This window comes from Drosophila takahashii, chromosome 3L, assembly GCF_030179915.1.
Source record: "Drosophila takahashii strain IR98-3 E-12201 chromosome 3L, DtakHiC1v2, whole genome shotgun sequence".
NCBI classification, from domain to species: Eukaryota; Metazoa; Arthropoda; class Insecta; order Diptera; family Drosophilidae; genus Drosophila; species Drosophila takahashii.
The window spans coordinates 10,395,057-10,882,643 of NC_091680.1; the positions used below are offsets into that span (position 1 = coordinate 10,395,057).

A 487,587-nucleotide genomic window follows, 5' to 3' on the forward strand; every position below is an offset into this window, starting at 1 on the left:
TCGGCACTGAAGCACGCCGATGTGCTCATCATGACGGGATTGACGCAGGCGCCGACTGTGAATCCGGACACCAAGCTGGGCGAGCTGTGCATGAATGTGGCTCTGACCATCCGGAACAATGGCTCCGCCTTGATACCCTGCTATCCCTCTGGCGTGGTCTACGATCTCTTCGAGTGTCTCACGCAGAATCTGGAGAATGCCGGGCTGAATAATGTGCCCATGTTCTTCATTTCCCCCGTGGCCGACAGCTCGCTGGCCTACTCGAACATCCTGGCCGAATGGCTCAGCTCGGCCAAGCAGAATAAAGTTTATCTGCCGGATGATCCGTTCCCTCATGCCTTCTATCTGCGGAATAACAAGTTGAAGCACTATAACCATGTGTTTTCCGAGGGCTTCAGCAAGGATTTTCGACAGGTATTACTTCGGTTTTATAGTAGTTAGAGCCCTGCATGAGTGGATTCAATGAATTATCTAGAATTTTTTGTTTTATATGAATGAGTTAATAAGAATTTTGAGTTTTATAGAATTGCATGAATTTGAATTTTGAGTTTAATAGAATTGAATGAATGAATAGCATGAATTCCGAAATAATTCAAACGACAATTTCTTTTAAAGAAGAAAGGGCCATAAGTTTGTGATTAAATATGCCTGAATTTTATTTACTAAGCAGTTAACATTGATTTGTTAAAAATTGTCCACTTTTTGTTCTCAAAAGAAAGCACAAAAAAAATCTGACAAATTAAAAAAATTCATAAAAATTATTCTTTCATTCATTCAATTCAAAATGAATTAGATAAACATTCAATTTATTTCACATAGAACTGAATTAAACAAATCCGAAATTTCAGGACTCTATTAGTAGTAACCATTTTGTAATTCCCTTTCCTCTTTTTTAGCCCTGCGTGGTTTTCTGTGGGCATCCCAGCCTGCGTTTCGGCGACGCGGTGCACTTCATCGAAATGTGGGGCAACAATCCCAATAACTCTATAATCTTCACGGAGCCGGACTTCCCCTATTTGCAAGTACTGGCGCCTTTCCAACCGCTTGCCATGAAGGCCTTCTACTGCCCCATCGACACCTCTTTAAATTATCAGCAGGCCAATAAGCTGATCAAGGAGCTGAAGCCAAATGTGCTGGTCATCCCGGAAGCCTATACAAAACCGCATCCCTCGGCGCCGAATCTGTTCATAGAACAGCCGGACAAGAAGATAATCACCTTCAAGTGCGGCGAGATCATCCGGTTGCCTTTAAAACGCAAGCTGGATCGAATTTACATCACCTCGGAGATGGCCCAAAAGATATCGCCCAGGGAAGTGGCCGCCGGAGTGACTTTCTCAACGCTGACTGGCGTGCTGCAGGTAAAGGACAAGGTCCATTGCATCCAGCCATGTGCGGATAGCATTAAAGAAGAGACCTCCAGCTCAAGTGCCAGCGCTCCCACTAAGGAAGATGTGCTAAAGAACGTAAAATACGAGTACGGTAGCATCGATGTGGAGGCGGTGATGAAGCGGTTGACGCAGGACGGCTTCTCCAACATCAAGTTGGACCGCACTGGTGGCGCTCTGACCCTAAACCTGGTCAACGAGGATACGGTCATCAAGTTCGAGGACAACGAGACGCACATCATTTGCGGCGGCAAGCCAACCACTCGTCTCAAGCTTCGGGATACCTTAATGAAGTGCTTGCAGAGTTTTTGAAAAACATAAATGTATTCCTTAAACCTAAAAAACAACGCTTTGATCTTAGATCTTTACATTCAATACCGCAGAGCAACGTTGACAGGTCTCCTGCTCTGCATTCTCCTCTAGACTGTAACGACGACAACGTGGACACAGCGATGTCGGGAGAGTAGTTAGGCTTAACTCCAAGTCGTGATTATCGGAGGGTAGCAGAGTAACAGAACCCACTTGCAGAATCTCACATAGTTCAGAATTTCTTACAGTTTCTCCCGAAGTGCTGTGAATTTTCTGCAGCAGATCCAGCTTACTTCCCTTGATAATCACATCCAAATGCCAGGTGTTTACCTCGCCAGCCTGCTGGTTAATGAGTCGCTTTACATCGAGCGCTGCATTTACCACCGCAGTGGCTTTTGCGTCACTCCATTCAGCTTTACTTTGAACACTCTGCTCATGGAATGCTCTGCCGTTGGCATCGTAGTAGCTCCAGCTTTCCTCCACCAGAAAGGGAACAATGGGCCATAGGCTTTTGCAGAGCTGCCGGTAGCAATGAGTGAGAGTCTGGCGAATGGCGAGCAGCTCCTGATCGTCGCCGCAATAGAGGCGATCCTTGATGAGATGCACGTAGATGGCGGACACTTGATTGGCGAGGAAGTTTTGCACGCAGGCCACCACGCGATTGTACTCATAAGCTTTGTAAAGCTTCTCTACCTGAAAAGGAGTGGAAATGTTGTTTAAAAATTAAGTTAAACAAATGTATTTAACAAGTTTCCTACCTCGGCTTCAAACTCCACCAACTGGCTCCGCAAATAGCGATTAAGGTAGCTCTTTTCCGGAGTTGTTAGGAGCTCTTTGTTCGCTTGCCTCTCGCCAATCACTCCCTTTAGATACCTTAAAGTACCACGAACCTTGCTCAGATTCTCAGCCGCCTGCTGCAGCAATTTGTCGCTGACCGTGATGGACATGTGTTGGGTTCCATGGGAGGCCACCCACCAACGCAGGGTATCTGTGCCATACTTTTTGGTAATCTCCTTTGGGGAAATTACATTTCCCAGCGACTTGGACATCTTGTAGCCCTTCTCGTCCACCGTAAATCCGTGTACAAAGAGCGATCTAAAAGAGGTTTAGAAGCTTTCTTGTATATTATATGATTCCTACTCACTTATAAGGAGCCACTCCTCGTGCAGCGATGCTCATCAGCAGGGAAGATTGAAACCAGCCGGTGAACTGGTCATATCCCTCCAGATAAAGATCGGCTATCTTATCCCCTTTCAGCACTGCGGACCATGTGCTGCCAGAATCGAACCAGATGTCCAATATATCGCTTCCCTTGACGAGATCTTTGGCTGCGTAACCAAGTTCACTGAGTATAGAGGCGGGCACAAGCTCCTCCAACGACTTGGCCCACCAGAAGTCGATGGAGCCCTCTTGGCGTAATAGTTGGCAGAGGTGTTCGATGAGGGCGGTTGAGAGTACCACCTTTCCAGTCTCCCGAGAATAAAGCACAGGAATGGGAACTCCCCATGCCCGCTGACGGGAGATGCACCAATACGGTCTCTTTTGGAGCTGCGTAAGCAGAGCTTTCTTGCTGGCCTCCGCATTGGTTCGCGGGTAGATTTCCACCTGCTCCAAGGCCTCGGCAGCCGTCGACTTCAGCTTCTCCGTGTTGATGAACCACTGCTCGCTGGCGCGAATTATCACAGGCTGCTTGGTGCGCCAGTCAATGGGATAGGAATGTTCCATTGTGGTCGAGCTCACTACATCGTTTGTTATATGCTCAAGAACTAGAGGATTGCCTTGTTCCAGCACGGATTTTCCGCGTAAAAAAGGAGGAGCTTCCCTTGTGTAAATGCCCTCTTCATTCACCAAACATTTCACGGGTATTTTTCTGGACAGGCTGACCAGGAAATCCTCTGGTCCATGGGCAGGAGCTGTGTGCACCAATCCCGTGCCCTTGCTATCCTGCACGTGGCTGGCGTCGAAGAAGGGCAGCTGCGACTGCTCCTGGTCGATGGGATGTTTGTAGCTAAGCCTGCTTAATGAGTCGCTATCCACATCCTGCACTACTTCACATTTCAGCTGGGTCTTTGCCTCAAAGTCGGCCAAAAGAGCAGAGGCCATGAGATACAGCTCATCCGCGGGATGATCGGATAGCCTGACTAGAACATACTTCAAGGAGGCGTTGTAGCAGATGGCCTGATTACTAGGCAATGTCCAGGGAGTCGTAGTCCAAACGAGGGCATATATTCGCTTATCCTGCGCATCAAAGAGCTCATCTCCATTGAGGGCAAATCTCACATAAACCGAGGGACTTGTGTGATTGGGATCATATTCCAGTTCCGCTTCGGCCAAAGCTGTCCTAATCGAATATTTTTGAATTAGAATTAACTATTTTAAGGTCTCTCCCACTCACCTGGATGAAGGTGACCAGTAAACTGGCTTCAAGTCACGATAGACCAGTCCTTTCTCATATAGATTGTGGAACATTTGCAGCTGATTGGCGATGAACTCTGGCTGGAAAGTCATGTAGATGTTATCCTTCTGCCAGTTGGCCAAGATGCCCCAGTTGCTGAACTCCTCCTTCTGCGATTTAATGGCCTCCAAGGCGAACGAGCGAGCTGTTGATTATCATTATATATTATTAAGTAGCTGGAATCAAGGGGAAAACCCTCACATTTCTGCCGAATTTCCAGGGCATTTTGATTAGGAGCGCTGCTAGTGGCCTTCAGTTCGATGGGCAGGCCATGACAATCCCAGCCGGGAATGTAGTTGACCTGCTGGCCATGAGCCACCCGTTGGCGCAGGGTGATATCCTTCAGGATCTTGTTGACGGCATGGCCCATGTGGAGTTGTCCATTTGCATAAGGCGGTCCGTCGTGGAGGACAAAGGTGGGTTGACCCTTCCCCGCCAGCTGCTGTTCCTGGTACTCATAGGAAGGGGCAATCTTCTTCTGAAAGACGATATGCAGATATATAATGGGTAATTTGGTTACTTCACATATCCCAAAACTTGCCTCCAAAATCAGTCGTTCCTGTTCCTCACGTTTCGCTGAAGTCAGACGGTTGGGAAACTTGGTCTTCGGCAGGTTGATGGTGTCTGTATATTTTTTTGCATCTTTTTTAGCCGCTTTCACTGAATATAAGCGAGTTCCAAGGCGAAAATTTAAAAACCTTAGCATTTTGAAGAAGAATAAGGTAAAACGTAACACCAGCCGGCAAAGTGAAAAACATATGTTTATGTGGAACGTAAGCACTGTTCACATGTGTTTATAGGGAACGTAAGCACCGTTCACACTGCTCTCGGCGTGGATCGTAAGTTCAAAAAGGTTCGTTACATTTGACGGATTCCATAGTCACACTTTTTATCATAACTCATTTTTTACAAATGTATTAATTTAAAATTAATATTTAAAATAAATGTGAATAATATCCTTTCCTCTTCGCACATTTTGCCAAATGGAAATGGTGTTTCAAAGTGATATTCATCATTCTAAATTCTTAATTAACCCCTAAGATAATTTTTTTTTAAAAATTCGGCTGGCCAAACTCCCAATATCGAACGCAATTCTTAAAAATGTTCTTACTTTGGGTTCAATTTTTAAAATTTACCATATAAAAACTAATATTCCGATTACCGAAAAGAGGTTAATAAATTTTATTTTATATAGGGTTTATAAAGTTATTTTTGCGATTATACAATTACAAAAGTAACATTTTTTTAAAGTTATTAACAAATAACTAAATTCGTATTAAGGTTTCTTAGGAAGAATCACCATTCGAATTTATTTGTCCTTCTTTTCCTCATCCTTCGACTTGTCATCCTTTGACTTATCATCCTTTGACCCTTCCCCCTTGGGCGGTTCCTCCTTCTTGGCCTCCTCCGGCTTGGCCTCCTTTTTCTCCTTTTCATCCTTCTTGGACTCACCCTCCTTTTCCTTTTCCTTCTCCTTGCCGCCCTCGGCCTTCGGTGGAGGAGGAGCATCGCCCGACATGGTGGCGGCCAGCTGGGTGGCCTTGGCCAGCACCTCCTCCGCATCGCCGACCATGTAGAAGGCGATCTCGGGAATATCATCGTACTCCCCATTTAGCAGCCTCTTAAAGCCCTCCACACACTTCTCCACCGGCACCAACTTGCCCGGATGACCGGTGAAGATCTCGGCCACTTGGAACGGCTGCGACAGGAAGCGCTGCATCTTGCGGGCCCGGGCCACCGTTAGCTTATCATCTTCGGACAGTTCATCCATGCCCAGAATGGCGATGATGTCCTGCAGCGACTTGTAGGCCTGCAAGGTCTTCTGAACCGCTCGCGCCACATTGTAGTGCTCCTCGCCCACCACATCCGGATCGAGGATGCGCGAGGAGGAGTCCAAGGGATCCACGGCCGGATAAATACCCAACTCGGCGATGGGACGTGAAAGTACAGTGGTCGCATCCAAGTGGGAAAAGGTGGCCGCCGGAGCCGGGTCACTGAGATCATCGGCGGGCACATAGACCGCCTGAACGGAGGTGATGGAACCATTGCGAGTGCTGGTGATCCGCTCCTGCATGGTGCCCATATCGGTGCCCAGAGTGGGCTGATAACCCACCGCCGAGGGAATGCGTCCCAGCAGGGCAGACACCTCCGATCCCGCCTGGGTGAAACGGAAGATGTTATCGATGAAGAGCAGCACATCCTGGCCATCCACATCGCGGAAATACTCGGCGATGGTCAGTCCGGTGAGGACCACGCGGGATCGAGCGCCCGGTGGCTCGTTCATCTGGCCAAAGACCAGCACCACCTTCGAGGAATCATCCTCCGTGGAAATCACCTTCGACTCGATCATTTCGTGGTACAAGTCATTCCCCTCGCGTGTCCGCTCTCCTGCGCCCACGAACACCGAGTAGCCGCCATGGGACTTGGCTATGTTGTTGATCAGCTCCATGATCAGCACCGTCTTGCCCACGCCGGCGCCTCCGAACAAACCAATCTTGCCGCCCTTCACGTAGGGAGCTAGAAGATCGATCACCTTGATCCCAGTCACGAGGATCTCGGGCTTCACGCTCAGATCGGTGAGCTCGGGTGCCTCGTTGTGGATAAAGGAGTAGTAATCGGACTTAATCTCCCCGCGATCGTCGATGGGATCGCCCACCACGTTGAGGATGCGCCCCAGGACCGACTTGCCCACCGCCACACGGATGGGATAGCCGGTGTCGATGACCGGTTGACCACGTCGGAGGCCTTCGGTGGAGTCCATGGCCACGCAGCGGACGATATTGTTGCCCAGGTGGTGGAAGACCTATGATAGTTGTATTTAAAGAATTTAAAATCTTAAAAGTTAGTTATAAAATTACATAAATAGTATAATTAACACATAAATTATGTAAATAAAAATTTTTTTTTCAATTTTCTGTTTAATTTTTAAAGAAGTCTTATTTAGGAAAAGATATTTCTTATAAAAAAAAACGATTAAAATTGTGACTTACCTCCAGCACCAGGTTGTCAATGGGAGCATCCTGAACCTTGAGGGCATTGAGCACCTCAGGGACCTCCTCCTCGAAGTACACATCGATGACGGGTCCGATGACAGCATGGATGACTCCCTTGCGACCCTTGCTCTCCAGAACTTTGCCTCCGCCGCCCGGCTTCTCATCCTCACATTCATCCTTCGCCTTAACCTCACACTCGTCCTTCTCCTTAACCTCACATTCGTCCTTCTTCGGCTCGCACTCATCGCTCGACTTGTCCTTATCATCCCAAAGCGACGAGGATGCGTGCAAGGAGCGGGCATGGATGGGAAGCTGGGCGAAATTACCCAGGTAGCTTCCGCCATGAACCCCGTTTGCCTGGCCAATCCTTAGACCAATCCTTGCACATGCTACTATGTTTTTTTTTTTTCAGATAAAGCTGAGCTGATATAATCGTCATATTCTTACCCGTGGCCACCTTAGTCAATGTTCCCAACATTTCTTATAAGTTCAGTTTTTCTTTTTGCTCCTTCGACGTCTTTGCTGCAAATAAATTTTGCTTATAATGACAACTTCCTTTGACAGATGCCAAGAAAGCCTACTAAAACCTATATTTCTTAAAATTTACCGTAGAGATTTTTATGGGTTTTGGGTTGTCACCTATTTTGGTGCAAGGTTATTAGTTTTCTAACACTTATAGTAGAGTTGCAATCTATTAAATAAAAAAAAAATAATTTGTTTAAGTGTTTTAACCAGATTTATATTACAATTCAGAATTTTCTTTCAAATTTCTATAATTTATGATCGAATGATAAAATATGATAAAAAAGAGTTTAATAAATTAATAAATATACATAAAAAGAACACTTTTTGTAAGGTTTCAATCTACTAAATTAAACAAATTAAATTTGTTTAAGTTTTTTATATTAAAATTCAGAATTTTCTTTCAAATGAATACCTAATTTTCATAATTTTTTTCTTATAATAAAAAAAGGGATAATGAATTAATAAATATACATAAAAACAACATAAGTAGTTTAAATGAATAACCGATCTCCTGAAAGTTTCAGTATTCCTAAGGGTTGAATCAGGTGTTACCTAGGTTACCGATAGCCAAGCGCTGGAACCAAAACAGTAATGCTCATTAGTTTATAGAAAATGGACGTACTATCGCATTACAGTTCCCCCGTAGTTGAATTTCCAGCCACTCAGCCCCTGGAAAAGCAATATGCCCTGGTGGATAACTGCACGGGCACGGATCCACCGCCGCCCAGCAAAGATGCCACCACGGGAACGCAGGAGCAGATGCATGTGGCCACCCAAACGGAGCAACGATTGGCTAGCAGCAAGGATGTGGAATACGACGAAAGGGCTTTGGCCAAGTTCCTGCGACAAGTTTGTCCAGTGATGGAGCGGGAGCTATTGAATCCCACTCCCCTGATGGAAGATCCAACAACGATGCAGTGCCGCTTGGAGGAGGAGCTGCAGGTGTACACCTACCAGAAGTTGTCGATGGGAGGTGTGGAAAACTCCCAGGGACTGGCCATCTGGCTGTGTGTGCACACGAATAATGCTCCTGTTTTGGTGGCCACCACGGTGGCTCCCCATGATGACTGGTGCGAGCATGTGGATCAGCAGCTTAAGCTGTTCGTTCCCCAGCGGATGTCCAATGGCAACCTGGTAATCTACGCCGAAGCCAAAGTTCTGCCCTTGAAATCATGCCTGCGAAGTCTGAGCACTAATCCATTCAACAAGACAATGTTTGCGGGTTCCACGATGGATGGAGAGCTCTTCATCTGGTTATATGAGCAGGCCAGAGGTGCCGCCGATTCCAGCGTGGATATCAAACAGCTCTATGGGGTATCTTCCACCCAGGGAGCAGCAGTTGCTCTCGACTGGCCGAGGGAACACCTCCTGCTAGCTTGCTATGCCAATGGCAGTGTAAGACAATGGGATCTGAGCAGGCAGATGACTCTGGATTGGGAGTGAGTACTACTGAACAGGGAAATAACGGAAAATAACACACACTGTAAAAAACTTGTGTTATTAACAAGTTAAATGTCAAAGTGTTAAGTTCAAAAGAAGTTATTGACTTGTGTGTAAAAAATTGTATCTTACATTTGTTAGAAACATGCTTTGAAATGGTTCAAACTAACATATAAGACTCGTTAATGTCAGTAATATGTAATTTTCATTTATGTAAAAAACATGTCGTGTTAGTAACACATTGTGTAAATAACACAAGTGAGCTGTGTGTGTTAACAATTATTTTTCACATTGTTAAAATATCTTAAAAATAATAATTACTTAAAAATATCAACTCAATGTGACTAGTGCGATAATTATAAGTGTGCACTTGTAGCGCTGGGATATTAAATAAATAAATTAAAATTAAATTTTAATCCTTTTATTTGACAAACATGTCAACAATTTTGCTCTCACTGTAAAATAGAATTTTTCATGTTTTTAGCACGTGTGTCAATTTCCGTACCCTGCTACTATAGTTATAATTCTGTTTTAAAAGTGCTAAAAAATCGTATAACATTTAATGAACTCCCTTAGATACTCCCTGCCCGCCTCGGTTACCTCAGAGCCCACAGCTATGGTGGCCCTAGGACTAGATGATTTCGTGCTGGGCACTAACGATGGTGGCGTCTACCGCTGCTGGAGCACTGGACGTCATGCTGCAGCCACCAAGCAGATCCAATTGCTGGCCCTACGGCGACATCGTTTCATGGTCTCCACGCTGCTCCGAACAGAGATGGGAGGCAACCAGTTCGTCCTCAGCTGCGATCTCAGTGGACAGGCTTTCTATCACGATATGCGACTTGTGGATGAGGTCAGCACATGATCAACATAATTGATTGACTTTTAAACATTTTGTTTCAAATACTAAACAGGATATGGCTCAGTTGATAGTCCAGATCCCATTGCCTTTTAAGAACGTCGTCGCTTGCAGTCGGGATGGTAATGTGATCTACTGCCCAGCCAATGATGGAGCACTTGAATACTACCGGGTGAGCGATGGAGCCCATGGCCATGTCAATGGAGGACTTCGAGGCAAAGGTAGCCTTATCCGAAGCAGCGACAATGGGTAAGCTAAATATAAATTACATATAAATCAAAATGATATCAGTAAATCGTACAAAAATTGCCTTACAGTCGCTGGTTAATTTCCGGCCTCTACGGTGATGAGTTTCAGATTTTCTACGTGGAGTATTAAGAGTCACATTCGATTTTGTTCTCAAATAATCGCTTGTATTTGCATGACTGCTTATATGAAAGGATTCATCATCTCTTAGAGTTGCTATTTACACGAGTTTATTTTAAAATTTCTCAGATCTCTAACAAATACCACATGTAAATATAGACTATATATTTTGTATAAACAATAGTTTCTCTGTGTATAATTTCGAACAAAATGCACAAAAAATGAAAGCCATTTCGAAAATATTGCGTAAAATAAGACTGTTTCTTCTCGAGGATCTCGTTAAAACGGCGCTGTCTTCAAACGATTCACAAAATAAAATTGTATCTATATTAACTACCGATCATTCCATAGTGTACACTCTTTATCAGGCTCGAGGGCTAGCGAAAAAACATATAAAAAATAATATGTGGTGTGTAGAAAAAGTGTGTTACAATGACATAATTACAGAATGGCAATAAATGTATATGCTTTATAACCATTTGCCTAGAGTAAAATAAATTATACAACTAACATTAACGAGATATATAAATATATAATAGAACTGCACACAATTTTGCTAAATCTCTCTTCCACGTTCGAACGTCCGATCCTAACTGTCCTAATCACGCGATTCCACTCTAATCCACTTCAGTCCAATTCGCATACACACGTTCAACTTTTCACTTAAGCTTAGATTGCAATCTGCTCCTTGCACATATCAAATATTGTTGTTTTCGCGATAGTTCACATAATAATAACTAGAAGCAGCGCTCGCCCAGCTTCTTCTGATTTGCCGATAAATTCAGTTGAAGAGCACCGTATTGGGGTCTTCATTATCCATCTGCTTAACGTGGCGCAGCACATCTTTCTTGGTTATGACTCCGAGTAGGCGACTGCAATTAATTTAGGATTATATCACTTGTTACTCATCATTACTGTCTCAAAAACCTACCCATTGTGTGTTACTAATGTCTGGCGAAGTCCCAGCTTGCGGAACATGTCCACCACCGTTTCCATGGGCGTTTGATCGGTCACCGTGATCGGCGCCATATCCAAAATCTTTTTCAGTTTAAGCGGCTGCGGGCCCAGATTCTGAATCGGCTGGGTCGAGGTAAATAATACTATGGAGCTGCTGCTGATTCCCTCAATCAGACGCTTGGCATTACCTTTAAAAATAGATGGTATTAGTGAAAAATGAGTGGAAAAATCAGAAATAACTCACCTATGGCCAAGTTAAGATCCCTGCGCAGCACAAAGCCCACCAAATATTGATTCTCCCGGGACACCACCACTGGATATCCATTGTGTTCAGTTTCTTTTAGCAGGTTCTCCACATCGTCCACCGTCATGGAGTCTTGGGTAATGACATTCAGAGTTTCATTGCGCCTGAAAAGGGGAGTTTTGATTAGCAAAAATCGGAAATATAAACATATTTTAGCACTCACTTTGGCTGCATTACATCCGCCGCCAGTGTTGTGTGCGCAAACTCCTCCTTGCTGTCTAGGAACGGATAACCATTCAGCGCTATGTGCGCATCGTAGATACCTTGCCGGCCAAGGGCATCGCCCACCCACTTGGAGGCCATGGCAGCTGCCATCAGCGGCACGATATACCTCACACCGCCGGTCAGCTCAAACATGATCACCACCAGAGAGACGGTCATGCGGGTGACGCCTCCCAGCACGGCTGCTGCTCCCACAACAGCATACAATCCAGGAGTAATAAGATTGCTATCCGCACATTCGCCGGTGAAGAACCAAATGTTGGGGTAGCTATAGGCAAACTGTTCTACGCCAATTCCAACAATTCGACCCATGATGGCGCCCAGCAGCAGGGACGGAATAAACAGACCAGCCGGCACTTTCATGCCAAACGTAAAGATGGTTAGGGCCAGTTTGAGTATAAAGGTGAGCATCAGCAGCCAAATGGAGCTGTAGACACCGGAACCTGGCTCCGTGACCTCAATGATGGTGTTGCCCGTCGTGATGTTCATGCGTTTGTAGTCGCTATAAAAATTATCCAAATTAGTAAAGATTTTTTCACATTAAAAATGTTATTTTAGATACAAACCACAAGGGATTGGTAACATCGCCGGGTGAGCACTTGCTGACCAACAGGAATATCAACTCGTTCATGTTCATGCGGGTAAAGGGGTTGGGGTAGCAAATGATGCCAGTGACCAGGGTGACAAAGAGCACTTCCATGACGGGATACTGGCCCAGCTTGCTGAACTTCCTGTAGCGGCACCACCACAAATTGGCCTTGATGAAGAAGGTTCCAATTACACCCTATAAATTAAATTATATTAATTAATTATATTAACAGTATTTTAAAATCTTATACAACTTACTCCCATAATTCCCAGGAATACGAAAGGAATGAGTTCAAAGAAGATCCAGGGCTTATTGTACTCCACGAAAAAGAGCACGGAATGCTCGTTGCCAAAGGGAGTCAGTGATCTCAGGACGAAAGCAGCGATCAACGCACAAAAGAAGGAGCGCCACAAAGTCTTCAAGGGGAAGTAGTAGGAGACTTCCTCCAGCGAGAACAGAACGCCACCGATCGGTGCACCGAAGGCCACGGAGACACCTGCTGCTGCCGCCGCCGAAAGTATCTCACGCTTCTTGGCCTCATTTCGACCGTATTTGGGGAATACGTGCGAGAATATGTTGCCGATACAGCTGGCAATGTGGACCATGGGTCCCTCCTTGCCCAAAGTGAGGCCAGCGGACACGGACAGCATCAAGCCCACCGATTTAATCAGCAGCGTCCATTTACCAAGATATCCGCGAATAATGAAGCCCGACAAGATGGTCTTTATCTCCGGAATACCCGATCCGCAGGCATATGGCGCAAACATGCGCACCAGCGAGGCGCTGAGCGAGGCAAATAGCAAAGCCCACAGCACATACCAGATGTAGGCGACGATATATGGTCCGGTGCCATTGCGATCCAGGCCAAAAATCTCAGGCCAGGTTTTCCACTGCAATAGAAAGCTGTTTTAGTGGCTTGTTTTGTAAGACTTATGTGTAGTACAAACTCACAGTTGAACAGTTGCCTTCCTCAAACACCGACTGCTTGGCCGGATAGCAGCATTGCTCCCGGTTAAACCAAAAGGCGGGCGGACAAATGCCATGCTTGAGATCCGACATCCAACTGGCTCCAATGTCCACCATGCCAGCCACACAGCCCGCGGCAATGCCGACGAGCAAAACGCATAGCCAGCCAGATCCGGCATCAATCGAGCCCTTAAAAAAATATATATATTTTATCAAGTAAGGTTTTCCATTTTAAGATAAATATATTTTACCTTTATTAAATCCCACAGCGAGTCCTGCCGCTTCTTGACTATGTAGCGATGTCGCATCCGATCGCGGGCAATGTCCCGCTGCCAATCGATGGTGTGGAAATCCTCGTACTGTCCAATGCCAGGAATATCATCTTGTACGTCCGAGGAACCATAGAAGGACAGTGCTCCTACAGCAATGAAAAAGAAAATCAGAATCATTTTTGTTGTCTAGATTGAGTGGCATTAAATGTTTTTAAATGACTAGTTTAATTTGAATGGTCTGAAGTCATAGTTCACAGAAAAAATTACAGTATAATTCTAAATATTTTACTTGTACTTCATTTTATATTTTAAAAAGAATTGATTTTTGGTACCTACTAATATGTTTTTTATATGATTGCGACATTGTAAACACAATCCCTTTTTTCGCTTCAATAAAGTTTGATATTTTATAGCGCTAACATCATAATTACCCAGCAGCGATTGCAATTATCATCACATATGTGAATTGGTATTTACCCAGCAAATAAAATGCATTCATTTGAATTCGAATGAATAATTCTCAATAGAAATGCCAGCTGGTTGTTTGGACAACCCAGTGATTATTTCGTTAAACTAGCATCACGTGTACACAACCATTGCGCTGTGTTGGTGTTTATTTATCATATATATATAGAAGAATTTAACTTGTATCCGAATTATGCCTGTATGCTAATGATCGTTGGAATTAATTGAATTGCCCAGAGAGCGAGTACAGCTGTGTGCCACGCCACCGAAAACTGGGAACCGGCGACGTCGCCTTGCTCATATGATCATGATCTTGATTAACACCACAGACAGTGGACGACGCTTTACGCAATGGATCTCTCTTTCTCTCTTTCGGAACTCACCGTCCATGGGATCGCCGAAGGCACTGTGAGTTGGCACATGCTGGTGGTGAAGCTGGTGCATTGTCCGCTGACTGTGATGATTGCCACCGCCGCCGAGGCCGCCACCGAAATCCCGTTCGGTGTCCGATTCGGTGGCCGTTTCCCGGTGATAGCCACTGCTGCTTCCTGCTCCTCCTCCGCCACCGATGCCGCCGCCCATGACGTCGCCCGGACTGGAGCGCGGTGTGATGTCGATCATGTCCTCGTCGTCGGTGCCCGGCGCCGTCAGGGAGGTGGTCAATTTGGAGTGCTGGGCCAGCGGGTGGTCGCGGAACGATCCGTCTAGGTCAGCGTCGCCGCCGGCTCCGTTTGTGTGGCCGTTCGACTGAAATAAAACAGCGAAAATAACGAAAAGCTATGAGGAATGGTTCGTGGATTTGGAGAGGTGGCCAAGCGCTTTGTTTACGCAGTGACTCTGATAAGATTAAGATCTCGGACAAAGTGAGATAGTTAAAATAATACAACCATCTGTACTTTGAGTTACATTTGGCAGCATTTCCGCCCCCTTTTGCCAGATGTTACTCGTAATCAGGGGTGTCGCACAAAACCCTTATCCGGGGTGCTTCAAAAATCCATTCCAAAATTATAAATTATTGTCTTTAAAGACTAAAACGGAAATACACTTAAATATTAAAAAAAAAAACAGCAGTTCCGGTGAAAAAAGAGATAAATAGCAAAAAATTATAGAAATGGGATTATAAAGAAACTGACTTCAAGCTTTATAGATATCTATTAAATTTACATAGAATTTCTTTAAAAAAAAAACATATTAAAACTTGAAATGATAATTTTGAAACAGATATTTTAAAAATCTCTAGAAAAGTTCATATGTGAAAAATATATATACAAATAAGGACTTTTATTTCTGCACCATTCTTATCCAATAATTAACCCGAATTTTATGTTTCTAACGGTTCATTTTGTGCTGCGTAGGTGATATGGGGGGAAATCCCCAATGGATTACAATATCAGGTACGGTGCGTACCTTTTTCATGACCGTTTGGTAGGCGGTTATGTAGCTGTTGCCCTCCGCGGCAGCCTCCCTGCTGCCCTTCAGCGGAAACTTTTCCATCGCTCAATCCTGCTCGATCCTATGTTTATTTTTCTCTAACTATCCAAAATTCTTGGGGTTCCTTTTTTGCGTTGCAGCGGAGTCAAGCGAAGCAGAGCAGCGGCAGCGCAGTTGCAGCGCAGCGAGCGCACGTCACTAAGTACAAACACACAAACAATTGTTCGTTGGGCGAATCACCAATCACTTTCTTTCCATTTCACTCGGCCCGCGGACGTAAACTCGATTTGATTGGCATCAATATGGCTTAAACAGGTGTTAAATCGATGATAGTGCACATTATATTGGTAAAGTGCTTAATTTTGTATGCTATGCGAATATTTTACTTTATTTGCAAAAATTCAGTATGACCATAGCGAGTCAGGTAGGAAAATACTGATTTAATAGCCGGATTCCGTTGCCACATTTTGCTGAATGAATATTAAGGGTATTCCCCAAACTGTTGATTTGATAAATCGTTGAGTTTCAGTCAGCTGTGTATCTATTGTTTCTTCCAAATGTATTTTTAGTTTTTTATTGAGTTAGTCATTTACACAATTATTTCGAAAAAGCAATTTTGGGATGTATACTGGGTGAAACAGTTCCGATCTGATATATCGAGAATGTCATATCAAATATATATCGTTAAGTTTGAAATATCGAAAAATTACGAATTTTACGTTATAATATTGACCAAAAAATATTCAAAAATGTTTTTATTATGTTTTTTAAATATAACATCGCAACTTTCAATTATCGATACAGTATCGATATATAAATGTTTTCGGCAATCGTAGAGGACGTCCGTTTGTTGTCCGTTATTTTTTGCTGACAATTTCGCAATAATATTATTATTCAACGAGTTGCGTTTGGATTCGGTAGAGAATTAGTCAAGAACGAATGTAATCTGTGGGAAAAGATTAAAATGTCAGAGATACAGTGGTTTGTGTCATGGCTGGCCCTGTGGTTCTAGTACTGGAGTTTATCCCTTTAAATTTTACCCACTGCATTATGTGCAAAGAGTCAGTTATTCAGACAAGAACTCTGGTTTCAAAATGCCGATTTTGAATGTTGTATTTATATATTTATATAGGTACTATTAAGTCAATAGTGTCATTTTGGTTTTTGTTGTTTTTTGAATTTTACCATTGACCTTTAATTCTTTTTTTATACCTTTGCTTCGGTGAAAATACAAATTTTGTGAATAAACAAATTAAACCGTTTCTAAAATTATCTCATTCGGCATGATGCAAGATAATAACTAGCAGATAAATAAATATTTATCGAATATTTAAGAAACTCTTAAGCACATTTTTTTCTTCCAGCTCAGTTGTTTTATATTCCAGTAACATAGTTCAATGATGATTGCATTTATTCAAGCCTGGTTTTGTTGGTGTTTGTTAAGGTGATAAGAATATTTTTGGCTTCTCTGTACAATGAGTTATTCATTCGAGCGTTTGCCTCAGGTACGATGAGGTCCATGGTTTTGATAGCTCTCGTGGCGTTGGTCCTTTGCGACGAAGGACTGGCCAGACTCTTGGATGAAAAATGTGAGAGTCAGGAGGAGTTTGGAGGCACCTCTGAACGACCACTCGGCACTTCTTGGATGGCAAGCGTGTACAACGAAACGGGACATCACTGCGGAGGATCATTAATAACCAAACGTGAGTTCTTGAACTTTTTACCTATAGGTAATTTATAAATTATATTTTTTAACATTAAATTTTCAACAGGTTTCGTTCTAACAGCTGCTCATTGTATAGAGGGACAGGATTTACTGTAAATATCACTGGGAGTTTGCTTTTATATCATTGTTATTTTGATATCTTGTCTTAGGTATGTGCACTTGGGAGAATACGACCGATCCTGCCCTCCATGGAAATGCATGGGGGAAGTGGACCCCTTTAATGTAAGCGTGGCCATAGTTCATGGTCATTTTTCTTTTGATCACGGGCAGTATGATATAGGACTGCTAAGACTGGAGAGAGAAGTTCAGTTCAATGGTAAGCTATTCTATTTGTTTCAATTTTTATGTAACAATTTCTCTTTTCCAGTGTTCATTCGACCAATTTGCATTATTTTAGATGACCCGGTAAATTCAGCGGCAGTCAACGAATACTGGGTCTACGGTTGGGGAATGCTTCGTGCTTTTGGGAAAAAAAGCAACATTCTGCAGGCCATAAAACTGTACCAGCGGGAATTGAAAGATTGCAGATATACCATAATGCCTTTAACTGATAGGCAGATCTGTGCCGGGGCTACCATAGGCGACACTTGTGGAGGTGACTCCGGTGGTCCTTTGGCAGCCTATTTTACCTACCAGGGAATAAAAAGATTCGTACAATTTGGGATAGTCAGTTACGGCAGAAATTTTTGCAATTCCAATGGTGTCTACACAAATGTGATGAGCTATCAAAAATGGATAGCTGATACTATAAGCCGTTATGAAGACAAAAACACATTGTTAAATATCAGATTTAACTAGAAATGATAAAGAATAACTAGATGTTCAAAGTCAATGCGTTTAAAATAAATGTAAAATGGTCAACAAAGTGTTTAAATTATAACATTTTTGAAAAATTTTAATGTAAAAGGGTGGTGAGGTAGATTTTCGCATGGTTTCTTAAAATTCACTAATTTACTTACAGCATTTTTGGGTCCAAAATTAAAAATTAATAAATAAAAAAAGTTTTGAATTTGAACATTAAATATTGTATATTAATGGTTACCAATTTAATTGTAATTAAAGTTTTGTCCCCTCCAAACATACAGAAATAAAACACTGGCTCGTTCGTTTTTTTAAACCACATTCAATGTAAATATGTATTTGCTGTTTATGGTAAAGACTTGACGTCTGCTTGAATATTACGCTGTTTAGTAGCTAGTTTTCATCCATTCCCGTGATATATGCATGCGTCGGATTCTTTTCCCTTTTCTTTTGCTGTAGTAGCTCAGTATAGTATTACATAGGTTCAACTGCCTTTAATTATCCGTAAACTTTTTGCCTTGGCGCGCTTTTCAAAATAGTTTCGAATGGGTTTTGGGTATGGGACTTACAATAGATAAGACGACATATGTCGTAGTAATTAACTTAGTTGCGTAGGGTATTCATTAGTGGGGTGTGTGTAAATAATTTCCAGGGGCCTCGAGACTCGAGTGGGTCTAAAACTTAACGATAGGCCATATAACACTTAACAATTAGGAGTAAAACAATAAAATTATTAGTAGGTAAATTGAGTGATTGTTTCTCATTAATTGGGCTTGGTACTCCTCGGGATTTCCTCTTGGTTTTTCATAGGTAGGTATATATAGACGATCCTCAGCGAAGTCCAACGGCGTGCTGGATAAATCTCAATGTCGCATGATTTTGCTGCGGTTCCTCTTCTCTCTCTCTCTCGTTAAAGTAATTTATGCAGTTGTTGTATATGGATATTTGTATATATATATATATTGTTCAATATTTATGCATTGGTTTTGGCCTACTTTGGCCTGCCCTAAAAAAATTATGCGCATCGCGTCCCGTTCCGCCCCGAAATTCCCATTTACATACAAAACATACCGAGTACTCTACCTCTACCTCCGCTCTAGGTTCTTACAAAATTGGTGCCATCTTGTCGAGTGTCTTTGTGTGATTTTTTCTTCAATAATAAATGCAGAAGTTCGACTCTGCCTTATCCGTATCCTTCAGAGTTTCCACTTCCCCTTAGTCTGACTGCCGGTTTATTGTTGTCTTTGTTCGCGGAATCGGAATCGGGATCGGGATCGGGAGAATATGGCTTTTGTTAGTCGCGACCAGGCCAATTACACGATAACGTATTACATATTTCTGCACTGGGCACAAACGGAGCGCGCCTTTGTATTGTCACGCACAAAATCATGCACATTGAACTTTCCATCATCGCCGTGTTCGTAGCCGCGACTCTTCAGCTGCCTGAAAATATAAAAGATTGTAAGGAAAAGTCAAAGAAGGAGCTGGACATTTTCCAAGAAGTCAACAGTGATGGGAAATACCTAATATCCAGCTGATTCGGTAAAAACTACCAATTACTTTTACACAGAAACAAATTTAACAAAAGATCATGCCGATATGATCAGGACAATTTAAAATTTTTAAAGATACATTTATTCATATCATTTTGATACGATGATGTAATATATAAACAAATATATAATTGATATGTTTGAATCATAAATTTGACATAATTTAAATTGATATTACATAATGTAAAATCGATCTACGTTTCATATCGATTCTGTTTTGGGTGTAGAATTTAAGATAATGTAAAGATAAAGATCGTTTTGGTTACAACTGCAAACTTTTAAAATAAAATGTTATCAATCGACACGCTTCCTGCTTATAGTCCAGTGTCACAGTTCATTTATGGGGCTATCATGTTTAGCAATTAAAAGATAAGACGATTCGCTGGCTTCTCTGGAAGGTTTAAATTGAATAAACTTGATGCTGCACAGTCAGTCAGTAATTCATAACATTTGCCATTGGTACGATGAAGTCGGTGCTTTTCTTTGCTCTCATAGCGTTAATACTCCGACATGAAGGTACTCTTGGCCAACTCTTGGATGAGCAGTGTGAGAGTCAGGAGGAATTTGGAATAACTTTCAGCAGACCAGCCGGCATTTCTTGGATGGCAAGCATATACGATAAAACTGAGTTTGTCTGCGGAGGATCATTGATTACCAAACGTGAGTTTATACAGTTTTCAGCTAACTTATATTTAACATGAATTTTTTGTTAAAAGGCTTCGTTCTAACAGCAGCTCACTGCATAAAAAATCACACGTTAGAGTAAGTACCACTGTTATTTTTGGCCTATAACTTTGTGATTGTGATGTATTTTCTTAGGTATGTGAATTTGGGGGAATACGACAGATCCTGCCCTCCATGGAAATGCAGGGAAGTGGAACGATATAATGTCAGCTTGGCTATAATGAATAGACGTTATTCTTCTGATCGTGGGCAGTATGATATAGGACTGATTAAACTGGAAAGAGAAGTGCTGTTCAATGGTAAGCTATTCACTTTGCTTTAATTTGTATGTAATAATTTTCTGTATTAATTTTTTGTAGCGCACGTTCGACCGATTTGCATCATCATGGATGACACAATTAACTCAGGGGCAGTCCACGAATACTCAGTCTATGGTTGGGGACAGCTCTCCGCCGACGGACCAAAAAGCAATGTTTTGCAGTTTATACAGTTGACCCACCGGAACTCGGGAGATTGCAAATCTATAGTGCCTTCACCCGATACGCAGATCTGCGCCGGAACCGCAGGGGGCGACACCTGTCCAGGTGACTCCGGCAGTCCTTTGGCATCCTACATCTATTACCAGGGAATAAAGAGATTCGTACAGTTTGGGCTAGTCAGTTACGGTAGCCGTTTTTGCAATACCGATGGTATCTACACAAATGTGATGAGCTATAAGAACTGGATAGCTGCTACCCTACGCCATTTCGCATAGTTAAATATCAAATATGTATACATATATTAACAAACATGCGTTCAAAATAAATGGAAAATAAGGAACTAAAATAAGAAAAAAATGTCATAATTAAATGTTATGTTATGTTTTATGTTTTCTCATTTAATCAGGGTCAATTTTATAATTTAGAGCATTATTTTCTATAGCTTCACCAATAAACAAAAATATTGCAGACTTTTTTAAAACTAAAGTAAATTTAATTCAAAAACAAGAAAGGAAGCTAGCTTCGGCCAGCCGAAGCTTATATACCCTTGCAGATCATTCCTATTAATTAACAAATCGCAAAAATGTTCAATTTTCTAATATTTCTCATTAATTTTCCGATCGTTCCTATGGCAGCTATATGATATAGTCGTCCGATTTTGATCCAATTAAAATTGAAGTTCGGAAATATTTAAAAAGAGTCATATCCTAGAGTAGAAGATAATACAATAAAATCCAAAGAAGCTAGAATTTATTTCCTATTACTTTTCCATTAATTTTCCGATCGTTCCTATGGCAGCTATATGATATAGTAGTCCGATATTTTAAATAATTAATTCGAAATTCAGATATATTTAAAAAATAACATCCCCAAAAGTAGAAGGTAATATTTCAAAAAACACCGAAGCTAGAATTTTTTAAAGTTTTTTTTTTCCGATTGTTCCTATGGGAGCTATAAGATATAGTTGTCCGATCCGGTCGGCTCCGACATATATACTACCTGCAATAGAAAGAAGACTTTTGCGAAAGTTTTGTCCCGATAGCTCAAAAACTGAGAGACTAGTTTGCGTAGAAACAGACAGACGGACAGACGGACAGACGGACAGACGGACGGACAGACGGACAGACGGACAGACGGACAGACGGACATGGCTAGATCGACTCGTCTTGTGATGCTGATCAAGAATATATATACTTTATGGGGTCGGAAACGTCTCCTTCACTGCGTTGCAAACTTCTGACTGAAATCATAATACCCTCTGCAAGGGTATAACAAGAAAGGAAGCTAGCTTCGGCCAGCCGAAGCTTATATACCCTTGCAGATCATTCCTATTAATTAACAAATCGCAAAAATGTTCAATTTTCTAATATTTCTCATTAATTTTCCGATCGTTCCTATGGCAGCTATATGATATAGTCGTCCGATTTTGATCCAATTAAAATTGAAATTCGGAAATATTTAAAAAGAGTCATATCCTAGAGTAGAAGATAATACAATAAAATCCAAAGAAGCTAGAATTTATTTCCTATTACTTTTCCATTAATTTTCCGATCGTTCCTATGGCAGCTATATGATATAGTAGTCCGATATTTTAAATAATTAATTCGAAATTCAGATATATTTAAAAAATAACATCCCCAAAAGTAGAAGGTAATATTTCAAAAAACACCGAAGCTAGAATTTTTTAAAGTTTTTTTTTTCCGATTGTTCCTATGGGAGCTATAAGATATAGTTGTCCGATCCGGTCGGCTCCGACATATATACTACCTGCAATAGAAAGAAGACTTTTGCGAAAGTTTTGTCCCGATAGCTCAAAAACTGAGAGACTAGTTTGCGTAGAAACAGACAGACGGATGGACAGACGGACGGACAGACGGACAGACGGACATGGCTAGATCGACTCGTCTTGTGATGCTGATCAAGAATATATATACTTTATGGGGTCGGAAATGTCTCCTTCACTGCGTTGCAAACTTCTGACTGAAATCATAATACCCTCTGCAAGGGTATAACAAAAGCTAGAAAACTGACCAAATTTTAAAGAACGTTTTAAATTAATAAAAATATTAATTTTTAAACTGTTACAGAAGTTCAATATTATTTTCCTCTCTATTTACCCATCACTGAAGGTCGTAGTTCTGACCAATTTAGGATGCACTTCAATGGGAAGACCTACCTGGCCACCGCTGTGAAGGACAGCTCCACATTGAGTCCCGTCTTGGCCGAGGTCTCCATGAAGGGCACGTTGTGCTCCCTGCCCAAACGCTCGCCATCCTCCCGCTTCACCTGCCGCTCGCTGCCGCTGCAGTCGGCCTTGTTTCCTGCGAAACGGGGGCAAAAGTGGATTCGATTGCATCCGGAGTTCGTAAGTTGATTAAGCGTAATCAAAGCCTTTTAGCTGGATCTCTCACCTATTAAAACGATGACCACGTCCTCCTGCGCGTACTCCCGGATTTCGCCCAGCCAGGCGCGTATGTTGTCGTAGGTGGTCTTGTTGGTCACGTCGTACAGCAGCAGCAGAGCTTTGGTTCAAAAATTAAATTAGAATCAAAGGACGCGCAGTCGAAGGGGCAGGGGGGAAATGCACGGGAAAAAATTAGTCAAATTAGTAAATTAAAATTGATTATTGTTAAAACTAAAACTAAAGGTAGATTTTATCAACTAGTATTTATTGCAATCAGTAATTTCTGTTCAGTAAATTCCCTGAATACGAAATGCACCTTTCAATGGGATTTTTTTTATTCCGAGTAATAAACAATGGTTGTCTTTCTTCAGCAGAAAAGCTCTTTAGATTATTATGTACATGTCTGGAAATGAACATTTCGCTTTATTTCCTAGAAGTAGCAAAGATCTCTTCTTTCATTTGCCATTCACATAGATTAGACCTTAGCAAATTTCATTGAAAGGCAAAACTTTAAGGTCTTTGGAAAACAACACTGCCTTTAGGGAGGTTTTTGTAGAATTCTAGGAAGTGAAAAAATATTCTATAAAAGAGTGATAATGACTCTAAAGTCATTTAGTTTTTTCTACACAATAAAATGCTGACAATCAGAAGTTTCTTGGAAACTATAAAAGAGTGATGATGACACTAAACTCATTTGGTTTTTTCTACACAAAAAATTGCTGACAATCACAAAGTTCTTTGAAAATAAATTGTTATATTTGAAAAAAAATGAGATAGGAATAATATTTTTAGTTTTCAAGTAATAAAGTTTTTTAAAAATATTAAATAGATAACTTATACGTAAACGATAGGATAAATAAAAAAAAAGAATATTTATCTTTACAATTTCTAATATCTAAATATTTTTCCATCACTCTCGTAAAATAAAAAGGATGTTCAAAATATATTTTTTTCTATTTTAAAGGATTTTTTGTAAATGTGTAGGGCTAGCTCACCATGGGCGTCGCGGTAGTAGGCGTGGGTAACGCTACGGAATCGCTCCTGACCGGCTGTGTCCCAGATTTGCAGCTTGACGCGCGTCCCATCGACGACCACCACTTTGTTCTGTTGATATTTTTGTAATTGAACGAAATGTAATTTATTATTTTATAAATGCCGTACGCACAAAACTGGTCTGTTGGAAATGCAATTGTTATGTAAAATGCAATTAATTCACGAAACGCTCATGCACAAAAGCCGTGCCACCGAATTACACACAGAGAGAGAGAAAGAGAGAGGGGAATAAGGAGATAACGTGGCGTATACTTAATGCATATATCACTTATACGCAGCGTGGGTTGCTTGACCGTATAACACATGCACAAGACTTCCAAAAAGCAAAAGAGTACGGGGTCGGGGGAATATTCATAAGCACGGGAAGAGCAGGCAGAAATTTCCATGATGAAAGCCTTGGGTCGAAGGATCTGGCATAATGATGATCCACCTCCTTTTCCGCTTCTTCATTTTCCTTTTTCTTTTTTTTTGCCCGGATAATGAGCAGCAGACGTTGCAAGTTCGTTCGGCCATTGGCATTGCGATGGCCCCATGTCGTGCCCCACCAACTACTCAGACAGTCAGTCAATACCATAAAAGTGTACGACTCGAGCAGGGGAAATAAATACAGAAAGACACAGAAAATACAGAACAAACAGCAAAAGGTACAAGTACGGTTATATGGTTTTAATGTGTTTGTGCGGCATATTGCCTTGATTTGATTTCAATTTCGGGGAAAGTAACATGACTAAAAAGATAAGCCAGCAATTTCTGGCTCAGCACGCTCACACTGCCACAAAAATTTTAGGGATAGAATGTTAAATATCTTAAATTTACCAATTTTTAGTTATATTAAGGAAAATAAAATTAACTTCTTATGAAAAAAGGTGTCGAAAGTAAATAAGTGGTTACATCTTACAATACTCAAATGGAAAATGGAAAACTTTTCCTACATCTAGGGAGTTCAAACATTTAATTATCCATAAATTGGCAGGCACTCATATACAATATTCGTTTACTTTATACTTTGGCCAAGAATCAGCCAAGTTGAAAAATCAACATGAACAACTCCCCAGCGAATTAAATTTCAGGTCATTCCCCAGGGGATATGAATGATGTGGATGTGGATGTGGATGGGGGATGTGGATGACTCGGGGGTTGGTGCATCCCCGAGGCCAAAGTTAGACAATGCCAGAGTCGACATATTTAATATGGGAAACATGGCAACAATTTAAAGTCAAGGAAACGCCAAACGAATAGGGGCACTTGTAAAATTTCCCGGGACAGAGACGGATAGTAATAGAGAGAAAGAGAGGGAGAGACAGATAGGCAACACGGGTAGTTTAATAAATTTATGAGCCATGAACCACAGAGGAAAAGAGGATATATGGAAGGCCCCCGGCCAGGACAACTAAGCCCCTAAATGTTGAACCGCACAATAATAAGCATGGTAAAAGCAATTACAACAACACGTTAAATACGCCAACAACAACAACGATGGAGAGTAAACAGCACTCACACACACACAAAGAACATCAACAAGTCCTTTTCAAGTTCACATGCTTTTTAATAAATAGTCCCCCAAGGATCTTTATCTCTATCAACAAAGTGGGGAGTTGGGTGGTTTTCGTTGGGTTTGAACAAGAACTAAACGTAAAGAGGACAACCGCAGGCAACTACGAAATCATGAAAACCGCAACCCATAGACGGGTCAGAGGGGGAGAGAGACAGAAACAGACGGGCAGAAAGAGAAAGAGACAGAGACAGAAAGGAGGAAAGAGACAGACAGTGAACAGTGGAGTTGAGAGGGCAGTAGGTGAAAATCGCATTCAGAACCTTGACAACTGTTGACAGGACACACAGATTGGCGCTAAGAAGAAGACAACAGGAGTGGTGGCGGTACACAGAGAGAAATATGTATGAAATAGAAATTGAAAATTATAAATATAAATAAAAATAAACTGTTATTAATTTGAAATCAATTAAAAAGCTTTAATAAGAATGCTTTGAAAATGTTTATTTAAATTAATCATTACATTTTAATTTTTTCGGTTGAAAGTTTAGTTCTTATAAATTTAAATTGTGATTAGGATGCACAACTTTTTAGTTTTTTTTAATTTAAGGATTTTTTAAATATTGTTATTTATTATTCAGAGACTTAAAAAATGAAAGAAAAAACATTTTGTATTAACTTTGAAAGAAAAAACATTTTGTATTAACTTTGCCATTGCTCTGTAAGCCAATGCTAGTTCTTTAAACATTAATATCGTACACCAATACTTATATTTATATTTAGTTTTCTCCCTGTGTACCCACTGACGGACAGTTCAAATAGACAGATAAATGATGTAGATTTAGTAGACAGGAAGAGTCAGAGATGTGAGAAAAAAACACTTATGCGGAAAGAACAACAATGATAGGAACAATATCCACAACGACAACAACAATAACAAAGACAACAACAATACGGATAAGGATAATGACAATGACAACAATATATAGAAAGAGGCAACAGAACACACACACTTACACACAGAATTAGAATTGAATTCAACAGTACAGAACAGAACAAACTTGGCGGGAATAAAGCGCTTACCCTAAAATCAATGCCGACCGTGCTGAGGAAATAGCTCGGCACATAGCGACCATCGCGGAAGCGGATCAAAAGTGAGGTCTTGCCCACTCCCGAATCGCCCAGCATTATGACCTATTTCAGTGGGTGGTAGGAGACGGCGAGAAAAGCCAAAGAAAACCATGTGAGACGTAAATTATTATGTACATTCGATTTTCGGGGCGGTGGTTTGATTTTTCTGCATAATAATTTATGCCCTTCCCTAATGTTTCCAGTTAAATATTTAATGAGCTGCTTATGAATTTTACATCGGGAGTGCTGAAAGCTCTCGTTTTCAACCTCCGGCAATTGCAGGATTTTCCCCCTTTATACCCTTTATATGTGAAATCCTTTCAAAAGGGTCCTGCTGCCAGCTGCTATTGACTCTTTTGGGATACGTAAAGTTACATAGCTCGGTTATGCAAACACTGCAATTGCTGATTTCCCAGGGAATACACCTTGTTGTTTGCCAGCTGCTAACTAGCCGTAAATGTTACATGTAAAAGCAGTGCGTAAAACCTTTTTGGACACAGAAAATAAATACTCACACTACATGGCATTCAAATAATGAATTGTATATTCTTTAATATTTTAATATTAATGTTTAAAAGTTTGTTTTACTTAAAACAATTAAGTATCTGTTAATTTTTGTTTAATATTTAATTTTTTAGTATTAATATTTTTTAAGTTTTATCCTGAGAAATTTTAAATGATTTTTTATTAATTTAATTAAAATTATTTCTGACATATCAAAGTTTAGCCGTAAAGAATTAAAGAAACTAAGGAAATTAAGCTTATTTGTTGAATTTGTAATTTTAATAAATTTTTTAGTAACCCAAAATATTTAAAATATTTATAAAAGAAACATTAGGACCTACTATAAGCCTATCTTTTTTTAGGACATTTTTCTCTGTGCACTTATATTTGTATACCTTCTTATGCATGGCCGAAATTAAAATGGAGATTGCTTAAATAATTGCTTTCATTGGAGCCAACTAATTTGCTCACTTTAAATGGCTTTAAGCTGCCTCGAGGGATTTATGCAAATGCCTTGCTCAACATTTAACGAGCGCGACAAATAAATGAAATTTTTATGCAGCTCCTGTTTTATATATTTTTCATTTCCACAACTTGGCTTGGCAGCTGGCTGACAGGAAGTCGCCGCCAGGAGTCCTGTCATAATTCACCAGAATTATTCTAATCAACAGCAGCTGCAGCAGCAGCCAGCGAATATCGCAAAAACTTTGCTCTCCAACTTTCTCTTTCTGTGTCTGCCCATTTAATTTCCTTTGTCACTCTGCACTTTATTGAATTTTATGACTTTATTTTCGGCTGCTTATGTAAATCACATTGTAAATCAGGCCAAAAGCCGATCAGGGACGCAGCGAATAAAAGCCGGCTCGTAAAAGTCGCAGGCAGTCAAACAAAAAGGTATAATACATAAATCAAATTGCGGCTGGGTGAAGTGAAGCACTCGTCTCCCAGACTCTTCTTCAAGTTGCAAATAAAAATATACCCATAAGAGTGTATATATTTATACATTTTTTTTTCTTTTCGGTACGCCTTTATTGTCGCCTTTTTGAAAATGTAAATTGGCAGTTGACAAGTTGAATCGAAAAGGGGATTTTTCTTTGCTTTTTTTCTGGGAGTGAATGCAGTGATGGAGGGGAATTCTTTATAACTGGTTGGAGCTCAAGGTCGATGTCAATAAGTGTAAAGTATTTGAGCTGGCAAACTAGTGATGCTAAAAACTTTTCTTGAATATTACAGAAATAATTCAATTATTGGCTTATTAATTATTTAAAGCAAAACTAACTTTTAGAGTTCAAATTGTAGCCCATTAAAAGTATTGAAATAATAATATTTATTAAAAACTTTTTTTTGGAAATATTTCCTATAAAATCTCAATATATTTTAATTATTTTTCATAGTAATAAGATTACAAATAAATTTATTTAAGCTTTTGTTTTCATAATATTTAATGAAAATTTTTTTTTAAATATTTCCTAAAAGCATTAAAAATGTCTTAGATACTTCCGACTACTGACTTTATTTTTTAAGCTATCTAACTAAAAAAAATTAATCTAAACTTATTTCATTATATTATTTTATGTAAACTTTTTTTTTTTAATATTTCCTAAAAACTTTAAAAATTTCTCAGATACTTCCCATTACTGCCCATCACTTTCTGCGCTATCTAACTAGTTTTCAAATACTTTCCCAATCCCCCAGTTGTATTCACCTTGCCCATGATATCGAAATCGTCCTCCTCCTCCGGCGGATTGTTGGAGGAAATCATGCGGATGAGTGCTCGTCCGGCGTTCTTGCAGAGCGTGGCGCCGGCTCCCTCGTTTCCAGGTCCCGGAGCAGGTGCAATAGATGGCCTGGCCACAGCAGTTCCTCCTCCTCCTCCGCCCCCTGCTCCTCCCCCTGCTCCTCCGGAATCCAATAGGGGCTGCTGTTCTGCTCCAGCTGCCAATCTCACGCTATTCAAACGGGCCATAAAACCATTGCCAGATGGCAGATGGTGTGATTGCGATTGCGATTGGGATTGGGATTGCACTGATGTCTGTGGAGTTTGATCCCGGAAAATGGAGGCCGAGGTCATGTATTCGGGCAGCAGGGGCTGCTGGGAGATGGACTGCTGTCGCTGGTGGACAATCACACTGGGCCGCCTCTTCGGATAGCCATCATCGTCGGAATCATCGGAGGCAATGCCATTGATCTTGTCCAGCGTTTTGGGTGGCAGCTGGCCCGGGGTGATGTGCTGCCAGGTGGGCTTCACCAGGGACTCCCGACGAGCCGGTGGCGATCCACTACTGACCACCAATGGCGATGGATTGGCCACCGAAATGGAGGGCTTTCGTGTGCCCGATGGACTGGCGATGGAATCGCTGCGATATCTTGTCTGCTGACGACGCATCTTTGAAACCTCTTCACTTTACTTCCTGTTTCTGTTCCTGCTGATTGGCCTGATTCTATATTTAACACACATAGCACATAAATCAATAATCTCGGTTCTGTCTTCATTATTGATGGGCGAAAAACCAACCCCCGGGAGGAAAGTAAGTAAAGTACCCCGAAATAAAGTTTGTTTAGGTCGCAGATACACACAAACACACACTCACAGTTCCGACCAAGTCATTAAAACTCATTAAAAAGCATAAACAAGATGGCAACTTTCATCTTAGCCTGTTTTCATGATTTTTTAAATATGACCGTACTGTGTGTAGAGCAAAAATAATAAATTAAAATACTGGAATGGAATGGAATTTTCGTCATAAAACAAAGAACGACCAGGTGCAAATTGAATGTAATTTCGACGCTTTCTCTTTTTGGCGAAATGAAATGAAAACCGAAACCCACAAATGCCCCAGGGCCACAAAACAACAACTGTCGTTGACAACAGGGTAGTGAAAAGGGGGTGGTGAGAAGAGGGGGTGGTGAAAAGGGGGTGATATTGTGGGCGGTTGCGGTCGCTGTCGCTAAATCAACAGTTGGCAAGCAAACCGCAAGGCCACCGAAAGGCGAAAGCGAAAGCAAAATCAGCGGACCGAAGCTGTGGCTAACTAAATTTTTGGCTAATTATGCATTGGCTCGTCCTGAAGGAGAAAGTTGGCCAATACCGCCAAGGGGTAGGTGGAGGTATTCGTACAACCCTGTGATTAACTAGCGCTCATTAGCAACCACGAAATGCCCTAACGGCTGTTTGACTAAGTGATTACAAATCGCCTGTACCTACGCATCATTGCCAATTTTCTTGGCATACTTTTTGGGGCCGAAAAGAGTGAAAGTGAAAACGAGGCGTTCCCAGTTTCAGATCCTCAATTTACTTCTTATTTCGTAATTTAATCTATAATCAGTAGACCTTTCAAATATTGGTAAATACTTTTTTTGTGTATTTACAATTTAACCGAATTAATGACAATTTATTTTAATATTAGAGTAATACAATAATTTGATGTTAAAAACCATTCATAAAATAAAAACCTTTTAATGATTACCATTAAATATAAATAAATAAATATTTTAAATAATTAATCAATTGCCATTTATGGCACAGTAAATATTTAATTAAAATACGTACATAAAAAAATGGTGAAAATTAAAATGGTAAATATTGAAGCTCACATAAATTTAAATTTTCACGTTTTAGCGAAAACAAAAATAATAAACAGCCAGCAGAGAGTCCACAGCTAATAAAAGAAAAAAATAATGGAATATCAAGTCATCCAAATAAATTCACATAAATCGATAAGATAAAAAGCAGTGAATACAATTTGCATACCACCAAAATCTATAAACTAGAAATCACTTTTTATGTACGAAAAGTTGGTGAACTCTTATTTACTTTGACGTTTTTGGGGTTGCCTGCCGGCGAGGCGAAATTCACCCGAACTTTAATTTAATTTGCAGCTCAACAAATTGCCAAATGCCAATATATACATATATCAATATGGTTGTTCGGCTTTCAATTTTGCAGACAAAAACCCGTTTTGACGTGGGTGGATTTTGGGGTTGGTGATTAAAGGGGTCGGGGAAGGACTATTGAAGTTGTGGGCCCGCAGATCCGTGCGAATTCAGCCATCCATCCAACACGGCTGTCTGCAGCCTGTCGTTTCACCTTTATACCTTTTTCTTCTCCTTTTCAAAGGATACCGTCTTAAAGCGCTCTTTTTATGGCGGCTTTTTGGCGTGGGTCCTTAAATGCAGGTCAACGGCAGCGGACACGTGCGAATTGTTAACTACTTTCTCCAAGTGTTTGAAATGGAAAGGCAATGAAAACGGATAACCCTTGAGCCTAGGACAAATTGTTTGGGCGGAGAAATATATAAAGGTATATAAATATTTACTTGGAAATTTATTTTGAAACTTTAATCGAAGAAAAGCATTTACAAATTCAGCAAAGTTAGATTCTCAATTTAAGATCAGCAACAAATCTATCAAAAAAGTTGAAAAATATTCCAGGAAATCTTTTAAAATTAATAATGAATGGATGTTTTATATTTCGTACAAAACAAAAAGGACATTGAAATCGGATATCCTTTGTGCCAAGGACAATTTGTTAAAGCCGACAAAACGAATAATTTTACCAATTACGAAATCATTCCTAGCAACCCACTCAAAGGCAGAACCAACCTTTAATTATGCCCGAATTCAACGTAACCCTAAACAAAAAATGTGTATGGCCTGTGGACAATTCTTTTTCCTTTATGCAAATATGGCAAATGATATTCGAAAAGTTTACCCTTTTTTTCCTTGGGCTTGGGGGTCAATGAGGTGTCAATCCATGAAGGAACCTTTCGAGCACAACCATCGAGCAATTTACTTTAATCAACTTAAAACGCAATGCCTGATAACAAAAGTTTTTAATTGGGTTGTCGCTGTTTTCTGCCCAGCTGATGCTTTTGCTTTCCATCTTTTATCCCACACAGAGAATATTCGGTAGTCAAAGTTCTCAACGTTAAAAATAAAAAGTATTTATCAAAGTGACAATTTAATAGATTTTATATTTTCTGTCCTAATATTTAAAAAAAAAACATTTTTTTAATCATACAAAAAACTTAAAAAAATGTATAATAATAAAAATTCATTTTAATTAGTCATTGAACTTTTAAAAAAATTGTATTTTTATCTGGAAATAATTTCTATAAATTTTATGAATGAAAGACATTTTCCCCAGTGTATCCCCCGTCCGCTGTTGGTGACAACAACCAAAAAGCGAAGAGACAAAAAAGGAAAAGAGAAATTTCCTTTCTCCGAGTATACGAAATTTGTTCAAAGTTAAAAGTTAAGCAGGATTTTTCAGTTCCTTTCATAAATTGGGCCAGCAGGAAGGAGAAGCTGTTTAAAATGCGGAGCGGGGGGAATCACCGTTTGCAGCACTCCCCGTGTAATTATACAAAGCGAAGGGAGAAAGCGGGTTGTGCGGGGAGAGGGGAAGGGAGAAAGTGGAGAAAGGGCCAGCCAGCGTGGCTGGTTCATTGCACAGCCACTGGGACGCCCACGCAGGACACAATGCTCATGTAAGCGCACAAGTATGTAGGTCCTGCCCACGCAAACATTCACACACACAACCACCGAGTCAACGAAGTCAGCCAGAAGACACCGCACACAGATGCTAAGGACACACTGACTTACATTCAATTTAGCGTTCAATCACGCCGCTTAAACGGCAGCAACGAGGAGCAGACAGAAGCGCCAGACAATAGTTTCCTGATTGCATGGACACGGACAGCTTTAAGGAAATGCCGAGCCAGATGGATGGACTGCCTCCCACGCAGAAGGCTACACAGCAGGGCTCAGATTAATAGTAGCTTTTCTCAGAATTTTGAATTTGCTACAAACAATAGAGGAAATGCGTGGGAGATAAAGAAATTCATGCAGAAAAGCAACTGGCTGCACTGCTTAAATTCCATTATTTGCTCATAACTTTTCAATAAAAGTAAGGGGTATCTGATAGTCGAGGTTATTGAATATAGCGTTCTCTCTTGTTTTATACTTAAAATGTTATATATAACAATATTTAAAAAAGTTTATTTTGCGTTTTTTACAGTTGAGCATTTTTTAACAAAAATTGTACATTTTCAGTTGCTTTTAAAATTAAAAAAAGTTAATCTTTTGGAATTTTAACGTTTTGATTTAAAATAAGCCATTTAAAAAAAACAGTTTTTTATTTCCAAATTTATTTTAAAATTTATCCTGGTGGCACTATTAATATTCCGATCACAGTTTGCGAAAACGCTTACTGAAAATGGCATGTGGGCTTTGTAGATTTTGAAGGGAAACTTCAAATTGACGAGAGAGCCAATTGACAGGACAAAAGGCGAGATGCTTTCGCGCCAAGCGATTTGATAAAACTTTCAAGGCAGCCACACAACAATTTAGTGCCAGTGCATCTTGGGGGTTTTTCAGAATGGGGGGTTCTGTTGGAGGGGAGGAAAAGCCCCAGCCCCCAAGAGATTTAAGCTAGTAATCGGCTTAAATGACGATTCAAGTGACTTCCACCCCACGGGGATGCCCCTGGAAATTTCGAAACGACCAGAAACAGGACACCTGTGGCAGTGAAAGAAAAGTTTTGTGGGTTTCGTAGACCTCTATTCTCTTTTTCAATTTCCAAGCCAGCTTTGAAGTTTTTGGAAAATCGCAGGGGGTGAGGAAAAACCAATTTTAATTGCGAAAATCGATGGCTCGTTTATCTCCTCGAAAAAACCTTGAAAACCACAAGCGGCTTACAAAAAATTTACTCGAATTCCAGCTTAAAGGAAAATAATATAAGAGGTGAAAATAGGAAGATGGGAAAATCGGGAGGGGATACTAAATACTAACCGTGACCTTCGTCAGTTTGCATTCATGCGCAATTATTGGGTCTCGCATAATTAATGCGCATTTGAAAGTTACCCGAGAGTCCAAGTAAACAACAATAGAATCTGGCAAGACATGACAGATATCAGGTTCAAGGATAAATTGGCTTAAATTCAACTGCATTGAGTTCCAATTAGAAGCAGACAATGAACACGTAGCAATTCATTTTTCACTTAATCAGATTATCAGAAATTAAGTAAAGTGCCGACATTGATATGTATTTAATGCAAAGCTTTCCAGGGAATTTTGATTTCGTATTATGTATATGCTGCGTTCAAAATAATTGCATTTAATTCAACAGAATATTTTAAAATAATATGGTTTATACTTTAAAATTTAAATTAATATTTTAAATTTTCGTTATAAATACGTAAATTTTACAATCAGCTAAAATATTTAAACACAAATTAGTCATTTTAAAAAAGGTGCAAAGGCAAGGTAATAAAAATCAAATCTTAAAAAAATCAAAGTTGGTACCTAAACAGATCTTAATAGTTTTTGTATTTAATATTTATTTAATTAACTATTTTTAGCTGGTAAAATTCAACACACTTCTTAATTAACTTATGTATCAAATATTTATTTATTTGTAGCGGATAAAAGTCAACACACTTTCCACAAAACTCTTCATTTGTTTGAATTCCCACGACATTTCCTATGCCGTTTCAAGGAATGTTTCAAACAGATTATCCAATTAGAAGGCAACCGAAATTCCCAAAATCCTCTCGACGCCACAAAAACCAACAAAATGTTTGGCCCACAACATTTTCCGCTGCACTTGAATTATTAAATGGCAAGGCGAAAGCCAGTCAGTCTGCCGTAATTGTTTTTATTTATTTTTAAACTCGCGCAGGACCTTGTCAAATTACCCAAACACCACCAAACAGCAGCACACACACACACAGGGAAGCGCAGGATGCGTAAAGGATATTAAAGCGCCAAAAATAGCAAATGAAAGGGCTGCATTTTGAATGCAAGTGCTTACAAAAATGTTCTCACATATGTTTACAAAATGTACCAAATGTTTAATGAGCGCGCCACAAAAAGTCACACACAAATTCAGAACTTCACTTTTACTTGGCTCGGAGTTTCGCGACGAATTTGGTATTTGTTTGGCTGAAGCAGCTGGCGCAGCTTTCCACCTGGCTGGGAAAATCGGAAAAGCGTCCGTTGCTTATCGAGGCGTCAGTGTTCAGACCCACAGCTAGACTGACTGGCGGACCCAGGAGAATCCCTCGCATCACTCCCATATCACTCGCAGCAGCCGAGTCCTTCGGCTCCGCTTCGATTTGAGTTCGAGTTGCAGCTCGGGCGGCTTCGGTTATTTCGGCTTTGGCTTTGGCTTTGAATCGCCAACAGCAGCAGCCCTGGCCTAGAAACGTGGAAGGTGGCGTCAGGGAGGAGGGGGGAGGGGATTTGGGGTCTCAGGACTCAGGACTCAGGTGTCCGTCCGATAGGGTGCACCGATTTATTGACAGAATATGCACTTAGCTCCAACCAAACTTCATATCTATATCAAGATTGCTTTCAAAGATACTAATTGTTGATAGATTTTACGAATAGTATTTTTGAACTCGTATTATAATTTTTCATTCTTAATTTTGAGAATTAAAAAAATATTATTAGATATATTTATTTTAAATTAATAATATTTAAATCAAGGGTGATGTTATTAGTTATAATACTATTTATATTTCCTCTAACTATTTTCAATATGGAAAATAGAAATGAAAGATTACATTTTAAAAACACAATTAGTTTAAATAAATTCAATTTAAATTAAATTGCAAAATATAAATAAATATTTTCTACCTTTATTTAAATATGTAAAACGAAACTTTAACTTCAATATGCAGTTTTTCGGTGAAAAACAAATTCCCTTTTGGAATTTTAAAGACTTGTTTGGTTCGGTTAAATATTTCCGTAGTTTCCTTAACCCTTGAGCCACCCTATCGTTGTGCCACGGAGTTGAGCACGCGCCAAGTTTTGCAATGTGGAAAGTGGGGAAAGGCGAGGGAAAGCAGGGGAAAACAAGCAGCATCCAAGGCAACTGAAAACCGTTGCACTTGAACTTCACTGGCGGCCATTGCGGTGGCTGTCTGTCTGTGTGTGTTTTTGGATTTGCCACAGTGTGCGTGTGGTGAGTGAAAGTGAAAGGCAACAGCAACAGGTCGCGTGTGAGTGTGAGTGGGTGGGTGCTGCACACACTGGCATTTCCCTTCCCCTTTCTCTGGCCATTTCCATTTCCAGCCAGCCATCAATGTCAACAGCGACAACGTGTAAAAGGTCGAACGCAGCGATTTATATTTATCCTGCGGGAAAAAAATCAATTTGGGGGATTTCAGCAGGCCCGCCAAAAATAGAAAATCTACGGCGATTACCCCAACAATATGTTGCCTATTTAGCGGGGCAAAATGCTGCACAGCAAGAAATATTTTGGATTTGTTGACTCATGTTACTTAATTTAAAATAATTGCTATTTAGAAACCTTTTTTTGCCAATTTAAAAGAAAATAAACTAAAGCCTAAGTGATGTTTTATATGTTTAAAATATTTTAAAATTAATGTTGGCTTTGTTTTAATAATTTAATAAAATATATAAGCTCTATTAAACACGTTTTCCTTCTTTTACAAAAAACCACTTATAAATATTGCTTTAAAAAAATTTGAATAAAATTGATAAATTTGCCTCGACTTTTTCTCTCAGTGTCAAGGCGAAGACTTGTATTACCAAAAGGCACTGGGCAGCTGTTCCCCAATTACACACACAGCAAGCTAATGCACACAGACATACTCGTACTACATAAGCGAACCCATTCGAATGTGCGTCAATACATGGGCGGGGGTCACAGGAGGTCTGCTAAGGCGGCTAGGGGGCGGGGTCAGACTACTGTGCGGGTTTCATGCAGCAGGCAGCGCTACGGATTCGCCCACAATCGCAAGACACACGCCTATGCGAGTTCCGGAATTTGGGCAAGGTTTTAAGCTCGAACTTCTGCAACTCGAACCACCATCTGTCGGCATATGAAAATTTATTATATTCTATATTTAAAACACCTTGTATTGTATTTATCAATGTAATAAGAAAATAAGTTAGAGAAATATCTTTGCGGTGAAAAGAAAAGTTTATTAAACTTACAACTTGGAATTATGAGATGAAATACAAATTAAGTAAGTTAAAAAAACTACTTAAAATATTGGCTTATTTAAAAAAAAGTTTTTAATCATTATTAAAAATTGCAAAATATATTTTTGTGTTATTCAACATTTTTTTTTTGCTAAAGTACACATAGAAAATTATCAAAAGTGTTAGGTGCAAAATCAGGGGTGAAATTTGATTTTACTTTGGATTTTTAAAACGTTTTAATTTTTATTTTTAAAACGTTTTTACAAGAAAACGGCACCTACAACGTCGTATAATTTTCTCTGTGTAGACTTAGGCCCCTTTTCTCATCGGACGGTTAAATTTAATGTATGGTTAAAGCCTAGAAAATGTATGTGAATTTAGAGATTAAAACATTCTTTAAGTTTAAATTATTTGTTATATGCATAAATAGGTTAGAAAATCATAATAAAGCGCTTTTATATTTTGGCTATTTTTTTCATGGCCTGGTTCGAGTTACAGAAGACAGCACGAGGGTTTTATTCGACTTATTACCGTTTTAATATTTTTTAAAATCACTCACCGTTAGCGCGATGCCCACGGTGGCTGAGAAGGAGCCCAGCCGGAACTCGCCCGTGTTGTATTTGACCAGGAAGGATGTCTTGCCCACGCCCGAGTCGCCCAGCAGGATCGTCTTGTGGTTGACCGTATCGTCGAAGGGTGGCTGATGGGGGACGGTGTGCTGAGCGGGATGCATGTCCACCTCGTCGTAGCGATACGATCGCCACCCGTCGTTGTAGTCATCCTCGTAGTCCTCGGCGCCGTATGCATACATCTGCATGGCCTCGCGCGAGGGTCGATAGCCCGGATATCCGGTGGCTGAGCGCTGAACGGGCGCCATGATGGCATCGTCGTGGTAGTGATGGCTTCCGCTTCCGGTCAAACTCAGCTGGCTGTGATGATGGTGGTGGTGGTGGTGCGGGTTGGGATTATGATTATGCTGCGTCGTTGTTGTCGTGTTTATCGAGGCGGAAACAGAGGCGGGGGCCGCGGGGGGATTGTAGCAGCCATCGCCGAAGGGCCGGCGACGCAGCTCCTCGATCCTGGCCTGGGTGGTCTCCGCATCCTCGAAGACGTCGTCGCTCATGCTGCTCGCGTCGTCGGGATGCGCCGATCCAGCTGGCGCTCCTTGTCCTCCTCCTCCTCCTGCTCCTCCTCCTCCTATTCCCACCGCCGTGGTGGCCATTGGTCTCGATTTATTGGCTTGTGTCCTGGCTTTGAGCTTTTATCCTGAGCTTTCACTTAAGGCTTTCTCATTGGTCTAGTTTTAAGGAAATTCGCTAGGCTTTCAATTTTCGATTTCCTTCCTTGGCCTTTCTCTTCAGATTGAAACTATGTCAAGTTTTTAGGCGCTTCTCTTCTTTAAAAGCTGTTCTAAGGATTTTACGTGACCTGGTTTTTTCTCTTCCCTTTTAACGGTTGTGAATTTTAGAGTTTATCCAAGGATAAGCATTTAACCGGCTTAAATTTGTTTCTTTTTAAATATTTTAACTGCAAGCGCTCATTTAACTAAAAGCTCTGGTTAGTTGTTTAACCGCAGGTTATCCTTTTTACTTTCTCTTTATGTTTTTGACACTTAACGTTCTCTCAAAAGCTCGCTATAGCTTTTATCCCTCCCTATAATTTTGACATTTCCTTTGAGCTTTCTCTCATCGGCATTTCTCCGCTTTCTCTTTATGACTTTGACATTTACCGTTGTCCGTCGCTGCCGCAGTCGACGTCGCTGCCGTCCGGTTGTGTGGCACGTTTTCTGAATGAATTCGCTTTTCGGGGGCTTTCGGCGCGGTTGGGGGGAAGTTGAGTTGCTATTATTATTTCCTATTCGCTATAAGCTTAATATTTTCGCCAGCCTTATCAGTTGGCCAGTTTTCCTAATCGCTATTCGTTAGTTTTGCGTTCCGTACAATTGAACTAGGTATTGGTTTTTCCCCTTTTGTTGGTTGTTGGTTTTCTTGTCGTTTGGTGTTTTGTTTGAAGCCACTAATTAAATGTTATCTATGTAAATTGTAACTAGCTAAACATATTGACTAATATTTTATAGGTTATGCGCTAATTGGTGCTGTTTTTTCACTATCCATTAAATATTTATTTATTTATACGGTTTGCAACGATTTGCTTGGTGTTTTTTTTTTATTTACTGTTAAAGCTTTTGGTTAATTTCTTCTTTTTTATCGTTAAATATAATGACTTTCCATTGGTTTTGCGTCTCTCGTCGAAAATATTGCGATTGATTTGAGAGGGCTGGGTGTTGTTGTTCTTGGTGTTTTTGTTGTTGTTGTTGTTATTTCACTATCACAGCATAAATAAAATAATGTCATCGTCGTTGCCGCCCCCGCCACGCGAACCCTCGGCCAACATACAACTGGTAAAAAATATCTGCAGTCGCCACTTCCTTTCGACATCCTTTTCGAGCTTTTTTCAAGAGCGCCCTTGTGCTTTTACTCTCTCGCTTTTTCTCTTCATAGATTTGACATTTTGGAAAGAGTTTGAAAATGGGGAACTAGTTTGGGATTTAATTGAATTAATTATAAACAAAAGTTATTAAATAAATGTATTAATATGTATTAATTATAAATGTATTATTTAGTTAATTATAAATAAACTGATTCCCATGTCGGTAAATATATTATTTTTCGGGTCCCAATCATGTTCACGCTCCTCAGTTTTACCTTTCCATTGGTGAATAGCAACAGTATTTGGTGGCCGGTGTTTTTGGCTAATTCATACATCCAAGTCGGGTTTGGAATTGTTCTCTTTATGCTGCTGATCGTAAGGCGCAGAACCCTAACTCTTCTAAATAATAGGTAAGCTCTATGTAATCATGACAGAACTTCTAGTAACCAGTTCCCTGTTCCTGCAGAATTCGGGGAAGACGATCCAAACAAACTATTTAAGGACAAAATTGAAAGTATACTTCTCCTAAAATTCAAATTAAAGCAATTAATTGGGACAATCAATTTATATAATAAATATAAATATATGTAAGACTGCGCGCTACCCATGGGAAAGCAAGCAAAATAATTCCGATTATAATGCTAACTTCTTTATGAAATAAAGTACTAACATTTGTTGACTTTATTTAGTTTACTGTAAACAATTAAATAAATGCATAAAGTTTAATTGTTGTTGTTTTTAAACCTCCTAACTATGCCAATGGACGAGATTAATCTTAAAATTTCTTACTAAATAAGTGGATTTGAAAACATTTTAATTGTATTTAAATTCAAATTAAGGATATTAAGAAGGACCAGGACTCGCAAGGTTCGTGTCTGTACTAACCGGAACTGCATACGGTTTGTGTCATAGCTGAATGTCAAGATATAAACACCGTGAAATCAAAATATTGATGTGAAAAGGTAAAATCGGACGTCTATTAACCTTTCCCAAAGGATATCAACACAATCAGAAAACACTTAATTTTAAGTTTAATTTATTTATTTTTATAATTAAATTTCAAGAACATTCAACTATCGATATTTACAGTGTGACCAGCAGTGCCGGCACCGATAGGCGATAGGCGCCTTTCGATATCAGGTGGTGTCCAGTATGACCGTGTTAACTAAGCAGAGCAGCAGAACAGAATTGTAAACCAAACGCGAAGTTAAATTGCAAATAACGCGAATTATCAAACGATCCGCAAAGATAATTAATTAAAAATGACTGGTCGCGGCAAGGGGGGCAAGGGGAAGGTGGTGCGCGAGAATGCGACGGACGATAGGGACGATTTTCTGGTTTACGCGGCCGAGAAAATAATCCAAAAGCGCGTTAGAAAGGTAAGGCGAGCGTAAACAAATGCGAAAAGGGCGATGAAAACGAGGCGAAAAGCGAGAAATGCAGAACGCAAAATGCGCAGCAGACACAGGATATAGATATATGTATAGTCCGCAAGGTCACATGTCCTTCGACATTTTTTGGCCAGAGGACATCTGCTGCAGCAACCACCATTTGCACGCTGCATGTGTGCGCGTGTGTGTGTGTGTGTGTGTGCGTAGTACGTGCGTGTCTGTATGTGTGGCGTGTGTTTTTGTTGTTATTGCGCTCGATGGGAAAATCAATTAGTTGTCTAAGATATTTCCCGATTTTTCCAGGGCACCGTGGAGTACCGTGTGAAATGGAAGGGCTGGAACCAGCGCTACAACACCTGGGAACCGGAGGTCAACATCCTCGATCGCCGCCTCATCGACATCTACGAGCAGAGCAACAAATCCTCGGGCACTCCCTCCAAGCGGGGCCTCAAAAAGAAGGAGAAGGAGCCCGATCCGGAGCCGGAATCCGAGGAGGATGAGTACACCTTCACCGGCGACGATGTGGACTCCAATCAGGCCACCACCTCGGCGGCAGGATCCGGGCAGGATCAGCAGGAGCCGAAGAAGGAGAAGAAGCACCATCAGCATCATCACCACCATCATCATCATCACCACATCAAGTCGGAGCGGAGCAGCAGTGGCAGGCGCTCCGAATCCCCGCTGACCCATCATCATCCGCACCAGCACCACCACCACGAGTCCAAGCGGCAGCGCATGGATCACAGCTCCTCCTCGAACAGCAGCTCCACGCACAACTCCTTTGTCCCCGAGGCGGACACCAACTCGTCCAGCTCCGAGGATCAGCCGCTGATCGGCACCAAGCGCAAGGCCGAGGTGCTCAAGGAGTCGGGCAAGATTGGAGTGACGATCAAGACCTCGCCCGATGGGCCCACACTGAAGCCTCAGCCGGCGCAGCCCATACAGCAGCAGCAACCGCCCTCCCAGGATCAGCAGCAGCAGGCGGAGAAGGTTTCCAACGAGGCAGCTGCCACGCCGCTGAAGTCCGAGCTGCAGTCGGTCACCAACCCACTGGCCATTGAAGCCACCACAACCGTCACACCTGCTGAATCTGGAGCCGAGGAAGAGGAGGAGCCTCCACAGGTTCCTGCCGAGAACAACAACATACCAAAATCGTGCAACAACCTGGCCATCAACCAGAAACAGCCGCTTACCCCCCTCTCGCCACGCGCCCTGCCGCCGCGCTTCTGGCTGCCGGCCAAGTGCAACATATCCAACAGCGTCGTGATCACCGATGTCACCGTCAACCTGGAGACCGTCACCATACGCGAGTGCAAAACGGAGCGGGGGTTTTTTCGCGAGCGCGACATGAAGGGCGACTCGTCGCCAGTAGCTTGAGTAGCTGCGGCCCAAACAAGTGCCGGCAAAACGACGAAACGGAAACCTGAAACAATTGTAAATAGACAAACCAAAATGGGGGAGGAGCACTAACAAATCCGCACTAGATGTTGCTAAGCATTTTCTCTTTAGAACGTAACTTATTTATTGTATTTATTTATAGTGTAGTTATTAGTTTGTTGTTTTATTACAATGTTTGATGTGCAAGAGTAACCGGAGCAATCGCAAGTCGCTCATTTACTAAAATTCTGATTATTTTATCTAATTATTTTTGCTTAATATTTTATACAAATTATTGTGTTAACTTTTTAACCATCTCTGCAATAGGTGAATATTTTCCCATGTAAATTTAGTCTTTTATTCTTTACCGTCGTTTTTGCAATACCGCTTTTTTGAGCCCCGTCGATCTTTTAGTGAATGAACGAAATGCTGCGACTGCTTAACTTGCCACTGCAATAGATTGTAAAACCTGCAGCATAGATACAACATATGTATGTCGTACATATATTTATTTACCACATATTGTATATTTTTCTACAACACTTTGAATCTGATTGAGAACAACACAGGACACTCATATGCTACAAAACTCCATGCGAAACCGAAGCAATTGTTGATTACGCTTGATATACAATTATATACAACTGAAGAAGAAGCATATATATTCGAGTATGTCACCATGTTTGCCAAGTTGGCCATCCCAATGTTGTAATTGTTTAATATTATATTTCCTCGCGCCGACTGATTTTACAAAAGAGAACCCCAAAAAGATATATATGTAGTTCGATAAATATTTTTAGACTTTAGCTAACCACAATCTCTCCACTTAATATTTATTTTAAAATGTTCTACCATTAGCAGTCATATGCAAGGCTCAAGTGCTGACTTTATGGGTTCGTAGCGGTGCAGTGCACAGATAATTCCAAATCGATCCCATAGACTCGATACTTAACTCCTATGATTATTACACTATTTTTTACCGCTTTGCAAAAGGAAACTTCGTAGGGGCTGTGGGAAATGTACAAATATTTTGCATATTTCACATGGTTCCTGTGAGTTGAACTCCATTTGTGTTAGCTATTTATTGGCTAGTTTTAGTTACGGCGCTAATTCCACACAAAAAAAAAGAACTCAAAATGAATATTTTGAAGTCTGTAATGTAGTGTTTAACTTTAATGTTATTGCCGGTATCGATTGTACATAATAAATTAAATAGAAGCAACCAAAAGTGCCATGTTTGGGTATTTTCTACTACTGAGATTGATTTTCATCTAATATCCAGTCAATATCATCAATCTGCGTCGGGGGGAAATTAAGTCTATCAATTAACTAGCGATCTCATAAGGGTCGGTACTTGTTGATAAAGTTATTTATGATGGGCGCCACCTTCTCCGGTTCATTAAGGTGCACATGGTGGGTTCCTTCAACCTCGTGGAATTCGAACAGGGGATTCTTCTGTAGTTCGGCCAATACTTCATCAAAGTACTCCTTGCGTTCGTAGTAGGGAGCCTGCAGTGCCTTGATGAACAGATGCGGGCACTTGATCCTGCGCGCCATCTCCATCGGCACCTCCTGGTGCAGAGTGTAGAACAGCGATGACTTCAGTCGGTTGTCGCGGGAGAAGTAATACTTGTGCGGCTCGTGCGTCGATGGGCGGCAATTCCGCTGCAGCAGATACTTGCAGGCATCCAGAGACACAGATTTATTCGAGCCCTCGTGCAGCCGCGTCACCAATTGATCCCAGTCGTAGGCTGGTGGCTCGGAGCCACTCCTCAAGCGGCGTTCCAGCTTCAAGGTGGACTCGATACGTTCGCCCAGAGCATCCACAATACTGCGAGAGCTTCGAACGGGCGGTTTGAGCACATCCAGGCCCACAAACAGATCCACTTTGTCGGGGAACAAAGCACTGAACACAAAGCCATTGATGGAGCTCATCGAGTGGGCCAGTATGGAGATCTTGTCCCAGTTGTACTCGTCCATCAGCCGGCGGGTGATGAGCACCAGGTCGATGGAGTGGTAGGAAGTGCCGGCTGGCAGCCAGGAGGAGAGTCCATGCCCGGGGGCATCGATGGAAAGGAAGGAGAGATGCGAGGGCAGGAGCGGGGCCAAGGTGTCGAAGGTACCGGCATTATCCTGCCAGCCGTGCATGCCCACAATGGGTCTCACGTGCTTGGGTCCATACCATTTGCCCGCAATGTGTCCCCATGGAACGGGTATGCTGATTTCCTCAAACTGCCGAGAGAAAAAATCAAGGTCATTATTTGGTAATAATTAGGGAGAATGTGAGACCTACATGCTTGGAGTTAATGATCTTCAGGGGTTTGGTGGGTCCACTGCTGGAGTTCCGGACATTCGGGAGCAGTTTTAGCAGGCGAACACCTCTAGACACCTTCATTTCAACGTAAGATGTGCTATTTCCCTCGACTACTGTCACGTTCTTCTACCGCGATTAATGCGCCACTAATGTTCTGGCCGTGATTTCACCACCACACATGGACGGCGATGAGGCAGCGCTCTGCCAGATGAACTTTGATCTTGGTACGTAATATCTCAGAGAAACTATGTTTTTAGCAAGGTTTTTAATCTTGTCATTCGCTGGCGGCAGCTGGCCACTTGCAACACTGGTCATAAACTTGTTGCGCGGGTTTTGCAACACTAAGTCTTCGGTTATGCGTGGAAAGTTCCCGAACTTATCTGACATTAATAAAACGGCTAAATAATTTAGTTATCTTGAATCTAAAATCTAGTATTCTGATTTTGTTACTATCTAGGTAATAAGCTTTAAGTATGAATTATCTAAAATTCTATGATTAAATTTAGTCATCGCAACATTCACGCCGCATAAACGTTGCCGCCCATTCTCAAGTTTAACGAACAGCTGTAGATAAGTGTTTATGTTTTTCGTTTGCTCGTTGTTTTCACCTGTTTGCGGTGCGAATAATTAATTAAAACTATTAAAGGGAAAGCAAAATAAACAAATCCGGCAGTTCAGGAATATAAATAAGTGTATCATACCCCACAAAGCAGAGACAATAAGGAAACGTGAGTTTTGATTCGCCAAGGAGATCACCTTGACCTTTGACACCTTCAATGAGTCGCCGGCATCGATTCGGATATTAAACGCATTTAAATATATTTTTTACGATTTCTCTTCAATGTTTACTTTCGGATTTTCTATGTTTCTCCGCCTGTTTTCGTTAACTAATCGCCCTGCTAATCTCCACAGGTCGTTACTGATAAGCACCGAAATTGGCTAAACTTTGGAATTGGAGCTCATTCGGTTTTCAAGCAGAAATGGACTCGGACGACAACTCAAGTGGCACCGCCGGCAGTGATCTCGGCCAGCGTTATCGACATGCAGGGGACTTAACTGGCGAAGCCCCAACCAGAACGGTAAGTGTACTTTGAACTACTCCACTGCAATTTCCCTGGCACGCGGGTTAAATACTAGTTTTCCAGGAAATTTGCCAAGTAATGTAACAGATGCTGTTCTAAAAATAATTACCTGTTCTTTATCAACGTCGATAAAGTTCCATATGTATCTGAGTGACAAAATTGCATATACCTTTCACTGCAAAAAGCTTATATGCAGGTGCTCCCAGAATCTCTAAAGATAATTAAAAACAGTGAAACCGATTGTATTATTGTATTGTTTTTAATGATAAATAATACAAAATTTATATACAGTAATCGATATTATGTTTTTAGTAAAGATCACTCAAGATCTACGTAGATTCTACATTGTAGAGTACTCGACCCATAAAAAATATTGTAATAAAAAAAATAAAAAAGAAACTTAAAGTTTTGATGATATTTCATCTGTGTTTTTAGTAAAGATCACTCAAGATCTACGTAGATTCTACATTGTAGAGTACTCGACCCATAAAAAATATTGTAATAAAAAAAATAATAAAGAAACTTAAAGTTTTAATGATATTTCATCTGTGTTTTTAGTAAAGATCACACAAGATCTATGTATATGTTACATTGTAGAACAATTGACCCTTCAAAAGAATTGAAACAAAAAAAAAATAAAAAAGAAACTTAAAGTTTTGATGATATTTCATCTGTGTTTTTAGTAAAGATCACTCAAGATCTACGTAGATTCTACATTGTAAAACACTCGACCCAATAAAAATATTGGGAATGGAAAAAATAATAAATAAAACTTATAGTTTGATGATAAGATATAATATGATATTTCATCTCTCACTTGATTTTTCCACCTTTTCAGTTCGCAGAGATCAGCATTACGGTTCCGTGGGGACACATATCTGGCAAATGGTACGGCCCGCAGAATGTCCAACCGATTCTGGGTCTCCACGGGTGGCAGGATAACGCGGGCACCTTCGATCGACTGATGCCGCTGCTCTCGCCGGACGTGGCCTTCCTCTCGATCGATCTTCCGGGCCACGGACTATCATCCCGACTGCCCGATGGCTGCTACTACAACTCAGTGGATAATCTGTATGTGATTCGGCTGATCATGAAGCAGTACAAGTGGGAGAAGGTGTCCCTGGTTGGGCATTCCATGTCGTCCATTATTTGCTTTGTGTTCGCCGCTGTCTTTCCCGATAAAGTGGACATGATTATTGGCATTGATGCCCTGAAACCCCATCAGCGTCCATATCCCTCGGTTATCAGGACCATGGAGACCCGCCTGGATGAGTTCCTGCGCGAGGACGAGCGGAATCGCAGCAAAAACGAGCCGCCGAGCTACACCTACGATGAACTAATCGAAAGGGTGTATATCGGCACCTTCCATTCGGTGAACAAGGAGCACTGCAAGCATCTGATGGCCCGCAACATTTGCAAGTCGGAGAAGTACCCGGACAAGTACTACTTCTGCCGCGACCGGCGCTTAAAGTTCTACAACTATGCCATTGGCTCCCAGGAGCTGTGCGTGGAGATGGCCAATCGGATCACATGCCCTTACCTGTTCATCAAGGCCGCCCAGTCGTCGTATTTCGAGGACAAGAAGTACTACGACGAGGTGCTGGATGTGCTGGTGAAGAAGAACAACTTCGAGTACCTGGAGGTTAATGGCTCGCACCATGTGCACATGAACGATCCGGAGGCCATTATCGCACCGGTCAACAACTTTATCCAGCGCTTCGGACCGGCGGCCGCGGCTGCAGCCCGCAAGAAGGCCAAGGAGGCGAAGGAGAGCAAGCTCTAAAAAAGGAATTCACAATGGTAAATGGAGCTTATTTATTGTTGCACGTATTGCACAGGTTTTTATACTTAATTGTTGATTATGTGATCGCGACAGAGGACTCGTCCACTCTGCTATAAATACACAATGTACATATGCCGAGAGGTTTTTCGACTCCGATTAATGGGGAAGTCGTGAAGGATACTGGGAAACTGGTTATGCGTACAGCTTAACCCTTTCGGTAGCTCGTTTAGTTAAAATTTAAAACTTTATATTTTTCTTAAACTGGCAAAAAAAATACAGTTAAATTGTTATTGTAATGAAGAAGATTACCAAACTAAATCCAAACTTTATAATTAATCTAGGAAAGGTGTTTAATTGCCAGATTTATAATCTTTTTGAACAATATTTTATATATGTTCTTTTAAATATTTCAGAGATTAAAAATTCTTAAGTGCATTCACTAGAAAGTATAACTGTTTAAGACTTTACAACCAATAAAAATACATTTTCAAATAAACTAACTATATGAATAGTTTGTTATTTTTTTTTGTCATTTGTACCATAAATATTATTTCTTTTTTTCACTGTACTTAGGCTGAGATTTTTCAGTTCCCATGAAAAGAAGTAACTTGTCTTCCGATCGCCAGCAGTTGACCTACATCCCCTCCAAGTAGAATCCAAGCAGCGAAAGTGTTAATAACCCGCAGCAAACCAGTTTCCCAAATCCCAGCCGGCTGTTGCATCATTTTCTAGACTCTTTCTTGGCAACATCATCATCGTTTGCTGTTGTCGGTCCGCTCTGGAGGTCAGCCTCTGTCGGATTTACATGGAAATGATTTTTTAAGAGATATATATTTTTAAAAATAACTGAACTGAGGCAACTGGGAAAAAGAAGCCAAGTAAGTTGATGGCCCTGCGGCTTCCACATTTGTCTGCTCTGCACTCGTGTTGCTCTTCTGCTGAATTTTTTCTTTTGCCTTGGTCAGTTCCTGGGTCTGGTTCGCCGGGTGATAAATGATCTTGGACAGCCGCTTAATTTGTCTAAAAATGGTAACACATTTAGTATGCAAGAAGTATTGATTAAATTTAGAAAAACACCTCAAAACAAGCTTGGTTTATGTTCCTGAATTAGATATTAGTTTGATGAATGAACCGATCATAGCAACATAGTTTATAAGGCTATGAAAAATGGCTTTGAAAAACAAGATATTCTGACATAATCTGACAGTGATTTTAAATTTCTTCATTAGCGTCATTGAATAAGAGCCCTACTCTAAAAATAATTATGGCTGGAATGTGTGACACCCCAAAAACATATAATATAATATAATTTGTATGCAACTTGAGGGTAAAAATTATGAATTCAGACAAGACGGAGCGCGGGACTTTCAAGTTTGCAATCTAGTACAGCGCATTTTTTGCCGATTTCCATAATTAAAACAAACTTAGCCTCTGTTCAAATGATCAGCATGGCTGGTGGATATATTTGATGGAATTTTTCAACATATTTTTTTCTTTTCTTTTTTTTTGTTGTGGGTTTATGTACAGACTTTTTAGAACTAGATATAACTCATTTTCAGCAAAAGCACTGACTAGGCTTTAAATGGGGTATCCAAAATCTGGATCTAGTTTTGTGGGGGGTGGGCGGCAATGTATTCCAGGGCTCGAAGGATGGCCTCTGGAATTGGGGGAGGGGTGGGAAGGTGAGCACCTTGCGGCTGGAAGCCGTTCTCGTCGGCGACGTAGCTCAGCGAAATGGGGATGCCTTCGGGAGAGACGTAACGGCTTTCTCCCTGGACTCCGTTGGCGTTACCGGCCTCCTGGGTCTGGATGCCATTGCTGGTCTCAAAGGCGTAGTTGAAGTTGCCCTCGGGATCGGCAGGATCGGATTTCTCGCTGATGGTCAAGGCATCCCTGTTAATGTTATCCGCATAGGCATTGGCCAGCATCAAGGCGGCGAGCAGGCAGAGCGACTGAAATGGTGAAATACTCGGTCACGATCTGGGATCCTTCCGGTGGCGCCAATATCATCTTCTACTCACTAGCTTGAACATCTTGCTGGTTTCTGGTTTCTGGGCTGGTATAATCCACACTGGTTGGGTGATCTTCGCAGGCGGTGGCTTTTATAGCCAGCCAAACGCTGCGCCGACTTTGGCGTTGGCGTCTGTTTCCACAGCCACTGCTGACGTCTCTAATCTGGCTCTGAACTCCGAGCAGCCGCTCCAAACTAAATATCAAACTTAATACGTTTGTGTGTTTTTTTTCGGCAAAGAGCAGCATACCGATCGAATTTAATAAAATTCAGCGCAGCCGCCGAAAAAAAAAAATAGAAAGGAGGTTTGGCTTTGGTCACCGGAACGCGGAATACCCTTCAATATAGAAGGATTTTCCAAGAAGCGTATTCTAGATTAATTTAATTGTCTTTTTAGGCAACCACATTTTATTCACCACAATCGGTACTTCCCGCGGCATATGAATAACACCGGAAATTATTTTCTTAATGATTGATCGGTTTTATGATACGATTTGGGTCAAGTCTCACATGATATTTCGGTGTCGGTTTGTATTTAACAAAGGATATATTCTTAGTCTGATTGCTTTTGTATGAATTCTATTTTTCATTTTATATAAAAATATATTTAAAAATAAAAAAATGTATTTTTTAATTACAATAACAAAGGAGAAAAGTATTTCATAATTTGAGTTGGCTTTAATTTGATTTTAAGAACTAAGAACATTTGTTTGATTACTTTTACTGTGATTGTTTTATTTGGAACAATTTTTGATCTACTTTTAAGAACCAATAACAAGAACAAGTCCCTAAAATATAGATTTCATGTATTATTTAAAAAACACTAACAATAAAATAAGATCTTTACATTTACCGACTACCGATGATCAAACCCGTGATCGAAATGATAAAAACCTTAGCAAGGGTATGATGAAGCACCTGAACCCATTCCGAGTGGCTGCTGCTGATGGATCCACATCTGCGCCTTGGTAGCGGTAATCACCGATCTGACTTTGCACTTAATGGCTAATAGTCTCGGTTGGCTTTTGGGGGCTTGGGGTTTGGTTTTCGCGATGGTAATGGCAGTGTGACTGTGACATTCGCCCACCGAGGGTTACTTCAGAGACGGACCTGGACTTGGACTTGGTGGGGGCAGCCACTCGTGCCCGAGTTAATTTAATTCAATCCCATTTATCATTCGCTTCAATTTCGATTTCATTGGCCATTTGGCTGGGGCTTGGGATGAGAGCGCGCAGGCGGAGAACCTGTTTGCCCATCAAGGAATTCTTAAATTCCCCAAAAATCTCAGCAAGTTCAGCGCATTAGCATACAAATTTGCTGTCCAGTAATAAATTGCCTAGGCCTAAACGCACTTAGCACTCGGACTAATAAAATGCCCATCAATCGCCGCTCCACCTGATCTGGAAAACTTGTTCGGATTCGGCCTATCCGTATCCAAGCCCTAAAACCATGTTCTATGACGTATCCGACAGATGGCAGGGGCAACATTCACTAAAATTTGAATTGTTAAATGGCCAAAATTTAAATGTGCCAATTCACAGATAATTTGGCCGTCTGATTACCTTTATAAGAAATCTATATTATAGATGCATTCGCAAAATCACGGGACGTTATACAGCAGTTTTTTCTAACGGTTTACCAACAACTTTTTAATCGCTATTTGCATATCGATCCATTTATTTTTAAAACCTAAAATACAAATTGGACTCGTTGAAATATGAGACAACTTGTTTCCATTTATAGATGCAGTTCGCACTGCATAGACAGTAGGCTCTCAATAAAACAATCTTTTTCCCATCTCAAGGCAGGGTTTCCGTATAGAATCCGTACTCATCCACATGATATATAACCCGTAAGTGTCCTCCATCGGGCAGTTTGAATACAAAGTATCCAGGTATCGTTTCCTTGGTCACAAATTGATCTTCCGGTATGATAACATTCCTGATATTGCTCTCACTTTGGGAGTAGTTTTTGGCAATGGGCCGGGGTTCAACGTCCAGACAAATCACAACAAGCAGGAAAATCCACGGTAAAGACCTACGGATTATCCCATTAGATTAATTTGGATCTATAGCTATGGTTTCAATCTACCTGAGTTGGGAAAAATATAACATTTTATGACGTGTATTTCCTGGAGTCATTTGTGTGTGGCAAGAGTGTCTTGAAGAAAGGCCTACGGATAGGTGTGAACTATATTTAATTAGCAGTTTTTGCACACTTCCTCATTGACGGAAATCATTCTCAACAATTAACACCGATTTCCTGTGATGTTTGCGACGCTAATTTCGCAACAAAAAAAGAGCTTTGGTATAAATAAATTTTGTTAAACTTATCGCTTGGTTCGCTGGCAATTAATCAATTCGCCGAACATCAAAGTGAACTATTAATTAAAGTCATAAATGTAGGGTATCAGAAGATCACACATAGCATTGCTCTTGGCTGGACGATCTTCGGCGGCGGCGCTCCGGGTGACATGCTGCCAGGTGACCTTGTCTCCGAACCGATTTCAACACCTGCTGCCACTCCATTTGGAAGCTTCGATCGAGCCCACAGGGCGCATCTCCAATTGAAAGTTGTAACAAGAAATCATCTTCAACTCGCGGGGGGAATTTCCAGTGGTTTGTGAATGAGCCGCATTAAACAGCAATTTTTATTTGTTTGTAATTTAACATTTAGTGGAATCTCGTGCGAAACCGAAACCGAAACTGAAACCGAATTAAAGCATACAATATAAATTGTTGGCAAATGACTCATGTATTTTAACTATAGTTCAGCTGAGCATTGTTGTTATTGTTCCCCATTATTGGCGGTATGATAAGACAAGTTTTTGGCAATTATAGCCAAGCCATCTCTCGGGTCCTCGGGTTCGGAATAAAAAAACCCGTTTAGGTTGCCTGCAACTAAAGACAAGGGTCTCATCCATATAAAAGACGCACTTGAGCTGATCGAATTAAACAGTTGCACTGCAAGCAGCATCATCACAGCATCAGCTTTCAGCTAAAGAAACAATCTACCCAAATCAAGATGTACAAATATGTAAGTGGAAGGACCTACCTCCAAATAATTACCCTCGATTTAATTTAATATTTTCCCTATAGCTGTTCTGCCTGGCTCTCATCGGCTGCGCCTGCGCCGACAATATCAACAAGGATGCCCAGATCCGTAGCTTCCAGAACGACGCCACCGATGCCGAGGGCAACTATCAGTTCGCCTACGAGACCAGCAATGGCATCCAGGTCCAGGAGGCGGGCAATCCCAGCGGAGCTCGCGGCGCCGTGGCCTATGTGTCGCCCGAGGGAGAGCACATCTCGCTGACCTACACCGCCGACGAGGAGGGCTACCATCCGGTGGGCGACCATCTGCCCACCCCGCCCCCTGTTCCGGCCTACATCCTGCGCGCCCTGGAATACATCCGCACCCATCCCCCGGCGCCCGCCCAGAAGGATCAGCAGTAATCCGGAGTAGCCAGCCAATCAGATCGAAAACTGCGGCCAGTCATTGTTATTTAGGGGCGTTATTCTAATAGTTATCGTTAATAAAGAACGTCGAAACAGATAAAGATTTTTGTTAAATCTATTAATTTGGAAATGGAATAAGGTTAAATATTATAGGATTTTTGTACAATTTTAGACCAGATAGCAACACCTTAATTTAATTATTTAAAAAATGTCATCGATTGGTATTTTGGATATTGAAATTCTTTTTTATTTGGCTGAGAATGTGGTTGGGTTAACATTTATAAATCATAGCAAACGTACTTTAATACGTTTGAATATTTTCGCTTTTCGAGAGCACACAATGTTCTAATAACAAAATATTTAAATGATTAATTGTTTTTACTTAAGTTGTTATAACGATAATATGTGAATTGAATTGAATTGAATTGAATGAATTAATTCTTTTTACTTAAGTTGTTATAACGATAATATGTGAATATTCAGATTAAGTACTAGTTAAAGTTTTTTATCCAGATTGATTTTTAAACACGTCTGGAAAAAGTTTCATATTCTTTCTGGAAATCCATTGAAATTATTTTTGGAGCCCAAAAAGACGCAACAACTTCGGCAGTTTAACAGAGTCCGATTCTTTGAACTGCAATAACTTTCCGAAGACACATATCAAGGATCCGGGAGTTTCGGTCATCAGTATTAGGGCGTCTATTGCCTGATAATTAAACAGAAATTTAGATACTATTTATGTTATTCAAAGCTTTATAAACTTACCGAAAGCAAAGAATCTCCAGTATTGGACATTTTACGCAGATCAACACAAGAATCCATTACAAGGTTTATAGCTTCGAGAATCAGTGATTTATCTGCAACTTGCAATTGCAGCAGCAATTTTTGTGCATTTGTCTGCAATTTAATCATTTTTCGATCTTTGGTTTCGATTTTGGATTTTTTAGCTTGGAGAAAGAAATTATTCAAGTATGTATACAGGACAGAATCGTTGGAGAAGTTAAACATCAAATGAAACTTAAAAAGTAATAAGGGATTTTCCTCCAATCCATTCGCGACATATTCCTTCACAACAATATTATAAAACATGTTGGGTGAGTTTATAGGGGAAGTAGATATATTATACTTCTTTCCGCTTTTACAACTTGATATGCGCATTCTATCAATAGCTCTGTTCAAATCAAAATAGAACAGGCTGATCAGCTTTTCTCCGCTAACATATCCATTATGAACGGCTGGATGATTAACAACCGTCTTGAGATTAAACAATTTGCATCCAGGGTTAAAGAGAAGAAACACTTGCTGAGGCTCTATGGGAAATGGAATATCAACCCACAACATCGGGACCCGTGTTTTAGGATACGGTTTATTGCAGAACATAACTATATTAAAAAAAATTTATATTATAAATTGCCATATACCTTAAATATCTAGTTAATACATATACTAGTAGAAAATACATTATATTCTGTAATAGCATTCAAGACTATGGTCTCATATATTTACTAGATCATTTGGTTTCCCTTTTTTGTATACACATATTTTTGTTTGTGAGGGGATCGAATGGATCAAAGCCCATTGGTCGAGTATAAAGGGTAAACAAAATGAGAAAAATGCTGACAAACGGAACTTAAACGAAACTTGTCCAAATATTTAATCTTCTTTGAAGAAAAAATTTTGTTGCATTTCCATGAATTCTGACTTACATGTTTGGTCCCACTTTGTGACTGCACCTTTGAAAATAGAATTTATATTGATAAGCTCCTGATCTATTTTCTTCGATATTTCGTCTACATCCTGCATGTATATCTCCTGTTCAGGTTTTATGGTTGTTGATAGATTTTCTACCAAAATTTCAACCGCCTCGTTGAATTTTAGAGACATTCTTAGCTTTTTATTCGCTTTCGTCTTGATTCGGGGAACTACAAAATTAAATTGGAGTACTCTCTCAAATTAGGGATGGACTTTCCATGTTTCTTGAATGATAATCGCTATCGAAATCACTGCATTATTCGAGCTAATTTTGGTATATTGAAAAAAATGGAAAAATTAGCCTGGAAATTCCCTAAGCTGTTGAATTGCTAAATTGTTGAATTTTGGCCAGCTGTCAATCAGGTGTTCTCTACAAAGTCAACTTTCTGTTGTATTTTCAACAATTCAACAGTTCAGGGAATACCCTCAGCATTTTTATTTTTAACTAGGTAATAATTCAATTCTAATGATAAATTAAGATTTTTACAAATACGTTTGAAGATACAAAAAAGTAATGCGGCCCGTCACAAATTGTAATTATGTTAAACATTATTTTATTTAACGCGATTTACATTATTTAATTCAAATTTTACAAAACAATAGAACATTTTTCCATTCGACTATAGTTTTTATGTTTCGGTCATCATACAATAATAAAAAAAACTATAAATTGGAATGTTTTCTTTGTCATCTTGTCTCGTGTTAATGTAAGTGGAAAAGAGCTTTTAGCTCTGCCATTTCCACAGAGTCCGATTTTTTAAGCATCAATAGTTTTTCATAAATGCGTTTCAAGGGACCGGGATTGGTTGATTTCGGAATGATAAACTTTATAACCTGAAAATGTTTATAAATGTTATATACGAACTTGTCTTTAATGCTTGCCGCATAATGACTCACCTCAAGCAAAGTATCACCGGCACTGGTAGCTGAAGTCCAGTCAATCGAATAAAATATGTTCGAGCCAGGATGGATCGGCGAAGTGTGAATTACTTTTAATTGTGTCAATAAAGTATGCACTACCATATGTATGGTTCGCATATCGTTTGGATTTCTACCATACTTTTCATGGAAGAACTTATTTTCCTTGATGAAATAATAGTCGGAGTCATTAGAGAAACTGAACAGTAGACCGAAAATAAAATAAATCATTTCTTTGCCATGCCCAGACTCAACAGTTTTAATTGTAAAGGTATGCCAATTATCCGTATCAAGGCTTAGGCTAAAGGATTTTTCGCTTTTACAAACGACCTGAGAAATCCGGTCGATAACTCTGCTCAGATCTATATGAAACAGGTTAATTAGTTTATCGGCGATCACGTATCCATTCCTAACTGCTGGATGATTTACAGAAGTTTTCAGGTAAACAGCTTCGCAGTTGTCATAAGGATGAGCTCGCTGAGGCTCTGTTTTGAAGGGCATCTTAATCTTAAGAAACCCATTCACTATTTTAGGAATAGGATTGCAAAAAAAGGCATCTGTGGGAACAATTTAAATACATTATAAATACATTGTAATTGGAAAATAGATATTTTACAGTATTTTGTTTGTGTGTACGAGTACGTGTGTTTCAATTCACTTAACCTAAAAACCTAACCAACCCGGAGAGTGGTGTTTCCTCAAACGACTGAGTCTATGGACCTTAGATTACTGTTTTAATATAACTTACATGTCTTGTCCAAGTTCTGCATTGTACCCTTGAAAATGGAATTGATGTTGGTGAATTCCTGATTTATCTTCTCGGCTATTTCGATTGCAGCGTGGTCATAAAGTTGCTGCCCAGGAGTCGGGTTTTTTGCCATATTTTCTATAAGCAATTCAAGTGCCTCGTCCAATTTAAGCGACATTGCGAAAGTTGTGATTTTTCTTCGACTTAATTAGGGGAAAACCAAAATTGGATTGAAATCGAAAGTTCAATTTGCTGCGTCACTTCAGAAATTGGGGATGAGACATCTTTGTAAAAGGACTTATCGAAATATCACATTCCTGTGGTCACCGTGATTTATGGTTGCATGTGAGATCCATCGGATTTTTTTAAATCGAAGGAAATCCCATCTCTAGTTTGAGAACACAAAGTTGCGAAGTTTTTTTAAAAATTGCGAAATTCTGAATAATGTCGCTTAAATTAAACGAGGCTCTCGGATTTTTGATAGAACAATTATCCAAAGACGACATGCCTGATCAGCAATTGCAGCAGGACGCCGCCGAAATATCCACGAAACTAAATGAGGAACTAAGTAATATTAACTCGATCTTCAAAGGCACAGTGGGTGACTGGAACCAGTCGTGTAAGTTACTATTTAATTATACCCTTTACCCGTAGAGGGTTAAAGGGTATATTGTATTCGTGCAAATGTATGTAACAGGTAGAAAGATGCGTTTCCGACTCTATACAGTATATATATTTTGATCAAGATCACTAGCCGAGTCGATCTAGCCATGTCCGTCTGTCTGCAAGCGTTCTCCCTTGTTTTGTTTTTAATTTGTTGTAATGTGATTTGTTATCTTTTTATATTTGTGTTATTATTATTTATGTCAACTTCACAGAGCATGCAAGTGATGGTTTACCGTTTCTTGTTCATCAAAAAGAAGATGAAGAAAGAGTGTAAGATTATCATCTCTTTAGTCAATACTCTTCTAAAGTAGTATGGTTTAGTTCGAGTTTTGTCATACCCTATAAACAGTTAGCATGTATTTTATGCATATATAAAATCCTTTTGGTCAAAAAAGAGATTTTTGTGTCGTTGACTGATTCTATCTGTTTCTACTCTACTTAGCTTTATACTATATATCTGAAGAACACTAAGGTAATAAATTGGAATCAATAGGGTTCTGGATGAAAGGGTAAACAAACTTCGTCTTTCAGAGCTAACTGTACTCTTCTTTTGTTCTTTCTGCTTGAGTTACATATGATTGGAAAAGTTTGTAGTTTGTGGACGGTCACAACAAAACGTAAGAGTTTATTTTGTTTCTCCAATTCCGTTTCTTTAAGGTTTTTTCTTACCCTACACCACGGGGGTGCCCGTTCTGTATATTAAAATGCCATTTGATATTGAAGCTCAGCTCGTTTCCTCTGAGGATCGTTGGTGCACTTTTAAACTAAAGACAACTGTACATCATCCATCTGTTCAAAATGGTTATTTAAACGGTGTAAGGCTGAACCAACTTTTTTTCATAGACTTGATGAAAGCTACCGATAGAATTTCTCAAGAAAAGTTGAAAAGTGGCAAAACCTATAAACTTCGCGTTGACTTCGAAAAGATTGAAGGCGTAACAATTTTTAACATCAAAGTCTTCGAATATAAACATGAAAGGGTGGAGAGAAGACCCGCTTACCTTTATAAGTTTTCGCTTTTCATTAATTTTGGAAAAAGTTCTGACGGTTATACAAGCAAAAGCAATTTCTTTGCCCGAGCAGATTCGAATGTTCTCAAAACACAAGGATTTGTGAAATCAAACATGTTGGGCAATGTAGAAAAATTGACGATCATCTTGAATGGATATTTACCGCCCCAAATTACAAAAATAATATATGGTCCCGTCGACTGGAGGCCAGTTAACAATTTAGATGATGCTCTGCTCTTGGTGAGTTTATTATTGACACTTTCCCACTTAAACTTACTAAAACTAATCTCAGGTCATAAAAAGAACTATTCCGTTCATGGAAAACCCCGAGCAACTGTCGAGTGCTTACGAAAAACTAATGCAATTTAAGCAATCGGACACCGTTTCAATGAAAGAGATAAGAGCTCTTTTTGGTTTGCATTAAATGTATCTCAAGAAAGAATATGGATACATATAAAAAAATACTTATTCGTAAGATATTCTTACTTTCATAATTAATTTTATAATTAATCTATTACTTCTACTTTTTTGAAGTTCCAATTTGGGTTTGAATACATGTATTTTTAAGTCAACTTAAAAGGGAAATATGTAGCATTTATCATTTTAAGTTTCCTACATTAAAAGAACGAAGAGAAGAGAAACGTATATTGTCATTTTAAAACAGAATGTAGTTTGAATAAAGTAATCATTTAAGGTTATATAAAAAATTTAAAATTAAGCAATTTTTAATTGAAAAATGGCTAGATACAGAAATGTTATGACTAAAAATTATAAACTATAATATCTATCACCTTTTAGTTGGGAATGTTCATATTACATACCTACTAATTGATTTAATTCCGTCAAAAGAAAATAAATTATTTTTTGAAAACCTATAGAGAGGGTCAAAACTTTTTGCACAAAGGTTAATTAATCTTCAAAGTAACTAAAAAAACACATGTTTAACAAACTATACTTTTAGGCTACCGGCTGAAAATGAAACACATGGATTTAACAAATGTTTTTGAAATTCGCATTGTTTAATTCGCTTAAAAAATATGTTAGCTTGTATTTAAATTCGAGCGAGCCGAACTTGTTTCGAAACTTGGCAAATGCTCCCCTGCGTTCATTTGGAGATTGGTGATGGGTTTACCCGGAAAGAAAATTTCCGTTAATTATTAAGTCATCGAAAGGTCGCCAAACAGAACCGCGACTCATTTCCATCCAGTTTTCAAATTTCCATATCTGAGAATAGACGTAAATTAATTAATCAGACACGCAGACAAATAAAGCTGTTCGCAGTTAATGGGATAACAAGCTAGAATTCGTTGGGGTCACCCGAGATTTCGATTTTTGGGCGTGCCTTTGTTTGCTCTTTATGGGCGCAAAGACCATAAATTAACGCCGTGAAAGAATCGATGGATGGATTGATTTATAACCCAAGCAGAACGGCCCCAAGGTTTTGTAGAAGTGGTCAGAAAACATTTGCGCGTTTCGGCAGAGCTTAGAACATCTAGCAACAACTTAGTCTAGGTCTTGAGTCTTAAGATATGAAAGTTAGTTGGGGATTAGTACATGCTATATGGTATGTTCAGCCTTCTTCTTGGACACTTGCATCCAAATCGATGTGGATGGTGGACAATGGACGATGGATAGGATCCTTTCGGGCGCCTCAGAAGAATTCGCGCTTCTTCAGCTTTCCGTCCTCGGTGTGTGTGCGAATGTATTCCAGGGATCGTAGGATGTAGTCGGGTGTGGGCGGCGGCTGCGGCAGATGACGGCCCACCACATGGAAGCCCAGTTCATCGGCTATGTAGCGCGTCTCGATGGGAACACCCTCGGGCGAGATGTAGCTGTATATTCCAATGGTTTCCAGCGGAGATCCCGCCGCCTGGACATCGATGCCATTGCTGGTCTTGAAGGCGTACTTGAAGACACCCTCGTCGTCGGAGGGCGAAACCCGAAAGTCGGTTATCTGGGCATCCTGCTCACCAGTCGCACCCACCAATCTCCGGATCCGGCGCACCCTCACCAGACGCCCATCCACTTGGGCCATCCAAGCGAGGGCCAGGAAAACCAGGCCAATTAGCTGAAACCAAAAGAGGTCGTCTTATCAGCCATTATCAAGATCACACAGAGCAGGTAAGAAACACAAATAAAGCTTGGAAAAATATCGAAATTTCGATATTTCATATTTTTGCCCTTGAAAACATCGATATAATAAAAACAATATTGTGAAAATATCGCAAATATTGATTTTTTTCAAGATCTAATCACAAATCAGGGCAAAATGCTTACAAAATATCGCATATTTCTCGGTCTTATCTCCGTTTATCTTATTTCGCACAGGCACTGAAACACAACAGGCAATCTTTGATTGATTTTGTAATATTTCCCGATCCGATGTAATCCGCTGCGGAATTTCGACGTCTGCGAGGTTCAAAGTTAGCCACCGTACTGCCAATCCGGGCAGCTGGTCTTTTCCGTTTTTATATGTGGTAAACAACGGGCCAAAACGTAAGCCACGAAAATCTAATAAGCATAACCAAATGCCAATAATCGTTGGCTCCGTCGTCTTCTGTAGCGCCTCTCCTCTGAGATAAATGCTGCTACCCTGCCCACCAATTCTAGCTCTCGATAGCAGGTCATATCGAATCGTCTTGACTATATAATTCATTTCCGTTTATCATGCTTGCTTATTCATATTTTATGATTTCATACATCAGAAGCTAATAAGAGATGCTACTAAAAAGTGCTAAGTAGCGCGAGTTCTTGAAGATGATCCGCTGCCAATTTTATTACGAAATTTATGATGGCAGAGTTTCCGAATTTGGTTTTACCATTGTTATTCGGTCGCATTCGACTCAGTTGAATTAATAATATACTAGTTTCGATTTGGGTTTATTGCATCTCTCTAATATCTAACTGTTTGGCCATAGTAAGATGTCTTGTTTTGCCTAAAATTTGTTTTATTTATACAAATGATTTCACATAGAGTAAACCGTTTGCTAAAAGTATATATTTTACACTTATCCATCGATGATAGAACGCGTACCACATGTGGTTCCAAACACGGAAGCATTTTGGCGCCCAGCATGATCACATAAAAAAATATTAATATAATTTTTAGAGCCTTTTCTTGTTTGGATGCAAATTATGATCGTAAAAATCACGGAAAATAGGCCATTAAAATTATAAGAAGTCAGTGGCGTGGAATTTGGATTAACAGAAGGCTTTTTAACGATTTTTGATTTGTTAATCTGGCTGAAGAAACTTAATTAACGGACAGTAACAGTTCCGTGTGGAGAATAATGGCGAATGTGTATAGGCTTACAGGTTCAAAAGCAGACTGATTCTTGTTTTCAATTGAGTCGTAGCAGCAAGTTCGTTGCCTGAGTCTTTTGTTTCTTGCTCCATTTGCAGGAGCGCAGCATAAATTATGATAATTTTGGAAGAACATTCAGCATAAACAGCCGTTGTTTATGCTGCCATTTACATATTGCCTGAATTAATGTTCTCAAATCTGTCAGATGCCCGAGGGGGTCACCCGCAGAGTCATCGTAGCAGCAACTATCTAATAGTTCACACACGACGAGAAGATGATTTCTTCTGCCAGTAGAAGGAGGAGAACTGGAAAAGGCAGTTCATTTGTAGTTTTCGATTTTTGGTTTTCGGTTTTCTAGTTTTTCGTGTTTGCGTTTCGCAACCGATTCTAAGGCTAAACTATTTGGCGTCGATTTGTGTTACTTAATTAATGTTGTTCGCGGAAAAAAAAAGATTTCAACTCGTTTGACTTGAAGATTTATGTCTGAAAATTAGCCGAAGATTATTTTCGCTTCATGCTTTCATCTGCGTCGAGTGCCCCTCTTTTGCTATGTAAATCCTCGAAGACACAGGCGTTGTTTCTTAATTAGCAAACACAGTGTTAAAGGCAAACAAACATAATGCACATATCATTAGGCAAACACACATGGATTCTGATTGATGGGCTGATTGATTCTCCGGACCGACACCTTGACGAGCGGCGACTTGTAAAGTTGGGGCTATGCAAATCAACGGGGTGCGGGGCTAAATCAGACAAGTCGTGCAAGGTCTAGGTCTGCATAGCTCCATATTCCACACAGTGGGTAGAAACAATAGGAAAAAGTAAATAAATTACTTATTTATTTATTTCTAAAAATAAAATACAAATTATTAAACAAAAATAAATTAAAAAATAAATGGCATACTGATTTAAATTTTTAATTTCAGCATTCTCTCATAAAGGATCTTTACTTTGAGGCATCTAAACAACCCGTTTCGAGCACTCGCCAAACAGAAGTTATTTGCTTGGCTAAATAACTCATTCAAACCGAAAAAAAAACCCCGAATCAACCATGATCAATGGCTGTGCAGTAGAAACCTTTAGCATTTCCAGTTTCGCCTTTAATCGCAAAACAGTTAATCGAATAATCAAAGTTGACGTATTGTATGCATATTTAGCACGCCTCATTAAATCAAATTAATATATTTGGTATTGGCTTTTTAGTTGCGAATCAATTTCAACCATGACCTTTTACAACCAAAAATAGAATCTAATTATAATAAATTAATAACTAAATGGCACAATTTGTCAGAGGCGGGATGTCCGCAAGTTGGACGATGTGAATCATCATATCATCTTAGTTGAACCAATGTGCATAACTTTCGATTTCTGATCGGTTTGCTATGCAGGCACACCTACAAATGGACCCCGAAAAATCCAAAACAACTTCATTGTCAGGCGATAATGGCCGGGCATTAGCACAAAATCAGTATAAATCAATTCCCGGTCTTCGAACTTGTATTTTTTTTTTTGGTGATAATGCGTCTGCTTTTTGGTTGCACCGATTCCCAGCTTATGATTTTTAGCTTCCTCGTTTGATGTATTTCGAGAACCGTTTCCAAAGAGAGCTCAAAGATTAGGCGGAGCTCGAAAGCTTCCTTTTCGGCCTCGTCAAATCTTTTTTGGCCAGTTTCAATTTAACTTTCGAGCGCAGCAGATCGCGTCGCATTAACTCTGCTGCCTTTATAACGGTTAAAACTCGGTTCGGTATCAGAATATCAGTAGTATATCAGGTTCAGAATCCACAACGTAAAAGCAAACATTTGAAACCAAATTTAATTAGGCGATGATGTCGTTTGGCAAGGTTTGTGCAATGTCTGTGTCTGTGTATTTGCTGCTCCATTAAACCTCCCCCTAAAATCCGATTCGATCAGCTTGCGGGGCTCCTGATCCTGGTCCACCTAAACCATTGTATCGGAAATACGGACAGGACCATCTACTACCGGAATACCCCGCCCGATCCCTTTGGTCACTACAACTTCGAGTTCCAGACCACCAATGGCATCACCACCAAGGGAGCCGGGAATGAAAATGGAGCCGTCGGCGTGGTTCAGTTCGTGTCCCTCGAGGGAATTCCCGTGACCTTCTCCTACGTGGCCGATGCGAATGGCTACCAGCCCACCGGAGATCTCATTCCGGCCATTCCGCTGCACGTCATCCGCCAATTGGAGTACATCCGCTCACATCCGCCGGTGGACGAGCGTCGGTCGAGGCGTTGGTAAAACTCTCGGGTATCCGAAAACAATTATATATCGTCGCTTTACAGTTGGGGAATATTTTTATTTCGTATTTATGTTTATTGTTTTTCCATGCAAATGGGACATACGAAAGAACAACAGCGCGCCAGCAGCAAAATCATGCCAAAATATATAGCAAGCCAATAAATATTGTAGAAATATAAATAAAGTACTAGACTTAATTGATCTGATCGTTCTGGAATTCCGGAAAGTTTACCTCTAGGAAAGAAGTTTATCCAATAAATAGCAAGTATAATTCGTTAAACATTTTGCAATTGCGAAACTGGAAAAAACGGTATCTTTCTGTATGGTAATATTTTATTAAGTTATGTAAATGGTTATTGTTCATTGTATCAATTGTAAACCCAATTTTCCACAGTGTAGAAACCGGCAACTATTACCAATGAAATATGCTAAGAATGTTTTTTAAAAACTAAAAGATTTATGGACTGCATAACTAATCGGAATCATGTTTTCTATGCTAATGACGAAAAAATCGACCCCACCAAAATGTCAGCTTTCATCAATTCACATTTGCTGTGGCTTCTTTGTTCTGATTTTATACAGATTTAATTTATAATTCTATTACCATTTTTTCGCAGTGTAGAAACCGGCAACTATTCTTATAACATACCTAAGAATGCTCTTTAAAAATAATGCTAGGATTTATGAACTGCATAAGTAGCCGAAATCATGTTTACCATGCTAATGACTCGGGAATTTAGCGCTCTAAAATGTCAGCTTTCATCAGTTCACTTCTGCTCTGGCTTTTTCGTTATAAAAATGTCATACCATTCCGATCCGATCCGATCCGATCTCCGACCTTGTCTTTAAGAACGACTTTCGCTTTTGCGGCAATCAACGAGAAGATTGCGCCTGTCGCCGCTCATTTGCATGTGGGCGCCTAATTAAGGCCGTTGCATAATATTGACCGACTCTTCAAGACCGACTTAATGTAACCAGACTAATAAACCAAATTGAGTTGACACCGTTTAATGTCACCGAAACAAGTTGCTGATTGATGCGAGCCTAGCTTCAAATTAATCCCCCATTTGGTTCCGGCCTTGGGATACACAAATATCTTAAAGCGATTACCGCAGGCATCTCCAAAAAATCATCATCTTGTAAATGAATGAATGCTACCACCGCTGCATCCCAGCCACCAGTTAGTTCGTAGAATATCCCATTGAAAACATATTAAAATATGAATTATTCATGGCGGGTTCGTTTATCTGATCTTCCTCTCAACAGATCCATTAAGCTGCTCAATATGCATTAGATAAATGACAAACAACCCGCAGGCGAAACCAGGCAATTTGTACACGTCCTATTTTTGGATCCGAAACTATCAAATAAGCATTAGTTGTTCGATCTATCTGATCATGTTCGTCGTCCGAATTTATCTAGAAACTTTATCCACGTGCCAATCCGGTTGCAGTATTTTCGGTTGTTGCTTTCAGATTCTCAGCATTCGCTGATTTATGAATCGGAACGGGGCATAAGGCTTTAATGACTGTCTAAATTGCTTTTATGCCACCGCTGGGAGTTTAGCATCCAACTTAGTATTAAATCTTATTAATCAACTACCTGAACATTTAAATATCATACTAAACATCAATAGCCAAAAGGTGTTGGGCAATTAAGAACGAGTCGAAAGTTTAGCTATTAAATATGAATGTTTCGAAATTTTATCATTCATAACTGATTAGTCTACTTTTAAAGGTCAACGCCCCTATAGACCACAGACTTGAGAAATGAATGTTTGAATCGCTGCTGACAATGTGTAAACGTTGGGGTTACTGCCTGACTTATGAGCCATCTGTATTCATTGGAACAAAGTTGTTTAATTATCTTATCTGAATTGATTTACATGCATACCAAATTCCAGCGATCGCACACAAAGCTAAAAAAGAAACATGGAATCGATGTTCGTTTCTTTACAATAATATATTTCAAGTTGCTTGACATATATATACGTGTGTATTTCTGGGTGTGTTTGTGGGTTATTCAAAGTGGGTTACGGCTAACACACACCTAACGTTACAATTATACGGGGATCACGAGTTTTTAGGAAGCCGCATTAATTCTGAATTTAGTTGGACCGATCTTAATTTCCATCCCATTTTGTGTTTAAATCGATTTTATTTAGTGTAATTTTTGTGTTGGCGTGTAAATACATATTTTAAACATATTCCAAGTATCGCACATAAACTCTATGCTTACAGAATTTTTGTTGTCGCATTCATTTTGCTGTTTTGTCTATACTATAACTAAACCTAGACACGATTTTTTAGTTTTTTGAGGCGGCCAGAGCGATCCGGGTTGAGATCTCTGGCAGCCGAGTGCGAAACGGACCGAATGAACAATTTGATTGATTGAATTACGTTTATCTTCTGGCTCGTGAATAAGAAATCGTTAGTTTAGTTTACTGGAGTGTTTAATACATATACTAGATGTAAATATATATTGAACAGTTCATGTGTTCAGTGTTGTCTGTAATCTGTAAGGTTTGTTTTCGGTTTTGGGTGTGTGTCCGGTTGGTGTGTTGGTTGCAAAAGTCCTCCAGAGATCTTGAGCGCGCCCACAGCTAAAACCTGCAGGAGATTATAAAACTTTTAGTTTCGCTTATAAAGTTGGTGTTTCCTTTAACTCACCAGTCCTCTTCGCATGCCAGTATGGTGTAGTGGTCACGGCCCCGCCCCTAGGGCCAATCCTAGTCGGCCTTCGTCTCCGTGAACTCTTCGAGGGCAAAGAAGCTGCCGCCCGAGGCGCCGCCACTGCTGCTGGCCGTGCTGGTGGCCACGACGTTGGTGGTGGATGCCGTGGCGCTGGATGCCTCCGAAACTTGCACCCCCTCGCCTGCGGAGGCGGCAGCGGCCTCCTTGTCATCGGTACTGCCGGAGGCGTTGGCCGCCGCCGCCGCCTGCTGAGCGGCCTCCAAGACCTGCTGCTGCACCTGGACGATGGGCTGGCCATCTTCCGTGTACGAAACGGACACAGGGATGCGTGTGCCATCCTCGCTGATGACATGGGCGCCCTCCTCACCATCCTGGCCCTGCTGGATAATCAACTGACCCTCGGAGTTGAGGAGCGAGGCATCGATTAGCTGCTGCTCATTGTTGTCGCCATGGACGAGCACCATTTGGCCACTGCCGTCGGTCATCATCTGCAGGGTTTCGCCCTCGAGCCCATCGCCCGACTGCAGGACGCCCACGCTCTGCAGCAGCTGCTGGATCTGCTCGGGATCCTGAACAATTATCTGGTTGCCCTCGGCGTCGGTGAGGATGTGGTTGTCCAGCTGCAGGAGATGGCCGTTCTCGTTGACAATGAACTTTATCTGGCCGCCATCGACCTGCGCCTGCATGGCTTCGTCCAGCTCCATGGCCACGTGCTCGCCACCGGCAGCCTCGCCAGCTTCACCCTCGGCTCCTGTGCCGGCGGTGACCTCGCCTTCGCCAGATTCAGCGCCTTCTGCGCTAGCGGCAGCAGCCTCCGACTCGGTTGTGGGCGTATCGGTGGCCTCGCGCTTCGCCACGGCTTCTCCTTCGTCCGAGGGCTTCGGCTCCTCTGGCTCCTCCTTCGCCTTGCCGCTTTCCCCGGCCTTTGCCTTGGTTTTCTCTTGAGCTGCCTTACCAGTCGCCTTGGTTTCCTCTGCAGCCTCAGCTGCCTCGGCAGCGGCAGCTTCATTGTCATCATCCAAACTGGGCATGGAAACGGGAGCGGCATTGGACTTGCTGTCTGCGGAGGCCTCGCCGCTTTCTCCTTTGACTTCAACGCTGCCCTGCGACTGGGACTCGTCCTCGGCCTGATCGAGGTTAGGCATATCGATGCTAACGGAGACGGGAGCTGTGGCATTGGGCGAATCCTTTTGCGACTGATCGCCGTCCGGTTGCGGGATGGTTATGTTGAAGGTGATGCCTCCGCTGCCCTCCTGCGAGGTGATCACCATCTCGCCGCCTTTGCTGCCCGGCTTGCTAGCCTCGCCGCTCTCGTTCTTGTCGGAGTGCAGCTTCTCGAAGAGGCTCTCGATGTCGGCCTCGGCATTCTGCTCGCCGCCCTCGTCGCCAGTTTTTCCAGAGGCCTCTCCCGGCTCATCGCTCAGCAGCGCGGTGGCCGCCGAATTGAGGGCCGTGGCCCCGGCGGAGGCTCCCTTCTTGTCGCGCCTGTGGGTCTCCATGTGGTGGTTGTAGTACGTCTCCTGGATGAACGTAAGCGAGCAAATGCTGCACGAGAAGAAGCGTATGTTGTTCTCCGCCTCGGTGGTGGCGGCCACCACAGCAGCATTGGCCGAAGCAGGCACACTATCGCTCAGTGCCTCGTCGATGGTCTCCTGGAGCAGCTTCTGGGTGTTTAGATTCTGGCTAACCGGCTGCTTGGGCGAGACGGCCGCTGCGCTGGGATTCTGGTGCACTTCAAAGTGCTTGACGAGCAGCTCCCGCTTGGGGAAGGTCATCGAGCAAGTGCCGCACTTGAAGAAATTGGTCTGATGCTGCTTGGCGTGCACAGTGGCCGCTTCGCGCGTCTCGAAGCGCTGCGAGCACAGGCGGCACTTGAAGGGCTTGGGTTTACCGGCCGAATGCTTGCGCATATGCTCATCAAAGACGCCCTTGTCGGTGGACTTGAACTGGCAATGGTTGCATGTGTACAGCGAGGCACCCACCACATTCAGATTCTCGGTGGCGGCGGCAGCAGCGGCGGCCGCAGCGGCAGCCACCGGAGCAGCGGCTGCCGGTATGGTTGTGGTGCTGGTAACCAGCACATTGGTCGCATGATTCGTCTCCATGTGCTTGCGCAGACTCGTCTCGTTCACGAAATTAATGTGGCACATGGCACAGGTGTTGTCCATGGCGGTGTTGTGGTCGCGCACCATGTGCTGCTTCATGGCCCCGAAGTGCGGGAAGATCTTGCGGCAGGTCTTGCACTGGAAGGTCTGCTGCTTGCAGGTCTCGTAGTGCGTGTTGAACAGACGCATGTCGGAGGTCTTGTAGTCGCACGACGTGCACTTGTAGATCTTGGTGGCCTTGCGCTGGACCGTCTGGGTGCCCGGGACGCTGCTCTGTGCGGCTCCAGCGGCGATCTTGGTCTGGCCTACTATTTAAAAGGAGAAATAGCTATATTGAAGGCTTTGGAATGGCTTAAACTGAGAGCTAACCTGGTGTGCCCTGCAGGACCTTGCGCGGACGCAGCTCCCCACTGGGACTCTCCTCCAGCGAGCGATTGGCCGCTCCGGCGGCCATCTTCTGCATCTTGAGCGGCGGACTGCCGCCCTCCAGGCCCGCATCCTCGTTAATGGCATACTTCTTGTTCAGCAGACTGATCAGGTTCGTCTTCACCCGCTCCACATCGTTCTCCAGGCGGTCGTAGTAGTTCACGAGGTTGGTGCAGCGCGAGCACACGTAATCCTCGCCGCAGACGATTACGAGGAATCCCTCGCCCACCAGCTGGGCCAGCTTGTTGGGAAACTTGGTGGCCGTGTGGGTGGTGCACATCTCGGTTAGCGAAGTTTGCGGCTCGCAGCGATCGTCGCAGATGTAGCAACGCGTGGCCAGGCCGCCGATTCCCACGCTCCCAGCCTCCGCATCTCCTCCGCTGACCGCCTGCTGCTGCTGTTGGGCGGCGGATGAGACTCCGCCGGCGGAGGAGGCACCTCCTCCTCCGCCGCCGCCACCGGGAACCACTAGACGCGTCGTCTTGAGGATTCGCGGCTGACTGGGACCGGTCACAGTGACCGCTCCGCTACTCAGGAGATTGTTGAACTTGCGGTAGGTGGCCGGGTTCAGTTGGTTGTTCATCTCGTGGCCTTTCGCTGGCGGTTGAGGCTGAGCACGCCGTGGTTATCGTTTCCTTTTTAGCGGGCGCAACACGCGCAACTGCAAGCCGCTTGCTTTTAATTTCAATCGGCGATTACAAAACTGCAGTCTTTTGCACTGCGGCTGCTCGCGGGGGGCTCACTTTATTTCTATTCCGGATCTAGAGCTACAGCTTGGCCACACGCACACGAATCGCTCTTTTGGTCACCAGGGCACAACAATCGTCCTCCGCTTTTAATATTTTTTTGATTCTATTTGTCGCGGCGGCGTCACTTTGACTGTACTAAACACTCGGTGCTGTATTTTTTAGGGTTAAAAATGCAGCGGTTCTTCTCTAGCGCATATGGTCGTCTCGCTCTTTAGCACGCTCGTGGCCCTGGCACGGCGGCAGAGCATGGGCTAGTCGTCTCGCTCGCACGCCACGGAAATGGCGGCTGCTGGGGGGACTAGGCACGGTCAGACTGCGAAAAAATATGACAGCGTTGCCGTTTTGCATGATGGCAGAACAATTAACAGAAGTAATAACATAATTAAATAGTGTGCTGGGTTAAAAGAGTGCTTTATAAATCAGGAATATTTTTTGGCTTGCATTTATGTACAAGAAACTTTGTTTTGGTTGATAAAGAGTGACGTGTCTTGTGTGTCATGCAACGTCATACAGTTTGAAGTTTCCTTGACCACCAACAGAGGGCGCCGTTGCCCGCGCATTTTGAATGTTTGAAAATGCAAACCAAAAAATAACTCAAATACTTTAACCATGAGGTAAGCAGTAAATACTAGCATTTACGCCATGATAAAGGCCGACATCACTAATGTGTTAATACAGAAGGCCGATAAGATTTCAGCGCTCCAATTTTAGGCATTCGATTGGGTTCTCTCACACAAAGGCAGCCCAGTAAATACTTTCTTATCAGCAGCAGAGATAATATAATATTTATCATCACTAAAGCAGAACATAACTTACGGCCGATAAATGTTTCGGCCAAAACACAGTATTCAGTTAACGAACGAAACGAAAAGCGAGCGGATTTCCCCTCAGAATCGAGTGAAATTAAAATAAAAAATAAAAATAAAAGCCCCAGGGCAATTGGCTTTTTTTAAAAGACCCATTATCGCTGGGCTATCGGGAAATAAACGAGTTGCAAACCCGTCGCGAAATTCTATTGTCCGGCCCAATCGTTCAGTTGGCCAACGGACGTCGCGTACTGCAAAAGGCACTCAACCCGAAAGTTAGATCGATTTAAATCCCGCATCCGGGGCGTGAGAATATAGTGATATAAGCGAACTGCAACATGTATCCACCACCGCCTGCGACGAGAATCAAGCACTTTGGCTCCCTCAGAACGGCTGCAGTTTGGGCCGGAATTCTCGGAGTGGTAAGTCAACAGTTGGGAGTCACTGTCACAGTCACTGCCAATCGACCGCGACCCCATTCCATGCCCAATGATAAGAGATACGGACAGATATCGGGGGAGCTGACATTGGAAGCACTCACTCAAATTGGATGCCCTCTCTCCATCGGAAAGTCCACTACTCCACATGATCGCTTGATAATCGTAATATAATCATCATTGACTCATTTTCGGGACGTTTCCCAGACTGAAGAGGAATTGATAACCACAGTGCGATTGACGTGTGTAAACAACTGAAGGAACAAAAGATCTAGATAGGGGATTTTTTAGAAAAAAGGGAGTGATAAAAAGAAATGCATTTTGAAATCATTTCGATATGAGTCATTCTAGGCCTTTAGAAGGGATCTTCCAATTTAATAATTACATTAAAGAAAATATTACAATGTTCATAATTAACTAAAAACAATTTAACAACGAAAATCCTTCAAATACAAATTCAGAAAAATGTTCTATAATAATAATAAAATATATACAATCTTCTCCTAATTTTTTTTAATAATATCTGATATTAATACACATTTTCCTCTCCGCAGGCTCAGTCTATCATCTGGATGGGTCTGACCATTACAGCGATATGTGCCTTCAATTGTGTGCTTTACATTACGAATGACCTTAGTTATGGGACCATGGTCAAGACGGTCTTCTTCGATCTGTACTTCAAGGGCGGCTGCAAAATGAACCCCGCCGATTACCAGAACTACGACCAAACTATCCTGAATTCAGTGACGACCGTCTTCGATCCTACTCAAATTTTGATCTGGGATTCCGTATACCTCGGCGTTTCTGTCTGCTGGCTCATCGTCTCCATTGTGCTGCTACTGTGTGAGTAACTTAAGAACCGGAAATTAACTGCATACAATAGTTAAGATATCGCCAAGTTTTATGATTCACTCGGAGAAATCTAGGAATTTCTTTTATCGGGCAGCCAAAACTGGTGATAAAATCAAAAGTCCCTCGACTGCCACAAAGCCATAAAAGCCAAATAAACAAAATAAAATGATAAGTTTGCTTAAAACTTATATGATGGGTTGTATAATGAATTCATTGATGGTTATTCCCCACAATATTACTTTCTTTACATTTGCAGTAGGGTTAGCGTGGAGTTACTTGGTATTATTGGAGCCAAAAGACAATGGGATTATGAAGAAGAATTCCAAAGTAATTTAACTAACAGGTTTATTTACGATTTTTAAGATTTTTTTGTTTTAACGGATGGGTACTTTTCTCAATTGGAACTGCAAACTTTATCTTATCTTATATTTGACCATTTAAAATACATATTTTTAAAACATATTTTCACAATTTACAACTGATATTTACATATTTTTTATGTATTTGATATTTTCTGAAAAAAATAAAAACCTTATTATACTTGGTAAAATTTTTTAAAAATATATTTATTTTAGTAATTAGGTACCTAGTGCTTTTTAAATAATATTATTTAATGACTTAATTATAAGATTGATTGATGTATCGCCAATAAGTAAACCCATTTAAGTATCACATGTTTAGGGCGATATTATTTTCGTGACAGTCACTTAAACCGCCTGTGATGGATTATGCTGTTATTAATGAAATATTTTATACTCTACTATTTATTTTAGGGGTGCGCAAGGACAACGTGAAGCAGACCCTGACTGCCATATACACTTGGGCCTTTTTCGTGGCCGCCATCTGCTGCATGGACATTGCCTCCGGAGTGATCTTTGGCGTCGACTACGGACGCTTCCATGAGGCGGCTCTGAAGTATAATGCCAATAGTATTAATGCCGGTACCATCGATCCCATGGCTGCCACCTTGATGGCCGGCGGAGTGGCCGCCATTTCCATGATGATCATCTCCTTCAAGGGATTCGTTCTGTGGTTCATCAACTTCGGGCTGCTCGTGTATCTGCTCATGAGAGCCACTCGCATTGCCACCGATAAGGATGGTGTGGTAAGTGCTGGTCGGTAGTCGGCGGTGGGGGTCAGTGGGTGAGCTCATCGCCCACTTATGCTGGCTGGCGTTGTCTTCTTCGATTCCATAAATTTCCGCCACTGTCTGTGAAAATATTCGAGCAACGCAGAAAGTAAAATTCGACTACGACATGGCTAAACTTAGCATTTTGTCGCAATTAACTCAATGTGGTGGTGGTAACTGATAAGCTGCCTCGCAAAGGCGTTCGGTAATTGGCCTCAGGTTGCCCTGATAGCGGTTCTCTCGGATTTTTAGGCTCTTTCAATAAAAACCATAAAAATTATTATTAACTGGGCTCTAAGTGCGAGGGTTCTCTCTCAGGACAGTTCGCTTGAACTTAAATCTCAATCCTAAATCAAACTTAAACTTTTTTGAATTTCAAATAGTTAAATCAATAGTTAAAAATAATTAAATTTTTTCATGTAACAAATAAGAAATAATTTAAAATCAACAAATTTCTTATTAATTTTAATGTTTTGAATTTCATTAAACCCAAATGATTTATGCTATCTTGGGCATTCAAAATTTGGGTTTAATTATTAAATATAAGTAGTTATTGAAAATATTTATAATTAATGATTTTAAATAATATAGATATGCATTATACCCAAATTTTCAGGCTATCTTGGGCATACTTATAATTAATATTATAATTAATACCCTTTCTTTCACAGGATACTTTGTTCAATCCTCGCAAGGATTCCAATGATATTCTGACCACCCGGGCGCCGATTCGCGCCTACGAGGAAGAGAAGTAAGTATTAAAATATTTATGTTATATTACCAATCTAATTCCCAATCTTTATCGATAGGGTGGAGGTCCAGGCGTATAACAATGCCGCCTACGTTCCGGATAACCGCTCCATTGCGGAGACCATCGAGGTGAACGAAGGCGCCATTGTGCGGGCGGCGCACATGTCGATGGACTCGAATCTGATGGACCGCCGATTCCGGGACATCAACGCCTTCCAGCAATATCCGGCCCCCAATCCGCAGGCGAGTCGTCCGTTGCGCCAACAGTCGCAGGTTCCGGTGCAGGAGACCATTGTGGTGGCCACCTCGGGATTCCCCATGCCCGACTACTCGCCACAGCCCAGTCCGAATGGAATTCTGCGCCCCCACCAGTACTGAGTACTGAGTACTAAGCCCATTGGCGCCCCTCCGAAAAGCCCTCTTCCATATTATAATTCTCAAATAATCCCCCAAGTGACAGCTAAAGTTTAGTTCAAATTTTATCAGCGTGGACAATTGTTCTGCTTGGTTATTCTTATTTATTTGCATGTTTATAACAAAATAAGTGTACAGTTGTAAATAAATGAAACCGTTATAGTTATTTGCACCACCACTGGGATGGTATTTGTTTATATGGTAATTTTGATTATTTCATGGAGGTGATAAGGAGAGCGGGTCGCCGATTAAGACGGAAAACGGCCCCCAGCAACGATTTTATTGGGAAGAGATAACGAATACGGGATGAGAGTATCGGAAGGTAGCTTAAAAATGAGATGGTTACTCTATACTTTCGGGGGAATAAAGATCTGATTTTATTTTTAATTTTCCCAACATTCATTTTTATATAAAAAAAAATTATTTAAGGTATTTATTGCAGTGCTAGCTTTTTTTTATTTTAGTTTTGTTTAATTTTTAATAAAATGTGTTCTATTTGTTTTAAGAGAAGATAAATCATTTTAACTAGGACAGTTTAATTTCCATTTTTCAAATGACCCGCTCGATTGCAGGGTAGTGCGATAACGATTGTTATCGATAGGCAGGCGTTTTGGCGTTTTAAAGTGCCTTCTACGCCGTTTCCTTGGGTCAACAAAAGTTCACAAAATATTCTGATTTCTGATAAGCCGCCAATATTCGACTTTCATCTCGGGTGCCGGGCACTAAACGTAGCGTGTGTGTTTTGAATCCGATCATTTGTCACCGAATCACCCCCGGGAACGGTTGGAAAACTCACTTCGCCGGCAGTTGCCTTTTATTTGGACTGGGAAAATATGGTTTTCATCGCGAAATTCGCAAGGATTGGCCTGCTGGCCGCCCGCCAGCTGAGCGCCACGCCCCTAGCCGCCGTCCAGGGGCGCGCCTTCCACCTGACCAGCCTCCTCGACGCAGGTAATACCCAGTAATCCGCGCTGTTTATGCAATACCCACTGAATGTCAAACTGTAATCCCCGCCAGAACGTCGCTACACAAACAAACACGAGTGGGTGGAGCTGGTTTCCGGCAACAGCGCCATCGTGGGCATCTCCAGTTACGCCCAGGAGGCTCTCGGGGATGTGGTCTTTGCCCAGTTGCCGGAACCTGGCACGGAACTCAAGCAGGATGACGAATGTGGGGCTCTGGAGAGCGTGAAGGCGGCCAGCGAGGTGTATTCCCCCGTAACTGGCAAGGTGACGGAGAAGAACGCCCAGGTGGAGGACACACCGGCCCTGGTCAACAGTAGCTGCTATGAGAAGGGTAAGATCTTGGTTAAAACCCCCTATTCTTATCAGTATAATGACATATTTCCCCCTTTTACAGGCTGGCTCTTCAAGGTGGACCTCAAGAACCCCCAGGAACTCGATGCCCTCATGTCCGAGGAGCAGTACAAAACCTTCGTCAGCAGCAGCGGCGATCACTAGAGCGGCTAGCCTTTAAAACCAAACGATCTAGCATTTGTTATCAGCTTAAAACACTCATACCCGAAAATCACCAACCATACACACACGTTGTTGTAGCTCTGAACATTGTTACGAATAAGAATCAACAGTAAAGCCAAATATTATATATTTAAATTGGGCATCTTGACCTGCGGGTGGCAGACGCCGTCTGCTCCCCCATGGAAACCTTCTAGGCGATAAGAAATGAAGAGAAACGGGCAGAGAACGTTGCTACAAGATAACAACTCACTCAACGAAATATTAAGAGAGTCGTCAAACCTAAAAAACACTCAATTTCATAATACTACGGATCGGATCGGATCAGCTTGGAGCGGCGTGCTTGGTTGGTTTTTGGAAAACAACTGTTGCCGGGACAGACGATGGCGCACGCCACGGCATCCAGCCATCACCTGATTGACGATGGACCGATGACACACCTACCAGCTCTCTGGAAAGTTACGCCGTGCTTGGGCGATAAGGATGTGCCAAGTCGCGCCTTGGAATAACATAATGCCCGATCTAGACGATAAGCCCTCCGGAAAGCGCCGCCCATGTCCCATTGAACTTGAAGAGCGTGTTCAGGGAAGCTTTGCCAACCGAAAGCTATACCCACAGAGGCGAAAAGCTTGGCTATAGCTCACTCGAATGGTCAGTGCTCAAAAAGAACTCATTCCGTGCGGTGCGAGAAGCGCGTGCTGCTCGAAAACCAACCCCAAAAATAATAAAAACAATCTAAGCTAAGGATAACTGCAAAACAGGATAATTACAGACCTCGAAAAAAAGAAAATAATTCAAGGAAATATACATACAAATCAAAAACAAAATGCCAGCGGAAAAATCAATATACGATCCGAATCCGGCCATCAGTCAAAATGCCTACATATCCAGCTTCGAGGAGTACCAGAAGTTCTACCAGGAGTCGCTGGACAATCCGGCCGAGTTCTGGTCCCGTGTGGCCAAGCAGTTCCACTGGGAGACGCCCGCCGATCCGGAGAAGTTCCTCAAGTACAACTTCAACATCTCCAAGGGACCCATTTCGATCAAGTGGATGGAGGGCGCGTCCACCAATCTGTGCTACAATCTCCTGGATCGCAACGTTAGGAACGGACTGGGCGACCAAATCGCCTATTACTGGTGAGTCTGGCCTTGGTAATCCTCGCCCACTTTCCCGCTGGGTGGCGTAGGTCGCATGAAAACAAAAGTGCAGGATTATTGATTTTTCGTGTGGTTACGAAACTCTCGCCTTGTGACGTCGGAAGGTGGGTTCCTCGCAGGAGAGGATTTACTGCGCAGGCACCGCATTCGAAACAGATGATAGCACTCCTTTTATATATAATATATCTAAAAGGATGCCACTCAAGGGCAGGCATCCTACCTTTTGACATCGATTTTGGGCAGGAGCTTTTCCCTTGTTTTTTTGCCTAGCTAATTGAAGCTATTATTTTTGTTTTGATTGCAAACAATTGGGTTTAATCGTCTGCATGGCAAATGTGACAGTGAGTCTAACGACCCACGATTAATTCAATTTTGGGTGCTTTTTTTTTGGATTACTAACTACGGATTTGCTAAACACTCTGGGTCAATGTCAGGGTCACTCTTCGTTCCTCGAGACGACCCTCATAAGAGGGTGACCCGGCCAAGTTTACGCTTGGTATTTCTTTGTTTATTTATTCAGTTAAAATCGATTAACAATTAAACCGGTTAGGGGAAAATTGTGCTTAAAGGCAAAGGTATTTTTGTTATTACTTGGCATTTGAGATATATTTTATTTAAACTGTAGCCGTTAGTGTTATTAAGAATGTTATTTCTTTTTATCAAAAATTCGAAAAAAAATGTTTTTTACATTTAAATTTAATTTAATTTGGAAAGATTCTTCATAAGTATTAAATTAAACTGTTTTTTGTCAAGATTTCTTTATATCCTTTTTGTATTATATTGCCTTTGTTCTTAAATATAAAATCTTAAATATATAACTCCTGTAAAGTTCAATATCCCTTACTCTATCTGCCTTATCTAAAGTCCGTTCCTAACTTATTTCCATCGCATTTGTTTGTTCCTCCACACGAGACACTCGTTCGTAACGAAAAGTTAACAATGAAAGTAAATATTAAATAGTGGCTTCACCTACTATATAATATGTAAGTTCTGCCCACTATAAAACTACATACTTCGTTGATTACGATTAAACAACAGACACTCCTTTGAGCTGATTAGCTACCGAGGAACCCAGTACTATATATTATCATATGAGGTTCTCAAGTGCCCACTCAGAACGCAATTAAATTGAATAGCCTGGATGAAATAAGTATTTTGTTTTGGTTGCGCGAGAAGATTCGCTTTATTTTGAGACCCAAAGTTCACCGAGCAATGCGTCAGGGCGAAAAAAAAGGAAAAAAGGCACAATGTTAAACAAATGTTAATGCTAATGAGCTTATCTCGGGGTTATCACTTAGAGGGCGGGTTAGGGGGCGGGGCGCGTGCGCCGGAGGAAATGCAAATGAAAGTCAGGTAATTGAAAGGCAATTACAAGGTCATTCCCACTCAGCCTCAAAGTTACGAGGGCCCATCACTGCTATTCTGGGCTATTTCCCACTTTTGTGGGAATTATTTAATCCCAGCCCACAATCTGTCTGTCCTCACTTTCCTCAGATAAGATAAAGAGTGGGACACGAACCGAAAAAGACAGAAAAAACCGTGCACGTAATGAGTAATAATTAACGCTTTTCGAACGGCCGTTTCAGATAATTTTATTGCAAACCAAAGCAAAACAAAATCTTAGAATTTATATGCCCAATTTTTACGGCATAGATAGGGGTTGCGAAACGGAAAAGTTGTTGAAAAGATCATTAATTTGTTTTTAGATTGTACAACATCTGGAAATCTTGTTCTTTAAGACCTTAAAATATACTTGTTTTATTTTTATTTCACGTAATACCAATTGAATCCTTTAAAAAAAAATTTTGAACAAGATTTTATAATTTTTTTTTAAGTTTTTATTTTAAACCGTTTCAAACCGATACCGAAATAACCGTTTCGAACTCAACCGATTTACGCAAACTGTTTTCAATTTCCAGACTCGTTAGCAACTAAATTAAGTCGAATTAAACACACGAAAGCCCGAGCGAAAGCCCAGCAATATTATGTAAGCGATTTGACAATGCGCGCAAATTGTTTATTCAAATTTGATGGAAGCGCGTCTTTGCGTTAAACGATTTGCTATTTTTTCGAACGTTTCTTTTCTTTCGGTTTGGGTTTCTGTGTCAGCGTGGCGGCGTCTGGGCAAAAGGTGGAGGAAAAAGTAGAATAAACAAAATGTAAGGAAATCGAGTAAAAGTCCCCAAAAACATAATATTGCAAAATTTCCAGTAACAGTTAACAGTTTTAGCTGCACTGGGCGTCTAGAAAATCACGCGATCACATCGTCTGATTCACTCACAACCAATTAGAGAGCCACTCCGCTCCACTCACGCACCCGCAGACAGACAAGGACAGAGATAATAGAGAGAAAATAAATATATATAAAAAAAAGAATGGTCTTACCTGCGAAAGAAAGAGCGACAAAAAACCAACATACAAATAATGCTGCTTAGGCATTTCTTGACTTTTTCGCCCTTCTTATCAGTTTTTCCACACAAACAGGTTGCCAAGCCCTTCTCTATAAATTATGTAAACTTTGCTGCCTTCTTTCAAATTGAAGATCCACAGAACCGTTAAAAACCAATGAACGATCATTAGATAAATATTGGGGATCAGCATCGTACGATAATGTCTCTCAAACTGTAGGGCCCAGCCAGACACAGAGACGCGAAAGAAAGAGACGGAAGAAAGGCACTGTAAAAAATTTAGATTTAGAAGAAGTATTCCTTTTTTTTATATTCAACGTACTTTTATTTATTGCTCATTATTTTTTCATACAACAAATTTTCATTTAAAGTGTATGGAATGTTTTATTTAAACTTTAAAACTTTTTTGAAACAATTTTCAAAAATTGTAATTGGAAAATACTGTATAGATTCTTTTATCTATTAACTACCCTGCAGGAAAAATGCGAACTAGTCTGAAAAACAACTAGTAATACAACTAAAATAAAGCAACCGGAATTTGTCTGAATGCATTTGGACTACACAGGGTCTAGAAAATTTGTGCTAGTCGAAAAAATGATTAATACAAAACTAGTAAAAAATAAACTAATAAAATAGACTAGTACCTTTCTGACAAAAAAAACCTTAAAAATATTTAACTGGTAGAACAAATACATGTTAGGGTCTAGTTAAAAGGCAACTGGAATTTAACTAGTTGCAAATGAAACACATATGATCCAAAAATATAGCCTAGAGTGTAAATGTCTTGGGAAATTTAACACTAAACAAATCAAACACTCGAGGTCCTCGGTTCAATCCCCAGTCTCTGTACATTTTTTTTTGTTTTTTGTTTGCTAGGTGATGCTTTAGTTTGTAAAAAATGTAAAAATGTGTAAAAAATCGCTGTTTTTGAATTATGTCACACTAAAATTCATAAACCTTGTTAGGGCAATACAAAATGTGATGCGTGTATGGCTCAATCAGTTAGTGTGTCTACAAATCCAAAGGTCCCGGGTTCAAGTCCTCGAGAGGGCGACTTGCCTCAAAAAAAGTAAGTTTGTTTTAATTCCATTTAATTATCATTTACTGTATTTGATTACATAATAATTATTAGAAATTCTCTAAGGACCGCGACTATTGATTGGATACTAAATTAGGAGAGCATCAAGTTTGGCATCGTCAAGTACTAGTGAAATTCAATCACTTGTTGGTTTCGAGATTAATTTTTATTTTTTTCGTGAAAATATTTTTTTCAGTGTAGTTTAACAGCTGTAACCGTAAATTGGTTAACAGTAACTATTGCAAAACTAGTAGCAAATGGACTAGTTGTTTCCGACGACAAGCATATGAAAAATGGACCACTTCGTTACAATGAAATGGACATAACTTGAACTAGTTAACCTTCTTGACCCAACTAGTATTTTAATAGTCCAAAACTGATTCCGTTTCCTGCAGGGTATTTTGGAATTATTTGGAAGTAATAACCCAACGATATATGGTGTAAAAATAAACATTATGGAGATTTTGGTATTATAAAATCTCAAAATGATTTTCGGAAGGCTAAAGATTTTATTGAAAAACAGAAAGCTAAAAATATTTTTGTTCAGTGCTGGGAGGAAACCAAAAACATTCGATGCGATTTATACGACACGCGAATCAACAGCTGATGTTATTGTTATTAAGATAAGTTAGCGGTGCGGATTGTTTTTGCCTTAGTTTTTATACCATCCCTCATAATTTTTTTTCGGCACACTCGTGCGGAGAGAGTGGCTGTTTTTAGCATATTTTTTTGATTTCTGATTTCTGATAAGCCGGAGACGGCCACGCGTCTTCTCGTGGTCAAGAGGTGAATGTGGAGGTGAATGCGGATGGCAGGACGGTGTATGAGGTGTTTCCAAGGCGGCGTGGAAAATTTCTTGTCTGGCGATCCGGCGACAAGATTAGGCGGCCCGACGATTACCTCTATAAATTGGAAATTAATACACTCGACGGGACGCGTCGCGCCACATTTTTCCCACCAATTCCGATTAGTCATGCGGAGGCGGAGGAACCATCGAATCAAGTGCTCGAAACTTTGATAAGTGGAGAGGACGTCCGCAACCACTAATACTTGGCCTTGACTGTGAGCTGTCGCCGGCTGATTAAGATTTCGGCACAGTTTGGCATTCTCAAATCGTTTTGGAAAGTTTTATGGGTAATCTCATCCCCTAAATCAAATTGCCTTATTTTAATATCACTATGGACGGCAGTCCATGTAGTGACGAAGCGCACCAGGAGAGTGTGCGAAGGCGACTACTATATATACACGAAGAAATGAAAATCTACTGTGATGGTCCGATCATAATGAATGATACACCTATCGAAAGGTATTGCAAAAACTAACAGGATTGCATACCAAGACTCTAAGAAAATCAATTGGCTTGGGAGAGAGAGCGGTGAAAGTGAAAAAGTGAAAATTTCGAAATTTGGAGCTGTTGGGGCCGGTGGGGATAATTGCCCCCTCGCAATATTTTACTTGTATTCCTTTTGAAAATACCCGTCGAATGAGGGGTCGTTTGTCAAAATCCGACGCTCCGTTCAAAAGTTATAGCCAAAATAAGATTTTCTTCGTCTTCCCAAAATGAAAATTTAATTCTGTTTGTCAGTTTGTCAGTTTGTCAGTTTGTCAGTTTGTCCAAAACATGTTTTTTAAGTTTTGAAAATTTTATATGACGTTCATCACATCGATATAAAAAACTTTTGTTCTACCACTTTTGAAAAACTCGCTAGTTTAGCGGGAAAACAGCTATAAATAGCTAAAAATCGGAAAGCCGTAACTTCTATACTACTAAAGCTACAGACTTGTGCTGCATCTCGTTTGAAAGGTATTTTTAAATGCTATAAACGCCTTCTATATGCAATTTGTGTAAATGTAATAATTAAAAAAATATGAACAAAAGACAATTTTTTAAAACTTTTTTTTTAGCTTTTTTTAATTTTTCTCAAAAACGGCTCTAACGATTTTCTTTAAAACCTTAAACTGTATAGCCCTTGAGATTCCTTAAATTTTGGTATATAACACATTACTGTAAAAAGTCACGTTTAAAAGTTATTTTTATACGAAAATAGCCACTTTTGCCAGCTCGAACAATTAACGCTCCCTGAGTATTGAATTTTGTGGGAGGGTATCCGAACTGTATTTTAGGGTCATGGAATCAGTAAATTTGCACTTAAGAGTTCCATATAGGAATCTTTTGTTCTACGACTTTTGGAAAAAGCCGCTACTTTAGCGGGAAAAAGCTAAAAATAGCTAAATTTCGTTAGTTTGTAAGTTCTACACTACTAAAGGTACAGACATGTGCTATACCTCGTTTAAAAGGTATTTTGAAATACTTCAACGCCTTTTTAACTTAATTTGTTAAAATACAATAGTTTAAAAATTATGATTGACCAATTTAAATTTAAATGTATATATTAGCTCCTATGAGAGCAAATGTAAACAAACAAAAACTTCTGATATCAAATAAAAACACCTCTTAACGAGGTAAAAAACTAGTGACGACCGCACCTTCAACATACAAAAGTTCTGATATCAACATTTGTGACGAAAAATTATTACACTCGTCATTAAATAGACTTTCTAATATTTTCTCATTCGGCACGCTGCAATAGAAAATGCCTGTGAAGGGAAAAATGCTGGAATAGTTTGCTAGGGCGGGCCGAATGAGAAAATATTAGAAAGTCTATTTAATGACGAGTGTAATAATTTTTCGTCACAAATGTTGATATCAGAACTTTTGTATGTTGAAGGTGCGGTCGTCACTAGTTTTTTACCTCGTTAAGAGGTGTTTTTATTTGATATGGTTTCTCTCGTATTATTGCAATCATAACTACTATAGTAATCTACTAACCTTTTAGAAGGCTATGATGATATGATATGATTTTGAAATTATTGTCAATTACATAAACACATAATTATCAAAACTATTTTATTAAATATAAATTTCGCATTCTACAAAGTAAAGTACATTGCCTACATGTTTATTAAAAAGAAGGTTTAAGCTATTGTAAATTTTTTTTAAGGTATTCAAATGTAGTTATTAAATTTGAAATATTCTATTTTAACATCCAGTTTGTATTCAGATTAAAAAAACGGAAATTTAAATTTAAATTAAAAATTATAATCTCCAATTTTGATCACAAGTTTGAGTATAAGTTCGAAGACTTAAAGATGAATAAGCCCAGTAGTTTGAGTGTTACAAAAAAAGAGTTCGAGTCACAGTTGAACGGTTTGTTTTCAATGCGTATTTTATTTATTTTTACCATCTTACTAATTGACAAGTACAAGTACAAACAGGTATTTCGTTCAAGTGGAATAACATTTCACGGCTGTTATTGGCCCAGTCGAATCACCCGAAACAGGCCAAAACAACCCCACTCGTCACCCCTTTTTTTCAGGGCGAACTTTGAACATTGTGGACTAGTCAGCGGTACCAAAATAACCCCCAAAAACGTCACGATGAGAGCTTTGTTCCGTCTGCTTCCTGTATTTCTTTTTGCCAATATTTTTTGGTCGGGACCGAAATAAAAGCCGCTTTATTGCCGGCTAATTCTAATTCTTATCGCTGGGTGACGGACAAACGGGCGATGATTTACACACCCCATTGTGCTCTACTGATTGCCATTGTCTATCTGCCCAGCCCACCTGTTGCTTTTTTTTTCCGTTTTGTAGTCCAGTTAGTTTATTATTAATTTTTTGCGTTGCCAATCTGCCTTGACCTCCAAAAGTGCCATGGAAAATGGCTTTCCCCATTACTTTTCCAAGTTTCGTGTCTGTCCATCGACGATCGCGAATGTTTATATCCGTTTTGGGTGCTGAAATCATTCACGATTTAGCTCAGTCACGATTTTTGTTTACCCATTCAAAGCTTCGAAAGCTCTGACAAGTTTTACATACCGTTTCGTGTTAAATTCTCAATTCATTCACTTAATAGCAACCATTAGGGAAACGCCAACAGGGCCTAATGTTTGTACTCAAATTAAAGATCATTTTAAATTTTGATATAATTTTCGAATATACTGGAACTATGGGATTTATTTATAAACGTTTCAGTTTAGTTTTAGCCTATTTACCTTTGGATTTTATAGTTATAGTTCTAGGTCCACATATTATTAATGCCCAGTGTAGTTAGTCAAAGACTTTTTGCAGCTGTTGTATATAAAATTATGTCGGCTATTGGCATTGGCTTCTGTTGCCAAGTTCAGAACAAAAAGGGAAAGGCATGTAAAGTACATACAAACATTTAATTGTACAATGTTAAAATATAGTATTAAGTAAGAACAACTGCGGTTAAATCAATAGCACTCCTATACTTTGTATAGTAAATGAATTTAAATCTTTCAATACAAAAATAATATTTTACGATCTTAATTGCGATATGCGTAAGAATTCGCCATGTAGTTCCCTTAAAAATTGTTGTGCTATTAAATTACCATATTTAAAATAAAGCCCATTTTACAATTACGAAATACCCATTATTTTTACCGCAACTATAGGAGATAACTTTGAAATTAGGTGACTATTTGAGTGCAAAGAATCGAATTAAGTCTCCTCGGGCAATTAGGAAGCCTCGCATTACAGTAAGTGATCCAATTGTGGTCGGGGTAATTAGCCCAATTGTGGGACGCCCGGTACGTGGCCACCCATTTAAGAACGCCACCGCCGCGTGCTCGATGTAAATGCTACAGAAATAAATAATACCAAGTATATAATGCAATGTGTTTCCTCATGGTCGTTTCCCCTCTTTTTTTTGTCATTGTTTCAGGGAGGGCAACCACCCCGACGATTATTCCCGGGGCCTCACCTATCGCAAGTTGCTGGAGGAGGTCTGTCGCTTTGCCAATGTGCTGAAGGATCATGGGATCCGCAAGGGCGACCGTGTGTCCATCTACATGCCGATGATCCTGGAGCTGCCCATCGCTATGTTGGCCTGTGCCCGCATTGGAGCCGTGCACTCGATCGTCTTCGCCGGTTTCTCGCCGGATTCCCTCGCCGAGCGGATGTTCGACTGCAAGGCCAAGCTGCTGATTACGGCCGATGGAGCCTGGCGCGGCGAGAAGCCCCTGTATTTGAAGGCCCTGTGCGATACGGCGCTGGAGAAGGTCGAAGAGCTGGGCCACTCGGTGGAGAAGTGCATCGTGGTGTCGCATCTGAAGCGGGTCACGCCCTGCCAGCCGGATCATGTCGAGGAGGAGATCCCGTGGACCGATGACCGCGACTACTGGTGGCACGAGGAGATGGAGGACAAGGAGCCGGCCTGCTATCCCGAATGGATGGACGCCGAGGATCCGCTGTTCATGCTCTACACCAGTGGCTCCACCGGCAAGCCCAAGGGAGTGCTCCACACCACCGCCGGCTATCTGCTGTACGCGGCCACCACCTTCAAGATCGTCTTCGACTACAAGCCGGGTGACATCTACTGGTGCACCGCCGATGTGGGCTGGATCACGGGACACACGTACGTGGTGTACGGACCACTGGCCAATGGAGCCACTTCAGTGATTGTGAGTGTCTGGTTAGATCTAAGTAACCATTAGTGGGATTTCTGACTAACAACTGGATTTATTACCTGTCTTTTTGCAGTTCGAGGGCACCCCATTCTTTCCTGGAAACGATCGGTACTGGAGTGTCATTGACAAATATAAGGTCACCCAGTTCTATACAGCTCCCACGGCCATCCGTGCCCTCATGAAGTACGGCGAGGCACCCGTGCTAAAGCACAACCTCAGCGGACTCAAGTAGGTTGCTTGGGATTTCGTAAAACTAATTCTTCAGTTCTAGTGATGAGTAATAGTTACTGTAGATGTCATAAATACATCGTATTCAAATTAAGATTAAGAGAAATTGAGGAAATTAGTCTAATCAAAACGTTACTTTGTGATTCGAAATGTGTTAATCACATAAATGATTTTAGATTTTGATTATAAATGCATTTGTCTAAGCTAAATTTATACACCTTTTAATATAATTAACAAACCAAAAATTTAAATTTGATTATAATTGTCAATTTAATCAATTCAAAGGTTATGAGCCGTTTTCTTGTCCGTTTGTTAAATTTAAAGTTGGGTTAAAACCTTGAAATCGTATGGAAAATCAGAGTTTTAACCCTACTTTCAATTTAACAGGCAGACGAGAAAACGGCTCTTAGTCTAGATCGTTTAATATAAATCCTAATTTATTTAATATTTGTAATATTTTACTTACAATATTATCTACATTGTCTTGCAGAGTTTTGGGCAGCGTGGGTGAGCCCATCAATCCGGAGGCCTGGCTGTGGTACTACCGCGTCGTTGGAAAGGAGCAGTGCTCCATTGTGGACACCTTTTGGCAGACGGAAACCGGCGGTCATGTCATCACACCCCTGCCCGGAGCCACTCCCATGAAGCCTGGATCTGCTGTAAGAAAAATTAGCCTACCTAAAAACTAAAACCAAAATTAATATTTATGATACTTTACAGTCATTCCCCTTCTTCGGCGTCAAGCCCACTTTGCTGGATGAGTGCGGTATCGAGATTAAGGGAGAGGGCGAGGGCTACTTGGTCTTCTCGCAACCTTGGCCTGGAATGATGCGCACCTTGTATAACAACCATGAACGCTTTGAGGACACGTACTTCTCCAAGTTCCCGGGCTTCTACTGCACTGGCGATGGTGAGTCACTATTAAACTCTAAATTTTAAATACCTATTCCTAATCCTCTATTTTCCTATTTATCTAACAGGAGCCCGTCGCGATGCTGATGGCTATCTGTGGATCACTGGCCGCGTGGACGACATGTTGAACGTGTCCGGACATCTGATGTCCACCGCCGAGGTGGAGTCAGTCCTAACGGAGCATCCTCGTGTGGCCGAGTCCGCCGTTGTCTCCCGTCCGCATCCCGTCAAGGGCGAGTGCCTCTACTGCTTCATCACGCCCAATGAGAACGAGGTGTTTGACCAGAAGCTCATTTCGGACCTGAAGAAGATGGTGCGCGAGCGTATCGGACCCTTTGCCATGCCGGATGTCATCCAGAATGCCCCTGGATTGCCAAAAACTCGCTCTGGAAAAATCATGCGCCGCGTGCTGCGCAAGATTGCGGTTAACGATCACAACGTGGGCGACACCTCCACCCTAGCCGATGAGCAAATTGTGGAGCAACTCTTCGCCAACCGGCCAGTGGAGGCCAAGTAAATGATGGTCAAACTGGATAACTAGGATCCCCTATCCAAGGCTTTCTCCGGCTTGCACTGACCACTCCACTCTGCCAGCGCATTTGTACCACTTGCGTAACCCGATTACGTATCCTGTAAATCTCCCCCTACATATATAAAATACCTATTGCTTAATGTTGGTCCCGTTCCGGGCTGCGGCGTGGTTAGCACCTTCTAAATTCTACCTAGTTCGTAAGCCTAAGCGTGTGCGTAAGTAAGTCGGCACTATCTATCGTCTTTATATCCTTGTGTATTTGCCTGTTCACCGTAGTCAACATGCTCAGCACGCACACATTTTCCAGTTCTTTTCGTTTCTTCGTTGTAGTCGTAGCTTAAGTTCTCGCTAATTCGTTGTGATACAAATTTAATTATATCTTACTTATGTATGTATTTTTAGTAGAATTGATATGAGACAAAATATATACACGATTCCAGTTGTAGCCACAAATTACACAGCTCACACTTTTCAGTTGTATCCTTAAATGTATTATTTTGTAGTCTCTCTGATTTCACCTTTTCAGATCTGAGGGGACACGCACGTAAGTCCGGAACCGATCGGGGAAATCGGTTTCTTTCCCCCCCTCCCATTAGAACGTAAGTTTCGAAAACGATACATATCAGTGTGGCATAATGCTCGACACATTCCTACATACGATCTACATGTTAAAGATAACTATATACACCATATATATATATGTTATACGGTCAGAAGACTTACTGCAACGAAACATATCATTGAAGTTACTGCTGCAAGCCTATGAATATTATAGAGGATTTTATTGTTAGAGCTCGTTATTTGGGATATTAGGGAGATTGGCTGATGAGGGGCAACGATCCCCAGTCTGATTGTAAAAAGATTGTTAGCTTTACAGCGATGGCGATGAGGGGAAGAATGCAATTTACATATCTATATATATATTTCTGTATATGAACGTATGTGTATAATAAAGTTTATTGTTTTAATGTGTTTAAACCTGCAAATCCAAAGGAAATCGTTTTAGTTTTCAGGGTTAGAGAAATTCTTTTTAAATATTAAAGTGTATTATTTATCACACTGGCCTTGCTGGAAACTTCCGTGTGAAGCAGTCGATTCCCAACCTTTGACAAGCACGCACTCATTAGATTTTCGGCTCGGCCTTTTAACACCTTGGTGGCAGTGGAGGAACTTGGACTTGGTCTCGATCTCGATCAGAATGGCCGACGACCAGCATCCGCCTGCCAAGGAGCCGACCCAAAGTCCCTCACAGGAGACGACCAGGGAGCGGAATGCGGCCACGAGATTTGGTTTGGAGGACCACGAGGCCACGCAGCAGGATGCCCGGGTGAACACACTGCGGCACGCGGAGGAGCGACGTGGCTCCATGGCGCCTGCGCGCGCAAATGAACCGCATCGAGCACCAGGAGCACCGGGAGCTCCGGCATCACCGAGTCCCAAGCCCGCTCCCACGCCAGCCAAGCCGTTGGAGGACATTTCGTCCCGCAACTCCATGATACCAGGTGCCGCTGTGGCGCCAGATCTTCCGCCAAAGCCACAGCGCTCCTCCGATGCCGACGCCGATGGGGAATCCTCCGAGGTGGACAAGAAACCGGCTGGGAACCAGAAGAGGAAATCGGAGAAGGTCGTAACGGATTCATCATCATCCTCGGACGATGAGATGTCGAAAAAGAAAACCGCGAGAACCGCTCCTGAACAAGCCGATGAATCACCTCCACCGCCAGAGCAACCTCAGCCGCAGCCGCAGCGGAAATCCATAGATTTCGCGGAGGCAGAAGCCACGCCCATCCCTGCGCCGCCGCCGCAGAGGCAGGAGGATGTGCCAATGCCGCCGCCCATGATGGCCTCCCTGCCCAACGAAGACAGCAAGGACGATGTGCAGAGCCTGAACAGCAAGCTGACCAACACGGACATCACCTTTCATCCCTCGAAAGTGTTCGCCTCCAAGGGAACCAATACCTCCGGCATGATCTATTCGGACGAGGAGGAGGAGCAGCCGGCGGAGGAGGAATTTCCCCCGCTGCCGGCTCAGTTCTCCGCCAGCGATCTGGACACATTGTTCCTGCTGGCCTGTCGCGAGGTGAGGAAGGCCGGCGCCATCGCCCTGGCGGAGAACGAGAAGCAGCAGGAGTACACCACCAAGAAGCACACCAATGACCTCGTCACTCCCGCCGACAATATTGTCGAGGAGAGCTTCATCAAGGCCATCAGTGCGAGGTTTCCCGATCACAAGTAAGTTGGGGTTACTTTTAGGAAATAATCCTGAAGTCTTGGAGAAATACCTCTTTTTTAAAGTCGGTTAGGTAAAAGTAAACTTTATCAACAATGAATAGGAACAATAATTAAAAGAAAATTTCTGATAGAACCTCCAATATTTATTGAAATTTTTATTTGCAAATTTAAAATAGCATGACATAATTTAAAAATATTTAATCAAGGGTGAAAATAATAGATTAGATTTTATTATATTTTATGGGGTTGAGAAATCAATTTTCATTTAAAAATCGAAGTTTAAAATATAAAAGTAAACTAGGATTGTTAAATTTAATATTTCCATATAAGAAATGATTACAAACCGCAATGGATAAAAACAAACAGGAAAATATTTATTATTAGTATAAAATCTGTGGATTTACTTCGTTATTTTTATCGCTGTAGGATGTAATAAATTTACTTCGGTTGTTCTAAATAGTATTTTTTCATTTCGCCTGCAGTTTCATTGCCGAGGAGCGCACTTCCAAGTCGGAGACCGGAATGGTGACCCTGACGGATGAGCCAACCTGGATAATCGATCCCATCGATGGCACCATGAACTATGTCCACCACTTTCCGTACTACTGCATCTCGGTGGCCTACATGGTGAATCGGGAGACCCAGTTCGGTATTATCTATAATCCTCCGATGAAGAACATGTACACGGCGCAGCGGGGAAAAGGGGCTCAGCTGAATGGCGAGATAATAAGGACGACTGGCCAGGTCAACTTATCCTCGGCGATGGTCCTGCAGGAATACAGCTCGGGCGGCAATGAGACGCGCAACCTGATAGCCCAAGAAAATGCCCAGCGGCTGCTGAAGAAGACCCATGCGTGAGTAAATGAATCGTATCCTTATATTTAATATACTAACCTAATAAACAGGATGCGTTCCATTGGATCTTCTGCCATGGGTTTGGCCATGGTGGCCTCCGGAGTGGCGGATGCCTACTACAACTTTGGATTGCACGTTTGGGATATGGCGGCGGGAACTTTTATAGTCATCGAGGCGGGCGGAGTGGCAATAGATCCGGCTGGCGAGGAACTGGACATAATGTCCCGCAGATGCCTGGCTGCCTCCACCGAGCATTTGGCTTTGGAGCTGGGCAGCCACCTGGAGCAGAACTATCCATCGCCACGCGACGACGAACCGCGATCCGTGAATCCCAATGAATATGGACCAGCTGCGGAGACCAGGGACTTTACCGGACAGACGGATTTCCCCGATACGGACACGCCGGAGACCACGGACACCGAAGTAGCCAACGAGAAGCCAGCGGCGACTGCCAACTGACCACCAGGAAGGCCGGCCTGAATTTCCGTGTTTTTAGTTATTTAATAAATTGACGAAAATAACATGGCCTTAAAATTCAAAAGAATATCTGTTTACCTATTCATTTCTTGTCTGGTATTTGAATACTTAACCCCTAAACATGATTTCGAATTTTTATTTGCTTTTTTCAAAAATTGTTTCTTGTAAGTCTTCAATATATGGAAGTGATTTAGTGAATGTTTTACAGCAGTAAGTTATGGGAATATCCCGATTTCCTTATACTTAAATTGCAATTTGAATTTTCCGGAAATATTTCATGGTTTGAGACTTCGCTAAATTAGCAGTAAAGTTCTCAACCATTTACATGGGAATGTACAAAATTATTTTTGAGATATTTTAATAAATATCAGTTAAAAAACTGTAAAAATTAGCCACACAATTTTTTAGACATTTTTCTAATTAATATTTTAATAGTATATGAAAAAACCTGTTGCTTCTGGTCATTTCCAATCAGAGAATTTTTCTGGTATTTTATTTGTGCTTTCTTATTGGAAAGCCTCGGTCACTTTGTTGATAATAGTATAATTAAATTAAAACTAGCTTCTTTTGGATTTGATTTGTTAGCGGCTCATTGCAAAGCCAGAAATCGCAGAGACAGCACCACTGCAAAATGGGCGACAATGTGGACCTGGAGAAGTGCTTTGAGGTGGTCAGCAACCTGGTCTCCGAAGCTGGCAGGGTAATTAATACACAAGTGGAAGAAAAACACTCGAGAGGCTAATGGAATTTTCCTTTTCCCTGGTAATTTCCCCAGCTAATCGCTCGCAACAATGAGACGCGACAGGAGTTTGTGACCAAGAGCAACGACATCGATCTGGTGACCCAGACGGACAAGGATGTGGAGCAGCTGCTGATGGACGGCATTCGCCGGCACTTTCCGGATCACAAGTAGGATTTATCTAGATTTTACCGGCAATTTTCTGAACCCTTTAGATTGCAGGTTCATTGGAGAGGAGGAGAGCAGCGGCGAGGAGGGCGTCAAGAAGCTGACCAATGATCCCACCTGGATCATCGATCCCGTGGACGGAACCATGAACTTTGTGCACGCCTTTCCCCACTCCTGCATTTCGGTGGGCCTGAAGGTGAACAAGGTCACGGAACTGGGACTGGTCTACAATCCCATCTTGGAGCAGCGCTTCACCGCGAGACGAGGACATGGAGCCTTCTACAACGGACGCAGGATCCATGTGAGTGGCCAGCAGGAACTGGCGAAGGCGTTGATCACCAGTGAATTCGGAACCACTCGGGACGAAGCCAAGATGAAGGTCGTCAACGAGAACTTCGAGAAGATGGCCAAGAAAGCGCATGGGTAAGTCATCCAATTTTTCCGGAGGAATGTAGAAAAAGTTATTTAAGAGTTTTATTGGTAAAATCCCTGAAGATCTTGATTCAAATTGAAATCCTAATCCTCATCCCTATCTCTATTTATTATAATAATAATATTAAATATTGTATTGCAGTTTACGCGTCCTGGGTTCGGCAGCCCTCAATATGTCGATGGTTGCTCTGGGAGCCGCCGATGCCAACTATGAGTTTGGAATCCATGCCTGGGATGTTTGTGCCGGGGACTTGATTGTCCGTGAGGCCGGGGGAGTGGTCATCGATCCCGCTGGCGGGGAATTCGACATTATGTCGCGAAGGGTCCTGGCAGCGGCCACTCCCCAGTTGGCGCAGGAAATCACCAAGGTGCTAACCCAGTTCCATCCGTTACCTCGCGATGATTAAGTAATGGCATTTGATGTAACCATAACGACTTAACCAATGGATCTGTCTCCATTCCGAGCTAACCAAATAAAAGCATTTTAAATAACCGACCATGTACCTAACAAACAAAAAGAATACGCCTAGTCATGGATATTCCAAATAAATCGTTTTATGTCAACAAATATATCTATTTCATTAAAAGTTGTTTTTAAAGTTGCTTATCTCTTTCCTCTCGAAATAGTTTCTTACCCCCTGATAAACCTTCACAATTTTCCAGCTCTTTATCAAATCATTCAAAGACGTTTGTTTGTTTTTCTGTAATTTTATTACAATCTGCGTATGTATTTCGCTTTCTAATTAGTTTTCGCAGTGTTCTTATCGTCTTTTGTTTATTTTTTATATTTTTTGTTTTCCGGCTTAGTGTTATGTATGCGGTTTTTGTCTATTTCTTAGTAAGTTAGTAAAGCGAGCTGGCCGCATATCTCTGATAATTGTGAATGCCCTGCACTGTGGAGCGGAGTGAATGGGTTGGATTCACCACAGACCAGAGGTCATGTATGATCTATCTGGGGATCTACGGAAAATAGACCTTTTGATATAGTACAGGGCATTGCAAGGTCGAAACTACCGACTCATCTGCGGGTTGTTGTTCGGGTATAAGCACTGTCTTGCATATTGATGGATGATTATTCTATATATCTGGTTGGATCTTTGCACTGTTTTCGAGTGGAGCGATATTAGTGGACATGTAACAAGCCATGATCGTAGGAAGTCGGCCTCCTTAATGCACTGTAACTTTTCTTTCTGTTCTTCTGTAGTTGTTGAGTATTTTGGACTATCGGTAATACCATTTAAAATTTGACACATCATTGAAAAATGTAATCAAAGCTACAGTAGGTAAAAAATTGTATCTATATATTTATTATATATCTGTATATCATAGTTAGGTATAAGTTAATAATGTAATTAAAAATCTGTTGATCTTTTCGTCGTCGTTTTTAATGCTACATTCACAAGGTTCCATTATGCGCACTGGTTTACAAAATTAACACAGAGATTTGTTGGGTTTGTGCTTGGATCGAAAGTATATAGTGTGGTGGAGGAAGGATCAGGGGAGAGAATTGCTAGCATTGTAAGATGCGTGACGTCTAAGATATTGCGAATTAGTCAATAGTCTATAAATTTATTTCGATATTCGATATTCTAGTTCAATAAGCGAAAGGTACACATGGAGCATAAAATCTACATTTAATATTTTCCTTTGTCACACTAATAAAATTTACAAAATTTTCTATATAAATTCAACAATCAATGAAGAGCTTTAGAGAAGAATCCTTTTGATTTTTACGTGCACGTATTTGATATATATAGATAGGTTTAAATATATATATGTATATTTGTTCGACTGTCTGTTGGTTTTCCTCGCTTGTTTCCATGTAAACTTAACACACAAATTTAGCACCAATCTATTCAAAAATTGATCAAACAATTTGATTGTTCCGAGTTATACAAATGAAGCCTTAAAGCACTTAACTTAGATGGTCTCTAACCGAGGGATCTTAATCGTAAGATGTTTAAATGTGTGATCCTTAGTGAGAAACTGAACACTTTTTAAATGGAGGTGGTGGTCGCCAAAGATCGTGAGGGGGTTTTTAAAATAATCAAGTCAGCGAGTTAATGGTAGGAATTAATTTAAATTTATTTACACGCAGATACAATAAACGCATCGATCTTCAATTCGAAATGATTTAAACTAGGCATAGATTTATCATTTATCATTCTGAATATTTGTATATTTTATATCGTATGGGATATCCAACTTTTGCAAGCAAACGATGTGGGTCTTTTTGCTTTTCGCCTACGCTAGGTCCGTATCTCTAGGTGTAACGTACACATATATCCGATATCGTTTAAAGTAGTTAATATTATTTAAAAAAACCAGTATTTATCGAACTTTAACGCTCGCCCTTCAGTCGAGTTCTAAATAGATGCCTTGGATAGCTGAATTTTCCCCTTCCTTTCGTTTCCTTTCATAATTTTGGTTGGGAGTGCTTGTTGGGATGAAGTGATGTGATGTGGCTGTGAAGTGATGTTCGGAGTGGAGCTTGATGAGTCAACAATGAAATAAATAATTTATGTTCGCGCATGGATATGTTCAGCGGGGAGTCCTGGTCGCTCTAACACTGCTAGTAATATGCATATAGGCTTAGTGAACTATCTCCAGTAATGCTGAGTAGACGTGTAACTGATCTCCGGCCCTCCCATTTCTCTCTATCGCTACTTCTCTATATAGCTACTTTTTCTTAAGCCTACAAGTGGTAGAATAATTCTTGTTGCGGTTGTTGCTTTGCACGGCCCTGGAATCGCGGGGATCCCCCATCCCAATTTATCCCATCCTACAGCTCGTCGTCGGCCTTCGGGATGTCGAAGATCTCGGCGAAAAGGGGCGGCAGGCGCAGCTTGGTCCAGTTCATCCGCAGCCAGTCTAGGTGTGAGAAGTGCTTGGCCCCCAGGGACCGCAGCTCGGGTATCTTGGCCTCCAGCGCCGGCATCAGTTGCAGTGCCTGCGGCGATCCGGCCCGCGATCGGAGGATCTGGACGCGCAGCGCCTCGGCCACCAGTTCCCTGGCCCTGCCGATCACCTTGGGCTCGCTGAGCCCGTTTCGATCGGAGGCCAGCAGGACCATGGCCGAGAAGAGCCCGATCTCGGTGTCACTCAGCCCATAGGCGTTCAGTGTGTTGGCAAAGTTCAGCAAGGCGTTCACGAAGTCAGACTGCAAAAAAAGCCAAACAAATTACTTATTGAAATGTGTAAAATATAAGAGGATAATTACGATACACTGATAGATAAATGAAGTATATCTTAAGATTTTTAATTAAAATTAATGGTGGTTTTTTATTATTTTTTTTATAAGAAACAATCATAAATAATTTAGGTATTTTAAATTGTGATTTAAATATAATTTGCTCTTTTTTTAATGACATAAAATATTTAAAGTAAATATGACTAACTCATATCAAATATTTTCAAATGAAATCTTGCAATTTTTACGTTTTTATTTCTATAAAGTTTTTTGCATTTAATTCAAGTATTTGCTAAAAATGTATGCGTTAAATAAAAAGATATTTATTTTTTCTATTTTATTATTTTGCTATTATTATATCTTAAATTCAATCCACCCGCTAGAAACTCAAGTTCACTTCCATGCTCTGAAAATTCCCTCCATCATGGCGTATACGTAATTTCCTGATAAACCCCTCCGAGTACTCACATCGTAGAGAATCTCCAGTTGCTGGCGCGTCAGATAGGCTCCGTCGTCCAGTGTCAGCGTCGCCTCGTTGATCAGGCGGGCCACATGCGTCAGCCAGACCTCGAAGAAGCCCAGCTTGATGAGTATCAGCTGGTCGTCTTGGGTGAAATCACAGAAGCCAGGTACGCGTTTCGCAAACTCCACAATCCGCTGCACGCCGGGCGTCACCCTGGCGGAGAACTGTTGCCATAGCCAGATCTTCTGGAACTCCAGGCTCTCCGCCACTGTGCTGGCAATCTGTGTGAGAGTGAGAATTGTTATAATAATATTTTCTGATTTATGCTGGGGAGAAACCCTAATCTTCCTTATAAGGAATCAATTTCAGTACATAGAAATAGTTTTCTTAATCTATTATATTTTATAACCATTATATTGATATAAACGATAATAGATTAAAAAATAAGTTATGAACGGAAATGTATTTTTTGAGACTTTTCAGAGCTTTTGTTTTTTTTTTTAAGATCTTATGGTGTTCATTATTTTATGTTCATGACAGGCATACATTTAAAATCAATGAAATTCAAATATTAATTTAATTTACTTCTATATTTTGAACATTTTATAACTTAAACTTTTTTAATGAATTTTTAACTTAAAATAAAATGATTAAATGAATTAATTGTGAATTTGTTCTTTATTTTGGGCATGATAGATTGGAGTTTTATTTACTGTCTGAAAGATTTGATGTTAAATCTTGAGATACCTACCCCATTTTGTGGCACCGTCACGGGGCGGCGCATGAGCTCCCTGGTCAGTTCCTCCGTGTAGGAGCAGTTTAGGCGGTGCGCCTGCGACACGCACATGATGACATCGTAGACGGTCAGCTCGTTGGCCGTTCCGGCCAGTCCGTCGTGGCACATTCCCACCTGGTGATGGGCCGATCCGCCCAGATCCGTGCCCATGCCCACGCCCACCAGCTGCTGGTGACCGCCCACAACAACGACGCCGACGCTTACGCCGCTGCCGCCGCTGGCATTGCCGCTGCTGCTGTTGTTATTGTTATTATTATTGTTATTGGCACTATTGCAACCGCCCAGCTCCGATGGCGAGGAGGCGATCGAACACATTTGTGGCGTTTGTGGAGTACTCGGGGTCTTCACTCGGACGCCGCTGACATGCGGTTGCTGTTGGAGTTGCTGGTGTTGCTGCTGCTGTTGGTGTTGCTGTTGCTGCTGTTGCAGGAGATGTTGCTGCTGTAGTTGATTTGGGTGTTGCAGAGTGCTGCTGGTTGACTCATCCACATTGAGGGAGGAGGAAGCGCCTGCGGCGGCTGCTCCGTTCAGCTCACGGGAACGCTTGGGAACGCGACCATAACGTACAGCTGAAGGGGTGAAAAGAGGGGTAGAAATGGGGTTATTAGTTACTTAGTTAATTGCACTGTAACAAGGTAAATAACCGGCAGTAAGTTGCATATTTAAATAGACCAGCTGCAGTATTTAATTCTAACTACTTTCCTATCCTATTGGTATTGATATACTCTAAGTGCTTAGAAATACAGAGAGAATTCCTCATTTTAAATGCATCGTTAAATGGTAGAAATAACCATAAATTGGCAGATATTTCCCATTAATTTAAATCGAATGAGTAAATTTTCAGTTGCAGAATAAGTAAATCAGTTGAATCAGTAATATTTATTTATTCAGCATTTTATCCTGTGCGGTTTCTGCATTTTCAATTTCCTTTAATTAATTATGCATTTTTAAGTAATTCAAAATAAATTAAGAGGAAAAACTGAAGGGGAAATTTGTTCAGTTTTTCTCTGCACCTCCCCAAAAGTATGCAACTGAAAAGCTCATTTAAATTTTACATTACATTATTTCGTTTTCCCACAGAAAATAAATAGTGCGTATTTTCTTGATAGTTTGTTTATCTTATTAGTCACCTGACTATTTAAATTCGCATATTTGCTCCCTACAAAAACACACAATTAACATATTATAGCCACCACCAAGTGATGATATATACTTTGTATTTAGTTGAAGGAAAATGGAAAAACTGGCACACGCATAAATCTTATAAATGCGTCACACACTTGTGGCCACACACAAAAAAAAGCACGTCGCCGTAAAATCGATAAGTCCAGGTAATTTTCTGGTTATTCCTACTCATATCGTTTTTACCTGAAATATTCATAAAATTTACATTAAATAATATCATTTTGCCGAATTCTCTCTCTCGGAGATTCTCTAACTTCGAAAAAGAGCGCAAGAATCAATATGGCGAGCAAAATGACATGAGTGGAAGCGAGAAAGACGTATTCGAAATTCGAACTGACGTACTTCGAAAGCATGTTTTCTCGCTCGCACTAGTATAAGTTTTGGTCGACCATATCACATTTACCTGGCCCCATATCAAGTTAAAAATGATCTTAAAAAAGGTCAAATTGACCTACGATTCATATCGAGTTTTTTTTGGGTGCACTTTCGAGTATCTGCGTATCTCTCGAGCAAATTGCCAGCATTTCTGTGCTATCAACTAGAAAATTTGCGTGTCCTACAAGTTGTTTCGTCTGTCGAAATGCGATACATTCTGTCGGGGCGAAAATAATTAATTTCAATTTTCGTTCGCCGTTTGAAGTGTTCATTAGCCGGCGGAGGTTTTTCGGCATTTCTCGGTTTGTCTGTGTAAAATTGCACAATGTGAAATTTTGGTTTGCTTTGTGCAACCGAAGACAACACATATTTTATTAATTAAAATCGCATTTGGCTGCCCAAAAACCAAGCAGACAGGCAGACAGAAGAAACAGACGCAGCTGCTCCAGTTGCCGGCTTTCAGTTTTCAGTTGCTCACTTTATCAGTGGGACATTGACCCACTGCGCTCAATATGAAAACGGAGGCAAGTGATTTCGTTGCCGCTGTTTTTGTTTTTCCTCTTGCCTTATATGCGTTTATGTGCGGCTATTTCTTTGGCTTGTCTTCTGTTGTTAATGTGTTGTTATTGTGGTTGTGATTGTGGTCTGGCGGTAGCCGCCGCCGGCGGTTTCCAAACAAACGGTCACAATAACAACACTAATGACGCTTTGCTCTTACTATGCGTCAGCAATTCGGCCTGACAACATCGTAAAATCCCATCAAATAAAACAACATAAAGTATGGCAAAGGCACAGGCAAAAGTGAAAGAAACTTCGCATGCATTGCGCATACGCAGCGTGGACAGGCAGAATCCGGAAAACTCTTCTGCACGCAAGGCAAAGCACCGCCAGCAGATGTGTAAAAGCAATTTGGCCATGTGAAAGATGGCCAACACACTGACCCATTTATGGCACACCAAAACATCGGCATCTGTACTTTTGTCGAGGGCCAAAAAGTCGTTTGCACTACACGAAAAGAACTAATAAGCATAAACAAAAATCAGCACTTGAAATTATTTATTATTTTAAGAAATTAAGAAAAACCAGTAAATATTCTAAAAAACTCATCCGAATTGGAATATCCTTTTCCTCATAATTTATTTCTTAAATAGATAATGAAATACCTATTAAAATAAAATATAATAAATATTATCATATATCGGCGTATCATTACTATCATCAGAATTATTATCAGTAAATATTATAAATTATTATTCCAGCATTTTCAAAAGTCATGCTGATTTGCCAGCAAAATGATCTAATTAGATAAGGTAAGCCCCGAATAGTTGACCTATTTCAGTGACGGATTTAGCAGCTTTGGAAGACCCTGAGCCGGAGCTTCCCTGACCTTAGTTAGGCGACAATATGATCCCATTACGACCGCAGCCAGACGAGGTTTCAGCTCGGTTCCAGCCTTGTCACGCTCTTAACTCTAGGTTTTCTAGGTTTACTGCGTTCTCATTGTGCTCGAGTCACGCTTTTCACCGCCCACCGAAGAGCGTCGATCGTAAATCGTCTCGTTGGCGTTAATTGTCACAGCTCGTAAATTAATTATGGCATAATTCGCCACAGCAGCACCCCCACATGCATAATACACTTGGACATTGGCTGGGTTTTTGTGCCACCTCCGATATGCCGCTAATTGCTCATGGCGGGCACTTGACGTTCGCGTTCTTGCTCTGTTTGTTCTAAGGTGTTTTCAATTAGCGATGGCCGAGGGCCTTTGGTTTATTGGTTTTGCAGATTTCACCCAGAAGTGGGCCAGATCGATGGCTGCTTCAGCTTCGGGAGAGTGTCCGTAATGGAATTGGAGTATCTATCATTGCGGAATCGGGAGCACAGCCCCTCCATAATCCCCGTCATTACTTATTCAATCGACCTGGCACCGGACCCTCTCGCCGCTCGCCTGTCACCTGTCACCACCCATTCAGACCAGGTCAACACCATCCATTACACATGCTCCGAGTGAGCCGAGGGAGCCTGAGCCCCGAGCCCACATAAATAAGCGGAGCGTTGCTGGCCTAAGCTCAAACTTTTTTCCCAGCTAAAAGCATCTTAAGTGATTTAGTGCAGCCAAATGACGAGCAGTTGGGAAGCAGGGAAAAGGGGAACAGAGGAGGGAGGAGGAAGAAGGGGCGGAAAAACTCGTTTAGGCCAGATTCACAGGGAGAAACACACACGGAAAAATATTTAATATCAATGAAAAATTCGAAGAAAGGTGGAACATATTTTTTATGGATATTGATAAGAATTAACTTTTTATTTTCCAATATTTTTTTGACCTTAACAAAGAGTTTAAAATACAGCTTCTTTTGAAAATCTAGTTTTAAAGATTTTAAAAGGAACTTAAAAAAACAAATTTTTATAATTTTGTAATTTTTACGAATTGGTTTTGGAAGTAGGAAACTAATCCCATATATACTTATAATTAATGTATTTTAGAAGTTACCATAATTTTAACAAAAGCTCTTAAGAATATGAATAACATATTTTTACCTAAATTCCCTTTTTTAAATTGTTCAATAGATTACATTTTTTTACCAGCTACTTCCAATTTCTGATTTTTTTTCTAGTGCACAGTTTGGGGGTGGGGCTGCTGCTCGGTAAGCTGAGCTCCCACTTCTGGCCGGGGCAAAAAAGGATTTAGGTCACCGAAATCTGAAATCTGAGGCAGCAGAAATGCGAGCGAGCGGCGGCAGCATCGCCCCGTAAAGTGGCCAAATGTTGCCCACATTTAGCTGGAGTTTTTTTTTCAGCCCCAACTTTTGGTCGTAGTCTTTCGTCGCTTTTCGGACCGAACCGGGCCATTAGCATGCGAAGAGGGCCAAAATGCCAACTGCCAGCAGGCAACATCAACATGTACATCCAAACATCCAACTGCCAAACTGTAGTAAAAGTAACACAGGCACAGACACGGATGTATGCATTATATATGGTTGATATTTTTTCGGCTTTATCGTGCGCATGAATGGCCTCCTCTAACCCCTGCTCTCCACCCAACTACCCAACTGGTGACCTCGTTTGAGGTCGTTCGTTCACCTGTCGCTGCTGGCTGCACTTTATGCACTCTACATTTGCATGACTGCCCGGGTGTGCCGGTGTGTAAGTGCAAGGTATGTGTGTGTGTGTGTTTACCCAGTTACGAAATTGTCCAAAATGCTGCGGCTTACTGCCGGGTGAAAGTTTGTTGTTTGTTTGCAGACCCACAGAGCAAAGTGGTTTAGAATAACTGACGAAATACCCTAACTGATTTTTTATTAATAAAAAAAAATTACTAGATGTTTTGCAATTGAAATTGTTAATGTAAATGCATTAAATATTACAAAAAGTTTAAATAAATCCTTGGTAAGCACAAAAGTAAATTCCCAAAAACTTAATAAAATTGTGTTAAATTTTATTTAGATTTTTTTTTAAGTTTGTTTCCAACTTAAAATAAAATAACGTATTGGTAAGTCCATCAATAAATTCTATAAATTTAATAATATGGTATTACATTTTTATTAATTTTTTTTAAAATAGTTTTTTTTGAATTTCTGCATCCCTTACCCAAACCAATAGACCCCTTTTAAAGCTAACCAAATGTAGCTCCAATTTTCCCGGAATTACTAGGGGAAAAGTGTGTGCACTTTTCGTGGCGTGTAGAAAACTAAACATTACTTTTGAAGCTTCTTTTGTTTGTTTTCATATGCACCTGGGTGTGCCAGTCAGCGAGTGTCGCTCTATCTGGAACAGCTAAAATTGTTAGTTGCGTGCTAAATTTGTTGCTTTTTTTTTGCTTTTTGCTAGCGGTAGCAGCACCAACAACAATTTACACGCAGCAACCGCCCACACGCCCCAGGCAACAACAACAACAACAACAGTAACAAAAGCAACAACTTAAGCGGCAACAGCGACAACAACAACAACAACGAACTGCAAAATTGTGTCAAGCAATTTGCGTAAATTATCGCCATGTTGTTGGGTGCTGCTTGGTTGGATTTTTGCCTATTCGGATTCGGATTCGGATTCGCTGCCTATTCATGAGGACAATTGCAGTTTAATGACCGTTCAAATTAACTTTGCCTCACTTCGATTTGCCATGACACATATTTATTTGATTTGATTTTGCCCCGATTGCAGTTGGTCTTCGAGTGAATTTACTTTTCTTTAACCAACACATCTGAGAAAAGCATCGAAAGTTGTAATGCGTATGAAATAAATTGATGGAAGTGCTGTTGCACTCAAAACTGATTTAAAATTGATTGCTCTTCATAAGCTTCTTAAAGTGTAAGGCCAACAAAAATAAATTCATCGTCCAGAAATTATATCAGATCAGAATATATTGTGCATCTTATTTTTATTGATTATATTTTGTAAATTATATACATCCAAAAAGCGATGGAATATAATGAAAAACTTTATATAAATGACAATAAAATCAGTTTTATGATTCACACCTCTTGGATTTTTTTGGTTTTTATACCTACATTTGTTTTTAAGTTTTACAAAATTTGTAATCTTTTAAGTTTGTTCAGTTGTAAAATTGTATTTTACTTTGTTTAATGCAATAAGTTTTTAGGAAACGAATTTAGTTTTAAAATTTGTTAAACTAGTAAAGAGTAAATAAAGGGAATACTCAGATTGAATAGAAGAAAATAGATTATTTTGTTAGAAATAAAGAGTCCAAATCTTAGTCCTTGTTAGAGGGACAATTTTTGACATTTTGCGGATAGTCACACACATATTTCTCCCGATCAAACCATTTGCCCAGCTCACAGAATCCCAAGGCAGGACACTTCTCCACGCAGGTGTAAAATAATCGACAGTGCTGGGGATGGGCGATAATCTGACCGTGGAAGCTGCATCTCACATCCTGGGCACAATGTCCTGGAATTTCCGGAGTTGAATGCGTCGTGATTGGAGTCACTGTGGTGTTGGTGTTACTCACACAAGTGCCATCCGATCTGGGACACTGACCCTTCACACAGGCCTTTAACTTGATGTCATAGATCAGACCAGGATTGCACTTCACTTTTTCGTAGGAACCAACGCCACAAACGATGTAACCGGAACAATCATCACAGTCAGGGACCAATTCATTCGGCTGGTGACCCGAACAAACGCAAATCTCATCCGCAGGACTACAGGGAAAATACTGTCCACAAGTAGGATGATTGTCAAGGATGAGGATGAGTCCTCGCAAGATTATTAGTGCTGCAAGGTAAGTCCTTAGGTACCGGTTATATGGGTACTGGTTAAAGTGCTTACCCAACTTCATGCTTTCAGCAATATGTTAGAATCTCAACTAATTCTTTGTGGGTGAAATGCAAGCCATTTTATAGGCCTTTATTAGCTGCACACTTGATAGCTAGATAAACTGTTGCATTGTTGCAATCTATTGACTTTGCAATTGACCCAACTCCCAGGGGAACACCCCATATCCTACCCCCCAACCATTACAATCCATTTCCACTTCAGATATGTGCACTATCTATGTTTATTTTATAACCAATAAGATCGCTAATGATATTAGGCTGAATAGAACTCACCCAATCATCATATGTACAGCACGTGTTCGCACATTTACGTTTTTGGGGCAGGGCAAACAGTCAGAATATGAATAAAAAATCAAATCGAGCGAGAAATCAAAGGCAGCCAGCAGAGCGGCCATATATGCAAATTTTGAACTGACCTACTCCCATAAGAAAATCAAATAAAGCCAAGCCAAGCCAAACCAAACGAAACGAACAGAACAGAAACAAAACGAAACTAAACCAGATAGAGAACGGCAATAATATCAAAATTCCAAAGTGCTGGCAAATATTTATGCAAATCCCCAGAGGAGGGCGTCGATCTCGAGTCAATCAATCAGATTTCCAGAATTTCTTTGTATTTTTTTTCGAACAGCGGGTGGGTGACAGATTCCAATGGCAAATTGCGGGCAATTAGCGGGGAACTGGTGAAAGGCTTTCCAAGGTGTGTAAATGGAACCCCTTTCGTGCTCTTTTGATTTCTTAATGGGCAGGGGGAAAAGCGACAAAAGGTACACAGAAATAAAAAATTATCATAGAAACTTAACTATTCGTTCATTAATTAAAAAGTACATAATATTTCCTTAAAGAAGAATATTTAGTATGAAATTAATTAAACAAAGTCGAGACTTTATTTAAATTTGTGTTATATGTATACCCCCACTATTAAAATACATCTAGTATATTAGTATGGTTTTTTTTTTGGTGTATATATATTTCATTTCTCCATTCACATGCTCATCTAAGTTGCTGACCCGCCTTCAAATACTCCAGACCCCCGATTCCCTATCCCCGACTTCCCCCACAGCGACCACTCACATATATCTCTACGTATACATAATTCACTTAAGCGCGCTCAACGAAGCGAGATGAATGACCTCAATTTGAATAGTTGTCCATATAGCCAAAGTTCCCCCCGTTCTTTCTTTGCCCCTCTTGGACTTTCGGGTGCCATTTAAATCAACAAAAGCCGCCGCCTACTTTTTTGACAATCTCTCGCTCTTACTTATTTTTTAGGTTCTGTTTTCATGTTGATTGCATTCTTGTAAAATTATTCAAATGCTCCACAATTTTCGGGGCCAGTTCTCTCCCATAAAGCTTGGAATCGGGGTTATAATTATGGTGCTCAAAAAGGAGTGGCTGCTTCCATCTCTGCAGCCATCGTTATAACGATATAACCATCATCACCATCACCACCATCATCATCAACATCATCGCTGTCGCATTCGTTGCCGCTGGCATCGTTTTTCTTTTTTATCTATTTGACACAATTCTCTGGGCAAAGTTGAGTTCTCTTGGCCCCTTCGTACCCCGGATTTTTGTTTAGTGACACACTTTATATGGCGTTCTCTTTTTCCCACTTTTATACATTTTTTATTTTGTTTAGACTACCTAATTAGATAAAAGCGGAGAGTCTTGGGTGGTTGTACTCTCGCTGATAGAGTGGCTAGATCGAAGCCAGAAAATAACCGACTAATGGGTAGAAATTTAGATAAATTGCCAGCGACAAGAAGGCTTCATCAGAAATCTGTAATAACTGGCGCGCTTCACGTCCGGCCATAAACATTTCAATTAGCCAGCAGCTTAGCGCAGATTATCGTCAGCCGACTGCCAACCGCCAAAAATAAATCGAGGCACTGAGCAAAAATTCAGCTAGAATTTATAAAATATTTTTAAATAATAAAAGATTTATGATAAATTTAAATTATAATTATGTTTGTTTTAAATGGAATTACCACATTAACAATAATAAAATAACTAAAAAATAATTTTCAGCGTAAATTCTGTGCATTTATATATCATTAGGAGTATTTTGAACCTGCTCTTTAAAAAAAGAATGTATTAAAGAATTGAGAATCGAAAAATCGTAAAAGTGCAGTAATGCTATACTTATTTTTTGCTGTGCAGATTCAGTGGAATTACCACATCATTAAACGTATTTTGAACCTGCTCGAAAGAGCATTTTCTTAAACCGCATTTATGGGCTGTTGCTGCTGCGTCAGAATCGAAAATTAATTCCAGACTCGAATTAGGCATGCAAAATTAAAAATTAAAGCGGCCAGAATAAAAAGCGTTTAACTGCCGGAAGCAATTCTAACTGTAAACCGCAAGCGGGACAAACAGGGCGAGGGCAACGCGGCGTATGAGTAATGCCGCCGAAATTATCGCCGCGAGACGTGCGACTTCGAGTGGTCTTATCAAATATTTGTACTAAAATGTGCGGCTAAATTAAAACAAAGCAGCAAAACAACAAACAAAAGGCAGACGGCCAAAAAACAAAATAAACGAGAGAAGTACGAAATGAAATAGAAGAGGAAAAATAGGTTTCGATGCTCCAATTTGATAAGCGGCGGGCGCATTAGCAATTAGCGAATTAAATGCCAGCCCAGCGAACGCGCGTTTGTGCTATAAATGTTTCAATGAACTAAAAAAGCCTTCGGATCCCATCTATCTCGATGGTCGAGGGAGCCTTAATGAAAAAAACAAACAATTAAATTAGCCAAGAGGCAAAACGTCAGGCCGAAGACAAGAAAGACAAAAATGCGAATCGACAGGGCAAAACTAGAACGCCGCCACATTTGTGAAATGCCAAAGACACACGCATCCACATCTACAGATACCTTATAATACAGACGAGCCACGGATACAGCCAGTAGATGAGATCAACGCTCCCAACAGATTCGTCGATCGACCGACGATCGCCGGGTGATCGATCGTTAGGGCAGCTGCCAGCCAATCCGATCCCATCCGATCCAATCCAATCCAACCCGTGATTGATTGAATTAATAATACGAATTAACAGCGCCAAGTAGGTAAGATCAATGATCGCGAGCCAAGTGGAACGGCATTCGATTCGTGGGCGCTTTCATCGGCAGAAGCTGCCCGAGTGTCTGAAGCTATCAAAACAGGAAAGATACGGATCACAATAGTGGATCATAACAATCTATGTGTGTTCAGTAGCTGCGATCGCTAAGCGAGTGAAAAGCCCTCTCGCTCACTGGAAATATTTATGACAATTTCTCTTTAAAAGCTAATATTTTGGAAAAAAATAATAAACACAAATTAAAGAAGCTTAAAACCATTTCTAAGAACTATGATCTTCCTAGAAATTAAGCATGATTAATGACTTCTAAATAACTTATAAGAAAGTTTTCAGAGAAATTCTACATTTTAATTTACATTTTGGTCAAGTATTTCCGAAAAGATTTTTAAAACCCAATTCGTTAAAATTTACTGCGATTAATCAGTAAAACTATTTTATTATTTCTGTAGAAAAAAAAATATTTTTAAAGAACAAATAATTAAATAAGCATTAATTTCTTATTTTTTGCAAGTGCAATATATGGAGTTCAATTATCGATGGCTAATTAAATGAAATATATTATCAATTAATCGTTGTAAAATATTATTATTTCAAGTAGCCGGAAATCAATTAAGACAACTTCAGTGATCGATAATAATCAAATAATTATTCAGACTACAATTTTTTATTTATGCTAATTGAAAAGTGAGCAATCGATACGCCTTAACATTTCCTATCATATCCTTCAAAGACTTAATTTTAAGACTGGGTTTTGATTTGATATATAATCTCATTAAGTTTGCCCCTCAATTTGCTGATCCCATGTAAGACCCATTGCATTCCCTTCAAGTCGAATCGAATCGAATCTCGGCATAATCAGATCCCGCCAAATGGCATCGATATCAGCAGCGGTATCAGCAGAGCAGCTTCCTGTCCGACGGCCCCTACTGTCTCAGCATAATAAGATCAACATCAGATCCGTCACCATATTGTCAATGAAAGTCAACAAGAGTCGTTGTCTTCATTATGAGGAGCACTCTCCTCGCACACAGACAGACGATCATTGACCGGGACGGAGAGTTGCAAGCGCGTGAGTGATTTCCCCGGTTGGATCCCTCGGTTCCCTGGGTTCCCTTGATCACCAGATCCCCAGATCCCCCGATCCTTTCAGGGCACTGGCCAGTGGCTACCGATCGGTGGGGGAAAAGGGGAATTGGTAACCAGTGCGTTGAACTATAAACGTCGTTCTTCGGTCTTCTTGCTGGGGCATTTCATTCTTGACTTTTTGCTGTGCGTCGTTTGGCAACGTCATCGTCATCAGCAGGCGATTACGATCGTCATCATTATGAGAACGAGAGTCTGGCCTGGAGTTTGCCTGCTTGTTTTGCAATATCATAATCAGTAGCCCTCCCCTGTAGCTCCGCTGTTCTCCCTTTTTTTCGCTGCTCATTTAGCAATTCGGATTCGGTGCAACGAACGCGAGTTTCAGTTTCTTTTTTGGATTTTGGGTATATTTCGGTGAGTTGTTCTGACTCCGTATCTGTATCTTCCCCTTGAGTTGCTCACTTCTGCACAGTTAACAAATTGTAATGCACAATGTTATAATAAGTTGAAATATATAACTTTTTTTGTTTTAAAATATAAATGATTGAATAATTGTGTACGTGATATAAGATCATTTTAGGAACTTCAAGTTATCTTTTAATTTTTATATTTCATATTCAAAATGTTGTATTTGAAGTATTTTTTAGGAATATGTTTGTTTTGGAACCCCTTATATCTTTTGATATGAATGAAGAAAGATGTGTTTTTTTTTCTGAGTGTCGATCGATCAGCTGTGGTTGGTTGGTGTTGCTGTTGTGCTGGTGATGTTGCTGCTGTTGCTGCTGCCTTGAGGTCGATCCCTTTGTGGGCTTTGCTCTGCTTGCGGATTGCTATCAAAATGCAGCGCTGTCGGTGCTTCACCCTTTGCAGTCGCCTTGCCGCCGTCTGTCCGCTCCCCCTTTCCCCTTCCCCCCTGCCGACGCCCCTGTCCGTCCGTCCGTAAAGTGTCAATGCACTTGTTCTTGTTTCAACCAGCAGCGCATTTGTGTGTGCGCGTGTGTGCCTTTGTGTTTCTCTGTTTGTGCGACTGTGAGATTGTGTGATTGTGTTTGCCGGCGTAGTGCGTGTGTGCTTGACTGCGTCGTCTTCACGTGCGTCGCCTTCGCCTCCTGCTGTTTGGGCTGAACCCCCCTCCGACTCTCCCCTCAGCATAAGCCCCTGGCCAAGCCCCCCTCTCTCTCCTAGCCTTGGGGCACCCAGGTTGCTCAATCCTTTTTGCTTTCCGTTTTTCAAGCACTGTTTCTCCAGCAACCTCTGCACTTAGAAAAAGTTTAAGAACATCTGTTTATAAAATTATTATACTTTAAGTTTTGATAAAACAGGAATTATTTTAAAGTACTTTTATTATATTTTTATTTATACCCTAAGGTAACTTATTACAAAATAAGTAGAATTATTATAAGCACAAAAATAAACTTCAACAACATAAAAAATCAGTTTTTTTCCCCAAGAAATCAGGAAATTACGTTTTCATGATCAGAATATGGAAATCTTTTTCAAAAAAATAAGAAAAAATAATTTAAAAAAATTTTGGTAAATTAATCTTCAAATTTAAAACAAAAATTTAACGATATACAACGTATCACTGCTAGCAGTATGAGCAAAGTAGAGAATATATAAAAACTTAATTTATAAGAAGCTAATAAAGGAATCAATTTATTAAAGAAAACTTTTTTGTATAAAAGCCTTACAGAATGAACTAAACTTCTTTCAGTGTGCTCTATCCCTTTCCTTGCGACGTCGCCTGGTAGTCGTCTGTTTCGAGTGCCTGCCCAGCCTGTCGGCCCCCTGCTCCGCCCCTGTTCCCTGGCTTGGCCCCCCTCTGAACCCCCCCTGATCCGCCCCTGCAGCTGGGTCGTTGCTTCGTTTGTTCGCTGGCTGCCTTTGCACTTTGGTGCATCCTTGTCTGGCGTTTGAACTTTTTGTGCTGCGTTGTTTGGCGTGCAATCTTTGTTCGGCAGACGTCTGGCTTTCATTGGTATTAGTGAGTGGGTATCGCTGTGAGTGCGTGAGTGTGTGTGTATTGGCATTTGACTCCATTTAAAGTTTGTTTCGCTTTATTTTGCAAATAAAATTAACTCCAGCGATTGCCACAGCATGGAAGTGCAAGTGAAAATTGCTGAAGATGGAGTTGCCAAGTGCTATAGCTCTGTCTCTCTTTCTCTCGGTTTGTGTGTGTCTGCTGATTGCTTTTTGTGGCACCTACTATGAGGAGGTGCCCCCATCCCTCCTCATGCAGCCATAACATAACCCATCCAACGTCTGGCGTTTGCTAATGAGCTGAGCTGGCTACGCATAAATATGAAATGGGCACACATTAGCTCAAGGGTTAGGAGTTTTCAAGGGGGGAGTTACAGAGGAGGAGGTACTAAGGAGGATCTGAGAGTGCAGTGGATTGCAGACTCTAGTGCTAAGTGCCTTAAATGGACCTCAGCAGAGAGATTTACTATGCAAAGTGCGACTGGAACTTAAGATCTTACATACATAAATTATAGGTATTCTTTAAGAAGGTGTAAAAGCAAATCCTAAGTTAGGAGTAGCACCTCTTTAAAACTAGAATCTATTGTAAATTAACTACTCATAGAATACATATGTTCAGCAAAGGTAAATAAATAAAATGATATATTAATATTATTATTTATTAAATCAGAGAAAACATATATGTTCAGTTTAGGTAAATAAATATCTTAGTTAATTAATATTCCGATAAAACAATTTATTTTTTTACTTCATCATTTTATTTTCACTTGATATTTAACCTTTTTCACCACAAAAACAAACTCAATTCAATAGCGCTTAATTAAGACAATTTGCCAAGTTAATAGCAGCGCCTACTTTAACCCAAATCCCCCTCCAAAATCATGTTAGGCGTGTTAGACATTTCCCAGCGACCCCGATCCACGCGTTTAACCCACTTTAAACTTGTCTGTTTTCGGGGCACACAGTCACAGTCATTAGCCAGCCGACAAAACCTCCATCTTTATCTGCAGATCCATCGCATGTCTCATCGTTTGGAGAGACGGAGGCTTTGGAAACAGCCTCTGTTTTTGTGTTTTATTTTTATTTTTTAGCTCCGCTGAGAGCCATCAACAGCATTTAATAGGCTCATCAACACACGGAGTCGTCGCTGCAGCTCCACCCAAGCAAAACCCCCTTCGGAAACCCCTTTTTCTTCTTCACCTAGGCAACCGACAAAAACCACCTGTACAACATTTTAATACATTTTGTAATAAAAACAGACGTCATTAAATGGCGGCTCGCAAGTAACTGGCGAGATACGCTTCTCCGACTCCAGCACCTCCTAGCCTTCCAACCTCCCATCCTCCCCCACTCGGCCCCACAAAACAGTTACTGCCGACGCCCCTGCTCAGTTCAGTTCAGTTCACTTCGGTTTGGTTTGGCTTAGTTCTCTGGGGTTTGATTCGACTCGGTTCTCCGTTCTCCGTTCTCGGTTCTGTTCTGTTTAGCGCTCTGAATGGAGCAGCCGACCCGTCTCCATTTGTGGCAGGCAGCAGTCATAGCTATAAGGCTATAGTATAGCCTCCGTCTGTCAATCACATGTTGTAAGTGCACCGGGGAAAATAACTACAACTTCTGGATATTACAACTCAGCAAGAAGAAACATTGGTAGCAATAACAGCATAAGAATAAGTGGTATTATTAATATTCAAGACATTTTAATTCCAGCCAATAATATCTATATTTTGTCTTCTGTACTTCTCTTTCTAATATTAAATATATTATAAAAGAAAATATGTATTCCTAAATTCCTAAAAAGTTGTCTCTAATGTGACAAAATATTATAATATACATTTAAATTTATTTTATTATTATTTATGATTATATCATTTGTTTGAATTTTATTTTTCAGTGCTTAGCTCACACAGCATTAAATGCACTTATTAAACGGATATTTAGCGTGCTTCTGTTTCTTCATCAACATCATTATGCTCGTTTGTGGTTATGCTAGCCACCTTGCCACATTTGTGGTTGGATCTAGGGTTTTTGAGTATGGTGTCCATAGAGATACTGAGTACCAGAGATACGAGAGCTACGAGTGGGGGCGCTTGGGTTCTTAGAATTTAAAGGTCACTTCTTCTTGTTCTGCCAGCCGAACTGGGTATCAGTTTGTGTATCTCTGTTGTTTTTTTTTTTTACTGTTTCTCGACCTGCCAATGCAGCCAAGCGAATCATTCTGCGGCGGCTGCCAGTCCAAATCAAAACTAAAACAGTTTGCGGTATATTCTTGGCACAAAACTGTCAATTATGACGAGGGCTAACTAAAAAGCCACTGGCCCACAAAATGGTTTTGAAAGTTCTCCATTCGAATCGGAACTCGGCTCTCTCTCCTACGGACAGAATGGGTTATTTGGCTATTTGGCCATACGACCAATCCATACAAGTTCATTAATGTCAACGGACAATGCGAACCCACCCATTCGTTTGCTAATGACACACAAAGCAGACGAAATGAAATTATAATGAATAAATAACAAGAAGCAGAGAATGCCGAGAGATACAAATGTATCTGGGCAGAGGAAATATGTAGGTCAATTTTGTAATAAACTAGACGGCAGAAGAGGTTCCCAGTTTCCCAGATTCCCAGCCAGAATCCGTAGGAATTAGAGCTGCAAATGATTCCAGCACCCAGAGTTTCCCCCTCTTTCTTTTTGTATATTTTTTATTTTTTGCTCTTTTGGCCAAGTCAATTACCCTGAGTTGGGTAATTGGCCCCAGCGCCGTTCGCAGCTTAACTGTTAATGGGCGCTTGACTTGGTTTTGGCTTAACGGTATCAGCAGAAGCCGCCGCTCGGCGACTTTTTGGTCAATGAGCTTCAGCCTCAGATTCAGATAGTGACTATAAGATACTCGGCAATCCCGTGGATACATATTTTAGTGGCTGTGCTAGTTTAGCCCCGCTCGGCAGATGATTTCATGCTTTTTCAGATTTAATTGTTATTCATTCGCTCTGTCGTCTGTGTGTTCGTGATTTTTTTTGTTTTTTTGTTTCTCCGCCTTACGTTTTAGTTTCATTTTTGGCTTTGGCCAAACCTTGAACCGCACGCGTTCAGTTTATTGGCCGCTTTTTTACTACAAATACCGTTCGTTCGCTTCGCTTGGCTTCGACTGACTTTTCGATGATGACGCCGGCGAATGTTGATTATGACGATAAAGATCATCATCGTCAGGGTTCTGTTGGTTATTCGATGGGTAGGTTGGTATGTATATATTTGCTCAGGTCTATATATCTATATCTATTTCTATATCCTCCTGTTACTACTTCGATTCCTTCTTCCTAAAGGTGAAACCTGGCCAAAAAATGCCTACTTAACCCAGTTGTTGTAGCAAATTATTTATTTACTAGTGCTTTTGCTTACCCTTTTCGAATTTCCCACCTAAGCTCAAGGGATATACCTACTTTAGGGTAAATTCGGCGAAGGTATTAAAATTCCATTTAAATTTTAGAGAAATAAATATGTCTTACTAAGAAATACCCCTGATTTATTATTATTTATTTTCTAATAATTACGGTATTACTCTTACTATCATTTTCCTATTCCAGGGTAATCCTTTGTCGTTTCTCCCAAGCCTAGGCATTTGATTCGCTTAGCAAAAAGCTGAAAACGCACAAGGACAACACTTAATGTTAATGAACTCGGCAAACAAGTGCCTGGGTATGAGTTCGAGTATCTCCATCTGTATCTGTGTGGCCACGTATCTATGTATCTTTGTATCTCGGGGCATTGTTTGTATAGTTTGCGAATTTGTCAACTATTTTATGCGAGGCCCCGGCCATATGTATGTAGATAGATAGCCCCATAGCCCCAGTATTGCAAACATAATGTATACATACATTCGTATGCACATGCCGAGATTCGACGATTCGAGATCCAACGAAACCCGAGCTCAAGTCGCAAAAGCAGAAGCACAAGCAGCTGCCATTAGCCCTAATAGGAATCGCTGCTCTATGCACCTGTTCGCTGCTCTGTTGGCCTGGCTCTTTATGTTTCCGGTTCTGATTAGAAGCGAGTCTCGAGATCCCGAGGAATGCAAATCAATTGCCCCACGGGCCAAAGGAGTCAAATCAAAACACAGAGAGAGGCACACACTAAAAAAACGTCCAACCAGTTTCGCAATTGCAAACCAGTTTGTTTTTTTTTGGGCCCCTAGTTGCAAAGTAGAGTTAAATACGAAGGAAAATGGCTATAGCAATTGGCAATTGGCGATTGGCAAGCAAATAGGAAGTAAAATTGGCCCACCACAAAGACAGGAAGTGCGCTGACCCCGCGATGCGGATGATTAGTCAGCGATTGTCGAGTGATAACTCGATATTGCGTATACGCCGTGTATGCTAAATACACACACACAGCTTTTCAGCCTCTCATCCTCTCAGCCCCTGTAACCCCGGATTTTCCCCCCGGAAATGAACCGAAATAAAATCAAGCATTTACCATTCAGCTCCTGCCGCGGAGGTTATCCAAAAATAGGCTCTCCTTCTGCTTTTTAATTTCGGAAACTTCACTTAAGCTGGTTTTCTTTCTTATTCCTTTTTTGTTGCTTTAATTTCACTGCTCTGCTTTTGGTTAAATTTTATTTTATTTTTTTTTTTGGGGCTAAGGAAGAGGAGTTCTTCTGCTCTCGGGATTTTGAAATTCAAATCACACAATGCCCCGAAATCAATTTATGCAACCGCAGGCGGGTGCGATTGCTTCGGTTTCTATAGATATATATTTGTATTTTTCGTATTGAACGCACTTTTGTGTGAAGTTTTAGGCCGGGAATTGATACACAAAACGATGTTTGTTTGTTTGTTTGTTTGCCAGCCAGCGTTGTTGCTGCTGGGTGGGGTGTTGCTGCTGCTGCTGCTGTTGCTGCTGCTGCTTGGTGTTGCTGCTGTAACTTGCGATTTGTTCGGAGCGTTCGCGTGCCGCGCGCTTTGAGCAACGAGAGACAACTGAAAACGACAGCGAAACGAAGGCACCGAAAAGTGGCCAACGTCTCTGCCGCTGCCGCAGCCTCTGCCGGCGTCGCTGCCTCAGTCGACGGCAAAGCTTTTACAGCAGCAACAGCAACAACAAGACGACAGCAACACCAGCTGAAGAATACACCAAGCAAAACAAAGAAGCGAAAAGAGCAGGCGGCACTCCAAGCAAAAAGAGAGGGCTATAAAAAATCAGAAAGAGAGGGCTATAGCAGTCAGAAAGGGACGGGTAGAAAGAGTGCATAAAGAGAGAGCTTTTTCGCAGAGCGGCAGAACTTTCGAGTGCAGCAGGAAGCATTGCAGTTGCAGCGAAGCCGGCAGAGCACCAATTGAAATTGAGTATACTTAGAAAAAAAATCGCCCTGAATTTTAGAAAATCGCCATACTTTGAAAATCGCCTTAAAATTCAGAAAAAATTTCGATTTTTCAGAAATATTTTTCTAAAAAATAAGAAAAATTTACACTGAAACAATCAGCTCCTCTCGTTATCCACTTAACAAAAATTTTCTGTTTTTCAGAAATTTTGCCTTGAAACTCAGAAACAATCGCCTTACATCTTAGAAAATCGCCCCAATCGGTAGCCTAGGGGTCTAAAGCGAGCGGATTATTAGTTTTGTGCGCTTACATTCGGAAGTATATATATTGTACTTCTTCTTATTCAACTTTGGAATTTAAGAAATTTTTTTTTCTGTTTTTTAGAAAATGATTTTCTAAAAGTCAAGGCTAGCTGTCTTTGGCTTAAAAAGTAAGATTTTCTAAAATTCAGGGCGATTTTTTTTTCTGAGTGTAACAAGATTTGTTGATATTGCTGCTGCTTTAGCTGCTGCTGTGTATGTTGCATGCAACTGCTGCTGCTGCGGCTGCAAAAAAGCTGCCTAACCGGTGTTAGATGCATTTGCATCTTTTTTTTCACGTTTTTTTCTCCTGAGCAGTTTGGTAACACAGCCGCTGGCACAAAAAATCAAAATGAAAAACGAGCCAAGGAAAAGGCAGTCTCAGTCTCGGCTTTGGCCAAAGTTACATAAGCCTTGATTTAGATGATGGCTTAAATGTGCATGTATGCGTGAGCTTTGCAATAAGGAAGTGACTTTTCATGTCGTTACAGCCAGCAATTGCTTGGCTTTTCTTGGATCTGATTGCCCGGGGACAACACAGGACGCTTCGCTTGACAATTTCCTGCTCTTCAGACATTTTTCGATAGTTTTCCCACACAAAAAGCGAATGACATCCGCTGGATATTTGAAAATAGAGTCGATTTGCAATGAAAGTTTCGCCTTTCGAGGCTGGGAAAGTGGCACTTGAATACTTATGAGAAAATAAAATGATACAAATGGATAAAAGACTTTAAAAAATTAACATGATAAAATTAAATAATTTAAATAATATTTTATACAATTTTTATTTGGAAAAAAAAATGCTAAAAATGAATTAAAGGCAACTTGACAAATTGAAATGATTAAATTGAACAGATTAATTTAAATAACATTTTTAAAAGTATTTATAGGAAAATAAAGTGTTGAAAAAGGGTTGAAATACTTTTTCAAAAATGTAAATTAAAAAAATGTAGTAAAAGTTATGTTTTTACCACTATTTTTACCTGACTTACCTGACTAATTAAGGGTTTTAGCCAATGCTAAACATGGGCGCGAATGCACTCCCTTAATTAGGGTGAACCTCATTCTAGTTGGAGAGCCGTTATAGGAGTTCTGGCTAATTTACAGCACGCAACACGCAGCGGCTAAGTGTGTTTTAAAAATCGCATTATGACCTCCCCAACCATCGGATCGCCCTGCAATCCGTACTCCCCTTAGTTCCCCCCTGGAAATTACACGCGTCTCAAGTGCCGACTTCCTTCGCAGAGCAGAGCAACTGCAACTGCCCCTTTTGTGTGCCCTTTTTGGCATGTCAGGCACGTCTTAACACGCTGCCAGTTTTGATTTAATTTAGTAGCAACTCAAAGATGAGGCGGAGAGTACTCGGAACAGGGAGCCACCATCGATCACGCTTCTCCGGCATCATCATCATCTTTATCTTTATCGTTTTCATAAGTCTGAGGCACTGAGATCAGCCGCAGATCAGCAGCAGCAGCTCGAGCAATTTACCATGCAACCTCAACCGCCAGTCTTCGGCTTGATTAAGCAGTTAAGTCTGAATCTGAAATACTGAGGAGCACGGAGGTGGAAGGTGTTCCCAACAAGCCGTCAAAGTGGCCGCCACCATGATGATCATCATCGTCATCTGTGGCCACACTCGAGAGCACACATCACATCAGTCCACTCCACTCCGCCTTTTTCCTTGGCCCCTTTTTCCCCGGCAAAAAGGTCAACGCATTCTGCAAAATCGTAAAGGGAAATGCCACACAACAACAACAGCAGCATGGAAGCGGCGTGTTAATTGAAGACAGGCACCCCGCACAAAAACGGGGGCTCAAGTGAAGTGAAGAAGTGAAGGGGGTCTATATGGCTATGGCCATATAGCAGTGGCCAGCCTGTTCGAAATCCAAAACGCTTCACTGATTTCTGCGTTGGCAGCGGCAACTCGATGTAATGCAATGGTTTGGTTGCTGCTGCTGCTGCCACCGCAGCGCATTTGAAGTTGCTTCCTCATTTCTGTGGCATGCACAAACTCATAACAATGCACAGGGCGAAAATTTTGCCGATTAAATGGTATGGCCATTAACAATTTGTTTACTAACTAATTAATTTTGATTAATTTTGTAAAATAGCAAATATAAACATTTTTTACAAGATGTTTTCTACTCATTTTAAAAGGCGTAGTTGAAAGTCTTACTGTTTTGGGCATATCCCATCAATTTTTGCAAAACTTATTTTTCTTAAAGGTTTACATCATGTTTTTTTTTGACAAAAATTCAAAAGTTAAGTTTGAATGCCAATAGATTGTTTAACGAGGTATTATATTCTTTATTCTAACCATATTTGACACCATGCCGCCCAATTTTAATTTTTGAGAACTATAAATGGAGATTAGGACCTCGAACGAAAATGTCTTAATTTTTTAACTTTATTACTATTTTATAAGTACTATTTTTTCTATTTATTATTTGTATGAAAATAATACAACAAACAGTCACAAGAAAAGTAAAATATATACATATATACGTAAGACATAAAAATCAGTTAAAATCGAAGTTAAAGGTCCATATTATTATTACAAATTAGTACCGAAAGTAAGAAAAGATGAAACATTTAAAATTCATATAAAAAATGGTGAAGTAGCTGATTTCATGACAGGAAGCTAAATTAATTATCAACAATTTTTTAAGCTTTTTCTTATAACAAACAAATGACAAGAATTTTCCGGTGTGTAAGCTTTGATCTCAGCCTGATTTCCCGCGAATATAATTAAAGTAAAAAAAAGGTTTTTCTTGGCTTTGCATAGAAGCAGCAGCAGCTGCAATCCACCCATTAAGCCGATCCAAATTGGTCAAGTTTTGGCGTCTTCCGGGTGGCAGTTAGCCATTAACGACGCGTAAAGTTGCAGATGCAGCAGCAGCATCATCGTCTAAAGTAGCAGCAACCCAAACAGCTGCTCATGTTATTGGCAGCTTAATCAAGGCACTTGGACCCACCGAATCCACTCCCCACTTGGCTGATAATGCCCTCGTATTCGCATTGTTAAAGTCGATGGCCAGAATCGCGGAAGCGCCAAGAAAAATGCGTGTTGCTGCTGCTGATGCGATGATGTTGCTGCTGTTGTTGCTGCAGTTGCTGCTGGGCGTTGAACCCAAAGGCGGGTGCAATTGCCGCCGCCTCGGGCGATGCGTTGTCAACTATTTGTGGGGATTGTGGGGGTATTCTGGGGGAATTCTGGGGAATGGCGGCGCATCATAATCATTTATTTTCGCACTAGACAACAACACAAAGTGCGCTGGCTAATTTTATAAACTTCTTTTCTTCTGCATCGCAAGTGATTTGTTTTTTTTCTGCTCACTCTGCATATATATACGTTTTTTTATGATATTTACTAAGACATTCTTATGCCGGGCACGTTGGTAAATGGTTGGGGGGGGGAAAACACACAGAGGGGAGTCCGCAGTGATTGACATTTAGAAGTCAACGTTCGGGTGGCTTTGTTGCTGCTGCTGCGGTGGCTTTGCTGTCATTGTCTTTGTCAACCGCCCACCCAAAGTCCCCTTTGAATCACCCCCATATCACCCATCACCACCACCCTATAAGTGTGCGACATTTCTTGGCAATTTGTCGATGGTTTATGGCATTAATTGTGTGCATAGGGCGGGGGTTCCATAATTGCATTACTATATAAATCAGGGAGGAGTTGCATTGGCATTCACAATAATTGGTTCTGAGTTCTATTACCTACTTATTCATTTAAACCACAAAAAGTATTTTGTGTCAGGGCGCCTTATTTGCCAATTTGTTCACCTCACCTGTGATCTTGTCACTTCGGGTAAATAGCACCAAATTACGCATAAACTCTCTGGAAAGTTACTGAGTCACAAAAAAATGTAAATTTCCTAAGTTGCAAGTGATGCAGAAATGTGCAAATTGTACGGCAAGCTGTGAATAAGCATTTCTTGTTAAGTTTGACCCTTGATAATGGTTCAATAAACTCGGGGTAATAATGAGCATTAATTCATGTTTTTTGGAATTTTTTAATAAATATCAGCTAAGAAGTAAATTTTATTTGTATCGAATAAAACAGTCTACAAAAATGTCTAATATTTTAACTTAAAAAAAATCTTTATTTTTATAGCATATCTGTGATTTAAAAATACTGAATGAATTTTGTTATTGTATCACTCTTATTTGGAGTTCACTTCACATATTTTAATTATACGTTTAGGTTTGTCTTTAATTTGGCTTTTTTCGCTAGCTTAGCAAGGCGACAAGGTGTTAATTGAACTATAAATAGAGGGACAACTGCAGCAACAATCGGCGGCAAACATCTACCGGGCGGATACAAACGAGTTTCGTTGTAATTGGCGGACAGATTGCTCGCGTCGCCAGCGATGTTGCTGCGGGGCACGCATGCGTAACACGGCGGCAACATGCGACACACACAGCTCACTGAGAAGAACAATGAGCCGCACAAAGGCGATTGCATAAATTAACATTAGCAATTAGTCAAAGAGAACAAGTTGCAACACCAACACCCGAGGGCAACGACAGCAGCAACAAATCGCCGGACAACAGCAACACCGCGAGATTGACTCATTCGGCTGCAACAGGTGCGAGTGCAATCCGCTTTCGTTATTATATTAAATTGTTTAACGATCGATTTTTCATTTCTGGCCGAATTGTTTACCCAACTTTTTAGCTCATGCAGCCAGCCAGCCTGGCGAATTGTTTACAAACGAGTCGCGCGGCAATAACAACACTTTAAATACGTAATTAAAAAATTAAATGATGTTTCAGCGGCTACAAATTTTTTCGGCAATATTTTATTTACTTTTCGCCCGTTGTTGTTTGTGTTCTTGCTTTTATTGCATTTTGTGTTTGCTGTTGTGGCTGATTTGTTTCGCGAAAAGTCATAAACATTGCGAGCGTTGGACTTTGGTTTTTGTGGAAAAGGCGGGGAATTTCGCAGGGGAAGTTGGGCAATGGCAATGGCAGCGGAAGCAGCACGGCAGCAACATCAAGCACAACAACAACGACAACAACAACCAACAACGACAACTGAAAGTGAAAGGCGCTGGGGGAATTTCAAAGGAAGCGGAAGGCTGGCGCTCGGGGAGTTCAATTCGAAATCCGGAGGTTTGGTGAACTCCATGAGGCAATCGATAAAAAGTTGAATGAAATCCAGAGAGATAATCGTGAACTGTAAGCCCTAAGGTGACGATTCCAGACAAATAAAAAATATTTACAATTCATTTACGCCTTTGTATTCCGGGTGCTCCCGGAAAATGTTAAAAAATGATTTAAACAAGATATTAATATGGTTTTATATAGCAAAATAAAAAAGTTCTGTGATTATAACTATTATACACACAAAAAAAAGCACGTCGCCGTAAAATCGATAAGTCCAGGTAATTTTCTGGTTATTCCTACTCATATCGTTTTTACCTGAAATATTCATAAAATTTACATTAAATAATATCATTTTGCCGAATTCTCTCTCTCGGAGATTCTCTAACTTCGAAAAAGAGCGCAAGAATCAATATGGCGAGCAAAATGACATGAGTGGAAGCGAGAAAGACTGATTCGAAATTCGAACTGACGTACTTCAAGCATGTTTTCTCGCTCGCACTAGTGTACGTTTTGGTCAGAAATAAGATTTTTTACATTTCGAACATATCACATTTACCTGGCCCCATATCAAGTTAAAAATGATCTTAAAAAAGGTCAAATTGACCTACGATTCATATCGAGTTTTTTTTGGGTGTAGCTAAAAGCTCATTTTGTAGTGGTAAATCACGGAAAATATAAAAGTTTTGGGTTAAATTTTCGTTTGTTTTATATTCATTAATTTTTATTTAAATTTTTAATTTAGGCTTTTCTGACTTCAATCGCCATATAGTTGTTTAACTATAGTACTATCCATTTAATTCAATAAATTAATGTAAAAATTTGCAGCGCTGATGGACTTTTGACAGGCGGCCATCAAAGACCGTGCAATGTTCCAGAATATTTTCTTTGCATTCTCGGCCGCTTTGCCTATTGCCAAATAATAATAATAAAATTTCGCGAGCGAGACAATGGCAAAATAAAGCTGTGGCTGTGGCTAAACTTTAATGTAACCGACGGCCAAACAAAAGACAATTGTCAGAAGCGCAGAAACAGAGCGAGCAGCCACAATGGGCCGCCAGTCAAAGAACCAACAACCAACAACCATCCACAAACTACAATGAACATTCGCACTCCGGTACAACTGGCAACGGGGTCTGGCTTTTGGCTCTTGGACTCGGATTGGCCTGGCCAACTGAGTTGGCAACTGACCCAGTTTACGCCACAATTATAAGCCTGTCTTGCTCTCTGGCTTTTGTTGTTGCCGTTGTTGCTGTTGTCACTGCGCAGGCGCAGCGGCAACATGAAGTTTTTGGCAGCAACAGTTTCGTTTTGCACTCGATTTTGGGCGTCTAGAAGAATCGTGGCAACGATTCTCGGATCTTTCTGGCTGACATTTGATAGTTGGCTTTCAAATTGACTACAATTGAGTCGAGAGCAGTTTGATTCTGATTCTGTGTTACTGTGTCGCCTTGGCGGTTGATGTTGTTTCTGCCGCTGATGTTGCCGCTGGCAGTGACAGCAAACAGCAATGTGCCCATTCCCAAGCAGACAGCAAAGCAGCAAAAGAGCCAACAGCAGACAACCAGAACTTTGTCCAAAAAGTTCTGCAGCTTGGCGCTTTAATTGCATTTTGATTTGCGGCCAATTTGATTGACGGAGGCCCAAGAAATAAGAAACACACATAGAATAGAAAAGCGGAGAAAAAGAGCAAGCAGGAAACTTTTCAATTAGCCAACTCAGACAAATCTTCTCACATAAATTTGATTACTGCTGGCAACTTTGGATCAGAGTTCAGTGTATTTCTAGAGCACAAAAAGAAAAGAATGCCCTTAGAAGCCCGAGATAATTAAATAGGATTAATTTGTGCTTTCGAAACAAAAATTTAATAAATAATATAAATTTTACAATTTAATGGAGATCATATTGTAATATTTAGTCGGATAGATAAGATTAGATTGTATCCAAAAACGTATTCCAAACAGTTGGTTCCTAGCGATATTTAATTACAAAATAATTGTTCCACAAAATTTTAAATTAGATTAAAGCTTATACAAGTTTGGATTAAATAATAATACATTTATTTAACTAAGTTCGTTTTAATTCGAAATTTAAGAATATTGTTTTTGTAAACCGAAGTCCAATGATAAATAAATAAATATTTTCCATCACATTTAAATTCATCTTAAATTTCTAAGCTTCATTAAAAAAAAGAAGAAAAAATACAAATTTTAGTCTTTTTCCCTATAACTTGTGAATTTTAAAAGTGAACTCTAAATTTAGCTTTTATGGACCAACTTAAGAGGTCAAGAATGCCAGACAGTAATTATGGAAAAGTTATTCGCGTTAAACTTTTATGCATTTTTGTTTCATGTTCTCCATTGCTCCTCTTCATTTTACCCTAAATGTGAATAAATACAACTAAAAGTTTATCAAATTGTTGGGGAAATAATTGGCTTAGGCAAAGGAAGGCAGATGTTGCTGCCGGCGTGGCACAGTTGTTGCTGCTGCTGTGTTGCTGCTGCTGGCAGTGATGTTGATATTGCCACAAAATGCCGCATGCCGGCATGAAAACTTTTGGGCGGTTGTGTGTGAGTGTTATGTGCTTTATGTTTGACCCAAATTCCTGTAGAGCCATGCAAAGTGTTGCTGTTGACGTCGTCGACGGTGTTGCTGCTGCTGCTGCAACATCCGAAATGCAATTTCAGCTTGGCAAGCATCGCGCTATTTTCCCTTTTTTCATTGTACTTTGTGCCACTGCCAACAAAAGCTTTGCAAATTAAATAAAAGTCATGCCACGCCCACTCATATACACACAGCCAGCACAACACATAATCCTAAAACTCCAACATTTGCACAGGGAAACGCTAGAATTAAAGTTCATTTTAGGCTTTCGACCAGGTTAGCAGCTCTCTGAGCCAACTTAATTGGAAAATCTCTCACGGCAACTGCAACAGCAATCGGCAATCAGCAATTGCCAGCTGCAGCATTGCCACAAACCATAAGCCGTAATAACCCCATCCCGAATCGACAAAGTCTGTGGCAAAGTCTAATTAAGGCGAGCAACCAAAAATCAAAAGGCGCCTCGAAAGTTGCAACCGCCCACCGACAGCAGCAACAGCAATATCGCACAGGCTCAGCAGCAACATCCCATTCATGCCCGAACCAAACTTGGCTCAAAAGCAATTTAAGTAAATTATTGAACTTTCCATATGCATTGGGGCAGAGGAAAAGTCGCAAAGTAAAAGCCAACAGGGACGGGGTGAAAAATATGGGAAATGGAAAAGTTTTTAGCCCTCAAAACGAGACTGCGATGCTCTGCGAGAAAACATCATTAATCTAGGCAAATAAAATATGGCAGTTACGATGGGTTATAAATGGTGATGCAACTTTAAGGACCTCTTAGCCATAAAAGTGTTTTATTACTTCTTAAATCGCTTTGGCGTTGAAAAGCTCGAGACGATTTTAAATCTGGGAAAATCTAGGGGACTTTGATGGGCCATAAATAGTGGAAATGACTTGGGAACCTTTTTATAAGTAAGTAGATTTAATTAAAATAAATAAATAAATTTCCCATTTTAGAATAATATAATATTATTCTTTAACATGAATGTAGATTTGTTATCTTTATTTTATATATTTAATGATTTTATATATTTAAAATCAGAAAACCCCCCTTTATTTTATGGCATTCCTTGTCCAACCTATAAAAAAGTTTTATTACTTCTTAAATCGCTTTCGTGATGAAATGCTTAAGGTGATTTTAAATCTGGGAAAATCCTATAGACTTTGATGGGTAATAAATAGTGCAAATGACTTGGGAACCTTTTTATAAGTAAGTGAATAAAAAAAATAAATCAATAAATACTTTACATAATGAGAATAATAGAGAAGTTTTTAGCTAACTTTTTAAAATAAATAATATTATAGAGTGGTTATTTTTCTAATTTATAAAAAATATATTTCAGATCAGAAAACCCCTTCATTTCAAGGCATTCCCAGTCGGTCTTAGGCAAATCGGTGAAGTGCAAACCTCTTAAATGCGGTTAAAGCCAGCCTCACGATTCGCTCGTGTGGGATTTCGAGGGGATTTCCTCGTCGTGGCTCACTTTGCGTGGGCGTCGAGGAAAATTAAGGAAATGTTTGCTCAACACAGTTGAGCCCCGACTCTTTGCGAGACAAATGCCATAAAAAATTGCAACAAATGTTGCAGCCAATGGACTTGGCTAATAAATGTTGCTCGCGTGCAGCGACAGCAACAGTGACAGCAGCAACAACAGCAACAGCAACACACTCGTTGCCTGATTTTATGTGCCGCTCTCTGTTGTTTCCGATCTTTTTGGGCAATTAATTGCGCAACATCGAATAAATTGCATTTGAAAGCCAAGGGATCCCTGAAGCTGATGTTGCTCGTGTTGCTGCCGCTGACAACAGTCATAAAAACTAATTTCGCTGTCGGTTTGGTCCGTGGGTGGATTTCGGATTTGCAGGAAGCATTTCCCAAGCCGGCAAGGGGGAAAATTTGTGGCTAACCCAACTTCAACTGCATTTAAGCCGTGGTTTCCGCCCGCTTCACATTTCTGCGGCGAGTCTGGAGTTGTTTATGGGTGCTTAGCTAAAAGGTTGGGCGGATTGTAAACCCGTTTTAAGGCTGGATGAACGGCCTCCGACCGCGAATTGAGTTTTTAAATGGGTGAATTATCTTAAGTAAAGGCTTTACAACGTTTTAGGGGGCATTAGCTAACTAGTTAACCGATGCTCGCTGATTCAATTATTGGGAGTAGTAATAAAGCCTACACACAGCGGTCGATTAGGCTAAACTAGTGTTACGGAATCAAAAATTTTAACGTTATAAATTACGCATATTTTCCGACGAAAGGTAATATCTCAAAACATGTATTAATGATACTTATTTAAGTTTTATAAGTTTTCTTAAATTAATGAAGAAAACAGGATTTTTTATTTTTTTTCGTTGTAATTCTTGTAAAAAAAGCTATGTAACCTAAGCTAACGAGCCACATCACTTTGGAATAGATTTATATTACGATTTTTTTTCATCGCGGTATAACATTCTACATTTTGAAATGTTCGTCCATTGTTCTGACTAAATTCTAATTAAATTAATTCAGTTATTAAGAGCACGCCAACCAATTAACCATAAAGTCTGCATAGAAAATGTATTAAATGCCTCTACAATAATTTCATTTATTTATTGGTATTAAATATAACTTCATTTTTTTTTCTTTTGAGGAAATCAATTTTAGAATTACAAAAATAAAAAAGTTTGAATATTCTCTATAAAAAATTTATATTAAATCTTTATTAGATGAAATTTTTGGTAAATTTGTTATATTCTTTAGACTAGTATACTTTTTGAATTTTTTCAACACTGACTTGTTTGAGTGTAGTATAAATTGCTCTTCTAAAACTTTATCTTGGAGTTGCCAATTTCCACTGACAGCCAACTGACACAATCTGCGATCTTTTGGCAGAAATCTGCCAGTGGATTCGCAGCTAATAAAGTTATCAAGGGGTAAAACAAAAACTAAAACCGAAAAGGTGCAGCCTCCCCTTCACTTTGGCCCCAAAAAGGTTGGCATTTGGCTGGTAACTGGTAGCCCAATCATATTTTTTCGCTACCGAAGGTATAGTTTAGCTTAGGTTTTAGTACTTACAATCGCGGCTCATGCCAGCGGAGAGGCATTTCTTGAAGCGGCAGTACTGGCAGCGATTTCGGTTCAGCCGGATGACCAGACACTTGCCGTCCCTTAGACAGCGGTATTCGATTTGCTTCTGGATGCTGCGACGAAAGAAACCCTGTAGAAGGAAAGCAATAAATTATAAAATACTTATAACCTTCTTCAATAATATAATTAACCCTTGATAACCCACCTTGCAACCCTCGCAGGAGGTTACACCATAATGGTAGCCCGATGCCTTGTCGCCGCAGACTTTGCAGGGCACAAATGACTTCGAGGAGACTCCCCCGTTGTTGTTGCTGCTGCCGTTACTGTTGCTGTTGCTACTGCTGCCGTTGTTGTTGTTGCTGCTGTCCGCTAGGCCAAAAGATTGCTGCTGCGGGTGTTGCAACTGCGGTTGGTGTTGCTGCTGCAGCTGTGACTGCTGCTGTTGCTGCTGCTGCTGCTGTTGCTCTGCAAGAGAAAAATGCATTGGTTAAACACATTTCCTCCGCTGGAAAGTTGTCCAGCTGGTCGCTTATGCAATGGCACATTGCTCATACGCCGTGTGTGCAATTTGGCAAATGAGTTGGCCATATCTCCCACTCGCCATCTCCACAAATGTCACACTTGCAACACGGGGGCAGCCACAATCCATCGACAACTGTCACCAGTGCTGCCATTTTGTCCTTTTTCCTTTCTTTATCCGGAAAAAATTTCAAATATCCCCTCTCCGGAAATCTGTCCGTTTTTCAATAATAAGGTTTTGAGTGTTATTTTTGCTAGTCGAAAGGGTATAAACCTGTTTTTATATGCTAAAACGCCTTTTTAACCATCATTCTTACAGTTCGGCACTTTAATAATTAAACTTTGTTTAAATCATCAAAGAGACGTAAAGCAGTCGATGATTTTCTGTATTTTTTCTGTAGCAAAAAGAAGCATTTTTTTGTATTACCAATGTTGTTAGTTAAAATGATTTTATTATTTTAATAATTTTAGATTATTACGTATACCCACAAAAATGTACCATGGCAAATGATCAAACGAAGAAGGTTGTTTACATAATTGAATTTAATATAAAATATATTTAAATTGGTCCTTTTTTAAAATTTTTTGTCCTTTTTTTCCCTGTTTCTTTTTGGATGATGGCAGCACTGACTGTCACATTTACCCACCTAATGGCTAAATTCAATTTTTCCGGCAGCCTTTAGTCTCCTAATCTTAATCATCCTTAAGCCGGCTGGCAATCAAAGTCAAATGCAATGCATTGCCCACTGAGGAGTGCATTCAACTCACCGCAGGCGATGTGCGATAAGGAGAAATGCCAAAAAATCACGTATACGCCACCGCCTACAATAAATTGCCTGTAAAAACGGCAGTCACGAGGAAAAACTGCAGCCGCACAATTTTCACTGTGCGAAAGCCGAAAAAAATTTGCATTGCAAATTACAAATAAAAGAAAAGAAAAAACAGAAAAGCAGGCAAAGAAAAACTGGAGCCAGACAGCTAGCAATGTTTGCTTCTTGGCATTTCATTTCGAATTCAATTTGACTGCATTTCATGCTTTTATTTTTCGCTTTTCTAATGCAAGAGGAAGAGGCAAATGAACTAAGCGCGGAGTTTGAACTGCCGTTGTTGTTGTTGGTTGCTAGTTGTTGGTGTTGCTAGTTGCTGCTGTGCCAATTGGCGTTGCCACACCTAAAAAATGCGAAACAAAATGAAATTAATGTGCAACTTGCACGCGCCGACAAACAGGCGAAAGAAAAGAAAAAAAGATTGGGACACACGAAAAGAAGTTTTTAAATATTTAAAAGTATTTGAAGTATTAGACATTATTTAATTGGATACTCCAGTCTTTTAAATATATTAAAATTTTTTTATTTTTATTTTATTTTGCTTTGTTTTTTTTTTTTGTTGGTAGATAGGGACCTTACTATTTATTATCTAGTTGAAAAATATTTTATAATATGGTTTTCTTTTAAATATTAAATTTTTATAATTTGAGCCGTTTTGTAATTTGTATTGCAATTTTATTCATTACTAAGGAAAAATACAAACATTTGACAATATTTGTCTAAGCTATTATTATATTAAACATGTATTTCTTTTTAACTAAGCAAGGTTTTCAGACAATTTATTCACTTTATCAGCGATTAATTCATATTAAAAATATTAAATGGTCTAAAAAATTCCAAATAAAATATGTATTTATTCCACACCCCTCCTAAATGATCCACACTTTTTTCAGTGCCTGGCGCGTTACGCGCTTGTGCAATTGCAAATTAAATTTTCACCGGCAACAGCAACAACGCCGTCTGGAAAATGTCGTCGGCCCGGGCAGGAATGGAAAGGAAAAGAAAAGAAAAACCCAAAGGAAACTCAAGTGCCTGCTTTTCATTTTCGCGCCGCGTTCAAATGCAAATCATTTGGTGGCTTTTGTAAGTTGACAATTTGAAACGCCATTGTTTACCCAGCCGAAGAAAAAGGGGTGCGGGCCGAGTGGAAAACTGCTTGGCATTTCCGCGTTGTCAGACAAGTCAGAGGCATGGACGATAGACGACAAAGACTTCATATTTTCCTCGATTTTTTCCATTTCCATTTTTCCATTTCTTGCATTTATCTGGGCGAAGACAACTGATTGAAGGCAACGAGCGAACGAGCAGACATTACTGGCCGCAGAAAAAATATCAATTGAAGTGCTGAAGAAAAGCAGTCGAGTTTTGGACTTCTCCTTGACGAATTCCTATTTGATTTTCCCCTTCATTCTTCGTTTCCCTGATTTAATTTGCCTACAGTTTGCATTCGCCTGCAACTGCCCGCTCTAATTGCCGCAATTAAATGTTGCCGTTACGGGCCGCAAAATGAAATCCTTGCCAGCAAATCCAGGCAATTAGTAAGTCCGGCCAAGACAAATTTGCCCAAGTGCTTATGGTTTTTACGGTCGAAGAAGTGAGCACAGAAAATGTAGGATTTATACACGGAAAAAATGTTTTACAGTTTTATTCTTATTAAAGTAAAGTAAAAGTAAAACGACAAGAACTTGATATTAAATTGAATTAGGAATAGTAGGTATGTGAAATTTTAATATAAACGAGTAAGGGGTATAAATATAGATAACTTTAAGAATTTTATACCCATTTTTTCGTTTAATTACATATTTTTGTGGTCCCTTTTATATAACATTATTTTACAAATTATGTCAAAATTTAAAAAACAACCTTATTTTCAATTCCTTCAAATAATAAATGTATTTGCTAATTTAAAAACAAATAGCTTAATATTTGTAAAAGCAAGATTTACTCTTTAATCATTCAATTGACATTTTTAATATTTGTTTATTAAAAAAGAAATATATAAATATTTGTAAAATCGACATATATTTTTAATCCCTTTAAATAACAAAAATGTTAGTTTCTGTGTAGAAAGCAGCTGCTGACCGTAATAGTTATTAAACTCAATTTTTGTTGCATTTTCCGGCTCAGTTCTTAGTGGCTACTCCGTTGAAGCCACCACCAAGAACTCCCCACTTAGCCCATTCAAATGCCATAACCAAGGAAATCCAAGAGCCGAGACCAATTCAAGGCGATTTATGAAAATGAAAACATTTTTTCCATGGCTTTCAATTGCACCCAATGCAATAGTAATAGCGAACCACATTGACAGACCTGCACTCCACTGGTAACATGAAAAGCAATTTCCTCGAAGAGGCAGAGAAACAGCGCAACAGCCAATGCACTATGGGTAAAAAGTCAGTTTTTTTGGCATAAACGTAAAAAATAAAAGTTACTAATTTAAAAAACAAATTTTTTTTTCAATACTAAAATAATTAAACTTATTTTTTAAAAATTTTACGCGTCGTACCGATAATTTGTTGTAGCCGATCAAAGTCTATCGATTAACGTGCTCATATCAATGGAAAAACGCGCTAATTTTACTCCAAAGTTTCCCAAAGACGTGCAATGTGTTTAGAGGACTAAAAAATACACAAAAATATGGAAAATTTACCTGAAGGTATGCTTAAATACTTCTCAAAACAAATTGTGTTGTAACTGTTTGCATTGCCCAGTTATTTAATGTCTTGTGTATGTCTATTTTAGCCGAAAACTAACAAAAGTGTTTGTGTTCTGTTAAGGTTTTGTTAAAAATCTACGCAGATCGAAGCAAGGTTGTTATAGAAATGTATTAACAAAATGATAAAGAAACAAGTGTTATTATTGCCTTTTGGATGTTTTTGCCCCTTAAAAAAAAACACCACGAATTTTTTTACTTTTTGGCTTTTTCTTCAGAGGGATAAGGTGGAGGATAATCCTTATCCTATCTTATATTTGTTTTCTTAATTAATAATTTTTCTATTAATAAAAAAAATTTTGGACGTTTTCAGGGGGTTGACCATATAATTTTCATAATTTATAATTATAATTTTCAAGGCCCTATTTTAAAAACTAGAGTTTATGGCAAAAAACGGATTTTTTCCCCATAGTGCATTGGCCAATAACAGGGACTTATATTCATTTTCACATTTTTCATGCTGCGCTTCAATAGTTTCCTCAAAAGGAGAAGAAACCGAAGCCCCCACGACTTTCAATTGCTGCTGCTGCCGCTGTTGCTGTTATGCAATGAATGCAAATTTATTGAACATAATTTCCAACAGCGACAACAATGCTTCGCAGAAGAGACGACGACAACGCGGAAGAGTCGCTGTGTCAGTTGCAAGTTGCACGTACCACGTACCTTTGTTTAGATGCGCAGCAGATGAAGATGTTGCTGCTGGGTTGTTGTGGTTGTTGTTGCTGCTGCTGCTGTTGACCGCTGCTGACGAGGATGTATGATGTATGTGCTCCGAGCAGCTGGACGACGACGAGGAGGAGACCGCGTGGGAGGAGGAACCCGAACCCGAGCCACAGGATCCGGAGGAGCAGCCGCTGTCCGGTGATGCGTGGGCGCCGCTGGAGGAGGGGCTGCTGCTGCTGTTGTTGTTGTGGTTGCTGTTGTTGCTGGCCGGACCAAACTGATGCACACTGCTGATGGTGTACAGAGCACCTCCACCATTGCTCAGCGTGCAGTTGAGCTGGTGTTGCTGCTGTCCAGGATGTTGCTGCTGCTGGTGGCCGAGTTGCTGCTGGGGGGCAAGGTTGCTGGTTGCAACACTCTCGACTGGCGCTGCTGCTGCTCTGTAGAAATCGTCGCACTGCAGCAACTGCAAGGGATCGGCCTCGATGGCACTTAGGCAATCCTGCAATTCCCGGTGATGTAGCTGCTGCTGCTGCTGCGGAGGCTCCTCCTCTTCCTGCTCCGAGTCCAAGCTATTGGCCTCACTGTAGGCCCCTTGGGTGGACGAGTCCTCCGGTGTGTCAAAGAAATGCAAATTAAAGTCTGAATTTGCATTAAAATTGACTGCCGGCAGCAGGGCTTCCTCGTCCTCTTCTTCGTCTTCGTCTTCTTCCTCGTCTTCTTCCTCGCCTTCCTCCTCGTCCTCCTCCTCTTCCTCCTCCTCTTCCTCGCTTAGCTTCTCCCCGTCCCCAGCAAAATCCTTGATTAGAAGATCCTCCTGCTTCACCTGGAGCTGCTGCTGCTGCTCCGCCGAGTGCTTCACACAGGTTTCGACCAGAAGATTGGAGCGGATTTGTGCCTGTGCCTCCAGCTCTATTTGGTATACATCCATGTTGCTCGGATCGGATCGGTTAGATGGCCATCCATCATCCTCATCATCGTCCTGCTGGCGGAAATCGATATCGATGTTGGCAACCCGCGATGGCGCCCGCTCAGCATTTTTGAGGGAAATCCTTGCGATTCAATACCGTTTGGCACTTTATAGGGGAATTCGGAGAGGGGTTTTTTGAATAGGTTTCAAAGTCTTTGGGATATTTGTATACTCAACTTTTTATTAGCTGCGGTTTAATGAAAAAGAGAACTTAGGCTTCAGCTTTTAGGCTCATATTCATGATATTTGGTTTACTATATTTCTATCCAAAATGTTCTCGATGAAAAATTCTATTAAAACTTTAAATGTACAAAAAAAATTGCAAAAGTTTTATTAAAAGAAAAATTTTAAAAGTTTTATTAACTTTAAAGATAGTCTCAAAAGAAATTAATTATTTTAAACTTATGCTTAAAAAATTAAAAAAAAAACTCGCTAAGTAAAAATCTTAAAAAGCTACACTCAAAAAAAAATTTTAGAAAATCGCCTATGGATTTGCTTTACTGGCGATTTTTTTCTATATTTCTGGAATATTTCTTGAATTTAATGAATTTTGATTAATTGGAAGAAAATTTTCTTTACCAATAGAAAATTTTTTTATTTTAAAGAAAAAAATCGCCAGTGAAGCAAATCCATAGGCGATTTTCTAAAATTCAGGGCGATTCATTTTCTGAGTGTACCCCATTTATAACTTCATATCTTTATAATGCATGACCACATAATTATATATTGACAAATTGCCCTCCCTAATTTGTGTGCACCATTTCTCATAAATGGCTCAATTAAATTATCACTATCATCGTGCTTTTCTCTTCTCTAATCCCCCCCCGCATTTTTATTTGTCACTTGCACTTAGCATTCATAATAGCTTATATTGCATAAATTTTCAATTCACTTCCGTGTTGTTTTCGCAGTCCTTCGTTTCCAAGTTCAAGCGTATTCCAAATATGATATGATATTAGTTCGTTCGTTTTGGGGCGGCACTCGCGACTCGATATTTTTTCGGGAGAAATGGTGATCGCGCGTACGAAACTCTCGCCTCGTCGAGATCCAAGCGCCAACTTCGCAGCGCTCCAAATGCGCCAGGGAAAATCCAAGCCAAACTGCAGAACTGCAGAACCGCAGAACCTACGACAACACACAAAAGTCCAAGACGACGACGGCAGCGACGCAGAAGAACAAGAACGTGTCCCTGTGAGCGAGTGTGCGAGTGTGTGAGTGTGGAAAGAGCAGGAAAATAGAATGCAATGCGGCTGTGTGGCCCAATGGAGTGGGAAAACTGCGAAGCGCCGCCGCCGCAGCACGAGGCGGAATTGGAATGGGAATGGGAGTCTCTGGAGGAGAGGAGATCGTGGCGGGAAAAGCGGGAAAGCGGAGAGAGAGAGTCAATGTGCTGCGAGCACTGGAGCTCCTATCTTTCTAATCTCCACCAGCAACACGAGCTGCAACAGCAACAATCGGGAAAATAACAGCAGCAACACACTCGGCAACAGCAAGAACCACAAGAACAACAGTCACATCGATAGCAGCAGCAACATCAGCAGCGACAACAGCAACAACCAGGGAAGTAACAGCAGCAACAACTACACTGAGAAAACTTGAGAACGAATCTTCTTGATTTCAGTATCTTGCATTCAAGCATTCTTGAAATCGTTCTCAACTTCTCTCAGAGATGAAAAAAATGATATATCTTTAAAAATAAATAAAAAATTAATAAAATATAAAAAAAAGTAAATATAAAAATTTTTAATTTTTCTGAAATCAAGCACACTTAATAATGAAATCAAGAAGAATCGTTCTTGAAATCGAGGAAAGTTTCGTCTCGGTAGAGGATATATTACTAAAGTCAAGAGTGTCTAATCTTGAAAACGGGAACGCCTATTGTTGAAATCAAGAAGCTTATGCTTAAATCTAAGAATTTTTCTTCTTGAAATCAATCAATCTTCTTGGTTAGAGAGACATTATTAAAACCGAGAACTACACTTGGAACCATGAACGGCTATTCTTGGAACCGAGAACGCCCATGCTTTAATCCAAGAATTTTTCTTCTTGAAACCAAGATGACTTTACTGAAATCGAGAATACTTATTTTCAAAAAAGTAGTCTCAAATCTTAGTAAAACCGTTCTTGGCTCACTTTTGAGCACGGAAATACTGCAATCAAGAACGTTGAGACCGTTTTTTTTTCTTGGTGTAGGGAAACAACAGCAACAACATTAGAAACTGCTCCCGCAGCAACACTAGCTGCAACAGCAACAGCAGCAGCTGGAACAACAGCATTAGAAGCAACAACAGCAACATGCATTTCCACTCTCGCTGCGTTCGTGTTGTTGCTGCACTTTTCCATTTGCAAACTCTTTTCCTGGTTTCTATTTTCAATTTCTATTGGCGCTGCTGCTGCCTCTGCCGACGTCGCTGCCGGCGTCGACTTCGAACAATTCCAAGTGCAACAACACTCCACTCAAGATCAATTTCACACACACTTGTGAAGCGAGCGAGAGAGAAAGATGGGGAGAGGAGCGAACCGTTATTTAGTTTGTACTATCCTCGAGGGAGAAGGCAATAGAATATAGGAGGTTTATTGTGTGTATGTGTGAGTGGGAGCGAGAGAGAGAGAGCAGAAGTGGGGGCGCCTTAAAGGGGGGTCAAAGAACCCTCAGCTGAGCGGGCGAGAAAGAGAAAGGGATAGCGGCCGTTGGCTCTCCGAGTGGGACAGAAAATTCTGCAATGCGGAAGTTTAAATGTTGCATGTTGCTGCTGCGCTTTTCGCGTCTTTTTTGGCCCAAAAGAAAGTGGTAAACTTTAGTATTTGGCACAAGTATACTTTCCAAAAACTATTTTTGAAGATCAATAGAAATATGTATATTGTAAGTCAGAAATTTGTCATGTTGCTGCTGTAATTTTTATGGTCTTTCAGCTAAAAACAATGTTATATTAAAACTACGTCAAAAAATAATTAAAATTACGTAAGCGTTTAGGAAAATCTGTGATGTAAACTTTTTTGTTAATTAGTTTCATGTTTTTATTATCGAAAGTACTTTAGATTTAAAAATATAATTTTTAAGGAAAAGCGAACTACAAAAATCTTTAGGTAAGGTATTTTTAAAACTAGTCAAATTAACATGTCTTAAACCCTTTTAGAAGTAAGCTATAAATATATAGATCTTATATTTCCGAAATCACCCAAAATCCCTATTTTTGGTTATACCTATATGGTAATTTTCCGCATTTTCCCCAACGCATTGCACAATTTCCCTGACGAATGCCTGGCCCAAAAGGGAACCAACGAAAGTCAATGATCAGCGGCAGCGGCGACGTCAACTGCATGCTAGTTTGCTATTTTTCCAACGGGCAGCGAAAGCAACCAGAAACTGTAAATAACAAGAAAACGGCAACTGGGCGATCGGCGGAGCTATATATCCACGATCCTCCACGAAAGCGAAAAGCCGAAGTACGACGACCAATCGAAGCGATAACTCCGCCGCCCCCACCGATCCACCGATCCACCCAGGCTATACCATACTATACCCATACTATATGTCCGATTGCGTCGGGCGATAAAACCTGATCTCCACTGGCACACAGATACGAGGCGCACACTCCTTCAGAGACGCTCACCCATACAGAGACACGCGATGACGACGAACCAGGAAGAGAAAAATGAAAATGCCGCCTCGCGAAGATTGTGTAATCGAATTGAGTGAGTGTGTGTGTGTGTGAGTGAGAGTTGTTTAAAGATGGGCGGGCGAAAAAGGGGGGGCACTATTCTTATTATTACTGCATTTCACTTATCATCCAAAAGGGGGCGGTCGAAGGGGGAGGACGGGCGGTTGCCTTGGCTTCTTCGCGTTTTCGCGTTTTATTTATTTTGCTATTGTTGGCTCTACGTTGCCGCTATAAGTTCAATGACTTGTGGGCAACGTCATGGGCAACATCTGAGGCAACAACAACAAATACAACAGTGCCAACAACTAGGCGCGGGCAGCAACAAAGTGGCGCAAAATGCGTTTAGTTTTATTTATTTGCTTATTATTATGCCACTGCCGTCAGTTTCTAGATTCTACACAGAACAAAAATGATCAAAAAAAAATCAGGAATACAAGATCAAACATCCTACTAAATTCGAACTTTTATTTAGATAATAAATAAAATACATATTATTATTTTTTTTTACATTCAACCCTTTTCTAAGAACCTCAATTAAAGATATAGTAAATTAAATTAGATATTTCGGTTTTAAATTTATTAGAAATCATATCAATAGAACTATTATACATTTTCTGAAATTTTAATAAAGAGAACACTTTTTGATTTAATTTTTAAAAATTAATGCAAATAAAGTGGCTCAGTGCAGGTTCTAGATTTTAGCCGCTTGAGTGCTGAATCTTGTTTACTTTGCGCATTTTTCTTTCGCCACCATTTGTTGCTATTGTTGTTGAGGCCTGACTGATTTTGATAGCACTCGACTGGTAAACAAACTTTGCCTCAGTGAGCGTTAGAAATTATCACCCGATGGGCAGGCGAATGGAAGGAAAAGTTGCGCAGAGCCGAAGATCAAACAATGGCCGAATTTAAGCGGAACAGCAAACAACTGAAATTCGCAACTCAGGCTCACAACTATTATATTTCCATTCCCCAGAACGCCGTGCCAGTGTCAGAATGCCAGAAAATACAGACTGTAAAATGCAGAGAAGCGATGCCCATGCAAACGTTAAGGCAGGAAAAATAACCTATACACTGAGGAAAAAATCGGTAAACAATATCGGGTGAGCTTTCAATTTTCAGGACATTTTAAATTAATCTTAACTCCCACCCTAAGATAAAAAGCCGATTAAATAAATTTTAAATTTTGTTTGAATTTATTTTAGTTAAAGTTTAATGATTGTCTTTTGACATAAAACACCAGAATAAAAATATTGAAAAAAAACTTCAGAATTTAGAGGCCTTTAAATTCATTTGTTGATTTTAAAAAGAAAACATTTTTTTAATCGAAGGAACTATTGATACAAAAACAAATAGTTTTCCCCAGTGAAGGGCAGCAATGTGGCACAGATTGTGGCAGGACGGGCTGGTAAATTTGGCCAACACTTTTCACTGGGTGCCGATGGCATGTAGAGTAAACTAAGCCAAAAGTGGCGCAGAGTGGGAGGAGCAGCAGGGAAGTATCGTATCGATAGGGAGAACTAGAGACGACGCATGTCAGCAACCTCAATAAAATGTTGCCATTCGCCGGCGTTTCTTTTTCACTCCCTAGGTCATGATCCGTTTCGTGGGCAGCTATAAATAACGATTCGGACTTATATTCACTCACCCAACAGGATGTCACTGCATCCCGATCCTGAGTGCGAGCTCAGCGAGGAGGCGTGACCGTCCGACGGACTTTGGGGCGCTTCCCTCAGCGGACTGCTGGGCGTGGTCGGGGGCGTACTGAGGCAACGCTGGCTGCCCAAAGCTATCGGCTGCGATCCGGTCGGCGATTCAATCTTGACGTAGCAGTTCCCAATCACAGACAGTCTGCAAATAATAAAATAATAAAAATATTGGTATAAATCATATAGTCGACTATCAGATACACATTACTGTGTTAACTAATTTTTAAAAAATATGCCTAAATATAAATACAATAATGAAAGTCACTAACTGACTGTTTTAATCACCTAACAACATTAACTAATTATTTTCCCAAAATTTTATTTTTTTTACAAATTATTGTATATTTTTTTAGGGGTTACATCAGTTTATTTTTTGCAAAAACACGAAAAATATCAAGTTTCAGGCTTGAACCTAAAAGAAAGAGCAAAACAATGAAGAATTCAGAAAATTTAAAATTGACAATGCAATCGAACTAATTTCTCCGCAGAAAAGTTTTTCCAATTACCCAGGGGGTGGTGAAATATTTTCCCGCTTAAGTTTCCACAATGTCAATGCCAACGGTAATTGCGGCGAAAGAAAGGCCGCAATGTTGCTTAAAAATTCAAATAATTATCGTTAGCTCGAGTCGTTGGTCCGCACTTGAATCCCATCCCTTGTTTATTTGCCTTGCACGTTTTCAACTCTTTTCTATATTTTCCGGTGCCATTCGACCCCCTTCGACCAACACTTTAGCACCACCCCCTATCTATTGTACGTAATTGATTGGAAAAATGGCCATTCATGTTAAGTGCAGGCGGCTATGGCCATTTATTCCAAGAGATGTATATAAAGGAAGGAGGGGGAACTTCTGTATCGGCCATCTCTCTCTCCTGACACAATTCTTAACTCGTTTTGCCTCGTAATTGGCCATTTTCCCTAGTTCCAGGCCCGGCACACAGAATTTATTGAACATCAGCGTTGTTTTGTGGGTGGGTGGACTTGAGAACTAGCGTCCACTTTTCCTCCACATTGATCGATTGTTGGGTTTGTTTTGTGTTTTTGACAGGGAACGTAACGGTTATAAGTTTTATTTTAAAAATCACACTTTAACAGTTATTTTCTGATTTGTAAAGTAAAACTCAAAGAATAACTGTTATTTTTTGAGTTTTATAATAAAAGTTGACAAATAACAGTTATTCGTCGTGATCAAAATAAAACTCAAACTTGATTTATGGCGATTTTGTGGGAAAACAAAATTTAAAAAAAATATAGGTATAAAATATGCGCGGTTGCCTTTTTTAACAAATTTTTAGTAAGTTATAAAAAGCACGGGTATCATGTTTTTTTTAATTATTTCATTTTTTCAAAAATGTCAAGGGAATAACTGTTATTCATAAAAATCAAAAAATAACAGTTATTTTTTGAGTTTTATTATAAAAATCAAAAAATAAAAATCATTACGGATTTGTAAACTACAATGGCTAATAAAAATTGTGGTGAATTTAAAAAATTTTTAGGACCATTCTAAGTGCGTGATTTTTTTGTATGAAAAATTTACAATAACAGTTATTTTCGTTCCCTGGTTTTTGAAATTTAAGAGGACTTTGTTTGCCTTAGTGCTTCTTAAAGTTGCTGCGCTCCTCGAGATTTATTGCACTTGCAGCTGAATGTGATGGCAACAACTCAAGCTGGCCGCATAAATCAAGTATACGCAATCTGCATTACTCATACGCCCTGTGGCTTAAGCCCAAGCCGAAGGGGGATAAAAATCAATAGATGCTTTGCATGTGCCCTGTCGTCCTGCCGTCTTTCTCACATCCTGCGGTTGCTTTTCGCATTTCCACATGTCCTTTTAGGATTTTTTTCCTGCCTCTTCCACTTTGTGGCTGCTGATGCTGTTGCCTGTCATTGCATTTAGTTGCCATTTCCCTCTAGTCTGTGTGTGTAGTTTGCCTTTACAATATTTCCACGTTGTTATGCTCTTCACACAAGTGCAAGACACTTGGGTCTGATGCTCCTGCTGCTTACTTATATTGTCACAATATTTTCGCTTTTCAATGCGCCGCTCGAAAGCACAAGTGAAATATTTGACCATGTGGCATTTTAGTTTGGCAAGCAGCCTACATATATTCTATATTTTTCTATAGCTCTATGTGCTAAAATACGAAATCTGCAGAATGGAACTTTTGATTTATTCAGCCGCTGAATCGATCGCTTTAAAGGACAAAGGCGGCCGCCTGCTGCGGAGTAAATCTCATCATTTGCTATGCACTGTCGCCGTTTATTTCCATCTGCCTGCCATGTAATTTTCACATTTTTACTCATCAACGCCAACGTCATCTCCATGAGATCCCTGGCTTGCCCCGCGGCCTCCCACCGCCCATTCCCATTGTGTGGGCGTGGCATGCCGGCAGCAGCAGCAACAATAACCATCGCTGCAGCACAGCAGATGCTGCTTTTGTGTGTGAAGGAAGTAGGTTAGTGGCTCACTCGTCAGCCAAATGAATGATGGAGTAACTGCGGCAAACTGTGGCTGAAAAGTTCCCATTCTCCTCCTCTGTACATATAGTTTTTTCCCTTTTTTTTTTGCATCCCGGGCAATTGTATGGTTAATTGAAATAAGAGATGGGAACAAAAAAAGCCCATAAGCTCAGGTGTGGTCATTAAATGGGGCATGTGTGCGCACTATTTACAAAAAGCCAGTACCAACCTGGTTTTGGTTCTCTGCTCTGGATGCTCCTGCTCCTCCTCCTCCTCGGCGATGTGATTCAAACCCGTGGTGTTTGAATACTCCATGGATTGCCGGCCCTCCAAGGGGCTGGCTGTTTTTCCGAGCTGTCACTAAAATACATTTAAGCAGCTGCAAGTGATTCAATGTGAAAGTATTGAGAGTTTTTCGCCTTTATGCGCTGCGCCTAAAAGATGCCACTAAATTTTTCACTTTCACTGCATAACGTTTGCGTGTGTGTGTGTGTGCGTTTTAAATTTAAAGCTTCGAGTTTTCCTTTAATTTGAATTTATTCCGCGTTGCACTGCACTCTACCGAATTTATTGGGTTTTTTTTAGTTTTTGTAGAAGGGAATCCCTTGCGGAAATGCTCTTGCCGTTTGGCTGGCTGCCGTCATAACTGGCGTGGAATACTGTAAATCGGCTTTTGGCCACTGCAGTTTTCCGTTTTTCGTTTTAGCCCGTGCGGAGACCGAGCGACCAGCCTCTGGGCCCGAAAAGCGCCGACGACTACGACAGCGACAGGACGACGGCGACAACAAAATGCAGCAAAAAAGTTCTTAAAGCTGCAGCAGCAACAGCAACAGCAGCAAAAAAAATAAAACGACCTGCCACAGGATGTGAGGCAAGAGCGAGCCAGCAAACAATCACATGGCCCGTTGCAAGCTTGCCGCAGCAACAACATTCTGGCCCGAATAAAGCGTTGCCGCAAAAACATAAACAGAGAGCCGCCAGCCGGTGAGAGCCGGGCCAAAAGAGAGAAAGCCGAGAAAGTCAGAGATACCTCCTTTGAATCCTTAAATCAATTTTATAAAATATATCCTAATCTAAATACCTTAAGCATTTTTTAAAAATTCTGTTTTCTTTTCTTGCTAACAATTACTCGCAAACAAATAGAAAAGACAAGAAAAGACAGATAAAACTACTACAACAAAATACAAATATATAAACAAATGTTTAAAAAACAAAATTTTAAATTAAAATGATTTCAAATTTATATAATCCAATTGTTATTTAAGTTATTTAAGTTTGCAATGAAAAAAGTTGATTTTTTAAAAAAATTAATAAAAAAAAACTAAAATAAATAACAGCAATTACAACTTGTAAAAGTGTAAAAATAAATACAAAATCTATAAAAATTAATGTTCTTTAGAATCTATAAAAGTAAACATTCAGTATGATAAATAAAACTTATCTTTAAACAAATGCAATAACTTTTTTCTGCTCTCGCTGCGAATTTCTCACGCCGGCGCGCTCTCTTCCTCAACCGCCGAGTTTGCTCTGCCCACGCGGGCTGCACAAAATCGCGTGCATGAAATGGAAACCAGGTCAGGGCCGCCTTGCTCACATTTCCCAACCCGCTGCGCTCCTGCATCGCCACCCACTTCGGCGGAAAGCTCTCCTCTTGTTCTGCTGCTCGGATAAAGCTCTCATTTGCGGCCCCATAAGTTGTACCGCCTCCACTCAGGTACGCAATCCATTTAATTAATTAGTAACAAATATATTTCTGTATAAATACGATTCTAAGGGTTATCGAACTTAAAATGTACGACAAAATCGAGCACCCGCACTAAACATAGACGGAAAATCATAAGTAGGGGAGACAGTGAGACACAGAAACATAAATTCTAGACAGAGCAGTTGCACTTGCTTCGCCGTTTTTTCGGTTAGGCTCAGTTAGACAAAGATAACACAAAGGGGTAATTACAATTAGTTGGCAAAACGAAGGTTTCTCAAGGCACATTTTGGCTTGGCATCTGATGACTTTGCTCCTTCCTTTCGTTCAGCGCCGCATCTTCTCCAGAATGGGCACCACCATATCGAACTTGGGCCGCTTGCCGGGATCCTCGTTCATACAGATTCCGATTAGCTTCGCCATGTGCGACGAGGTGCCCGGCGGAATCTTGACCCGCAATCCCTCCAGCGCAATCTTCATGCCGCACTCCATGGGCGACCACTCGGCGAAGGGCACCTCGCGCGTCGTCAGCTCCCAAATGAGTACGGCAAAGCTCCACATGTCGCAGGCCTCCCAGTTCCGATCCGCCTGCTTGCGCTGCAGTGCCTCCGGCGACATCCAAGCCGGCTGGTAGATGCGTCCCTTCTCCTGGAACGAGAACTTGGCGTCGCCCATGTTGATCCTGGCCGTCAGGTCCTCGTCGATCATCACATGATGGCTGTTCAGGTGATAGGTGGGAATGATGCGCTCCAGCGAGTGCAGGAAGGCCATTCCGCGAGCCACATCCAAGGCAAAGCTGACCGCCTGGCTGGTGTCCACCACCACACCGGCGGCTCCGTGCAGCAAGTTGAACAGAGATGAACGTGGCATGAACTGTAAAGTAAGGATTAGTAATAAATCACAGGTGGTATTTAATCCAACTCACCTGACTAATGGTCACCAGGTTAGGCGGCGAATTGCAAGCCCCTATGATGGGCAAAATGTTGGGATGCGAGAAGATGCGCAGCTTGGGAAATTCCTCGTTAAAGTCCCGCGATATGCGAGGCGTGCACTGGCGCACGGCCAGGATCTTGGCCACCACATCGTTCTTCTGCCAGCGACCTCGCCATGTCTCCCCCGACGACGTCACCGAGAGCTTGGTGTGCAGGTCCAAATCGCCCATACTGATGCCCTTGAACCGGGACAAAGTAGCGTCCCTGGACCTCGTCTTCATGCCCTGCCAGCTCTGCTCCTTGAAGCTGATCACCTTCACCTCCCGGCCGCTCTTCTCCACCAGATCCTGCAGCCTCTTGGCCAGACTGGGCTTGGCCTTTTCGATCGGCGTGTGCCCGTCCTTGTTGGCTATGCCCACCTGGGCCCCGGCATTCAGCAGATCCTCGCAGATCATGTCGTAGCCCCAGAAGCAGGCGTAGTGCAGCGGTGTGTTTCCATGCTCGTTCACCGCATTCACATCGCTGCGCTCTTTTATTAACTGTAAAATGGGAGATATGAGTTATAAGATAGCTGGTTGCTTTGCGGGTTATCTCACCATCTGGACCACATCGCGATGGCCATGGGCTGCCGCCAAATGGAGTGGGATGTCGTCGCCCATATTGGTGGCATTTACACGCGCTCCACGCTGCAGCAAAGTCTCCACCAGCTTGGCATGGCCCTCCTTGGCGACCCAGTGCAACGGACTAAAGCCATGGTCGTCTCTGAAAAAGAGGGAAATGTTTTATTAGATATCGAAATATTAAGTTCTTTAAATTGCTTATCTATTCTCATCAATATTTGATAATAAACTTTAATCTAACATTAAATATATCAGTTTTAATATTAATTTCTTGTCCCAATAGATCATATAGACCTCATCTATTATTTCTATGATTTATTTCGAAAAATTCAAGTTCTTATCTATTTTCAAGTATACTTGACAAGTATATTAAATATATCAGTTTTTTTTATTATCACTTTTCCTAATAGATCTTATGATCTATCTTTATTTATGATTGAATAGCACAATACTATTTCCAGAAAATAGAAATGGAAGATAGAATACACAAATGTACCTAATAGATCTTAAATCGATATTATATCTAAAATTTAATTAACATTTTGTAAATGCTAAACAAAGAATGTTCCTTATCGAGATTGCATATACTTCCTAAAAAACGACAACGATTCCTTCTGATACAAGATTATATAGGGGAGAAAAACATCTGACGAACTATATAGAAATTCATTGTGTGGGAAGCGGGTTTTATGCTTGCGATATGCACACATGCACATATATATTTTTGATTCGTCTGTTTACACAACACAAGAATAAATCATGACGTCACTGAGACTTCAAAAGACCCTCGAAATCTTGGGCGTATTTGGGCGATGACTAAATGGTGATTCCTGGGAAGGGAGCTTACTGCTCAAGGGCATTACTTTCTTAGTAGCACTCCCTGAGTAACTAGCAAGATCCCGATTAGCTAGTTAGTTACTTGTTTTAGTTTTACCCCAAATTGTTGTCGTGCTCCGTTTCGTCCAACCAGAGGCGCACTTGAATCGAGTTGCCCTCGCGGCACCAGTGGAATATGTCCTCCATTTTCACTCCTCACGCCTTTATTCCGCACTCAGTCGCTGTTTTTATGGGTTTTCCAACCCAAATTACATCTATAAACGGCTAAAAACTGTTAAAAAGCGACAGTTGTGAGAATTTCTAATCAAAAAGTGTTAGCGATGTGAGATATTAAACCATCGGCTCGCGTTGCCAACTACCTGAGCACATCGATAGGTGCCTATGGACCTATCGATAGTTGCGGTACTGGTGAATGTCAAAATTAGAAAGAAGAAGAAGGAATACAACGTGCACCGCATATAATTTTAAAAACATTCTAATTTACTCGAATTTGTGGTATAAATACAGTATTTAAAAGCCATAAAATGAAGCTCAGCACCTACAATTTCCTCACCTCCATGGCGATTAAAGGTGTAAAGGTGGGATTCCCCCTAAAACTAACGGTAAGTTCTGGAGTCTGGAATTTTAGCTATTGATTGTTTCATGGAAAATAATTTTTTCAATACAGATAGTCAAAAAGGAAGTGGTGGAGAGCGAGTTCAATCCCACCTTTGTGGAGAGAATTCTTCCCAAATTGGACTGGTCAGCGGTCTACGGAGCTGCACAGGTGGTGAGTGTTGAAGGTTCTATGTATTCAAGGTTACTATAGGTAGTGAATACTGTAATATTTTTTAAAAAGCTGTCAATATTTTCTAAAAACAAGGAGACCTTGAAAGACACATTTTAATACAATTAATAATTTTCAAGAAATCTAGGAATTATTGGTACGAGATTTTAAAATAAATTTTTAAAAATGTATTAAAAACGTGTATTTTTTGTTTCCTATCAACCTTATTAAATTGGAAAATATGTAATTTTAAGGAACTAAACCTTATTATTAAATAGTTTTAAAGTTCTCAGTACTCTCAAAAAATATACAATATTTCGCAATTGTTCTAAAATAACATCTTTCAAAAAACACCTTATAATTACTTCCCAAAATCCTACCTTTCAGGCGGAACTCACAGAGGACATTCCCGCCGTGCAGCCGGAGAATATTGGGGAGAATGAGCTGCTCCTGCAGAAGCTCCACCACCTGCTCTTCGAGATCGATGTCCTCGAGGGTCAGCTGGAGTGCCCGGAAACAGGACGGGTGTTCCCCATCACCGACGGCATACCCAACATGCTCCTCAACGAGGACGAGGTCTAGATCCGCCCACTCATGCTGTTTTGTACCATAGTCCCCTCTCTCCAGACACGCATTATAATTAAGTACATTTGTTAGTTTTAAAGTCTGTTTATTTACGAGTTACTAAAAATAATTGGAGCTTGGATGGAATGTGAGTTCTTTCTGGGGTGTTGAGATCTACGTACTCGTGGAGTGTTTGGGAGGGATTTGGGGGAAGAGCAAAAAACACTTTTTACGACACATATAAATGGCATGTAAGTCTGAACTTTTGGAGGGTGGTGCTTGGCTAGTTACTAAGATTCATCTCCCTTTCTTTGGCACTCTGGGGGAGATTCGATTACCGCCTAGTTGCATTTGATGTTGGCGCTCTTGTTGCTGCCTTGAGCGTAAATGCTGCCCTTGGCCAATCCAGATTGGGCACCTTTGCAGAGTTCAGAATTCCCGCCCCTCGGTTTGTAGCCACGTTCTGCCAAGAGATTTGTATCGGGTCCTTGAGTGGGTTGCTTTTGGAGCAGCTTGGTATTGGGTCCATTCCAGGTGACGTAGTCAGCTCTAAAATATGATAATAATATATGATAATAAGATCTGCATAGTTAGTCTTTTATATCCCAATTAAGTATGTACTCACAGTAGAAGATTTTCATCTGCGCCCTTGTTTAGCTGGGAATTGGGTCCCATAATGGCCATTCGTTCGATGATAGATTGGAATTCAGCCGATTCCGAATTGTTGGAGTTACCAAAGCCCGAGGAATGTTGACGATGCCTGTTAGGGAACATAAATCTTTACTTAAATATAAGATTTAATAAAAGTAAAAGATTATATTTGCTTTAGGCATGCCAAAAAAATAGAAAGATTAGCTCAAAACTGGATTCCCTGCTATAATCCATGCGAAATCCTTGAAAAACGCATGCGCAAACGACTGATTCTGATTCTGGTTCAGATTCTACTTAGCGAAACGGTAATAAAACGGAAACGGTAACGGTATCGGGTTTAGCGGGCATACTTCAGTGAATCGGTTTTGGTGCGAGCGCGACTTTCGAATGCTGGCCTCCTCGCGATGGATGAGGAGTTGGACTGGGCCGACGACGAGGCCAGCGATGAGGACGTCATTGATGCGGAGTAGGAGGAGTAGGAGCTAGCATTCGAGGAGCCATGCACGAGGTAGCCGCTGATGCTGTAGTTATTGGTATTGCTATCGCCGTGGCCATAATAGCCGCTCTTGGCCAGGATGCCCTTGGTGGTAAGGCGTTCGTAGCTCTTGCGTTCGATGCGAGGTGATTGGGCGGGTGAGGCATATGAATGCGATGAGGAGGCACTCGATATGGATGACAGATGCGACTCCAGCTTCTCCGGTGTGGGCGTGGCCTGGGCCAAAATGATCTGGGTGGTGAACGTCGATGGTGTGGTGACATTGATCGATGGCAGAATGTGGCGCTTGTGCGGTGGCTTCGGTTTGGATGAGGTGCTGGGCTCCACCACGGTGGGCAGGCTGGATGATGATCGATAGAGTGGCGCAAAGCAAGCGGATAGTGTTTGATTTTTTGGTTTTTTTTTTTTTGGTTCGGGGATTTAGTCAGAGGCGGAGGCAGCAACAAAAGTTCACATAGAAAATAGGCAGTCGATTAACAAACGGATAAAGCAGCGGGCCAAAGAGAGAGTGGGTTTAAGCAGGTGGCTTTCCTCCTTCTTCGAGGAGTTAAAAGTAAGGGGTAAAGTCAAGGTTTACCTGTCTCCGGTGGCACCGTCCACCTGTTCGCTTCCCGTGGTCTTGGTCAGCTCGAGATGCTTGGGATTCGAGGGCGCCTGCTTCTGGGCCCTCTGCTCATCCTCGTCCTGGACAATCAGCAGGATCTGGGTGGCCCGATCCTCGGCATAGTTAACCGACTCCAGAGCCATCAGTATAATGCGCTCGGCAATCTGCGGGTACTTCTCCTTGAGCAAAGCTTGCACTGCAAATAAAAGTTTATAGTTTAAATAGATGGTACTTTTTTAACCTCCACTCACTTTTGGTCTTCTCCTCCTCGGTATATTCCTTGGGTCTCAGGGGAATGTGCACAGTGCCCTGATCCCCGCCAGACTGCTGATCCTGGTTCAATTCCGGTGGACGATTGTTGGGCCTGTGGGGCTGCTGCATTTCGCGTTTTGTGTAGCCCAATGAAATCAACTTTTCCGAGGCAAACTGCACATTATTATCCGCATTGGCAAGGACATCCAGGAGCAACTCTTCATCGGCCTTGGGAAATATATTCTTCATGTATCTATGCGGGGAAAGTTAAATGTTAATTGTGCTACTCTTTTTTTAGAATTTGTCCAGGAAAAAATAAAAAATAAATATAATATTTAGCTTACAACATTTAGAGACTGAATGAATTGTGATTTCCATGAGTGTAAAGAAAGATATGTTGATAATGCGAAATAAATCCTAGTCATCCCTTTAAAAATTCCCTTCAAAATACAAAAATGAAACAAATGGATGGCTTCTCTGTTCAGCGGACAACTCGCGGACAAAAGAAGAAAGACGAAAATAAATTATACACCTTGAAGGAATTTTAAGTAACATAAAATCAAGGGGGATTCTACTCTTTTTGCTATTCCCCCAAAAAACAAATGGAACAAATAGATGGCTTTTCTATTGAGCGGACAACTCGCGGACAAACGAATAAAGCCGAAAATAAATTATACACCTTGACGGAATTTAAATAACAAAAATCAAAGGAGATTCTACTGATTTTGTTCCCCTAAAGGGCAACCCCAGCGAACCTCAGTTTCATCTTGGGCGAGGAATGCGGCCTGGGCGAGCTGCGCCACATGGGCGATCCGTGCAGAGCCGGCGGAACAGCCGAGCCCGAGGGCAAGACCACCTGGTGGCCTCCGGGACCACCAGGACCGCTCTGCACGCTCGCGAGACTACCGAAGCGTCCGCCGGGCAAGGGACTGGCCGTGCGCGAGGTGCGCCGACTAGCCACCGCGTCCGGACGACGTGCCGGTGGCGTCATGTAGAAGGCGGAGCTGCTGTGGAAGAGGTGCCTCTGCGAGGGCGGCGTCACGAAGGGACCGGGCATGGTCACCGGGTGCTTCTCCACCTGCAGGGCACTGACGACGACCGCCTCGCTGTTATAGTAGCTGTGGGTTTTTGTTTTTTTAGTTTTCGTGGGTTAGTAAGCGTGGGATTAGTGTTTAGTCGTGGGTTTTAGTCGTTAGACGGGTGCAGTAAGCGGCATTAGGCGGCGTGTGAGAAGACAGAGATTAGTGGGGATTAGCTGAGTTGGCACACGAAAGCTGGGCTTGGCTGGGGAATCTACCACCGATCTCTTACCGCTTCAGCAGCAGGCGTATGTGATTCTCGCCCGCGGTGGGGAACATGTTCTGGATCTTGGTGACCACCGCATCCGTTTCCGCTTGGGTGGTGAACGAGGTCTCCTGGATGGTGGAGCGACGGGAGAGATTCGGTCCCAAGCGAGCTCGTTGAAAGGGTAAAGGTGAAGACATTTCCTGACGGTTAAAGGGAAACATAATATAATAATTAGCTGATTTTTCCTAAAATAATAATGGAATAATAATGATTTGAGAATAAAACCGAAACCGGAACCGATAACCGAAATAAACTGATTCCTAATAAAGAACCGGAACCGGTACCGAAATAAGAATTCGGTTTGATTCCCTGGTTAGTTATTATAGGGTATTATATCTGAAGGACCATTATATTATTTTGTATAAAATCTGGTACCTTGCTTAAGTAAAAACCGAAATCCAATTGAAAATTATGGAACTAAATAATCTGTAATAATCTGTAATGAACTTTTTCGATTGTTTTGATGATTGATTGATGTTCTTTAAAAATCTATTCGTTTTGAGGGCACTCCCACGTATGATTACAAACTTTTTGTCACTTGATTGACACTTATGGCTGTAGTTTCTTTTCTTCTTAAATCTTTAGCCAACTTACCAATTGTCCCCTGGAGGAGGCCGATAACAGTGGACTGGTCGAGACGTTGTGTAGCGTGGGATGCTGGCGCTCTTGGAAGGCCCGAATCGCGGTCAAGTTGTTGGAGGGATGGACGTGGTACGGTGAGCTGTTGTGCGACGTCTGCGGCTGACTGGACAACTGCTGCAAAGTTGAATATAGAAATCAATAATATGCAAAATGCCCAAGGGAATCGGGGAGTTCCTAAGCTCACCTGCAGGGCTATCGACTCCGTGGAGCAGCGCTCGTTCTGCAACTGCTTGTAACTGCGTCCGCGCGGATCCTCCAGCTGCATGGCCTTGGTCAGATAGTTTATGTAATAGCTGGAAGGGTAACCAAATGGAAGATGAGCTTGCGAGCAATCAAAGGCCGTCGAATGACCTCCCACCCAGGGCCAATCGAAAGCTCCCCGGGATTCAGGCCAAGGGTGGACTTATTCAAGCCGGTTGCCGGCTTGGTGGTGGTTTAGATTGGATTGAAACTCTGACCACATGTTGATGGTCCTCTGGGGAAGAAAGTTAAGGTAACAGGTAAAGGGTGAAGAAACCTAAAGCGAGACACGTGCCAAGTAGCTGCCAAAAGGCGGATGCACAGTCGTCATTTTCATCTCCGTTTGGCAGGCCATCGTGACTGTGATTTTGGGAATGGGAGTGGGTGAATTCAGGGATGTGGATGGGAAAACTCGTCTCCGGCTGAGTGGCCTCTTGAATTAACGTATGACAGTCGCTGTTGGGCTTGTTGCTTAATTGCACAAGCCCTCTAAAAACAATGGGGGTTGGGTTCCTTATACATTTTCTACATTTTATAGGCTAACGAGAAGTTAAAGACCCCGCTGGCATCCGACGACGCGGAAGTGACACAATTTATGCCGCTGAAACGAGGCCAATTGGAGTGGTTAAGGAGCCCTAAGTAGTCCATGGAGAAATGGTTCTGTCACATGAGAACTTTGGAGTTTTAAATGCTGCTTTATAAATGACCATCTATATAATGGCGCTTACATTGCATTTAATTTAATCAGTTTATCTAGTAGAAGGCAGAAAAGCTGTTTACTTTGCTAATAGATTTAAATATTAAACTAGCATTATTTAAATAAATTAATAAAGTGTAAGAGCTTTGAAAATGTATCCAACATACTGAACAAGAACTTGTTTGATAAAGTCAGACGAAAAATATTTCATACTTATCTTCTATTTCATAGAACTGATAAGCCCAAAAGATTTTTATGTCGAAACTTAAGTTTCGAGAGAGTAAAGTTCACTTCCGGACTTCCAAATTATTAAGGAACTATTTAAAATATTAAATTTTTTATCCGTCTAACCGAAAGTCTATTCACGGTATCCCCCATCACACCCAGAGAAATGTGGGACTATTTTTTAGGTAACGTATGACCTAAAAAATTTAAATAGACTAAAATTTCAGATTTAGGTAATGGGTTACCTAAAAATATTAGCATGTGGACTATGTTCCTACTTTTTAGGTAAAGCTAAAGAGATTTTTATAGGCCATCGTAACCTTCAAATTGGTCCATAAGACCTAAAATTTAGGAATAATTTAAAGTCGATTATCACTCACAACTTAATACAAATATTGGTCCCTAATATTAATAAACAAATTATTCGGTTATTTAAGTTTAATGTTAAAAAATTTATTAGACTTTTCTTAAAGCTAGTGATGGAAAAGTTTCAATATTTAAAATCAATACCTACGTGGACTATTTTCCTACTTTTAAGGTAATAGTGCCCTATTCTAAAAATAGAATTCGCCTGAGCCCCTTGAAGCAGGCTTTGGTTTTGCCGCAGGGCCTTTAAGTAGTTCCGTAGACCAGAGGCTAGCCTATTGGACTCTCGCGCAGAAGACCCGGGATCGATTCCCACCGAGGACAAAATAAAGTGATTGTTTTTTCAGAAAGATAAAATATTTGCTTTTCCGAATAATACAATATAAGCAATTAAAATAATCAAATATGTTACTATCAATAGTAAAAATCCTAGCTTTTTTTTAAATACCTAATATTTAGGTAATTCTGACCTAAAAATCTAGTCCACTAGCCATTTTTTTAGGTAACCATTACCAGAAATAAATTCAAGACTGCGTACAAAATATAGTCCACATGGACAACATTTTAGGTAATGCATGGCCTTGGCGCGTTTTTCTGGCCATATTTCCTAAAATTTTAGGTAATTAGGCCCCTTTTTAGTCCATTTTGTTTTCTGGGTGCATAGACCCTTCTCTTCCTAGAAACGGGAAGTACGTATACAATTACCTTCAGTAAACCTTCGGACAATTTCCCCACCATAAAAGCAGCCATCATGAACCTTTGCTTTACTTCCACTGGACACCCACCACCCACTTGGCATTTTAAAGTCGCCGTGCCACCCACCACCCACTATCCTTTGCCCATTCAACGAGGGAGCCTCCCAAGGCAACGTTGGCACGCAAATTAATCAGTTGCCTCCCAGGGCAACCAATGAAATTCTACTTCTATACTGTCTTTCAGTACAGTCCGCTTCTCACGGCATTGTGGTTAATGCATGCACAAATATTTATGACTTGGGGGCTATTTTATATATATAAAATAGCTGCAGCTCGCCACTCACCAATTTCCAGTTGTCTGATCGTATTTGCAGTCCCAGCCGGGCGGCATTTTCTGATATCCACCGGATTCGCTCATTTTCACCGTCGCTACAGTTGCACTGGCCGATGCGAGATACGAAATACGAGATACTCGATTCACCGAACGACTGTTGGTTTATTGCTATTATTTCTTTTTATTTTGCCCGATTGTTTATGGACATTTAAAGTCGCATTCGCAGCTTGTTTGCCGACTGTCTGCAACCCCGAAAAAGTTGGCAGCCAGGAGTGCCCTTGCCACTTATCCTGCGGAGCTTTGTAGTTGCCTTTTCCGATTTGGGGGTTGTAACCACCCTTCGCCAGGCCAAGCAGCAGAGTTATTTTTGTTTACAAGGCACTGACTGCCGGGAAAAAGGACCACACGATGTGGCGTGCCTTCAGTGGGTGGCTTGACTACCCGGAACGGAATGAAATGGAACAGAATTTTCGAGGGGATTTCCCGGAGACTCAGGAGCTATAAACAACCTCGCGAGCCAAGCTTTGAGCGTCAACTGAGGAAATCAGTGCCGAGTTTTGAAGCTTCAGATGCTGCGCCGAAACCCAAAAAGAGAGTCGTTGGGAAAAGCTAAAAGCCAGTGTTGGAATTTACCCATCGAAAGCTCTGAGCAACACTTTGATTCAGCTTTCAAACGAAGTCACACAATTTAAATTCAACTTGCTAACCGATTACCCAAAAATTATACTCCATATTTTTGCGCTTTTGAATTAATATTTTTAATAATAGACACTAGCGATATGGCTGACGTTTTGGCGCGCATAACGCGCATATCGGATAACTATCTGCAGGAAATGGAGGAGGCGCAGGAGCCACAAGGACCTCCCAAACTGACCAAAGCCCAGAAGAAGGCCATGAAGAAGGAGGCCAAGCGACAGGCGATGATCGAGGAGAAGCGCCTCATCATGCGGGTGGGTTTATAAGAGGCTAAATTTAAAAAAATAATAAATACAATGTTAGTATTTAATAATTTCATAATTAGACATCGGATTTTAGGTGAAATCGTTTTTTTTAAATACGATTTAAAGCCACATTTGCTTAGTTAGATATTTTATTTATTAGGTTATAATTAAATTATAATTAAAAAAATTTTAACCAATCAAATCTGGCTTTAAATCATATTTAAAATAAAACGATTTCACATAAAATTTGAATAATAATTACAAAGTTTAAATTTCAAAATTTACCATAAGTTAATGTTTATATATTTTAAATTAATAAAATCCCTCATGGATGAATAAACCGACAAATATTTAAATTAAATTAATTTATTTATTTATTTAAGTTAAAAAAATAATTATAAGATGGTGATTATAAGATCATAAAGACTATGTTTTTGATTATTAATATTTTGTTAAGATAGTTTTAATATCCTTGAAAATAAAAATAATATGCAAGACTTCTATAGAGCAGTTTAGGAACTATAAGTATTTTATCACTTTTAAAAACCAATATTTACATTAAAACTTTTTATAATCTAAGCAAGAATTTCATATATTAAAAGGCCAATAACTTTACCTCTATTTCAATGATCCTTGCAGGATGCCCTGATGCGGGAACTGGAGATGGGCAGGCGCATGGAGGACAAGGGCAACGAGGAGTGGCACGAGATGTGCCGGGAGATCAAGATCAAGGAGCTGAACGAGGAGATGAAGGCGTGGGGCGAGCGCACGGAGCGGAATATCCAGGCGAAGAACGACCACATCCGGATGCTGCTGGAGGACATGACGCAGACGCAGGATCAGCACGTGCGTTGCTACAGCAAGACGGTGGAGCTGATCGACCACATCCGCGACTGCTTCCACGTGATGCTGGGCGGAGCGAGGAGCATGTACGACCAGCAGGCGGACGAGATGCTGAGGGACTACTACGAGGAGGTGCGCCGCCGCACCGAGGAACTGGAGGCCATGAAGACGAACTCCGAGAACATCATCCATGCCACGAACATCACCACCCGGGATCAGATCAAGGAGGACTACACCATCTATCTGGAGCAGCGAGACGATCGGGTGAACACCGAGATTGAGAATAGGTTCAAGATCCGGGATCAGATCGTTCGACGGATGACGCACATGCAGCAGCAGCTGAACGACTTTGTGGAGTCGCTGCGGAGCACCGAACTGGATGCCCACAAGTACGAGAAGATCCACTGGCTGACGGAGCGCCAGGCGGCCTTTATGGAGGAGTCACGTAAGCTGAATGCCGAGGAGTCCAAGTACATCAATATGCAGGCCGAGCTGCAGCGCGAAATGGTTCGGATGGACGCGGAAAATAACTCCACGTTGAATGATCTCCGCCTGGAATTCCAGTACTTCACCAACGTCCGCAAGAAGATCGAGCTCAACCAGGAAATGGACCGCGACATCACCCACGAAAAGCTGCGCATCCTCACTGGGGAGTGCTACGAACTAACCAAGGTGGGTTTATATCACTAAACTACAAATAGAGAACTCAGAATGTTCCTTCTTGAAATAGAGAACATTCGTATTTGAAATAGAGAACATTTCTTCTTGAAATAGAAAAAATTACTTCCTTAAATAGAGCACATTTGTTCTTGAAATTGAAATATTCCTCCTTGAAAAAGAGAACATTTATTCTTGATATTGACTACATTTCTTCTTGAAATAGAGAACATACGTCCTTGAAATTGAGAATATTCGTTCTCTCTGTTTATTTATCTGAAATTTTTTTCATTTATTAATCCGAAAAATATATTTTAATTACAATTACCTTACCGAATTCCCAGCAAATGGAGAAGCATGTGAAAAGCGGGGAATTACTTTTGGCCCTGTCGATTACCTGCAGGAAACTTCAGACCGAAGCGGAGAAAGTGATCCTGGGCGGCGAGGTGTTCGACGACACCGAGTTGGAAGTGGATGAGAACTTCAAGCTGCAGACCCTCAACCTCAAGGATCACGTGGACATGACCGAGGAGGAGCTGGTGGAGCTGAACAAGAGTCTGAGGAACTTCTGGCGTCGCCAGGCGATGGCCGAGGCCCAAAACCTGTTGATGCTGGAGGAGAAGCGACGCCTCACCGAGGACAATCAGCGGCTGATCGATTTCATCAAGTCGATGAGCGTTACCGAGGATCCAGAGGAGCTGCGTACTGCCATGCATGTGTCCTCGCCGAAACAACCAATGCCACCCAAACTGTTCGACACCAAGTGCCAGGAATTTAAGTCCAGGAAGGTCATAAGGTCGCCGACAGCTCACAAAGATGCCAAATTTGAAGCCGAAGCCGTTTTAAGCGAGGTCATCTTGGATTATTAAATGTTTTAGATTGTCAGTGCTACAAATATTATTTTGAGATGAAAATAAAATTTTAAAATTACAATTAATTGACCTACAAATTTTATTACTCCAGAAACTAATCAAAAACACAAGTATAGATCAAAATTTGTCATAAGGTTTTTGTTTTATTTTAATAATTACGTATTTGCTGAACACAACTTGGATATATTTTAGTGCCGTAAGCAATATATTGTATAACAAATGGTAGTTTTTCTAAAACGATATTTAGACGTCCCTTTACTTATAATAAAAGTGCAAGCTGCAAGTCTTTACTCTACTATTTATGGCTAATTTACCAAAAGAATGTCGGAAACTCGTAATAAATAATTACACTTTTAAATGTACGAAAACGAATTAAAACGACAGACTTCTGGGAAACTAGAAATAAGTTCTAAGTGCACGAGGATATGTAACAAACTATAAATCAGCACCAGCGCAAATCAAACTGTTGCGAATATCAATATTTCTTGCAGTGTAAAGTAACGTAGTGCTTTGGTCCGTCGAAATGCAGAAGCGTCTCCAGCATATGGCAATCGGTGAGCTTGGCTCCCATATTTAAATCCTCCAATCTTTCTTTCGAGTTCCCGTTTAGACAAAGCTCAGCGGCTTGATTTTGAGTTTTTCGGCCAGGTTGGCACAGGTCTTCAGCTGATTCTCCAGATACTGGATACCGCCGGCAGCATCGACTTCAGCCATTCCATTTCGCTCCTTGTCTCCGGCCAACAAAACGGGCTTGCCGGGATCGGTCTGTGAAATAAAATGGATAATTAAAACAATATTAATTAATTACAAGAACTTTAAATAATCCTAACTCTACAGAACACAAAAACAATATACATTTAAATAAATTTTATGAAAATATTGAACTTATAAATAACTATGGCCTGCTGATTGTCTTAGTTTGTCCCTCAACCGAAAATAAACCATGAAACCAAGTACTTTAATTGGGCTAGAAAAAAGAAAGACAAAAAACAAGGGGACACCCGGGTTTGAACCGGGGACCTCTCGATCTGCAGTCGAATGCTCTACCACTGAGCTATATCCCCACTTATATAAGTACTGATAATTTACTCTAGAAGTCGAAAAGTCTGCTCTGAGGAGCATATTGAGATATTTATGTGTAGGCGGTTATCTCGTCTCGACTCGTATGACTATTTTTGTACCCGTTATCCGTAGACTAAAAGAGTATATTGAATTTATTGGGAAGTATGCAACAGGCAGAAGAAAAAGATAAATAATATTGAAGATTTTTGTAAGGCTTAATTTACTTAATTGGATTTTTAAATTTATTTATTTTATTTGTGTCAAAATAGTTTCAAAATAGTAAATATATTTTTAAATTAGTCAATAGAGTAACGGGTATTTAAGTCACTCAACTATAGTGCTTTTTCGGTGTTTTAAAATAAATTTAATATTGTTAAAAATTTTAAAGTGCCTCTAAATTTCTGTAAAGGATAAATTATTCTTTAAAAATAGATTTGTATCCTTACCGGCGTGGTGTTCCTCAGGCGGGAGTTGAAGTCACTCATGCGCTCCTCGAAGTTGGGAGCAAAGCAGTTGGGATCCACGGCGATGAAGACCTGGCCGAGATCGGCGGCGGAATCGGCGCCGGCGTGCGTCCACTTCCTCACCTGGGTGGAGTAGTTGGCGCCGGACATGACGCCCGACAGGATGTCCACCATGGCACCCAGTCCGTAGCCCTTGTAGCCGGAGGTGAGCTCGGAACCACCCAGGGGCATCAGGCAGCCGGTGCTGAAGCCCAGCTCCGCATCGTTGGTCACCGCTCCCTCGGGATCCTGAGCCCAGCCGTCGGGCAGGGGAGCTCCCTTCCTCCGCTGGATTTCGATCTTTCCCACGGCCACCGCAGTGGTGGCCATGTCCAGCAGGAACTTATCGCCATTGGTGGCAGGGGCTCCCAGCGACAAGGGGTTGGTGCCCAGAGCAGCCTCCTTGGCCCGAGTGGGAGCCATCAACGGGGAGGTATTCGTCATGGACATGCCCACCAGACCCTGATCCATGGCCCTGATGGCATACCACCCGGCCATGCCGTAATGATTCGATCCCTTGGCACAAACCCAGCCAACGCCCACAGTCTTGGCCTTCTTGATGGCCAAATCCATGCAGTAGTTGCCCACCACGGCGCCCAATCCATTGAGTCCATCGACCCAGGCGGTGGCCGGGGTTTCCTTCAGGATCTTCGGCACAGCTCCTCCGTCGGTCGAGTTAATGGCCAGATCGTTGATGTACATTTCGAGGCGATTCATGCCGTGACTGAAGTGTCCCCGGTGATCGGCGGCCACCAGGAGATCCGCCTGGGCCTCGGCATGAGCCTGGGGCACCTTCACGGCCTTGAAGCAGTCGATCATGAAGCGACGCGACTCGGCAACGGCCACCAGTTTCGGAGCAGCAGAGGACATGGTGCGAAAGTCTAAAAAGGGTTGGGTTGGTTTCACTTTAGAATTTATTATCAAAGAGCGGAACGTGTGCTTTCGGATACGCGGCGTATGAGCGACTGGAGGCGAAATTCTCTGGGGCCACCGAAGCGGACTTCTAATTGTTCTGGCAATCTCTCACCCATACCAAAAAAAAACACTAGAAAAACGCTTGGAAACAACAGCCCAAAGGGGGACTCTATATGCTCATGCTCTATCTGCTATTGTTTATTTATTCTTTTTGGCAAACCCGAAATTCTCGAGGCGAATATGCTTATCAGCTTTATGTTTGGTCAGGTTTCTACTGGGTTTTATAAAGAGGCTCTCTACCTGATATGGTATATGGTATATAAAGAAATCGCAATCTCTCAAAATTTCGTAGCGCGTGTAACGTGTTTATATTTTTCTGTGTTTTTTTTTTTGGTTCTGCCTCTCTATAGGTTTTCTATTATAGGGGGCTCGCAAGTCTATATACACACATTATTTATTCATTCGCTGGCTATTTATTATTTGTGCGCGAGTATTTCAAGTTATTTGTGCTGAGTGTGTGTGGGTAGAGCAGTATCTGTGTGTACGCCTGGTAATGACCTTGAACTTGTGGAAATTATTTCTGTACTTTTAAATTAAAGCGCTGGAATGAATGGCAAGTGATCGAGCTCAAAGAAAACTGACGACGGTCTAGGGCATTTCAATTTGAGTTCATTTACTTGGTGTGTGTTTTGGGGGAAAGTGGGAGGGACTAATGGGCGTAGACCATATCATTTTGTTGACCTTACACAACGAAAGTGAGTGGGACGGATGGGCACATGGCAAACACATAAATCCACTGCTAACGCTCAATTAAGTTGATGGGTTTACAACGGGCTTATCTTATCGGAACGCAGACACACCACTCAAAGAAATGAAAATATGAAAAAAATTAAGTTTAATAATGAAGTGAAATGTTAAATTAGGCAAGAAAATATTATTTGGCACTTAATAACCCAAGAAAATATATTCAAGGAGGGAAAAATACCGGGTTGATTTACCTATCAGACCAATCGAAAAAATAATGAAGTTAGAGCACCGAAAAAATTCTCTGTTAGTTGTAGTAACTGTAAAGTAACATTTTAAAAAAAATTGATTATGCGAAGAAAAACAGCAAATTTGTGCTTAAGACAAGTAATCGAAAATAAAATATTTAATTTATATTTAAAATATATGTTGGTCATCATACTATTGGATAAAAATTACCCACCTCATACTTATAAAGTTAATAGTATTAACCGAATTCTAGAATATTTCAAAGTTAATTTCTCCACAAAGCCTGACTCAGTTTCTTTTCAAATGGATCGAACACGACTTGGTTTACTTAGATGATGAAATAAAAATAGCCAACGCTCCATCTGCTAATTATTAAATATTTTTCGAGCTCTTAGAGGAGAATTCTACCCTGTCTGCCCACTTATCTTATCAGGTTTAGCCCGTAGCCCAAAATATATTTGAAGAGCTTCGGGGGTCTGGCCCCTAATCAATCTGGAGTAGACGAGTACATTAAGTAATAACAACGAACAACAACTGTTGGGCTTAGGTAAACAAGTTTTATGACCGATTCGCTGCGCTTATTAACACCTTTTTTGAGTAATGGCAGAAAAATGATCGATCCGCGCCTTTGCAGCGGGTGTTAAGTTGATAAAATGGCAATTGAAATGAAACCAGTTCCAGGATGAGCAAGTGCTTAATGAGCTTTCAATGAGGCAATCAAAATGTGATTAGTAAGAAATGCAAGGCAGACCGTGGGACGCCCCCATTCCCATTCCCCTTTAATGTTTTTATCGTTAATTAAGAGCCAGTCCCCCTTTTCATATAAAATCGCCACTTGTTCGCCAGACCTAAATTTTTGTTGGTTGTCAAAAGAGAAACATTTGTTTTAATTATAAACGTCTATAGAAATTCGTTAGCACGGCGTGTGGGAGTCATTATGAGAAAATTTTGCAAAAACCGGTTGAGTTATGGAAAAAGAGAGGGAACCAAAGTGAGATAGATACAAAAAGTAACAAACAAACAGAAATATTAAAACGATAGGGTTGTCTCGTATATTTCGATATTTAAAACAGATGTTGGAACTAAATAAAACAGGTTTTAATGAAGAAATAAAAACTATCAGCTGTAAAAAGAAATCTTAAGTAGTTGATTTTTGATTCGAATTTTAATTTCTTACTTTTGTATAATGTTTCTTTGAGGTATTATAGGATTTTCTAATATTATATCATTTGAATTTCCATTACGATAGTATTTTTTGTTTACTTTCCGCTAAAACGTTTAAGATACAATCATTTTTAACCCATTTATGTATCCATCAATCTTAATATATTAATTCAAATTTAATTTTTCTGTAAAACTTAAGTTCCCCCAAAGACCAAATGTTTTTGATTTCAATTTCGATTGCGAATTGTAGATACATTTAAATACTCCGTTGAAAGCTTATTTACAGAATCTGCTGCCGCATCATAAATCAGCAACTGCACGCGCAATTTGCATAAATCGCTTTTTAGTTTTGAACTTACCGCTGGCATTATTAGCATGCGCGTTTGGCGCCTGCGCAGCTGCTGCTGCTGCTGCTGGTGTTGCTGTTGTTTTGCTGGCCAAAAGAGCAGCATGCCGCCCACAAGTGAGCCAATGCAATTGGCGCCTTTGAAGCTGGGGCAAAAACCGCCAATTGGCCGGTCGAGCGGGGGCGTAAGCAGCGCAGCTGACCGCCGCAACCGATCGACGGAGCAATGTCAGCGCAGTCATGTCGGCAAATAAGGTAAGGTAACACACAAAAAGCGGTAACCAAAACAGAATAGAAGAGAGCGCGAGAACACTAGTCTGCTACGTAATATATTACGTATACGTAAGTGGGACCGCGCGCGAGAGAGAGAGAGAGGGGTTGAATCCCAATAAGATTCCCAATCAGCTGACGTGACGGCTGTGAGCTTTGCTTTTTCGCCTGCACTTTTTAGTTATTCTCTAATTCTCAAGTGACTCACAACGTTTCTCTTATTTTTTGTCTCGGGGAGATTTACTCGCGCGCGGGATTAATTGCCCAGATAAAAAAAAGGATTAAAACAAAAACACTGGCGGGCCGTCAACTAACCAAATCACTACTACGTAAAGTATTTAAATCAACTAACAAACAAAACACGCAATTTACGTAATTAGCACAACAAACAAAACAGCAGCAACAACAACAACAGCAACTAGCGCCAATTGGCACGCCAAATTCCAATCAGAGCGATGTTACTACGCTATATTATAGCTCTCCGGATCGGGCGTCTTTATCGTTCGAGGCGACAATCTGAACTGCCGTGAACTGGCATCGTTCGCAGCTATCGCTTTTCCACACAAGGTGCCCGCCCCTTTGGGAGGAAAAGCGAAATCGGAATTTAAATATAACAAATTCGATTCAAAGCTGCCGCGTGACATGCGTATTAAAAACGGTCATAAAACGGGGAAAGATGTGTCTCTTACAACCAAAAAGATTCCAAAATCTAATAATATTAAATCAGTGTTTTCTTTAAAAATTTATGAATTAAAAAAGCATCAACAATTGGTTGCTTTGTCGCTGATTTCCTTTTTTTCTTGTTGCGAAAAGCTGCAAAAACGTGGGTGGCAGTCTTGGATGACGTAGTGACCCTTAGCCGAGACCACCACCCACGCAATTTGAGTGCGTTGTAATTCAAAAAGGATATAAAGAAAATTACCATTGTTCTTAAGTAAATATAATTATATTGGTATTCGAATTAATAATTTTATTAAAGAATTTATTTATTTAAAATACTTGTTTTTATAATAACAATAATTGTAAGCTTTTTTTGCAGATTAGAAGTCAGATCCAATCTCCATAAAACTGTTGCCATTTGTTTTTATTAAATTAAATTAAAAATAGGTATAAATTGATGTACAAATTGCTCATTCAATATATGAATATAATTTATAAAATGATCTGTCCTGTCTGTGCTTTGAATAGTAAACACAATGGCATTTTGTTTAAGTCAGGCATAAAATTCGATGACCACATATTATTGAAATTTAAATGCAAATATTTTTTATGGACGAATTTAGAATACATCAAATAAAAACAGCTTAGTGGCTTCTTTTGGTCACCTTTCTATTTGTCAGCAAGGCCTTTTCTTAATAACTAGAAAGGTAAATATTTACTTTTGATGTCAGTAAACAATCGGCCAAAATGTAAAGTTAGTTCGTTATCTCATATTGAATCGAAGCTGTTGTTGTTCTGCTGCCTGTTTTGTTTGACTTAGAATACAACTTGTCACTTAATATGGTTATTTGTGTGTGTGTTTATATTTTCATATTTCACCTGCCTTTCAATTAACGAATAATTTAAGTCATATTTATATTTATACATGCAAACGAATAATGTCGCTAGTCGGTTGACTGCCCCTATTTAGCACATGGGCGCCGATTACCTTTGACAGCGGCCCACGCACAGGTACAAATTCACAATAATAGTCACATACAGGTGCTCCGATCAATAACGATCCGTCGTCATTAATCTATAGAGTGCTATCAAAAGCCTGCACAAGTTCTTAATTGGCTGTTACAGCGGCTTCGACGATTTTGGGCGATGCCAAGTCAACTTGTCGCCTGAAAACAAACAAACAAAGCGATATCAGCTAACACTTACTAGCACACGTATTTCATCATCACCGCCATCATCATCGTCATTATGAGTCAGTGGATCGTCATGCTTGGTGGTGGATATTACACCCGAAAAAATTCAATAGTTCTTGAAAATATACCCAATAATTCTGAATTGTTTGAATTTGAAGTATTATTTAATTGCCTATTTTTCTAATACCTACTTGTTAAAATTTATTACAAATAAAAACTATTTTAAAAAGCAGGGTATCAACCGATAGCTTGTAATTTTATAGTTTTCACATATTATTCAGTTTTATTTTGTCTGTGGTCTATAATTTTAATAAAATAAATAATCTAAAAAAGACAAATTAATTTGATTAATCTAAAAAAACTTTATATAAATACCCCTCAAGCGAATATTTTAAAATAATATGATCTTATAACCTTCACAAATTAAACACAGATTATTTGAAGCTGAAGAGAATTGACAAGATATTGTAAATTTCCGCGTCTGCAATATAATTCCGAACCGTCTAGAGTTGGCCAATTTGGCAATTAAGACCACAAAAGCAAGATAAGATAATTTTTCTAATATCACAACAGAGGCAATTGTTTAATATTCATATTAGAATTATATGTAAATTGGCTTCAATTCGAGTCATTTAATATTAAGTGGAAAATTATGGGTTTTTTCGCTGTGCAGCTATTAATTTTAGAAGCCCCCTGTGGCGGCGCCTCTGGGCGAAATGTTGTCACTGGGGCTCGAAGATTCTCACTGGGCTTTCGCCCGGCACGTCGCTTCGCCCAATGCGCATTCCGCTGCAGACCGCCGGCCGAGGCAGTCGTCGATTCATTAATAATCTCCAACGGAATCGGGAGAATTGGGAGTGGGAAATCGGCGAATCGCCAAAATAAACAAGCTACCAACTAGCCGCTAACTGTTCAGAATCCCCATCCCCAACCGAATCGCGTCCGCTAATTGCTTTGTTTTCATTCTGGTTTTTCTGTGCAGTCCAAAACCAAAACTAAACTCTAAACCATTCCGAAGCCGAAAAAGTTTTTAACGCGAGTTTCGACCTCGACGAGAAAGTTTCCATCGCCACCACTGCGTGCACGTAAGTACGAAAATCATTTTTGGCATTGAGACTCGGTTTCGGTTGGCAATCAGAATAATTTCCGCTTAATTGCAGTTGATATACAGAGTGTGCTGCTGCCATGGCGAATGTGAAGATTGTGGAGTCCAAACTGGACATATTCCAGGCCCCGCAGACCCATGCTTTGGCCCATGCCGTAGAGTCATCCTTCGTGGCGGAACGAGGATCCCTGGCCTGGCAATTTAACCTCATCTACGGCGATGTGGATGAACTCCGGCAGAGGCGGGTGGCCAGGGGAAACTGTGCTGTGCTGGAGCATAATGCCCGATTTATATACTATCTGGTGACCAAGTCGAATCTCTACGAGGCCAGCACCTACGACGACGTCCAGGCGGCTTTGATCTGTATGCGGGAACATATGGTGAGTTTTTAAAAGAGGTCTACCCCAAAATAAATACAAGTGACATTTCCCCCAAAGAGTAAGCGCACTTCGAAGCTCGGGAAACTGGTTTCTTTGGCACTGCCCTCGTCAATTTACAGTTAATTTATTTGTACATTGAGATACAGTAAATATCTCACAACAGTTTCCCCCTTTTTGTCAACCAAATGTTTAAGATTTTACTTGTTTAGTCATAAAACGATTCAAAGAAATTTGCATACAGTTAATTTATTTGAACTCTGGGCTACAGTAGCTATCGGTTAACCGGCGATCCCATGTAAATTGCAATTTTCTTTTACAAAAATATTTCTTTTGATCAATCTTAATTGCCAGAAGAGAAAGTAAAGTCAGTTTCTAAGTTTATTAAAGTTGTTGTAGCAGTTTATGTGGGATTAAGTTTTAAATTTAAAAACTTTGTCTTGGTTCTTAAGAGGAAAACAAGAATTGGCACAAACAAGTCTAAAGATCTGTAGCTTTTTTTAAAATTTAATGGTTTTATTTTTTCAATGGTTTTCATTAAATATTGATCTTTTTTAAATATTTGTATGCTTATTCAAATCCTTCTGACGAGGTATACACTATTTTTAAATTTTACATTATATTTGAAAGTTAAATTATTTATATTAATTATTATTTGAAGACGACAATTTATCTTACACATTTTTATATATTTTAGATCCCTTTTTTCTTAAATTTGTGTTAGTCAATACTCACTGTACCGTCTTTCCAGCGCAACCACGAGATCACCAAAGTGGCCATGCCCCGAATCTGCTGCGGCAAAGACGGCCTCGAGTGGAGGCAAGTGAAGCGTCTGCTGCAGCAGACCTTCTCCCAGAGCGAGTATCCCATCGAGGTGCTCATCTGCGAGCACGAAGACCTTTCCAAGGAGGTGAGTACTTTGGGATTCTTACAAAAGAACAATTAAAATCTATCTATTTAATCCACAGCTGGCTGCTCCCAAGTGTCAGATTACGGAGGCCAGGGGCAATCTATTCAGCGCCCCGGAGAATTACGCTTTGGTGCACTCGGTGAGTGCGGATTTCGCCATGTGTGCGGGCCTCAATCTGCAGTTCCGCTGCAAATTCGGTCATGTGGATGAGCTGAAGCGTCAGAATAGGCACACCGGAAATGTGGCAGTTCTGGAGCAGGACGGTCGTTATATCTACAATCTGATCACCAAGGAGCGGAGCCATGAGAAGTGCACCTATACGGCACTTTACTACGCCCTGCTGGCCATGCGGGAACATATGGTGAGAAAATTATCTGCAAGGATACTCTATTTTAAATCCCATTAAAATTACCTTTTGCAGAGGGAGCATGGCGTGTCGAAGCTGGCCATTCCCCGCCTTGGCTGCGGCATCGATCGCTTGGATTGGTCGCGCGTGCGCAGTCTTCTCGATCTGGTTTTCGCCGAGGACAACGTGGACATAATAGCCTTCTTCTACACTCCGCCACAAATGGTCAAGGACACGCTGAACGTCGTTTGTCCCACCTGCAGGCACATGAAGACCATCCATTTGCCTTCAAGATCCGTCAGCGGATCAAGGCAATCCCTTCATCGCGAAAAGACCCCTTTTTAAATCTTTGCATGGGAAAACTGTATATATGACACTCGAACTGGTTTTGCTTGGGACTTGTGGCACCGAATGCACCAAATACTTATATAGCTGTTAAGACAATACACCTAAGAGCTTTCAAGGCACGTACAATTTATATTTTTCGGGGTATTTATACTGAATGTACTGTATTAATAAACAAAACACACCCTTGAAGGGGTATTAACCAAAGATGGGAGTTTTAAATGATATGGGGAGATTTTTTTTAAAAGGTTTTAGAGTTTGAATTTCTTATCTAGTAGCTTTGCCATAAACACAATAACCTCAATCAAAATGTATTCTCCCAAACTTCTAGAACTACGCGGAGCATTTCGACGGGCTTTTGTGGTCGGAATGTCGTCAAAACCTCAGTACAATCTTAGCGAGGTGGACGGGGATCTCTTCTCCGCCCCCAAAACGTATTCCCTGGCCCATTGTGTGGGCGCCGATCTTGCAATGGGAGCTGGAATCGCCGTGCAGTTCAAGAAGGTCTACGGCAAGGTGGACGAGCTGCGGGCCCAAAATGCGAGCAGTGGAGAGGTGGCGGTGCTGAAGGATGACCAGCGGTACATTTACTATCTGGTGACCAAGCCCCAAAGCTGGGGAAAGCCCACCTACGAATCTCTGCAGGCATCTCTGGAGCAGATGCGCGAACATATGGTAAATATTGGATACTTTTTTTTATTTTTATAAATCTTTAACATTCTTAAAGTATGATATTTTCAACATATATTCCATTAAGTTCAAAAGATTATGACACAGCCAGATATATATCATTGAAAAGCTCAAAAATTCTTATACTATTCGATCCTTAAATCAATTCTATTCTAATGATTATCTTATTCTCTTATATTAGCGCAAAAACAACGTGGATAAGCTGGCAATTCCGAAGATTGGCTGCGGCATTGATGGTTTGGAATGGGAAAAAGTCAGCGGAGTCCTTGAGTACGTTTTTGGCCAGGAACCGCTGGAGATTGTGGTCTACAACTTTGTGCCGCCGCAGAGCAAATAATGGAGTTTCTTAGTTTAATTTGTGCCATTTACTTCTGAGCTACATAATTATAAACGACCAGTTCCACAGCATCCGACTGGAAAACCTGGCATATTATTTCCTTAACTTTGGGCCACTTGAGGCCATCCAAACCGCATCCTATGCGGGGCAGGGCCAACTTGGGGACTTGGTGGGATATCTTGGAATATATATTTATATGGTATTATAAACAGGGATAGAGAGGGATTAGATCCACTTACCATATGCTGTCGCATGGCAATCAGGGAACTCTGGAGCAGTTCATATGTGGGCTTTCCCCAGCTGGATTTTTTGGTAATCAGATAGTAAACATAACGCTGCTGGTCCTGAAGGATTGCCACGCCCCCGGGCTGAACATTCTGCTTCTGCAGGCTCAGCAATTGTCCAAATTTGTTGCTGAAAAATAGGGAAATATATAATTAAAATAAAAGAAAATAGTACCCTGTAAATCGAACCCACCGAAATTTTACCGCTATTCCCTTGCCCATCCGTAAATCGGCAGCCACACAGTGACACATTGAGTAGTCGCTGTTGCAGCCGAATAAGTCGCCGTTGACTTCTCTGTAGGTAAAACCAGACATATCCGATTTCTATATCTTTATAATTTTTTCGTAAACAACTTTTTTTTCAATTGTGCGCCATTCTCGTGTCCGCGTTTCCCCGCGAATGGCAGCCAGCAGGTGTTTGGCAGCGCGTAAGTAAAAACGGTCACACTGAAAGGGGGGCCATCGATCAGCCGAATAAGTCGCCGTTGACTTCTCTGTAGGTAAAACCAGACATATCCGATTTCTATATCTTTATAATTTTTTCGTAAACAACTTTTTTTTCAATTGTGCGCCATTCTCGTGTCCGCGTTTCCCCGCGAATGGCAGCCAGCAGGTGTTTGGCAGCGCGTAAGTAAAAACGGTCACACTGAAAGGGGGGCCATCGATCAGCCGAATAAGTCGCCGTTGACTTCTCTGTAGGTAAAACCAGACATATCCGATTTCTATATCTTTATAATTTTTTCGTAAACAACTTTTTTTTCAATTGTGCGCCATTCTCGTGTCCGCGTTTCCCCGCGAATGGCAGCCAGCAGGTGTTTGGCAGCGCGTAAGTAAAAACGGTCACACTGAAAGGGGGGCCATCGATCAGCCGAATAAGTCGCCGTTGACTTCTCTGTAGGTAAAACCAGACATATCCGATTTCTATATCTTTATAATTTTTTCGTAAACAACTTTTTTTTCAATTGTGCGCCATTCTCGTGTCCGCGTTTCCCCGCGAATGGCAGCCAGCTGGTGTTTGGCAGCGCGTAAGTAAAAACGGTCACACTGAAAGGGGGGCCATCGATCAGCCGAATAAGTCGCCGTTGACTTCTCTGTAGGTAAAACCAGACATATCCGATTTCTATATCTTTATAATTTTTTCGTAAACAACTTTTTTTTCAATTGTGCGCCATTCTCGTGTCCGCGTTTCCCCGCGAATGGCAGCCAGCAGGTGTTTGGCAGCGCGTAAGTAAAAACGGTCACACTGAAAGGGGGGCCATCGATCAGCCGAATAAGTCGCCGTTGACTTCTCTGTAGGTAAAACCAGACATATCCGATTTCTATATCTTTATAATTTTTTCGTAAACAACTTTTTTTTCAATTGTGCGCCATTCTCGTGTCCGCGTTTCCCCGCGAATGGCAGCCAGCTGGTGTTTGGCAGCGCGTAAGTAAAAACGGTCACACTGAAAGGGGGGCCATCGATCAGCCGAATAAGTCGCCGTTGACTTCTCTGTAGGTAAAACCAGACATATCCGATTTCTATATCTTTATAATTTTTTCGTAAACAACTTTTTTTTCAATTGTGCGCCATTCTCGTGTCCGCGTTTCCCCGCGAATGGCAGCCAGCAGGTGTTTGGCAGCGCGTAAGTAAAAACGGTCACACTGAAAGGGGGGCCATCGATCAGCCGAATAAGTCGCCGTTGACTTCTCTGTAGGTAAAACCAGACATATCCGATTTCTATATCTTTATAATTTTTTCGTAAACAACTTTTTTTTCAATTGTGCGCCATTCTCGTGTCCGCGTTTCCCCGCGAATGGCAGCCAGCTGGTGTTTGGCAGCGCGTAAGTAAAAACGGTCACACTGAAAGGGGGGCCATCGATCAGCCGAATAAGTCGCCGTTGACTTCTCTGTAGGTAAAACCAGACATATCCGATTTCTATATCTTTATAATTTTTTCGTAAACAACTTTTTTTTCAATTGTGCGCCATTCTCGTGTCCGCGTTTCCCCGCGAATGGCAGCCAGCTGGTGTTTGGCAGCGCGTAAGTAAAAACGGTCACACTGAAAGGGGGGCCATCGATCAGCCGAATAAGTCGCCGTTGACTTCTCTGTAGGTAAAACCAGACATATCCGATTTCTATATCTTTATAATTTTTTCGTAAACAACTTTTTTTTCAATTGTGCGCCATTCTCGTGTCCGCGTTTCCCCGCGAATGGCAGCCAGCAGGTGTTTGGCAGCGCGTAAGTAAAAACGGTCACACTGAAAGGGGGGCCATCGATCAGCCGAATAAGTCGCCGTTGACTTCTCTGTAGGTAAAACCAGACATATCCGATTTCTATATCTTTATAATTTTTTCGTAAACAACTTTTTTTTCAATTGTGCGCCATTCTCGTGTCCGCGTTTCCCCGCGAATGGCAGCCAGCAGGTGTTTGGCAGCGCGTAAGTAAAAACGGTCACACTGAAAGGGGGGCCATCGATCAGCCGAATAAGTCGCCGTTGACTTCTCTGTAGGTAAAACCAGACATATCCGATTTCTATATCTTTATAATTTTTTCGTAAACAACTTTTTTTTCAATTGTGCGCCATTCTCGTGTCCGCGTTTCCCCGCGAATGGCAGCCAGCAGGTGTTTGGCAGCGCGTAAGTAAAAACGGTCACACTGAAAGGGGGGCCATCGATCAGCCGAATAAGTCGCCGTTGACTTCTCTGTAGGTAAAACCAGACATATCCGATTTCTATATCTTTATAATTTTTTCGTAAACAACTTTTTTTTCAATTGTGCGCCATTCTCGTGTCCGCGTTTCCCCGCGAATGGCAGCCAGCTGGTGTTTGGCAGCGCGTAAGTAAAAACGGTCACACTGAAAGGGGGGCCATCGATCAGCCGAATAAGTCGCCGTTGACTTCTCTGTAGGTAAAACCAGACATATCCGATTTCTATATCTTTATAATTTTTTCGTAAACAACTTTTTTTTCAATTGTGCGCCATTCTCGTGTCCGCGTTTCCCCGCGAATGGCAGCCAGCAGGTGTTTGGCAGCGCGTAAGTAAAAACGGTCACACTGAAAGGGGGGCCATCGATCAGCCGAATAAGTCGCCGTTGACTTCTCTGTAGGTAAAACCAGACATATCCGATTTCTATATCTTTATAATTTTTTCGTAAACAACTTTTTTTTCAATTGTGCGCCATTCTCGTGTCCGCGTTTCCCCGCGAATGGCAGCCAGCAGGTGTTTGGCAGCGCGTAAGTAAAAACGGTCACACTGAAAGGGGGGCCATCGATCAGCCGAATAAGTCGCCGTTGACTTCTCTGTAGGTAAAACCAGACATATCCGATTTCTATATCTTTATAATTTTTTCGTAAACAACTTTTTTTTCAATTGTGCGCCATTCTCGTGTCCGCGTTTCCCCGCGAATGGCAGCCAGCTGGTGTTTGGCAGCGCGTAAGTAAAAACGGTCACACTGAAAGGGGGGCCATCGATCAGCCGAATAAGTCGCCGTTGACTTCTCTGTAGGTAAAACCAGACATATCCGATTTCTATATCTTTATAATTTTTTCGTAAACAACTTTTTTTCAATTGTGCGCCATTCTCGTGTCCGCGTTTCCCCGCGAATGGCAGCCAGCAGGTGTTTGGCAGCGCGTAAGTAAAAACGGTCACACTGAAAGGGGGGCCATCGATCAGCCGAATAAGTCGCCGTTGACTTCTCTGTAGGTAAAACCAGACATATCCGATTTCTATATCTTTATAATTTTTTCGTAAACAACTTTTTTTTCAATTGTGCGCCATTCTCGTGTCCGCGTTTCCCCGCGAATGGCAGCCAGCAGGTGTTTGGCAGCGCGTAAGTAAAAACGGTCACACTGAAAGGGGGGCCATCGATCAGCCGAATAAGTCGCCGTTGACTTCTCTGTAGGTAAAACCAGACATATCCGATTTCTATATCTTTATAATTTTTTCGTAAACAACTTTTTTTTCAATTGTGCGCCATTCTCGTGTCCGCGTTTCCCCGCGAATGGCAGCCAGCTGGTGTTTGGCAGCGCGTAAGTAAAAACGGTCACACTGAAAGGGGGGCCATCGATCAGCCGAATAAGTCGCCGTTGACTTCTCTGTAGGTAAAACCAGACATATCCGATTTCTATATCTTTATAATTTTTTCGTAAACAACTTTTTTTTCAATTGTGCGCCATTCTCGTGTCCGCGTTTCCCCGCGAATGGCAGCCAGCAGGTGTTTGGCAGCGCGTAAGTAAAAACGGTCACACTGAAAGGGGGGCCATCGATCAGCCGAATAAGTCGCCGTTGACTTCTCTGTAGGTAAAACCAGACATATCCGATTTCTATATCTTTATAATTTTTTCGTAAACAACTTTTTTTTCAATTGTGCGCCATTCTCGTGTCCGCGTTTCCCCGCGAATGGCAGCCAGCTAGGTGTTTGGCAGCGCGTAAGTAAAAACGGTCACACTGAAAGGGGGGCCATCGATCAGCCGAATAAGTCGCCGTTGACTTCTCTGTAGGTAAAACCAGACATATCCGATTTCTATATCTTTATAATTTTTTCGTAAACAACTTTTTTTTCAATTGTGCGCCATTCTCGTGTCCGCGTTTCCCCGCGAATGGCAGCCAGCAGGTGTTTGGCAGCGCGTAAGTAAAAACGGTCACACTGAAAGGGGGGCCATCGATCAGCCGAATAAGTCGCCGTTGACTTCTCTGTAGGTAAAACCAGACATATCCGATTTCTATATCTTTATAATTTTTTCGTAAACAACTTTTTTTTCAATTGTGCGCCATTCTCGTGTCCGCGTTTCCCCGCGAATGGCAGCCAGCTGGTGTTTGGCAGCGCGTAAGTAAAAACGGTCACACTGAAAGGGGGGCCATCGATCAGCCGAATAAGTCGCCGTTGACTTCTCTGTAGGTAAAACCAGACATATCCGATTTCTATATCTTTATAATTTTTTCGTAAACAACTTTTTTTTCAATTGTGCGCCATTCTCGTGTCCGCGTTTCCCCGCGAATGGCAGCCAGCAGGTGTTTGGCAGCGCGTAAGTAAAAACGGTCACACTGAAAGGGGGGCCATCGATCAGCCGAATAAGTCGCCGTTGACTTCTCTGTAGGTAAAACCAGACATATCCGATTTCTATATCTTTATAATTTTTTCGTAAACAACTTTTTTTTCAATTGTGCGCCATTCTCGTGTCCGCGTTTCCCCGCGAATGGCAGCCAGCTGGTGTTTGGCAGCGCGTAAGTAAAAACGGTCACACTGAAAGGGGGGCCATCGATCAGCCGAATAAGTCGCCGTTGACTTCTCTGTAGGTAAAACCAGACATATCCGATTTCTATATCTTTATAATTTTTTCGTAAACAACTTTTTTTTCAATTGTGCGCCATTCTCGTGTCCGCGTTTCCCCGCGAATGGCAGCCAGCAGGTGTTTGGCAGCGCGTAAGTAAAAACGGTCACACTGAAAGGGGGGCCATCGATCAGCCGAATAAGTCGCCGTTGACTTCTCTGTAGGTAAAACCAGACATATCCGATTTCTATATCTTTATAATTTTTTCGTAAACAACTTTTTTTTCAATTGTGCGCCATTCTCGTGTCCGCGTTTCCCCGCGAATGGCAGCCAGCTGGTGTTTGGCAGCGCGTAAGTAAAAACGGTCACACTGAAAGGGGGGCCATCGATCAGCCGAATAAGTCGCCGTTGACTTCTCTGTAGGTAAAACCAGACATATCCGATTTCTATATCTTTCTAATTTTTTCGTAAACAACTTTTTTTTCAATTGTGCGCCATTCTCGTGTCCGCGTTTCCCCGCGAATGGCAGCCAGCTGGTGTTTGGCAGCGCGTAAGTAATCCACGACGTGCACATACGGTCACACTAAAAGGGGGGCCATCGATCAGCTGATAACAAATGAGTTTTATTTTTAAATTTATTGCCACTTTTGTACGCAAAATGCTGGAGCTGTTGCAATTCGGAGGCAAGACCCTCACCCACACACTGAGTATTTATGTGAAAACGAACACGGGCAAAACGCTGACGGTGAACCTGGAGCCCCAGTGGGACATAAAGAACGTAAAGGAACTGGTAGCTCCGCAATTGGGACTGCAGCCGGATGATCTCAAGATTATATTCGCCGGCAAGGAACTCAGCGATGCCACCACTATAGAGGTATGGGATTTGCTATGATATATCCCCTAAATAGAGCTAACATTGGTTATTTTCCAGTAGCAATGTGACCTGGGTCAGCAGAGCATTTTGCATGCCATCCGCCTGAGACCGCCTGTGCAGCGCCAGAAAATCCAGTCGGCCACTTTGGAGGAGGAGGAACCTTCTTCGCTGGCTGAGGAGCCCTCCAAGCCGCTGAATGAAACTCTGCTGGATTTGCAGCTGGAGAGTGAGGAGAGGCTAAACATCACCGATGAGGGTAGGCAACAGGTTGTTTTTTTGGGTAGTAAATCCTCGTAATCCTCCCCAATCCTCTGCAGAAAGAGTCCGCGCCAAGGCCCACTTCTTCGTCCACTGTGGCCAGTGCGATAAGCTCTGCAATGGCAAACTCCGGGTGCGCTGCTCCCTGTGCAAAGGCGGCGCCTTCACTGTCCATCGAGATCCCGAGTGCTGGGATGATGTTTTAAAATCGCGTAGAATTCCTGGGCATTGTGAGAGCCTGGAGGTGGCCTGCGTGGACAACGAGGCTGGGGATCCGCCCTTCGCCGAGTTCTACTTCAAGTGTGCGGAGCATGTTTCCGGCGGGGAGAAGGACTTTGCCGCTCCCCTAAACCTTATCAAAAACAACATCAAAGATGTGCCTTGCCTGGCTTGCACAGATGTCAGGTGATTATGCAATGAAAATCGTTTGTAAAATGCAAAAAATATTTAAATATGTCTCTTATTTTCATTATCTACCTAATTAATCTATTTTAAAATTTTTGATTTTATTTTTTACTATACTATAATATTGTAAAACCAAGATTTGATGTCTTATAAATTCTAATTTAGTATATTTGATATATTAGTTATACCTTTAAAAACATAAATTATTACCTTATTAATTAGAATTTGTGTTGTAATTTTTTACTATACTACAATATTATAAAACCAAAAAATATTGTTTTATAAGTTCTAATTTAGTATATATTTAAAAAAATAAGTAAAACTCAAATTAATTATAGCTTTAAAAACATAAATTAGTGTGTTATATAGCTTTCTATTCTATTTTATTTATAGAAATAGCTTAGAAATTACCTTTAAAATGGTGTAATTGATTGAATATTTTTAGAACCCTCCTAGTCGAATGATAAATTTATATATCCTCTTCCCTCTCCTGCAGTGAAACCGTTTTGGTCTTCCCCTGCGCCTCGCAGCACGTCACCTGCATCGACTGCTTTCGCCACTATTGCCGCTCCCGCTTGGGCGAGCGCCAGTTCATGCCGCATCCGGACTACGGCTACACCCTGCCCTGCCCCGCCGGCTGCGAGCACTCGTTCATCGAGGAGATCCACCACTTCAAGCTGCTGACGCGCGAGGAGTACGATCGCTACCAGAGGTTCGCCACCGAGGAGTATGTCCTGCAGGCGGGCGGCGTCCTATGTCCGCAGCCCGGTTGCGGCATGGGCCTGCTGGTGGAGCCCGACTGCCGCAAGGTGACCTGCCAGAGCGGCTGCGGCTATGTGTTCTGCCGCAACTGCCTGCAGGGCTACCACATCGGGGAGTGTTTGCCCGAGGGGACGGGAGCCGTGGGCCAAAACTCGTGCGAATACACCGTGGATCCCAATGTGAGTTGGTCCTAATCTTTCCCGCTTGTGTAATCTAATATATGTGCTATTCCTAGCGAGCTGCCGAGGCGCGTTGGGAGGAGGCCAGCAATGTCACCATCAAAGTCAGCACCAAGCCCTGTCCAAAGTGTCGAACGCCCACGGAGCGAGATGGTGAGTGTAAAAGACGCAGTTCGTAACACATCCTAACCGAATCCCACTCTCCTCATTCCAGGCGGCTGCATGCACATGGTCTGCACACGCGCTGGCTGCGGATTCGAGTGGTGCTGGGTCTGCCAGACGGAGTGGACACGCGACTGCATGGGTGCCCACTGGTTCGGCTAGTCGTTCGTCGTCGTTTTGTTTTGTTGACTATTTCTAAATTGTATACCATAGTAAAGACTGCTCGAGCAACACCCTGTTTGTCGTCTACGCAATCAATAGCAGAAACACCCCCGACAAGGACTGCGAATGGGGAGCTCATCCTAGCCCATCCTACCCCACTCTGTTCCTTCGTTGCGTGCGCACAGAACTTTGTTTACGTTTTTCCCAGGCTCGCCCACAAATATTTTGAGGGCTTTCCTCATTCTGCTGGCATGTGAAAACCGCAACAAACACGTGCACTTGTGAAAATAGTCGGAGAGGAAAAAGAGAGAGAGTGCGGCGGATGCGCAGTGGGTGGCCAGTAAACCAGGCGCGTAGCCGCAAGGGGAATCCCAATAATTGATTAGGGGACGGCTATGGTATTTCAAATATTTTGTACGAAAATTTTTCGGATTCTTAAGTGTAGAGATAGTTTTTTTTTGGGAAGTTAAACCCTTTGTTCTAAGTATGCTACTTTGAAGTTAAGGATAGCTTTCTTGGATAAACTAAACCTTTTTTTTATTTTTTCAAGTGTTTGCTTAGATATTATTGATTCAAAAGTAACAATAATAGGATACAAATCGTGGGTAATTGTAACTAAAAAAGGATAGATAATGAAATATGAATGAAAATTAGTTTTATTATTTGTTTTAAGCTAAACTGAGTTTAGATATCGTAATTTCAGTATATTCTTTAATTTTTTCAAGGAAAATCCTGGATATTCTTAACTGAGCTTAATTGATAAACCAGAACTGTAGAATTCCGAGCTCTCCAAATGCGCCTGTGCTTCTAAAAAGTTCACCTGCCTGGTTATCAGTCTGCCCTGCGGCTTATCGGTCATCTGAAGTTGGGCTGGTCAAATGCCACAGGTTCACGGGAGAACTTTCCGCTAATAGGCGGAAACATCCCTTGGCGGTGGGAACTACGGATATGCCAGAAAGCGTGCTATGGTTCTTTCGCTTGATGGTGAAAATTCGTGGCCCGGACATCGATAAATCGAGCCTATACATATCCCATTCGCACACACCGAACGTGGGAAACCCCCAAGCGGGACTCTGGCGGAAAATTCGCTCTCTCTCTCTCTCTCCCTCTCTCTTTCTCTCGGGGAATTTCCCATCTCTCTCGTCCATTTAGAAGTAACGCCACGTTCTAGATTCCTTTCGGCTTTTCCGCTCTGTTTTGGTTGGCTTTCTGTTTTGTGCTCTAATTCGTAAGCAAAGCGAATAGTTTCCACTGCCATTTCCCAGAGAGCAAGAAAACCCAGAGAGAGAGAGCAAAATGCAGCGCATTTTCCGCCCTCGAAAAAGGAAAGCTCGCTCGCGCATGTGGGCAGGTTGCCCATCGAATCGGGTCACAAAGTTCCCAGTGCAGCAGCTTCAGTGTTCTATGTTCCTCGTTTTTTTCTATTTATTTTTTTTTTGCTCCTTGCTTGTGCCTGTGTCTTTTGCCAGCTTTTCTTCTTCTGCCTTCGGGGGCCTTCGGTGTATAAATGGCAGCGCGCCCGCGTATCGCATTTCAGTCTATGTTGGACTTTAGCGCGCGCCGCACACGCTGCGTATACGTAACGCATCCCCAGATACGGCGGACGAATCCGCACCGAACTGAGGCCTCCGTCCGAGTGACGCCGCCGATCACTTGGCCGCTCTTCGATTTTTCCGCTCGAGCCTCGAAGAGAAAATCGGTGAAAAGTCGTCGGTGGAAAGTGGAAAAGTGCCTCTCACACTCGCGAACCATTGTGAACTGTCTTGCGTGGGCACTAGAATTTCAACTTTAACGGCTTTTCGTGGTGGCGAGAGTTTTTGAAATCAGAGGCGAGGTTTTTAATTGAATCAAATTAGTGAAATTTTAATAATCGACGGGAAAAATCTAAAGGAAATTAAAACAGAAACATTTTAATCAGTGAAAATATACGATAAAGGAAAATAGCAACTTAAAACGAAGAAAAATATTAAAGTGAAAATAAATTTTATTAAAACACAACCTTTGGAAATTAGGTAATTAATGGTACTTTATAACAAGCTTAACTTTAATTTTAAATTCCCAAAAAATGTTTGAGCTTACTAAAAAATCTTAAACAAATGAAGACTTTATTTTTACCATAGCTATGTCCTTACAATTTGATATTTTTAACCCTCAAATGTTTGCAAATTTTAAGGCATGAACAACTAACATTAAAAGGTTTATTTTAAGTTACTTCTTATAAATTATTTTATTATTGAAAATTGGTTTTTATTTATTTATTTTATTTTATTTATTATTATTTATTTATTTATTTTATTTTTTAACATTATTACAATTTATTTTAAGAATTTAAGTAATCAATAAAACTGTTTAAATTTTTGTATTTATTATTTAGAAAGATGCTTTAGAATATTTTCTTAATTCATAAACACCATCATGGACTTCTGCATTAGAATCGTTTGTTACATCTTTCAAGTACGCCCACGCACTTGAGGAACTGTCCCATTTATTCATTGGAAATATTCCTTCGAGCAGAGACTCAATTAAAATCGCAATATTCCGCTGCATACATTCGGGCGCTTCGCTCGGGCCACATTGCACATACGCAGCGTGTGACGCGCGCGGGTCCGTGTAATGATTGTGTACACCAGCAGCTCCTCGTCCTGCTCCTTCTTTGGTTACTTCTGCTGCTGCTGGACGCAGAAGAGGAAAACAAAAAAGGAAAAAATGGGGAAAAAAGTACAGAAACAGTGCAGAAACTGAGGCGAAAACCCGTCTCGGGCTGCTGTTTTTATTGATTTATATATACACGGTGGCGGCGAGTGGGAGGCTGTTCTGTTGCTGCTGCTGCTGCTGCTGTTGTGTCGCACTGTCCCAAAAAGAGGCACCACCAACACACACACACACATACGCAGCATCCATCCATCCATTTACACGGCTGCCGTCGTGCTCAACTTCCGTTTCCTGTCGCAGGATCCAAAAAGAGCGAACTCGAGAGAGAGAGAGGCCAGACTTGCCTCCTTTTCGGGACTCCAACGGCTGCAGTTGCTTAACTTGACTTATTTCGAGGCTCATTTCATTTACGGCTGACTGTTTTTGTTGTTTCACCTAACATAACCCTTTGGGCCAGCCTCGAAAGCTCTCTCTTCCTCTCTCTCGAAACCCTCGCGAACTCTCTTCGCCGGCTAATGGCTCGCTTTCTCCCGCTCTCTTGGCCAACTTGTGTTTACATTGATTATGTTATCCACTCCGCCCCCGTGTTTGACTTTGCTAATAGAGTTGTCCTGCCCCTCCCCCTCCTGACTTGCTAATTTGCTGCCAGGACATCATCATCATCGTCATCAAGCTCATCTGGAACGCCAGTCGCTGGGGCTCTCCAATCAATAAAGGTCTCCCCTTATTCCCCGCGCGCTTTCCACCCACTAGCGATTGCCTTCAATTATTATTTTTCGCCTTTTTCTGGTGTTTTTGCACAAAAAAAGTTTATTAATCAATAAACGCACACGTCAAGCTCAAGCTTACAGACGCACACAAGTAACGGCGGTACACAGGCATAGTAATTACTATATGGATTTAACACAATAGGGTAAAAAAATAAATTACCGCAGCTTTTAAAAAATAAAAACTATATTTAAAAGTATAAGAGGTAATTATATAAAAATTATTTGAGTACTTATAATTAAAATTGTTTCCAAAGAGAAATAGATTTTTTCGCAAGTTAAAAAACATTCTGAAATAAGACGATATGATAAAAATAATAAACGAATTTAAAACTAAAAGAATTTTTTATAATTTTTGTGTTACTATTAGGTATATTATTCTAAAAATTCTATAAAGTATTTCCCTGTAAAGTTTTTACAATTATAAATCAAATTAAAAAAATATTTTCATTGACAAATTTTTTTTAAATTTTCATTCAAGTAATTTGTGTGAATGATACATATTTGTTTTCCTCGGTGTAAAGTATTTGCGTGTGCTGATATGTAATGTCCTGTGCGGCTGATGGGTGGTTGTGTGGTTGCGAGAAGCTGCTGGAAGACGTTCGGGGTTGCCTGGTGACGACTTGGAACCACCCGCTGGTCCTTATCAATCCCACTCCAGATGTGTGCACTTTTGTGGCTCATTAACGGTTTGCATGCGACCAAAATGCAAGCGGTTATTCATTGAATGTGAGTGGCGAGGGGGTGTGAGTGTGAGTATGGGGGTGAGTGCAAGAATGTGTGAGTGAAGGATGTGTGTGTTGTGTGTGTGGGAGATGCGCTCGATAAGTCGAGTGGCTGTTTGTTGTCGTTGTTGTGGTGCCTCAGCTGCCTGTGCGTGAGTGCAAAACAAACGGAATTTTGCGCATGGCCCATCAAGAGATGCACCCACCCGTCACCGCTTTTCCACCCCCCTCATCACCACCAATTACCAGACCCAGCCATCCATTTCCCATTTCCCAGGCATCTTCAGTCGGCAACCGCATTTCGTGCATCATAACATGGGATATGGAATGCAGGGATATTCGGCGAGTTTCAGGCTCTCATTAGCATGTGTGGAATGCCGGGATTGCACTCAGTTAAACTGAAGGATCCACAATTGAGGCACTTGCGGATTCGGCATTCTCATGCAGAAAGGGGGATTTAAAGGGGAAGGAAAATTTAAAAATGATTTTCCAATATTACAATTTAATATGTAGTTATTGTTTTATGATTATGATTAATATTTAGTTATTTTTAAAGATCATATAAATTGACAGATACCTTTTTAATAATTATTTAATACATTTCTATATAAATTTATTCATATTTTACACTTAAGATATTTGGTTTATTAAGTTTTATATCGTTAAAATACCAAACCATCTTAATAAGGTTATCATAACATTTTAGACCTTTAAAGACACTAAACTTTTAATTAAGTTATTTTGTTACAAGACAAGTAATACCATAAAAAAAGATCTTAGGAAGACCATAAGAAATTCAATAATGTTCCTACTTATCTGTTAGTCGCGGTCAGATAAGCACCGTTGAAACCACATAATTTCGCATAGTAACAAGAGCATGTAGCTCGCATAAAATGTTATTGGCCCGATGTTAATTGAATTGTCTGCGGCCCTCCGAACGCAATTGTCTCGTTATTTGCAAGCATGGGCAACTGTTTAACGATCTCGCCATTGGCATTCCCATTTCTGTCGAGCCATCAAATGTCCTGGCCAACACTCACACAGGACACTATTGCCGTGCGATAATAAACCCACCCACTTTGCTCTCTCTTTTTTTTATTCAGCGCTCCATTCACCGGAGGACAATAAGAAAACTGCAAGTGTGGCGAAAATTGATTCGAACATATAAATAAAGGGCAGCCAAGCGTGGCCAGACAAGGAAAGCAAAGGAAGCCGAAGGATTTGCGATTGGCCGAAAAGGCAAAAATCAATAAGAGCGGACAACGGGGCGTATGAGCGATATCGATATGCTGGCCACTCGGAAGGGCAAGGGGCAGACGTCGCCCAGTCTCCTTCTCCTGTGGAATAAGTAACGAACTCGAGGCCCTAATATGTCGGACCGATATCCAGCCAGCTTCTACGATCATCATCATCAGCATCTTCATCATCAGCAAATGCAGCAGCATCACCACACGATGTCCCACTATCCGCCGCAGCCCTACAGATCGGGCTACACCGGCTACCATCCCTTCGGAAGCTATGGGAGCTATGGTGGCTCCTCCGGTGCGGCTCCCTACTCCCCGATGCCCAACTACTATCGCTATGCCCCGTATGCCTCGCCGCACTATAGCAGCCAGCAGCATCACCAGCACCACCAGGGGATGTTCACGCCGGCTGGCCAGCAGCTAATCCCCTCCAGCGTGCTCCACTACCCGCCCCGATCGCATAGCTATCCCCAATCTCAGCCTGGCTACGAGCAGCCTGCTCCCTTGCCCTACAGCTCTGCTGCTTCCTATCAAACGCGCGGTGGTTTTGGTGGCTTTGCGGGTCCAACGCCTCACTATGCGCCACCTGGTCGCTCCACCACGCCGGCTCCCAATCGCACTGTGCTGCCACCCAGCTATCTGGAGCAGCAGCAGCAACATCTGGGACAACAGCAACATCTGGGACAACAGCAACATCTCGGTCAACATCTGCCGCTGGCTGGAACACCAAAGCTCGAGGATCCCGATGTCGAGGTGGAGGTGGCGGTGGCCGAGTCACCAGCCCCCCAGCGGTTGACCACATCGCCGCCCATGATCAGTGCCACCGGAACAGACAGCGGCATCAGCAATTGCAGCACGCGGGCGAGGAGCGACAGCAGTCAGAGTACGCCCGTCTACAGTGGCGAGTATCCTGTGAATATGTCCGTGGAGTCCGCCTCCTGTGTGCCCTACCACTGTCCCGGGGATGGCAGGGACTACGAGGAGGAGGAGGTGCCAGTGCAGCCAGCGGTCAGTCAATCGGCGGAGACCAGAAGGACGGACACTCCGCCGCCACCGCTCGATATTCCCGGTAAGTTGTCAGTTTGTCAGCCTTTTTTTATCGCTGTCACTCCTTCATTACACTCTATTTAATTCGCAATTATGCACGGCCGCGGGGGAGAATTCCTAAATTTATGCAAACATATGTCGGGGAAGATTATGTAACAAGTACTGAAGTCGGCAAGGGGCGAGGGGCGAAAGACGGCGCGACGGGCAGTTACTTCAGTTACTGAAATCAACGATTGAGAGCACAGTGGGGGGATTTAGAAAATATCGATTAGTGTAAAGCAGTTTGTGTAAATATTAAATATTAGTGTTAAATATTGAAGAACTAATCGAGAGTTTAAATAAAATTAAAAAATAAAAATAATCGATATTATCGATAGGAAATTGATAAAAATATCGGAAATATCGATACTGTTTTTCGAACTCGATAGAAAAGCTTCGGATGCAGAACATTAATATTTTCAAACTGCTTAAATAAATTCTGTACTAGCATTTTATATTGTTCTTAATATTATAAAAAACCCTTTTGAAATATTTGAAACTATCTTTAAAAATTCTCCTTTAATGGTTAATCCGTTTCATAATATAGCACTAATTTTAATCAGACCCACTGTTTCCTCATAGCCTTATGCTTGATTCCGCATGCAAATTAATGCAAGAACTGTCCGTTCGTGTTGCCGTCATCGTTGTCAGCGTGTCCGGAGTGTCGTCCGTAAAGCTCCTCACCGGCAGCGCTGTCCGTCAGGTTTTTCCGCCAGCTCCTCCGATTCCGATTCCGAATCCCCTGCCAGCCCATCCACCCACATATTTCACAGGCCTGACAAGCCGACGTTTTGCAAACACTCAACCAATCAGCGTTGGTTAACTGCTGAAATACTTCCGTTTCCTAACAGAAGGGGGGTTCGGTTTAATAGGGGGCGTGGGTTGCTTTATGGCTGGGTGGTTGGGGCGTTGGGGCACCTACGTCATGGCGCTTCGGAGGACTTCAAAATTAGCTGTCTATTTAGGCACGCGAATACGAGCACCCGAGACCGAGACTCCCCGACTTTGCACCGTGATGTGTGGCTTTTTAATTTTTTTGTCGTGTGTGCAAATCAATAAGTCAACTGTGTATGTGGATGACCCACCAGGTGCGAAGTGAACCCACAGCTATTTTTTCTAAATATTTTGCAGTGCAAACGAACTTCCAGCACTGGAAAAAATTGGAGAGCCCATTTATAAGGAATTAAAAAATCAAAATTAGTTCTTATTTAAAACTATGTATTATAGGAAATATAGAATTGAAGAAATAAATTAGGTAAAAAAAATATATTTCGTATTTTTTCCGGAAAATTTAACTTACCCTTAGTATTTTTTTTTTTTGAAAAGTGTTACCTAGGAAAACTTTAGTCTAAATTTTATTTTTGATTTATTTTCTCCCAGTGTGGTGGAGTGTTTGCCTGTGTTTGTGGGTGTTTTTGTGTAGAGCTACGTCGTTATCAATGGGCGTTTGACTTTCACACACAAACCCACCCACACACAGCCCTATCTAAGGGTGTCTTTCTGGCCATCGGTGTGTGCGTGAAATGTCATCACAGCCAGCATGTAAATGAACTTTTCAGCGTAATGCGGTGGTTGCCGCTGCTTTTGCCGCTTTACTACCGTTAGTCAAACCGCCCACACAGACAGCAAACACGCCCGAACACCCGCAAACACGTGCACAGAAGAAAAAGTTTAGATCATTTTGGGATTTCTAACACTAAAGGGCAACGAAGAATAACTAACTGATAAAATGATTTAATTAAGTTTTTAAAGTTTTTATATTAGTCTTAATATTTGGTTTATTTTGATATTTAAATGGTTTATCCAAATTTTTTTTGTGTACTAATCAAGGGAGGAACCAACGACACCCTGAAACAAGAAGAGGAACAGGAATAGGAACAGCTCCCTGGTGCAATAGCCAGGGCTCAAATTCAACTTCAACCTCAATCTCCGTTTTTAGCCACCATATGGAGGCGAAAATCAATGTCCGTTATGTGAAATGAAGTGCAGCTTAAAACGGAATGCAATTAGGGGATATTCCGTTAAAGGAAAGTGGAAAATATAATAGAAAAGAGCTAGAAAAACCTTAAAAAGAATTCCTTATTAAGGGATCTCGAAGAATTCATTTCTTAAAATTTCCAAATATTTATAAAAAGCAATTTAAGCTTTGAAAAACACCATATACATATATTCATGATTATATATTAATATATTCATGATTTAAAAAACACGGTTATGAAAAAATCGTTTAAATTAAAAATAATACCATTCTGACTTCTAAGTAAAGAATTAATGGTAAAGGATAGTTGGTATTGTGATTATATCCATGGTATTTAAGATTATTACTACAAATTTATTGAGGTAAAATCAATCAATCGCTTTTGTGAATGGTTTACCTATATTCAGAGCTCTTTGCAACAATAATTGATTTATCGACGCAACTGATTATAGCTTTAAATGCATTGCAGTAACTGAACTGCCATAATGGCAACAACAAGTCCGAAAATATAGCCAAGCTTGATGGCAAATACGTAAACATTGCAGGCCGAGTCGCATGCGCCGAAAAGTGCGCTACGTTTTTTGTTGACTTCTCTCTGGGATTTCGTGCGTATGGGTGAGAAAGAGGGGGAGGGCGTGTGTGTGTGTGCTGGCCACGTTCAACAAGTGCATGTGGCTCTCCCGCTCTCTCCCTCTCTTCTCTTATTGCCTCCGGAAAAATGATTTGATAAGCGCGTGCGAAAAAAGCCCTTCCTTCGAATGGTCAACGTTCCGGGCCTGGTTTTTAACCCTTGGTTGCCGTCCGCACGCATGACAAAATAATTAGAGTCCCAGAAATCCGCAAAGGGAGTCCAATCATTTTCAGACTTATACCGTATTGATTTTCTTATTTCCCAACTTGTTTTCCAGATGACATAAGCGTCGCCACCTCGCCAATGGCCAGTGATAAGCTTCCCGCTCCGCCGGAAGTTGCCAAGCGTGCGGAAATCAATTTGCAGCCGGAGACAGGAGCATCCTCGGAAGCGCCGACGACGCCGCAGGATACTACTCCTTGTGGTGATCCAATAATCGAGGCGGCCGACGAGCAGCCAGGACATGCGGTAAGTGAATAAAAGTGGCTGAAATCGAATTAGCGACGGGCGGGAAAAATTGCAAATTAAAGCTGCAGGTGTGCAGCGTGAAGTTCGGAGATGAACGAGGGTGGGTTTATAATTAAGAGGCAGTCCGGGGTTAAATTAGGCCAACAATCCGAGCCTGATAATGACAGCCGCCCACCAGAGGAGCAGTCATCACCCATCACAACCCGTCCTGGCCAAAAAAAAAGAGAGAAGGCCAAAAGCGAAATGCGTTTAGCTCCATCGACCGGCTTCACAGAGAGATTCGATTCGGGAAAACTGAGAGAAAGCACGGGAAAAGCTCTCCCAGAGAGAGAAGCCTTCTTACAGGGTGTCCCGGCCGCACATAAAAAGGGGCGCCTATTGATTTTTGGGGCGCTACGTTGAACTTCACCCGGCTGGCTGGCTGACTGGCTGGCAAGATTGGAGAAGCAGCTCCAGGAGAGGAGGAGGTGGCTCTTTTGGGGGTTGCCTGGTAACACGAGCTGCCAGCAGCGAGCACGCGCCGGCCAGCTGGCGGGGAATGGAAATGGAACTGGGATTGGGATTGGGATTGGGGTATAGAAAATCCAAGGGGAAGTTGTTCAAGGGCCCGCCACTTGAGCGTAACAACTTTGCCGCTGCAGAAACAGCTTGGAAAAAAACTAATTCGATTTTTATTTCGCTTACTTGCAACAGCAACCACAACAACAACAACAGCAGCCACATCCTGCGACGGACAACTGGAGTCCAACGCCGCAACGATGCCCCCGCACTCCGCCGGCGCCACAGAACTCGCCAATTGGCTTTGGCCAGAATGCGAGTGTGCCACCTGCTTTGGCTCCCCTCCTGCAACAGCAACAACAGCAGCAATTGCACTTGCAGCAGCAACAGCAGGCGAGCAACATGAAGCGGAGCAATGCAACGACGGGCAGAAATCGCAGCAGCAACAACAACCGCATCATCGAGTGCGATCTCATTCCGAGCAAGAAATCAAAACGGAAGGCGGCCAAAAAGGAAGCCGGCGGCAGTGAGAACGTGGAGGCTGTGGAGCCCATTGTAAGGGAACAAATTAGGGTGAGTTCCAAAGTTATACAGATATAATTATATTCTATTTTAAGTTAGAATCGGAATAGAAGCATTTTTGAAAATAATTCCCTATTCTTCTTATGAGATCAAAATGAGGTTACAGCATTACAAACAAATAAAGTTTAAATAAAGATATATATTTTGGTTTACCCAATTTAAATTTGCATTTTGAAAGGTTTTCAGATATTAAATAAATTTTAATTCCTAAAATATTTCATTAGTTTTAATTTCGAATAATCAAATTCTTAATTCTTCAAAACGAGTTTTTTCTACTTTATGTACATGCAAAATAAAGAATAATACCTATAAAATAAAATACTAAGAATAAAGGTTATATAAAGTTATATATTTTAAATAGATATTTAAGTAAATTTCAACGATTATTTTGCATTAATTAAATACTGAGAAAAAATAACAAATAATAAATATCACTAATAGCACCCTTTAAATCCCCACAGGACATCAAGCCCCTGCCGGGTTTCCTGCAGGCCTTCGGCTCCACCGAAATCGGTCGCTTTTCCGAGCGATTCCTGCAGACGCCCGAATCGCTGGTGGAACGTTTGGCCGAGGAATATGCAGCCAGTGCGCCCAGCAATTTCCCAGCTCATCTCTCAGCCGGCGGCTACATCGATCCCCCGGCCACGCCCACTCACAACTACAACTACGCCTACGAGGAGCAGAACCAAGGCGGCTATGGCAATCCAAGGAATCGAATGCGGGGCTACGGCTACGAGATGGCGGACTACATGGCGTATGAGCGATATGCGGCCTACGGGGCTGGCAGACCAAGAGGTCGCTACGGGGAAATCCGCTGCAACGGCTACTAGAGGCGGTCCACCGATGTCGAGCGGATCATATATAGCTTAGGGTTAGTGTTGTTGTAGTCGTGCATAGTCGTTGTCATTCGATATTCTCTGTGTGTGCCTTTTTCGGTCAAAATTGGACAATGGACTCCCCCCGAAAGAGTTGTTGTTGTCGGGGGGCATTGTTGGCAATGAGTGCGTTCAAAATTTACCACAAGAAAAAAAAAAAGAAATCCAAGAAAAACAAAAGAAACAAGAAGCCAAAATATTGTTAGCAAACCATCTACATGTAAATGAGTAATAATCAATTAAGTAGTTCAATGTATTTTAAATCGAAGGCGTTTTAAATCGATTCAGAGTGTAAGTTGAAATCTTGTCCCACTGTACATAAATATGCATTTCGTATATGTAACACTAGATGATAGTCAAACTACTTGGGCAGTTGGTAATGGGATCTAAAAGTTTTCGAGGCCTCCAGGTGTTAGGAGACATTTTTTCTCAACTTCTACTTGAAAGTAAGAAACACACTCAAAATTGTTTACAGCACCGTTTCCGATTGGAAACCAATTTTTTTGGGGCACCAAAATTCCGAAGTGCGCCCGTAAAAATCAAATAAAACAGAGCGAAAATCTTACATTTAGCAAAAAGATGTGCCATTGAAAAATATATATTTAATTGAAAACACCATAATTTAGGAATTACGTTTATGTACAATACAAATACAAATTAAAGATTAGCTACGGTAATCTAAAGCCAGATAGTTAATGTTAAAGCAATGCAGTACATTTTAGGCTAGGACACCGACACACACATATACACTCTCACAGATACAGATACACCCATACAGAGACACACTCGAACCACCGCACTAATTTGTACTTGGCTAAATTGATTTAGTTTCTATCGATTTACTAACAACTTATTCATTTTCGAGTCGATTTCTTTGTTGTATTGAGTGCCTTAATTTACTTGAATTTATTTCCAATATCTGTGCGTGAACAAATAAACGTAACGAATTTGTATGATTTACTTGTAGAGAAACAACCAAGTTCAGGTTTCAAAGGGGCCCAACAAAATTTCAAATGCAAATCGAACAAATCAATGAAGACAAAAACAACCGAATTACCAAAAACGGAAAAAATCCAAACACATCGAGCGACATTCAAAAATGTTTAATAGCGATTAAAACAAGAAACTAGTTAATACGAAAAAGAAACTACTCACCAACCAAAAAAAAAGAAGAAAACCTTGTAGCGTTGACATTTTATGCCAACTAAGTATTGGATGTCTTCAGTAAAGTGAAGGAACAACAACCGAGGACGAAACAAAATAAACCAAGTATTTAGTATAATTAAGTCCGTGTGTAAATAAATATTTGAAAAGTTTGAATTTTATGAAATAAATCACGCAAAACGATTAGCAAAAGATGTTGGCAAACAAAACGCTGACTTGTTGTTTACATCATGTATTTTGGGACTTTTTTTAAACAGTTTTATTCGTTTAATTAATTTATAAATATTATTACATAACCTAGAAGTGTTTATTGTTTTTATCCTTTTGTGTGGGTTTGTGTTTTTTTAAATTAATTACAAAAATAGTTCAGTTGTAAGAAGAGCAGAATCGTAGCAGTAATAGTAATTAGAATTTAGTTGAGCGGAAACGAAATAAGGACACGAAGACGTCTGGAACTAAAGTACAAAAGCATACGCCTGGCGTTCCGAAAGAGCGGTATATAGGCTTACAAACTAAACAGAAGTTAGGAGCTGGTAAAACACATACAACTGAGCGACTGAGTGGGATAAAGGGGTGCGGAGTTGGCTACAATTTTAGTACAATTAGCTGGTTGTATCGCTTTGCGTCTGCTTTATATACGCATCGATTACACAATTATTGGATCATCGGTAATAATTAGTTATAAATAATTAGTTTATGCATTATATATCATTAAATGTCCGCCGCTCCTCACTTTCTTCGTAGGCCGAGGGACGCAACTGCGTCCGTGTCTTGTTTAAGGTGCTGGTGCAGGAATCCTGGCAGAGGCTCCCGCAATCATGAGGACGACGCCGCCGACGAGTTCTTGGTGGAGCCACCACCGCTGATGCAGTTTCGCTGCTTCTCAATGTACACGTTGAGCAGCCGCACCTTGCTGGGATTCAGCACGGACAGCTTCGGTTTGACCTTCTCCTCGCCCAGCACAAAGTACAGCTTGACGATGCAGAAGACCGCCGCCTTGCGCACCATCGATTGCAGGTCATCCGCCGATCTCGCCAGATTCGGGAACACAATATCCAGGTGGGCGTCCGTAATCTCCGAGCCATGGTGTTCGGTCACCTCGAGCAGGATCTTGATGGCGCACAAATTGGTGGGGAACTCGCCCGTCGCAATTACCGGATTGACAATGTTGATGGACAGATCGAGCGGCAGGCAGGGTGCTATCCTCGGTATCATCGCGTCGATTTCCCGCAAGGCCTCCTTGCTGTGCTGATAGCACTGGATGATCTTCAGCAGGATCAGCTCGAGGAAGTGCATCCAGTTGTGGCGCATCTTCTGGCTGCGCATTATCTTGCTGAGCACATGCAGGCCGGCAATCACCACGTCCGTGTGCTCCGCCTCCAGAATGTTGAGCAGCATGCGCATGATCGACCGAAAGTGCTTGTTGGGCAGCTCACAGTTGCCGCCCTTGATGCAGATGCCCAGGTTGGTTAGCGACGTCTGCAGCAGCTCCACGGGCTGGTCCTTCGTTAGGGTCAGGGCCACGCGCACCACTTCGCTCTCCATGAGGTCGCTGGGCAGGATCAGCTCACCGTTCTCCGTCATACTCAGCGACACCATGTGCACCTTGGCATCGCCCGTCGGCTGCGGCGACTTGGCATTCTGGCTGGCTCTATCCCGGTGATCTAGGTTATCCAGACGCATGGTGGCCGATTCCGGGGTATTCGACTGCGTGGTGTTGGCCGACGACTGCGTCTTGGAGTTGGAAGACAGGGAGGCGCACGAGTCCTGCTGCCCCTGATCGTGATGATACTGCAGGTGTCCGTTGAAGCCATTGGGCGCCAGCGCCGTCTGGTACTGACCGCCGAAGCAGTGCCGGATCTCCTCAGAGGTCTTCTGAATATTATGCTGAATGCTGTCCAGCTCCGAGGAGAAGAGCAGCTCCTGCTCCACGGACGACTGCCGCGAGCGGGGACTAGTGGAGCTCAGGCTGAGCTGGTGGTGGTGGCTCTGCAGCGAGGCAAATGGACCCACAGACGGGCTTTGCAGCGGCTTGGGGCTGCTGCTGCTCAGGGGTGAGCTACTAGGCGAATTGGCACCCGAATTACCGCTTTGGCTTTGCCGCCGCATGTGCGACTGAATGCAGGAGCGGGCCGAGTCCTGGTAGCCCTTGGGCAGATTGGCCAACAGCCGCGTCATCTGCGGTGTGTTCAGGTTGTACAAAGCAACCAGGCAGCTCCGCGACTGGGAGCGCAGCTCCATCGACTTCTGGTCCGCCGCCAGTTGGGCCAGTTTCAAGACCGTTCGCTCGCAGGCCTGACTCTGTTCGCTGGGAAAGTCGCTGCTCTTGCAGTACGTATTCGCGAGGTCCGTAAGGAAGCGCAGAATGGCAATGCGCGTTTTAGTGGTTGGCGTCTGCGTCGAGTCCGAGATAATCCTGAATAGCTCCTTCAACTGCAACTGCGTGGGAAAGTACTCGTGCACCACCTGCAGCGTCTTCCAGATCTTCGAGTGCATCGAGTTGAGCAGATCGGTGCCCAGTTTGTTGAACAGTCGCGTCAGCAGGATGAACAGCCAGTCGTGTAGCTCGGGTGCATGAACCAGAATCAACTCAGTGACTGTGTCGAGGAACAGCGAGTACACCTTGGTGTGTGTGTCCATGAACATCTTGCGGAACATGTCGAGTACGCATTGCAGCTGCTGCTGCGTGAGTTCCTTGCCGTCGGCCAGATACTGCGTGAGGCTAATGAGTCCATCCTTCCTTTCGGACCAATGCGTCGAGGCGCAGAACTGAATGATGGTCTCGATGTCGTCGAAGGGCGCCCTCTGCGTGCTCCAGTCCAAGCGGGTGTGGCTGCCACTCAGCGAGTAGTTGGATTTATTGCCTCTAGTGTAGCTGGAGTCAAAGGATCGCTCTGAGCACACAGAACTGGCCTCGGAATCAATGTCATCCGATTCGTCGCGACCGAGAAGCTTCCTGCCCATCCGCATGCCACCGCTGCGCATGTAATCCCCGGACACATAGTCCGGTTGACCATCCTCGGCGCCGCCTAGTGTGTGTTCCGCCTCGCGGGATTGCGCCAGAAGTCGAGCTGCCGCCGATGGTCGCACGGGATTGTTCCTCTCCGGCGTTCGTCGCGATCCCGCTCCTGTGGAGTACATACTGCGCTTCATTAGGCCACCGCCTCCCGATCTAGTTGGACTCGTTTCCCTCGAGCTGGCTGTGCTTCGTGGTATTCCCGAGGCCTTTTTGGGTATGGCCCCGGTGGCTCCGCGATAGTAGTTACTTATTCCGCCGTACTGATCCCGCAGCTTGGTGCTCGGCGAGGTGGAACGTGATCCTGGCTGCGACTGCGATACACCCGCTCGTCCGCGGGGCCGCGGAGTTACCGATCCCGGCGTGGTGGCCGGCGTGCCGCTATTGGAATTCAAACGTGGCCTGGGCAGCGATCCACTGGCCGCTGCTCCCGTCATCGGTGCCTGATTAGAATTACTCGGGCCCAGCGGCTTCCTTTGCCTCGAATAGAGGGTATATTGCGCCCTGGCTTTGGCTCTTTGAGCCGCCGCCGTGTCCACCGCCGAAATGGATCGCATACTGGGCGTGGGCTTTTGCAGCGTGCCAGGAGTTCGGCCAATGCGGGATACAGTGCGTCTGGTCTCCGGCGGAGCAACATTTCCACCTCCCTCTCGCTCTCTTTCCAATGCGCGCTGGGCAGCTATATCTAAAGTGCCATAAACCTGATCCGCCAGCTCGGGGAAATGCTGCCTGAAAGCCCAGTAGGCGCGTCTGGAATGCCGGCGTGCCTCGCTGTCCGCATCGCCGATGGATTTCTTTAGAGTATCCCTAAGGACAGCCGAATTCCTCTCCAGCGCCTTGGTCTGCCACTCCTCGAAGAGCAGCACCATCAGCTCGCAGAGCGTGGACCTTATGTCCTTCGACTTTGACTGATTCAAGGTGTCCGTGTAGATCTTGAGCAGCTTCGGCGCGTGCGTATACTTTATGATGTACTTCAAAGCCAAGGTGGAAGCCGAGGCTATGACCTTTGCGCTGTTCTGTATCAGATTGATTAGGTGCTCCAAAATGCTCCAGCAGAAGGCATCCAACTTGTTCCTCAACGTCTTGGACATGTAGGCGATTGTGATGCACGCCTCGCGGATCACCTGTGAGCGCAGTTCCTCCTTGAGGATGTCCACGAAGCTCAGCGACAGCTCCTTCAGCTGCACGGCCACGAATTGCGGCTGCGTGTGATAGCTTAGTATGAGCAGAGCTCGTATCTTCTTCAGCGCATCCACGCGCTTCTCCCAATCGGCGTTCTTGTCGCTGATAATCACCAGTATTTGCTTGTAGATGTCGTCCATGTCCTTGGCGTGGAAGATGTTCAGTTGTGGGACCGTCTCGAAGCTGGACTCGAAGGTCTCCATGGTCACGGCGCCGGCATCGCCGCTCACATCGTTCACACTCGGCTTGGAGCGCAGCGATGAGGAGACAGCCGAGTGCAGTGGCCTCTTAATCATCCGCGTGGGTCGCTCCTTCAATCCAATATTGTCCGCCTCGTCCAGGCCCACGCCATTCCCATTGCCATTGGTGTTTTTCAGGGCCGAAGGTAGTAGAAGGCCCTCCTGCTTGACCTGGTCGAACTTTTGCTCCAGCATCGCCAGCTTTGAGGCGGGCACATCGTCCATCCGCCGGAGATCTGGTCGCAGCCTATCCCCCACATGTTTGTAGATCTCGACCAGCGTCTGAATGGCCGCCTCCCGCACATTCACCGTCGGATCGCCGAGCAGGGCACAAACTGGTGGTATGTAGACGCGCACGCTCAGCTGCTGGGTGCCGTACTCGTGCAGCGCATTCACTATCGTCTGCAGGAACTCTTCGCGCACCTTGGCGTTCTTGTGCTTGAAGCAGCTGGTGGCCAGCTTGTCGATCAGCGCCTGGGGCGGACACACGCGGTGCTCCATGAGGTCGCGCAGCAAGAGCTGAGCCTTCTCGCGCACCGTGTCCCGACTGTCGCCCAGCCGATCGATCACATGCGGCAGAACTGTGGCTGTGTAGGCATTGAAATCGCTGCCCAGTCGCTTGATTAGCTCCGAGAAGGCCTCCAGCGACTTTTGTGCTATCTTAAAGTGGCTGCCCGTCAGCCACGGCATCAGGCCGTCGATCAGAAAGCCCATGTCCGTGCAGACTATCGAGTTTGTGTCGTCGCTCAGGAATGTCACCAGATCCTCCGCGAGCTGCACCTTCACGCGCATGTCCGCCTTGGGCATCTGCTGGATGAATCCATCCAGATCGCTGGGCTTCCGGTACGCCATCGTTGCGGTTCCGGTTGCGGCAACTGAAATAAACCAGGATTCCGTGTTAGTGTAGCTGCAGTGTTTGCCAAATTAAATTAAAGTTGCATGAGATTTTGGCGCAAGGATGCAGGTATCGTAAAACTGAAGGGCTATTAAATGGGAAATTGATGGCGAATACGGGAGGGATTGCAGAGCGGCGAAGAATGTGTTGTTTGTATTTCAACTGAATGTTTACAAGTGTACTGTATAAATGAAACTAATATTTTAGGCTAGAGACCCATTGTTGGGATTTAGAAAACTACTGTGTGAGTGACTTTTGATGTGTTTTTTCTTTTTGAGAAGTTTAAATCCAAGGTTGACAGGTTGCAAAGTCGACTAAAGAATTTTGTGTATTATTTTTATAAGAATTATGCGACCAATAAAAGGTAATCGGTTTTATATAAACAAACCTTTTAAATAGAAAGTATAAATTGTTTATTAATTCGCACATTTTGTAAACTTTCTTAGTTCTTAATAGTTTACAAAATGTGCGAATTAATAAACATCACACAAAAAAGTTTCTAGTAATCGAATGAGGAATGAATAAGGAAAATGGTACGATATGTTTGGTTCATAGTGTTTGTATTACAAGTCTGGAAAAATCTGCTCTAGAAAACAAGGTGTCTGTTGTCCAAAAACCAAAGGCAGTGACTAATAGGATGCTCCATCCTCCCTGGTGAAATGTTCCCGCCAAATCCTGTACATGCTCATCTATCGGCTTTTAGTTCTAAAGTCTGCTCGTGCGCAGTGGAGCTCCAAGAAGCAGCAACAGCCGCAGTTAGTTGGCCAACAATTTGCGTGTGAGGTGAAGTCACAGAGCCAGAATGGCGATAAATCGAGAGAGTAGAGAGGTAGAGGAGTGGAGAAGTGGGCTCAAAAGAGAGCTGGAAAAGTAGGTGAACGGCTGTGCGGGTGGGGATGGGCATGGATACATGGATACATGGATATAGATATGTGGCTGCATGGATACTTGGATACTCGACTGCCAGAGTTGCCGAAGAGGGGGTTTTTGGGAGCGGGGGGGCTACGGCCGCCCAGATGGTGGGGCGTTGTTACGTGCACGAAACGTGAATCATCTCAGGGGCGTCGAGAGCGTGACGAAGTCAGGGGAAAAGTGGGTGGTGGACAGGAAGCAACGTGCTCTGTCTATGGATTTATAAATGGGGATTCGTTTTCGGATTTGGATTTGAGCAGCAACTTTTTTGGCATTGTGCGCTGGCGTCACAACAAAAACAATTTGCGTGCGGAGAGTAATATTATTTATGTGCACAATCACTAGGATTTTTATATTTTTTCACTAAAAATAAAAGTTTTAAATTTAATCAAAAGCCTCAAAAATATACTATGTTATATCCTCAAATTGATCCCTGCATCACCTAAATTTTTCTTTCTGTGCAAAAATGGACTGGCCAGAATGAGATAATATATCTAAATTACTAAGCAACAACAGCGACTTGTTGAGAGCGAAAGAGAGAGAGCGAGGAGAACTTGGGAGAGAGAATCGGTTTCTCGTTCCATCTAAAAACAAGAAAGGAAGCTAGCTTCGGCCAGCCGAAGCTTATATACCCTTGCAGATCATTCCTATTAATTAACAAATCGCAAAAATGTTAATTTTCTAATATTTCTCATTAATTTTCCGATCGTTCCTATGGCAGCTATATGATATAGTCGTCCGATTTTGATCAAATTAAAATTGAAATTCGGAAATATTTAAAAAGAGTCATATCCTAGAGTAGAAGATAATACAATAAAAATCAAAGAAGCTAGAATTTATTTCCTATTACTTTTCCATTAATTTTCCGATCGTTCCTATGGCAGCTATATGATATAGTAGTCCGATTTTTTAAATAATTAATTCGAAATTCAGAAATATTTAAAAAATAACATCCCCAAAAGTAGAAGGTAATATTTCAAAAAACACCGAAGCTAGAATTTTTTAAAGTTTTTTTCTTCCGATCCTTCCTATGGGAGCTATAAGATATAGTTGTCCGATCCGGTCGGCTCCGACATATATACTACCTGCAATAGAAAGAAGACTTTTGCGAAAGTTTCGTCCCGATAGCTCAAAAACTGAGAGACTAGTTTGCGTAGAAACAGACAGACGGACAGACGGACAGACGGACAGACAGACAGACGGACAGACGGACAGACGGACATGGCTAGATCGACTCGTCTTGTGATGCTGATCAAGAATATATATACTTTATGGGGTCGGAAACGTCTCCTTCACTGCGTTGCAAACTTCTGACTGAAATCATAATACCCTCTGCAAGGGTATAAAAATTAGCATTTGCATACGCAATTTTCTATTTATAAAAAAACATCAACAAAACTTGCTTTCGTAACTATTTTTCAGGGCTTTTCGCGGCGATAAGATATGAACTTGCTAATCAAAGTGCTGCTATTCGAGGTTAAAATTAACCTAACAAAATGTTTGCCAGCTGGTCGTCCGATATTTTTGGTTAATTAATTGTTGAAGAATTGCCGGCGACGACGACGTCATTCCGCGGCTAAATGTCACGAGCAGAGAGAGAGTAAAATAGAGAAAAAGTGTATTTTAACACAATTTTGTTTTTGTATCTTCATGATACGCACTCACACACACACTCACATACCTATTTGCAAATCCGGCTGCGCTGCTGCTGCTGCTTCTTCTTATTATTTCTCCTCCACTTCTTCTTCTTTGCCTTTTTGTTTTGGGCTGGGCCGCAGCAGCAGAATGAAAAACTTCAACAACTGCTCGTTGTTGCTGCCCTTTGGCAGGCCGAAGAATTGATTTTCCAGTCGTCGGCTGGAAAAAGCGTTGCCAAACACCGCAAATACGCGTAACGAGTTGACTAAATTTACTTCCGAGCACAGCCAAATTGAACAATTGCCCCCAGAAATGAAAAAAATAGATCACAGTTTTGCTCTTCCTAATTCCGTATGTTTTGTTTGCTATTGTTGTTGTTGTGGTTGTTTTTTTAGTGGGCAGCGCAGTCAGTTTCACTTTGTCATTGGTGTTTGTTGTTGCCGTCTCTCTACCGTTATTTGGCTGGGCTGCAGCAGCAGCAACAACAACGGTTCACGAAATTCCAACGTCTTCGGGGCAGCGCTAGTTTTTCCCTCCCACTCTCTCTCTCTCGCGCTCGCTACCTGTCTCGCTCTCGCTCCCGTCTCTCCCTCTTTCGGGTGACGCGCTTGGGGTCAGGTCAGAGGCTCTGGATTTGCACTGTGTTTGCGGTCGCCGAGCGTTTGCTGTGCCCGGCAAACATCACATTTTGCTGCGCCTCGGCTGCGGGACGCTGTTTTGCCACGGCTTGCGGTTTATTACACGGTTTTCAGCTTAATTTCAGCAGCGTTTCGCCAGTCCGTTGCGTTGCAAAAAAAATTTACAAATTACTAGGGATGTGAAAAATATATAAAAGAATATCAATATATCGATATTTTTAATAAAAATAAATATTTATATCGTGATATTTTTCTCCCTGATATATCGAATATCGATATTTTTAAAATATATTTTTGATATTTTCTAATTGGGCGAACTGATCTGAAAGATAGATGCAAAAAGTACAAGACGACGATTTCTGGAGGCATAACTGGTCGATAGAAAGCGACATATTAATGAAGTAATTGTTTTCAAGCCCACCATTTAATTTAAACATCTGACAATTTATTAAAAAGTTTTGCGTTAAAAATTAAATGGCCGCTAGATGGAGCCAGTAGCACTCGCTAGATGGAGCCAGTAACTTTGACGATTGCATATCTCCATCTGATAGTCAAAGTATACTATAGCGTTCCCTTTTGTTTTCTTTATACAAGTAGTAAAAGTAAACTTTACTTTGTAAAGCATGAAACGGGATACTTAATCAAAAAATATCAAAAATATCTTTTATTCAGGAGGCGTCATTTGTCCAACCTATCGGACATTTATCGAATAAAAAATAAAAAATTTACAAATTACAGTGTGACCGCAGCATTGTTGATCAATAACACCGTCCGGCTGTAGGAAAAATACTACTAATACCATTTTTACTTTTGCAAATATACCAAAAAATTATCCACTACTATTTGGAAATATAGCCACACTGAAAACTCGCGTTGCCAACTATATGAAAAAACAATGATGAGCCGTTATATTTTAAGACTTATATGTAAACATATATTTATTTGAATAACGCTTCTTAAGTATCTAAAGGCCGAACAAAAAGAATATGGATAAATTTCTTAGAACCCCCGATTTTCGATTACACAGTAATTTAGTACTGTGTATTTGTACCATTTTAGACATACTTTAATTTCCACTTCGACTTCCAAGCTGTTAAATTATTTTTCTTTTGTTTTTTAGGCTTAGTAATCAACTTAACAAAAAGTCGTCCAAAACAAAAAACTTCATATGAAAAACAACGTCAAAAAATTTTGTTTCATATGAAGTTTTTGTTTTGGACGACTTTTTGTTGGGTTGAGTACTGGCCCTTTATCAGAAATCTTTTGGGGTCACATTTGCTTTGATAACCTAAGAATTGATCCCAAATTTCCCGCTATAAAAGGCAATTAAAGCAGCATTACACTAGTTTACAAAATAATATTCTTGGAGAGCTCCAAAGCAATTGAATGCAAATTGTGTTAGCCCCAAATTTTTTTTTTGATGGCACAGTTATTTTTAAAGATTTTTTAAAGTTTCGGACATTTTCAAATTTATTTCTTCTTCTGATATATATTTCTTAGAATCCTTTGAAGATTACGACCCCCCTATACGATTTTTAGTCTCCTAAATCACAAAGTGTTTAGTTGTATCTCATTACGAAATTTAAGTATTATTATAAATTGAATTATTTTAAAAGCTGGCAGTAAATTCGACCTACCGAAGATCTTCTGTAGTTAGTCAGTATCACTTTTTAAGCTAAATTTAAAACTGTGCTTAAACCGTGCTCAATAAATTTAAATACCTCTTCTTAGAAAAGGCATTAAAGTGATAAGAGTTTCTTATCAGCGAGCTGGGCAATCCTATAAAAATCCGATGTGCTGGCGGGCTTCAGTCAGTCTCTGCCTGAACATGAAGCTCTTCATAGTGGGAATTGTGGTGTTAGCGGGTATATTTCTTGGCGCCAACGAAGGATCGGCCAAATTGTTAGAAAACGATTGTGGAACAGTAAGAAGTATTTCGCGGCATAAGCGGGTGATTGGAGGACGAATTGCTGGAGTGCTAGAAAATCCATGGATGGCTTTGTTGCTCAGTGATAATAAAGATGATAATGACTTTTGTACCGGTTCGCTCATCACATCTCGTACGTAGTTCACTTAAATTTCTGAATAGCTCTTTTAAATTATGGTTTTTACTCGCAGGTTTTGTTCTAACGGCTGCCCACTGCCTTTCCCCGCATATTAAGTATATAAATCAGTGAAATTCTTCTATGGAAATATTTAATTTTATTAATTTCAGTAAGGTGCGCTTAGGAGAATATTGCAGGGCGTCGGATTGCATACCAAGGGACGGTGATATTGATATCGATCGGAAGATTATTCACCAGCAATTCCCATTGAAAAAGGCTACTTCAAGGCATGACATAGCTCTGGTTCGAATGGCACAATCAGTTCACTTTTCAGGTATGTAACTAATTGGTATTGCCAACATTGACCAAAAGAACTGAATCTCTTTTCCATAGATTATATAAGGCCCATCTGTTTGCTGGTCAACGAACGAGTGCCTAGCCCAATTAATTCATTTGAGGTCACAGGTTGGGGTAAAGATGAAAGTGGTGTACCCAGTGGGGTTCTGAAGACTGCAACCGTTCTAAATGTCGATCGTCAGTACTGCAATGATTTGTTGTGGGTGGTTTTGGATGAATCGCATATATGTGCCGGCAATTCGACCGGCAACTCATGTCATGGGGACCTGGGGGGTCCATTAACCGCAAAGCTAGCTAAAAGGACTTTCCAGTTCGGTATAGTTAGCTTTGGAGCTTCAAATTGCAGAGGCCTCGATGTTTATACAAATGTTACGCATTATATGGACTGGATCGAGGATATTATTGAAATAAATTCCGATCAGGAGAGTTAGCTCGAAATAAATATCCGGTTAAAACTTCTTTTAATATTGTGAAATCAAACAATGTTGTCTCTTCTGATTACTTTTATAAATATACAGCAATTGAAATAAAAGATAAGATGCATTAATATGATTTCAATTGGTTTCAATCAGAAATTTTATTTTAAAATCCAACTGACTGGTGGACGGTCTAAGCCCTTCCAGATGGATCTTCCCCACAGCCCCAATTATTACGTTCCCTTTTTATTACGGTTCCGGCGGCCGCCTCTCCGGGAAATTGTTCAGCAAAAATGCTGCGATAATAAAAGGCCTCCTTGGTCGAGGGAGTGTTTAAGGGAAATCGTATAGCAGCTGTGGAGAATTCCTTGTCGGTTACCCGACTGGAGGCCTCTCTAAGGATGGTGTCAACCCAATCGTAGCCCACACCGTTGGAGAACGGCTCCTTCTGCCGCCAAAGGACATCATCCGGAAGATAGTTATCCGCAAAGGCGGCACGCAGTACGTACTTCTCCATTCTGTTCTGCTGTTCCCCTCCAAACTGGTTAAGTGGTCCTGGTATCTTATCCTCCGGCCGGATCTGCATCACGTGGTTAACGAATCCGGTGTCCAGGAAGGGCACTCGTAGCTCCACTCCCTTGGCCATGGCCACCTTGTTGGCCCTCAGACAGTCGGATAAATGCGTGCCCCGCACTTTTCTGACCAACTCCTCGTGAAAAAGCTGGTAGTTTGGAGCCTTGTGGAAGTACAGATAGCCGCCAAAGATCTCATCTGATCCCTCGCCCGAGAGGATCGTCTTGATGCCGGTGCTCTTAATGTATCTGGTCAGGAGGAGCATTGGCAAACTGCATCGCACGGTGGCCACATCGAAAGATTCCAGGTGATAAACTACATCCCTAATCCCATCCAGAGCCTCATCAACCTCGAAGACCAGCTCCTTGTGATCGCTGCCTATATATTTTGCTACATTTCTGGCAGCTTGGAAGTCGGGAGCATCTTTTAGACCCACCGAGAAGGTTTTCAGCCGAAAACTGGGATCCCTCTCCCTCATTATCTTCGTGGCAATGGAGGCTATCAGGCTGGAATCCACTCCGCCGGAGAGAAGAGCTCCCAGTTGGACGTCGCATTGAAGGTGACTGCGCACCGCCGACTCCAAGTTGGCTCGGAGTAGGGATAAATCGCAGGGTTGACTGGGCACCTCTGTAAGCCAAGGTTGCTCAAACTGCCAGGACACTTTAAGATCACCAACTCTACCAAACCTCGCCTCGCCAGGCGGGAAAGTCTCCACCTTGGAGCCACAAGTATCCACCAGGCACTTCATCTCGGAGGCCACCCAAAGGTTACCCGCCGCATCCTCACCCACATACATGGGTATTATCCCAAAGGGATCCCTTGCTAGAAGAACCTCCTTGGTCCTTCGATCGTACAAAGCAAAGGCAAACATTCCGGTGATGTATTGTAGGAGATCCTTGCCATAATCCTGGTAGAGTTCCAATATCACATGACAATCGCTTTTGGGCTTGTAGGAGCCACGTCGCTTGGCAATCTCCGCCGAAAGTTCCAGGTAGTTGTAGATCTCTCCGTTGGCCACCAGGATGAGGTTGCCGTCCTCAGAGACGAAGGGCTGATCGCCCCTCTCCACGCCCACAATTCGCAGCCGTTCGTGGACCATGACCACGCCCTCGGAGGGCAGTACGTAGACCCCCGTGGAGTCGGGACCCCGATGCCGCTGCTTTCCACTCTGCCTGTAAGCCAGCTCCCTTAAACTGTGCCTGCTGCCGTGAAGAATTTGAGGTGGAATCGGTTCGCCACCCCGCGAAAATATGGAAAATATTCCGCACATTTTTTTTGTAATTTAATTTGAGAGGTCTGCACTTTGCCAAATCCGAAAACGGAATGAAGATATTAACAGGTGAACTTGCTTTTTAAATGCCAAAGCTCTCTGGGGTTTCGGGTGCTCTTAATTCCAATCTTTATTTCTAAGGCGGCAAGAAGTTGTTAGTTAGTTAGTTTCTCACAGAGCCAAAATGCCGAAAAACCGAAATAGTAGTAGAGTGGGGTCCAAAACCAAGAGAGGATTTCGAGGTCTACGGCCAAGATGGTGGGTCGCCGAGAGCGTGACGAATTCAGGGAAGAAGTGCGTGAAGGACAAGAAGCAACGTGCTCTGCCTATGGATTTATAAACGGGGACTCGGATTCAGGGCTTTTCGCAGCGATAAGATATGAATCTTGCTAATCAAAGTGCTGGTACGAGGTTAAAACAAGAGAGAAAACTATAGTCGGGTGCCTAGACAGACACACGTTACTTAGCTTAGATTAAGTGCGATGGAGATATGAAACATTACTTGCGCCTAACTATGTACCTATGGGTATTGATAATTGAAACCAACCATCATTTACACTTTACCCAAATCCTTAAATCTTTAGACCAATTATGGTTTTATAGGCACACACAAAAAAAAGCACGTCGCCGTAAAATCGATAAGTCCATGTAATTTTCTGGTTATTCCTACTCATATCGTTTTTACCTGAAATATTCATAAAATTTACATTAAATAATATCATTTTGCCGAATTCTTTCTCTCGGAGATTCTCTAACTTCGAAAAAGAGCGCAAGAATCAATATGACGAGCAAAATGACTTGAGTGGAAGCGAGAAAGACATATTCGAAACTCGAACTATCGTACTTCAAGCATGTTTCCTCGCTCACACTAAAATAAGTTTTGGTCAGGAATAATGAAAATTTTAGTTCTTACAGCAACATATTCAGATTTTCAAACTATAGCAATCTATTGGGGAAAACTTTGAGTGCCCTATTTTAAAATTTTTTGGTTCAACGAGATAAAAAAACTAGTGGAGATCGCACCTTAAACATACAAAAGCTCTGATATCAACATTTGTGACGAAAAATGATTACACGCATTAGTAAATATGTACACTAGGGTGGACTTCTTTAAGGTCAACTGAGCTCAGCATCTTAAATGGTAGGTTTCTGTGTCCAATAAATTTATGCGAAAACAGAAAAATTTTATATCATCGTTTAGGCGGTGCGCAATGGCCTTAAAGTTTCGCTAAAAATTAAGTGTTAAACTAGGAATTTACCCCATTCCATTTCTTGTCAGATTTTAACATGTCAACTTTTTAATTTCGCTCGAATAAAAGAGTCAAGTAGAAATGTATTTCATGAATATTAACAGTTGGACGTAGCCTAGCCAGTAGAGCTTCTGTCTCCGAACAAAAAGGACCGAGTTCGATCCCCGACTCACCATTTTTTTTTTGCGACCCACAATGAAATAGAGATTCTATTTTACAATTTTAAAGATTAACTATCACTTTTGCGTTCGCCAATAAAAATTTTCGTCAAAGAAGAAAACTCTTATTTTTCAGAGTCCGTAATATTTATAAGTTGTACTCTAAAAGTCCTTGATTATTCGTTATTATTGTTATTTTTAAGTTGTAATTGCCTCCCAGGGACTCGAATTTTATCAACGACTTCATCCCTTGTTAAAAAGCTCGGGAAAATGATTAAGATACTTTTTTAAATACTGTCAAAGTATAAAATTAAGTCTACGGCATATAGATGAATCTGAAATATGCGTAATAAACTTTAAAGCCGTTGCGCACCGCCTAAAACTAATTATTTTTTACTTTTTCTTTCTTTAATGGATTAAGGATACAAAAAGGCTATATATGAAGGGGTGAGAGCATGGCCTTAAAAATTTCATACAAAATAAGTCCACCCTAATGTACACTTTCTAAAATTTTATCATTCGTTTCTCATCATTCATTATAACACCGTTTATGCTTCTCAAAAAATGGCTAAGGTTTAAATTACCAAAAAATGTACTCAAACATTATAAGTTTCCAGTTATCTTATTAAACAGATGCTCAGCCCTTATATTCAACAGAGATAACACTTATAAATTGTGTAATCTTTAGTAGACATGCAGATATGGAATGTGTAATCAAGCCTCACTTAACCGACGCGCCCTTTAACCGTACACCTCATACAGATAACAGCGAAACCCCATGTCAATTGGCTTGATTGACGTTTTTATTTGTAGTAAATAGTAAATAACAATATTCATTACTATGCATATTAATTGTAATTGATGCCAGCTGGTTTCCCATTTCCTACTTAGTTGCCAAGTGGAGCACACGTGCCTGTCTGATCACCATATGGCGAAATATCGGATGTCTGGAATAAATGCATATATAAACGAATTGAACGCCTCTCAAGTTCATTTTTAATTCAATAAATTAATTGTGCATTTCTCAGCATTTCTTGCTGCTTGGAATTATTCGGACTAGACTAAGTTAATTATAAGTTCTATCAGTCTTTGTGGACCTGGTGGACGGCCTGAGCCCTTCCAGATGGATCCTCCGGACAGCCCCAATCAAGGCGTGGCACCCATTTCCGTACGGTTCCGGCAGCCGCCTCCCCGGGAAATTGTTCGGCGAAAATGCAGCGATAATAGAAGGCCTCCTTGGTCGATGGAGTGTTCAGGGGAAATCGCAGAGCGGCTGTGGAGAATTCCTCATCGGTTACTCGACTGGAGGCCACACTGCGGATGGTGTCGATCCAATCGTAGCCCACTCCGTCGGAGAACTGTTCCTTCTGCCGCCAAAGGACATCATCCGGAAGATAGTTATCCGCAAAGGCGGCACGCAGCACGTACTTCTCCATTCTGTTCTGCTGTTCTCCTCCAAACTGGTTAAGTGGTCCTGGTATCTTATCCTCCGGCCGGATCTGCATCACGTGGTTAACGAATCCGGTGTCCAGGAAGGGCACTCGCAGCTCCACTCCCTTGGCCATGGCCACCTTGTTGGCCCTCAGACAGTCGGATAAATGCAGGCCTTGCACTTTCTTGACCAACTCCTCGTGGAAAAGCTGGTAGTTGGGAGCCTTGTGGAAGTACAGGTAACCACCGAAGATCTCATCTGCTCCTTCGCCCGAGAGGATCATCTTAATCCCGGTGCTCTTAATATATCTGGCTAAGAGGAGCATGGGCAAACTGCAACGCACGGTGGTCACATCGAACGTTTCCAGGTGGTAGACTATGTCCCTAATCCCATCCAGAGCCTCATCGATCTCGAAGACCAGCTCCTTGTGATCGCTGTCTATATATTTGGCCACATTTCTGGCAGCCTGGAAGTCGGGGGCACCTTTTAATCCAACAGAGAATGTTTTCAGCCGGAAAGTGGGGTCCCTCTCCCTCATGATCTTCGTGGCAATGGAGGCTATCAGGCTGGAATCCACTCCGCCGGAGAGAAGAGCTCCTAGTTGGACGTCGCATTGCAGGTGACTGCGCACCGCCGACTCCAAGTTGGCTCGGAGTAGGGATAAATCGCAGGGTTGACTGGGCACCTCTGTAAGCCAAGGTTGCTCAAACTGCCAGGACACTTTAAGATCACCAACTCTACCAAACCTCGCCTCGCCAGGCGGGAAAGTCTCCACCTTGGATCCACAAGTATCCACCAGGCACTTCATCTCGGAGGCCACCCAAAGGTTACCCGCCGCATCTTCACCCACATACATGGGTATTATACCAAAGGGATCTCGAGCCAGGAGAACCTCCTTGGTCCTTCGATCGTACAGAGCAAAGGCAAACATTCCGGTGATGTATTGCAGCAGATCCTTGCCATAATCCTTGTAGAGTTCCAATATCACATGACAATCGCTTTTGGGCTTGTAGGAGCCTCGTCTCTTGGCAATCTCCGCCGAAAGTTCCAGGTAGTTGTAGATCTCTCCGTTGGCCACAAGGATGAGGTTGCCGTCCTCCGAGACGAAGGGCTGATCGCCCCTCTCCACGCCCACAATTCGCAGGCGTTCGTGGACCATGGCCACGCCCTCGGAGGGCAGTACGTAGACCCCCGTGGAGTCGGGACCCCGATGCCGCTGCTTTCCACTCTGCCTATAAGCCAGCTCCCTTAAACTGTGCCTGCTGCCGTGAAGAATTTGAGGCGGAATCGGTTCGCCATCCCGCGAAAATATGGAAAATATTCCGCACATTTTTTATTTACTTTTAATATTTAATTTTAAGCGAGGTCCGCACTTTGCCAAGTTCAAAAACTGTATGAAGCAATTTACTGGTGAGCTCGCCTTTTTATTGCCAAAGCTCTCTGGTTTCGGGTGCTCTTAATTTCCCTCTTTATTTCTGTTTTTATTCGCTCAACTCATCAGTATGCCGAGTTCCACGTGCTACCAGTTTCGTCACCCGGTTTCTAGAATGCCGCTGCTCTTAAAATAAAATCTGTTCAAGATACTTTAAAATTCTCTATAAAAATCACTATGAATTATAGTCTTGTATTTATTTACCTAGGGTTAACAAAGTCTAATCAAAAGTGGAACAGCTGTCAGCGGTAAAAAAAATTGATAAAGAATATGCCGGCTAGTCTGGTATACTCAACTCTCTCTCCGAGCCACAGCTGATTTTTCTTTATCAACGATTTCGTCATCCAATGTACTCTTCCAGAAGGGTACATTAATTAAGCAACAATATATAATTTAGCCTTCGTAAAATATATTTAAATGTCTGTCAATTGTTTTAGTAATTATAAAAATAATTTTTTTAAATGAGTCTGAAAAAATGTATAGAACCAAATGAAAAAGAATAAAATTATAGTACCTAATATTAATATATTTTGTATTGTATAATAACTTTATAAATAAGATTTAAAAGAGCTAAAGTCTAATACAGTTTCATCTTTATATGTAATCCAGAAAGAGGTATATATTTATTGATAATTAAATATTTCCGGACATTCTTTATATCTCTCCTCTCTCTAAAGTCTAATACAGTTTCATCTTTATATGTAATCCAGAAATAGGTATATATTTATTGATAATTAAATATTTCCGGATATTCTTTATGCATAGGAAGTGCATCCATGAAGAGCTTTCAATAAAATTGCAGTCTTCTTGATTTCTTTCGTTGTTGCTCGATTTTGGCAGAGTGCCGAGAGAGAGGTAAATCCACCAAGAGAGGGAGACCGGTTTGTTTAATGTCTATCTCTTTAGCAGTTTTGCTCTTCGCGCTCTGACTATGTTAAAAAACATATATGAAATATTTGTGTAAATATGTATGTCGTGCAAAACATTTATTTAAGGAGCCTTATCGGATTTGTTTCATATTTTATTTTAAGTTTCTTTATTTTAATTTATGGGAATTGCGTCATAGAAACAACTGAAATGTAAAACAAGATGAATAACGTTATACGATTAGCCCTGATTTAATAAACTAATTAGTTAAAGAAGCGTTTTGAGTGGGGAAACATGTAAGAAACTTTTAATATAAAATGCACACCCAAAACAAATATTACAAAATATACAAAAATTTACCTTAAGCTAATAAGCTATTATAAAACTAAACAAGGCATTTATACAACCAAGTCAAATTATTTAATTGCCTTAAAAGTTTTTATTAAAATAGTTTTAATAATTTGATTTTCATTTTCGTTGCATTATCATCTCCTGGGATGTTATAAAAAGCCCTTTTGACCATCCGTAATAACACGATGTTAGCGGAAAGCTCATTGCTCCCAGCTTTCTGTTGGCTAACATGGCGCCAAGCGCAAGCTAACAGGTGGTTGCCAATGGTCCACGTCGCCCGATTTTGACTTCGACTTCGGTCCATGCGATAAATATGTCAAGTGCCGGCAGATAAACAGAAATCTCCCGTGTTTAATTATGCAGACGTTTTAATTACGCATCTAACACTGGCAGACGAAATTTGTACAGTGATGTCATACATACCGAAAGCGCCGAATGGTGCGAGCCTCAGTAAATAACCCGAGATTTACAACCCGAGGGCCCGAGATGCGCTCCTGGACTTTTGGCGTGCGCGCTTGTTGCTTCCAAGTCGTTTGGTCGCCGACGAGCGGCCTTTCAATTCAGTTGCCGATGGAACGCGACACTGGGCGGCAGGAAGTTGCGTATACGACGCATTGTCACTCGGCAGGCGACGCGAATCGGATCGGAAGTCCTTTATTCGCGCGCTCCCAACGATTTAAATTTTCAATTTTCCTTTTCCGAAAATAAACCCCGTCAAGGTGCTAAGTGCGTGTAATTAGTCGAAATTCAATTAATTGAAAAGAATCTCAAATTGAGTTACGTTGACGCCAGAAAGTGAAAAGTGAATTTTGGGTGGAAATTCACCGCCGGAAATTGTGCGTTTGAATAAAACGGCCCAAGGCGAAAGATTGTGAAGTTCAAAAGAGTTCTAAGAAAGTTTTTAATAAGGGTGTCAAAAAAGGACTTTTCTTATGCTGAGAAATCTTTTATTTCAAGTTTTGTGTAATGTAACAAAAGTTTTATTTAATGAAGTAGTGTTTTTATATCAACAACAGTGTGTTAGAAATTAATAAAATAATAAAAATAATTAAATACAAAGCCTATAATTGTATTTACTTTTACTTAGTTAAAAATACAGTGAAAATACAACTAACAACTGAATATGTTTATCATTTAAAGATGATTGTCAATAAAAGTGCGCGAACTTAATTAAAATGCTCAATGGGAATGGAAAATAAATTGAAGACATATCAATCTGGGAATTCCGAATCTCATCAGAAAAGTTTATCCCGCTTCGCTGACCGAAAACCATAAAACACGGACACAACTTTCAACGCGAAAAGTGAAGGTAAATTTGTGGGCTGTGCTACTCAAAAATATCAAATCAAAATCAAATAAAGCAAACTTTTTATTGGCGCCGAGCCCGAAAATCGAAGGGAATCGAGCATGACCTATTACTGTCACGTCCGTTTCCGGAATTCCGGGGAGGATGGGCAAAAACACGGGCCACCAACTTTTGGGTCACGTCTGCTGTTTGGTCGAATTCAAATGGCCCAAGACCCACTTACCAGATCTCGGGATGCACATTGCCATAAAAACATGGGCAAATAGACCAACTGCCAAGGCGGGGCCAATTAATTAAAAAGTTTTCACGCGGCCAAAATCAAATCAACAATTTCCACAAGTATTTAGGCGGAAAATTCGAATTGGAAGTTTTCAACAATCGAGTGGCTGCAAGGAGATTGATGTTCTGCATTTAGAAAAAATCTTTTAAAATTCTGGAATTTATGTGAACTAGAAAAATTCAATGGGCACTCATGACGCTTACAAAAAATATTTTATATTTTATATTTTATTATATTTTTTTTCGTCACTTTGTTGATAAAATATTTATGGAATTTTCTAAGAAAAAAATATAATTTTAGTTTACTTTTCTTGACTCAATGAGTCACTAAATTTAATTAAGAAATATTTATTTGATCATAAAAAAGTTTGAATTAAATTTAATGAAATAAACAAATTTTAAAATGTATTGGCTAAAAAATTAAAATATATATAATATAACCGCTGAGTCATTAAATTTAAAAAAGGATCATATAAAAGTTTGAATTAAATTAAATGTAAATATAAAAAAAACACTTTAGCATTTTATCGTTTTGTGGTTTTCCAGAAGTCTTTGAATGAATGAAATATTTGTTAATGATATTTTTTTTTCTCAGTGCATTGTGTTTGCTTGTTGTTGTGGGATATGCTATGATATAAGGACACGGATTCGTATCCGGATGCGGCAGAAATGGATAACCGTGTTGTCTGCAGCCGGCGGAAATCAATTCGCATTACTGCAGCCTCAGTGAGCTGCCCAAAAAACTTTGTGCGCAGCGGAAATAAATTGGTGGTTTTTGAAAACCCTCTCTCGAATGCGGGGGTTGATTAGAGAGACCCTTTAAGTTAACAGCGAACCGACCTGCCTGCCGCCCACCTGGTGTCTAGCCGGGCGGAGTGCTTGACCCCGAGGTGACCCTAAAAATAGGCGTGTGCAGCCTCCACCGGAGCTATTTTTAATCGCCCGCTCGCTCACTTTCGTCGCTATCTTTAAGCTCTTAATTAGTTTTCCCTTTTTTTTTGGCCCGTGTGACGTGTCACAAATTCGGCTTTTGGCCTGAATAGTTGAATGACCAGTAGCAAAACAAAAATACCAAAAAAAAAGTGTAGTCTACTTTTTTGCCCCTAAAGGACACGCCCTCCACTAATTGCTGAGTGTGTGTGTGTGAGCATATACATATGTGTGTGGCTGTTTGTCATAATCAAATATCTTAACACGCAAGCTCAGACCTTTTTCGCTTCTTTTTGGCCGGGCTTCGGCCCGAACCCTAATGACATGGCCACTAATCGGGGCAAAAAGTTGCCACTGCTGCAGTTCTTAATTAGCAATTTGACGCATTATGCTGCCGAGCTTGTTGGCATGTGCGGGCATTAAGTCCGACGATCCTGTCTGCAGGATTAGTCCCTCCCGAAAGGTGAAATTAACTGGGCCCTCCCGCCTGATGGGAATGATGCATAATAAGCGGCGAGTTCCGGGACAAAAAAGAGGTGGCTTAAAAAGGATACATCTGGTACAGGGAGGTCCAGGGGCCACCACACAGGCTAATAGGTAGTTAATTTAATCCCCTCTGTAAGCTGGGACTTCTTAAATAAAAGCTGAATGGGAGCAGAAAAACCGTGCGTTCAAATTGTAAAAATACAATGGGAATGTTGGGAAAATAATTGAAAATAAAATTGCGTGCTTGCAATCTGAATTGTTCCATACTCAAATTTAGTTTAAATTTTAGTTTAATTATATGTAGATAATATTATACATTATTTGAGTAAAAAACTCAAAATTTTAAGATTATTAAAATCACTTTTTTTATATTTAAAAAAATATACATGAAATCAGCAAACAAAAAATAAGAAAAAAATAATGTTTTAACATTAAATAAATGAATTATCCTTAAACTAATTTACATAACTTACATGATTTTTAACTAATTTATGTATTCATTTATTTTCCCAGAATAAAATCAGAAATTTCTCTGTCTGTAGCTGCAGGATCTTTGGTATTTTTATTTAAAAGTCCGACTTGCATTCATTGAACGTCCCATCAGCCGCCGCTTATTGCAGTTGGCTTCATTGTCAATCAGTCAGTCCAATTGAAATTCATCCATAATGAGGCAGTTGCGAGACAGCCTTGACATTGAGATACAAGATACGAGATACACGGTACAAGAAGCAATGAGTAGCCCAAGCCAGGGGCAAATACAAGTGTACAAATATACACAGGCACAAAAGAGAAATACAAATATTCTGCAGTTATTTTTATGATTGAATCAATAAGGCGCATTGGGAAGGTCAAGCTGTGTGACTAGGACTTTGGTTTTCCTTTCTATCGAAGGTTGCCCTCGGTGACCTGTTGATCCGAGGACTGAGAGCTGGGAAATCCGATCGAATGCCTTAAATATTAGCTGGAAAAACACTTGGCCGCTTTTATGGCATCCCGGCAAAGTATTTAATGAATTTATTTATGCTTCAATCACACAATTTAATTCAATTCGCGCAGCGCCCCCAGGAAAAGGCAATTCAATAGAAGAGGGCCTTGAAAACAACCAGCATTCGTTCAACTTTGGTGGAGAGGCGATGGAAATTTAATATGCCCAGCGACAAGTAAATAAAAGTAAAGTATCCGCCGGGGAGGGAGAATATCATGGCGTATACTTAATATGTACTTTACACCGCATCTAGGCTGAGAAGTTCACCTCACTTCGGAGGAGGCCACGTGTCGCTAAGCAGCTCAAAGCGAGTTCAGTTCAAAGGGAGAACTTTTTGTAACTTTATGCCATATGAGAGATAAATGGCAGAATAATTGTCTCCTCAGCCGCATTTAATTTAGTTTCATCTTGACTAGACTCTTTGCAAGTTTCTGTTGGCCTAAAAAAGATGGGAAAGATTGGGGGATTGGGAACAGAAAGAGGTACTTGACACACCGCTCCCCAGACGACAGGATCCGAGTATCCTTTGTGTGCGAGAGCGTTGTGTTGCCAACGGAAACTTATGGCTCAGCAGTTTTCGGCAGCGCTAATTGTCCTGGTTGCTGTTACTGTTTTTGGCCAGGCTCAAACATTGCAGCCCAGTTTTTGGCCTGGCTCAAAACTTGTGGCTGCATCGGCCACAGAACCAACAATAACATTTAATCCTGACTGGAGGATACTCTCGAAATAAAAAGCAAACAGCAATCTGGCAGGGTGAGCGGACAAAATGTTGACTTTAATTACGATATTGGCAAGCAAAACTGTGGCCAAATTTTCGTAATCGATTATTGCAGCGTTGGGCTAAAAATAAACAAATTGTAGGGAAATTTATATGAAATCTATCTTGTTCTGTTTTGTTACCTTGGTTATGTTAGTCTATTTGTTGATATCTAAATATTTGTTTTTCTAAAATACCTTTTTTTTGGAATCGCACATTTTTGTGACTTTTCTGTTTATAATACGTTCTTTTCGATTTACAGTTTTTACACACAAATATATTTTAATATTTTAATTTATTTAATCTCAAACTATTTTCAATCTTTGAAAAGAGAATTAGAAATTCTATTCATGGTAATTTTACCTAGAACTGTACCACAGAGTACGTAGTTCCCTTTTGTTTATGTCTGTCAAATTGCTGCCAAGGCTGCGCTGCAATCGAAAACGAGGAGGAGGAAAGCCAAACCAAACCAAAACAAAGCAAAACAGCCGGAAAAATTGCAACAACCGGGGGAAAACTTTCTCCCAACAATTTGGCTGGCGGTTTTGGCAGACACAATTTTCCCCGCCTCACACAATTTTTTCCTCGTTTAGCCGCTGGACAAATAAATCAGACACAAGTCTGCCCCAGAAATCACTTAAGCAGCCTGGGACTAGATAAAATTCCAAAAATCCATGAACAGAACATAAACAAATTGTAAAAATAAATGTATAGATAGGGGGAAATTTTTTCATTTGGATATTCCATTACACGAGGTGTCAGAATTATTGATATTTAAAGAGAATTATTTTGGAAACACAATTTAATACCAGCATTCTTTGTGGCTTTAAGCTGCATTCCCCAACGGCTAATGCCAATTGTAGTTTAAGCCATTTCTGGCAGATTTCAATGGCTTTGGCCGCCTTAAAAGGCACCGAACGTAAAATCCATTTAAGCGGAGTGTCATAATATAAAACCTCCGAATGACTCACTGTTCGCCAGCCAAGCAGAAAACTACAAAAAAGTGATAAAATGCGAATTCTCGCTTGCGAATTGTTCAAAATCCAGAGATACAGATACGGATACATAATTAAATGCATACATTTTTAGTTGGCTGACTTTGCTTTCTTCTCGGTTTTGTTTACCCCTGTCCCACTCTTTTTTTCTCAGTTTCTCAGTTTTAATGGGCAACAACAAGGGCGAAATCCATTCATATGCGGAACATTAAAATGTACAATTCCCAAACACAGTAAACGAGCACAAATGTTCCACAAAAAAGAAAAAAGTAAAGAAATCAGTAGTAAACGTTCGGGGGCGTTTGCCAAGAATATCTTGTTGTCTATTTACTTGTGAAGCTGATAAAAATTCACTTTATTCACTTTGGCTGTTTATTTGCCTTAGAACAAAGTGGAGACATCGTCGTCTGCATTCGGGTTAAAAGGGGGTCAGAAAAGTGAGGGGGGTGGGGGTGAGTTCGCTGAAGTGACAAACAATAAAACGCAAACTGGTAGACAAATATGAAACTTTAACTGCAACGCAAGTGCAGAGTGCTGAGCAGTGGGATATGTGTGTGGGAAAATCAAGGGGGATTATGCGGAGAGCTCCCTAATCAAACGGGAAAATAAACGACAAAGTTGCTGAATTCAAGTGCAGAGTCTACGAGGAGTTCGACTTTGAAAAACCAATTGGTAAGAAAAGAATAAAAAGTAGCAAATCTACTCTCTTCCTTAAAAAATTTTCTTTTTAAATAAGATTGGAAATATTATTGCAAAATATGTCAAGGAATTGTAAGGGCGTAGTGATAATTCAAATATAAATTACTCTGCATATAATATAATTATTTAATATAAATATTTAATTTAATATTATTGGAAGAAAACATTTAAGAAGCTTAGGTGACATTCTATAATCGAAGAAAACAACATATGAAGATCGAAAATTTGAAATATTTTTAATAAGAAAAATTTAGTTGATAAGAGTTTTTATTTATCCTTATGCTTGATTAAAAAGTAGCGTCAAAACCAAACTTAAACACGGAAGCTTGAGCCATTCCCTTGGGGCAACTTTGTGTGGCATACAGCATACTTTCGCACATGCCCTTTGTTTCCCTTCACTTCACTGTCAGTTCAAGAAAGTTTCGCAACTTTCCTGTCCAACCTTGTTGCAATCCAAGTTCCCAGAGTCCTCCAACAAGTTATGGTTGCCATTCGATGATTGTTTACCGCCTTGTAACAATTGTGAACTCAGCACACGCATTCTCGTGTTTCTCCGTAAACACCGAAGAAGAAAGGAAAATAGTTGTCTTTTATCGCATTTGGAACATCTTCCCTGTTTGCCTGTTAGCCTGTTTGTTTGTTCACTTGGCCGATAAATGTTTTGGCTGCGGCTTTGATAAAACACGCCCAGAATGAGTCCGAGCCATAAATATATACATATATATAAATGAGCCGAAAAAATGGGCAGCGGCTGCCAAGACAAACAGCCGTAAAGTCATAATAATTGAATAATTAAAAACACACAATGAGTTAATTTTTTGATTACATTTTTTGCGCTACCGAGAGAACCGAGAAATATTAATGGGAAGATAATCATTTTCAGAGGCGAAAGAAAAGTAAACAAAGCCACACACATGCAAGTAGTTTGTCATTGTCCAAACAGTGCAAAAAGGGGCAAAAGCAAAAAGTGGGGGTGGTGGCAAAAAAGAAAACATAATTGAAACTCGCAACTGTTTTCATTAATTTTCCAGCTGTGGGGAAGGAGGGGATTTTTCGCGGGGAGGTGGCGTAATGGCAATGCAGACATTAAGGCTAAACACAAACCATTTAATTCCCTTGTTTAATCATAATTTAAGACACGCTTCAACGTCACTCAAAGTCAGAGTCAAGGCAATTGCTTATGGTCCAGAGGAACCCCCTTCTAAATACCCACTCTCTGCCAATTTTCCAGCGTTTGTTCTCCGCTTAATTTATGCAACATTTTTGCGAGTTTGTCGTTGGCCCTTCTTGTCCTCTCATATTTGCTTTTGGCCCCGGCAAAAACGAAACGAAGGGAATATTTTATTTTCAAATATTTTACATTGCAAAGCGGCATTTTCGAAGAGCAAAGGGGTTATTAGCTTACATGAGTTCAGGGGTGGAAAGAGGGCAATCACACAGACGAAAATATCTACATGATATCTACACAATGTTTACATTTTTAAATTAATATAACATCTAAAATATTCTTAGTTTTTTTTTTAATATTTCATAACAAAATTACTTTTCACTCTATAAGTAACTAATTTATATTGCTTTATTTATGTTTCTTTAATATTTTATATATTATTTTTACAGCGAGCTTTGAAGATATTTACCACTATTGCGCTTCTCATCCTTTTCATTTTTCGGCTGAAATTCAAAAACTCATATACAACTACTATTCTTTTTTTTCGGTGCAAAAACAGGAGACAAAGTGAGCCCGGCCGGCTTAGTGCGATGCGTTTGATGTGGCCTGGGGGCTATATGTTTCCCGTTTCATTTTTACGGCTTTGTTGTGGAATTAAAGTTTAATATTCCCCATCCGAGGGCAGGTGTTACCCCTTTTGTGAGCCAGTGGTTCATAAAAAGAGAAGGTCTTTCTTTTTTTTTGTGTAAACAATTTGGCAGGATACGAATTTTATTTCCGCTTCGTTTATTGTGTCGTTTGCCAGTCAAGTCGGAAGTAAATACAAACATTTTATATTTATATTCGTATATTAAAATCATGATTGGATCATACTAAAGCAAATGATTTATTAGCTCCCGCTGATGAGGTTCAGTCATTAATGTTGCCGCTTTATCTGCGAGCAGGAATCTTTAGCTTTCATTGACGATGACCAACATAAAATGTAAAATCCCAAAGTGCAGTGGTGAAAGCATTCCTGTGGCAACTCATGTAATATGCAGTTGCAGCTAATGCATGCAACAAAAACAACATGCACATGCCGCACAAAAACTGAAAGGGAAAACCGAGCGCATAATGTAAACGAGCGAATGCCATGATTAGCAGACATTTTGTGGGAAATTAAAATAAATTGCCCGGTGGTAGATGTGAAAATGTTTTTGGTAAAAGCATAAACACACACCATTTTGGTCGACACCTGTCCGCAGTTTCTGCCTCACGCCCTCGCGCAAAAACTTACTCAATTCCGGGGCACTGATTCAATTTATGCACGTGCAATATTCGTTTTTCAATTCAATTAAATACACCGTTGCACGCACTGACAGCGGACGCATGAAATTAAAACTGAAACGCATTAAATAATAAATTATGTTTGCCTCATTCCATATTTATTCGTCAATTTCAAAAAGGTCATTAAAATGGACGCTAGAAATAAAAATGGCGCCGCCTGAAAGTAGGCAACGATTTTTGGACGGCCAGCCAATTAAGTTGCGCATCCGCCGTGTGTGACTGAAGTCGGGAGTTGATTCGGTTGCATGTTATTAAAATAAATCAAAATGCAGCACAGAGGGAATCAGCAACTAGCTTAAAACTACGAAATGTATTTTTAAATTTCCAATTATTCATAAATGCAAAAAAAGTTCAGCTTTTGCGGGTGGTTAACATGGAATTTGATTCAGAAATGATTTTAAATTATTTTTAAATAGAGAATATTTAAAAAAAAAGTCCTATGAAATATAAAAATTTAATAGTTTAAAACTGCATTTAGTTTAATTTATTTATAAATATTCGTAAGACTTTAAAATTCCATAGTAAAAATCTAATGGCTAGTAATCGCACTAATTAAAACTCAAAAAAATATTTTACAATCTGTCCCGCGGCGATCGTAAAAAGTTAGTCCCTGTTAGCTGGGGCTTATCAAAGACTCTTTGCCGTTTAATTAATTAAAAGGGTCCGGTGGAGTGGAGTTCACCTGCGGGAGTAGAGTGTCCGTTTTCCATTGTTTCAGTCGCTGCTCTGCCTTTCGCTCCGGTTTCTCAGTATTGCCAGTCGGTCATTAATTTATTTTTAAGAAGCGCATAATTGCCCTGTAACTGGGCCAGTAACTGGAACTGCAAGCCGGCTAACCGGTCCAGTAAACGCTTATTCATGAGCGGGGGTTCGGAGGAGGCGAGGAGAGGCTGCACTTGGCTGCAGGATAAACAAAGGAAAGGACCACTCGGATTGCAGGATCTGTGGTCCGTTTGTTTGTTCATCGCTCCTTTCATGCAACATAAATCGCTGGCTTAATGCGAGAGTGTGGCAAGCGGCCAAAGGAGCAAAGGACCCCGGGTTCGGGCGAATCGCAAGTTGCAAGCTGCATGTCCTCGACAGCAGCACCTCGCTGCCCTTTTGAGAAAGATGAGTAGTTGAGTCGCCTTTGTCCCCTCGGTGTCGACATGAATCAGAAACTTAATTATTTTCAGCCGCGCGATGGCGCAAACTGTTTTGGCCAAACAAACGGGATAGCATCAGGACGATAAATACACGTGACAAAAATACACACACAAAAAAGCAAAATGAGGTTACGGTCGTTGTTATGCATTACTGTCAAAAAGCTAAACTTTTTTTGGTAAAGATTAGGTATTTATTTTTTTACTTATTAAAGAGATAGATTTTAAAATTTAATAATTACAATTTTAAAATATATACCTTATACCTTTTATACCTTATCTAAAATTAAACCCTTTTAAAAAGGAATTTCTTTAAGTGCCCTAGTAACGTTTGCAAAAACAACAAAGTGCTCGCAGTATGCGACATAAATCGATGTGCCTGACATTTTGACGCAGCTCACAGCACTTTTTTTACAATTCTGCTGCAGCAACAGTGGCAACAAAACAATCGTAGGAATATTTACACTCAATTTACTGCCACTGGTGATGAGACTTTTCGTCGGCCACCCGAAAACCCACACTCACTCAGCCATTCGAGTGTCGTAAACCCCGGTGTTTTTGTGGGTCCCTCAGCCACCTGAAAGATATTGGGGTTTTGGTAGCGTTACTGGGGGACAGAGGGTTTGGACATACACCTGCTGATGACTGTCACACACAGAATCCTCCTTTGAGAGTATATTTTTAAAAAACAATTTTAAGCAGGACCCCGAAACACTGGGCTTTAAAAGGGGCGGAGTGCCACAACCCCACCCACATGTTAGACAGACCGGAAACTCGGCTAGCAGCGTCATAAACTGGTTACATTGTCAGGCGCAGGAAGGAGAAAAGAAGGGAAAAAAAAGGAAATGAAAGGAGAGGAAATTGCTGGAATATTCTCACGCAACAGGATGCATATAAATCATAACAAGAGCCGTAAAACATATAGGTATATATAAGTCGCTGTCCGATAAATATGCGAGGAGGGCAATAAAGCATACTCTGCATATGGGGATCAGGATAACTGGCACATATATTTACAGAGACGAATTGCCGCCTTAACGCCACATCATCGGACTAATAGACACCCTGTACGCGATGGCGATAGCGCGTAAGTGCATCCTGTTTAATGGCATTAAATTGTGTTTTATGACTCAATAATAAACGGCGTGTTCGAGGATCCTCATCGCCATCGTCCAATTGCGGAGCCGGCGAACCACAGACAGCATTGCCAAGTGGCCGCGAGTTGCACGCACTGATTGAATTTCGACTGGGTGTTGCAAGCTCCAAGTGACTTTCAGTGTCAATTGTGGTGCACAGGAAAAATTCGGGTTTTCAAATAGATATTTTAAAAATACATGGGCTAATTTTGGAGAATTTCTTATTTATTAAAATATATTTATTGATCATTTATGTTCCCACAAAAATCCATTGTTCACTTAAAATGCTCAGGAACACTTCAGATAGATTTGTTTAATTTTTTGACAATATATATTTTGTATAATACATTTTTTCCTGTGTGCCATAAGCAATGGAAATGGGCAGGACATAAAAAACAGCCAACAGCAGGACAAATGTGCCTGACTGCTGCTTCTGTCCTGCCTTTCATCCAGCTCCTCTCCCTCCGCATCCTGCTCCTTCTGGGCAGGGCGCACATGTTGAGGCAAAACATTTGACATTTCTAGTGTTTGCCTTATGTGGAGGAGCACCAAAAGCGGACACTCACCCTCACACTCACTCCAAAAGGCGACAGTTTAAATGGCAAAGTAAGCGCGACTAACATACACAAACCAATATGACTGAGTGCACCGATTTTACCATTCCCTGGCTTATTTTGTTTGTCAAGACTCTGGCATGGGTATTTTAGGTTTAATTTTGCCAGGAATGTGGGTCTGATTTATGTGGAAAGAGAAAAGTGAAGATTTCCTTTATTTCTTTTTAAAAGGGTACTTTCTTAGCTTCCTAGGTATTTCTTACAACTATAAAGATACCTTTATGGCCAACATTTATAATAATTTTAAATTTATTTGAGAGTTTTTTAATTATTCTGCGTAAATGTTTTTAAATTTCTTTATAATATTTGCAAGTTTCTACCATCTTACATGAGGGTATATAGCTTTCGATGCCAGTATATAGTTGCATATATGCCACTTCCTTTGTTTCCTTTGGCTTCTTTTTTATGCCACTTATTGTGCACACTTTTGCACTTGTCACCATCCCTATAAAGACGTATACATATGTGTGTGTTGCCTTATAGACCCGGTGACGTGTAGTGTTCGCCACTCTGTCGCACCCACACCCACTTGAAATCTGTCAACTGCAACTATTTATTAAATTATATACTGCCATTGTTAAACGCGAATGTCTGGTGTCTGTGTGTCTGAAGAAGAAGTGGGTGCTTTTTACTTTCCGGCGAAACTTAAAGAGCATCTTGAGTTTATTGAGAATGCTAAATGTGATTTTCCGCTTATCTGCTTACAGATTTTGCAGCGGATTCCTCGACGGATTCTTTCACCGGCAGGATGAAACACACGGTCGTCAGCAACGGACATTGCCTCCTGCCTCGATTTTCCGTTTGTATGGCGGCATTACGCAAATTGACAACAGCTTAAATCACTTTGAGGTGGCTTAAAGCCTCGACATCAGCGAAAAGAACCTCTTGTCAACCTCAAGGATTCGTAGTGCCGTTGTCGCTGCCGTTGGCAGTTAAAACTCTCACTTGACGAGAGCCGCAAAAAGAGGAGAAAATCTGCTCGATAGCAATAGACAGAATCCTCTGGCACAATGGACGTGGAGCTCGAGGAGGAGGAGGAGCGCATTTGCCTCAGGTGAGTGTTGACAGTTTGGCCAAGAGTGTGGCACAATGTTGGGGCTTTAAGGCTGTCAATGGTTTCGATACTCGATGGTGGCTCCAATTGCATACCCCTCGCCTGGTGAAAATTCGGAGGAAAATTTAAGTCATTTGAAGGATAAATAACAGTTCCTGATAAAAAAAAATACTTTAATAATTCTAAAAATATAAATAATGCTTTCAAAAATTTAATTTCTTTTTAAAAATAACTAAAACGTGATTCCAATAAATAATTGCAATAAATTATTCTCTTTATTTATTTATAACACCTAACAAAATTTATTAGAAATAATATTTTCTATTTTCTTTTTGAATAACATTGCGAATTACAGTTGAAAAGACAATATTTTAATCACTTCAATCAAAATCGAACACTTCCCTATTTTAAATTGAAACGTTTAGCTTACACAAGTTTTACTGTAGCTCGAGAGAGGCGCCAATTTCGCTCAACTTCTATTTACAATAATCAATTAAATGGGTCCCCCGACAATGTGTCGCATTGCCAGTGGAATTGTATCCGATGAAAGCCCGGGAACAAAAGGCGGCAATAGCAACAAAGCCACTGGTATTCAATGTCAATCTCATATTTCAATTATGCTTTATAAATGGCAACAGACGACGCGTCTGACAAAGATGCTGTCTTCAGTGGAAGCAAAAGCTCAATGGACTCGACTTCTCTATTCGAGGGTTCTTCACCTTTAAGTATCAGCAAATGAGTGTGTGAAAAAGCCAGGAAATTTAGTCAGCTGAAAAATGAAATTCCCTGGCCAATTGGGAACCTGGGAAATTGCACATACGCCCCGTGGCCACTGACAATTCACTCACTTTGATATAAAAAGCAAGGACCATAAAGGACTGCTCGCTCGTGACTTAATCGAGTTATGCCAGTTTAATTACATCATAGCCCAGTTTTAAATACATTTTGCAAGGAAGGGTGGAACTTCCCCAATCATTATGGGGAATAATTGCAGGCTTGGCCATAAAACGAGGCAAATAATGAAGGAATAAAATCTAAAGTCGTGCGATTAAACGGCTTTAATTGCTGTGAGTTGAGCCCTGCGCCTTAGTAACACTTAAATGGAACTGACTGGGGAAGCCCCGCAAAGTAAACATAACTTACTGGTCATAAATTTAATATTTCGTCCCGTTTTCCTGTCGAACTCGATGCGATGGTTCAACCTCAGAGAGCAGCAGCTGTAGATGTCGGGACAACTCGAAACGTCTGCTTAATGCTATGCAAATTTCTTTTTCTATGCAAATTTTCTTTTCACTCGTAGTAAACAAACGCCGGAATCGAAAGGCGGGGGAAGAAGGGAAAATTCTGTCGCAGGCGACACAACGCAGAAACTAGGTAAAAGTCAACCGAATCTGCTATAAAATGTGAATTTTAATGGCAAACAATGAGGCCGGGACAGGTTTTCAAAAGTAGAGAAAAGTGGAAAATACATAGCGCGACTTTTAATGCGGGGAAAACTTTTGCTGCAGCGACTAAAGCTAATTAGTAAGCCATAAACATAAATAGCCATGTCCTGGCAACTTTTACGAGTCTGAGAGATTTCTTTGGCCAAAGTCAAGAGTACTTGTCTTACCATGTTCTTTAGAATAGGGATTCGAGGTTTGAGTTGCCGGGTCTCCCAGCGATTTGTCAATTTTAATGGCCTTCGAATACTTGCTAACTTGATTGCTGCCTTTAAAAGTGGCCACTTACACGGCTTATTGCCTTTTTCTTTTGCCACCGAAGCTGTTCTGTCCTGATTGCTTTTGATTTTGAGTGTGTTTACCCAAATCAGAGGCAGCCGTCAAATAAAAAATGCTTTGATTCGGACCACAAAGCGGCAAAAGGACATCAAAGCCGTGGGTTTGCTAAGCGCATTTTCTGCATAATAATGCGTAACAAGGACGAGCAAGAGAAAATCTAATAATAATGGTATTTTAAAGAACCGTCAAGAAGCACCAGCTGAGGTTCTGTGCCCACAATGGGCGAATTTATTCGCAGTCCAACTCTGATTGATACCCAAACATGTTCGATATCCCTTTCTTCCTGCTGATTCTAAGTGCACTGACAAAAAAATTATATTCCTACATTATAAATCAAAAATATTGTTTGGGAATAATTTTCATAAAAAAGTTGGTTTTTAATTACAATTTAGAAATATAAGTGCAATAAGAAAAAGCAAACGAATTTATTAAAATAAACCAACTACTACTTTAATTTCACATTAATCCCTACTTGATATTATATTTTTTCTGTGTCTGGAAAAACTTGTTCTTACCCTGCCCTTTGTCCTTTTTTTATGGGTTTCTTCACTCCTTTTTTTGTTGTCCGACCCAAACTGAGCCGCTGAGTAATTTTTCTATTTTCTGCTTTGTTGCTCGCTTTCAATTGCACGCCCATGTTGACCAATGTCGACATTAACCCAAATCCAGCACACTCACATACAAACATATATACAGAGGATATATAGGTGTCTGTCTGTCTGCCCGAAGGGTCCTTTATGGGCCAGGACTCTTAGCCAAATGAAGTTGCCAAAGACATGGCCATATCCATAACACAGATGGCCGTTGGCTGATTCCCCTTGCGGTAAACTGGTGAATTGGCCACCTGCTGCGTTTGTTTTGGCCTGTTTCGCTGTCATTCTGATGGTTGCCATTTCCTGACCTGTGCCGGAAATTAATTACCAATAAAATTATGCTCATAGCTTGCTTTAATTGATTTTATGGCCCCGCTTGGGAGACAGTTATGGGGGTAATTGCAGTATCATCGATTGCTTTCTATCTTTCTATGGATTAAATGGAGCTTCTTCGAATCAAGCAATTTAATGTTGTATGTTTATTTGAATTTATTTATTCATTTTATTTTTCTTCATTTTTTCTTGGTCTGTTGGCCATTTAAATTTATTTGTTTTAAAAATGAATTTTTAATCTATTACTAATTTTAAAACTGCTCTTTTTTAAATGTCATTTAGACTTTAACCTATTTAAATACGTTTTCAAAATAATGTTGAACCTAAAACCAATAAATCCTTCAACTAATTAACCCCTCAAATAGTTCAGATTTAATATCCTCCTTAGGAATTTTATACAGGCAAGCTTCAACTAATTATGTATAAATATTTGCCGCACTTGAACCATGGGGAAAGCTGAATGATAGCCACGCCCCTTCCGGATGTATGGTCCCGCCCCCTTGGAAGGGCTTAAACGCTTAATAAATAAGCTAAGCAGCTTGCCAGACATCCCTGATATAGTTGTTGTAGCCGGTGCTGTTGTTCTGGCCATATCGATGGCTCAACCTTGGCAAGTAGTTGGTGGTGTTGTTGGTGTTTTGGTGCCACCGGGGCATGACAATAATGCATGGGAACCGCCCGTTGCGGCCCTCGGGTTAAGCATAAATATGTCAAGTGTTAATTGCTGCCACTTAACGCAGAGCACAAACTCAAACACAACCGCAGAGACACTCTTGCACTGAGAAAATATTTATAATATTTACAAAGAGTCTTAAAAGCAGTCTTAAAAATATAGAAAAAATATTCTAATAAATAAAGAATTTAAATAATAATTTACTGATTCAAATTTTTATTTTTAATCATTTTAAAAATTGTTAAATAAATAATCTGATATTTTTTCTCGGTGCGCACACATATAGAAAAGACGTGTAAATATGACTTTAATCTACTTAGCTTAGCAGCTGCCGCCTAAAACCCCCTTTTTCCGCCCACCCCCTTTTTCTGAGTCTGCAACTTGAAAGTCGCAGCACCAAAAGCAAACAAACCCACCCACTCACACACACACACACTAACACACTTGTTACACACCCAATAATGTGCTTTAACAAGTTTCTTATGGCCATAAATTCAACAAGCCAACAAAAGCTCATAAAAAGGACTGACTACTGCCCTACCCCCTCACCTTTCGTCCTTGGATTTCCCAGCCCTTTGGGCCGAAAGTGGGTGGCTGGAATGGCTGATTGGCGACTTGAAACTATCCCCACTGTTTGTCTAAATAAATAAGAGCCGGCATTGCAGACATGCCTTTGACATTTCATATCTGAACACTGGCCGTTCACAAACACACCTCAAAAACTTAGCAGAAAATTCGCAAAAATATGGGAAACACAGAATTTCAAAAAAAAAAACTAGAGAAGCAATAAGCCTTGTTTTTTTTTTACAAAATAAGCTTTGAATTTTTACGTAGCGAAATATCAGGAAATTCGAAATATGCTTATGCTGGGGACACTTTAATTAAAATGTTTGTACTTGCCCCAAGCTAAAAATGGAATTTCACTTGAATGCTAGATGACAAAATATAATAAAAATTTAAAAAATTCCAAAGGGGATGCTATCCTTATTTTTTTTTCTTTTGGCTACAAAAAAAACACATATCAAAATTAATAAAATTGATGTGTTTTGTTAAAGACAAAAAGTTCATTTATTTTTTCTTAGAAATAATAAAATTTAATACTTAAAAAAATATAAGATAAGCTGGCGTAATAAATTTAAAGGCCTTACAGATTATTGCCAGTAAAAGGCTAGATTATTTAATAACCCGGAAAAATTTCTAAAAGCCCTTTAGCAGACCATTCCCGCCAAAGATATAGCCATCAATCGTTGATTATCATTTAGGACCCCATCATAATTGTCATTATCATTCTCGCGGGCAAGTCAACCGGGCGAACTGGAGTCAATTACCATATCAGCAACATTGTTGACCAAAACTGATTTCACTTGCCGTCACTGCCGAGAGAAAGAGAGAAATGTGGAGAATATGGGAAGAGAACCCAATACCAAAAAAAAAAATGCTTGACAGTATCATATTATATCCCGGCGATGGCGATTTTTTCTCGCTCAGTTGTCAAACGCCAGTCCGATGTGAAAGACGCGAAAAAAATAGTATTTAACCAAAGCAAGCCGCTGGCGGCAGCAAATATAATAATAATAATAATAATAATAAACAGAAAACCTGTTGAGCAGTCGCACCTAACATATGTCTATATGTATACCCAGTATAGATCAACATTTGCATAGTACATATGACGACGAGTCAAAAAGCGGTGAAAAGTGCAAAGTTCCGTGGTTCAGTGATTCACTGAATAGGTTCCATATTTACATATTCGTCGAAAGTGACAACGATGGGCGAGGAGACCCTGCCCACTCCACCGCGTTCGATTTATCGATTTTGTATTTTGAATATTGTTGCGCCATTATCAACACATTTATATACGCGATAATTATATTAGAAGTTTATCTCTCGCCATCGCTGGCGATAAACTCCACTCGACTCGAATTGGTTCGGATTGGTTCAGTTGCCCGATTTTCTTCTTTGGGGATTACTCATCGAACAACTTCGGCCGGGAAAAGTAGTGCAATCGCTCTGACAATGTGTTAATCAGTGAAACGGAACATAATCCGCGGTGATCGATCGGGCATGTGATACCGTCCTCTATTGGACCAAACCTTACAGGTGCGTAAATATAAATCGAAGCATCTGCCTATATGCTAAATGCTCCACGGTTGGTTGCCTCAGTGCTAAGGTGCTAAAATCCGCATCTTTACAGCCTGAAAATTACACTTGAACTCGCGATCTCGCGATGCCAATTGATGTGAAAATTGATTGTTTTTTACGCATGGCGGAAAATTCCACCTAACGTGGGAGTTATCCAATATTTATTGAGTTTTAACTTAACCTATACCTGGGCACACAATAAATCGGAGTTTGAATTTGCCTAATAACGCATTTACTTCCCATAAGTGATAACGATTATTTTATAGGGAAAAAGAGTAGGTATCAATGAGAGAGCAGAGATTAGGGGAGAGATACTAGGTACTGATGCACATTGATTAGGCGAGTAAATATGGTAAATATAATCCACGCTGTCTGGCGCAGGCAATCCGAAAATACACCAGGTTCCTTTGGGCCGATAACACTTGACATCAATTTGATAATGACGGCCATGCAACCAATGAATGGATCGTATTAAGATAAATACAAATTATGAAATAATAATAATTAAAATAGAAGAAAAATATTACTAAAGATTGGTATATATGCATTAAATCCAGCATTTAATTTAAGTTCGAATGACCAAGAAATAAACTATACATTTCACCATATATTTTTATAGGCCATATAAAATAAGTCTATCCAAAAATGACTTTATTAACGCATGATAAAAAGCAATGTTTGTTTTCTTCATCAATATCAATGACACTTAATCGATATGTGTACGCAATGACATGGATACACTCAAAAAATTTTTTTTCCTAAATTTTAGAAAATCGCCATAAAATGAAATTTTTTCTTAATTTTAGAAAATTTTCTGAATTTTAGAAATTGTTTTCTTGAATCTAGGAAAAAAGACCATAAAAACAGAATTTTATGAAAAACCTTTCTAAAATTTAGAAAAATGATTTTTTTTCTTAAATCAATGGTGTTTTTTCCTAATTTGCTCTCCAAAAGTTTTTTTAAATTAATGGCGATTTCGCCATTAAATTAAGAAAAAATGTACTTCAGCCCTTCCTAGAATCTAGAAAGTCGCCATAAAAAATACGGTAAATTGTTCTAAATTTTAGAAATTTTTCTGAATTAAAAAAAAAAATTTTCTTGAAAACAGAAAAGTAGAATTAGAAAATCACCATAGATTTAAGAAAAACTTTTTGTATTTCTTTTATGCTTCTCACTCTTTCTTCGAAACGAAAAAGAAGAAGACAAGGGGTTAGACCGCGGCGCGTTGCGACGACAGTTTTTGGCGTATGTATGTATATGTTTATGTGTGTTTGTGCGTATGATCGAGAATTTTCTTGCGCGTAGCTGTAACTTTTATTGCGTTGTTGTTTTGGAAATGCAGTCTCTCGCGAGAGAGTTGCTTGTGTTGCGCTGCATTTTGAACCCTTGTGCTCAGTTTTGGATGAGCATTGCAAGTAATAAGTTTGTGTTGAGCCTATTTAAGAAAGTTAAAGGGCGATCCCTCTAAGAGGCAATTAATAGGTAAGCAATTTAAATAAATTTAAATATAAATTTGGTAAGTGTGTGAAAATTTATGGTAAGCAAAGGGCATACTATTGCAGGCCGCAAATACCATCCTTCTCTAATATTAATTTTTATTTTCGATTGCAGGAATAATTTTAATTTCAGGTATTGTTGATAATTTGGCAGTAAGTAAGTAAATTTTAATAATAGGTAATATATTAAATACCTACTTAATATTAATATTAATAATATTTTATCTTTTTTGTTTTCTTTTCTCTTTTTTGTTTAGGAAATATTTATAATGTCATTATACCCGTTACTCGTAGAGTAAAAGGGTATATTAGATTCGTGCAAAAGTATGTAACAGGTAGAAGGAAGCGTTTCCGACCCTATAAACTATATATATTCTTGATCGGGATCACTAGCCGAGTCGATCTAGCCATGTCCGTCTGTCCGTCTGTCCGTCTGTCTGTCTGTCTGTCTGTCTGTCCGTCTGTCCGTATGAACGCTGAGATCTCGGAAACTATAGAAGCTAGAAGATTGGCATTTTGCATGCAGATTCTAGGAGTTCCTACGCAGCGCAAGTTTGTTTTAAAAAGGTGCCACGCCCCCTCTAACGCCCACAATCGCTTATATACGATTTTAAAAATTTCAATATTTTGGAAAAGTAAAAATGCAGTTTTATTGTGTTTATCAGTACCTATCGAAATGTAGAAGAAATTTTTTAAATCGGACCATTCGTTAAAAAGTTACGGCGGATCAAAGTTTTTCTCCATCTCTTTCGCACTCCCTTTAGCTGAGTAACGGGTATCTGATAGTCGGGGCACCCGACTATAGCGTTCTCTCTTGTTTTTATCTTTTTTTGTTTTTTTTATATTTTTTGTTTTGTTTTCCTTTTTTGTTTAGGAAATATTAATAATTTTCTTTTCATCTTTTTCATTTTCTTTTCTCTTTCTTGTTTAGGAAATAAAATAGTAAAATAAATATGTATACATTTTATTAAAATAAAGAAAATTTTCTGAAAATAAAAAAAGTCCTTTCTTATTTTAAGAAAAAAAATTCTATTTTCAAGAAAAGTACTTTCTGGATTTAAGGAAATTTTTCGCAATTTTATGGCAATTTTTCTTGATTTTAGAAAAGTATTTCTGCTTTTCAGAAATTTTTTTCTAAATTTTAGAAAATTCCTTTCTAAAAAATACGGTAAATCGCCATCGACTGAAATTCATGGCGAATTTCTTGATTTAATGGCGATTTCGGGCTGTTTTTTTTTTGAGTGTATCCTCCATGGGCATCCCAACGTGGCTTAGTTGACCCCTCGACTTATTGGTATTTCCTTTTTTTGCCAAGTTCCTTTGGCTAGATTTAAATTTACTTTCCCTGAAAAGTGTGCTACGTTTGCAGGGGAATGCGTGTGTGTATGTGCGCGTGCCTTCACGTGTGTTTGTGCAGTCGTGTGTGTGAGTGTTTCACTGCTAATTTGAATAATGACAACGACATCAACGCGCCATTTTCCATTTTCCACTGTTGTCGTGCTGCCTTGAGTTCCCATTTTGCGTTTCCGCTGCGGCATCGGGAATTTAACATCAAATAAGCTGACATAAGGCATAGGGTATATATATATATCCGGTCTGTTATCAGCGGAAAACAAAAACAACAACTCAATAAACCCAGAATTATTCAGAAGCTCTTATAATCTTCGAAATTTAAAGGCTCTTACTGACAAATTCTCGCAAAATAAATTACAGAAATCAAAGAATTATTCAAATGCCACAAATCGTGTAATTTAATTTGACCGATTTCGATTTTCGCTTTAATGGCATTGCAATAAATAATAATCAAATAAACAGGACTCCAGCCTGAAATTTAGGCACATAAATTACAATTTCATTGAAAGCTTTTCCCAATGAAAGTAACTTGTGTCATAATTAAAGAGAATTCTAAGCTGGACTCCAAAATAATTTAAAACCTCATTCTTCTTGATAATAAGATATAATTATTAAAATCGCACAATGTAAGGTAATTAAATGTACACGGTTTTCATATAAATACAATAAAAATCAATTTTGTCTTTCGCAAGAAACAATAACACAATAAATAGCAATTAATTCAGTCACTCATAGGAAGCTCCCGTGGGTTTTACAAAGACATTTAATGCTATTGTTAGTTCAATAGAATTTTGTGCAAAGACGCATTGAACGGGACTAAAGGACCACCCACAGAGACTCAAATTAATTTTAATTTCAACTTTATATTCATCTTATGAAAAAAGGGAATTTTGGTATGGAATGCTCTAATCAATTCAATATATATTAACAAGTAAAGAAACAAAAAATACAATCTTTAATGAAATTAAAGGTTTTTCATGGCACATGTTCTTGTACTCTTCAGTTCTTGCAATTAATTTACACTCCTCAACATTTTAAATTTCAATTTTCGCCACCAAATGTTTACCTTCATTAGGCGGCATTCGAACTTCAAAGTGAAGATTGTAATTCAAAGCTCGGTGATTTAAGAACCATGGGCGGATTCAATGTGTTGTCGATATGGGGGATAAATTACCTCCACCCGGTAAAAAGTACAAGGAAATGTGACATTCAAAAATTATGCAACTACGAATTTGTTTTGAAATCCTTCCACAACCAATTTCTGGATCCATCACTGTGAAAAACAAAGTTCAAAATAAATAATAGTATTTTTATTCAACTTTTAAAATCGTATGTTTCAAATGCAATACATATTCATATATATCCCCGGGATTCCGGAGATTTGGAAGTTTTTCAAATGCCAAGATAACTGAGACCTTACTTTGTAAATAATTTGTGTGTAACCTTCTCCTTTCTTTCTCTAGAACCGCGGAGGAGGGGCAGTTGGCCAACATGGATGACGACAAGCTGGTTTCCGACGAGGTGCACATGCGGCAGTTGAGTGCGACGCCCTCGTCGGCGTTTTCGTTGCACCAGCGTCGACAGAGCAACAGTGTGACCCACTCCGCACCCCCCGAACTCACGCAGGGGGTGGGTGAAACGAAAGAGGAGGCGCCACCAGGGGAGCAAAAGGCGGATGCCGATCCCGATGAGAGGGTGGTCCTTCGGCGGGCAGTGGACAAGGGCGCCATCGCCTTGGCGCAAATCGACGACCTGAAACTGGAGGGGGATGATGACGATGAGGATGAGGTTGATGGTCTGGGTCTAAGTAATCCCGCAGCGCAGACTACGGATGATGAGCAGATTACGGTCAAAGGAACAGGAACAGAAACAACAGCCGCAGCAGCAGCAGTGGCATCCTCCGAGGTAAGTTTATATGTGAGTGCCCTCCCACGCACTTAGGACTAATTAAAGCCAAGCTAAAACCAAAAACAGCAGGATGCAGCCACAACGATAGCCACTCCGGACATGTCGAAAATACCCCGACTGCCCGGCGACGGCGCCCAAATGGAGGACACTGGCGACCAGCCGCCATCGGAATCGCTGCGTGCCTCCACCACATCAATTTTGTCCAATTTGCGCAAGAAACAGCAGGGCGGCCCCCTGCGTGCGGGAGGGGGCGTGGCCAAGCAGACGCCGCTGCGGGTGCAGTCCGTCCGGATTGTGGAGGCCAAGCGGGCCTACGGACCCAAGCGCCGCACCGAGAGCTGCAGCATCTTTGGCAACAGCAATTTCGGTAAGCGGGGATTCCGGGAAATCCCGGATATGGAATCGAGTTCTGACCCAAAATCCGCCTATCGTGAAGAGGATATAAAGGATATTAAGTCACTAAGATTTCCTTATTAAAAGACTAATATATTTTGCTTCCCTATTTAAACTCTTTTTTCGGTTATCATAGAAAAGGGTTCAGAAATGACCTTTAAAATAAGTCACCATGAATAAAAAAATGTAATTAGTTTAGTAATATCAGTTGTGTGTTTCATCCTATAAGAGTTTCTATACGAATACGGCAGTCTTAAAAACTAAAAATGGTACAAAATCAAGAATTTTACACAAAATAGAGCTTGGGAAGAGTGAAAAGAAAAGCCTATTATTAAAATTAAAATCAATTTTTTTTAAATTTTTTTTTCAACTTTAAATGTGGGCAAATGTCCCGAGCGACAATATTGAAGTGCCCATATATATTTTATAATTATATTATAATTTTAATTATAATTTATATATTTTTTAATATCCCTTAAAGAACACGATCTGGAATCGGGTAACTCGCTAGCCAGCATCGCAGGCCAACCGCAACGGCCCTTAAACAACGAGATGTATTCCGCTTTCAAGAGTGGCAACGTGGTCAAAGGAATCCTTTGTCCTTCGCTGACCAACTCCTTCAAGCAGAGTTCTCTGGAGCGATCCTACCTGACTTACACGCATCGCCAACGCCAGAAATCCCTGATCATTGTGAACGTGGTGGATTTTGTCCTTAAGATTGTTCTGGCTTTCGTCTGGATGATGAGACGGAGTGAACTGGGTCCCATTGAAAACGAAGGTGGAACGGTGAGTGGAAGGGTTCCTTGACTTAAATAAATAACTATAATTAACTGTTATCAAAATCATTAAAATAGAAATTTTAATAATTATACCTAGGATATATTACAAAAATGATTTAATGGTACTCACAAAATATGAATGAATTATTTTCGGGATTATTTATTGTTTGTTTATTTTTAATAAATAATAATTAGAATTACTATATAATTAATTAAATATAATACAATATTATTACTTTAATCAGTCACTTTAAAAAATACAAAATAATTGCGTGGAGATTTAAGAGTATTTAGCATAATTTGATATTAGACGTGGGACGATAATGTTAATATAATTTTGTTGTAGCAAGTTAATATATTGCTAAATATTTATTGAATGTTGGCTGGATATTTATTTGATTTTCTTGATTTCCTTGCAGAGCATGGCGACGGCCATCACTTGGTCGGTTTGCTGTGGGATCGCCAACATGGCCATCTGCTTTCTGGGCTACTGGCGCTGCTTCGCCAACAACTATTTGCACTGGGCCGCGGTCTGCACTTGGGTGCTCTTCAACATCCAGGGTGAGTGTGTGGGAGTCGTAAATCATGCGTCACCTGCACGGACCGTCAAAATGGCTAATCCTTTTGGGTCGCCTGCGGGATGAGTCGTAAATGTTTCCGATTTTCCATCTTCCATTCCGGCACAGGATTCGTGGGCCAGGGCGTGGGATTCGCGGATCGGGAGTACCTGGTGTGGTACATACTGTTCGTCATCTTTGTGCCCTATGCCATGCTGCCGCTGCCCCTCAAATGGTGCGTTGTGGGCGGAACCATCACGGCCAGCTGTCACCTGGCCGTAATTACCATCATCAAACTGCAGCACCCCGATGTAATTGGCCTGCCACCGAAATCGTTTTGTGACTTTTGCCTAAAATTGTTTTGCAATTCTCCTACACCCGCAGGCCACCTTCAATGCCGAGTGCGTTCTGTTCCAGATCTTTGCCAACTTCATTCTCTATACGGCCATCAACGTGGCTGGTATGTACACAAAGTATCTCACGGATCGTGGACAACGTCTAGCATTCATCGAAACCCACAAGGCCATGGAGCACAAGAAGGAGTCCGAGAAGGAGCTTCAGCGCACCCAGAAATTATTGGATTCAAGTGAGTGAAAAATATGGTGAATTCGTATATAATCAGGTATTTGAATTTTAGTTGTTTGTTTTTATAAGAGTCTCTTTATTTTAACGTTTCGGTATTCTTTCCTTACCATTTTGTAAAATTTATATATTCGGAATAGAACATTTTCCAATACAGAAATTACCACAAAATAACTTAAACAGACCTCAATCATAAATTCTATTTATTTCTTCTTAAAACTAATTTTTACATCATTTTAAAATTTTTTAAAATATTCTTCTGGGTACAAGTGCTGATGTAATTATTTGTTAAAAGAACAACATTTATTTACACATTAAAAATATTTTATAATTTAACTAAAAATACACATTTTATTTAGCTTATTTTGCAACCAATCTTATATTACGGCCTGTTGCATACCATAACTTATTGCTCTTAGCAGCGACTGCTTGATATTAGCGGAATTCCTTTCAAGACTTTATTGCTGTTTACCTAAGTAGAAACTACAAATGCGCAAATGCGCTGTTTAATAAGTTGTTGGCCCTGTTGAGGGACTTCTAAGTGGCATTTGGCATTTCTCTATAAAGAATAAAGAGCAGGTAGAAGAAACCTCCGCCGTTCCCGGTAATTTCGCGTTGCCTGACAACTGCTGGCAGTCGGAGGTTCCTTTTAACGGGTCCTCGAGCGAATATATATTGCCTTTGGCTCGTGTTCAAGTCGTCGACTAACCCCACTCCGCGGAATTCTGCTCCCTTTTCGCAGTTCTGCCCAATATCGTGAACAATCAAATCCGCAGCGAAATGTACAAGGGCACGGATCCCACGGTGGAGACGCAGTTCAACAAATTGTACGTTTATCCCATGGACAATGTGAGCATTCTGTTCGCCGACATTAAGGTAGGTGTTGGTTGAACAAGAAAGTCTGAGAGGTTTATAGTGTGAATTCGGACACCTTTTGCTTTTCCCTTCGCCAACCTCCAGGGCTTCACCGAGTTGGCCAGCAAAACTTCGGCCCAGCAGCTGGTGAAAATCTTAAATGACCTGTTTGCCCGGTTCGATCGCATTGCAGAGGTAAGTGGTTAAGAAAACAAAAAATTATACTTGAACTACACAGAAATAGTGGAGAAACGGAATATAAATTTATTAATCAGAAATCATATTTATTTATTAAATCATGTATAAATCATAAAAATTATTTAAATTTGAAACCAATTTAGTTATGATTTTTATTCATTTTCTTATTGTAACAACTGTAAATTCGAAAAAAATTTTATTGGAAAGAATTCGATTGTTACAATTACATTACATGACTTAAAGTCGCCCAACCGAATAGTTTTCTGTGTGTTGCGAATGCTTTATTAAGCAATTTTCCCACCGATTTTCACCGCTTTTCCTCCTTTCCGCCCCTCAAGGACAACCACTGTCTGCGTGTAAAGCTGCTGGGCGATTGTTACTACTGTGTGTCGCAATTCGAGAGCGACAACTGGAAGACGCGACCGGATCACGCGGTGTGCAGCGTGGAAACTGGCCTGCACATGATAAAGGCCATTAAGGATGTGCGCCTGCACACGCACGTAAGTGGAATCGACTCCAATCGAATCGAGGCAAACACCATGAAGTGTGTCCCTTAAACATTTATTTAAATTTTGTGAAATATAACCTTGCCAAGTGAAGAAGGGGAAACGGCATTTAAAACGTAGCATATTTGCGAGGGCAGGGTTTGAAACATTTTTTATCCGAAATCATTTTGAACTACATTTAACTAAAACTTAAAAATATAAATATTATAAAAGAATAAAATACTACCAAATACCAAATGTTCTATAGCTATAGCTATTAGTGGATTTGAACTCTTTCATTTTCTTAAATTTACTTAAGACTTAATAATGGTAAACTCTTTCCAATAAGCTGCATTTAAAGTAAACCGACTGACATCTGTTGAGGTCGTCTGGACTTTTTCTGTTTGTGCGGCACATTTGAAATATTTAATACCCATTTTGCAGTTTTCAGCTGTTTGGCATTCTTTTATTTGTGAGGAGGTTTTCGTTTATTTTTTATTGCACAATCCAGTGCCCCATTTTTTGACCCAGGACAGTGGCTCTAGAATATATAGTACATATAGGAGAATGAGCAGGAGCTGTAGAGCAGAGGCAGTGGACGTGTTGACAATTCATTTGTATGCAAATCTCAACAGAGCAAAAGGCAACGACAACAGTCGGCCGAAAAGCAGCAGCGAGAGTTAAATTTTCATACGACAAAGTGCCACTGGAATTTAATTGATTTTTTTCGTGGAAATGCGGGGAAGGAAAGCTTGGGGCATGCCGCAGAAAAACGGGGGAATCCCATATTCGTTTGCGGGGATTTATGCCGCCTGCAGTCGCATAATTGGGCTGGCGACTTAATTGCTGCGCCAGTTTGACGATTGACTGGGTAGAGTGAGTTCTGCCAACCGACTGACAGCTCAGAAAAAAATTTGAGGAAGTGGTAGAGTTCAAGATCTCGAATGGAAAATATTAAGATTCTATACCTACCAAAATTAAAACATATATTGACCACCACCGATTTCATAAGGACATTACATTTATATTACAATATAAAATCCAAAATACTATATCATATAATATTTTAGATTTGAGAAATAATTTAAGAAGTGATAGCTATAGTCAGTCAAATTAGTTAGATGCATTTGTAATTGCCACATTATTTTAATATTAAATGAGTTTATAAACTTTTTATTTTAATAAATAATCAGGGAACTTTATATTTGTATTTTGATATCAATATATTTAATGGTTTTAAAGTCTAAATATTCCTATTGCAACTTGTAGTCCAAACACTCAGGACATTTTTTATTCTGAGTGTACTTCGTATATGGAGGAAACTTTCAACCGGCTTAGTTAGAAATTCCGCTGTGCGTTGCATATTTTAAGAAGTGCGCTTTGCAAATTGCAGGTGGACCTCAACATGCGAATCGGCATCCACAGCGGTTCGGTGATGTGCGGCGTTCTGGGCAACAAGAAATGGCATTTTGACGTCTGGTCCAATGATGTTATCATTGCAAATCACATGGAATCCGGCGGTATTCCCGGGTAAGTAATCCAGTCACGTATAGTTCCATATACACGGTTCAGCGTGTGAGTGCAATCGTAATGAGTTGACAAATTCAGGTGCGCCCAGGGGGTGGGGAATGTGCTGAAATCCTGCCAGCAGGATAATTTCCCTAATAAAGCGGCTCATTACTCATTAGAAACGGAATTGCATTCATAAATGATTCTGTTAATAACCGAGCCAGTGATTCAAAGGTCAAAGCATCTTAATTAAGTTGCATAGTCAGCAGCCACAACTTTTACTTATTAATTCAGTATGATAGTTTGGCGTCTACACTTAAAATAGTTGAGTAGTGCTTTTCGACTTGAAATATATTAATGAAAAATAATATTTGTATTTGCCTGTAAAATAATCAATATTTAATTTAATAATATTTCTTCGCAATTTAGTTAGTTTCCTTAGTTTCTTTTTTTTAATAATATTTTAAGAAAATATTTCTTTAAGGTTTAGTTTTTTGAAACTTTTCTGACTTTAGTTTTTGAGTGTAGCATACCTGCTTACTCTTAAATTAAATTGTAAAACTAACCGTAAGTCGAATAACTTTGACTTTGGTGGCAAATCTTGGCCTGGCCACAGTCTTAATTGGCCAATTTGCGGGTCCTGTGGCTCAGGTCCTGCTCTTTATTTTGCTCCTGCTCCTGTGCAGCTCACAACAATTGCTCGGCAATTTTGCAAGCTTGGCGTGTTTAGACACAAGAAACCAAATAATAGAAAGAAACAGCCCAGCAGCGGCAGCAGTGGGAAATGGAGAAAATCCGAGCGACCGCAGAACCCGAAACAAAATGAAAAGCCCCAGAAATGAAAAGCTCAATTTAATGCAAAATGCTTTGATGTGATGGTGGCCTGGGCGGCAACCAGAAACCAGCAACCGATGGAGCTGGAGCATTATAGAGCTGTGAGGAATCCAGTGGAGACCCAATTATGAAGGGCCCACCGCCCACAAGAAAACACAAAGAGATGGGCGGGAAAAATGGGAAAGGAAATGAAATGGTCGGTGGTTCGTTCTGGGCAAATCACCACGCACATTCATAGAAAACGTATGCAAATATTTGAATTTAATTTTCGCCAACTACAATTCCGAACTCAAGTTGCTAATACTCTCACCTTGGATTCGTTTCTTCCGCAGAAGAGTCCACATTTCGGAGGCGACGCTCAAGTGCCTGAACGATGCCTACGAGGTGGAACCCGGAAATGGCGGCAGTCGGGACAATCACCTCAAAATGCTGAACGTTAAGACCTTCCTCATCAAGCGTACTGAGCCATTGAGGTAAGTGAAAAGTACACTTGGTGAAAAATGTTATGACATTTGGCTGGTAATGTTGTGATGGGAATAACAAGATTTTAAAATTAATATTATTAAAATTATTGCGAAAATAAAATGTAAAAATAATCATATTTCACAACACATTTGTTTTGTAATCTATAAACTTTTTATATATTTTATAACGATTAAAGAACTTTTTAACACTAAGTGTAGTAGAGAATTTATTACCCAAAATTGGTATAAAAAATATACTATAACCATTTAAAATTTATTTAACTGTTATTTTAATATAAGACCTTCTTAAAAAATTTCTTTCATTTTCTGCAAAAATATACTATAACCATTTAAAATTTATTTAATTGTTATTTTAATATAACACCTTCTTAAAAAATGTCTTTTATTTTCTGCAACGGTTTTTAAATATAAAATAATTATTTACATTTTAATTTAAATAAAAAGCATTCTTAAATAAATTTCTTTAATTTTCTTCGAGTGTATTTAAATATAATACCGAATATTGTAAACCCTTTGCTTATTTTTCCTGCCTCGCCCACAGACCGAAACGTCGTTTTGGCACGCGCAGCAGCGCCCATTTGGCGGGCAGCGTGGCCACTGCCACCGCCCCATCCGCCACGCCCACCGCTGCCCTGCCCAAATCAATCTCGGCCAGCGGAAGCGGCAGCATCGGTGGGGTCACCACGACGGGCGGCGATGGAGCCAGCATGGATGGGAGGAGTCTGGAGTACGCTGCGACCATCAGTGTACCCGCCCAGCAGCCGGCGCAACTTCTTCAGCAGCAGCAGAAGAAGAACATATCGCTGAACTCGCTGCCCAATGTGGTGGAGGGCGTGGCCATGGACAATCGAAGGATGAGGAACGGCTGTGGTGGAATGGGTGGAGCAATGGGTGGCGCTGGAGGAGCTGGAGGAACAGGTCCTTCGGGAATGTCCACCGTGTCGTCGCCCACGGCCATGATGTCGACACCGCTGGAGGTGCAGCTGCGACCCAGGAACGGGGCAACCAGCATACAAAATCTGGCGGAGGCCATCGACGGCAAGGGACTGATCATCGAGGACGAGTCCACCACCGATTGGATACCGGAGATTCCATTCAAGAACGTAAGAACATTTCAATTTTGAACCACTAAAAACCGATAAATTAAATAGGAATACCAAAAACATTATTTTATTGTCTAAAAAGAAATTAAAAAGGAAAAAATAAAATTTATTCACATTTATTTATTTTAAAACTTTAAGTATTAATAAAATAATTTTTTCTTGTCCTTTAAATTTAATAGAATTGATTTAAATGAATAATATATTTTAAATATCCTTATATTGTGTGGATTTGTTCAATGTATCATTAAATTTTACCCTTTGTTGTTTTGATTTGCCTTCGCAGCTCAACAGCCCCGAAGAAGGACTCAATCGTGCGGACTCCATCCTAGTTGACACCAAGGAGGATCATCGAGTGTCGGTGGCCGTTCTGGACGAGGAGGTAAGTGACTCCTATCCTTCGAATCTCCTTTTATAATTTCTGCCAATCGCAAACAGATCGACGAGTTCATCGAGCAGAATATCCAAATCAATTCGAATAAGGAAATCCGACGCGAGTACCTAAATCCCTGGACGCTGAAGTTCAAGGATAAGAGTCAGGAGCAGAAGTTCTGCCAGCTGCGGGAGGATATGTTCCGGTATGTTCCGGCGTATGCAATGCCTGCTAATGGAAAGCAAACAAAGGGCAGGACTCTCTTAATTAATGAACTGTTGCTAATTGATTTTCGCCCGCCTCTGCCTCCATCTCCCATTCAGATCCAATATGCTGTGTGTGTTTGTCATCTGGATATTTATGGTGCTGTGTCAGGTCATCATCATTCCGCGGTGCACGCGTCTCATTATTTGTCTCTCGGTGGGCACCATAGTTCTCACATTCTGCTGCGTTCTAGTTATGGCCGAGGAGTTCCCAGGTGAGCATGGGGGTAAATGGATTAATGGAGATATATGTTTCGGTTTAGGAATGTAGCTGAATTATGGGTATTTGCAGCATAAATTTTTTCAGTTTGAAAATTTTAAAGGTGCTCAAAAGTATGCTACAAAATATTTTTAAACAGATATAGCATGTTTTACTTTTTACAGCATACTTTTGAGCACCTTTTTAGGTTGGTTACCTTAATTTTAAATCTTTTAAAATTATTTTATAGGACTTCCCCGCTTCCTGAAGACGAACTCTGCCAAATTGGTGCATCAGCGGCAGCGGCGCACTCTCTTCATTTGCGGCGTCATCGTGTCCATGTGCATGCTTAGTGCCATCGGACTGGTCCTGTGTCCTTCGTCCACCTACATTGGCACCGTGGACGAGCACTCGCGTTACCAGCGGATGATCTCGCCCTATAGCAATAGCTCCAGCGCCGAGAACGTGTATCTGAATGTGTCCATTTACATACAAAGATATCCAGATCCGGATAGCACACCGATTAGCTCGATTGACCTAAGGAATGCAGTGGTTGCAGAGGGGCAGTGCGCCCATCCGGAGTACTTGGTGTTCACCTGGGTGCTCTGCCTCGTCTCCTTGGCCACCGCCCTGAAGCTCTACTACCTAGTCAAGGCCCTCATGGCCCTGGGAATGGTGGCATTCTATACCGCCCTGATCCTGTTCAAGTTCAGCACGGGCGAAAGCTTCAGTTTGGTCCAGCTATCCACACTGGGCGTTCCCCTTGGAGTCCAAATGCTGATACTTTTGATATCGTTCCTGGTGATGGTCTGCTACCATGCGAGACTTGTGGAGGTAAGCTTTATTTAAGGGGTGTTCCCTGACCTCTATGCTCCTTTCTCATTACTCATCCGCATTCCCCCAGGTAACCTCCCGTTTGGACTTCATATGGAAGGAACAGGCCGAGCGTGAACTGACCAACATGAAATCCAATCGTGCGCTTAATGACACATTAATTAAGGTAAGAGATTTGGCCTGAAGTACAGAGAGAGAAATGTGGATAATAAAACGAAGAAAATTAATGATTTAAGATCAGAGATCATTTACCAAAAGTTAACTCGATAAGGATATATTCCTGCTGTTGAAATGGATAAAATAAATTATAATGACCACCTTGTATGTGTCACTACTATTATTTTGACCGCTGCTGTATGTCGATGACTTGTCATTCAATCGATTATTACTCCGTTTAAAAAAATCCTAAAATTGTTTAGAGTTTGGGGTTCCAACGAAAAAGATTAACACTTGTCAAATGTTTGAGCTTCTTTTCGGGCTTTCTTTTGTTTTAGTGTACCTTCCCTTTTGCCTCCCTTTTGGTCATTAATTAAACCGTTTGATTGCAGAACATCCTGCCGGACCATGTGGCTACCTATTACCTATCCGACGAGCACACGGACGAGCTCTACTCCAAGATGCACAATCAGTGCGGCGTGATGTTCGCCTCGATTCCCAATTTCCAGGACTTTTACTCCGAGGACATCGACAATGGCAAGGCCTGCATTCGCATCCTGAACGAGATTATCTGTGAGTTGATTGATTAAGCCCTATTCCATCGATTTCATCTAATCAAATGATGCCACACGCGAATCACACGAATCAAATCAGGTGACTTTGATGAATTGCTGGAGGAGCCGCGTTTCGCGTCGGTGGAGAAAATCAAGACAGTGGGTGCCACCTACATGGCGGCGGCGGGCCTGAATCACGAGCATCTCCGACTGCGCGGCGAGACCTCTGAGGACAGTGTCTGTGACCTGGTGGAGTTCGCCTTTGCCATGAAGCAGAAGCTGGAGGAGATCAACGGCGATGCGTTCAACAACTTCCAGCTGCGCGTGGGCATCTGCAGTGGTCCCCTGGTGAGCGGAGTGATTGGGGCCAGGAAGCCCGTCTACGACATCTGGGGCAATACGGTCAATGTGGCCTCGCGCATGGACTCCACGGGCGAGAACTGGCGGGTTCAGGTGCCGGAGAATACGGCCGAGTTGCTCTGCTCCCGCGGCTACACTTGTGTGGTAAGTTTGCTTTCTATACTGATACACTGATAAAAAAAATGGAATAGTAAAAATTAAAAAACTGCAAATTTAACTAAAAGATTCGTAGTAAATATTCAAAATACAAAAAATATTTAATTGCATATTCTTGGGCTTCCTACCCAGCGCAATATTATTTTAGCCGAGCGCCACGCCCCCTCTAATGCCCACAATTTTGTTGTGTATACTTACACCTATCGAAATGTAGAAGACATTTTTCAAATCGGACCATACATTAAAAAGTTATACGCAATGAAAAAATTGTATATATGCATCTCCCTTGCACTCCCTTTAGCCGAGTGACGGTATTAGATAGTCAGGACACCAACCCGACTATAGCGTTTTCTCTTGTTTTCTTTAAATATTTGAAGTGATTTAAAAAAAGTATTTTATATTTAAATCAACGTTTAAATATATAAAATAGCATTCATTGTTACATTTTATATTTTCATATTTAAAATTAATAAAAACATCAAAATCATGGTGAAAAATAATGAAATATAAAATAAAAATCAGTGTACCCTAATTATATTTCCCTTACCCATGGTTTTATTGTATTTTTAACCCCCCAGAAACGTGGTGAAATCGCTGTGAAGGGCAAGGGCATGATGACCACCTTCTATGTACATCCCAAGGGCATTACGGAGAGCCAGCTGATCTCGCCGGTTCGCATGCCAGCCGGGATTCCCCTGGCCCAAACGCCGAACCTCCAGCGCCAGACATCGCATCATGGTTCCTTCAGTGCCGTCGTTTTCGGAATGCTGCAGGCCAGCAAACGCAGCACAGCCATCGCCGGAACACGTGAGTTTCAGTGAGGTTTGCTTTTTTCGTATCAAGAGCTTACTTATCGTTTTTTTTAGCCACGGGTACCCCTTCGCCGCAAATTCGTCGAGGACATCGGGGCAGCACATTTAGCTCGGTTCGGTTATCCCAGAAGTCGACCACAGTCAATCCAGTGCGCCGAAATACAACCCGTGTTCGGGGACGTTCCTATCGCCAGAAAAAGGTATTGAAGATTAAAAAATTTAATTACGAAATACAAATATAAAATTACAATCTCACCCTTTGAAGTAATTAAAAAACAATTTTTTACATGTTTCCTTTTTCGATAATAGTCAAAATATCTTAAGAAATCTAAAGATTTTAACAAATATACCGGAAGTGGTTGGTGCAAGGTCGAGAGTGTTTTGGAATGTTGATACTCTGCTATCGCGTCCACTCCCCCTCTCCTCCCCCTCTCGTGCCCCTCTCCTCCCACTCCACCTCCCCATCCCCTCCCACTTCCCCTCCCACTCTCCCTCTCACTTGACCAGCCTCTTTCGTTTTGAAGGTTATATATATTGTTATCGTGAAACACACGCACACTTACTCACTTATTTAAATATTAATTTTATTTGTTTAAACGGAAATTGTTATCTCAAAACTCTAGTTTTGTATTGGAAATAAGTATTTATCGCAAACTTTCTGAGACTTTTTCGATTCGCGATCGAGTATAAATGTGAGATGTAGAGTACTAGAGTAATTCAGAAAGCAGAAATCAGACTCAGAGTAAAGAGCCGCTTGCACTGTTTGAAGAACCCTATATCATCACCGTCAGCATGGAGAACTTCAAAGACCAATGGAACGAAATTGGTGCCGACTCAATCCCACCGATAAAGATTGTTAAAGCTCTACCCTTCAGCACTCCGATCCTGATTCAAAACGCCGAAGTTAAGTATACACGCTTCGGTCCAAAAATTATGTTAACTTGCAAGGATTTTGGGGTATTTCTGCCAGAAAGGTTTAGTTCGCTGCCTGCGAAACCTGTGGAGCTTATGGAGCATGTAACTAATTTTAGCAACATTTATATTACACTGTAATCTAAATGTTGCTAAAATTAGTTGGTCGCATCACAATATCGTATTTCACTAGCGATAGGATTGTTACTAGACCCAGGATTGTTATTGTTATGTGAAACACCAGCCATTTTTTGATTTTAAGTTTTAAGAAACTTTATTGATATTTACTTTTATTTCTCTTCTTCTGTTCTATAAAAACTTAACGTATAGTTAGTCCATCAGTTTTCTGATGATGACTTTGTAGTTCCCAGTCGCCAAATGCTCCACAGCTTTCGCAGGCAGCGAACTAAACCTTTCTGGTAGAAATACCACAAAATTCTCACAAGTTAACATAATTTTTGGACCGAAGCGTGTTAACTTCGGCATTTTGGATCAGGATCCGAGTGCTTAACGGTAGAGCTTTAACACTCTTTATCAGTGGGAGTGAAACGGCACCAAGTTCATTCCATTGGTCTTTGAAGTTCTCGGCGATGGTGATGTAGGGTTCTTCAAACAGTGCAAGCGACTTCTTACTCTGACTTTGATTTCTGTTTTCTGAATTACTCTAGTACTCTACATTATACTAGATCGCGAAACGAAAAAGTCTCAAAAAGTTTGCGATAAATATTTATTTCCAAGACAAAATTAAAATTTGTAATAAGAATTTCCGTTTAACAAATAAAATTAATATTTAAATAAGTGAGTAAATGTGCGTGTGTTTCACGATAACAATATATATAACCTTTAAAATATATTTAATGAAAAATTACTAAATACTTCTCTTTATTTCTTTCAATTATTACATGAATCTATTTTACCTATATTCGCCTTTCAGAGTTCCTCAAACAATTCGATCGTCACACAAGCCAGCTCCAGCTACATGCCATCGTTTCGACGGATCGATCAGATCGAGACGACGATATCGAAGAGCCACAACGATGCGTTATAGCCGACTACGCGCACTCACTGGGTCTAAATCGATCTCAAGCGGATGAAGTGTCTGATGAATTTATTTTTGGAACGATTTTATTCAAGACGAAAAATGATTGACTATAAAGTTATGTCAGTTAAGAATAACTAAAGGAGATATCGGCACTGAAGCTACTTAGTAGAATTTTTAAATCACAGTTCTTGAACAAGTAGATCAAATAAATGTAATACTTGCATTATCTCAGCACAATTCTAGTCGTTAAACCTAAGAATTGCCGTTTATATGTGTGTATTTGTAAGAAATTTGGATCTTCCCTTAAAGCCCAACCGAACGAAATGCCAATGAACCTACTAACTTTGTTCAATTCTACCAAAATATGTATAGGGTAATTTTCTAGTATTAGTAGTCAATTTAAAAATCCAATAATCATATAGAAAATCAAATATTCGTTGTACAAATCTTTTTTCCTTCTATATGTAAATAGGGTAAGAATATTTAAGAGTAAAATATTTTACGAGTTGTGTAAAGAGACGGACATGTGTTACCTAAATACAAAATTGATAACGGAAAGTAAAAGGTGTACAATTATAATAGCCGACAAAGTTTAAGCACATAAATTGTAATTACAAAACAAGTTTAAAATAAATGTGATAAATAAAACTTAGCAAAGTCTTAATAATTAGGATTTATGGACCATTTTTTTAAAATGCTAAAAGTGTTTACATTTTGTATTACAAAGTGAACAACAACATACTGGCTAATCAATTCCATTCAAATTTTAAATTGTTTGAAAATCATTTATTGGGGCAAAATACTATCTGGCCAAAAAATAAATACCATTTCATTATTACACATACCTCTAAATACATTTTTAAAAATATTTAGGGTTCGCGCTAACAGCCTAGCGAGTGCACTTTTCGACGTAAGCGAGTACGCACAACACAGTTAGAGAGTGCTGCCACCATCTCTAGCGAGGAAAATAAAAACAAAGCCCAATTATAACTTTTGGTGTTTACTTAATCGCCCCACCTGGTCACACTGTTAGGTGGACTTTTTTTTAGGTGCAGATATATAAAATCCCATAAAACCATGGGCCCAAAATGCATGTTTCATTAAAAACACAGGTACACAGCCAAAAATTTCCACGAACCATTTCAAGTTTTCCATGATATTTGGGTGCTCCTGAGTAAAAGTCCCATACAAAATTATTTTCCATCACCTACAGGTTCCGCGGTATAGCTAAGAATACAAAAAACCGATGTTTGCCGACATTTTGAATTACGTGGTCTATATAATTGGACCAACCTTTATTATTTTCGGTAGGACCTACTCTCAATACATCAAGGCATTCCTAAAAAATAGTCCCCATTGTGAACCATTGCCCATGTCTTTGGAATTCGACGCCAAAGTTGAAAATCCCAAAATTGTAAAGATTTTTCTGATGGAAAAACAATTCTGAGGATTAAATCTTGAATGGAAGTAATTTTAACTATTCATTGTATCTATTGTTCATTGTATGCTTTAATTTCGATTTAAAGCGTTTTCATGAGAACATTTTATTGGATTTCTTATACTAATAAAACCGATTTTTTTATTTCATTATCTACTCCTAAATGTTGTCAAATTTTGAATAAGTCATGGCAACCTCTAGAACTAAGAAACTAAAATACGTTCACTGAACATACACAGAGAAATGTAAATGTTTACTCCCATTCTGTAGGATGCCTTGACTTTTTTAAAATTTGACAACATTTAGGAGTAGATAATGAAATAAAAAAAACGGTTTTATTAGTATAATAAATCCAATAAAAAATATTCTCATGAAATCGCTTTAAAGCGAAATTAAAGCATACAATGAACAATAGATACAATGAATAGTTAAAATTACTTCCATTCAAGATTTAATCCTCAGAATGGTTTTTCCATCAGAAAAATCTCTACAATTTTGGGATTTTCAACTTTGGCGTCGAATTCCAAAGACATGGGCAATGGTTCACAATGGGGACTATTTTTTAGGAATGCCTTGATGTATTGAGAGTAGGTCCTACCGAAAATAATAAATGTTGGTCCAATTATATAGGCCACGTAATTCAAAATGTCGGCAAACATCGGTTTTTTGTATTCTTAGCTATACCGCGGAACCTGTAGGTGATGGAAAATAATTTTGTATGGGACTTTTACTCAGGAGCACCCAAATATCATGGAAAACTTGAAATGGTTCGTGGAAATTTCACAAAGTTTAATTTTGTGTTCCTGTGAAATTAGGGAAATTTTACTCTGTTTTCGGGAAGGCTGGACCTTTTTCCCGCAGTATCCTGCTGATCTTCCAAGTTAAAAAAAAATAAAATTTAAAAAAATACAATTTTTTAAAAGTACCCTACGTGCTACGGCACGCCCTTATGAGCTTGGCCTGCACCCTGTCCGAAGCTCGGTAGTTTGGATCTTTTTAATAAAAACACATTACGCCGAGCTTCGTCGAATTTTTGAAGGTACAACTTCTGGCCTTCCATTTCTGACCTAACAATTAGGGCAGCATTTTATAATCCCTTACATTAGCAGCTTTAGTAAAGCCGCGATGATAACATTGTTTGTTATTTAAAATGTTACAATAGTAGAAAGTGTTTTCACTCTCTCCTATATATCCGAATTCCGAATTCTCCGAATAGAATCCAAGAAATATAAAATCAAAAATCGTTTCGGTGTAAAAGCTGTGCGACGCTGTTGTCTTGACTCTCCTCCATTTGCCCACTAATGACGGTTACTCGCATCATCATATCGCCGTCCGCGGAGGCGAATTCTTCGAGGGACGGGACCATAAACCATACATCGGTCGTCGTGTCGAAATCTCAGAGTGTGTCTGCTTTTCCCTGTCGATAGAACTGCTGGCCATTGTCCATCAGGCAGATCCTAAAGAAAAAGGCGGCGGCATCCAGCGATCCAGATCTTTTGGGATAGAGGGATAAAGGGTTAGCACGAAGTGCCACCCATGACAAAACTGAAACATTATCCATTTTTCTCTGTCTTGCCACGAGCACTTGCCATATGAAAAGGGGTAGGGTATGTACTCGAGATGTAGACGGAGCATCCTGAGCATGAGTACCCGTGTTGTACTCGCATGTATTATTTGTAAACTATGACAATAAATTTTGAGTTTTTATTTCTACATTGTAGCCCCATTTACAAGTTTGTTTTGCATTTTAATTAAGTCAAGTACACTTGGGTTATTATTAACAATTATATATTATAAACAAAAACAGAAAATGTATATTTACGTATTAAAAATATCGAAAAAGAATCCCAAATTTGCAGAATTTATTGAATATTGATGAAATTTTTCTGAAAGCTTCTAAGGGCCTAAGTTGCATATGTAACGATTGAAATTTTAAGAGCTCCCAATTCTTAGAATATTGCCAAAAAAAAGGGGATTTTTAAGATTTGACCTTGGCATATTATTATGTTATATAAATTAGTCTTTCAAATTATTTTGCCAGGAAAATTTAGAAATTCCACTTTAAAACCATAAAATACTTCAACACATTTTTAGAAGATAAATTTAAAATGTGTCCTTTTTAGTGATTAAATGGTGGAGATTATTTTTATTTTAATACTGCAATTTACCAAAAAGTTATAAAGGTGTTAACACTCAATTATTTAAAAACGTTATCCTGCCCCTTTTCATATGGGAAGTGCTCGTGGCAGGGACCCTTGATGGACGTATGCCGGCATCGTGCTGAGGCGCATAGGAACGTGGTAACCAAGGAGGGCAGCAAGATCATCTTTGAGGTGGAGAATGTGACTCGGGAAGACAGAGAAAAATGAATAATGATTCAGTCCTGTCATGGGTGGAACTTCTTGCTATCCCTCCAAAAGATCGATGTTTTACGCCAAAGTCGGATGTTCTGCATCGCTTGCCGCATCGTTGGAGAGGATGAGGATGCCGCCGCCTTTTTTTTTAGGGTCTGTCTGATGACCAATGGCAAAGAATTCCAACGACAGGGAAAAAAAGCAGGCACACTCGGAGATTACGACACGACAACCCTTGTATGGTTTATGGTCCCGTCCCTTGATGATTTCGACTCCGCGGATGGCGATGTGATGATGCGAGTAACCGTCATTAGTGGGCAAATGGAGGAACAGAGTCAAGACGACAGGGTCGCACAGTTTTTACACCGAAACGATTTTTGAATTTTATATTTTGAACCGTCTAAATGAATAGGTAATTTTATGCCAAACCATTTTCAAGTCGGTCAAGTCAAGTTATGAGCAAATGATGAAATAGGCGTTAGATTTGAGGATAGGGTAGAGGTGGAAAAGAATCGATGTGAAAATCGATAGATCGATGTTTGATGATTTTACAATCATCGATGTTTCCTCGAAAAAACATCGATGTTTTTTTGAAGTAAAAATTAAATTTTGTTACGTTTTCCGAGCTGAGCTGGTCAGAGATATTTGTAAAATTAAAAAACAAAATGCTTAGACATATGAACACATGCATTCCGAATATAAATGGAAAACTAATTTCTAAAGCCCATACTCTTCAGATTCAAAACGGAAAGAAGTAATCATTGGGCGCGTTGAGCAAAACAACATGATACCTGATTACTAATTGTACCATGATCTGAAATTTCCGCGAATTTCTGGTGAGTCCGCTAATATAAAGTATTACCAAAAATAATTACCATTTTAATATTAAATATACCACGAAATACCTATTTGAAAATATTTGGGGCCTAGCGAATGCACCCTCCGACGTAAGCGAGTACGCACACCACAGTTAGCGAGTGCTGCCACCATCTCTAGCGAGCAAAATAAAAATAAAGCCCAATTATAACTTTTGGTGTTTTGCCCCACCTGGTCACACTGTTAGGTGGACTTTTCTTAGGTGCAAAGGTTCGGGCAGAGCAAATGGTGTCTTTTTTTCCCGCAGTATCCTGCGGACAAAATTTAAAATAAAGAGGTAATTTAAAATAAAAAAAATAAATAATAAAGAATATTAAAAAATAAATATATTAAAAATTTTTAAAAGTACCGCCCAAAATTCAAAAGAACCCCCCAATATTTCCCTACGTGCTACGGCACGCCCCTATGAGCTTGAGATGTTGTACAAGAGAAGCGCTCACGCGAATTTATTCTCCGGCTTGGCTCGTCGACAATTGGTGTAGGCTTTGGCTACTTCTCTCGGATGGCCTATCTTCATGATTAATTCTTACAAAATATTCGCTTAACGGGACAAGCTATAACAAAGGGCCGAGATACTACATATTTTAACCAGACTTCACGGAATTCTAAAACTAGGGGTTCTATTGCATTTTGCCTACTCTGTAAACACGTTAAAATCTCAGATGTTGTGTAGATCTATATTGCCCTCCCTTCCTTCGACCGTTTCTTTACCTATAAAAAAAAAACCCATATTCCATGTAACCGACCGCTGTTTACAAACACAAACAATGATTTAATAAATTTGTAACACTTACCTGCGCTGTTATTAAGAATAAAAACTAACACATCCTCCAATCTCCCATTGTTTAAATGGGTTCGGTTTGGTGATATTACAAATTTTAAATTATTATATGTCATTTTCATTTCATCATTCGTTTACTTTCACCTCATTTTTGTAATGGCAACACTTTCTTCAAAATGTCTGATCAAATGGCAACCTTGACGTTCAAAATGAGACGTTAAACGGTCGAACATCAAATATTTTTGAAGGTGCTTCTCTTTTGTGTAGCTGCGTGGTTTGAAATGTTGCTGTAGCAGTTAGCAGTAATAATAATCACAATAAAAAGAAACTATACTACATTTTATTAAAAAGAGAACAGAAAATTGCCACAAAAATGTTCTTTTGCAGCTGCAGCTCAGTTTGCTGATTTGTTAGGACTGTCCGTTTTACAGACAACCACTGCGCTGCGCAAGCTTGCTGCTCAGCGAGAACTTCTTCCGGAGTATTTCTGCCATGATAAGGAATTCCCGGACGATTTGGTTCTTGGCGGCTGGGGTTAGACCGGGGTCCTGTCTCGTGCGCTCCAGGTAGCCGTGGATGGCCTTTTGAAAACTCTCCTCGTGGAACAACTCCTTGTAGGCCCTTGCCAAAGGCACTGAGCGGTTCAAGTGCGTCACTGCCAGCCTCGACTGCAGGTGTTTCCGATCATACAGCGTCGGATAGCGCAGTTTTCGCAGAACACTGTTCGTTTGGCAGGCGTCGCACACGATACTCATAAGGTACGGGGCCAGCCCCAGCATCTCCACGAACTGCAGCACCAGCTCCAAATCCGCACCTTTACCGGGCAGAGCAACGTTAACATGCACATGAAGAGTGGCCGGAAGCGGAAAGCACTAGCCGAGGGTACACAATAAGTAGTTACTCAATAAATAGTTACTAAGAACTCAGATTGTGCTATGTAATAATAAGTAACGTACGCTTTTAAATATATTTGAACAGTTTCCACATGGATGAATCCGGTTTTTTGTAAATGCATTTGAAATTTGCTGTTAAATTCGGATTCAAACATTTTTCAGGTCATGTTTGTCCTGATTCGCTACTGCCTGCTGCGGATTTTATTCATTAATATTTTCTTTAATTCTTAATTTAATTAATAAAGAAAGTTACAAGCTAATTTTTGAATTTAAAATCGGAAAGTATAGTTTATTTTAGTTTACATGAAAAACACTAACATCTCGAAGTAAGCAGAAGTAATGTAAATTCGAGCCTACTCTCTAATTATCTCGGTTTTTGGACTTGATTCACTTTATTGATAAATAGTCCCATTTGATTTTGAACGAAAGAGTTGCCATCCACCGATTCCACACTGTTAACTTTTCCCTCCAGTTCTTGCGCCCTGTTAACTTCGCAGTGCTAGCTCAGCTGTTAACGCTTCACTCAATGTTAACTTGGCCGAAAAACAGCGAAGACACAAACCGAACACCGATGTTTCGCCCACCCCTATAGCGATGTTTCGCCCTCCTCTATTGCGATGTTTTGCCCTCCTCTATTGCGATGTTTTGCCCTACTCTATAGCGAACACGAGTAACCTCAACCGAAATCGAGAAGCGTGCTTACATTTTCTCGTTTCGCACGATTTGAAGGCAGCGCTCGCCAAATTCCGCGTGAACCCAGAGTGGCGGTGAATGCCAACAGCCAGAGGACGAACGGGACGCCACTGAGATGACGAGCGGTACGGTAACGACGGCGGTGGAGGTGCAGCTGCCGCTCAAGGTCGCCCGTCGCAGAATCGAGCGCGTTGGCTTCGCGTACTTTTCGCAGCGGCGCCAATTTCTAGCGCCCGGCGGCGTGGAGCGCAGCGACAGCGACGAGAAGCTGGAGGGCGTCGGCGAGGAGGTGGACGTCAGCTACCTGAAGTCGCTGGATCCCAAGGAGTGGAAGGACCAGGACCACTACGCCATTCTGGGTCTGGGCAAAATCCGGTGAGTGAGCGAGCACGTGTTAGTCATGCAGAACATACAGATATTCCCCATGTGCTAAGGTTTCTGTTATTTTATTGATCATTTATTGGTACTTATTATATTATTTTTTTAAAACCCTTTCCCCAACAGTTACGAGGCCAGCGAGGATGATATTCGCAGGGCCTACAGACGCATGGTCCTGCTGCATCATCCCGACAAGCGGAAAGCCAAGGGCGAGGAAGTCATCCAGGACGACGACTATTTCACATGCATAACCAAAGCCTACGAGATACTGGGTGGGTGTCTAATGTCCTTGTTAGGTCCTTGCTGGTAGTCCTTATTGAGTCTTAAAATTTTCAAGATTATATACCTTTCCCTAAGTTACATGTAACTTTATCTACTTAAAATCCTACACAAGAATGTGAGATTTGAAATTCTTCTAAAATTAAATATTCTTTTGAAATCTAAGACTTCATGATATCGGAATTGAAGTACGTATAAATGATATCCGTACATGTTACAATCAAAACTAGGTCAATATTAGTTTACTTTACTTTTGTTTATATCAAACATTCTTCGGTTTTCATATCCTTGTTCCTTAAACGAAAGTCTACAGATTCGCTAGATTGTTAACATTATCTCAGTTAAACAAAGGGTATAGGATGGGAAATCCTTACAATCTTAATTATTCCTTTTATTGCAATCTAAGATTTCATTATATCCATATTTAAGAATTTATGATTGGTATATAATCAAAACTAGGTCTCTACTATTTCCAACTTAATTTTGTTTATATGAAACTTAGTTCTTCTGATAGATAAACTTGCATATACATACCTGTAGCTTTATATTTGTTTACCTAAAAATAGGACTAGCTGTTTGTACTAAGCATTAACTAGATCTAAAATGCCAGATTTTCACTTAGTGCGGTTATATAATCGAACTCAATGATTGTGATAAAGAAAAGGCACTCTACTAATGTTATTTATAATTATAACTTATACCGAAACTTGCATTCCAGGCACTTCCAAGCCGCGTCGCAGCTTCGACTCCGTGGACCCCGAGTTCGACGACTCGCTGCCCTCGCAGAACGACATCGATGGCGACTACTTTGGCGTCTTCAACAAGCTCTTCACACTCAACGGCCGCTGGAGCGAGAAGCCGCACGTGCCCGCCTTCGGGCAGGTGGACGCCAAGCGCGAGGAGGTGGAGCGCTTCTACAACTTCTGGTACGACTTCAAGTCGTGGCGCGAGTTCAGCTACCTGGACGAGGAGGACAAGGAGAAGGGCCAGGATCGCGACGAGCGTCGCTGGATCGAGAAGGAGAACAGGGCGGCGCGGATCAAGCGCAAGAAGGAGGAGATGTCGCGCATCCGGGCGCTCGTCGATCTGGCCTACAACAATGACAAGCGCATTCAGCGCTTCAAGCAGGAGGAGAAGGACCGCAAGGCGGCGGCCAAGCGGGCCAAGATGGACGCCGCCCAGGCCCAAAAGGCCGAGGCAGATCGCGCCGTCCGCGAGGCCGCACTGGCCAAGGAGCGGGCCGAAAAGGCCGAGCAGAAACGCATCGAGCAGATACGCATCGAACGCGAGCAGCAGAAGAAGCTGCTCAAGAAGGAGCGCAAGACGCTGCGCGACAAGGTCAAGGACTGCAAGTATTACGCGAAGAACGACAAGGACCAGCTGAAGCACATGGAGGGCACCGAGAAGATTTGCGAGACCTTCAATCTGTCGGAGCTGCAGGCGCTTAACAAGGCAATGGAGACCAAGGGCCGCGAGTCGTTTGTGGCGGCCCTGCAGACAGCGGATCAAAAGATAGCCGCCGAGCTGGAGGAGATTAACCAGACGCAGGCCAAGAAGCTGGCCAGCGCAGCAGTTACACCAAAAGGAGGTGTTAAGGAGGTGAAGAAGGGCGAACTCTGGAGCAATGAGAACGTGCAGCTGCTGATCAAGGCGGTGAATCTATTTCCTGCTGGAACTGCTCAGCGTTGGGATGTCATTGCCACGTTTATCAATCAGCATAGCCCGGGGAATACTGTGCTCGTCAATGCCCGCGATGTGCTGAACAAAGCCAAGGCGCTGCAGAACACCGACCACTCGAAGAGCTCGCTGAAGACCCAGGCCAACGATGCGGCCTTTGCGAGCTTCAAGAAGTCGCAGAAGGACGTGCAGACCTGCAACGACATAACCCTGGGCGAGGAGACGCCGGCCCAGGCGAGCAAGGAGAACGTGAAGCAGAACGGAGTAGATCATAAGGTGAACAATCAGCCGGCCAAGCAGAATGGCGCGCCAACAGTTGATGCGGCTCCAGCAGCGGAAGCCCCTGCTCCTCCGGCCACAAATGGAACCTCAAGTGGCGGAGGCGGCGGTGGACCCAAAACCTGGACCAAGGAGGAGCAGGCCCTGCTCGAACAGGCCATCAAAACCTATCCCACAACGACACCCGATCGCTGGGATCGCATCGCCTCGTGCATACCGAATCGCAGTAAAAAGGATTGCCTGCGCCGCGTCAAGGAGCTGGTCGAGCTGGTCAACTCCAAGAAGGAGGCACAGGCGGCGGTCAAATGAGGGTTCACCGCCTGCCCACTCCTCGTCCGCCTCGTCCACTTCTAGCTGCTGTGTCCCATATAAATTTTATTTAAATAAAACATAAAAAGTTTTTGAACGTTTAGCGAAAAGTTACATCCAAAGTTGACTAGCTAGTTGCCACACACAGGTATATCGACGAGGATCGGGATATTAGAAGGGGTAATCTTATGTCTGCTCAGCCACACTGCGTCCGCCGCTCATTTTCAGATCGAAGGCCTGCGGATTGGCCAAAGGGTCCAGGTCGGCGAAGAGATCAAGCCAGGGATTGTTGGTGGACTGGGATTTACTGGCCATCGGGGCCTTGGAATCTTTGGAATCTTTATAATCCTTGGGTACGTGACTGGTTAAGGGCTGTTGGTTCTGGCTGAACAGGCGCGACCACAACTTGTTGCTGCTACTGTTTTGGGCAGGCATTTCCTCGTCCAGCGGCGCATCAATCAGCGGACTGTCCTCCAGCTGCTTGGAGAGCTCAATCAGCAAGGATTCATTGTCGCCGCAGGCAGTGGCAGGTTCGTTCTCGTCGGTCTCCTTGGTTTCTGTGGCCTGTGGCTGCGCCTCCAGCTTGTCCTGGTACTCGTTCTGCAAGGGATTGAAGTGGATTAGCAGGGATTCTATAAGGATAACTGGATATCTATAGTTACAGCAAAGAACAGCGACTGATCCGAGTCCACGGCTTCAATGGGCGGCACTTCCTCGCTGGCCCCCTCGTTTTGGGACAGCTCCTTCAGCACACAGAAGTCGTACTTGGGCTTCAGGATCAAGGCCTTGGATATGGTCTGGAATGTGGAGGCCGCCTTCTGGGCGAAGCTCTTCAGCTCGCTTACGTAGGCCACCAGGGCGTGGGAATACATGTTGCAGCGGGCAGCGGCCAGTAAATCGATCTGGAGGGGATTTGGAATTAGCCATTAATTAAAATTTAATTATATAAAATTGGGAACAATTGGACAAAGGGATATCACTGTATTTTAAAAAATATATAAAGGTTTTAGAACCTACAAAATGGTAAAATATCTGATAGAAGGACATCATCGTAATATTAAGATTAAATAAATAGTATTTGTATAAAAGAATAAAGCCTCCAGAACCTATAAAATGGTAAAATATCTGATAGAAGTAATTAATCGTGTTATTAAGAATAAATAACTTCTTCGGAACCCATAAAATGGTATGATATCTAATAATATAATTTAATGTAAATATAATTTTAAAAAATCGGAAACACTTGGATATAAGGATACCAAGGTTTTAATAACAATAAATCAAGACTTAAGTTAAGAACCCATAAAATGGTATAATATCTAAAATTATAATTTAATGTAAATTTAATTTTAAAACTTGGATATAAGGATACCTAGGTAATATTAGCAATAAATCAAGACCTAAGAACCCATAAAATACCATAATATCTGAAAATTATATGAATCCTTCAGATCCCCAGCTCATCTTTTGTATAGAATCCATGGAGTAATCATCCATTTAAGTAAATTTGATTATAATAAATTAGAAATACTTAAATAGAAGCATATCCTCGCATGAAAAACAATAAATATCTTCTTCAGAAGCCATGAATTAAATGGAATATTATCTGATAACTAATTCTGGAGTTCCCCCGCTCACCTTCTGGATGGAATCCATGGAGTAACCATAATTTGATTAAAATAAATTAAAAATACTTAAATAGAAGCATAATAATAACAATAAATACCTTCTTCAGAACCTTTGAATTAAATGAAATAATATCTGATAATGAATTCTGGAGTTCCCCCGCTCACCTTCTGGATGGAACCCATAGAGTAACCATAATTTGATTAAAATAAATTAGAAATACTTAAATAGATTTTTATCATCGTATTAAAAACAATAAATATAATCTTCTGAACCCATGAATTAAATGGAATATTATCTGATAATTAATTCTGGAGTTTCCCCGCTCACCTTCTGGATGGAATCCATGGAGTAACCGTCAAAGTTATGCTTGGCCAATCGCACATGGCTCTGGGCGGTGCGGAACTTGTCCAGACCCTTTCCTGTATCCGGATCAAGTTCCTGGCTGGCGGACTTCATCCAGGAGAGGGCGGCGCGGTATTCCGTGCGCTCCTTCTCCATCGTCTGGAGCGTCTGCTCCGTGTCCTTGACGGCGCGACAGCGGAACACATCCACCTCGTGCTGCAGTCGCAGGAGCGGCACGCGAACGCACATCCTCTGCTGGCCGGCGAAGGACACCGCCTTGCCCGTGTGGGCGATACTGCCGCCCGTCGTCCTGCTCCTTTTGCCCGCCTCCTTGAGGAAGCGACCGAAGACGCACTCCTCCTGCGACAAGATGCACAGGCGCTCCTGGTACTGGTCGATGATTTTGCACAGGTTCAAGCTGGTGTCCGATATCGATTTGAACACCTCGATCTTGGAATCCAGTTCCGCGTCCGAGGATATCACGTGCTTGTCCTCCTTCGTCCCCAGCTTGCGCTGCACCACCTTCTTGGTGATCCAAAACTGGTGCTGAACCTCCGACTTGAGCATATTTTCGCCGTTTTGCGTTCCAGTTTTCAGCTGCTGCTGATTTTTTGCCTCCTGTCGGTTGGGGGGGTTGGGGTTGGTATTTGGTTTTTTGGGGGTGCTGTATCGTTATTTTCACTGCCTATCGGATGTACGCAGGGTGTGGTTCGTGTCTCGGCTAACCCTGCGTACATTTCAGTATGACCATGCTAAATTATCGGGATTTATCGAAGCAATTTGAAAATGGGCGCCAAAAATGACAGTCCGCGGCCCAAATGATAGGCAACAAAAATTTGCCCCTTAGTGCGGCGATTGGAAATATTTTATATTTTTTAGATGCAACTCCGTTTGTTGAAAAACGTCGATCCGGGGACCAGGGTGAATATTATCATACTATCATGATAATCCATAAACCAACACTATATAGTGCCCTATCGATGGTTTGCCACCTCTAATAGCAATTTTACCGCATTTGGCCAAATATGAATTCAGCTTTATTATCGCTTTCCATTTTTAAAGGGTGGACTTATTTTGTATGAAATTTCTAAGGCCATGCTCTCACCCCTTCATATATAGCCTTTTTGTATCCTTAATCCATTAAAGAAAGAAAAAGTAAAAAATAATTAGTTTTAGGCGGTGCGCAACGGCTTTAAAGTTTATTACGCATATTTCAGATTCATCTAGATGCCGTAGACTTAATTTTATACTTTGACAGTATTTTAAAAAGTATCTTAATCACTTTCCCGAGCTTTTTAACAAGGGGTGAAGTCGTTGATAAAATTCGAGTTCCTGGGAGACAATTACAACTTAAAAATAACAATAATAACGAATAATCAAGGACTTTTAGAGTACAACTTATAAATATTACGGTCTCTGAAAAATAAGAATTTTCTTCTTTGACTAAAATTTTTATTGGCGAACGCAAAAGAGATAGTTGATCTTTAAAATTGTAAAATAGAATCTCTATTTCATTGTGAGTCACAAAAAAAAAAATGGTGAGTTGGGGATCGAACTCGGTCCTTTTTGTTCGGAGACAGAAGCTCTACTGGCTAGGCTACGTCATACTGTTATTTTCATGAAATACAATTCAACTTGACGAGCGAAATCAAAAAGTTGACATGTTAAAATCTGACAAGAAATGGAATGGGGTAAATTCCTAGTGTTACACTTAATTTTTAGCGAAACTTTAAGGCCATTGCGCACCGCCTAAACGATGAAATAAAATTTTTCTGTTTTCGCATAAATTTATTGGACACAGAAACCTACCATTTAAGATGCTGAGCTCAGTTGACCTTAAAGAAGTCCACCCTAAAGGACATATTAGAATTATTGAATCCAAAAACTAATGCTTTTTATTCCGTTCTCATAGGTACCGCCAGATATTACCTTGAGCAAATTTGAAGTTTACTCATGTGTACGCAGTGTATTGTACTACCTGCACACCCACGGGATTCTTTCCTTATGTGTGGCGATTGTGTGCGATGGCTTCGCCTCCAGCAACAGCCTAAAGACCATGGAGATACCGAGATTATACGACCTTACCCATTTAAGGGGTCGGATTTCCAGGCAGCACAATGTCACGAAGGAGACTTTAACTACTGTGTATGCCTCGGAAACATTTCAGCACAACACCTACAAGAGCCAGCTGATCAACTATGGCAAAATTACTCAAAAGAAAGCCTTCCCAGCCAACTTAAAAGAAAAAATTATGGGCGAGCTGAGTAGCATAATGGAGCTCTAAAGGATTTTTTTCAATACTCTTCCTGAGAGTTTGGCAGGAGCTACCTGGGCCGGTGACTCTTTGATGGAGGCGACTGTCAGAGGAGCTACCTTGGAGCCGCTGCCACGTGTCCCGGTTCCGTCCATAAGACCTACATTCTTGGAGCCGCTGCTACCGCCCATGAGTTTCTCCTATCGATGGTTTTAATATTTAGGAAACATCGATGGTTTGAACCCACAATCGATACTATCGCTCCAAAAAAAAAGTATTTTAAAGAGGGCGTGACGATAAGGGATATCTTAATTGACTCACTTCATGTTTTCTTCTTTATTTTCGTATATGGTTTAGCTAATTTTAAAAATATATCTCTCTGAATTATGTACTTTGAGTATTGACTTTGACGGATATGTTAGTAGCGCATTTAAAACTCGGTGGTGGGGGTTTTCAAAATACATTTTTTTTTTGTGATTCATAGACAAGTTAGATGAACTAGTTCAATTTAACTAACTTAATTATCTCCTTAAAGCAGAACAATTTTTTTGGCGATCTTTTAAATATTGTTTTTTTAATTTTGTCTCTTACCCTTCTATCCCGTCTGATGTTTTATGCATTTATTTAGAGGTGTTTTCATTCTTTTTAATTTATTTCTTAAATATTTGAATTAAGGCGCCAAACATTCTTCCTCTTTTACGATTATCGGGTCGTTGCCAGATCGGGCTAAAATAGTCAGATTAAACTCGAAACACAGATGTCGCAATCGACACAATCGATATCAACCGTTCAAAATCAGAAGGATGGCAACTCTATTGAAGGAAAAGAGTTGCCATCCTGATTTCTGTGAGTAAAAGTACAAATACGCAAAAATTTTCTTGTCCGGGAAAATTCACCAAAAAAGCGCAACATGTGGACAGATTTACGCAATTAAACTGAATAAACCAGCGAATAAATCGATTCGGCATTCATTCCCAGTCGAAAAACTCGGCAAAGTGATGCAGAACGCAGCTGATTGGGAATCAGCTGCCAGCGCAGAAGACCGGCTGCAAATCTTATAACCCGGAGGAAAAGAGGAAAAGCGGGGAAAACCACCGATCCAGTATTGCAATCTAACCCAATGTAGCCGGGATTTGACTCAAGACCCCTTCAACTGAGATTCTACGAACAAATGGCAGAGGAAATGGCCACCAAGGAATCCTTCCGGAAGCGGCAAACCCAGGAACTGGAGGTCATAAAAGTGAGCAGCTGTTTTGTATTTACAAACCATCCAACTAATCTCTAATCTCTAACCAAACAGTCCATCTTTGGCGGCGACGTGGAGGACCTGCGGCCCCAGGCGAATCCCTGCTGCAGCACCACGTTACCCCGGCCCTCCAGCATGACCACCAGGTTCTGTTTGGTGGCCGAGACCACGAGATCGAGTTGCGAGGACTGCAGCTCGCGGCGCGTGGGGTTGATCAGCACCTCGCCGTCGCAGAGGCCAACTCTAGAGGAGATTGGGGGTTAATTAGGATGTTTTTCCTTGGAATAAACCAGGATTCTATTCAATAAACCACTTACCACACTGCTCCGATGGGTCCGTTCCAGGGAATATCACTCAAGGACAGCGCCATGGAGGCGGCATTGATGGCCAGCACATCGGGGCTGTGCACCGCGTCCATGGCCAGCATGTTGCACACTAGCTGCGTCTCCGTGCGGTAGTCCTTGTGGAAGAGCGGGCGCAGCGAGCGGTCTATCAGGCGGGCCAAGAGGATCTCCTTCTCCGAGGGACCCAGTTCGCGGCGCATAAAGTTCATGGGTATCCGCCCGGAGGCGGCGTTCTTCAGCCGGTAGTCCACCACCAGCGGCATGAATCCCTGGCCAGGATTGGGCTTCGCCTTGGCCACCGCCGTGACCATGACGGCGGTGTCGCCCATCTGGCAGACGGCCGTTCCATTGGCGAATCTCGCCAGGCGGCCGGAACTGAAGGTCATGTTACGTCTGCGGGGGAACAAGGGTTTTTACCAATGGAGCTCACTTAGTGGAGGGCACATACTTACCCATTGCTGAATCTGGATCCTTCTCTTTCCACCGGAACTGGCTAGAGTCAGGCATTTCAGGCGGTAATTGAGCAGCTTTAGCGTTTTCCTCGTGAAAATCATGGCCATTATCTAAAAGTGCCGGCTTTACAAGGCCAGGTCGGCAGTTTAATACCCTGTAAAAATATAAAGTTAGTTCAAGGTAATTATTTTAAAGTAACTATTAATATTTGCTTCGTACTTTCTATTTAATTATATGGCTTTTTTTAAAACTTACTTAATACTTTTTAATTCTTGGTTCTAAAGTTAAGATTCTGAAGAAAACGAAATGTGGCGTTGGCCACCTGACAGTCCTAAAAACAGCTGGAGAAAAATTTAAAAATTGCAGTCCGTCGCCATTTTGTTTTGTTTCCAGTTGTTGGGAGCTTTTTTTGTTTTGAAAGAAAGATGTTCATGTATGTTTTCAGTTTGTTTTTTTTATTTTTAAAAATCGCAGGTACGCCTGTGCCCGGCCATTTGGGCACTGGTCCGGGTCAGGCGGCCACACTCACACCGGAACTTGTAGTTCCCGGCTCGGCACGTCGCCGCGTGGCGGTCGAGCTGCGCCACCGATTGGTAGGACCCACGGCAAATGGGGCACAAGTGTCGAGCCCTCCGTGCCGTGGAGGCCTCCTCCGCCGGCTCGACGCGCGGGGAGACCAGCTCTGCCCAGCCGGTCCCCTGCGCCTCGAACACGGCCACCCGCTGCCGCTCCAGATCCCTGGCCGCCGCCTCCTGCTGCTCGTGCTCCTGCTGCTGCTCCTGTCGCTGCCGCTCCAGTTCCCTGGCCTGCTGCTCCTCATCCTCATCGTCGTCAATGACGATGACGTCGACGGCATCCTCCACGAGCATCACTTCGTCCTCCTCCTCCAGCTCCTCCTCCGGCCACTGCTGCGCCGGCTCCTCCTCCTCCGGCCACTGCTGCGCCGGCTCCTCCTCCTCCGGCTCCTCCTCCTCCAGCGCCAGCTCCTCCTCCTCCGGCACCTGGGCATCGTTGTCGGCCTCCTCATCCAGGCGCCGGAGGGCCTGCTGCCGGTTGGCTCCCTCCTGGGTGTTCTGGAGGAGCTCCAGCTGCGCCTTGAGGAACTGGCGCTGGGTACGGTGAAGCAGCCGCTCCAGCTTCCGCCGCTCATCCGCAGACACCGTCGCCCTGCCAATGGCCTTGTTGATGGCCAGGGCGAGGGCCTGGAATGCGGCCTTTTGGGTCCGGACCAGCTCGGCCTTGTTGGTTGGGCCGGAGTGCCGGATTTGGGACTGTATAAGCTTCCTGAAGCAGGTTGCTTGTCCAGCTAATATTGTGTATAGCATGTTGAATGTTCAAGTGCGACTGACTGCGCAAGTGCAACACTTGCCTCTTCAAATGTTGTAGGAAGGAGAGGAAGCGAGGAGTGAGGGGGAAAGATGCAACATTTTTGGCAAATTTTTACATGTGTGTGTGTGTGGTCCAGCAAAATGCACTGTGGGGCTTTTGACCACTTTTGTTGGCCGAAATTAATAACTTTAAACTTTCAGTCGCCATTATTTGTCCCTACGCATATTATATATGCGAATAGTCCAGATCGGACAACTATATTCTATAAATTAACTTTGGGGCTGTCCATATATTACGTAATCATCTAGGGAGGTCGGGGGAGAGGTGGGAGAGGGGGGTATCAAAAGTGGTCAAAAGGCCCACAGTGCAGCGCCGCAGCTGCAGAACCAAGGAGCAAAGAGAGGAGGAAATTGAACGTTAGTTTTGGCATTAGAGAACACACTTACATGCAAGCACAGCCAAAAAAAAGAAGCAACTTGAAGCCTTTTTTTTTTGTGTGTGTGTGTGTGTGTGTGCAAATAGTAAAAGCACCGTGCAAAAATGGTAAGAATGTGGTACGCATGCGTATGGGTTTCACGCTTAAAATGGGTTGAAGACAACTATATTCTATAAATTAACTTTGGGGCTGTCCATATATTTCGTAATCATCTAGGATGGGCGGGGCGAGAGGGGGGTTTTGCCCAACCAAGTGCAGCGCCGCAGCTGCAGAACTGAGGAGCAAAGAGAGGAGGAAATTGAACGTTAGTTTTGGCATTAGAGAACACACATACATGCAAGCACAGCCAAAAAAAAGAAGCAACTTGAAGCCTTTTTTTTGTGTGTGTGTGTGTGTGTGTGTGCAAATAGTAAAAGCACCGTGCAAAAATGGTAAGAATGTGGTACGCATGCGTATGGGTTTCACGCTTAAAATGGGTTGAAGACAACTATATTCTATAAATTAACTTTGGGGCTGTCCATATATTACGTAATCGTCTAGGGAGGGCGGGGGAGAGGGGGGAGAGGGGGGAGAGGGGGGAGAGGGGGGTATCAAAAGTGGTCAAAAGGCCCACAGTGCAGCGCCGCAGCTGCAGAACCAAGGAGCAAAGAGAGGAGGAAATTGAACGTTAGTTTTGGCATTAGAGAACACACATACATGCAAGCACAGCCAAAAAAAAGAAGCAACTTGAAGCCTTTTTTTTGTGTGTGTGTGTGTGTGTGTGTGCAAATAGTAAAAGCACCGTGCAAAAATGGTAAGAATGTGGTACGCATGCGTATGGGTTTCACGCTTAAAATGGGTTGAAGACAACTATATTCTATAAATTAACTTTGGGGCTGTCCATATATTACGTAATCATCTAGGGAGGTCGGGGGAGAGGTGGGAGAGGGGGGTATCAAAAGTGGTCAAAAGGCCCACAGTGCAGCGCCGCAGCTGCAGAACCAAGGAGCAAAGAGAGGAGGAAATTGAACGTTAGTTTTGGCATTAGAGAACACACATACATGCAAGCACAGCCAAAAAAAAGAAGCAACTTGAAGCCTTTTTTTTGTGTGTGTGTGTGTGTGTGTGTGTGCAAATAGTAAAAGCACCGTGCAAAAATGGTAAGAATGTGGTACGCATGCGTATGGGTTTCACGCTTAAAATGGGTTGAAGACAACTATATTCTATAAATTAACTTTGGGGCTGTCCATATATTACGTAATCATCTAGGATGGGCGGGGCGAGAGGGGGGTTTTGCCCAACCAAGTGCAGCGCCGCAGCTGCAGAACTGAGGAGCAAAGAGAGGAGGAAATTGGAAAAATTGAACCTTAGTTTTGGCATTAGAGAACACACATACATGCAAGCACAGCCTTTCTTTGTATTAGTAAACGCACAGAACAGTGTGTGTGTGTGTGTGTGTGTGTGTGTGTGCAAATAGTAAAAGCACCATGACGGTGCAAAAATGTGGTGCGCATGCGTATGGGTTTCACATTGGGGCATTTTTTATGGCTCAAAATGGGTTAAAGCCCAACTGCTCCGTGAGGGTGAGCAGGCCCACAACTCGGCGAACAAACTTGTGGCGCTCGACCTCGCCCATCGCGTCCCCCGTCTCCTCGCCAATCCGCTTGACCACGTTGGCCCACTTCTTGCCCACGCCCTCCAACAGATCGTTGTTGGCCTCCGCGAAACGGAACGGCTGGTCGCTGACGCGGAATCGCGCCTCCAGGACTTGCCGCATCCCGTGCATCTGGAGGGCCGTGATGCGCCTCGCCTCGGCCGGCAACTGCTCGCACTGGTGTTGCGCCTGGGCCCACTTGTCGCGCCAGTCGCCGACACTGAAGGTGGCCCTCCCGTAAATGTAGGTCAGCAGCTGGTCGGCATGACCAACGCCGGACAACCTGCGCTCCAGGTGGCGCAGGTCGGCGAGGAGCGGATATCCGAACTCGGCCAGCTGCGCGTTGACCGCGTTCTCGTCGGACACCAGCGCGAGCACTTGTCGGCCCATCCCCTTCCCCCTTAGCCATTCCAGAAGCATGGCCATGGGCCGGTGGATCTCCTGGCCGTTGAAAGTGGACATCTTCTGCGTTGGAAGGGAAGGATTTACTACGCTTTTTTGTTTTTCCAGTGTATGCTTACCACTCGGGTGTAAGCTAGTTGCTTCAGGCGGCCGCACCAGGATGTCATCAAAATGGCCAGGACGTGGCTCGTGACGGGCTGCAAGGACATTGAGCGTGTAGGTGCTGCTTGAGACTGCTTGGGACTCACCTGGGGAAGGACGAGGACATCAGTCATGAGGAAAAATCCCCCCGTGTCCTTGAAGGCTAGCAGACCGTCTACATTCCACATCAGCCCGCTCGGTCTCCCCGGGTGGTCCACCTTGGGGAGGTGCTTTGCGACCTTGGCGGCCAAGTGGGAGGATTGAAAAAATGCAATATTCTGCAGCTCCGGCTCCATTTGTGCGAATTAGTGCACCTGCACTGCCCATTTTCCAACACACCTTTGCATTGGGGTTGAAAAGGAGGTGGGAAAACGTCGGTCCGGTCTGTTGTCAATCAGAAATGAGCTCTCAATTGGGAAATAAACTCCAACTGGAATGGCAGTGAAAATTTGTGTTGCCTATCTTTCGGGGCGACGGCTGCCATTTTTGGCGCCCACTTTCACATATTAGCCAGATCGGGTTAAATTAGTCAGATTAAACTCGAAACACAGATGTCGCAATCGACACAAACGCCCCTTTTGGCCGGTAGCTGTAGGGCGGAAAACCAGGAAGGGGTTCTGCTACTGATCGAAAGAGGGCGCACTTTCGGCTAAGCGGAGACACGCACCAAAATTGACGCAGCGAAATGGTTCGTGTCTCGGCTAAGCGGAGACACGCACCGAAATTGACGCAGCGAAATGGTTCGTGTCTCGGCTAAGCGGAGACACGCACCGAAATTGACGCAGCGAAATGGTTCGTGTCTCGGCTAAAACAACTCTCCAAAAACAGTGCTGCCAGACCGGAAGATGGCATGGCGCCCTAATTCAAAAACTGTGATTTTACGTATTTCGTTACGTTCTTATTGCACTCTACGTATTTCGTTACGTCTTGATGCACATCACGTATTTCGTTACTTTTTGATTGCGGTTCAGATACTTTGGACTTGCAGCGGACGACTCTTTACTTTCTTGTTGTCGTGCCAGAACTCGAGAACTCGAGACGCGTTTCTTGGCCTTTCCCCGTCGCTTTTCCCCACGAACCATCCAATATTTTTATTTACGCAAGTGCTTTTCCTTCGCGCCGTGAGTTTTCCTCGTTTGTTTACCTCCGATTACCGCTGTGTGTGTGCTTTGGATCTTATATGGAATGCCCATGTGTGTGTTAGCCGGTGGCTGAAGTTCGAGTTTGAGTTTTTATTTTTGGGACTGCAATATTGCAAGTGCAATTGCAAAACTGAAAGCGACACATATTTTGTATGTGGCATTGCTAATTTGCTGGACAGGTACGTATCAGTATAAGTATTTGTAAGATACAGTTACTTTCCGATGCTGCACACACACTTACGCACGAGAGGAAAGTGAAGAAGTGTGTGCAAAGTTTAGTAGTTTTCTTGCCCAGTAAAAAATAAACGGGTTGTGAGGTGGAGTTTTTGCCACCTGCATGGGTGGGTGTGTGTGTTTGGATCCCAAGACAATGTGCGTGTGTGTGAGTGATCCAGCTTAATTGATTAGGGCAAAAAGTAAAAGATAATGCACTTTAAGATACAATTAAACAAAATCACCATCAGCCCGTGACACGGCGGCTTCTTTATTTCGTTGGTTTTCTTTTGGGATCCCGAAAATTACACTTGCAAAAGTAGAGTAAAATTCGTAAAGATACAATTCAATATTTCCATGTGGAAAAAATCAGAAACCCATTTATAATCGGTTTATGATCCGTATGTTTAATTAAAATTAGGGAAAAAACCTTAAAACGATTTTTCTTCATTGAAAACCTAAGGAACTTTAAAGCCTACTTTAAATTTAACAGAACGAAAACACAGACCCTAATATTTTTGTTTCATGGTGATTTTATGGTTTTATTACAGAAACTTTCAAACAATGATAAAATCTTAAAAATTACTCCATATGTGGAGAACGAATTCAGAAAACGGTCTCTAAAAAAACATGAACTTTTAAAACAAAAAACTAGCTAGGTACTTCCTAAAGTATTCAGTTCGTTTATGATCTTAATTTTGTTTTCGGTGCACTGAAGATCTTAAGCCGCTGCTGCAATTAGATTCGGTTGCGGCCACTGAGCACAACAAAAAAGCCACTACAATGAAATCATCGAAACAAAAAATAAATAAGAAAAAAAGAGGCAGCCGAAAGAACTCGAAGTTGAGGGAAAAAGGTCACGGCACTTGCTGCTTGCTAAGCTTTAATGGGCCGCCTTGGGCAGAGCAAACAACAAAAACAAGCCAACAATTGTTTAATGCAAGCGGGCACCTTGTTAGCCCTCTATCCCTCTCTCTCGCTCCCTCTTGCTTCCCCTCTCGCACCCTCTTGCCGGTTGTTAAAAGCCAACAAAGATTTCTCTTCATCTGCAACCTGACACAGATGGTGTTGCTGTAGTGGATACTGTCATCGGTCGGCATTAATCAATAATATTCGAAATCAGAACAGCGCCAAGCTGTCTGTCTCTGTCTTCAAGTGTCTCCTGCTCCCACACTATTATACCCTTGTTCATAACAAGAATTTGTAACTACGGTTAACTGTCTATATGCATGATTTGGCCAATAAATTTAAATAAATGTTATAAGTTTCTAATAAAACGAAAGAATCTCAAATGATGATCGATACCAAATTAAATGAGCAAAATATTCAAATAAAAAAAATGTTGGCATTATCAATAGTAATTAAATATTTTAATACATTTTATATCATAAAAAATAAATATTACCTGTCCATTTTTCTGAAAGTTTTTTCATTTCCTTATTGGTTCTTACCAAAAATATTACCTGTCCTTTTTTCTGAAAGTTTTTACATTTTCAATGGGTTTTTTACAATTAAAAAATTAAACAAATGAAAATTTGTTTTAATATATCAGTATAAATGTAGTTATTAAACTCTGAAAGTAACCCATTCAACATCTTTGCACAGTATAATTATGTTTGTTATTTTAAAGCAAGCTGCAAACTCGATTGGCTCGCAAACACTAATAAGTCAATTTAAACTTGGTTCGCTTTTTAAACAAAAATGTAGACTAGTTTTAAAATGTAGTAAAAATTCCATATTTAATCATTAACTGGGAAAATATTTTTAGTTAATGATAAACTGAATTTACTTTCCTTGAAAAATCCATAAATATATTGTAATAACTAGCATTCGCTTTAAATCGACCAATTACTTAGCTTAAACTTGTTTCTCTTTTCGTTAAAAATATAATCAAAACTATTTGAATTTTGAGGGAAAATGTCCCAAAATATAAATGCAGTTCTGATCTTTCTAATTTGAATTTTTCTAAGTAGTTTTAGGGATGATTCACTGTCTCCAAGTTTTCTGTTTCTGTTTCGGCTGCCTTTTGCATATTTTCTCACAGTTCCCGCGATGCAGAAAAAAAAAATGTGAAAATTTCTTGCAAATACCTGCACATACACAATTTCTGCCCGTTGTTGCTGTTGTTGTTGCTGCCTTTGCAAAATTTGTATCGAGTTACTTTGGTTGCTGCTCTCATTTGCATGCTGCGATATTGTTGTTGCTGCTCCGGTTGCTGTTTTTCCACTGATTATTTCTTGTGTCGCTGCCGCTTGGCGTTGCTGCAACTAAATTGGCCTTAATTGGTTGCCTTTTTGTTGCCAATTTTGTTGTTAGCCCGCTTCAGTTGCAGTTGCAGTGTTTTTTTTTCGAGTCGTTGTGACCATAATATTTTTGTTGTCTCGGTCTCCTGCCTGTTGCACAGTTGTTGCTCTCTTATCGGTCGTTGCCGGCCGGCTGGAAGCACTTTAGGCCACTTTCGGCCTTAAGCCACTTGTGGCATGCAGCCGTGTGTAATTTTTTATCTGCCGTCTTGTTTCGCTGCCCTTTTTGGCCGGGTCTAATTGCTGCGGAATTGGCTTGGTCTTGGGAAAGGAAATCGGACGGGTGTGTGTGCCACTGAAATCTGTGGAAAACCAAATATCGTCTAGTGTACTAGGAAATGATTTTTATAAACTCTCATCTTAAAATTACTAACTTGGTCAACTTAAAAAAACAAAATAAGAAAACTTTAGAACTAAAATATCAAGAGCAAGTCTGCATTACTTCCTCTCACTTTTTTGAGAACGAATGTTCTTTAAATCGAGCGTTAAGTATTCTTGGTTTTGTGTTTTTAAAACTTAATAATTTTTATAAACTAAAAAAATTAGTAAGACATATTAATATTTTTAATTAAATCAAAGTTATTTATAATTAAATAATCAGAAATCAATTATTTAATTTATTTAATTTTTAGGAAAAAAATCATTTGATTAAAAGTTTTTAGATTCCTTTAATTTATAATATTAATAGCTTTCGTTGCTGAAGTTTAAGATTGCCGATTAGTTCTCACCAAGAAACTGGTAATAAAATTAAGAAGCAAGCTAAATATCACGGAAACCTTATCCCCAGAGTAGGTTACTAGTGGGTGGGGTCATTTCTGAAGACCTAAAAACTAATGTTTTTATTTATTTTTTTAATGATGTTTCGTGTGTTGGCTCTTAACATCCCGTAGCGAGAGCATTAACCGTTCGACGCGTTATATGGCTAATGTGATATTTCCCAATTTTATTTGTTTTGCCTGTCTGCTCGCGTTTTTTTCAGCTGCCTGCATTTTTAATGCGCTTGCATGGCTTATTTGATTTAATTAGCCAGGTAGCCTAGGCAGCCAGGCGGCCCGCCAGCAGCCGGTGAGCTGGGTTTTCATTATTGTTTGCAAATTGTGGGAAAAAATGCACGGATCCCCCGCCACTTCCACTTCTACTGCCGCCCCATTGCGTTTTATAGTCGCAAAAACTTTTTTGGTGGCGATTATGCAATCGAAGCTCTGGAACCAGCCAATAAATCAAAATGCCATTCTCAAGACTCCGGCGGCTGCTGCAAGTGCTACATGTAGCATGTAGCAGCAGGAACAAAAACAACAACAATGAGCTGGGGCCCAGTATTCAGAGCATGTCAATGTGGGCCTCCGGTAATGTTAGCCCAACTCCCCCTTCTGCCTTCCCCCAAGTTGCCGTCTTAAAAAGCCCACACATTTTTTAATGCACTTGGGAAAATGTGGGCAGTTTTCCGGTTAATAGATCCAAGTATATACACTAGCATTGTTGTTATAAAAAATGTATGAACTAAATTTAATTACAAGACTAGGAAGATAGAGTTAGGAATATTTTATAAAATCTTTCTTAATAACAAATGCAATTATATTTTAAATTTAGAGAATGCAATCCTATTTTCGCAAATAAAAACTTTTTTAAAACGTTAAAAAATTGTTGAAAGCAAAGTCATATTTTGTATCATTAAAACAAAACTTTTAAAACGGTTTTTTAAAAGTTTAAATTATTAGTAATGCTTTCTAAGATTATCTATATTTTGTACAAATTATATCTTTAATATAGGAATAAAATATTTTTTGCTGTGTACGACATTTACCGTTTCGGCAAGGTCTGCCGGCCAGCTGCCAGTTGGTCTCGATCTCCCAGATTCTTGCATTTTGCCACTTGCCACGAATCCGATTCCGAATCCGAATCTGAGTCCGAGAATATGCCACATGGGCCACCCATTGCACAATCGCAGAATGTGCGGCTGTCCTGCTGTCCCCGCTGTCAATAAGCCAACAAAAAGCTAGTTTATTGAGTCGTCGTCTGCACTCAGTTAACCCAACCTGTCATGCCCACGCGTCGAGGCCAAGTGGCCTGGGCCAAAAAGCATCCGAGTGGCCACTCATTCGGTTTGTCATACTATACCCATGCCTATTTAATGTACAGCATATGGGCACTCGAAAGGAAAGTGTTCTTCTAGTTTCCAAAGGTGTGAGATACGAAAAGGGTATCAGTTAACGCCCTTAAGTTCCTAAAGCTTCGCATATTCACAATGAAATCACTATATAAGGAAATTCTTAAATTTTGCTGAGCTAAATAAAAATGTAATAATAAATATTTTATCATTTTATGTAGATAAAGGGAACTTCAAGGTAGATTGATGTTAAATTAAGCCAAAAAAGGCATTGCTTTTTGCTAATTGCTTTTGGCCTTGCTAAGAAATAAGAAATAATTGGTAGGCTTTTTCTGCTAAAAGGTTATTTTTTATAAGTCCATAAAACGAGCTTATTGCAGTTGCAATTGTCTTGTGTTAAATAGTTCATTAAAAACCTTCATTAAATAAGTAGCAGTAATTTATATACTGTTAAAATGTAATACCAAGATTTTTAGACTATAAAAAGAATTAGTGGGAAAAATGTTACAAAGATGTTTTTATTACATTGGTTTAAAATTTTTTTTAAAGAAATGCAAATATAGTTCTTGATAAATTCAAAATATGAAAATATATTCTTTTAATTAAAATCATACATTAAACCCCATTATAGATGTTTTTAATTAGTATTGGTTTTTAAGACACTTTTAAGTACCAACGTTTTAAAATAAATAAAATTGGTGATAAAGATTTCTGAAAAAAACATCTAGAGGTCTAAGAACCTTCTCCGCCATTGTGGTTTTTAACGGCGTTTCTCATGGGCGTTTCTCATGGGTAATTCAATGGTCGAGCACTAACGTTTTCCTGTCATTTCCTGCCGACGTTTTGCCAGCGTTTTGCTGATTAAGTTTCAATTTGAATTCGAGTTCTGGGCGGGAAATGAGTGGGGTCAGTGCAACAACCCATGGGCCGATGACCCAATTGCCGCCAGTCCAAGTCCACTTGCCACGGATTCAGATGCGCTTTTAGAAGCCTCCTACATGGAAGTTTCCTACTCGAGTTGCACCTGATCGACTGACCCACAAAAAGCCCTCGGCGGCGGGACAAAAGCGGCGGCAGGGGGGAAATGGACTTAAATATAGCTATCAGGCTTTAAGTGGCAGCCACTGCCGCCTGGGCAAATTTATTGAATCTCATTGAGCAGCTTTCTATACTTTCTCGCTCGCACTTGGCAGGGGAAAAATCGCCAGCGATTTGTTTATTGCGGAAGAAGTGAAAAGTGCGCGGCCAAATCGCCCCGTGTCTTTATGCTCGTGCAAATTAATTTGTCTTAGACATTTCAAAGGCATCTCACGGATGCGTATCTTGCGGTTTTTGTGGTCACTGGGATATTTGTTTATTTACATTTCGTACGAATACCGTACTACCGATGATATACCATCGATATGTGTGGCTTTATCCATAGATATCCGATGATGAGTTGGCTGAAAAGAGCGCTGCTTCATCTCTTTTTCCTTTGGCCACAAAGTGCGTTTTAATTAACCCACGAGTCGACCTGGCCAATTACTTTCTGCCTGCTTCTGCACTTTGTTTTTTTTTCGATTTGTATTTTTTTCTGGCGAGGATTCGCAATGACTTTCACTTTCTCGCCCCGAACGGCAGCGTGGGGTTAAGGGGGAAAAGCGGGAGAAGGCGGCGGCGGAGGGTTAATGAGGATGCCACATTGCTGCACATTTCGTGCCGCTTCATTGTGATTATCTTGTTGAAGAGATTCAAACTGTGGCAGCCGCTTTCATGTAATTTATTTGTTTATTGTCTTGGCCAGGGCCAGGCCAGAAACACACACTCCCTATACAGGCCGCTTTATATTATCCACCATTCATCCACTAGCCACCCACCCCGGGAGGCAACCAACCTAAGCCTTCGAATTCGGTTGGGCGGACTGCGTGTCTCGTGAGTCCACATTTAGGGATTCGTTGATAATTAAATAGGTTTTATTTAAAATCTTCAAAATATTTAATTTATTCAATCGAAAAAAGTAATATCATCACGTAATCTCTATGATTATGTACTTATTTAACATATTTTAAAATTTAAAATTATATTTTTATGGGTATTGTTCATAGATCCTATAAAAGCACTCTTTGCTAACATTTAAATGATAGATAATAAAAATAAATTATAACCAATACTTATTTGGAGAAACCTTCATTCATTTAAAAGAAGACATCTGAAAGAATGAAGAGTTTATGAAGCTAAAAAGCCCCACGTTGGGCGCCAATTCTGTTATGTGGGCGTATTCCATAAGAAATTATTGACTTATTTGTAACCCGCTAAGCATCTCTTGATACCTACTTATGCATGTTAATATGCATGTTAAAAATATCTCAAAAAAATAGATTACGTTTTTATTTCTTAGTTTAATTGCTATTTCATTATAAAGCTGGTGAAGATCTCGTGATCACGAGGCCATCTCCAGAAAAGTACAGGAGTCCGCAGCTGTTACACTTGCACTTGCCATTTGCTACTTGTACCGCTGCTCTTGTTGTTGCTGGTTGCTTGTTGTTTACCTATCGTCTCGTTTTGTGTGGAATCGCTCACAGTTGTCCGTCCAACGGAGCGTCCGTCCGCCAGTCTGCCAGTCCGCCCATCAGTTGAGTTGGTCCGCTTGTCGCTCCGTTAGCTCGTTAGAGCTGAAGATGAACAAGTTTTTCCTCAACTGAACTGGCACTCTAGACTTATTTCTTCATGAAGCCAGGAAGCCAGCGATTTCTCATCTTTGTTGTTGCTTGCCGCCTAATGTTGCTCTTGTTGTTCATGTTGCTATTGCTATTGCTGCTGTGGATGTTGATGTTGCAGTTAGTGCTTTCCCTTGATGCAGAGCCACCCGCAACCTCTGGCCCCTGGAAAACCGCACACCACTCATGCGAGGCGGCTTAATTAGCTCCATGGGCTTTTCAGGCTTTTCTGGCTCTTCTGGCATCTGTACTTTGGCATCTTCGGATCGGGATTGTTTCGCTTTCGTTCTCACATCCCGCCGCTAATGTTATTTTTCCGAGCGACTGAGCTTTTCCAACTGGCGCTGTTTTTCGCACACCAATTTTTCACTTGATCAAAAGAAAGTTCCTAGCGATTGGGTCCTCAAATTTGCGCTCAGCACGAGAGGGAATGAGAAAAAAGAAAAAAGCGAGACAGAGTGAAAGAGTTAAGTGCATTTCCTGGAAATAACGTTTCCTCTGCTGCAGCCAGCAGAAAAGCCAGTTCGGTTTTCCTCACTTTTCCGCACTTCGGCGGCTTTCAACTTGTTTTGGGTTTCGGTAACTGTGGATTTGATTCAATTGGTGGTTCTAACCCAAAGTCAAGCTCAATGACTCTTCGCTTTTCGTATATGGCTTTTGTTTTATAATTATATGGCGAGCAGAATTAGTTCTAGTTCTTAACTTAGAGATAATATATATTAAACATTTTTTCTTTATTTACAATTTTAATATAAACAGATTTCGGCATTTTGAAAAAGTCTTTTAATTTTGCGTGTTCTAAATAATATTATGTGTAAACTAAAAGTGACAGTAAATGAAAATAAAATTTGTTTTGTGGAAAGTCAAATAAAATAGTTCACAAAAGCTTAGCCGATTTAAATTTATTGCGACCATCAAAAACTAAACATTTATTTGAAGATTTTATGACTTAAAAATGTGTTATTAACATAGTAAATTCTATTTAATTAATTTATTTTCACTTAACCTCTTGACTGCATTATGAAAGTAAAAGGAAAATATAAATTTAATGATATGCTGTTATTTATCGTCGTAATAAAAGGAGCCACTGGCATCAAATTTCCTTGGACCAAAATGCATTGAAAAGTACCCGATATTCCTTTCCTTTTTAATGATTCCCATAAATTTTATTAGAAATATTAAAATACATTTTTAAACCGCAAACAACGAAAATCACATTCCCTGTGAAGCCGAAGCCATCTTCTGTTTGAATGCGTTTGTCTCTCCACTTGGCTGCATCTTTCATCTTCCACCTTCTCCGGTTGAGTCATGCGATCTGCCAGAGAAACAGTAGAACGGGCCAGAGAACTTGATCCGATGTGAAGATGGGCCTTTGCTTTTGGCCAAGAGAGTCAAGTTGAGTTACGCGGGCACTAAGTAGAGCCAAACTCGATTTCAGTTGGTTTGTTTTATTTTTCTTTTTTTTCTGCCGCAGCGGGTTTCTTCGTTTTCGTTTGTTTTCGGTGCCACATTCCCTGCTCGTTGGCCTTGTCGCTTCTCACATGATTAAGCCAGATTGCTTTCAGCTGGCAGCCGGATCGCAGTCTCCTCAACAAAGCAAATCTGCAAAGACTCTGCTCATCGGTTTCTGCAGACTGCAGTTGTTTGCCTATTTATAGCACGGCGCTTTGGACTTTGACCAGATCTTCGATCCGATGACGCAGCTTCTTTGGTTTTACAGGGGGAAAAATATTCAGAATATTAAGAAGTAATATACCTATCATTTCTGAAGGTCAAAATATTTTATTTAACTTTTTTTGCAGATTTTTATATTATTTTATTTAGTATTCTCAAAAGTTATTTAACAAAATTATATTCTTTCAAAAATCCAAAAACCAAGAAAGATGGTATAAAAATTTGTTTATGTGCAGCGATTGCTGCTACGATTTACATCATCGCCATCCAGCGGGGAATCTATGTGTACGTGGTTCCCTCGAGTGGAGTTCAAGCCCCCAGAGGTCGTAGAAATCACAGAGTCCATTGCGAAATCTTTAGCACACTCGAGATCTGCATTCTTATAGAAGGGAGGCATCAACAGACTTATTCTTCTTCTTCTGCCCCAAAGACCGTTGCGAAATGCAAATATCAACAAATGAGCAAATCGTTTCGTTATTTGTTTGACAGCAACACAAACGTTGCATCAAAGTGGGTAAACAGAGGCTGGAGGAGATGTCGATGGGGATGGAGATGGAAAATGGAAAATATAGGAGGCGATGCGATGTTACCTTGGAGGCCCCGTCGTTTGCCTGATGAGCGGTTGACCCAGTCGAGTGGCTTTGGGCCAGCAAACGCATATTCTTGGTCTCGAATTCAATTGAAGCTAATTGCTAATTGCATAATAATTCATTCATTCGGTCCTGGGCTTCCGCATTGATGGCCATCTGCTGCTGGGCGAATGCAAATCCCTCGCAGATCTTTAATTAAAGCCATCGCAAACACTTTTACGAGTGCCAAAGAAGGCGTTTGCATTATGAGCACCGCGTGTGGATTACTCATACGCCCCATCGTCCACACCATGACACGCCCCCTTCGCGAATCAATGGCAACGCCCCCCAACGCTTTCGCGGGGCTTTTCCCTGCGTCATGGCACATGAGTCGGAAAACTCGGAAAACTCCCAAGGAGGCCAACTCAAATGCCGAGATATTTATGGCCCAGCATTGATTCCAGTCATTCGATTCTTCGGCTCTTAACTGCGTTCTGTGCGAAGTTGTGCTTAATTTAACAGTTGATTGGGCGGGGAAAATGTAATTTAAAGCAACAACCCCTTAGATTAATCGTAAAAACAAATCTCTATGGGTTCGATTACCAACGCAAATAACAATTTATACAAGGAACTGGTGGAATTTTAAATTGATATGCTGTTTATAATGTTTTATTTCAAGTATACTAAAATTTTCAAAAAATGAAATTAAGAATGTAAAATCTTAAAGATTAGCTAAATATTTATTTTTAGAATGATGACAACTAAATACAATTTTTATAAACTTACAGTATTTATTTTTTCTTGTTTACAAAAAAGACCAAGAAAAAAATGAATTCCATATTTAAATGTAATCTCAGAAAGTGCATTTAATTTTCGCTTCTACAATAAGTGTAGAGGGCATTCCTTTTTTCATGGCTTGTTAATTTTCACTTTGTCTGGCTGGCGAAAAATCGAAAAACCTCTTTCAAGTTCACGGCTAGAAGCAGCGAACAACAAATACAATACAACGCCCAAGAGCGGCAATTTTTGAATTAGCCAAATTACTATTATTTGCCGCAGCACAAGAGCATACATAGAAATAGGTATAAAAACACATACTGAGCCCTGTCTGTCTGGCTTTTCGCCTTGGCTCTCAAATTTTTGGCCCTGCAAACGTGGCTGAATGATTTAATGTCCTTTTTGGCAGCCACACCCCAAAAATCTCACCCCGCCAAGCCAATGCAGTTGTTGTCTAGACTGCGGCAAACGAACTTTATTTCGGTTTTTCCCTGTTCTCCATTCTCATTTCTATATTTCTCATTTATTTCACTATTTTTCGGCGAAAAAGTGAGTTTATTCCAGGAGCTTAGGGACCTTCCCCCAATTCAATTTATAATGCCGCGACATTTTGCACTTTGCTCTGGCTTCATGTTTGCGTGACTCTGCGACTTAGCAATACGAAAATAAATAGAAAAAGGAATTAGCCAGATGATAAAAATTTTCCTTCGCTTTTATTTCAATATTAATTCAAAGCGGATTTTGGCATTACCTTGGCGGGGACCCTCTCTTTGTTTGGAAAATGCCAGTCGGAGGGGTTCAATGGAGTTCAGTTTTGATATTTGCGTGTGCCTGGCCACAAAAAGTTTCGCAAACGGTTTTTAATGCTGCACACAACGATGCGCATTGCCGATAAGGTCGCCGCTCTCCCTCTCTTTCAGAAAGGGTTTTGCATTGCATAACACCATCAATCTTTTGACCAGGCCAAAAGCAAGGAGGATAGGCTCTGCCGCAGGCCATATATCATTCACAGTGTCTGGTTGGCTTAACAACATGCCACAAACAGCCAAGCACACCACACAGCAATTAAAGCCAATGAATTGACAAGAAAACGCTGGCCCAGGCTAAAATCTAAAATCGCAAAATCCAAAACAATTGTTATCTCCCAGAGACAATTGCCGCCTTTGTCTCTTTGCAAATTTCGTTTTCGATTTCAGGGTGAGGCCGCCAGCGAAATGTTGGCCAAATTGTGGGGTACTTTTCTGCAATGATTTGCCATTATTTTTAGGCAGTTATAAATATAAATTTGCATATTACCTTAAGAAGAGGAATGAATGGAATTGTAACTGTGACTGGTTGAACGAAACAATGAATGATATGAATATATCTCTATAAACCTTACAAAGTATTTATATAATCAGTAGAAAATTTAATAAATTTTGAAAATTAGAGGTTTTAATTAGTATATAAAATTAAGACCACCTTCTTTAATCAAATTCCTAAGCCGACTTTTGCCTTAAGGCCTTAAAAAACATTTTCTCTTCCTCAATCTCGAGTTCCTCATCTTTGATTGAAGGTGAATAACTAAGAAAACAAGCAGAATTAAAATATAAATTATAAATTGTGCACAAATTGCAATTAAGGTCAAGTTTGAGTCGTCATCTGCTGCTGCTTGACCTGCTTAGATGGGAAGTCCACTCATCTCTCGGGCCCCAAATTAAATTACAAAAACGGAAACAGATTAATTTCGAGCAATTGAGCCACGTAATTAACAAAGCTGAGAAGATGACGATGCTGTAAGGTTTCGTTTTGCTGCGCCAGCAAATGATTCTCGATTCTGCAACTTCCCTTTTTCCACACAAAATCTGCAACTGAGTTGCGAGCTCATAAATTTTGCGGTTTGTTTGGGGCCTTGGCCATAACGGTATACATATAGAAGGGGTATGAGTATGAGAGTGCAACATGCTGCGATTTTGCCGGGTTTGCTGTTTTGGACTTCGGGTCTCTTATTTTTGCCAACTCAATGTTTGTGAATGAAATATTTGAATCGGCAGTGGCAAAAGGTTATAAATTCGACATGCTGTGTGGCTGAAATTCAGTGGGTAAATGCGGTAAATCATGCGGCACGAAAATTGAATTTTAATTTTACGATTATTGAATTTTAAGGTTCGGATTCTAAGGAATTTTAAAAGGCCGTTATCTTACAGATATATTTTCAATAAACATGAGATGATACATTAAACTTACGATGAACATAAATTCGCTTAATCTTAGGTATGATAGGAAGTTCTTAAAATTCTTCATTTGAATGTCATTTGACACTAATTTCTCCATCACAAAAATTAATCAAATCCGGCAGCAGAATTTCTAGTAATTAGAAATTCATATCCGTATCTAAAGTGTAAACTTCTTGCATAATTTCCATGGAAATGATAGACCAAACACAAATTCATTTTCTACTATCGCTTACACTTCTTCGCCGCTTGTTTTGCTCACTTTCGCTGGCAAGAAAAACGAGCAAAACAAACGAAATAAATAAGGCGGCAATAAAAGAGATAAAATACAAATAAAAAATGCAAAAATGCTTAGGGGGCCCCAAGTACTGGACTTCAAGTCCCCCCGTCGTTCCTCCCCCATTTAACACGACCACGCCCACGCAGCGTTTTGGCGATTTCATCAAAATGCGCATAAATTTGTGGCCTGCATTGTGGTTTTTGTATTTGTGTGTGCTTTCTGCCGAGTGAGACGTCTGTGGCGCCCACTGTCCATGTGGGTGGTCGCGGTCTTCAGCGGAAAAGTGGAGAAAAGACCATTTGCATCTTTCTCTCCGGTTCGCAAGTGTGTAGATCTTAGGACACAGAAACAAATGGGGAAATTTTTATGTTTTTGAAATATTAAGAAACAATATAAATATATTATTTAATATATAATTAGTTTCCTGCTAACAAAATATATAATTTGAAACATTTTTCTTTTAAGCGGGAGAAGAAACGACTAAACTTATATAGTTTTTTTAAATTGTCGTTTTTAATAGTTTTAAATAAAGAAAGTTTTTTTTAATTATTATTTAAACATTTAATGGTATTTTTAAGTCATCATATTGCTTAGCTTGTGAAATAACTAAAGAGCATTAAATTTAAATTATTCTTATAAAAATCTGTAGTAATTTCAAAGATTTGATCTACAAAATTTGTTTAAAAGAAAATATAAAATTCTATTTTTTCCCTGTGCATCTGTGTGTTTGGCTTCGATTTCTAAAACACGAAAATTTGCATTTAATTGGGCAAGTTTTGCTCTTGGCAAGCGGGGGATGTGGATGTGCGGTGTGTTGAGGTGCCACCAAGTGTATTCATTCTGCTTTGAAGTGACAACCCCTGACCAGATGAAAACCCCTTTTCCTTTGAGCCTGGGAAAAACGCAGGCTGATGAGATTTGGCTGACATCAATCAGCCGGCGATCTTTGCATTTGTCTGTTTTCCTTTTTCAGGGGCAGGGGGTTCGTTTGTTATTTTATCTGCGACACGATGACGTTTTCAAAAGTCCAAAAAACTAAAAAAATAGAAAAAAAAGAAGCCGATGAGTGAAAGTACATTTTCGTATGTTGCGCTGCAGTTGTTGTCATTTCATTTCATTTCTTTTGGCCGGGCCGTAATGTGTGTAAAGTTTGCAACCGTCGACAGACGACTTCTCATGGCTGTTTGTCTCTTCGGCTTTTGATTGTCTGGCGATAGCCAATTGAGATTTTCATTTGTCAGTCAAAACAGCCACGGCGAAACAAAGGCCGAAACCGAAAGACGAATAGCGAAAGACGAGACGCGTCTGTCAATGACATAGAAAGAGAGTTTAAATCTTCAAAAGCCTGAGCATGATATGTACTTGTTACCGGGCTCTGTTGTTGTTTTTGTTTTTTTTTTTAGCCATTGCACTGGGTCTGATTAGACTTTTGTCGATGTTCGAGTATCTGCTTTTCACTTTCCCTCTCGCTGGGGTCTCGTTTCTCGGTTTCTTCTGCGTCATCGAGAGATTTCCAATTCTTCAATCGTGGGGCACGTGCTCAGTTGACGTGAAGAAGAGTGTCTGCGGGAGAATTCCAAAAACTGTTGGTCAAGGGCCAGATTACGAGATCGTTTTTTGACCGGAAGTGCACTTGCTCTTGCACCATGAGCGTGCATCACACCCGCTGAGAAAATTGAAAATCTGCGAGATTTTATAGGTATCTATTTAGTATTTTTTAAAAACTATTAGTATATTTAAAAACTGTTGTAAAAATCCCAAAGATGTATTCATTTAATATTTAATTTGTAATTATTTTTTAAATATATTATATTTAAAATTGGGGTAAATTTTCATACTGCCTTTCTAACACAACAAGTTATAGGGTATGCAATAAAGTAAAATTCTAAGCACCTTCTGCTAACCCTTTGTTATTGGAGAGTTTTTCTCTTTTGCCCAAAGCAGTCAAGCTCCGCTGAACCTGAACCTTTGGCATGAAACAGTGACCTCAGTAAATTCGTTTTTAATGATTCCGAAACTTGTCCTTCAAAATTAATTACGCCCTTTACTTCACCACGAGTATACAGGTACATATATAGAGTACCTTGCCCGCGTAAACCTTACTTCGAATGTTTGAACTTTACACTCCGCACATAAATCTTAGCTAGGCTCAGCTGAGCCGGCTAATTACGCTGGCAATCTTTTAATTATGGTCCAACAATTTCGAGTTTCGGAAAATGAAACAAAAGCGACCCACAAAAAATTTGTTAGTCTTCTCTACAGTTTTCTACCACTCATTACCAACGATTCTTGTCACTAATCACAATGCTGCTGAATGCTGAAGAACAAAATTAAAAAGAGACACAAATGCTAAATAAAAAAAACATCAACAAATGTAACTGGGTCAAGTTGTTGTTGCTGGCGTTGAAAAATACAAAATAATTGTGGAAAATCTCAAGATCTTTTTATCTGCGGTTTTATTTTGTTGTCTTTCGGTTTTGTTTGTTTTTGTACGTTTAATGCGCTGGCGGTTGGCCGGATCGACGAACTGGGGAACTGGGCCGAGTTTCAATTAAGTTTTCAGCCCGGAGCCAAAAACTCACGCCTCCAAGTCTGGATTTTCCTATCCAACATACACCTTACGCACTCGAGAAGCGCGGAGAAAGGCTTGAGAACTATGAGAATGCCCAATTAGGGTGTATTAGGCAATTAGGGGTAATCAGTCTTTCTGGTAATTACCTTTTCACAATTATTCTTATGAATTCAGGGAGGTGTTTCCGCTTTGGGTTATGATGATTGATAAGTCCTGACTGCTGATTCTGTACCTCAATTAGGTGAAGTATTTTAGAACAGAACAAAAACTTAAATATGTCAGTCTTACAATTGTACGAAAATATAAAATAGTTCTTGTGATGAGTTAAATATAATGTTATTTTCATTATTATAGTTTGCAGTACAATAATGGAGATATAATTATAAAGCTAAACTTTTTAATGTTACAAAGTTTGTAATAGAAACATAATGTTTGTAAAAATTGAAAGCTCAATCAAGATAGCATTGATTTATTAAACTATTGATTGTTTATTTAGAGATACGGAAATTATTTCGAAAAACAATCAAGTGATAGTCCCGACCCACACTTCACTCCCCTCGTAATTATCGGCCGCCAAAATAATCGAGGAAAATGGGGAAAGGTGACTTCGTGCGATTTTCGCAGCTGACATCCCAAGCGGTCCATTGTCGAGCTGGACGGGAGTCAATAAAAATTATTTCGCGAAAGTTGTCGCACAATATGGCTGCACAGAGAGTCTTTACTTCATTTTCATTAAGTTGTATTTTTAAGTTTTATTTTCTCCGACTTTTTATTAGATTGTAATGTTTAGTGCTGCCGTTGGCGGCTGCGGTGCCGCGAATTGCCAGTCGCCACATTTCGCAGCCATAATTCAACTAATTAAATGCACATGAAAAATTCAGCACTCGAAAAGGCAACTTTGACAAATGGTACCAAGTTTTTAGCTGCGGGGAGGGGCTGCTTATAAAATGCCAAAGCCAAAAACTTGCGATGAAACGCACTGAGAAATGTTTCAAATTGAAATGCACAACGAATTACTGAATTATTTTCATTAGGTGAAAGAGTTTGGAGATTGGAAATTGTTTGAATTAGTCATGGGAGTTGAGATAGGTCAAGTTATACTAGAGAAATTAATAATTTCGATATTTTTAGCCTTTTTTGTTCATCGGAAACATTGTGAAAATATCGAAAATATCGATACTTTTCTAGCCCTACCTATGTTACACTTAATAGTCACTTCATTAAGTATACCTACACTAAACTTTAACTGCCTGAAGCTTTAAACGAATCTGAAACTTAAATTTCTTTTAACTAGGTATTAAGATTTCCCCAAATATTTATTGCCTTACCTAATCCCCAGCCAATTACCCGATTATTGTTAAATCTCTGGATCTTCGCCGGGCCACTTAATGGAATTAACCAGATTAGCCATGGCTTGGATCATATGTTTTCGATGCTTGTTAATGGCGGCCAAAGCCGTCGAATCGAGAAATGGTTTTCCCAATCAATTAGCTCTGACCTCCAGGTGCCCTTCGGACCTGCACTCGCCGCGGGAGGTTTTCCTTTTTCCCTTTTCCCTTTCTTTCGCCCCCAAAACTCATTGATCATTGGCTATCGATTGGCCGCGATCGCCGACACGATATTGCCCTAGGTTTTTGGCTACCGTTCCGACTGTCCACTACCAAAGGCCCAAAACCAAAACAAAACCCAAACCCAAACAGAAAAGCCAAAACAACCCAGACAAACACCAGGCCACTTACAACTTGGGCGCAACTTTCACTAATTTTCAATGCGAGCAAACTTGATTGGTAAATTGCGGCAGCAGGACGCACTCCGTTTAATATTTCTCACCCATTCTCGGTCCCACCTGAGTTGGATTTCCACCTCGCCCAATGCCCAATCAATTGGACACTTTTTCACTTTATTTTCCACACTAATTGGAATGGACACGCGGGATTTCAGCATTCTTCCCGTTTCGTGGGGGCCTCGGTTGATACTCTTAACGGCCTTTAATGGAAAACTATATAAATAAAACTATAATAGCTAATATAATAATAAATAAAATAACTTACGTTAATTGGCTAATAAAAGTTGGCCAATCTATCATTAAATCTAATTTTTTAAGAGCTTCGTGGTTAATAAAATTTCAAGAATTTTGATTTGAAATGTCAGCAAATTAAGGAAAAGTTAAATATATATTTATCTTAGAACTAAAATTCTTCAATGAAATAGCTGGAAATAAAAAAGCTATTGCTATTACAAAACTAAAGTCGTTTTGTAGTTTACTACATTTGTGAAATAAATTACATTTTGTTATGTAAAAAAGTATTATAAATATTAAAAAAACAACCAAGTTCATAAATAGTAATAACTGTAATTCAGAATTCCACTTCCCAAAAAAATAAAACTCCTATATATTATTAGGGTAATTAAAACTTCCATCTGATGAAAACTCGGCCTGGCTACTTCCTTCCAGGCCTTCCGCTAGAGTCGCAGCTTTATCGTTTTATTATGACACGCAAATGGCAAAATTAGTAAAAATATTTGAAAATTGTCGGCGGCTGTTATAATTACAATATAAAATGCGCCCGTAATAGACTTGTTTTTCGCCCCTGGCTAATTTGCAATGTTGGCCAAATCTTTTGGCGTTTTATTTTCATTTAATTACGGCTGCTGTTGCTGCATTAATTGGCTTGTTTTGCTTAATAATGATTATTGGTTTTTATGACTCTTTGATTATGCGATGATGCATCGAAAAAAGCGAGTCGGCGAGGAAAGTCTCGGCAGCGACTCTATTTTTTCTGTTGCTGTTGTTTTTTCTTCTTTTTTTCCACCGGCTCTTTGGCGAGGTGTTGAGCATTTTGTTGGAGTTGATGGCCTGTCAGTCAGTCAGGCAACTCAACTGCCGGACGGACAGACATTGTCGGTCTGTTTTAAAACGCCGGACCGTTTCTATATCTGCTTATGCTGGTAGTGCTGTCTTAATTATGTAATGTGCGCTTTTGAAGACAATTTAAATGGCCGCCAGTTGTGGAAAACAAACACGAACTTCGGTGGCCCAGAAATGCCAGGAAAAAAGAAGGAAAATCGCAGAGAAAATACGACCACTGAGATGCTCTAAATTGATGTTTGAATTGGCATTAAGAACTATACTTGATAATCTTGCTAAATAAAAAGGTTATATTAAAATTGTATGTTAAACTTTTCATTCATATACTTAAATAGGGAAAAATTGTAAATGTAATAGATGTTATTTTCCTTAATATATTTTAAAAATAAAATAAAATATTTTTTGGAAAAATAAATATACTTTTAGATATTCCTTGTAATCGTAAATGAGTTACTATTTTTTATTATGGGTGAATATTAGTTATAGAACAAAACGATCCAATGTTATTATAAATCCTCTCAACTCTCCCAACGATGCCCTACGATATAGGGTATAGTGCATAATTATATGCACTTGATCGGCAAAGAGAGCGTGTGAGCGAGATGGAGCGGTAAAATGTGCAACTGAAGTGGACAGCCAAGTGGACAGCGAATTATGAACGATGACGCAATGCGGACTCATCGATGGAGCTGAGCTGGTGGAAAAACCGTTGCACTGGTCGTGGACCCAACCTGCCAGTCTGCCAGTTGCTCCTGGTTGAAGCTCTTGACCCCGTTTTACCGCCGCCATGACTGCAAATGAAAAGCCAAAAATAAGAAACCGAAAAATCAAAATCCCGAAACGCTTCAGAAACTTTTGGACGCCCCCGAAAATTGCGTTGCATTTTAATTGCTCTGTGATTAAGCGGCAATTACATAAAATTAAAAACAAAAGTTGATTTCGAACTAAATGATTACGGCAGAGGTAGAGCAAACGCAAACCAAAAAAAGGAGAGAAGTGCCCACAGAAGAAAGTAAGAAAAGAGCGAAGAAAGCTGGAGAAGAAAACGATTAGTTTCATTCGCTTAACAAAATGTTAGATAATTGCTTATAATTATGATAATTCAACTAAATACCTGCGCGGGCGGTTGCATCAGCGCAATTTGCACCACTAACCCACCGAGGAGCCACCGAGGAGATACCAGGGGAACCACCGCACCACTTTAGCACGCAAGTCGCTCTACACACTTGGCTGGTTAATTTATGTCATGATTCCGCACATAAATTCCAAAGGAATTTTCCTATAAATTACAGGGGCTTTTCCCCGACGCCCAGCGCTTCGCTTTTCTTCTAGTCTGTGTTTTTAGTTAGCAAAGATGTCAGCGATTTCGTTTTCTTTTTTGTTTTTACTTCAGCTTCTCCTTTTTTTCTTGTATTTTCTTCTAATTTTCCTGGCCACATCATTACGAAATGAGTCTTTTTCTCCCGCCTTGTTTTTCCTTCTTTTCTCCCATTGCACATGGGATTTTCCTCCCCCTCCTGTTTCCCCGTGGAAAATCGGGGGGCCAAAGATCCCAGTGACATTTCCACATGCAAGGAGGAGGCCTCTTGGAAAAAAATACTTTTTGGCATGCGCTGACACGAAGAAAACATTAAACATTCTTTCGGGGCCAAGAAGAAATTGGGAGGGCACCGCCGGGCTGCATCAATAAATTTAGCTCATAACGCTGAGTGACAGTAATGTGTCATCAGCGGGTGGAAATAGTTTCTAACGAAGTGGGAGTTGTTCTGTGGGCGTGTATTTCTGTTGAATGAGAAATGAGTGTGTCTTGCCAACGAGGTGGCCCATCCATTTGATCTGATTTACACGGATTTTACGATGGATTTAAAGCGGCTAACCGCACTGATTCATTTGGCGTCAATATTTATCAAGGGAGAGGTGCCAATCATTTGTTGAGCTATGTTAATAATGTTGTGCGGTATGGTCTAAAAAATTTGAAATGAATTATTTTGTAATATTTTTAATCAGGAGAAAAATATATATTTAATGTATAATAATGTAATTATATTATAATACCTTTTTGTAAAAATCGTTTTTCTAATCACCATTTAAATATTTTAATATTCCAGATCGCAAACGCAAATGTTGATAAGACATCGAATATTCTTTGGCTCTTAGGAAATTCTCAGTGTAAGTATATGAACCAAAAATACGGGTTTTAAAATGATAACTGATTTTTAAATATTTGTTTTTCACAATAAGAAATAATTACATAGAATTGTTAATAACAATTTAAATCCGGAACAATTCTCATTTTTGATATTATGTGCTTTTCTTCTGTATAATTGAGTCCTTTTAGGCCATTGGACTTAAATGGTCGATTGGACTACATTTTTTACAATCAAAGTTTCTGCATCTTAACTGCAAACTTTCCACTCAGTTAGGAGGCCAATTTCGAGGGAGTCCCCCCGATACCCATGAAAATGATTTTTAATTTCGCCTCGTTATAGCCGTAACTTAAGATCTCGCCCGTTCACCTGTTCGTTCGGGCTGTCTAATGAAATCATCAACCTGTGGCCACACAATCCATCAAATTTAAGTCCAGAAAGAGACAGGGGCCAAAAGTGTTAAACAATTTTCCGCACACACAGACGCAGAGTCCCCGTCCCCAGTCGAGATGCAAATGAAGTTTTCGACTTATGCCGAGTCTCGTTTTTTAAAGTTTACTTTTCGTTAGCAGCCTTTGAGTATGAGTTTCGCTCGTGTGCATAATTTAAAATAATGACGGCACATGAAACTTAATGCGTCTGCCCCGAAAGAGATCGATCCCATGGAGGCAGCAGGCTTGTTGACCCGGTGGCAGGTGGATCAAATTGAACCCGAAGATCTCAAGATCTGAGGATCCGAAGCTGATGATGCTTGATGGCTGGCTGATGGTTGGAAAAGCACACACGTCACGCATCTTTTTGGTCACGCATCGAAGGTGTAACAGGTGTCACTCGCACTCGCACTTGCACTCTCACTTTCCTGCGGTGTTAGCCTACATACATAACAATTAGCTAACCAAACGAATGGCCAGAAACACACGCAATTATCGCATCCTTGCCGTATCTGTGATTTGTGATCAGTGATCTGTGATCGCTACTGCCACCGTCTCTATACATTTCTTTTCACCTTTTTGTCACTTTCCTTTTGCAATGCAAATTTCTCGTGCCGACTATTAATTGCTAATGGCAGTCAACAGGCAAAAAATAAAGGAGAAATAACCGTTAAGACAAACGCCAAGAAAAAACCAGCCATAAAAATCGTCAACCAAATGCGGCAGCCTGGCTTTTATACCCCCCCTCGCCTGAGTTTCAGTCACCTGAATTTTCCTCCTGCTGCCCACGATCGCTGATCATTCACAGTAGGCTGCTACTGCTACTGCGGCTTATATGCAGATTTCGAGAGAAAAGTTTCTCTGCTGGAAAATATCGCCAGGGTTTTGCGAAATCCTGTTTTAGGATTTTTATTAGCCATCGCTTTATGCGCGTATGAATTTATGAATATTTATAGACCCTGAACATTATTGCGCTGATCATGCCAGTCACCTAAATGAGTTTTGCATATAAAGACATTCACATGGATTTGGCACAATTTTCTTAAAGTTTGTTCGTTAAAAATCGAGCAAAGGAAAGGAGAGTGTTTGTAATTTACTGACTTTTTTTTAGAAATAAAGATAGAAGGTTAGGCGCTTACAACTTCTTCACTGTTTAAAAAAATAAATGTTACAAAAGGTATAGTAAATGAATTAAAATATCTAACATTTTAGAAAATTAAAATTGTATAAACGGGTGTGACACACAAATATTTTCAGGAGAAATCCGGGTGAAAAGTACGTAAACATTATCAAAAGTTCTCTCGATAAACTTTTAAATTTTGTTCTTGATATCATAATTATATTAATTTTGTTTACATATTTTTTTCTAAATCTCTGCATAGATAAAATTGTATCACTAATTTGAGCTTTTAAAAAAATCGTAGAAAAAATTTTCTTGACCGTAAATGATTTCTGAGTCGAAGTGGAGTCCAAACACTTTGGTCCTGGGGCTCTAAAAATAAAACTTTCTTTGCATAGCCTGGCTTTATCCCCCCTTGTGACTTTACTCCACCAACACCAGTGTGGCTATAACTCCCTCTTTTTGGGCTTATCGACGATCTTTAGACGTTGGCACGTTTCGTTCATTGCCTTGGCTTCAGTTGTTGTAGTTGTTGTTGTTGCTGTTGACGTGTTGCCAAATGGCCATATTCGAGCTTTTATTGTGGCTCGTATTAGATTGCCATGGCCAATGCATAAATCTGTTATTGAATGCGAGCCCGAATTGGAATCGGAATCCGATCAAGAGCGTTTCCAAGAAAGCCAGTGGAAGTGGAAGGCCAAGAGAGAGATATTTGGCTCTGGGCAAGCGATTCGGTCATATCCATTCTTAATCGCAAATATTTGGAATAGTTTAAGGTGGAATTTGAATTTATTGAAGGGATATTCCAGATTTTTCAGGCCCTACCATTTTTATATGACTCTTTATTAAAATGGTTTGTTTAAGGAGATCAATAAATATAATACAAAAACTAAGATTGTTTATGTTGCACTGGTGGTTCCCATTAATTGTATTAAATATACAAATAAATATTGATCCATTACCAAGCAATGATTGATCAAAATTTAAATAACAACGGAACCCTCCGCATGTGAGATATATCAACCACACAACAAGTTTGTGATCAAAACAACAGGACCATCACAAAAGGCCAACTAATGGAACTTGAAATGCCCCCAATTACCGGGTGAAGTGTATGTGCTAAAAAGTACCCACTTACATATTTCATTTTCGCATACCTAAAAGTGGAAAGTTCTAGCCTGCGGTGAGTCACTAAGCTCCAATAAGACACGGCTACAGTGCTTAAAAGTCAACAGCATCACAGCATAAATCCAGGCATGAAAGCGATCTCCTATCGCTGTTCTCCCTCTCGTTCTAATAAGCCAAACAATAAATCATCATCGAGGCTTATATTTTTAGCAGATTTCTTAGCCAAAACTCTGCTGACTCACGATCCCCAAAGAGCTTCAGGGTCTCCGTGTGTACTATACCATATACCATATACCATGGGTTCCCATTCCATTCCCATTCCCAGAGTGGAACGGCGCTTCGCTTTGAGTCTTCAGCGTGTCTTTTACTTTTTACTCCCCGTACTTCTTGGCTTTCCTGTTGTTCCTCTTAAACTAACAAATTCTGGCATGGTCCAAAAAAAGAGAAGGGGTTCCGGGGGGTTGAAGGGGGTGGCAGGGCGAAAAAACAGGCTTGGGCACATTGCTGGACATCACGCAAGGAGGAACCGAATCGCTGCAAAATCGGTGGCATCGCATTCGGAGGAAGGAGAAAGTCTCCACGAAGGGCGGCCAAGAATCTCCAAAACTGATTCCACGTTCTCAAATGCACGCGGAAAAATGTATCCTGAAATTTGATTACTGATCATTGATCAATAACGTTAAAATAATATTTTTCAAATATAAAATATTAAAGGCAACCATACTTATAAAAATACCAAACATTTTGAATATCTAAAAATGTTGTGTTAAGAACTAAAACTAGAAACACCTTTTAAAAGCTAAGGGAGGACTCTAAAATCTAATATTTCAGGATTTTTTAATACAGTCCTCACCACTAAATAATACTCGTAAGTTATAGATGCTGTTACATGCATTTTATTTAAATCTTTTTTTATTAGCAAAAATATATGTTTAGACAGAATGTAAAAGACATTTATATTAGAAGACTTGCAGCCAAATATGAACCATATTTTTGAAGTGTTGCCTTCGGCCAGCTGCCAAGACACACGAGATTTTGTTTTTCAAGTAGCCCAACAACGAAATTTGTTATATGACTTACATTAGTGGGTGCATGTCCCCTCCTTTCCACCCCCTTTCCACACAGATTTTTTTTTATTTTGGCTAGCATTGTTTGGCAAACGGGCAGCCACATTTGCAGCAGCAGCAGAATTGACATTTCCTTTTACAACATCCAACAAGCTCTGCAAAATGAAAACGATAAATCAGCAACAACACAGCGGCGAGCGTTTTCCATGTGATTGTCACGCTTGAAGGACTTTTCTCGTGGAAAGCACCAACAACAAAAACTTAAAACAAAAATCAAAGCAACAAAACAACAAAGGCGCAAATGAATTTGTTGCTTTTCTTGTTGGCCGCTGCTGTTAACAGCATTTGTTGCAGTTGCTTTTTATGAACTAGGTTACTATGTTTGTTGAGTAATTGAGTTTAGTTTTTTTCGCACACACGAATGTGTCCATTGTTGCTTGATGTTGCTGTTGTTGTTGTCGATTAGGAAGCTGCCACACATGCAACTCATTTTTTTGTTTCTTGGCAGGAAGTGAGATTTTGGGGGCGGTGGGGGTTGCTTTTTATTGAATGCTTTCTCTGAGTTACGCTGCCAAATAGTTGTATCCTTTTAAGGCAATATCCTTCACCGAAATAATTTATTTTCTGTATTTAAAGTGAATGAGGCGATTATATAAATGTGTGCATTAAAATAGCTAATTAATGAACACTTGTGAGCGAAGACAACATCACGTATGAGCAATCTACTTTTTGGCCAAATTGCGGACATTAAACAAGCATTAATTTTAACGTTTTGTAGAAATGCCATATTTAAATAAACCAATTAGTTTGAGGTTTTGGTAATGCTGTCTTAACATAAGCTAAATTTTTACAAAGAAATAAGAAAATATTTTAATCATGACCTTTTTGACAATTATAAACCTTAAACATTCTAAAAACCAAATATTTCGTCACTAACTGAGCATATAAATTAATTGCAGGCCAACAGCTTGACCCACCTTATGCTTCCTAGTCCACTTCTCACTTCGTTTTATTTTTATCTGTTCGAATTTTCCACTCCTTTCTTTCTTTTTCTGCAGTCACGTTCCAGCTTCTCGTTTTATTCGTCACTAGCCCCGCTCCCTCCGCTCTCTTTGGCTGTCTGTTTTGTGATCTAATTACTGTATTTGCTGTCCGTTTTGACTGCTGCTTTTTCCGGCCACCCCCTCGCCTTTGAAAAGCCTGTTTAAATTCGTCGTGCTCTGCTAGTGACTCCTTTTTCCCCAACCTCTCACTCCATCACCTCCCCGTCCTCATCACCATCATCATCATCCAAACTAACCAGCTCCTACTGTCTTTTGCTCTCTTTGGGTTTTTGTGTTTCAATTTGGCGCATTTGCTTTTAGTTTATGATTAAAAGAAAACAAAAGATTTGCAAACTAGTGACGAATTTTCTTTTCTGAAAAATAATTCTAGTGACGAAAGTACCTGTTCTTTTCTGGTTGTTATCCTTTGCAAAAATAAATAAACGGTAATTATTAAAAAGTCACTGCTGATTTATTTCTCACAATACCTGTAGTAGCGTTCGTCACCTAGTGACCTTACTTTTCACTGTGATTCCTGTTGAAGATGCCCACTGATACCCTTTTCAGTTGGTTGTCGGATGCTATTTGATTATGACATCATTTGAAGTTTCAGGATTACTTTGACATTTCAATCTACTAAGAGAACTCTCCGCACGGAATACATTATCATTGAGGGAACTCTCTCTCCTATCCTCCTTTTTTGCATTAAACGTATTTCCGTGACTGGATTATAAAAATATTGGAATCCATAAGGAAACCGATTTCGATGGTGATGACGATGCATGCATCAATTTTCACTTTCCACGATACAAGATACCTAAATACTTACTTATATAAGTGGTGTAGGTTGGCCCAGTCGAACAAAAAAAAAAAAGAAATCCTTGTACGTGAGGTTTGTCTTCGAGGTCACGTGGGAAACATCAGCAACATCTTAACTGCCACAAATTTCACCTCAGCTGCTGTAAGCCAAAGATTAAGATCCCAGGCAAAACAGAAATAATACACAATTATGAAGTAAACAAAACAACAAATAGGGGTTTTTATATAAAGCTGCTTTTTGGGGAATTCCTTTTCGAATTAAGTATTATTTATTAATTATTATTCAAACAGTGTAAGCCAATCTTTGCGATCTTTTGTTTCGTATTGCGTGGATTTTGCAATTCGAGATGAAAGTTTGTCGCATGCATTACCGAGATTACATCACAGGCGGCGGCGGCGAAAGAGACGGATATACAGGAGAAAGAAAGAGAGGGAAGTGGACTTTTGAGGGGGAGTTGTATTCGTACATTCCCAATTCCCAACTGAGGCAGTCAGTCATTCAGTCAGTTCAGTTGGTCAAACATGTTTACATAAAGCTAAATATAGACACGGACAAATGTACGAACAGGACGAACAAACATTTGGCACTAGAGCAGGATGGCATTAGATTAAGCGAGGAGCGAAAGAGACGGCCTGAGAGAAAGACCCCGACTTAGATGGACAGCCAGTCAAATGGTCTTGTTAATTTCCATTTTTCTATGCAAATTCCAACTTCCTCGACTCACTACGAAAATGGCAATAAATGCAGCGGGTTGCAGGAAAAAAAGGAAAATATAAAAAATTTGACTTGCCATAAAAATTGAAATCCAAAATGTGGCAACCGAAAAAAGGGGCGGGGGGGTGGCGGCGTGGCGATGGGACAGTGGGCGTCTGTTAGGCAACCTCTGTGGGGGCATGGAAAATGGAAAATGGGGAAAATGGAAAATATGCCACAGACACATGACACACAGACGCAGAAGCAGACGGAGAAAAGTCAACGTGCAAAAATAACAAACAACTGTCAAATGTCTGACAAACGAGACAAGGAAAAAGACAAAACTCGCACACAACCACCGGCAGCAATAAAACACGAGGAAGACTACTGCATTGTGGCCCAGGATTAATGGGAAGCCAACCGAAACCAAAACGCCGATCAAATTGCATTAACACACAGAGTGTGGCAGTTATCAAATATCAGTCACTAGTCAGTTTTTAATTAGCTGCCATCTCAGGCTATCAAAAGTTTAGTTGTGACATTTGAAAGCTAAATAAATTATGAGTATTTAAAATAAAATAACTCTAATTTTATTCAGTCATAAAGTTATCGTATCCAATCGTTTTATATCAAAAATGATTTACTTATAATATTTTTTAAACATTTTAGTTGGTTTTTCTTAGTTTCGGATAACTAAAAAGTTTTTATTTGTTAAGTTATATTCAGTTTGCCTAATTTTTTAATGGTGAAATCTCTTCCAAAATTGCAATTTTCAATCAAAAAAATGATATTTTTGTTAAATATTTAAAAATAAAGTCAAAATAATGGCAACACCTTTTAATGAAACGACTTTTGATAAACGCTTCCCGTAAATGCTGTCGAGAGAGCCTTTAAATCGGTTTTGATATTCCCAGCAGCGAGCAAATAAATAAATTCAACCATTATCACTTTACGCCGGGTGTTAAGCAATTTCAGTTGATTTTATTACTTTTTTTTGCGCTTTTCCTTTCGGTTTTATTTGCTGGCTGTTGGCTTCTCTGGGTTTGCTTTCACGCGGCAAACTTAAACTCAAACTGAAGCTCCAACCAGGCAGAGCAATCAATGTGAATGCTCCAGGGGGCATCGAGGGGGAGGAGGTTGCGGTACTTGGAGCGGTACGGGAATCGGCAGAAGCGGCAAGTATGCAGACGCAGACTGGCGAAAGAATGCTGAAATTGAAGATGCGCTGCACTGGATGCTTGCATAACGAATCTCGGTTGTGTGTGTGGACTGTGGATTGCTTATTGTACTGTGTGGTGTTATCAATGGTTATTGTTAGAGGCTTCTGTTGACAACTGGATCTGGAACAAGCGGGCATATTCGCTGGGTCTTAAAGTTAATACCTAGAAAATGAATTCAGTATAAATATTTCCGGAATGTTCAAGCAATTTTAAGTACCCAATTATTTTAAATTTCCTTGAATAAACTTTAAGTATAAATTAATAACACATTAAATTCCACTTTTAAAATAGTTTAAACACATTTTGTATACTTCCCATTTTTATCCGTTTGTTATTTTATTTTCCAATTATATTTCGTTGACTCTCTGTTTAAAATTATAATTATATCAAATTTTACGTTGACACTAAAATATTTATTATCATGTAACTAATTAAGATTTTATAATGCCCTAAACAGCTTTTATTCACTTGCTCATCAAATCACTTCAAAATTCATGTTGTAAAAGACATCAATAAAATGTAATGACTAATTAAAATTAATCAATATAAAGCTAGTGATTTCTTATACAACACTTTTATAATTTTTGTGAGTAATAAATTTAAATAGTTAATAAAAAATGACGTTGAATACTTAAAAGGTATTTCTTAAGCTCTGAAAGGGATTAATGGTTAAAAAAAAAACAAATATATTAAGGTGTTAAATAGAAAGGGTATTCCAAAAACCTGAGATCTGTTTTATCGAAATTCCCGGGTGTTATTGCATCGTCTGCCGCAATGTCTCCGCCTGGCAGACATTTTCTCCGGCTCCGACTACGTCTTTCCATCCAGTTTTCCATCTCCCATCTCCACCAGCAATATGCTTCTTCCGTCGTGGTCTGGACCACCGTTCCACGTCTATGAGATGGCATCCCGAGAGGAGCACATGGGCATGTCATTTCTTGGCTTCGTCGAGCATCTTTGGCATTTCTCAAATTTGCTTTTGTCTTTGGATTGGTATTTCCCCACAATCCCAACTCGAGTTTGTGTTCCTCATTTTACTTTTTGCTGCAGATTTATAATTATTCATTGGTTTTTGCAGCCTTCATCATCGGTTTAAATGCAAATGAAAATTCACATCACGTATACGAGTAGTGGGCCTAATGAGAATTGCCATATTATTACGTCTGAATGGGGTAAGAAAATCCTTATAATGCAGCAGGAAAATAATAAATTATTTGCATGGGTTATATGAGAAACTAAAAACTGTATAATGGAATAATTAAAATATTACCCTATTACTATTCTGCAAAGAATTCGATTTATTAGTCGGTCAAAATACCATTTGAATGCTCTTAGTTATTTCACTTATTTTTCCTCCTCACAAATGCAGCTCATTATTTGGATAAAAACGCGCCTGTCAAAATTGAATAGGGAAAAGCCTCTCGTTGGCAAAGAAAATAAATAAACTAGGCAAAAAGAAAAGAAAGAAACACAATGGCAGTTGGTCTATTAGCAGAGCGCAGGCTGCCGCCGCATAATGAAAGCGAAAATTTAAATTTTTGATACAATTTGCAATTTTTCCGCGCCACTTTTCCCCCTCCCCCCCACCAACTCCCACTTCATACCCAGCTCCACTCCATCATTCAGCGATCTCCTCCAGTTTTCAGTTGCCAGTTGGCAGTTTTTTCAGTTTTGTGCCTCAGTTTTCAGTTTCCAAGTTGCCCACAAGCGGCGCAACAGTCGACAAGTCGACAAAGAAAACAATTCATCATGTTGTACATGGAGGAACCTTTTGGTTTTCCTCGAAGTCGGAGCCCCGGCTTCAATTTATGCGGCGCTTAAATCGATTGCTTTGCCACATTGCGGCAATTGGATCGGTGGTACTCCTCCTCTTTGGTTCGAGCCCCTCTGAAAACTGCGCAAAGTCGTTGTCGTTGAACCGTAAAACTGAAATATGAAGCGGTACACAGGGGGTATGGGGGTTTTTGGGTGATGCTTTTGCGGGTGGATGGGATCGGATCGAGTGCCAAGAGCCTGGCATCGCGTTGAGTGACCACGGACCACGAACCGCGGAACAGGCTCTTGCTTCATTAAGCTATTCATCCATCCATCCATCCAACCAGTCAGCCATCCAGCGATACCCAGTGCGATCCACTCGGTGCGATCGTGTTGTTTTATTTCACTCTTAAATTTGCGCTAACTAGATGTCGCAATTGAAAGTAAGCTGTCAAATATTATCGGCGGGGGTGTAGGAGTAGGTGTATTCAAGCGGCGGCATAAAGCCTCATTATAATGAAGAAAAGGATTCCAATCGAACGCTGTGCAAATGGCAGCTCAGAGTGGTAAAAATTTTTCAGGAATTTCATTTACACTAAAACGAAAAGACATGTGGAAATGTTTAATGAAAGGATTACATTTATGGGAAGATCATAGACCATTCAATCATAAATACTTTCAATAACATAACCGGGGAAATTCATAATAATAAACTTTAAAATATAATTTTCAGAAAAAGAAAAAAACAATAGCCCAATGAAAAATTAAAAAAAAAAGTGTAAAATTTCAAAAACTATTAATTATGCTACGAAAATTTTATAAAATATTTGAAAATATTTAGGTTCTTGGGCAAGAATATATCTAAATTTTCTCATCAGCTAAAAGAAAGTTAATTAATATTAATTCTGATTTCACAAAACTCACTGCTAAGGTTAGGATAGATAAAAATTTTCCAAGAAAAGGGGCTAACATTTAGCTAAAGCTTAAAGTTCAATAGTCTGGCCTTGGCAAAAATGAAGACCTAGCATTTAACATTTGAGGTTTTTGATTTGTCAATGTCGATGGACTCGAAAGGCGATAATTTAGCACGAGTTGCTAAAAGCATTGGTTCGATTGCGTAAGAATTCAAGTTTACCACTAGAGAATGCTGGCCATTTCGATAATGATCGATTCGTTTTCCGTGCAATTCTAAAAACACAACAATGACGATCCTCAATTGAAGTTCAAGGCCAAACGTCAAGGACTTGTTCAATTGTTTTGAGCATTCGCGAACGGTCTCTTGACCAAAAAAGCCCCTCGAAAGTTTACTTCAACAAATGTGCAAATTTAATTACCGAATCAGAGGCGAAGCCTTCAAAGTATAAGTAATGCCCGCGGCTAGACAAATATCGAAAACCAGAAAAGAAAGGTTGTCCGAAGTTTCCAATACCCTTGTCAAAATCTTTTTTACCAAAACATTCCAGTTTCAGGTGACAGGTATATTTTCGTTTTAAATCCGCAAATTACTTTAGAAAAAACCGAAGCTGACATATTTTTCTCGCTGGTTTAAATAAAAGAGCCTGGGGCCACGAGTCAAAGAACATGGTAAATCTGTCGGATTTCTTAGGAGCTCAACTGCTTGGCCATAATTGTTAATAATAATTTATGCTAATTTTTTTAGCACCTTTTGAGCCCGGCCAGCAGCGTTTCACCAATTCATAATGTTTGTGATTTGTAAGACAAACAAAAGACGGCCAGCGGAGTCGAGAGCTGCTGGCGAATTCTCATTTTTTTTTGTTTTTTTTCGGAATGTGGCCAGAAGAAACGTGTTTTCTAACAAAGGCCGACGCTTAATGGGTCGACAAATACAAGCCGCAATAAATAAATAATAAAAAGAAAATGCCCAAAAGGGAGGGGGCTGCTGGGAATCGTAAAGGTAAAGTCTAGAGTCGTATATATGTGGGCGATGATCTCACCATTTAATTGGCCCCGAAACCAAACGAATCTCGCTGTTGGCCCTGTCTTCCCCCTAAACTTTCTTGTTATGGATGTGGCGCGCGCTCTGACTGAATTCGGAAGATGAATGGTTCGTCTACGGGTGGTGGAAATTAAAATAAATCTCACTCGGGCAACCCAACCTTATCGCGTAATTTCGTTAAATCGTAATTGTTTATGCAAATTCCGATTGTCTGACGCTGACGCACCGAAAAAGACAGTCAGGCTATAATGCATTTCCACTTAATGCATTTGGACAGTGCGGAAAGCGAACGAACGAATTTGCATTAGAATTGTGATTGACAGTCGGCGCACATGGCGTATACGCAATTATGGATGCGAGTGACTATTCTGACATTTCCTAGATTTCTTTCGCATGGGCTCGAGCTCCATTTCTGAAATATGGCTGCCCTAGGGTTCTAAATTAGATCCATGGAATTGAGAACGACATTTTGGGCAAATGTCTTTACATCACCCTAAATAAAATCACTGCTAGATGGTTTTTAATTAACCCATTTTTAGTCATTTGCACATCCGGCAATTCGGGCAGGAAATGACTTCCAAGCGCCAGCCAAGATTGAAAGGCACATTAAATAATTCCAAAAGTAACTCGTCAATGCAAACAAATGCCAAAAAATTATGGTACAGTGGGGGGCTAATAAGATGGTTTTGTTTATGAAAGTTAAATTATTATAAAATTCATATTTTATTTTAAGAAAATGTAATTAAATGTTTATATATTTTGTCAAATATTTAAGAAAATTTTCATGATATTTACCATATTATTTGTGTATGAAAAATAACAAAATGCAATAATGATAATTATCTAATCTATTCTGTCGATAAAAAAGTATAACTACTTAACCACAATTTTAAAATGTAACCTTTTATTTTTTATAAAATTTATTTCTGTAAATAAGAATATAATTTTTCGAGGCCCCACTGTCTGGCTAAAAACAGTTGCCAAACACGGCTTACAGTTAACGATAATGATACGACTATGATGATGATGTTATTAGGAGCAGAGCCCGTTTGTCTCTCAGACAGAACGACGACAAGATTGCGATCTCGGCGGCCTAACTCCAGTTTATAAATTTTGTATTTTTCTCAATTTTTTTTTTTTCTTTTTTGTTGTACACCTAATTGATTTAATAATCAAGGTTTTAAAGCGGCTTCTCCGATTTTTTGTATCGTTTCAGGTCTCCAAAGAAGTTGGCGAGTGGAGACTGCGCTCACCACGAATGCCGCTCTCCGGCGAGAGAGCGGACGGGAAATTGGGGGAGAAAGAGTGGGGAGAAACCACTTTTTCTTGGCGCCGCGACTTCAGTTTGAAATTTTCTCTCTGAGAGTCTGAGTTACGCTCTCCGTTACGTTTTGGCTACACTTACGTTTGGGTTGGATTCAAATATTGTCTTATTGGAGATTCGTCGCTCGGTCGGTTCGGTTCGGTTTCGGTTCGCATTCGAGAGTGAGTACTCACTGAGTACTGAGTACTTCATACTGAGTACTGAGTGATTTAGTGCGCAGGCGTCGCGTTCGAGATGCTGGGATAATATAATGCTGATGTGAAAAGTTCATTCCCCAAAAAAGCCACAAAAGTCCGGTCTGAAAAGTGTGCAAAAAATAAAATGAAGCCAGAAAGCAAAACAAAAGGAGGAAAAAAGAGATAAAACTCTGCAAATACGGGTTTCGTTCTTATCGCGTTCTCCTCGGTTTTGTATTTTATTTTTCTGTTCGCTGTCCAAGTGCTTGACCATTAAAAGAACCTTTTGCACACACACACGCGCGCGGAGTGCCAGATCCTTAAGCCTCAACTTGGCGTTATTTTTAGACGGTTAACGAAAAAATCTGGGAAAGCCAGACCAAGAAACCGAGAAACCCGCCAGCAGAAAGGCAACAGCAACAGCAGCAGAAATGGGCACCAAGTCACCCGGTGGTCCACAGCGCTGCCGTCTGATCTTGCAGCGCTGCCTGGCCATTCAGCTGACCAAGCCCGGCCACACGCCCGAGGACTTTTGGATGTACGACTCGGGATATATGATATTTCAGGTGAGTTTCGATTGGTGCACCAAGAGAAAATGTATTAAAAAAGGGTCTAAGCTCAGTAATCTCTTTTTTTTCGCATAAGCAATTAAAGTTCCCCCGAATCACCTCACTTTTTAATAGAATATTTTTAAAAGCTAAGATCTTAGTCTGGTATTTATAGTTCACAAAGCCATTTTACTGAAACATATCCAACCAACTAAACAATCTGTTCAGATTTATGTGACACCGCAATTTAGTCTCAGAAAAGTGCTGTGTTTTTTGAGTTTGGCTGCAGCGCATTAAAATGCTTTACAAGTTTAGTGGTTTTAAAAAAAATCATACTCAAAATGACTAATGTGTTTACAAGTTATTTATTTAGGACAAATAACTAATTTTAAGATAAATAAATTGGATACATCATTTGTTCGTGGGTTATAAATTCATGCGTTATTAATAATAATATTTAAATTAGGCTTAGGGAGGTAATTTTGAAACTATAAATAGGTAACTATAAATGGTTTTTAATTTACCTAAATTCTAAGTTCTCAAAGACCTCTTCTTCTAATTTTTCTGAGTGTGGCCCCCGCGTTGCTTTCAGCTTCTTCTGCTTTTAATGTGCAAGGAACTGGTTTGCGAACTGGTTGTCCAGTTTGAACTGCAAAAAGTGCGTGAGGCCGAGCGAGGGAGAGGGCGATACTCGGCGCGAAAGAGACGGCCGATGGAGGCGAGGTGACGATGGACTGAAACTCCCGCTCAAGGTCGCTATGTTGGGGGTTTCGGGTGGCGTTTTCCTTTATTCGCGACCACTTCCCATGAAAATAAATGGCCCGGAACGAGCCGGGGGAACAAATCGCCCTAACAGGTTGCTCGGTTCCGTTTTGCAGGGCGTCATCTAGACTAGACCCAGACTGCCACAAACATTGCACTGCATTTGCAACAACCATATTGCACTTGCAACATTTGCCATTTTCGTGGCTCTTTCTTTATTACCCGCCGCCTTTGTTATTGATGACATTCGAAAAGAAGCCAAAGTCTCCGAAACTTTTTGGCCAGGAAGCCGTTTGCGTCCCCTAGATAATACTCGAAAAATACATATATATTCGTTTAAATAACTTATGAGTTCATGGAACCCTTAGGCAGTCGATTGTTAGTATTTTTCGATGATATTTTAACTCGTTTCGTAGCCGCTTGAAAAAGAATTTAAATTTCAAATTAGTTTATTTTCCGACCTTTTGTTGGGGCTGCTGCTTCCGACGTTTTTGAGCTTTTTCGGTGGCTGATTTTTATTGTTGTTCCTTCCCATTGTTTATTGCACAAATTGACACTCGACATGACGTCACTGCCGGCCTGACAAGTTCAAGTTTGAAGTGTTAATTGACGATGTGCCACATGATGAGTAAAAAATTGGAAAACTTTGAATAGTTTGGCTAATGGTTCACTTTGAATGCCGGTTGGCAACTTTGATATTTCGCATGCTTTAGAACTGGTATTCAAAATGAAAAATGACCATAAAAACAAGTATTTGTAAATACATTTTATTTACTGTCAGTAATAAAATATTTTATCTTCAGCGAGTTATAAAATGACTGTATAGATTCCAATCTTTATTATTCCTTTGTCTGAAATATAAAATTTATAAAAACAATTATTCTTTTATTTTTTAGTATTTACCTTAGTATAATGACAGTGAATTTTACAAGATTTTTTGTTCATTTTTGGCCAGACAATGTCCATTGACAACACCTCTCTGTGAATCACTTATTTTACTCACAATGCAGGCTAATTTCAATTTAATTGCTGGGCTGCCAAAAAGTGTGAAACATGAAAGGCAGTGCCGCTTTTTTGTTGTCTTTTATATTTTTGTCAAGCTCAATTTCAGTTGTTCTCGTTTGTGTTGTTTTATGCTGTGTTTTCTTTTCTTCTTTTTTTTGCATAGCCTTTTGGGTTTTTGCATTTTGCATACTAAAAAGTGTCGCATAAACATTCCCTTGAGTCGATTTTTTTGGCTCAGTTTTTCGTGTGTATATGGAAGGCACAACATAACAATCGCTGGGCATTCATTTCGAGCTGGGCTAATTAATAATACGTGCCTCTGTTCGGTCTGTAAAGTTTACCCGAAGATAAGAGCCAATGCAAAGCGTGCCCTGAATAGAACTATGAACCAAACGAGAGGCAGGCACATGATGATTTAGGGGCCAAAAGCATTTAGGGCAGAGCTGGAATGAAAAGTGCGTGAATTGATGGAAGAAACGAACGAAAAGACGACGAGAACATGAATGGGGAAATGCAATGCCCATTGATGAATGGGAAGCCGAAAGAATTCGACTCGGGGCAACGATAATGCAGCCGAGTATTTTATCGTAAATTTCCAAGCTCAATGAAGTGTGAATTATGTAGATTGAGGTGCCGGCGCTTCAAGTTGAGGAAGGGAAATAAAATATATATACTCCCTAGGGCGAGTCTTCTGCACAACCATCGACCATATCGAATGGGCAAGAGTTTCCGGTGCGGTTGCTCAAGTTTTAGGGCGTGCCATAATTTAACAACTTTTTTGTGCCGCTGAGAAAACGCTTACGAGACAATTCGGGAAGGTTAAAGAATAACAATGGCCGTGTATATATTGTCTTATTACTAATGTTTTTCCTTATGTTTGTTCACTTTTAAGATTTTTATTGTTAGTTTGTAAGACAAAATGATTAATGTTAAATGTTATATCTATAGTGACTGGTGCCATAATTAAAAGGCTCACCTTGCCTGTAGCACCAGGATAAAACTAAAATAAAACTAAACTAAACTAAATGAGCCTATGAAAAATATATTTATTATGCCCATAAAAAGAGTACAGTAGTCATTTTATAAATTATTAAAAAACTAAAAACCTTGAGGGCTTCACCATATTACGTGTAAAATCAGAAATAAGACTTCTGGAGTTCTAAAATGGAGTTCTTAATGAGATTTGATTATTTTGGGTGTAATTTACTAAAGTAAGTAATACAAACAAAGACAATGCATACCTTTAATAAATTGTTTAGGAAATTTTTATTTAAAATTTACAGTAATTTTAAATTCTATCAATACAATATATTTATATTACCAGTACCAGCTGTCTTCAGTTATTAATTAAGTTGTAAGCGATAGCAAACCTTTTAGCACTAACTAAACTTTTACAGACTCAAGTCGACATTAACACATCGATAAATCATAAGGAAGTCTGTGTTATATACCAGCCATATATTCGTTACCTTCCTAACGACCATATAAAGCAAACGCAATGAATATAATTAAAGCTGCGAAAAACATATATTTTTAGCAATAATAAATGCGCTGAAAGGAGACAAAGCCCATAAAGTTTCTCCTATTTAAGCGCTGAGTTTGGGCCCTCGTTGCCGTTTTCTCAGTTTTCCCAGTAAAGCTCTAAATGTCAGTTGGGCCGGGGAGGAAACTGATTTAAGGCCGCAATGGCAGACTCAATTTCCAGGCATTTAAAATCTGTTTTTATTATTTGCGCAAATTTGTCAGGCGTGCGGCGTGGCTCAAGACTTGGAAGTTGGCAAAAAAAAAAAAAACTAAACAAAAAACTAAGGTAACGAACAACAAACAGCCGAAGACCGACTTGACTCCAAACTCTGATCTCCTGAATGCCCCGAGCTGATCTCTGAACTGTTTCGTTGTTTCGCTATTTTTTCTGGCTTTTTGTTTTTATTTTTGTGGCTTTTTCTGTTGCCGTGTTTAGTGTTCGGTTTCAGTGTTTAGTGTCCGACTGCACGCAAATGACTTCACCTAAATCAACTTGTTTTAGTTGTGCTTTCGGTGCTCCGAGCCAAATTAATAAGCCTGCAACAAGTTTTGAAATAGCTCAACGGATGCGAGCTGATTGCGTCATGTCTAGAGCGCGGGAGTTTCTTTCTGCCAACCTGAGAACCGCCAGCATGAGATTTGCAAGGCAGGTCCATAAAATCTCAAAAAGAAAAACAAAAAACTTAAATGAACTGTTAGCAAAAGCAAAACTGGCTCTGGAAATATCACCGAGAAATGGAAAGTCTGGGAACGGAGTTGTTTTTGATCGGGCTAGAATGAATGAAGGTAAACCTGTGATCGTTAGGAAACAAAGCGATTTGGGAAAGGAAGGTTGAGTCGGACACGTTGAGAGGATATCCTTCACAGGCTTATGGGATTTAACACGGGAATCATTAATTACATCTGTCAGATTTTTTCATGTTTCATGAGATCACACATATTATTCAATAATGATAGATTGTTAAAAAAGATTGTAATAAAATTATATTATTTTAAAACTTAACCTAGTTAGTAACAACTGTTTTATACTCCTCCTATTTTCTTAATCAAGATTATTTTAAATACCAACTGAGTTGACTGAGTGCAATTACAAAACCAATTACTTATTTGTCATCTTCCCATTAAGAGTCCGATTTTCCCACTTCCTACTCATATTCTAAGAATCTGTTTCCTGTAAAACTCTAGCTCCAGAATCAATTTACTCGAGATGGACAGTAACATTCACCGGTTAGGACGGAACTCCGATACCCCGATAATGTTCAAATACAATTTCATGCAATCAGAGGGAAAATAAAGCGAAAAAAAGAGCCAAGCAAATTGATTTATCGGTACGCAGCTCCTACAAACGGGGAGAAAGAAAAGAGATTTGAATTGTTATTAACCCCTTCCATTTCTCCCCCTCTCCTCTTCGATTGCTTTGATTGGGTTTAATGAAATTGAATCGATGGTGCAATCGTTTAAGCGCAAATTTACTTTTTGTCGTCAGCTGGCTTAATTGGTTGGCGTGCGCCTTATGATTGCTTTTCATTAATTTCGATTGCAATCATCGCCGACTAATTTGATTGACAAACATTGAACGGAGTCGGCTTGCCGCTCCACCTGCTGCCTGCTGCCCCTCCGATTGCATAATTTTCTTCGACAAGGTCGCCCGGGGCCATTGGTGTCCAGTGGCAAACAACTTCAGTTCAAGTTGAAGCTCTCGTTTCTCCTTTATTTATTTATTTGTTTTCGGTCACGCCAGGGGACTGGGATTGCAGCACCAGCCAAAAAAAAAAAACACAAAAAATGAAGAAAAAAACATTGGCCCACGTACTTGTAGTTCAATCTTCATGCTTCTCGCCGCGTCTTTGAGATCATGTTTACTTGGGAGTTGGAGCCATATATTCGGAAGTTCGAAAATAAAGCAGGCAATCGAATATGAAAGCCACGAATTATTGTAATCTTACTTTAATGAATGCAGAAAATAATTGTTAAACTAAAAAAGAAAATTACTATTTAATTTATATTTAAAAAAAATAATCTAAAAAGTTAGATTTATGGTTGACTCACCAAGAAATTTTCTGGATTGTTAAGAACAGCGAGAAAATTGAATTTCTCAATCTATTGCAACTGTATCTCGCATAGTTAAATTCAATTATTCACCCAAAAGTAATTACTCCATAATGATGCTACCCTCAAGCAGGCCTTAAATTGAGCTGTACACTAAGGCAGCAATTAAAACCCGGCTTAAAGCACATTTTCACAATACACTCTCATACCCCTTGGGCAATCCGATTCTCATTAGTAACTTTGACAGCCTTTTCGCGAAACTTGGTGGGCAATCTTACGGATGAATACCCCCCGATCGCATGATTTGCCAGATTGATTGAATGACAAGGTTTATACAGTGTTTGCAGGGTGGTATGCTGCATTTAAAACCAGTTGCGTGCCAAATGCTAGACACACTCATAGATACGGTGTTTAACTACCTGCAAGTGAATGACAGACGCCGCAGTCGAAGTACAAAGGCCCCAAATAGACCCCAATGCCCCCCGCTGTATTCATTTTGGCCAGACATTTCAGCAAGTGCCAGCGAAGCTTCAACGCCGAAATACAAAAGGCAGCAACAATAACAATAAATGCACTAACAATGAAAGTAAAGCACATAAAAAAAAATATACAAAAAGAAAAAAACTGCAGAACCTACAGACTACAGGTGCAGTTGAAAATCCAGATATTGGTTGGTATCAGGAGGGGGTTAGGGGGTCTATGGGGTTGAATTGGAGCTGACTGCAGCACACTGGATTGTTCCCACAGTGCTCCCAGACAGACGCCTTCGTCACCATCGTCGCCGCGCGTCAACCTCTAATAGAATTTTCACGCTTCGGTTTTAAATTGAGGTGCTGATTCTTACAGCTGATACCTTTTACATTCATATACATATCGTATAGTTGTATGTAAATCCACGCTGTTTGTGGTGCCACGACGTATTTGTGTTTATGTAAATAGATCGATTCATGATCCAAGAACTAGATCTCAAAAGAGTTGTATTTATGCTGTGCCAGGTGCCTTGCAGATCTTGTTTATCTTACATGTCTAACAGGTTCATTTTGCTTTCGTATTTGGGCCTACTCGTGGATTTCCTGTAAATAAATCAATTTGGGCTTTACCAAAACATGTAAAATATTTATAAATAAATATTGGAATCACCGATTTAGGAATTGCTATACTTGGAAAACCATTTTGAAATATATTAGATATGCCCCACGTTGGGCGCCATAAATTATGTCACATTTAATTTAATTTACTTTTGTTAGATTTTTGGCTACATAAACAGAATTCTTCGCAAATATCAGGTATCTCTTGGTCTATAACATTTCATATGTTTTTACCCATTTCCCTTTTAGGTTTTACTTTTTAGAAGTTTCAGCAATTGCAAAACTTTTCCCCACAAAGCGAGCATATTTATACGAAAGAGTTTTAGAGAGTTTTTTAGCTTTTCCAGTTGAAAGTTTTTATTATTAATTGCAACAAAAATAGCGACCGCAATGGGCTGCCAAAAAGTCAAAAAAGTTGAAATAGTTGCAGATGCGATGCCTTGCTAGATATCCAGGCCACACAATCCATTGGATCTGTTTTTGTTTGGCAGGCAGAAAGGCTTGCAGTCGGGCAGGACTTTTGCCAACCAGCTGTTGGTACATACTTGTGTGTGTTTTGCTCGAGGAAAACTAATAAAACAAATCGCATGTTTAGCCAAGAGTAGTAGATATCTGGTCATTGAACCTGGCATCCTGGCAACCCTCGATAGCTGACCAAAATCATTGCCTGAAGCGGGGTGAAGCGCCCCCTGAACCCGATTGGAATTTTAAGTGCAGTGCAAATCGAGTTCGAGTCCGAGAAAAACGCAGTCAGTCAGCCGAAAGTACACATCTTATTCCAGGGGTTGGGGAAAGGGGGTTGGTAATTTAGCGGAGGAAGTGGGCGTCACTCGGACATGGCCGTGCAATTTGTATCCTTATCAGGACTAGCCGCATTGATTGGAACGCTGTTCGCCGGAGCTTCCGACAGGCACTACGCTTTATGGACTCAACCCTCGGTTTTGTCTGGCACTTGACCAGAGACAAATAAACAATGATGACAGGGATAAGGCACAAACAAAGGAGCTGCCCTCAGGGCGCTCATGTACAAGTTATGGACGTGAGAAATTCTCAAATAATTGGAAACGAGCATTTTCATTTGTAGCTGGATGAAGTGTAATCCTAAAAGTAATCAACGGGGAATAGAAGATTAAATAAATTGCATGGCAAGCACTGTAATAATTAACTCAGCGAGTCTTTGAACTTCACAAAAATACCCATTACTCCCAAAGTTATCATTAACTCTTAGCATAAATGGGAAATAAAAAATTAAATTATTAAATAATAATAATAATTAAACTAATTAGAAACCTATAATTTCCCCGATGCGGAACGGTTTAACACGAAGTTTAATCAAAGCAATATTTCAAGACCATTAAGGGGCTATAAATTGCGGTATAAATGCTATCATAATAAAAGCCAAGTTATAATTACCTTCAAGAAGAACATTTTCAACTTTGAGAAAGAAAGAAAACCATAAAAATATAACCATTAATATTTTATGAATTATGTAATTATGGGTCATCAATCGTAGTCTGATTGCTTCTGCAAATCTGTAAACTTGATAAAATGTCTGGCCATAAAAATTATTAGATAAGTTGCCCTTTAAAAGTTAATTTTCCTATGATAGATATCCAGCCGATTAATATAAAATAAACGATTTTATTGCGTTTTAAACGGATAAAAATTCCCAGGCATAATGGGCGTTTCCAATTTAGGGGCCGTCAAAGAGAAACATAAACGACCTCGACACGGACAACATTTTAAAATATATATTGTAGATATTCATAGTTCCAATTAGGTTCATCCGCAACTAAAAAACACACCTTTTGATTATGAAATAAATAAAGTTTTACCTCTTTAAATCCCCCGATTTGCATGATCTTGGAGAAATGGTTAACATTTTTATTTCCCATTTGCGAAATTAAATGGCGCCTTTTAAAGTCAAATGAAGGGTCCGCCAAACAAAAAAAAAGGCAAAATGACTTTGAGGCAGGGGTAAAAAACACAAAGAGCCCAAAAACGTTTTGACTTGTGCCTAAGAGCGGTAAGCTGCGGTCTTGACTTGTAGCTGCAACTTGATGTTGGCTGGTGGAAAGGTCAAGGATTATTATACTTCATCATAACTCTATTAAGCTCGAAGTCCGCAGCGGTTGGCAATCTCCGGCTTACGGGCTGCCTGGCTGCCTGACTGCGCATTTGTTTGTATATTGTTATTATCTTTTTATGCGGCACACACGAGAGATCTACAACGGCAGCAACTGTTGCAGCACAGCAGCAACATCAGTGGTACAGCAGCAGCAGCAGCAGCAGCCTCCCCACATGAGGCCTCCTGCCAACTCTTTGCTCGATTCATAAACTCCACTCCAACTCTCGGTGATAGTTTTATCTTTGAGCATTACTTTTGTGGGAGTTTTGTTGTTTAGTTTTCTATTACATGAAATTAAGTAAAAGTCCCAAAACGAAAGCCGCCACCCGACCAAAAAAAAAATATAATAATAAAAGACATGAAACGACATCAAGAGCAGCCAAAAAGCCAAAAAGCGAAACTTCAAATTCAGCCCGCGGTGAAAATGAAAATGAGTTTCATACGCGCGACGCGACTTACAGGTCGGCGTGAGCATTTGATTTGATTATTAAAAGTTTTGCATTACTTCCGAGAAACGAAACGAGAAACGATAAAGGCAGACACCTCGAAGCGCAGGTTCCAAACCAGATCCCTTTGATCGATGGAAAGCCTCTATAAGTATAAGTAGGCTGTTGATGACTGTCTCTGGCATTTTGTCTCGTGTCTTGCAATGATGCAGCACTATAATTATGCTGTTGGTTGGGGGATGAGCTGCACTAGGGGAAAAGGTCTTGTATTTATAGAGATATTACCTAGAGTAATTGAGTTCTAGAATAATGAAATTTCATTGAAATTAATAGTAATATTTTTACAATATTTTTAGAGTTATTTGATTAGCAGATATTGATTAGAGATAGATTCTTAAGAATCCTAAAATACTCAATTTTTTCTATCTCAACTAATATTTATTAAACACAATTGGAATTTATAGAAAATTGTTTTCAATTACCCTTAAATACCTTGAAACCTTTCTTTCGCCTCCCGATTTCTTCGAGTGCGCGATGAGCGCCATCTGGCGGCGCGTGACAGCCGGAGCCAAAGCAAAAGCCTGACGGGCAGGCAATGACGAGTTAATTTCTTCGCCTTCTCATGCATTAATTGAGCGGCGGCCCCGGGCGTAAGGTTCGAATGGAATGGGCATGGATGGGCATCTCTTAGCCATCGAGATGGAGGTGGAGATGCAGATGGATGAGGGAGATGGAGATGGATCCAACTTATATAAGCGGCCTGGCATACCAGTGCCAGGCGACATTAAAGCCCGAAGAGGAGTGACCACAAGAAATGGCAATACCTGGGGATACCCAGATGCCCACCCCGGGATTCCCTCGATGGCCCATCGACCGAAAAGGTCAAATCGCTCAAACTGGATGATGTTCATTAGCGACACAGAAAGCCACAAAGCGTGAAACTCCGGCGGCTACATCGATCTCTTGGCCTTTCTTTCCCAATCCGCAGTGCTCAGTCCAAAATCCTCCCCCATCCTCGATCCCTTGGCTCTCATCCATTGTCCATGGCTTTTTGCTGTGACTCTCGACCCTTTTTGTCCGTGTTTACATCAAAAACGTGCCTCAAGTGTTCCTGTCACTGCACAAATTGGACATTTATTTGCTGCCCCAGTCACCACTTTTCCGCACTCCTCCCACTTTTCTTTTTCCTTTTCCAAGGAAATCTCTTGGCCAGAACGTGTTAAGGATTTCGTTTCGTTTTCGATTCAATTCGGCTTGGGTAGCCCAAAAATAAATTCCCAGCAATGAGACAGCGGCTTTTGGTTTTAAGTTTTTCTCTTTTGGTTTTTATTTTGGTTTTTGTGGCGCCACCCCATCCCTCGCCTTTTCATTCGGAGGCGTGGCAGCGATCCGCTTTAGCTAATTGACGGTTGCCCGCCATCAAGTTAAGGCCGCTGCAGCAGCGGCAGTTACCACTCGCAACGCCCACAGATGGATAGCTCTTTAAGCCAGACAGCAGCACACCAATTATGCCACGCGGTGCTCTGCAATTTGTCAATTAGCTGATGAGATGCAGACTCCCACTGGAAGTGGATGTAAGGACCAGTGGAAACACCCCTTTGACCTGTTTCAGTTCGGCTTCCTCAAAGGGTGGTTCACTTTAAAGGCATTTTCAGTTTTTAAATGCATTTTGGAATTTTTTATAACCTGTAAAAGGTAATTAAGAAAATATTGAAAACAGGCTGGGTCCACTTTGTAATCTATATCTAAATAATAATCAGTTTAAAAATAATTTAGTCAATACATTTTAAAATCTGAATACATGCATTAAAATTAATTTTGGTTTTTGTACAAAGATATTTATAAATAAGAAAAAATTAAAAACAGACAGGATAAATTGTATAATATGCCTACAAATATTAAGCCCCTTTTATAGGCTTTTTTTGTTGAATATCGGGCTTTTTACTTAAGCTTACTATCTTTACTAACCTTTTGCTAGTCTTTAATTAAATTATATATTATTCTTTCCAGAACTTCCTGGCTGCCAATGCGCAATGCTGGTGGAATGGACCTTTGACCGCTGCCACGAGGGCGCTGAAATACGCAGGACATGTGGCGCCTGGAATGCTGCTGGTTACGGCTGAACCCTGTGCCCTGGAGGTCCTGCGAGGAGCCTTTGCCCGAAGTGTCCTGAAACCGCCGGCCACCTATGTAATCAGCTCAGTGGGTAAGTTTCAACCTTTGGAGATCATAGATCATAGCAAACCTAGAAATTGTGTAGTTTCGGGATTGGGTTAGTCAAAATTCAAATGTTTTGAGGGGCAGAAGGTGAATGGATGATTCAGTCCAGTCGCGTTACGATCGCCAAAGGGAATTGGCCAAGCGGCGACTTCTTTTCTGGGCAGGACGTCTGCAGCTGATGCCTAACGAGGTGGCAAAAATGTCGGATGGGGAACTCAATCGGCGATGGCAGATCATTAAAAGAGAGGAAGACGCCTTTGACCGTCGAACGGCTGAGTTTAAGCGCTGGAAAGAGCTCCATAAGCTAAGATATCTTATGTACGAGGAACAGCGGAAGTACAACGAGCGCTTTGGACTCGATGGATCCTCCATCTGGCGTATCCTAGCTTTGGCCCAGCAGGAACTGGAGAACAAACTCCAGATAGATCGAATGCGAGGCAGTTGCCAGCGTTTTCCCTCGCCCATGAGTCTCATGGAGGAGACAAACAGACAGAGCGGCGGAAGGCACGAGTTGCTGGAACCCCTAAAGTCAATCCTTATAGGCTATAATTCAGATTCTGAATCAGAGGATGATCTCAAACTAAAGAAGGTCACTCGGTACTTGCCTACAAGGTGGCCAAATCGATATCATTATACAGAAAGATCTGAACAAACCCATGATTTCTGTAAAGAAGCCTTTCAGGACTGCGAATTCAATATTCAGGCGAAAAGCGAAGACTCCTTTAAAAGCGTTCGGGAACCTCCAATTCTGGGCTTCTGTCCTCTCTGCGCCGAAAGACACCTGCGATTGCCACCTCGCTTCTGACCAGGTGAAAATAAATCAAAAGGCCTACACCCTGTCCACTTTGTTTACAATATATTCATCTACACAGTGCGAAAAAAGTCTTCTGCTTGACAAAATATTTGAATTTAATATATCGATCAAAAACTAGAGCTTGTAAAATATCGATATTTTCGATACTATCAATGTTTATCAGGGAAAAAATATTAAGTATCGAACTGTCGATATTTTTTCAAACTCAACGCAACCAAATTTTCTTCTTGTGGCCCTATAAATTTATGAACTTTTTAATATTTCTCCTGTGTAATCGAAGCGACATGCACTTCATCAAACATTGATGTGTCTGGCCTGGGTTTATGGTCTCTGGTCTGCTCCTCTGTGCCTCGTTAGCTGTCAATTAAGTGGACACCTGTGCAGTTAATGCGATGCTGCCGTTGCCCGCTGCCCATTTCCCATTTTCCACCTTTTCTCCCCCTTTCCACACCCCCTTCAGGTTTTCACACTTCCCATCTCGAAGGAGGGGGGCCAAAAAGTCCATTGGCAACTCCATGAATTGATAAATGACCGGCCAGCCGGAGATCGTCGAAGTTGTGGAAACTTTACGGCCTTTGGCGAACTTTGTTTGGGAATTAATAAGCTGCGATTTGTGGCCACAACTCGTTGCAATATATTTTTTCCTTCTTGGTCAGGAGGAGAGGTGGGAGGGGCTTGGGCTCGCTGTCGGTTTATCTTTGTGAAATTCAATTGAGGAAATATCGCTGCACAAACAAAGAGCTGCACTCAAACACACAGAACTGCAGACAGAGTGCAGCATATGGTGTGGCCTGCAGAATCCGCTCCATGTTTGCTAATTAACAACTGCAATGGCGTAGAACCCATTAACTGTTAATTACCATAAACATGACAATTCCATTGGCCAACAAGGAGTCCGAACAATGCGCCACATAGGGTACACTCACAAAGAACTCTGGAAAACAAAAGAAAATGTTGTTAAATTAGAAAAAAAAAGTCAACCAAAATGTTTTTAAAGAAATATATATTTTTTTAATAAATTTAAAAATGTAGGGTATAATAACAACAAATAGTTAAAAACGTGTAACAAAAATATTAAAAAGTTCTTTTATTATTTTAAACATTTTTTAAATTAGTATTTATTAATTATTAAATTGTAATATAGGTTGATATTTGTTTATTCTAGAACAAGTATGTAACAACGTCAGAATAATGTAGGAATAAATTCAGAAATATGTTTTAATAATATCATTTATTAACTTTGGCCATAAATAATGACTTTAATTTGTGTCATATTCATCTAAAGCCACTTCATCGGTTATTTATTATATATCATGTGTTGTGACCAAACGTTGTCAGCCGTTTTTATGGCCAATGTTTTACACTTAGCTAGACTTTTAAAATGTTGTCGCTTTAAATAAAAATAATATAAAAGACTGGCAGTTTGGGGAATTGCCAATATGCATTAAATTCAAGTGAGTGCCGCCTGTTTGGTAGCCACTTAATATATTTAAACATCGAACAACTCTTTGAAGTTTAACAAACTGTAAAGTTTTGACACGAGTCAACTTAAATGCTTTACAGACTATTTGCGATTGAGTTTTCCACAGAGTTTTCTTTGGTCAGTCATTTGTCAAAGAAGTAGCTGACATTTATCTTAAAGAGGAAAAGATTTATTACTTGCCGTTGCAAGTTGTTGGCCAACAATTACAGAACGTTGATTAAATCGCCATTAACCGTTGCGAAGTGGGAAATAAAAGCAGCCATTGAAATGGCAGTAACAATAGCAATAACACTATAACAAATAACACATTGCATGCAAAACAATCAATCAACGGCAATTTCTCGCTCAATTAGACAACAAACATGCCAAATAAGTGCAAAAGAAACGAAGAAAAGCAAATTAAATTCAGTTTCGTGTTAAAGAGCCAACTTGGAGACTGGAGTGTATAGTTTTTTTTTCAACTTTTTAGTGGGTGGGAAAGCCAGGGGGGAAATCAGGGGGAAGAAAAATCAGAGGAAAATGCCGTCGCTTGCCGCTTGGCAATTTGACAGCGGAATATCGGTGGAAGCGCCAGAGAAGCCAAGCAGACAAATGGCAAATGCAAAATAGCTGGAAAGCGAGAAAATTATGCAGTTTCCCAGATGCCGGGAAAAATAAGGAGATATCGGTGAAGAGGGACGGACGGAACGGACAGATAGAGAGCTGTCGGTAACTATGATGGCGAGTAAAAAGTAAAATAAAGAGCCGCAAATCAATTTCATCACGATTTCTCGTCGCCGCATCTTGCTGAAAGTGAAATGTGGCCATGACAGTGGAGTCAAGAGTGGAGAGGAGCCGCAGTCATCGATGGCCGTCCGTCAGATAATTGTAACTTAATATTCGAGCCATTAACAAATCGCAAATCGGTAGAAATCAGCCAAGTCAACAGCAGCAGCCGAGCGATCGAGCACATTGCGAAAATCGAATGTCAGTCAAATGTTGCTGGCGGCAACCACATGCAGATGGGATGCACATTACCATGAGATCTCTGATAAAATAAAAAGTGAGGAAAATTTGTGGAATCGAATGTAAACATTAAAAACATTTTAAAAATTGTATACCATTTATTTGTATGTTTATAAGGCTACAAGAAAATACTAGAATGTATGAATACAAATGAAATAATATTAAGTTTAAATTGAATTATTTATTAAGGATATATTAGCCAACAAGAACAGGAAATATAAATTATTTAAATATTTTAAATTTACTTAAATATATTGGAACTATCATTAATTGGCATTCTTTCATATTTGAAAGAAATTTAAACATTCTTGTAATTAATATCTGTTATTATTATATTTTTACTTTATTATATATAATTACTATACTGTTCCTTTTTTATGTGATTTTTGAGGAATTTTTTACTTGCCCAAAAAATAAGTCAACATTTATTTTACTTTTATGATTTTCTAGTAATCAAAATCTAATCAATATCAAATTAGATGACGAAATACCTCCCATTGATGTTGGATTCAAGGAAAAAATCTTAACCAAAATGACATTAAAGTCTTTTTTTTGACTGTGCATTAATTTATAATTTCACCGTTAAGCTCTTGGCCAATTTCTTGAAAGGTTTGTTAACCTTTGTAGATAGGGGGAGAAATTCTCCAAAGCGTAACCAAGTTTGCCAAAAAAAAACAGATGAAGAAGAGCGGGCGATACAAGAGTCATTGTCATTGGGGAGTAGTTGTCTTTGCAAGTTCATCATCATCGTCATCATGGTCGCTTGAGCACCGCCCCCTTCGCCGCCCTTTGAAGAGCATTACCCCAGCGATTATTGTAATTTTATTGTTCTCTTTCTTCCCGGGGCCCGGTCTTTCCACCCGATTCTTCTGATTACCACTACCTCGCCGCCCAATAACCCTTCGGTTAATGAGGTCAACCCATTTGATTTTAGCTCTTGGTTACGCTCGGTGGACTTTTCCCTCATTTGCCGGGAAAGTGTTCTGCGGAAAATCGTATACAGTTCGTACCACCATTGTTTTCCGGCCTTTTTCCCTTCGAACGCACCAAAAATGGCAGGCAATTTAGCCAAATGCGACACGATTCTATGGCTGACATTATCCCATCATCTGGGACTCGCAATTGGAGGTTGCACAACGAGACTCTTGGCAGGCTCCCAGGTTCCAGGTTCAGGTCCACTAACCCCAAACTCAGTGACCTTTAACACACAGCAACACACAGCATTCAGTACAGGAAAGGAATGAGGCAAAAAGTGTCGCCAACAATTTTTTGTCTTTCCTCAATCTGGGCTTTATTTATTTATTTCATTTTGTTTGGGATTTTTTTTTTGTTTTGTGGCCAAATCGTGTTGCTCCTTATTTGCCAGGCTATAAAGCCGGTGGTGGTGGCCCAATGTCCGACTGCCGACTGGCATTTTGTTGTTGGTGTTGCAACCACGTAAATGTCAATTTGCATTTCGTGAGGCGTTGCATAAACAGCAGTCTACTCCCCTTGTTATCCCCACAGCCTTGTTTTCAATTTGTTACTGATCTGAAATATTTTTATTAACAGACGGAAACAATTAGCGTCGCCTCAACGAACGCAACAAGCGCCGGCCAAAAAGTTAAAGCCATACAGCTTAGCTCTCTTTCTACTTATTTTTTTCTATTTTGGCTTTTATTTTTTTTCGCGATCTGTGGACAGGCGTATCTGTTTCCTTTTGCCAGCGACTGCGTGGCCTTTCCTCCCCCCGCCCCCTTTGAAACACCCACCACCCCCAAGCGAAACGAGAGAAGAAAACCCAAAATGGGAAATTGAAAACGAGCAAAAAACGTTTCAGACACAAAATCGTGATTGCCTTCGTTTGGCCGCCAGACATTTTGGTTGTTGTTGCTGGTCTTGCTGCTCTACATGTTGGTGAAAAGGGGGTGGTAAAGAGGGGGCTGAGGTCAACAATGGGGTGGTCTTAAGGGGTGGTGATCCTGCCTTCTTATGTAAAATAAATCATTCCAGGAAGAGCTCTTCAAATCGGTTTGAAAAGTAAGTCAAATTTTGACATAAAATCGAACGAAATCAAGTATCTCAAGTATCGAGAGGATATTAAATACTTCTTAAGTTAAGTAGTTTAATGTTAATAATATTATTTGAGATTTATCTATTTTATATTATTTTATAGTAACAACCATCCTTAAATTGACCTATTTAACGAATTTAAAGTTCTTGCTATAATTCTCTTTTTAAACAATATTTTTTTGACCCATATGTAACTCTTTTTAGAAAAAGAAACACTCCATTCTCTATTATGCGCATTACAATTATATTTTTCACACTTTATCAAATATTTAAAATTAAATTTTTAGGTATTTTTTTACACTTTAAATAAATATCATGTATAGCTTTTTTTTTTAACAAAAACTTGCCCTGGCCAAAAAAAATTACTATTGCCTTGCTGACGACTTTCCTAATTGTAAAATCTCAATAAAATACTCTCACTGATTTACTGATTTTTAACTTGGTGGCCCCTGTCTCCCCACCGTTTTCCCAAAAAGCTCTGTCGAGCTAGAGTGATTGATTAATTGCCAAGTGAAAACGAAAGACACAGTCTCTGTGTCCCAGATGACAAACTCCTGCCTGCAGCTGGAAAACTCTTTTTCTTTCGGCTTTCGGCTGTCGGCTTCATCTGCATTTTAACGCTCGGGTTGAAAAACCGAAAAAAATCCAAAAAACCGAACCGAAGCAAAACGAGACTTGCAAATGATAATAAATATGAAAAAGACGTGAAAACGATTGCCGCGATTTTCCCACCAACGCTTTATAGATGGTGTCTCAAAGGCAACCTGCCGTCCCCCCTGCTTTTCCACCCCTTTCGATCACCCCTTTTCCCCCACCCTTTCCGCCTCCTGGAGCCGCCTCCTTTTTGCCGCAGCTTCATCCGTCTTAAGTAGAGTGAAAGTGTTGCGTTTTGGTTTCAAATTGTGGCCACAGTTGCAATTGTTGTTGCCCAGGCTTTAGTTTTTCTACTTTTTGTTTTGGTCTTTCCTTAAGTTTATTGCTGTTTTTGTTGCTATTTTGTAGCTATTTTAGCCGGCGGACACATATCCTTGTGTTCAATCAAACCAAAGCGCCGTCAACGCGACGGACTCGAAATTTTTTAGGATCCCGAATTGTTGTTGCTTTGGCTGTTCGGAGTCAAGTGTTTTGTAGCTTGAAGGTTGTTTTCCACAGCCTCCCACTGAAAAGGCAGGCCCACCCCCTAAGCCCCTAGCCCCTCTTCTCAACCCCCCACCACCCCATGGGGCACAAACATGCGGCAAACATTTTTAGCGCTTGTAGTTGCCATGAATTTTTATGCAAATGAAAAATGTTTCTTGCGATTTCCATTTTTTTGTTTTCAGCTGCTTTGTTTTTTGTATTTTTTTTTCTTCGTTGGCCATTACTGTGATGCAATTGCCGCGAGTAACAATAATCTTGATGTATGATTTTTTTTTCCTTCGTGGCTGTCTCTTATTATTAGAAAAAGAAAACAGAAAAAAACGTTAAAAATAAGGAGGAAATCTTGTGCGCCTATCGTGTTGTTGGCACATTTTCGCTTAGCGAAGGGGTGGGGGGATTTTCTGTTTGATCTCATAACCGCCAGCGATGCCACGGCAGCATCATAAACTTTTAACGCTGTCCATTTCGAAATAATCAATAATTTTTGGCTATCGATGGCAATTTATTACTATTTTTCCCCCTTCAACCAGCTTTGTTTTCGTTTTGTTTTTCTGGCCGCCGGGCAGCGACTAAAAAAAGAGAGGAGCAAATAAATTAACACTTCCTTAAACGATAAACACCGAAGTCCCCGGCGATATACTCGGTCGGCGGTGGAGAAATGCATTTGGAAATCAAAATGAAATGCCAATTGATAATGCCAGTGTCGCTGGTTATTTCTGCTTTGTAGCGGGGGCGTCACGAGTTTGCCTTTCGATTCGTTTATTAATTTTAATTGCAACGGGGTGGCAACGCCCGCCGGCTAATATCCAGCCCACGGATAAGCCGAACAAATTGCGAACAACACTCCCCCAAACGGAGGATATATCATATATACATAAATCCACCGAACCATCCAACGAAAGTGGGTTGCGCGTGCTCGAGGGGCAGTTGGATTTTCAGGGGAGCCAAGATTGCCACAAAAGCCTTGATCTTGGCCAGGTTTTCGATGTAGGCAGAGTGTTGTGGTGTGGGTTCATTAATATGCAACATCTTTTATGCCGCCAACTGTGGAACTGCAATTGCTACAAGGGGAAAAAGAAAATGCGAGGCACCTAAGAAAAATCTGGTGGAAATTTAAATGGATTTGTTTGCAGGCGAGATAAGTAAATAGACTTCATTCCATTAGTATTGTTTAGCAATTCAAGAAATTGTTTTTGATTTTGTTATTTGAAACCCTAACGGATAAGAATTATTAAGATAGTTATAGGAAAAATTTAGGTATCACACAAAAAAACGTTATTTCTTTTCTTAAAAAAATGGTAAAAAAAATATACAATTATTATAGTACTTAAATTTTACATGTGTTAGATAAGGAAGCCATTAATTTATACAACTGAACTGATGTCATATACAAACAGATACAAAGATAAAAATGTATTACAATGTTAAGTAATTGCTTAAGTACAAGCTTTATTTAATGAGCCTAATTAGTAACGAGCAGCTTGAATGATTTCATATTCAAATTTTAAGTATCTTGCTTAAAATGTGTTCTTAAATAAATATACCCTGTTAGATACTTGACTCCCCAAAATCATAGAAACCTTCATAAATATTTAAAGTGTTCAAACTTTTCCTCGGCACATTTTTATGACCTTTTGCCGATATTAAATTTCATTTTGAAGCCCTGACCTTCCCCATATAGCCTTCGAATATGTAACTGACTGCGCCCAGTGCCAAATGGCATTTCGAACTCTGCCCCTCGGGCCCACAAAACTTTTTTTGGTGACTCGCGGCATCTGGTGGCCGCAAGAGCCTCCATATACGTAGATATATTACTTGTGTTTGCCCAGCCATCTCTCATATTTGTTTATCTAGCCCCAATTTGGCTACTGCACTGGCAAATTTATGATCAGGGCGTTGCTGCCAAACAGCGCCGAATGGCAAATTGCGGAGTGGCGAAATCAAATGGGAAATGTATAATAAAGAGGCGAGTGTGCCAGATGATAAGCGCTGGCAAATAAATCGCCAAACCGCGCTTAGCTCGGGGCTCTCGGCTGAGATGGTGGAAGAAGGAAAAAGGGAGTGCATCCATGTAACTGGCGGACAACAAATGCTTTTGGGGCCCGGCGAGATGGAGATGGAGATTGAGTGCAGCTCCAAGTGACGCCACACACACAGAAAATGCGGCCCAAAGATTAATCGCTTAGCAAATTTGCAATGTGAAAGTGCGAGAGAGAGGGAAAGGCGGATTTCTGGCGACTGTTTTTCTACAAGACTTCCCAACCTCCCAACTGCCAACTGCAAACTCAAAATTGCAAGTTGCTAACTCAAAAGAAAAAAAAAGAAAACCCAACTGCAAGCTGCGTTGGATATTGCCGCTAATTGTCCTTGACGACGGAGCATCCCACATGGCATTTTATTTTGTCTTTGGCTGATGGCGCAAATTGCTGCCGGGTATTGGAGCACTGAGAAAAATATTTTAAAGTAATTTTAAAACAGTTGAATTCGTGCCAAAGCAGTAAAGAATATAGAGATTTAGCCCTCTTTCTAACTCCTTTACATTCGAAATTTAAATAACCTTTACCTAAACTAACCTTTGCCTAAACTTTACATTTTTTAAATATGAATGAAGTTGTATAAATAATGTCGACAACAACTAGTTTAGTTTTCCTTACTTTTCTACAAGACTAAATAAATACGAGGTATATAAACTATTTAATTTGATTTAGTCTAGTTTATACATATCTTGCAAAATCGAATTTCTGTATGACAATAAACCTAGTTCCCTCCATTTCAATGCAGGTGACATTATTTACGGTGTAATTTTACAGCCGCAGGCTGCAACGGAAAGTGAAAACTTGAAAAATTGATTATGCAACTGCCGCAAGGACGTTTGGCCAAGAGGCTTGCCTGTGTGCCTGTGCCTCTGCCTGCATCTCTTGGCCCGGCCAAAACGGAGGTCGTCACACACTTGGTCTGATTTTGCAGTCATCGCACCTCCATCCCCCTCTGTCTTATGTCATTGTCTCCGTCTCTGTCCCCCAATGTTTATTATTGCAATTTTGAGGCATGCCACTAGACACTTGCCTCGGGGGCGTTGCTTGTCGTTGCTTTTTTGCTACTTTTTTAGAGGTTAAGTTGCAAGTAGGAAGCGTTTGTGGAGGCGCATTTAATTTACGGGCACGATGCGGCACCAGCAGGTAAAAATAATAAAGCGACGCCAAGGTGTGCAGCGCTCTTCGCTTTGTTTTGATTTCTCTGGCTGATGGGAGCGCGTTTTAATTAAGTATACGCCGCGTGAACGATGCGACCGCCATATACGGTAATGCCAGCAGATGATGCTGCAATTACAGGGAGAAAAATGTTACCTGTATTGGTCATTAGTTTCATTACAAACTAAACAAACTTTAAACAATTTGCTGGTTAGATTTAAAAATAAAATTAAAATTTTTTGTAAGAAATTAAATATTCTTTGCATTTTTTCGCCGTAATTTTGTAAAAATACCTATCTTAGAAGAAAGACGAGAGTTTTTTCCATCTAATAACCTAAAATAAAGATCCAAATCCCTTGGAAGCAGATTTAAAAAAAATCTGTTAGTTTCTAAATTTTTCATAAGCGCAAAAAACTTTCAAAAATTAAAGTTTGAAGGTTTGAATGCCATCGACTGGGAATTTAATTTCAATCTCATCACGGTATAATTTTTCACATTTGGACAATTTTTACTTAGTTGTGAAAAAATTTTCTTTTTTTAAAGGAATTTTATAAATAGCTTAGTTTCTGTAATCAAGTAACTCCTTTTAAATATATAAAAAAGTAATTATTTTTTGAGACATGTGTACTTTTCATTTTTAAATTTTTCTCTGCGCCCAGCGCATTGACAGTCATCTCATGCATATTCCAGCAGACTTCGCATGACCTCCGGGCAGCGGAGAGGTCAAACTAAAAAGCCAAACTCAATTCAGGCGGTTTAATTACCCCGTCACTCGAACGTGGCCAAAATGCCAAGCGAGCCAAGGCAAGTCTCCCAGGTGGCCACCCAAAATGCCAGGCGAAAAGTCGAGTTCGTTGGAAAAAATGCGAGCAAGTTTAGGTGACCAAATGGGGCAGTCGTCCGTCCGGTGATTAGCCATATAAGCGGTCCAGTTGCACATGTTGTCTTGCTTTTATTTTCATCTACTTTACTTTTTTTCTGACCACACCATCATCTCTCCCCTTGACATTTTCCAGGTGACATTGACGATTGCATTGTGACGCCGACGGTTCAGGGGCAGTTCACGCCGCTTCCCGAGGCTCTGTGCGATGTGATCATGGACCTCACCGCCGAGGGCCAGTCGGCCACCATTGAGCATGTGCGCGGCAAGCTGGGCGCCCGCTTCCCCCACATGACCACGCCCGCCACCGAGGTCATCTACGACTCGCTCGCCCAGCTGATGCAGGAGCAGAAGATCTACCAGACCTCCAAGGGATACTTTATCTTCACGCCAGAGTGAGTAATAAAATAAATAGGATAAATTCATCTGAATAATAAATAGCAAATGACTAAATTAAAAATAAAAACAGTAAATATTTAAATAAATAACTAAATAAAAAATTAAAAAATAGGTAAATAAACGAATGAAGATCTAAATAAATAAAAAAGTTCCTAATTAAATAAATAAATATATTTATACATAAAACAAATAATACATAAAACAAATAATTAATTAAGTAATACATAAACAAATAAATAATTAAAAAATAGAAACAAAAAACATAATAAACAATAATAAATAAATATTGAAAAAAACAAGAATAAATCACTATATAGAGTCTAATTAAATCACCTATATAATATTAAATAAATAGTCAACCTATAAATATTTGTTTTTACAGCTTCAGATTAGGTCCTCCTATTTTTAATACAATAAATACAAGATTAACTGACTCTCTAATCTTCTCCAGGCGCCGACGCAGTCGATCGAGGCCGCGCAGCAATCACCACCAGCTGAACGGGAGCCTGGCTTACAGTCACCTGGCGGAGGAGGAGCAGCAGCACGGCGACGATGTGGTTCCCCAGGAGGCGCGCACCATGCTGATGTCCAATTCCGAGGCTTTGCACTCGCTGTACGGCGAAATCTCAACGGAGCGGGACGGCGACCTCACCCACCAGTGCATCCAAACGAATCTGGCGGATGTGATCTGCGGCGGTGAGTTCTCAATCATCATCTCAGTAGAATCAATCAATATAATGTGCGATCGATCAACAGGCAATCCCAATGACAAGATCATCTATCCAAGGGCGGCGAAGCGACGCAGTGCCTCGTTTCCGACGCCGCGCAGCTTGGAACGCCGGCACAGTTTGCGGCTCTTTGGCTCGTCGAAGCGCCTGCAACGCTGCGCCTCCACGCGAAGTCTGTCCAAGACCTACGCCCAAACGCTCAATACCACGGACAGCAGCAGCTCGGAATACCAAAGCACAGATTCGTCATCACCCAGTGAGTTTATATCTTCAATATTTAAAAAAATTTTTTTAATTAGGTGTTTTTTCCCCATTTTAGAAAAAGGATCTTTGCTCTCACGCCTGTTCCGACGCAGCGGTCGAGCCAAGCAGCGACAAATTGAGACCTACTCGGCACAATTCCCTCCAGCCGAGTGGTTCAACACCAGAGCCGTTCACCTCCACAGCGTGGGCACACAAACAGCCGAGCACGTAAGCAGTTAGCCTAAACTAGAATTCATATTTAAAAAAAAATAATAATATCAAAATAGTATCATAACATTACACAGGATAACATTATTAGGATATAGATAGATATATAGATACAGTCTAATTAGCATTTTAAACCCTTTATTTTGATCTCTGATTTCTTTAATAGTTCCATTTGAATTATTAAAAAGTGTGAATGGTTATAAAAGTAGTAGCTTTATGTACAAAAGAAAAAGTTTTAAGCAATATTATATTGTATTTTAAAAAAAAATAATTTTTAGTTTAGTTTTAAAGTCGGTTCTTAAAAATCTATAAATTAGAAGGAAAGATTCCGGTACAAAAATAGTTCCTTGCAATTTTTTATAAAGCTCTACTCTGCCACTAATCAAGAAAAAATAAAGAAATCGATTTACTGAACGAAGATAGATTTCTAGCCATTTATGGTCTTTTAAAATTTTGTAAATTACATTGTGAAGCCTAAACTTGTGTTCTTTTGGGTAGAAAACAATTCACACACAGTCTTTGAAATAGTTATCTTTAACTTATTGATATAAAGATGTATTAAGCTCTCTCTTAGCTCTCTCTAATTCTAAAAACAAGCCATGGATTACAAATTATTTATGTACAATACTGTAATCTTTAACTTAATGATCACAAATATATTTCTAACTCAATTCTTTTCCTTAACTCTTCCCACAGGACATGCCCGTGGCGCACACGCTGTCCAACTCGACGTTCTACGACGGCTCGGAGCTGAGCCAGCGCTCCTCGACGCTGCCCCGTCGCCATCGACGCCACATGTCCAGCGAGTCGACGTTTCTGATTTCCTCCAGGGACTGCTCGCCCATCCGCCGCCGATCGCCGGTGTACTGCAGCAGTTCGCTACCTCGTTCCACGCAGTCGATACCCGCCACGACGGCCAAGTCCCGCCTGAGTCATCCGGGTCATGGCGGATCGGTGACGCCAACGCCGCCGAAGACAGCACAGAAGTCGGTAATTGGGAAGCACATCTTCGAAAGCTCGCCATCGCGATCCGCCACGCTGAAGGCGACGGCGGCCAAGCGGCACCCGGAAGGACTGATCATCAACGGGTGTCATCAGGACAACAAGGCCACGTACCGGAGTCTGCAGAGCAGCGGTCCCTCGAGCCTGGAGTCCTGCAGGACCGCCTCGATGCTGGCCAGTGGTCCGTCGAGCATCGACAGCGGCAAGGTGTCCTTTAGCCAAAAGACCAGCGGCCACTCTAGTCTGGACTCGCAATGCTCCACCAACACGGCAGTGATAGCGCCCTCCACCAGTGGGAGTAATGGCACAGGGAGTTCTCGTTCGATTCTCCTGCTAAATGGTTCGCCACGCGGAACACCACGTCATCAGGCGATGAGGGCACGCGTAGCCGAGGCCCAGGCGCAGCGGCAGAGGGCCAGCACGCCCAGTCGAATTCTAGAGGAGATGATCTATCCGGCGGGAAGCAATGGAGTGCCCACCTCCAGTAGCAACAACTCGATTACCCTGCAGGTGACCACCTCGAATGGCAATCAGAGCATACCGAGCACCAAGATCTTTGTGCAAAACTCACCGGTTAGGAGTGTTATAACCCTGGAGAATGGCAAGATGCTGGAGAATTCGAATGTGTTTATCATCAACAATGAGACAATGACGAATGAGAAGGGCGAGGTGATCAAGAAGACCCTGTCCAAGCAGACTTCTGCAGCAGCTCCTCCTTCGATGGCCACGTCGACGCCGGTTAAGCCGTCGGAAACGGAAACGGTTACCGAGCAGCCACTCAGCGAAACGGAGGCCAATTCCGAGACCTGCGACTCCATATCCTTCATCAGTGAGAGTTCCCCGGAGAACACATGTACCGTGGAGGCCGATCATCCGATTTACGATGGTGGGAAGTATGCCAAGAACACAAATAACGATGCCACGATGAACAACAGCCGGAAGCTGTGCCTCCAGTTGGCCAACAACGGGATTGCCTACAAGAACAACGTGCTGAAGAATGAATCCCAGCCGAATTCACCGAGTGCCGAGGCTCCGCTCAAGCTGGCGGCGCTGGCCAAGCAGGATTTTGAGATAGCCGGCTCGGTGGGCAACCTGCATTTCTACGAGAAGAGCTCCAAGGATGTGGGTGCCTCGCAGAGCAACAACATGATGATGAACAGCAGCACGGACCTCAAGAATCTGTGCTATGAGTCCGTCTGCCAGCTGCAAAAGTGCTCCATGAACGGCGACGAACTGGCGCTGGCCCATTTGCTGCACAAGTCCAGCAATCCGCTGGGCAGTGAGCCCAATTTGGCTTTAAAAGATCTGGCCAATGATAAATCGATCGATAAGGAGGCCATCGACAGGCGACTCAGCTTGACCAAGGAATCGCTGGAGCAGGGAATGGGCAATGTGCTGGCCAATGGCAACGAGGAGCTGTATAACTTTCCCAGTCTCACCGACCTGTCCTTCAACTTTACCTCCCTGGCGGCAAGAAAGATACTGCAGGGTGTGAGCCTCAACAGCATCGATACCCTGGTGGAACTCAATATGGCAGCGGCGGCGGCGGCGGAGAAGCAGCAGAAGAAGCAGCAGAACAACCAGCCAACCCCGGCAGCTCCAACAGCCTCCGTTTGCACCGACTTTGGCATGGTCTAGGAATAACCTCCTCCCCAACAGAGATCATCGCTGTGGGTTAACCGGAGGAAGCCCCTTAGCGCCTCTTAGTTTAATCAAACGATAAAAAAAATCATAGGGTCCTAGGATAGAAGTTATCTACTCCCCCCCGCATTTGGCAAGCAATCTTGTGTAATTTATTACAATTTGATTTCCCCATTCGATAGCAGCAATTTGTATGTATTTTCTTTAGGGTTTTCATCGGAAGCAAACTTTTATTTACAGTGCCAAAATACGTTTACGATTAATTTTAATGCTTATTATTTCATACATATATGCCAGTTCGTATTTCGCTTTCACACCACAGAGACACCGCCAAGCGGCTTCTGTTTAAGCAAACCGATTTATGTAAAAATCCACAACAAAATACTATGTGTTATCCTTATACTTTTGTGTACATTATTCAAAATAATTGTTTATACTAACACACAACGCCCAAAATGCAATCCTATCTATACAGACACGAACCGTAACAGAGAACAGAGATGTACTACGAACATAGAATTTAGCACTTAATCGGAAATACAATAATTTTGTACAAGGCCTTAATTAGTAAAGTCAGCAATAATACAAAATAAGTTGAATCACTAATAAAAACGATATATAAACGAATGAAGATAATGTGTTTGTTTTTGGGGGATTAAAGTCCCAACGAAATCCCAGCAAAAAGTAAAAACGCGATCAACTGATCATTGGTATTATTTCCTTTCATTTATTGAAATTTTTAAGTCTTTTGCTTTTTCATATACATATTGTTTTGTTTTCATATACTTCGTGTTTTGTTATACTCGTATTTAATATTTTAGGTTTCGGGTAGTTTTGGCTCTATAAATATGAATAATTATAGCTAAATGCTTTTAAATTAATATTCAGGGTATATACACACAGACACGCGGTATACACGAACTTCATTTTTTAGTTACACAAACATAATGTAGGGTAAAGAAAATATATAATATACATAGCGCGCACTTAACGGGGAGTAAGTATATGCTAATGGAACTACATTCATAAATCGCTTTTGTAATTCGTAAAGGGCTAGATCAAAAAAAAGGGGGGGGGGGGGATGGACATAGAAGTTGCCCCGGGGTAAATTGGTGTTTTCAAGAAAGATTAGAATTATACAATTAATACATATGCATATTTAGAGAATAGTTATCATAGATCGCGGGTGTATTATATTATGCTGATGTATATACAATTAGTTTTAGAAACTTATTTTTAGTGTGTAATGTGTAGATAGTGTGAAACGGACAAAAGTTTAATTTATATACATTAATATTAGCAGAGAACGAAGGAACATTTAAGAATTCACTATATACTCGTAAGCTGTGTGTGTGTGTGGGTTAGGTGTTGAAGAAAATGGCGTTCGGTTCGTTTCGATTCGGATTATACAGATATTCCATTCTATATGCTATATAGATTTAATAATTATCGCTTTGCTCAGTAACTAAAATGTACAATAGATGACTTAGACCTCCGTCGACCGTCCGTTCTCATCCGTGCGCGAAGCCTTCCGCTCGCGTCCCGGTATTCGGCCGGTAAGTGGCTGCGCCTGCGCCTGAGCTTGAGCTTGAGCTTGAGCTTGGGCTTGCATTTGTGCCTGCTGCTGGAGCATTTGTTGCTGCTGCATAATGTAAGCGGCCTGCGATTGCTGCACAAAGTTGGCATGGGTATAGGCCTGCATTCCCGGCGCGGCATACACATTGCTAGGCGTGGCTATGGCCGCCGTGGGCGGCATATTAAATCGCATCTTGGCCGCCGCCGCTGCATTGGCTGCAGCAGCAATGGCAGCTGCATTTTCCCTCGAGGCGCTGGAGGTGGTGGTGGACTGGAACGAAATGCTCATGCCGCTGTCCAAAGAGCCAACGCTGCCTCGTCGCTGAGGTTTCTCATTGCCAACTGGAAGAGGAGACGATTTGGAGTCAGTAAGGTCCAGTAAATACTAGTTTTTAACAGATTAAACATGCTTCTTGTATTTAACAAATTAAGAGATCACAGTGCTACACTTAAAATCAATTTATTCAGCAAACTCACATTGCTCGTGCATGTCGAGAAGGCTGTTGCTGAGCGCACTGCGCTTCAGCTGTTGCGAGGAGTCAGCGGAATTCGGAGCCTGCTCGCCGGCTGCCTGGGATCCCGGCTGATAGGGACACGGACAGACCTCCACATCGGCGACGCCACTGTCACGATTCTCCGCATTGCCCGGGGCACGATTGCGCGCCGACTTCTGACGCTCCAGCTCGGCCTCAATGCGCAGCGACTCCATCTCGTCCATCTCGCTAATGGACTCCTTGAGATCCTCGGCAAACTTGCAGCGATCGTGTTCGTTGCGGGCATTGAAGGTGATCAGGATCTTGCCGTCGACCTTCTGGGAGAGCTGAATGCAGAACGGATAGTTGGGCATGTCCAGCAGGGTGACAACGGTGCCGCACAGCGGGAAGCTGTTGCGGAACGTGTACGTCACGGAGGTCTTCTTTTTGCTAAAGATTTTGGTGATGACCAGCAGATCGTTGAACAGGAAGACCTCACGTTGATGGACACCAGGTCGTTCCTTCTTGTTCACGTCGGGAATCTCGTACAGACGGCAATAGCAGACGAGGCGGCGATGGGGCAGCGCCAAATTGGGCTTCTTGCCGACAATGGTGGCCTGGACCTTCATCACCTGGGTGACATGGTCGCTGCCCGGTTTGAATTCGTCGGACTTGACGCGATCGTAAATGCCCATCAGCATGTCCTTGTCGATGTCATGACAGTCGTCGATGCCACGCAAGTTCTTGATAAAGTCCTCGACGCGCATGCGACGCTCTGGCTTGAGATTGGGCGTGTGCAGATCCGTGTTCAGCATGATAATGGCAAAGGCCAAAACGAAGATCTGTAAAATCAAGGAAAAATAAATATTAGAGGGGAACTTTAGCTATAATAAACTAATAGACATACCGTATCAGATGATCTCAGTCGCCCCACAATGTCCGCATTGCATTCACAGTAGCGCTGCGAGAAGATCTCCATCAGGCGCTCAATCTTTTGTGCCTCGCCAGGCATGCGGAAGTAGGCCTGGAACTTTCGCAGAGCCACATCCACCTGGCGGCCGGACAAGTCTAATTCCATGGCAAAGCAACTCAGCACGGCCATGTTGAACTGGTTCTGCAGATTGCCCAGATACTCGCCGATCATCTGGCGCGACAAACCCTTCCGCGTGATGAGGAAACGGGCCACGCCCTGCGGTGTATTCTCCAGGAATCCTCGCCTGATCAGATACGTGATGCCTTTCTCCGGCTTTTTGTTGAACAGATTAAGGCCAACGCGATACTGCCTCTTGCGTATCGTCTCCGACATCTTGTAGTTCTGTGCCACTCCAGCGGCAGCGGCGGCAGCCTGCAATTGCTGCTGTTCGTGCTGCTGCTGCTCGTGCTGCTCGTACTGAGCGGCACTGGTGTGCGAGGAGATGGCATGGTCATCGGCGGGCGGTAATCCTCCAGCAGCTGTGGCTGCTGCCACGGCAGCCTGCATTTGTGCGGCATAAACACCGGCTCCTCCGGCGACTCCTCCCGAAACCACACCCGCTGAATCCGCCGAGTGCGTGGAGAACTGCTGCGAGCTATTCAAAGCTGTTCCCCTTTTCCAGGTGTGCGGTGAGTTGCTGCGATCCGAGCCCAAATCGCTGTTGAGGTTGCGTTCCGCCGAGGTGACACTCGAATCGGATCCCGAGCTCTGCACGGAGGTCAGGCTGCCGTTCTCGGCCGTCTTACAAAGGCCATTGGTTCGCAGCAACGAGGGAGGCGGCGGCGTTTGGCGTTGCAGCAGGAGCAACTGCGTCTGCTGTTGCGCCGTTATGGAGCTGGTGCGTTTGGGCACCTCGGGCGGCACCTTCTTGGTGCTGCCGCCGCCGGCGCTGCCTCCGCTGCCGCTGCCCGTGCTGCCGCTGCAACTGGGCGTGGGCGTGGTGCTGCCGCCCTTGGGCCGCATATATATCTGGGCCGCCGAATAGTAGGGCGTGTGCGGGGAGTGGCCGCTGGTGTTCACCCACGAGGCATTCAGCGAGGTGTCCGCCGAGCTGGCGTAGCTCAGATCGTGCGGCGATCCGTGGTAGCTGGTGTAGTAGGCAGCCGCCGTGGGCAGCGCCTGGGCATTGTAGTAATGCGGCTCGGCCGCGTGCAAAAGATTCACATGCGGATGGGAGGCCAGAGCGGAGGTGCTGACTGTCGAGCTGGAAATGGAGGCGGGGGAGGCTCCTGTAAAAGAGGAAAAGGTTAGTAAAATTATTAAGGAATAAAAAAATTGCACCCTCTCCTGAATGTTTAAAAAAACATTTTTTATTTAATCATTATTGCCTTGATAAGACCAACAACTTGTCTTGATTAGAGATCAAAGACCCCTCTTAACAGCCTAACATATCTAGTATTATTTTGATAAAACAAAGTTAAGACGCAAATTTGGTTTATGCCTGGTAAATTTGAACATTAAGAAAGAATGGTCTAAATAAAAAAAATGTTATAAAATGATTAAATATTAAATATAATTATTATATTTAATTTCACATCGTTTTGTTTGCACCTCAATATTTATTTAGGAACTTGTTTACTTTTAAATTTCAAATTAACCTTGTGACTTCCTTGAGATCATTAAACTCTTATTTGCTTTAAAAAGTCACCAAAAGGGTCACCCCAAGCAGATAAAGTAAGCCAATAACATAAAGTTAATTCGTGGAATTTTTAAGTACTTTGAGGTCAAACACTTTAAGAAGAACAAGAGAGAACGCTATAGTCGGGTTGGTGTCCCGACTATCTAATACCCGTCACTCAGCTAAAGGGAGTGCGAGGGAGATAGATATATAAATTTTGAATGCGTATAACTTTTTAATGAATGGTCCGATTTGAAAAATGTCTTCTACATTTCGATAGGTATAAATATACACAACAAAATTGCATTTATACTTATCGGAAATCTTTAAGGATGTGGGCGCAGGACCCATTTTAAAATCGTTAGTGGGCGATTGTGGGCGTTAGAGGGGGCGTGGCGCTCGGCTAAAATAAACTTGCGCTGCGTAGGAAGCCAAAGAATATGTGTGGGAAATCTCAACCTTCTAGCTTTTGTAGTTTCCGAGATCTCAGCGTTCATACAGACAGACAGACGGACAGACAGACGGACAGACGGACAGACGGACAGACGGACAGACGGACAGACGGACAGACGGACATGGCTAGATCGACTCGGCTAGTGACCCTGATCAAGAATATATATACTTTATGGGGTCGGAAACGCTTCCTTCTAGCTGTTACATACTTTTGCACGAATCTAGTATACCCTTTTACTCTACGAGTAACGGGTATAAAAATAACATTATTGCTAAATGGATACTTTTTAAAAAAACAAAATAATATTGTATAAGTAAATATCTGCATATTGAATGCCTGGACATGTAGTACATACATATTTGAATTAAATACAAAAACTTTATATTTCTGTCAAAACATATTAATTTGCATGAATTATTTTGAAAATATGTGAATCAAGTTTAAAAATATTAGACTCAATGCTACTCATATTTACTTTAAATATTTATTAAATCGTAGTGTTCAAATCAAAGTTTATAATATTTTAATTAAGTATAATTGTTAAGTGAAATTATTTTATACGTAAAATAAATAAAAACCGCATACGTCTACTTCTTCTTATCATTGTAATAAATATATTTAATTAAAATAAGCTTGCTAAGCGTGTTTATATTTATCACCTAAGCTAATGTAATTAAACTAGGAATTTTAATCTTTATTTTTCAAAACACCCCAAGCTGATGCAATTTTCGTCAATCTATGTGATATCCCGTCTGGGATTCCATTATCTTTACACTCACCTGACTGACTACGCGGTATGGGACTGCAGTCCAGCTGACGTCGCTCCCGCATGGAAAGCGATCGCGTGGGAGGCGTCCGCGAGAGGCCAGGTGAGGCTGCTCCCGCCGGACCCGCCATGATGGTGACACGTGGCTGCTGCTGCTGCTGTTGTTGCTGCTGCTGCTGGGCCGCCGCCAACTGTTGCTGCTGCTGCTCGGTGAGCTGAGATTCCGTGGCACTGCCGTAGGCCGAAGAGGAGGAAGCTCCCTCCTCCGCCAGGCCCAAACTACTGGCCGTCACCACCATCCTTCGGCTGAGGCGCTTCTCCGCCTTGGCCATTGCGGTGATCGAGGCGAACTTCTTGACCATCATGTAGTGACGGAAGGCGCGCTGAATAGTGACCGCTGCGTTGCGGGCCCGAACTCCGCCGTACTTGCGCTCCAGCAGCTCGATCTGTTTCTCCAGCAGATCTTGTGAGAGTTCGTAGCTAGATTGGGGTAGAAGAATGAGATATATATCCGGTAAGTATCTCTTGGGTATCCGGTGTGTTGGAGTGGTAAGAGCGCTCTGCTTTTGCTTGGTTGGAAATTTGCAAATAACTGACAAAAGTCTACGCCGGAGACCGAATGTTTTTTTCGCCCCGCCCGATAAGATAGCGCACGAGTACGAGAACGAGTACGAGTATCTTTGAAATACAATTCTCTGGCGTCGTCACTGTCGCCCCTCTGGGCTATCGACCTGATTAACATTCGCCCCTCGAATGGGGCGGCAATTTTATTATTGCTACAAGCAATCGTTTATTTCGATTGATACTCCGTCTGCAGACAGTTGAAATTAGTCAGCAGGGCCCTATAAAGTTACTACTATTCTGGGAAATTCCCTGAAATTGCAAACTTACATCCTAATTTCCTCCTAAGAATTTTCCAAGGCAGCTGCATAATAGTCCCCTCTCTTAATAATATTTGCCAGCACATCAGATGTTTTACTGCAGTAGGACAAATATTTACCTTAACGTCGCGCTGTCTTATCTAAGATACCACCTGTATATCCCAGCTAGCTGATGATAATTTTCAAGTCAAAGTCCGAACCCATTTGGCTGACGAATGGTCAATCCCACCAGGCACACTTTTACTTTTACAGATAACTAATTAGATAAGCGACGATGAGCTTCTGTTGCTACCCTTCAGCTTGATGGATTGTTTACACAAAAACTGATGAAATGCCTTAAGTAGGCAATTAATGTTCACAAAGAATCTGTCACTCTTAAAAAAAAGGAGTATCACTCGTAAGTTCAATGTTAGGCAAATTTAAGCACAGAAATCAAAACTAAGCATTGCCATTCGTTTTTTGTTTGTATACAACGCATTTTTCAGATAACGAATATTTTTTTAATCATGAGAATTCTTTCTTCTGATAAGAAATTGACTGTGAATAAGCTCAGGTGATGAATAATTTATTGCTGATTTTCTAGACATATAGCCAAGAACTGATAAATTCACATATCTGATTAAATAAATTAGATTGAAATAGCTAATCAACTTTGAAGTCAGTTTCCAGAAAAAGAATATTGAGGTATAAGCAATCTTTGTCTAAAAATAAAATTTTTATATTTTTAATACTGTTGCGGTTAACCATGATAAACAAAAAGGATGAGTTGTATTTAAGGAAAATTAGAAAACGGTATTTTAAAAATCTATCTGTAAATTAAAATTAATATTCTCAGCGTTGATCATCTAATATTATACAAATTTAAAACCATCTGTTTTTCATTACTTTATAGCTATGCCTCCCATAATCTCCTTCTAAAGTACACATTTTGATAGAACTTGCCCTCCAAACTACACATTGCGATAACGAATGCTTCCCGGAAATCTTCCTTTGGCCCCCTGAAAAGTATACACTTAAGACTGCACATAACATCCCGGCACACTCCCCCTAATCTTCCCTAAATGTCAACATCCCCTGACTCTCAGAAACACTTACGCTGACTGAGCTCGCGTTCGCTTGAGGACATCTCCGTTGTTCCGGATGGAGTTCTTCTTGTGCATATTCTGTTGCTGCTGCTGCTGCTGCTGGTGCTGCATGATCACACTGGTGGCTCCGGATCCCAGGCCAGTGCCCACTCCGCTGCCGGCGATGACCACCGCTCCGCCGTGACCATGATGATGGGCATGATGGCCGTGGCCGTGGAGCATGTGATGATGGTGATACTGGGCACCGCCGCCCGTCGCCGTCACCTGCATGTAGTGACCACCGGCGGAGTTCTGGTGCAAATGCTGCTGCTGGAGGTGCTGTTGCTGCTGCTGCTGATGGCACGTGGGATACTGCTGGATTTGGTAGACCATCTGGGGATGCTGTTGCGCAGGATAGTTGATGGCGGCCGAGGAGGAGCTGTGGGCGCCGGGGGCGTAGTGGTTCTGCAGGTAGACATAGCCGCCCACACTGCCGCCATCTGTGCAGGTGGAGGAGGCATTGGCGGATCCCGGCTGTTGCGCCCCAGCCAGTTCGTACTGGGTGGAACCGCTCCGCTCCAGGCTCTTCTGGGGAAAGCTGCAAGTGGAGGGAAAAAGAGGTGACTGGTTAATAAACTGTTGCTATCGGAAAGTCTAAAGAGTCTATTATATTTCCTACCCTCGAAAAATTGTATACATATTCGAAATAATATCAATATCGCTATCAACCAATCAATTGAAAGACAAGTATTGCTCTTGAATTAGCAATGATTGGTCTTTAATTAAAATTTGTTAGTTTATTTATAAATTGTTTTTTTATATTATTATTTATGACTATTTTGTGGAGATCTGCAATTTTTAATTAATATTTAATCTAATTTTGTTAGAGTATTTTTTAAATCGTTTTATTTATTTATATTTATGACTATTTATTTTATCAAAATGTGAAATATTTATAGAAATTGTCATAATTTAAAGTAGGCCTTCCAAATTTCATATAAATAATGGCTTCTCTCAGGAATTTCCAATTTTGATATCAATATCATGACCAAGCCTTGTTTTTTGTTTATCTAATGTAGAAGATAAGAGAACTTTCGTTTTCTGGGTCAGGCAAAGGGGTTCCTACCTTTCGCCAATTATAAAACCCGATATGCAAATGATCATGTTGAAGAGAATATCACAAAACGCTCAAGATTTATGCACTAGGCGGTGGTGTGGTGTGGTCTTTTTTCAGAGACCCATTTGAGGCACAGTTATATAGACTGAGAGAATCACAAGATCGCCGCTAGATTGTTAATTAATACGCGACTCGCGATCGGTTTACAATGATATTCAAATTAAATGTCGGTCGGTTGGGGAGGAAGCACTAAAAACCGGCGGAAGACTATATATATATGGATATTGTGGGATATAACGTCCGATCCCGGCGATGTTCGCGTTTGAACTAAACCGAGCATTCGACGACCGCTCGACAAGGTGATCGACGATCCACAAGAAGAACCAAACTGCGCAAGCGCGTCGGCGGCGGACCCTCTGTCTCTTTCACTCTCTTTCTACCCTTCTCACTTCCTCCAGAAACGTGTTTCGCATGGCTCATTAAATTCGTGTGCGTGTGAGTTATCGACCCACACATATACGATGAATCCCACACAAAATGCATCTGTTTTCTTTGGCCCTCGTCGGGTTACCCGAAAAAAAAGAACAATTGTACTACCCCTAACACAAAGAAAGCGGATAAAATATATAGAAATCCTAAGCGTAAAAGGATCCATTATTGAAAAGAGATAGAAGGACAGGTAGAATGGAGGATAGAGATAAAGAGAGAAGTGCCATATGTTGCGAGGAAAGTGAAGGAAATGATTAGCCCACGATGACAAACTTATTGATCGGCACAGGGACTCTCGACAATTGGGGGGTTAATAGAGGAGATTTTTGGCAGTGATATATCTGGGAGGGTGACTTTTCTTAGGGATAGATTGCAGAAAAAGCAACAGATGAAAGGACTAAAAAAAAATATAATTATAAAAAATATAATTAACAAAAAAGAGAAATAAGAGATGGAAGGACATATACTGAATGTATAATTTTGGGAATGTACAGTATTTTAAGATTTATTGTAGAATAAAGTCAATAAGTTATTTAGTTTTTAAGCTTTTTGGAACTATAATATACGACTTTAAAAAAATTCATATCCTTTTCCATTTGTTATGCCTTAAAAATAGATTTATAAAATCTTTTCCAACCCCATAGGACATCGCTCTCTTGTTAATCTCTCCACCTTAACACTTAATTGATTTTCCCTTAGCTAAAAGACGAGATAGATTACCCTGAAATCATAATTCGATTTGCTAGAAGAACCCGAAATTCAGATAATTCATTATGTACGTATGCAATTTGAATGACTACCAGAAATCTTCTCGCAGCGGGACCAACCCAGAATATCGGCATTCCAAAACATTCGAGGGCAGCTGCATATTTGCACCTATTGAAAAAAGCAAAAACAGGATCAGCAGGATTGCCGAAGGATAACGAAAACAGAAAATTGAAAGGGGCATCCTTGTTGCCTATTCTTTTTTCCACTCTTTTTGGCCAGTTTTCCAGCTGCACCTGGCGTGGCTTTGTTTGGGTTTCTTCAACATTTTCGAAAGGACAACAACGGCAGGTAGTTTTGCCTGTTATTGTAGCCACTTCTCCTCCTCGCATCCCTCTGATTTTTTAAGAGTCCTGCTTGCGAGAAGGAAAAACATCTGCCACACGTCGCCCGAATTGTTTGCCGTTGCACGTTGCACATGTTGGGGCTTCAATTTTCAAGTCCGTCCGTCTGTTTGACCATCCGAAAGCAGGCAAGTATCTGTGTATCTGTATCTGAGTATCTCGTATCTCGTTTCATGTATCTTGTATCTCAGCTGACACTTGGCCGTCGACGCTCGCGAGCCAAAACTGCAGCGGACTTCCTCCTGTTTTCGTATGCAACAAGTGTCCAAATCGGTTGACGTGACCCAACCGCCGATGGCCTACTCGCCGTAATTATTATTGATTTTACATTAGATTTCTCGGGTTTTTTATGTGCATTTTGAAAGGGGGCTTAACGCTTATGGAGTGTGCCACAAGCGGGCCAGACACTTGGGGTTGGGGGTTAGGGGGCTGGGAAAAACTACAAACAGACCGCTGTCTCGCATTCAATGTATTTCCATGAATATCAACATCAATATTAAAAGCTTATTAGGCGCTCGAGTCCCGGATTCGTCGGCGGGCTTCGCTTCTTCCCATCGTATCCTCCTCCAAACGATTGGCTTCCAATCGATAACGATTCCTTTCGAAGGGCGATCCCTTGTTTTGCAATAGAAACGCCAGAGGAATACCCAGAACCATTAGGACAACGATGGCGTAGATTATGAGGAAATACGTGAGATCGAAAGACTTGAACTGTTCAACCTTTTGCAGGTTGTGCAGAATAGTTGGTTCCATACTGCTTTTTAGGTTTTTTCGTTCAACAATGCAAGTGACAAAAAACGAATTTTAACAAATTTTTTGCCAAAACTAACTAGAAATTGACATTAAGTTCAAGAAGAAATGATTCTTAAAGTTTTGTAATGGCTGGTTTTACTTGTTTATTATAAACAGCATCAAGTTTCCCATGTTATTTTAGAAAATACATTTATTTTACTATTTTTTAATGAACCTATTTTGTTTTATTTGATTTTCACTTAATTTTTACCCTTCCTTAAACCGATTTCATATTTTTTTACCTGTGGAATGCATGTATTTTACGTTTATCTATTTACATAAGATTTACGCCTCAAGATATGCTACATTTTATGCTATGTAAAATGACCAAGCTTATGATCTTAGCGTCCACATAAAATCCACATCTCAATTTAGACAAGTTTCAAACCAAACCTGAGTTTATATTATAAATACCAGTATTAAATTTAAAGGTTTTCCTAGAACTTTTGATTGTTATAATAATTTTTATTTGTACAATCAATTGTAAGCAAATTCCTTTCCCTTGAAGTTAAACGGATATTTAGGAATTTAACAAAATTCCAAGACTCAAGCATCCCGCAATAAATATTTACAGTTCACTCCGATACCCTGCGTATTAATAAATAAGTGAGTGGGGGTTTATCTTTTGCTGGCTGGGCCAAGAATAGTCAGCCCATAAAACGGCTGCAGGCCCAAGAACAATGTCGGGGTCCCATAAAGATAACGGATAATAACGAATGGGCGCGATAAGCGGAGCACTTAAAACAATTATTATTAAGGTTTTTTTTTAGAAAGTTAAGAAACAATGTTGAAAGCAAAAAGTATATAATATAAGCATTTAAGCAAATATTTAAAGTACCCCACTGTGTAGGTTTCCTAAAATTAGTTAATAAATAATCCAAAATAACTGCCTTTTAGAAACCATATTTTAAAATTGTTAAACAATTTTAAATAGGTTTACAGATGATTTCTAGCATATATTAATATCTCAAAAATATTTTCCTATATACAATTACAATCCAACTAATTACAAAATTAAATATATATTCAAATCGTGATAGCAATAAACCTTTTTTACATATTTATATTCAGATTTTTGATTTCTTTACAAAATTACGGCATAGTTTGCAAACAAGTTTTTTCCTACATTCAATTTTACAAAAAATTAAATGCATTTATCATACGCTTTTTCTCTAAGTGCCTCTGCCCAGCTGGATCGAAATCGGAATTCGGATCTCGCGGCGTGGCGCTTGCTTACCTGACAGCCGTCACATGGTGCGAGGTGTGCGTCTGGGTCTCCTTGTGCCGGGTGGACAGGCTGACCACGGTGACGTGCCTGGTGGCGGTGCGCACCACCCGCCGCACTCGGCTCCGCCCATCGCCCACGACCACCACAATGGGCGGTGGCCTCTTCTCGCTGTCGCTGTCGCAATATTGCAGAAAGGACTCACTTCCACCCAGATCCGAGTTGCTCGAGTGGATGTGGTGGTTGTTGTGGTTGTGATGATGGTGTCCTTGCGAGCGGGACGAGGAGTTGGAGGACAGGGGCGCCGGAACGGGCAGCTGTTGGCGGCGGGACTTGTGGTTGTCACACCTGGACATTGTGGTTTCGGCTACTCTTCATACGTTTCGGGGGGTCAAGAGGAGCGGGGCGTTGTCTTTGACTTTCGCCTTCACCGTCATGCAATTGTATTTTTATTATTATTATTGGAATTTCCCCTTTTGTGTTAGCTATTCTTTTCGCTTTGTTTGGTTATGGTTACTTTCGATTATTCATTTGCAAATTGATTTGTTTTCTTTGTCGTTTCGATGTTGGATTTTTTGATTGGGTTTATTGATTTATTTACGAGCAGCTTCGCATCATTCTTTGCCATTTTATCTTTGGTTTAGTTTTGGAATTCCATGTGTCGCGTAGCGCGGCTACATTCTTTTTGTTTCGTTTTATTTCTATTTTTGTCACAATTCAGAGTCAGCGTTGTGGATAGAGCCTAAGATAAAGCATTTTGTTCGATAATAATTGCAATTTGTTCACCGTGACATTTCCTTTAGCCAAAGCCAAGCCACAATTTTATTGTTCACGTATATTGCGTATACGCCCCGTGTGGAGCGAGCGTTTCGGAACGTCAACTATTGAGAATGCCCTTCAAAAAGCGCGCTTGTCGTAAAAACAATTCATAGAATACGGTTTATGACTGGCAATTGACGGGGTTAGAAAGCCAGTGTGACAGAGAGAAAATGAGAAAAGGAGAGCAGCAGCAGAGAATTCACAGATCATTCTGAGCTTACTTTTTTGGAAAACATTTCAAGACTGTTAAATACCCAAGAAAATAAATTTTGAAAATGTGCTTTTTTTTCTAGCACACCAACAACTTTATTTCAACTGCACTGATTCACCTTTTGCACATGAATCACTTGTCAAGTAAGGATAGTTATGGAATTAATTAAGCTGACATATATGGGTCGTTGTGGATTTTAGTTAGATGTCGAAACATTTTAATTGGAAGCAATTTCAAATTCCAACTAAGTCAGCAGCTATTTAAATGTTCAATTTGGTAAATATGTCTCATTAGATACACGAGGTATGTTAGAAGCATCAATCATTGAAACCAGTGATCTTTCAAAGTTTAAAATGTAGATCTTAATTTAAAGATTAGCCGTTCGACTATATTTATGTATATATATAGGATATTATCTAAGTTTAGATAAAATGGGAATCGCTTTTACTTGAAATTAAATATAATTTTATAAAAAGAAAAATATAACGATAAGCTGGGCTTCTTTGGGTATAAAAGTACTATCATCTTGGAGGACTTATAGCCCATCATACCCCACATATTGCTTTAGGCACTGGGTGGTGCAGAATGACACTTGCAAAAACAGAACCGTTTTTGTTTATTAAAGCCTCAATGAGAGAGTCGCAGTTTGCAATCGCATTCAATCAACTTTGCGGCTGTTCTGCTTTTTGGGTCAGCGTCGATTGCCGATCCGTTGATCGTCGGTCGCAAGTAAAAGTCGCAAGTTGTCAACTGCAGACTAGAAAAAATGAATGAGGAAAAAAGCGAAACAGCTAAACAGCAGAGAGAGTGGAAGCCCGGGACTGGCGAATAAACAATATTCAAATTGAATATGTCAGACACGCAGACATCGGGCATAACAACATCGATTTGGCACCGAAGCAGACAGGTATATATATTCCGATATATTCCGAAATGATCCAGACACACATGAGACCTCGAAAACGTGCCTTGGGAAAGTGCGATCTGGCAGTGGGCCTAGGTTTTTGTTTTTTTTATTTTTACTAGAAACAATCACCCACGATCTGATTAGCTGATTAGCAATCTACTGACCTGATCCACTTTGCACACAAAGGCAAAGGCCGCGTGATCATAAATCATATGAAAATTTATGTGCAAAGTGCGTGAGAATTCGCACCGAAAACAATGCATAGAAAGGGAAATATACAAAAATACAAACATATAAAAAGTGTTATTGTCCCAAGATCAAGATCTCTATATGGCTATAAATATGTATGTATGGAAATCGCGGCTAAAAAGCCCCCACACTTTCTTTCTTCTTTTAATATATTTTGTCGTAAAGTTCAAGAACCTTTTTCGAGAGCCTCAAGAGCTTGAAAACGATCCCAAGACATCTCTGTTACAATTGTGACAACACTTGCGACTGTCTCTGGTTTTTGGTTTCTGTTTCGTCATAACCATATGTACGTATGCTATATATGCCATCCATAAGAACCGAATGAATCGGGTAAAAAGCTGTTCAAACAAACGAATTTCGCTTAATCTCACGACTCACGGGGCCCAGCCTTGGAACAAGTCATGGAATTATTGGCCAAAACAAGTCGCCTACTGCCAATATGCGAGAATATAAACGCTTCAGGGGAGTTCTCAATCACAATCGCTTAGAATGCTGCCGGAGCCCACTCACAAAATACGAACAAAATACAGAAAAAAACATAAAAAATACTAATCTCAAGCGCACAGCTCGAAAAGAACAACTGAATGCTAAAAGCTGAATATTTGTGTTATTTAGCAACTATTAGTGTTTGTGGCTTTTCTAGTTGTTTCTGCTGCCGCTGCTGTGTTGCCAGTGACTAGAACAGTTTCAACTTGTTTTTCCTTCTATTTTTTTGTTTTTATTATTCTGTGTTTTTTGTCTGCTTCTGAGAAACTTTAGTTTGTAATTGCAATTTTGTCGAACAAGTTTTTCGGTGTTTTAAAGTTTATAAGAAAATTCTGTTGTTTTTCTGGTTCACTTTAAATTACAGTGGTTTTTGGTTAATTAGCGAATTACGGGTAATTTTTTTCAAAGAACTTAGTAGTAAAGTTTTGGGTGTTTTTTTTTTAATTTTCTTCTTTCAAGGGTAAAAACTGAACAGAAATTTTCATTTAGTTATAGACAGAAATTAATCACAAAATTAAATTTTTTTGAATACACTTTGTATACATTCATAAAATGCATTAAGTCGTAGTTTTTATTATGGTAGTTATTTCGACTAATTCTCAAATGTTCATAATGAAACGAAGTACATAGCGTAAATTTTAAAATATCATTTAAAAATACTAAAAAATATAATTGTCAGAGATTCAGGTTCCATTACAATCAATGTTCTTTTTCATCTGTCTCGTAGATCAATAAAACCTAATAAAGAATATAAAATAACGTTCTGCTGTCTTTGTTTTTGGTGTATTGTCGCTATTAATTTTAATTGTATTCCGAAGTTGAGTTTCGAGAGCGATCACTGTGTATAGTATATGCTATATGGTCAGAGCTTTGGGGCTCTGATGGCTATATCTAAAGCTGCATCCGCTCTAGAGCACGACATAAGCATCGGCTAAGGTTGCTATAGTTGCAGCTTTTGTTGCAGATAGAGCTGCCTTTGCTTTACAGGTGTTCCACTGCACGAGCAGCAAAAGCAGCAAAAGCGGCGAATGCAGGTAGGAGAAACAGCAGCGACGGCAGCCACAATCAGTTGCAAAGCTGTTTTCTTGCTTGTGTTGTATAATTATTTAATTTATAATTATTTGTTGTGCTCTTCTCTCTCGCTCTCACACAAATACTTGGAAACAAGCAGCGGAGTTCGATGCAGATAGAAAAAACTAGTCCCCAATTTAGTAAAAGAAATTAAATATTTTTATATTGATCACCAATAAATCGAACATTATATTTCCATGACCATAATAAAGGTTTAACATTTTCCACTAATCTATAAATTTGCCTTTTTAGATTTAAATGTAACAAAATTTAAAACGATTTAATATATTAGGTAAACCATTTTTAATATAGTTTTTTTCCCGGTGTTTGAGGGTAGGGTTAGGGGAAGTGGGCGGGGAGGGAGGCGGAAGAAGAGGAAGGGGGAGGGACAGCCCGTGCTCAATGCTTTTTATTCACTTTCGTGTCATTAGTAACGGCGCACGTAACAAAAAGCACGAATATACTCCCTCCATCTTTCTCTCTCGTTCCAGCCGTTCTCTCCCTCTCTTTTTCCTATCTGTCTCCGTTTTCTCTCCCAGCGGAAGAGGAAGTGGAAACACAATATGCAACAAACATCGAATGCGGCGACGCAGCGTAATTGGGTGGCAAGCGATTATACAAGCCTGGCCGAAAGGCAAAGCGAAAAAGCCAACAACTGCAGCCAAAGAGCAAACGTCACACAGCAAACTCAAAACGCAAGCTCAAAATCAAAAGCAAAGTGATTCAAAAATCCAAAGGCAGCGAAAACGTACTGGAAAATGCATCACCGTTGATTTTTTTATTTTAACGGGCGAAGAGAGTGAGCAAAAAAGAGAGAGCTCAAAGATTGATACCACTTTTTTTGGATCAACGGCTTTTGGCTTTCCAAGCTTTGTTTACCTTTCTGAATCAGCTGATTAAGACAATAAAATATCAAAAACACAACGATTTTAAGAAATACCCGATAACATTTATAAAAAATATTTTGAATTAAAAATTATTGATTAAAATTAGTAAGTTTGGTATAAAAACAAAAAAAAAATGGTTGGAATGGCAAAATATAGTTTTAAAGAAGGTTTATTTTTCTCTCTCTTTCTGTATCTAAAAATTGTAACATTTTAGTTTTTAGCTTTCAACTGATACATAAGGATCCTGGACACAAAATGAAGAATCGATGGCTTCTTTGCTTCCGAACAACATTTTCATTGTTCTCAATGTAAAGTGAGATACGGTGATAAGTTCTGACTGCTTTTAATGTATCTTTATGAACCATTTAAATCGCTTGAAGTGTTTACGAGTGTTGCATTTTAAGTGCCAACAGGCCAAACAAAAGGTGATTCAAAAAGTAAACCCCTTTACACCTGGCCTTATGCTAAATCGGTGAATCAGCAATTTTGGCGGTCAATTCGGGCAGATATTTCCAGGGAATGCCTGAAAATTTTTTCGACTTTGAAAAAAAAAACAGCGCCCCCAAGCAATTTCTATGAATTCAATTACAAAATAATAGAAATTTCCAGTTGGATCCACACATGAAAAATACAAAAAACACACGCGATTTATGTGTTGTTTGTTTCGGGTTTTTTTTTCTTCTGTTTTTTGTTTTTGGTGTGTTTGCCGAAACGTAACGGGGCAGTGGCCGTGGATCCCGCTCTTTCCACCGATCCCGCTCTCTAGCCCCGTCTCTTTCGCTCCCGCTACTGTGTTTTATTTTATTTTATATTTTTTTGCTGTTGGCGGCACTATTGTTTTTGTGATACACTCGACGCTTGGAGAAAGGCGATTTTCTCTTTAATTATATTTTATTTTTTTTACAACTAAAATTGTGGCTTGTTTCCGTTTTGTTTTATTGTGCTTTATTTGATTTATTTCGGTGGCTTGGCGGTGACACAACGATGTCAAATTAATAAACAAATAGCTATGCGTGTAGGAAATTTGGCAATTTTCGAGGTTTTTGTTTAAACCTTTTTTTTCTTTATTTGATTTGTTATCTTTTCATTTAGCACTCACATACACACTTTAATTTGCATTGAATTCATAAAAAATTCAATTTCGAAATTTCGTTATATTTTTGGGTTTGCCAAAAAAAGCGTTAATTAAACAATATATTCGGAATATATTGAAACACACACGATCGGCGACTGCGACGCGACGCGGGCAGCGCTGCAAACTGCGACTGCGAAAGGTGTGTAGCCAGCGGAAAAACGAAAAACGGCGAGCAGAGCGACGTGTGTGCTGCCTCCACGAAGCTTTGAAAGTATCTGAGTATCTGAGCCACAAAACAAACTGCTGCGAGTATCTCGAAATGGAGGGAAGAGAGCGAGAGAGAGTGGGAGAGAGTGCAGGTGTATGGGTGAGAGCAGCTTGTATTTGTATTGCCTATTGGCCAAGTTTGTGGGCTACTTAAAAGCACTGGCTAATATTGTTGTTATGCTTAATACTAAGGGTACTAAGCTGTTATTTTCCACTTGATCTGTTTCAAAGATCAGAAAACGGAAAAATAAAACATACAACAGGATTAAGTTTATCCAAAAATTTAATAAGCTGGCTCATTACTGTTATTATTTGGTATAACGATGAAGTACCAAGCTGTCATTTTCCACTTGATCTGTTTCACAGATCGAAAACGTAAAAAAGATTACTTTATCCTTGGACCAAAAATATAAGAAGTTCAATGATGCCATGCTTATATTTTATACTTCTCATTTTTATCTCTCTCTGATTTAAAGAATAAAAAAAATATAATTTTAAATTTACGGTTTTAAATAATTCGTACCTCCTATTTTTAATAATGTAATATATTACACATATTTTAGTTAGTCTGAGAGTAATATAAAATAGGAAAAACACCATGCTTAGTATAAAAAAAGGAATATATCTTCTGAAACAAAGTACTTACAATACTTATCTAAATATGAATTTTAAGCAGTCGCACACCTGTGCATTTACCTGCAGCTAGCTCTCTCCTACATATTTATAAGCGTTGACGTGTGCTGTCACAGTGGGTCTAATTGTCATTATATAACCCACCATATAACCCACCGTTAAAGTGCAGCAGCTACTAGAAAGTCAACCGCTCAATTATCCTCATTATTTGCATTTTAAAGCGAACGAAAATGAACTCGATTCAGATTTAAAACGCTTTAAAAAGCCTCCAACGAGGGAGCTCTCGAGCGTTGTGTGTTTTTCCCACTTGACTCCATTGTCAAATTGGGTAATTGCAAAACAGATCCGAAAATACGCACACACATAAATCGACAAACCGTCGTAAAGAGGTGTAAATTTGTATGCAAACGACCGAATCTCACACACTTACAAAAATCCGCTTCCAAGCCAAACTCAAAATTGAAAAGAAATACAAAGAGCGCAAAGCTCGGCTCTCGGAGAATGGAGCAAAACAGCTGCTGCAAGTGAGTGCAGGTGAGCGCGAAAAAATGAGAGGGAGAGCGAGTGGGAGACCCTGCATTAAAAGCGTGTGCTGTGCCAAAAACAAAATATAGTCTTCAGTTTATAGGATCGAAGATTTAGCACTCTTAAATAAATGATCAACAGAATATAAAGCCTATACAAATTGAAAATACTTGTTCTTCTATAAAAACTTGCAGTTCTCATCTTCAATTTATTTTTTGTATAATGTATAATGTATAAAAATTCAATATATCCGTCAGGTATTATTATTATTAGGAAACCCATTATATTAACCTCAAAAATTAAATTTATAAAATATAAAAATTTAATATGTAGACTTATGCAGCGATATAGACAAAGTGCAAGGGCTTTAAAGATCCTTGACCCTTGACCTAAATCGTGTGGAACCATTAAGTAATTCAAAAATATATATTTATTACAACATTTTTTAGATAAGCAACCCTAAAAGGGATCGCATACCAATGCCACCCCAGAACGTGACACAATTTCGACCAAAAAATGATAATACCCCCGAGTCGAGGGTATATCGATTGTGGCTGCGCTCGCAGTCGAACTGTAAGCTGGGCTTACGTTACGCTCAGGTGACTCACGAACCGAGCGAACCGCACTAAACGAGCGCTGAAGGGCGAGCGGGGGCGCTTCACTGGCGATGTTTTTGTTGTTTCATTTTTATTGTTTTTACTGCTGACGTCTACATGTGCCATATGGAGAGGCATGTGCGCGATAGTGTGCGGCATTACGGCCTGTTAGTTTACTTGGTAGTTGGTAGTGGGTCCCTGGTAGTTGGTAGTTAGTCGCTTGCGGCGGCCCGCTAACAAAATGGGCAGCGTAATGCCTCACTGGCTTCACTCCGCTCCGCTCAGCGGCTGAGCCAAGCGTTAAGCCCGATGACTGTATGGCCATCCAAGTATCCGAGTATCCGAGTATCTGAGTATCTGTGTGCGTTTCAGACAACAAACCATTTATATCCGGACCTGCGGCCTGTTTTGACTTTTCATTGAAACCTGCTGCTCCACAGAAAACAATTGTTGTACGCTTTTAACGACCTATTTTAAGGCTTTTTTATTTCAGGAAAAGCTAGATCTTAAAAGTCAACCAACAAGGCAATAACTATAAAATACATTTTACTAAAAATCATCGGCGAATATTTAAATAAATATTAGAGGAACCAGATATATTGACTATAAAAATAATTTACAAATTTTATTTCAATAATTTTAACTTGTTCTACACAAATATTTTATACAAAAATTTGTATACCTTCATCTCAAACTTCAACAAATTAGTTTTTTAAATATTCTTTAAACTTTACTATTGCAGATCTTCACTTTTTTTTTAGTTTTAAAATAAAAAGTACAAAAACCGTACAATAAATATATTCGTTTCGTCATACACAAAATATATATTTGTTATAACTCGAAATTTAACTTTGATTTGATAATATCAAAACAAAAATGACCCCGTTTTTATCTCTCTGTAATGCGGACGCTGTCATAGCTGCGGCATCGTTAAAACTCGGGTCGTAAACATATGCACACATAAAACCAAAACTTTTGCCACAGTTGTTCCCTGTACAGGCAGCCCCCTCAACCTCATCTCGGCCCAAAAGCTAGCTGATATTAACGCATTAGGTACAAGGTACACAAACCCATTTGCCATACTTGTCTGGGCCGAGTCTCAGCTGTTATGAAACAATAAACAGCCGTCAACGATGATGACAGCCCCCAAGAAACAACAAAAGCCCAGTGCGGCGAGGGTTGGCCAAGGTATTTTAATTAATCCGCAGCCATCAGCAGGGGTAGCAATACCTGATGGAGGGAATCTTTAATTAGACGGTAATTTATTTTCTTTGTGAAGCCATCTTACAAAGTGACGCTTTGGAACAGACAATGGGGTATGTATAAAGCTAACAGGTGACTTTAAAGGAAATTAGTTGATTTAATTTATTCCCAGAGCTCATACAAAAGCCCCTTAGTAATCATCATTATATGAATCATAATAAATAGTTTTGAAAACTGAATTAAATAGATATAAAATGCTGAGAATGTATATTTAATAGGCTCCTTATTTTGGAACCCTAACATATTATTTCTAAAAAATTAGAATTTCCCATTAAATGTCTAAACATTTCTCTGCCAACCAACTCTTTAAACTCCCCACTGCCTTAGTGTATCTCACATATGAAACGCATTTTATATTTCATTAGTAAACATCGCGAAAGCTCTGTCGTGTGTAGTTACTAACTATGCGATTACCACGTTTGCCCCCCACTAAAACCCCCATTTCCCAGCCGTTGTCTTCGCTCGCCTGACCTTAGGCATTTTGAACCCAATTTGTAAACAGACGAAGGGCGGGCAGATGGGAAAATGAGGAACCTGAACAACAGACCTTCAGTCCGCCCCGAAAACAGAAAACCCAGCAAAACGATTGCAAGAGCTTAGGGCCCCCTCTCGATCCCCGATCCCCGGAATACCCCTCTACTTTAATATATATATATAGTATAGCTAACCGATTCCTACCTTCAACTTGCTGCTGGCGGGGCCATTGAATTGCTCATTCGGTCATGGCTACACGGCTTACCTACTGCCTATGCTATATTACTATACCACTACTGTACGCCGGCTTTTGGGCTCATTAGAAAGTGAACGCTGCTGGGAGACAAAATGCGAGACAATGGGCTTCGATGGTCTCTGAGTCTCTGGAGCGCGGCTAATGAAGCCCGACAGGGTAGATATCGGGCAAGGGATCGGATCACGATCACGATCACGATCACATCACAATCGAGATTCCCTCGCCCCTGTCATTAGGGCATTTCTCTATACCCTCGCAAGGTGGTACTTAAAGTTAAGACCTATCACTACTGGTTTCACTTTCACAGATTTTTGCTATAATTCGCTTCCAAGAAATCTTACAACTGGACCGAATGTGTCTTGCTTTATCAGTCAAATCAATGAAAGTTGTGTAATTATTAAAGAAAAAATTAAATATAATCAATTTTTGCAGAAATCATAACTTGGTTGATTTATAAAATATTAATATGAAAGTTTCTTGTTTACTTTATTTTGAAATTTAAAGGGATCCTATCCAAGATAATGTTTAAGATCGAACTGCAACATTAGATCAAAAGTAAAACCTAGATATTTTCAAGATAGACCTAAAGAAAACTTTCTAGTAATTTGTATAATAATTTCAAAATCATTTAATTAAAATCGAAATTACAAAAGAAATCACACCTTCCGTAGAAATTATCAATCTACAAGAGTATACCAATCTTCGATGTCAAAAATTAACCAAAGCTTTTTTTGTGTTTTCATTCAATTAAATCAAAAGTAAAGCGCACGAAGATGAGCCAGTGACGGATGATGAGATACAAATGAAAATGTCGAAAGAAAGAAAACATGAAAGAGCAACACTGCTGAGGAAAAAGGGGTTGCGGTGCTGTGCGAGATACAAAAGATACAACAAAATTATGTTAGTGGGAAATTTTTGTGGTTTCATCAAGTACAAGTACGAGTACTCGCACTCATTGGAATCGGAATCGCCGAGACTTCACTTTCACTTGCACTTCGCCTTGCCCACCGCGCTTCACTTGTTGTGGTGCTGGGACCATGAATGAAAAAAAAATAAAAAAAATATACTCCCACCACCCCTTTTTCCCCTTTCGCTGGACAGCCCCCCAGTGGTTAAATTTTTTTTTATTTTTGTGGAGCTGCTTCCATACCGCCACTGGCGCCTTCATCAATCAACGAGCGGCGGCTCTGAATCGCTCGATGCTCAAGTGGCACATTGGGAAAGTTCGCCCACAAGGGTTCTGCGGTGCTCGTTAGGCTCTAAATCACGTATCACACGCCCACAAAAGCCAACCACCCTCACTCCGTCCACTACAACAGCAGAGAGAAAATAATGTAGCCAAAATGAAATAATATTCCATATACGAGAAATAATGGCATCTTATTTATTTTTATAAAGAACAAACTATTAGATTACTTTATTAAGTGTGACCCTGCTTCGAAAAACAAGGTCAAAAATGGGTTATTTAAGATTTCCAAACTAATATCACACTTTCAACCTAAAAGCTTTAAAGTTATATATTTCATTCAAAATCACTTTGTTTTCTGAAGAACTGTGTATTTTCCTCCGTGTAGGTGTCTGTTTATGATTACCGCTCTCGTGCCTTTTCCACCGATTTTAATTTTGAATTTTTCATTGGAAAATTCATGTTTACAAGCGATTAGCAGCTTATTATTATTACTTTTCGTCTGCCTCTCTGCCAATTGAAAATCAATTTCTCAATTTTTCTTTTGTTTTCTCGCACTCCTCTCCATGCCGCCCTTCTGTTGGCTCATCTTGATGTTGTTTGGCGCTGAAATCGCCTGGAGAAAGACAAATCTCGAGAGCTTTACATAATCCAAACTAACACAAATGGTCATCATTATGCGAAATTCATTTGTTCATTTACTATTTTTGGTTGGTCAGTGAATGTTTCGCTGCCTTTCTTCTGATTCTCTTGTATTCTATTTGACTTGATTGTTTGTTGCCTTTTTTGAACAGAAGCTAATGAACTTGAAAGAGTCTTCAAATAGTGAAAAGACTTGTGTTGAGTAATTCAGGTAGAAGACGAGATTCATAATTGTTGGGCCGTGGTTGATTGTAATTATATAATTTGTCTTTTTGATGAGTCTATTAAAGTGTCAGTAGGGGAAAAGGCAACCAAGCGGCTTGCTAAATTAGGTTTAAAATTAATTAAAGGGGAGGGGATTTATTTTTCGAATGGTTGAATTTCTCCGCAATGTAATGTATTTCCCCTTTTAATAAAATTTAGGATTAAATACAAAATATTTTTAACAACTTTTAATGATCTATAGTAAATTTTTTGAAGTATTTCATCTAAGTTGATCACTTGTACAAATTCTCAATAATTACATAAGTGATCACTTGATATGTTGCTTGCTTATAACTCAATACCTCAACCAAAGATCTCATTTCTCATATGTATAACAAGTAATTATGTACACATTGGTATATCTCTTGATTCATGGGTCAATGGCTTCCTACTGATCGCTCGACTTCACCAGGTAGCCGTGCTGCCTTTCTTAAACCCTTTTAGGGTAAGTCTGATTATTTCTATAGAAATTGCAGTGGCAGGCTGCATTTCGTCAGCTTCAATTCAATGCAAATTACACAGCCAACTGAAAACAACAATGCGTCTGCGTCCGAGTCTGAAATTGCTGCTGAATTGGGCAACAACAGCAAGCAACAAAACGAAACAAAAGAAACAACAAGGGAAATCTAAGCAAGACAAAAACACTTTTCAGTTGGTTCTTAGCTTTGCTTACACTGCAAAAAAATAGTTATTGATTTCTATGTTTTTTATGAATAACAAAATCTAAAACCATCATTACTGGAAATAATAATTTTAATATTTAGAAATTTATTTGACAGATTACAAATGACTTAAAATTTATTTTATTATTTTTAATATTATATTAACACTTTAAGTAACTCCCCATATAAACGTAAAATCGTTAGCGCTAATTGTAATCTTATTGTGCATGCTAACTCTGATAAACTGGGAGTGCCTGTGTAGAAAGGGGCGTGGCGCTGGGGGGCGGTAGGTGGGCATTCAAGAAGCGAGTAGCAACTGACTAAAAAGCCGGCTCCAAGAAATTTGGCTCATACATAACTAGGACGACGACGACGAACAACAACTGCTGCAAGAACTGGTTAACTTGGCTGTTTGGTGTGTGCCAACCGGCAACCGGCAACTTTCCGCCACTCCCCCTTGATACCCCCGCCCCATCCAGTGATTTCCCCTCCCCCCGCCCTCTGCCGCCCACATGCATGACGTCAACTTCCCCAACTGGTTTCGCACTTTAATTTAGATGCTTTCATGCGGCGATGCTCACCGGGTTTTTGATTTCGGGCATGCAGCACACCTCATCTGAATTTATTTGCTTTTTTGCATTAGGCCTACAAACCCAGAAGCCTATAAAAATGGTGATGGCGAAGGAGGGGGCTTAAGAGAGCCTGAGGATCCAGTTGAAACGGGAAGTAATCGATTTAATTTCACATCTACATACGGAAAAATGCAGATCGCTTTTAAGTTTGTGTTAACATGGGATGAATTTCACATCCAATTTGCATTGCATTTATGAATAATCTTAGATACTTGTTAAAATTCATAAAGCTTCCATCAAAAGATATACTTTGTTTGGCCTATAAGTTTAAATGATAAAAGATAAATGAGTTTAAGCATAAACAAAATATATTTCTTCTTTCGTTTATAACTCCGCTAAAAAAAAAAATATTAAAATTGATTATAATCGAATAAGATTTTTTAAATCCTATCAACGTAAATTAGTAAATCCGAAATATTGTAACACAGTATTATCAGGTAAAATGTATTTATGTTGGACCATTTTGCTGTCAGGAAACTGTTTTAATTGGTAATACCTAAATACTTAAATACTCAAAAAACCGTTAAACGAATTACCAAACACTTTTACTGTGTACCTGGAATATCAGGTTGCTTTTAACATCCACATTTCTCTTAGGCATATCAATCCACCGAAAGTCTGGCATTCAATTAGCGCTGGACCAAAGTAAACTAAGCCGTCCAATGAACGTCGGAAAATGTGAAAACGTCGGTGCTGTGGGTCACGTGATCGGAGTATCGGAGTAATCACTGTCCAGAGTAATCACCTTACGGAATAGGGCAGCCAACAAGACCACAGCACAGAGCTCAGCGACAACAACTCAACAATGGAGGCAGTAAAAGTGAGAAAGTCATTAAATAATCCCACGACTTTCAACTACTGGAAAAGTCTGTTGCAACTCCCCGACTACGACGACGATAATGAGGGGCACGGGGTAAGAGATTTGAGAATAATGAACAGCGGAGAGACAGGAAAACAGAGAAAGAGGTAAAAAAAAAAAAACACTTCCCATCGCGTGGAGGGGAAATGTCAAACAGTTGATGCTATCCAGTAATCGGAATAATTCCGGGCTTCGTATTGAATAACACGCGCTTACAAGGAAAACCGAAAACAAACAAAAGGGAGAAATGCAATTATTTTTAATTGAGTTTTTTTTTTCATAGTTACCCATTCGAAAATATCTACAATTCAAAAAGCTAGTTCGAATTTGCATATTTTTTTCACCTGTGCAATTGGGTGACTAAGCATCACCTTAATCTATATTTTACAGGAAGAGGAATAAAAAAGCTGCTAATAAAAATGCCTTAGGCAGTGCAATCTATAACGACAAAAAAACATGACGAATATTGCTACGGAATTTATAGATTTTAGATTATTGCTCTCTGAGTTCATGATAATAACACAAATTTTTGTTAAATACGTTTATTTCATTCCTTCACCTTAATTAGCAGATATAATGCAGCATATCCATATATAAACCAAGTTTCGACAGTCGAGATCGGAATATTGATCGTAAACAAAAATAATTATGCAACTTTATATAATATGTACAAAGGTATATTTTATAACCTTGGATTGTCTGGGTAAATATTAATAATTATTATGTATATTTATTAAATATGTTTTGTAAAGCGCTCACAAGTTAATTATCTTTGATTACGCTGTTTATTTGAAATGGTTGTGCAAGATAATAAGCCAGATCTTAAAATAGATAGTGTAGTACATGCAATGGGAAATGGAAAAACATTTACAACCATGCAATAAAGAATCGATTGTCGAAGCACTAGAGCAAAGATTATTTTCCTTTTACTTCGATTTAATAAAACAATGAATTGTACCACCTGTGCTTATCTGTTCGATAATTAAACTAACCCGGATATTGTAAACCCCGTTGGTCACCAACTACAAATGTTATTCTTTGGGGTGCACTATCAGTGGATTAGATAATGTTGTCTGTGCCGCAGAGACCCATTGACGGTTATGTACATATAATCACGTGTTTATCGCTGGAATTTCCATGAGCGTGCCTACGTTGTGGGAGTTCTGCTGTTATATCGTACCATCCACCATCTACATAACACCAACCACCCACTTCTATCCACTGGCCATGCAAAACAACATTATATATAGACATTTTGTATGTATTTTATGCACGAAAAATGCCAGAGTTCAAGGTTCATGTGCTGCACAGGCCATGCCACAAAACTAGATATTTTTCGGAAGTTTCTGGAAATTTAGTGGGAAACTTTTATGTTACAAGATAATTTCTGAATTGCGTACACTCCATACATATTTTTGCACAATTTTCTGTTGTGTTTTTTCAGCTTGAACTATTTTTTTTTAAGTTTTTAGTTATTTTCCAACTTTTCCTGAAACCAAACATTTCGCTTACGAACGAAACCACCACCAAGCGCCACCTATGCAGCCAATTGGGGAACTAAGCCGCATTTGTTGCCAAACTTTATTGCATACTTTTTGGTATTTTCTGCAAATTTTTTGTTGCATAAAGCGGTGGGCAAAAATATTTTTCGTTTATTTAAAAACAAAATTACCAACTTCTTTTGTTTTAAAAGAAATTCATAAAATATGCAGGAGTATACGGCTGCAAACACAACAAGTATTTCTCATATAAAATGTATGCGGGGGAATTGTTTGAAAATCACTTGCATACTTCAGTGCGGCCACTTTTTGGTGGAGCGACAGCGAGGGAAAGGGGTAAACCGACAGAGAGAGAGGGAGATAGATGGACGCCCACGACTGGGAAAACTTGGATGAGCTCTGTGTGGGCGTGGACGTGGGCGTTTGAAGGCGGCTCCGACCTTTTGTTGTTATCAAAAGCCATGGATATGCTGGGGCTTTTGTTTTTTTTCGTTCGACTATGAGGCAAGCGTGGTGTGTGGGCATTAGCCCATCAAAAGTGCACTATTGATGGGGCCGAAAAAAAGGGGGCGGCAAAAGGGGGCATGGGCGTGGGCGGGGGCGTGGCTGGGAAGCTGCAGAGCGTACAGAAATACCATTAATTTTCGCTGCTTCGTCCAGCTGAGAGAGAGAGAGAGAGACAGAGAGAGAGAGCAATTGCGTCACAATTGTCCTCGAGCCAAACTAATCGAACCTTGAACTCTGGCACTTCAGTTGCAAAAATCTGGAGGAGTGAAAAGGGGGCTGCGTGGGCAGACAGAGCTCTTACAAGTGCAAAAAGGATAATACACTAAGGGAAAATTATAGCAGATTTACGAAATAGGAGAGCTTACTACTTTTAAACATATAAATTTAAAATATTGTTTTACCAAAAAATACTTTTTTTATTGAAAATATACAGAAGATTTTTTCAAGGATTTTGAGTTTTATATATTTTAAAAAATTCCAAAAAATATCCAGTTTATGTTTTTAATAGACTGATTTAAATTTAAGATTTAATTTTTAAAATTTTCAATAAATTTACCATTTTAAAAATAGTTTTAAAAAGACATATTTTCTGTAAAATTTCTATACATTTCTAAGACTTATACTAAATAATTGGCTTCATCAATTTTATAACAGAAGTCCCTTTGCAATTTAAAATTATATATTCCTCCCAGCACCCAAAAATGTCCCCTAAACTTGCAGAAACTTAATTTGCCAACTGACATAAAACAAAGGACGAATTCCAACAGTCAAAATCAACTTACCAGTAAATCTCATTCGAGGTAATCATATTGGTGGTCTTGTAATACTGGGCGGCAGTGTAGCTGCTCATTCTGCTGATGTGTTGTTACTTTCTGGGGGTGGCGAGATATGGGGGGACTTAACCAGGTCCCGCTAACTATGTCCCTAGTTAGCCGCTCCTCTTCAATTATGTATTAGGTAAATATATAGTTAAGGCAGAATGCTCAGTGAAACGGACTCTTTTACGTGTGTGTTTGGAACTAGGTTCTTGTATATGAGTGTGTTTTGTTTTTGGACGGTATACAAACACTTTGGCACCGATAAATATGAAGATGACGGAAAAAAATCAATACGTCGAGAGGGTGAGGAATTTCGAATTTCACTTTGAAGTCCGTATCTCGTTTTTTGTTTTTTTTCGCGATATATTTTTAATCGCTGGTTGTGTGTAGATGGATATATAAAAAATATATATATATGTATATGATTTTAAGGGACGTTTTTGGGGATATTAAAGCGGTGGCAGCGACGTCGACTGCGGCAGCGGCGGCAGACAGGCGAATACATACACACGTACGCGAGGGGCGGGGGGCGTGGCGATGGTTGTTAAATTTGCGAAATTCTGCGGCACTTGTTTTGTATTTTTGTATTTACTGTGTTTTATCTAATTTATGTGACGACTAGTCTGGGGATACTCCCTACTAATTAGGTAATTTTTGACATTTTTTTTTCTTTTCGGGTAGAAATACTGCTAGGCGGAAAAGCGTCTGCGAAAAACTAACGTCGGCTAACTGACTGAAATGGAGTACTGAACTGGGTAAAATATTTCCATTACTGAAGGCGTCGACGGCAGCCAAAGCGGCTCCTTTGCTCTCCGCTCGAGAAAATCGAGAGAGCGGTGAGAGAAAATACAGAGAAAATAGAACGAGGGAGAGAGAGACTTTTCCAGACAGATGTCTCTAGTGCGGGTTGTTTTTTTTTTCGCTCCCTCTCTTCGGAGGGGGTTGCAAATATCCTCAAAATGCAGCTGTGTGGGGGAAAAATGCAGCGGAAAATGTGGCCCCAAAAATTAGGGGCGCCCAGCGTGGGGAAATTCCCCCCATCACCACCCCCTCACTTTTTCAATAGGCCTGAGAAAAGCCTGTTGGAAAAATGCTTCGCAAATAGTTTTATGACGCAATTTAGTGAACATTAAAAATCATTCTAAAAGCGACCATTAAAAGCAATTTCCGGAGAGAGCATAAAAGAGAGGGAGAAATTAAATTGGGGGCAGAAAAGAAGAGAGAAAGAGAGAGTCGCGTGCGAGAGGGTTGCAATTTATTAGCGGCTTTTGTTTAAATCATAACAAAAAAAAAAAGGGAAAACAAAGCAAAACAACTTCCAGAAAGAAGTTCAAAAAATATGTTTTATGCAAAAGCAAACCGCCAGGATATCCTCGAATATTCCCCTTCTTAAATATCCTTGCTAAATGCAAATAACAACGGAAATTTACCGACAGTCAACCCTTATTTCTTGCTGAGAGGACGAAAAGAGAGCCAAAGAGAGGGAGAGCATGGCATTGCCATCGCAATATCTAAAGGAAGTACACTATTAAAAAATGAGTTTGAAATACACTACATTTAGTTTAAACTAAAATAATATGCAAAATGTATTTAAAAATATTTGATTCGACTATTTTTGATTAGGAATGATTTTTTCCGTTAAGCCCAACTAATGTATTTCTTAGGTATTAACCCAACTCAATTTCTAGTAAGCTGGACTCGAAACTGCAACCTTGATATTTATGCTAATAGAGCATTCCAGGCTGTGGGAATAAAGTTTTCCCTAACCCAGTTCATCAACTCTTATTGAGTTATTTAGTGGGTAATCGCACCGAGCCGAATAATTGAGGTGATTACCATAGTTACCATAGTTTGGATTGTTTGACAATAGGTAGTATCGCCCCGAGGTCGCTCGACATCGTGTTGCCAATGGAACTCAAGGACGAACTGAATCCAACGAATCCCAGGCGCAGACACAGTTCCCATATGGTTTGTGCCCATGATTAAAGGAGAGAAGTGCAGCATAAAAACCCAGAAAAGTGATAGCTTCCAAATGCACCACCCTTCGCCATCTACAACTGGAAATACCCGTCTATATATCCCATATCGCATATATATTTATTGCGTGTCTGGTGCGTGCTCAAGTCTCGCTGCTGACTTCGCTATGAGGAATCTCCCAGTGGGTTCAGTGGGTTCGGTGGCACTTTCTATGGCCCCGTTGCATGCAACCTAATGCAGTCTAACCCAAACAAAGGTCTCAGCTCTTTCTGCTACCCCTTCTTCGCTCCTTTTCTTCATTTCGCTTCCACAAAAGAAGCAGCGACTTCAACTTTAATTCTTGGGCGCGCTTTTCAAATACAAGCCGAGCAATAAAGTATTTAATAATCAACAACAGCAGCACCAACAACATCGACAACGGGTAATTGCAAACTGCAATTGTGAGCTGCACTCGAGAAAAATAATATGAGATTAACATATTTTCACACCATGTTGAATGTTAGATTTAAAATAATTTAATGAAGCTTTTTATTTACTAACATATATTTTATTCGAAATAATTAAATGACTGAATATTGAATTAATAAATTGAATGGTATTCAAAATAATAACATTATTACTAAGTTTATTTTAATTTTTATATTTATTTTGAGTAATAATTAAATAAAGAAATCGAATGGTATTCAAAATATTATTAAGTTTAATTTTTGTAAAATTCCAGAATTATAATTGTCATTTTTATTTTAAATATTTCTTTTAGCGAATCATTGGAGATTTCTTTGAATAATTTTAATATTTTGCAAATGCTTATACCATGTGTCATAATAAAATATTTTATTGTATTTTTTCTCAGCAATATTTTATTATAGTGTAGCCACCCAGCAAGCCCACTTCGTGCATTTTATTGTGTGAACAGAAATCAACTTGGAAAGAAGTTCAAAACTCTGAATGGCTTCTCAAGACATGAATATTTCAGCGAGCTGCAATGAGGGGTTTGGTTAGCAGGGGGGAGCGGTGGTGGTAAGTGGGGAGTTTTGATGCACAAAAGGGACAGAAGACGGGGTGTTAGTGTGGGAGCTATTTGCCCCGAGGTCCACGCCCATCGAATTGGGTCAACTGACAATGAAGCGCATCAAAAATGCAACTGCCAACGAGGATACCACAAAAAAAAAGAAGAAAAATATATAGAATAAAAGACAATTTTCCGTCAGATAAGAAGGAAAAGTTTTAATCTCGCCCCACCTAAAACCAACGAAAACAAACAAAAGCTGAAGATCTGTGGATGAAGAGACGAACACAGGGAACTTATGAAGAATAAACACAAAAAAGAGCAGCCACAATATTTTCACATTTTTTTTTTTATCATTCCTCCAAATGGAAATGAAACGCGGAAAAGATGATGATGATGATTGTGAAGAGGGACTGCTGCGCGAAAGGAAAGACCAACTTCGAGATGCTCGAGATGAATTAAGCGCAATGGCAACAAAAGATTTTCCCTCTTGGCTGTCATAATATTGAAAGAACGCCCAAGGCTGTGGGTGGAGTGTGAGTGTGAGGTGGACATATATCATATCGAGCGTCGTTTGGAATAGGGAACAACTTGGGAAACGAACTAGTCGAAAGATGAAGTTCCAGAAAGATGAAAAGTTATTAGCGGGGCGTGTGTTTACTCCTCAGACTGCACAGTGCATATCATGGCCCAAAGGCTTATTGGCTTCCTGTCAGATATATCAGCTTATTAATGGTGCCTCAAATTGATGATCTTAAAGAGGAAGAGGTAGGATAAGATCAAAATAACTTAGATTTACAGGATGCTGATTTAATAATTTAAAATAAAATAATTTCTAAGAAAAATCGTAATACCTAAAAGTCAAAAAATTGCATTTTAACTAATTAGTAAAGCAATAAACAAAACACTAATAAATTTATAAATATAAGATCAAGAATGCACCGGTAAATACAAGTTCACATAATAAACATCCACGACCGAAATATCTAAAAACAAATTATTAAAATGCATAGGAAAATTTTAGACGAATTGGAGCAGTGACCGTCCCATCTGAATATTTATGTATATATAAACAACATGTGCAACACACTACATCATTCTACATATTTTCCCCTCATTTCGTTGTTTTATTTTGGTTGCAAAAAAAGAAGAGAAAATGTCAGCAAACGCTAAAGAGCACTTCATGTACCCACGACACATCATGCAGATGAACTGGAGGAGAGAAAACGAGACTTGTTGGGTGGGAGAAAAGGAGAAGAGCCGGGAGAACATGATGAAGAACACGATGCAGAACATTGGGCTGGCGCATGGTAACACATAAAGTCAGCGAGCGAAAAATTAATGAACATCAAGTTAATGAATTCGGTAATACCCTCACCAAATTCAGGAGTTTGGGCTTAAATACAAATTCTAACATTTAGTTAAAGATAACATTTTTTAAAAGATCACAGAATATGTTCTTAAGAGCATTCAAAAATCATTAGGATTAAAAAATATATATTCAATTCCTGTGAAAAAATCTCAAAGTCAAACAAAATGTGCATTTCACGCAATCAAATACGGTTCTTTGATTCACACTGGTTTCGAATTTCACAAAAGGAAGCGACATCGTGAGGAATATAATAAAACTATTTACAGGGTTGATTCCTTGATAAGGAGACGGAAACGAGCATGATGATTTGGCTAATTCTTGAGCAGGAAGTTTACATCAATTGCGCTTATAAAAGAGGAAACATTTTCGGAATAGTTTGTAATAAGATTAATTACTAATTTATGGAACATTACGACTTTTTGGACTGAGATAGCCTATATTTATTTCACTAATTTATTTTTATACAATACATTCATTGCTTGCTTTTTCTAAACCATTAATTATTTCCTTTTATTTGTTTTGGTTTAACGCTCTATTTGTTTTGGATCACATACTGAGCTAACAATTCCACATACCCCACCAGAGATCTTGACATGGTGAAAAGGGAACGCGGGTGCTTAGCCTTAGAAGATGAACAAAAACAAACAGAAATGCTGTTACACAAGTGCCCAAGTGGCAGGCGCTGGCATCCTCCATGGATATGGAGCTTGCAACATTCAGGATGCCACCCCTCCAGACACCCACTTCATCCAGCCAACCCCCTTTCAACCTCCTCCTTGAGGACAAAGAATGCATGCCAGCGAACTCGCTCGTCAGTCAGTCGGTGAAAACTCCCTTTGCTCCCCAGGGGTGGTTCTTCGCAGGGGCGTAGTTGGGTTTTTATAAAAAAAAAGGTGCTCTAAAATAATTTTTATTTAATTTATTAAAGCGAGAAGTGAGAGTAGGATACATTATTGTAATTAATTATTAAATAATGGTTCAATCTGACCCTTCTTGCTATGATGTTTAGCTGCAAGAGTAATAAGTGTGACAATTTTTGTGTTGTATTAATGCTTCATAAGTTAATTTATGTCGCTGAAGATCGTCTTAGTTAACCACTTTAAGTATTTTTAAGATCCTCCTTATTAGTGTGACTCGATCCTTCTTGCAAGAAGTGCACGGGGGACTAAAACTCCCAGAAAAAACGAATCCCTCCTCTGAACACCCCTGATTTTTGATGTTAAAGAATTGCGACGAATCGCAGGACAAAGGCTGAGGATAAGGTATGAGGATGTTGACTGCACAGGACGATGACGTAGGGACAAACGCGGGAAAAAAAACTGTGTTGAGATTTGCTCCCTTTTGGCATGCCCTCACATCTTCCCACAGATTGCGGATTGCAGGGCGGAGGTTTTCGAGGATGCATCTGAATGCGAGATGAGAATGAGAGTTGAGAAATGAGAAATGAGAGGCGGCCGTTCTGTGTGTGCTTGTAAAATTGAAATGTGAAAATGGGACCAGAGAATTTCCCCAGCCCTCCCCTCTCCCTCCCCCAACCCCAATTTTCAATTTTGTCAGCGTGTGCGTGTCTTTGTATGTGGTGGAATACTTTTTCAGTTTGTTAAACTCTATTTTTAGAGCTCTCGGCGGCCATGAGAAGGAAAATTCAGCCTCACGAGTGTGTGTGGGGGCGCTTGCTGGCTTAGTTTTCCCGCAGTTTCCACTGTTTTTGTTTCCAATTTGTTTTTGTTTCCTAAGCATTGCGCTCTGCATGTTAATGCGCCAAACACGAATTCGTAATTCCAAGTTGGAGTTATTGAAATTCAGGGAGTGATATTTCCCAAGATACAAAATGTTTAAAAAATCAATTCTGCAATTTGTCATGGAATGGGTTGGGTTGGGTGTTAATTAAGTGTGGCAATTAAGGGGGTGGGTGGATCCTACATATTTCCAGCCTTTCAGGTCGTAGACGCCGTGGCAATTAACGGTAACTTAATTTTCACCTGTCGGATCCCCCACCCCACTGTATATATTTTATTTATATATATTTCGCTACACAGGTGTAGGAGAAAACTTGAAGCCAATATATATCGAACATTTGTTTGCCTTCCCACGGAAAAAGTGGAGGATAATAATGACCGACCATCGATGATGATGATTGCCAGTTGCCTGGTCCCAAATGGGTAATGCAATCCGCTAATGCAACTCTCCAAGCGTTTAACACTAAACAGAAATCGAATACGAGAGCAACTTATTAAAAACAGTAACAGACGCAAAATGCAAGCTGGTAATCAATACGCAGGTGAAGCTAAGAAAACTGAACTCTGTATGCCCTAACCATAATTTTAATTTTATCTAACTCAATTCAGATATTTTAAGACTAGAAAATTTAGATCCTTAAACCAAAATTTGAATTTGACATCTCATACAATTTAAGTATTTTAAGCCCAGATTTAAGTTTAGATTTACAATCCATCCATATTATTTAATTTTAAAGTATTTAATTTCTGACAAAATAAAAAATTCAAATAACATGGTCACAAATGAAATCCGAGCTATTTTTATTCCACCTTGATTTTATCTTTTAATCCTAAGTAATAAGATCTCCTCTAACCTTCTTACAAAGTGTCGAAGCTTCTTGGCCATTTCAGGGTATCTGGCAACAGGTAACTGGTTGTCAGTCAACACACCTGCCCCTCCAGCTCCCCTCTCCCCCCTCACCAACCTCCAATCACTCCACACTCTCCGCAATGGCGATCGCGGGCCATGACGAGGCTGCTGACAATCGATTAATGGCACATATAAATGGCTATCTTCTGGTTGGCTAGTTGCTAACCAGCTCAGCATCAACGGTTGCTTGTAAGTTACACAGAAAAATATTAAATAAGAATTTTATGTTAAAAAATCATTAAAAAAAGTATACTAAAATTAATTAGCTATTATTTTATACAAAAAAAAATTATTGGTATATACATTACGTTTTATTTATTAAAGAACTATTTTTGTATTGTTTTCATTACCAAACATGTTATATCGTTATAATATTTTAAACAAAAATAAAACTTTAAGTGCGAATTTATTAGATAAAAGTTAGTATCAATATAAAAGGCACTACATTTTTTTCTGCAGTGCAAAACGAGTGGCCAACTCTCTTGTGGTCAGCTCACTTCAAAAAATATATATTCAATTTGCATGTGTCTCTCATTTTCGACTCGTTTTCATTTTCGTTTTACGTTTTTGGCTCACTACTACGCTTTTTTTTCTCGTTTTCTCGTCGATGAATGAAATCAACATAAACAGCATTTAAAAACACGAAATTATTATATATTGTGGGCGTTTGGCCGAGTGCGTTCAACGGCGCCGCTGCGACGCTCCATTGGGTCACCAATAAAAATAAGCAAAAAGAGAATAATAATAAAAAACAAAAGCAGCGCCAATCTTCTGGCGTCTGCGCAGCCCCGTCCATTGACGTTGGCGATCGGGCTGCGCTGCGCAGACAATCCTAAGGTCAAGATATAGCAGCAGTATTAATTCGGGGGGCAGAAGGGCCCTGGGGGCATTGGTTTTCAGATGACTGATGAGCAAGACAAAAGTGAGTTCGAAAAAAACGCACAAGAAAAACCCACAAAAAATTCACATAAATCGCAATATATTTGTTTGGTGGCTTTTTCGTTGTTGGTTCTGCAAGCGCCTGCCTACACAAACAAATGCAGCACAACAGTTCAGATAATTTGGCTTATTTACGACTTTTATTAATAGCCGGAAATCAGAAAAAAAATCTTTATCTGAAAACATACAATTTTTTATTAAATATTTTAAATTATTTTATTACAATATTTACTAGAAAATTTGTTTGAGGCACTTGTTGAAAACTGTTTATTAATAAATATGTTTAAAAATAATTTTAATATTATTTTGCAAGGTATACTATTTATAATTTGTAGTTCTATACTTTTAAATATTTTTCTAAAATAATTTTTGGTTAGCCTTTTTCAGTCTCAAAATTCTGACAGCACTGTGCAACGCACACACGCAGCAGCCCACAGCTGTTGAATGTTTTTGAGCTTTTAATTTTCGAAAAAGCAACAAATAAAATTTGAATATTAAGCCTGAGGAAGAGGAAGACAGGGCGCTGCACTCTGACAAATAAGAGAGAGAGTGGGAAACCCAAGAAAATTAAGCAACAACGCATTTTCTTGGCACTCGCATTTTGGGGCGTGCCTGAAAAGGGGGGTCGCAGGGGGCCCAAGTACTCTACTCAACCATGGCGATGAAAAATAACCAAAAGACCGAAGAGGGATCCCCACAAAATTTGGGTCAATGTACACAAAATACACATTCACGCCTAGACAACGAAAGAAAATATGAATTTTACACGTTTTTTGTTGATGGTTTTTTAATTTTACAACATTAATATGTCAAAGAATGGAGGGTGCATTTTGTTATTCTTACTTCTAAATAAATTCCCCTCATTTGTTTTCCCCCTATTTCGCTGATTTCTTTACGACTCCAGGCAGTGTTAATTGATTGAAGAAGGGGCACGATTTGCGACCTCCAAAGTGGGTGGATGGGGTTGTTACTCTGGGGATGCAACCACAACCGGAAGTTGTCAGTCTGTCCGGCAGGCGAAATTTATTTCGTATATAAGATAAGTGAGTCAAAGCACTAGAACCAGAGCACAGATAAGTAGAGTGGAGTGGAGATGAACAGATGAAAGATGTCGCCCCAGACATTTTGAAAGACTTTGTCATAGGGCGACCACCCATTCTCGTTCTCGTAGATAAGACAAAGGCCTCAAGGGCTCACATGATGGTGATGAAAGTTTATTGGGGTGGAAGCTATAAAATGATTACATAGTAAAAGCCTCTAATGGTTTATTTTATCCGTTTATTAGGTCCGAATCTAATAAAGATTTCTAAGCAAGCCATATAATCAAATTATTAAAACCTTTTAAACTAATAGACTTACTAATAAGTTAATTTACAAAACTCTACATAATTTTTAAGAAATCATTAGTTATTCATCGCTTTTGTAGAATATATTAAACATTCATAAATAAGTGTTATATTACACAAACTTTTTGCATATATTACTTTTTATGGGTATTTCTGTTAGCCTTTAAAGGAAATCCGTTCGATTTCTAAATGGCCTTCAATGGATTTCAAGCTCGTTCTTAATGGGGCTTTATATTTTATTTTTCTTGCAACGATAACAAGCAAAAACAATTGAATTTACTTTTAAAATGGAAATTAGTCATAGGCTGTGCTATATAATTTACACAAACAGCTGCGCGAGAATCAATCATCATGATTTCGCTGGCTAAAACTATTTTAACGAAGCATTAATTGATTTTCGAACGTGTGATACATTTAAATGGGAATTTGTAAGAAAAAACTTACTCAATAAGACACATTGGAATTTAATAATATATACCTATCAATTTAAATGTTTCACTACTTTGTATATTTTAGTCGTAAAATAATGTCATGCTTGAAATAGTTGCTAAAATATAGAGCCAATGAGTTGAAAGTTAATACTACGCCCTTAAGACAATCAAATATTTTCCATGCAATTGTTTATTTCCCACCGAAATCAACCATGCAAAACCCTTCCCAAAAAAATTAGACCTCTTCCTATGAGCTCAAAGAAGCTGGGTTGACAAAAATGAAATTTTTGAAATTTGAATAGCGGAATCGTTTGCCCATCTTTTGCCCATGTTTGCCCACCAATTAGTTTTTTTTGCCCACGTCCAGTTTTCGAGATATAAAATTTCGAAAATTTTCGAAAATTTTCGAAAGTCACAAATTTTTGGAATTCGATTTTTTTTTTTTTTAATCGTAAGAGAATCGTTTGCCCACGTTTGCCCACCTTTTAGAATTTTGAAAAAATTTATACTTCAAAAGTTATCTTAATTATAAGTTTTTCCTTAAGAAAAAATCGTTTGCCCACCCTTTAAAACTGAATATTTTTGGAAAAAAACGTTTGCCCACCTCTCAAAACTAAAAAATATTGACTGCCCACCCTTTAAAAATACATTTTTATAAAAATTATCGTTTGCCCACCTCTTAAAACTAAAAAATATTCACTGCCCACCCCTTAAAACTAAATATTAATGAAAATAATCGTTTGCCCACCCCTTAAAACTAAAAAATATTCACTGCCCACCCTTTAAAAATACATTTTTATAAAAACAAACGTTTGCCCACCTCTTAAAACTAAAAAATATTCACTGCCCACCCTTTAAAAATACATTTTTATAAAAACAAACGTTTGCCCACCTCTTAAAACTAAAAAATATTCACTGCCCACCCTTTAAAAATACATTTTTATAAAAATTATCGTTTGCCCACCTCTTAAAACTAAAAAATATTCACTGCCCACCCCTTAAAACTAAATATTAATGAAAATAATCGTTTGCCCACCCCTTAAAACTAAAAAATATTCACTGCCCACCCTTTAAAATACATTTTTATAAAAACAAACGTTTGCCCACCTCTTAAAACTAAAAAATATTCACTGCCCACCCCTTAAAAATACATTTATATAAAAACAAACGTTTGCCCACCTCTTAAAACTAAAAAATATTCACTGCCCACCCCTTAAAACTAAATATTAATAAAAATAATCGTTTGCCCACCCCTTAAAACTAAAAAATATTCACTGCCCACCCTTTAAAAATACATTTTTATAAAAACAATCGTTTGCCCACCTCTTAAAACTAAAAAATATTCACTGCCCACCCTTTAAAAATACATTTTTATAAAAATTATCGTTTGCCCACCTCTTAAAACTAAAAAATATTCACTGCCCACCCCTTAAAACTAAATATTAATGAAAATAATCGTTTGCCCACCCCTTAAAACTAAAAAATATTCACTGCCCACCCCTTAAAAATACATTTTTATAAAAACAAACGTTTGCCCACCTCTTAAAACTAAAAAATATTCACTGCCCACCCCTTAAAACTAATTTTATATAAAAACCATCGTTTGCCCACCTCTTAAAACTAAAAAATATTCACTGCCCACCCCTTAAAACTAAATATTAATGAAAATTATCGTTTGCCCACCTCTTAAAACTAAAAAATATTCACTGCCCACCCTTTAAAACTAAATATTAATGAAAATAATCGTTTGCCCACCTCTTAAAACTAATAAATATTGACTGCCCACCTCTTAAAAATTAATTTAAAAATGTTTTTAAACCGATTACCAGCTCAGAGAAGCTGGGTCGGGTAAAATTAAAATTTCGAATTTTTAATATGGGAATCGTTTGTCCACGTTTGACCACCTTTTAGTTTTTTTTGTCCACGTCCAGTTTCAAAAATATGGGATTTCGAAAATTTTCGAAAATCAAAAGGTTGAATTTTTCAAATTTTTTTGTATGGAATTGTTTGTCTATCGTTTGTCCACGATTGTCCACCCTTTAGAATTTTGAAACAGTCAAAACTTTAGAAAATACAATGTGCATAAAGTTAGCAATGCAACTTTTGAAAATGCAAATTTTTTTCTATCGACAATTTGCCGTTATTTTTCCGTAAATTATTCGTGAAAGAACAAAATTTGCCGCACAATTTTTTTTAAAATTATGAGATGTTCTGCTAAGTTGATATCAACCCCCACTAAAGTGCAAAATTTCCAAAATCTTTTTTAATAGGAATTTGCAGTTATTTATCCGTAAATGATTCGCGAAAGAAAAAGTTTAGTTGCTCTTGCTTTAACATTTTTTTTTTTTTAAACAAAATTGTTCTGAATTATTTAAAAAAATTCAACCTTTTGATTTTCGAAAATTTTCGAAATCCCATATTTTTGAAACTGGACGTGGACAAAAAAAACTAAAAGGTGGTCAAACGTGGACAAACGATTCCCATATTAAAAATTCGAAATTTTAATTTTACCCGACCCAGCTTCTCTGAGCTGGTAATCGGTTTAAAAACATTTTTAAATTAATTTTTAAGAGGTGGGCAGTCAATATTTATTAGTTTTAAGAGGTGGGCAAACGATTATTTTCATTAATATTTAGTTTTAAAGGGTGGGCAGTGAATATTTTTTAGTTTTAAGAGGTGGGCAAACGATAATTTTCATTAATATTTAGTTTTAAGGGGTGGGCAGTGAATATTTTTTAGTTTTAAGGGGTGGGCAAACGATTATTTTCATTAATATTTAGTTTTAAGGGGTGGGCAGTGAATATTTTTTAGTTTTAAGAGGTGGGCAAACGATAATTTTTATAAAAATGTATTTTTAAAGGGTGGGCAGTGAATATTTTTTAGTTTTAAGAGGTGGGCAAACGTTTGTTTTTATAAAAATGTATTTTTAAAGGGTGGGCAGTCAATATTTTTTAGTTTTGAGAGGTGGGCAAACGATGGTTTTTATATAAAATTAGTTTTAAGGGGTGGGCAGTGAATATTTTTTAGTTTTAAGAGGTGGGCAAACGTTTGTTTTTATAAAAATGTATTTTTAAAGGGTGGGCAGTGAATATTTTTTAGTTTTAAGGGGTGGGCAAACGATTATTTTCATTAATATTTAGTTTTAAGGGGTGGGCAGTGAATATTTTTTAGTTTTAATTGGTGGGCAAACGATAATTTTTATAAAAATGTATTTTTAAAGGGTGGGCAGTCAATATTTTTTAGTTTTGAGAGGTGGGCAAACGTTTTTTTCCAAAAATATTCAGTTTTAAAGGGTGGGCAAACGATTTTTTCTTAAGGAAAAACTTATAATTAAGATAACTTTTGAAGTTTAAATTTTTTCAAAATTCTAAAAGGTGGGCAAACATGGGCAAACGATTCTCTTACGATTAAAAAAAAAAAAAATCGAATTCCAAAAATTTGTGACTTTCGAAAATTTTCGAAAATTTTCGAAATTTTATATCTCGAAAACTGGACGTGGGCAAAAAAAACTAATTGGTGGGCAAACATGGGCAAAAGATGGGCAAACGATTCCGCTATTCAAATTTCAAAAATTTCATTTTTGTCAACCCAGCTTCTTTGAGCTCTTCCTATGGACACGATTTGAGTAGCTGATCATTATTTCCAACTTCCTTCAGTCAAAGACAAAAGCGAATCCCACAGTTTTTGGCCATTATATGTAGTTGGGTAGATAGTTTGAATCTCTAGCACACGATGGCCTTTTTTGGGGCGCATGCGCAGCCGTCAGAACCGAGCAAAAATTACCAGAAGATGGCCAAGACCGGGACTTATGGCCATGTAAAGCGTACTGGGCTGCTAGCTGTCAATGCCAAACACGATTGACAAGCCACTGGAGCAACGAGAGTTCGACTTTGGTTTCGATTTGGTAGCCAGTTCCGCTGAATGGGGAAAATCGACTCGGAAGTTGTCACTTTGGGCAGGGACAACCAACATGAACGCATGTCTCATCAATCACTGTATCTTTGTATCTGCGTAACGAGCTGCACGAGTTGGGTACAAGCAAAAATAACATATGCAAACGACTAAATCCAAAGCGGGACGCCCTCTAATTGATTACATTGTTCGCCCGGCAACTCTAATCCCCCAAAGACTTTGAGCCAACTGGAATTTTTCGCAAAGCTTTTTTTCTGTGACTTGACAGTTTAGTTTGAACGTTCAGTTTGGCAATGACATTGTTTATTAAACATTTCATATAAATGATTTTAATTATTATTTTATCGGCTGGCCAGCGGTGCTGATGATCTCACTTTTCGATTGAAAACTGAAAAATTCATTTTTGTTTATTGCATGCATAATAAATGGTCTAGCCTAAAGCCGAAGCACCGACACATGGTTCCCCAAAGAACCCAGATGTGTTTGGATGGATCACTGGAATAACCCAGAAAAGCGATCAACTTAATTGTGTTAATTTGCAATAGAGAACTTTGGGAGGGAAAAACAATGGTATCGAAGCACTTCCTCAACTGAAATAATTGAGAGAAATTACTGGTGATGGATAAGTACTTTGTCATAATAATTGACACGACTATGGGGGAATTATATATATTTCGTATTTCATTTAAATAAATTATATTTGTTAGGTCTGAATAATAGAGTTCGATAAAAACTAAAAAGCATTTTTATGCAAATGACTTCCATTAAACGATCCAATACGGAAATGGAAAACCGCAAGGCACTTTTCAAAATTATAAATTTAAAAGGAACAGATTCTCACAAAAGTCAAGTTTAAATTCTAGGAACTACAAAAAATAAGGAAGTAGGATAAACCACAACGTCAACAATCAGCAGCTACCTATGGAAAATTTCTTGAGCATTAATAAACAATAATCAAGAAAAAGAAACCACAATAAATCTTAAAAAACCACAAGAATAAAAACGAGATAAAAATCTATGCGAATCATAATTGAAAACGTTTCAAAGTTTAAGACCAAAACCGCAATTATAAAACCATCTGGATTAGTGATAAAAACAAAGAACCACAAAGGGAGTCACTTGAAAATCAGCATGGTATTTATGCAACTATTATCTCGTTTTCGACTCCGCCCCCTATAAAAAAAGTTTTTCCCATCTGCTGGTGCATTTAGATCATCCAACCCCCAACTTGCATGTCCATTTGGCATATCTTTTAATTAAAACAAAAGTTTCTTCTCAAACCTCAAAGATATTTGCAGCACGCATGGCTTCCATTTTGACCACCAAACCCCCATCATCTACGCCCCTTTTATAATGGGGGGCAACCGCAATCTTCGGTCCAAATGTTGCATGCAAATGAAATAAAAGAAGGGCAGAGAACTACTTCGCCTAGTAAAGTCACAGAATACAGTACACACTCATTAAGTAGTCGGAAAACGTTATCCCATCCTCCCCCTCGTGACCCCCCCTGCAAACGCCGGCCATGACCATTTTAAAGAGGGGCGTACGAAATTAATAGACTCTCCACTACACTCGCTTAATTATCACAAAGAAACCCAGAGCAACAGCAAAAACACTTTTCAAATGGGCAAGTGTTTTCCACCCCCCTTTTCCCCTTTCCCCCTTTCTCCATTTTCCTGCGGTGCGTGTGTCTGCTTTATTAGATGATGATAACTGGCTAATGAGCTGAACTCTGCGGCAAGCCAAACAACGACATTGTGGCAGCACTGTTCAAAAATATTATTATTTTCCATTTGATTTTGTAAGATCATCTTTTGTAGCATAGCTAAAGAAAAGAAGAAAACTCCATTTGATTTAATAAAAATAATCACGTTACAAACGCAATTTTCTTAAAGATTTTTAAACTACAACTATTAAATTATAAAAATAAATATAAATCTACTCCTATTAATTGTTTTCTGTGTAGTTTGGAGTGCGGAGTGACCAAATGCAGAAGTTTACCCAGAGAAAAACAACAACCATCAGCAGTGGAACCTTACTCATAAGTCAGAAAGCTGCCCGCACATTTTCAACAACATCTCTGATCTTGAGTTTTATGTCTCATCGTGACATACTCTTTCCCATAATGAAAGATATACCAATTCAGTGCGTGCGGCTTATCTTGTACAATTTATCTGAGAGTGGATCTAAGCCATGGTAAGCACTTGCACATTACATTTAGTTATGCTAATTGAAAGGTAAAAAATTATAGTGATAAAAAGGAGAAAAAGATTACCCGTGGACATATTTACCTCATAGATATTTAAACTACCCTGTATCCCTCACTGTATCATTTTGGCACTATTTATTTACCTTTCTTTATATTTGGAATTCTGTTTGAAATATTAATTTTGTTATGGAAAAATTAACAGAACATAATGGGATGCCTGGAGTTTTTATTAAGTGATTTATTGTATTTTTCGATAGATTCTTGTACCAGTCGAATGTTATAAAATATAATATTACGTAGCTAGGAGATATTTTTGGATCTAATATCATAAAGTCAATATTTAATTTACTTTATCTGTTTAATCATTTGATAAGCCTTTAATATGCGCATTAACATAAAATTCAATTATTTTATGGTATTCTTTATACTGAAAGAGTATTAATAATTTCGATGATCTCTGCTTAAAAATTAATGTTTTTGTGTTGTTTTATGTTTGAATGTTTTTGGCGAAGGTGAGCTGCCCGCAAAAACAAAAAAAAAGAAACTAAAAAAATAAACAGAAAACGCACAGCGAATAATTGGAAGAGCCCACGATTCTACTGGCAGACCTTAGAGGCCAAGAAGCCCCGAAAATAAAGAAAACGGTTAAAGATAACTGCGCTTTATTTGCGCCCACTTTGGGTATATATATATCTTTTTTTCTACAGATTGTCTGCGGTGGGGCATGACCGCATGCAAAACAAAGTCAGGTACGAATATTGAGATATTTCCACCTTTATTCGGTTGTCAATGGCAAATGCCAGGCGTATCGTTATTAATATTTCTTTTCTCATATTTACCTATGCATTTGTCGGGTTAATCTCCCCCGAAAGACCCTAAAATAAGTGATCGAAATTTTGGTCTTAACATTGAATTCCCATGAAACTGTTCTTATCGCCCGAAGTAGCACTATTTGTTATCAGCTAGGGAAAACAGAGCGATAGAGCTAAACAAATAGAGAATTGTGTTCGTTTCTGGTCGATCGATAAGCGGAGAGCAACTGTAATTCTAACAGAGCTCATGACTCATTTTCAATTTGCCAAAAGAATAAATATAACATTATCTAATGTTCTAGGACCGATAAGCAACGTGAGTGCTTTTTATGTACGGAAATTCCTATTGCGCAGCCAATATTTCGACCACGACTGTGTCGATTAGCCCACAGGTAGCAAAGTAAGGAGTGCAAAAAGGGGTTGCAAAAACCAGTAAGTCGGTCTTGGACTTGTCAGCCTGCAGCTGCCAAGGTGGCAAGGACAAGGGGACGAAAATGTGACTCAACCAGAAGTTGAGTCAACAGCAACACCCGGGGGCAAGGAAATATTGGGGTTGGGGGTTAAGGAAATGCAGCCAAAAATGGCGATCTCAACCGAAAAAAAAACCAAAGGTCATTAAAGATTCTTCAGATTGTAAAATGCTGAATTTTAAAATAATCTTACATATCTTTTTTTAAAATAAATAATGTCTAATAAGGTGCATCTTTTGCTCATCAGAAATTGGCAAATAAGAAATCAACGTTATTTTTATAACTGCGCCTAGAAAAAAACGTATTCATAACACATTACACAGAAAATAATAATATTAAACGCTGATATAAATAAGATTTAATAGGGCCTTGACATGAATCTTGAAAGCCAAATACCGCCTTGATAAGAAAACTAAGGAAAAGATTAAGACCCAATATATAAAATAAAAGCGATCTGATTGAGTACTTGTACGTATTTGCATTATCAAGAAAATAAATACATAAACCGAAGTATGCTGTCCCTAAATATAAATTAAATTAATGATGATTACAGCCACTGATAATTTCACTTTGTGGAATTTTTTTGTCCCATTAGGCAAAACTTAAAATTATAAGAATTTTATTTAAAATTTTATGCAAAATATATTAAAACTATTGGTAATATATTTCGCTAATTAATTAATACCTAGTAGAACATTATTTAAGATCGTTATTTATGCTTGTACAAAAGGTTTTTAACGATAAAGTGATCTCATTTTCCTAATTGGATTTGAAGTATGTGGAAATAAAAATGCATAGCGAGGCAAGAATTCTTGTTGCAACCAATATGACTAATAAGAATATATGGAATTCTCTTAAGACATCCCTATATATGCATAAACAAATATTATAAATATAAATATCTTAGTTAGGAACTTACTTCTCGTCGAGGTCAATGGGCAACCTCTTGAGCTCCGACATATCCAGCTCGAGCCGCAGATTGGAGACCTCGCAGAGCAGGCGATCGCGTTCCAGGCTCAACTCCTTGATTTTCGAGTGCAGGGCATTGTTCTCCCTGAGCAGCTCGTCCACATTGTAGGGGATCGGCATGGGATGATGCTGATGGGGGGGCATGGCGATCGTGAGGGGCAGGGAAACGGGTCCACCTACAACGCCGACCCCTCCCCCTCCTCCTGCTCCTGCGGCGCCCATGGGATTCTCCACGAACATCATGGAACTGGCCATCAAAAGGGATTGGGTGGTCTGATGGAGCAGCAATTCCTGATCGCCATCCGAATTTTGCGACAGATTCTTCAGCTCGGCCTCGGACATTTTGTTTATAACTTTTAGCGAGGATCGGTTGCACTTTTCTTCTACTTTATGGCCAAAACATTATAGCCAGCCACGCACACGCACTCGCGCGAATGAGGGGAGGCGGAGGAGGGGGCGATAAAGCAGCGGTGGAAACAGGCAGGGCAACTTTGAATCTCACAATAAAGAACTGAAAATGCAGCTTGCTGCGAGCCAAAATGCCCTTGGATACGGATTGGGATTGAAATTCGGATTATCCGGTCTTCTTGGATATTTCTCGGCACTAACACAAGGCAATGATGAGCAACAATTGGATCTGAGAAACGCGAGTTCACGGAATTTCACGGATTTTCAATTCACGCGCGACGAAAAACACGACGCACTTCTCGTTTTTAGTTTTGGAAACAGTATGACCGTTCTGGGGGCGCCGCAATATACCGGCAGTGTTACCCTGCTGCATGCTCGCCAAATACCCAATATATACCACACTTCCTATTTTCGAATATACCATTTAACCCGCGTGTTTAAATGAACTTTTTCAAAAACCGCCTAATATTTATATTTATTTGTTAATAGTATAACAAAGCCTTTTAGCTATAAGCTTTGCAATTTCTTTTAAATACTATCTGAATCTATATTTTTTTACCTCTTAATAGTTATAAACTTAAAAAAAATTAAACTAAATTAAAAATAAATTAAAAAGTGAACCCTTTTTCTCCATTCCTGGTTGATCTAGTTCAAACTATAAACCATTCTAATAATAATATCACCAAAAATAAGCCGGCATGGAAAGTTCGATTCTCAAGACTATTATAATTACAGGACCACCAGGTGATATTATAATCAAGCCATAACTTAAACCTTTTTTAAATCACGAATTTTTTTTTTAGGAGTTGGTAAAACAACGCTGATTTGCAAGGTTTGTTCCAGTATTAAAGATAAAGGACACATCCTCCAGGGTTTTTATACAGAGGAAGTGCGAGGAGAGGGAAATAAGCAAAGGATCGGTTTCGATGTGGTGACGCTGGCAGGAAAACGAGGAATCCTGGCACGCGAGAATCCAGGAGACAAACTGCGCCGCCCCAAAGTGGGCAAGTACTCGGTGTTTGTCCAGGAATTTGAGGATCTCGCTTTGCCACTCTTGGCTATTCAGGATTCAAAACTCCTAATCATCGACGAAGTGGGCAAAATGGAGCTGTTTAGCAAGCGTTTTGAGTTGGCTGTGAGTGATCTCCTAAAGAAAACCAGACCATTAGTGGTCTCTGTACCCGAAAAATCCAACTTGCCTTTGGTGGAGCAGCTGAAGAAAGCGCCCAACTCAAAACTCTACACAGTAACCAAAACCAATAGGAATTCTTTGGCTGATGAAATTACAGATCTGATTACACAGTCACTTGTGGTAACAAAATAAACTTGTTGGTCTTTTCTTTATTAGTGGCTAGATGTATAAGACTTGTGCTCCCATTGCTCCTCCGCCGTCGGGAGGTGATCATCCGATGCTACGCGTCCATGGGGAGGATGGCTGAGGGATTCGTAGCAGGCGGCGGCATGGAAGTGGACAGTGACTGGGATTCGCTTTTCCGCGTGGAACGCTTGCGCACGCGCTTCGTTTCCCTGGCCCAGTCCATTTCGTTGTAGTGCTGCTCCGAGGCGGTCCAGTGGTACTCCTGTCGGCTCACCAGCTCGGGATACTTTTGCTCGAACTCCTTGTCCGGCGGAAGGAGCAGCTCCCAGCGTTTTGTGGTATTCACCCGGGCCACAGTCCGCAGAACGTCTAGCGTTTCCGCAGGTGGCAACTGGGTGGCGGCCATTACCTGGGTTCGGAAGAGGTAGGGCGTGCGGGAGAACCGGAAGAGCTGCGGGGAAGAAATATAAGCCATTAGTAGGTGATATCTCTAGTAGAGCCCTGCGTGAATCATTCAATTTTTGTTTTATCATAGTATGCCATGAAATAAATTGAATATTTTTCTAATTCATTTCGAATTGAATGAATAAGTGAATAATTTTTATGAATTTTTTGAATTTTCCAGATTTTTTTGTGCTTTCTTTTCAAACAAAAAGTGGAACATTTTTAACAAATCAATGTTAACTGCTTAGTAAATAAAATTCAGGCAGATTTAATCACAATATTATGGGCCTAACTCCTTCAAAAGAAATTGTCGTTTGAATTATTTCGGAATTCATGCCATTCATTCATTCAGTTCTATTAAACTCAAAATTCAAATTTAAACAAGAAGTGAAAAATGTTTAAAAAATCAATTTTAACTGCTTAGAAAATTAAATTCAGGCAGATTTAATCACAAAATTATGGGCCTTTCTTCTTCAAAAGAAATTGTCATTCATTCAATACTATTAAACTCAAAATTCAAATTCATTCAATTCTATTAAACTTAAAATTCAAATTCATTCAATTCTATTAAACTCAAAAATTTAAATTCATTAAATTCTATTAAACTAAAAATTCCAATTAATTCATTCAAATAAACTAAAAAAAATTAAAATAATTCATTGAATCCATTCATGCAGGGCTCTAATCTCTACTAGCGCCTTAACTTACTATATAATCCCTGGCGCGAATCATCTGCTCGGCGGAGACTCCGTTGGCATGGGAAAGCATCTTCTCGGGAAAGACCACCTCGGAACGGGGAACCCAATTGCCGTGCAGTAGGATGCCCACCTGGGGCAGCAGGGCCACCACCTTATCCGCGGCCACATGCGGATCCACGTTCTCGGTGAGTATGTCGATCACATCGCTGAAGGAAAGCATCCGGGCATCCCTGAGAAGCACTGTAAGCTGCTCCAGCAGCGGCATAGTCTTGAGCATGGCCTTGTTGTAGACGGGAAGCACCTGGGCGGCTGCTGTAGCCGCTGTTGGAGCCACAACCTGCTGCACATGCTCGTCGTAGGGCAATAGCTTGCGGAGATAATCGCCTGGGCCGAGGGCCAGGGACGAACTGCCCTGATGACTGGTGGCGTAGAGCTTCTGGCGCTCCAGTTCGGCGGTGGGCGTGCCCCTCGAGTGCCAGTAGGCCTCGCACCACGGCTCATCGGCAATCCGCTGGACGAAACTCTCATAGGTGCCGGCACGCTGCTCCTTGCCGCTGTTCTTGGCATTGCCACGGGCAAACTTGACCGTCACCTGTTGCAGCACCTCGTCGTCGTCGGTGTCCTCTGTTTGGGCCTTCTGCTCCGCCTTCTTGCGCTTGTCATCCTTATCAAAGTGATTGAGCACCGGACGCATTTGGACTATGGAAGTAAGCGGCGATAGATGGACCTCCCGGTCCGTAAAGATGCCCACGATATACTTGGCCACATCGGTTATGGACCGGGAGCTGGTGAAGGCCTGTTTGTCCATGATGCCCCGCTTGTAGGTGGGTCGCTCCTGTCCCTTTGGCGGCACTGCTCCATAGGTGTTCTTGCCGTCGGCGGCCACCGCGAACTGCTCGCCCTTGAAGCGATCGAAGTGCGAGGACTCGATGTCCAGGCCAAAGTCCACCTTCACCTCCTGGGCGATCGGTTTTACACAGCAATTGACTATCACCGAGTCGTCGTGGTTGGGGAGCTCCGTTTTCGTGGGGTATTGGAAGAGGTACAAGCTGTCCTGCAGGTTCTTCGACAGGAACACGGGTATCTGGGGGGGATTGGCGGGGGATTTATGAATGGGCTACGGATGGTGCCCCTGCCATACTCACCTCCTCCACAATGGGATCGTCCTCGTCGTCCATGTCCATGGCTTTTTAAATTCGGATGAAGTTTCGTCTGCCTCACGGTGCACGCCTAAATGGGCGATGGCACTTTGCAACACTGGCCCCGTGCTGACCAACACTGCAACAGCTGACGGGCACAGTGGGACTAATTCTTAAATAAAATTAAATAAAACAGAAAATAATTCTTATTGTAAATGAAATGAAATAGAAAATAAATCTTATTAAAAATAAAATGAAATAGAAAAAAATATTAAAATAAGATATAGAATCTTTCCCTTTTAATCGTGGAATTGCTTGAACAAAAATTATAATTATAATTATTATTTGCAAATATAACAAATTTGTTTACTTGAAAAAAATATATATTTGATTTTATCCACTTGTTGGTAAAAAATTAGGTTGCTTAATTTTTAAAAATATTCAATAAAGTTATTAAATATTAGAAATGTTAAAGAATTCGACTTATAATAAAATAGATTAATAATTAACTTGAATAAAATATTAAAATATATTAATTGCAAATATTAAAAATATGTTTACTTGAAAACAAATGTATTTGATTTTATTTACTTGTAGGTAAAAAATTAGGTTGTTTAATTAAAAATATTCAATATAATGATCCAAAATTAAAATATTAATAATTAACTTGAATAAAATATTATAAAATATAATTATAATTACAGAAACTAAAATAAAATACGAAATAAATACCAACTAAACAAAATAAAACCCCAAATATTACCCGAATCTGAAACCACTGTGCAAAGACGCCCGGGGAAAATGTCTCTGCCGACCGCAACATTAAAGATATATACGCTATATGCTCTTGGTCTTGGCCCGATGCATACATAACCCACGCGATCATGTTCACGGTCACGTCGGAGATCTACGGCGAGAACAATTACCAGACGACACGCGATGGCGGCAAAGTGGTGTCCAGATTCCGGTTCGTCTACCCGGATTCCGAGGCGAAGCTGGCGAGGATTACGACGGATAAAGACGGTGACCTTGAGGTGGCGAGGCCACGACGTGGCGTGATCGAATTGGAACATTCCGAGGCCACAGAACTGCGTTTGGTGGGCCTGCAAGTGTGGCGCGGAGCCCTTCTCCTGGCGGACTATCTATTCTCGAAGAAGGATGAGTTCTCTGGGAAAACCCTCATGGAACTGGGCGCTGGCGTGGGCCTAACGAGCATAGCAGCGGGTATACACAATCCTGGGAGGATCTACTGCACGGATGTGGATCTGGGCTGCATACTGAAGCTGATTCGTGGCAATGTGCAAAGGAATTCCCAGCTCCTCAGTGGAAAAATCTCCGTCCTGGAGTTTGATTTCCTCGCCCCGAGAGAAGACCAATCTCAGGATCTTGTGGAAGCCATAGATAATAGCGATATAATACTAGCTGCCGATGTAATATATTCCGACAGCCTAACCGATGCCTTCATCTCGGTGGTGGATAATCTCCTGGAGCGAGGTCGCCAAACTCGCAGGCACAAAACCATTTACATGGCCCTGGAGAAGCGCTATGTGTTCACTTTGGAGGATTGCGATTCGGTGGCTCCCATGTACGAATACCTCATCCGGCAGACGGTGAATAAACCCTGGAATATGGAGCACTTGCCTCTGGATTTCCCCCAGTATTTCGAGTACGATCGCTGCAAGCAACTGATTCTGATCAAGATCACAGGTCGTTAGACAATTAATACCTTAGTGTACCTCACTAATTTAGTTAAATTTTGTCACCTTAGGTTGAGATATTAATTGAATTAAATAAATATTTAGAAAAATCTTATAGAATTTATATATTTTCCCTATCATTAAGAAATTATTGGGTTTAAAAAAACATTTTTAATAATGTTTATTTTTGTACTTGCACCAAGTAATTGGAAAACTTACAAAAGTAAGTACAAAAACCGTGCCTTTAAAAAGTGCCTAAATTAAAAACATTCCCATTTTTTCGAAATATACATCTTTTAATCTCCTACAATTAAGAAATCATAAACGTTTTGGGATTATAAAAACGTTTATTAATGTTAATTTTTGTACTTGCACCAAGTAATTGGAAAACCTACAAAAGTAAGTATAAAAACCTTGTCTTTAAGAAGTGCATAATTTCAAAACATTCCCATCTAAGATTAGTCAACAATGTCTACGCTTTAATGAAGAATGACCCAGTGGAATAAATACAACTAATAGATTCAATTGATACCTTAGTGTAGCTCACTAATTTAGTTAAATTTTGTCACTTTAGGTTGAGATATCACTAGAAAATAAACAACAATTTTCAAAACTTACATCTTTCAATATACATCCCTATCATTAAGAAATCATAAATGTTTTGGGATTATAAAAACGTTTATTAATTTTAATTTTTGTACTTGCACCAAGTAATTGGAAAACCTACAAAAGTAAGTACAAAAACCTTGTCTTTAAAAAAGTGCATAATTTCAAAACATTCCCATCTAAGATTAGTCAACAATGTCTGCGCTTTAATGAAGAATGACCCAGTGGAATAAATACAACTAAACTAAGCCCTGAACCCGGTGTAAAATCATCAACGATTGCCGATTGCGATCAGAGATCCTGCATGGCCAGAATGATGTTCTCCAGCGCCTGTCGAGCGTCCGTTGCGGGGAAATGTTGAAGAACAGCCAAGGCGGCAGCCGTGTGCTTTCGCTGCAGCTCCTTGGTTTTAACCAACGCAGGTCCCGCCAGAATGGCCTTGTGGATCTTGTCGTAGTCGATGTTATCCACCGACTTCTTGCCAGCCTCCAGTTGGCCATACATCCCGGGATCGTGCTCCAAATGGAAGAGAACCGGAGCACTAACCAGACTGAAAGTAACGTCCAGCGGCAGCTGGGGACACTGGAAGGGTTCGGCATCCAAACAGGCCTGCCAAGCGAGCGCCAAGTGCTTGCCAAAGCGGTACGCATGCCGCTGCAGTTCCTCACTCTGCCCGGCCAGCTTCAGCGAAGCTTGACAGGATTTGCCCAGCAGACTGCCGGCATTCAGTATGTTGCGGCACTCCCATTCCTCCTCGGGATTGCCAAGAACCTGGGCAATCGGCATGGGGGTCATCACATCGTGCTCGTTAAAATCCACTCCCACGCTAAGCGATGGTCGCTGGAAAGTTCCGGGCTTATAGGGCAGCGGATTATTCTGCTCATCGCGCTCCCCGATGAATTCCGATTCCGAAAAGTCACGCACTGCCGACGAAATCAGCTCCACCACCTCCTGGTTGCGTAGATTGGCCAACTCGGCACTGGAATGGCCCAGGAGGTAGTCGCCGGTCAGAAGACCGATCTTGTTGCCGAAGGACATGTCGTCGTAGGTTTCACCATCCTGACCAGCCTGGGTGCTCGATTGTAGGTTGACCACGCTCTAAAAAGGAGATGGAAATCTATTATAAACTATTCTTTCGGTTAAGTTAGGGTTAATTATTATTTATTAGTTCTTGGCATTCTTAAAAATCTGATTTTCCATACGCTTTTAAGGTTTTAACCTTATTTTAAATTTAACAAACGGACAAAAAAACGGCCGTTAAAATTATTTTAGCTCTTTATTACTTATTCTTTCGGTTAAGTTAGGGTTAAATTTAACTTACTGGTTCCTAGCATTCCTAAAATGTTTTTAGCTCTTCCTCACTTAACTTCAAAAACTAAAAAACCTCATCAACAACTTTATTTATGGTAATTTCGACAGCTCCGTCAAATAAATTGATGGAAAGTTATAGGAATCTCGGTTAGCTTTGTAAGCTGTGCAACTGATTTGCATAAAGAGACGCAGATTGGTTTCTTTTTTGTACGTTTATGAGTCACTTTCGAATGAAATTCCCTATCAAAAATTCAACTTACATTGTGCACCAGATGTGAGATCCTTATCATTTCGGTGACCTCGGCCAAAGCTCTTTGTGAGTGGAGCACTCCGGCACTCTTGTCCTGCTCAACATCCGGAACGCTAGGAGCATGTCCTGCGGCCTTGGACACCAGGAGCACAATCAATCCCCAGGCTTGCATCGTGTTTTTGCCATTGTAGAGCAGGTGCCTGAAAGGGGAAATTAAGATTAGTAATTATATCATATCTAGAAATTATTAAAAAGATATTTTTCCTTTGTTCTGGGTCACTAATGTAAACTAATATTTGCCATACTTATTAAAACTTGTAAAGTTCTTCTGAAGAACTCATTACTAACATTTTAAAAGATTTTTAAAGTTTTAGGGTATTTTTTATAGATAGGTAGATAGGATATATCAGATACATCTGTTTTAATTTTTGTAGATTTGATAAATTTTGTAATTTGCGGAACAAATATTGAAAAATATATTTTAGAGTAATAAATAATCCATTTACATGGCTTAACAGAAGTCACTTAAAAATTTCTTATAAACCTTACTAATCTCGAAATTATTTTTTTTAACATCTTATTAAAGTAAGAATTTTCTTAAAATGCTTAACTTAATTACATGGTAATTAAAAATGTTGAGTGCTATAATATGGCCTTTTGGATAGGTACATTTACATTTTTCAAAAATTTCTTAAAAACCTTACTATTTTAAATTTTTTTTAACATCTCATTAAAGTAAGGATTTTCTTTAAAATCTATATAATTAAAAATTTAGAGTGCCATAATCTGGACTTTAGGATCACCTACTTGGCCGTCTTCATCAGCGGATGGGCGCTGCCCACCAGTTTGCGCAGGTGCAGCGCCACATTGGCGATCTCGTCGCTGAGCAGCCAGCGCAGGCTGAGGAAGGATGTGGGATAGCCGACGATCCGCTCCGCCTCGCTGACCGCCCTGTTCCAGTCGTGACGCGGGGGCGGGGTCGTCACCTGTGCACTGGAATGCTTTCCACTGGCCGTCGACGTCGAAGTCCAGCGTTGCTGTTGTTGTTGTTGCTGCTGCTGGAAAGTGAAAGTTTGCAGCGCAGGCGCAACTTTGGCTGGAACCTGGAATCCCTGAATCTCGGCGGGAATCCTTCGTCGCAGCTGTTGCATAATCCTTAACCCACTGGCGCGGTACATGGTTGCCTCCTATTATTTGTTTTGCCTACGAAAACCACAATTACTGGCAATTGCTGGTGAGAAAATCGCGTTTTTAGCTCCGCTCCGTTGAATTGTTCGTCGAAAAGTGAAATCTTCGAGGTCCGCCGCCGCTGCTGGCGTCGCAGTCGGCGTCACCTGCTGCTGCCGCCGCCGCTGCTTCTTCTTCTCGGGCGGCCCACTTTTACAGTTGGTCGCTGCGCTCTCGGTTGGCCGCCAAGCGTTCTGTTTGTTTTTATTGCCCCACTCAGTGTCATGGAACTGCGAGGGGGGAGGGGGGGTGGCTTACCACGGCGGTCTTGAGCGGTAACAGGTTTTTGCTAGGCACGCGAAAAATATATCGATATTTTTACAAAAAATAAATATTTATATCGATGTCACTTGATGGTCTCCCTAAAATGTACGCAGGGTTAGCGGTGACACCAACCACGGGAATATGGTCACACCAAAATGGGAGTTCAATTGGAATAACAGTGTGACCAGGTGAGGCGATTCCGAAAACACCAAAAGTTCTGATAACATGGTCTCACTACCACGCGGTTCGCGTCTCGGCTAACCCGACGTACATTTTAGTGAGACCATGTTGTCAGATTTTTTGGTGTTTTCCCAATCGCCCCACATGGTCACACTGTTCCTCCAATTGAACTCCCATTTTTGGCGCCCATTTCTAGCCTCAAGATTAAATAAGATAAGGGAATTATTGGCGTATGCGGGATATCAGCTGGATTATGTTGGGTCCCAAGGGAGCTTTTGATAAATTCCATAAGATTTACTTGTTATCAAAGCCCTTGAAAGCCAATGGTTGAGATTGATTTTTGGGGACTAAGAATAAAGGGCTCAGTTTTACAGGCAAACCCTCAGTCGACTAAAAGTGTTTCGTGCTGAAAGTTTTTACATAAAAAATGTATTTGCATTTTAAATTCTTCGTTGTAATTATAATTCTAACTTCTGTTAGGAATTCAACGGCTGATATCCCCAACTGTGATTACTTCGATACCGTTGATATTTCGGATTTGAAAAGAGTCAACGATACTTACATATATCAGGGCCTCGAAATTCCTTCTAACCTTACTGCTGAGTATAATTATAGGATGTTAAGAGATGGATCCACAGAACCTGTGAAAAGTCACCTCAGAGCCTGTGTCTGTAAAGTGAATCCCTGTGTCCGAATCTGCTGCCCCCGCAAAAATATGTTAGCAAACGGAAAATGTAACGATGGCTTTAATAAAGAGATTACTCTAAAAATGGCAGACGTTACGTTAGAGGACTCAAACCAAATCCAGAACGTAGGGTGGACTACCAAGTATTTCCGGTTGAGGGATCATTTCGAAAAGTGCGATGAGATGCTGAGACTTAATGAGGATGATTACGTAATATTGAAGGTATGTATGTCATGCAACCTGAAAACATGATAGAAGTTTCTAATAAATGCTCTTTAGAACGGATCCATAAAAATATACTACACTAATGAAATCTGGCCAAAAGAACGTTTCTGTCTATATCCCCAGATTGATTCGGACATTCCCAATTCCATTTGGGTTATTCAACACAATTGCATTGGATATTTTCCGCCAGTCAAAAAATCACCGAAGTTGCGATTACGCAATACATGGACAGCCCCTTATTGAACAAACTACTAACATTCGTGGTTTTTCGTCAGGTTACAGTAGACACTTCTTCATGATAGCCAACTTTTTGTGGTTCTCTGTCATTAGCTTCCATTTATGGAAATTATTGACGAATAGAAGTGAGGATTCTTCGTTTGCTACCTACAGTACCTTCGCTTGGAGCATGGCTGCTATTTCAACAGGAGTTATGTATTTAGTGAATCTAATTTGGGAGGAGGATCTCCATAAATGGAACTCGTTGCCCTTAGTTGGTTATGACAAATGCAGGCTGGAAGGTTTGAATTGAAGAAACATTCATCTAAGCCTTAAGGGCTAGTACTCAACCCAACAAAAAGTCGTCCAAAACAAAAACTTCATATGAAACAAAATTTTTTGAGGTTGTTTTTCATATGAAGTTTTTTGTTTTGAACGACTTTTTGTTGGGTTGAGTACTAAGCCTAAACATATATTTCCTTTCGTCTACAGCTCGGGGGCCCTCATATTGGATATTTTTTATGGGACCAGAAATGATTCTAGCCCTTTTTAATGTGATTATGTTTATTCTTACGGTCATTCACATTTGGAAAGTTAAGAGCGAACTGAGAAAGTTCAAACAAGATGAAGAGAGGACTATACAATGCTTCAATTTTGATACTAAGACGTAAGAAATATCCTTTTCAGAATTTGGTTAGCGGTCTAATACACATTTCGAATTTCCTTCTCAGTTATCTAATATTTTTGCGGCTCTCTGTTATCATGGGCGTGTTTTGGATCTTGGATATTTTTTCTTTGTTGCAGCACTACAGCTTTTTTGCGGAGGTCTATGTTTTGGTCCTCTACATTGAAAGCAGTATGGGAATTCTCGTTTTTATGCTGCTTATCCTTAAGCGTAGCACCCTAAAACTGCTTATGGAGAGGTAAGTTCGCTATGCTTTCAGATATATTTTCGAATAACCAGTTCCCTGTTCCAGTAGAATTCGGAAAAGATGAACGATAAAGTATCCAGGCGGTGCTATATTTGCCCTTGGGAAACAGATGGAAATTGTTCATTCATAAAAATTTAAAAAACTTTGTAAATTATTTGATTAAACACCATTATTCACTAATAAAACTTATAACTGTCTGTATATCAAGTCGACTTTAAAAATATATCAAAATGCCAAAGCACCTATGCATATCAAATTATTTTAGTGTCCTAAAAAAAATATTTACTTATTTGCTGAGAATTGAATTTAATGCTAAATTTGAATGAACTATTCTTAACACTTATCAACATGTGGAAAAATTAAAGTCATATTTTAATTGATAGCCACATGAGTATATTTCTTTAACACTCAATTATTCTACACTAAAATCTCATGACACTTTTCTTTTAAGAAATCATTACAAAAAAAAATAAGTTGTACTGAGTTTTATTAATGGGTGGGATCATGATTATGATGGAGTTTAAACTTTAAAGACCCGGGAAAAGAATAACCTCTTGCTATTCAAGCATGAATAAATAAATTAACGAATTGGAATTATAATGAGATTGCAATAGATTAAATTTGTGTTGCCTATCATTTGGGGCGCGGACTGCCATTTTGGCGCCCATTTTCAAAAATATTCGCTAAATCCCGGTAAGTTGGAATGGTCACCCCAAAATGTCCGCGGGCTATCCGAGACGCATACCATGGATATATGGCCACACTAAAATGTCCGTAGGGTGTCTCGGCTAACTTAGCCGATGCACCTTCCTAGCATTCGCATGTGACCGCCCTCGAAATACTGGAAATGTATCGATACTCATATCGATGGGCCGGATAAAAAACATAACGCCTGAAATCGAAGAAGCAGCTCTCCCTCTCTCCTCTCTGAGTTAATGTTACGTATAACTTACACTTACGTAACTGACACTTACGTTTGCCCTTACGTTTTGGTGATGTGACAAAAACATCGATTGTGGCAAAAAACATCGATGTTTCCAGAAAATTTTAAAACATCGATGTTTTCATCGATGTTTCTCCACCTCTATTGCGAATTGTTATAAAAATCGATCGCAGATTTTTCCGAATGCGAATGCGAAAGAGAAAGTGGCACAAAATGTAAAAAACCAGCGAAAACTAGATCGGTAAATCCCAAAGAACGCCGAAAATAAGGAGTGAAACGGATGATCGAAAAATGCAAATGCAAAAGCGGATGGCCGAAGGTGTGCGTGTATGTGCTGTGCGGGTGTGTGTGTGTGAAAGAAGAGCTGCAACAAATTAAATATAAATAATAGTGCACAAGTGCCGTTGTGCGACAAGTAATTGTGGCGCAAAGTGATTGAATGGCATTTAAGCCGTGTTTAAACAATTGCAGGCGGAAATGTTTAATAGCTTTTAATTGCTCTAGCGGTCGCTGCCCCGACGCTGTGTGCGTGTGAGTGTGTGTGTGTGTGCAGGAGAGAAAGAGGTGGCGAAGAGGAGAGTGTGAAAGGGAGGAATATGCAACAACTGTGCGATTTTAGTTATCGGTGGCATTTTTTTTTTGGCTATTTCGAGTGGCCGAAAGTCAAAATCAGAAAAACTGATGTGTACACACACATTACTGCCCAGAAACAGAGAAAAAGACGGGGCGAAAGGAAAACTACGAAAGTGGTTGCTCTGCCATGTAGGTGTATGTTTGTCTGGCTGTGTGTGCGCCGTGCGAGAGGAATGCTGCCTGTCTATGTATCACGTTTCGCACAGAGTGTCTGTTTGTTTGTGTGCGAGTGCGAGTCTGTGCAGTGTTGTATAGTGCATAAATTATGGAATTTCGGATTTCTTTCGAGTTTTGTTTTAGTTTCTGATTTTTCCCTTAATCGATCTGTGTGCTCGCTCTCTCTGTCTCTCGCTCGAAAAGGTTGCATCCCCAAGAGATGCACAAAGAGCGAGAGAGATAAACAGACGCCGCCACTAATGCACACGCACACGCACACCAGTGCAAATGCAGTTAGCTGGTAAAACTTGTTTTCTCCCTCTCTCACACTCCGCGCTCGCTCGCTCTCTCTCTGCAAAAAGAGCAAAAGCCGCTATTCGGCCGCTACTCGCACTCGCTCTCTCTCTCGCCACTCGCCGCTGGTACAACTACAACTGCCTATATACCATATAGATGGCCGATTCAAAGCTAGGCGAGCAAAATTTCCATTGTGTGTGGCGGCCAGCGTTCGCAGTCGGTTCGAAAATTTCTGACTCGTCATTCGTGCGCTAAAAACACAAAATACAACGCAAGAAACACAAGCCTGAGTAATAGATTAAATTTAAATGTATCTCAAAGTACTGTTATTATTCGAAAATAATAAAAATAACCGCTGACTCTCGGTTTTTCGTGTGTCGAGTGCCCGCTAGTGTGTGTGCTTGTGCTGCCCTATTACTCATCTCTTTTTGCGCTCTAAAAAGTATAATTTTCTTTTCGAAAAACCATAAATTAGCTGTTTTTAAATCCGAATACAGCCAAAAAACTCTTACCTATTTTACTTTTTGTCTACATCAACGATTAACGAAAAATCCAACGACTTTCATCGTCGTTTGTGTGTTTCTAGAAGTAAATGTGTGCGTGTGTGTGTGTGTATACTCGCTGCCTGCGGATGAAAAAAGTCAATTTCTGAGTCGCTCTCTCTCTCTCGGCGGCCCTCTCTTTTGCATGAATGAAACGGCGAATGAACGAACCGTTGTAAATGTGTGTGTGTGTGCATGAGTGTAGCAACAAATAAGCAAGGAAAAAACAATAAGAAAATTAACTATAAACGCAGTTATTTCGAAATGAAAAACAAATTAAGATAAAACGCAAAAGGAGTGACTGAGTCTAATAGTTTTCATATTCCAGCTTAACCAACAACAACAGCAGCATGCATAATTCTACAGTATGTGTGTTTCATTGCCAAAGCAACGTTTACGTTTAAAACCTCTCGCCAGAGAGCAAATAAATACAAAATACACATAAATAAATAAATAAATCAAATCAAAACCAAACAACCAAACATCAAATAGCAAATTACAAACAAAATTCAGCAACAACAACAGCAACAAAATATCGAAAGCAAAGAAACGAGACGAGACGAAAGAGAGGAGCTCTTCAATTGTGTATCCGTGTGTGTCGTCTCTCTCGCTCTCTCTCTCTCGCTCTCGCGTGTGCCTCCGTGCCTATACCTTTGTGTGTCTGTGTGCGTGCAGCAGAATCAATAATAAAAAATAAAAATCCAAAAAAATAAGCAAATGTGCAAAATACTTGAGTGTATCCAAATCCAAATCAACAACAAATAACAACACAGCCCAACGGATAAATAACAATAATCGCAATACACTCTAAGCAACAACGTTGAGAAAATGAGGTGCTGCTGCTGTGCGAAGAAAACAAGCCAAGAACTATGACGCATCAAAATCATCAGACAAACGGCGCAAGTTTGGAGGATTGCCACACAAACTTTTATGCCTTGGTGAGTAGTTGTTTTTTTTATGTTTTTGCAATTGTTTTTATTGTCGCAGTGAGTTTTTTTTTGTCGACTATAAGATCTAGGTCAGTGAGGATTCAGAGGGGGTGTTTCAAGCAAGGGGGGCTATTGGCTTGCGGGGGTGTGTCACCCACACAGTGGCAAAACTGAACCACCGATCATGGGATCCAATCTCTCGCTCGCCATCTCACTCTCTCCGCCTTATCGATTGGCAGCCGAAACGAAGACGCCGCCGGTCAGCGACAGCTGTTTATCGTTATCGCTCCAGATGCTTCGCGAAGAACCCGAAAAAAGTTTTCATAACTAAAGTCATACAAAACGGCATTAAAACTTACAAATTAGAGATTTTACCTTGGTATGTTCCCGATAGTTTATATTACATTTTTATAGGGCAGAGTATTAACTCCCTTTTTTTTTTATTTATTTTTTTTTTTTAATATTTTCTGGTGCTACAAGGACTTCCTTATAAATTAATGCACTAGTCACAAAAGTGGGATGAAGTGGGATTCACATATTCATTTTTGATTTTCATAATTTTTGTTTTTAATTATTTAGGATTTAATTATTTACATTCTTATAGGGAAGGGAATTCATTCCCAAATTCTTGAAGTGGAATTCACATTTCCATTGTGATTATTCTATTTTTGTTTTAGATGAGTTTATAGGATTTAATTATTCCTGAATTCATAAGGATCGTGCTCTCTTATGAACGTTTAAATTCTTATAGATATAATGGTTTTTAAACTCAAGTCTCTTACATTTTATTAAGTATTAAAAACTACAGTGGTTTTATTTCGATTATTAAGTAAAGCCTAGTCTTAATTGTAGGTAGTATTACAAGTAAAAGATACTTCGTCAATTGTCCATGTGTAGAAATACAACCGGTTGTCTGGCTCAAGTAAAATAGGCACAAATCCTTTAAATAATTTAAGATACTTTTTGTATTCTCAGCTTTCTTAAAGTTAGATGATTGTGTTTTTGCATTCTTAATATGCCGGATCTAATATTGAGTATAAGTATTCAGATTCAGTATCCATAAAAACCTATAGTATCTGGAGTGATAGATTTCGAGTGTTTACTGTAGCTGTGAAAACGGGTGTCTTTGTGGCAACCTGGCGACTTTGTGGGTTTTGTGACTGCGCCTCGGTGACTTTGTGGCCCATAACAGGTTCTCCTTCTCCCCGAGCCTCAAAAGTCGAGACTACAAAACTCAAGACCCGCGACTGAAGACTGAGGACTGAAAACTGGGTACTACGTGCGACTAGTTTGTTGGCCCCGCTAGTGATTGTTGCTATTGTCTCTTCTCCTCCTCCTCCTCTTTGGCATATTTCTTTAATGAATCTCACGGCAAAAAGGGGAGATGGAAGAAATGAGAGGAGACACAGAAGCCGAAAACGGAAAGCCGAAAGAAATAGTCAAACTGAAGAGGCGATGACGACGACAATGCGTACAAGTCAACGTGCTCCACTTCCCCCGTCCCCTTTTCCCCTCTCTCCGCTTACAACTCTCTGGGAGAGTTTGGAGCAGCCGCGGGGAGGAGGAGAGAAGGAGGTGGGGAGGCCGACGCCAACGAAATAACGAAACAATAACAAACGCGCCAAACTTTCTCTGAGCGCGAGAGAGCAAGGCGACAGAGCGAGACGGCGAGCGGGAGCGGAGAGTGAGCAGTTTGAACTTGAGAGGCACGCGCGCGTGAACAAATACAAATGCAAACACAAGCAAAAAGCATGTCGGAATGATAACAGCACAAGAGAGGGACATACGCTCTCCCTCTCTCTCTCGTTGAAGGATTGCAAAAAGTGAGAGGGAGAAAGATAGACAGTGGGCAGATAAAAGATAGAAAAAATCAACCTACGAGATAGCTGCTCGCCCAAAAATAAAAGCCAAACCAAACCGATACGAAACGAAGAAAAAGCAGCGAGACGAAATGAGAGCGAAAATGAAAACACACACAAAAATGGCAAAAACGAAGAGCCAAGCAGCGGAAGAATGTGGAACATTTTTGTCGTCAAGACAAGACGGTGGAAGAAAGAGAGGGCCTGACAATTGGGGAGAATGGCCGGTTTGGGGGAATACCTTTGGGTGTGCTTGTGTGCGTAAGCGACCGACCGCCCGCCCGCCTGTGTGTGTGTGTGTGTGCGTGAAGGTGCAGTTATTTATTTTGGCCCCATCTCGCTTTGCCCCATTGATTTAGCATTGCTCGCTTGCGCTCTCACTCGGCACTTGCCACACCAGCAACTTGTTTCCATTTTCCACAATTATTACCATCCTAAAACCTCTATAAGACGAGTTTCCCCGACTCGAAGCCCGTACAAATTAGAGGAGAGTTTTCAGATGTTAAAGTACACAAGTGATTTTATTTTCACAACAGTTGATTGAGAATTGTACTTAGTTCGAAATTAAGTACTTGATTTTCTGTTTGTTGTTGGAGAATGTTATGGGAATTATGTTTCAGTAGCTCTTTGATACAATTTTAATGTAATTACTAAAGCTTATTCAAGTTTGAGGTTTTGGTTACGGTTTTAATTCCTGAGTTTATCTACACAGCGATAATATTTACATTTTAGGTGCGTTGGTTTTCCCATATGGAAATGCCGTTTTAAGGTAGAAATTTCGAGTTTCTGTGGAAGTTTCTTGTTTTTTTTTGTGAACCTGGGAACTGTTGTATGAAACCAACGCAACTTTGCAACGGAAGCCGCCAATGACGACCCCAAATGGTTAAAAAAGCTAAAAAGCCAACGAGCCCAGTTAGTCAGTTCAGTCACTCATTCTTCTTTTTCTCCGTGCTTCTCTCTCATTTTCGTTTTTTGTTTCTTCTTCGGTGCCCCCAAGTTTTTCTTGTCTCTGCTGCAGCTCCTCTTCCGCTCCTCCTTTCCCCCGTTTCCACCCTCTTTGCCGTTTTTTTCGTGCTTTTGTTTTGAGTTGCGAGGCAGCGGAAGATTTTCGAGCTTCGCTTTGGTCGTTTTTATGCTTTGCTTGTTGTTTTTACTGTTGTTGCTGCTGCCAAGTGCAATGAGGAATGTATTTTTACATGTGTCTGTGTGCGATTCGCAAGATTTCGCAACACTGGTAAATTAGTGGGCAACAATTCAAGATGATTATCGTTTTTGCATAGATTGAAATGCACTCAGGAAAAATGCTTTGCCTCAAAGTAACGGAAACTCTATACCAAACAAGGTTATACGCGAAAAAGTTTTTACAAAATACAAAAATTGAGGAGCAATTTTCCAGAGAAAATGAAAGATCCTAATTTAACATTCATCGATTAATTTTTCCATCACTTAAAATTCAGTACGAATATCGTGACAAAAAAATCAGATATTTGTAATTCAACCTAACGTCATCGGTAGACATTAATGCAAAATCCTATAAACTTTTATTTAGAATCCAAATCTCAGTGAGTCACAAGATGATGTAGACTTTATTTTTATATTTAAAAATAATTTATGAATGTAAGAAACTTGACAGTTAAAATTTCACAAACTATTGCGAATTATTGCGAAATAGCTTTAGTTTACCTAGCATTCTATCTATAGTATTTATAATGGAATCTAATCGTATATTTAATAGGTCAATAAAATCTATTTTAATTGCATTTCTTATTAAATCATTATATTTAGTATTTAGCTTGGAATATTTTGTAATTTTTTTTTTAGAAACACAAAATGAACTTAAAGTGATTGGGATTACATCTTTAGATTTATTCTTTGTAAAACATTTAAAATCAAATTTCAGTATCTTATTAAAATACTATTTTGGTAAAGTTTATTTAAACTATTTTCGAGATTCTTCCTCCAACACCTGAAATAACAAGTCTTTGCTATTTCCTATACGTCATTTGTAAAAAGATCGTGTAGACATAGAACTTTCGTCACGGCGGGGTAAACAAATGATAGGAACTACTTCCCTATAGATAAAGATAGTGTAGTAGTACTAAGTAGTTATCAGTTGAGTGTATTACAGAACCTATTTGGCATTAAGTCTGGTCCCCATTACCAGTACCTGCTTAAATACGCATTAATGACTAATTCTCTATTAACTCTCTCTCTTACAGACTGATTTATGTGGAATAAAATGGAAGAAGTTCGTTAACGGGGAGCGGCCGAACGCATCGAGCGATCCTTTAGCGGACCCGATCCTGCGCTCCTATTCGCGATGCATCCAGGCGGACATGCTGTGCGTGTGGAGGAGGGTCCAATCCACGAAGACGGACAACGCCGACCCGAATGCCTTAACCTTCGAGATCGCCACCTCGACCAAGGTCCACCCGCCCCTTTCGCTGGCCGCCGCCAAGGAGCTGTGGATCTTCTGGTATGGCGAGGAGCCCGATCTCAATGAACTGGTCGACGCCGAGCTGCTCCGAGTAGCGGGTAGGTTTTTATCCCTAAAAAGATCTATGGAACGAAAATACATGTGATACTTGTGGTTAAACTTATTAAGACCAATTATAAACAGAAATCAGGGAGTTTCAAAAGCGCATCCCAAATATCAGAACACAAATTCTACTTAAATCTTGGTTCCGCTTGAATAAAACTAAGAAACAAGAAAATTTTGTTAACTATAACTGTTGAAAAACTATATCCAACATTTGTCAAAGAGTTTGCCCGCTTGTATTTTCTTATCAAAAATAATCATTTTGCTCTAGAGATTCAGTTGTATCTTAAAATAAACACTTCATAAAAATAAACATCCAAATTAACTTGTTTACTGGAACTTATACGTTGATAAACAGTTTAAAAGCAAAGTGTTATATTTAAGTTCGATTGTAATATTTTCTCCCTCTCTCTTTCACTCCCACACACACAATCACACATTTATTCTCACACACACACACACTCATGGCAACTGGGTGATGAATTTAATAAAGCTTCAAGGCCGCATCCATCGCATGCAATTGCAACAACAAATTTTCGCCATCTCTTTGACGTTTGTGTTTGTGTGTGTGGGTGTATCTGTGTGAGAAAAGCCAAAACAAATGCGACACACAAACAAACAAACAGAGAAGCACGCGAAATACATTTCGATTGCGGCTGTTGATGATGATTATTATTATTATTATTGCTCTCCTTGTTTCTCTCCATCTCTTACTGTTTTCGCACTCTTCTCCCCTCCCTCTTCTCCCTTTAACTTTCCTTTGGCGTCACTCAACTCACATGGCGTCGTTTTTAACCGTCAGCAACAGAAAAGAGAAAGAAAAAAAATTAAGAAAAAACGTCAATCGTAGGCGGTTGTCTCCCATCTCCCTCCCACTCACACACAAAAAAAACAACTGGATATTGAGTCGTCATAAAAATGTAAATTTTTCTTTTCGTTTAAATAGACAACTGGATATTAAATTCGAGTTTAAATTGAGATTAGTTAGAGAAAAGTGTACAATTCCATAAACTAGTTTAATAAATATAGTTTAAGCCCAAAATCTGTTATTTTTCCCCGTGTATCTAAGGAGGCAGTGCTAAAACGTCACCTGTCATTTGCAATGTTTTTCGCTCGCTCTCTCTTTCTCTCTCTCGCTCTCCGGTAATTATGCAAACGAAGAAGAAGGGTGCTCTCGCGTTCTCCCTCTTTCTCTACGTCCCTCTCTCTTGCTCTTTCGAGGGTTGTTCAATACACACTGGCCTTCGAAAGAAGCTCTCTCTTTCGCCCCCCTTACTATCGCACCCTATCTCCATTTCTTTCCTTTCTTATCAGCCCATTGCGTGTGGCTACTATTTATTCAATATTTTTGTTATTGCCTCATTATCTCTGACCACTAACTACGTACTACGTACATTATTGTTCATCGTAGAATTTGAATTTCATTTTCGGCTTTTCTGTGGCCAATTCCATTACCCACTAAACTTAACCACAGGTTGCCCGAGATTCGTAACGCCGATATCTGCAGGGCTTTTTTTTCTGATATTTTAAAGAAAGAATATAGCAAAAGTTGGATTAGGTCTTTAATCTGTAATGTTATTTCAAAACTATTAATTTCCACAAATACTTCCAACTAAAAAATATAATATAATTTAGACTATTATTATTTCAATTGAGTAGAATGTCTATTAATCAATTTCCATAAGTTTTATTGACTAGAAAAAGTCAGTAGAGTGTGTAAACACGCTTTTACTATTTAGATTGGATAATACAAAATGCTATAATATCCCTAAAATAAGAAAAATCGAACAGGTTTACAAAAATTTAAAAACTTTCCATCTAGTAGATGCTTTTTGAGATACAGATTCTTTTGAAGTGCCCGACTGAGGCACGAGATACGGAAGTTTGACTGTATCTTTCGTTATCTGCCTACGTCATTGTGTCCCACTGATTTTACAGTTAGCTTTTGCTGCCTGTTTGCGCTAACCTTTTCTTCGTTTTATTTAGGCGCGCACTTTTTTACCGTCTGGAATTGAGAGTTGAATGCACGTCGCTTTTGCCGCTGATGAAATTATCGCTTTGTTTTTATTTTATCTTTAGCCTTTGTCATTGTTGCAACGCCTTGTTTTTTGCATGTTTTTTTTTTAATGACAAGGACACTGACTAATTGCATTGGCATTACTTTGTCTCCGTCTTTTGGGTGAATTTTCGTTTTCTTTTTATAGCCATTTCGGCCATAAACAACAAAAGTGGCAAAAAACTGTCGTCCCCCATCTTGTTAAAGTGTGTGTGCGTGCGAGTGCGTGTGAATGAAATTCATAAAGAAAGAGAAGAGCGGCGAAGAGAGAGCGCATTGTTGTTTCTCTGGTTTGAAAACGGCAACGCCGCAAATCTCAGCCAGCCAGCACAGTGGGGCAAAAACTGCAAACAGTGGGGTTTCATGAAAATGAAAATGCCGTTAGTCAATGGAATTTCAATCTTTAAAATGCGAAACTTTAAAGTCGTAGATTAAGATGGGTAGTTTACTTACCTCAAAGATAAATCGAAATCCACTGCTATAAGATAGATAGGTTTTAGGATAAGGTTATAAACTATATAATTTGAAAAGCTAAAAAACATATATTTTTAAATTAAAATTTTAATTAAATATTTTAAAAAATCCTCTATATTTAAATTATTAAGACAAATGGATGATTTTGAAGTGACAATTGTCAATTTAATGTACTTGTTTCCCACCTCCCACTGTAAACTAATTTACATTCCACTTTGTTGGGCTATTTAGCTTGTCTTCCTTCTTGCTGTTGGCATTTGTTGGACATTTTTTGGACATTTTGGACAGCAGGCGTCATCGGCAGACACGCCTACACGCTAGAGAATTCCAGTAGTAGACCCCCAATTTCCATATATTCTAGCATTATTTACCTCCCTCCCCCTTCCCATCCATTGCTTACCCACCATAAAAAACACTCTACACACGCTACTTGTTGTCATTGTACTTAAAGTTTGTTGTTGTATTTCCGATGCCATACGATTTTTACCTTAAACAGCTGTCATTTGTACGCGTGTGTGCGTGAGCGAGTTGGGGTCGTTGTGTGCGTGTGCTCCACAATTGGAGCCAATAATTACGTGCTGCTGCTCTCTGACTACAATAGAGAGAGAGAGTCGCTCTTTTTGCAATTCTTCTCTCTCAATGAGCTTAAACTGGTTTGCAAGCTTGGGCTTAATTACAATGCGCTTTCTTGCTCACTTTGTTGTTGTTTCTGCCTTTTGCATTCGTGTTTTCTACCTGATTTTGGTTTTGGCTCTGTTATTGCGCTTACTAAACAATTTTTCAATGTGTGTGCGCGCAGATTATTGACCTTGATTAAACATTTGTTGCTGCCTGTTGTTCTGTTCTCTGGTGTGTTGATTCTTTTTTGTGTGTCACGCAAATGCAAAAATGCTAAACAACGCTCTCTTAATTACACGTTACAAATGTTGTGAAATTCTCACCAGGCGGCGAAGAGAGTGGTGGGGGGATGGGTGGGAGGGGGGGTTCGATCTGCTGCGTTAGCAAAATGCTAACCTAAAATAGCATTGTTTTTTTGGGCCACAAACAAAAAGAGCAGCGAAGAGAGTGTGCCTGTGTGGGTGAACGAGAACGAGTGCACGCCTAGCGGCACTTTGTCTCCCAAACAACCACTCTCTCTTACTCGCTACTTTCCACAGAGCGACTTGCCACCTCTCTCTTCCCGAGCGAGTGAAAGAGAGGAGCAGCAACATGTGCACAAACCACACGTGCTAAAAAAAATACACCCACACAGACGGGACCGATTTGTGTGCGTGTGTTTGTGGAATTTGCATTGAGCAGTCGCCGTCGATTCCGATTCCCCGATTCCCGATTCCGATTCACCCGATTACAATTCCTGTTCCAAAGCTTTGAAGTTGGTAAAAGAAGGGGGAAGATGCGGATATCTAGCAGCTGTGATGGGATGGGGGAAATGGGTGAAAAGCGGAATGACCAGTATCTTTTACTCGAAAGTCAATTTAAAAATGCAACCAAGGAAAAGTATCTTGTGGCAGCAATGGTTGAAAGAAATGTTTGTGTCCTTATTAAAATTTTTTAAGTACCACCTCATATTTTGTTTGCTGAAGCTTGAAGTCATTCTTGTTTTTTTTTGTTGTTTGTGTTTGTCGTCCCGTTTTGTTTCGCATCGTCTCTTGCTTTTCTTTTGTTTGTTTTCTGAGGGAGAGCGGCTGAAGTTGCAGTTGTTGTTGCTTTTGTGTTGGCTGGCCTACCCTTGTGGGCTTTTATTTATTTTTTTATTTTTGGCGAGCTTTGAACTTTTTGCCGTTGGGTAGTGTGTCAATGTGTGTGTGTGTGACCTCAGAGAAGAAGAGAAGCGAAGAAGAGCCGGCTTGCAGGATGGAAATTGGAAGTGTGGGGATGGGGGATGGGAAATATGGAGATGGTGGGATAATAATAGTGGTGAGGATGGGAAGGAGGTGGGGGAAGAGAGGCAGACTCTCTCACGCACTCACACACACTTAGGCGTAATCGTACATTGCCCTTTTACATATCCCCATGTGTGCGTGTGAGTTTTTAAGCGTCGTTGTAAAAAAAAACTCACGCTGATCTCATTGAAGAGAAAAAAGAAATGTATATAACAGTAGCACTAGCCATACAAAACAACAAAAATAGTTATTACGCTGATTTTTTTTTGCTTTGTTTGATATTTGTCCGTGTTGTTTACCTTTACGTAATTATCTTTGCAACATTGTTGACCAAAGAAGACAAAGAAGAAGCAGGCGAAATCAGTGCAGGCGTGGGAATTAAGGAGAAAGAGAGGAAGAGAGAGTTAACACATACACACATGTGTGTGTGTGGGTGGTGGATGCTTGGAATTTTCCAAAAATTTCTAGACTGTCCTTTTTCTTTCACAAATCCTTTCCCTCATCTCTTCTTTCCCGTTTCCCTCTCTCTCTCTCTCTCTCTTCCGTTTACTCAATGCTTGTTCTTTTTGTTTTCAAGTGTTTGAACTTCCGCTTCGGGAATTTTATTTTGTTGCCTGGCGGCTTTTTGTCGCCCTCTTTACTTCTTTTCTTCTCACGTTGCATTTTTACATTTTCCGTGCTACACATATTTGTATCTTTTGGTAGTCTACCCATCTCGCTCTAAGTTTGTTTGTCATTTTAAAAAAATACAAACGAAAACAAAACAATAATAAAAATAAATAGTCTTAAAAGATTTTTTTTGTTGTTTTTGAGGCGTGCGCGCGTTGTTGACTTCTCTTCTGCGGAAAAGTGAGAGAGGAGCGAAAGAGAGGGATTGTTTTGCGTTGCAGACGTCTCTTCTCATTGTTTTTCTTATTGTTGTTAACTAAATTTGTTTTTCTCCTTCACTTGTTTTTTGGGTATTTTCCACTTTACATTTTAATGAAACCCCAAAATGTTTTGGACATTTACGTGGGAAATAATGACGAATTTTGTGATACACCCGGTACTTGAAAATCCATTTATGTTGTTGTACATGTGGACATATAAGAAGGGATCTTCATAAGAAGGCTAGAAAACTATTCAGAATATCTTTCATAAATTACTGGTAGTAACTAACATTCTGTAAAACAAACACCTTTTGATCCTAAACATTTTATTACTATTTTAATAGTTTACAGGGCATAAAGACCAATGGTTATAAACACTTTTACTATGACTTGCTAATCTTTTAATTAAATACAATCTCTGTATTCAAAAAGGTCAATGAACGAATGTACAATTTTGAACTAAACATTTTGTAAACCTTGAAAAAGTATCATATGAATATATTTATTTTTTAACAAATGAAATGGATAACGATTGAATTAAGCTAATTTGAAAAACCAACGAGGAAGATTGGGGATCAATTAGTTAGTACATTTCTTTCACTTCAAACTCATTAATTTAAAATGTATTTTATTATATTTTAGCCAACCAAGCGCTTTGGAATGGCACCTGGAAAGGAGCCCTTACCTACGAGTGCCGATCGCTTCTCTTCAAGGCGCTGCACAATCTCATGGAGAGGTAATATTATATTTATCAATCTATATAAATCTTATAAAAACTAACACTCTTTAACCAATATTTATTACAGATTCGTGCTCACCAAGGACATTGTGCGATTTGGCAAATGGTTTGTGCAGCCCTGCACCTCCAGCGATCGTCTCTTTGGACGCAGGTATGTGATCTAAGTGTAGGAAATCCTGAACTCCTTCGGATATGAACCTTAATTGATGTGAAAATGCTGAGAATACCGTCCAATTCGCACATACGGTCATATCCTAGAACAAAGAACTCAGGAACTCTGTGCAATGGCATTGAAGCTTGTGACATTGCATCGTTCTTCCTGCGACATTTACAAAAATAATAATGCTTATGTAGTTTGGTTCACATATTACGAAATTGATAGTAAACCATTTTTATCAAGCTAAATTTCATATGGAAAGCCCAAAAAAAACCATAAATATTTATGATTGTTTGTTTTTTAGGGTTATAGACTTGTCATATCAGTAAATAAATCAATAAACGAATAACATGATTCGGGGATTTTGTATTGTAATATTATTAATTCCAAATAAAATTCATGGCTTACAAACTATTTACTAAATTGCTTTAAATTTAAAACATATTTAAATTAAATTTAAATTTAACTCTATAAATTTCCTTTTACCTTTACCTTATACCTTCAAATAAAATTCCTGGCTTCAAAACTTTTTATTAAATTACTTTAAATCGAACTATAAATTTTTTAGATTTATTGGTAATTTTTTTGTGATTTAGAAGAAAAAATTAAGAGTATAAAAATTATTAAGAATTTAAATTTCCTTTCAAAATTACCTTTTCTAATAATCTTTTATTTTTTCTTGCAGCTCCCAGCACTTGTCCTTCTCATTCACGTTCTTCGTGCACGGCGACACCGTTTGCGCCTCCATAGATTTGCGCGAACATCCCGCCGTGCGTCCGCTGACCAAGGAGCATTTGGCCGAGGCGGCGGCGGCCTTTGCAGCGTCCAGTTCGCCGCCAGGATCGTCGAGTTCTCCGGCATCAGCGGGCGGAGCAGTGCCTAATCCTGGCCAGGACGCCAATGGCGCCGGAATGGAGCCACTGGACGGTGGCGAGGGAGCAGCCAAGGCAGCGCCACCTGCGCATGCGCGCAAGGTGATGTTGGCCCCCTTCGGAATTGCGGCCATACTCACCGGCAATAGCTATAAGGCCAGCGATCCCATTGCGGAAAAGATCCTCGAGGACTGGGCCTCGTTTTTTCCGCTGTGCAATAAGGACAACTCGGATGTGCCACCGGTGGTGGAAGTGGTGTCGGGTGAGTAGCTACCTTAAGATCAATCTCATGGATATACTTTATTATAATCCATTTATTTTATAAACCCACAGGTGGTCATAAGATGTATCATCCCACGAACTACGTACTAGTCACAGACCTGGACGACATGGAGCACATGGAGTTCGTCGAGATGCAGAAGATGCAGAGCTCAGTGGGCGGAGCGGCGGCGGCTGAGGCAGCTGTCCTGGCCTCGGCTCCTCCTTCCCTGGGCGCCGCTCCTTCTGCAGCAGCAATACCCGTGGGTCCGGCTTCGCTCAACGCTCCAGGAGGCGGAGGAGGAGCAGGAGCAGGAGCCGCCGCCGCCGCCAAAGAGGCATCCCGCAAGGCAGCTCCCCAGGCAGTCAGCGCCCTGGAACGTCTCGCCTTCCAGCCCTACTACGATCAACGGCCCACCTCGGGCTTCACCTTCAATACCAACAATACTCACATACCCGCCTCGGCAGCCGTGGAAATGCCGGAACGAACTTGGCAGGATTGCGTGATGAACACGCTCCACGTGGACGCAGCAGCAGCAGCGGCGGCGGCAGCCGTGGCTTCTTCTACACCAACCTCGGGAACAGGGACATCATCATCGGCTGATGGCGATGAGAATGAGCAGAATAAACCGCCGCAGCAGGATTCCAAGCAACTGGTGCAGCAGCAGATTCAACAGCATCAGCAGCAGCAGCAACGTCAGAAGCTCTGGAATTTCGTGGATCCCATGCAAAAGGCGCCCTGCATATGCACAAAGTGAGTTCCGTTCTTTTAGTCCTCTTGAAAATTGTAGTGGAGTTTCCCAGCTCTGTTATTTACTCTCCATATGCAAGGGTATTTATCCAATCTCTAGAGGTTTTGAAATCGTAGTTTAAGTGTCTGAAGTTGTACAGGAAAATATTATTTTCTGGTAGTTTGTGCGTTCTCAATTCAGTTTGATTTTCACAATTGAAAATAAATAGGTTTTAGGAAATACTATTGGATTTTGATTATTAAATTTCTTTCGAGGTTGATTAAAATCCCTGTGGTCAAAATATAGTAAAGAAAAAATAACTTTTGCTTACTTGATTTTATAAAAATTTTACACAACTAAAGTAACATTTTTTAAAAATATTTAAAAACCTAAATTTCTTTGTTGCTTATAACTACAATTTTAATTTTTAGGGGGTTCCAATAGGGGCTTTTATTTCTAGAGAATTTTGGAAATACCTTTCCTTTTATTCGCGTGTTTTTTCTTCTTATTTTTTGTGACCCTAAAAAACCTTAATCTTTTTGCTGCCTCTCTATTAGAATAACCACTTTTTAAATTATGCATATAAGACTGATATGAAATTGATGTAGTGGAGATGTTGTGCTCCCTCCAAGACCCTTAAAAACCCGCTTTGATGGCATGCCTAAAACAAAAGTACCTTTACCTTAGCAAACAGTAGGCAGTTAAAGGCGGTAGTTGACCTTCTTTTTACTGTTATCTGTGCATGCGATAGGCAATAGATTTTTTCCGTTTCTTTTTTTCTATACCATTTTTTTTTTGAGTTACCTAACCCACACAGCAGCAACAAAACAAATTAAAACTTCAGCCAAGAGACAGAGCTACGAAAGCGAAACGTTATAAATTGTGTTGCTAGTGTCTAAACCCGAAAAAAACAAAAAAAAACCAAACAAATTTCAGCGCCCAAAGCAGCAGCAGCAGCAGTAGCAACAGCAACAGCAACATTAGTAATATCAGCAGCAACAAGCGACAACAGCAACCGCTGGGATCGCCGGCACTGCGGGCAGCAGTTACCGGTGCCAGTGGCAATAAGTCGTCGTCGTCGTCTGCTTCATCGTCATCCTCCTCGTCGTCGTCGTCGTTGTCCTACCAGCAACATTACCACCAGCAACATCTACAGCAGCAACAGCAACAGCAGCGACCGGGAACACCTGTGCCGCCGGCAGCAGCAGCGGCGGCAGCAACATCGCATCATTCCAGTTCCCTGAGCAACACTTCCGCCTCCAATTCTTCCGCGACCTCCGCTCTGCGGCGCCACAATGTGCCGTTCCACAAGCGGTTGCTCCATTCGCTGGCCTCCACCGCCGCCACCTCCTCCACGGCCTCCAACTTTCGGGGCAAAAACCACAGCAACACCACAACAGACACCAATATACCAAAACAAAGGTTTGTGTGTTGAGTGGAGTGAAGTGAAGTAAAGTGCAGTGGCGTCTGTTCATTATAGCCAGTGCTGCCTATGTTTTAGTTTAACGCTATTCAGTTTTCTCTTTTTCATATACTATTGCGGTCAAACTAATAGATAATAGAGGAATATCGTTTATTTAAGGATTCAGAATGATTAAATGTTTACTGAGATTTGGTTTGGTAATTAAACCAGCTACAAGATACATAATTTAAACCATTTTATAATCTTCAGAAAATTAAAAAATTTGTTTTTAATATTGTGAATAAAATTTTTAATAAGAATAATGAAAAATATGTTTTTTACAAAGTAAATGTAATCTTCAAATGTAAATTATTAAAAGTTTATATACTATTAATTTACTACGATATACAATCACTTTTCAAAAACGGATTCCTCGCATTTAAAGAAAATTTCATTGAGTGCTATTATCTTGATCGCTACTGTATATACCACCCGTCCTCTTACTTTCGCTCTTTCTACACACTATATATTTTTCTATTCACTCTCTTCACACGCTCTGTTAACCTTATGATTTCTTATGTTTTATTATTTTGTTGGTTGGTTTTGAGCATATTATTTCTGACCCCTAACAAAAAGTACACTGGAATCGAAGAGGGGTGCATTTAAATTCACCACGCCCCCACAAAAAAAAGGAGTCAGCACACACACAACAAAAACATTCGCGCGTCGCCAACTTGCAATAACAATTTCTAATTCCAATTCACTTAATCTCGTCCTTGGTAAATGGTAAATAAGCAAACATTAAAAATAAAAACAAAGCAACGCTGAAAAAAAAAGAAACAACGATATAACAACAAATTGTATAATATTTTCCATTTCGAGGACATACAACACGTTTTGTAGCATTTAACTAGCTTAGTATCTACTGCCCCCCACTCTCGTCCAACCCCCAAATCCACAACCCCATTGCCGTTCTCATTTTCTCATGGCCCGTTTTTCCAAATACTCGATACTGGATTTGGTTTGATTACGATTGGCTAGCGGAAAACTCGGTTTATAGTACTTTGGTTTTGGTGCCGCATGCATCTTTGTCTTATTCTTCTAGGTTTTATGCATTTTGTGGAATGATTTTTATTTATTTTGCTGGATTTCTTATTTGTAAATAACAATAGCATTTATAATTATAACAATGTTGGTGTTTTAGAAATCTCTGAAGTGTATAAAGAAAATGATTTTGATTTTTTAATATAAAATACTAGTTATTTTCCTAACATCTTTGGAGATTTAACGAGCACCTCTTTATATATCTTTTATTTTGCAGCTGTGAAGGTTTTGTTTAATACATTTAATCCTTAAACAATGGATGTGGTTTTTGTTTAATTTTGCTTATGGTTATTTTTGGGACACTTCTTTGGCTGGAGTATCCCGAGCAATATATAATATATTATTTGAAATGATTAATATACCCATAGCTACATTATCCGTAGTTTGAGCATTGTACATAACGTTTCTAAAAAAATACACCACTTAATCTTACGACACTTTAACCATTATGCTAATTGTTATATTTCTACTTTTATTTTTATTTCAATAGACACCTGGCGAATACACCTCATGGAACGCCGCATGGTGGCGCCTCGACGTACTCCCGGAATTCCGTGGGCGGCGACTCCTCGATGCCGGTGGCCTCCGTGGAATCACCGGCCACACCTGCTCCCTCTCCGCATCCCAATTCGGCGCACTCGCAACCGACATCCGTGCCGGCCGCTGAGCAAGTGAGTGCAAAAAAAAGTGACGACCCAAAAAAACAGAGACGCAGAAAGCTAAAGCGAATTATTCCACTAACTTGGTATTTTCTTTTTCCCGTCACAGCTACTCAACATGAGTCCCCATGCGCCCACTTCCGTTTCCAATCTTCAACAGCCGCCCACGCCCATTGATCATCTGCTGGACAAGAATACACCGGCGCCGACGCCAACGGATCAGCACGACAATAAGAGCATCACGGCCTCGCCTTATGTCCACCAGACGCCCAGCGTGGAGCCGCCCTCTTATACGGATCATGCGGCCGGCGGAGGAGGAGGAGCAGTGGGTCAATCCATGGGCACTGGACCAGGTAGTGTGCCCGCCCAGCAACCGGCCACGCCCACAGCAGCAACGTCGGCTGGAGGAGCTTCGAATGCCGCTGGAGGGGGAGGAACAGTGGGAACTATAAGTGTGAAGAAGCTTGAAATGCAGCAACAGCAGCAGCAGCAGACTCCTTCAGCGGCAGCAATGGTTATTAAACAGGAGCCGGGTGCTCAAGGACGGGGGACAGGAGCGGGTGTCACCTCCACCACGGAGGCGATGAACAACCTGAGGCGCTTGTACAATCCGCCCAAGCTGACGCTAAAGGATCCGGACAGCTTCTATGACGAGGAGTGGCTCAAGGAGGTCATCTATGACTTTCAGTACCAGGAAAACTGGTGAGGCTTAGTTTCTAGTAGAGCCCTGCATGAATGAATTTTTTGTTTTATATGAATGAATTAATTAGAATTTTGGATTTAATAGAATTGAATGAATTTGAATTTTGAGTTTAATAGAATTGAGTGAATTCCGAAATAATTCAAACGACAATTTCTTTTGAAGAAGAAAGTGCCATAATTTTGTGGTTAAATCTGCATGAATTTTATTTTCTAAGCAGTTAGCATTGATTTGTTAAATATTGTCCACTTTTTGTTCTCAAAAGAAAGCACAAAAATAATCTGGCAAATTCAAAAAGTTCATAAAATTTATTCATTTATTCATTCAATTCGAAATGAATTAGAAAAACATTTAATTTATTTCACATAGAATTGCATTAAACAAATCAGAAATTTCATTGCATAATATGATAAAACAAAAATTGAATGGTTCATGCAGGGTTCTAGTTTCTACCCTATTTTACCCCTTTAAATATCATTCTAATGTCTAATTTTCCTAATCCCAGGGACTATCTGACGGTGAAGCGACCGAAACTGGATAAGCAACGTCGACCCAGGTATGCCAAGAACCTGTACGAGGGCCACACGCACGTGAAGCCGCTGATGCCATCGCCGGGATCAGTTTATGGCTCGCAGCTGCTCTCGCTGGATGTCTCAGCGACGTCAGCCGGCGTAGGAGGAGGAGGATCGGCGGCGGGCAGTTCCAGCGGTGGATTGGTTGGCATCGCCAACAGCACAGCCAATGGCAGTGATGCCGATGGTGTCGATGGTGGCAGCAGCTTCTTCCAGGGATTGGACATTAAGACAGAGCCTGGTTTGCATTCCCCCTCGTGCAAGGAGACCTCGAAATCCTCCGGAGGCGGGGGCAACAGCAGCGGCGGCGGAAGCGGTGGCGGTAATCTCTTCACCGCCGAGGGACTGAATCCATCGCTCAACGACCTGGAGCAGTTGTTTGAGACGAGCTCGAATGATGAGTGCAGCAGCGTGCAGATTCACACGCCGCCCGATTCCAATAATCCCTCGAATGGCGGCTGCAGTGCTGTTACGAATACGATCGAGGACCTCAAACGGAGCACGGCTATAAGCAGTGCGGCGGTGTTGGGAGCGGCAGCGGCGGCAGTTGCGGCAGCAGCAGCGTCATCGGGAGCGGGCAATATCCAGGCGGAGGATCTCACCAAGATGTTCCCCACACCGCCGTCGCACGAGCAGCAGCACCCGAATTCGAGTCCCTGCCAAACGGACGTGGTGATGACGGATCTCAGTGTGGACACCACCACAACCAGTATAACCAGCAGTAGCAGTAGCATCCCCACAACCTGCAACACCACCACCATTACGAGTAGTATCAATAGCAGCACCACCACCGCAAACACGACAAGCAACAACAGCAGCAGCAGCAGCAGTATTATCCTGGCAGCCGTTCAAGCTCCCGTCACCACCGTGGTGGCAATCCAGACGAGCTTCTCCAAGCTGGTGAAGCAGGAGTATAACCTGGAGTTGGGCAGCCCCGTGGAGGAGCCCATTGATGACTGGAACTATGTTTATAGACCGCCGCAGCAGGAGAAATTTGTGGGCGCCACGCGCTACGCTCCGCTGACGAACCTGCCCAGCATGACGCAACCGCCGTTGACTTTGCCTCCGGGTTGCTTTTATCAACCCACCTGGAGTAGTCACAAGTCCAGGGCAGCCACCTTGGCCAAAGCGGCGGCAGCGCAACAGCAGCAGCATCAAAAGCATCAAGCTCTCCAGCAGCGCATTCAATTGCATCAGCAAAAGTTGCAGCAGCTACAGCACCAACATCATCAGCAGCAACAGCAACAAGCGGCGGCCGCAGCAGCAGCAGCAGCGGCGGCGGCGGCAGCGGGTGGAGGCCACCAGAAGCACCAGCATCAGCATCTCCATGATCTTTTGTCGGCGGCGCCCAGGACTCCTCTTACGCCCTCCACAGTTCCACAACCGCTGAGCAGTGGCGGCAGTCAGTTGCTGTTGAATCAGTTGAATTGCCCACAGGCGCCGCCCGGCAGCTCCATGCAGCAACTGATGCACCGCGCGGGAATGTCGCCCATTTCGCCGGGTCCCGGAATGGCTGCCTATGCCGCCCGGAGTAGTCCCATGTCGAGGGCGACGCCCACGCATCCGCCACCGCCATATCCCTACGATTTGGCAGTGGCCAGTCCAGCTACCTCCACGTCGTCCTACTTGAACCGGCCACTCCACTCGCAGGAGCATCCGCATGGAATGCATGGAATGGGTGGAGGAGTTGCCATGGGTCACGGAAACGGAGGAGCTGGCAGTCACATGGGAATGATGCCCTACACTGGCGATGCGGGCATTGCCAGTGGTGGTGGCGGAACAGCGATGACAGCCGCCGGACCCGCGAGTCTCCTCCAGGAGCTACCGGAAGTCAACTCTGTCCTGGTCAACATCCTCCTCTACGACACCGCTTTGAATGTCTTCCGGGATCACAACTTTGATAGCAGCAGTGTGTGCGTGTGCAATGCGGATACGCAGAAGATTGGCAATATTCGGGGAGCGGATTCGGGAGTTTATGTACCATTGCCAGGTGTTAGCTTCAATCCGTTTCCTTCAGCAGGAGGTGCAGCTGGAGGATCTGGAGGAACTGCAGCTGGACAGCGGATGCCGAATGGACCCAGTTCCGCTGGTGGCTTTGGCGGCATGCGGATGATCAGTGCCTTTGGGGGCTCGCCGGCCTCCGCCTCGATGCCCGGAGCTGGCTCCGGACATGGTCACGGCCCGAACGGCGGCTCCAACTCGTCATCCTGCACGCCGCCCAGCAGTAATCCCCACATCACCGGCTATGTGGACGACGATCCGGTGGAGTGCACTTGCGGCTTTAGCGCCGTCGTCAATCGGAGGCTCTCGCATCGCGCTGGACTCTTCTACGAGGATGAGGTGGAGATCACGGGCATAGCGGATGATCCGGGCAGGAATAAGCAGCCCACGTTGTTGAGTATCATCCAGAGTCTCAGCCGGAAGAACCAGATTAAGCAGCAGGGATCGGGAGAGACGAGTTCTGCTTTGGAGAAAGTAGGACCACAACTGGAGCAACTGACGCATGCGGTCTTCGATCTGCTCTTGGATCAATGCTCCATCATCCAGACCTCCAGTAGTTCCGTGCACAGAGCCCTGCAGGCGCATCGGCGACGAATGTCCCGCCAGCGGAGGATCTTTGGCACCAATGGAGCGCCCACCGCCTCGTTGGCATCGATTGCAAATGTCCTGGAGTTTATGGACGCCCATGACAATATCAGTTTGGCTCTGGAACATGCGAGACTGGCCTTCGAGAACCAGCGGATGGACAATATGATGGACTTTCATGGCAACGGTAGCAGTAGCTCGCATCATCAGCAGCAGCAACAACTGACGGCCTTTCATGCACCGCCACCTGCATTGCGTCACAAGCTGGCGGCGATTGGCGCTGGTCGGCTGACGGTGCACAAGTGGGCATATCTGCCGGTGGGTTTCACCCGCAGCAACAAGGAGATTGTGCGCACCATGAATGCAATACAGCCGATGCTGCAGAATGCCTTCCACTGCAAGTCGAGGGGAGGATCGGGCTCGAAGGATGCCAGTTCGTATAATACGGTTAGTGGACCGCTCACCTGGCGGCAGTTCCATCGCCTGGCGGGTCGTGCATCCGGACAATGCGAACCGCAACCCATTCCCTCGGTGGTGGTGGGTTACGAGAAGGATTGGATATCGGTGGCCCCACATTCCATCCACTACTGGGATAAGTTTCTCCTGGAACCGTACTCGTATGCCCGGGATGTGGTCTACCTGGTTGTTTGTCCGGATAACGAACATGTAGCCAGTTGTACTAGGAGTTATTTCCGGGAATTAAGTAGCACCTATGAGATGTGCAAGCTGGGCAAACACACGCCCATTCGTGGATGGGAGGGCATCCTCCAGGTGGGCGCTGCTCGCAACGTTCAAACCGATCGGGAAACAACTCCATTGGATGACTGGTTGAGAACTTTAGAGCACGCTGCTCTAGCGGAGCAAATCCGTCGCTATGCAGTGGCCTTCATTCACCAACTGGCTCCCTATCTCAGTAAAGTGCCCAACGATAAGACGCTGCTGAATCCGCCAGATGCCTCGGGCAGTTCCAATTCCAAGGGAGGCAGCTCCTCGAATAGCTCTTCAGTCAGTGGATTGCCTGGCGGGGATTTACCCACGGATAACATCAAATTGGAACCGGGTACAGAGGCGCCGCCAGTTCAGCCGATGGAAGCCAGCGAAATTAAACAGGAAGCGGGCGCGGGAAAAGTAGGAGCCTCCTCGGCAGCAGGGGATACCAAACCCGCTCTCATCCTGGGCGATCCCTTGGGCATGGGCGAGACTTTGGAAGACATCAACCCATCAGCTATTGTCCTCTATGTGGTCAATCCCTTTACCTTTGCCTCGGATAGCTGCGAACTTGAGCGACTTGCTTTGATTGCCCTTCTTCGCTGCTACGCGGAGCTCCTGAAAGCCGTTCCCGATTCGGTGCGCGCCCAGATGAACATACAGATTATATCGCTGGAATCGGTAATGGAACTGGGACCGTGTGGCAATCGAAAGCGCTTCTCCGATGAGATTAGATGCCTCGCTTTGAACATCTTCTCGCAGTGCCGGCGGCACTTGGTGCACGCGCAGTCGGTGAAAAGTCTTACGGGCTTTGGGACGGCGGCCAATATGGAGGCCTTCCTCAAGACCAAGGACGAACCCAATCGCCGGGCCTACAAGATGTACACGGCTCCCTTTGTTCTGGCGCCGATGCACGAGAGGAACGACAAGACAGACTTCTCCAGATCGGCGGGCAGCATGCATGGCCAGAACGAGCATCGTTACTCGGTGATGTATTGCAATTACTGCCTGAGCGAAGATCAGGCTTGGCTATTGGCCACCGCCACCGATGAGCGGGGCGAGTTGCTCGAGAAGATCTGCATCAATATCGATGTGCCGAATCGGGCGAGACGAAGGAAAGCGCCCGCTCGCTATGTGGCACTGAAGAAGCTGATGGACTTCATCATGGGCATCATTTCGCAGACATCGCAGATGTGGCGTTTGGTCATTGGTCGGATTGGAAGGATTGGGCACAGTGAACTGAAGTCGTGGAGCTACTTGCTCAGCAAGCAGCAACTCCAGAAGGCCTCCAAGCAATTCAAGGATATGTGCAAGCAATGTACACTGATGTATCCACCGACTATTTTGAGTGCCTGCCTGGTGACTTTGGAACCCGATGCCAAGCTGCGCGTGATGCCCGATCAGTTTACGCCGGATGAGCGCTTCTCACAGATCTCCATGCAGAATCCGCTGGCCACGCCGCAGGATGTGACCTGCACCCACATCCTGGTCTTTCCCACCAGCGCCGTCTGTGCGGTGAGTTTATAGAGCAATCATTAAATATAAAATATATATTTTATTAATTATGATGATTTTTTTTGCAGCCCTTCACCCGCCAATTCCAGAATGAGCCGCAAGTAGATGACGACTTTCTCACCTTCGAGGAGGAGGGCAACGAGGACTTTAGCGATGCGGACATTGGCGATCTCTTCTGGGGAGACAGTAAGTATTTGTAATTAACAGGGTTTTGCTACAGTTACTAAGAATTCTCCTTATTCTTCAAACAGCTCACATAGACAGGGTCTCCAATCATGGTAGTCCGGGACGCATGGATGACAACCGCAGCTGGCAGAGCGCCGGTGGCAATAACTTCAAGTGCACGCCGCCCCAGGAAGTGGAGGAGGTGGGTTATATATTAATGAAGATTAGAGCCCTGCATGAATGGATTCATTGCATTATTTTGAATTTTTTAATTTATATGAATGAATTAGTTAGAATTTTGAGTTTAATAGAATTGAATGAATTTGAATTTTGAGTTTAATAGAATTGAATGAATGAATGGCATAAATGCCGAAATAATTCAAACGACAATTTATTTTGAAATAGAAAGGGCCATCATTTCTTGATTGAATCTGCCTGAATTTTATTTACTATGTTAAAAATTTTCCACTTTTTGTTCTCAAAAGAAAGCTTAAACAAATCTGGCAAATTCAAAAAATTCATAAAAAATATTCATTCTATCATTTCGAAATGAATTAGAAAAACATTCAATTTATTTCACATAGAATTGAATTTAACAAATCAGAAATTTCATGGCATACTATGATTAAACAAAAATTGAATGATTCACGCAGGGCTCCATTGGAGACTTAACTAAGGCATTTATTAATTATCGCTATCTTTTCAGGTTGGTTCTCTAAACCAACAGCCAATATCAGTGGGCTACATGGTGAGCACGGCGCCAACGGGCCGAATGCCCGCCTGGTTCTGGTCCGCCTGTCCGCATCTCGAGGACGTGTGCCCCGTGTTCCTGAAGACGGCCTTACACCTCCATGTGCCCAGTATACAGTCGGCCGACGATATACTCAACTCGACCAATGCCCATCAGTCGGCCAACGACCATCCGCTGGACTCGATTCTCACCGCGGATGTGCTGCGCTTCGTCCTCGAGGGATACAATGCCCTCTCCTGGCTGGCCCTCGACTCCAACACCCACGATCGTCTCTCCTGTCTGCCCATCAATGTCCAGACGCTGATGGATCTGTACTATCTGACGGCTGCCATAGCCTAAGGTCCGGGATCTCAGATCTGAGGATCACTTCAAAACATATAACATAACAAAATCAATCAAACGCAGTCGCATGCTTCCGTTTGCAGAACTTCCACTAGCTATATCAACCTCAAAGAACAGCGAAATAGAGAGAACCGAAACAGATCTAAAAATCAGAATCAACACCAAGCAACCATCAATCGAAGTTAACAACAGAATCCAAAAACACCAACAGAACAACAAGAGCAATAGCAGCAGTTAACGCAACGCACAGATTACTTAGCATAATCAACATGAAAACAAAACAGAAAACATACAAAGATCACCGATGAGAGCGGCGGATAGGATATATAAACTTTATCGTCTACCGATAAGTCTTGAACAGCAACAGCATTACTATTTATTAATCGTCGAGAATTTGTAAAAGTGTCAAGTGCAAGAATTGTTTGTTTAATTTTATTTTTTTTATACATATACATAGGCTGGCGCGTTCGATTAGTGTTTAATATTTATAAATATACAAAAACCGAGGAGGAGCGAATGAGAAAGTAGCGAAAAACCAACAACAAACAACCACACACATGTAGGCATATAGGTCATATATACAATAGCCGAGTGGCGATGAAGCGAGAGTAACATATTTAGCTTAAGTAACAAAGTTTGTACATATTTACAACCAATTCGCCGTAAGCAGCAACAGCAGCAGCAACAACAAAGCAAAACAGAAGTGTAATTATACAATTAGTAATTAGTTTACAACAAATTGAGAAGGAGAGGAGGAGGAGACCGTATTTAAATCTAATAAATTAAATCAATAAATTGTGTAAATTTTTGTGCAAAGCGAGAATTAGTTTAAATTTAAATTATACAAGAAGAAAGTGTAAAAAAACCAACCCCAAACACCCAACACACGCATTAAACGCCCCCACACGATGGAAACAAACAAAACATATAATTAACTGAAACGGTATACTGTAAATTGCATATATAAAAACTATATATATCTGGACGCCAAGCGCAGATGTTGAAGGACGACGAGTAGGAGTAAGAGTAAGAGGAGGACGAGGACAGGTTTAGAGTTAGGATGAGCGTTAGGAAGAGTTTTAATTTCGTGTTTTTCGTGTGTTTTTTGTTGTCTCTTGTATTCGTATAATCCTAGGGAAACATTTGTTCTTCACACACAGATACCGGACACAACCCGCAAACAAAAACACACACACACACACACACCACTCACATAGCCAATTTTCTAATAATGAAATACTTAAACGAAAATGTGTACAAATTAATAATAATGCTTGTAAAGAACGGGAAAGCTTTCTACACTCACCAACAGCCCAACAACAACCACAATTGATTTTGCACGTTGAAACGATTTTCGCTAGGCTTAAGTTTAAAACAAAATCAATTAAGTAAACAAAAATGGAAAACAATTATTAAACAATGAAATTATTTTTACCTGTGTATTTTAATTAGCATAAATTGTGTAAACAACAAAACCTACGATTACAAAGACGTTTTCTAGTAATTATCAACACCAACATAAAACACACACACTACACCCCCAACATGCATATCTTTTAAGTAGTTTCGATTTCATTTAGTATTCTATTATTTGTGTAATAAACCGAACTTATTTGCAAATCTGATTATTTTTCATTATTTCATTTCATTCTATTCCGTATCCTATCGCTCAGACCCCCGAGATCCCGATCCCACGTAGATCATCCATATCTATATATCACGCAAGTGCACGCTGTAAATAAGGAACCGCTTACAATCATTTTCTAGAAATCGATATTATCGTGCTTGCCGAGTTTTTCCTAGCTAAGGTTTCAGTTGCCACACACAGTCTCTCATTCATTTCCCGGGAAATCCAAGTCCCCGGGCGCCAATAAAAGCAAATAATTATAGCAATAATTAAGTGTAAAGCACAACAAATGTTTAATGATTAAAGAAAACCAAAAAAAAACCAACTCGAAACATTTACCGCAACAATTGACAACAAGCATTCATAGCAAAAAGAAAACAAAAAACAAGAAAAAAATATATATGGATTAAAAACCAAAATGGGAACAGTTTTTTAATAAACCAAACTCAGTTTACGAGTTGAAAATTTTCTAAATAACGATTAGCTTAAACTAAGGACAAAGACGAACCACAATTCACTTGGAAATGGAGTTGAGGAAAGCGAGCGACTAAAAGTTATACACACGTTCATTGTAAAGTTAATTAAGGGCAAGTTCAAGGCTTGGAAACTAATTAAAGATTAAACCAACAAAATAAAAAAGCCGAAAAACCACAAAAAGTAAAAGGAAAATACAAACAAAAAAGTGCATTAAGCGTTGACGAGGAAAACCATTTACTAGCCTAGCCTAAAAAGTATGCAATTATTAAGTTAAATTAGTTTGGAGGATCCGATCAATGAGACGATCCCAAAAAAAATTCCGAAAAACGATGGAAGAGGAGCAATTTGAAATGCAGACAGACATTTGTTTATAAAACAAATGAGCGCATGTTATAGACACCATACACACTATATATATACATATATATATATGTATCGAGATTGGGTACGAGAACATGAATGTCAAAATCTAGCTACAGAATTGCATATTATATATATTATATACAATTAAATATTATATAATGGGCAAAAACAAAATGTTGTTGTAGTAAAATTACAATTAAGTTTTGTTTTGCTACCAAGTCAGAAACGAAACAAGAGCAAAATCGATGAGCAAATAGCAAAGGTCAAAAATGGGTCAAATTTTAAATGTGCAAAGCAAACACGACAAAAAAAAAGAGAGAACAATTGAAACAAACGAAATGCAATTTTTTGTATTTTCTTTACAGATTATAGATTTGTTTGGCAAGCAGGCGATAACAAATACAAACTAAAAAACCATTTTTCAAATAAAACTAACATCAAATTCAAAACATAACGTGGTTTTCTTATGAGTAGTGAACATGAGATATTTTGGTTATGGTATCCCGAACTTGGTATCTTCGCACTAGGAAGCCTTTACCAAAGGAATGGAGCGATCGACGATCTTATAATAATCGCACAATATAGTGGCGAACTCTTGACCTCCAGCATGGCTGCAAATCCTCCAGCTATCCATCAATAACTTCAGCTCGTTGGCGTTGCTTATTTTCTCCAGATCATCTGCAAGATACATTTGGGAGAAGTTTTACGATTATTATAGGATTATATTGTATCGGAATATATATGTTTTTTAAGTTTTTTCTTTCAAGTTTTGTTATATATTTCTTAAAATTATCTCAAAGTTATAACGTTTCAAAACCAAAATGTATTGAAAGAATTTGAGGGTTTTTAGTCCTGAGCCCGATGCCGTACTTACTGACAACCACCTCCTTGACCTCCCACTCTGCATCATATCGCTGGCTCAGGAACTGTAGGGCCTCCAGAAGTTGATAACTCATGATCTTGGGGCTGATCTGGTGTTGAGAAATGATTTCGTCATCCATCCAGAGGGTCAAACGATTCAACATCCGCGCAGTGTTGTCCCTAATCTCGGTTAGCTTTTCCAAGATTTTGTTCATTGTTGTCAGAGGACTCTGAAGACGCAGATACAGATTACTGATCCTCTTCTCCGTGGCTTGAATCCGTGATCGCGATTCGGCATTGTTCAGGAGGTTTTCGGTGGAGAAAAGCCTAAGGTTTATTTTCTTAACCCTTTGCAGGGTCACTTGACCCATTTGAATGCTCTTTTGCCACAGCTCCGCATCCTTGCACACCTGCTGGGCCATGATTATCATCTCTACTTTAACCTTCGTAATGTCCATGGCAAAAATCGATCAATTGAAATTGAAATGAAGGGAAATGAAAACGAAAGACGTAAATTAGAAGTTCCAGGGTTGTCTAGGCACTCTTTCAAGAAACTTATCCAGGGCTGAAATTTCGATGGTCAAAGCCGATAGTTTTCGATAATCGAAGCGCATTGCGTAATGGCGGTCGTTGAAGGTCGGAGGAAGTATTAGGATTGCGGTTTTCAGGTATCACGAGTGAATTTATGCAACTGACGCTATCCGTGGGCATCTAGGACCTTGAAGATCTGGCGTTGAAGCGGAGGACGACCTTCCTTTTTGTGGCGGCCTCAACCATTTTGTAATCGGCCCTACAAATGGTAAATGTAACTATTTTGTAACGGAACATCGATCTTTATCTTCCGCGATATTATTATTTGGGGCAAGACTGACAATTTAATTTTAATAAATTATTTTCTAGATTTTTATTGACATTTCTAAAACAAAAATCGTTATATAAGCATGTTTTTAGAAAGCATTCAATATTTATTGAATAGGCAGCAATTTTTAAACGGTATTTGAAAAAAATAGCCAAATTAAATAATATAACTCTTCTTTTCGGATTTTCTAAATAATTAGACATTAATATATTTTTGATTTCTTTCTAGTTTTTTTTTTTTTGGTCTTTTAAATATTTTTGCTACCCATTCCTTTTCCAGCTTCTTAATTTCTCTCCCTCTTCGATTGCATTGCGTGCTAAATTGATCAAGTGACCACGATTAAGCAGCCGACTAACTTTAGCCGCATTAATTGCGATCATGTTGGCCCCCCACCCACTCCACCGCCCCCTTTTCCGCTATTTGCAATTAGCTGCGTGACGAAGGCGCAGAAAAAACTAGGAAAAAATTTTCACTCGGTTTATTTTCGGTTGGGTTCGGGGGGCCAGGCGACTTGGATCTGGAGATGGAGCTGGGAGAATGGAGAGTCTGGAGAATGGAGAGTCTGGAGAATGGAGCTGGTGCTGTCAGGCGGCATGAATTACTGTGCGTTGATTGCCTTTAAGGCCTGATTGCAATGGCAACAACAACTTTGGCACAAATTGCTGGCTGCTGTTCTTTATATATATTTCTTTCTTTTTTTAGCGGCATGAGGCAAACGGGTTTTCGGGTGGTTTGTCCCCCAGTTTTTTCCCCCCAATCGACTGCATTAATTATCAACAAATCATTTTTGCAGCACCGAAAGTCACATTTATCAGCGATTATGCATGGACAAAAGAGTCGGAGTCGGGCTCATTGGACATCGGACCATGGACTTCGGATGCTCCACAACTGGCGGGTTCGGGTTGAAAGTGTCGCCCGACATGTGTTGCTGCCTCGGATGCCGCGGATGTGGATGCCATGTGGATCGAGATGGCGATCTTGACGTGGAGTCGCACAAATTTGTCTGAAAAGAGGCGAGTTCACTCAGCGAAACACTTAATTATCTTAAAAGGACTGATTTTATACGTAGCAAATTACCCTAAGGTGTTAAAAAAATGTTTAATTTGTTTAAAAATGTTAGCAACTTTTTATTAGGCAAGTTTATTATTTTATATAATTTTAACTTTCTAACTTTAATTTCTTTGGCTGTCTTATTTTTGTTTAATTTAGATTTATCAGTTCAGAGTTATAAGAACATTAATTCCATAAAACTAATTTTTCACTAGGTGAAATTTAAAACAAAGAACTTTAAATTCGGTTACATATTTATTTAAAATATTTATAATAACATTAAAAAAAAAATTAAGATAAAACAAAAACATGACAGGGAATCTCTTGTAGAGACTATACAAAATTTAAATCATTTATAACATAAATACGAATATTTTTAAAAATTGTTTTCTGTGCTGAATAAAATATGTATAACCGATATTCCAGTTTTTTTGGCTGTGCATTTGGAGGGCTCTCAGCTCAGGGCGTCGGCGACATGACATGGCATTGATAGGCGCAAAAAAAAAATCGATTCGAATCGCCGCCGTCGCAGGCTCGCAATTAAGATATTTTTATGTAAATTAATGGAAACTCTGAAGGGAGCAGTCGGTCTTCGTGGATTTGGAATGGAATGAGAAGAAAAAGAAGCTGGAGCATGCGTGCAACTTACAAATAAGTACAGCGATTGGGTCTCCCAATTGCGCATTTTTAATTGGAAAGCTCAGAGGAGAAGCAAAAGCGCCTGGCTGCCTGCCTGCCAACTGGAGAAGCAAACAAAAAGTGACGCACCGAAAATTTATTGTTCGAAGGCAATTCAAGCGGATCCAAGGCGATCCGATTCGAGGATCCGCATGTCGAATGGCGAGTGCAAACAGCAAAAAGGCCGCAGGCCCATGAAAAACCAACCAAGAAGACTCAGCGCGGCATTGTATTGTTCCCGCATCTCGGGGTCCTCTGTTCTTAATGCTCCTCCGAGCTCTCTTACTTAGGCATTTATGTCTGGCACTTGACACATTTTGTTATGGCATTTTTCAGCTACCGCGCGGACTCCTTCGACTCGCTTGACCCAATCAAAATTCCTGGATCTTGCACTTGAATGCGTTTAATTTGTAAGATTTGCTTTGGGTCGGCTGAGTCGGCCAAGTGTTGAACTTTATGTTCTCCGATGCTTCGGACAGAACATTAACCTTCAGGGTTCTTTATTTAACTGTGGGATATGGCTTCCCGGAAGGGTTTTAAAACATTTCTTAACATAATAAAGCTCTGGACTGATATTAATTATGAGAACACCACTGTTTTCTAAGATAATCTTAAATATTAAATGTATATGTGAAGGTGCCTAAAAAATATTAGCTTATTTTTAAATAATGGTATCTAAAAAATTGTTATCATACCCCTGTTTTTCAAGACAATCTTAATAAAAATTTGCTTATTTTCAAAAAAAGGTATCTACAACTTTTTGGAAAATCTATCATGTACTAAAGTACAAATTTCGTTTTTTTAGAAGCAGATACTTTTATTATACCCATAATTTTCTTGACCATATGCTGAGTACAAACATAAAATTATAATAACCAAGAGAGAGAATATTATTTTAATGACCATAGAATGATATATGACACCCCAGCCAAGTTGCAGCTCCAGGAAATCCAGTAAACCACACAAGTGAGCAGTGAATCCATTTTGCGATTTCCTCCAAAGATCATTTGGATGTTGTTTTCATCCATTTTCCATTACCCGGTTTCGCATTTCCGATCCTCGTCGTCCGGTCCTCTTGCAACCTGCAACCAAACGAGCAGCCCATCATTTCTGCATTATTAATTCCTTTTCTAGCGTAAGCCAACTTATTTGCCTGCTTATCTCCGCCAACATCCTTTTGGTCTGAGCGCACTTAATGGGGAACCGCGGCCAACTATCTGGGGAGTAGGGTGGTCAGTCCAGGGTCTAGATTCTAGATACCACACTGAAAGAAAAAGATAAAATTGCAGTTACAAGTTGTTTAATACGTCCCACTGCCTAAAATTAAAGCTAAAATATTTTTAAATTGTAATGAATGAATAAATTGTAATCATATTGTAAATTTATGAACTCAAATTAAATAAATAAGCAATTAAACAATCTTTGGCTTAACCCAGGATGCGCATTTCCCAACTACCCATGCTAGTACTCTACATACAGAGATTATTTTATTTTTTTTAATAACCCAAAATAACTATTTTAAAGCATTTTTCCCTCTGCAACCTCCAATGCAGCTGCAAACTCCAACTGGCCAGTTGAGATTGTTGTTGCCGGTAGCGTTTTCCGATCGCCGGACAAGCAAAACGAGAGCAGGACGAGTCTAGTCTGCGCGGGGGGACAAGTTGATTTATTCTAATCTGTATAAGCGTTGCTATAATAAAGCAAAAAGGCCCACGAGGAGAGTGGACAATGCTAGCCAGCGGCTTTCGGCCATGTCCGAAGTTAAGGCCAAATTGCCGATTGAAATGGGGGAAAAGAGAGTGAAGGGAACTTGATACTGGATTCAGGTTCAGAGTTTTAGGCTCCAACAAACCCTAACCATTGTGTGCCTGCTGATTCTGCATTGTAATTGGATTTGAGCCGCCGGTGCAGTCGCAGCTGCAGATTCTAATAATGACTCAGCAGCAGCAGAAAGGAAAAAGGAACGTTGTGGAGTTGTGGGTATCCTGTCCCCATTGTTCTTGATTTGGCCCGAGGTCTCCGGCCAAAGCCTTTCACCGGGACTAATGCACTACCCTGCGACCATCGAAATGAAGATGCATGCGCTAATTTATCGACTCGCGACGCGAAGGTAGCTCCAGACATGCAAAATGTCGCCGGCCAAGAATGTTATCTACGCCCAGCGTCTCCGAAAGTGTCGCTCCAACGACAAGAGACGTCGGAGGGGGGACTCAGGTTGGTTGGTGGGTTTGATTGGGGGAATGGGAGTTCGGAGCACAGAGGCGATGATAGCCAGCAAGAGACCCAATGCAAAGGCAGAGGCGTCAATGGGTTCGAGTGGTAGCAGCCGCCAGCAACACCCACTTCGATGCGATGTTCTTATCGCTGGTATACTGTTCCTAACTAAGGATATCTCCACTTTGCTAAAGAACTTGCCTTGAAGCGCCTAAAACTGTTGGTATCTAAGGATTTCATCACCCAAAATAATAAAAAGAACTAGAATTAAAGCTTTACTTATTTTAAGTAAAAGTAAAAGAAAATAAATAGTTTATAAACATAGAATTACTAATTAGTTAAGAATAAATTATTAACAAAATTATTACAATTAAAAGTGCTAATCTAAACAGATGTAAATAAAAAGTAATATTAGGTAAAAGTAAAACAAAATAAATAGATTTTATATATTTTATATATAAAGATATTTAAAATTTTTAAAACACATTAAACAAAGTAATTACTTTTTGGTTACTTGGTTATTACTTATTGGATTTTTATTTTAATACAAAATTATTCCAATTAAAAGTTAGAGTCTAAACAGATGTAAAGTTATGCATTTATGGGCCCTCAAAATGGTATAAACTCCCTAAAGTATCCCTAATTGCACCGATTCCCTCTCCAATTAAAGTGTATTCAAGATTCATCAGATCTCCGCAGTTGGCTGCTCATTGTTTTCGCTGTCTTCGCATTGCGTTTTATTCAAATTTGAACATGGTGCTAACACGCAAGGAGCAGCCAAGTGGGAGGATTGGGATGAGGATGAGGATGAGACGGAGAAGGAGGAGGATGCGGGAGCAGGGGGTTGTGGGCGGTGGCCAAATCACGTAATGCGCCATGCAAACATTGTTAAAACACTTGTGGCCCGAACTCCAAGCCACTTCACTCCATGCCACTCCACTCCACTCCTCGGCCTCTTGCCACTTCACTTGATTTTATTTTCGCGCAAATTTGCATTTTCAATTCTTATTCGCTATCGCAACGTCCTCTGGGAAACAGAGGAAGGAGAAAAACAGCAGCGGCGAGAGGACTCTGCGTTTATTTAAATTTATTTTCCTAGAATGCCACAAGTCGCCATCTCAGTCGCATCGATGTGCAATTTGTTTGTCGCCCCGGCGAAGACTCCGAAAACTGCATCCGCTCCCTGCCAGCCAGTCTGACTTCTGTGGGCCTCAGTCTGAGTCTGAGTCTGTCTATATGTCTGGAGATCCGACTTTCAGGACTGACTTTCCTGCCAGTAGAGTAGCCTCAGCCCCACAGCCACGCCGTCCAACTGCGTCTGCGTATGAAAATTAATTGTTGCCACTCGTGACGACGGCGACATCAGCAAAAGCAGAGGCAGTGGCAGCAGCACAAACATCACACTCAGAAAAGTACCTACTTTCTAAATATTTCAGAATTTTTAAATAAGTTTAAAATTGCTTGAAGTAGATGATCCTTATCGATCTATATTTTTCACGCATTTAACCAAGCTTTAATGTTTTTAAATCGATAATTTTAGAATTGGGAGAATATGTAAAAAAAATAGATTTTAATAGAATATTTTTACATACCAAACGAATGTCTACATTTCTGAGAAATAACATTTTCTTGGTGTTAAATAAGAAGAAACAAAAAGGTAAAAAGTATTTGTTAAATATACCAAAAACACTTGGTACTTTGCCTCAGAAAAACTTGTAAATATCTTTAAACTTTGAAAAGTTCCATATATTTTTAGTTCAATATAAAATTTAAAAATATTCTCTAATAAAATTCGTCCTATTTTCTTTCAGTGCCGAGGACAAACAGCCATATGAACAGCAGCGACGGCTACGCTGCAAATCGCAAGTTGCAAGTGGGCGGCAATGGGGCGCATATCGTTTAGATTTATGGACCGCTCTCGTCGTACCGCCGCGTGTCGCGTGATAAGTCTATAAAATGTACGTTACATTTGTACGTGCAAATGGCAGTGGGACGATTTGCATATTTGCGAAAGTTTTTCACCCATGGCATCGGCGTAGGACTTTCATTATGCCCTCGTCGCGCTGCCAAGAAAACTGCTTTAAAGTCTGCACTTCTGTTGGTGAAAGGTGGTCGCAGGTTCCCAGTTTTCTGGACAAGGTGGGGACACTTCACTTCCCTGGGCCTTTCGACTCCTTTGGTAGACGTGGGCTGACCCATCGGCACATTAACTGTGTTAATTGTATTTTATATTACCAGGTCCCCGGTGAAAGGCTCGAAAGTTTTGTCACTGCCCCGAGGTTGGGTTTTCAGTAGACAATCTTATGGCACATTTTAGTCGAAAGGAGATTTATGGATTTGTTGATTTAATAATTACTAATGGATTGACTTCTTTTTTATATGCGCTGAATAGTAAAAAGCAACCATCCCATAAAATCGATATATTTCAACAACATTTACAATTGTTAAAATGTCATTAAAATATGCGTAATTGGCCAGTTGGTGTTTGCAGCTCTATTAGAGACTGCAGAGGGATAAATGTATTGTTACAAATTTTAATTATTAACATAACAAAATAGTCTTTGTATGTAAAAAACTAGAATGAGTAGTTGGAAAATACGGATCTTAGGCTAAGCAAAAAGAAAGACAATAATTATTAATTTGGTTTTATAAATTGACAATATGATTAAGATGTTATATTTTTAAGATTTTAAGATTAAAACAACGTTTAATTTACCTAAACAATTTTTAAAAGCGTTTTCAATTGTTTATTAAATGAGTTGTTGTTCCTTTAATTCAAATATAATATTTCCTGAATTACAATTATAATAATTACAAATAGACCATAATAAAATTAAAGATATAACTATTACTTAAATTTCCTTTTTATACATGCTTATTGAAGGACATTTCTAGATTATAGCTCAAATGTTGAACGATTGTTGAACTAATTCCCCTGCCAACATAGATCTGCACTACAAAGCCTCGATTTCTCATCCCCAGACGTTTGCCATCCGAAAGGTGGAAGTGCATAATCTGTGCACAAATCTATTCAACAGATTGTCAGAGTCTCTTCCCCTCCGTTTACTGATAGTTTACCATAGATATAGATCCCATTCCCCGGGCCTTTAACTTCATTGTTCAGTTCTTTTGGCTCCTCAAGCGCAGCGCTTTGTTCAATCAATTTTTGCTTGATTTACAATTTCAAGTTGATGACATTTCACCAGCAGCAGGAACAGTAGAAGGAGCAGTATCACTCGGTTTGTCAGTCCGAAGTGGACGGGGAATCCAGGCGAGGGTTCAGCTCCAGAGTGCTCCTCGTGACACATTGCTCCATTAATTTGATGGATTGTAAAGTTTTCCGCTTCACTGACTCGGAGCATGAGCGACACAGGCGAAAAAACAAAAAAAAAGCAAGCAAAATAGCAAGGAAAAACTGCAAGAAAAAGGAAAATTAAAGCACATATCGGCGATGGGGGAGAGTTGTCAGCGGTGAATGTTGTAAATTTATGCCTGCCCAAGTTGACGCTTCACTGAATTTCTGTGTTAAATTGTCACCAGCAACGAGGATGATGATGAGGCCTCGGATGGAGATATGGAAAACGTTGGAGGCACCGCCAATGTCCAGGATCGCTGAAAGGACCTCATTTGCATTGTGGACACGGCCAGTGAATTTTTTCCACGCCTCAGTTCATCTGAAGTTTTTTAACCAAATTGGGGCAACCGCTGGGCTCCGCAGCTTGTTTTTGGGGCTCAGTGTGAGTGGGGCTGGTTGAGCAATTTTTGGCTCCATCCCAAGCCGAAAGGGTTTATGGCGACACCAAGTGAAATGATGGGAAACAGGGGACTACAGCTGTTTGGGGATCATTTATGGGGGCCACAGATTTTATTACTTCGAAAAAGATTTCCCAAAAAATATCCAAAAGGTTCTATAAAGTTTGTTTATTTATTTTTGAGATTATTTTTAATTAGGAGTATTTAATGTGAATTTTCATAATAAGTAAATGATTAGCATTAAAGTAAATATTATTGTAATATTAGAAAACTAAAAAAATAGTTTAAAAATACATTTTTGTGAGTTTTGACTGAATATCTTATAAATAAAAATAAAACACCAAAAAATGTGTCAGAGGTGAAAATCTCAACATTTATTTCTTGTTGCAAAATTTCAATATGGAAAGTGTGTTGGTAACAGCATGAATATAAGAGGCTCTCTCTTTCCGTTGCGAAATACCTTGAATAAATGCAAATACTCTTCCCTTTTAAAGTATTTATGCCTTTACGGCTTCGTACCGTTTTGTTAGCGTTTAAAAACGCTTTAAAATGCAACATGCTTGGCGAGCAAAGCGTTTCCCCAGCGATTTGCTGGCGATTTGCAAGCGTTTATGGCGAACGCTTTGTTCTGCTGCTCAGCCTACTGCCAACTAAATATGACAAGCCCACATTTGGCCAATGGAAATGGAGAATGGAGATGGAGATGGTCGCCTCCCAAAGTCAAAACCAGATCGCTGCGATAGGCGATTTTTGCATAAAATGCAAAATGCGACGTCGTTGGCGGAAATGCGTTTAGAGTCGTCCTTTGAGGCGGAGTTGCTGCTGCTGCTGCCGATGTTGCTGCTGCACTGGCAACATGCAATGCCAACACGTTGCCACCGGGTTGCGTTGTTTTTGCAGCAAGGGCTTTGTTTAATTGCGACTTTTGCAGCAGCTCTGCAGTTTTGCCGGGCTGGCTTCCTTTTACGATTTCCCTCGAACCGAACCCCTTTTGCCCCCTTGCCCCCCTGCCGCCTGTGAGCTGCATGAATTGTCCCTGGAGGCATATGCACCATACTACCGACTGCAATTGAGAATCGGAGCACGCTTCAAGTTTTTGGCCTGGGCTCGCTGGCTGGGCCTCAGAAATTCCTATGCCCATGTGCAATGCCCAGTTCCTGTTGCCTTTCCACGCACAATGCGCGCATAATAATGAGGCAAGGAGCAGGAGGTTGGAGGACCAGGAGTAGCAGGAACCGAAGGGAGGATCAGGCGATGGAGCATGGGCATTAAACCGGTTTGACCTGTCTAACACCCCAGTTGCCCCTTGGGCCCTCTGCCCCTCTAAAAACCCTCTCAAAGGATCCGTTCCATTTCTTTGGTTTGCATTTTGTCATATCAAGTGATTAATGGCTGATTTTCCTGATTTCCCTCTACCTTTCTAACAACTTGTCCAGATTGACCCCCATTGGGAGGCATTAGAATGCCATTTGTCTAGTTTTGACTCGGGGGCGGAGGCGGATGCCTTTTGCCTCAGCTAATCAAATAAAAGGAAATTCTTGTTTGTCTTTGGGGCAGAGCTAAAAAATGGTTATCCATTTGTTGATTTAAAAATATATAAAAAAATTAATCATTTAAATTTATTTCTATACATTTTCTTTAAAGAGTTTTTTGGGGTCATCACTTATTTTTGGTGCTAATTAATTTTAATGTTAGTATTATTTTTTACCGTGCCCTAATGATTCGTCCTTTGTTGAGCAACCGTTTCCCTTGAGCAACCGCATATGGCCACTCTTGATTTAAGCTGATTCTTTTTTCGGTTGGCCCAAACTTTGTCCCAGTTATCCAGCGACACCCCCTCCCAATCCCCCTCCCCACCCTTTGAGTGTTGGCCAACTGCTTACCACAACAAAGGCCGAGCAGGCAAACGAACTGAAAGTCCCGGCAAGAAGTTCTTTTAAAATCGCGCACGAGTGAGCAGAGGTAGGAACCCTCTTTCAGCCTCCCTTTGGCCCTCCCCCTTTTTGGGTGCATATGCAACCGCGCCCGCTTTCTAACGCACTGAAAGAAAGTTTGATTTCTAAGCATTACAATTTTTTTTAAAATTATTTAAATTTTCTAAAAGATTATTTTTTTTAATTTTAATACTAGTTTTTTTTTTAATTAGGTATCACAACTGTAAATATTTGATATTATACAGGTCTATAATAATTATGAAACATTTTTATACCCTTGTAGAGGGTATTATAATTTCAGTCAGATGTTTGCAAAGCAGTGAAGGAGACGTTTCCGACCACATAAAGTATATATATTCTTGATCAGCACCAATAGCCGAGTCTATCTAGCCATGTCCGTCTGTCCGTCTGTCCGTCTGTCCGTCTGTCCGTCTGTCCGTTTCTATGCGAACTAGTCTCTCAGTTTTAAAGCTATCGCGATGAAACTTTCCCGAAGGTCTTCTTTCTATTGCAGGTAGTACATATGTCGGAGCCAGCCGGATCGGACCACTATATCTTAAGGCTCCCAAACAAATATAAGAAAATTCATTTTAACTTTGTAGGAAGTAGGCGTTTTGATTCTTGACTACTTAAAAACAAAATTGAAATAAATCGAAACGCTGAATCTGGAATCCCTGGAACTGCACCGAGTGAGTATTCTTTTATCTACAAGGGTATATAAGCTTCGGCTGGCCGAAGGTAGCTTCCTTTCTTGTTAAAGGTAATTTTAAAGAACCAAACTCTATAAAAGAAAATATAACTTCTTAAAGAATATAAAAAAAAGTAGATAAAAAAGACTAATACCTAACTATGTAATTTCATTTTTTAATTTGTAATTAATTTTTTTTTGGTCAAACCGAAAAGCTAAGAAAATGAATTCTTTCCAAGGCAATTTCTATAAAAATTATGGAATTGTTTCCGGTACATGTCAACGGTTTTGTGTTAGCCGCAGGTTTTTTGGGCTTTAGCTCCAGCATCAGCTCTCTCTTTCTTGGCCCGCTCTCTCCTGGCGGCTTTCGTGCAATGCATTTCTATTGTTCTTGGCCGTAGAGAACCAAACTGCCAACGGGATAAAGAAATTACAAAGGCAAAAACAATAAGAGAAGGCGGAGAAGGATTTCGGTGGGGTTTCGGGTGGGGGGCTTTTGGTTTTGGCCAAAACAAAGGCCGCACTCCTGTTGGCCACTCCTCGAAAACGTAACGAAGTCGCCGCTGTCGTCGTCGCTGAAGTTTGCTGTTGTTGCCACAAAATGAGCGCTTTATACCTACTTAGATCGCTATAAATTTGGCTTAAGGCAAGAAAAGTGTTGCCGCTGCATTGTGGCACAGTGGGCCAGGTCGTTCGAGTACAATGGGCCGGTTGTCAACGCGGATTAGCGCTGCACATCTGAGCATCTAGCTCGACTTATTCCAAAATCACTGAGCCGACTACATCAATTAGGCTCTTATTGGATTGTAAACTTTTTCAATATGCAGTTGAAGCTTTTGGGATCGATGGAAAAATATTTGGCAGAGAATTAAAATATTCAGCTAAACTTAATCCACTGAATTTTAGGGAATTATAAAAACTTATTTCTGATATTTTTGATATTTTTTACTTCAAATGCAAGCGTTAATAAAAAGTGATATCTTTGAACTAAATAAATAAATTAATTTGATTTTAATTTGTAAACTTTTTTCAAACAAACTTTTTTCTTTGCTGTTGTAATATGAATGGTATCTTACTTTGAATTGCGAACGCCTTACTTTTTAAACTAAAACTACTGAATATTTAATTAAGTTTTTCGAGGCCACCCTCAGCAATTTATATGCATATCCTGCTGGAAAACAATCTCGGTATTTCATGGCAGCTTGTAAAAACGGTTAGCAGTAAAGAAAGCAATCGAGTAATAAAAAATGCGCTGCAATAATAGTTTCTTTTACTAGCACATAATCTCAGTTATATCACAAGGAAAATTTACAATCCAATCACTTGTTGGCCACTGTGCCGGCCAAACTCTCGTTCCAGAGCTCCGCTCCGGAGTTTTAGCCTCGTTGCCGTTAGTGGAGTTTAGACGCCGCCGCGAGTCCGCATGATTTATGCGATTATTCTTTTGCGCAGCGCCCAACTTTATTGTTTTATGCTTTTGTGGCCAGCGACAGACCGACCGTCCGTCGCTCCGGCCTTTTGACGCTCTGCCGTGTCTGCCGTTCTGGCAATCCGCTGGATCGCTGGAGCTCCGAAACTTGCAACTGCAACTGCACTCGTATCTGGCCAAATCGCCGGCGGCTCTGATTCCAGCTTCCCGCTCCCCAAAGATTGTGTGCAACTGCACTCGGCAAATATGACAGGAATTTGTGCTAAAATATTTATAAATTAAGCAGATTTTCGGCAAAAAAACAAAGTTAAGGAAAAAAATTGTTTTACTGTAGGTTTTAAATTTTAAAAACATTACACATTACATTACAATGAAACAATTTTTATTGTAAAATGTTATTTTTTAAATATTTAAAAAACAATATTGTAATAGCCAAAACCTGTGTTTTCATTTTATTTTATAAAAATCTTTTTTGATACTCTTATGGAAGGAATATGATTTTGTAGGTTAGACTTAAAAAAAAAGAGTTGTTTCTTAGAAAGCAATGGTAAAGCTTTAAAAATTCCAAAAATTCCAAAAACATTGTAAGAAATTTTCTAGCTGGTCTTAAAATAAAATAATTAAAACTAGAGCTTTTATTTTTTTTAGTGTAAGGAGGGGAGCAGATTTGAGGCTGGCAATTATTGGGCGATGGAGCATATGCGGCCAGAACGCAGTGCAGCTGGGGCAACATTGAGGCATTGAGGAATCGGAGCATCGGGGCATCGAAGGGGTATCGGAGGTATCGAGGCATGCGCCGCGACTCGCTGCTTCGGGTTAATGTCTTGTTGGTTATTGCCACGTCTGTTTTGCACTTGGCTGCCATGGGCCCATTTGTAATTTGGCACTAACGGGTCTGTTGATCCCATAAATTGCACTGCCACATGCAGCCGCGATTACCTACCTACCTACAGACCAAGTTCGAGCCAGTCCGCGTAAATGGCTTATCACTATCTGGCCATGTGGCCATATGATTTCGTCCTAGACCAACGGGTAGGGTTCAGTTCATTAAGGGGCGTTGCATTGTAATAACTGTCAGATCCGCTTAACGAACCACCGGCATTCGGAAACGCATAAACCTGCAATTTCTACCGATTCTATGCCTGCAATTAGAGGCGTCAACCTTGGGCATGCAAATTATCGCGAAAACTCATTCGGAGTTCGAGCTACATTTTCAATTATCGGTGCTCTTTTTGGTCCGGTTTTCTCGCCATCACCGTAAATGTCCAAAGTGAATTGCACTCTAGCTATTTTCTATATATGAATTACTCTCGACCATAAAACCACACAGCAATTATCGGCAGTTTCCGACTAACCACCGCACTGTAGACTTGCTCATAACATTTTTTCTTTCTTAGCTGCCAGCCAATTTGAGTTGGCTTAGCCTTTGGCTCGGTTTCACCGGCTTTGGTCTATTTTTGGTAACTTGTCCAAACAGGCGGCTATTGTGTTGCCATTGCTTTTGGGGCGTGTACCGAGACAAAAAACTATAGAAATCCATAACTGAACGTGGACTAGGATCGATCCGATCGTCAGAGGAGGTACCGTGGGATAGATAAATGAAGATTTAAATGGAGCTCCTAATGGAGTTACAGAATCTGCAAAGTATGGAATGATATTATTGTACTTGAAATATATATCAAGTGAAATAGAACGAAAAATATATATGATATATAGAATCCTTGTAGACTTAGAATAATTTATCATGTGATTAATTGTCACATGTTCAAGAGCCTTTATTAACTTAAAATATAAAAATATTAAATATCATGAAGGAACCATACAAATTTTAATTTCTTAGAAAAATACTAAGAAAAGCTAATCTTTTGATATATCAAAATTTAAATTCCATCAAAGAACTATTAAAATTTTAATTTCTTTATTTTATTGATATTAACCATTTATATTTATTTTTGTATTAATAATTTATGTGTTACTGATTGTAAAAGTCAAGTTATTAAAAGTTGTTGTGTTTGTTTTCGAAATTCCATTACAACTTGGTCGCTCAACCATAGCACTTGGTCTATTATACCCGATTTGAGAGGCAAGTTATTAGCGTGTCTTATACAAAGTTGTGACTTGCCTTCTTTGCTGCAGCTGCGCTAAAATTGCTGCAGTTGTTGCAGTCTTTGCCGTTGTTAATGTGAATTTGATTAAAACGAACAGGCTGCGAAATGCAGCCCAAATGGGGGCGACGACTATCGGGAGGCTTGCGCCCGGGTTGTTTTTTTGTATTACTCGGTTTTTTTTTTGGGATCAGAGAGCAGATATCATTGCTCGTACCACTCACTTCCAACTTGCAACGCCACTCCAGCGCCAATTCAATTGCTTATTTACAATGTGCTAAAATTGTGTGCCCCGACAATTGTTCATTAAAAACTCGGCACGAAGTGATATTGATTTTGGTTGCCGTTCGCTGTTCGCCGTTCGCCGGCGTTATTTTTTTGCTCCTTTGCTGGCCGGTTTGTGGCATAATTAAATGTGGGCACAGCCGCAAAAACACGCCAACTTATCGAAATAATAACATTTATTTTAAACCAATCCGGCCACGTCATTGCCCCAACCACACGCCCAAGTCCAGTTTTCAGTTTTGCAGTTCGATATCCAGTTCGATATTCGAGTTTTCGACTGCATTTCCAGCAGCACAGGGGACTGCACTTAAAATTTGCATTTCATTTGGTCTGACCTGGGTGAGGGGTAGGAATGCAGCTGTGGCCGCTATAATGATGACCTGACATTACTCATACGCCCCGCAAATCGAAAAAAGTATCTCTTCGGCCAAAGTGCCATAAGTTTGCCAATTAGACGGCGGCAGATACTTCAAATGACGATTGTAACTTGTTGCTGTTGGGAAAGTATGCACTTGAAAAAAAGTTACTTTACTTTACTAAATATACAACACCTAAAATACCAGAATATTTTTTATTTCCAATTAGAATTATTCATTATTCGATTTTATAGAATTCCTATTTTTTGGATACTTTTCTATAGCTTTCTTAGCAATGGCGCGCATACCAATCCAAGTTTCTTCAACAAGTTCCTTAATGAGCTTCGTTGGTGGATGGAATGTAAACTGTAAATTTCCTCGTGCTTTCGGAAGTTCCCAAGTGAATGATAGGGGAAATCCAATTTTGTAAGCATAGTCACTTGACGTTCCTCCGGCAGGATATAGACCAAATGAGGGAAGGACTGCGTAATTTGTAGGGAACCTAAAATTCATAGCATTTACGCCAGCTTCAGCCACCTCCTCGTGCTCTTTAAAGTTTTCGGCCTTGTCTCTAAAATGGAATCAATATTGATATCTAAAGAATAAATATATTATGTAGGGCTTACCCATTTGAGCCCCATGGATACAAAATCAGGGAAATGGCAGAATGAAACGTTAGGTACAATATGCCACGTCCCGATTTCACCAGATCGAGAAGCACTCTTTTTACAGCTTGAGATTCGGGCTCCGAGAATGGCGAAATACCCTTAAATGCGAGATAGCATGGATCATTAATATCCCCTTCTTTGCCCCAATCATATTCAAAATTTCGGTTAAGATCAGTGCCGATGCAATCTTCAGCACTGGGTTTTCTGTTCTTCCGCCAGCATTTAATCTGATGATCTGAAGTTAACGGTTCATTGCAAGTGATAGTTTCATTTATGAACACATTTCCTGACCGGGAATATGTGTATCCATCCGCGTTCACCAGGGGTAGAATAACCCAATCATAATCCTTTAGCAGTTCCTGGTTCTCTTTAAAGTTCACCACCAGCTGATCAATGATATTTAAGGCAGCTGTGTGAGTTAACCATTCCCTGGCATGAAATCCGGCATCTATAAAGATCACGTTCTTTCCCGTCCGCCGATCTCCGTTTGAAATGGTAATGGTGGTGAGTGTTCGGTTCTCGTAGGTCTTTCCAATATCCGTCAACTTTACTCGGTTGCTATAAGTGTAGGCAAGGCCTTTCAGATACTCCTGGATCCCCTCATAGGTATAATAGTCATCCGTCTGGTACTTTGGTCCCGAACGAAATGGAATCCCCAGGGATCCAGATATAAAGAGTGTCACCAAGAAGAGTGGTAGAGACATATTGTTGGTATTACAACAGAAGGTTGGGGTTTATAAAGGGGTTTGAAAAGAATAATACGTAATTTCTTTGCCTATAACTTAAGACTTGTAATGGTTTAGTTACCAATTAAGATAATAAATGGAATGAAGCTCGTGGTTTCAAAGAATGTATTTTATTTATTTTTAGAAGTGTACCTGCTATATTTATTTTTCTTTTTTGCTACAAAATTAAGACTTGTAACAGCTTTGACTGATTTATTTACCTAAGATAATATCTATATTATTTTCTTAAGCATTTTTTAAAAATTTAAATATAATTCGGAATAGTCTAGGAATGTGAAAATTCATTAAATTCGTTGATAACTGTTTGAGCTACTGGCTTGCATTCTTATTTTAAAGTTTAGGATATTTTTTTTTTTAGTGCAATACATTGGTAAGGCAAAACGAGTAACTTGCAACCGGCAACTGGCGATTGTCGCATTCGTAATGAGTGTTCTGTGATCCCCTGGTCGCCATGCAAATTGTCGCCTGTCAGCGTCGCCTGTCGAGTGATAAGCCAAGGCGAGTGCTGAGTTTTCGCCACCGGCGTTGGCCATCAGTACTCTATATACACCAGATACCAGATACCATTGGCCAATGGCTATCCGGTCAGGGGATTGCGAACTGCAAACTGCGGATTGCCGGCTGTCAGGCGATATCTCTGGTCCCTGGGTGTGGCATGCAACAGTCGACACGAGAAGTCAATTTGGCGGCCGCAACCGTTTCATTCCGATTCGAATTCGAGTTTTAGGTTCCCACCAAAGAGCGCCCTTCGCTGACACAGAGACCTAAAAAATATAAAAGAAATAAAAACAAAATAATCATAAATGGATATGTTTCCACTTTCCACGCTCACTTTCCTTTGACGGTAGCTGCTTCAACGCCCAACAAAGCTCGCATTTTATGGAAATGCAACAATTAAGCAGGGCTTATGGAGGCAGCCAATCAACTGGGAGCCAGCGAAGCCAAGAATTCCGGTGATTTGCATATCTAAGGCATTAACTGAATGGCCGTTTGGTCTTTTGATGTCGCTTTGCATAGATTTTCGAGAACTCAACTATTTATTTTCAGCTGCTCCGCTGTGGTTATTTTTTACATGATGGCAGTGCATTGTTCAAACATTCATCTACCGTTAAGACGGAGCAAGGGAGAAAATCGAAAATGCAGCTAGGGGGCATTTTAAATACGCTTTAAATATATTTTATTAGAATTATTTGGAAATATTAATTTAGAAATATTGGAATTTTTTTTGATTGTTCTGTTTTAATTATGTTAGTTAAGAATTAGTATTAGTGGCATATTTTTAACATATTTGTTTTATTGCTAAAATGCAAATTAAATAAAATAAAATACAGTGAATAATTTAAAGAAATACAATTTTCTTCTGTTTATTTTAAAATAAACTAAGATTTTTTAGCTAAAAATTGTTTAGATTTTTACAGATTTAAGTATATTATCTATAATGTCTTTAAATTCAGAAAATAATTTAAAAACCAAATTAAATTTTAGTCCATAATGGTAAAAGTATTTATTTTTAAGGGAATATTTGTTTCAAAATTTGTATTTCCAATTATAATGCTCATAATATATTTTGTTGTGTGTTATAACTTTCTTTCATTTAGAGAAATGTCTTTTACAAAGCCTTTCTCATCTACTGACCACGCTAATTAGACCCAAGTTGGCTAGGGTATAAGAGGGGAGACAATGTATTCAGTCTTTGCAGTTTGCTGAAAATTAATTAGACTCAATTTGTTGCTCAACCATCAAGACGGACAACAATGGCAACAGCAGCGGCAGCTGCATCTTGTTTTTGCCGGACAACTTCTATGCTCATATTGTGCATGGGTAAGAGGAAAAGATACGGATAAAGACGAAAAAAAAAACCAAAATGTTTGCGCTTACAATTCTCATGTAAATGCCAAAAGTTTCCACATTGTTAAAACGCGATTCGAGGCAAGGGGAAGAGGGACGGGTAGGGTGTTTTACTAAGTTAAACAGAGGCAAACGGTAAACATGTTGCTGTCAACATTTACATGCCAACATGTGGCCCGGCCACCATTTGGCGGCGATTAGAAAGCGCCGCCTCATTTTACAAGGGGCTGGTCCACCAATGGACCATTGGGTCAAATCATTGACTGACACTTTCCCGCAGAGTCTTTCCCAAAGATTGCACTCCCTGGATGAGTGTCACCACAAAATTAACTTCAATTATTTGGATATTTCATTAACAGAGAAGTTAATTTTTTAAATATTCTATTTTTAATCATAAAAAAATAATGATTAAGGCTTAATTTATATGCATATGGAACCTCTTAAGGATGTTTTTTAGTCCTTATGTCAAATTTAAAGTATGCTTTAAACTCGGAATTCTCATGCCTTTTCAAGGATTTATCCCGGACGAGAAAACAGACCTAAATAAGTTTTAGAATTTTCACACCCAATTTTTAAATTAAAATAAAAATTTAATAAATTTGATTAAAAGATGATTTGGATTAAGACGGAATGTAGAATGTGACTCTGAAAAACTTTTAAATATAAAGATAAATATATAAATAAATATAGATTCAGAAACAATTCATTACTATTACATGCATTTTTAATCATTAGGTAAAAACATTATGAAATAACATTTCTGTGACCATATTTTTCCCCGTGTGAGTTTGCTTCAGTTTTTGGCGTAATTTATCAGAGCTGAAATGCAATCGGAGTGCAGGTGAAAAATAGACAGACAGCAAGGCAGCCAGATAACGACAAACTCGCGGACAACACAACTTGGCCACTTGTTATCCAGTTATCCACTGCAGCAGAGTTCCGACTGCAGCTCAAATAGCAAATAGCAGACTTATACAGATGTCAATTATTTTTGCCCGGAGCGGGAAGCTCTGACTTCGCGACTAGCTCTTCTATTTCGATTTCGTTTCGATTTAGTTGAGCGCTAGCAATTTTGGATCGCCGCGGATTCGGATTGGATTCGATTGGGGACGAAAATTGCTGGCCGAACTCGTTAGCTAGCCAAGTTGCAAGTTGTGAGCTGCTAGTTGCCAGTTGTGAGTTGCCAGTTGCAACAATCCATCCAGGCTACGTGGCAAGTCATCCAATTGTTGGCTACGAAATCGTTATTATTTGCGGACCTGCAGATCTCGCTCCTTGTTGCAAATTATAATTGAATGATTGCATGGCAGCCAAGCGATTTGTTCGTCATTTCAACCAGGAAAAAGGGGGATCAATTGATATTGATTGGGGGCCCCTACTTATAGGTAAAGGTGTCAAAACTATTGCCTCCTAATGGGGCAAGAAATGTAAAGTTCATTAAATTGGAACCAACTCTGATGGCCATCGAACAGGGATCAACGACGTTTCGACAACGAATTTATTTAAAAGACAGCTTGCAACAAATAAATAAGGCCAGGCATCCAAACATCCAGGCTTCGAGGCTTTGGCAAATGGAATGCAGCCTGTGTCCTTCTCGTTTGACGGCCAGTAATGCGAATGGCTTGTTGAAATTCATTCATCAATGTAATCGATCAGACGTGGACGACGGCCTTTGACGATTGACATGCCACGTAACATGGCTCTTCGTATGTAAATGGAGCCTGGGAGAGAGATATACGTCTGCCCACAATGCAACATAAAATTTAATCAATTTATTGGAAACGAGCTATTGTCTTTGGTCTTTTGTCTTTCCAGCTTTTGACTCTACTTTGACTTTGACTCGACTCGACTTGGGGCTTATCCCCGGCTTTGCATCTACACTTTCTCCTCTCTCAGGTTGATATGCCATTTTCCTGGCACGAATGCAGGCAAAAGGCCAAGATAAATCTCCCGGCTTCGTGTGGGGAGTTGCGTTTTTGTTGGGGCGGAACCACCGCACCCACATTCACTCAGTTCGACTGAGTTTTTGTGGCCAAAGTTTGGCATTAGATTATGCCTTTTCCGTTTTCTGGATCTCAGCCAGAGGAGAAAATCTTGAAAATTGTTTACATGAGTGCTCTTTACTTTTTGTATTTTCAAAGTAATATAAACCAGGGCTGTGAACTGCTCCGGAGCTGAACCACTACGAACCAGAGTGGTTGACTTTTTTTTAGAAAACGAACCGAACCGTAAACCGGAGCGGCGAATTTGTTTATAATTGAACCGGAACCGAACCGGAACTTTTTTTTGATACTCGGTTCGGTTCACGAAAAATTTAATTTGTGTGTTCGGGTTTTTTATTCAGAATTGTGGGGGGTTTTCTGATCATATTAACATAGAATTTATTTACTAAGGGAAATAAAAATGCTCAAATATTTTGTCTATGCAAACAATCTAATAATATATAACTATCATCTTTCAAATATTTTCGCAGTATGCCCACGTTAAAATTACATGATTAAATCTAAAAGTATATACTCTTTGCCTTAACTGGTAAGCACTTTATAAATCAAAAATCTTGTAATTTTACTTATTATTAATGATATGGTACATATTTCAATGAAAATACATGGAAATAAATGTTGACTTTATTATTTCATTAAACAAAAATTTATTTTTTTGAACCCTGGTTCGAACCTGAACCCTGCTCCGGCTTATCATTGAACCGGTTCGCAAACCGGAACATTATCCGTCGATTAGGTTTGAACCCCGAACCGAACCCATGCAAAAATAATATGGGTTCACAGCCCTGATATAAACTGGGATTTATTAGAATATATATTTTTATACCCGTTACTCGTAGAGTAAAAGGGTATATTAGATTCGTGCAAAAGTATGTAACAGGTAGAAGGAAGCGTTTCCGACCCTATAAACTATATATATTCTTGATCAGGATCACTAGCCGAGTCGATCTAGCCATGTCCGTCTGTCCGTCTGTCCGTCTGTCCGTCTGTCCGTCTGTCTGTCCGTCTGTCCGTCTGTCTGTCTGTATGAACGCTGAGATCTCGGAAACTATAAAAGCTAGAAGATTGACATTTTGCATGCAGATTCTAGGAGTTCCTACGCAGCGCAAGTTTGTTTCAAAAGGGTGCCACGCCCCCTCTAACGCCCACAATCGCTTATATACGATTTTAAAAATTTCAATATTTTGGAAAAGTAAAAACGCAATTTTATTGTGTTTATCAATACCTATCGAAATGTAGAAGAAATTTTTTAAATCGGACCATTCGTTAAAAAGTTACGGCGGATCAAAGTTTTTCTCCATCTCCTTCGCACTCCCTTTAGCTGAGTAACGGGTATCTGATAGTCGGGGCACCCGACTATAGCGTTCTCTCTTGTTTAAGTTGAATTTAAGAATCAAATTAGGAAATAAATTCTAATAATTTAATAAATTAAGTAGACATCAAATTATATGCAGCACAGTATTCTTAAGCGAGCTCAATTTAGATCAAATTTAATTTTAAATTTTTGATACCAATTGATCTTTAATCCAAGATCGCCATGACTTGAATGTTTAGAATACGTCTGTGCATATTAAACGATGTCTAATAATTAGTTTCATTTATTTATTTATTTATAGCCAGGTTAAAAAGGAAATTATAAATTGCCTATAATAATAATTAGATAGTATTTAAAAAAATCTAAATTTCTGTGCTCAAACAAGTTGGCTTTCACAAACTCGAAACTTATGTCAAAGCAGTAAGCCTATATTTTCCATATCACACGATCGATTACCTTTCCTAATACTACATAACGAAGAAATCCACCTAATAATCTGTTAATATGGGGAAAAGAAAAAGTAGAGAGAAGGCCACGCCCAAGGCCACTGCGGAGCCGATTTTGAGATTTCCACTAATGCCCGAAAGTGAAATGTCGGATCGGGAGGCTAAGTATATGAGTCGCCTTAATGATTTTACTGTTAGTGCAGACTTAGTAAAGCGTAAGCAATAAAGTTCCTAGTCCCAAAATTAAGTAATAAAAACCCCTTCGATGCAGATGCTCATAGCGACTTTTATGAACAGGAGGTTGAGAGAATGTTCAGGGAGCACTGGGAACATCATTTGCGTTGCGATGGACTGCCACGCCCCTATCTTCCCGTCGAAATAAGGGAGTTTATCTCAAAGATGCGGTTTTACGATGATTTTGAGACAAAAAATTCGATGGATTGGACGTTGTCGGTGGACGAACGGTCTATATTGAATCAGAATATCTTCAGGGTGGACAAAACGCGATGCACAATGAAGCTGACCAAAGATAATCCGGGCACACACTACGATCAGAATGTTCAGATGTGTTTGGATGCATTAACTGAAATGGATTCTATGCTGGACAACGAGGCCGAAATGGTGCGAATGTCCAAGAAAAGACAGGCGGATGTCATGGAAGTTGGTTAATATTGGATAGGGGAAACAAGATGATATAGATTTCCAATTATTCAATAGGTTTATACCGAAGTCGAGCTGGAAATCGATGATATCTTTGATCGTCTTACCTATCGAATATTGAAAATGCAAGATGCCTATATGGAGTGAGTATAGATTATATTACAGATCACTTATTAAACTTTATATGCCTTAGTTCTGCAGATGGTAGAGTTGCCAAGTGGAGCTACACCTGTAAGCCTTGGAAATTGGATTTGTGGGGTCTGCGGAATGTACCAATTATCTTTGCTCAACTAGAGTAAGTTCTTCACCCGGATTCTTTTAATAGCATTAATAATACAGATTATTTCTCAGATTGCCCGTTATGTTGGCCGAGCTTGAGGCCTCGGGTGTTGAGGTCCAGATACCGAAAAGTGTTCTGAAAGATTGCATAACCATTCGCAGTTTGCACACTGATTTCGATAACATCTCGCAGAATGCCAAGAGCTTCGAGACAACTATTTCTGCATCGGCCAATTATCCCACCGCCGGCATAGTGGATATAGAGGAATCGGTGATCAACGAATGGGTAATGCAGCAGGAAATTCAGGAGGAGACCATGAATCTGATGTTGAGCAGGCGGAGAGAGTATGAGGAAATGATGGAGCTCATCGCCGAGAGAACGGAGGCAGCTGCAAAGGCGGCCAAGCAAACGGATCCCGATAAAGCGGTAAAAATTGTAATACCCAAGGCTCCCAAAGAGCCGCCAGCAGTTCCGCCGGGCATGTATCCCGATATCTACAGCGATTTTCTTAGAACAGAGGACGCCCAGTACTCGGGCTATCTCGATGAGGTATATCATCCAAGGCATCTGGATATGCAGCCTTTTGAGGTGGGTAATTGCATGGTATGTTCTAGAGAAGCGCGAATTCTTTAGATCTAGCATTGATATTTTATAATATTTTTAATAATTATCAAGTATAATTTAAATAACATATTTCAATGATAATTTTTTTTAATAACTTAAGAGTATATTATAAATACTAATATGAGATTAACACACTTTTTATAGATAAATCTCAGGGAGCGCATCATGCTGGGTGGCATCTATGCGATCATGTTCGTTCGACGACCTGAGCAAACGCAGTTCGAGAAGTTCAACATTGTTTTGCACGAGGATGGACGGGTTCTGCACAGCATGCCCGAAATGAAGGCCGAAATCGAGGGAGAACGGCTGAGGAATTCTGATATTGCCAGAAGGACCAGGGAGACGTACCGGAACACCAAGATCAAGCTGGAGGATGATGAGTTGCCTTATTTCATCGTGGCCCTGCAGTTGCCCAAGGATCTGTGCAAGTGGAGTGAGCCTGTAGTATGCCATTTCTTGACGGAAATCGATCAAATTCCGGTCGATTATAAGCGCGAATCAGTCTGGACGCCAACCTTGCAGAGCGAAATAAGACATTCGGAGTATGCCGAGAGGTTGGATGGTACCATTAATCTTGGTAGTCGAATCTCAGGATTAAGGATCTCAGATTCTTCAAATATATTTCGACCCACACTTCGATCGTTCCTTCGACAAAGTCGATTAGAAACGGCGCCGGTAGTCGAAATTCCTTTGGAGGACTTTGAATTGAAGAAGCAATTGAATCATTTGGAGACGAGAACCTTGGAGAAACATGTCATACCCCGTATAATCTCGTCCTTTAAGTTACCCGCCGATTTTCGCGAGGACAAGCGAGAGGTGGGCAGACAGGGCATTAAGGGCTTAGTCAAACGTGCCGAAGCCGAGGAAGTCGTTGTTCCGGTCAAGAACCTGGATTTCGATTTTGAGTCCCAAGCGATTAATGCGGAGCGAATGTTTCCTTACTTTCCCACCGTTGATCCTGTGCAATATCCCACGCTCTCCGAGGACTCGGAACCACAGCCACTTAGTGCGACTACTGCGCTTGGACTTTTAAAAACTTTTGACACCATCAAAGCCAAGTACCGGGAAAAACCCGTTGAGCTTTTGAGTCAGCCCGACGAGCAGGATAAGAAACCCAAGCTCAAAAAATTAGCATTAAAGGACGAAGAAGAGTTACCAGAGGCTTCGACAGGCAAGCGAAAATTATCAAAATTTAATGAAAAAGTACGCACAAGCATCAAGGGGGAAAAGCCGGAAGCAAGTAGCATCACCTCCAAATCAGCGACGGACCAGATGATCGAGCAGGAAGTGACCCATTGGACCACAAAGTACATTAAGGACCCGACACTAAACAAGGAAACGGGCAGAATCACCTTCAAGACTGATCGTCTGGGATTTTTCGGTTTGGCCTTCAAGCGGTACGAGCATTTTCCCTTTCGCGAATGGTCACTGCAGCCGAGTGAGGAAAAGTAAGTATTTTAATAGAGATCTCAGGTAATACCATTCCATTTACAGTCCGGATGAGATCATTCTAAACGTGGATACATTCCATGTCCGCATATTTTTCTACATCACATCCAAGGGCGTTCGGGGCTACGTGACCGATCTGAGCAAGGGATACACGGCCAAGCCAGTTAAGTATCTTGAGATAGTGGAGCCGATATCAGACTTTCGTCAAATGCGTCAGGTAAGTCTGTAATATGGTGGTTCTCTTAGAACCGAAGCTATCGATAGTTTTGACTATCTATATTGGCCACTAACGATTTTATCTATATAAACAAATTAAAAAAAAACTAGAAAAATTAAAAAAAAATTTATTGAAAATATAAATGTTAATACCATCGATAGTACCGATAGTGGTATTGATCGATTTATCAAAATTAATAACCGATATCCTTTCACAGATGTTCATTAGCAAGAATATTAATATATTTGCCGAGAACGATGCTAGTTTCTATATCGAAAACGGATACTTTTCCATGAAGCACGTGGCCCTTGAGTTGCACACCTACAACATCATGGCTCTCCATTGCAAACTAATGAAGTTTTATCGATCGAGCTGGAATCGATTGGCCTCGCGACGCGATATTATCATGGGCATGAAGATCGCCAAGGATGTATCGGATTATTCAGAGGTAACAATGCGAATTACTCCCGAGAAGACCACCTTCGTTCAGATTTCAGAGAATTGTTCGGACAAAGTGAACGTGATCGTGCTCACCTATACTGACACTTGGAGAAACATCAGCGTAAGTGTTATAATTAATGCTAACCTGCAGATGGTATTAAAAAAAAATGTATTGCAGAATTTCACCGATCTGCATCAGGCCATAAACTCGATGGTCCCCAATGCCACAGAAGTGCGTAATAAGGACTCCATTCTTCTACATTATGTAATGCGAATGCTGAAAGAGATAAGGCTATTAAGCTTTTCGTAGAATTTATCTATATTTTGTAAATCCAAACTTGCTAACCTTCAATACAATATGAACTCTTTTAAAGAGCTTGGCAATTTTTAGTGTCTAACTTGATAGAGTAAAACGTTTTTATAAGTGAAGAATTTAAAATTAAACCTTTAATTTGCACTTATTTGAGGTATAATTCCTGGAAAAGGTTTTATATGCACAATTTCTAATAAATCCCGATGTCAACATCAAACTTCATTGCCCACACACCATCCTTGTTTCAACCTTCAGATGTATACGAATACTCAACCACCAAACAATAAAACATCATAAAAACACAAAACATAAAAAATAAAATAAAATACAAAAACTATTGAGGAGGATATTAACAGTGGTATTTTGGCAAAATGGTTAAGATGGCTAAGGGGGCTGTGGTTCCAGCTACGGAAGCACCTGGTCTCATAAGCGAAGCCGAAATGATGGAGCGACAAAAAAATTACACCATCCGACTGCATGACATTGGTGCCGCTTGTTCCAACTTCAAGAGTAATTGAAATCGATTGAGTACATAATGGTAAAAATCCTAATTCAGCTCCTATTCCTAGATTCACTCGCTCAATTTAGAAATCTGGAGGAAGAACGGACGAATCAAGAGCGCTGGGATCAGTTTACCCGGTGTGATGGGTTGCCCAAAGTCCGATCTCCAGTCGAGATTAGAACTTTCTTGGCCAAGATTCGTCACTTTGAAGAGATCGAAACCCAGAACTCCATTGACTGGACTCTGGGGGTGGATGAGCGTAGTATTCTTACTCAAAATATTTATACGAAGGACCTTACACGATCGACATTGGAGAAAACGTCTGTAGACAATCCGGGCTCATATTTTGAGAAGAATTTAAAGAATTGCCTGGAAGTATTGCGACAGGTGGATGTTTTGATGGACAACGAGGTGGAAATGGAGCGCATAAATTTTAAAGTGCAAATGGATCTCATGGAGGTTTACGGAGACGTCCAAAGGGAGATCGAAAACCTCTTTGATCGTCTTACTTACAGGATATTGCGAATGCAGAAGGTTTACATGGAGTAAGTGTTTTAATTTCATTGTGATATAAAAATTAATAATTTTATTCAAGATCCATTAATGGTATAGTGGCTAGGTGGAGTTACTCATGTGATCAATGGCGCATGGATCTTTGGGGTCTTTACAACGTTCCCATAATCTTTGAGCAGTTGGAGTAAGCTTTTTGGGAAATGCTTTAAAGCTATATGAAATTATCAACAAAGGACGTATCTCTTTACAGCGTTCCATTAATGTTGGCCGACTTTAAGGCCACAGGTGTCCAGGTTCAGATACCGGTGAGCGTCCTCTGGGATTGCGTCACCCTTCGCTGTGTTCACACCAATTTTGACCACCGTTCCGAGGACGCCAAGAGCTACGAACCACTGACGATGGACACCTTTATGGTTCCCAATTGTGGAATAACCGACATGGAAGACTCGGTGGTTGGTGAATGGCTGATGCAGCAAGACATTCAGGAGGAGACTTTGGACAATATGAATCAAAAGCGAGAGGAGTACGAGCAGCTAATGCAGCTCATTGTCGAGAGGACCGAACAGGCTGCTAAGGATGCCAAGTTTGGTAAGACCACCGATGGTAGTAAGCACCCGAAGATCGTCATCCCGAAGACCCCGAAGGTTGTGCCCCTCGTACCGCAAGGAATGTATCCCGAAATATATGATGAGTTTCTTAGTCGTGAGGATGAGCAATACAAGAAGTTTTTGGAGAACTACTTCGATCCGAAACTTCTAAATTTGTCGTCCGAGGAGGTAAGATATATATTGTAAGAGCCACACTTTTAACACCTAATAAAATATCCCTAGATAAATCTTAGGGAGTATATGATCATAGGAGGAATCTATAACATTACATTCGTGCGTCGACCTGACCAAACGCAATTCGAGAAGTTCAATATAGTCTTGCACGAGGATGGTCGTGTTCTGAAAGTCATTGCCGATGTGGTGGCCGAAGTTGATGGCCGAAGCTCCCATATTAGCGAGTTCACTAGAATGACTTTTCGTGGCAGCCAAATGAAACTGGGGGATGATGAGCTGCCGTTCTTCGTTGTCACCGTGAAGTTGCCGCCAGATCTCTGCAGATGGGGCAAACCGGTGGTTTGTCACTATTTGAGAGAAGTGGAGGCACCACCACGGACACCGGACAGGAATACTCTCGTAACGCTTAATATAATCGATCCCCAACGGATATCATCTCAATTAACTCAAACGGGAGAGAGCGGCAACCGATCAATTGCCAACCAGTTCAATCCAACCCTAAGATCATTCCTAAAACATAGTGTTTCCTATGCACATATCCTGGAAAAAGGAATGCCCATCAAAGATTTTCCTCTGGACAAGGCTTTGAATAAGATAGAAATTATGAAGTTAGAGAAAATGTGTTTGCCTCGCATAATTTCTTCCTTTAAGCTACCAAGTGAATTTACGGAAGACAATCTGACGGCAGAAGCCCTCAAGTCGAAACCAAATCGCTTGCTGAAAAGGACTGAAACCGAAATGGCTGTGGAGACCAAGCCGCCAACGGAAAACTTTGATTACGAAATGCAAGAACGCCCCGAAAGGATGTTTCCCATTTTCGAAAAGGCAACCCCTTTGGAATTCGTTCCATCTGAATATTCGACCCCTACCGATTCAACTAAAATAACTACTGCTTGTGGATTGTTGGCAACATTGGAGGACATCAAAGAAAAGTACGTGCACAAGCCCTTTCAACTGTTGGACCAAATCGAAATCGTACCCAAGAAGTTGGAGAAAAAAAATGCAGAAGGCAGTAAAAGTGCTTCCAATCTAAACCCTTCGCGTTCAAGTGACCGAAGGAGTTTCACAGATGTAAATGACAGAAAGAGTGTTACAGATGCGAGGGACCGAAAGAGTATTACAGATGGCAATCTTAAGTTTAAGTCTAGTGGTTCAGATCAAAAAATCGGAAAAAACAGAGATTCGGACCAGCCAAGAGGTTCTGAACATAAGACAACCAGAAGAAGTGGTTCTGTGAGCAAGCGGCGATCGACACGAAAGTCTGGAAAGGTGGAGGACCTCTCGAAATTTCGCCAGGAAGAAAAGGAACCACCTGTGTTGCTGGATCACTGGACGAAAGAGCACATTATCGAATCGACAAATGACCAAGTGACCAACACGCTCACCTTCAGGACGACTCGATTGGGCATTTTCGGACTGGCCTTCAAACGATACGAGCACTTTCCTTTCGGCGATTGGTGTCTGCAGCCCAATGAGGATAAGTAAGAGGTTTTACCATCCATTGAGATCCTTTGTGTATCACCATCCTAACCCATGTAGTCCCGATGAGATCATTCTTAGCCTCGACACGTTCCATGTGCGAATGTTCTTCTACATCACATCCCAGGGAGTGCGTGGCTATGTGACTGATCTGACCAAGGGTTATACGGCCAAGCCAGTTAAATATCTGGAGATAGTGGAGCCGATATCAGACTTTCGCGTATTGCGTAAGGTATACCTATAGGTTTCTATAGAAAATCCTTCCCATTCAAAGGCAACTCCCTTTGTAGTTGCTCGTGGAAAAGAATTTGAACATCTTTGCGGAAAACGATGCCAGCTATTACATCAAAAACGGTTACTTCTCCGTCAAGCATGTGGCCACTGAGCTGCACACCTACAATACCATGGCCCTGCAATGCAAGTTGATGAAATTCAACCGATCCAGCTGGAATCGTCTGGCCACACGACGCGATATCATTATGGACATGAAGATAGCCAAGGACAACACGGACTACACGGAGGTCACAATGCGTATAACTCCAGAGAAGACAACGTTTGTCAAGGTCTCCGAGATGTGTTCGGATGATATAAAAGTGGTCAAGCTTCGTTACGAGGAAACTTGGCGGAACGTTAACGTGAGTAGTTATTAGAGCTTATATTATATCGATGTTATATTGTATCGATATTATCAAAAATATCGATGAAACCGATATTTTTTAACATAATTGGATTCTCTGTGATTCGCAGAACTATAACGATTTCGGTCAGGCCATCCAATCGTTGAATCCCCATGCCCAGGAGGGCAGTAACAAAGAAGCCATGCTTTTTGTCTACATCAAGAGGCTTCTGAATGAGATACGTCCTCTAAGTTACTCCTAGAATCGTCGGCACTTGTGTATAAATTTTTCAATAATTCATATTCTCCAACTAAAGTGATTTTTTTTCAAAATGACCTTGCTGTCAATTACATTTACAAACTGACACAAGCACACACACAAAATACACAAAAAAAAAAAAAAACAAAAAAAAATGGTAAAAAGAAAAAGCAAGGTCCCGGTTTTCCACAAGCCCAACGTGGAACTTCTTACGGAGGATGAGTGGATGGCACGGAGAAATACATATATGCAGCGTTTGGCGGACCTTAAAACCAGTGTAGCTCTGATTGATGGTAAAGAACACTAAATAATTATCTTAATAGTAACAAGAATGTTTTTCTATTCAGATGCCATCGACGAGCACAAGGAATTGCTGAAGCAACAGTTAAAGGAAGAGAAATGGAACAATTACTTGGCCTGTGACGGTCTTCCAAACCCCAATCGTCCTGCCGAAATTCGGAAGTTCATCTTCCAACTAAAGTTCTTGGAGAAAGAGTCCTGCACAGGTGATATCAGCTGGCTGCTTCCGGTGGACGAGCACAGCATACTATCGCACGCTCCTGATCGCAAGGACATGACGCGGAGGAACTTGGAAGATACAAGACCAAATATCGGTCAGCTCTATGGTGAAACTGTGCAGCGTATTCTGGAAACCATTAGACGCGTGGAAAGAGTTTTACGCAACGATAACGAGCTCCTTCGCTTGCCAAACTTTCAAATCCTTGAACTGGATAAGGTAATAAATACGTACAAATGAGGAGCCACTATAGTTCTTCTTCTAGATGCCCTCGGAACTGCATGCAGATATAGATACGTTCTTCGATCGGCTCACATATCGCGTAATCTGTGCCCCCGAATCACATATGACGTAAGGTGGTTTGAGTTTACCAAAATACTTACCTTAGCTAACCTTAGATTTATTTTTTAGAAACAAGGGTAGTATCTTGACGTACTATTGCTATAACTGCGACCATTTTGATTTCCAGATTTGGGGACTACAGGATGTACCCATTCGTTTCAAGTATATGAAGTAAGTGATTGATGTTAGTGCAGTGGTGCCCAGCAGATTCTCTGCCGCTGCGCTGCTAGCGTTTCGACGCACACGTACGCTGTAAAGCATAAAAACGTCACACAAACGCGATGCTTTTGCTGGCCACCACTGCTTAAGTGGGATTTCGGATATATATATTTTATTCTAATTAATTTTAAGGCTACCTATTATGAGCTGCGATCTCAACTGGGTTGGTGTCACTCTTCAACTGCCACTCAGTGTGCTTTGCGACAATCTGACCCTGCGGTGTGTGCACACCTTCTTCGACCCCTTCTCACCGCTGGCCAAAAGCTATGAGCTGGCCATCGAAGGTTCCATGACCCCAAATTGTGGTCTAGTGGACATCGGGGATAGTATGACGACCGAATGGATGACCCAGATGGATATTCAGGAGGATATCATGACAAAAATGAACACGCAAATGCAGATTTACAATGAGGAAATGGCGTAAATATGATTATGGATTGTGTAAAAGGGTTTATCGGTAATATATTCGCATTATTTTTAAGTGTATTCTTAGCGACAGAAGCAAAACATAAAAAGGAACCAGAAATGAAAGGAATAAGAAAGAAATCCAAGCCAAAAGCTCCGAAAATGCCGCAAGAATTACCCGTTGGCATGTTTCCAGACCCCTACAAGATATTTCTCGAGCACGAAAAACGAGATTGTCACGACTTCTTCAATAGAAATTTTCACCCAGACAATATAAACTTGCTGCCGTTCGAGGTAATGTATCTTAAACACAGTGTCCTGTTAGATTTTCTCTTAATTATATCTAAACTTATAGGTGAACTTGCGACGTTTTATCATAATAGGCGGCGTTATCTCGATCGTTTTTGTGCGAAAGGCCAAGCATACCGCCTTTGAAAAGTTCAACATAACATTGCACGAAGATGGACGTGTTTTGCATAAGCAAGTGGATGTATTGGATGAAATAAGTGGGGATCCTGTAAGGCGGTCCACTAGAGTTAGTTTGGAAATAAGACGAGATTCCAAACTTGAAGAAGCTCCTGATTTTAAGTTACACTTGGACCCAGATGAGCTGCCGTTCTATTTTCTCACTTTCAAGGTGCCCAACCATTTGTGCCTATGGGGTGAACCCATGGTTTGTCAATTTGTTGAGGACGAAATCGAAAGACTGCAGGTAGTTGAAGCGGAAAAAGTGACGGAAAATATGGATAAAAAGAAAAAACTGACGCGTAAGCCTTCTCGAAAGCCCACAAATACTCCCACAAAGGGTATAATTGTGAAAGAAGAAATTCCAGAAGAGACTACCAAGCCAAAATACGACAAGCCCTCGCGGGATAATTCGATTAACATTTATAGACCCTCGGCATTGGCGATGGTGCGACAGGGAAGTTGGGAACAGGACCGCGCATTTCAGGGTCCATTGGAAAACTTTCAGCTGCGTGGGGAGCCGCTGTCAAGGAGGAAGATTCACCTGCTTCAGGAGCACTGTCTACCCCGAATCATATCCTCGTTTAAATTCCCGCAGGAGTTCAGGGATGGCGATCTCGAAGAATTGGCCATCAAAAAGGCTCATACCACGCAGCTTTATAGGCGGCGAGAAGCGGACTCTGTGGTATCTACGCACATTGGGGACTACTTCTTCAACTACGAGGATCAGTCGAATCCCGAGCGAACATATCCAAGGTTTCCTGCGACGAAGGACCTCCAACTGGAGCCTGGCCGAGAATATAGATCGAACGAGGATACTTCGATGTATGGCCTTCTACTCACGCTGGACGAGATCAAGGACAAATACACGGACGCTCCGAAAAAGATAACCGATCAGAACACTCAAGCTGTCCGAATGAGTACTCGCCGCACTCATCAGGATCCACTTGGCACGAGTCGATCTCGCCGACAGAGTTCTTTCGTGAGACGGTCTACTAGACAATTAGGATTGGACGTTAGCACCGTGACCATGGCAGAATTCCGAACGGGTGAATATGACTATGATGTCAGTGAATCCAGTGAGCCCAACGAACCCTTGCGAAAGATCAGAAAAGAAAGTCGTCTGCCATCGGAAAGTGTTTCTCGGAGTTACGAGACCATAAAGGTCGTGAACTGGACCACTAAGAATATCCTGGAATCGAAGTTCGACAAGGAGAGTAAGGTCATTACGATTAAGACAGATCGCTTGGGCAACTTTGGATTCGCCTACCCGCGATACACGCATTTTCCCTTTAGTCACTGGGAGCTAGAAAAGAACGAGGAAAAGTAAGTGATATAAATACTATTATTTTTATAATTCTTAAATATTTACCTTTGTAGTCCCGATGAGATCATCTTCACCTTGGACACCTATCATGTACGTGTGATTTTCTTTATCAGCAGGGATGGCATTCGGTGTCATGCGATTGATATACCCAAGGAGTACATTGCCAGACCCCATAAATATATAGAAATCGAGACACCCGTCTCGGATTTCGTCGAGCTTCGCAAGGTTCGTGACTAAAGCTTGTAAGAATATTTTATTATTTACTTTATAACCCAATTACAGCGCCTTCAGGATATGAACCTGAATGTGTTTGCGGAGCTGGACGCTTGTTTCTACATCGATCAGGGATATTTCTCGCAGAAGCACCTGGCCGCGGAGTTGCACATTTACGATGCCATCGCTGTGCATGTCAAGCTGATGAAGTTCTGCCGCAGCCAGTGGAATCGCCTGGCCACGGATCGGGATATGGTGCTCTGCCTGCGGAATACCAAGGATGTGCAAGACGGTTCAGAGGTCACGGTACGGGTAACACCCGAAGTCTCAACCTTCGTAGAGGTTTCGGAGCTCTGCACGGAGGACCTGAATTCGATTAAACTGAACTTCAAGAATACGTGGCGTAATATTGGGGTAAGGTTTACCAAAAGATGTTCTAAAATATTAAATGTTACCCCTTTAGACCTACTCGGATCTGCATCAGCTGATCAACTCAATGTATTCATATGCCACGGATGTCCGGAATCGCGATGCCAACCGCCAGCTTCTTCAGGAGATTCGACCCCTGAGCTTCTCCTAGATCCACGAACGCTGCTCAATTACCGACTGCCAAACAAACACAGACCACAGCGTACACTTTCAAATTAACAGCAATTAAATGCAATTGCCTTACAACAAAGTCTTGAGTAATTTCCATTGGCTTAGCTTAAGTGGGTTCTCCACGCTTTGATACTGAAGTGGGCTAGAAATCTGCTTGTTTTATTTTTATCTCGGATGCAATGCAACGCCTGCTGGCTTGCTGCTTGCTGGCCGCCACTCTATCAAGGATCGATGTCCTTGCCCAGAATCAGAACCAGAACCAGAACCTCAACCTAAACGAAACCATCGATCTGGAAAAGTTATCCAAATTAGTGCTGCCCCCAAAATTCCAAACTCGTGTCGTCGGCGGTCGGGTCACAACAAATGAAAAGTTGGGCGGCTATCTAATTGCCATGCGCTACGAAAATGAGTTCATTTGCGGTGGCGCTCTGATCCATGACCTCATCGTCCTGACGGCTGCCCATTGCTTTTTGGGCCGGATGAAGCTAAACGAATGGCTGGCGGTCGGCGCTACTTCGAGGTTGTTTGACAAAGGTATTCAACGCCAGGTTAAGGAAATCATCAAGTCCGCCCAGTTTCGGGAAGTTGACATGAACATGGATGTGGCCGTGGTGCGACTCAAGAAACCCATGAAGGGCAAAGGTATCGGAAAGCTGTCCCTGTGCTCCACACACCTCAAGCCGGGCCTTGAATTAGTCGTCTCTGGCTGGGGAATGACGGATTCCAGGGGCACTCGGCCGCATAAACTATTGCGAACGGTTACAGTGCCAATTCTAGACAAGAGAACATGTCGTGCATCGTATTCGCCAGCGGGTGAGTGGGGTGTGGATTTTGGATAGGAAATATAGGGGCTGTGGGAATGGAAACTACCTTCATCAAACCGAAGTTTTATTAATACCTTAAACGTTTTTGCGAATATAAAAGTGGCAAATAAATTGAAATATGACCTTGGTCAGCAAAGGCATAAAAAAAAAGCAGAAAAGTTAACATATAATTTAAAGCTAAATTTTAAAAGATCTAAGACCCGCATTTCCTAATTACATTCGGTAATAAATCGAACTAGAGGATATTCTTTACGGAACCTAGCTTCATCAAGCCGAAGTTTTAATAATACTTTCAAAGTTTATTCGCACTTATTAAACTCTAATTAAGAGTAGCCAATAAATAAAGCAGAAAAGTTAATTTATAATTTAAAGCTAAATTTTAAAAGATCTAAGACCCTCATTTCCTAACTACATTCGGTAATAAATCGAACTATAACATATTCTTCTTTTCAAGACCTAATATACTCGCTTAGAAATAGTTTCCAAAATCACCCACCAGAAAAATATTATATTTTATGAAATGAATTCTTTTTTATTGCAGTTAATATAACAGACAGCATGTTTTGTGCAGGAGTGCTGGGGAAAAAAGATGCCTGCACGTTCGACTCCGGCGGTCCGTTGGTTTACAAAAAACAAATCTGTGGGATCGTCTCCTTTGGAATCGGTTGTGCCAGCAGACGTTATTCCGGCGTCTACACCGACATTATGTACGTAAAACCCTTTATCGAGAAGAGCATTAAAGAGTTACTAGGAAAGGGTTAAATAAATTAATAAATAGAATAAATATACCAAAGTCGATTTTCTTGATTATAAATCATTATTCCTTTGATTTGGGTTAACAATAAAAATCTTTTGTGTAACTAAGGAAAATCAATATCCTTCTTATATTTCCCCATAAAATCTATAGATCTCTATATCCGCGGATCTCTGTACCGAATAATGAACACCTACCTCTGGGCTACTATAGAAAATAAAATGATGGAAAAATAGATTATAGAGATTATACTAGATTACGTCACACAATACTACCATTGGTCTCACATTAGTAGATTTATCCACGCTTACATATTGCATTCGGTAAAAGATCTTCTTTTTGGGAAGTGCCATTCCATTCCGTTCCCTATATCCAATGCAAAGTCTTCTGTATTGCTGCGTGCTGGCTGGCGCTCTGATTTCGATCCACGTTCATGGCCAGGACACGAATCGCACACTGTCTTTAGCAAATGAGACTGGTGCGGTTAAAAATTACACTATCGATGTAAAAAAGCTGGCCAAAATAGTGCTTCCCCCAGATCACGACCCTCGCGTCATTGGCGGCCAAATAACCACAAATGCAAAGTTGGGAGGATACCTAATGGCATTGCTATATGGCAGGGATTTTGTCTGTGGTGGCGCTCTGATCCATGAGCTCATCGTCCTGACGGCGGCCCACTGCTTTTTGGGTCGGATGAAGGTTGCTCAGTGGACTGTGGTCGGCGGTATTTCGAAACTCCATCAAAGAGGTTTGCGTCGCCAAGTGAAGGACTTTATCATTTCTGAAAAGTTCGAAGAGGACGAGATGAATATGGATGTGGCCGTAATGCTGATGAAAAGTCCCATGAAAGGCAAGGGTATCGGAAAACTTTCGCTATGCTCGGTAGCCCTCAATCCAGGCATTGAACTAGTTGTTTCCGGTTGGGGCATGACCGTTGCCAGAGGACGTGGACCCCAGCCCTTGCTACGTACGGTCACAGTGCCAATTATACAGAAGAAAAAATGCCGTTCCGCCTATCAGCCCATGGGTAAGTTGCATTTGGCCTGGAAAAAAAAGTTTTCCAGCAAGAGAAATTTGATTTAAGAGCTCACAGAATTGATCATTACCTTTAAAAACCGAATGAATTTAAATCTTGTAATATAAGGTAAAATATTTACAGATATTTAAAGATATCCTTTTTTATTTTACAGCTAAAATAACAGACAGTATGCTATGCGCTGCAGTCCTTGGAAAGAAGGATGCGTGCACCTTTGACTCTGGAGGTCCTTTGGTTTACAAAAAGCAGGTTTGCGGCATTGTCTCCTTTGGCATTGGATGTGCTAGCAAGCGTTATCCTGGCGTCTACACGGATGTCATTTACGTGAAGCCCTTTATCGAGAAGAGCATGAAGGTTCTGTTGGCAAAAAAATAAAAGACTTGTTCACAACCGAGTTGGATAAAACATTTTTTAAATACTTTTCCTTTTATGTGTTTGGTTTCGCTTTAATTATTTTTTCTTGCTTACTTTACGGTTTTTACGGATCGACTCATTCAAGGCTTGATCTCCTAATCGAGATTAGAAAAAAATAAATAGAAAACTTTCTGGCGGAGAATAGAAAAATACAAAAAAAATATTTTGAGCAACATATTAAAGTCCTTAACAGAAATATATATAAAACAAAACAAATTTATTTCTACATTTCAAATTAATTTTAAGATTTGTTTGCAAGATTTGGATTCGTATTGATCAGCGGATAGACATAAAGAGATTTTTTAAAGGCCGAAATATCCTTAATATTCGAGGGGTCGTCGTTCTCTCCCAAAAACTCAATCCTGATCTTTTCGGCCATTGGCTTAGATTGTTCCTTTGGTATATCGTGTTGACCATCTTCCAATAAGTCTGACAAAGATCCGGATCGAGAATTTGCCTGTGTGGTTGATCCTGATGGCAACGTATGGTTTCCCACAACTTGGACAGAAAGTTTTCTTAGATTATTTCTATCATAATCATTCAGGAAATTCAAAACATCATCCTTAGTCAAATTGTTCAGCGTTTGTATTTGCATTTCGACGCGATTAAAGAAATATTCCTTGGTGACGATTTCACTCCAATTTCGCATAACTTCCTCATCCAAACTCGTGTCGCCCAGCCTTTTGCCACTGATTAGAGTTTCTTGGATATTCTTAAACTCCTCATTACTCATTTGTGAGACAAGTTCGGACATTCGAGATCGAAAGGCTTCAATACGTCGCTCAACATACTCAGCCTTATGCTTTGTCTCTTGCGTATTTATGGTGATTACAAAAGCCATGACACCATATCCAATTCGCTGATGAATGCCCAAGCTGTAGCCCAACTGCTCTTGGGTCCTTAATTGGTTGAAGAACGGCTCCTCTACAATTAACTCAATCAGATCCATTAAACATTCCAATTTAAGATCGCATGGCCCTATTTGATAGTAGTTTGTAATAATTGTATTTGAGTCATCATCGTTGAGTGTTTTGGCCCTTAAATAATGCGATCCCAGGGGTATTTGAAGTAGGTTATTATCCAGAGCCGACAAATTATCCACCTTTTCGCTGTTATAGGTGAGAAGTATCTTTTGCATTAGCTCTTTTGCTTGGTCTTCAGTGAAATTTCCTTGCATCAAACCTTTAACGTACATTTTCTTATGAAAATTATCTTTAAAGTTGCTAATGTCTTCTACTGTTATTGCATCAATGGCTTCATATTTGGAGATCATGCCAAAACGTTGATTTTCCAATACGTTGAGGCGCAAGTCAAGGTTTAGAGTTCTTCCGTTTATGAGAGCATTGTATATTTGCCGTTTTTTGAGGTCCTTAAAGGAGTTCACCTGATCCACATCTAGTTCTATAGATCGCATCACGTTTAGAATTATTTCCACCAAGAGAGGAAGCTTTTCATTGTAACCACTGACCCGCATAACTAATCCTTTATCACCGATGTAAAGACCATATGTTAATCCTGCCTCTAAAGCTGGGTACAACTGCTCAGCTATTTTGAACTCCACTAGATAGGTGTAAAGCACTCCAAGCATATAATGCTTAACACTTTCTCGAACAAGAGGAGTGATGAAATAGAGGTTAATGTATCCATCGGGAAGTTGAAAGATGTTGTCCTGCCGGAACCACAGCTCGCATAAATCGGTTTTGATCAGTGCCTTAGGACTTCTTGAAATATGTGGCTTTCCTGCTTCAACCCAATGAAGTGTGAAATCGGTGGTTACAAAGGGATTTGGTTGGGGAAAGTGCAATTCCTTCAGTGTTGCCGGTTCTTGCCACATGTCTACCCATTTTGAAGGCATCGGAATGGTTTTGTATTGAGTTCCGAACCAAGGTTCCTTCTGATCGTATTCATTTCCCTCATATGGCATGTACGATGAGATCATTATGTTAAAATTAAATTTATCTAGATGCTGCCTTAGAAGCTCAATATCCGCTTCATCGTATTGAAAGTAAAGCTGAGGTCCTGTGAGCACATCTTTCGGTGACAGGTAATTCAAGCTCTCCACCATGCTTTGAACATTATCAATGGAGGGCATTTGAATTTGAAATCGAAAATTATTATTTGCTATTTGTTGAAGTTCCTTAAAAGAAGCCTGAAGTTGGTCGCTATTAATGATAAGTTTGATCCAAGCAAACGTCGCCTCCAATACCTCGTCCAAGTGATCGAACCCATCGTCAGTTAGGTAAATACAAATATTGAACAAGGAGTATATCGAGTTTGAGTCAAAACTACTGCCGCCCACTCCTGCCATCACGCTAATACACCAGAGACGTCGACGTAAATACGAACAGAGACTGCCAACTCCCTCGTAGCCCAGAAGTTGTGAGATCAAATAGTCCGGCTTGCTGCGATACAGGTTCTTCATGGGTGGCACAACCCAAGTTAACTCCAGTTTGCATACATCTTCAACGGGCTGAACGAGGAAGACATCATTGAAAAACTCTTCACGAAAGGCTGTTTGGTAATTAAACCTCGAGACGTCAACTGAGTTCTCTTGGCTAACCGGTATATCTGCACAATGTCGCATTAGCATTTCCTCCAGTTCATCTAGCGAAAGTTGAGCCTGGATTGCCACTATCATTCGATTGGCACCGTAGTGATCACGGCAAAACTTGTGAAGTTCCTTGTGCAACTGGCCATCATCGACGCCCTCTTGAAGGGTCTTTAAGTTACCCCAGCTGAAAGTGCCCTGCGGATAGTCATCACTAGCTAAGCTCGCCAAAATCTGATCCCGACGCACTTCATCTCTCATATAGGTCTGCTCGAATTCAGACTGCACAGCCGAGCGTTCGCGATTCATGGCATCCGGAAGCATCAGTGGAGCCTTTATCAAATTCATAAAGAGATCCATACTCCTATCGAGATGCGTCTCATCCACCTCAAAGTAGAAGCAGGTCTCCTCGTTCTCAGTATGCGCATTACTGAATCCTCCGCTTTTCGTCACAAACGAGTCAAATTCATTCTCAACGGGAAATTTCTCAGATCCCATAAATATCATGTGTTCCACAAAATGGGCTAATCCCTGATATTGTCGCGGTTCACTGAACGATCCAACGCCCACAAGTACAGCACAAGCTGCTAATTTGCCATGAAAATGCTCAATCGAGGAACTCATACTTTCACTGGACGCCTGCTGGATTGGTGGATCTTCAATATAGGGATCAGATATTAGCATGGCTCGCAATCCATTCGATAGGCTCAAGGAACGGTAAAGCTTTCGGTCACCATCCGACTTGTCCGGTTCCTCATGATATTGGACCACTACTGCGGCCGTACTTATAGCGGCGTACTGTTGACGATTCAGCCATTTATTCACCTGCTTCGTAATTCTGTGTAAGCCGAGGCGTGGCTTGAAACACATCCTCAGTACGAATAATTTTAAAAATATATATTTCACTTACATTATGGATTGTTTAATTTTTGACAGCTAATGCTAAGCATATTAGTTTGCTTATAATTGGAAAAACTATCGCACATTAAGTAAAATTTGTAACTCGACTAGCAGTGATGATTCATCACCTATCCATTTTTCAGCTAAAGAGAATGAGAGGGAGTTAGAAATTTGGCAGCGGCAAAGATACTGCTTGCACGCATGCCACCTAGAGGCCATTCCTTTATTTGCTTATAACTTTTTAATGAATTATCCAATTTGACAAATTTTCTTACCCATTGATAGGTATTGATAAACAAAATCAAATTGCATTTAAATTTTTACAAAATCTTTAAAAATACATGCTTGCTTTAATATAATCATATTATTAATTATTCAAAAGAGTATGAGGGCGTCTCTTATCCCAGTGAAAGGTTTTTCAAATATCAATTAGATGCACTGAATGGATTTTTTTACGATTTGGTTTGGATTGGGTTACAGATCATATTAAAATTTATTCTGCGCTCGCAATGCAACGTGTCCTCGTTTGCTGCCTGCTGGTGGGCATTCTGTTTTCGATAGATATCCATTCTCTCGGCACCAACGAGACCATCGATTTGGCGAAATTGGCCAAGATATTTCGTCGTCCTGCCCACCAGACACGTGTTATCGGTGGCCATATAACGACCAATGAGAAACTGGGCGGATATCTGTTGGCCATGCGATACTACAACAGTTTTATCTGCGGCGGCGCTTTAATCCGGGATGTCATCGTCCTAACGGCGGCCCACTGTTTCGAAAATCGGAATACTAAGGAAGGCTGGAGTGTGGATGGTGGAATTTCTAGGCTCAATGAGCGCGGAGTTCGTCGGCAGGTTAGGGAAATCATCAAGTCGGCCGAGTTCCGGATGTCCACCATGAACATGGACGTGGCTGTGGTGCTGCTGAATAGACCGATGGTCGGGAAAAACATCGGTATGCTATCCCTGTGCTCTACGCCCTTAACGCCTGGCAAAAAGCTGGTCGTCGCCGGCTGGGGAATGACCTATCCGGATGGCAATGGTCCCGATCAGCTGCTGCGAACGGTTACGGTGCCTGTGATTGAAAAGAGGTTCTGCCGCGATGTCTATCGGCATTCAGGTGAGTACATCTTATGATCAACGTAAGTTTTGTAAAACAGAAATTCTTAAAAACAGATATTTTTCTTTAGCTATAGTTCTGTTTTTATACTAACTTTTAAAATATATTTGCTTAGCTGCTATAACGGACAGCATGTTCTGTGCCTCGGTGTTGGGAAAAAAGGATGCCTGCACCTATGACTCCGGAGGTCCTTTGGTTTACGAAAAGCAAGTCTGCGGCATAGTGTCCTTTGGGATAGGATGTGCCAGCAGACGATATCCTGGCGTCTATACGGATGTCCATTATGTAAAGCCCTTTATTGAGAAAGGTATTAAAGTGCTGCTATCGCGACGTACTAGACGAGCCAAATAAACTTCTGCGTAATTTGTAATTCACTTGTTAGTTTTTATGTATTATACCTTTTTGGACGGTGAAAAAGAAAAATGATGTATCCCAGTGTACAATTTTAAAATATTTTATAAAAATAATTGCAACTGGGCAGGAAATGTTATAAACAATATAAAAAAATAAATAAAAACTATTATTGTGTTGGTAAAATCAAAACCTTTTTAATGTTTGTCAATGTTTTAATAAGCCAAGTAAAAAACAATTAAACAAATTTTAAATTAAGTTTAAAAAATCGAATCTTTAAAAAATAGTAAGTTGCTAATTATTTAAATATATGCTTAATATACTTATTTAAATGGTTTTTTTTTTTAAATCGAGTTAAACACTTTTCTTCAGTGTGATTTTATGCAAAACTGATATTGTTTTCTTTATTTTTCTTACACGACTTTCCATTCCACCGTCGCCTTTGTACGACTATAAATGGCACAACAGTTTGGGCGTTAATTGTTGTCATTATGTGTAAGTTTTTGGGACTTTCGCGCCAACACTCGAGGTTCCATGGGCCATGGTCCACTGACCAGCGAGAGACCATCGACCATCCTTTGGGCCATTGCGTGCAGGCGGGAGTCGGCAGCTCCTTGCTGATCATTGACTGATTCCATAATTGATTGGTCCCAGCGATGTGATGCTGGGTCTGGGTTCCGAAAAACCGAGGACCGAAGTCTGGGTCTCCTGCTCTTCTGGCCGTGGGGCACAATTTTTTAGAAACGACGTTCGACGACTTGAGTACTTTTACTTTTGCCCCGGCCACACGGCACAACGAAATGTAAATTAGCCGGCTAAAAAGCGGGGCTACCAAAAATTTATGTGGCAGGTTTCTTTCAGATCGCATGACTGACGGCCTTTCGTCCTCCTTTCGCAGCGTTTTCGAATTAGTTTAATAATACAATTAATTGTTATTTATAGCTTCCTTTGCGCATCGCAAACGCAGCATTTAAGGGGCTAAGATCTGCTGGTAAAAGCCAGACGCTATTTTGTGGCACGCAAGGGTCAATTTCAGGTAGAGGCTGTCTTAACGGTTCTCAGCTGGGCCTAATGATAGAGTTGGCCAAGTTAGTTGTACTGTTGTGTGGGTGAGGTCCAAGGAGGACTCCTGGAGTAGCCATCCTTCCATCTGCGCCACAGGATATTCTCCTCCATAACCAACATAAATATCCACAGAAATGACACTTTCCATCTTTCCTTTTCCTCCCGCGGCGCTGGTTCGCATTAAGTTTATTTATCTGCTTTTAAATGGCATTTTCACTTGCATATAAGTAATGCTCCCTCCTCGTTCTCCCTTGTAATGCGCAGTGGAAACAAAGGCAACATAGTGTAACAGCCGCCATAACAGCACGAAGATGCCCAGATTCGCCAGCCTCTGCACTCCATGACTACCATTTACCACTACTATTTTTAGTAGTGTCATAAATTTATGGCACATTGTGGCAGTGGCACTGGATAGGCCTAGACTCACGTGGAGCAGCTTGGAGCAGCATCTTGGAGCAGCAAGGAGCCTCAGTTCGACATGCAAAACAACATGCTAGCTGGCACCTACTTGGGGCCCCTCCAAAGATTTACCGATGAAGTCGTGGAGAATGCAAACCAAACCGAACCGAACCATATCCATGCCATTTGCCAATCAAACAAATCAAATAGGTAGAGCGGATTCGGTTACATCAGTTTTATAGATCCCATTCCGGAGCTGTTAATTAAAAGATACACACGTACCTTCTTCAATAGAACAGAAAGGCAAACAAATCTAGAGGGGCTGAACAAATAATGCTGGATCAATAGCGGCACTCTGTGAGATACAATATATATGTATATAGGTTCTCTGGGTTTTACGATGCGCTCACTGTTTCGAGTGTTTGGCTGGCTTAAAAGCCAATAAAATTTGTTGTTAATTGTTTTGGTAAATTGAAAATTAGGTTTTGGGAAAAATCATCGCTCAAGTATGCATGGAACGAGTTCAGGTCTCCGGGGTTTTATGTCTGTTTGCCCAGCGCATTAACTTGGCCACTTTAAATGAACTTTGAGAGTGGAACCATCTGCCGCCAGGCGATCGAGCGGTCTTTGGTCTTGGCCCTTCCAAACGAGACAAATCGAATCGTTTTGCCGAAACCGAGCTGAACTTTAATCGGCTTAAATGTAATTTAACTCATTTCTATGACTTTTACCATCATTCCTCCGCTGTTGGGCCGGCAGAAATCGGTTAATTAAAGTTGTACAAAGTTCCAAGCCGATTTCATGGCGCGTTGAATCAACAAATTGTAAACTTTTCCGTACTATCCAGCGAACTAAGGGTCAAATGGTAGGATGGTGGGGTAGGGAGCCACGGGGCGGATTGTTCAAAAGGGGGCCAGGCCATCATTTGTACTTACTTAAGTGCTTGATCATGCTGATATCATCACCTGGCAACTTTCCTTTGTGCCCTACGTACCCACAATGCAATTAGCGGGGTCTGCAGACGCCAGGTGGTCTCCGGTCTCTCGCATCTCCACTCTCATCGCCCGCTATCTTAAATCGAAAATCACCAAGAATCGGTAAAGAAATAAATACAAGGAATGTAATTTGTATTACATTATGGGTGCAGCGAAATTCGAGGCGGCAGCGAGTCGATATTGATGTGCCCTCTTTTAGGATCTTAAAAAGCGTACTAATTTTTCAGAGCCCTTCTACGCGATTCTCAAAATGCTTAACTAAGGATGACTCATATATTGACGAAAAAGTATCTTAATTTTTTTTAGTTAATTCTTTTTTAAGCAGAGACCTTACTTTGGTAATTTTTATTTTTCCCTACCTTATTTCAACTCCTCAAACAAACTCATATACCTCAACTTAGGGCATCGCAGTCTCAAAAAATCGAACCGCTGTGTTGACAGTTATTGATCGATGATATCGTAAACACAATGTTGAAATTAATTTTTATTTTGCTCTCTGTTTTCGGGCTTTTCTCCGATCTCCTGCCTTCAATTGTACAAACTCATTGTGTTGATTTGTAATTGACTTTTATTTTGACTTCAGCGGTTGGTCTAATGAGTCCGCTTAAGCTGCTTCTAATGTACTGTGGACTTCCCCTTTTTCCATTTCATTTTCCACGTTTTTCCTTCATCTGTTTCCCTGCCAAAGTGTCAGAGGGAGAGCAGAGCTCAACGTTCCAATAAGTGACACTGACTAATTCGGAACCATTAATCTCGGAGCTGCTTAGCGTCAGTCATGCTGGCCGGGCAGCCATCAATACGCATCAAAATCGAATGCGAAATGTGCATGTTTACACGGCTGGTAATGCAAGTACAGCTGAGGTCAGAATGCTAGATATGAAGTTAACAATACAAGTTCTAATTTAGTATTCAGTATTATAATAAATTTAAGCAAATTTCAGATTTATATAATATTAAATAGCGTGCCATTTTAAAAAGGTATTTTTTGAAAAACGAAATTGCCTGTCAGCAAAATAAGTTTTAATTATTGAGCTGTTAAGTTTACGAAAAAATTCTATCTGCATTTGAATTTAAATTAATAAAGCATATATGAATTAAAAATTAAAATTAAAATTATAGGTTTAAATAGTGAAAAGTGCTATTAATTTGACTGTAGCTGTGGCTTTACAGCCTCAATGACGAATGTGCGACCGCTGCGTCTCGGTTGGGTGTCGGTCGTTTGGTGTCCCTGATTTGCCTCGATTTCTAAGCCCAGTATGCAGCAGGCAGTACTCAGTGCCCATTCCGATTCTCATAGACGGGTCCGACGAGCCCATTCCCGTTTCCCATTTCCGCGGATATTTGAGGCGAATGCGGTTGTGGACGTGGACGTGGATGTGGACGTGAATCTGGACGCAGACGTGGACAAGGCGAGCAATCAAGCCGCGTGTCGGGCAGTCAACTAGTCACTCACTTTGGCCAGAGAGACTGCGTCAGTCCGTCAGTCAAATGCTCGCTTTAATTTCCCCCTTCTTGCGATTGACGGAAGCACGGGAAAAAATGTAGTTCTGAGGTTGAACAATTTTAGGTTTAAAATAAATAAATAATTATATTTAAATTATGAATTATTTGTCCTAAATTAACTTTTTGTTCAGAATATTTTTGTTTATGCTTAAAAGTCTTTTGTAAAAAGTTAAAAAGATTATTTAAAGGGTGCGTGTTCCTCTTTTACTTAAAAAATTATCTGTTAAATTCTTTATATTTTTAAATGAAAAGTACAAATGTATAGACATTTTTTTCAGTGCATGGCTGCTTGAGTTGCTGGAGCTGCATGACTACCGGGCATAATTTCTGCCCGACCGAACGAAATATGGGCCCGAAATGAACACATTGCCAGGTTGGCGGCTCTGCGCACGCGCACAGTTGTTGGCCAGGCTTAAAGGCCCCTTCGTGGATTTCCATCCCACACCCACTCCCCTCTGCATCCTCCACTCCAACCTGCGGTTCGTTTTGGCCTGGCGACACTCGTAACCGCAGGGCGACGGCGCAGCCCGTTTTCGATTAACGATGACCATGGTTGAGGACGAAGACGAGGACGCGGATGGGTGCAACTTGAGCGTGTGCCAGCCAAGCGAAATGCAGTTGGATGCCCAGCCGATCACTTGAGGAGCTAGAGCTAGGCTACACCGAAAGAAAAACTGACTTAAATGGATTAAGTTTATGATTATAAATTTATAATTACATGGGTTATATAATATAACCTGATAACTTATCAGGGACCGTATATAATCATTATTTGAGATTTTTATTTTAAAAGGCCTACTGAGGTTTTTACAAGTTTTAATCAACAATTTAACTGGTTTTTATGCACTTTATAGACATGAACAAATAACAGCTCATTTGCTTTCCAGATTTGTTGAAATGCATATACTTTGTGGACAAGAGTAAAAAGAACGTTATTTTTGAGGTTTAAAACAAAATATCACATTAGTCTTTTTAAAACAAAAATCTCAAATAATAATTATTTACGGTTCCTGCTGGTTATATTTTAGAAATCATTATATCCTTATCCTTATCCCTTAACTCAAACTTATTTTTAGTATTTTCCTTAAATAAGCATATTGAATTTCAATTAAAATTAAAATAATATAAAAAATTAATTAATTAATTTGAAAATATTCTTCATAGATCTAATCAAAGCGTTAAAAGAATTCTAAAAATTATATTTCAAAGAAATCTTTTTATATATTATGTAATTTTAGTATTTCTCCTTTAAAATGCAATTTTAATATGTTTTATATTTTACATTTTGACCAGTGCAAGTCCGAGTTGAGGACTGAGTCCGCGGCAACGCCTTCGGTTTACATTTTACAATCCTAACAAGGTTAGGCCGGCCGATAAACGGGGCTGCACTCGTTTGGTTATAAGGCTAGGCTGTGATCTCTGGGCTTTCCAGCTGAAGTTGCAGTTGAAGTTGCAGCCGTAGTTGGGGGCTGGGGATCGGAACTCGGAGCTTGGAGCTGGAGGTGGCACATGCCTAACCAGCAACCACGCTGCTATGCAAACACACACACTACCAGCGGAATGGTGGCCATGGCTACGAGCTGTACATACGGAATTGCACATTAAAAATGAGCAATGGGAGTGGGTGGTGGGGGGTGGGGGGCGGTAGGAAAGGGGGCAGTAAGGTTTGTGGGTTTCGTGGGGAGCGAGCGGTTGATTCGAGCCGAGCGATGTCTTTTTCTGTGGCAGAACAAGGTTGGCCCGGCCTGCGCCGCCGCTACCAACGTCGCGACACTGAAAGAAAAAACTATTGATAGAAAAACATCGCTCGAACAAAAGAACGATGTTTTTATAGCATTTTATATTCGTATTTTTTCCAGGTCAATAAATGTTTTCCCATTTTATCAAGATAAACTACCGTTTTGAATAAAAGGTGACCCAGATCTGATTACCCGTCAACTTAAAATTTGATTTTTAATTTTTCTGGTAAATATATTAGTGCAATAACCTGCAATAAGGTTTTAGATTGTAAATTGGATAGACGCTTGATTAATGACTTGGCATTTTAATGAAAAAGGTGACCCATTTTTGAGCTATACTTCAATTTGTAATGCACTAAACTTTAAAGGATTTTAATTTAAATCTTTTTTAATTTTCATAAAACTCTTAACTAATTTTAACAATTTAAATGACATATTTTGTAAACTTTCTAGGTGCGCCAAGGCAGTACTCCTCGGTCTAATTTTAAAGGAATTTTTCTATGTGTACGGACGACTCTTTTTAATGCAATTCAGGCGAAAGGCGCACAAAGGGACAGCGAACAAGATGCCGAGTTGCTGATTGTGCGAACAGCGCAGTCGACGCAGGCAGAGGCAGCCGCAAGAGCTTTTGTCGCCGCCACAAACATGGAATATGACAAGCTGGTGAGGAGCAGGATGGTTTTGGGATGGGATGGTATCGGGATGAATGGGTCGAGAGGAGACGGCGGAGATACTGGATGGCTGGCCGGCATGCAAAGCATTGTCAAGTGGGGAGCAGGCCAAGTGCTACACAAAAACCGAGCGACAAAGAAACGTCGCAGAACGCTGCCGACGCACGTGAGATGTGGATGCATTTGACACACTGAGCGATAAAAGGGTACAAAATTGTATATTTGAATTTATATTTTAAAAGGCCCTTCATCATATTTTATGTATAATTTATCATAATCATTTTAAATTTGTAATATCTAAAGATGTAAAGAAAAAGGCGTCCTTTAAACTTTACAAAATTTGTTTTTTTCACAGATGCTTTAGAATTTTTTGCGAAAATGTAATCCTTGGCTAGAAACGTTTGCTCTTTAAAAGCTAACTAATTTTTAATATAACTTCTTTTTAAGAAATGTTGGTAATATTTCTTAATCAGTTTACTTTACAATATTCATTTTTACCAGTGTTAAATTAGAGTGTGCTTTAATATTTATTAAAATTCTAAATGATTCGCTTTAATATTTTTTCGAGTGTTATATTTGAGTGTATGTTGGCTTCCCTGTGTGGGCAGGGTAAAACAGGCAGGAGAAAGAGAGACGGAGAAAGCAGGAGACAATGGCGACAATAAAAATGCGATCGCACAACATGCTCCACAGATAAGTTAACGCAAAGTGACAACGTACAACTTTTAATGGAATTGTCGTCGCCGAGCGGCGAAGGGGCGTGGCGGGGGGATTTATGAGGGGGTCGGAAAAGGGGGGGGGGTATATGAGATAGCCAAGGAGTCACCGCATTTGGAGCGCTGCCAAGTTGTTTGAGCTATGTTTACTTAAAGGACGCGTAGGCCACAGATGGATGGAAAAGGGACCTTCAAAGGCAGTCGTATACGATTCCGATTTCGATTCTGATCAGAAGTGGGCGGAGCGGGAGGAGGCACACACACAGGCAAGCAGCAGCTACTGTGGCACAAGCTAAAGAGAGTGAGAGAGAGGAGAGCTGAGAGCCCCACAAAAATAGAGAGAGAGAGAGCGCATGAGGCGATCAAAGAGATAGCGCCTGCTCCCATTGGAAAATTGCAGTTGCAGCGGCCCACGCTTCCAATTCGAGCAGGTCTATCTCTCTCGATCTCGTTCCCTTGCTCTCACTCTCTGGCTGGCTCTCTCCCCTTACTGGTCTTTCTGGTTTTTGTTTTGTTTACGATTTTCGCTGGAATGGAGAGCCGAGCGGCCGAGCCGCCAAGCGAACCCAAGTCGCGCTTCCACAACGAGTTGCCTTCCAAGCTTGCAACGAGCAAGACGTCAGTGCGCGCGTGTTGAAAAGTTGATATCGAAAATATTCGAAAACTTAAGGAATCGAAAAAATTCGTAAACCCAGAACCCCTGCGGAAAAGAACGAATAAAAAAAAATATATAATATTTAAAATACAAATATCAAAAATATAAAACCTAGTGATCGAACAAACGGTGCTTCGATGTGCGCGTAGTGGCCCGTGATCGTATGATGAGCCTGACTGTGCTCTCGCTACCGCAACGTTTCAAGCGAATCCTGCAAGCCATGATGTTAGCCGTCGCCGTCGTCTATATGACCCTGCTGCTCTACCAGAGCGCCTACGGATATCCGGGCCTTCAAGTGAGTTCTGAGTTCGAGTTCTGAAGTTCTGGGTTCTGAGTTCTTCAGAGTGGGCGATATAATGCGAATGCGTGGGTGTTTGTTAGCTCCGCGAAACTGTCATACGTGTGTGTACTTGGTGATCTGCATAAGTTTGCACAGAAAAAAGGCCAGACAATTTGCATTATCCCCTCTTTATTCCGATCCCCGATCCGCGATCGACGACGACGATTCGTGCACTTTCATAAATCAACGCCGGCGATTTGACTTTTGCAGCTGCGCATGCGTTCGACGTCCGGCTTTGGCCGTTAAAAAACCTTTTACGCCCTTGCCTTGCATATAAAACAGTTTCGGTTCTTGGCTTTTTGCGCTTTTATACCCTTATAGGGGGTATCATAATTAGGCTCAAATGTTTGCAAAGAGCTCTTTTTAAAGGATATACCCTATAAAGGGTGTAATCCTTGGGAGGTCATAGACTGTATTTATTGAAATACTTGAGTTTTTAGATTTAGGTTTTTATTCTATTCTAATTTCAGTAGTCTTTCCAAGAAGTTTTCATTTTAGGTCAAATCCTCCCAACTTTAATTTTAAGTTTTTATCAGATAATGTTAAATGGTAGATGATTATAAGAATAATAAATATGTTCATACCATTAGAATGTATATCTTTAGGAATGCTATGCCCACAAGAGTATACCAAGTTTCGATTCCCGAAGCCAACCTTACCTGGATTTTTTTTTGCCGTCGGCAGAGCGTCGCCAAAGCTTTCAGATGCCCGTTTCCAGGGCCTGTCAGGGTTCTGAGCCCTGTCTGCTCTCCCCATTTATTATTGTTCTCCTTTTTTACCTCGGGTTTTTTGCATAAATTTTTGTGTAATAAAATATTGTGTGCTAATATTGCGAACGTGAGGCTGAGAGGGGGGCCATCCAAGGAGGTGGAGCCGAACGGATTCGTCCAGCGGAGAATCTTGTCAGTCGCATCACAGATAACAAATAGTTGAGGTCCGTGGGAATTGGCTTAAAAACGCCTCGTATTGCATTTAAAAATAGGGAAGCTATCGGACTTCTCAGTTTTTGCAATTCCGATGACACCTTTGGATGGAATTTCTATAGCTAGACTTTATTTTTAGAACTCATGAAATTAGAACTGAGTTGTGTATTCATTTCAAAGAACTACCTATACACTTGTGAATTAGTTCTTTATTTTAAACAGTTCCAATAATATTTAAATCGATTTTAATAGTCATGGTTTCTTTTCTAACTAAACTTTGCCTACTATGCTGTCCATATTCCCTTTCTTCGATCAGTAATCCAAGCTTTGCAAACTTCAACATTTCGCCCCTGGCAACCGAAGCTCATAATTGAATCAGCTCTGGCATCCTCATCCTGCAAATATCCATGTAATCCTCCCCATTCACCACCTTCCGGTTCCTCAATTTGCAACTCAATTGCTCAACTTTGGGGCCTCTGTGAGTTTGTGGCCCTTCCTCTGTAATGTTTTCGCATGCTGCTACTAGTGTAATTAAAAACTTTATGTTGTTTTAATTTGGACAATGTTGCTGTTGATGTTGTAGCTCTTGTGGATCTTCCAGTTGCGATATATGTTTTTTTTCTGCTCTGAAGTCTAACCGGAAACTCGGCAGAAATTAGTGCTACACACATCGCACTACTAAATGCTGAGCCGGATTAAAAAAGAAATAAACAAAAAAAAAAACTGTCGACAACTGCTGTTGTTGCTCGTTGTTGGTCTCTTCAATTGAAGTTCTTCCATCGGAGGTCTGTGACTTGTCCCAGTTAAAAACTGCATGCCATGTACAATTTGCTTAATTCTTTTTTGTATATTTTTTTATTTTTTATTTATGAGTGTTCTTTTCTGTTCCTAAATGTTGCGCAAAAATTGCTGTTTGTTGACTTGACTTTGCCTGGCTTGATTCTTCGAACTGTTGAACAGTTGACTGGACACATACTCGGCGTACTAAACTGGGTTTGGCATTCGGCTGATAAAGCAATAATTTCGAAATTAGGTGGGGGTTTTTTTTTAGGGGGTGGAGGTTCCAAGTTCCCAGTTCCCAGTTCCCAGTATCATGTCCCATGTCCAGTTTGCAACTCACGTCGCCAGGTCGCCATGTCGCGTGTTGCTGACGCATAAATCATAAACGAAATGAATAATAATCGTCAAACGATTTGGTTGTTTATGAATTTGTTTAAAGTGGCGCGCCGAATGGCCATCAGTCGCTGATTGATTCGAGTAGTTTGTTTGTGGCTACACTGCGAAGTAATAGGATTTCAATACTGTTTTAAATAAAGATAATAAAGCTTGTGGGGGAATTTGAAGCTCAATTCATTTTTATAATCTGATAGGTTTTGTTTGTTTTGATATGCTAACTAACAAAAAGAAAATGCAAAGCTTTAAATAATATTTTATACATTAATATTTATTTTTATCGATTTTATTAATATTATCGATTTTATTCGATTACCAAAAAACAAAAATTTAAGAGATGCCATATGTCAATGAAACTTTTTATACATTGTTAAAGAGTTCAAGCTTCTATAACTTCGCTGCCAACAATATTTAAGTATTTTTTCCAAGTGCCGGGTAAATACATAATAACATTAACAAACTCTTCAGCTGAGGAGCATGCAAATCAGCTTCGGGAAGGCAACGGCGGCCACAAGAAGCCTTCCAGGCTGCCGCCAGAGAGACAAGAAGACTGCGATGATGTGATTCCTGTTTTTGGCCAGGCCAAAAGCAGGTGCCTGCTCTCGTCTTCCCATGGCCAACTTGGTGCAGCTGGTTGCAGCTACCTTCCCTCCTTTTGGCCCGCTGCTGCTCACATAATCAGCCCGAAAAAGTTGACGACATTAAGCTGCAGAAGGCGAAGGCGCCTGATAAAAGGAGTATGTATCTGCAGCTGGGCAACCGCGAGTATCTGGGTATCTTTTGGTGGTCGCTTAATTGAGCCTGGGATGCCTGAGTGCCCGAATGCCTGGCTGCTGTTGTGTGTATCTTATCTTAGATTTGTATCTTACGGATAATATTGTTAAACAGCATTTAATGAAGATTTTCCCGCTCGCCCAGCTGGAGGCGAGTGGTTCTGATTGCATTTTTCGGTGGGGAATGCCTTTGATTTTCGATTTCGCTGATTTATGCTTTCCGTTATGAGACCAGAGTTTAACTCAATTAATCTTGAGCACAGGTCGACCGGGGGTTGGATTCCATTTGGCGCCCTTTCATATCATTCACTCGCACCTCACCGCCCGATTCTTTTGGTTTGGTTTGGTTCGCTCGTTATTAATTGACATGGAAATGTTTATAAACATATTAATCACTCGGCTAATGAAGCATTAGTCATTCGAGTGGGCGTGGTGGGGGGCAGCAGCGATTGTGCGGGCCGTGTTAAATTTGTTTTGGGATTGGCTCCATGGCTCTATGTTTATTGGATCGATCGCCTTTCGCTCGGTACTCGTATGGTGTACACATAGAGAAATAATTGTCTTTAATGATAAAATTAATATGAATTTTTTATAAGCACTGTTGTATGTTATGATATTATTATCATACATTTTGAACGATTTTTTTTTAAAAACGCTGTTGGATATTATGATATCATATCGAAAGATTGATTAATATTAGAGTAATAAAAATGTAATAGACCTAGTTGGGTTTCAGAGTTTAACCCCATTACAGAGTAATATTCCATTCTGTTGTATTATCACAGACTCATTTTGAACGAATCCACAAAAACACAGTCCGCAGAAAATGTTTGTGGGCTTGAATTATTATTGCACACCCATTTGTATTTTATATATATTTTTTTAGTGTGTACTCTTAGTTATTTTATTGTATTTTGTATATTGTATCTGACGGAGTGCGCAGGCGGCCTGCATATATGGACACACGTGTCGGACTCGCATTTGTATTTGTATCTCTAACTGAATCTGAATCAGAATCCGCAAATGTAGCTCTATCTGTACTTGTTCAGTTTCATCACGTTCGAGTAATTCGCAAATCCCACAAAAGTGTCACAAAGCATGGCTGTTATTGTAGACCGTAGTCCGTGTACTTGATTTGCATACATGCTATGTAGTACCACTTGCATCATGCCGGAGATCGGGTATTGGAAACTGGCTCACATTCTAATCCAATCCAAACCTTGAATTTACGGCACCCGCTTAATTGAAAGAGGCGTTCTCCGAGTTATATAACCCACTCACTCAGTGGCTTTCACTGTTTTTATAAGTCGAATCCCTCACTCAAGTCACGACTTGTGGCGCTATCTTTCTTGGGCAAATCTCTGGTACCAGATTTCCCATACTCGCAATTTCTGCCGTCGCCAAATTAATATTTCAACATTTTAATTGCTTCGGCTTTGGGTTTGAGCTTCGGGTTTCGGGTTCCCATCATTCGAGCGACGGCAGTTTACACCTGCCACTGTCATCGTCTCTCTCTCACTCCCCATTTCCTCATTAGGGAGCTGCCATTATATTGAACACCGTTTGGCTGTCGATCGTGCGGCAATAAAATTCTATGAGCCCAACTTGTGGACGCGCTATCAACGAGACAATATCGTGTGAAGCAATATAAACCAGCGGGGCTGAAGAGTAAAAGAGAAATCTCTCGGGAAGCTAGAGCTAGATTTATAGCGGAAGTTGCTTTCCGATTTGCATAGGTAAGAAGAAGTAGAGTGCTAGAACTGGGCTGTCTTTCAGCCCGGGGTATTAGCCATTCGAGCAGGGAACTCTGCACCTTTATCGCCGCCTCAATCAAGGCAAAACTTCAAGTCCACGCCCCACCTGTCCCCATTTTTCTGTGTGGAGGGCCATTAAAACGAGCACTGGGGGAAATCTCGCCGAAGAGCAATTGAAGAATCGCCGACAACAAAAGCAAATGAACCTGTTATCAGTGGAAATTAATCAACCAGTTCACTCCGACGACTCAAAGCAATCTCAGTGGGTTTCTGGTCTTTCCCCTTACTATCCCGATCTGGGTTCCGATCCCGAACCAGAACCCAATCCCAAACCCAATCCCGATCCCGATCCCGGTTTTGTTTGCTCTTACTCAGCATTTATGGTGGTGTTGCTGTTGTTTATTCTGCCTGCTGCCGCTCATTTGTTTGCCATTGTTGTTTGCCATTGAAGTTCGCCTTTGTTTGCCAGGTGAAAATGCCCGAAGTTGAGTCGAGAGGAGTGGGAGTTCCAGTCCTCAGTTCCCCAGTCCCAGTTTGAGTTGAGTGTGTCTCTGATGGAGCGGGGGCGTCTTCATCTTTTTATTGCCCTACGTGCGATTTACACAACAAATTTACATTAACCCCCCGCCACTTGCTATATTTCTTCCGGCGCACACTGGGAAAAAAGAGGGACTTTCTTGAGTAAAATTAATAAATTTTAAAAATAGTATGAATAAAAGAATGGTGGGGATAATACTGAATATTTAGTTTAAACATTTTTTTTAAGCTTTTCTCAGAAAATTTTTTTCTAAAGAATTACCGTTAAGTTTATTGAATAGTTCAAAGAACATCATAAGATTCTTCAGTCTTAAAAAATACAAACAATTATTATAAATTCGTTATATTTTATTAAAGGTCAAATGATAAGTAAATATACATTTTAAAATAAACAAAAAAAAATTGTAAAAAAAATCTTTAAGAAAATATGAAAACCACTATAATTTTCTCTGAAAACTAATGCATTTTCTCTCTCTGCAGGTGCCGCACAGCCAGGTGGATGGCCTGGCCAGTGAACCCGTGACCACACATCGCGACCAGCTGCTCCAGGACTACGTGCAGTCCTCCACGCCCACCCAGCCGGGGGCGGGAGCTCCGGCCGCCTCCCCCACCACCGTCATCATCCGCAAGGACATTCGCAGCTTCAACTTCAGCGACATCGAGGTCAGTGAGCGACCCACGGCCACCCTGCTAACGGAATTGGCCAGGAGGAGCCGCAATGGGGAGCTGCTCCGCGATCTATCCCAAAGAGCGGTGACAGCAACGCCCCAGCCGCCGGTCACCGAGTTGGATGACATTTTCATCAGCGTGAAGACGACGAAGAACTATCACGACACCCGGCTGGCGTTGATCATCAAGACCTGGTTCCAATTGGCCCGCGATCAGGTGAGTCTACTATCGATCGGTGATCGGCGATTAGTTGCAGCTAATTTCCTGGCGGGTGGGCGACAATTGGCTAAGTGGGGTGAGCTCCAAAGGTTGCTCGATCGAGATCTCCCCGAAAAGATTTGGCAACTCTTGGGGCCTTTGGGTTTGGCCAATTTGCATAATGAGTTTTTAAGCTGGCGGGAATTGATTTGATTTCGCTGCTTAATTTTATGTCCGACGATTTATGATTACTGATTTTTTTTGGCGGTCTCTTAATTGGCCATAAAAATGTCTTCATTCATTTGGGGCTTACCGGCTACGAATATGGCTAAAAAAAATAATCTAAACGATCGCTTTTGTTTATGATTTCATTGAGTGCTAAATGCTAAGCTGGTAAACTTGCAAATCGAAAATATAATCGAATTCCGGCCGGTCAATGGGTTTTCATGTGGTGAAAGGATATTTATTGTAGGCATTGTTCAAGTTGCCGTTGTTGCGGCAGAGCAATATCGTCTGAAACGGAGTGCCAACTTATGCAAAATCACGCGTCACAAATGTGTTTTGTTATTGTTTACACAAAACTGCACTCGTCCCCGGTCGGTTGACGTTGCTGACTGGCATTGCAGGCGAGTCAGTCACAACAGCAGGGAAAAAACCAAAACACAAACCGAAAAAAAACACAAATAAATAACCCCCAAAGGAACATGTCATGTGTGTGTGTGTATTGTACCTTTTGGAAAATTGTAAAAATGCTTGACGAGCACGTTTCCAGAGGCATTTGCTTGCCATCAGCAGCAGCAGCAGCAACGGCAATAAAAGGGGTTTTTTCACTCATATTTGCAAACCCCTCAGGAACGGAAAGGGGCTTAAAGAATAACACAAAAATAAAGTTAGTAGAGGGGGTGAAAAAAGTATTTTTTTAACTGGAAACGGTTATCGTTATCGGCAAAATTTCCAAACTAAATGTTCGAACAACATTCAACCGGCAACAAGGCAACCAGCAACTAAAGTTGCTCCTGTTGCACTTGCAACATTTCACAGCGGCAACATATCGCCGGCAACTCTTGCTCCTCTCTCTCTATTTTCTTTCGTTTTCGGTTTTGGCCAATTATTTTGATGGAAAATCTGTGGCTCATGTTGTTGCACGTCATTTGCTGTGTGGTTAACAGCAATGTGGAGCAGCGACGACAGGCAGCCAGCTCGAAACTCAAAAGTTGCGTTCGATTTGATTGGCTGCGCAGCATCGTTTGAAAACAATTTGTTGTAATTGTTGCTAGTTGCTTTTGTTGCTTCGGCTGTTGCTGTTACTGTTGACGGGCTTTTGTTGCTGTTATTGTTGCTGTTGATTAATGTTTTGCTTGTTGTTGTCGTCAAGACAGCGCCCATAAAAGGGCAAAGCCTGACTTGGCGAACCCGATGTTGAATCGATGCTGAGCTTGTTTCTTAGGATGCCTCGGAATGGGGATCACAAGATGTGGGTACTCCTCTTCTTTTGTGTTGGGGAGTACAAAAATGGCTCTTGATTGGGAAAATTAACAAATTTTAGAAACCGTGGGGAACAACTATTACAGACAATTTAAGTCAAAGCTTTCGATTTTTGACCTTTTTAGATCTTACACGATATTAATTAATTAAAATTTAAGTAACAAATCCTCCATAATAATCTTGATTGGTACTTTAATAATCACACTTATGGAATTATTAAATTATATTTTAAAACTACAGTTTTGCAAGAAGAGTTTTCCACCCTCTGGTGAAAAAATGGAGATGTTTGTATACAAAGATTTTTTAAAATATTAGTGATAAGTTCTTTTAAATCAAAATAAAAAGTTAATTGTTATAATTAATACAAAACATAAATAAAAAAGGGGAAAAAACGTTTAAATCAAACTTTTGGAGGTCAACGCACCACTCTAAACCCGGCAACTGTTTTACCACCATTACAGATCAAGAGATCTGGTACTTGACAATCTACATACCCCCCATCCACTCCTTGTTTGTCGGACGTTTGATGAATGATTCAAATTTTTCATGCTTACAAATGAGCATAAATTACTGTAAACAGTTTTGGCCAAAACTGGCTGCAGCTCGACTTTGATTGAATGCCCGATGCGGCTTGGACGTTAGACGTTAGACGGGGGAAAATCGTTTTGCATTTTCGTTTTTATTTCCACTTGGATATTTTCCGGCCAACAGTCGGCAGGCCTGCCACTGACTTTTGCCTCGACCTGGACCGACTGACTTTGGCTACCAGTTTTTTGCTTAAAACAGCCCGATTTGCATGCACTTTTACCGGCACACAGTGGCAATCTGAAGACTTTGGCTCATTTGTTGGGCCAGCGGACGTATGTCAAATGTCAGCACTGGATCTCTGGATCTCTGAATTGTTGAATGGCTGAATGACTGAATCCACCGGTTAGATCAGCAAACACCGATTGACAGCTTGTCCACGGAGTGTTCCTGTGGGTGGTTGTCTTTGTCTTTGTCTCGATTTGCTTGTCTTGATTTACTATTTACTTTTAATGAAGCTTCATTTTCAGTGTTTCGGCTGCCTGACTTATTGTTTGATTGATTCGCATGGAACGGAACCAGTTAGCCAGTTTGCTTTTAATTCACGTCGTTTTCTGGTCGGAAACCAGATTTCTTTGAAGCTCTCGTCTCGCATTTTATTAGGCCCACATGTACTTGGTCAACTCGGCTCCCTGGAAAAACAATGTCGTAAAACTTGGTTAGATTTTTTCGTTGTTTTTTCCTCGTTTTTGGTGTCGCCGGTCCCCAGTTGGGGCTATTAAATTCATAACGCGCCATGTCCCACAGTTGCGGCTTAAATCTCATTAACTCGGCTCCTTTGCTGGCATTTCTGCGCTTTAACATCGCTGCTGTGGGTTTGAGCACGGTTAAATCACTGGGTTCGCTGGGCTCTTGGTGCCCAGTTCTTGGTTCTTGGACACGTTTGACAGACATCCCCGTCCACAGACCCATGATGAATCACTGTACGTACTGTGCTATGTGTAGTACCAAAGCGTTTCTGGTTGCGTCAGCTGCTCATAAATAAGGAAGCGGACCTGCCATCCGCACTTGGTCCGATCTCGTTGTTCAAGTTTTTGATTTGCCTTTATTCCCCCGGATTTGGATTTGGATTTGGATTTGGATTCGGAATCATGGGTATGAGCATGCAATGCCAATTAAAGGCCAATTAATGACAATAGTCGGGCACCGAAAGTGTGCCGCCAACGCACAAGATAGAATTCAAAACTAACAGATGTCCATATAGTACTTGCTTAATACAGTGCGGATCGAAATTGTAATGTCGATTAAATAAGTTAAGAATCCTAAACGTAATGTGGAAATTATATAAAGTTTTTACTTAGTTAGAAAGGTCGTGGGTTCAAAACAAACTCTGGATAAGATTTGTTTTCAAATATAAAGTAATAAATATAATACATATCCCACTGTTTATTGCAAATTTCGGGTTCCTTAGAAGGTTACCGATAGGAATTTCAGTTATGAAGACCTTACAATTTTGAAACCCACTGCATAAAGCGCATTCATGTCCATTCAGAACTTATCATATAGTTACAGCCCGTGCCTGAACTTTTGCGGGGGCCTTTGCTCTGTTTGAGTTCTGCTCTCAATGCTCTTCAATTGAATTCAATTCGCAATAAATTGGAATTTCAATTGTTGCTGCTTTTTCCTCCGCTGGCGGCGACACAATTTCGTCAGTTGTCCGAACCTCCCCACTCATCCCATACCATCCCATCCCATCCCACTTTTCAACCCACAAAAGCCCGCATGCAACTTCCTTTTTAATGGTTCTCGTTGTCAGTTCATATTTGCGTTGTGAACATATCTGAATACACGTATACGAATAAATACAGAGGAATATAGGAGGATGGCCTGTTCTGTTTATCCGGCGAACAGCACAGAATTCGATTTCAGAATGTCCCGGTTGATTGGCTCTTAATCACTTTGCCATCGCATTAATTGAATGCTGAGTGGAATACCTCTCTGAATACCTCCTCTATTCGATTTCAGAGAGTTGCTTTGACTCACAACAAATCACGTAATTGATTCATTTGCCTGTGTTTCTGTTTCTCTTCTGAGCATTTAACACTTTTGTGCCTCAGTTGCCCCAAGGGTTATTCTTCTTTGAGGCCCGGGGTAGGCAGGTGTTTCGGAGGGAGGGTCAAAGAAAACCCGAAAAACCCATAATTAAAATCTCAGCCTTTGTGGTTTTGTAGCCGGTGAAGATTACGCAAAATGCGAAACGCCCAGAACTTGTGGTCGCTTCCTGAATTGAGCGATGCGTGTGCGTTGAGTTGGTTGCTGCTGATGAGCCTATAGTTTATAAGAATTACTTGGGTCTACGAAGGGGTACTGACTTCTTGGAGAATAATTTATGGTTTTTAAAGTGTTTGTTATTAAGTATTTGTGTTCAAGATTGAGTACTAAGGCGTTCTCTAAAATGAAAACAATTTATCAATTTCCAATAAATTATTATAAAACGAGTAAGTAGTGGGTACTTAAATTTTACAAGCGACAAAATCCCATTGTATTATTTTTTACGACCGCAAAAACTGAATTGGTAATATAAATATCATCTAAAATTTCTCCATTTAAATTTAATAGGTTTTTTATTAGTTCAGTAACGGCTAACTTCCTAAAGTCGATCAATAAAACCATTTCGCCCCTCCAACTAACGGCAACTTTATTGGAAGTCTTGACGAAATTAGTCACATCCTGAGACTATTCATTTTGGCGCAACTTTCACTTGGTCTTTGGGGCTGCACACTGGACAATTTTGGGAAAGCATATCCATTGTCCACGCCCCCGTTGCTCATAGATTATAATTTTGGCCACTTTTCCACTTTTTGGGCCAGGCCGATGCAGAAAAATGCAGACAAAGTGCAGTTGTTGGCTTCGGTTTACTGGCACTCGGAGTTGTTTAGTTTCGGGCCTGGTCTAGATGTAAGGCCAGCTGCAGCCGCAGACAAAATGCGCGGCTAGCTGACCGCACCCCACGTGCTTTTTTCCAGGTGAGGATTGAGTTTGGGATTGGGCATTGGGTGGGCATTAAATTTTAGCGCGACCAAGAAAAAACAAAGGGGAAAACAACAACAGCCAACGGCCAAAATGCTTCAATGGTTTGTCCAAATGGTTGGCCACAGTTGCCTTTGGCCCGCAGCTGCAGTTAGAGACGCAGACGCCATTGAAAATGCATTGCTTGTTGCGGCTTTTTCTGTTGGCCAAGTGGAGCTCTGCAGTCGGAGTTTTTGGCCAGCTGGTCTGGTCTGGTGTTCGGTGTTTGGTGTTTGCTGTTTGGCTTGTGCTTTTCCTGGGCCGCCTTTTTAACTGCTGGCTCTGTTTCCCTCTTGGGCGCCGAAAACATAACGAATTGTTGTGGCAATCGCTTCGTTCCAATTGAGTGCATGCCACGCCATAAAAATCCAGCAAAACTGAACAGATTTCAGCCACCAAGTGTTGGACGAAAATTTATGAACTTTAGATCCTGCGTCTGGATTTTATTCGATTTTTGGGAGGCCCGTGAGTTCTATAAAATGTCATTACAAATTTATAGAGCTACAAGAAGTTTGATTTAAAGAAATATAATAACTGAATAATAGGAATATTCTTTTATTTCCAAATTCTACAAAATGTGGTTAAAAACCTAATATAAACACAAAATTTGATTTTATAGAAAAACCTTTAAAATCCTAAATAATAGGAATTTTCTTTTAATTAGAAGTCAAAATAAAATGAAGGAATGTTGGGTTTATTTTTGGGTACTAACAAAATATCTCTCGGTTCTATTGACTTTTTTACTCAACCATCGATGGCTAGCAATCTCTGCTCGCCAACTGTTTGCCCCACTGAAAGCTCTTACTCCCTGATTTTTCCCGACTCGCATTTCCAATCGCTGCTTTCAATTAACTTGGCGTTCTAAAGAACTCTATTTATGGGACACTTCCATCAGAGCGGCCAAGTTTCGCCATAAATTTGCGAAACACGTTGTAATGCTGTTTGTCAACAGTTGGAACAGTCACATAAATTAAAAGCTAGTCAAGTGCGGACTGCAACTGCAGCAGCGGCAGCATCTGCAACATCGGCAACAGCAACAACAATAGGAGCACACCAGCAACAACAAGCCGGCAACATGGTGTTAACATTTTTCGCCCCAAAGCGGGGAAGCATCCCGACGACGACTCTTCAAAGTGGAAAAAAGTGGAAAAAGTAAAAAAGAGAAAAACGAAAGAAAATCTGGTAAAAATCCATGAAAATTCAACAGACTTCGTTGGTTTGCTGGTGTGGCTGCTCCGTTTACTGGAGTAGTCGAGAGTGCCGTGTGCCTTTTTCCAATGCTGTGGATAAAGAACTCCAACTGGAGGCGAACTGGCAAACGTTGACTTTCTAACTGTTACAAGTCGTTGCTCAAAATGCTTGTGGAGCGGGCGTATTGTTTGCCTTGCCTCTTACTTCCCAAACGAAACGAAACGACGACAGCAACATGGCCAACAGCAACACGGCTAACAACAAACATCGGCCATACAGCTAGCTGTTCGTGTAGTTGTCAAAGCTTTAAAACGATTTTCGCCTGATTTGACACAAAGGCAAAGTTATTAAGGGAAAAAGCCAGCCAGCCAATTGAGTTGTTCGAGTAACAAATTTATTAAGGCCAAAGTAAGGAGTAAGGGAGCCCTCGCGAAATAGATTATGTGGCCTGGTGGTTCGGTGAAAGCCACTAATGAGCGGGAAATACCTTTATATGTACGGTTCTCCTGAGAATTTAGAACCCTACCGCAGTCAGCGATGCATAAAAAAGACGCTTCTTCTGCGGGGCCTTTTTGCTTGAGTTATTTCTTGAACCGCTTTTGAAGACACTCAGGGGTGTGTGGGAATTTTCTTATCTGATTGCTGGACGCTTTCTTGTAAGCTGCTGACCAAACGCGTTTTTTCTTCTTTTTCGTCTTTGGCTTTTGAATAATTATGCCATCTGAAGAGTAGGCTCGCTAGATTGTAAACTTTTCCCATGCTACGATTTCTTGTGTAATTTACATGAATCACAATTATGCAAATATTGATCGACTAACTTTTATTTTCTCTTTCGTTTTATTTGCAGACCTGGTTCTTCACGGACACCGATGATCATTACTACCAGGAGAAGACAAGTGAGTAGAGGAAGCCATTAGTTATTTAACCCGTTCCCCCGAAAAAAATTATATTTCCAAGCTGGAGGATGAAAAACGAATTTATCACAAAAGAACAACAGGCTTTTACCTGACCGAGCACCAAACACCGACCTCTTACCTTTCGATCCCAAAAACCCGATCCCTTGCCTTTCAATTCGCTGCCTTCGTTAGCCCCGTTCTCAATTTAGTTTCACATCAGCCAAGTGCCACGCCCCCCGGCACCGCCTAATATTGGCCACTGTCTGGACCAACCGAAAACCGATTAAAGTTTATAAATTCCATATCCCAAATACATCCGATCCCATGGCGGCCAGAGCGAGTGAGGAAGCTTCATCACTCACCCGCATTTTAATTGAATTGCAGCTCGGGCTGCGCTTCGATTTTCTTGAGGTTTAATTAAAAAAAAGTTCAAATTTCAATTTCGCTTAAAAAAAGAATGTTGTATTTCATTTTTGCATACTCCAGCGGACAGGGAGACCGAGAATGAAGAACGGAGAGTTCAGAACCCAAAACCCAAAGACGATCTCAAGTTTCGCACACAAACACAGACTCCTCTTTGGTATTTTGATTAGGCCAAAAGGATTCGGCTAAACACGCTCGGGGATTTTGAGTTATGTGCAGAGAACTGGCTGGACAAAGGATAAGTTCCCCAGTCCCCGTTGTCTTGTGTTTAAATATTTCAACAATTTTCATCCAATTAAGGCGCAAAAGTTTTTGTGCGTTGCTCTGCTTTTCGCTTTTTTGTACCCAGTTTTTTTTTTATTTTCTTTGGCATCTTTATCTGCGGCGGCGGCGGCGGCTGCCAAACGATACAAAATGTATCCGCTGGATATGAGCGGCATTCTCGACTAACAAGCTACTGTTCGTTTTCGTTCTCGAAGCTGAGAAGTTCCGAAGCCTGGCCTTTTAGTTAATTAACATAGAAGTGGGCCCGGGCCCACCGTTGGGCTCCTTCTGCTTCTTGTTGGCCCGCTTAATTACCAATCTTTATCAGCCTTTTCACCTCGTTTCTCCTCTCATTCTCCTCCATTTCAGAGGGCCATCTCATCAACACGAAATGCTCGCAGGGACACTTTCGCAAGGCGCTCTGCTGCAAAATGTCCGCCGAATTGGATGTCTTCCTGGAGAGCGGCAAAAAGTGAGTAGAAACTATAGTTTATTGGGGATAAATATAAGCCGAGAAAAAGATATAAAACAAACATGGGTGTATAACGAACTAAAAACCATATAAAGCCCATTAAGTACTGTATAATAATGTACAATTGTGGGATAATACAATTTTTAAAACTTTTTAATTAGGAACCTTGATTTAAGATCATTTTTGACCTTTCCAATATCGGAAAATATACTATAAATCATTTTAATATCTAGTGAATTTTTATTGGAAGCCATTTTAATAAATTATTACGTTTTTATATGGGTAGTTGTTCGATTTGGAAACATCCATTTGTTTTGACCATAACGAATCCAGAATATATATGTCTTAACTTTGTAATTTCCCCTTGATTGGAAATCCATACGTGTGCTCAGCTTCAATTTCATGCAGAATTATGGCGTTAGCTGGGGAGTTAAGAGGTCAGGTTGCAAGTTGCCGCTGTAGCAGCAGCAACAACAGCAACAGCAGCAACAGCAGCAGCAACATCATCATCTCATCTCATCGACTGGAACCCTAAAATGTTGTCATATTTACAGGGCTTAATGCGCTCGTTCGATGCATTTTTGGTTAACAACTCGAGTGAGAGAAAGAGCAATGACTCCTTGTGGTCCGCAGTTGCTGCTGTAATAATAGACTTTAATGCTTTTAATAAGCGACCGCAGGAGAAGCCCATCGTTCTATCCACTCTATCCATGGCAAAATACAAACACCCAGTTCTCGGCTCTCGTTTCCCAGTCATCTTGTGCTGCAGCTGCCATGCGTTCTAATTTGCGCAATTAAGACGCAGCAGCAACAGCAACATCCACTCAAAACTTGTCCAGCGACCGCAGCCCGAGTAGAAAAAAAAAAAGGAGCAGACCAGAAAAGACACTTCAACTAGCGCCCAAAGGAGCAGCCTAGAAATTCTTCTCCTCTTTTATTTCTTATTATTATTTCTCCTCTTTTTTTTTGTAATTACACCGAGCAGCGGCAGCAGCAGCAACAACATTCAGAAATCTAGAACAACTTGGACATGCTTGGACTTCGGATGATGAGGATGACGAGACGAGGCTGTAGATGGGTTGGCTGGCTTTCATCTCGCGTTGACTTGCCGTTTTGGCTTAGAACTTGAAACTGTCATTATGGGAGCGCGGAGCATGCAATCAATAGCCACGGCACTACAACAAATTGTTGAAACAAAATAAATGGCCAGCAATGAAAATGTGCAGTTATGAGAGGCAAGATGAGGCAGTTGTTGCTGCTGCTGCTGCTGCTGTTTATGTTGCTGCTGGAGGGATGCCCACTGAAGTAAGGAGGAAAAAATGAAACCAAAGGAGATACGAAATGGTATCAGGTGGCACAGGCACAGGAAACTGGCCGGGCATCCTTCTGGCTGATTGGCAGCGTTTAAGACCCGGCAGGCAGCCAACCAGCCAGTAACATCGAAATCTTTGGCCAAAAGAAAAGCCGAGCTTGGAACATGAAAAAGAGGTTAATTAACGTGCATTCGAACTGGCAATTATGCCACGCTGCTTTTGCTTTTGCTTTGCTGCCCCCATGCTTTTTACAACCGAATGTTGCTGCCGTTGAACGACTCTTACGCACGGCAGCAACATGTTGCTCGCAATTGGTTTCAGCGGCAACCGTGGGGCGTCTGCTATTGAATGCAAATCCAGCCAGTTGTTTTAATTGCGTCTTGTGCCTCCGCGTTTAATGTGAATTTATTTGCCATAAACCGTGAGTTATTTGCCCCACTGTGCGCTGGCTGGAGGAACGCCTTTCGCTCGCCTTGAATGGCTAATTGCAGTTGCTGTTGCTGCTGCTGTTGCTGCTTGTCGGTGTTGGGTATCCATTATAATACCAAACAATTAGTGCAATTTAATTAAAATTACAGCAGCAACAATAGCAACTGCAAGTCATAGAGAGATAGACAACTTGACGATGACCTGGCCCGTCACTCAAGACTCCATTCGGAACTCCCACAAAAAACAGAAACAAGAAAAACCGACAGCAATCATCAATTATTAGTGAAAATTCCAGGCCACTGAGGCGCCAAAGGTCCGATGTGCCCCACTGTGCGCGACATTTGCCTTTGGCTTAGGGCCAAAAAAAAACTCCAGTATTTTTTATTAATTAGTTTTGTGTGTTTTTTCGACTCTAAATTCCATTCTCTCAGCTGCCTGGCCTAATCTCTTTCGATTTATTTGTTTCAAGTTCTAATTTATTTCGCTTTTGATCTGGGTGTGTGGCTTTTAAGGCCACACCTAGTGGATCTGAGCTGGCGAAACTTGTCAGGCAATTGTATAAACGGCCACTTATCTGATTGCAATCCGAGGTCGCCTCGCATTTCGCATTTCGCATCTCACGGATACTCACTCTCTCGACCGAGCACGTTTCGTAATCAACATTTTGACATAATAAGAGCGCCTCTCTTCGTTTTTTTTTTGGGAACCCCAAGACCAAGACCCTTGGTGTAATTACAACACGTAATATGCGTAATATTCACAGCATAAAATGTAAATGGGCCAGAAGAAATGGTGCCAAAGGATAGGGAATGGGGGGAGCATCAATCAAGACCTTTTGGTGATGATGATGTTAATGCTGCATGTATGAAAGTCTGTACTTCAAAGTCTGTGGGTGCGTGGGAATTCGATTCGCCCGGTTTTCGATACGGTTCATCAAGGAAATTTCCCAGGGCACACACCGACTTGGGGTTAATCCAGAAAATGCCACATTGAGCCATAAAATAATAGAGTGACTCGCACTCGAACCACATTTACTCCACACACATCCATCTATGGCTGCGACAGTTTTAATCGTGGTTTGATGTTGCTAATGGTAATGCACTTTCTTGGCCGGAGGGTTGCCTATATGGGAAAGCATACTACATACACATGTGGAAAGCCACATGCTTACAGCTCAATGTGTGAGAAAATTTTCCCTCTTTTCCACAGTTTTTGCGGCCAGGGGCAGCTATTTATAGAGAGAGCCAAGAGATGCGTGTGAAGCTGGCAGTTTTTCCTTTAGGGAGGAAAAAAAAAGTACCACGGCGACACTTCCCCCGCTTAGAAACGCATCAATTTCATTTATTTATTTGCCACTTGTGGCAGCACCACAACAATCCCAATTATTCAATTGATTCATTCCCCGGCGAAAGGGAGAACAACGTTCATTTGTTGACATTGTCGCTGCATGGAAAATGGAAAAAAAAAGACAGAAAAATCAAATCTTTGTCGGAATTGTGGCAGCGGAAACAGGCAATTTCACTGCAGTTGCAAGAGTGACTGCAATATATACATACGTATATCGTACATATGCATATTGGAGTTGGACTAGGAAATGCAATTGCTACTCCACATCCGGGAAGTGGATTTGCCGTGCTTGCTCTACATTTCAATTAGCGCCTCTCGCCAACACAACACTCACACTCACATCCACACCCACAGAAGTTCGCATAATCGCCGGCAATTGCCTTCAATTTGTGGGCTCAAGTGCGCGCATCCACAAGATACATTTACAGATACAAAGATACAGTTACAGATACACTGTCTCAGAATTAATGATTTGCTTTGTCAGCCACGAACGACGCCAGTTGACAAATGCGTTTCAATTGTTTGTCCGGCCGCCCAAGAGAAATGCTTTTGTAAATGCGCAGGCGCACAGCTTTGTTAATATCTGACTCATTTGGGTGCACAAAAAAAAAAAAAAAATTTAATATTAAATAAAATATTTTTGTATCTTTAAAAATCATTTAGTTATTTTTTACTTCTATCTTTTGGTGATCAACATATTTTTATTATTTTATGTGATTTCAGTTTTTTAACGAATTAAGTTTTAGATTTCTAAAAACTGTTAGATTTTAAATAAAATAGGTATTTATTTAAGAACTTCAAAGCCCAACCACTGGTATAAAACCAATTAAAAGTTTTTTGTGCCTACGTAAAGTTTATTTCCAAGTTCAAAATCAGGTTTTTTTCTCTGCACTCTAAATGGAAAGCATCGAAAACTGCATTCGAAGTGGGAAGATTAATTTCCCTTTCAGCTCTCGATGCATTCTGTTAATGAGGCAAACATTTTGGTTGATTTAAGTGCTCGGCCTGCCGCTTAATGTAAATAACTTGTATGTCTGCCCCCACAGACATAATGACACATTGATTTGTATCAATCCGCGAAACTCGAAACTCGAGACCCAAAGGCCCGAGATACTTTCTGCTGCTCGGGCAGATGACAGCTGACTTATTGCTAATTGCAGGAGAGCCTGGCTTGTCTCATTCCGAAAGGAGAGAAGTCGAGAAGGCAAAAACAAAACCGACACCAAAACCAAAACCGAATGAAATCAGTTCGTCATCGTCGTCTGTCGAGGTTTTTGGCGATCGCTTATCTTCGGTCGGCTGTCAAAATACTTTTAGCGCGGCCTGTTCGTTCGTTACTAAGTTGCCTGCCGCTCTTAATGCGAAATCTATTAAGCCCCGGTCTTGAAACGCCTGCAACCCCAGATATATCTCCTTTGGCCGACTTGAAGTGCCCCGTCAATCATTTTTTATTGTGGCTCCAGACATAAACTCATTTCGCCTGCAATGTGGATATGGAATGACGACGCAGCCGCCAACGCCCCGCCAGCGTTTCTTATTTTTTATTTTTCACTTTTAGTGGGTGAAAGGGGGTTAAGTGTGGGTCGGGGCGGGGTTTAAAGGGGTTTAAACTAAGGAAAGAGCCCAGCTGGCGAACTGATCGAAATCTGCCCACATCAGCAGCACAAGCAACAACATCGGTTCAATCTATATAGCTATATGGCAACAGCAGCTGCTGCAGCAGCGCGAATAATTGGAAAAACGGCTATGGAAATAAACTAAAGTTTGCACTCGTTTCGCATTTCAATTTTTCTCGGCCAACGGCCACACACTAGCATGCACAGGGAGAAATTTGTATATATAGGGAATATGTAAATGTTTAAGAATATTTTATTAAGCCTGTCAAAACCTACAAAAATATAAAAAGGATTGAATGTCATACATATATTTAATTTAAAATAGCTTTATAAAATATTTTTTAAAATTTAAAATAGCCTTTTTCCAACTATTCAACTAAAGATTTTTCTGCGAGATATTAAATAGAAATGTAATATTCTTTTAAACAAATCATATTCTTTGCCATTTCATATTAGCTAACATATCTGCTTAAATTATTAAATTTGACTTATTTGATTAAGAATAAGATTTTCTCTCAGTGCATTGTAGTGCAATCCGATGCACGGATAAACAAAGAAGCGGAGAGCCGGCGAAACCCAAAACAAACAAACAATTTTCGAAGCGGAGAAACAGAGAAAAGCCACCATCAGCGATCCCCGAATCGATAACCCGAATCGAAAGAACCGCCGAATGAAAACATTTTCATAAATGCCAAAGAAATCAGAAAGAGGGGGGATAGCGTTAATTAAACGACAACGAACATAAACTAGCGTCTAGATTTCAATTTGGAAGAGAAGAGGGAAAGCAGCTGCCTTTCTTGAGAGGGGGACTGGGTTATACTCTGTGCATAATTAAGCAAATTAAACGCGCATTTTTATGCGTCACGAAGCAACTAAAGGCTGGAGTTGGAGTCAAAGTTAGGGAAAGATACACATGGGCGGTGGATTTAGAGGGAGTGAAACTGGGGAGTCGCGGCCTTTTCGCACAGGTATCGCATGTGGCAGCCACAACAGCAGCAGCCAAAGTTGTAGACAACAGCGGCAATATCATCTCGGCAGGCAATTTATGAATGCCAGGCTTTAGGAGTAGCATCCACACACACTCCACACTCCAATCGCTCCCTCTCACCCCAAGTAAGTCTAGTCGCGGCTTATGCAATAAAAATTATATTAAATTACCCAACAGACGCAGCGACAAGCAAAGACAAGGCAAGCCAATCCTCCAATCCTCCGAGATTCGATTCGATTTTATTGAATACTTACGAGCTCAACGAAAGTCGCGAAGCGCCGAGAAAAGTGCTGGTTTGGTCGAAGATGAAGATACTCTTTGAAATAAAATGGAATAATAATATTTAAGATCTAAATTCTTAAGCTCATTGATTTGTAATATCTCCGCTAAATCTTCACAGCCTTAAAAGCCAAAGGTTTGTTTTAAACAAGCTGCTGATTAAGATTAACCTAAACCTGATTACCCAGAATATTGTAGAGTATGACTTGCAAATTTCTCTTTATCGAGGTTCCCCCTTTTTTTTTTTGTTGGAATCCAAGCGAATTCCCGAGTGGGGATCTCCGTCGACGAACAGAAAACAGGGAACTGCACCCAAACCCCAAGATAATGATGGCCAGCTTGGTTACTTGGACCTTTCAGCTGCCGCTTAATGCCATCATTAGTCCACCGTGGGCTACCGGATATGGCTGATCGTTTGTCACTATAAAAACTGCAGCTGCAGATCTTTATTTAGGTATATGTACTCTATATATATACCTCCAACCCGGTAATTGCAATCTAAATTAGTGCACTTTTTATGCGGCTCAACGGAAACAGCCTAGCATATATGCTTTATTGCTGAAACTAAACGATTTGGATAGGGATTACTGACTGACTAACCGGAAACACAAGAACCACGAACTCCGTAGATGGCATCGTTGGCTTCGGGCAGTTTGCAGACTTTACCAGAGGCAGGACGATTCAATCGATGGGCGAGGACATTCAGATCCAGATTGTTGACCCGCACCATTAAAGTGGGCTCCTTTTCCACCGATCTACAGACCACAGTCTTCTGGCAATTCACAGGTGGACCGGTGGGCAAAAGTGGCATATTCCTCACGGGGGCATCGGGGAAAACACCCATTATGTGGGGACCAACTTCGACACCCACATTGGGATTATTACAGGATAGGCAGCATAGTCCATTGTTGATAAATCCAGCTGCTCTGGGACAGGCATCCTTCTCCTCGATCAATCTCAAACGCCGATCGATATCATCGAAGCGATCGCGAATGTATTTTTTGAGAGCCGGCATGTGCACCTTATCCAACTTGCTGTCCAGCATGTCCTGCAGCTCCTCCATGGTGCCCAAAAAAGTAAGATTGTATTCCTGAACCAAAGATCTCAGATTCTCGATCTCCACCACACACTGCTTGACTATTTCCAGGCGCTTGAACAGAGCCTCGGTTTGCTTGAGGAACGACTGTAGGGTGATGTAGAACCTCTCCAGCTTCTGGCTAACCTCCTCCATTTGACTCAAAATCGGGGTGGCTATGCGGCGCATCAGCTTCTTCATGAAATCCATGTTGGCCAGCAGACTGCAGGCCACCTTGTTGTCCTCGTCGCAAACGGTGCAGAGATCCTCGCACGGCGAGGCATACTGTTCGGCCTGGTGGCTCTTGTACTTCTTGTCCTTGGCCCGGTTGCAGATGCGAATCTGCTGGAAGTGGCACTCCAACTGGCACTCCAGCTGCTTGATGCGCTGCTCCAGCTCCTGCACCTTGTCCAGTTGCTCGGAAATGGGCTTCACTGCCTCCACATCGAAGGGCAGTGGCGAGATCTTGGACTGCTCGAGGATGCGTTCCATGCACTTGCCCTCGAAGCCGCTGATTCGCACCACATCCTGCTGGCAGTCGAGCTTCTTGAGCAGCACATTCAGAAGGCTATGTAAAACAGCCACATTTACATGGGTTAATTCGGGAACACCCAGGGCAATCCTGGTCATCTCCTCCAGGGTCAAGTCCACGTGGGCGGGCATTGTTTAAAAATATTTTAAAATAATTTTTCTAATTTAATTTAACTTGTGTTTTAATGTGGACTTTTCTGTATCGTTTTTTCCAGGTGGTTCTGTCACTTTGACGACGACAACTATGTCAATGTGCCGCGGCTGGTGAAACTACTGGACGAGTATAGTCCCAGTGTAGACTGGTATCTGGGCAAGCCGAGCATCTCGTCGCCGCTGGAGATCCACTTGGACAGCGTAAGTGCAAATGCCAGTTATTTCTGTTATTTCAGCATATTTTCCATTTATACATACAGTTCGTAATTACAAGCTGCGATCGCCTTTCTCCATCTCTATATCCATTGGCCCGGCCCAAAAGCCGAACCGTGGCCGTTATTTATGTGGCCACCATGGCCATTTGTCTATGCCGCCATTTGGCTTCCAGCTGCCAGCGCAAGCTATCATTAATAACCGATATGATCTGGCGCGGCCAGAGCAATAGCAATAGCAAAAGCAACAGTGAAGGCATCGGCAACGGCAGTAGTCTGAATCCGAGTACGAGTCCCAGTTTGAGTTCGAATTTGAACCCGTTTTCCTGTGCAGGCCATTTGAAATATCGCCAGCTGATCCCGTAATAAATGTGCATGGGCCACAGGTTTTATCTTGACTTAGCCAGGTAAAACCCATTCAAAAACTGGCACACCACTACCAAAATCCAAGCCTGATCGCCGCAGCGTGCATAATTAAAAAAACCCCGAAAACTTTACGCTTCATTTGCGGGAGAAAGATCCTGTCAAGTCTCGGCTTACCCACGTATTAAGTTTCCAACTCGCACATGTCCATTTACATGGTCAATTAATCAAGCCACGTTTCGCTTTTTGGGCTTTTTTTTAAAGTCAATTTTCTCTGGGCCATTGCCAAAAACCAGAAATGAGATCGTACCGAAAATGGATATTTATTTGAGTTTATCCTTTGGTCCAGCCATCCTCTTTTTGGGGATGGGACCCATTCATGAGCCAGTTCTTCCGTTAATCTTACCCTTTCTTCTCTCTTCTTTTTACGAACCCACAGAAGAACACGACAACCAACAAGAAGATAACCTTCTGGTTCGCCACTGGCGGCGCTGGCTTCTGTCTTAGCCGGGCCCTGACTCTCAAAATGCTGCCCATAGCAGGTGGCGGCAAGTTTATCAGCATCGGCGACAAGATACGTTTTCCGGATGATGTCACAATGGGTTTTATAATAGGTGAGTTTAGCCTGATTGCATCCTGAATTATAGCTTATAAAAATATCGATATTTTTGATATTTTCACATTGTTGTTTGAATAATATAGATTAAATATCGAAATGTTTTTTAAGCTCTATCCCGAAATCCCCGAACTTTAACTTATTCCTGTTTTGCATTTTATAGAGCACCTATTGAAGGTCCCACTGACCGTGGTAGACAACTTCCACTCGCATTTGGAGCCCATGGAGTTCATTCGCCAGGATACGTTCCAGGACCAGGTGTCCTTCAGCTATGCGCACATGAAGAACCAATGGAACGTGATCAAGGTGGACGGCTTCGATCTCAAGACCGATCCCAAGCGTTTCTACTCTCTGCACTGCCAGCTCTTCCCCTACTTCAGCTTCTGCCCGCCCAGATGAAGTGGAACTGGAAGGGGGTGATCCTGATCCAGGGATCCCAGGATACTAGGCTGTTGCAGGCGCACGTCTGCGCTGGATCGGTTGTGAACCGATGGGGCAGGCGTCAAAAACAAATCTCGCCACTGTGATCTATGTTTAAGTTTATGGTATACGAGCGATGAGTTCTTTGTATATAACTATCGAGACAAACAGATGTGCTTCCTAATGGTGTATAAGTTATACTGTAGCTGTAGGTCTTGCAATTCCAACACACTTCCAAGTGCTTCCCTATAGCCTTACGCGGATTCTTCCAATCGACTTAGTGCGTAGTTAAATTAATGGTCTAGTCTACGTTTAAGTTATCTTAGCTTCAGAGAGACCGCTTGACCCTCTGCTGTGTAATACTGTAATGCAGTCTAATATTGGCCTAAACTAGCAATATGCGTGTATATATTAAATGTATTTAACTAAGGAATGTTTAAACCATTTTGTTAATTTTTAGTTTGCTTGAATAAAAACTGAATATTTTATTAAAACATTTATTTTTTAATGGTTTATGTAGCAATGGGTGATAACGTAAGTATTTTCGTTATATTAAGAAAAAAGTATGAAAGACAGATCCATAACGTCTAACTTGAAGATAACAGCGCTCTTCTCTGCGCTTCTCAATGTTAAAAGTTACTGGAAAAGTGATACAAAGTTATTGTAATTGTTTAGGATAAAAATGATTTCCGTGGTCAGCATAAACACAGTTGAAGCATTAACTTCAAATAAGTCCAATTAAATTGAGCGCAACATTCAAAGCAGGCTTAAACTGAATCAATAAAATGGCAAATTAACTTCACACACAATTGGCTGAAAATGGTTCTTAAATCCCCTTCACATGAATAATGTTGGCCATTTAAAATGCGGAAAAAAATACTCTGCATGGCAGACAGCATTTGGGAATGCAAATCTCACTCGAGGGTCCTTGAACTTGGA

The 487,587-nt window shown here is 40.7% G+C and overlaps 67 protein-coding genes, 4 long non-coding RNA genes, 2 other non-coding genes and 1 pseudogene across 114 annotated transcripts in view; 38 read left to right on the forward strand and 36 right to left on the reverse strand.

Annotated features, from left to right (window-relative positions):
- IntS9 (integrator complex subunit 9) overlaps window positions 1–1,732 on the forward strand; it is a 2,612-nt gene extending 880 nt beyond the window's left edge. Inside the window, exons 2-3 of the mRNA XM_017160306.3 lie at window positions 1–414; window positions 897–1,732. The exon at window positions 1–414 is cut by the window's left edge and continues 744 nt beyond it. Coding sequence (XP_017015795.2) covers window positions 1–414; window positions 897–1,697 — 1,215 coding nt within the window. The 3' untranslated portion in view covers window positions 1,698–1,732. The remainder of the gene's footprint in view (window positions 415–896) is intronic.
- On the reverse strand, window positions 1,707–4,886 carry IleRS-m (Isoleucyl-tRNA synthetase, mitochondrial). Its single transcript, XM_017160303.3, has 6 exons — window positions 4,691–4,886; window positions 4,351–4,627; window positions 4,090–4,294; window positions 2,839–4,035; window positions 2,453–2,789; window positions 1,707–2,387 (listed from the first exon to the last, which is right to left on the reverse strand). The coding sequence occupies exons 1-6, from the start codon at window positions 4,853–4,855 to the stop codon at window positions 1,743–1,745; spliced, it is 2,826 nt and encodes a 941-aa protein (XP_017015792.2). The 5' UTR covers window positions 4,856–4,886; the 3' UTR covers window positions 1,707–1,742.
- A 437-nt stretch (window positions 4,887–5,323) lies between these two features.
- On the reverse strand, window positions 5,324–7,712 carry ATPsynbetaL (ATP synthase, beta subunit-like). Of its 2 annotated transcripts, none has more exons than XM_070215230.1 (3): window positions 7,590–7,712; window positions 7,140–7,531; window positions 5,324–6,952 (listed from the first exon to the last, which is right to left on the reverse strand). In XM_070215230.1, the coding sequence occupies exons 1-3, from the start codon at window positions 7,618–7,620 to the stop codon at window positions 5,459–5,461; spliced, it is 1,917 nt and encodes a 638-aa protein (XP_070071331.1). In that variant the 5' UTR covers window positions 7,621–7,712; the 3' UTR covers window positions 5,324–5,458. The 2 variants fall into 2 exon arrangements, with proteins under 2 accessions (XP_070071331.1, XP_017015735.2); XM_017160246.3 differs by having other exon boundaries at window positions 7,140–7,534; window positions 7,590–7,709.
- A 536-nt stretch (window positions 7,713–8,248) lies between these two features.
- LOC108070004 (uncharacterized) lies at window positions 8,249–10,424 on the forward strand. Its single transcript, XM_017160301.3, has 4 exons — window positions 8,249–9,106; window positions 9,684–9,960; window positions 10,022–10,215; window positions 10,284–10,424. Exons 1-4 carry the CDS (start codon window positions 8,280–8,282, stop codon window positions 10,342–10,344), a joined length of 1,359 nt encoding a protein of 452 aa, XP_017015790.2. The 5' UTR covers window positions 8,249–8,279; the 3' UTR covers window positions 10,345–10,424.
- On the reverse strand, window positions 10,420–15,969 carry ClC-c (chloride channel protein 3). The gene is made up of 10 exons (XM_017160300.3): window positions 15,515–15,969; window positions 14,491–14,854; window positions 13,622–13,788; window positions 13,356–13,559; window positions 12,662–13,294; window positions 12,382–12,599; window positions 11,757–12,317; window positions 11,534–11,697; window positions 11,264–11,477; window positions 10,420–11,204 (listed from the first exon to the last, which is right to left on the reverse strand). The coding sequence occupies exons 1-10, from the start codon at window positions 15,599–15,601 to the stop codon at window positions 11,114–11,116; spliced, it is 2,703 nt and encodes a 900-aa protein (XP_017015789.2). The 5' UTR covers window positions 15,602–15,969; the 3' UTR covers window positions 10,420–11,113.
- A 1,074-nt stretch (window positions 15,970–17,043) lies between these two features.
- On the forward strand, window positions 17,044–18,069 carry LOC108069928 (serine protease grass-like). The gene is made up of 4 exons (XM_044394447.2): window positions 17,044–17,241; window positions 17,311–17,356; window positions 17,414–17,580; window positions 17,632–18,069. The coding sequence occupies exons 1-4, from the start codon at window positions 17,049–17,051 to the stop codon at window positions 18,060–18,062; spliced, it is 837 nt and encodes a 278-aa protein (XP_044250382.2). The 5' UTR covers window positions 17,044–17,048; the 3' UTR covers window positions 18,063–18,069.
- A 322-nt stretch (window positions 18,070–18,391) lies between these two features.
- Rab26 (RAS oncogene family member Rab26) lies at window positions 18,392–39,722 on the reverse strand. 5 transcript variants are annotated; one of them, XM_017160214.3, is made up of 7 exons: window positions 35,179–35,384; window positions 29,071–29,806; window positions 26,814–26,924; window positions 24,181–24,289; window positions 23,193–23,303; window positions 22,958–23,102; window positions 18,392–19,508 (listed from the first exon to the last, which is right to left on the reverse strand). In XM_017160214.3, the coding sequence occupies exons 2-7, from the start codon at window positions 29,749–29,751 to the stop codon at window positions 19,394–19,396; spliced, it is 1,272 nt and encodes a 423-aa protein (XP_017015703.2). In that variant the 5' UTR covers window positions 29,752–29,806; window positions 35,179–35,384; the 3' UTR covers window positions 18,392–19,393. The 5 variants fall into 5 exon arrangements, with proteins under 5 accessions (XP_017015703.2, XP_017015704.2, XP_070071675.1 ...); XM_017160215.3 differs by having other exon boundaries at window positions 29,071–29,800; window positions 35,179–35,196; XM_070215574.1 differs by lacking the exon at window positions 35,179–35,384 and having other exon boundaries at window positions 29,071–30,021.
- A 1,178-nt stretch (window positions 39,723–40,900) lies between these two features.
- Window positions 40,901–43,057, forward strand: Pc (chromodomain protein polycomb). The gene is made up of 2 exons (XM_017160219.3): window positions 40,901–41,128; window positions 41,444–43,057. The coding sequence occupies exons 1-2, from the start codon at window positions 41,012–41,014 to the stop codon at window positions 42,515–42,517; spliced, it is 1,191 nt and encodes a 396-aa protein (XP_017015708.2). The 5' UTR covers window positions 40,901–41,011; the 3' UTR covers window positions 42,518–43,057.
- A 602-nt stretch (window positions 43,058–43,659) lies between these two features.
- LOC108069947 (probable serine hydrolase) lies at window positions 43,660–45,145 on the reverse strand. Its single transcript, XM_017160224.3, has 2 exons — window positions 44,811–45,145; window positions 43,660–44,749 (listed from the first exon to the last, which is right to left on the reverse strand). Exons 1-2 carry the CDS (start codon window positions 44,910–44,912, stop codon window positions 43,856–43,858), a joined length of 996 nt encoding a protein of 331 aa, XP_017015713.2. The 5' UTR covers window positions 44,913–45,145; the 3' UTR covers window positions 43,660–43,855.
- A 240-nt stretch (window positions 45,146–45,385) lies between these two features.
- LOC108069944 (probable serine hydrolase) lies at window positions 45,386–48,196 on the forward strand. The gene is made up of 3 exons (XM_017160222.3): window positions 45,386–45,559; window positions 45,744–45,910; window positions 46,752–48,196. The coding sequence occupies exons 2-3, from the start codon at window positions 45,812–45,814 to the stop codon at window positions 47,694–47,696; spliced, it is 1,044 nt and encodes a 347-aa protein (XP_017015711.2). The 5' UTR covers window positions 45,386–45,559; window positions 45,744–45,811; the 3' UTR covers window positions 47,697–48,196.
- A 916-nt stretch (window positions 48,197–49,112) lies between these two features.
- On the reverse strand, window positions 49,113–49,875 carry Cpr78Cc (Cuticular protein 78Cc). The gene is made up of 2 exons (XM_017160240.3): window positions 49,718–49,875; window positions 49,113–49,648 (listed from the first exon to the last, which is right to left on the reverse strand). Exons 1-2 carry the CDS (start codon window positions 49,727–49,729, stop codon window positions 49,301–49,303), a joined length of 360 nt encoding a protein of 119 aa, XP_017015729.2. The 5' UTR covers window positions 49,730–49,875; the 3' UTR covers window positions 49,113–49,300.
- Window positions 49,876–51,339: 1,464 nt separating this feature from the next.
- On the reverse strand, window positions 51,340–51,920 carry LOC108069960 (uncharacterized). The gene is made up of 2 exons (XM_017160241.3): window positions 51,799–51,920; window positions 51,340–51,744 (listed from the first exon to the last, which is right to left on the reverse strand). The coding sequence occupies exons 1-2, from the start codon at window positions 51,846–51,848 to the stop codon at window positions 51,507–51,509; spliced, it is 288 nt and encodes a 95-aa protein (XP_017015730.3). The 5' UTR covers window positions 51,849–51,920; the 3' UTR covers window positions 51,340–51,506.
- A 548-nt stretch (window positions 51,921–52,468) lies between these two features.
- Window positions 52,469–53,203, forward strand: Edg78E (Ecdysone-dependent gene 78E). Its single transcript, XM_017160237.3, has 2 exons — window positions 52,469–52,743; window positions 52,806–53,203. Exons 1-2 carry the CDS (start codon window positions 52,732–52,734, stop codon window positions 53,160–53,162), a joined length of 369 nt encoding a protein of 122 aa, XP_017015726.1. The 5' UTR covers window positions 52,469–52,731; the 3' UTR covers window positions 53,163–53,203.
- Window positions 53,204–53,396: 193 nt separating this feature from the next.
- LOC138913038 (uncharacterized) lies at window positions 53,397–55,102 on the reverse strand. Its single transcript, XM_070215275.1, has 3 exons — window positions 54,872–55,102; window positions 53,931–54,547; window positions 53,397–53,871 (listed from the first exon to the last, which is right to left on the reverse strand). Exons 1-3 carry the CDS (start codon window positions 55,047–55,049, stop codon window positions 53,737–53,739), a joined length of 930 nt encoding a protein of 309 aa, XP_070071376.1. The 5' UTR covers window positions 55,050–55,102; the 3' UTR covers window positions 53,397–53,736.
- Window positions 55,103–55,462: 360 nt separating this feature from the next.
- On the reverse strand, window positions 55,463–56,870 carry LOC108069949 (uncharacterized). The gene is made up of 3 exons (XM_017160228.3): window positions 56,584–56,870; window positions 55,815–56,392; window positions 55,463–55,751 (listed from the first exon to the last, which is right to left on the reverse strand). The coding sequence occupies exons 1-3, from the start codon at window positions 56,759–56,761 to the stop codon at window positions 55,620–55,622; spliced, it is 888 nt and encodes a 295-aa protein (XP_017015717.2). The 5' UTR covers window positions 56,762–56,870; the 3' UTR covers window positions 55,463–55,619.
- Window positions 56,871–56,911: 41 nt separating this feature from the next.
- On the forward strand, window positions 56,912–62,635 carry LOC138913144 (uncharacterized). 4 transcript variants are annotated; one of them, XR_011418758.1, is made up of 4 exons: window positions 56,930–57,202; window positions 57,907–58,064; window positions 58,333–58,499; window positions 58,552–58,918. XR_011418758.1 is itself a non-coding variant. In XM_070215686.1 (3 exons), exons 1-3 carry the CDS (start codon window positions 57,028–57,030, stop codon window positions 58,681–58,683), a joined length of 474 nt encoding a protein of 157 aa, XP_070071787.1. In that variant the 5' UTR covers window positions 56,937–57,027; the 3' UTR covers window positions 58,684–58,918. The 4 variants fall into 4 exon arrangements, 3 of the variants coding, with proteins under 3 accessions (XP_070071788.1, XP_070071787.1, XP_070071786.1); XM_070215686.1 differs by lacking the exon at window positions 57,907–58,064 and having other exon boundaries at window positions 56,937–57,202; XM_070215685.1 differs by having other exon boundaries at window positions 56,941–57,202; window positions 57,907–58,499.
- Cpr78Cb (Cuticular protein 78Cb) lies at window positions 59,258–60,710 on the reverse strand. 3 transcript variants are annotated; one of them, XR_011418541.1, is made up of 3 exons: window positions 60,537–60,710; window positions 59,854–60,327; window positions 59,258–59,483 (listed from the first exon to the last, which is right to left on the reverse strand). XR_011418541.1 is itself a non-coding variant. In XM_017160234.3 (2 exons), the coding sequence occupies exons 1-2, from the start codon at window positions 60,546–60,548 to the stop codon at window positions 59,911–59,913; spliced, it is 429 nt and encodes a 142-aa protein (XP_017015723.2). In that variant the 5' UTR covers window positions 60,549–60,710; the 3' UTR covers window positions 59,258–59,910. The 3 variants fall into 3 exon arrangements, 1 of the variants encoding a protein (XP_017015723.2); XR_011418540.1 differs by having other exon boundaries at window positions 59,814–60,327; XM_017160234.3 differs by having other exon boundaries at window positions 59,258–60,327.
- A 632-nt stretch (window positions 62,636–63,267) lies between the features above and the next one.
- Window positions 63,268–64,026, forward strand: Cpr78Ca (Cuticular protein 78Ca). Its single transcript, XM_070215946.1, has 2 exons — window positions 63,268–63,406; window positions 63,477–64,026. Exons 1-2 carry the CDS (start codon window positions 63,389–63,391, stop codon window positions 63,822–63,824), a joined length of 366 nt encoding a protein of 121 aa, XP_070072047.1. The 5' UTR covers window positions 63,268–63,388; the 3' UTR covers window positions 63,825–64,026.
- Window positions 64,027–65,767: 1,741 nt separating this feature from the next.
- pzg (putzig) lies at window positions 65,768–69,983 on the reverse strand. 2 transcript variants are annotated; one of them, XM_017160198.3, is made up of 3 exons: window positions 68,992–69,983; window positions 66,494–68,927; window positions 65,768–66,433 (listed from the first exon to the last, which is right to left on the reverse strand). In XM_017160198.3, exons 1-2 carry the CDS (start codon window positions 69,629–69,631, stop codon window positions 66,553–66,555), a joined length of 3,015 nt encoding a protein of 1,004 aa, XP_017015687.2. In that variant the 5' UTR covers window positions 69,632–69,983; the 3' UTR covers window positions 65,768–66,433; window positions 66,494–66,552. The 2 variants fall into 2 exon arrangements, with proteins under 2 accessions (XP_017015687.2, XP_017015686.2); XM_017160197.3 differs by having other exon boundaries at window positions 66,494–68,930; window positions 68,992–69,980.
- Window positions 69,984–70,520: 537 nt separating this feature from the next.
- LOC108069943 (uncharacterized) lies at window positions 70,521–74,347 on the forward strand. Of its 2 annotated transcripts, none has more exons than XM_017160220.3 (5): window positions 70,521–71,025; window positions 71,595–71,883; window positions 72,666–72,997; window positions 73,693–73,772; window positions 73,831–74,347. In XM_017160220.3, the coding sequence occupies exons 1-5, from the start codon at window positions 70,942–70,944 to the stop codon at window positions 74,147–74,149; spliced, it is 1,104 nt and encodes a 367-aa protein (XP_017015709.2). In that variant the 5' UTR covers window positions 70,521–70,941; the 3' UTR covers window positions 74,150–74,347. The 2 variants fall into 2 exon arrangements, with proteins under 2 accessions (XP_017015709.2, XP_017015710.2); XM_017160221.3 differs by lacking the exon at window positions 70,521–71,025 and adding an exon at window positions 71,068–71,282.
- Window positions 74,348–74,850: 503 nt separating this feature from the next.
- ppl (glycine cleavage system H protein, mitochondrial) lies at window positions 74,851–75,798 on the forward strand. The gene is made up of 3 exons (XM_017160233.3): window positions 74,851–75,136; window positions 75,203–75,481; window positions 75,545–75,798. The coding sequence occupies exons 1-3, from the start codon at window positions 75,019–75,021 to the stop codon at window positions 75,643–75,645; spliced, it is 498 nt and encodes a 165-aa protein (XP_017015722.2). The 5' UTR covers window positions 74,851–75,018; the 3' UTR covers window positions 75,646–75,798.
- A 181-nt stretch (window positions 75,799–75,979) lies between these two features.
- Window positions 75,980–87,921, forward strand: AcCoAS (acetyl coenzyme A synthase). Its single transcript, XM_017160205.3, has 6 exons — window positions 75,980–76,797; window positions 85,049–85,787; window positions 85,867–86,021; window positions 86,512–86,680; window positions 86,742–86,931; window positions 87,002–87,921. The coding sequence occupies exons 1-6, from the start codon at window positions 76,487–76,489 to the stop codon at window positions 87,448–87,450; spliced, it is 2,013 nt and encodes a 670-aa protein (XP_017015694.1). The 5' UTR covers window positions 75,980–76,486; the 3' UTR covers window positions 87,451–87,921.
- On the reverse strand, window positions 85,879–86,555 carry LOC138913111 (uncharacterized). The gene is made up of 2 exons (XR_011418702.1): window positions 86,488–86,555; window positions 85,879–86,080 (listed from the first exon to the last, which is right to left on the reverse strand). It is a non-coding gene; the product is annotated as an uncharacterized lncRNA (long non-coding RNA).
- A 627-nt stretch (window positions 87,922–88,548) lies between the features above and the next one.
- LOC108069936 (uncharacterized) lies at window positions 88,549–91,096 on the forward strand. Its single transcript, XM_017160207.3, has 3 exons — window positions 88,549–89,697; window positions 90,180–90,551; window positions 90,603–91,096. The coding sequence occupies exons 1-3, from the start codon at window positions 88,664–88,666 to the stop codon at window positions 91,009–91,011; spliced, it is 1,815 nt and encodes a 604-aa protein (XP_017015696.2). The 5' UTR covers window positions 88,549–88,663; the 3' UTR covers window positions 91,012–91,096.
- Window positions 91,097–91,098: 2 nt separating this feature from the next.
- LOC108069948 (inositol monophosphatase 1) lies at window positions 91,099–92,936 on the forward strand. Of its 2 annotated transcripts, XM_070215522.1 has the most exons (5): window positions 91,099–91,239; window positions 91,615–91,729; window positions 91,805–91,938; window positions 91,991–92,359; window positions 92,511–92,936. In XM_070215522.1, exons 1-5 carry the CDS (start codon window positions 91,151–91,153, stop codon window positions 92,773–92,775), a joined length of 972 nt encoding a protein of 323 aa, XP_070071623.1. In that variant the 5' UTR covers window positions 91,099–91,150; the 3' UTR covers window positions 92,776–92,936. The 2 variants fall into 2 exon arrangements, with proteins under 2 accessions (XP_070071623.1, XP_017015716.3); XM_017160227.3 differs by lacking the exon at window positions 91,099–91,239 and having other exon boundaries at window positions 91,591–91,729.
- A 68-nt stretch (window positions 92,937–93,004) lies between these two features.
- Eip78C (Ecdysone-induced protein 78C) lies at window positions 93,005–131,860 on the reverse strand. Its single transcript, XM_044394498.1, has 6 exons — window positions 130,930–131,860; window positions 126,413–126,672; window positions 126,196–126,337; window positions 96,773–97,386; window positions 96,027–96,302; window positions 93,005–95,528 (listed from the first exon to the last, which is right to left on the reverse strand). Exons 1-6 carry the CDS (start codon window positions 131,858–131,860, stop codon window positions 95,151–95,153), a joined length of 2,601 nt encoding a protein of 866 aa, XP_044250433.1. The 3' UTR covers window positions 93,005–95,150.
- LOC108069951 (chitin-binding domain protein cbd-1) lies at window positions 102,991–104,449 on the reverse strand. The gene is made up of 2 exons (XM_044394672.2): window positions 103,664–104,449; window positions 102,991–103,609 (listed from the first exon to the last, which is right to left on the reverse strand). The coding sequence occupies exons 1-2, from the start codon at window positions 103,671–103,673 to the stop codon at window positions 103,086–103,088; spliced, it is 534 nt and encodes a 177-aa protein (XP_044250607.1). The 5' UTR covers window positions 103,674–104,449; the 3' UTR covers window positions 102,991–103,085.
- Window positions 131,861–136,845: 4,985 nt separating the features above from the next.
- Window positions 136,846–140,043, reverse strand: LOC108069927 (uncharacterized). The gene is made up of 2 exons (XM_017160192.3): window positions 139,958–140,043; window positions 136,846–137,409 (listed from the first exon to the last, which is right to left on the reverse strand). The coding sequence occupies exons 1-2, from the start codon at window positions 140,041–140,043 to the stop codon at window positions 137,199–137,201; spliced, it is 297 nt and encodes a 98-aa protein (XP_017015681.2). The 3' UTR covers window positions 136,846–137,198.
- A 1,395-nt stretch (window positions 140,044–141,438) lies between these two features.
- Ilk (integrin linked kinase) lies at window positions 141,439–144,160 on the reverse strand. Its single transcript, XM_017160211.3, has 4 exons — window positions 143,917–144,160; window positions 142,959–143,124; window positions 142,356–142,901; window positions 141,439–142,303 (listed from the first exon to the last, which is right to left on the reverse strand). Exons 1-4 carry the CDS (start codon window positions 144,003–144,005, stop codon window positions 141,758–141,760), a joined length of 1,347 nt encoding a protein of 448 aa, XP_017015700.2. The 5' UTR covers window positions 144,006–144,160; the 3' UTR covers window positions 141,439–141,757.
- A 74-nt stretch (window positions 144,161–144,234) lies between these two features.
- Trmt112 (tRNA methyltransferase subunit 11-2) lies at window positions 144,235–145,291 on the forward strand. The gene is made up of 3 exons (XM_017160235.3): window positions 144,235–144,421; window positions 144,487–144,588; window positions 144,973–145,291. The coding sequence occupies exons 1-3, from the start codon at window positions 144,344–144,346 to the stop codon at window positions 145,165–145,167; spliced, it is 375 nt and encodes a 124-aa protein (XP_017015724.1). The 5' UTR covers window positions 144,235–144,343; the 3' UTR covers window positions 145,168–145,291.
- On the reverse strand, window positions 145,231–152,237 carry LOC108069933 (uncharacterized). 4 transcript variants are annotated; one of them, XM_017160201.3, is made up of 10 exons: window positions 151,709–152,237; window positions 149,326–149,434; window positions 149,094–149,255; window positions 148,464–148,639; window positions 147,908–148,270; window positions 147,152–147,405; window positions 146,874–147,096; window positions 146,151–146,636; window positions 145,775–145,909; window positions 145,231–145,698 (listed from the first exon to the last, which is right to left on the reverse strand). In XM_017160201.3, exons 1-10 carry the CDS (start codon window positions 151,780–151,782, stop codon window positions 145,491–145,493), a joined length of 2,190 nt encoding a protein of 729 aa, XP_017015690.2. In that variant the 5' UTR covers window positions 151,783–152,237; the 3' UTR covers window positions 145,231–145,490. The 4 variants fall into 4 exon arrangements, with proteins under 4 accessions (XP_017015690.2, XP_070070532.1, XP_070070534.1 ...); XM_070214431.1 differs by lacking the exon at window positions 147,908–148,270 and having other exon boundaries at window positions 151,709–152,236; XM_070214433.1 differs by lacking the exons at window positions 146,151–146,636; window positions 147,908–148,270 and having other exon boundaries at window positions 151,709–152,235.
- A 120-nt stretch (window positions 152,238–152,357) lies between these two features.
- Window positions 152,358–155,050, forward strand: LOC108069937 (dynein regulatory complex subunit 2). The gene is made up of 3 exons (XM_017160208.3): window positions 152,358–152,648; window positions 153,279–154,154; window positions 154,484–155,050. The coding sequence occupies exons 1-3, from the start codon at window positions 152,478–152,480 to the stop codon at window positions 155,006–155,008; spliced, it is 1,572 nt and encodes a 523-aa protein (XP_017015697.2). The 5' UTR covers window positions 152,358–152,477; the 3' UTR covers window positions 155,009–155,050.
- An 80-nt stretch (window positions 155,051–155,130) lies between these two features.
- Window positions 155,131–160,400, reverse strand: LOC108069940 (uncharacterized oxidoreductase YjmC). The gene is made up of 3 exons (XM_070214218.1): window positions 160,008–160,400; window positions 156,520–157,457; window positions 155,131–155,776 (listed from the first exon to the last, which is right to left on the reverse strand). Exons 1-3 carry the CDS (start codon window positions 160,234–160,236, stop codon window positions 155,618–155,620), a joined length of 1,326 nt encoding a protein of 441 aa, XP_070070319.1. The 5' UTR covers window positions 160,237–160,400; the 3' UTR covers window positions 155,131–155,617.
- Window positions 156,004–156,075, reverse strand: TRNAC-GCA (transfer RNA cysteine (anticodon GCA)). Its single transcript has one exon. It is a non-coding gene; the product is annotated as a tRNA-Cys (tRNA).
- Window positions 160,401–160,453: 53 nt separating the features above from the next.
- On the forward strand, window positions 160,454–165,373 carry Targ2 (Terminal ADP-ribose protein glycohydrolase 2). 2 transcript variants are annotated; one of them, XM_070214219.1, is made up of 6 exons: window positions 160,454–160,593; window positions 163,100–163,206; window positions 163,278–163,602; window positions 164,351–164,509; window positions 164,568–164,870; window positions 164,931–165,373. In XM_070214219.1, exons 3-6 carry the CDS (start codon window positions 163,303–163,305, stop codon window positions 165,198–165,200), a joined length of 1,032 nt encoding a protein of 343 aa, XP_070070320.1. In that variant the 5' UTR covers window positions 160,454–160,593; window positions 163,100–163,206; window positions 163,278–163,302; the 3' UTR covers window positions 165,201–165,373. The 2 variants fall into 2 exon arrangements, with proteins under 2 accessions (XP_070070320.1, XP_017015712.2); XM_017160223.3 differs by having other exon boundaries at window positions 163,100–163,202; window positions 164,931–165,371.
- Targ1 (Terminal ADP-ribose protein glycohydrolase 1) lies at window positions 160,462–166,318 on the forward strand. 2 transcript variants are annotated; one of them, XM_017160232.3, is made up of 3 exons: window positions 160,462–160,593; window positions 165,532–165,875; window positions 166,072–166,318. In XM_017160232.3, the coding sequence occupies exons 2-3, from the start codon at window positions 165,570–165,572 to the stop codon at window positions 166,225–166,227; spliced, it is 462 nt and encodes a 153-aa protein (XP_017015721.1). In that variant the 5' UTR covers window positions 160,462–160,593; window positions 165,532–165,569; the 3' UTR covers window positions 166,228–166,318. The 2 variants fall into 2 exon arrangements, with proteins under 2 accessions (XP_017015721.1, XP_017015720.2); XM_017160231.3 differs by lacking the exon at window positions 160,462–160,593 and having other exon boundaries at window positions 165,474–165,875.
- Window positions 166,256–166,826, reverse strand: Targ3 (Terminal ADP-ribose protein glycohydrolase 3). The gene is made up of 3 exons (XM_044394350.1): window positions 166,705–166,826; window positions 166,467–166,641; window positions 166,256–166,405 (listed from the first exon to the last, which is right to left on the reverse strand). Exons 1-3 carry the CDS (start codon window positions 166,824–166,826, stop codon window positions 166,256–166,258), a joined length of 447 nt encoding a protein of 148 aa, XP_044250285.1.
- A 5,395-nt stretch (window positions 166,827–172,221) lies between these two features.
- Window positions 172,222–174,635, forward strand: park (E3 ubiquitin-protein ligase parkin). The gene is made up of 6 exons (XM_017160210.3): window positions 172,222–172,636; window positions 172,697–172,892; window positions 172,954–173,299; window positions 173,796–174,240; window positions 174,297–174,393; window positions 174,455–174,635. The coding sequence occupies exons 1-6, from the start codon at window positions 172,379–172,381 to the stop codon at window positions 174,562–174,564; spliced, it is 1,452 nt and encodes a 483-aa protein (XP_017015699.2). The 5' UTR covers window positions 172,222–172,378; the 3' UTR covers window positions 174,565–174,635.
- A 1,892-nt stretch (window positions 174,636–176,527) lies between these two features.
- LOC108069935 (trithorax group protein osa) lies at window positions 176,528–187,443 on the forward strand. 2 transcript variants are annotated; one of them, XM_070215637.1, is made up of 6 exons: window positions 176,528–176,576; window positions 179,812–181,021; window positions 183,925–184,115; window positions 184,809–185,186; window positions 185,657–186,066; window positions 187,038–187,443. In XM_070215637.1, exons 2-5 carry the CDS (start codon window positions 180,079–180,081, stop codon window positions 186,023–186,025), a joined length of 1,881 nt encoding a protein of 626 aa, XP_070071738.1. In that variant the 5' UTR covers window positions 176,528–176,576; window positions 179,812–180,078; the 3' UTR covers window positions 186,026–186,066; window positions 187,038–187,443. The 2 variants fall into 2 exon arrangements, with proteins under 2 accessions (XP_070071738.1, XP_017015695.2); XM_017160206.2 differs by having other exon boundaries at window positions 185,657–187,443.
- A 35-nt stretch (window positions 187,444–187,478) lies between these two features.
- Window positions 187,479–195,662, reverse strand: chb (chromosome bows). 2 transcript variants are annotated; one of them, XM_017160194.3, is made up of 2 exons: window positions 195,160–195,662; window positions 187,479–192,546 (listed from the first exon to the last, which is right to left on the reverse strand). In XM_017160194.3, exon 2 carries the CDS (start codon window positions 192,521–192,523, stop codon window positions 188,051–188,053), a length of 4,473 nt encoding a protein of 1,490 aa, XP_017015683.2. In that variant the 5' UTR covers window positions 192,524–192,546; window positions 195,160–195,662; the 3' UTR covers window positions 187,479–188,050. The 2 variants fall into 2 exon arrangements, with proteins under 2 accessions (XP_017015683.2, XP_070071737.1); XM_070215636.1 differs by lacking the exon at window positions 195,160–195,662 and adding an exon at window positions 192,684–192,822.
- A 1,920-nt stretch (window positions 195,663–197,582) lies between these two features.
- LOC108069950 (CLIP domain-containing serine protease HP8-like) lies at window positions 197,583–198,702 on the forward strand (annotated as a pseudogene).
- A 63-nt stretch (window positions 198,703–198,765) lies between these two features.
- On the reverse strand, window positions 198,766–200,458 carry LOC108069969 (asparagine synthetase B [glutamine-hydrolyzing]-like). The gene has a single exon (XM_017160252.3). It carries the CDS (start codon window positions 200,413–200,415, stop codon window positions 198,766–198,768), a length of 1,650 nt encoding a protein of 549 aa, XP_017015741.2. The 5' UTR covers window positions 200,416–200,458.
- Window positions 200,459–202,812: 2,354 nt separating this feature from the next.
- On the reverse strand, window positions 202,813–204,732 carry LOC108070009 (uncharacterized). The gene has a single exon (XM_017160307.3). The coding sequence runs from the start codon at window positions 204,583–204,585 to the stop codon at window positions 202,906–202,908; it is 1,680 nt and encodes a 559-aa protein (XP_017015796.2). The 5' UTR covers window positions 204,586–204,732; the 3' UTR covers window positions 202,813–202,905.
- A 13,709-nt stretch (window positions 204,733–218,441) lies between these two features.
- Ac78C (adenylyl cyclase 78C) lies at window positions 218,442–242,523 on the forward strand. Its single transcript, XM_017143801.3, has 23 exons — window positions 218,442–218,782; window positions 228,617–229,058; window positions 229,128–229,428; window positions 229,936–230,240; window positions 230,653–230,794; window positions 230,920–231,101; window positions 231,175–231,376; window positions 232,115–232,248; window positions 232,333–232,422; window positions 232,764–232,925; window positions 234,304–234,440; window positions 235,586–235,726; window positions 236,280–236,841; window positions 237,125–237,220; window positions 237,277–237,416; window positions 237,535–237,689; window positions 237,924–238,507; window positions 238,578–238,673; window positions 239,056–239,236; window positions 239,318–239,721; window positions 240,312–240,540; window positions 240,600–240,745; window positions 242,392–242,523. The coding sequence occupies exons 1-23, from the start codon at window positions 218,739–218,741 to the stop codon at window positions 242,503–242,505; spliced, it is 4,989 nt and encodes a 1,662-aa protein (XP_016999290.2). The 5' UTR covers window positions 218,442–218,738; the 3' UTR covers window positions 242,506–242,523.
- Window positions 242,524–249,488: 6,965 nt separating this feature from the next.
- Window positions 249,489–252,570, forward strand: LOC108058841 (dnaJ homolog subfamily C member 2). Its single transcript, XM_017143796.3, has 3 exons — window positions 249,489–249,909; window positions 250,039–250,184; window positions 250,910–252,570. The coding sequence occupies exons 1-3, from the start codon at window positions 249,650–249,652 to the stop codon at window positions 252,454–252,456; spliced, it is 1,953 nt and encodes a 650-aa protein (XP_016999285.2). The 5' UTR covers window positions 249,489–249,649; the 3' UTR covers window positions 252,457–252,570.
- Window positions 252,503–255,102, reverse strand: ICA69 (islet cell autoantigen 1-like protein). Of its 2 annotated transcripts, none has more exons than XM_017143797.3 (3): window positions 254,413–255,102; window positions 253,119–253,358; window positions 252,503–253,056 (listed from the first exon to the last, which is right to left on the reverse strand). In XM_017143797.3, exons 1-3 carry the CDS (start codon window positions 254,992–254,994, stop codon window positions 252,643–252,645), a joined length of 1,236 nt encoding a protein of 411 aa, XP_016999286.2. In that variant the 5' UTR covers window positions 254,995–255,102; the 3' UTR covers window positions 252,503–252,642. The 2 variants fall into 2 exon arrangements, with proteins under 2 accessions (XP_016999286.2, XP_070070690.1); XM_070214589.1 differs by lacking the exon at window positions 254,413–255,102 and adding an exon at window positions 254,095–254,115.
- Window positions 255,103–262,017: 6,915 nt separating this feature from the next.
- LOC138912869 (uncharacterized) lies at window positions 262,018–262,961 on the reverse strand. The gene is made up of 3 exons (XM_070214446.1): window positions 262,773–262,961; window positions 262,644–262,721; window positions 262,018–262,587 (listed from the first exon to the last, which is right to left on the reverse strand). The coding sequence occupies exons 1-3, from the start codon at window positions 262,959–262,961 to the stop codon at window positions 262,018–262,020; spliced, it is 837 nt and encodes a 278-aa protein (XP_070070547.1).
- Window positions 262,962–263,635: 674 nt separating this feature from the next.
- Window positions 263,636–324,173, forward strand: ko (Stork-head domain-containing protein knockout). 2 transcript variants are annotated; one of them, XM_017143784.3, is made up of 9 exons: window positions 263,636–263,986; window positions 284,189–284,249; window positions 296,678–297,527; window positions 308,522–308,717; window positions 319,433–319,691; window positions 320,147–320,391; window positions 320,452–320,679; window positions 320,743–320,894; window positions 321,591–324,173. In XM_017143784.3, the coding sequence occupies exons 3-9, from the start codon at window positions 297,393–297,395 to the stop codon at window positions 323,532–323,534; spliced, it is 3,159 nt and encodes a 1,052-aa protein (XP_016999273.2). In that variant the 5' UTR covers window positions 263,636–263,986; window positions 284,189–284,249; window positions 296,678–297,392; the 3' UTR covers window positions 323,535–324,173. The 2 variants fall into 2 exon arrangements, with proteins under 2 accessions (XP_016999273.2, XP_070071149.1); XM_070215048.1 differs by lacking the exons at window positions 263,636–263,986; window positions 284,189–284,249; window positions 296,678–297,527; ... (3 more) ...; window positions 320,452–320,679; window positions 320,743–320,894 and adding an exon at window positions 321,460–321,523.
- On the reverse strand, window positions 270,779–271,955 carry LOC108058827 (uncharacterized). The gene is given in 4 exon segments (XM_044394596.2): window positions 270,779–271,110; window positions 271,113–271,172; window positions 271,208–271,293; window positions 271,296–271,955. Coding segments are annotated over 4 exon segments (378 nt in total). The 5' UTR covers window positions 271,372–271,955; the 3' UTR covers window positions 270,779–270,954.
- On the reverse strand, window positions 273,053–273,596 carry LOC108058836 (uncharacterized). The gene is given in 3 exon segments (XM_017143786.3): window positions 273,053–273,086; window positions 273,088–273,186; window positions 273,188–273,596. Coding segments are annotated over 3 exon segments (405 nt in total). The 5' UTR covers window positions 273,460–273,596.
- On the reverse strand, window positions 277,271–281,037 carry LOC138913012 (uncharacterized). The gene is made up of 3 exons (XR_011418579.1): window positions 280,951–281,037; window positions 278,009–278,202; window positions 277,271–277,944 (listed from the first exon to the last, which is right to left on the reverse strand). It is a non-coding gene; the product is annotated as an uncharacterized lncRNA (long non-coding RNA).
- LOC108058835 (uncharacterized) lies at window positions 308,756–309,662 on the forward strand. Its single transcript, XM_017143785.3, has one exon. It carries the CDS (start codon window positions 308,823–308,825, stop codon window positions 309,534–309,536), a length of 714 nt encoding a protein of 237 aa, XP_016999274.2. The 5' UTR covers window positions 308,756–308,822; the 3' UTR covers window positions 309,537–309,662.
- A 68-nt stretch (window positions 324,174–324,241) lies between the features above and the next one.
- siz (Brefeldin-resistant Arf-GEF family protein schizo) lies at window positions 324,242–371,671 on the reverse strand. 7 transcript variants are annotated; one of them, XM_017143781.3, is made up of 7 exons: window positions 341,811–342,056; window positions 336,086–336,815; window positions 331,373–331,939; window positions 329,410–329,876; window positions 326,493–327,787; window positions 325,590–326,427; window positions 324,242–325,454 (listed from the first exon to the last, which is right to left on the reverse strand). In XM_017143781.3, exons 2-7 carry the CDS (start codon window positions 336,427–336,429, stop codon window positions 325,024–325,026), a joined length of 3,942 nt encoding a protein of 1,313 aa, XP_016999270.2. In that variant the 5' UTR covers window positions 336,430–336,815; window positions 341,811–342,056; the 3' UTR covers window positions 324,242–325,023. The 7 variants fall into 7 exon arrangements, with proteins under 7 accessions (XP_016999270.2, XP_016999267.2, XP_016999266.2 ...); XM_017143778.3 differs by having other exon boundaries at window positions 341,807–342,056; XM_017143777.3 differs by having other exon boundaries at window positions 341,803–342,056.
- Window positions 334,503–334,889, reverse strand: LOC108058837 (uncharacterized). The gene has a single exon (XM_017143787.3). It carries the CDS (start codon window positions 334,807–334,809, stop codon window positions 334,564–334,566), a length of 246 nt encoding a protein of 81 aa, XP_016999276.2. The 5' UTR covers window positions 334,810–334,889; the 3' UTR covers window positions 334,503–334,563.
- Window positions 342,819–350,212, forward strand: LOC138913020 (uncharacterized). The gene is made up of 2 exons (XR_011418588.1): window positions 342,819–343,212; window positions 349,776–350,212. It is a non-coding gene; the product is annotated as an uncharacterized lncRNA (long non-coding RNA).
- A 348-nt stretch (window positions 371,672–372,019) lies between the features above and the next one.
- On the forward strand, window positions 372,020–372,689 carry LOC108058851 (cancer-related nucleoside-triphosphatase homolog). Its single transcript, XM_017143811.3, has 2 exons — window positions 372,020–372,108; window positions 372,168–372,689. Exons 1-2 carry the CDS (start codon window positions 372,063–372,065, stop codon window positions 372,686–372,688), a joined length of 567 nt encoding a protein of 188 aa, XP_016999300.2. The 5' UTR covers window positions 372,020–372,062; the 3' UTR covers window position 372,689.
- On the reverse strand, window positions 372,672–375,111 carry Polr3E (RNA polymerase III subunit E). The gene is made up of 3 exons (XM_017143810.3): window positions 374,970–375,111; window positions 373,835–374,908; window positions 372,672–373,133 (listed from the first exon to the last, which is right to left on the reverse strand). The coding sequence occupies exons 1-3, from the start codon at window positions 375,006–375,008 to the stop codon at window positions 372,777–372,779; spliced, it is 1,470 nt and encodes a 489-aa protein (XP_016999299.2). The 5' UTR covers window positions 375,009–375,111; the 3' UTR covers window positions 372,672–372,776.
- A 641-nt stretch (window positions 375,112–375,752) lies between these two features.
- On the forward strand, window positions 375,753–376,749 carry LOC108058844 (methyltransferase-like protein 22). Its single transcript, XM_044394593.2, has one exon. It carries the CDS (start codon window positions 375,848–375,850, stop codon window positions 376,676–376,678), a length of 831 nt encoding a protein of 276 aa, XP_044250528.1. The 5' UTR covers window positions 375,753–375,847; the 3' UTR covers window positions 376,679–376,749.
- Window positions 376,750–376,987: 238 nt separating this feature from the next.
- Pdss2 (Decaprenyl diphosphate synthase subunit 2) lies at window positions 376,988–380,278 on the reverse strand. The gene is made up of 3 exons (XM_017143799.3): window positions 379,635–380,278; window positions 378,838–379,027; window positions 376,988–378,364 (listed from the first exon to the last, which is right to left on the reverse strand). Exons 1-3 carry the CDS (start codon window positions 380,003–380,005, stop codon window positions 377,558–377,560), a joined length of 1,368 nt encoding a protein of 455 aa, XP_016999288.2. The 5' UTR covers window positions 380,006–380,278; the 3' UTR covers window positions 376,988–377,557.
- Window positions 380,279–381,267: 989 nt separating this feature from the next.
- LOC108058826 (probable G-protein coupled receptor Mth-like 7) lies at window positions 381,268–382,551 on the forward strand. The gene is made up of 5 exons (XM_044394440.1): window positions 381,268–381,405; window positions 381,463–381,614; window positions 381,799–381,926; window positions 382,117–382,217; window positions 382,312–382,551. The coding sequence occupies exons 1-5, from the start codon at window positions 381,268–381,270 to the stop codon at window positions 382,549–382,551; spliced, it is 759 nt and encodes a 252-aa protein (XP_044250375.1).
- Window positions 382,552–383,605: 1,054 nt separating this feature from the next.
- skd (mediator complex subunit skuld) lies at window positions 383,606–409,820 on the forward strand. Of its 6 annotated transcripts, none has more exons than XM_017143791.3 (14): window positions 383,606–383,740; window positions 385,456–386,065; window positions 390,135–390,450; window positions 396,379–396,472; window positions 396,543–396,626; window positions 397,318–397,766; window positions 397,838–398,516; window positions 399,430–399,915; window positions 401,490–401,670; window positions 401,768–402,360; window positions 402,864–407,739; window positions 407,808–407,925; window positions 407,991–408,106; window positions 408,611–409,820. In XM_017143791.3, exons 2-14 carry the CDS (start codon window positions 385,997–385,999, stop codon window positions 408,992–408,994), a joined length of 8,445 nt encoding a protein of 2,814 aa, XP_016999280.2. In that variant the 5' UTR covers window positions 383,606–383,740; window positions 385,456–385,996; the 3' UTR covers window positions 408,995–409,820. The 6 variants fall into 6 exon arrangements, with proteins under 6 accessions (XP_016999280.2, XP_070071860.1, XP_016999281.2 ...); XM_017143792.3 differs by having other exon boundaries at window positions 383,641–383,714; XM_070215758.1 differs by lacking the exon at window positions 383,606–383,740 and adding an exon at window positions 383,800–383,818.
- On the forward strand, window positions 396,661–396,805 carry LOC123003129 (small Cajal body-specific RNA PsiU6-40). Its single transcript, XR_006412436.1, has one exon. It is a non-coding gene; the product is annotated as a small Cajal body-specific RNA PsiU6-40 (non-coding RNA).
- A 2,005-nt stretch (window positions 409,821–411,825) lies between the features above and the next one.
- On the reverse strand, window positions 411,826–412,915 carry LOC108058840 (uncharacterized). The gene is made up of 2 exons (XM_017143795.3): window positions 412,339–412,915; window positions 411,826–412,142 (listed from the first exon to the last, which is right to left on the reverse strand). Exons 1-2 carry the CDS (start codon window positions 412,781–412,783, stop codon window positions 411,988–411,990), a joined length of 600 nt encoding a protein of 199 aa, XP_016999284.2. The 5' UTR covers window positions 412,784–412,915; the 3' UTR covers window positions 411,826–411,987.
- Window positions 412,916–415,744: 2,829 nt separating this feature from the next.
- Window positions 415,745–419,533, forward strand: LOC138912830 (uncharacterized). Its single transcript, XR_011418389.1, has 3 exons — window positions 415,745–415,878; window positions 418,938–419,265; window positions 419,365–419,533. It is a non-coding gene; the product is annotated as an uncharacterized lncRNA (long non-coding RNA).
- A 7,025-nt stretch (window positions 419,534–426,558) lies between these two features.
- Window positions 426,559–429,048, reverse strand: LOC123003062 (carboxypeptidase B1-like). The gene is made up of 3 exons (XM_070214447.1): window positions 428,303–429,048; window positions 428,199–428,247; window positions 426,559–426,567 (listed from the first exon to the last, which is right to left on the reverse strand). Exons 1-3 carry the CDS (start codon window positions 429,046–429,048, stop codon window positions 426,559–426,561), a joined length of 804 nt encoding a protein of 267 aa, XP_070070548.1.
- A 5,578-nt stretch (window positions 429,049–434,626) lies between these two features.
- LOC108058831 (uncharacterized) lies at window positions 434,627–438,760 on the forward strand. 3 transcript variants are annotated; one of them, XM_017143775.3, is made up of 9 exons: window positions 434,633–434,917; window positions 434,974–435,362; window positions 435,420–435,505; window positions 435,556–435,657; window positions 435,714–436,230; window positions 436,411–437,714; window positions 437,761–437,932; window positions 438,150–438,494; window positions 438,552–438,760. In XM_017143775.3, the coding sequence occupies exons 1-9, from the start codon at window positions 434,761–434,763 to the stop codon at window positions 438,681–438,683; spliced, it is 3,204 nt and encodes a 1,067-aa protein (XP_016999264.2). In that variant the 5' UTR covers window positions 434,633–434,760; the 3' UTR covers window positions 438,684–438,760. The 3 variants fall into 3 exon arrangements, with proteins under 3 accessions (XP_070070805.1, XP_016999264.2, XP_070070804.1); XM_070214703.1 differs by having other exon boundaries at window positions 434,779–434,917; window positions 434,984–435,362; XM_070214704.1 differs by lacking the exons at window positions 438,150–438,494; window positions 438,552–438,760 and having other exon boundaries at window positions 434,627–434,917; window positions 436,411–437,704; window positions 437,761–437,916.
- Window positions 438,761–438,927: 167 nt separating this feature from the next.
- LOC108058848 (uncharacterized) lies at window positions 438,928–443,029 on the forward strand. 2 transcript variants are annotated; one of them, XM_017143808.3, is made up of 8 exons: window positions 438,928–439,196; window positions 439,256–439,733; window positions 439,784–439,885; window positions 439,952–440,477; window positions 440,532–441,964; window positions 442,023–442,194; window positions 442,253–442,597; window positions 442,710–443,029. In XM_017143808.3, exons 1-8 carry the CDS (start codon window positions 439,058–439,060, stop codon window positions 442,839–442,841), a joined length of 3,327 nt encoding a protein of 1,108 aa, XP_016999297.2. In that variant the 5' UTR covers window positions 438,928–439,057; the 3' UTR covers window positions 442,842–443,029. The 2 variants fall into 2 exon arrangements, with proteins under 2 accessions (XP_016999297.2, XP_070070799.1); XM_070214698.1 differs by lacking the exons at window positions 438,928–439,196; window positions 439,256–439,733; window positions 439,784–439,885 and having other exon boundaries at window positions 440,357–440,477; window positions 440,543–441,964.
- LOC108058847 (uncharacterized) lies at window positions 442,945–447,004 on the forward strand. 5 transcript variants are annotated; one of them, XM_070214699.1, is made up of 10 exons: window positions 442,950–443,130; window positions 443,185–443,573; window positions 443,620–443,705; window positions 443,766–443,867; window positions 444,048–444,335; window positions 444,398–444,614; window positions 444,676–446,111; window positions 446,166–446,337; window positions 446,395–446,739; window positions 446,789–447,004. In XM_070214699.1, the coding sequence occupies exons 1-10, from the start codon at window positions 442,992–442,994 to the stop codon at window positions 446,903–446,905; spliced, it is 3,291 nt and encodes a 1,096-aa protein (XP_070070800.1). In that variant the 5' UTR covers window positions 442,950–442,991; the 3' UTR covers window positions 446,906–447,004. The 5 variants fall into 5 exon arrangements, with proteins under 5 accessions (XP_044250482.1, XP_070070802.1, XP_070070800.1 ...); XM_070214700.1 differs by lacking the exons at window positions 442,950–443,130; window positions 443,185–443,573 and having other exon boundaries at window positions 443,624–443,705; window positions 443,824–443,867; XM_017143803.3 differs by lacking the exons at window positions 442,950–443,130; window positions 443,185–443,573 and having other exon boundaries at window positions 443,680–443,710.
- An 82-nt stretch (window positions 447,005–447,086) lies between these two features.
- On the forward strand, window positions 447,087–448,563 carry LOC108058849 (seminase). The gene is made up of 2 exons (XM_017143809.3): window positions 447,087–447,738; window positions 448,291–448,563. Exons 1-2 carry the CDS (start codon window positions 447,105–447,107, stop codon window positions 448,509–448,511), a joined length of 855 nt encoding a protein of 284 aa, XP_016999298.2. The 5' UTR covers window positions 447,087–447,104; the 3' UTR covers window positions 448,512–448,563.
- Window positions 448,564–448,852: 289 nt separating this feature from the next.
- LOC108058829 (seminase) lies at window positions 448,853–449,944 on the forward strand. Its single transcript, XM_017143773.3, has 2 exons — window positions 448,853–449,530; window positions 449,694–449,944. Exons 1-2 carry the CDS (start codon window positions 448,879–448,881, stop codon window positions 449,912–449,914), a joined length of 873 nt encoding a protein of 290 aa, XP_016999262.2. The 5' UTR covers window positions 448,853–448,878; the 3' UTR covers window positions 449,915–449,944.
- On the reverse strand, window positions 449,200–453,446 carry LOC108058828 (nardilysin). Of its 2 annotated transcripts, XM_070214705.1 has the most exons (2): window positions 452,482–452,614; window positions 449,200–452,423 (listed from the first exon to the last, which is right to left on the reverse strand). In XM_070214705.1, exon 2 carries the CDS (start codon window positions 452,373–452,375, stop codon window positions 450,195–450,197), a length of 2,181 nt encoding a protein of 726 aa, XP_070070806.1. In that variant the 5' UTR covers window positions 452,376–452,423; window positions 452,482–452,614; the 3' UTR covers window positions 449,200–450,194. The 2 variants fall into 2 exon arrangements, with proteins under 2 accessions (XP_070070806.1, XP_016999261.2); XM_017143772.3 differs by having other exon boundaries at window positions 449,200–453,446.
- A 444-nt stretch (window positions 453,447–453,890) lies between these two features.
- On the forward strand, window positions 453,891–455,063 carry Sems (Seminase). Its single transcript, XM_017143774.3, has 2 exons — window positions 453,891–454,520; window positions 454,636–455,063. The coding sequence occupies exons 1-2, from the start codon at window positions 453,911–453,913 to the stop codon at window positions 454,869–454,871; spliced, it is 846 nt and encodes a 281-aa protein (XP_016999263.2). The 5' UTR covers window positions 453,891–453,910; the 3' UTR covers window positions 454,872–455,063.
- A 7,506-nt stretch (window positions 455,064–462,569) lies between these two features.
- Window positions 462,570–487,142, forward strand: fng (Fringe glycosyltransferase). The gene is made up of 7 exons (XM_044394427.2): window positions 462,570–462,909; window positions 468,595–468,999; window positions 476,099–476,147; window positions 477,204–477,306; window positions 485,100–485,238; window positions 486,052–486,226; window positions 486,392–487,142. The coding sequence occupies exons 1-7, from the start codon at window positions 462,778–462,780 to the stop codon at window positions 486,625–486,627; spliced, it is 1,239 nt and encodes a 412-aa protein (XP_044250362.1). The 5' UTR covers window positions 462,570–462,777; the 3' UTR covers window positions 486,628–487,142.
- On the reverse strand, window positions 483,786–485,125 carry LOC108063911 (uncharacterized). Its single transcript, XM_017151199.3, has one exon. The coding sequence runs from the start codon at window positions 485,014–485,016 to the stop codon at window positions 483,874–483,876; it is 1,143 nt and encodes a 380-aa protein (XP_017006688.3). The 5' UTR covers window positions 485,017–485,125; the 3' UTR covers window positions 483,786–483,873.
- Window positions 487,143–487,587: the final 445 nt, after the last annotated feature.

Bases quoted from the DNA above. Each gene is read 5' to 3' on its own strand.
- LOC108069928 (XM_044394447.2), top strand. From the start codon at position 17,049: ATGAGGTCCATGGTTTTGATAGCTCTCGTGGCGTTGGTCCTTTGCGAC. The intron at 17,242-17,310 runs GTGAGTTCTTGA...AATTTTCAACAG, and splicing joins AGGATCATTAATAACCAAAC to GTTTCGTTCTAACAGCTGCT. The intron at 17,357-17,413 runs GTAAATATCACT...ATCTTGTCTTAG, and splicing joins ATAGAGGGACAGGATTTACT to GTATGTGCACTTGGGAGAAT.
- Sems (XM_017143774.3), top strand. From the start codon at position 453,911: ATGCAACGTGTCCTCGTTTGCTGCCTGCTGGTGGGCATTCTGTTTTCG. The intron at 454,521-454,635 runs GTGAGTACATCT...ATATTTGCTTAG, and splicing joins CGATGTCTATCGGCATTCAG to CTGCTATAACGGACAGCATG.
- LOC108069944 (XM_017160222.3), top strand. From the start codon at position 45,812: ATGGACTCGGACGACAACTCAAGTGGCACCGCCGGCAGTGATCTCGGC. The intron at 45,911-46,751 runs GTAAGTGTACTT...CCACCTTTTCAG, and splicing joins GCGAAGCCCCAACCAGAACG to TTCGCAGAGATCAGCATTAC.
- LOC108058851 (XM_017143811.3), top strand. From the start codon at position 372,063: ATGGAAAGTTCGATTCTCAAGACTATTATAATTACAGGACCACCAG. The intron at 372,109-372,167 runs GTGATATTATAA...TTTTTTTTTTAG, and splicing joins TATAATTACAGGACCACCAG to GAGTTGGTAAAACAACGCTG.
- LOC108069927 (XM_017160192.3), bottom strand. From the start codon at position 140,043: ATGGAGTATTCAAACACCACGGGTTTGAATCACATCGCCGAGGAGGAG. The intron at 137,410-139,957 runs GTTGGTACTGGC...TATTATTTGCAG, and splicing joins GAGCAGAGAACCAAAACCAG to ACTGTCTGTGATTGGGAACT.
- ClC-c (XM_017160300.3), bottom strand. From the start codon at position 15,601: ATGGAAAAGTTTCCGCTGAAGGGCAGCAGGGAGGCTGCCGCGGAGGGC. The intron at 14,855-15,514 runs GTACGCACCGTA...GTTTTATTTCAG, and splicing joins ACCAAACGGTCATGAAAAAG to TCGAACGGCCACACAAACGG. The intron at 12,318-12,381 runs GTTTGTATCTAA...TAATTTTTATAG, and splicing joins GATGTTACCAATCCCTTGTG to CGACTACAAACGCATGAACA.
- LOC108069933 (XM_017160201.3), bottom strand. From the start codon at position 151,782: ATGAGCGAATCCGGTGGATATCAGAAAATGCCGCCCGGCTGGGACTGC. The intron at 149,435-151,708 runs GTGAGTGGCGAG...TTACCCTTCCAG, and splicing joins GATCAGACAACTGGAAATTG to CTATTACATAAACTATCTGA. The intron at 149,256-149,325 runs GTGAGCTTAGGA...TCAACTTTGCAG, and splicing joins CGGAGTCGATAGCCCTGCAG to CAGTTGTCCAGTCAGCCGCA.
- LOC108058844 (XM_044394593.2), top strand. From the start codon at position 375,848: ATGTTCACGGTCACGTCGGAGATCTACGGCGAGAACAATTACCAGACG.
- AcCoAS (XM_017160205.3), top strand. From the start codon at position 76,487: ATGCCAGCGGAAAAATCAATATACGATCCGAATCCGGCCATCAGTCAA. The intron at 76,798-85,048 runs GTGAGTCTGGCC...TCATTGTTTCAG, and splicing joins GACCAAATCGCCTATTACTG to GGAGGGCAACCACCCCGACG. The intron at 86,681-86,741 runs GTAAGAAAAATT...GATACTTTACAG, and splicing joins CCATGAAGCCTGGATCTGCT to TCATTCCCCTTCTTCGGCGT.
- LOC108058831 (XM_017143775.3), top strand. From the start codon at position 434,761: ATGGGGAAAAGAAAAAGTAGAGAGAAGGCCACGCCCAAGGCCACTGCG. The intron at 435,506-435,555 runs GTGAGTATAGAT...TATATGCCTTAG, and splicing joins ATGCAAGATGCCTATATGGA to TTCTGCAGATGGTAGAGTTG. The intron at 435,658-435,713 runs GTAAGTTCTTCA...ATTATTTCTCAG, and splicing joins ATTATCTTTGCTCAACTAGA to ATTGCCCGTTATGTTGGCCG.
- LOC108070009 (XM_017160307.3), bottom strand. From the start codon at position 204,585: ATGTGCGGAATATTTTCCATATTTTCGCGGGATGGCGAACCGATTCCG.
- LOC138913038 (XM_070215275.1), bottom strand. From the start codon at position 55,049: ATGTCTCTAAAATTCAACGAGGCGGTTGAAATTTTGGTAGAAAATCTA. The intron at 54,548-54,871 runs GTAAGTCAGAAT...TTTTTAATATAG, and splicing joins CACAAAGTGGGACCAAACAT to TTATGTTCTGCAATAAACCG. The intron at 53,872-53,930 runs GTAAGTTTATAA...TTTAATTATCAG, and splicing joins CTGGAGATTCTTTGCTTTCG to GCAATAGACGCCCTAATACT.
- LOC108069935 (XM_017160206.2), top strand. From the start codon at position 180,079: ATGTCGGACCGATATCCAGCCAGCTTCTACGATCATCATCATCAGCAT. The intron at 181,022-183,924 runs GTAAGTTGTCAG...CTTGTTTTCCAG, and splicing joins GCCACCGCTCGATATTCCCG to ATGACATAAGCGTCGCCACC. The intron at 185,187-185,656 runs GTGAGTTCCAAA...AAATCCCCACAG, and splicing joins TTGTAAGGGAACAAATTAGG to GACATCAAGCCCCTGCCGGG.
- LOC108069969 (XM_017160252.3), bottom strand. From the start codon at position 200,415: ATGTGCGGAATATTTTCCATATTTTCGCGGGGTGGCGAACCGATTCCA.
- siz (XM_070215045.1), bottom strand. From the start codon at position 371,298: ATGTCCGAGGCCGAGCTGAAGAATCTGTCGCAAAATTCGGATGGCGAT. The intron at 331,940-370,906 runs GTAAGTTCCTAA...CTCCACTTGCAG, and splicing joins CCCATTGACCTCGACGAGAA to CTTTCCCCAGAAGAGCCTGG. The intron at 325,455-325,589 runs GTGAGTTTGCTG...CTCCTCTTCCAG, and splicing joins TCTCGACATGCACGAGCAAT to TTGGCAATGAGAAACCTCAG.
- LOC108069947 (XM_017160224.3), bottom strand. From the start codon at position 44,912: ATGAAGGTGTCTAGAGGTGTTCGCCTGCTAAAACTGCTCCCGAATGTC. The intron at 44,750-44,810 runs GTAGGTCTCACA...TTCTCTCGGCAG, and splicing joins AGATCATTAACTCCAAGCAT to TTTGAGGAAATCAGCATACC.
- Targ2 (XM_070214219.1), top strand. From the start codon at position 163,303: ATGGCGAATGTGAAGATTGTGGAGTCCAAACTGGACATATTCCAGGCC. The intron at 164,510-164,567 runs GTGAGTACTTTG...TTTAATCCACAG, and splicing joins ACGAAGACCTTTCCAAGGAG to CTGGCTGCTCCCAAGTGTCA. The intron at 164,871-164,930 runs GTGAGAAAATTA...TACCTTTTGCAG, and splicing joins TGGCCATGCGGGAACATATG to AGGGAGCATGGCGTGTCGAA.
- LOC108058828 (XM_017143772.3), bottom strand. From the start codon at position 453,371: ATGTGTTTCAAGCCACGCCTCGGCTTACACAGAATTACGAAGCAGGTG.
- park (XM_017160210.3), top strand. From the start codon at position 172,379: ATGAGTTTTATTTTTAAATTTATTGCCACTTTTGTACGCAAAATGCTG. The intron at 174,241-174,296 runs GTGAGTTGGTCC...TGCTATTCCTAG, and splicing joins AATACACCGTGGATCCCAAT to CGAGCTGCCGAGGCGCGTTG. The intron at 174,394-174,454 runs GTGAGTGTAAAA...TCCTCATTCCAG, and splicing joins AACGCCCACGGAGCGAGATG to GCGGCTGCATGCACATGGTC.
- IleRS-m (XM_017160303.3), bottom strand. From the start codon at position 4,855: ATGCTAAGGTTTTTAAATTTTCGCCTTGGAACTCGCTTATATTCAGTG. The intron at 4,036-4,089 runs GTGAGTGGGAGA...ATATTCGATTAG, and splicing joins TACTGGTCACCTTCATCCAG to GACAGCTTTGGCCGAAGCGG. The intron at 2,790-2,838 runs GTGAGTAGGAAT...AACCTCTTTTAG, and splicing joins CGAGGAGTGGCTCCTTATAA to ATCGCTCTTTGTACACGGAT.
- LOC108069937 (XM_017160208.3), top strand. From the start codon at position 152,478: ATGGCTGACGTTTTGGCGCGCATAACGCGCATATCGGATAACTATCTG. The intron at 152,649-153,278 runs GTGGGTTTATAA...TGATCCTTGCAG, and splicing joins AGAAGCGCCTCATCATGCGG to GATGCCCTGATGCGGGAACT. The intron at 154,155-154,483 runs GTGGGTTTATAT...CCGAATTCCCAG, and splicing joins AGTGCTACGAACTAACCAAG to CAAATGGAGAAGCATGTGAA.
- chb (XM_017160194.3), bottom strand. From the start codon at position 192,523: ATGGCGTACCGGAAGCCCAGCGATCTGGATGGATTCATCCAGCAGATG.
- LOC108069940 (XM_070214218.1), bottom strand. From the start codon at position 160,236: ATGACTGCGCTGACATTGCTCCGTCGATCGGTTGCGGCGGTCAGCTGC. The intron at 157,458-160,007 runs GTAAGTTCAAAA...AACCCTTTTTAG, and splicing joins GCATGCTAATAATGCCAGCG to ACTTTCGCACCATGTCCTCT. The intron at 155,777-156,519 runs GTAAGGATACAA...TTTATTTCACAG, and splicing joins GCCTGAGGAACACCACGCCG to ACCGATCCCGGCAAGCCCGT.
- Ilk (XM_017160211.3), bottom strand. From the start codon at position 144,005: ATGGAGGACATATTCCACTGGTGCCGCGAGGGCAACTCGATTCAAGTG. The intron at 142,902-142,958 runs GTGAGATAACCC...CCCATTTTACAG, and splicing joins ATCGCGATGTGGTCCAGATG to TTAATAAAAGAGCGCAGCGA. The intron at 142,304-142,355 runs GTGAGTTGGATT...CTTACTTTACAG, and splicing joins ACCTGGTGACCATTAGTCAG to TTCATGCCACGTTCATCTCT.
- Polr3E (XM_017143810.3), bottom strand. From the start codon at position 375,008: ATGGACATGGACGACGAGGACGATCCCATTGTGGAGGAG. The intron at 374,909-374,969 runs GTGAGTATGGCA...AATCCCCCCCAG, and splicing joins ACGATCCCATTGTGGAGGAG to ATACCCGTGTTCCTGTCGAA. The intron at 373,134-373,834 runs GTAAGTTAAGGC...TCTTCCCCGCAG, and splicing joins TTCGCGCCAGGGATTATATA to CTCTTCCGGTTCTCCCGCAC.
- LOC108069949 (XM_017160228.3), bottom strand. From the start codon at position 56,761: ATGTCGCTTAAATTGGACGAGGCACTTGAATTGCTTATAGAAAATATG. The intron at 56,393-56,583 runs GTAAGTTATATT...TTGTTCCCACAG, and splicing joins GCAGAACTTGGACAAGACAT to ATGCCTTTTTTTGCAATCCT. The intron at 55,752-55,814 runs GTGAGTCATTAT...AAACATTTTCAG, and splicing joins CCGGTGATACTTTGCTTGAG to GTTATAAAGTTTATCATTCC.
- LOC108058840 (XM_017143795.3), bottom strand. From the start codon at position 412,783: ATGGACATTACGAAGGTTAAAGTAGAGATGATAATCATGGCCCAGCAG. The intron at 412,143-412,338 runs GTAAGTACGGCA...TGTATCTTGCAG, and splicing joins GGTCAAGGAGGTGGTTGTCA to ATGATCTGGAGAAAATAAGC.
- LOC123003062 (XM_070214447.1), bottom strand. From the start codon at position 429,048: ATGTCTCTACCACTCTTCTTGGTGACACTCTTTATATCTGGATCCCTG. The intron at 428,248-428,302 runs GTAAGCCCTACA...ATTCCATTTTAG, and splicing joins TATCCATGGGGCTCAAATGG to AGACAAGGCCGAAAACTTTA.
- LOC108058829 (XM_017143773.3), top strand. From the start codon at position 448,879: ATGCAAAGTCTTCTGTATTGCTGCGTGCTGGCTGGCGCTCTGATTTCG. The intron at 449,531-449,693 runs GTAAGTTGCATT...TTTATTTTACAG, and splicing joins TTCCGCCTATCAGCCCATGG to CTAAAATAACAGACAGTATG.
- Pc (XM_017160219.3), top strand. From the start codon at position 41,012: ATGACTGGTCGCGGCAAGGGGGGCAAGGGGAAGGTGGTGCGCGAGAAT. The intron at 41,129-41,443 runs GTAAGGCGAGCG...CGATTTTTCCAG, and splicing joins TCCAAAAGCGCGTTAGAAAG to GGCACCGTGGAGTACCGTGT.
- skd (XM_017143791.3), top strand. From the start codon at position 385,997: ATGACGCATCAAAATCATCAGACAAACGGCGCAAGTTTGGAGGATTGC. The intron at 397,767-397,837 runs GTGAGTAGCTAC...ATAAACCCACAG, and splicing joins GGTGGTGGAAGTGGTGTCGG to GTGGTCATAAGATGTATCAT. The intron at 401,671-401,767 runs GTGAGTGCAAAA...TTCCCGTCACAG, and splicing joins CCGTGCCGGCCGCTGAGCAA to CTACTCAACATGAGTCCCCA.
- LOC108058837 (XM_017143787.3), bottom strand. From the start codon at position 334,809: ATGGAACCAACTATTCTGCACAACCTGCAAAAGGTTGAACAGTTCAAG.
- Pdss2 (XM_017143799.3), bottom strand. From the start codon at position 380,005: ATGTACCGCGCCAGTGGGTTAAGGATTATGCAACAGCTGCGACGAAGG. The intron at 379,028-379,634 runs GTAGGTGATCCT...TTCCCCTTTCAG, and splicing joins CCGCTGATGAAGACGGCCAA to GCACCTGCTCTACAATGGCA. The intron at 378,365-378,837 runs GTAAGTTGAATT...TCTCCTTTTTAG, and splicing joins TCTCACATCTGGTGCACAAT to AGCGTGGTCAACCTACAATC.
- LOC108058841 (XM_017143796.3), top strand. From the start codon at position 249,650: ATGACGAGCGGTACGGTAACGACGGCGGTGGAGGTGCAGCTGCCGCTC. The intron at 249,910-250,038 runs GTGAGTGAGCGA...TTTCCCCAACAG, and splicing joins CTGGGTCTGGGCAAAATCCG to TTACGAGGCCAGCGAGGATG. The intron at 250,185-250,909 runs GTGGGTGTCTAA...CTTGCATTCCAG, and splicing joins CAAAGCCTACGAGATACTGG to GCACTTCCAAGCCGCGTCGC.
- ATPsynbetaL (XM_017160246.3), bottom strand. From the start codon at position 7,620: ATGTTGGGAACATTGACTAAGGTGGCCACGG. The intron at 7,535-7,589 runs GTAAGAATATGA...AAAAAAACATAG, and splicing joins ATTGACTAAGGTGGCCACGG to TAGCATGTGCAAGGATTGGT. The intron at 6,953-7,139 runs GTAAGTCACAAT...CAACTATCATAG, and splicing joins TTGACAACCTGGTGCTGGAG to GTCTTCCACCACCTGGGCAA.
- pzg (XM_017160197.3), bottom strand. From the start codon at position 69,631: ATGAACAACCAACTGAACCCGGCCACCTACCGCAAGTTCAACAATCTC. The intron at 68,931-68,991 runs GTTAGCTCTCAG...CCTTTTAAATAG, and splicing joins GGTCCTGCAGGGCACACCAG to TAGGCCAGACCAAGATCGCC.
- LOC108069960 (XM_017160241.3), bottom strand. From the start codon at position 51,848: ATGACTCCAGGAAATACACGTCATAAAATGTTATATTTTTCCCAACTC. The intron at 51,745-51,798 runs GTAGATTGAAAC...GATAATCCGTAG, and splicing joins TTATATTTTTCCCAACTCAG to GTCTTTACCGTGGATTTTCC.
- LOC138912869 (XM_070214446.1), bottom strand. From the start codon at position 262,961: ATGGAGCCGGAGCTGCAGAATATTGCATTTTTTCAATCCTCCCACTTG. The intron at 262,722-262,772 runs GTGAGTCCCAAG...ATGTCCTTGCAG, and splicing joins ATGTCCTCGTCCTTCCCCAG to CCCGTCACGAGCCACGTCCT. The intron at 262,588-262,643 runs GTAAGCATACAC...CTTCCAACGCAG, and splicing joins AACTAGCTTACACCCGAGTG to AAGATGTCCACTTTCAACGG.
- ICA69 (XM_017143797.3), bottom strand. From the start codon at position 254,994: ATGCTCAAGTCGGAGGTTCAGCACCAGTTTTGGATCACCAAGAAGGTG. The intron at 253,359-254,412 runs GTGAGCGGGGAA...AATCCCCTCCAG, and splicing joins CCATGGATTCCATCCAGAAG to ATCGATTTACTGGCCGCTGC. The intron at 253,057-253,118 runs GTAACTATAGAT...AATCCCTTGCAG, and splicing joins ATCAGTCGCTGTTCTTTGCT to AACGAGTACCAGGACAAGCT.
- LOC108058835 (XM_017143785.3), top strand. From the start codon at position 308,823: ATGGATGATTCAGTCCAGTCGCGTTACGATCGCCAAAGGGAATTGGCC.
- LOC108058826 (XM_044394440.1), top strand. From the start codon at position 381,268: ATGGCAGACGTTACGTTAGAGGACTCAAACCAAATCCAGAACGTAGGG. The intron at 381,615-381,798 runs GTTGCGATTACG...TGCTACCTACAG, and splicing joins CCAGTCAAAAAATCACCGAA to TACCTTCGCTTGGAGCATGG. The intron at 381,927-382,116 runs GTTTGAATTGAA...TTTCGTCTACAG, and splicing joins TGACAAATGCAGGCTGGAAG to CTCGGGGGCCCTCATATTGG.
- LOC138913144 (XM_070215685.1), top strand. From the start codon at position 57,028: ATGTCGCTTAAATTAAACGAGGCTCTCGGATTTTTGATAGAACAATTA. The intron at 57,203-57,906 runs GTAAGTTACTAT...CGTTTCTTTAAG, and splicing joins GGGTGACTGGAACCAGTCGT to GTTTTTTCTTACCCTACACC. The intron at 58,500-58,551 runs GTGAGTTTATTA...AACTAATCTCAG, and splicing joins TAGATGATGCTCTGCTCTTG to GTCATAAAAAGAACTATTCC.
- LOC108069948 (XM_070215522.1), top strand. From the start codon at position 91,151: ATGATTTCGAATTTTTATTTGCTTTTTTCAAAAATTGTTTCTTGTAAG. The intron at 91,730-91,804 runs GTAATTAATACA...TAATTTCCCCAG, and splicing joins TGGTCTCCGAAGCTGGCAGG to CTAATCGCTCGCAACAATGA. The intron at 91,939-91,990 runs GTAGGATTTATC...TTTAGATTGCAG, and splicing joins CGGCACTTTCCGGATCACAA to GTTCATTGGAGAGGAGGAGA.
- LOC108070004 (XM_017160301.3), top strand. From the start codon at position 8,280: ATGGACGTACTATCGCATTACAGTTCCCCCGTAGTTGAATTTCCAGCC. The intron at 9,107-9,683 runs GTGAGTACTACT...GAACTCCCTTAG, and splicing joins CAGATGACTCTGGATTGGGA to ATACTCCCTGCCCGCCTCGG. The intron at 9,961-10,021 runs GTCAGCACATGA...AATACTAAACAG, and splicing joins ATATGCGACTTGTGGATGAG to GATATGGCTCAGTTGATAGT.
- Eip78C (XM_044394498.1), bottom strand. From the start codon at position 131,860: ATGGATGTATACCAAATAGAGCTGGAGGCACAGGCACAAATCCGCTCC. The intron at 126,673-130,929 runs GTACGTGGTACG...TTTCTCTTGCAG, and splicing joins TGCTGCGCATCTAAACAAAG to AGCAACAGCAGCAGCAGCAG. The intron at 126,338-126,412 runs GTGGGTTATCAA...TTCCTTCTACAG, and splicing joins CCTCCTGCGAGGGTTGCAAG to GGTTTCTTTCGTCGCAGCAT.
- fng (XM_044394427.2), top strand. From the start codon at position 462,778: ATGATGAGCCTGACTGTGCTCTCGCTACCGCAACGTTTCAAGCGAATC. The intron at 476,148-477,203 runs GTGAGTAGAGGA...CCTCCATTTCAG, and splicing joins TTACTACCAGGAGAAGACAA to AGGGCCATCTCATCAACACG. The intron at 485,239-486,051 runs GTAAGTGCAAAT...ACGAACCCACAG, and splicing joins TGGAGATCCACTTGGACAGC to AAGAACACGACAACCAACAA.
- LOC108069936 (XM_017160207.3), top strand. From the start codon at position 88,664: ATGGCCGACGACCAGCATCCGCCTGCCAAGGAGCCGACCCAAAGTCCC. The intron at 89,698-90,179 runs GTAAGTTGGGGT...TTTCGCCTGCAG, and splicing joins GCGAGGTTTCCCGATCACAA to TTTCATTGCCGAGGAGCGCA. The intron at 90,552-90,602 runs GTGAGTAAATGA...CCTAATAAACAG, and splicing joins CTGCTGAAGAAGACCCATGC to GATGCGTTCCATTGGATCTT.
- LOC108058849 (XM_017143809.3), top strand. From the start codon at position 447,105: ATGCAACGCCTGCTGGCTTGCTGCTTGCTGGCCGCCACTCTATCAAGG. The intron at 447,739-448,290 runs GTGAGTGGGGTG...TTTTTATTGCAG, and splicing joins TGCATCGTATTCGCCAGCGG to TTAATATAACAGACAGCATG.
- LOC108063911 (XM_017151199.3), bottom strand. From the start codon at position 485,016: ATGCCCGCCCACGTGGACTTGACCCTGGAGGAGATGACCAGGATTGCC.
- Rab26 (XM_017160214.3), bottom strand. From the start codon at position 29,751: ATGCGTCGTCAGCAGACAAGATATCGCAGCGATTCCATCGCCAGTCCA. The intron at 24,290-26,813 runs GTAAGCGCTTTA...AAATATCAACAG, and splicing joins CGGTCGGCATTGATTTTAGG to AACAAAGTGGTGGTCGTCGA. The intron at 19,509-22,957 runs GTAGGTCTTCCC...TTATATTTTCAG, and splicing joins TCCTTCACAGCGGTGGCCAG to GCAGCTGAAGAGTCGCGGCT.
- Targ3 (XM_044394350.1), bottom strand. From the start codon at position 166,826: ATGTCTGGTTTTACCTACAGAGAAGTCAACGGCGACTTATTCGGCTGC. The intron at 166,642-166,704 runs GTGGGTTCGATT...CCTATTTTTCAG, and splicing joins GGAATAGCGGTAAAATTTCG to CAACAAATTTGGACAATTGC. The intron at 166,406-166,466 runs GTAAGTGGATCT...ATATATTCCAAG, and splicing joins TTGCCATGCGACAGCATATG to ATATCCCACCAAGTCCCCAA.
- LOC108058848 (XM_017143808.3), top strand. From the start codon at position 439,058: ATGGTTAAGATGGCTAAGGGGGCTGTGGTTCCAGCTACGGAAGCACCT. The intron at 439,197-439,255 runs GTAATTGAAATC...TCCTATTCCTAG, and splicing joins CGCTTGTTCCAACTTCAAGA to ATTCACTCGCTCAATTTAGA. The intron at 439,886-439,951 runs GTAAGCTTTTTG...ATCTCTTTACAG, and splicing joins ATAATCTTTGAGCAGTTGGA to CGTTCCATTAATGTTGGCCG.
- Ac78C (XM_017143801.3), top strand. From the start codon at position 218,739: ATGGACGTGGAGCTCGAGGAGGAGGAGGAGCGCATTTGCCTCAG. The intron at 237,417-237,534 runs GTATGTTCCGGC...TCTCCCATTCAG, and splicing joins CTGCGGGAGGATATGTTCCG to ATCCAATATGCTGTGTGTGT. The intron at 238,674-239,055 runs GTAAGAGATTTG...GTTTGATTGCAG, and splicing joins TTAATGACACATTAATTAAG to AACATCCTGCCGGACCATGT.
- Targ1 (XM_017160231.3), top strand. From the start codon at position 165,510: ATGTATTCTCCCAAACTTCTAGAACTACGCGGAGCATTTCGACGGGCT. The intron at 165,876-166,071 runs GTAAATATTGGA...CTCTTATATTAG, and splicing joins AGCAGATGCGCGAACATATG to CGCAAAAACAACGTGGATAA.
- LOC108058847 (XM_070214699.1), top strand. From the start codon at position 442,992: ATGGTAAAAAGAAAAAGCAAGGTCCCGGTTTTCCACAAGCCCAACGTG. The intron at 443,574-443,619 runs GTAATAAATACG...TTCTTCTTCTAG, and splicing joins AAATCCTTGAACTGGATAAG to ATGCCCTCGGAACTGCATGC. The intron at 446,740-446,788 runs GTAAGGTTTACC...TTACCCCTTTAG, and splicing joins ATACGTGGCGTAATATTGGG to ACCTACTCGGATCTGCATCA.
- Trmt112 (XM_017160235.3), top strand. From the start codon at position 144,344: ATGAAGCTCAGCACCTACAATTTCCTCACCTCCATGGCGATTAAAGGT. The intron at 144,422-144,486 runs GTAAGTTCTGGA...TTTTCAATACAG, and splicing joins GATTCCCCCTAAAACTAACG to ATAGTCAAAAAGGAAGTGGT. The intron at 144,589-144,972 runs GTGAGTGTTGAA...CCTACCTTTCAG, and splicing joins TCTACGGAGCTGCACAGGTG to GCGGAACTCACAGAGGACAT.
- ko (XM_017143784.3), top strand. From the start codon at position 297,393: ATGGGCACCAAGTCACCCGGTGGTCCACAGCGCTGCCGTCTGATCTTG. The intron at 319,692-320,146 runs GTGAGTAATAAA...AATCTTCTCCAG, and splicing joins TACTTTATCTTCACGCCAGA to GCGCCGACGCAGTCGATCGA. The intron at 320,680-320,742 runs GTGAGTTTATAT...TCCCCATTTTAG, and splicing joins CACAGATTCGTCATCACCCA to AAAAAGGATCTTTGCTCTCA.
- ppl (XM_017160233.3), top strand. From the start codon at position 75,019: ATGGTTTTCATCGCGAAATTCGCAAGGATTGGCCTGCTGGCCGCCCGC. The intron at 75,137-75,202 runs GTAATACCCAGT...AATCCCCGCCAG, and splicing joins GACCAGCCTCCTCGACGCAG to AACGTCGCTACACAAACAAA. The intron at 75,482-75,544 runs GTAAGATCTTGG...CCCCTTTTACAG, and splicing joins CAGTAGCTGCTATGAGAAGG to GCTGGCTCTTCAAGGTGGAC.
- LOC108069943 (XM_017160220.3), top strand. From the start codon at position 70,942: ATGTATCCACCACCGCCTGCGACGAGAATCAAGCACTTTGGCTCCCTC. The intron at 71,026-71,594 runs GTAAGTCAACAG...TCCTCTCCGCAG, and splicing joins GGGCCGGAATTCTCGGAGTG to GCTCAGTCTATCATCTGGAT. The intron at 72,998-73,692 runs GTAAGTGCTGGT...TTTCTTTCACAG, and splicing joins CCACCGATAAGGATGGTGTG to GATACTTTGTTCAATCCTCG.